Below are 576,716 nucleotides of genomic sequence, written 5' to 3'. Positions count from 1 at the left end.
GTTATTTGAAATATTAGCTCAAAACCTATAACAATCTTAATTTTATTTCAATCTACATACTAACCACATGTTTACACATAATAAGCAGCTAACATCTATGTAAAGTTCATGGTAAAAATACTAATTTTCTTAACATAAGACATTGAAAACGAATATCAAACTAAAATCAATTCTCAAAACTGTTCATTTTCAATTATCTCCCTTTTATTTGTAGAGTATAAAAGCTGCAAATTTAATATTATAGGTAATGATACAAATTTAACAGAATTCTTAATCATTAAGTAATAAAATCAAACCGCTCCTAAACGATTGCTTACATCTGTTAAAACTGTAATTAAATGAATATTTTTAGTCGTTTAAAAAATGAGTTTTCTAATATTACCAAAATAAGACAGTACATTGATAATAGGTATATGGTAAATATAAATTATCATACCTACCGTGTACATAAAACTAAGTAAAGCATTGGAATTATAAATATCTAATAAAGTTCAGTAGATTATAAATTACAATTTATAGTGTACTATTTAGTTTCTTCATATCACAAAATTAACCGTCGACTTACTTAGTGGGCCAAAAAAAGTAAAATATATTATTTAATTTTTCATAGAAACAGTCCTCGAGGCTGATATTATTCAATATTTTATATTATACCACTTTTTTTGGTCAATAGAAAAAATCGCGTATTACTTTAAAATTTAACGCTTTGTTCTACAGTAAGCCATATCATTTTTATAGACCACATTTTTTTTATCGAATCAACTATATATAGTTATAATCCTAGTTATAACTATAAAATAGGGTAATGTTGCATATTATCAACTATACACGGGTTGGAATAGGAAAAACTAAAAGGTTTTTAAAAGGAAATTAGTAAAGAATATGTATATATATATATATATATATATATATTTTGGTAGGTAAAAGGATGGGTGCCGTGCCGGTATTAATTGTATTAATTATTATAATACCCTGTACATACCCGCAGCACTAAACACCTGCAGCGGTTTATGCTTGTAGGGATTTTACAATACATGTATTTTCCCCTGTATTCTTATTTAATCGCAATTACGAAAATTAATGGGTTGCGCCGAGTGTTTTTAATGAGCGCAATTATTCAAATACGGCCTGAAATAGAACCCACCTCGGTCTGTACCCAACCGCCTCCGAAATTGCCCTCGAGACCATCGGCTATTATTATTTTTCCTCATATATATTTTACACACATACACGAGCTAGCTACCGAAGGTGATTGCGCCGCATCACGGTTAATTTTCCATTTAATTGCACTATTTACGTTATTATTACATTATCCGTGCTCGAGCACATTGTACTCATTGTACACATGTACACAAGCACCGCAAGCAGACGGCGACAAGGGAAGGGGTGGGGAGGAAGGGGGTACACGCACATGTATTATGTACATATTATTATTATTATTATACTTTTCTGTTTTCAGGCATGACCTAGAAAAACTGCGAGTTCTGCTGCAGAATGCGGATCGAAATGCCCTTCTCGGCCTCCATTTCTCACGATCGTTTTGGCCCAACTGCTAAGCACACGGCAGCATCTATAATACCTACACATAATGTATATATGGCGGCCCATCGTAATAGCATATTATTATACTGTAATGTAGATACATAATGGTAATAAAACAGATATGTGACACGATAAACCGCGACCGGCGAACAGAAGAATCCGCGTGGCGAAAGTGAATAGATACTAAATAAAAATATACATACATGTATACATAACAATAAAAATAATATAGAAAAAATTTGCCGTGCGATGACGATTGTTCGACCTCAGAAAGAGATCTGCAAAGCGTAGACAGGTGACTTTCTATGTAGTATATCAAATCGTGTAAAAAAAAAAAATGCACATAATTACTGCATACTAAGTTCAAAAGAAAGCCAACCGAAGGTTCGTAAAGTACGAGAAAAATGTTGATAATAATTTATTATAAAAGTCATAATATATTTTAGCAAAAAAACCAAATTCCTCAAAAAATTATTCGTTTTTTAAGTAAACACTAAATGTATATACTTAATACTGTAGGCCAGTCCAGACCCATGGATTATAATACAACTTAAAATTATCTAGTAATATGTAAAACGAATTCCAAAAGATTTACACATTATATTACAATATTTTACACATTTTATTGGTTTTTTTTATTTTTCGTTACATTAAGTTATTGAAAAAATATCGATAGGTATCTGAATTAATTACAGAATCGCAATCGCTTTATCATTATTTACTAATAAATGCTTTGTATCTATATTGTATATTTTTAGCTGTTACAACATTACATGTATCATAACCATTATTCAGTTTTATAAATATGCACTAGACTAGAGTGTATCTCTGAATAATTTATACATATGTATAGTTTTCGTCTTTTGATTTATCTGTTTTAAACTATTAAGCGTCCTAATATATTAATATTATGTATTTTAAAATATTTCATAATGATTAATTACAACTATTTATTTCGTTTTTTATAATACATGCATTATGCATTATATAAATTAATATGACTATTATTTACATACCATTGTAGTAAACAAATTACCTAGTTAACGATGAGTGTATTATTTCATTTTACTTTTGGCATTTTAGGTATTTACCCATTCACCTATAAATAAGCAAATGTTAGGATTAGATACACACCTATTCGTTTTGCATTCATGTTCTTTGAAAAACGGTAAATTCAATACTCGAACTTGTGTCTTTACATGAAACGGATAATTTATTTGCTAGGTTTTCACTTATACTTAGGTGCTTTTTTTTTGTTACTTAAAGTAAATTTATTAATGTAAAAACTTAAATATGACTTCCTTCTACAAATACTCTTGGCATTTAAATTTCAAGTCGATATTCGTCCACAACGTACTTAGTAATGGGTGTAAATACATTCGGGTAATGAAAGATGAATCACCTCGGTGACAAATAATATAAAATGTTTACATATGTTTATACTGTTAGTAGTAAATTATCGAGTAATCAGTCATGAGAATTGAGAGAAAATGATTCGGCGGTGGTTACTACTGTGATATTTTGACTGATGATATGAAATACTGTATCGCATATAAGTTATAATATCGAATAGCTGTAATTATTAAAAAATATGATTAAAGAAAAAACCCAAGCAACTAAATCTGTTAATTTCTTAAGAAAATATAATTTGGTTTTTGAATTGACTTGACGGCTCTGGGGTTTTTCCCGACAATATTGAAGATCACAGACACTTCTTCAGTTATATATTCTATAATATAGTCGGTGAAGCAACGTTTAAATTCTCGAATAATAATTTTGGCCGAAATAACATCAGCTAGAAAAACTGGAATATATATTGTTGAATATAATTGTATCATTTATCTAATTGATTGTAATTAGGACATACTGAGCTTGATATTGAATACAGAGAATTGTGTTACTGATACCTGTAATTACAAGTATAATAACCTTGAAGGATTAAAAAAACTCTATCGAAGGGTTAATAAAATACAATTAATGATACTTGAAGATCATAAAATATCATATTATTCACTATTATTTTTCTTGTGGCTTATACAATACTAAAATAACGTTTTAATTAGTAATAGGGCTACATTTAAAATTACAAGCGATGGCAGAGCGCGTACACACATTTCCTTTAATAAAAAACTAAATTATTACAAATGAAATGAATTCCGCTATTCAGTAGTTATTATACAACGTCTTTTAATATATATTTTAAATAATTAGCCTTTAAAAGTTACCTATAACCAATTATTATTGGTATGTAGTATGTAAGTATAATAATATATACCGCATAAGGAAATATAGGCTCCTGGTTTTGACTCACCAATAAAAACAAAAATAAATAAAATACTCTATGGTTTTGTATGGATAATTTTCGGATCTATCAATGTAGAACGTACGACACCCCCTGGTCGAGATAGAACGGTTAGGCATAGACACGAACCCGAAACGGTGACTACCACTCCCAAGATGGTCTCAGAAAAATCTAAAGATAGGTCCGAAAATTATCCACATACAATTTTAATTCATGAAAGCAGTAGTATAGTCAACTCTATACTGGATTGATAATAAAACAACAATTCATTAATGTTCATAGACACCGCGTTGTAAACCTAGTTAGTACAAATTAGTAAAGTACTTTTTTTTTTTGTACTGATCTGTAGATAATAACGCCATTTATAATATCCTGTGTGTACAGCCTGTGCGGTCAAGTTATGTATACTACACCCATAACAGGTGCTTTTGTTAATATGCGTTAACGGCGTGGAATCGTTTAGTTCTACATTATAATAAATCATCTCTTTAAACGTATATACCCTTTTAATATCGTTACACGACAAGCCTAAACTCAATCATTTCGCATCACAATAAATTATACTCCCAAAGATACCATAATTTACCCTCCCACCGCATTTTGGTTTTTCAACTCTTCTCGACTCTTATGTATGCGAGATACTGTGTATTAAACGTTTTGTAATCGAAAAAAATCTAATTTGTTTATTATTTATTATCGGAATATTAAACAGTCGAATATAATTTTGTGAATTGCTTACCATTATATACACGGTCCATCGTTGAACGTACAATTTAATCTTATACGCTACTATAATAATTATATTTTATAACTAGAAATAATGTATTATAAAAATTATGTCTTAATTTCTTACACGGGCATCGTAAATTCAAATAAGATATTCTTTGAAGATTGCTTCATCACCTACTTGTGCAAAATTATTATTATTAGAGCGGTTAGTCAATATTTTTTACACATGTAATAATCACCATATTATGATTATTATTGTACAACAATGTGCTAATAAAAATGTTTAGTAATATAATTACAACTTATTTTGGCAATCGTTTTGAATGTTCGGGTCAAGGGAATAATATTCTTGCAGAGTACCACCTATTAAACCAATTAAACCTAACAATATAAACACAATTTCCCTAAGGGTTTAATTATATCAAGCAGTCGACTTTATAATCGTTTTCAAATGTAACACAACTAATTATTATGAATATAATAATAGTGCTGTTTTTGAAATTTGCATACAGTAAAACAAGGTCACCGTAAGGTGGTTGGACAACGTTATTCCCTAAGAGCCAGACAACAGAGTATGAAGTATATTATTTTGATCTTGGATTTTTTTTTTTAAATATTAATGGCGATAGCGTTGCTATTATTTAGGTATTACATTATAGTATTATAGCAGACAACTATGATGCATAGGAGAGATAATAATTTATCGTACATAGCAGATAACCACTTCATTTTGAAATACCAATTTCTGTTTTGCGTGTATCTCAAATTTCCTACAGGACCGTAATGGAAACTCCAAAATGTAATTTAAAACGTCCGATTCCCGCTGTACCGCAATGACACATACGCTATTTTTTTAAAACTCATAATATAGAAATAAATATATGTATAGTATCTATAAAATAAAATATCATGACAAATTCTTAGTTGAATTAATGATACATCATGCTCTTGTGAATCATTGGGCGGCGACACACAAACGACAAGTTGTATTATTATTATTATTTTTATCGCTATTTTTTTTTTTTACAAACCACCGACTATCGTACGATTCACCGTCACAGAACACAAATCAAGAATAATTACTACGTCAAAATATAAAAAAAGGCTCATCGAAAGTACCGAAAATATTCTACAAAGATCTTTCATCTTAGATTATAATATTTGAAATTCCAATTTATAATATAACATCATGCTTGGGTGTAGTTTTTTGCAACTCCCGCAGACACTATACCAGCGCAAACATTCGGTAAATATTTATGTACATTGTACCTGCGTATGCTTTTTTATTTTATTTTATTAATTCACTGTTGAAGAAATAAACTACAGCTACATTTGTGCGCAGCTATATTACTTCGATAAATAAAACATAGCAAAAAAATCACACAGTCCGACCTTAAGTGAATTGTTTATTTTCATTTTTTAATTTTTTTTGTATGTCTAGACCCATGATTCTTCTAAGCCGCTGACCTTATTTCTTCTTGTAGCTAGGCTATGGATCAGAATACGTACGCATAAAGTACTTTATTGGATAAAAACTAAAAAAAGTTCCCCTTTAAAATCCAGAAAAACACAAAAAAGTGTAAATATTTGTTAACTCTTGAAATTGTATTAAAAGAAATGAGTTAATTTATTAAGGACGATTAATTGATTGCTTTATTGTTGTTTTGTTTTTTAAACTATTTGTTTTAATAATTAGCGTACTAGTAAAAAACTCTTTTGTCTTTATAAATATATATTTTGTTTTTACTGCAGAGTTAAAATCGTGTTTTGTGTTTTTGACCAAAGTAAAAACTAATTAATATACCTACAATTAAAAAATAATAACAGGCCCATTACCGTTGTGTGATGCTATTCTACAGATTTTCCTATCTACATGGTATCACGACGATCTAACAGATTTATATACATTTTCTACGTGATTCTGACAGATCATTGTGAGACACCCTATAGATAGCAGTAGTAGACACCCTATTATGTAGTTAAGTGCGTTTTACGTGAGACCCGAACCCCGGCCAGTACACGTCCTGGGCACAATGTTATGTGTAGACATACGTGTATTAATAATGGATCCTTTAACTCTGAAACGCGGCAAGAGGAAAAGATTGCGTGATATGAAACCCATTGGCTTGTTCGGGTTAATTGGCTCGGATTTCGTTGTTTCTCTTTTCTACCTTTTATAGACGCGGTGTCGAAAAAAAAAAAAGAAACTGAATTCATCTCGGCTAAAGTGCGGATTCTTCTGGTTTATATATATATGCATACATACATATTATTATTATTATTACCGTATATATATATTTAAGGAGTATATTGCGGTGTTAATGCGGGTTTATGAACGAGTCACGAAAGGAGTACATTATTATTATTTAGGATAGCTCTAAAAGTTATGGCCTCTGCGGACACAGAAACGGTCTGTAACCTATTATCGGTGGATAACGTAAAAGTACGGCTCGCAATGCAATAACGAATATACATTTATATACATATATTATATGCTTTGACATTATCCCCCGGCCGGTAAATAGGTTCAATAAATATTCGAGTAGATGTAATTTAAAACCAAATAGAATTTTCTTACGGCCCGCGCAATAAAATAGAAATAAAATTTAAATAAACCTATTATGGCGACGTACTAATAGGTATGAACTAAGATCCGTCTTAGGCCAAATAACCGCACAAATTGTAAATTTAACCTAAAGTAGATTATTAATTTATAGATACCCGTCTGAAGATTTATTTAATTAACAATATTGTTTTATTTAGTTAATAATACAAGTTTATAAGTTTAATAATACTAACGATACTTTATTTGCGTGGATTAAAATGGTTGTTTATTATAAAATATTTACTATTAACTGAGTAATATTATTTTTTCTGTGGTTAATTTTAATTTTTTTTAAATTAAATTTGCTATAACCAGATTGTATACATATAAAGTACATTGTCTATTTTTTATTTAATTAATTAATTAATTTGTAATCGATTAATGTAACGTTAATTATCATTATACGTATTATTAACTTTACAAATCATTTTTAGTGATAGGACCACACGAAACCGCTTCTTTAGTGAAATAGTATTTTAGTATATTAATATATTATACGGACTTAATACACTCGAACTAAATAATAGGTTATTTCACTTACATGTATGTGTGATGTAGCTAACTACAGTGGCTAGTAAAATAGCGCAGTGTCACCGAGGGCCAGTCAGCCCAAAAAGTCCAAGTCCAATTGGTAAACTTGAAGGCGGCCCACAAAATTAAAAAACAAATTAATATTTTATTCATCATATAACTGGCTCACCAACATAATACTATTAACATATATTTACACTTTAATCAAATACAGGAGCGGTCCAGTTTGATTTTCCACAACCGCCCAGCTCGCCTCTTCGGGTAGTTAAGGCTAATCTAACTCATAACAACTGTCCCGTACTAGTCTACTACAGCTACTCGGCTTGTGTTACTCGTTAAGTTAGTATTACATTTTATACAATTGATAATTCAATTTAATATTAACATTTATCTCGATCGATAATATTTGATTTCAATTTGCCTTGTTAATAGTTAATGATCGAGTAATATAACTAGCAATATAGCTCCTGCTCGATCCACGACTGACGGGTGTACCTAATATGTAAACAATTGTTTACATACAACTTTTACTCGTGATAATATACACTACAGTGCAGGTATCAAGACGGTTGTGGTGACCAAATGACTTAGAGCTTAATATTATTATCATACAAAAACTCATATACGTATATACAACGTACTTAAGTCTTCCCAATCGGTCTTGACGGCCGACAGACAACGAATTGGTTTATGGTTATTGTTGTTTTTAGATTTTTCGAATGTCAGTCCGATTGGGGCCTATGTCTGTATAATAATAATACATTCTGACGACGCGAGCGGGAGAGGGGGGGGGCGAAGTTGAAATGTAAATCGAATGGACCGGCGATGTAATTAGGTTTATACCTATGGCGGCGGGTCACCTCGACATCAGATAGGTACAGATTAGTTTTTTTTTTGAATATAATTAAAAATTAAATATATTCTAAAAAAAAAAGGGTTATAATACTCGCCGATCCGACAATGTACAATGTGGGGTACGTTTTGTAATAATTTTTTTTTTTCTGATGGGATTCCAATTTCGTTACAGGTGCGCGTATCGAGAAATGTCTCCGTCCCGTCACTTGTCTGTGTACAAAAAGTATTCTGTACTCTGTTCGAAAGTATACACACAATAATATATAAAACTAATAAAATATTCAAGCATATTATTTATATATAAGCAGGTACAACATAGTGTAATCGCAGGCTCCACTTGACACATTCTTGTGCGGTGGTCTTTCACACACACACACACACACACACCTGCTGATCAAATGGAATTAAAATGTCCCGTAACAGATATATTCCATAGTAAAACATAATATATAATAATTATATAGTAGCCGGAGACTGATGGGAAACTTAAAATGCGTCATTATACATACACGTTTGTTCGACTTCTCACGGTTCTTTTTTCAAGTGTACTGTGCGGCGGCGGGGTAGATAATTTTCGAAAACATGATAACTAATTAGGAAAACATACTTAAAATTTTTTACCAATTTGAGAAATTTATTAAAATGCAAACGCATTAATTAAACTAGATTTATCCGTCTTATCCGTACAGTGCATCGTTTGAATTCGATGAATTTCAAATACTAAATTCCATTAACTTAAAATTTTAAAGAGAAACTGTACTGTTTGAATATTCACGAAAATAATTATACTCAATTGCTTTCGGTGACAGCATTTTAATTAACTACACTATGTACCTACATATTATATACATATTAAATTACATTATTAAATGAATAATTCAGTGGATATTGTGCTGAAATCAGTGGAACTAAAAATATCCGCGTTTATACTATTATTTTTTGGAAAAAATCCAAACTGAAGAACGGTATGTTATATTGTCAGTGTCTTATTCTCGATTTACACCTAAAACTGATATAAAATTTTAAATCTATATATAAATATATTTATTTAATATACGGTACTATATCCTAAATCCTAATACTTATGTAGACATTTATTAGTGACGGGTCATAAAATCTATGTTTACTAACGTTGAAATTCGTTTAAAATATATTGTGTTTTTCTTTAATAAGTAGGGAAGTGTCTAGCAGTTGTAGGATTACTGTCAAAAGAATAATTAATTACTTTTTAACAACACATAGTATGATGGATCATTGCTAAAATAATAAAGATTAAAAATATATTGTAAAAACCGGAAATTCACATTGCAGCGTATAGCAACCGCCCATTTAGAAAAACACATAAAACTTGTGTTTACAGAATTTTCAGATTATTGGTAAGTGATTCATAATAATATGTAATGTTTTAACAATTTGTCTACCAGAAAACAGAGTTTATCACATAAATAATTGTTTAGCCTGAACAAGTCATGTCGATGAACTAAGCGCAAACATTTTAATACTATAATATGTGACTGTTTCGAAATAAACCACCTGAACAATTTTTGTCGTTAATAATAAAATATATTTTTCAGTACTTTACTTGTATTATAAAAACACAATTAATACACAATAATACATTAAAATGTGTATTATACATTTTAATCAATTCCTCTTTTTTAAATTTTCATACGACAAATCAACGTTTTTCATAAAATTTGGAAGTATAATTTTATTATTTCGTTATCTAAAACTGATAAACTCAAGGCTTATTGAACTATGAGTTTTACCTTGTTACATTTATAATTGGTAATTACAATTCATGTACCTACCTATAGTATAGATTTTAAATTTTTTACAATTTCAAGGAAAACACAATAAAAGTAGAGCTATAAATTTGTTTATAATTTTCAGGTTTTTTCTTTAACATTATATAATCAGCAAAGTTTCAAGGGAAATAGAACAAATTTAATTAGGAAATCATTACAATATGATTAACGTTTATTAAATTCAATTAACGATTAAAAATATATTTATTGTGGTCGTTAGTTTAACACTTTTAGTCAAAATAAAATATTTAAAAAAAATGTAAACTGACTTAATTATCTTGCATTTTACAGTACAATCCTAAACATACCTAATCTATAAGCAGGTATGAGTAATTTAAATATCTAAAGTGTTTTTAGTCATTAATACGCGTACCTTAAACTGGCAAGTCATTAAATTCTCTAAAGGAGCGTTCAACTGCAGCAAAAGTGGTAAAAGTGAATTAATTTAGAAGTTAGTATTAAGAACGGTTAAATAAAATGCATTATTTTTGTTCTTTAATTTTCAACTGCATAGGTAATATAAAAAACAAAAACGTGATTGTCAATTATTTGGAGATAGGTCAAAGAAGAAGTGAGTAGTTAGAAGCGTAGAGGATCAGAGTGACCGACAACCCCATGCATAAGGAGATAAAGAATATGTTGAGGTTGTACACCAACTACACCATAAACGTGTTGGATATATAATATTTAATATTTCCTGTAGTTGCATTTAATAAATAATTAGATGGGTTAGTTAGTATAATTGGTAACTTCAAACGGGGTTCGTTATGGTATATAATTGAATAAAATAAATAACTAATTTTCGATGCTTTGTATTAAACTGTTTTAATTTCGTAGTTCGTACGCCTAACTTTATTATTGTGAACTACGATGATTAAAATATTGGTTAAAGTATATTTTAGGTTTGCACAAAGTCAGTGCATCTGTGTACACAATCATGGGTAGTAGGTAAAAGTTAGGTTCGTGTATTTAAAATAAATGTCGGTACATAAAATATGAATGAATTATTAACTAAAACTATTTACAGTTAACGAGGATTTTATCCGTTGTTTTATTTCGCGGTTTCAAATCGAATGTTCTACTTTCCCCAAAACAGTCAAATCGGTAAAACTAACAAAAAAATATACAACACGCCAAAAAAATAGAAATTGTACGCTGTTATTGAGTATATGTAAATCAATTCTTATAAAATAAAAATATGCAATTATGTTATAAATAATATGTAATTGGAACACCGCAATACTATGCAAACGCATAAAATAAATATTATAACTACTAATCTTAAGACACAAATACTCGAAGCAAGTAGCAACGCACATACATACATTTACACATTATTAAATATGGGGTTACTAAATATTTGTGTAGTTAATTAGAATTGAAAATTAATTCAACAATACGAAATCCCACAGACAGCAAAGTGTAAAATTTTTATTTGAAAAATAAATATATATATATATATATATACATACGGTATTATAAATTACCATGAAAATATTTTAAAAATAAATACATTTTTGTTTTGACCATCAAAAACAATCATAATATTTTTAAATACATTAAGCAATTGGCCAAACCGAAAATCGTAAAAGCCTTTGAGTCCACGTCCTACCCCCTTCGTTGGTTTTATATTTTCACCTAAACGTTTTGTGTCATTAATCACACGATCATTTTCGTTTTTATATTTATGTTGTACATATTATATAGCTACCACCATAACGGTTAGTAATGCTATGACGATCCCAATACACGGCAAACAGATCGTTGTATATTTTAAAACGTTTAGTTCAATCGGTGTACAAGCTACGGCAATCGTGTTTTGGGTAGTTGATAAAAAAACGTTTTTTTATGATCAGAATCGAACACAAATTGTTGGAGCTTGTCTAAGTGCGATTTTGGCTTGCGCCGTGTTCGTCACGATACCGATTTAACTTGTGATTGGTATAGGCCAACGTGCGGAGCGTGCCCGGCCGTACACACCCACGTGCGCCTGGCAGGGGGACACTGCTTCACTCCTTCCGGTCGACGGCATCGAATCGCGTTTTCCACATAAACGAATCGACACGGCACAACGCCCACACGTTTGTCGGCTACTATCGACCCATAGTGTATATAATATAGCACACCGGTTAATCATAATATCACATGTATATTACGCTGCAGTGATTGTTTAAATACAAAACGACATCCGATATCAACGAACAATGTCGGTAATCGTTTTAATTGGAAACGATATTGTGTGTACCGCTTTGTACAGCCCATATTGACCGGAGCGCATGCGGCCAAGTTCGATACAAAGATCGTGATCACGATGGTGCTTAGTTTTTATTATTGATCGTTATAAATGCTTCCACGCGAATGTACGCGGTAAAAATGTGTACCGTGCCACTAGTGATGACCTTATGACCTTCGTCTGATATTTTTACCCGACGAATTAGTAAAATAATTGTGCAACGTTTTGACGGAACATATTGTTCCTTGTATAGGTTACAATAATTTGAGTTAATGACATTGTTAAATTTGTACCGAGTTTAATAACAAATACTTCCTGTATTTCAACAGCTTACTTGTTACACGGAAAAATGTATAAAATCGTCATAGGAATTATTTTAATAGCCAACGTTCAATTAAAACTCATAATTCACGGTCAATAATTATAGAGACGCGATAATTGTAAAGTTAAAACTAAATTAATTGTTTTTAAATCGACGTAAACATATTAATGACGATTCATTCATTTTCTAACAGTCAGAAACATTAATACAAAATTTGTAATATTTTAAAACGTTAATTACAACGTATAGAGATTTTATGTAGTTATAATATTACGAGGAGCTAAAATATATTCTAACAAAATTATTTATTTATTATTTATTATTATTTTTCATTCAATTTAGTAACTACGTCAAAAAGTTGTATATTTTCGTTTTTACTTATTACAACCGCAACTGTAAAAAAACCGATACATAATATATTCTACTGAAATATTAAATAGTTAGATCAACCAATTATTTGCTCAATACGTTTAGTATGTTATTATTAACTGAATGGTAAAATATTAGGCGTGACCATATAATAGTTATCCTATTACACTATCAAAGTTATAAGTTTAACGTTTGACAAAATATTGTTTTTTAGGTCAAACAATTTCAACTTTAGCGTTCAGAAACGGGTTCTTTGTCAATATAAATATAATGAAAATAAATAAATACAATGTGCATACAGCATAATACATAACAATACATAATACATAACGATATGTAGTATTAATTCATATAAGACAATATTTTCCTAGTAAAATATTTTATTTTTTTTACTTAATCTGATAATTTGCAAAAGTAAAAAAAACATTTATATAACGTGACAATAAAATAACACAAACACGAGGGTGAAAAATAATACAATACACCTTCACTTCACCCCTTATAATATAATGTTCATGTAAAAGTGATCGGTTGGTTCGAACTATGGACACCTGTAGTTATTATTGTGCGACCCCTGTTCTTGTTGACAACATATAAATGGAAAACGTCACAAATATACGTGTTTCGTGTATAGGGAACACATCCCTTGGGTCGATTTAGTGGGAGGGTTCGAATATCGTTGTCCACGGGGTGACTGGGGCGCACTTTATACAAAAATTAATATTTTTTTGTATGCTTATCATTGTTTTTTTATGTGTTTTACCCAGCAAAACGCCATGGCTCGCGTTTTACCCCAAACGTTATTGCAAACAACCATTTTGACTGTACCTACAGGCTACAGCTTTAAAAATTGAATAATTAACTGTAAATGACAATTTTAAAATATTGGTGAAAGATTTAAAGAATATTAGTAAGTATACTTATTGTATACAATATGAAGGGTCTACGTCTACCATAATATAATATCCCAATAATGCATTAACCGATCTAGAAAATATAAGAAGTATTCTGTCAAAAAAAAAATCTATAAAATATCCTTATCTTATATTCTTTATCCTTATCAATAATAATTAATATATTAGAAAATCCTAGGAGTTGTGATGATTTTTGAAATGTATATGTAAGAAATAAAATATTATATGAGCCATATTTGCATGAACAAATAACTGTCAAGTGTAATTTGGTTATTTACTTCTACTGACTACTTCGGTTTCAATTTTTCGTACTGTAAACAAGTGATGGTAGTATAGAGTAATGTGACGCCGATAGGATGTAATTAATGGCGGTGTTTTTATATATTAACTATAATATTATATTTTCAACCGTATAATTTAGTAGTTATTGATCATTTAATACACTAAAAAAATACGAATGACGATAGTTGGGTAATAATATAATATAATATTATGGTAAAATTAGTAACTATAGTTTACTATATTATTTACAACATAACACTACAAGTGACATCTTGATACGTCATACAATTATTATTAAAAAAAAAATCACTTCTTTTTCAGTATTTTAAAATAATACAGACATAAAATTTACATACACGGATGTATCTGTAGACTCTACAGTGTAGAGTTTATTAAAATCATATTATTATTAAAAACATTAACATCGAATGAATACATTTGACGTCTCCTGGGAGAAGTGTCTAAAGCAATAAAATGCTTATATATGCAACAATTGTAAAAATAATATTAACGAAATTTGTATAATTACATTATATGAGAAAAAAAACGTGAGTCACAACCGAAAATAATTTTTCAGTTATTAGGAAACAGAATTTTTTTTTTTTAATTACGGTTGAAAGAAACTCAGTTTGTATAAAGTTAAAATAAAATAGCAAAAAACCGCGTGAAAAATAACGGCTAGAGCTATTTTGTTGAGAATAACGATTTTAGTGTAACGGAAAAAGAAATATCACATCAGTCAACTTGTTTGTGAGTTAATTGCCAGGTCTTATAATGATTAAAAATTTGATCAATACACTTTATTCGTTAATAAGCACAAACGGAGTAGATTAATGACCGAACAACTGTTATTCTCGGTGCGCCGTGTGCAATGCAAATGGAAAAGAGCCGTTGATTTATTTTTACAACATTTTTAATTAGCCTTTAAAATAACGCGCCGAGAACAGAATAAAACATGAAACGCGCAATCGCATTAATCATTGTTGCCGGATGCGTGGAAATTGGAAATTTATGTAAATCTGGAGAAGAGTCTGAATGTATAGTTAGTTATATTGCGATTAAACGTGCGCATTAAGTCTCAATACACGTATAAGTTCACTCGTTGACCGTTCGGTCATTGGTGTCGATGATGACGGCGGATAATTGATAATCATAATATTAATGATACTATATGCTCACATTACAAATGTACTCACAGCTAAACGGTGTTTGGTACGGTGTCAATTTCCACAAACATTGAACCCAATTAAAACAAATTATAATATTCCATTATAATTCCAATTAAATCAATCGAAACGACCATATTTTCTGTCTTGTTAATACAACGGTTAGGCGCTCCGTCAACTTCTACGTAGTCGGCCGTAAATTATATTATATTCAAAACAAAAATAGGCAAAAGATAGAATCGCCTATACCTGCACGTTTTATCTAATATTATTAATGTACATGAGACATCCTACATGTTATGTAAAAAAATAATAATAATTGCATTTTATCGTCGAATGTCATCATTTCTAGGAAAATGTACGGCTATAGTTATTATAATTTGTGTATGTATATTCTAATTAATAGTTTACAAGGAATGCAAAATACCGCTTACGAGTAGATCTAATAACCGAGTACAATATAAGTCATATTAAACTCATTAAATAAAAAATAAATCTGGAAACCTATAACAATGGGCTTGAACAAACAATAGAGCTAATTTGTTGTTTTTCTTATTGAGCGTTTGAAACACAGACCACAACAACCTCAGTTGAACTAAAATGTACTGAAATCACATTTATCCAACGGTCATAATTATTTGCCATACGAATTGAGTGTCGTTATCGATTTCTAAAGCATTGCCGTACTTCCTTGCTCGCTAATTTTTTCTTTCCTATTAAACATCGGATTCCATGTATAGAAAGTTAGCCATTGAAGTTATAGCTTACATAAATCTGATGATGTTTTGTTAAGCGAGGTCAACAGTAATTCTTCAATTATCACAATGTAAAAATATGTATGACACATACGATACCTAGCAATAATTTATAGACTATAATATAGTGTATGGAAGTCTAGTTTAGCAAGGCCGAGTTTTATTAGAACTTTTTACGACAGATGAATAATCCCATTTAATAACCACTTTTGTTAGTCTCATTATATTATAATTTACAAAAACCTATAAAACGAATATTTATAAGTGTTATTGATACTCATTACTATTTTTTTTTATCTTATCTCTTAGAATTGGCCACTGGACCGAGCAAATAGGATAAGAAAAAAAAAATTAACTATCCAAGCATAATAGCTGAAAAATATGCCGGTCTACTACGCGGCAATATTGATCGAAAACAGATTTATTAATTAATTATATAATTCATTATATAATTAAATGTATGTCTCAATTTATTAGTATGTGTGTGTATTACGTTTTTGTGGTAATTTTCTTTATAGCCGAATTATAATTTACACAACGCAAGTAGCAAAAAAGTGTAGAAATAATTTGTTAAAAAAAAAATATCATGCAACATAATAAAAAAATAACGATTAATAATTATGGATGAAAATGACCAAATAACCTTTACGGTCATCGGAGTACGTATAATTCATAGTATACCAATTTGAATGTTTAGCTTGACACGTTTTGTCGTTCAAATTTTGTATTAGTTTAACAGAATTAATAGAAAGCGGTTGTAAGGATTAGAATAAACCGCTTTCAATAGTTCCAATTAGTTTACACAAATTATTTTATCGGCTTAAAAAAATAAGTTTATATCAAATTCTAGAAAATAAACGAAGAATATATTCAAGACCAAGAGCTAACAAGTCAAAAAAAAAAAGATGTAAAACATAACGTCATATTATATGACTCATATACATTAACACCAGAGTATTAATTAGCAGGCGCAGGTATAGAGGGAAGCTTAGCTTAATAAGAAATTATTTTTGATAAAAATATGTCCGTCATGATTTATAGCCTACATGATTTATATCGTATAGAACTTAAAATGAAATTTTAACAAAAAAAGTGGCAACTGGCAAGTATATTACAATCGTATTTACGAATGTCATTTCGCCGTTTACTTCCGAGTATATAATATAAGTTATAAGCACATGATAATATAATATTGTACATTATATCATCGTGTGTTGTTGTTACAGATATTGTCCAACGCCTTCGCGTGCGATACAGATTGTCGATATAGACCGTCGAATCCATTAACACTAAAAAATGAAAAATACAACCCCGGCTTGTGTCCTAAGGCGATCGCACCGAGTTGTGCGACCGTGTAAGAGTCGGTGTTTCATATTTTTTATACTTACCTACGTATTAGTCATTAACACGACCGCGGTCTTGGCCATTATTCACTCGGCGGCAGATCATTGACGTGTCCGGGCCGCCGCCGCCGATATGGATGGAAAGTTCCATTAACAGAGGGCTTCTACATACATACATACATACTGACATTTTTTTATCCGTACCTTTTTTTAACCTTACCCCATACGTATAATATGTGTATAGCATAATGTATAATGGTTCTCGCCGGGCCCGGTAAGCGCACACGAGGGGAGAACGAACTGAGAGGAGCGCCACGTTGACCCCGGGCATACCCTATACGCTACCGTAGTAAACAAATCTGTGGTGGGATGGCAAAAATGTTCATAAGCAGTCACTTTCGGCAAAACCCAGTAAAAGCTGTTCAGCAAAATGTATTCTTAAGCTCCCACAATACCGACCAGCATCGACTTAATAATGAAAACGGCCCAGATATTCCATATTTTGCCACTATATGTCCTGTCTTCTATTTTAAAATACATCTGTAAAGTATCGATGCCAATTTATAATATTGACCGTAATAAGTCCCTGGTCTGTCTAAGTACCACGGGTGTACACATAGGCTAAGGCCGATTGCATTTTCTCTCGACTGTTGGTAAAAGAGAGCTGAAGAGATGAAATTAACGCGTATACCAGGTCACACACGTGTGAGATGGTACAGTTAGAGAGGATGTCGTTTCGCCTCGAAGACATTGGCAACGTGCGACAGAGGAACGTTATTATTTTAAGGTTTAATTTTTTTACAAACCAACGCTGTAATCACAGCGTTTAATATATTTTTTGTTCATCTTTTTTACAATCGATTCAATTGATTTACAATGATTTCTTTTGTGGTGTGTTTAAATAGCCTATCAGACCTCTTTGAACGATAAATTAAAACTCTTTGATACTTTTTAGGTATTCATTTTTAAAACCCCCATTCCTCTTCTCCAATGATCGATACCAACTTACCTGACATACTCTTCTGGAAAATGACCAGATATTAAACAATCAGAAATGTTTAGGTACGCGTGTCAGCGTAGATATATTTTTAAGAGATTAAATTTGTTTTAAATTCATTTTTTGGACATATATAAATTATGTCGGGGGTCTTAAATAAGAGCCCGGAATATTTTTGACGAGTATTCAGAGAGAGAGAACATCTTTCGTCTCTAAAGAACCCATTCCAAAATCACACTCAAACTACGTTCATTCAATCCGTTCAGGCGGTCAGATACAGTTCATAAGTACGCTAGCTAATTAATTATGCGCCAACGCACGCGTGGTCCGGATCACTAACGATGGTCTAAAAAGAAAAGAAAAATTATATGAACTGATACTTCACATTTTTTGACGATCATTATGATTTTGGTATATTTATTATATATATTAAAATTATTTATTATAAACGAAAATTCGATTGATTGTCGTAGTTACTAATGGCGCGTAGAAATATCATATACTGTTTACACCAATTTTTCAAAAAAAAAGTAAAAAAAGATACATTTTTAAAATTGTTTGAAAAACTTACTTAACCGGTCGAACCACTAAACGGGTCCGGTTAATATACAACGTAGAATATAATGCATTGACTAAAAAACGTATATATATGTAAACATATATATATATATATTATAAATTCATCAAGGATGAGGCTGCGTTTTTTTTTTTTGGTAATGTGAAAACAAGGTTGCTGAAGTGTAATTTGATTTCGAACGTTTTTTTTTCCTTTATTAGGCGCAAACATTTCAACAAATCCGTTAAGCATATATTTATTATACATATTGTGACATTATACAAACTGATTTGTATCCTTTGACATATCATATGCATTAATAACGTTACCTAAACCTGAGTTTGAACATTATCATAAACTAACTCGCATAATAAGTATATAGTGTAGAGCCAATAAATTTAAGTATTATAGGAGTTCGCAGTGTTTGCAATAGAACTTTGATATTTTTAAGTAGACAACTTTATTCAACATATACTGCACTATAATTCATTTATTTAAATAATATTTATTATGATTATAATATAGGAATAGTACTCGTTAAGCTTAACCACAAAACATAAAGGATGTATGACGTTGATCTGATCTATAACATATCATCTCATTATATTAGTAACTTAATTTTCTAATCCACTATAACACATTAAAAAACTTTAGTCAAGTATAAGACACGCGGAGTGTACTGTACTAAAAAGTAATTTTAGTACTGTAAGTATATTTTTGGAACTATTTTTTTTTTAACAAAATTTTTTATAGTTAAATTATTTTACCCAACATAAAAATTATTTCATATGTTTAATTCTTAAGATGTAAGGAAATTAACGAGTGAGTACATACTTAAATCAAATTTTATACATTTATAACATAATATTTAAAACAATTTATTTATAATATGTTCATAAATAATAGAAAGATATGATATGATCGGTTAACCACAGATTTTTTTTGTACATAACACTATCTACCTTTTATCTATCTAGTATCTATTTATCTACCTTATCTAGTAACTATTTTTATGGAATTGAATATGGATAGTGATCACGTGTATACTAATTATTGCACGTTAAAAAAGATTAGACTACATGGATAAAATACATAATTGGTCCAACTAAAATTATGGTAATAGGTACACAATAAAATTCTACTTGGAATAACTAAATAAATAGTTGATATATCTAAAAATTTAGTTGGCTTAACTATTTATTTAGTTATTTCAACTAGATATTTATTGTGTACCTATATTAATAATAATTTTAGTTGGACCAACCATGTATTTCTTTTGGGTGTGGTAATACATTTTTTTTTCATTTTATAATCTCATGGTTTTTTAAAAAAATCTCTTTATGTGGATAAATAATGAGTGCACATATTACGTAAACACCTGTTTATATTGAATGCGAAAATTTAATTGACTGCTAATAAAAATTATATGTAGTTAGTACTAGGAAACGCGGCCAGGCGAAAAAACGAATTACCAATTAACGCAAAATTAGTACGCATTTAATTAAATAGAATTAACATAATCATCGACATTGTTTTGCAATCGTTTTAATATGACCGTATGTGTCGTTCGATGCTAATTAATAATTATACAACATATATACTATATTATAGTCATTTGAGCTGGCATGGCAGCTCTATTTTTTTTTATATCAATCCATGCCCGTCGTAAAAGGCGACCAAAATGGACCTAGCAATGGGCAGCAACATTGTTAGAATCGAGTATAGATTTATCTATACTTGAATAACATCCCTTAGTAATAAGAGATGCCGTTGCGATGCAGAAGGCAACGGGAAACCACTGCATTAATTTTCCCAAATATCAAGCAATGAAGGTTAAACATCAGAGAAGAATGGAGAACTAGATTTGCAACGACAAGGCAAGGTCTTTAGTAGAGAAGAAGAAGAAGCAACAGATTTTGAAAATGGTCATTGTTTAATTGCGTCGTCGACAGTCTTGGACTATGGCGAATTAGGTCTTGCACAATCCTGTGATGATCCAATTATTATAAAAAAGCTTTCTAGGGATAAGTGTAGGTACAGGGATAGTTGTTAAAAGTTTTTTATCCGAATCGCCGAACATCATAACATTGTGTCCTATTTTTTTTTTTTTGTGTGTGTGCATTGTTATTTAACAAGTACGTGGCATCATAATATCGTTTCATAACTCATTGTTAGCCAAAGTCATTGCGTGGCCGTCTAAAAAATCATAAACGCGTCGGTTAAGTAAATTTTATTTGCATACTCCTACTTAATAGTTAACGCAGGATATTATAATATGATAATAAAGTCAGCAACTTTAGATTTTGTAAAGAACATAAAGTAAGGTAGTATAAAAAAAAAACATTTTATTTTATTAACACAAAACAGTTACTCGAGTCAACAGCTGAAATGTCTTCGCTGAAGTCTACATAATTTTAAATGAAACCCGGGACGAAATCTTTAATGCTTGTATTTGTGTGTGCGTGTAGCGTATAATAATATCAACTATAATAATATACAATAACAAAAAAAAAAAAGTCGATTAACGCCGAAGCATGCCGTGCCTCAGTGAACTTGGCAACGAGAACCTTACCGGTTGTAACAAATTTATTGAATAAGTCGAGTCTGCGTGTAAGTCGTATACATGTTGTGCATGTATAGACACGTGAAATCAATACCAGCTGCGCGTATAATGTCGTCTCGGATAGTAGTAGGTATATAAAGCGAAAAACCTGTAGCAGATCTTACTTCTCAAGTCCGGCGACTGAACCGAGAAGAAATTCGTATTCGTCCCATTGACCATTCTCATTACTAAGCCTCGCCGTCAAAGAACTTTTCTTCAATGACCAACCAACAGCCGCGCGCAGGACGATCGACTCGGCCGAGACGCATTCAATGAACTTAAAGATTCATAAAAATTCAACATACAAATCACGGACAACTAAACGATGTTTAAGGATAGTGTCTAAAGTCCTTAAATTGTGTGTACGTTGATTCATTAAAATTATGATGAATTTCCAAGCAAATCGACGTTAAGAATTACTCTTTTAGAGTGGATCAGTTTGATTGTTTAGTTAACCTAACCGCATTAGTTTTAAATAATAAATTAATAAAATACAAGTTTGGTACATTTTTATATATACATACAAAATTTCAAAATGTTTGGTATGCCCCGAATAATACTTTTTATAAATATATAAATAAATATACATCGTTTTACTTCGATTAATGTAGGACTGTTACGATATCTTTTTTACAGAGAACAAACAATTATTTATTTTGAATTTTAATGGAAAAACATCTTAGGTGACATAAAGAAACGGTCAAACACGAGCTATTTATAAAAAAAAAATGTACTTATTATTCATAAAGCAAAACTGTCGGTGTAAGCTGCACGTCGTTTCAAGTGAAAAATAACAAATTACCTTGTTTTGAAGTATGAAAATAAATAATTACAATGACAGACCTATGTCGACGAATCTGCGTTACATTGTACAAAAAAGAGTTATCGCTGCGGGTTTTGCTATAGGAAACGCGAGATCAGCTATTTATTGAGGCGTTAAATATAGGCAATTTTCCCCGGAAAACCAATTTAAAGCTATAACTCCATTTAACGGCCCTGCGGTCAAATAGGTTAGTTTTTAAATTGGTTTTCATTAGCGAGAAACTGAAAACCATACGTAAAATATTTAAATAATTTAAAAATAAGACACAAGCTTTAGAGACAACTGACCCACCGGCATTTACCCGGTAGCCGGGTCGCTCAGTCTGAACCAGCTCGGTGTAAGACATACCGGGTTTCAACAAAATTATACACCAGGGCTTAAGTGTCTGGTTATGCCAAAGGCGCTCGTGTCGTGTGTTCGTGCGTACGTCGCCATCGCAGAAATCTAATTAAACAGATATTTTACTAAAAAAAAAAAACACCGTTGTTTTCGCTGACCGCGAACGGGGCTGGGGGCACACGGTATATGCACTTATATTGTAGGAGATAACATTGTTTTGTCAACTCTTAGCGGCCGACAGCTGATAGCCGATCTCGAATTTTACCCGTCGGTATACATACGGCAAGTGAAAAAGAAAAAAATCCCCCATAAGAGATGAAGATAGAAAATATACATAATAATATAATATGTATAGTTTTCAACACAACATATATTATTATACACACACACACACACACACAACGGACAATGATGACGATAATAATAACAATGATAGTAAGTAGAAAACAATTACCGTTGTCCCTCCAAACGCCCGGAGGTACAATACACGAGTGAAATAATACAGGCATATATACAATCTTTATTAAATGTACAGAACCTATAATAGTGATCTGGTATAACTCTTCGGCGTTCAAACAATGGACCGTACAGACTCAAAAGATTACTTATATCAGTCGATGTACTCGTGCCATCACTTGACGGAGCGCAGCTCACGCACAATATCACATATCGGCCATTCGTCTCTCTCGTTAAATTATTTTGTTAATTTTTAAATATATATATATATATATATATATATATATATGTATGATAGTAAATGGGCACTCCACAACTATTGTACCACTGCGAAGAGAAACAAAGAGTTACAAAACGTTTTCAAACAAAAAAAAAAAGAAAAATAACGCATTCAAACGGCCGTATCGAATCGTCAGTAAAAAAAAAAACCTGTGAAATTGTTCTATTGTCTGAGGCACCGGAACGGGTAATTGAGACGCTCGTGTCTGTGTATTGAATTAACCGAAGTTTTTTTTTTGATCCTGGACAATATAATATATAATCTATATATATTCTATACCGGTTAACGATGCGCACTTAGTTTGACGTTTGTATATTTAATTAGTTACATACACCGTGGAATTAACCGCAGAGGCGGCGCGGCGCTAGACCGGTACACGGCGCAGGGCAAGTGTCACACTTTTACACGTTTAGAAATGCCTCCGCTTGAAATTGAAAAAGTCAAAAATGTATATTGTACACCAATCGAAGGAAGCCCGGAGCGTTCAGTGATGATCAAAAGTTCCCAAAGTCAAAAGAAAGAAGTTGCAAAGTAAAAAAAATTATTATAGATTTGGATAGAGATGGGTGACTACTGTGACCTCCCTCTCCTGGAAAATAATCCGGTCGTCGTGCTTATCATATGTTTTTATCGTTTCATATTTATATTAAAAAACACATCTACTCGGCAACGTCTACTCGGAATGTTATCGAATACATTAATATTAATATGTTTAATTTGAATGATTGCTTTTTATTTTTTATGTACCGCATCACTACACGAGTTATGGTGGTTGATGGTTGTTATAATTAGGCACACTGCACTCATGCCAATGATTTATTAATATATGGATATACCTTTCCTTTATCTCCAATTAAAAATATTTAGTTAGACACGCCGAATTTAATTTTTTAATTTTTTATGATGATGAATGCTTACTTGTATAATATATGTGACTATATCTCTACGCACTTGACGCGTTCGTGTGTTTTTTTATTAAAAAAATAATCTCATATCCTTTTTCACTTCGTGACTATATTAGAAATAATTTAATTTATATACTGGACTAGGTTAACATTGCATAGGTTTAATTGCATTTCTCATAAATGTATATTGAGGCAAACGTTCTATGAGATATAACAGCATTTTCGGTAGACCTTTAGTTAGTTAACGCTTGAGATAAAACATACAAGTTAGTTCTTTAAAATGGTAAAATTCTTCTATCGCCCAAGGACATAATTCGGCTATTTGCTGTTTTTAATATTAATATACCTACCGGTTATGGTTATCTAGGATACAATATATGTATTTTATAAGTGTTTTACATTAAATTAGCTAATTAGTTTGGCATTGACTCATAGACTCTGGCTGTACTTGTGGCAATTAATTATTATAATATTATGTTTCAATAATAATGTACGTATATTTTGATGAACCGATAAATAATATTGAAAATAATATAGTTACTGATGACGCTTATGTGTCGGAACGTTGTATTAAAATACATTTTCTTTGACTATGCAGTGAGAACTATTTCCCAACTTGACCGATATCTGTAAGTATACATCAATTATATTTTATTAAAAGTTATGTCGTGTCAGTTTGTTCTGGGGTTTGCTTTGCCGACGTCCAGCGACATGTTGCGGTCAAAACAGTTTTTTTTTTTTACTGTTGAGACTCGAATGCTAAGATTGTAAAATGATTATAGAAATGACAACATCTTATAGAAATTTAAATATCTTTAATCAATGCTAATAAAATCATTATTATTATGCTTATTATTTAAAAATTCGCCGCTTGTAATTTACATACCTACTATTAGGTACTAATTAATACTACTTCTTATATTATCTTTAGCTAATTTTAGTCTTTAGTGATGCCGCCAGGTATTTTTCGTCAGCGAGTGAGAACCAACTAAAAAATTATTCCAATCAGTCTTATGTAATGTACAGTTTTTCGCTTTCTTTAATATTGCCAATAGTAAACCCAAATTCGAGGGGAGCACTTATCTCACTAAACCTCACGCCACTCTTGTATGTACTAATTTTTACAATATCAATATTTTTAATAAAATTATAATATATACACAATTATCACTATATGCCCAATGACATTGGTTTCATTTAATTTCTACTAGATGTACCTACAATCTGTGACTGTCGTTGATTTTTATGAGAATCTTTATTGACATGATTATAAATGCACTGTTGGTGTGTTCTTTTATAATAATGTAAAATATGTTATTGCTTGCATTTGGAAAAAAAACGTTTCAATAATGCCACACTAACTACGAAAACATGTTATAATAATAATGTCAACTTTAGTTTTTTATTCTTAAAAAAAAAAAAACTGATAAATATATTATGATTTCTTTTATTTTCTTTCTCATTAATGCGCAACGCGCCATAAACATTTAATCAAAATGTCATCTCGTGCCCGATTGCCATTAAAAAAAAATATGTATATATATACGTATACGATTTAGTGAAATCATGTATATGTGACGACAAAAATACTATTACTACAATAATAATAATAATAATAAAAATAACTCTACCTAATTTGACTGCGAAGCCGAAGTTACTACTTACCAAAAAAAGAAAATAATAATGTAGGAAATTGGTAAACAAAATTTCACGTAACCATGCGTGGCTACTTTTTTTTTTGGGTGCCGCCACCGTCATCGTCGATAAAGTGAACAATTTACGATTGTATTAATACGAGACGGAACAACTGGACAAACGTATATATATGTATATATTTAATATATGTAAATGGAACATTAGGATTCTTAAAAATAGCTTTTTACGAGGCCCGTAATTGTCCGTACACAATACCTACACGATTTCGGATTTCCTTTGGATTTAATCGCCAAATCTATAATATTGTGTAAGCGACCAAAAAAAAAAATATTAATAATAATCTCTTCGGCCGGACATCAATACGACGATTGCGTTGCCCGACGGTGGTTGTAAGATGGATACAGATAGATAATATTATTATTATTATTAGTATCAGCGTTATTAAGGTCTGGTAGGTATGGGGAACGCCGCGGGCTCTGTTCTTACCGTGTCCCCCTAAGTATACGTAAGGCCATAAAAATAAAACAATATAAATTATGGTCATGCTGCGTTTACGGTCGGTTTAGTAGTGTCGGCAGTGCTGGCAGATTTGATATTTAATTAACAATGATGGGAATTCGCAGTTTGAAGTTTTCAGTTGTCGGTATTTTGAAGTCGTTGCCACTTGTCGTTTGCAACTTGGGCCAGAATGTTTTGTATTTTTATGTACTTTATTATTACAAAACGACATATTTTTTGCGCTCATTAAAATTGATTCGTTTTTTCTACTGCCCTGTACTAAACGTTTACAAACCATAAGTCAACAATTTTCGCTTCGATACAAAGATGAGATTGAATTAGTTTTGCAATTATGTATTACTTTCTAATTCGGAACCGCTTAGTGTAGTATTGGAGTTCAAAAAGTGACAAAGGGTTATACTCTAGGTTTGTAGATGTCAAAGTGGGGATATAAGGAGTAGAGGGATTGATCCATAAGACTGAGCATCTAGGCGCAACCCGGATCAATTTTCGCTGAAAATATTTATGATAAAAATAATAGTATGTTTGACATGAGAGAACTATCCTTCAGTTTTAATTGTATACTAGTTCGAATGACTGGTAATGACCTGGAATGACCTGGTAATCATGGTAATATCATAGGCACTAAATATGCCTAATTTGTTGATATTTCACCACCTAACAGACTGAAAACTAGCTCTACAATTGTGCCACTATTTTCAATGGTTTTTCACGATTTTGGCATAGATCAATCTAAGCCCGTCACAATACTGCGGTCACATACTGTACGGTTAATTCCGATCAGTTTGCTATTATTATTATTATTATTATTACCGCATAAATCCAATTTATCACGCCCATCAATTAAGAGAGTACCTATCGGTGTTTACACTCTGGAGTAGTGCCTCTATCTATGTTAATATTTTACGTGGGTAGGTATATAATGCTGTTACGCTCCTGTGTATAGGTATATATACATTTATACGTCTGGACTGCCGATGTGTACAGCTACAGTCGATAACTAAAAGGTATAGGTGTATATATTATGTACGAGCGCACGAAGTGTACATAATAGTGTGACCATTTTTAAAAAAATAATAATAATTGGCCGATACAATCATGCGGTGATCGGCGATTAGGTAGGCACCGCGCATCTCATATATTATTATGTATTTGGTCGTTTCTCATAGACATGCAACGAGATAATGACTCCACTATTAAGCATTATAATAATATAAATATGTAATTTTACCTACTATAAACTACGTGATGGTCTTAAGTAGATATTATATGCAAAGCAAACACATCCGTTTATCGAGCATCACCGCGAAAACATACCACCATAGATCGTCTATTGAGTTTAGACACCATCTGATGGAGTGGTTCAATGTATCCGTTAACCGATTTTCGGTACATAAGTCGGTTATGAGTGTATTATAGAAATGATGCGATTTTTTAATCGAAATTCCACCGTGGTCATTTCGAAAACGAATATTTCCAATCTTTACACAAAAAAATATACATAAATACATTATAATATTGTGGACGTTAAGAGAGAAAGCCTATAGTGTAATAATTTATTACGGGTGTCGGTTTATATGTGTATATGTATAGACAGTATTAGCTAGGTTGTCTGCAGACGTCGGCCTCCTCAGGAATATGTCACTAATTCCACACACACATATATATTATATATTTGAAACGAGTTTTAGCATTTATGCAAAGCGCGCTGTACGGTCCCGGACGGCATAATGTCACACAAAAAAAAACTCTTATAAAAAAAAAAATTAAAAATTCAGAAAAATTATACATTATTATCGAACATTGCTAAAACCGATAAAGATCCTGGCGTTTGTCCACTAAAATTACTAAGCCAGTGGGGCATAATAAATAATTGATTTGTTGTTGTCCAGTACCTACATAACGTTATCGAAACCCAACTGTATTTTCACGACAAAAAAATGGTAATTTTAGTAAGCATAAAAACCGTATATACTCGCTAAACAGGACCTTAAAAGACATCAAAGACCTATGTATACCCGAACCAGAAGAAATATACAATACAGTACCAGTGTAACGTTAATGTTGGTATTAAATTTTGGGAAAAAGAGGAATTTACTGCGAAAACTAGAAGGTTTTTGACAACGTAATATCCAATATTTATAAATTTTGAACTAATGCACCACAATACAATAATTTAGTTGTACCAAATCTAAGTGACCACAGAAATATATGATACAACTTTTAATTTATACACAATAATATTTACACTATTGTGAACCCTCCAAACGTAAAGAAAAACTGTACAAATTTTAAAATTATTTACTTTACAAGCCAATTTGAACAAATTATTTTATAATATACTGTATGTATAATTACACCATAAATTCATTTTTTGTAAGGCAGTCGAATCTGAAATTATACTTAACAACTAAAAATAAATAACTACAATTTGACCCTTAATGTACACGCCCACCTAAAACAAAATCTTATGTCTAGAAGTTAGAACTCATTACAATAGCAGATATTTTATCATTGGAGAGATTATACATTTTTCGCATCCAGCAACCGGAACCTGTAAAATATTTGTTCTGTTATAAGCAGCTCGATGGCAAATTTCTTACAGCGCCATCTGACCGGTCAGTTGCTGATTGGATTGTCTTAAAGATAATATAATGCGCATTTTTTTGCTTTGCCATGAAGGTCAAATCGTTCACCCGAAATATTATCTTACAAAAATATCCGGCGCCTATTAAAATAATTAGTCTTGTTTTTTTTTATCATTTGACATTTGTGCTGTAACGATTAAAAGTAAGAAAAAATATATGAAACGATAAAAAAAAAATGGGACCATGAGATATTATCTACTTTTAATTATACATGGTAAATAAATATATTTAAGCGATACAGACGGCGGTTTAACCTGGCACGTTGCCATTTGTTGCTTTTTGTATACTGTGCGCATATCGTTGAGAATAGTAATTATACAGATATTATTATAATATCATATTTTATTGTTTGATATTAATAGTTTTTGCCCGTTTTTAATGTTTATGCACCACGATTAGGCGTTAATGTGATAATGTAGTGTTATTATTATTATTATCTTAATCCATATTAGATACAATATAATAATATTAGTAATTATGTACATCTGCGCTATATGACTGCACAACTACTGTAATTGCACACAAACGCGAATATTGTTTGCGCACTCAAATAAAACGAGTTTTTGTATTGCACCAATAAAAAACAGCGGCACTTTTTTTATACGCTAATTATAATATATGAAAAATATGTTTAATATTATTATTCATTTTTCAAAATTTGTTTGATTCGTTATTCGATTTAACGAAATTGTCAATTCAGAAGTAGGTACACGTACATAAACTACCATATTATTTACTTGCTCACTGTTTAAATGCATTATTTCAATCGGTATTCAAAAACGAACTAAGTAAACATTGTAATATCATATACATATAATAGAACAATTGTTAACAATATATTATAACTCGTTAGGTCGAATAGTATATTTACATAGATAACCGTCCCATAAAAATGGAAATAGCCCAACATTTTTACCAACCCAAATGGTGATGGTCTTCTTGCCGCTCTAGCTAATCCACCCCTGTTTGTTATAGGTACTCTTGCTATCAATCATCAATATTTTGTTTTTGTTCACGATGAAGCCGATCAGTGGTCATGTCACCATGTTTTGTGGTTTTTTATTTCCACTACCTTTTTTTAGATAAAAATCTATACGATTTTTGTGGTGTGTACACATAATATTTCATTGTCTCCCATTCTGCTTGCAACGTGGGTACACCATCGACGGTATTGATTTTCTATGTAAATTACACAGTAAAACATATACAATAATTTATAATAGGTAACAAAAATAATTAGACCCGAAAGTGGATTCAGGGGTCGTTTTAAAGGTCCCTTCATCTATCGTTGTTTTACTTAAAATTCAAAATAATCATCAACAATAATATGAGTATAATATTATAGCTTTAAAATATGTTCATTTTAAAAAAGTCACACAATGGTTTTATTAATATTGTTAATGTTTATTTTAAAATAAAAGTGTATGAAACCAGCTCAGTTTCCAACATAGTTATAAAATATTGATATTAACATGATAGTATTATGTTAAAAGTTATACAATACAATATTTTAAATGATTATTCTTGTATTTTATGAAGATTCTCGCACCGACACTGGTGTCATACTTTTTTACCGTGTCCAGCTTTTTTATAGTTAAAACATATAGGAAAAGTATAATTTTTAATTATAAACGGCGCATAACTGAATTTTATTAATTGTATACAAAAAAACTTACCTTTAAACCAGTTTGTTTAAGTGTTTTAGATCGTTTTACAGTTTTTTTATGTTTATTTTTGTATAAAAGCAAATATCTCTATGAACTTTTTATTATATGGTCTAATTTGATTGTCACACATGAGTTAATTTAGCGATAAAATTAACTTATTTTAAGCAATAACTGAAAATTTCCATACATTAATAGTTACATAATTAGACACCATTTTGAAATATTATAATTTAAAAAAAAAGTTGTACATTTTTATAGTTTGTACAAGGAAAAACTATTTCCTAACATGTATTTACATTATTTATTATTTATCACCTACATCTATTCGTATTAAAAGACAACATTTATTTTGTAAGTTTTGTTCTATTTCAACCTACATTCATGGCCATTATTGTATCATGTTTTTTTGATAAATCTATTCAAAATCAGATAAAAAGAACCTACATTATAGATGACGAGTAACGAACATGATACATTTATGTTCTTCTGTTTGTTCTTACAAACTATAATCAACTAAGAATAATATTATAAAGCATGCCGTTTCCCTGTATGAAACGGCAGAATGAAGGCTCACCCCATGACCCTCTTATTAAGATATAGAAAGAAAACACTCGTTGCAAAATTGTTCACAAGACATCATTAATAATATCATAACATAAACTGATTTCCCGTACAATTGTATTTTATTACAGCAATTGATTGGGTATCATATTTATCATATTTATTAATTATTATTCTGCATACACAGTATGCTTTTTGTACTGGTGCCAGCGGTAGTAGGCCATCTGAATGTATAGAAATAGGCGCATTTAATGGAATCAGATTGTAAAAACAAATCACAGTAAAATCAATACCTTCTCAACTGCGCTGCAAAAACTCGCCGCTTGAAACTCAAATTGATTTGTGTAACCTGTATTATGTGTATATTACTGTAGCTTTAGTAAACACATACAGTTACAAAATGATTGTAATAGCAGTCGAAATTAGTTTTTACCGCTGCATCGTCCAGCGTTCCGTCGAAGGTGCTCCACACAAAGAAGTATAGGTACCTACATGTTATTATTATTATTATTTTTTTTTTCTTAACTTATCGACTTACTCCTCCACCGGCCCCGCTCGTCTAAGCATACACACACGCACACGGCATTAATCGACTGTCCGAGATGAATGTGTAGGGATGGCCAGGGGGAGACGATGGCGATGGAGATGGTGGGGTTGGGGGTGGCGATGGAGATGGTGGTGGTGATGGCGCGGACCGCCTGCCGGTGTTTTTTATGTGGCGACAGAGACGAAAGGCGTGCGCGTGGTTCGTGTGCACAGGTTAGACGGAGACGACGATTGTAAAAAAAAAAAATACAAATAAAACAGATTAAACATAAGAAATATATATATATATATTTGTTTTATATGTATTGTGAGGCAGTCGACAATAAAACGAATACACTAGCGTGTGCACTTGTCCGTTTGGTGTAGAAACGAAAATATACGGATGGACTTGCGCCAGAAGATATATGTAAGTTTGCAGAGATTAAAATAATAATTAAGGCTCCAAGGCTGAGTTAACTCCCGTGTTTTGCGGGATCAACTCAGGAATAAACGTTTATAAATTATAGTATAACTTTTGATACAATGTGCAGTACAGTAAATTCTGTAAGTATGAATGCCAGTTACGAACACAAGAGGATTTAAAGTTTTAAAAATGATTTATGTACTAAAAAACAACGAACGAATAATTTAATAAAATAATAATAAAAACCCTTAACCATAAAAATTATACACTCTCCGCGAATATGTCGTATTCGCGGAGAGTATATAATTTTTATGGTTAAGGGTTTTTATTATTATTTTATTACACATAACCATACGTGCTTAAGTTTTTTCTAGTATAATTTAATATTTCAAAAAAAAACTATTAAAAATAAAACTCTTAGTATTCTTATTATCTGATATCCCGCCAAAATACTTTTTGCAGTTTTAAAAATATTGTATTTATCCTTGAAGCCAGTGGCAAAAATATCAAGGAGTGTTTTGAAATTTGAATACCAAAAATTTACATTTTTAAAAATGCTAATGACTAAAGGACAATTTGAAGTGATTCTGTTTTAAAATTACATTATTCAATATCCACTAGAGAAAACGATTTATTTTATTTTTATTTAAATTATTTCGAGTATTGCTAAACTTTTTATTTAATATACCCCCATTTTTATTTAAGACTTACGTCCTCGGCAATATTATGTACGACCCATTGTAGGAATTTTTAAAATTCACTGAAATAACTAAAAACCGACTATTATTTTTGTTTTTAACTGTAATACTACATTTTCCAAAACATTTTTATACCCAATATTTTAATTTTATTATTATCAAGTCAAATAAATCCTAGATAGACACAAATCATTAAATACTTGTTTAGTAATTCATTTTTTATCTCTTCATTTAAGTTCTCGGGGGTGCTGAGCACCCCTAAGCCCCTTCATACTTAAACATACTGAATGAAGTATGTTTAAATTATCTAATCACTTTGCGGTGTGAGCACACACGGTGGAAAATTGAAGAGTCAAAATCCATTACCGTGTGTATTATAACTAGTGACTAGTGTCTTTGTGTTTCACAATAAGCTCACAAGTACTTGGTTTTGACTTTCAGAATCTTGTACTAGCTGATGTGTCGCATCTCGAAGGTTTGTGTTTCCACGGTGATTTGCATATAAAGTGCACGGCGTTGTAAGTGTTATTTCATGTATACATTCGGATGAGTGATACAAAACGCATTGGCCTAATGTATTGGATAGCGGATATTATTATGTATACAGTGTACTACACTTGGATTGCTTTTAAACGAAATGTACTTCCCGACAAATTCAATTGTAATCCACGGTAATTATTATTGAATGAACCGTTACATCATGGCGCTGATACTGTTGACGGTTTCGAAATTTTTAATTACATAACAGTTTATTTTTTTACCAGCTTTATACGCAATTACTGGATAATTATTTGTAATTAGCGCGAGATATTGCCTACACAGATAATAATAAACCATCAACATTTATCTGGACGTTATGGTCGTCAATTATCCTACGTGTAAAAGCATTTTATTTATACATTATTGTGTGTATATATTTTGTTTAAGCTACTTAAGCAATGCTATTTTAGGATATCACACCGAGTGTTCAAATTCGGTATTGTTGTTGTTGCACACGAAAACCGAAAACGGCAAAGGTACATTCACAGAAATTCTAAAAAAATGCATGGATTTTTAATCAACTACCAGTACCATTTTGTCAGTAGATACCTATTATAATAGGCACTTTATTGGTTACATGTGAATTATAACACATTTTTCGGTGAATAATTTTAGTTAAATTTATAGCATTTCTAAAATATGCGCAAGTGTACAAACAAATTGGATATATTGTACATAATTTATGTTTATTGAACATAAATGAGACACGCTCGTTAAACCATATGCCTGTCGTGTGTTAACAAACCTATACATGTTAACTACTTACGAATGAATTACCAAACAATAATGACTGGACAATTCAATAATGTCCCTCGATTAAGACTGCACACTTATGACGCGATTGTTTGCGCCATGGTAAAATGAACTCGCACAATATTATATTAATACCAAATGTCTAGTAATACCTATATTAAACGCTTTCGTTTTAAATTTAACGATATTTTTGAAACCATTAAAAATGCCTATTCACAGTTTGGTATTATTTATTAATCACCCGTGCACATTATGCCCGAATGATAACAATTTACTTTCAAACACAATGCCATTTTGATACTTCAATAATGACGCCTGAAGATGACTACCATAACACTTGAATACTACTATTACATGCTCAATTTAGAAAATGAACTAAACACTCTGCGGCAAAAAAAATAAATTCATTACATCGGCTTTTGAGGCAACATTTCGGTACATTTTATACAAATCATATAAAAAGCTATTCCGATTTTTGTGTTAAGTTTACGCTCTACCGTGTACCCGACGGTGAATTGGAGGATTTTTGAAACCGTTAAAGCATAAACATGTCGATAAGCGCACATAGTGTATGAAGTAACAACAAAATTGCCGAACGGTCAATTATATTAACAATAATAACGTTGCACCTCGTCGGTCGACAAGTAGGTACGTTTGTTTGTGTATTTTGGGAAACAATTAAATTAATGTGAAAATATTCATATCATTGCGGACGTTTATGGATTACACCGAAACTAACAAGACAACAGCTAAACGCCGCTAGTATAGACGCTATAAAAGTACATATAATATAGCTGTAATAAGTGTTTGTACCGAGCCTATGAGGATTTGCCTGTGTACTTGTGCACTCACCGGGCCGCAAAAATGATTTAATGCCCAAGCGTTGAAACCATTAGCTCGGCCTTTAGCGCCCTTTTACAGCCTCGGCCATATGTTTTATCGGTATCTCTCGCGCGCTCTGTGATTTACAACCGACAAGCGCGTCTCGTACTTTACCGGCGTGTAAAATTATTATCATTATTGCTGCATGTCTTACACGTCCGATCAGATAACACCTTGTGTACGGTGTGTCTCACAGTAACAGCTCTTCATACGATTGTTCATAAAGTACAACGATATTATCGAACGACGATTGGACGGTGCACTCTGAGCACGACATTTTTTCTATGATCCCTTTTTTGCAAATAATTTTTGGTAAAAAAAGTTAATAACTCCAATGGACCAGATGCCTCTATATCTATGGACCGCACCAGTCATTGTGGTACACACTGTATACGCGTGTAATAGAATAATATAATATTATTAACGATTACGGCGCTCATCACGGCCTTTATAATAAACATTTATGTACAATATAATATAATTTACTATTATATTATACTACAACCGAACAAAAATGATGTATAGTATGCGACATCGGCTACATAGCGGCCTTCTTCTCCTTTCCACTATATACAATACACATTACCTTTGACATCATAATCCCAGAAGTATAGTCCCAAGTAGAAGACATAATATAATAATATAGGTAAGATAGTTTTATCGAAATCCGATCTGGACCGTGGTGCATGTATACATATTTATAATAATAATATTTTCCAATATCGCGGCCATTAAATATGAATTATCCTTCGGTCCATCAATCCTTGAACGAGCAATAGCAATGCGGTTGTTGCGCAATGTATTTATAATATAATATGAATCAACACTTGTAATTAATGCGCGCGCGGGTTAAGTTCGAATTACGCCTAAGACATACATAATATTATGTTTACATACATTACAAGTTATATGTTATAAAAATCAAGTACATACATCATATAGGTAGTCCAAACATTATACTTGTGCGATACATTTGAATGTATGTATGATTATAATTTATAACTGTCTTCATATGCGTAACCTTCCCCCAAACGCTGAGGAAATAATTTCTAATTGGCTTTGTACTTGAATAAATATTATTATTTTTGAAAAAATGAAAATATAGTCGAGTCAACTTAACTCACATATTATCTGGTCGTCAATCGACCAATTTTTTTGTATATGCAACCAAAGGAACTATTCGAATTACATTTTTTTAGAAAATAATAGTTTTATTAGTTTTAAGACCATCCCCGGACCCCGACTTCTCTTTAGGAAGCGGTAAGGATTTAGTAGTAATTGAGTAATCGGTTATTGAGTTAACGCAGGTCCAAGCAGTTGAAATTAACTTTAACTTGTTAACGCGTTAATTTCCAGCCTCGGTGAATAATCCCAATTTCGGCTGAATATAGTAGTCCTGTAGTCCAACGGTTCTTTCCTCCGGGCAAACCCACAGTTTACATACATGTAACATTTACCACAGCGGTATACCTATACTGATAATACATGAGACTCATCAGCGTCGTCCGGTGACGGGCAAATAACCGTAATTTCTGTTATCTTTAATCGTAATGGTATAGGTACGTCGTATATGCGCTTACACGAAGATTTCGAAGTTAAGAGAGAACATAACATAAAAAAAAAAAGGTTTTTTATCCCTTCCAGCGACGGTTTACTTACTACCCCCCACACACATGCCGTCTCACCGCAGGGTGATGGATTTTAATTGCAATAGGTACCACGACCGGGTACCCTGAATATAATACAACACGGTCGCCATGGGCACGACCTACCCGGTAACATTATAGAAAAGAGGTCTTAGTAGGTAACCGTGCACCATGTTATTATAGGGGTATAGGTATAGACACTAGACGTGCGGACGAGGTTTAAGGGACACGCGAGATTGGAGATACGTCATAAGCGTTATGACGGTTTTATTATCGATAATACACACATGTTGTTTTTGGCGCGCAGGGGACACCTTACATATAGCGGTTGATGAACTTACTGTTACGGGACGAGTTAAAAGGAAGGAAAAAGTGAAATAAAACAACATAATATTATTACTACACATAGTGAACGTGAATATTAGCTGCATTTAAAACCAGTTCCGATACACCGAGACACGGTTCGTTATATTAGTGTCATAAACGTTAAACGGTTCTACATTATTATAACAGTAGCAATCATGTTAGATTCAACGGGCAACCAGAGCTAACCACGTACTGTGGTTTTGTCTCAATCAATACACTGATGCGGATGGACATGCCGCTGTATATATATATTGAGAAAGACGAGACAGACAAGCGAACTGTACACGATATGCGACGGTTTATTATTACAATTATATAATAATTAAAAAAGATACACCTGTGTAAAACGACAAGCGTCTGATGGCCGGTAAATGGATGTAAAAATAGCTTATACTTTCAGATGCTGATGGATTGCGCCTCGTTAAACGGTTATTTTATAGTGACAAAGCTAAAATTACACACATCATGACATTTAAGTACATAATATTTGACTACATAATACAAACAATGAGAGCATGCTATAACGGACACACAATTGAACATCGTATAGGCACTAATAGAACATCCAAATATGTATGCACCCACAACGGAATAATTATTCGGGTCACTTCTTTTACTTTCTTCTACGCCTCCTCTTCCTCAAAAACAGCCATTCGTTTTGAGAAATTACCAAAAAAACCGACCGATAATAGCTGATATCGTTTTAAAGGAATGTCGGTGGAGATTTTAACGAGTTTCTCTGCACGTGTGAATTGTTACTATATTATAACATATTATGTATTTATAACAATATATAATATTATAATTGTGCGATGGGCGACGACGCACGGGCCATTTCGACAACAGTTAATAACACAATTAATATACACACCAATATAAAACATTTTACCACAAGCTCCTAATTATCTAGGAATGTGTATACCTACACGAGTATAACAACATACGGATATATTATTATACCTACGTGTACATAAAACGCTTATTAATGTCTTGATATTGTTGTCAGACAATAGTGCAACAAACAGCGACCTAGTGTAACGTAGCCCGCGGTAACGATTTGGAAATATTATATTCCAAAGATATTGTTCACACGAAAAAACCCAATACCGAATACGCTCAACTTTGTGGGAAATGTATACAACACGTCTAAAATAATATAGTTTAAACGAATGAATATATTATTACAAAATAACGGTAGATTGTGCAATTACTAATTCATTTCAACTAAAATAACGGTCGGTCGATATCAAATGTATAACTGCAGTTTTTTTTAATGAGCTTAATAATAATATGATAGTCGGTTAATCCACTTAGTGCACTACTTGCAGTCAGCAGCAATGATGTGTCTTATGCCGATCGACTCTTTTGCTGTGAGATAATTGCCCTCAGGCTTAGAAGTGATACAGGTTATGTTTTAAGTCACACGATTAGAGCATTAAACATGTAAACTTCTGTATTGCCTTAGTGTCGAATGTCGTCCTGATAGATTATATCATAATGTTTTCCAACATGTAAAAAAATCCGTTCATTTCTGACATGCCAACATCTTGGCGTTTGCTTAGGTTCAAATTATTGTCTAGCGACGGCCCTGGTTTTGGTAGATATTGGATAATGCTATAATGTAAAACAGTTTACTTAACCTTCGCTCGTTTAATTTTTTCGTGAGAATAATTCGCACGCACGCATTTCATAAAACTCAAACCTAATTTCAATCTCAAGGTCTATTAAATGTATTAAACCCACGTATTGTGTGCTATAATATAGGTATCTTCAAAGAATCTCGAAAAAACACTATTATGTAAAATGTAAATAGATAATTAATAGATTCCAGGAATATTATTGAATTATTCATATAGACATTCCCACACAAGTTCTAAACGATTTCGGTAAATTTGTTAAACATTTTGGCATGTAATCTTAAGTAAAATTGTCAGCGGCACACAATCTTCAATCCTGTTAGAATAGATTTCCTCCTCGTGCCTTTTTTTTCTTTTTTAAAATGCGTTCCAAATATTGACATATACTTGTTGATAGTTGATACTTGCCGAATACATATTTCATAGTCTAAAGCATTCAAAACTTGTGAATCGCTATTGAAAATTGAAAAGACATAGCAAAATCTGGAAAGAAATTAATTCAGTGATTAAAATTTAATTATTTGGTAGGTTAGGTTAACATTTTTAATTTCGTTGTCATATTATATCAAAAACAACTAGAGAACCCCCACAATATTTTATGATATCTGTATAAGTACATCTATCATATGATAATATTAGTATAATTCCATAACTGTTTCCTTGTGAGATTTGCAATTATTTTCTATCTTTTTCGAATAATGAATTCTAGGATTTTTTTTCCTACTTCTTGTTTAGGTTGTTCAGTCTTCCAGAAATGATATTCCAATTCTATTGCCTTCTTACACTTTTTTTCCGTTTCCTATTATCTTTATAATATCTATGCCATATTTTCGGTCCAGTTCCTTGTAAGTTTGTGAGATAAAGACCTCTCTCTCGCTCAGTCCGTTTATTTACAGGTTTAGATAAGAATACATAAAGAAAAACAAAATGTATATTAGTGGTTATGTTTAGTGCCGCGTTACGTAACGATTAACGTTTACGTTTGTATTTTAAGCTAAAAAAAAATGTATACATCTAATAAATAGTTGTTTATTTCTATTACAACAACAGCAGGAACGTCGAATACAAGGAATACTCAACAGGCTTTTAGTTGTGCGCCGCCGCCGCCGCCGCGGTTTCGGTATGCGGTCACCCTATAGCCTATCTCGCGTGTACCTATATTACCTGCCTACGTTTGCGGCGAGGAATCCGACGTAGTCCGCAGAGGCAAACGCGCACCTCGGCCCTCGGGGCATCGCGGGTCCTGCGCCGCCGATACACCTTCTACCGCACCATCCCCACCGCACCGCAGTCGCCACCCCCACCATTACTCGTCGACGGACCGCAGCAGCCGAGTCCGCACCGCCGTCGACGGACGGACGGCCGGCCGGCCGGCTAACCGCGTAGGAGTGTCCGAACGTGTGCGCGCGCGAGAGAGAGAGAGAGAGACGCCGACGAAGGATACGGACGTCGAACAAAGAAGGTAGATGTAACCGCCGCCGCCATCGCAGTACACCGAGACAGAGAGCGCGGCGGCGCACAACACACTCACACACACACACACATGGCGCGCATATACACAACACACACACACACAAGAAAGCTAAAGACGGTGCGCGCGCGCGCGATTCCTAAATAAGAATCCGACCAGTGCCATACGGACGTAGAATGCACCACACGTATAATACGGCCGCCGCTGCCTGTTGCTCCGTAGCCGTATGAACGAACGTTGTATTTTATAAAGTTACAGTATTTTTTTTTTCAAAGTATAATATTCGTCACGACCTCCGTTGGCCGTTGGATCGTTTCGGTATTGTTTCGTTTGTCGATATTTGATCTAGCTACCGGTTTTCAAGACGGACGTGTATGCGCACGCGGACCGGCCGACTAATACTATTGGACCTGTACGAGAGGGGAGAAGCAAGCGAAAAAACTGGTATTGTTAATTACTACTTTACGCTTAACATGTTTGCTTTAATTTGCAAGACGGAAATTAACACTGCGCGACGCGGTCGCACGCGTGCGACTGATAAGACGAATGCATTTTGACCGGTGCGAACGCGACGACGACTGACGGATAGGCGGGCAGACAGACCGAAGAAACCTGTTGTTCGGCGCGGTCGTTTCCGACGGAACCTGCTGGGGAGGACGGCCCTGCCGGTGATATTACGCTCGATAACGGCGGCACACGAAAAACAGGTTCTGGCCGGCCGGCCGTGCGCGCGCGGTGGCTTTTGCGAAGGGGTCGCACGTGGCCGAAAATCCGGACCGGATCCGGAACCGCGGCGTGAACGGTAGCGGGGACGACACACCTGTTGGGACGACTCCCTCCGGCCCTCGGCTCGCTCTAGTATGGGTTTAATATTTATATATACACTATAACCGGCATTTACTACACGGCTATGCCGGTCAACAGCCGTAGATCTATTATACCGCGGGACGGATAGTGTACACGAAAAGTGAACGTTCAGCGATACGCGATAGGGTTAATCTCCACGTCGTCGAGCTCGATAACCGGACTAGACTTATACTGGTACTACTACCTTAGGAGGGGTGGACATGCCTATGTCTGTCGGTCGTAGGACAACGATTTTTGAGAATCCCTGCGGTCGATTTGGAAAATGCGAATATGCCAAAAAAAATAATAAAAATGCACGGACGGCGTTGTTGTTGGCTCCACTGGGTATGCCAGTTGTTGGCTCGAGATACTTCCGACACCGCGGCGGTGACCTTGAGCCTGTCGTGTGCGTGTGTGCACGAGCACAATGCACCATTAACTTCTCCCGTACCTACTATTACTATAACTACCCGGCGGCCGTTTTTGTTTTCATCCCGAGCCAAATTCACTGGAAGTCGTCACACGAAACTGCCAATGACCATTAAAATTTGGCACTCCTTTTTTTTAATTTTCGTGGGGGGTGATTTCGTTGCAGTATGATGTTCGGACGTTTTGTTGTACACAAACAAATAACAATAGTTGACAATATTATGTTTTTAAACGTCCGACCAGCGTTTATCATCAAACCGAAGCCAAAGGCAACGGGCCGCGGTCGGTTAGGTGTGCTCGAAATAACCACTATCACATAAAGGTGATCGAGTCCGGTATATTATTTTAGTCCCGCACTTGTCTCGACAATAATAAAACTCGTTAAATCTATTTTCGATGAAACTTCAAAGCCTCCGTTACAGTTATCATTATTATGTTTATCAACAAATCCGACAATCGACCCGCACCATGTGTAGATTGTCATATTATTGCGATTACCATTTACCTATGTGTGTGTACATACATGCGTGTATTGTGTGTACTCGGCCAAAGCCCGTCACGGTCCGCGTTCAGTTCCGCCTATATAGTAGCACACGGGTAAATAATTAGCACTTTCTTAGCATAGACGCGTAGTGTGTATAATAATAATAATTGCATGTGTATTTTTGTAATTAAGAACATTTTCATATCCGTCGACAGCACCGAAACAATAACAACACTAAACCAAACGGCGGGTACCTTGTGTATATTCTTCTTATCGGCGCTATTCTTATCCTTCCAAAATCCACTTCCGCCCCGTCCGAGCTATTATTTTTCCTTGGACGATTTGCCATTGCAGCGGTGTCGACCGTTTAGCAACTTGCCCCGATCAAAATATTATAATAATATGTACATATTTCTGGCGAACGCGCGTTCTCTTTTATCGACTAGACGTTTATTCGGTTTGGCAGTTCGTGTCGTACAATCAACAGCGGCACACACAATGTGTTTTATGCGTGTACACCGCATTCATATATCTATATTGTCTATTATTGTGTATTAATCACACGAAACGTCGCTCGCGGTACTTTCACTCGTCTGTGTGTAATTGTCGTGTTTCTTCGGTTGTAGGTATAGTTTGTGCGCGTCAATAGGCTTGTGTCGTGTATAGTATAGTATAGTATAGTGCGTGCGGATCATCCGCCGGCTTGTAACAGGTGCAACAATAATATTTTATTTACTAATAACGGTTCGTATCTAGTCGATAATAGCCGCCTGCGTGTCGTTCCATGCCGAAATTGGCGGTACCAAAATAATTGTCCAGCATTCGTTTTCTTACTTGCAACACGTTGAGCGCGACAACCCAGCCTCCTTGGCTCTGTCGAGGACTTAAATTGTCCCAAAATGAAGCTCCTCGAGCGTTCAAAAAATTGTTTTCTGTTGGTATTATGATGAACTGATGCGGTAAACCGTGATTGGCGTTCATTAAATTTATTTATGCATTTTCAGCACTACCTAAATACCTATTAATAATAACTCGACTAGCAAGAGTGTACGAGGGACACGGTTAACAAGTGTTGTCAACAGAACATTTTTCTATGTGTATTATTTTTACAATTTTTCGACAATAATTATTGTTGGTAAACAAACGAAAATAACGGTTTCGGTTTTGATCGCTGTCATAGATTCGGTTATTGGTCTATTTAAGAAGGATAGTCACGGGTTTGCAGTGATAACGGAATGAGGTCCATTATAATAATATGCCGGTGAATTTTCAACAAGGCAAAAATCAAATCATTACCGTTTTTGAACCGTCCAATATATATATCAAGTATCGGCTGTATGACGTTATCTGTTGTGGGTTTCACTCTCGACGCGGTAATCGACGTTTTTATATTTTACAAAAACCGATTGGAGACTTAACGACGATGACGATCCACACGGCCGTAATACCCGTAATGAATGAAATGGTCACGTTAATACGTCTTGTGTGTGTGTACACGCAATGGGAATTCAAACAACGGGCGGCTTTTAAAAATTACATCCAATATGTTTTAAATAAGCGATTAGAGTTAATAGGAGAGCACGCATTATTAAATGCGTTCTAATGGCCGGCCGCGAGTAAACGTTAACTACCGCACGGATAATAATAGGTAACGTGAAAGCGAATTTTTCGACGTTTTAAGGACGCCGCGCATTTACCAATCTATGTAATATTTATACCATAAAAAAAAAAAAGAAAAATTTGAAAATAGATAATCTATATTGGGTAATTGTATTTAATTTATTCTGTTAACCATCATATAGTTAATTACTGCTGCGCTTGAACGAACAAAGGGGGCGGTCCTATATGCTTCAATGGTTCCATAAATATCATCAGTTTAATTATTAATTGATACATTTACTTAATAATATAAGAGCGCTCCTATTATTGTTTAATGTTATTCAACAAATAACTCTGCCGGTGCACTGTCAATATATTTCTACAGCGGTGTCCGGGTTTATCTTGGCCTCGATCGGCTCTTAAAATATCTATAACTCAACGTCTAGTGGTAAAATGGATTATGCTTTTTTCTTTCTATTCTGTTGTCCGTCGAGAGCTAAAATGAATCTGGACGTGTTACGTCAAGTTGTTGTTGATGTGTGTAGGTATATAGTCAGAAGACCGCAAGAGGTTAACCATTAAAACCGAACGATGATGAGTCGTCAATAGATGTGGCGTAGAGACTTGAACGCCATGCGAATCGGCGACGGCTTAATGCACTCGGTTATAAATTTTAATATTATAAACGCCAAATGAAAATCTACCGAATGGATTTGTTAGTTTTTTTGCGCTGTTCACGCTGTTACATTAGTGTTATCAGGCCCCGGTCACTGATAAAAAATACTGATATATTTATATATATATATATATATATATATATATATATATATATATATATATATATAATAAACTAGATTGCTAACATGTGAAGTGTACGTCATGCCGTCAATAGAGATAATTTAAGTTACCATTTTCCGTCACCTTTGTGGGAATTGGAACCATATCATATGAAAATATGATTACAAAAATTTAAAGCCAAGTGGACAACACAGAATCACAGATATATATATATATATATTATTTTATGCTCACGTAAATTCCACAAATATGGCGAACGTCGACGTCCATTCGTATAGTTAGCAATCTAGTTTATTTTACATATATACATGTGAACAAAAATAAACATGGGGAATATACTTTTCACACAAAAACGAAGCGGCCATATTCAATCATCATCTTCCATCATCGATTGTTTATCATTTTTGTTAATGGCCGTGTATATAATATTTATAATTTATTATGGCTATAGCAGGTTTAGAACATGGCCGCTACGCTTTTGTTTACATTGAAACTGTCCTTTCTGATTTCATTTATTCTGTGGTGTTATCGTCAACTTGTAGACTAGATTTATGTCAAACATAACGATAACCAAGAACCTAGGTTTATTTTCGAGGTACCAGTACACAAAGCCTATATTTTTTATTAAACGCCGATATTCGCTGTGTTTTTTCCATCATCTGTCGAGTGACGTCGGATTGCGTTTTCCACAGCCTCAATCTATCAATAACTAAAACATATGGTACGTACCGACTCGAGTATGAGTAAGGGCAAGTCGATGATTTTCATGGATCACGGTAGGAAAGAAATGACTTGTGTAATTTTAAATCTCTAGTATCATTGTCTCTATCTCTATTTTTTTATCTCTCTCTCTCGACGAGCCGCGTCCATCAGTTGTAACAGGTCGGTGGCGGCTACGGTGGTATTATTATAATCTCTATGGGCTATAGAGCAACCGTCTGCGGGGACCGTTCGCCTTTGTATAACATACAATATACTTGTGCGACGTTAACCCTCCGGCCGACGTTTTACAGATCCATTTTTTTGATTTTTATTGTTGTATTTTCGCGCCCATTCTTGCCGGCGAGTAATCTTCTTCTAGTAAATTAAAAAAAAAAAAAAATACTTTCGATTTTGTCGTACAAACCTATTTAGCGGAAACGCTGTATTGATTAATGCTGTTTTTTAAAAAAATAATAATAATTTTTTTTGGCGCCTAGGATAATGACATAAAAAAATTAATAGTTTTTTTAGCGCCCGTCATGCCGGCTAAACTTGGTTATTGTGTTTATCTCGTTTCCACGTGTGTGTATACTGGAAGTAAACAATGAGCGGCCGCGTATAAACAACAACAACAACAACGACGACTAAGTATAATATTATCGCGTCGCGTTTAGAATCTATATAATTATAATAATTATGATCGAATTTTTTTTTTCACGTGTAACGCTGCGTTTTGCGTGATTTCGTTGTGATAATAATTACGATGCTTTTTGAGGAAAACTCTTCTTGGAGACGTGCAAATCCACCGGGGGGGGGGGAAACGCACTTAACCGCGTTGTTTTCGACCCCCGTCTGGCAGCCGATTGACCGCCGCACAATGGCACACCTGTGTGTGTGTGTGTATGTATGTACCTATGTGTTGGTCGGTGAGCGCACGTTTCAATAATGGATCCGACCGGGTAAGGAGGCGGCGGGGTCATAAACTTGGCAACGCGTACACCGTCTTGTAGTCTTATATATCGTGTACTCCATCTACCTGTGCGGTGTGCCGTGCTCGTAAGGCCGCTGTGTCTTGTGTGTCTTCTTGGTGGTTGTGCTGGTGGCGGACCGATAATATTACATTATGTGCGTGGAACAATATAATACGATCTCACAACACAACGCAGCGCGCGCTTAAGCTGATAATATTTTTATTACCTATACACACCCCCCCCCCCCACAGGCGTTTAATATAGGGTGCGAGTATACGGTGGAAAAACTACCGCAGACCGCTGCTCAGTTAAGTTACCGGAGAAATGTTTATATTATGTATTTACGGATCTGACCGTGACTATAACGGGTAACAACGTATACACTTCTGTACATCCCGGTTTAGTAGTTTGTAGTATAATAATTGGGGATTTGCCCAACCTAGACGGCGTGTATCGCTGATTTCAAGAGTCCCGTCAGAGTTGGGTTCTATTGGATATGTTTTTTTATAGACACAATGTACAACTCACTTAAAAAGGAATAATTTATAACACATACAGAGAAGTTATTCTATTTCTTTAAATGACAGCGGTTTATAAGCATTCAAGAAGAGGGAGAGTATGTTTTTTAAAAAAAAGTCGTTACCGCACGTGCATTCTCTTCGTGTCCCAAAAAGTCAAAGATTTTCGAAAGGGGAAATTTTAACGGAATTTTGGATAGACTAAGCTATTTGCACCACCGATCTCATAAGTATCTAGAAATTAAATGTAATCGAATAAAATTGGCATGGCTTTCGGAGTGGCGCTTGGGGCACTAAGTTTTTGGTTACTTATATAAATACATTAAGGAGGTATATATTACATCAAAATTGGTCGCGCCCATTGATTCATTAATTGATTATCCGTCAAAAACTGTATAATACCATTGCGTTATTTTTTTAAAAATTATATTGCAGCTATGAATTAAGTCCCCGGTATACGGTTACAAAGGTGGAAGCAATTTGATTATGAAATATTTTCCGCACTACATACAAATCGCCAAGTAATTTTTATTTCTCGTCGTCGTTGTCATCGTCCATCCGTAGTGGCTTTTATCGTTTACAATATATTATTAATAAATATACTTAATATTATTATTTCCTCTACACACGCGCTTATAATCCGTTCGGTCGGCGACGGCAGTTATGGTAATAATCTTCGGATTCCTTTCGTGCGGGCCATTAAATTTACATATTATTGTCGGGTGCTCGGGCCGTTTCTCCTCCTATGTGCTTTTTCGCGTCCCGTAGGCAGCCTCGGCTACCGACCAGGATAACCGCGTACAGACGGTCCAGCATCGCCGGATACATTATATTATTATTATCACCGGCAGCCAACACCACCACCACCACCGCAGCAGCAGCCTCCGCTGGACCGTTACATTAAATGCCATCGGCCTTGGCCCGAGCCCGGTCCCCACCTCATGGCTTGTTAGTGCCGGCTTATATAATATATATGGTGTATAAGTATATAATACTAATAACGCTTGCTACCACGGGCATTATTATTATTTTATTTATTTTTATAAAATGTCATCGCGGTCGCCAGTGTCTGGTCGGCCGGGTGGCGACGGCTTATTTCTTTTTCGGCGGAAAACCGACGGTTATTTTTTTTTTATTTTCACTCCTTCTATACGTCTAATTATTATACATATTACGTATACGGGACGGAGGAGTCGTAGGACAAAACCTCCAATTTGATTGCTCTCCCGTGTACGGCATCTCGGACTTGTCCGTTTTTAATGCGCACCTGTTGCCGGCTCCCTCGCAGCGCCGTCATGGGTACATTAACAGTGTACAGGGTGATGATGATGATGATGATGATTAGTATAAAATCAATTATAGCCAAACACTACGGCGGAATTAAACGTTACAATTTTTTTTTCGATTACACGCTGTATGTTAAAAAATATCGCGTGTACCTACTTAACGTGAACTTTCCTAATATCATCGTGCTCGGTGGGAAACTACGTCGTTGTATCCCGAATATGCACGCGACCGTTATAGATGAGTTCGGTTTGGGTTTTAGATTAAAGTTGATTTTTATTTTCCAATGCATTATGCAAATCAGTATATTATAATGTATCGGCATTTGGACATAGGCCGCACACGTTACACCACAGTTATTTTGCTTCTTTTTTTTTTTCACACGCGATACAGTGATATATTTTAGTTTGTCGTGTGACTTTTCCCATGTAATATATTATATATATATTTTTTAAATCAAACTCCAAACAGATAAAAAACGATTTCTCAACGGCAAACTAATGTTTTAGAATCGACTAAAAACTCAATAATATTTTAATATTATGCATTTTCGCCGCTTCACGGGCGCAAACCGTGTATCCGAGTGTGTGCACATCATAGTTGAATGCACTTTTGTACAGGCCGACTATAAAAAGGTCAACGGCTATCATCGAGTCATTGCTGAGAGTACTCATCCTTGTCACGAGTCCATGCTAGGCGAGTCCTATTCGAGTTACAAACGGGAATGTGGCAAACTTTTGCGACTGGCAACTAACTGCGAAAAGAAAAGTTATTTCAGGCTTAGATATTTTTTATTATTATTCTCGGTGTGCCCTATGCTGTAAAACGTTATTAAATCCGTGGACGACTAGGAGGAACAGTGCCGCGTTTGTTCGGTAAATCTCATTGTGTCTGCACTTAACGCGTTTTTACGATGACACGACGGTCGCCGAATAATTTCCATCGTTTTTTTTTTTATTACCTCGGGTCGTGCACATAGGGTTTGTTGTCTCTATGGCGGTAATTTAATGGGAGGCGAAGAAAAAAAGTGTTTCGAATTATGTAATAAGCATGAGGGAGTAGAAAATACACTGCCAGTCGCGTTGGCGCCTATCACGGTTTTTTGGTACTGTCACGGTCTGACGCGCAATCCAGATGTTCAACCAGAACAATAATAATGAAAATCTACCGCTGTCCAATACACAATAATTATTATGTAGTCAAACGAATAAGATTAAAGCCCAATTCGATCACTATACTCCAACAACTGTTGGCTGTTCGTATTGTTGTCATTGGAAAACGTATTTACCAGAAGTAACAATATTTCATACAAAATATATTATACCTAAATAATATTATAATGAGCGCTTAAACTTGTTGTTCGGCTATACACAATAATTTATATTGGAAAGTATATCCTGTGTTACGCCTCCCACTTATAATATAACAGTATTATTTATTTGCGCAAATCAACAACTGTTACGTTCAACGTTCCATTGCTTCTCACAAGTGTAAAACTATACCTACAATATATTATGTATGTTGAGGCGTTTAATGACTTCAAATAAAATATGAGCTAAAAATAATCAGCCTAAGAATCTGAAACCGCTTCCATTTGTTTTTATAATACACATTACTTAAAAAACGTGTTGTATGACGTAAACAAATTATTCCTAAACCTCAACGAATCGTTTCTAAATTTTTTTTTTTTAAGAAGAACCTCAGTTGTTCTGTCACTTTAAACACTGAATAGCAATTTGAAATAAATAATTTAAAAATAAACAATTTAAATATATTTTTTTTAACAGTTAATTTATTAGCTGCTGTATAATGAATATTATTATTTTAAAGAGAACGTTGAATATAAATTATGACTCTAATATTATAATATTTGGGTGTACGCTCCAAAGATTGTCAATTAACAGTGTGGTTGTATTCTTGCACTAGGTATATATTTAGCTTACACTATGTATTTTTTTTTTTGCGTGGTTACATCATAACAGTCATCTTGAGGGTCTATGCGGCTTCCTATTTTTGAGGCTTAAAGACCCTCAATCAGACAGTGTAATCACCTCGACATTGATGCGTCCAAGTCTATCATAATAATCATCTCACTTTAAGCGTGTGCAAATTGCGTGAGCGGTTTTATTTTCGTTATTATTATTACTATTATTATATACTTCATGCGGCCGGAGTGTAAGTGTATGGTTTGTGAGATTTAACATGTCGTAAAAACATAAAATTATATATTTTACAATTAGCTATAGCCTGCCGAAGTGTGTGTTATGAAAATAAATCTACAACAGTTGAAACGATCATAATATCATGCTACTTTATTAAGTCGACATCTGCACGTTTTTACTATCTTGGTGTTTTCCTTCTTTTTTGTTTTTGCCAAAATGTTACATTTTTATTGCGGTATAAATTAATTTACGACAAATATATATATATATAATATTTACTTCCGACGGTGGCGGATGCGCGAGAAAAAAATACTACCAGTGTGCAAGATAACAATATAATATTATATTGTAATGTATTAGTTATGTTTAAAAAAAATCAAATCAAATGCAATTATTATTGTTAGTATAGGAATAGTTGTAGTTAGTACCGGAACCGGCGCTAGTAAAACAAAGACAGAAATGTCTGATAAGATTTCTATTTGAAATCACTTAGAAAACTATGCTCGGTTGCCGATGTCCTACGATGTATCTACCGTGAATAAAATCAAAACGAATCGCTGTATTGGCTTTATATCACATATATATATATATATATATATATATATACGCCGCGGTTCGTTCCTTTTATGGCATTTATCTCCGAGTACTGAGCGATCAAGATTTATTGCCAAAGGACACGAGCAAAAAAAATATATATGTATATATATATATATAATACACATACCTTATCGATAACCTATAATGATAATGAAAGATTTATATATCAAAAAAGAAATCGGTACCATTTCAGCTGCGTTTCGCTTTGAAGCTAAAAAAAATGTACCTATTTGTAAAGTTTTTGCCTTTTTTTACTGTTGATTTTTCAAAGACAACAAGTTAGACAGATTCAGAATAATTGGAATCTACGTCTGATACGACGTGGTATGTTAAACTAGTAGCGGAAGTAAATTATCGTGGAGCAGTTTATAATGTAAATATTACATGTATGCGGAATATTAATGTTTTAAATACTTAACATGTAAATTTATAATTTTCCCAGATATATAGTCTGTTTTAAATGAATAGCTATAATATGTAAAATATATAAAATTAATATGACATATGTATAAATATCAAAACCTAGTTTTTTATATTAATTTCTGAGACTTACTATTGCTACAAGCTGTATGCGACCTGTATATGATTCAAATACATAACTCAAATGATAAATAATTAATTTCGTACAGTTAATTGATAGCTAATCACATATGAACATTAGTTTTCTAAATTCGTCGACAAATCGATACTGTTAGCTACTTTATGTCACATTACAAATGTCTAACGCTTTATAAATGGCTTCGTTAGTTTTCGGCTTTCAAGTTCGCAGCGGGGCTTACAATAGCTATTATATTATATAAATATATATAGCTTTCTTATCTTTGATTTGTTTTGACAATTTGCATTTGTGCTTACAGGCGAAATGTGTAGTCGAAACTTCGAAGCGGGAGGAAGCTGGTAAAGCAGCGTAGCAGTAGCCGGAAGATACCATTTTAACGGCTATTCCCACACAGAAGCCGTGACGAATCGCATTCGAACAATAGAAACGCGTGCCGCGCCGTGCAGGCTATTCATCTGACACATATATTATATTGTACGTGTACACACATAGAGCATGTCATCTTCGGTGGACGGACAACAACAACAACAACAGCAGCAGCTGACCGGTTCGCCGGTGGCAGTGACTGGGTGCCAAGACATGCCGTCGCCGACCGGTATGGCGGCGGCGCCCGGCGCTCTGCCGTCTCCTCATCCGCAGGCCGTGATGTCGCCCAACGCCGTGCAGGACTTGCCGCCGCAGAGCTCGTCGCCCGTCATGTTGGCCACCATGCAGCCGGTCAGCGTGGACGAATTCTCCGAGGCCAACGAAGACTATCAACAGCAGCACCACCACCACCAGGAAGATCCCCTTGACCAGAAGACGCTGATCTACATATCGGATACGGATCCGCAGCAGACGATCATCTACGATCCACAGAATCCGGGATCGCTGCCGCCCGGCCTAACCCTGCAGCAGGACACGGCCAACGGGTCGGCAGTGTCCGTGCTGGTCCACCAGGGTCAGGCCGGACAACAGTACCTGGGAGCGCCGGGCACCACAGTGTTGGTCATGCAGGAGCTGGTCGACGACATGGGCCACATACTGCAGCAGAACGTCAGGTGAGAGCCCGTAACAAATAACACGTTGAATAGTCTCGTGCGAGAAGGCATGTAAGTCCATCGAGACATATTTTAAAAGGAATGTAAAAACTTGGCTAGCACTTGGGTTGCCGAGATACCAGACGCGGCTGGCCTAACGCTCCCTCGCTAAGGTCCTTTCTACTTTCCACAACCAAGAAATGACTAAAACAATGAAAATGCTCGAAAATAGACTTTTATCCACTTCTTGCACGAGACCATACACATAGTATAAAAAAAAATATCCGGCGCGCGCGGTCTTCGCGAGGTCAACGAACGTCGATCCGAACCGACGTCTCTATATACATTATACAAATGTATATATGTATATAAAAATATGATATCCAACGTGTGTGTGTATGTTGTGTAAAGGTTGAACCGCCGCGTACACGTAACAATATTATTGTATATGTGGGATCCATATGCACGGAGAGCGCATCAATCACTATATGTAGCTCCAACGCTGCAAAGCTCTAACGTGTATTATTGGCCCCCTCCCTCCCTTTTTACACTCTCCTCCGACCCTGCTGGCCCGTTCGAAGCTCAACCAATCCGTTCGGACGCGCACGAACACAAAAGATCTTTCGAGATACACACACAGACTTATCTTTAAACATTATAATATGTCTTTTAGCCCTCTCGCCCGCGTGTACACTTCGGTATAATATAATATTACATTGTATTAATATACAAATACACGTGCGTACAATATATGTATATAAATAATTATTATTATATTTCGTATGTGCGCGATATGATGTATTTATTATTTTCCCATGACACACGAACGGGGCAGTTCAAATTTATATGTTATTATGAGTGTACACATACATGCACATGTGTTTTTTTTCTTTGTAAGAAGAATGAATATTAAAGGATAATCATGCCCAAGGACGCGAGCACGCGCGCTGTCCTATAAGAAAGTTTATCGTTATACACAACACGCACGCACTATGCTCTCGGTCGGCCAAGCGGCGGCGGCGGCGGCAACAATAATATTATACTATAATAGTAGATATAGTAGTAAATAATAATAAATAACAATAATGACGACGGACCTCGTGTTATTGTAACGTGTGTGCTTGTGCTAGAGCGTGTATTAAGAGCATACGAATATTATAATATTGTATTTTATTGTATTATTATCATTATGAACTGTCTCATACTGTTAGTGTGAATGATGGGCGATGGCTATTAATGATTTTCCCCCCTTAATTATTCCATATTCCAATATGTTGTTATATTTTAACATCACAGGTGTGTCGGCAAACGATAAACCAATTTAGACTTTGTGACACCATAGGAATTATGCAAAACTTGTATTTATAGGCTACTTGTAAGTTATAAAGTAACAGCCGTAAGGAAATTATATATATTGGATAAAAGCACTGCAAGGCTTATGAAAGCTTCTAATTTGAAAAAAGTGGCAACAATCTATGTTGTGTACCACATGTCTACAGCTGGTATGGTTGTGTTGAAAAACCACTAATGAATATCGCCTGAGGTATAATTTACGGTAGAAATCAGGGACAGACAGCATATGTGTAAAGGTGAAGTGAACTCCACTCGATAGTTTGAAAAACGCATTTCTTAATATAAATATGTATGTATGTAAGTATAACGGCGGTGGCTAATTACACGAGACATACACGTACAATGTATGAAACGAACGAAGCGAAAACACCTCGAGTATAGTTTTGAAATAATTATCAATCGAAATCAACGGTTTTTTATGCATGCGCGTACCGTATCCGGTGTGGGATAACGATACTGGGAGTCTGTGTGAAATGTTAATCAGATTTATTTAATCGTGACCGCATAATTCGATATTGATAAGAACGTGGGCGCGGCGTCGTCCACGCGATAGGTACACACTTGACAGAGTTTGCATAGTAAAAGCCCCTCCTCGCCCAATTAACAATCTTTTCAACGCAAAACATTAGCGATTTGTCATTATTGTGCCTGACATTATACATACATGCATATTTTTTTGTATAAATACACCTTTTATAACCGACTCTAAGCTGTAGTTTATACACCATAATATTACCATTTTATATTGATTAAACATATTTAATGGATATATATCTCATGTCATACACATATAGGCTCGCAATACCTGAATAAATTACTGTGTGCCATGTGGCGCTTTTTTTTTTATAAATTTTCCTCGATCGTTTCATCTATTTGGGTTGGGTTTACTTGTTTTTTTTAACGCACGATCAATGCCTATCCGGGATAAACGGTTTCATCCGCATCTATAATAGATAATTTCAAATCGCGGTTTACACCAGTGGTCTATGCATACACACTGTAAACTATACATTCATCACCGCCTAGTGCTTGTAGTTTTTGAAGGTTTTTGTTGTCGATGTTCGCAGCGTACGAATAGTGTACGAATAGAGATGCGAACTGCATTAAACGCTTCGCGGTTCTATTTTTGTACTACAATTACGCCGAAAACTTTTTAATAACAATGTCCGTTGTAATTGGCGTCGACCTCAATTTGTTCGGCCAAAATACAGGAACGTCATTGATCCTTCGGTAGGCGTTTTTATAACCCTAGCAGCTAGCAAGGTCGCTTATAATCGGTCCTAGTGCGTCGGAGGAATCCCCTCCACACGCACCGCGTGTGTTTCTATCCCACAGATCCAAGCGGCGGACGGATTTTCAGAAACTATAAAATTATTCGACAAGGACCGTGTCATGATATCATAGTTAATTTGTTATTATTACAACAATGACTGTACATCAAAATTCAGCTCTGACGGGAAAAGGCGGATCGGACGGCCTATCGTACCCAGATATACCTTAGGTTTGTGGTGTTCTTTTATTACCAATAAAACCGTATACATGTATTTTTATCGAGTACTTATTAGTTTTGCTAGAAGAGGATTGTGTAAATAAATACTTGAGCAACGTCAAAACTGTTAACGTTACAGAGATCAGATCTGGGCAAATCAGTATCATGTAATGTATTTTACGTCACTTACATCATTAGATTCAGAATACTAGCCAGCATAAATTGTATTAGCCTGGTCGGTTGTGTACAAATTATTCATACACGCTGCCGCGGTAAAAAATAATTAACAAGATTACCACACTTTCATAAATCAAAATTGCTATTACTAAATGCCAAATTATTTGTTTCTCCCACCAGAGTGCAACCAACTGGTATTCTCTATTGTTGTTTCTACAGCTTCGAGCGTTCAAGTCTCCCTCGACTGTATGCACTTCTGAATGTGCATCCGAAACCGGCGTTTTTTAACCGTCACCTAGGTTACCTATAGGTAACAACGCACGACCCTTGTTTAGATTGAACGTTTCTTTTGTTTAATTCTCTTCAGGGGTGATTCTTTTACAGTTTTTATTGCTGTTCTTCACACGAACATCAAAGTGATTAATGCTGTACGTTTATTATTATTATTATTTGTTTTTTTACATGTTTTTTCCGTTTACCGCAGTTGCGCAACGCGCGTATGACATGTACACCGCACGGTCGGCCTAAGTATAACGTTTGTGGTTAATGAGCACCGGCCGCTCATTGTTCTTGGCCGTATCCATATTATATAGTAGTATTGTATTAAGCCAAGTGGCTTGCCGGTATCATCTGAGCATCGCATCATCGCGTGTTGCGACCGGCCGTGTAAAGTTCTTAATACCCATAAGACAACGTGCTGTGTACATACGTTTGTTTTCGTTTATACCGGTGGCATACCATTGTGCGCGGGTTCTGTCTAGAATAAGAGGTACGATTAAAAACGTATTATTACTATCACAAGACGGCGGCGGTGCGGTCGATCGGCGTCACGATCGATTTGGCAACTATTAATCCAAATCGCATTCGACAAGATACACAATATTATTATAATGTGTACCACTGCCGCCGCCTTAGCGCTGGTCTTGTCTCTGGCCGGGAGGGTTACTTCACCTTGACATTGACAAATCGAATTTTTCACGCCGCCGACGTGCCGTTACCCGACCCCGGGAAATGTTCTCCAATCCGTATCGCCATACGTCTTAATACAACGCCATGTAGATGCAAGATTAGCCCTCTGTGCATTGTCCGTCGGAACCGTATGGAACCTATAATATTATAGTCTAGCTATCTAGACGGTAGTGTGATATGTAGCCATTATATTGGACAAACACATAGTCCGGTCTCGGCTGTTCTATTGTAACGGATTTAGATTAAAATGTAGGCCACCCGAGTGTGTCTTCAGAGATTAGAATTAGAAAAAAATCACGTTCTTTGGAGAAATACAAGTCCAGTATCGCCCATATTTTTGATGAGACACCAAAAATTTGTTTTAAACGTTTAAAAGTCTATAACGCTGAGAACCCCTCGGCTTTACGCCACCTAGTGCGTCTCAAAATGTCGATTCAAACAAATAACTTGCAGCGGTCCGTCATAATATTATACTATTAGGTGTATAATATTGTTAGACACTACATTATGTGTCTACCATAAGAGGAAAACAAAAAAAAAACGTTTTGTTCTCAAATGTAGTATTATAATATTGAACACAATTTGTGTATTGCAATTATTCGAAAGTCGTAATCTGACATACGTTTTATTATGATATATAAAACTGTCAGATCATTGTGACACACCCTATATGTACTGTCTTTGTGTGTGTGTATTAAGTCAAAATTGCATTGCGCGCTCATACAATAATTTGCGAATGTAAGTATGTGTTTATTTCCAGTGTGTAGGCACAGTACAAGATAATAATATTAAAAACAGTATGTATAATGGCGGGGCGGCAACAACGTGGTGTACCTACGGCGATTGAACAAATTAAAAAAGCAAATGTATAAAACGTCCAGAATGCCGCATTTCATTATTGTTGTTGTCAATATATATTATATATTATACATAGTCTTTTTTTATTATTATTATTATTTGCACAGTAAAACCAGCTAGTCACTTGCGAATGGATACTGTAATATGTGTTTATTGTTGTGTACACAATATATAATAATATCGTTCTCTCATCTGTAGATCATTCATATACATACATGTATATTATTGTAGATTTTCAACAACAATCGAGTGGCACCGGCGGCCTACGGATGACCCGCGTGCGCTTGCAAAAAAAAACCGTATTTTAACACCGTGTGTATGTGTCATTGATTGATATGCAACATACCGGTGCGTCGAACTCGTCTAAGGTGAGCACAACCGAAAGCGTTTCTTCTTTTGGGTTTTCATTACCCGCGCGTAATGTCAACGCACTCGAATAATAATAACATAAGTATTTTTTTTTTTGCTTATACCTAATGAGATTACAACCAAAGATACAATATAATATACAAACATATATAAATAATAATAATAGATGCGTTGCATTTTAGAATTTTACCCGCGCGCATCATATTATGCTAATGGTGTTTTGTAGACAAAATTCGTCTATATTTATATTGTATATAGTAAAAAATTTTGAATTTTGCTTTTCCATCTTCATTCTTCTCGACATACATATGTATAAGTCGAGTGCAGCGTTGTTGGAAATAGGACAGGTCGCGAGTCCTCTACAACTAGGAGGATAATAGACAATTTTCACTAACACAATCATATATTATAATACTATTAGAACAAATTCCTTTATACATATTATTTTGCAGATTTCGCCAACGTTCTACTATAATAATACCGTCGGCGACAACTGCGGCCATTGTTTGTTGGCAAAATAAAATTACACTCTTTTAGAGCTATTATAATACCCGCGGGCTATCCCGACGTTTTTATTATCATCGTCCATGCGCGGTTTCCTTAAAAAAATTACAATAACAATATTTTAATCTTTTTCGCTATTTTATAAACGGTCTGTGCTCGTTGAATATTTGCGTAGGCGGTTTTGTAGCATTATATCAAATCGCGACCACACCTAACATACACTCCGGGTCATAATGATATTAACGAACCAAACATATTATTATTATTATGTTCGGTAGGAAATCATAATGTAATGCCGTATTATAAATTAGTTACGGTGCCGGACGCTGGCGTGCTGTCATATTATAATATTCTTCTGTTTTGTCGTGAAAGTTCTACAAATAATAAGATAACTCGGCGAGTGCGATAAATTTTTTTGAGCGATCCGCGACAGCTTAATGCATACGAAAACGGTAATCGCAGATATATAATGTTATTATATTTTTTTACCGATTTAGTTTATGATATTATGAGCTGTCCGCCGCCGACGACAGTGCTCGAGATCTAAAGTAATGTTCACTTTCTCTGCATATCCGCAGGGTACATCATACACACGGAGCAACAGCCTTTATACAACAACAATAATACCATGCATAATATGTAAAACGTTAAGTTTCTCCCCCGCAACGTCCGATTGATGCGATACAGGATACTTATAATATAGAAAAAGTTAATTTACCGCTATTTGTTGTCCTAATTTTGTTTGTTTATTTACAATTAAGGCCATAACGACGTCCTCTCGATGAACGCATAAGCCAATTTAAGCTTTATTTTTTTTTTGTGGGCAAACTTCGAAATCACAATAGTGTGGTCATTGTGTAGACGTTTCACTTTGGGCGTATTTATTTAGTAATGTATTTAAACTAATGTTTTAAGATCAAATCGTACACACAATAATATAAATAAAAAAATATTGTAACACGTTTTCGTTTTGAATTGTCTTTTCTATGAAAAACATTAAAATAATTATTGAGTTGTGATTGTTATTATTTTATTATTGCACCTCCGATAATGTTCCCTAGGCCTCCGACCACAAATGAGTTAGCTTTTTCAAGAATCGTCAGGGTTTAATCTATTTGTATGTGTTAATTTGCTATGTGCGCGTTGTTGCACATCATCATAATTATTAATGCGTTAGTTTTATTGCGCAAACATTTAATTATAATTGCAAAAAAAAAAATTAATGGTCGTTGACTTGGAAGGACTCGCGTGACGTCCAATGGATATTCTAACAATATAACATGCGGTTAGATATGACGATCCCGCGCGTATTAAACCCACGAAATCCGAACCTACGTTGGGAGAGATTTTCGGTAACGCGATCCTAGAACCACAAAACAATAATCGATACTTTTGGTTTTACACTTATAGTTTTCTTCTAAAACGTACCTAACCCTTTTTTTTTTATGTGCGCTTGACTGCCGTCGCCGTCTCGATCCATGTACCTCGTATACGGTTACAAAGAGCAACATTAAAACCACAGTCCAAATATTGACACGCCGAACCTAAAACCCCTACGATCGGGTCCACGTCGTCGTTTATGGATCTACTTAACGCTGTACAAGTGTGCAAAAGTGTGTATCTTTTTCTACACAACCCACTGGAGACGTTTCGGTCCGTTCAGACGTCCAATTTGCACTGCGCAGAATTATGAACTAAACCGTGAAAAAAAAACCATATGTACCGTAAGAAGTATTTGACGGTGGACACGCAGGACTGCAGGGCTGAAATATATTAAAACAACAATAGCCGTTAACATATAATAAAAATGACCAAAGCCTTCGTTGGTGCGTGTATATAAAAATTGGGAGGTTATGGTTTGTTAACGATAACAATAGTAGTGGTTACACGCCATCGTTGCCCAAGGAGAGGTAGCCACGCTAAACCCGTAATCGACCTTATCGCGGTTCAGCTCTGGATCGTGTCTGCCCTCTGGGAGGCTGATTCGGGAAGCGGGAACTCATCTACCGGTCAGTTTGGACAATCGCCCGTCGGGTCTGGAGGGTCTTAAGACAATGGCGGGGTCTGCCTAAGCACACGATTACCACAAAATCATAAACCTCCGTTATGGGTAAATATACACCAACGCCGCCTCTCGTTCTGTGAGTGCAAAATCATATCTCTGACGGACCTACTTTTTCACCTAACGGCAGCCCCGGGCAATGCCCACATACAGGCAACTACTATTATCTGTCCTAGGCAAACACTTATACAATAATTTATACAATAGGGACGACACGGATACTCATCTACGCGCAGCTCTTGATTAATATAATATTTATATTATATTATAATGCATTTTAGCGGTCGATAGTTTGGTACACAAAGTATACTCACAAAATATATATACATACTACTATAAGTTTGGTGTGACCCGAAACTGCAAAACGTTATCAACACGGCGGCCGTCTTGTTTCGCTGTCTTTTCCCCGGTCAACTCTTGTTAGAAACCCAAGCGAATCAAAATATAATATATTACCTTTTATATATATTTTTTTTATCGCTTTATCTGCTGCTACACGCAAAACGGTTTTATGATGTAAACGAGGCGCACATATTGTGTGCAGTGATTTCCATATCGTAAACTCCAACGACCGTTTCCTCGAGTCGACGATTTCTATTCCGTATCAAATAACGCGAATAATAATAATTATATATACTAACCGTGTGTGTGTCTAGTGTATATCGAAGCTACTTAACTATATGGATTTATTATATGATGATTATATAGGACTGTTAACAGCGGACGACGGTCGTTAAGGAATGCTCGTCACAGCGACGACTCGGTAACGGAATTTAGATACGAATCGTAAAATGTAATAATACTATACATACGGTTGACTATTTATCTTTATTTTTTTTTTATATATCACCTAAATTTTATAGTAGCCAAGAATTTTTAGTAACTGGATCTCCGGGGTCATCGTCCCCGTGTTGTATTTTTGTCTCTCTTTTTTTTTTTTTTTTTTTAAGCATATTCATTGATAAAAAAAATAGACTAGACTGCAGAACTCTTGTTGTACAAAAAAATGTGCACTTTACTAATTATAAGAAATTTCGATTCTCTGGATATAGATACGGGCACAAGTCACAAACCTTATTCCACTAACACCCAGGTGCTTAAAATATTGTTGAAAGGGAAAACCCAATCTTATCAAGTCATGCATTTGAGTAAAAACTGTAATTATTATTCACAGAAATAAATTTGGTCGTTTTTCACAGCTGTGTTTTTCACCACTTAAGGTCGCCAATAAAGATTTTACTGGGTTTCCAAAAATTTGGAATTCGTGACTTTTGCCCTTTCTCAAACGTCTGATTAATTTATTAAAATACCTAATTGTACTGTATTACTGCACCGGGAGTACACGTGGGTCTTGGGCTCCATAAATCACGCCATTATTTTTCCTGCATCAATAAATTATCATTCCGCCGCACACTGTTATTTATGTATATAAATTTTACTTTAATATAATATACAAAACGTATGCAGGACATAATTCTCGCCACCGTCAGCGTATAATGTATTGCGTACATAATATATTTTATTCGGTTCTCTACAAATGTACGTTTTCCGTGTATATGTACATAATAACAAGTATTAAAAAAAATGTTCCGTCGTATAACCTATTCTCGGGTCTGACAACTTTCGGGCAGACTGCTGCATCTCTTTGTGCACGAGCCCAGCTGTTCATGTTGTATAGTACAGTGCTAAAACGCCAAGTCGATTGTCACACCAATGCTGCATTTTAACATTATTTCCAAGAGATACACCGCTGCCGTCGTCCTCGTCATCATCATCATCATCATTATCATCATCATCTCTGGCTGCGACTCGGCCGTCTGTCCTGATACGTGATCTCATATTATCTACGTTGGACCTTAATGAAGAGGTTCTTGGGCTACGTGGGACGACTTTGAAGACAGCGGGGACGCTCACATACTGCGGCGTTGAGGTGATTAGCTGCATCAGTAAACGTCGATCATCGAACTGCTGCGCGTGTACAGAGGCAATTACTAATTAGGATCAATTTTATTTTTAGACGTAATTCCCCTCCCTCCCTTATCCCCCCCCCCACCCCGTATGTTTCCCGACCTCGGGCGGCGGTCGTCGCTTTACACGTATTATACAATAAGAAAACCGGGAAGTTTTTAACGCGGGGCAATTAATTTTTAAAAACCATCCAACAGCGGTCGTTATACTCCGAGTGGCATATTTTTATTATGACCAAAACCAAAGTACGTACCTACAAGTAAAAAGCGGTCGAGTCCGTTTAGATTTAATTAACGAAATTTAAAAAAAGAAATAAGTATAATAAAATCGAAATCCTATAATAATATAATAGTAGGTACGTACTGGCCCGACCCGTTTTGTACTCTATATTGCATCATTAAATCAAAAAAGCTACCGCGTAAAATGTTTAATTAACGACTATTGAAAAGTAGTACTGGATAAGGTAATAAAACAAATGTTTTTAATGACATGCGCGCCTATAACGCAACTCAACCTATTTATTATAATTAAATGAAGTGTATAAAAAAAAAAAATAAACGTACAAAATTGTCCGTACACGCGGCGTATAAATTATCATTGAAATTATATAAGTATAAAATTCGAGTCCTTGGCTTTGATCATTTTCTTTAATTTTTACTGCATTGCCCGCTATTAATATGTGTAGATTATAGAAAAATCCTTGAGCTCTCTACGTGCGGGATGATGCCGCGATAAATAAATTATATAAATTCCTGACAAAAAAAGTTTTTTTTCTCGTTAATAATAATAATTATTATTTGGGGCTCTTTTCGGGTACCTACATAGGTGGTATACGCATACTGCGAATCGTCGGTTTGTGTGCTTGTGGTTTCGCGTGGGATTTTATTTATGACCCCGCAACGATTTCCAATGGGTCATTGTCGGGAACGTTGCCAATCTAGCTCTTACCATTTGTTTCTTAATCGAAAATAATTTTTATTTAGGTGTTTTTTTTTTCTTTCATATTTTTATTTTACATTTTAAAATGTGCGATCCTAATATGTACTTATACTTCAATAACTAACTGCAATGTTTGCACCGGCGAGATACGCAAAACAAACGACGACAACTGCGTCGTATCCGGGCGGCCACGTGTTTGACCAAACCTAGTTATGTCCCAAAAAAATTATAGTTTTCTCCTCCCCTTAAACCGGACGGGATGCAAAGTACACGCCATTGTATACAATTTGGCTAAAATTCAACAATATATTGATATAATATTACAATTATTGTTCCTGAAATGACTTCAACATTGTGTGTTTCTCAGACGTACTCTGCATTTGTATCTATTATTATAGATATAAAATATGTAATATTTGTATCGACGGTAAGCCAATCAAGGTGTACTACTCGTAACGATTAAGACGTTAACAGTAGCTTGTAGTGGTTAATAAAATAGTAACCTTTATATTATGCATTTTATTATGTATTATGCGTAAACCGCAGTAAGTATTAGTACTACTCGCCGCATATAGAGGTGTCGTCACGCCGATTTATTGCAGAGGCGGCGGCATCAGTGGTCAAAGCGTTGTTTCAATACACATACACCTCTCTATATGGCATTATTATCGTTTGGACAAGGCGCAGTGAAGAAAAAGACGTGGATTGTCCTACCGCAACCCGTGGCGGTATTATATTGTTATTATTATTATATCATATTATATGCACACAACGGCCTCTCGTCGTCGGCCACGGTCAATCTTGTGCTACCGTTTTATAATTTTCTAAAAAAAAGAAAAAACCAAACAAGCCGCAATTAGCCACGGCGTTTTTATTTATTTCTTTTATATAAAAAAAACGTGACTCGTCTCGTGCACAGCGTCTATACGACGTGTTTAGCGCCTTCTGGGCGGTGCATCGCTTTAAATTAACAGCGGTGACTCGACACTTAAACGCTTTTACCGTGCAGACTTTCCGCTGCCAGCGTTTTACCCGATCGCCAACGGCTTTTGCGGCGTCACTGTCAAAAGGGTTGTCGTATGGTCCGATTCCAAGCAAACTTGGCTATACATTTTAAATCATCGACCACAAACGCAATTATAAATAATAATTAGAATGTGCGAATCGAAAGGTATAAACTGTTTGTGTCTTCAGTATTGGTTCGCTCGCGGACCAAGGTAAATGTTTAATTGTTGGTGCCTAGCATATTTCTAACGTTAGCATAACAACACTGCGGGCTCGTGGAAGTGAATAAGTAACGTATACTTTTTTGAGCATTATTATTAAGCGTCCGTGAACCGTTCCGCTAATCCGTACTGGTGGTACTTAACTCATCGGTTGTTAGTTATTACCGTCCATTAAAATGTACCTATTACGTGTTCGCCATTGACTCCTATCGCCGCCGCAGTCCCTGGTGTCGTCCACGTACAAAGTTTCGGTTAGAATTAAAATCGGGTTTGTTGTGGTCTTACAATGTCGGACAGTTGTTGTGGCTTTGTCGTGCGCGACATGAGCGTGCAAGTGCAACTGCATTTTTGTTCTGAGGCGAGACGTGGTCGCGTGTCGTTATGGAGGGAAAAAAAATAAAACTAAAACGTGTCGGTGCGTTATGATACGGTCGCAGCCGGGCCGAGTAGAACCTTGTGAAGGTAAACTTGTTGGCGCGCGCCCGCGGTGTGTGGACTAGACGACGACGACGGTGGCGGGAGGACAACAGTGGTTGCCGCCGACACTCTGGTCGGTCGACATGTCATCGCGTCTAGGACGGGAGCTAGCCGGCGCGCGTCCGCCCTTGTTCCGGCGCGGGTGGCTGACCCGCGCAGTGTGGTGACCTGACCCCGAGGGCGGCGGCTACGACTGCTCGCAACAACAGGTGCCACCAAACCGGCCTCGCCACTTGTGTGTTTGTTTGTAAGCGACCGCCGCGATCCGTTCCGCTTCCCGTGCCGTTTACGGTTAGGTCGTCGGCGACCGAGCAAAGGGACGTGGAGAAAATAGCCCACGAAAAACGTTTACGGTGTACGACTTAGGCAAAACCCGCCAAAGTGTTAACGACAAAAGGTTAGACCTGTGTTCTGTGTTGTATTTAAATTTTGGAATTTTCATATGCAACGTGGTGTAACAAACGAATGTTGCGCAGTTCAAGAGTAACACTTACAAATATCACGAGTTTTGCATCAGTGACTTGTTTGCGGACCAGTAAATAGTTTCGACCTTATCCCCCTCCCTCCCCCCACAACCTTACAATGTTACCATGTATATACATTTTGGAAAAAAAATGGTATTCGAGTTAAAAAAAAAAAAATACAAAAAACTTGATATACGAGCGAAGTATGAAAAAAAAATGGCATAATTTTTATTTTATATCAATGGTTGCATGTCAGGGCCGTACGACCTCCTTTCTATGCAATAAGCACATTATTTTTATAAAGTAAACGTTTTTATAATAAATCATTTTTTTTAAACTAAACCCTATCCCGGAAGTGTTAATTCAATAATTAATATTATACGACAAAAATAAAATCATAATTCGGATTTGTCTTTTTATTGCGACACGGAAAAAAACGAAATTTATTGCTATTAAATTAAATTTATTAACATTTGAACCTTTTTAAGTATATAACTTATCAATATAAAAAAAGTTGATGCATGAAATTTGTTGCGAATAATCAAAATCAGGTATAATATTATACGCTTACAAGCGTGTGTGTTTAATGGAAAGGTGTGTTTTAAATAATAATATTTTATAATAATTATTATTACCACATGGTTTGTATTATTATTATTTTAAAACCTTAACCCCGACTGTTTGAGTTTATTTATGCGAGTTTCAAGAGCGCAATTTCTCACCAGACTTATGACGTGCAAATATAATAATAATAAAAATGTATCCAACCTCAACTAATATTGTAATGTATGTTTTGCAACCATAAATAAAATAGGTATTTTTTTTATGTATACAATATGTTGACTACCATTCGCGTTTTTTGTGTACCGCAGCAGCAGCGGATACTTACTGCACGTATACACATATTACACATAGAGATGATGATAACTTTATTGGATAATTAAATATAAACGTTAACCATAGCATTAATATTATTTATTGTTACAGTTTATAATGTTTATAATCGTTCCTACAATTGAGAGCGTTCAAGCTCAGCACCTTGTGTATACTACCGTAACCCGTTGTTCATACTGTACACGATACAACTGTAATAAAATATAATAATGTAGGAATTAATTATTATCAAAAATCATCAACACGTGGTTAAATCCATTGAAAGCTACAATGAATCTTAAACATAAACGACACAATTGGTCGTAAGTGGTAATCGTTTTCATTTGTCTGTACATCTGGACTCGCTTGTCTCTCTCATAACGCTTTTTAGTTGTACATTAACTTTTCGGTGGATCACAAAGTGATTTATGTGTATTGTTTTGTTTTTATATAATTTTTTTTTTTTACCTTAACAACATTGAATCACTAATGGATGTGCGCGCGCGAGTCGACCGCGAAACACGGCCACCGGATAGCGTGTATACGAACACTTATGTACACAACCGTAACAATAATAATTATTATCATTAAACATGACGATGACATCATCCGCGGAAATAGTACACTTTACACTATATAAAATAAAATATTTTTGCTTAGCTGCCTTCAGTATAATCGTACAATATAACTATTAGGGGGTTAATGATGTTCTTGGCGTGTGGTAGGCCTTTAAATAGACCCTTAAAAAAAATAGAAAAACTTAAAAACTTTTAATGGCAGATGCTAAAATGTATGCTCTTGTGCAAGTGACGTTGTTTTCAATGTTGGTCGAAGTCTGAATATTTCCAAACCTTATTCGTTTTAACCTCATCGACTATTCGAGTAAGAAATCCGCGCAAATGACGAGAAAGAGTTTTTTTTTTTCACTTCAGACAGCATTCAAAATTGACGGTTAAACGGCGGCGATTTGTTATCTAGCGCCTTGCCAGGTTGTGTGCTGCAGCTTATAATTACAAAACGTGACCGCAGGTATCGTCGTGAAAACGTCCACCGCTTATATTACAAAAGTAGCGTGAATTTTAATTAACATTTTATTTTTTTATTATTATTACTTTATCTACATTTTCTGTTGTTGTAATATCGTGTCCGATCCGCCTCTATGTATTAAAACAAAATATTACACACATATAATATGGTATATATATGTAGGTATCATGTATATGATGCTGTCGGCGGAGGCGAGTGGTGCCAAGGGAGGAAAAATTTATCATTATATCGTTATTATAACATGCGTAACCTTCAGGGGGAAAAATCCTATTAATTGCCTTCGGGTTCAGTCAGAGGACGTGCATAATATATACTCTTACATTGTTTTTTTGTAAACTCCGTTCCTCTCCTTCGCCTCTTATAAACCGGACGGGAACTCTGTTGTGTTCCTTCTGATCCAAACCAATTACCGCTATAAATATATTATAAAAATGTGTTACAATATCATATAAAGGGTTAACCGCTGCAGGTACCTTTAGTTTACCATGATTGAAATCCGTTGTACTCAAAATTAATTATGTCGGCGGTTTACTCACGCGGTCAACATCGTTGCGCCGCATTTGCACGTTTGAAAACCAGTATATATTACAAACTGTATGTATAATACTTAAACATTATTATTATTATAATATACTTTAATAATAATAATATCATAATCTATACAGTAGCCTAATTGTCTGTCATAACGATTTCCTGGCTGGTTCAATATAGACAGTCAATCTTGGTGTGTACAATTTACAAATCTTGTTCAAAAATATTATAGGTGACTTAATATTTAATATACTCTTGGACTAAAAATGCCAATCTCAATAATTTAGCCAGACTTCTCATTATATACTTTTGTAGATCACTTTATATTTCGCCTACAATTAGATATATTGTAAATTGTATATTATACAAAATGAGGCTGATTGAACATGGCGTGTACGCTGCATATCAGATTCGTTATTCAGTTGCATGTGATAATTACATTAGATTATTTTTGTTTGAATCACAGATAAACATGTGTATGTATATAACGTATACCTTATATATTTATATATAGTATTAGTTTATTGTACTGTCGCGCGTTTAAGTCACTTCTCGGAGATTCTGTTCGCGTTTCACTGTACCTCGATTTTCACTTCCTTTTTCGGTATGTACGCTATAATATACTGTTCGTCACAATAATAATGTGTCACAGACAGATTTGTCGAAGAACCGATTTGGATAAATAGCTTTGGATGGGTAAAAGCAGCAGATCCACATCCGTTATTGTACACGGTCGATGATGCGGAACGCTATAGTTTTTTATAATGCATAAAATATTGTCATGTCGGTTTGACAAAGTGGTTGCTAATCGCACAGCTTTATATAGATATAAAACATATGCTGCAAGTGTATTATCGCGTACACACATTTTCTGCAGGACTAACTAAATCCACACATCTCGTATGCAGACGTATTGTAATAATGGGTGTAATAGGGTGGGATATAGGATGGAAAAAACCAAACAGTTTAAAAACTTTTTATACAGTCACGCACGGGCATTTGATCATAATAATTACTTTCACCGGGTCATATGTATATGTACGCCTGTCTTATTCGTTTCTTCCACACATACACAATGTATGTATATACTTATATGCTGTGTATTACTCTTGTGTGCTCGACGGTGTCTTGTAATAATTATTATTATATTCCGTGTTGCCGGGGACCGATCGTCTCCCGAACTGCGCATGATAATCATTATAATAACGTATAGTTTAATAACAGAAAGATATTATATACATATACATTATACATACACAAACGGCACACTATCTTGAGACGGGGACCGACTGTGCGCGACGCTTCGTTGGGATAATATTATCTACTACATGTACATTTGGATGGGCGGTAACTACACGTCCGAGCGTCAGTATTTTATATTATCATTATCATTATTATTTTTATTATTATTACTGTTCAACAATCATAAATTATAATATAATACGTATACAATACACGTGAGAACGGTGTGAATACGTTTGAAATTCAAAACATTGTAAATACCGCGGTCGGCCGAAGCCTTAAATCACACCATATTTTTAATATTATTAGTTTATTATTATTACGTTGAATATAATATATTTAAGTAGACGTAACCGATAACGATTGTTTCAATTGTCTTTGTCAAGATCATTGTTTACCATTAATTACGTCCACTTCGGTGTCGGTGCACCGGGCTAGCCGGCTACTTGGGCGGTATACAAATTGGATGAATGGGTCTTGCCATAACGACCACTAGTGCATTAATGCAGTGTTATCGTTGTGATTCGCAGTACAAAAATCATATAATCAGAACGGATACTTCGCTGTGGACGGTGTTTTTGTCTACTGCAAACATCATCAACATGTATTAGTATGAATCATCATGTTTTAGAATATTTTTACATACTTAATTTTTCTGCTTCTTATAAAACATCAATTATTAATCAAGAGTGTTTTTACATTTTACTGTTTATTTTATTATGTGGTAAAATCTCGAGGTCTCAGTTGTACAGAACACATCATAATATGCTACCAAGACGGATTCTCGATAACAAAAATGGCGCGGACTGTTTTTTATTTCAATTTACATGTAAATAAGTTAATAAACATTGATAATAAATTAACGAATAAGACGTTCCTATATTATACACGCGAGGCTCTATATCGAGGGCCACTTCGACTTGCGGAATTTAGTGGACTCTATATATTACATTAAATTGCATTGCTTAAATATATTGTATATCTGTGTCACGAAAACGAAAATTAACGTCTTAGTTATTTTTTACCATTCAATCTGATGTCTTAACTCATCGGACGATTGCTTTTAGCTGGTACTATCTAGCTACATAGTTCAAGATAGGATAGGCCAAGGTTCTTTTTTTTTTTTACAATACGTTTCCGTACACCGGGCAAAGTGCTTATTTCCAATAGTTATTATGTAATTGAGAATACATTTGATGAGACAAATCACCGAGCCGGTTTGCTTGGACCATTGACCGCCGTTGCGAGTTCCATTGTGCAGTACCTATATCGGTTAACGGGTACATCGGATAGAATGTAATTTATTGATTTCCGGTCAAAACGGACTGGAAGGGATTTGTCATTAAGAAGCGGCAAGGAGGAGACGACGTGCACGTTAATCGGTTAATTATTGTATATTTATGTAAATGCTCGTGCATCATTATAATACCATGCCGTTTTGTTGTATACCTGTATATTTTTTCAAACCCAATATGTGCATCATTTTATTCTTTTTTTTTCACGAAAAGTAAAAACGCAAATTTACCAAAAACGTCGAAGCTCGTAAATCTGAAATCAATGGCGACCGTGTCCGTTTCTCTAAAATTTATCGATTTTCAACGATTAAAACGCATTCGCGAGTAATTTACATTGCCAAGTGTTACGCACTACACGGTCGTCGATAATTTATGCGTTGGCCAGAATATCTACTGCTTGACGTCACGGTCTTTTTGAGGTGCCGAAAACTTGTCGCCTTCATATTAATCGACTGCCAAGTGCCAATCATGTAAACCGCAGTTGTATATCGTTATTGGCATGAGTTATAAAACGTTCGGACACAGCTACGCGTGCATGAGTTTGTTGTTATTATACGTCAAGTTCAATACACCGAAGTCGATCACAGTATTTCGGCAAAGGCGATCGACCCGCCAAAATCGCCCTTGATCCTGAACGTGCACAAATACGTCCCTATCACTTGCCGGGCGACCACACGTGGGTAAGCTGGCGGTCACCGCACGGTTATATTATTATTGGTAAACCGGTGCCTGGTGCACGTGGAGTTAGCTACAACCGGAGGGGGCCACAAATTAGAAGCAATGCCCTATTGATTTTTAAAATATAATATCAAAAATTATCAACCAAGTAGCGCAATTAGTTTCAAATTGTTCAGTAGGGAGGTCTTGTGTGTTTCAACATTAAACCATTTGATTTACTGTAAGCCTCGTGAACTTTTCATTGTTCACGATTGTTTGTATAAATTTCCGGCTCTAGGAGGAAACTTTTCTTGAATTTAAGTGCATTAACATAACGTGATTATTTTTTCACATTTAATAGGTACTTTTTGTGTAGTTATATTTTATTTTACACAGTGAATATTTGTTTTACCTGATAAACAACACATAACATTCATTTTGATTTAAAAATCATAACCTTATAAATCGTTTTACTGTTCAGTCAAAGTTTAGGTATACATTTCCTTATATTATATATTTAGTACTCATATTACGCGCTACCAAATTGTAATATAATTATACAGTACCTAATATTAAAAAATATACAATATACACAGATATACTAACCGACGACGATCGATTTTTTTTTTACTGACTAAATTATTATACAATCATTATGAAAATTAGTGAAATCAACATTATGCTCGTCCGCTTAAAAATACTCCTCTCGCATGAAATGCTTGTAGTGATAATAATATTATTATTATAGGTATATTATACACCATGCTGGCTTATATGTTATATAAAAAAATGTACACATATCTATATAATAATGTTCCATCGAAATAGGTTTATTTTTCGATACAGTGGCCCGGTTGTTTAATTTTTCGGTAACACAATTGCTTACAAATTAAATTAAGTTACATAATTAAGATTAGGTAAAAAATAAATAGATTTTAATACCGTATAACGTAATAATAAAAAAAAAACTGGATTCGAATAATATAATATAAAAGCGTCTATACGGTCGCGTCGTTAGAGATGAAATCATTTTTAATAAATTATTTTATTATGCTAAATAATATATATGTATAAAAAAGAACTGGCATATTTCCACAAATTAAGCATATCGATAAATTTTGATATTCATAATATAAAACCCGTTTGATCACATCGTGGCCAGGAGATGTCTTTGGATTTTTGTCTATCGTATGCTTGTCATGTATACACACTTATTATATTTTTCTCAGTTATTATTTTAAGCATCATCCAAAATTAATGACATTTGCACAATAATTAACGGCTTTATTCCAATTATTGCTGTTTTTCGTTATCTATTGAAATAATTTATACATTTTTTTTTTCAACCTTAACGAGTAGGTACGGTCATTATATTATTATGTCCGATTCGAGACCGAACGTAGCAGATCGCAGAGGATATTATAATATTATGCTAATCTCGAGTCTGTACCCAGACGATTTAAAAGTATGGGTACACGCGATCGATGCCGCCATATTCCAAATAAATGGTTTGTCCGACTTTTTATTTAAAAAAAAAAAAATTAGTTTCTCAGGCTCAGAAGTCGGGACGCGTTTAAATTGACAAAAGTGCCTGTATATGTGTACCTTAGAGAGCAATTAATTAGACATTTAAATTGGATCGTATAAGCATTTATCCTTTAGCACCGAGATTCTTTCACGAGCCGTCATTAGACATCATCAGCTATCACAGCATAACGGCTGCCGTCATTTCACAAACACAAAATCCATACAAATATCTTTAATAACATCTATCAGATTAAATCGATTGACCGTTAGTCTTTTTAAACATTTTAAAATTCCTAGAGGAAATATTTTAACACTATAAATCATACACTTTGTGAACAATATAAACTAACCAATAATATCGCAATTATGTTTTAGACGACCTACTTGAGCTATCAACTCTCAAAATAGCTGTTTGAAAAACAACAATATTTGTATTATTTAAAACGATAAAAATAAAATCCTCAAAACCCAAAAACAAGATATTCTTCAACTTGGCTCGAATGAAATATAATTTGATTGCATATGTTGTTTAAGGGGTCGACGTAGGCAACACCCTATACAGACTCGAGTAACCGGTACGATGACGGACGTACCCGATTCACTGATGTACACTGGCAATTGTATAGTATTCGTTATTAGCTACACTTGCGATGCTGAAATTAAAAATGAACCTTTTGTTGGCATTTTCAAAAATTGAGTTAGTGTTAGTTTTTTAATCTCGATTGATTTTTGAACAATTGGAGACAAATTTATTGGAGTTTGCGCAAATGTGTTTTGAAACGTTTTTCTCAAAATCGACTTTGCCGACAAGAGGTCCATTTTCGCTTTCCGTAGCACATCTTATAGGTAAGTCTGTTGAGAATTAAGACCTTGTTTCCGAACGCAGCCAATCGACGGCCTAGCGTCGGCCGTCGGATGACCTCGCACGGTCGTTTTTTTCTGTCCGCAAATATCGCACCCTATAAATCTCTGAGGAGCAAAAAAAAAAAATAAAGCCCAGACGATTCGGCGTACCCGTACAAGTGCGCCCCGAGCCGGTTTTTGCCTGCGCCCAGCATAATATAATAATGTAGGCATGTGTAATCGTGTAGTGGGATCTTGGCGGCGACACGACTACATAAATTTGCACGCGACAATCGCTAAAAAAAAAAATGCATCCTCCGACCTACTGCTTATTAATAATAATAATAAAAAAGCGACACAAACGCTACTTGTTGTTACACAAGAACCGCGCCGACGTTTACCTTAGAAATCCAGATTTATTGCGTCGCGTCTCGATCATCGTAGTCGGGTTGTGTCTCTGCGACAGAGCCCGGAGGCGCTAAACCTGAGTACACGGGTATCTTTGCTTTAGTTTTCAATTAATTGTATTGAAAATATTTATGTCAACAATCGAATAGGTAATCAAAATATGTCATAATTGATTTCTTTTGCTACTGGCGCCTCTGCTTGGCGAAATTAAGTCTACAACCGAGGAATATGCTCCAACTTATCGTTTGGTGTGAGATAATTTTGTAAATATAAAAAAAAATAATAATAATCAGCGTATACAAAAACTAAGTGTCTAATTATGATTTAACCTGCGCCGCATTCGATCATATGGTCGATATCCCGCGGCGACCCGTTGTGTGTACACCCTCTCTGAGTACTCGTATAATATATATAACCCTCCAAACATATTTTGTCGGGTTACATAATCATATTTCATCATAGTCATGGTGATGTGTGTGTGTGTGTGTGCATGTGCACTGGGCTGAGATCTATTGATGTGGGCGAAGACGGTGAAACGGCAACGGGATCCCATACCTCAGCAAGAGGAACCCCTCAGTCTTGTGTGTGTATAATTTATTCATTGGCTTCTTCTCTTTGCTTCGTGCACCTTAGTTCGCCCCTTTTTTATTGTATTATTCGTATTTCTATCAATGTTATTCCTTCGACCGTGCACGCATCACCGCCACAGTGTGCAGCGCGCATAAAGTCGATTATAACAGGAGGACAAAAGGTGTTTTAAATATGTTCTTTGGTCCTACACTCATTACAGCGATTCTTAATCCCCGAAAAATATTACATTATGCTTGGTGTGTTTTTGCAAAACGAGTTTCGCGTTAAAACGTCGAGTATCAAATTTGTAACACATGATATGTACTCTATAATTGACTTCACAGCCTCATAATCGTCACTAATCGACAAGCCAACACTGATGGCATGTTAACAATAAAACAACCGCAAACGTTTGTCGTTGAACCGCAAAATGATTTTCGCCTAGTCTGGTTATCGACCGTTTAGCGAGTACTTTATTTTTATAGATTATAAATTATGATAGCAAAGAGTAATATGTAATAGACTCATCACTATAGTAAACTATAGAGTATAATATCCGAGTCGGTGGGTAGAAAAATGACTGGTATGACCGTTCAGCAGATATATTTAAATTTCTATTAGGCAGGTAAGTATAGGCGGTACATATTTAAAACACCGGGTAACGCCGAGTGCCTGCCTAATGTATATAGAAGACTTGACTTTTCACGAGCATTTGGCGCGGCTGCTGCGGTCCATTGTTTACGACTGATGGTACTTATATGGCTTAGTCATGGTAAAAAATTACGAAAGGGTTCCTCCGGGTTTGGAGTATGTTTGTTCAGGACGCTACTAAAAGAAAAAATACTTATATAGAATATAGGTACATTCCTACCGTGTACGTATGTGTGCATGTATGAATCTATATTTGAATAGGGTAAAAAGAGTGTTTAATGAATAAATAATAGCTAGAGGAATTTTCAAAGGACTCGGGGACTCGAAGAAAAAATATTATATTCGTAAACAGGATGATTGATGAACCGCAAATGACAATGACACATGCGCTGAGCATATAATATTGTAGTGATCGAACGGCGTACCTATATAAGATTTTCTGCAAACACCGCACGACCGTTTTATATTACATTATGTATTATTATCTTCAGCGGACGGTTTTTTTATATGTATTTTTTCCCCGCCTTGCCGTTAGAATTCTCCATGATACCGCTTGCATCACTCGATGGGAATTCTGATCTCAAAACCGAAGTCGCATATGCCGATGTGCTCTGTCTTTTCCACCAACAAAACCCTTTGAACCGTTAATAATCAAAAGTGAATATTTTTAATCATAGGATTTATGTATAATCAACTTTCGAAGAGAGAAGACCTCTGACAATTATATATTGTATAATATAGCACCCAATATTAGTGTTGACCGAAAGGCGGTTAGGGCTAAAGTCAATAGGACACTCAATACTTAAAGTACTCTGCCGGTTGGATATACTACCGGCAACCGTCCTTAATGTGCTTACACGGTTAGGACAAAATAATATAAGTACTCCGTACTTAATATAATAAAACCATTACTTTATAGTCGACTTTCTAGCGTTATAATAATGTACTTATATACGTTATAATTTACTACAGCGCGTTTAGCAATAAATAAAGTACATAATAACATGTAAAACCTCTAAGCGGCTGTGTAGAAGGTCCGCGCGTTTTGAGCACATACTTTAAATGAATTATATTTATGGAGATAGAGATAACAATTAGAATCAAACGATTTTAGTAAAGCCAACGTTGGCATAGGGTGCATCGCCATGCTCATAAAGATTTACATAATATAAAATGTATCTGTACAATCGAATGTAATCCTTTAGAACGGTATATTATATTACATGATTTGAGTGTTATGGTCCTTCGCGCCGGATACAAGAACATCTCGTTGTACATCCAGGAGTGCAATGCTCTCGGCATTTGAGTTCAAACCTGCAGTAGTGTGTAATATTTAAATATGTATAAATTATATGTGTGTAGTAAAATATCTAATTTTTTTTTTTGTTGTTGTCTGTTCCAGGTAAAAACGTTAGCATACAAATAGTACCGATGAAACGGTCCAGAAACACTTATGTAATATAGTATAGGTGTTATAACGATATGTTGTAATATGTATATTCTACACCAGACTCGGTAAGGTTTTTGCTTCATATGAATTTTCTAGTTCTCCTCTAAATTTAAATTTAGTATTTTTTTTCTTCTATGTTTAACGAGATTTGCGACCGTTTTTTTGAAGTATTATAATTTCGAGGTTTTTGCTCATAAGCCGTCCAGACGGAATAATTATGATATCGGCTACACTACAATATAATAACACGGTCATTGCCAGTGTCTTACCCGTAGACCCCGAGAGCAAACGGCGACCATCGCATCGTGGTATTAATAATTTTGGCAAGGTTTATACAATTTTGCAATCGATCAATAATTAACAATTTTATTGTTGAACGTGGATTATAATATTATGTTTTCGCGCGTCGAAAACCAACGACAGATCAAGGCGAACTATTAATTGAAATCGCCTCAGACTTGACTTGTTGTCTTGTGTGTTCAAAACATTGTATACGCACGTTGGAAAATGTGTGTGTTGTTAATTTCTTGCTCGTTTAAAGTAATCGGTCACCACCATTTTCCACCGCCCGCCCCGCGAAACTGGTACAGTACAGCCGATACGCGGAAGAAGATTTTTAATGAATAAATTATTCATTAGAAATTAGTTAAAAACAAAATCGTCATAATCGTATCATAAACAAGTAGCCAAAACTAATAATAATAATATAATGCATGCTATCAATGTGTCGCGGCGGAAAATGATTTATGATTGTATATTGTATTAAAATATGATTATTGTGTTTACCGTCGTTGCTGTGTGACGTTTAAACAAAAATTAATAATATACGGGACGAGTAGAAAATGTAAATCCGGTTTAGCCATAAAAGTTTTTTTTAAGGGCAATAAGAATCATTATTATTAATGCTACAAATTTCAGTTTAAGAGACAACTTTTTACGTCACAAACGGGGTGAGTATTTTTCATGTTTGCCAATCGAATCCGGTTCGACCTGTTTGTGACGTTAGGTTATCATTTTAGCACTTGTTTTCCTCTGAAATTTTCACGTGAAAATCACATTTTCTCATAAAAAATTAATGACAATGTTACACAATTAATTATAGTAGAGTACACGTTTTCATGTCCGCCTAGGGCCTAGGCTGTGTGACGTTTACCGGTGTCACCAACCGGTGTATTATAATACTCCCGTATCGTATTTATTGACCGTGTATATAGAAAAAGGGTTAATGGTTTTACCGTGTTGGCGGATAGTGGTCCTATCACCGATGTCTCAAACTTAAAATAATATTATTATAGGATACCGAAAAAACAGGACGTTAGGGTGAGATCAGAGTAAAATACAGCCACCGCCGATTTACACTAATAATTAAATCACTTTCAGGAAAAAACTATTATTATACTTAACGGTTTAGAATCAAATTACAACTGTGTGCAGGAATAAATAAAAACATAAAACTCTTGAATTTTTATTGGTCATTTTTAAACAAGTTATTATGGATCAAAATTACATTTTTATTATTTACTCGATTCGTCTAAGTAATTTGTCTCGATTTTGGTTGAAAGGGTGGACTTTCTTAAACTCTCTCCAATGTTCGGATGCGAAACCAAAATATGTTATGTAGCGACCAGACCATAGATGAAACATATTTACACACACTAAATACAATATTTTATTTTGTTTCCAAAGCGCTCACCGTGACGTCATCTTGTATTTCCATATATTTCCAATGTTATTATTATTGGGCCATTAAGCGCAAAATATTGTTAGCCATAAATTATTAGCCTTTTGTACACTATTTAGGAATCTATCTCTTCCGAGGATAAATTTTCGTCTGTCCCCGACAAGAAATTCGTATAGAGTCGAGGCTATATTTGCGGCTCACGTTGCGTTTTTTCTTAATTAAATAGAAAAAAAAACAAACGGACTCTACATTTTACAGTCCATTATGTGGCGCAATACTATACGGGGCCTGTAACGATTTTATTGTATTATTATTACCAATATAATATAATATGTATGAATACCGATTTACGGTCGGGGTCCTTCGACTGTCACCGCGCAGCAACTGCAGACGAGGCGCATAATAATATATTGTTGTCTTCTGGAAACTTAGCAAACATTAAAAAAAAAAAAATAATAAAATATATTGGGCAACGGCGTGTGTTGTTTGGCCACGTAAGTCGCATATACAACCCCAAATTTATAGAGTTAATTATTCAAATGTTTACTACCGGCGTTATTGTTATTAAACTTTATTATTTTTGTAGAATAATTAATTTATTCACACGCGAGATGAGTTGAACGTGTGTGTGTGTGATGTGTTTCATCATGTACAGTTGTATATGCGAATCGACAAGGCCTTGCGCCGACTTAAGCGTTGTTAACCGCTTTGCTCTCTGTCATTGTGTAACCGGTGTAAAAACAAAAACGGTACGTTGTTTTCTTTTTTTTTTTTTTTGGCACACTACAAGTTTCTCATTTCTGGTAAACTTGACTATGTACCTACCCTCGGTCGACCGGAACGACCGTCAAATCGAATATAGGTAACGCATCTGTGTAATATTATGAATAATGCATGGGCCGAGTAAGTGCATATTGCGCTTAAAGACCAAGACTGTAAGCTCGCTACAAGAGAGACAAGAAGGACGCGCGCTACGACGACGACGGTTCAAACAATTAACGTTTGTTGTTGTTGTTGTTTTTTTTATCGGTTGACATTTTTCGAAAATAATAATAAAACAGAAAACCGACGTTGACCGGAAATCGAATTTTGAAAGGTAAAAAAAGTAACAACACTTATCCGTGATTAATGGACGTGACGAGCGCCGCAGAGTTATATTGTATGTGTACCCGGTCGGCTGTTGCGTAATTGCTTTTTCGTGTAAGCCCATGTGAGTTTACTTAAAAAACAAAATATGTGCGCGATACGGCCGACCGTGTATTGATTGGATTTGTACTCTTTTTTTTTTTTTTTTATTTGTCAACCCGATAGCATAATAGGCGTATGTACAAGGCACGATTTACCCGAGCATACATCTCGGCCAAGGCGGGCGGCAGACGGTTTGCGCGTGAGTGCCCGCTAACGTCTGTAAAGGAAACGGGTTGTGTTTTTTTCCCTTTTTTCTTTTTTTTTATCACACCGACGACTACTTTTATTTACTCGTATCGTGTATTTGTGTTTTACTTAAACCGCTGCTACCGCCTTTGTGTCACGGCGATACCGCCGTTTGCAGCTCGATGTACACATGATAAATAAATAGCGCAATAGGTACATATTATTATTATTATTATTATTATTATTTGTATGTATCATTGTAGTAATACCGGCTTAAGGCGACGCGTGCAGGCAACTATTACTACACGTTGGCCGCCGTCCGGACGCGCGCCAAAAACACAAGCGGTTTTGTTTTTTTGTTTTTAGAAACTCCTTGGGTTATTATTTTTTTTTTAAATACAAAAACAAAACCTTCGAAAACGTAACAGAGCACTGCTCGCGCCACTCACTCGTTTAACATGTCAATTTCGTCGCTAATTCTAATTAAGATAAATTGGCTATACGCTAAATCGATTTAATACTATTAGGCGTCGTTCATTTTATTAGTCATACTCGTTATAAACTCAACACGATTGTCCAGTCGTAATTCCATTATATTATTGTATGTCCAACGTGTGATTCGTTAAACAACAAACTACCCGAACAATGTCTTTCTTTCCCGTCCTATACCATGGCTGGATGGCATCATATGTAGACATGTATGATGGTTTTAGCTCAAGTCGCATGTACAACAGCTAAACTCCTACCGGAACTGTTGCGGTTTCGCGTGTAATTTAGTTTGCTACCGTACGCGTTGTACGTTTTTTTATAATACAAGCAGCGCAGTGTATATAGGCTTTTCCGTCCTAAACGTTTTACGCTCGATAAAACCGACAACGGATAAAACTGCGTGGACTGTAATACCTACATTTGGTGTGTAAGAAATCCGAGAACTTAATATGTACAATATTATAATATTATAATCCCGGTCATTGTTTCCGCCGGGCGGCGGAAAACGCCATGAGAACGGCCACTTACGGGTTCCCGTTATTTGGCGGACATCTATGTCTACATACACATCCGACGTTAACAACGACCGCGAGATCAATTTATAATAATGGGCTTGGGAGACTCTTTTTCGTTTTTTGACCAAAACAATCGCATTTCCGACGTGGACACGGTGCAGCTGTTTTGTTCGTCCGCGCAAGAGTGATAGTAAAATTATCCAATCCAAATATTGGTCGGCCGTTCTTCTCCGTTAACAATTTCCATGCCAGGTATTTGTTGACCGACCACAATATTATATCCACTAGCGACGTTTTAAGTACATTGCAATTCTATATTCATTTACCAGCCACTTTTGTACCCCTTTAAATATTGTCAACTACCCATGTTAATTGATTTTATATTTTGTTCGATTTGTTTGTACAATAATAATTGTGAACCCGCCTGCCCGGCGGTCGTCACATATAATATATTATTATGTTCTATGCTAAATTTATTGCGGTCGTTAGTCATTTGACCGCGGAGCGATGAACCCGTCGGAATACCAATTATTATTATTTTGTTATGTAACAAAACGATTCCGGATGTTGTAAAGTGGGGAAAATATGTCATTCGCGTGTAATCCCTGTGGAAACGAGACAATTTCCCTACTGATCTCGCCGAGCAAGGTGTCCGGGTGGTTAAGCGGTTTAAATGGATTTCACGCGGACCGCCGGCCAGTGACACGTACCGCCACCGCATGCCGTCGAAAATTTACATTAAAATACAAAGATATACGGTCTGTACAAGTCAGGTACATTATAACGTGACGTTTTTTTTTTTGGATTAAAATTTAATTGCTGCACCGCGTGTGATCGCCGTAGTACTGCACTCGGTCCAATTAGAAACACGGTATTATATTATATTATTACGTTTAATGCCATACCTCTGAGACGTCGTGTCATGATCAAATTATAATTTGCTCTAAACCGAGAAACGCGTCACACGATTACAATAATTATATTTGTTACTGTGCGCGTACAGCCAAGGTACCATGTTATATAAATTATCTAAAATTCGTGTTACGGATGCGCATCATAATTTTTAACAAGCTGCCCGCCTAATGTGTGTACATTAATATCAATACGTTATGTGGTTTTTCTTAATTATTTAGGTATAATTGACGCCCAACAATTTCGGGTTTCGCTAAATTTGCAGGAAGGTTCAGGGTTGTGTGAAACAGAAGTCGGACACACTTGTCGTGAGACCGTGTCGAAATTATGTGTCCATCTTTAACAACCACCCCTTATCACACAATGTTCTTTCCTTTAGTGATTTTTTGATTTCGATAGACTAACAACTATGTACTATGAGTTCGGGGGCACGTTTCTTTACCACCTGTAATAAATACCAGCGATTATTGACAAGTCGCCAGGTACTATAGTATGGTCGCCGTACGAATGCTATCAATGGAGCCGGCACGGTGTTTTAACTTTAGCCGTACGAGTGTATCAATTCAAATGTTAAATACATTAAAGAGAAAAGGGTATCGACGGAAGTAAATCTATGGCAACAACAACGGATGTCCGGTTTCAACAACACTAGCCGTATGTCGGTGTTGTTAACACGTTTGACAATGCACTGGTATATCATCGATTCCGGTGATGGGGAACCAAACTAGATATTGTAATATCGGCTGGTCAGGTGTGTGTATAATATCATAATCATGATGCGACGGCAAGCAGTTGTAGACTAGCAGTACTTGTAGCCAACAGGTATAGTGGGCAGCAGCAGTAGTATAGTATTAGTAGTAGCAGTAGTATAATAATATTGTATTATAGTGGTTTTTCACGGTGCGTATTGGGCAGGAGATATCGCGTACTACGAGATGACCGCCGAGTGGGTACACGCGGCGGAGGTGGCGCGCGAATAAAAATCTGTAATAAAAAATAATGTAAAAAAAAAATTAAATTAAAATAAGCGATAATAAAAAATAAACCTGATTTTCGTTTCGGTCGGCCGGGCGGGGAGGGCAACCGGTGACCAACGGGAGATGGAGAACGCGGTGCCCGAGACCCCTCCCTCTGGGGAACCTTGGGCGTTCAACGAAGGGGTGAATCCTAGGCCGGCGTCGCTGGTGGGGAAGGAACCACCTGAAAGAATGTGCGCGCGCGCCCGCGGACAAGACGAAAACTTATACGCAGAGGGGAAAAATATATATATACATAATAGTAATAGTAATAATAACGCTGTTGCTGCGCAGCCTATTTTTTTTTTTAGAGGGATTATTCAGTGGACGGGGCCCCGCCGCCGGTCAGTATCGCTTTGCCACCGTCGCAGTCGACGCCACCCGAACATCTTATACACACATATACATACATACACACCACCAGTCGACCATAACGACATACACACACACACACACACACGACCATCGCCGTCGGATACCGACGTTAGTAGTGTGTTGTTCGACAGTGGTTTTATTTTTGTGTTTTTTTATTTATTATTATTATTATCATAATTTTTTTTCCCTCCGTCGTTTGTAAAACGCGGGCGCTCGAGTCGTCACACACTGTACTTACACACAACCGTGTGTACTACCGGCTGGCATCGGGCACACTTGTTGCTGGGACACCCGAGTGCGCGCGCGACGATTGACAGACACGCACGTTTTTTCGCCGTCGACGGTCCGAGTTTTGTTTGAATCAATCGTGATCGGTTTGTGATTTTTTTTATTTTTTTTGGAAAACTCACGTTCGCCCCGTTGAGATAATTGTTACGTTTTTATCGGAATAACATTTTTTTGCGGTATTATTGTTTTGTGAAAAAAAACTTTATCGCGAATTGTGCGGTTTTTTATTTTGTTGAACATTTATTTCGTCTGTTCGATATCGGGACGGAAATTATTTTGAATTTTGTGCTGTTTGCCGCAAAAGGAATTATTTATCCCGTCAAAGGTAAACGATAGTTATAGAATTTAAAGTTTAAAAAATATATTATATACTACACGTAGGAGGGTAGCTTGTAAATATCTCTATGGTACAAAAAAAAACATAACTGGTTCAACTAAAATTATTATTGATATAGAGACACAATACATTACTAGTTGGCCGAATTAAATGTATAGTTGCTTTGACTAAAAATTTGGTTGGCCGAACTAAGTGTATAGTTGATTTGACTAAAAATTTGTTTGGCCCAACTATGTATTTTTTCTGTGTGTAACAGGTCATAATAGCGATAACTTAAAAATTGAATTTTTTTTTTATATTTTAAATATCGATATTGCTCAATTTCAGAGATATCATTTTTTGGCCCGTCACCATACATGTTATATGTGATCATAATTTATATATTTAATTTTTTGTTTACCTTATTTGACGCTAGTACAGTTTTTATTTCAACGTGAAAACATGTTTTTGGCTAATTATTTGTTTTGCATTTTATATCACTTTTTATTTAAAATGCCATGTCTGTAGGTTTATTTAAGTAACTAATTTATTCTCTTAATCATTTTTGAGTTTCAACTTTAAAAAAATAATCCAATAATTTCTACAGAACCGGTCATTTTTTTTTTCGCAAACGAGTTATACGCAAAAATAATATGATTTTCGATAAATGTTTTCTCGTGGAATAAAATATTAGATAGTAGATTAGATCATGTACATAGTATGACTGTAGTGAAGGAAAAATCTCCGGGCTTGGAACGCTTGTCGGGCTGTGTAAAAATAATCTTTTACAAGCGATTCGATCTTGTTTATGATTTTTGGAACAACCAAATAATAATATGCCCGAAATGTGTATCTCATAACGTGTGACACAGCAATAATAGTTTAGATTACCGTTGCGTTATCTATTTCCATGAGGTGTCATAGGTTTTTTCCCGTCTCTATTAAAGACAATTTTACCCAAACATTAGTATGGTCAAAATCAACGGTAATTTGCTCTACAATACCTAATATGCACCAATTTATGGTATGTTGGATTATTTTTCAACGTTTTCGTTTTATTAAAATTTAACCTCTTGCCTTGTGGTTCATCGTACAAGCGTTAGTATTATTTTTCGTCGTCCGGCTATAATTTTCCCTCGGCTACTTATATAGTTTCCACCTACCTATTTAGATTTTATAATGATACGGTCGTCTTCTGTGTGAATAAAAAAAAATGCATTTTATTATAATATACATTTCATTATTATTATTATTTTTTTTTAACAATTGTTATTTGAATATTAAGAGGAGTATACACGGCAACGCGCGTTAAGGTCTTCGTCATTAAATATTTATTTTTAGAACATTTTACTCGTCATTATTACTTTTTTTTTTTAATTACATATTGTTATAATGATATCGAACGCTCGTGGAAATGTCCGGCCAGGTTTATAACCTCATAGTCCATGATGTTGGGAGCTGCGGGAAAATATAAAACCAACTTAATATTTCTTACGGATACGATAAAAAAAATAAAAAAAAACAGTTTTCTTAACGAATTTTTTCGCCGTCGAAACGAAACAAAAAAACCGTCGTCGCATTTTACATGAGATATATATTAATACACGGGTGTCTGCTCATTACTGTCTCTGTTGTCCGTTGTTGTGTATAGACAATGGGATTAACTGGGTGTAGGAATAGCCGGTGGTGAAGATCCGACTTGGGGTCCGACTGTGCGCGTTTGTTATATATTTTGATATATGAAATATTATTAGTATGCGTGTAGTGCGACGACCGACGGACAAAGGGCCGTGTCCTGCAAAGGGGGGCCGAGACCTTTGTCCAGCTGATTTTCTGCAGGGACACTGCGGCCGTACTCGCCTTTAGACGTTTACTTGTGTGTAGGTATGAGCTGTTGCGCAGGGACATACAATTGGGACCATCATGGGAAAATATTCTCTGTGCCGAACGGACTTTCGAGGGTCGTCCGCCGTTACCCCACAATACACGGGAATCAACGGCCACTAAGATTATATACATATAATATATAAATGCACGTCTCGGCTACATTGTCCATAGGTGACCCCTTCGTTAACAAACACATTATAACATTAGCTTAAGCCCATAAATATATATATATAAATTGTACATTACGGTTTACTCGCAGATCCGTGTGCGCTGCGATATACTAATGGTTTTTATATGCTGTGACTGCTCCATCCGAGTCGGGAGTAATAAAACATACCAATAAAACGGTTTACAATAATACACGAGCATAAAAGTAATTGGCACATTTATATGCATTTTTTCCCCTCAATCAAAATTCACATATAATAATAATATGCAAATTGCAATTTCAACGCTTCGGGCGATTTTCGGTTCGCCGGCCGTCGGACACAGGTGTGTGTGTGGTTTTGATACAATAATGATGATGATAGTGTATTTGTATATTTGTTTAAAAACGTTCGTCTGGTTTCGAAATTCCTCGCGTTTTGCCAATATTTAATTGCTACTTGTCGGCCGCGTTGACACGAGTTCCAGCCGTCGCGTCCGCCAACGGTTATAATAACACCGAATCATGTGCAAAAAAAAATTAAATACATTCAAGAGCATTTATATGATTATCAGTCTTAGGTTTAATTAGTCTTTGTAGCCGGTAATTATTGTTTGTTTAATTTTTTTTACATGCTTACATCAACTGTAATTAAAAAACGTGTACGTTAGCTCTAGACTGATTTATAACAATGCGGGTTAAACAAACAAATTATAAAAAATATATAACAAAATAGATATATCTTTCCTTCCGCCGGCGACCGTCATCATCGTTAGGAACGCGTATCGTACCTATATATACAGCAAACGCTACTTTCGACCATTAATCAATAAGTAACCTATACAGTAATAAAATAAGAAATGGGAAAAAAAACACTTAATGCTCTTTATTAATGAACGGTCTTCGATTCGAAGACGACCGTAAAGGATCGACATGCGTCCATCAATCAAGTACACGACGAGACAGATCACATATATATAAATTACAGATACACTTCATCAGACTTGGTCTGTCCTTTAGAAATAATAAGTACCCGCAACGGTATTGTAAGTTTTTTTTTGCTGCATGAGTGTTGCTCATATTTCACAATGTAATTATATAGTATTATTTGTTGTTAAACTTTTTCGTATTTAAAACATTGTTTTTTTTAAATCTAAGGTTTCTTTCTATGCTAAAGTTTGACTGGAGTGATCGATTTTTAAACTACGATGTGAATCTGTGAAAGTATTGGTTTTCATTTAACTCGGTCGGAACCTATACCTACTAAGTAATTTTTCTCAGGCTATTTTAAAATTTTTTATTTTTAAACTCACGGCGCACCTGAAGCGAATGGGCGGGTGCCTCTGTCGCACTTAAACATATTAAATTTGCTCTTGTCAACGATATATATTATTAGATATTCACATATATGCATAATCATACACACACGCATTTACGAGCTAACGAGGTGTACGCTTTATGCATATATATATTTATATATTTACTTACATACTTGATTGGACTAGATTATGTTAATCAGTTCTGACGCGGCGCATTAGAAAACTGTTGGCGTGAGAAAATATATTATGTGTACAAACGATTTACTGCTCTTAAAAGTATACAAATAATAATATAGTTTTGTACGATTTGAGTATTCGGGTATATTACGTTCCTGTGACAGAGCCATTCGCTGAGCGGTTTCGCCAAAACCCTTAACGATATAAATGACACGTGGAACAAAAGTCTCCTCGAACCGGTTAATAGGAATTTAAAGCACGTCGTACGGTTATTATGACCGCGAATGGAAGGTCCGAAAACGGTTGTTAATTTGTGGTGTGTTCTCTGTACAGTATAATAATCATTATTATAATATGGACTACCGCGGATATTATATGCGTGTAATAATGCATTATATGGGCAAGAGCCCGGGGCGGCTCGGCGTTTAATGGTTTTCTGAATTTTTGAAATTTGTCCGTACCTTTTTCGTGTTGTGTATGTGTGTGTAATTACAAGTAATTTAAACGATTTTAAAAGCCCCCCCGAGAGGACCTAGCAAAAGGTATACACCGGTCGCACGAATCTGCATGTAATACATACCTGACATCTGGCATTGATTATCCTATGTTTGTAATAACTCATACGCGTATGGTAAGTGTAAGGTGATCCTTACAAAAAACTGCATAGGCAACCCATCGTGCGCGTTCGCGGCTTAGATCTCCATAACAATAATATTGTCTATCTGTAATGGTACGTTGATTTCCAATAAGTTTTATTATTTTTAATTATTTGCAAATTTGTCCTTGCCAAGACTTAAACCGATTGCCATTTGATCTAATTAAACCGGTGCGTTTATGTGTGTGAGACGTGAGCTGTTGCAATACGACGTTCGATTATTAATTTTGAAAAAAAAAAAACAATAAAATTTGCAAAATCCTCGACACAAATTTTAATTTTTATACTCTGATTATAGTGCAAGCAATCGTCGATCGATTTGACGCAATTAACCCATTTTTGTTTTTTTTTTATACCAAAGAATTGACCCTCGAGTAATTCGACCCTATCTTTTGACGCCATACACATTAGGTCGTGGAGGTATGCGCACAACTACAAAATAATAATATGCGGTTTAGGTACAACACATAACGGCCGAGGTATATAGGAAATTACTCCATAATTATAGATATCATAATAAATAAATGTATCATAAATAAATATAATCCAGCGGTATATATACCTACGACTACCGCTTGATAATATAATAATTATACACGCCACACACGACCAGAGACTACATTATTAGTATATTAAGTAGTTAATGTGCCGTTTCATATTAGTAGTCTATAATATATTATGGTCTACTCGTATTAGAGTTTATTTACGTTAGGCTCTGCCAATTACAACAATAGCCAATAGGATATATATAATGGCTGTATTGAAAAAAAATCGTTGTAAAATTTTAACTTTTTCAACTTCGCAGTAGTTAAAATTATTATACATAACTATTATTCAACTGAAACACATTGTTCATCCCGCACGCTTTGTAAAATATACAGCTCATATTCACGAATGATGGGCGGCTGCCGTTCTTAATGTATGTTAACGAGCCCGTCCTAAACACTTATAACATAAAAAACAAATTTTTTTTTAAGTAAAGGAAACCGTCGACCAATGATCAGCCGCGGTTCTGGACGAGTTCGGGCCAATGACTGTTGAGAATAGACACACGAATTTATTTAGCTTTCCCGTTGTCACCGCCTTTTCTCCCGTGCTGCTGTCTCCCGCTCCTTCTGGGCGAGGACATATTTTCGCGCTTGTCGTATTCATATATATAAATAGGTATATATTTTATACTTGTTCAACCTAACCGTATAAACGGCGTCCGAGCACACGATAGCCACATATTAAGCACTCACGCATACAGAATACATACCTTTTATAATGTTTTGAGTATATGGACAGTGTATACTCACAACGATATAAATAAATGTATGGAGCAATTTTATTTTATAGCGTTATTATTTATTGGCATGCGACTATTTCTTATTTCTCTCTCTCCTCGTGGTTTTTTATTCACTTTATTCGCGTCAAACCTTTTTTTTCCATCTCCGAACACAATGAAAAAAAAAAAAAAAAAGTCCGTGCTTAGAATTCTATGAGCGTATAGAAGGTAGATGTAGTCGGTTTTTGCCCGCAGGCTCCGTCGTCGTCGCATAAATTCTTTAATTGGCCGTTGCCGCTATAGATATTGTATGCGCAGCTGGAGGAGAGCATATAGATCGTGGCCGGGTAAGAGGAGTAGAAGGAATCGAGATGGAGAGAGAGAAAAAAAAGGTTGAAATGATCCAAAGACATAATATAAATTATCGTCATATTATACCGATTTTGTTTTACGACCGACGTCATCGATCGACCATTGTCCCAAACGAATGCGGCGGGACTATCGTATAGATAAAGCGGAAAAAAAAATGAATAAATAATATAAAGAAACTCCGGGTTTATAAACTCGCAAAATGTTTTATTGAAGAAAAGAAAAACGTTCGCCGGGAGGGACTGGGGAGTACAATAATAATAGTAATAATAAGATAGTTGAGAAATCGGCGTCAACACCATAGGCATTGCACACCGCGCACTAGGGGGATGAGGATAATATTGTTTAACGGAGTGTGTACCGTGTTTGCACAATTCCCGTGCCCCGTTCACGGTGTAGAGATTTTATATGTATACACCGTTTATTAAGCCCATTATATTTTGTAAAATTACACACCGCCGTCATATTTTCTCAATGGTTTTGTACTACGTTCCAAAATTAGTATTTGCCGTTCTCGTTAGTGTACGGGTTGGTTTTCTCATTTGAAATTATCTTCAATATGTTTTTACGCTTCTAAAACGACAGTTTATTGGTTCGTCATAATACTGCTGAGAAAAATCCTATGTGGTTTTCGAGCAAAATGTTTTCCCAAAAAAATACTTTTTCCCCACTGCATACTATTTAGACTTAGGTACTCCTTTGCGGCTCACAAACGCGACAGAAATATCTAAACCGGTACAGCGCCTGCGGCGGTTATCTGTGACTTGCGCATTGTGTGCACAAATGTAAATGATTTGTTCATGAATGAACGGGAAACCGGCTTTTCTTCTAGCGCTCACGTTATATGTCTGCGTGGGCGTTGTGCCGTGTGTCCGTCTAGTTTAAGTAATCCGTAGTGTAGTATTGCTGGTAGGTATATATTATGTATGGAGCAAGTTGTAGCAATGTTGTTGTTGTTGTTGCGTTATTAATAGTAGTCGAGTAGCTGTAGTCGTAGTATTTTTCACCTTTGGTTGTCCGCGGAAACGAGTATATCAACGGGCCGAGAGGGTTCCGGTATTTCAAGAAATTACCCCTCGGCCGCCCGCGATCAATGCATGTATGTATAGGTAGGTACCTACCACATTAACCGGGCATACCGGTTTACCTACCACCGGGACCGCGCACAATATCGTTACTATTATCATAGTCCCGCCGTGGTGGTCATTGTATATTATGTACACAAACTACACATTCTAATCAGACCCACGACAATAGAGACAAAATGAGACGAGATGTTTGTATTTGGAATGAATGATAGCGCGAGTGTGCTCGGTGCATAGCGAGTGAATTATACCGTCAAAGTCACACCCACAGTTATTATTTGCCATAGACATGTGCGTACAATATAATATTATTACCTACCTACACCATAAAGATAGCCATCACGATTTTCGCATCGACAACAGTCAACTTGTCGAGTGCGCGTGTATCGGAGCTGTAATACCTATCCTTATAAATAACATACATGTGTGTATTACTATGACCGTCCTTGGGTGTTCACCGCGGTGAAGAATAATAATGATAAATAATAATAATTTATAAGACGGTAATACGTCTTTAATGGCGGACACCGCCAAAATGTTGTAATTTTTGCACGCGCTTAACGGACAATATATATACTTTTTTAATCGGTCGATTATCATTATCGCTATTTTAAGGTTTAATGAGTTCTATGATCTTCGCTTTGCCACATGCGGTCGCCGTGAACTTTAACATCGTCGTCCAATGTGTAGTTACCAACTATATTATTACAGTATCATTTAGGTTTTTGTAAATGTTTTACTATTCAAAGGTTTTTTTTGTTTGAGAGGTTTGGTCCGCCATCGTCGTTCGTCGTTTGGACTAAAATGTATAAAAGTGGTAAAACTTGTTGTTTTTTAAACCGTACCCGAAGTCATCAGAACATTGTAACTTCAAGTACTTAATTTCTATAAATCGTGATACTCGCACACCCTTTGTATAATAATATCATGAATTTTTTTTTCTTTACACCTATGTAATTATATACTTGGATGTAAATTCTTTGTACACCTACAAACGGAACGCCTGTCTTCGGGGCTTACGTTTATGACCGTTCTCTTGTATATTATATTATAATTACTTATGTACTTGTACGACATATATAATCATTATATAAAATACAACGATGATCAGGCTTTGCTAGTATAGGTAAATCCCTAAACGTATTATGACCGCACGTCGTCTTGATGTAGGCCAAACGCGCTGATTGCCAAGCTCGCAAGTGTGTGTCTGAATTTGACCGCCGCCGCCAAAGTCAATATAATATAATGGTCTATCTCTCTCTCTTTCTATCTCTTCGACGGTCGTTTCCCGGTAAGGACCGATTTCGTCGTTGTCTCGTATTATGTGTGAGCGAGCAAACGTGACGAGAATCGATACGAGCGTTGCTATAAGCTTAATATATAAAAAAAAAAATTGTAAAAAAAAAGTCGACCGTCTTGAGTCACGAGAGAACAGAGAATTTTCCAAAGCGCTTTGGTTTCGGACGAACTGATCAAGAATTCTCAACGCGGCCACCGACGTCTGTGTTCCGCCATTGTTTTTTTTTTTTGCTGTATAGATATTTTACTCGAAAACTATATAAAACGTACATTGTGTATGTGTTGTTTGCGTTCTTCCACGGGCCGTTTAGTCATTGGTTGCAGTGATTCATAATATTATACACTCTGTGGTGTAGGTATATACTTTGGGTACTCATACTCTTTCTGGTCGTTCGTTTTTCCCCGATCACACGGTATTCGCACAGATGGATTGTAATTCGCGAGACGTCGATTAATTAAAAAAAAAATTCCCATTTAATACAATATACGTGCTGCGGCTTGTATTTCCCACGTCGCTAAGCGGCGGCGCGTTTCGGGTGTTAACATGCATCGTGTACTTGGCATATCTTTTCCGCAACATTATTATACACATTAGGTACAGCGCGATTATTCGTTTTGGACAAGGCGACCTCTCTCACCTTTGGCACCGCGAGTTCCCACGTGGTGTGTCAGCAACAGGCGCGCGAGTCCGCCCACATTATTGTTTTTTAATTTTTTTTTTTTTTAAAAAGGAGTGAGGTCCAGTCGCGGCTAAATTGTCGGCAAATCTCTTCGGCGGTCGCGCTCATTGTCGTTAGTATAATGGGTATATTGGTATTATCCTCTGGACCGTGTATATTATATTATTATTATATGCGCGGTTAACGGCCGCTCGAGGGGATCATCGGTACTATCTTCAATGCGCCGTCGACTAGTATTAAGTATAATATAGAATAAAAATAAAAAATAAACCGCGACCCGGCTCGTTTTCCAATTTTTCAAAATACAATACCGTGCGTTTGCGGTATCCGATTAGCCGCAATCCGCCTCCGACGTTAAACAATATATTATATTATTTTTATTTTTCACTATATTATACTGACCCTCCCGATAGACGTTAACCGCAACGAGGTCGTGTGTGCCAACAGATCTCATCAATCGCCGTCTAACGGAAACGCACAATATGACTTATGTTATGCTCGACAGTCACGCGTTCCGTTTTATACCCTTGGACCGCGAATGGCAATCTCATAGAACACATATCTATGTATATGTTATACCATAGGCCTGGCAGTCGTCAAATGCGCGCGCAAGGCATTTATTTTATTGTATAATTATTGATAATTAATTATTACCGAAGCGTCGGCCGCCGCCGTTGTTTCAATGCGATCCGGTAGCGTTTAAAAATGGCATTTGCTCGGCCGAATCGATTACATACCGCCGCCTTGTATTCATAAAAAAACACTAGATCAGTTGTACACTTATAGTATACATAGTGTGTATATTATGTTGTGTAAACGACTTGTTAACAAGCCGCTGTTTGTCCTTTACACACCGATGTCGGCGCATCATCATCGTGAGTATGCGTGAGTCATGTGTTTGTCCTACAGCGCTTGGTATTTTTTCTCTTCGTTTGAGAAACGCTCAAAAACACACAGAAAACCAATCGACGGGAAATTGCCGGTCAGGTCCGATAGTAATTTTCTATCATAACTCAAATCTCATTCGGTTTTGCGGTCGCACACATGTATTATGGAAGACTCTCTCGACTGTGTACCGGTAGCGATTTATAAATATATATATATATATATATATATATATATTATACAACCGAGCGGCTTGTATCCGCCTAGTGATCAAGAGGTACATATAATATGCTATTGCTCGTTGTTTTTACAATAATGATGTATAATATAGTGGCTCTCGGTCTCGTGCATGTGTTTTTCGTCGACACACGCACACATTATCTCATGTTCGTTTCCAATCGGTATTAGAAAACACATGCGGCGAAGAACCTGGCAATAATTTCAACAGGATGGTTTTTTTCACGGCCTAACGGTAACGTAATTGAAGCCCTATTTGTACCTATACCACGATTTATGATAATACGGTTGCCCAACCGCTAGTGATAAAGTCATCCCCGAAGTTATTCCTGTACAAATTACAAACTGTCGAGTAACGACTAGCGTGTTCCAGGCGGACAGCATTTTCAACTTTACATAAATTGTGATTATAACCTCAATTTACACATTACATTTGGCTGTTATCTTGGATCACTGATAGGAGCGCTAGTAGTTAATCGAAACAGATGTTTTTTTTGGATTAACTTCCTGGTCGTGAAATGAAAATATTGTCGTAGGCCGTTGGGCAACCGTATTATCTTAAATCGAGACCTACACTAGATTAGGTCAACCGAATCTGTGTGCTCGTCGCAAGGTAATCTTTTCGGATGGCCTTGCCGTTTCCGGTGTCTCGTCGCGTTATTATATTTTATCTGTCCTGTGCTCGCCATTAAAGCAGTCCGTTATCGCGTTTCCTTTTTATTATAGATTTTTTTTTATGTAAACAACAAGTGTATTTATAATATGCAAATATGCCGGGTGGTTATATTATAGAGTGCTCGGTGTAAGCGCGGCGACCGCTGAGGGTTAACCGCTTCTCTTATAGGCTTTGCGCCCAGCGTACTCGGACAACCGTGTGTGTATGCACATAGGACGGCCTGTTGTAATTTTCGACATAATACTCGTGAACCATCGCCGACCTTACGCAAAACAGGAATGGCCGGTCGACACAAAGTGCATAAGAAAACAAATTTATTCAAATCGATTCTGCGGGGTGCCCGTGCTTAGTTTCAAATCGATATGGCAACCAATACAAAAAGGTCGTCGGACGCATACGCTTGCCCCGCTCTAGGCCGATGGCCCGCCACCTTTGTCAATAAATAAGTGTAAGTATCGCAACCTTCCCCGGCGGTATCTAGGTTAAGTTGAACGGGTATAAATAAGTATGTATTATATAGGCGCAATTAAATTACATTTACGGTCGCCTTGGGTCTGTGTGTCGCGCGTTCGGCCGAGGAAAACTCTCGTATAAACGCGGCTGCCGTTGTCGCGTTATCTCCTGGCCGGCGATCATAGACAACAATCCAGAGCGACTGCCGTGTACCCACCTATAGACTATAAGAATATTTTGCATGTATGCAAGTAGTATACATTGATCGACTTGCGGCGACGTCCGATGGTAGAGATTACAAGCCGCCGGTCCCCCGAGGCGTGCAATCATCGTCATCGACCGATGATTACAGTCATTTGCATAGAGTATACTACTCGTGGTGTGTGATGTATACTTACTCCTCTACGTATAAGAGTATACTTACACTAGATGTAACGCGTTGTAACGGTGTGTTGTGCGTTTCCCTATCGGCGCCGTCGTCCCGCGCCCACGTTATTTTATAATATTACATACTTTGGTAGTAATAATCATTTTTTTTTTTTTTTGGTTTTCATCGACCAATCGTTTTCTGTCGGGGTGCCGTGGAAATTCCCACACACACACGAGACGACGGCCCGGTAATCAAAATCCTAAAGAAAAACTGACATCGCCTTCAATCAGATTGTCGACCGTATAATAACAATAATAATAATAATACAAATCTTAGGTCGGGGTGTAGCGGTCGAGGCGCCCAATGGAGGAATAATTACATTACATACATACTTACACACTGGTTGTTTGTTTTTCCCGTCAAATATAATTATATAGACATTGTCTGTGCGCGTCTCGTTCAATAGCAGTCGCATACATATTATAGTATATATATATTTATATTTATAGGACCCGCGTGATCCCCTTGTTTCGTTTGGATTTAACGCTTTTGATTTGTTGCAAAAAAAAAAAATATATATAACAATATTTTATTTTGTGTTATCGACTGTTCGCATCTCGATCCGTCGTGTGTGCAGGGTGGTGCAGCAGTAGTAAACAAACCGTGAACGATTTTTTTTCTTTTCGAAAATCGCCTGAGAATCGTTTTGAGCAGCGTATCGGGGACATGCACAAAAAAAAACCGTTACTACAGCACTCCAGGCACCAACAGTAGCTCTTGTGTACACACACACAAGAGCTATGAGTATGACCTTTAATCGCTATATTTAAATCGGTATAGGTATGTCGCGGCGCCTCTATAAAACGCTAATCCATTTTTTATCTCGTGTACAGATATAATACACGGCTCGCATGACAGTGTCGTGAGGGAATTATTACTGCGAAAAAAAAACAAATATTGAAACGATAAACGCGCCCGCGAGACGACGACACGCTCGCGGTGTGCTCTTGATCATTTGTCATTGTCGACCTTTAAATCCTTTTCGCATCAACTGTTCCTCTCCGCAGAGATCAGCCCGCGTGTGTGTGTGTGTATATGCACATCAGTTTCCATTGTGCGGGGAATACAAAAAAAAAATCTTAAAAAATTGCGCAAGACAGGGTGGTAAATGATTTTCAAAAAGGGTTGTGTAAACAGACAATATAGATGCGCGGTAGCATCCGCGTGTCGGATGAACGAAGTTCCGGCGGTTCCCGGGGAGCACGACGTTATAACCACCGGTTGTGTAGACTTGTTCTCATGTTATAGCGTTATTTGGAAATTCTTATAAAACAATTAATCACGGCAGGGGGGTCCGTCCCGATAATCCGCCGTTACAACACATTATAATACTCGTTGCATCGCAGACGGAGAGATATAATTTGCCGGCGCGGATATCTCCATTACCAACAATCGTTGTCGCCGCCACCGTTTTTGTATCTTCTGCAACGTTAAGGCGATAGCCTTAAAAGCAAATTCATTAAAACCGATAGACCGTGGTGTTACGCGCCAAAAGCGGAAAACTACCGGCGCTACTAGTCAATGGAAAACGCGGGGCGTCCGTCCGTCTCCTCTGAGTTGTGTACTTAATATTATGTGTGGGTACATATATAACAGGTTTTGTTTTTTTTTCCCCGCGTTATTATTTAATGAGACCAAAGGTCACGACGCCGACGACGAGTCTAATGTTTTAGAGTACAAACAATACACGGTGGTAACGCCGCCGCCGCCGCAACAACAATAACAAATAATAACTGGTTATCTGTGAAGCGGGCACAAGTGTCCTGAACGGCGCTAACATGATAATAATAATAATAGTAGTAATAATAATAATAATAACATTAAAGGGACCGGCATGACCATATAAGAAGCGGGACGGGCGAGAAGAGGTTGTCGTGGAAAACGAGTTTTGCAGACGGTCGAACGCGTGCCGCTTCGGTCCAGTTCCGGACTGCTAGACGTATATAGTTGTACTGTTATTATTATTATTGCTGTATAACATTACAATGGGACCGGGCGTATAATGGGACCTGTCGGACGACCTTTTGGGAAACTTTGAAAGAATGACAGAGAGAGAAAAAAACCGTTTATGATTAATATCGTTTTAATTCGAGCGGTGTGAAGCTATACCGGTGGCGAGCTGGAACCGGTTGATCGAATCGAACCGGTCCGGCACGAGGAGCCCACGGCGGACCCCGGGACTTGTACACACAATGATGTGTGTAGTATAATAATGATAATATAACGCTGTCATTCATCCGCGGTCTGTTCATTCACAAAATAAAATAAATAATAATCGTATTACCCGTCGTCGCCGCCGCCGCCGCCGCCGACGAAGACGACTTGTTTTGTTGTTGTTGTTGTACATAATACTTAATAATAACATTGTAAGTACTCCGGAAGATACGTGGTACGGGCCGCACGAAGAAGATGAGTAGGCGGAGCACGGGAAACCGCAAAATAGTCGGCGCCGCGTGTACGAGCAGCGGTGGTTTGGCCGCCCGCTTTCAATTCAACGTTGAATAGTAATTGCAACGCTTTTAAAACGCGCTTAGCACTTTTTATGCCGGAGCACTTAGCGCCGCCATTATGCCGTTATCGCGTCCGATTAATATATACATACACCGGTCAATTATTTGTTGTTGCCCGCGCTAATGGTCCGGGCAAAACGCGCATTAGACGTACGCCGCGTGCCCCTACATACAGACCGAGATGATGGCCAACACGGTCGTCGTTTTTATGTATAATAATAATAAATATTACAAAAAAAATAACTGCACAAAAACGCGTGACAAGTGTGCCTAATTTACATATATTTCTCTTTCGCGACAATGCCATACGTCGGGTTTTTATAATGCGCCGCACACACTCGAGGTATATAATATTTGTAGGGCTGTCGAACCACATTTCTCGCAAAACCGTGTTAATCCCACTATATAAAAAAGTCAACCGAAAAAGAGTCAGGTTTAGGTGTTACAATAAGCGTCTTGTGTCCACCTTAGTAAAATATGTTTAATAACTTGATGTATTTGACAATACAAACCCTCCCAAAAAAAAAAAAAAAATTGTGTTTGGCCAAGTGTGATCTCTGAACGGCGGACGTTTTGCGTGGGCTGGTTGTTGTAGGAGACGGCGGGGTAGTGACCGGGACGAGGATCACGGTGACGCCGACGGCCACGATCATCACAACGGCGATCACCTCCAGCAGCCGCATCAGCATCACGACGGCGTAATGGCCGATTCCGAGACGGGCGGCGGCGTGGCCGATCAGCCCGCCGAGCCTGGCGGCTGGAGGCCGTCCTATTACGAGCACCCGTTGACCGCGGCCACGTCGGCCATGCTCAACATATCGGGCGGCGACGACCAACAACAGCAGCAGCAGCAACAGCAACAGCAACAACAGTCGGCCGGCCAACAGGGACAAGGCGCCGCGCCACTGAGTTTCGTCTACGAGTATTACAAGCTGCCGCATCTCGCGCCGGTCGCCACTGGCGACAACAAGGACAAGCTTACCGACATTTGGCCGTAAGTTTGATCGTCTGTCATTGTGTGTGCGAAAGTGTGTGTGTTTGTGCGCTCTGTTCTCTTTGCAAAACGCTAACGCGTCGCTTATTAAACATGTATTTCTATCTACGCCTTTGCCGCCCCAACGTACGCCGTTTGCAGGGAACAAACAAATAACCCAAACGTATCGTTATAATATAATATACTATTGTCGCTGCATTTTGCTTTATTAACGCCTTTATTAAAAACGAAATATTTAATAAATATGTTGTCTTCATAATACACTAAACACATTAATACGATAGGTATTATAATATAATGTATCCTGTAGTGATATTTAGTACAATTTGATAGGTAAGTACTATCGGGCGAACCATGTCTGATAAATATGTCTTTCTTTGTCCAATATAATACCTATCATGTTACAAGTTATATCGATTGGTTTGGAAACCGTGTTTTTTTATATTATAGCCTTCAAAACGGCCGGTAAAGTTTTCAAGCTCACTGGATGTTCTCAATGTTATACTACTGTTAATTTTTGTGTTGTGGTCTCAGCCGAAACGAATCGGCCGTATTACACAATAGCTAATTTGTGTGCCGCGCGATCGTAAATATTATAATTTTTTCGAAATAAATAAAAACGGGTCGACGGCCTAATCTAAATATCGTGTTACCCGTCGGGTACGTGTACATACCAAAATTAGACTAGAATCCACCAGCCGGGGTGAGACCTATACGATAGTCTTTTTTTTTTTTTTTTGTAAACGGTGGCTGCAGGTACACTCTCAATGCTTGTACATCTTCAACCGCCGCCACTGTATACATCATGATCTATAATTTATCGCCTCCGGATAACGCGATCACAATGGTCGCGCAATTATATCCTATTGTCGTAACGTTTTCGGCCGTAATATTTCATAGCACGCGGGCACTGCAACCCTTTTTATTATTATTTTTTTCTTCGCCTTGTCGGAGGTCTCAGCCGACAAGAGAAATCCGATATCTACCGCTGCTGTGCACGGTTAATACTTGTGTACCCAAACTCTCGTATTATTATTATAATTGTCGAAATTTAACGGACGAATAAATCCGAAGATTATCATTTCGGACCACACCCTATACATACCTATACTAGATCCGGCAAACCCGTACATTTTGCACGACAACATTATGCATATAAGGGTCGCGTTCTCTATTTTTATGTCGACAATCCGCACACGGTAAGACCACCGGCGGGGCTGCGTTAAACGGATCGTTTCTTCCAGCCCATTTAACCCGGCATTGGTTCGTCTATCCGGATGGGCGTGACAACTGGCTGGCAGCAGCGGCAGCAGCTCGGCACACAATAATATGATGTGTATGTAAAGACAACGGACGGGGAGGGAGGGAACGGACCATCTGAGCGTTTCTTGTCTTTTCATATTATACACTGCGTGTGTGTGTGTACGCGGAGTATTTCCATAAGAAATTAAATACAATTCTATTCGACAGAGGCCCCGGACGGGAGATGTCTAAAAGCACACGAAACGTTGTAAAAACTAAATTAATTGAAAAATAACAACGAGCAGTGAAAATAGAGCCCGAGGCCAACCAAAGTGCATAATATTATACAAAACACCTGCGATACGTTGCGCGTTGAGAGTGCCTCCACCTCCACATAGTATGGTGCAGTATTTCCATGCATAAAGATCATGACCCGCGTGCTTTGGCTTCCGGCGATCATTTCCTTCACTATTGGGAACTTGCCTATGATTTCATATTATGGTCTTTGCTATTGGCCGGGACTTATACTGACACCGTCGTCGTTATCGCTGGACGTTGCAATAAAAAAAAATATATATAATATATACATATTAATAATAAAACTCGGATTTACGACCACGCGTTGGTAGTATTAATATTTATTATCCTACTAATTTGTTTTTTTTTTATTCGCGTGGGACCCAACATGGATTAAAATATAATTCGGTTGTAATTTTTATTAGCTCAAAAGTTGTCGTTTACTACAGTGTCGGTTTTGCCATCCGCGCGTATGCATTTTATTATGTTTATTTTCCTAAACGTGGGATTTCACCTAGTTACCCGAGTAGCGCCGATGACAATTTAATATATTATTATTTTTTAACAGTGGTTTTTTTTTTTTTTTATAGTATAGAAAGTCGCGCGCGAAACGGACGTTTACGTGTGCCTATTAAAAGCGACCGTTATTATTATTATTGTGTATTATAACTTAGGTAGGTTATGGGTATTTTACATTTTTTTTAATAAATTACCGAATGGGTGTGTGTAAATATCGCTGCGGAAAGATTTAAAAATCGGCTTGCGACCGATAATGTAGTATTCGGCTGATCGACCAAACAACTTTCTAATTAGAAGCTTGTGCAATGACATTTCGGATGAGTCTTCGATCCTGTGTATGGGATATAATATAATACAAGTGAAAACCCGCGACGCTCGACGAACTGGGCGAGATGCATTAATTTTGGCATTTTCGACAAGTTTTTATAAGTGTTTGGCGGTGAGCGCGCGCGTTGGTTTGTATACTTTAGTGTAATATATGTATTATATTATGTGTTGAGTGTTGTTTTTTCTGCGCTCTTTCTTTTTCTTTTTTTCCCTCCGTTTATGTTATATTATTCTTTCATTCGGTGGCCGCTTGTGTTGACGAAACCCGTTCTCGGTCCGCAAAGAAGCACACACACACACATGATAGGAGATAGACGATCCGACACGCAAGTCGTCGAGGAGACGTTCGTCTAACGTTACAGCGACATAGCGCGCGCGTTCTGTCCGTATCGAATGTCCTATCCTAGATCCGGTTCCGACTCGGTACTCGCAATATAATATCCGTCGTGTACTTGGGTATACACAATATAATCTGTTACGGACCAGTATTGTGGTCGGGGCTCATAAAGCATTGGGCTTTTCGCGCAAACCGTTTAACGCGCTTAGAACCGAACGAACGCGATTGATAATAACAATATATATAATATATGTTGTACGTATATACTTATGACGGTTGTTGTTCGTGTACCCAAGGGTACCTATAGTGTTTGTAACGCGACACGTCAACGCCATGGATATATGATTGTGTGTATACAGTATGATGTCTCGTGACGAGATGACGAGTTCATTATGACAAGCTCGATGAAGTGATGGGAAATCGCGGGCTATAATAGTACACGCACACACATTGGGAAAGGGCGCCGGAGCGGCATAACTCTCCTCGGGGGCTCTCCCCAAAAAAACATTGTAACGCAATAATTCATATATTATATAATGTATATGATTATTAAAATAAACTAACTAGAGAAATATCCGTTGGCAGTGTGCACACAACAGTAGTATGATGGTAACGAGAACAAGAGGGTTCGCCGCCCCGTGTTGCTAATATGTATGTGTGTGTCTACGGGGTTGTGTAAGAGGACTTATGATAAATCCAAGAGGGTTGTGTGTTGTAAAATGAAACCGATCTCAACACCTGTCCGCGCGATAATAATATTATGTGACCCCCCGTGCCCGCGGTGTGTACCACCGACATATTAGGTGTAACGATGATGGCAGATATTTCGCGTTGACCTTCAAAGCCGATAAATAGTGTTTTTTTTTTTTTTGATAAAATTGGTAAAAACATTTAAACATATTTACAAGAAAATTGCGCCCCAATTATGTCTGCGTATCCAATAATATTTACTACTACAACTAGTAAAACGTTATAGAGTTCAGCACATGATATAATTATTATTGGTAATAAGCGGTCCCGTGCCTAACCCAGAGCCGTCGAGGTGTTTTAAGTCCTATATTAAAGCCATTAAGCACGATATATATAGAATATAATCATTGTTATTGAAACACTTTTATCCGGTAGTCGACTCGGCCGCGCGACGATTATTACTATAAATATTATCCGAGAGATAATAGAAAAGAAAATGAAAATACTTAAGTGTTTCGGGGCGACCGGCGACGGGGGTTCCCCGTTAACGCTTGTGTATAAAATATCTGACCGGCTGATCGTTGCAACGCCTCGTACAAGCTATTAGTCGGACGTCAATCAAACGCACGTTAAAAGTATATTAATATAATCTCCTGTCGCGGCCTTTCTTCTCCATACAATACACGTATATAGTAGTAATCATAACTGAGAAACGATATTATTACTTTTTCCCAGTTGAATTAATTAGTATACATAATATACGAATTCACATTTTGTTACAATAATAATAGTAATATAAAAACTTATAATCAAAATATTATCTACATTTATGTACAAGACGTTTGTCTTAGTAATATGTTTATGATTTTTGTGTGTAAATTCCATTACCCGGTAATAGTTGAAAAGCTCGACCGTGCAATAGCCGTTACATATTTCATTGTAACAACACATGATGTACAAAACACATTGTATATTACAGCCTTTACACTGATGCCGCCGCCGTTGAACTTGTGGGAAAATTATAATCACTATCGCGCTTAACGGACGTCAGATTAATTAAAAAAAAAAAAAAACCGAACGTTCTTTCTATCAGTCGGTCGGTTATATTATGTTATTAATTTAAATATTTTACCGACGTTCAACAATGGCGCCGTATCCCTTTACTCGTGACAATGAGATTTCTTATCTAGAAAACCGGTTTGCGCGCATAAATTTCGCTCGTTTCGGCTGAGATTTCGGCGGGACGGCAACCCAGCAAGGGATGTGTCTGCTTCTTAGCTGTTACTATAGGAATGTACATTATAGTCTCTCACATGGTGTTTCGGCGTTAACACTCGCTGGTGTGTATGTGTACAATCGTCTTCGTCGTCGTCCTAGTGCTGTTTGCCGTGCCTCAATATCGCGTGTCTTTTGCTAAGTCGAGTTCTGGTAACAAGCTTATGATAATAATATTATTGATAATGCCTAATACCCGTCGTACGGTCCTGTCCAGCCGGGTCGAATCCAGATCTATTGCCGCCGATCTCTTAATACTCGCGTTCTTTTTCTTCTTCGTGTACTGTTATGATAAATCCCGTTTTATTGCTATACTTTGGCGCTTTGCTTGTCCATAAATTATATGTGTGTATTTAATCCATGGTTCTGGGTATGTGACCAGTTAGTTGTCGGTCGTTGTGAGTACACAATACGGTGCCGCGAGCTTTCTAATTTCTCGAATAATAATGATAATATTATTATTGCACGTGTGTTGGACCAACCGCAGCCTGTCACAGCGGTATATTATATAGTGTTTGTCGCCTGGAATGCGACGGGACGCAACTCAACGTCCACGCCGCCGTACACTAAATCTACCGGAACGGTTTCGAAGCGTCGGGTTCGGCCTTATTCTTCTTCTTCTTCTTGTTTCGTTATTTTCATAATAATAATAATGATATGATAATTGTCGGCGATTGCCGGAACGCGTCTGATTTGCATTAACCGAAATTTCACGCCGAGAATAAAATAAATAGCCGCCGCAGTCGGGTTTCGATTCCACAAAAATAGAAAATAACCGTTTTGGCCGAGTACAAACGGATTTACATAGTTGTCACGGCCGTAAATGATTTGTTGTGTGTATTATTAATATGTCGTGCCCCCCGTTGTTTCTCAGATAATAACTTTTGCCGTTTTATTATTTTTACAGGACGACGTCATCGCCAAACGGGTCGCTGTTGTCCGCCCAACTGAAACCGAGCAACGGACTTTCCGGGTTGGAGATCGGCGCGTCGCACCTGAGCGACCTACAAGGGCTGTTCCTGCACCAGCAGCAGCCGCTGAAACGCGAACCGGAAGACCTGAGCCACCACCGGGGCGCCAAGAGCAATGCGGACGCGTTGAACAAGACCGGACGGCCCAAAGTGGTATTGGTCGCGCCGGGCAACCACGCGCAAGAGTTGGTCGTCGACGTGGTCAACAACAACAATAACAACCAGGCCAACCACAACGTGAAAGAAGAGTACGGCCACTCGCCGCCGCAGCACAACAACCGGTCGATAAACGGCACGCCGTCGTCCACGTCGTCGCTCATCACGGAAATGAACCCTCCGCCGCCGTCCATCGATCTCATCGCCACCGCGGACGGCCTCAAACCGTCCATGTACAGCACCCACATATTCACGGCCATGACCGGCCAGCACACGGACAGCGGCACGCCGTCGCCCAACTCGTACGAACACTCGCAGTACACGACGTCGTCGGTGCTGGGCGCCAACCCCGGATACATTACCACTTCCGCGGGACGGGCGCCGTTCGCCCCCGACCAGTACTATCGCGAGTACTTTGGCGGTGCGGCCGCCCCCGAGCCCGGCCCTTACGCCACTCAAATCAGGCAGACAGCGTCCTACGGCAGCGACGCCTCGGACGCCGGCGCCGTGTCCAACGCCGCGGCCACCGCCTCCTTCGTCGAGCGCTACGTTCGGCAGAGTTCGTACAACAACAAAGGCGTCATAGCGGCCGCCGGCCTCACCGTCGACCTGCCGTCACCCGACAGCGGCATCGGCGCAGACGCCATCACTCCCCGCGACCAAAACACCATCCAACAGGTAAGCAACGATCAAGTCCGAAGCTTGCCACCGACCATTAAAAAATAGAAATTACCGTAGCGAACAATTTACACCGATGACTCATATTACATGCACGATGCTAAATACGAGTGGTTTAATCGAATTACACGCATGGTATTACGTTGCGCTGTGTAACTATTTATTTATACTTTTTTCCGTCTTCTTCATCGATTCGGTTCTTTACATAACCTATAGAATTCGCATTGTTCGCAGATCACACTCGCCGTAATTGCGGCAAATGTATATAAAAAAAACTTACTTTCACATTTCACTGATAACAGTAACGGTCCACCTATTATATGATAAATCAACGATATACAAAAAAAAAAACACATACCTACCTATTTACTAGCAAAACGTTTAGAAAATAGAACCTAAGCCTTTTTTAAAATTTTTTATTTTACACCGTTTTGGTACTGCTTATGTAACAAGTTTTTTTTCTATAATATTTCAATGCTATATTATATATTAATATTGTTTGAACGGAGTTTATATATTTATACGGTTGCGTAAACAATGATTAACAGCTCGATGGAATCCTTAAAATATCAAATATCCTGTTGATCTAATATAAACACCGCGCATATGATATAAACTCAACTAGACCATTCGTTTAAGTATCGCGTATTGAGGTTGGTTATTGATGTATAGTAACCTGTAACGGGTTTCTATTGCTAGATATTCTTCTAACCATACTATTATATTAAACAATAAAACCTTCCATACTTAAAAAAAAACCAACGAATATCACCGTGACCGATGTTCTTACATATGACGATGATTTTATTTTTTTGTTCTTGCGTTTCTGGAGGTGTTTATCCAAATGATTTGCACGCATTTGATTTGTCTCTCCGCTTGAATGCTTCCCTACGATCTTCGGAAATTCAGGCTCTAGCTCTAAATTTTTTTTTTTTAGTCCTGTTGTGATGTTTTATTAACGATTACTTGTGTTTTGTTTTGTCCGCACAGTCTTTCGATTACAGCGAGATGTGTCAAACACCGGGCATGCTCGGTGAACACCAAACGCAGAGGACGCCCACCGGTGGCCGGTCGAGACCGTGGCACGACTTTGGCAGGCAAAACGACGCCGACAAAATCCAAATACCAAAAGTGTAAGTATAATGTGCATAATTATTATAGTTGTGTATAATCATCATCATCTCGGCCACTGTTGCATTCGAAAGCGGCGTCCGAATGAGAATTACAATGAATAAAAAAACCATAAAAATAATTTTTAATCATGACTCGATAATATAAACGGGGTAAACGCGACGGACAACGGACTTCACTTTCGCAACTAGTTTTTTTTTTTTTTTGGGAGACAGTTTTTTTTTAAGACTTTCCGGTATTGTCGAGATGGCGGCCAAAATTTTTTTTTCTTTTAAAAACGAGATAATAAATTCCGGCATCGATATTTTCGTCTGCGTCGTTAAAATTGTTCAAAACCAGTTTTTGTCATCAGGCGGATTTTCTTTCTCCAAAGCATAATATTATATTGTATTATTATTATAGTTAGTTTTTTCCCCTTAATATATATACATGAATTTTTTGTCGGTTCGCCCGGATTCCGAGTGTGCTAGATTATTATCCAAAAGTATATATAATATATGTACATGATAAATATATCGGTGCGACCCACTTTGCTCGCTAATTTTTTAATCAACCGCCTCCGGATGCTGGTGTCCACTAGTCGTTCCTTTTTTTTTTCCCTCCGAAAAAATATACCCACCGATATATGGGCGTGGCCTCGTCCATATACAATACACATGCTCGTTTACCGTACAATAATATACAATGTGGCCCCTTTGGGCGCGAGTAGAGTAATCTATTTTTTTATTTTAAACCACACACATACGCATATGCACTGTACACGATCTGGATACCGTATTTTAGAAACGCCCTGTAGAGAATTCCGCACGGATATAATCTGTCCGGCGGAAACCGTTTAATTACCCACAGAGAAATCGACCGTTTTCCAATTATAAATAATAACGAGAAACTATATATTATTATTATAATCTATTATGCGAATCGTTTTTTTCTTTACTTTTTGTCTTTAATAATTCATTAAAACCGGAGAAATCAATGTATTACGGGTATACTTAAAATCGGCTTATGAATTATACTCCATTGATATAACGTGAGATTTAAATTAAAAATTTGCAACCAGTTTTTTTTTTTTTACACCAAACTGACAGGCGCGTTTAGCAGATTTCATTATGAGTCGGAGGGTCGAAAATGGGTTTATTCCGCGTGGCTAATCTGTGCTTATAAACGGTATACGGGAAGATTACAGATTTCAATCATGATAAATATATAAGCATATAATCGGATTGCTTAAACAAAATGAACGCCCTTGATAATGGCGTGCGTGTTTTTCTAATTAAATTGTCAATTTATAATTATTATTGAGCGCCAACGCTGCTTGCCCATTATATGATGTTGGTATATCGATGGTTTTCGTTGTTTCTGTTGTAGATTCTCAAACTACGGGTTCCGGTATTTCTTGGAATCGCCAATCTCCACCAACCAGAGACGCGAAGACGACCGGGTGACGTACATCAACAAAGGTCAGTTCTACGGCATCACATTGGAGTACATCCCGGATCCGGACAAGCCGTTGACCAGCCAAACAGTCAAGGTAAAATAATAAACATTATGTTATCAAACATTATATAGGTACTGATAATTGATGAGAACGAGTTAAGCCAGTTTCGGTTTTTTTTTTTAAATGTATCAAAGGGACCCGGCAAACGCGATCCGATCAAAAACTCACCATCCACACATGCACTCAATATGTATAGTAAATCATTTGAATATGTCGTTCAAAAAAAACCAACCGCACTCGGTCGACTGCAGTCCGTTTAAATGGCGTGCGTGACTTTCACCGGGGAGTTTTATCAGTTCATTGCGGTCATATTTATCTTGGCGCAAATCTAATGAAAAAAAAAAAACATAAGTGTGTGTGTGTAACGCAAACTCGTTTGAAATTATTAAAATATATAAAAAAGTACGTAGGCCATTTGTTTATGTTATAGAACTTGCACGCGCGGCCGAGGTGATCATTTCATTAAAAAAAAAACACTCAGACCTGAGGACGATTGAATAATAATATATAAAATATGTACAACACGTCATAATAATATTCTATTTCACCCCGTCGGTATAAGTCTTATCTCTGGCACAAATCAACGGCGGCCACGTGAAAGTTTTGCGCGCATATATAATATAATGTCGGGGCTAAGGCCGTTTGTGATATCCGAGAGCCCAGCACATGTATTATGCGGTTTTTATTTTCTGTAACTTGACGCTTATACGGCAGATAAATAAGGGCCGGAGTCCGTTGCCCGGGGCCCGAAAGCCAACCGTCGTCGTCCGGCAAAGTCCACCGTTGTCTTTATAATATATCTGGCTCGCGGCCGGTCCCCACCCGGGTGTTTTGAGGTTAAGTCAGATTTTGTAATTCTTGAAAATAAAAATTGTTTAAAAAAAATCCTATATGGATGGACTCTATCTGTTGTTGTGTACCGCGCGCACTTACAAACACGAACACCCAGCATCGTCGTCGTCGGTCGTCTGGATAATAATAATAATATATTAATATAATAACCGCCAATCGAACTGCGTGTAGGGATAGCACTATATATATATATGTATATGTATAGAGGTATAAAATTATTATTATTATATATTTTTATCTCGAGGCTATCGCGGACGAGACGGCGGCGGTCAATGGGTATACACCGGGAGAACTCTCGGCTCGAGGTGATTATTAGATAGGCGCTACTAAATGGTTGCAGGGTAGATTGTCGTGATTGGGATTGAGAGGAGGTGGGCAGGTCGATGACCAGAGTCTAGTCTGAAGCCTTGTTTTGGGCACTTAACGTGTTATTATAATACACACACACACACACACACATATACATGTATTATTATATTTTACTTCCATTCGAAAGAAAGTAATTGGACCGTCTTCTTGTAATGATCGCCCGCCGCCACCGCCGCCTGCCACGTTTGCCTCTACCTACGCCCTCGTGTCTCCCGAGATTTTCATCTAAGAGCGTTATACTTTTCATCTCCGTTTTGTTTCTCTCTCTCTCTCTCTCTCTCTCTGTTTCTATTTCTTTTTCTTTTTTTACTACACACGTCTGACATCGCTCGGCCCCTTGAGCCGTGTTTTCATTTTGAGATCGTACGACTTAATAGTCCGTAGCCTATAGTTAAATTATCTGTTCGGCGGACTCGTTATTGAAGAACGGCTATGGCGCGACCGTGCACCATATAATAATGTATGCGGATCGTCCATGCTTTTAAGTGTATCGCCACAATAATAGTTTTCCAAAATTCCCATTGGCCAACGCTGTTCTGGGTCGCGCAAATCTTCCAAAGAGAGTTTTTCGATGCGATGATTGACGGACAAGCGGCCAAGGGCGTCTTTGCTTGAATTCTAATATATTTCGGTTAATCATGCACAACACAAAATTTAAAAAATGATTTAATATTTATATTTTTAATTTCCGAAAATAGCGTTCATCGTGTACAACTCGAAAAATCATATTAAAAATAAAGCTACTAGATGGTCATTATTGATTAAAGATATGGGCACCAGGTCTGTACCACGGTATACCATAGTCCATAATATAATCACTATCTTATATCACACTAGTAATCATACACAGGCTGATTTGTTCACCGAATACCATTCAGGTCGTGTATAGTTTCTGTGTGTGTGTGTGTGCGTGTAAGCTGGATCATAGTTCAATAATCACTCTATGTTTGGGATTTAATTGAGTTTGTTTTTTAATTAATCGCGAATTTCTTTGTGACCTCTAAACCACCCTCCGGCATATATATCCACGCTATGTGTGTTGTTATGCTGTGAATATGTATACTCCAAATATGTATATAAGTATGCGTGCATACTGTTAAGTTTCTACTCCCGAACATGCGTGTCGCTTAGGCAATATAATTGGTTTGCCCGCATGAAATTGATCCTGTAGAAATCTCCATATACTTAAGACGTATAACATGTAATTAAAAAACGTTGTCCGGTCGGAGGCGGGGAAGGGGGCCTGTATTCCACAGCAGCAGCCGCTGTGTTTGCCGGGGTGGCGGTCTCCGTAGGTAGAGCTATAGCTGTTGCGCTCTCCGGTTAAGTCGGGCTGAGATCAGTGATTTATGTGGTAGACAAATAAATGCTCTACCGGCGGATGCGTGTAGACTTGTGTATAATAATAATAATAATGGTTCTAGAAGTCGGATACAGCGATTGGTAATAACTCTAAAACTTGTCGCTGTGTCCGACTGTATAATATACCTACTACATGTACAACGTGGCTACTCCGCCGTTTCAATAATTCATAAGTTTTTTCGCGGCCAACACAGGCGGAGTCTGTGTGCATTAGTTCTGTAGCGGTCCGGGGAAGAGAGCGAGAGGGGTCGCAGCGTGTACCGGGTGTGACTGCAGTAGGAATATGTACATTCATCAGCATACTTATATGAATTTGCAGTACATATTATATAGATATATTGTTTTTTTTTTTCGAAACTCCTACGCTCCCGACTACCGCACGGCGAGTCGAGTAGAGCCCAGACGGCGCAAAGCTGGGAAGGTATTTGTTTAATTTTTTTTTTGTACTAATTCGATTTTGTACGGCCGTCGTACCTATGTAAAGTAACACTATACGCTAACGGTGATTTTTTTTTAATGTAAAGAGATAAAAAAAAAAACGCACCGTAAATGAAATATCTCGGCGAGGGATAAAGGGTAATAACGAAAACGAAACTTGACGGGCGTTAAAATCTCCACTCTTACGTTATACTATTATAATAATATACCGAACACACATCACCGATTTCGCTCTTTGTAACATATATATCTATAATAATAAATATATTATATACACACACACACACACACACGGCGACGGAGACGACTCTAAAAGGAAATTCTTGTTCTGTGAGATTAGGCGACGGCGGCGGCGTTGAATTTATAATGTTTTTTTATATTATTACTTTTTTTTCTTTTTTATACAACACACATCGGACGAACATCTCGGATTCTTGGGGTCAATTGTCAACTCTCGGCTATATTGGATTTCATGATGTGTGCCTCTTCTACACACACACACAGAAACGGATAATGTATTATGCGCGCACCGCAGTTCTCACGGGACACCTGTCTTACGAATTTATCTTTTATTTTTCCGCCTGTGGATTCCGATGGAAATTATCTTTTTTTCGTATCTGTCAGATCGGTGTCGCACATAAAATATGCATATTCTCTATAATACAAGAGCGACGGCGGCGGCATCGTAACACATTTCATGTATATTGTATACATTTTTTTTTTACTTTATATACCCAATAAATTATCGTATACCGCGCATATTAAACCGACCGAGTAAATATATATATATATTATAATAATTTGAATACGCCGTTTATTACTATTATTATGATTACTCTCCCTACCCATTAGCTTTAGCTCTTCTCTCGCCAGACAGAAGCATTTGAAATAAACGAAAATTATGTTTTTATCGTGTGAAATTCAGGATTTCGTGTGCCCGTGTACACGTAGGTATATGAGTGGGCGGTCGTTTTATTCAAAAAATGAAAATTTCAATCGTCCCGTCTTATCTGTAATAATAATATACAATATAATATTGTACTTTGTCCGCGTTACCATCATCATATTACTCAAGTGACCCGCGTGGTTAATTGAGAAACACAACAATATGATCCGATATCCACCACCTACTCTCTTAGCTTTAGTCACGGTCGTTTAAGTCTCTCTCGTTGTGTGTGTGTATAAAATAGCAGGTGGATTGTGCGGCAATCGATAGTTAATAGAAAAGAGGGAAAACGACAATCTCGGCAGCAGGTTGAAAAGAGCACTTTGTTGCGACTCTTTATAGACTGTCTTCCGGGTGGGTGAAGGCAATGGGGCAGGACGGCAGAAAGGATATATAATATTATTATGTATACGTACGTTGACCGAACACAAGAGTTATAGTGTTTAATAATATTATACTTGGCCCACGATTTCCCAAGGCCGAGTGCGTGAGGTTGCAAGTGTGTGTGTATAAAGAACTCGAGCACGTATTCCAAACCTCATTATGACCGATTGTTATTATTACCGCTTCTAGATTGTTTAGTTCAATTAATTCGAACGATTTTTTATAAATTTTTTTTTCTCATATCTATACAGTATACACACATACTCGGGACGATATTTTTTTTATTGCTTTTCCGGTGAAAACAATACAAAAGGGGTTCGGGGAGATTAAAAAAAAAATAATAGCAGAGCGTCTCCACCGCGAACACACGCATTACGGGTGAGTTTCTCGGTATTGCCGGTCACATGAGTCATTTGATTTCATTAAAAATACTATATATATTATGTGTGTGTGTGTGTGTGAGGAGATAACAACTGTAAATTACATTAAAACATTCGAAACGATCAGTATTAATTTTTTTTTATTTTACCGTCCGAACAAACGAAATAAACGGCCGCCGCGATAACTCTTTTGGCCTCTGACTCATCTGTTGTTGTGTAGTAAACCGTACAGCTTCTTTTGCTGACACACGGCGATGCTGCTGCCATCACTATATAGAATAATGCTATACACGCCTAATGGTTTGCCAAATCTATGATATATTACACTTTATACTTGCTACATTGTAGCGCCGATGACTCATTCGCGGCATAACTAATCATGTTAACGTTTATAATATTATTTAATATTTAACTGACGAATCGGTTTGTTATTTCGCAGAGCGTGGTCATGTTGATGTTCAGAGAGGAGAAGAGCCCAGACGACGAGATCAAAGCGTGGCAGTTCTGGCACGGCAGACAGCACAGCGTCAAACAGAGGATACTCGATGCCGGTAAGTCTGTCGTTTTTGTACAAAAATTACCTAACATTAAAAATGAAAAAACAATATGGATGGCCGCCGGCGCACTTTGAGATTTGTTTTAAATAAAACCACAAAACCAAAAATATGACAAATATCATGGCGTGGCAGACCCTGCCTTGATCCGCTCCGTTCGACGATCCTCGTGAAATCTAACACGGCTTCGTGTGTTTACCTGTGTAGAAAAGAGTTGTACATATTAATAATGGTATTTTAATGGAAGACGACCAAGACGCATTACGGTCCAGAATAAAATCAACGGACCGAATCGATGCGTTCTCGTGTTACACGTTCAGCGGCGGCGGCGGCGTCGTCGGGTTGACATGTCTGACCGGGCAAGACACACGAGCTGGAGACACACTCTGCATCTTATAGACACGTGTATAAATCCAACGGTATGGTAAACCATGGTGAGCCCATGCAATAGACACATTAGACGGTTATCGTATGCTGCATTTTTTTCCTTACCATTAATGTCGAGCCAATAACAATAACAATATTGCCGTTTTAATTATCAACGCGAACGTTACAAAATATAATAACTAAATAACATCCAGCCACGTATCTTTGTGTGTGTGTGTGTAAATATAGTGCACGGGTACATAAGTTTTTTTCGTCAAGAGATGGTAGCCTCGGATAAACAACGTGAGCACACACGGCGCACAGATTAACCACGAACACGTTTCGTTACTTAGAGTGCCTTTTGGTGGTGTTTTAACATACACGCATGTTATGTAGTGGATATCGTGTCCTATACGGTGCTGCATGCGGCTAGTGTACCCGAAACTGTGTAGGCACACGATCGTATATAGTAGAATACTATAATAGTAAACTAGTACTGCCGGGACATCTAATTTTTGGGTACAACGGTTTTGTTTTTCAATTAATTTTTTCCTCGTGAAAACCAATTGTTGATAATACTTCACTTCGGCCGGTCGATCGTCGCTCTTGTACATATAGATCATCGGCTCTCGCGGCGTGTTCGTGTTGGGCTATAAAACAAAAAAGTATTCTTTTCTCTAAACGATAAATCAGTCGAGCACATAACCTTTGCGACGCCTTCGTGTCGTGTGTCATTATCGTGTCCTTATTACATAAAGTATGGCGTACCGGAACGACTAGTAAGATTTAAAAACGGTAATGCGTGGAATTGTATAAAGTTTTTGACATTTAAAACTCCCCTGGGTTTTGTCTTGTTTTTTAAGTGAATAAAAGCCCACGTCTCGCTTGTAAACCTATCCAATGGGATAAGATTTCGAACGCCTTAATCCCTCCGGAAAATAAATCAAAGCTTCAATAGTCGTTTTGCGACTTGTAATATGATTTCATGTAAAACACTTTAACAGCTCTGTATCTAGAATTTCGCTTAGAGTAACCCGCAAGAGTTTCTAAACGTAAGAGTTACCTACCATCGACGTGTGGCGGTCAGTGGTCAATGCTCTTGTGGAAAAGATTTCATTTTGAAATAATTATTAATGTCGTCCCGCTGGAATGATGTAACGATGTCACCGAGAGTTGCACTCCCTTTTTTTGCACAACTTGATAAAAAAAAAAACATACACTGTACTATACTCCCGGCCTTTTACGCCGTATTAATTGTTCGTTCCCTTAAACAGTGCTTGTATTTCGCTCGGCTGTTGTGTTTAGTGGACACGGAGCGCATACCAAAATGCCACTTCCCCGAGCCGTTTCCTTCGGCGTACGCTATTAGAACAGAAAAAACATAGAATAGATACAGAAAAAAAAACTATATATATAGAGTCCATCCGTATTTGTGACAAATCCCAAAATGGACAAGCCGCCGCCGTGTACGTGAACTGGAATCCGTCGGAGTTTTAATACATATAGAAATAATATCTGGAATGCAGTTTTACACGCGTGTACGTCCACTATGTAAACGAAAAAAATAAGAAAAAAATCGATAAATTAAATTAAATAAGATTTCTCGGTGAATATTCCTTTACTCCTTATAGGAATATAAATTATGTAGAAGAATTAACCGCCTGCGCGCAAAGGACATGTTTAATGTTAATTAAGACGGACGGGGAGAAGCGTCGGTTGTGGGATACATACATTAAAACAGTCCCGACTTAAAAAAAAAAAAAATTATTAAAGATAATACTCGGCCGGACAGATACAAATCCGATGTGTTTTTTTTTTAATTGTGTACAATACACCGAACGTGATCCTTATTATTTTAATGTAACTTTATTTTGTTTACTTATTTTTTACCTTGTCCGCCGTCGGTCTTGTATTCGATTGGGTTTACGTTTGTCGAACGCGGACCCTCAAAACGTGTTGTAGGTATAAGCGTGAAGTCAAGCTTAAAAAAAAACACACATTCAAAAATATATATTATAATAATATATTATCCGTGTGTGTGTGTCTCCTGCGCTCGCCCGTCCCGTGTAAGGTCATCGTCGATCGGTGAACCTAAATAATTGAATTGAAGGAAACAAAAAAAGATCTCGAGGAGGAGGTAAAACAAATAAATGTATACAAATTAAAGTCAGATAATAGTATAAATATATTATATTGTGTGTGAGTGTAGTTAGGCGACGGCGCATTTCCCTAATTGACGTTATCGAAAAACAGCCATCTTCCTGTATGTGTGTTATATACTCAATATATGTATATTATTTATTCGGCATTCGCTTACGACTTGGGTGAAGTTTTTTAAACGAGACGAAAAACTAAAGAAAAAAAATAAGAAAAAGGGCTCTCGGTTACATGAAAATCCGCATTGTCCTGTTTGGGCAATATTTATAGTTTTCGTCCACCGAGCAAAGAAAAAAAATAACACAAATGCTCCAACACAACAACAATGGTCTACTGTGTTTTCGAGATCGTAAATTCATATTTTTTTTTTTTTTGTATACCTCCACGACTTCCACTCGGCTATATATAAAATTGATATAGGTATATTTTAATATACAAATGGTCCATTGTTTCGCGTTTTCAACAGACCGCCGTTTTTGTCGTTTGTATTTCATCACTAATACATAATATATCTAAACACTATTAAATATTCAAAAATAATAATATGATCTTCGTGGAGAGTTCAGTTGTACTTCATCTACCTATTATAAACAATCGAATAATTTGATATTTGATGTTTCCGTGTTTTTCTTTTTACCATTGACTGACATGTTTATGCGCATAATGTTTTTAAACTCTAGTTCATTAAAAGCTCATACAGGGCACCCGAACGTATGCGTCCTTTTTCTGGGTGAAACACTGACCACACGGACCGCCGCGATTTCTATGGCTCTTTATATACTCACACGGTGCGCTTTGCAACCCTTGGGCGACAATGGCGATTTTAAATATCTGCAAAATAGGCTAGGTACAAGTCCGGCGCTGCTCGGCCCGGAGCTGCGATGTCTGGACAAAGACTCGAGACGATAAATATATGTATAATATCGTATAAACGCCTTCAGTCGCTGTATGACTCCTGTTATTATAATTATAACCCGCGGTGTGTGCGTCGATTTCGCACGGCCCCGAAAAACGGGCGGAATATAATAATATTATACATATTTACGGTATCTATATGGTGACGGCGTCGGCATGGTGGTACACGGGAAGAGCATGGGAGTGTAGGGGCTACACGAGCGTAATCATAATCATCAGAAGTCCATTATTTATAGTAATAGCGCTTTTTAAACTGGTTATTATATTATTATACACAGTCGACTCCAGATTAAAATACCCACCAGATATGTGTACGTTATAACCCTTTAGGTCTATATTAAAGTGCACCTGTACACATGTCGAGATGTATATAATATACATACAGTGCAAAGTCTGGTATAATATAATATATATTTCAGTGCCGAGCTGGCGCGCGCGTCTGGACCTTATAAGCGTTAGTCAATTTTTTTTTTTGTTTAACGCGTATATACTAACATGTCCAATAGGGGAGCACCGACCGACGGGTTTGCGCTCCGATGAAATCGTGCAAGGAATTATTATGTATTAATACTACTGACTCTCTCTGATGGAAGCCTATAATTATTATTTTATTTTATTCCTATTCTCGTCGACTACTACTAGCGCTTTCCTATTTAATAACGTACAACGTTGTTATTACTATTTTAAATATTGACCCAAATCACGTGTGACGATAACAAATACATCATAATATCGAATTGGATATTTACTTAACTATGCCGTGAGTTAATCAGGTTGTAACCAGCCACTGAAATTGGGTATTTCACACAGGCCGTAACGCATAATTTTAACAAAAATAAATACTTGTCCAAACCGTGACTGCGCTCGATCACTACGGTGAATTAATTATACGCTTTTTCTGCGCGGGCACGTCGACCTTTACCCTTTTAATTACTCCGTCGCACACGGATCCCAGTATGCTTTTTATAACCTAATACAACGTGTATGTTTATTGTAATTACGTGTCCGAATAAAGAGACGTCCGCGTAGTTTTGAAGTTATTCGGCCGCCGATAATAATTGTTAATCGTATGGTAATGCATTATGTAAAATATATGTATTTTATCCGACACCGAGTGAGTGTACTATAATAATAATACGTTCATGTTGCCCAATGTCTAACGCACATAGGCGTCGCTGTGACCGCTTTTCCGCCTGATAAAATTTCGTATAAAAATAATTTATGAACGCACTCCGGGTCGTTGGCGACGCACATAATATGTTATATCGATACATGTGGCCTGTCAGATGCAGCGTCCTGTATATGCAAATCTCGTCTTGTTAGCCGAAGTCTTCTACACACGTTACAATTGGATATCGGCCAACGACGGTCGTCTTTGCACCACATTAAGTCCGTGTTTGTGTCCGCGTTTTTGGGTTTTCAAAAAAAAAAAAAAAAAACCCGCTTGCAAACGTGTGACGACGATAACAGTATATTAATTATATTTAATGGGCTTTGCACGAATTTTGGGGATAGGTCGCGGCTCTACATTAGAACAGTAAATGACGGGCAGATTAACGAAATCGCTCCTTCCTTAGCACGTTATTATTATATATTTTTTTGGCGCACTCCTATCCGGTTTTTGACTTTGACCCGTTATAATAAAGTCTGTATGTATGTGTGTGTGTGTGGGTGGGTGGGTGGGCGGATTATTCCAGACCGGAAAAACCTGAAGACGCGAAGCTGGACGCGTTCAACCCGATGACCCATATGTTCTGCATTCACACACACACACTTGTTTATATCTATATAAAAAGGCCCCACTGGCTATGTGCAATCTGGTTCCTTTCCGCGTCTGCGGTTTATGTATAGTACTATAACGTGCGCGGGATGGCTGGTATACACACACACACACACAATCGGACAACAAGACTTGTTATTGAAATCGAGTTGTACTATGTGTAGTACACATTATTTCATTCATAAAACAAAAATCAAATAACCGGCATTTACCGCGGGTGCGATATCGGATCCAGTTCTATAAACAGATGTAGTATAGTTGTAGTTGTTGTTGTTGTTCTATGCAGCTGAACTCGTCTAGCCCGCAGTGTCCATATACTTAATGATATCGTATTAATATGTATTATATTATACAAATCAGACCGATATTATGTTTGCCACGTTGTTTTTTTGAACATTTTTTTGTCGTGGGTTTGGTGAATTAATACCTCTCTGTATATTATACGCCGCCAATGCTCATTGGCTTGTGCCCGGCGATTTCCGTTTGCCGACTGCCAATGTAATATGTATTTGTAAGCGAATACTTGGCTCGGTGCCATGACGCGCGTCGGATATATATATATATATATATATATCGGTTACCGTCGCCATATTATGCGCGTTTAAATTATTTATAAGTGTGCGAGCGGCGGCCATCGCGACATCCGTTTTATTTCTCTCGTCGTATGTTGTGTACATGGCATAAAACGGCATTCGATTAAAAATAATGTATTGGAATGACACAAAACATTTTTTTGAAATAATAATAATAATAATAATAAACCGTTATGATTTTTAGACACGAAAAACAGCACTGGTCTGGTGGGATGCATCGAAGAAGTATCGCACAACGCCATCGCCGTCTACTGGAACCCTCTGGAAAGTCCGGCAAAAGTAAGTTGACAGTGCACATTTTGTATTATATTCCGATACTATGAGACATAGATACAACAATTTTAAAATTCTTCTATGGGTAACATGTACACGGTCAGCTAATAAATATACTGCAGTGCACTTAACCGTCTCTATCGTTAATATAAAAAAAAATAAAACATTATTGAAAATGGGTTTCTTCTGAAAATGGCTGGTGATTTTTTTTTTTACTTAATCACATTGATTTTTCCAAATATTCTAATCATTTGAACACCGAGAATACGTGTCATTCGCTATTCGTCCCTCTTGTGGTTTTTACAAGGCGTGGGTACAGTGTCTATAGACTTATTGAGAATTCATTCACGACAAGTCAATTATTTATAGCTTAATTATTATCACTTTCATAGTATACCCATATGTACTCGTTGAGTATACGCACTATACGTGTGTACCGAGAGACAATAATTATCATTATCATCGAGTAATGAGAACGGTTTTATCCTTATACACATGTGTGTGTAATGTATTTTTTTAACCTGTCGTCCGAATTCCTGACCGTCTACGCGGCGGTGTATGTAATGGCCGGTATTTTTTTCTAAGGAAATCGCGCCGCCGAGTATTTATCTTTTAATAATGGTAATTAATATCTACATCACGTAGAAGCCGCGCAGAGAAGTGAAACGAAAAGAGATTATATATATTTTTTTTCTTCTTCTATATATTATATACGAACTTCTCTGGTTGGTTGGTGGTACGGCTGCTGCCCAAGATGTATCTATATGCATGTGTGTTTGTGTGATGCATTCGATATCTATAAGAGAGAGAGAAACGATTACCCGAAGGCAATCGTTTGTGTGTGTGTGCCAAACGAGGTTAAAAAACCCATTCAGAGATGCCACACGGCGAGCGATTTTGAAATCGAAATTTACACAAAATAATCCAGATTATAATATTATTAATATACACTTGACCCGAGGGTACCGTTCACAAAATGTGTAAACGCACACAATTTCGATATGATTTTTATTGTTATTAAAGAAATAATAGTGATTATGTAGGTGATTGATGGCACACCTTGTACTTACTCATGTTTTAACTGTTTTCATTCTTCGTTTCAGATCAATGTCGCTGTCCAATGCCTGAGTACGGATTTCAGCAGCCAAAAAGGCGTAAAGGTAATACTTGCATACTTGAACATAATTGTATTACTCGACCCTGGGTTGTAGGACGAATATTATACCCTTCTCGTTGCTCCTTTGTACGCGACGATAATAAAATAAAAAGATAGAAAGAAATAGAAAAGACAAAAAATTACTACCTATTAAAAAACGAACTCACGCTGGTTTCCTTGTCCGGACAAGGGTTGGGGGAGTCCTAATTGGAGTCCCGTGAATGTGAATTGTTTTTTTTTATTACTCTGTACCCTATGACCCCTAGTTTTCTTCTTTGTATAATATACCAAAACGTATAAAATAAATATATTATTGTTCTTTGTCGAAAAACATCTTCCAAGGTCAAATGTATTTTTAGTAATCAACGAACCGCGAATAATCATATTTTTTAATAATTAAAATTAAAAAAATCCATGCTAGTGTATTTTATGCAAATGCTAGTACCGAACCTTTGTTAATTAACTCTATACTTACCTCATCAATGTGTAAGTGTATGTGTACATAATTACCTTGGATTATTATTATTAATAAATGACCGTTAACACGGTCCTGCAGTGTATTTTATGTATATATATATATATTATATACTATTAGCTTTGTTGATACATACTTAACAATAATTATAATACGTAGATAATAAAATCATACTCAATAATAATTGCAGATTGCTTTTTTGCGTTTATCTCGGTTCGATTACGCGTGTACGAACCTGCTACCTTGGGCTAATTGAAACACACAACATTTTGTATATTATTATTTATACTTGAACGCGGATAGTAAGATTTATTAAAGAACAACAACACTATTAATTTTAAACGGAACGCGTAATAATAATAATTTCCAGTCCATATCATACTACGTTTCATACAGAGTTATGCTAGACCGATTACGTTTGCTGCAAACGTACAAAAAGTCAATGAGGTCAATCATTATTATTTACACACAACAAATCATATCTTTATAGTTTTAATCAATGTCATGTATGTGTGTGTGTGTGTTTAGTTTTTAAACTAATCCGTATATTTCGTTTTCAGGGTTTGCCGTTACACCTACAAATCGACACCTACGAAGAACCCAGAGACGGACCCGTCTATCACAGAGGATACTCTCAAATCAAAGTTTTCTGCGATAAGGTGAGTTTCGTTTGTGGTATATGCCAATGAGCTGTAACATAGTTATTATTAAAAAGTCAGAGCCGGACCGCTGGCAAGTCAAGTCGCATGCCGTGCACATCGTGTTCTTCTGTGATAACTGATAAGCGTCTTCGGTCGTACCTAATGATTGTGTTCTTTGTTGGTAATCCGAGACCGAAACATGCGTACATGGATACCGCACGCGCCGGAGGTAGTTGAGGAAGGAAAAGCTAAACGTACATTATCTTTTTTTTTTTTAATTAATTTCGCACCGCGCCTAACGTTAAAGTCCCTCTCTCTTTCTCTTCGGTCCGGGCACGCCGCCACCGCCGTCGCGCATAATATGGTTTATGGTTATAAATGTTGGCGATTACGTGCCGTGTATACACACACACTTATGTATGTACAGTCAAGAGCGTTTATAATGTATATAGATACATAAACACAGACCGAGGAAAATATGTGCCGTGTCAATTAATGCCTCGCCGAAGTGGTCATTTATTTTTCGGCCCTCGGTAGAAAAAAAAACCTCCTTGGCCGCCGCAATGGAGCATAATATTATATCTTACCACGAGATCGGACACACAAAACAACGCGCCATGTAAAACACAACGCAGCTGGAATAGGTTCATACATATATCTATGTACATGCGTTTATGGTGTGTGTGTGTGTCTTTGTGGTACGTTTTTTTTTTTACTTTTTTAACCTCCTAATTTACTGCACGCAGCTCTTTTATTTATCTATATATATATGTATGCATGCGTATTATTATGTGTACATGTATACTCCTCGGTGGACCACCGAAGAAATTAACTGCCTCCGCGTTCTTGTTTTTATTATTATTATTATTATTATTATCATCTAACGTCACATATCATCCAAAAATATTTTTATACATATTTTTTTTTTATATCGTACAAGCCGAGACGCTGATACCTTACAAACGTGAAGGCAGCAGCAGCCCCATCGTGTATCATATTATAATATAAACTATCTCGTGCAGACAAAATATTAAAGATCATATTCTGGAAAATAAACGTATTGTGGCTATTCGATTCCCGCGGCGTAACTTGTATGTTTAAGACAATATAGCGTGTGTGTGTGTGTACAAAAAGAATATATTTGAATTTAGTTGATCTCGTCTTTACCAACCTACACGCTTAATAAACGTACATTTATCTGATATTATAGTTGTACCATTTAAGGACTTAGATAACAGATGTCTTTTATTTTTTTATTTATTAGGGCTTGAAATTAACCGTACTCTTTTTTCTTGGGTTATTGTCCTTTAAGATCATCCGTTTTATCTTTCAGCCGTGATTTCTGCAGTCGACAGAATCTTAATAACATGCATTTTGAATACGAATTTTCAACTTCTGAAGAATCTCGGATATTTGCCCACAGCTCTCCTTCACTATGTATTTGTAATTTGATGGGTTACCACTTGACCATTAATGTTTAGACCTTTTCTGTGTATAGTTCAATGGACCACGTGTACCCAGTCACAATTTGCCGACATTGTGCTTCTTGTGGCGTCAACGGCAAACTATAATATAATTTCTTATTGCCACGTTATAGGTATAATCTTCCTACCGAGATTACATTATATTATATTATTATTTAATCGAAGATTTTTTTTTTATTACTTTATAGAATGTAATTTTTTATAACCGACTGCGACATTTCGAAACGGTATTTATTTTTTTTTTTTTTTACTCGTCTTCTCTTCTTCTCGACACGAATTTGTACTCGGACAAAAATAAAACGTACAAATTATTGTTGTACGCGTATACCGGGCGGTTGTAAATACATAATAATTTACAGCACCGCGTTCCGGGGTGCGCTTCGACCCTATAATAATAAAGTACATTATAAAAACGCAATCGTAAAACCATAAAACGGCTACAACCGACAGCGGTTAATGCGTTCAATCCGAATTTCCTCGGGTCTGCATACAGCCGGAATTTCATCATTATTAAAATACACAAAAAGATGTGGTTCGTGCATTATTTCCCAGACTGGACGTGCCGCCCCGTCGTCGATCATAGTCGTTTTGATTTTTGTACGAATTATGATTAATATATTATATTTTTTATATACATTTTTTTCTTCTTTCTTGCGGTCGAATTTGTGCGTGTTGTTGTTAAGGTCGCGTTTAGCCGATTGACATTTGCACCACACGTCAGTCGCGCTACTTTTATACATTTATCGGCTCATTAACATCAAAGGAGCCGAATCAACCTTGAGTGGGGAATACAAGTAGGCTTACGAATCGTTGGCAGACGTCAAGTCGATATTATTGTGAAAGACCGGAGACGCGCGGGGAATGTCCCGTGTAAACATTTTATTTTAAAAAAATAAATAAAATAAATTGTTACCACGATCCAGAGTCGTTCTTGAGGAAAATCGCTTTGCCTGTAATTACATATTATTATCATCGTCATCCGTTCCGTTCGTTACCGCGCGACGACATTGTATCAAATTCTCTCACGTGACACTTGAGGACACACACACACACACCTCGCATACTTAAGCCGTTTTTACACATTTCGAAAAACCGCGTTAAGCCGTGCCGCCGGGATTTTTCTATCTGGCTTGAAAGCTCTTCTACTTCAATGTCGTGACGCGGGCATTTGATCTTGGATGTCGTATACACACTATTAAGTCTTACGTCACGCGGTCCAAAAACAAAGTAAAAAAAGGAAAACGGCTTATGAAGTTAAAGCGATTTAGTCTACTTCGTAATTTTGAATTTAATTGTTCGGACAAGCGTTTTTCAAAATACCTTAACACGGTTGGACTGAAATTATCGCATGCAAATATTCACATTGGATCAATGGAATACTTCGTGCCCATTCGTGTTTGGTCTGTGGTGTTTTTGATATGATTTACAGCGAAAATATAGCGTTTCCTGGCTAATATATATGTATATGTATATTGTATAGGCTAGCCTACAGGTACACCGCGACAGCTTTCCCGGCTAATGCGCGTCACTATGTTGTTGGTGTGCGCCGAAGGGAAAAAAACGATAAATTGAATGGTAAAAAAATAAATTTTTTCGTTTAATTACGGTTTTATTGATTTACTGGTACCGGCCACGGACAGTTTATGATTTACCGACCGTGGAAAAAAATGTAATATACTATAATATATTATATTATTATTATATACCTAGTATAATCGTTTAAATTACCGGCCGGCGGTGTGTGTGCGCTCGCGTTGTTGTAAACATTCACAACGTGTAATCTTTTATTTTTTTTTTTCTTCATAATAATATAAACGATTTATAACGGCTGGACCGTCGGCGTTCGCGGGTTCTCAAGAATTAAGACCATTACATTTTATAAATCAAAATATATATAACGCCGCGTTGTAATATGTAAAATTACGGGTTTTGTCGCGGGTTCGCGACAAAACCCGTAGCTATTTATAATTTAATGAAGGTGTACTCGTTTTTTTTTTGTTGTGGTGGTGGTGGTTAGGGGGGGACTGCTCTATTGCACCGTCTTTTGTGTATGATATGTTATATTATATTATTATTATATTTTTGAAATTTATAGACAACATTGTACATTCGGGCTGACTTTAATTGGTGCGTTTTTATAGGGAGCCGAAAGGAAGACCAGAGACGAAGAACGGCGGGCGGCCAAGAGGAAAATGACGGCCACTGGTCGCAAGAAGATTGACGAGCTGTACCATCCTCCTTGCGAACGATCCGAGTTCTATTCGATGAGCGACCTCAGCAAACCGCCAGTACTGTTTTCGCCGGCCGAAGACATTGACAAGGTAAATAGAAAAAAATTAAAATACTAATTATTTTACCGGGTCGACCGACGGTTTTGTAAATATTTTATTTTGTTAAAGGAAGGACGATTTAAATTCGATTTATTGTTTTCAATGCCAAACGTTACATGAATGTTTAATCTATAATTCTGTGGTCAATTTCCGTAGAATGTAAAATTATAACAAATAGTATATTAATATATTTTCGAATGTCGTTTTTCGAGAGGTGAAATAAAATCGTATAATATTAACTGACAACATTCTTAGACCTAGTTTCGGACATCACATTAAGAAAAAAAGGAATAATATTGTTCAATGACATTTCGTGGTGAGTTTGTTTCAACGGAAAATCGTCCGAAAATCGTATGATTATTTATTCACTTCTCGCGTCCTTGCTCTTTGGCTTGTTGTTGTATATACCGCGTCCCCGCAGATTATTTACACATAAAAGTGATCAAAAAATAGAATAGTGTTGTGTTCTTGATTACATAATGTCGTTTACCCGTACAGCTTTATTTTAAACAATATATAGGGTTTGCCGCCGATGATGTGACTAAAGTACAATGTATTAATAGAAGTGTTTGATCACCGTGTTACACACTGTGTATTAATTTTAAGTGTAAACTGATTTGGTTACTTGTTTGTTTGTCAACACTCAAGATTATACAACCAATAATCAGTAGTCGAGTATACAAAAAAAATAAAAAACCTTATGAGCCAGCGATAGCATGTGTGATGATTATTATAATTTATTTTTATAATTGGCACAAAGTTTTAAATCGTACTGACGTTTTTGAAATTTAAAAAAAATAGCTCGATTTTTAGTTTGGTACTTTAAATAAGACAGGTGGAGGGGGAGAAAGAAGGTTACTTTTCGTGTAAAATAACAAAACCTTGAGATCAAAATTAATTCGGAAATTCCACGTGTACATAATTTAACCGTCCACAATTTTAATAAACATGTATACAATTTGTGTTATATAACAATATCGCTTTATAAAACTGTTACCTCGTGCATTGGGTTTGTTGTAAAATTCTATTTACTTTTCAGACACGTCATTTTTAAAAAAAAAACCAAATAAAATTAAAATTCAATCGATACTATATTATTAACGAGTGTTTTCTTTTCTCGTGTGTTCATCAGCTGACGTCGATGGAACTTCAAGGATTCTACGGGCACGACACGGACACGTCCAGCCTATCCAACGGCGAGCCGGGTTCGCTAAAACACTCCTCGCCGTTCCTGTTACACTCCGGCGTGGCCAACAAGCCGGCAGGCACCACCACCCAAACGCTCAAGTTCCACAACCACTTCCCGCCGGACACGCACAGGTGAGTCGATCGGCTCCAGGGCTTTATTTTTTTTATTTCCTGTCAACGTCTGCGGCCAGTAGTGTTATGTAGAAGCCCTTCAACAATATGCTAGAATCCAGAATCTGTCCGATTGTGTTGGGACGAAAATGACAAAGTACACTGTGTACATACTACTGGCCGCGGTGCGGTTTCCCTATTGGGGTTTTTTTTATTATCCATTATGTGTGTGCGAGTTTAACGACATGGTACGAAATGTTTTTTACAAAACAGCGTGTGTTATTACAACAGCGAGAAGAAAGAAGTGTTGGACCAGAGCGGGCTGACCACGGACGGCACTGTGTTCTCGAGTCCGCCCAACAAACGGTCAAAGCTGGTGCCTCCCATCAACGAACGGGTCATGCTGTACGTCCGGCAGGATACCGAAGACGTGTACACACCCCTGCACGTCATACCGCCGACGACCCAAGGACTTTTGAATGCTGTAAGCACAGACTTCATTTATTATTGAAGTACACTTATTGCCCGGACAAGTATATACATACACTCTATTATATTTTTTCTTTTTTTCAAATTAATTTCGTATATAAAATAATATATCCGTGCTGCTGCTTTGGATGATACTTATATACACACTTGTTGTTACATCACATCATAATATATTATTATTATTATTATTATTATTAAACACAGACTATAATATTATCCCGTTTACGTTTTCGTATAATATTACAATATTTTCTTTCCTTTTTAACAATAATTATTCTACTATCGTGTATGGTACACACACACTCACGCAAATAATAATAATGATGATACATTTGTCTTAATATAATATTATATTATAATAATAACGTATTCCTCTAACACGTTATATTTTCATAACGCTTCGGTGTATTATGTATTATACTTTTGATGTCACCACCACCACGGTAGCGGTCACTTTCCAAAACCCGTACTTATGTAACACTCCAGCGACAACCGAATATTCTCGATATTTGGGTGTACACGGTATAATTATCAAAAGAATCTGGACTATGTATAACTATATTATAATGATTATATTCCAACGCAATTATCGTCGTGATTGCGCAAACGTCACTGCCGGACACACCAATTACTCTATAAGGCGTTTTTGTTTATACATGCAAATCATTCAAACGTTGCCAAAGTGGTCGGATTAATATGCCTGATTTCCACGACCCAGGCGAAATACGCTTTTTAGTTTTATTCACTTTAAATTCACTTCATCGTTAGCTTACTAGTTGACTGCTCTTTAAAATAACGAAATTATTATTATTATTTTACTATTTACATAATATCTTGATCAGTGTCTTTAGCTTAACGTATCTTATGTTTCATTTTTCACAAGAGCTCACACAGTCACCCGTTCAGTGACATTAGCGCTCGGCTCTCCCTTAATAAACAACAAGCACCACTCATTCACACTCCAGACGTATCGCGCTCAGACTCTTGTTCACTATTCTAGAGCATTTGTAACAACCTTAATAATAATGTAGTTTCACAATGTCATATTATTGCTTGTTTTAACGCAGCATGGCTTATTCTCGGATAATTACACCTTCTTCTGGTAAGTGGTACATCTTTTTATCTCTAAATAAGTTTTACTCGCTTTGCATGGCTACTAACATTATAGTTCTCCTCAAAATCCTTTTCGTCCAAATCATCACGTTTACATTTAATTAGTTTATATAAATACATTTTTTTGGTCAATTTTTTTTTTATATAATAAATCGGAAATTACAAATTTAAACGTTAAATAAAAAAGAAAAGAAAAGAATAATAGAAGTGTTTGTCCAATTAAACAATTTTTTTTTTATCTAAGGAGTATCTCATTCTCCGTGTTAATTTTTATTTCCCGTTATTTTTCCAGATTGAGGCTAAGTACAAAATTTCTGCTTCCAGCATTAGTAACATGTATCGAAAAAACAAAAAAGGGTAAGTGGAAAAGTTTGATTGTTTTTTGTTGATTTTAGAATTTTTTTTTTTTTTTTGCAATACAATTCTTTCCCATTTTTAACAAATAATTGTTTTCATACATAACGTATTCTAAGGAAAATTTATTCCGAAAAGGTGTTTTATAATTTAACAACAAAAATAATTCTTAACAACGCTTAAGCAACTAATTTTCTGTGAGTTTGTGACCTACATACCTAATGGTCTTAAATAACCAAAACAATTATATTACTACTTTACCGCGGTATTCGAGATTTTCTAACCACCAAAAAACGGATGTAAAATATTAATTTATATACAACTAATTTGATAAATTATAAATAACCTGTATGAGTCTGTATAATATTCTAATAGAGACGTATTTTCTTGTTATTTTATCCAGGATTACGGCCAAAATTGATAACGACATGCTCAAGTATTATTGTAATGAAGATTCATTTCTATTAGAAGTCAGACACGCTGAAGAAAACGAAAACATGCTAGACATAATATTGATAGAATTTTTAGACCACTGAAAACAAATTGCACTTGTTTTGACGTGCAAAATCATTTAAAAATTCCTATCATCAATTACCAATTTATTATGCTCATTAAAAAAAAACATATTTTGTTTAAAAAATATGTAAGAATCATTTATCCAAGTTGATTTTGATTGCTAGTTTATAAGTGATTAGAATTAGATGTTTTGTGTAAATATTTAATATAGATATTTTGTATACAATTCAAAGCCATTTGAACATCCATGACAAATTGTGTTGTTCAGTGTTTTTTTTAACACTAAAATTTATGAGACAAATTTCCAAATTTTGCACACCTTATGCTCAGTCAATTTATTTTTAAGTTGTTTTTTAAAACAGTATTATAGAGGTTTATTTTATATTTGACCAAAATAAATTAGGTAGTATAGATTTTTTATTATTAAATGGATATTCGAATATGCATACAATTTTAACTTAAATGTGATACATAAATAAATAGTGTCAAACTACTTAGCCTTTAATTTGTATTATTTCAATTTTTTTTTATTGAATTTCGGTCGAATGTGATTTGAATATTGTAACTTAAAAGTATTAAACACAAAAAAATAATTTGCTCAATTTTTATGAGAAACGAATTAGTCTTGAAATAATGACAATACATTTTTTAATCAATATTGTTGTATCGTTTTTAGTATTTGCTCATATTATAACTTTGTCAATAATATACCTTTTTTTTTGTTTTATTTTATTGAGGGGCGAGGATACTATTATTATTATAAGAAAACGTTGATCAAAAATATATTTTTTGTCATGTTATACTCGAAACGAGTATTTTCAACATGTTTCTTTTTTGTATTTATCTTTTATATTTGTACATAAATTAAGTTTTAACGATTATAATAGAAAATATATTAATGTAGAGTTAATTAGTTGTACGTATTTAAAAGTATTATGTTTTGTTTTTATTTATCTATTGTAATTATAAGTTCAAAAGTTAATTCGTGTTATATTTTAATATTACCCAAATTTATATCGAATAATTATGTTAAATGTAAATATTATTGAAATGAAACGTAAAACATTCCAGTTAACTTTGTATTGTTGCTCTACTTATTAGTATAATGACGATTCTTGCCATTTTTTGTTTGTATCAAAATTGAAATCTTTGGATCTGTTTTAATATTTTAAAGTTTAGCAGTCAAAATAATAAAAATAAAAAAAATTGCCAAAATTAGTAACACTTAATAGTAACGTTGATCTCATGTTGCTGAAAAGCTGGTTGTTCAATTTAAGACGTGTTTTTATTATCAAAATTAATTTTAAAACAAATCTTAAAATATTTAGTTAGTAACTTGTATCAAATAAAATTAAGGCCAGATCCAGCACGCATGATACAATTTTATTGTGCAATTTTTCAGCTAGTACATTAATTAGCTCGTTAGTTGAAAAAAATATAATATACGTGTAATCTAATTAGAGTGCCATTCATTTTTATTATTATTATTATTATTATTATTATTATTAATATTATTATCATTATTATTATTATTATTTGCTATGTATTCTTTAAAATATTTTTTCCCAGAGACAAATAAGTTTTCCACTTATGAAATCTACACAGTTTATTATTATAAAAGTTTTTTTTTTTTGGTCAGTTTACTGCCATAAATAATTGGATAACATGATCAATTTTTTGTCTTAACTTTATAATTGTCAGTAATATATTTATGATATTGTAACATATATTATCTAAATTATGTTTTATGTTCAAATGTTTGTTGCCTTTTATAATGAATAAAATGGCAATTTCGCAATACTATATATAGTAATTATATACAGGTTTATATTATTTGCATTTATGTCGAACGACTTGCATTCGTTATATGAAACATTTTATGTTTAGACTTTAGAGCCAAATTTATATTGGTATTCGTACGATATTATTTTATATACATATATATATATATAATATAAATTTATATGACTCGTTCGAATTCATTGTTTATTTTAACATGACATTCCACTATCTCCATATCCATATACATTTCTCATCATAATAATGGTTAATATTAAAATATAACAATAATGATCATTGGTCTAAACTTATTGTTTATTCTTAAAAATATATATTTTACGTTTTATTTTTAACGTCATATCAGTCATACATCTGTCACAAGAGGATCTTGTTCACCCAATATTATTTATTAAACAGGACATTTTAGTAATTCTTTTCACTCGAAAAATGGCATTACTTTTTTTTTCGTAGTGAGTTGTAGATAACTCACTTACTATAAATTAAACCTTATCTCAAAAATGTCAAGTTTTATCTCGGGACTAAATATATTAAATCGGTTTAGTCAAGTGGTTTAAAATCTAGTTGGATGTTAATTCAATTGGACTTTATTTGAATAAAAATTTGTTCAGGTTGGTTTGTATTTTGTAGATAAAGGTTCTGAGTAAATTTGTTTACAAATAATTAGGAATTTGCAAATTTTAGGTGGCTCAGTTTATTTTGTTCTTTAATACACACATTGACCAATTGAACTTTGTCAGTCAGCTGAACATAACGACGGGTTACTACTTACTCGTATGTGTAGATTGAAATTTGGGTATGTCCATAAATTGAATGTCGGTTCGTTCAGGCGCTGACTAGATGCAATTCAACGGCTCGCGAGTATTTAAGTTTCAAGCCCGTTACTCGTTTATATAAAACACGGCGAACCTTTCTAAAACGTAGAAAAATATTTTTACAGGTATAAAATATAATAGTAAAATAGTATGAAAATTTGAAGTAGGATACATGATCATGTAACACAAAATAACTCGGAATATGAACTTAAGTTTTTAATAAATAAAATTAAAAAAAGGTATCTCGTTGCGTTTGTCATAAAGTAAGTACAACTGTATTTTACATTACTGTAGAGGCCGAGGATGACAACTCCGCAGTAGTATATAATTTATTTAACTATTCAATCAAGCAACTATATTGAATGACATTTATGGTAAATACGATTGCCGGTCGGACAGTTTGCTGTACAATTTAGATAGGTACTTGACGTCAAATAGCTTCGTAAATCACTCGCCAAAGAATCTTCCAGATTGGCAACTGGAAATGTTATAAGGTCGGATTCGACCTGTTCACCATTCGAGTATTATTTCAAGAAAAGCACGAGATTTAAATAATTTTTCTTTTGTTTTTACTGACTCAATGTTCAGCTTAGGATAAATTTATCAGTATTGAACAAATTAATGACATTTAAACTACATTCGATTTTTTCTTATTTTTTTTTTTATACTATTACTGTTTTCTCTTGAACGTAAATTGTCGAGAAAAGGAAAATATTAAAAGGTAAAAAAATAGGATTTAGTGTACAATATAATATATGGTGAATATTTTTAATTGGTATTCGTTATTACAATTCACAATTGTACCTACAGGGTGATTCCTTAAGGATAAGAACTCATTTTATCTTAAAATAATTGTTTTTATTTTTAAAGGCACTTTAGTATGTTGTTTTACAATATAAGACAATAATAAAGACATTCTAAGGGCATTTGGGGTACAAGCCCAGGGCCTCCGGCCTGACGGTAGCACAGAATAATACAAATTTACATCTTTACGATTTTTTTGGTTCTGAACCATGTTGTGAAGTCATTTCAAATAATGTTCTGTGCACAGTGCAAATGCTGAAGATGTTCAATACATACTTGTATTGAATGAAATACTGAGAGTTCATAAAGAGGCAATAAATTGCCTACGTATAGTAGCGTTTGCTTCGCCTATACAGGAAAAAAAACCCATGTGTTTTCCAGAGTTAAGTGTAGTGTTTTCCGGTTAATGGTATACTATTTCCGTTTTGAAAAAAAAACACACCGGTAGTTATACCGGGCACGTGCCGGACAAGTGCATCACGTGTATCAATTATTGTGCGGCGATTACAATGATTATGGACGTGCAATGAATGCAGAATGCCACGACATTATTATGAAAAGCGGATATGAGTAATATGCTACCGTGCGCCCCGAGATATTGTATTTGCATAAGGACTGCCAGGACCGGACGTCGGACGCGAGCGCCGTCGAACGAATTTCAAAAAACAAATCTATTGCCGATTTTTCGATTCACAATGTTATGTATTCTTAACACATTATATTAAATTGTGCCGCCGAGTGTGTTATAACGGAAAATCGCCGGCCGACGTTGACGGCGATCGACGAACGCACACGGTAATGGAAAAACGCGTTAATCGTCTCTTCTTCCGTAATGTTATTTTCAAAAATTGCGTAAATAATTACAGTCCGTGAGGCAATTGAATTTACTTTTGTTATTATCCAACATTGGGCAAAGTGAAAATCGATATTGGCATTACGACGCGGTCTGCTGGTCAGGATACGCGAGCATTACGAGGGAAATACACTGCGGTATAGCAGCAGTAGTACAGGCACGGTATAGACGAACCCCTCCAACCCTAGACAAGACCGCCTATAATGAAATAATATAGTATTTTTACCGTAGCGCCAAAAATAAAAAAAAACTACTCAAAACGCAAACTCGAACTAGGCCCGTTTACCCTACTTCTTCCCTCGCATACCTTGAAGGTCCGGTGGACCAGTGATCCATGACGTATGTAGATACTAAATGTTTTAATATGAGCTACACAGTTTGGCCTTTGACCACTCTTTATAACGTCCATCCTCCACTAATTTTTCGGTCTACCTCTACACCCCTTCATCTTATCCTTTAAACTTGCCTAAACCTTCTCAATTTGTGTTTATTCTCATTTCCGTCGATGGTTCAATTACTAAAGTACTCCTTATGAATATCTCTAATAATTATTATGCTGGGCCTTCAGACTCTAAACAGGATGCTGGATGTTCGACATTCTCGTTTGAATTAGGTACTTCCATTGTATTTTCATCTCTTTTAATATATTTTTTCCAACACACAATACGTCTTCTGTGAGATATCACTAAAGTTTTATGGAAATTTGCTTTTCTTCTAAATGTCACTTTTATCCCACAATACCCGTATTGACTCTTTCCATCCCATCCAACCATAATTTATCTTGCACGGCTGATCTTAAACACTTACTTTTTTTTTATTATTTACCCTTTGTTCTCGAAGTATAATAGATTCTCTGCCTGCGTCTAAATCGAAGTATGTTCTTTAAGACTGACTTATTCTTAATATATTTTGTTTTAATTTCTCCCTTTATTGATACGTGAAAGATTATAAATTTAACACTTATATACTCTGTTCCCCTAAAGCTAAATTGTCCGTAAAAATTTACTACTTCGATGCCTCCCCCTGGACGTCGTCTCATGTTATCCTCTCTATCAATTAGCTCGAACAAAATATACCGTTCTCAGAAAAGATCCAAATCGCACGTCCTTGTGCATCTCCTTTGTTGTTAGAAAATTGAAACTACTAATAACATCTTCGGGTTTGGCGAGACTAAGTCACCGTAGAGCACCTCTGCCTCTTCTCCACCTACCTAGGCAAATGTTACATCCGACCTTTCGGCTTTAAACCGAACGCGCACGGCCTATTGTTTCTCATGCGGGATCACGTTATTTGTTTTCCGTCAAATGCATTTGATCCTCATATTATTATTATGCTATTTTAACGCAAATGTTTGGCACGTTCCTATAAAAAAATATTTTATTTTGCTTTTTAGAAACATTTTCTTTTTAAATAAGGCATGTTTTTTGAAAACGAATAACAATAATAAAACATGATTGTTATCAATGCTTTGCTGCCGATCGTGTTGTCGGACATTCTCCTCCGACAGTAAACATACACACAATCCGGGCGGATCCGACAATAATAATGTTTTAGACAAATCAATGGTAAATGGTTATGTTGATGTGTTTTAGATACTTCCTAAGTCTTCTATACGATGTATGCAGACGGCAGTCGTCGCGGTTCGTGATTCAGACGCACGGTGGATTTCTTCGGAGCTAGACGTCCGTCATCTTACTTAATCGTGCGTGGCCCGTCCGTGTGCAAATATCGTGAAGAGATTTATTATTATTTTTACTATAACACAATAATTATATTATTACCAGTCATATAGTCGCCGCAGTTGCTTCCTCTACCGCGCCATCGTCGGCAAACCGGATCTGTGAGCTGTGTGTTTTACGCATTTTCAGTCTATAGTTACCGGATTACTTAGTTTCATAATGCGACTAAACGATTTTCAATTAGCGTAATTGTGTACACCTACCATCACGAGCGACGGGTAAGTCCATTCTGTTTTGTTGTCTATGTGACATGCGAATTTCCCTCGCACGTTTTTATAATTGTATACCTACGATTGGCAAATATAATTAAAATCAAATTAAATAAATCTACGTAAAAGAAAAAAAAATACCCTGACCCGATACCGTCTTTGACGACAGGGTTGTGAAATTTGAACATTTCTTTGAGCTCATGAAACGCCAGCTGTAAATGCGGTTTTAATGAACATTTATACTTAAACATTAATGAATCGACAGAAGTTTAAAAGCACTAAATGACGTTATAAATAAGATGTCTTAATTGTGTTTTTGTGTTTTAGAACACGGTTGTACAACGCGTGATCAATATTATTGTTTCGGTTGACCGATCGGGTCATGTGTGTTATCAATATGTGTGTATGAAGTAACGTGCGGTATGCATTTCTAAAAAAACACAATAATAATTGGTTATTACATATTAGTTATTATAATTTTTATACACAATGATTCATAAGTTCTAGTTAGTTCTAGCATCTTTTAACTTTCTTGGATAATATATGACCACGGGAAGTATTCAAACGTTGGAATTCGAATAATTCCCATCACTGGTACAATACATGCAACAGTATAATATTTATGAACAATGCCTACACACATTTGTTGAAACTTTTCAGAGTTTAAGCTTATTAATGGTATTATAAGTAGTCGGAAATAAAGGGAAGTAATACTTTTTACATCGTATAGTAGATAAATCGAGGTGATGAGCAGCCCTCTCGTATACTTGTTTCACAAAAATAAAAAAGTTATTGGTACGAATAATTCAGAATAAATAAGGAATTGTATACATTGAACAATGATCGAGTGTCAGTTCTTAAAAAGTCTATCACATCCGGGGTAGTCTCAGACCGTCTTGGAAACTTACTTGGTAGGTACTTCTATTTTAATTGTGCTGTCAATAATGGGAATTGGTAGCCATTGACTCACTCTTATTTTTTTCAGCGGCACATGGCATATCAACAGTTTTTAATTAGTTGATTAAGAAGTTAAAAGCTTATCTCCTTTTTGTAACTTTTGACAAAGACTATGCTAGTTTTTTTACTTAACTCTATATTTTTTACACTTTAAGTCCTATAAGTGTCATTTGTCTGCATAATATAAAAAAATTTGAATCCAAATTTTTAGAAGTAAAACTATTGTTTACCAAAAAATGACATTAGCCCTTTTATCACCACTTAGAAACGTGTTCTGTACCTTTAAATGCAAACAATTTGACTATAAAAAAAAAGTAGGCATTTAACATTTTTATTTTAAAATGTAATGGTGTGTCAACAAGGTAGTGAATAAACTAATAGTTCTTTCTAAAAATAAAACCCAACAAAAAAATAATCAAAATTCATTTTTTCTTCATGCGTTTACAATTAGTTCCATCTAACCCTAATGCAACGTTATGTAATTAGTTAACAACGTTGCGTTTGTCTTATTTTTTATTTATATGTTATTATTTAATATTTATTTAGGTAGTTATTGTTTTACAAAATACGAATATTGTCATGGTTTTTTTCCTCAGTGAAATCGAGCGATGCGATGAATTATATTTTTTATCTAACACAATATGTACGGCGTCATAATATTATACCTGTGTTTATACCTATATATACACTGATACGTTATGTACAAAATTGAACGTTTCCAAAAATTATACATGCGAAGACGCGATTAGGTTACGGTCAATGATCAGACGGATGTAGAACGTATTATTACTCCTTTTTTTCTCTCTTCTCGTTTACCTAATGTTTACATAAAAAAAAAAAACATGTAAATGTATATAATGTATGGTAAAAAAAAATGTTCTGGTATTTATTTAATTTCATTACATTCAAATATATGTAATAAAATAGGTGCGTGTCTGTGCGTTTGTGTGTGCGTGTACACATTACGACATCAATTGAGAAGAAGTATTTTTTTTTTCCACCAACAATTTCCGCCTGATACACGTGTCGATACATCGATTCGTAAGTAAGAAAATATCTGCCTGTCATCTATTCGGTTTCCATTTCACACACATTATTACACATAAGTACGACGATTTGTATCATTGCGGCGAGTATTAAAACCGTTTGCCAACGAAACAATAATAATAATCGTTGTTAGTAGGAAAAAATCCAAGTAGCTCGTTACTCCTTACTTTTTTTTTTCTTTAACGCAAAATAAAAATATTTTCGCCGCGCAAGTGCACAATATAATCGTGACGTTATTGTGTTCGACAATTTTTGGGATATAAACTGAAAATAATGATACAAATAATAATAATAATATATTATGTTGAGTTTGACACAACGTGAACAGCAGCGTATTGTATTTATATTTTTTCGCAATGCAATATAACAGCACATTAGCATTACACATGTTTATAAATGTCCATACAACGCGGTGTTTAAAAAAATAAAACATTCAACTACAGTAGAATTTATGACAAAAAAAAAAAATGCCTCAAGTTGATTGTAAAGTAAATTTGTAAACTCTGATTGGTAACCGTGCGAAACCCTCGGTGAATGTGTATGTACGTACCGCTTTTATATTTCATTCCAAAACTCAATCAAAATTAATAAGAATACTCTAAATATTCGGTATTTAATTGTTTTATTGTACATATTATAAATAAACGGCAATTTTGATATAGGTAGCTGCTATTACGATAAATTGTTTTTTTTAATTAAACGATATTTTCAAAAAAGAATAGGCGTTAAAATAAATGTTAGTAAATTCTAGAAATTCGTTATGATTTGGACTTTAGAGCACAGGTGCTATATGATAAACTAATAAAGAGTAGGTCAATTCTTTATCGGCTACTTAAAAAAATATAGTTTATATGAAATAGTAGCTATTTTATAATATTTCACATTTCAAACAGACAAAACAATTTGTTGTTAATTACATACATTAATTATAGATGGCATTATATCTTAGTTGAACAATTAAGGGCAGCCTTAGGAGAACTGAGATAATATTTAAATGGTAACCGGAAAAAAAATCGAAGAAAATTGTATTAATTTTACTAACTAATTGATAATATCAACTATCGATAATAAAACTGATTTTTTGTTAGTGTTTTTACTTTGTAATTTCGTTATTTTAAATAATAAAAATTGAGTTTACATCTTCAAATAAATGAGAGGAAAAACCCTAAGCTAACCTAACCTTTTCCCTTATTGAATGTCATAAATGTGTGCTAATGCTTCGAGTGGCATAAACGTTATCACTTACCACATAACACATTGAAATTTAATTGATTCATTAATAATGAATTTTAAAAAATCTAAAGTTATTCCAGTTAGCATAATACATTGTATTCTTCAGACAGACTATTTTTTTTTTAGATTTAGCTACATAATTATGTGTCTATATTTGTAAAACATATGTTGAGACTAATGATGCTTAGAATAGCTTGTATGAATAATAACAATTATAAAAGGTTTAAAAATTCACTGGAAGTGTGTGAATAAAAAATAAAGCGCATTCAATTGTTATTTATTGGTATCAAAAAGTGGACTTATACAAGTGTGCACTAAGCCATCGATGGAATATAGATCAATTACTGTACACAAGTAAACTATGTATTATTCATAATTTATTTATTATGTTTATATTTGTAACACTTAACTTGGCTATATAATGTACTATGTGACATAGTAATTTGCGTGTAGGTAAACATAAAATAAACAATTTTTAGTACACGCACTTATATAATAATTATTAATCCTAACCAATATAATGCATAGATTATAGTAGGTACTTAATGATTAGATAATGATTTACTGTGGTTCAATTTTTTAATTTTCACGGTCGTGTGGTTATCTGAATTCTGATTGCCAAATGCATAGAAATAATTGCTAATATTTTCAATTCGACCAATTATGCAAATCGTTATCTAATCGCTAGCTTCCATGTTATCTAACCTTGGTTAGGAGGTATCTAATAAATATTTACCCAAGACGTTCAATATAATGTGATATTGTCGCATTTTCTAGATTTTAACAATAAAAAAATCAATCTTATATATTATACTTGTCTTGTTTTTGAGGGAAAAAATGTTTTTTTTTTTCGAAATGCCTACCACGCCTACAGCTTGTTAATTGGGTCTTGACACCAGATACGCACCGGTATCAAGGCCTAATGGAAACAATCGTCTCGGACACGGATGGTTTGTGTTTGACGTGTATTGCAGTTAATGTTGGACACAGACCAGTTATCACTATAAACGCAATCTAAATCATGTTTTGCTTATAGCTCAAACATTTGTATACAGTTGACCATTTTAAGTATGTTTTAAAAACATGTGTAGAACAAGAAGAGCTTAATATTATTAATAAAATGTGATAACTGATGGTAATTTTCATTAACAAACTGTTTTGCCTTTTTATAATGTTAATTATTACAAACTCTTTTTACGCTTAAAGCATATTTTCAATTATTTATCGGTAAAATATTATATTGTTATCATTAAATATGATTTATGTACCTAATAGTCTGTCGATAAAATAAATAATAGTTATAGTATGTAATATACACGTCATGGTTTATTTTTTCGGACCCGAGTAGGTACATATTACATTATAGAAGATTTCTAAAAAAAAAAAATATGCAAAGAAAAAACCACGGTGTAAGTTTCTTCAACTGATTTAGTTGTAAATTGAGTTGAATTGACATTGTCACTGAATGTTTTGAATGCTAATGATTTGAACTTAACTTTTCATCTGGGTCTTTATGGTCGGATCGCTAGTATAAAAAATGTATTATTAAAATAATATATATTGACTTCCGCACAACAGCTCGCTGCCGTAAGACTTGGGCCTATTTAATGTGCATATTTCTCTTTCTCCTTCTCTCTCTGTATGCACCCGACAAACGCCTTATCAATATAATTCACCACAGTCAAGTTTACATAACGACACTGTGCAGTGTGCAGTGCGCATTACGTGAATTCTTGCTTGCACACATAAGTATAATATGGAAGTGCGATCATTATTAATTGTGTTACATTTAAACTAAACGAGTACTTCATTATTAAATATTCTAAATTATTCGCGACGTAAATTTTAAATTCTACACGTTGACAATAATTGTCGCTGCTTGTGCCAACTTAACCCAGTCGTTGGTATTATGATTAAAGTAGGTACAATATTATGTTGTTGCGTACAGTTTAATCATAATATTATCAGCTAAACGTTGACCGTGTACCTACCTCGACGCGCGTTACATAATTAAAGTACCTATAATAATTTCTCTCAGCTCTGTTCTCTTTAAAAAAAAAATATAGAACGCATTCCGCAAAAATAATGATATATCGTTCAGAAAGTTTGAAATCGTTAGTATGGATTTCCGATAGGTAAACAACGATAAACGGCATCTCCTTATCGAGCAAACGGGTTTTCAAATAATTTACTGCAATCTTTGTGCCGAACCGACGACCGATTGTGAATGCCAGCCGACCGGGATAAACCCAGGTCAGTTTTCATTTTATTTGTATTGACAATATTATATTGTGGCCAAAAATAATATTTTCACCTGCCGTGAAATAACACAGCGGTGACGCACAAATACTTTGGCGTACTCCAAAAATTATCTTTAAGTACCCATCGCCCACACAAACACTACACACAGAAAAAAAATCGTGACGGAAACTCGATTAAAACTCGGTAACTGATTGAAAACAAATTGGGGCAATATTAACTGGTTTAAACTGTGTAGGACATAAATAGTTTGGTATTTTGAAAATGTTAAATTTATGCTCTACGGTGATTTGATATTTTGCTAGAACGGGTCTTGTAATATTATAAATATTATGTCATTAGAATTGTTGTGTTGATATTGGGAGTATTTTGCCACAGAGTGTAAAAAGTATAACGTTGCCACAATGTCAATGTTCCGAACAGGTTATCATATTTATTAAAATACGACGGTAATTTCTATGGCCATAGAGTTAAATGTCAACGGTTTTCATCGGTGTTTGTGTATTATGTTTTTCGCGAATGAAAATATTTTTTATTTTCGATATTAACTAGATAGGTTTGCTGCGGTTATTCGTGTTAATCGTGTACGTTTGTTTGTTTTTCAGCCTGCACAGGATCGTGTGTCTCAAACATAACAATAATGTCTCAACGATCATCGGCCAGAGGTACGAGTTCGCTTGACGGCCGGTCGTTGTAAATCCAAAAATCTCGCGTTCACCTCCTTACCCAGCTACAGTTGCTGTATATTATTTATTGTAACGATGGCCGCAGTGCAGATGGTGTGTCCGGGGCTACTGCTGCACACGGGTCGTGACATTGTTGTTACCTAAAAATAATGACCTGCGCGATTATCTTGTTGCGGTGGTGAGCTCGTTGCCGGCGACCTTATGCGGGCGACCCGGGTTGGCGGTAGACTTACAGCGGCTGAGGAGGTCACTGGTTGCGGCCGGCAACGCGGCAGCGGAGGACGTGTCGACAGCGTGACCGCGGCAGTCTGCAAGATGCGCTCGGTGTCGGTGGCCGTACTCGTGGTGACGGTCGGGTGGATGCACGTGGCCGACGGGGCCAGGCAGCTGCAGGGCCAGTACAACACCCCGTACCCGGACATATGCCCCAGGTAAGCCGAAACACCGCAAACCGATAATATGTCACAGGTAAAAAACGGTGATGGTAAAAAAAAATCGGATGATATTTTTTTATATAATAACATCATTTGAGTATAATATAGGTATTGACATAATATTGTATACACACTCGCAGTGATAATATGATATTGTTTTTTTTTTGTTTCCTTAAGTATGATGGCAGGGTGAAGAGGGGAGTGGGGTTTGAATGCGACTTAATGGACCAAGTGCAACAGCTCAGAGTTTTAGTCCAAGTAACGATTCAAAAAATATTTTTTATTTTATTTAAACGTTTTTCACCGCCCGACGTTGAAATGTTGTAACGTTAAATTATTATTTTTTTTTTAATAATGGGTATATTTTATGTTTACGTAAAATTTTTTAGTTGCACTTGCCCCATTTAATTGCATTTACTTCACTTCATCCTACAGTATAATATTCTATATTGTCACGTTATTTTTTGCTAACCACATTGTAATACTAAACGACAAAAAAATTTTTTTAAAAAAATTCTCTCGAAAATTAAATAAATGATTACTTTTTTACTTTAATTTTAACAATTTACATTTGAACAATTTTTAAATGACAGTGACGTTAAAATATTACATATTAGTAAAACATTAAGCTGTAGCCCAATCAAATTTTCGGAAAATGGTTATATTTTATAATTTATATAAATATATTATTAAAACAAAATTATGGTAATACTGGTAGAGATTGTTGCGTAATAAGCAGAGTTTTTATTTTAAGAAAATTGCACGAACTTTACATTTCAAGCTAACAGCGATTTGTTACTTTGCATTATTTTATGGCTACAATTAATTCAATTTCCTCTATCTAATGTTGCGATAAATGTTCTGCAAATGGATTTTGAAACCTCATTAGTCATTAGTCGTTACGTTTACTTTAGGTACACTCTAGACATTTCTTACCTATTGTTTTGGATAAGCGTATTCCATTGTTCAGTTTTTGTAAATATTCACAATAAGTAGATTAAATTTCAATCAAAATATAACAATAATAAAATCAAATTTGTTTTTGGAATTCGTATTTTCTCACCAACTGCAATGGAAACCGTTTATGATACATAGGAAGGATCGTTTTCAACCCCGTAACCTCACCTTCAAACCCTTATCGTGTTATTATTTTTTTTAACCGCCTCAGATTACTTATAACTAAAATATTTTAACGATTAACCGATTCATATATTTTATTATGACGTAGTACAATTGATAATACGTTGGAACTTGTTTCAAGAGGTTCAATGGGATTAGCATCCTAATCAAAGGTTGAAGCTCCGCACTAGCAGACGCTTATTTTAGCGAAAAGCATTAGGAATTAAAACAATTATTAAATAATGGAAACCTCATTTACTTTGTAGTTCGATTAAAGTTAAAATATTGTGTTATGTACCAAATTACAAAATTTAATATTAATCAAATGGTAGGTACGTTGCTTATATTTTGTGTGATTTCAGTACTCCGTCCTATAAATAGACAAATACCTACGTGTTCAGTCTTATCTTTTCAGTTGTCCGACCAAGTAAATGAATGGTGGATATAAATGTATTGATACAACTTATATAATAATATAACTGTTGAATAATCGTAATCTGAACTAAAAAAAAATAATTTTTCTGATTAGATTAAATATTTAACATTTTTCTAAAAAAAAAAAAAAAATATATTATTCAACAAAAACATCATAGACAAAGCTAAACTATTTTAATAATTAACTTAATTCAAACATTTGTTCTAACATAACCAAATTAATTATTCTTTAAGGCCCAAACGCCTTTAATAGGAGGAACAAATGGTATAGGGCTTAGGAAAACTCAGATCTCCTCAAATATGTATTGTTTAAAATAATTAAAATTTATTGTATAATAGTATACAACTAGGTTAGTGTACCTTAAGTACCTACCTCGACTCATTGGTATTTAATTTAGGTAGTTAATTCTGAATTAAGGGTTCTAGGCGTAATAGAAAACAATTTAAGAATTTGGAAATCCACTGAATGCGTTTACGAATTAAATTTACACATTAGTAGTCCTTAATTATTATATAAATTAGTTGTTATTGATTTTCATTGGGAGTATCAAGTAAGTGTATTGTGATAATTGAACTAGTGACAAAAAACATCCACTCACGTTATGTTAAAATATAATCTATAGTTATACAATTTTGCATACATCAAACTGTCTTACTTAAATTTTTAAGAAATTATTTTCATTGAATAAATAATATAATTGTTACTAAACTAGCTCGAATAAATTATTAATTTATGCTATTTGAACATTTCGGCTTAAAGACTGTGACTGTTGACAAATTTCTTCGATTATAAGACAATTGTTTATTTTGAAATAGTTTATTTCACGATTTTGTACTACCTATTTGTTTAACAGATTGAGTAGTACAAAAAATATATATATATATATCTCAGTCTGTGACTGATATCTGTTTGATAATGAAATCAGTGGCAATTGCAACGAATTACACGTACTCATTACACTAGAATACGGTGGATGATATATACGTAATGTTTAATGGGACTTCAACATACTCCGAAGGTCAGGTTACCGCGTTTGACCGATTTACAGAATAATTATCCGTTTCTTAACCTGAAATTCGATTTTGAATTACTGAAAAAAACACAACACGTGGTTCTTTTAAAATTTAAACAACTTTAAAATATAATATTTACTATATAAAAATTGTCTGTCTAAATTGTAAATTGTTAAATCCAAAACTGTATCCTTATTACGTATTATTAAACAGTTCACTTGTAATTGTGTTTTAGTGAAATATATTGTAAAGGGGAGCTGCTCGATGACATACAAATGCAGCAGATGTATCCGGATTCGAAGACATTTGTCGATAAAAAACTGCTGCGAAGCGAAGCAGTGATCTTAGACACTTATCGAAAGCTGAAGCAAAGGAATGGCGGCCGAGTGCCACCACGGCCTGTGCTCGCCAAGTTTGTCGAGGACAATTTTGGCGACGATCCTTTGGTCGAATGGGTGCCGCCCGATTTTGTTGACAGCCCATCAATCATTAATTACGTTCAGGATCAAAATTACAAGTAATACAATAATTGATTATCATTTTTTAAATGTTACGATTTCCCCCCCTCCCCATCCTGGCCCCTTAAAACACACTCTGTGCGTGTATTTATTTTTTATTTTATTTTTATAAAGGCTCTGGATACTGCAGTTAAATCAAATATGGAAGAGGTTGGCTCGGAGGGTAGACGAGGATGTAAAAAACAATCCCGACAGACATTCTTCCATTTATTTACCAAACGGGTTTTTCATAGCCGGCGGAAGGTTTACAGAAATGTATTACTGGGATTCTTATTGGATCATAAGAGGTGCACACAATATTACTCCTGAACATACTCTATCGATAATATAAATATTTTTTAATTTAATTACATACATGCATGAGTTATTAATTATATCGTGCAATGTTTTTGCTATTATAAAATTACAATTTATTTTCAGTCAATATTAGTATCATTTCAGTAAATATAGTGTCATTTTCATTGGATTGAGGACTATTTGAGAACATGGCGTTTCTTTTTACAGGTGTTATCCTATGTGATATGAAGGAATCGGCTAGGGGAATCATACAAAATTTTCTCTATCTAGTGCACAAGTACGGCTACGTACCGAACGGCAGTAGAATTTACTATTTAATGAGATCTCAGCCACCACTTTTAATTCAAATGGCAGCGTCTTACTATACGTACACGGAGGACTTAGACTTTATCGAGAAAAACATCCAGGTAAAATAATATTATAAATTAATTCAACCGTATTAAATTGTATTTATTAGTTGTTACTAGTACAAAAGTAGCACAACTACTTTCGTTGAATTATGTAGTTATACAGACAGCTAATTAAACTAATGATAATACGGTTGTTAATTACATATGTGCGCTTATAATGTGCATTACAAGCATAAACATACTGTAAAATTAATCGAGTGTAATGTTTAATTTATCTATGATGTTTTTCGAATGGCTCGACTATGACCATACAATCAAGCCACAATAATACATTATCGAATATATTTAAATGTTTGTAAAAGTAGTGTAAATAGGGTCCCGGGGTTAAGTTTTAGATATATAGTTTTTAACATTTGTTAACCGTTAATTAGATTGTAGTTCGTTAAATATAAAAATATGTGCCTGACATGGGTCCATTATATACAAAGTAATGGCTACTTTAATTTCCATTTTTTGTTTAGTATTTGGAATCGGAGTTTAACTTTTGGTTGACCAACCGTACGGTGAAAGTCGAACGAAATGGTAATGTCTACTTAATGGGACAGTACAACACACACACAAAGGAGCCTCGTCCAGAATCATACTTGTAAGCTTAATTTATTTGTTATAGGTAGCTACTTAGTGGTGTTGTGGTAAAAAAGAAAAAAACTAATGTTTAAATATCCACCCTTTGTTAGTCGGTATGTTAGGTTAAAGGATAAGTATCATTAAGGCTGAGGCATTGCCAAAAAGTCAATCACCGAACCACTGTAACTATACTTATTGAATGAAAACATTAAATAACGAACATTATTGTTTTTACAGCCAAGATAAGACATTGGCCATGCATCTTCCCAACGAAGAAGATAAAAACGAACTTTATTCGAGACTGAAAGCCGCTGCTGAATCTGGATGGGATTTTTCTACGAAACATTACAACAATTTCGGACAAAACACTGGTATTGTTTTACATACAATACATTATAATATTGTTATTAAACTTTATCATTAATTATAATTTATAACTGATAAAACTGTTGCCATAAAATAAAATAATAAATGTGAACATAATAAGTAGGTAGTTGACACTACATTTGAAGTAGTGAGAACCAAAAAGATACAAATTACATATTGTCATTTTTGAATAAAACAGGAAATTAACTTTCAAGTCGATTTAAAAAAATCAAACAATACACAATGAAATAATCTAATTCAATTACTTTCTTAAAAAGATCATAAAAAAAAAAAAAAATGATTTGAATATTTTTTAGATGCAAAATATTAATTGAATTGACAAAAATGCACGTTAAAACAAAAGTATACAAATGAACTACCAAAAACAAAAAAAATATACGTGCACTTGTATCTATTTGGTTTATTAGGAATAGCACTTATATCTTGAAGTTCATTTCTTAGCAAATCAAGATCTATGTTACTATTTATGTCTTAATACAATCACAGTCACTTGTGTCCTTTTAGTTCTCAACACTACTACTATCTTCTGGAGCAAATGATAGAATATTGAATCTTATTTGAAAATTATAATATTCGATTTGACATCATCCATTGACGATTATAATATTGTGTGTATTATATTTATTTTCAGGTGATTTAGCCAATACGGATCCACAGAACTTTATATATGTGGAGTTAAACGCTATTCTCCAAGCTAATGCTGTCGTTCTAGCTCACATGTTTAAACTACTGGGAAACATAGAAAAATACAAATATTACAACGATATAGGAAACCGTTTTCAAATTGGAATAAACGCCGTGAGTCTCTGTTGCTGATGTGCAATCGCTTTGATATTTGGTATGAAACGATAATTTAAAAAAACAGATAGTAACAAATATGAGTTTTACAGTTGTTATGGAACGAAGAGGAAGGGATTTGGTTAGATTACGACCTTACTACAAAATCCAGTCGAAAATATTTTTATACATCAAACTTTGCACCCTTGTGGACTGGAAGTTACGAACGAAAACTCCGGGCTTACTATGGAAAACGTGCATTGGACTATTTACTAGTTAACGGCGTCATCAATCAAGATGGTACCCCTCGACTCATTTGTAAGTATCTTAATATATTTTTTTGGAGCAGGGGGGCAGGGAAATTTTACTATTATTTTATCAAACTTCAATTGACTTTGGTTTAATATAATATAAATAATACTACGATACAGTTATAACTTATAAGTGATTTTACAATTACAATAAAAATAACGAACAACTCTTAATGAAAAATTAAATATTAAATTTAAATAAGTTTTATCAATATTCACGTTGGTATTTAATAAAAAATCTTATACTTTTAGCAATTTTTTTTAAAATTTTAATCAAGCTTTTGTTTTATTAACGTTTAGATGTTAGGTGAAATACAATTATGTATTTAATTTGCCTATATAAGTCTCCTTGTTTATAGAACGTTTATCCCAACTCACACAATGTGTTATAACAATGTCAGTAAAATATTTACACTTTACTCGAGGACATAGTGTAAAGATAGGTTATCTTATATGTATATCGACAATACACCTAGGTAGTTTTTGTTTATATTTTCGTTTTAAAATTAATTTGTATGTTGTATAGTTTGTAATTTGCATTGAACTAAAACCATTAACTTCTATTGAAATCCGCTATAAGCTTATTATGATTAAAATTTGATGCTTTTAACACATGACTAGTAATTAGAAATGTCGTAGTAATTTTCCTTAGTAATTTTTTTTACAAATGTATAATTTAGGTGTTCCGACGTCGAATGTTAATTCATCGCAACAATGGGATTACCCCAACTGTTGGCCACCCCTTCAAGCCATGGTCATACAGGGCTTAGACCGTACCAAGTATAAGCCCGCACAAACCGTAGCGTTAAATTTGGCAAAATCGTGGATAAACACCAATTACGTTGGTTATGCCAACAGTGGAACAATGTTTGAAAAAGTAATAACGTTTTTTTTAATACTAATTAAAATATATTTATTCGCAAGGAAGGGTGGCGATAGAAGTTAAAATACGGCTAGATAACATGTAAAAATATATAGAAAAAGAAAATTTGCAAATTTGTAATATAATTAATTATCTATATTATGATATTCGTAAAAAATAAATGGAACCAAACAAAATAAATCATTTGTCATGGTATTGTCCTATCGATACATTATAATATGTTGACATATTCTATAGCATATATTTATTAACTGCTGTGATCAACTGTCAGACTTAACACAGGCATTTAATTTTTTGTAGACCTGTCAATTAATCGTGATACACCTGTATACACTCGTATAAAGGTCACAGGTTCAAATACAATATACGCAATCAACCGCACATACTAATGATTGTCATTAATTGTCTGTAGTATGTACGTGTTTTAGTTTAAAATTCCCTCCTCCCTCTTCCTAATTTAACCAGAATGTGTGCCGAAGCGGGGGCCGATAAACATATTTTTTTTTATTCTGTTCTAACTATGTCAAATTTGTTTTTCTTGCACTTATATAGTATAGCGCACTTGAAGTGGGTACTACCGGCGGAGGAGGAGAGTACACACCCCAGACGGGATTTGGATGGACGAACGGAATCGTTTTTGAGTTATTCCGCAGATGGGGATACTTATTCAGTTCTAACTGAACTTCGATCCAACTAACTACAATCCAGCTGAACGGTTGTACAGGCCATACAATGTTTTTTGTGTGGATTTTGTATTTTTCAAATCGGTCCGTTTGTCGTTTCAAACTAAACGATTGCGACGACGACGACGATGATGTACAGGGCCAAGTTCGAACATATTTATTGTTTCATTTTAAATATGCTCATAACGTTGTAAAAATATAAATATAAAAATATGTTATAAACAGTTAAAATATAGTTGTTAAATAAAATTCATCGGTCGATGCGCAAGCATACACACCATAAATGGTAATTTGTTTCCATGCATACAACATATACCTATTACCAATGTATTCATATTATTTATATATATATATATCGATGTATACACATTGAGCTTTCCGACGGAATTCTTTATGGTGTTTAAAAAACTACTACACCGCATAAAAACTACTACACCAACTTAACTGTTTTCCGTGCAAGCGGTTCACGTGCGGCTGGACATAATATTATTTCGGATTAGGTACATTGTTTTATTTTTAAGACTCAATTATGTTTCAAGGTAAAATATAATTGCCAGAAAACGAAGAAAATTGTGTTATTTTAATTAGGAGAGCTACATGGTTTTTTGTATGTATGTACAATAACAAAACCGTAGTTGACACTTGACGGTACCCGATATTGCGATAAATTTATTGATCAGATTCATGTTTTTCTATTTAATGGAGTTTTTTTAATAAATGTGCCATGTTTATATTATTCCATTTGTTTAAAAGTACACCTTTCGCAAACTGGTGTATTTTACGGTGTGGAAATCACGACATAATATTTGATTTGAGACTATATGTTGTTTGAAGTTTATGTTATGTTATACCTACCTAACAGTTTAATTGACGTTTGTCGATAGAATTAAAAAAAAAAACAACATAACATTTAACTATTCATACCTAATCATAAAACAATGCATATTTCAGTACAAGTTTGAATTTTGTTTTTCGATAGTAAACAACACAAGTGTCAGGAAACAATTTTTTCTAAAAAAAATAATAGACCACACCGGTGGTATAGACATGTTTTTAGGCGAATAATTGATTTCTAACAAAAAATAATGTTGTTGTTTTAGCTGAAAATTAATTACTGTTAGGCATGTGCTTGGTAGGTACTGCTCCAAGCTCATTGTTTTCATTACTCATACTGTACAAACTACAATGATTTGAGTAATTAGATTTATGCTAAATGGTACACATTGAAGCTTATCGAAACAACAAATAGTAGCTAGGTTACTAAACTTTCATTTGGTTTTTGCACCTATCGGCTATTACAATGAGTGCATACAGACACGAATAAGAGACTTTTCAAAACTATATCCAAATCTACTACTATACGTATATTTATGGCAGTGCCGCGATAAAACTGAACATTTATTTTATGACATAGCTGAAGTCTTAAGAATGTTATCTCCGTGTTTATTGTAATAACGATTGAGTTTCTTAAATTTAAGATCATATTCACGCAATACGTATTAGGGGATTATGCTATATTTGAAATGTTTGAGTGTTATATGATGTACGCAATCTCCCATAATTTTATCATCTATAATACACTACATTAAAAATTATATAATTTTAATCACTAAACTTTATATTTCAAAAAATATTCTTAGTTTAATTTAAAAATGTAGAAAAAGTAACTCAATATTATATTAATGTCAAGTTTGCCAATTTGCAAAAAGTTGTTAGATATTAAAATTATTTATCATTAGTATATTATCATCGTTTAACAGTTAAAACAAATTGTTCTACGTTTAAAACACTAAATTTCTGGATACTTATCGTGTATTTATTTATAATTATCGGCGGGCAATTATACCCTCACTACAAAAAACAAATAATATACATTATGTGACAATAATAACAACATATAATTAAGTTTAACCCAGTTTTCAATTGCTTAAAATAGAGCTATACAATACTCCAAATTATATCGTATTATGAAAATAAGGAAAAACATTATATTATGATAACTTAATCACATTATAACAATACAATAATACATTGACAGGTGTTCGTAAAATATTTTTTTTTACATTATTAATAAAAAACATTTTATTATATTATTATACGATAATCACATAATCAATACATGAGATATTAAAAAATAAATATGGGCAGTGCTTCCGGCGACTCGAGGCTGATGACTAAACAATTAAATTAGTAAAAAAATAGAAATAATGATTGATAATTGCAAAAGTTAAATTAATATAAAAGACAATACATTTCTATGCTTTTTCGTCAGTCGACTTCAATGCACCACTAGTCATCAGTCAAAAGTATTCGGTTGTCGCTGTCCGTCTTCCCAGATTTAAGTTCAAGATCTCGTTTATTCAACACCTTTTATTTATTCCTTCCCACACACACTTGTCTTGCGATTCGTTAGCACCTTTGTCACTAAAACTTATATAATAGTGTGCATGCTTATACCGGGTGAACAACTCGAAACATTTGTAAAGTAAACAAACTGATTTAACATTTTATTTCGTTTAATTAATCTGCAATTATAGATAAATAATGAAATAGTATTATAATTTCGGTTAAGCACTTTTTACCATACGTTTTTGCCTTAAAAAATTCATAACTTTTTCTCCCATTTGCCCAATGATCGCAAGCTGACCGATTTCGTACTAGGAATCCAGCCCAGATATTTTATTATGCAATTTTTGTAAGTGATTAACAAGATTTTTGAAAACACTTTATACGCATTTATCTTTTTTTGATTCTTTGGCGATTTCGCCATTCACGTTCGAAAGCTTCCTTTGTCACTTGCGAGTTGCGATCGCGAACTTTAAAAAAAGAGGAGTGGGTTGTAGTTGTGGATATCTACCATATTATAAGCCACAAAAACTAGACAAACTAATAGTGTAAATTGTAAGAACTGAAATGAACATGTAAGAACGCAGTCCTTTAACAAAATGAGAACAGGAAAAAAATTTCAAAACATGAAAAAAAAATGTTCTAATGACAAAAACAAATAATTAGAAAGATGTTGTTCAAATCATTTATGTATAACACCTTGACCGTTGACATCATGTAGAACGTGTATATACATTGCTTCAAACATTTGAAAAATTCAAAAAAATATTAATATAAAAAATACTAAGATCTCATTTTTTTTTTACATCGGTATTTTAACATAATATTTTGTTCAATATACTATAAGTGTCATCGTTGTAGTCTATAAAATTATTGATCTACGTTTGTACAGATTATACATAAACAGTTAAGTACATGCAAAACGCTGGTATTCCGTATTGTCAATGTCAATGCCGGTTTTCTAGTTTTGAACTTGTGGTGTACATGTACGTGCCAATGTCACATGCCTATGGCCATCTTTAACGTTCTTTAAAGCTCCGGCAAACGAGCCGCTGCCGTCTCGGTGTATATTTGGGCAAAGCTATTAATCCCCAACACAGTGTTATTGCACTGCCGGTATTTATTATACTGCCGGTTGTTAAACTATCGCGGAGTTGCTATACACACGTGAATATTGCAAATAAATTTTAAAAAGCACTTACACACACAATAGATCAACCAACCGATTATTGCCACCGGTTTCGGTAATAATCATCGTTCGTATGTATATGATGGTGTTGAAAACACTTGTATAAATAATCGACGATGCTCGAAGAATTTGGTTTGTAGTTCGCGTCACACCTCGCTTGTGCGAAACGGACTGACTCGCGTGACTAGTCTACGGGGACGCACACTCAGCATACCTCTGTACGCTAGTTTGGGCTGCTATTTTGAAAATATTTCCAAGCCAAAAAAAACATGTATCCCTTTACCACTGGCGTAAGCGCTGTCGTTTTGTTGTTCCAAGTGATACAGTTAACGCGATCGCAGCAGTTGTACGAGAGACCGAGGCCTTTGCAAGGTGCTTACAACGGACCCTACGAGGAGATTTGCTCAAGGTATACATTTCAAATTATTTTTAAGGGACCGCATAACAACATTTATGATATTTTATATTATGCTGTAACCAAAACACAACAGTCATATCGATTTTTACAAGTCTCGCAAGCGCTCAAAAAAAAAAAAAATAAACGAGAAAATATTTAAATAAAACATATTTTTGGACGTCCCCTTCTTATGTATTGCTAAAGAATAATATAATATTTTTTTTAAATTGTTATAGTTTAAATTAACTGTTTTTTCTGTTATTGGTGTAGCTGTTATTTTTTAGTCAAACTGTAGCGATAGTTAAATATAGACAGAAAAAATCAAATTTGAAACCCAGGGCCACATTTTTTTTGGGGGGCACTTCCATAAAATTGATAAAAACAAATGCACCAACTTTTTTGTAAAACCCTATTTAAATTATAAAATAGGTATCACTTTTTGGTAAATCACCGAAAAGAAATAAAATAATATGTCTTGTTAAAGACAATTCTATACGTAGATTATTTATATTATTATAGGAACTTTTTTATTCTTTATTTTTTCTTTATTACTTGCAAATGTTTGGGGTAAGTTTTTTTTATATGTGACCTAATTATAATCCGTATAAAGACACTTTATACGGAATTGCTGCTACGTGAAAGACTCAAATATGTATGCATAACTATAAGAAAGTATATGAAAATATTAACAAATTATTTTTCATTGAACCATTTCCAAAGATTAATTACACCAAAATCAAATTATAGACTACAGCGTTGCTTAAAATACAGTACTCATGAAATTGGCGCATTTCGTTGTTTAGTAAACAATCTAAACCTTTTTTATAGAAAGATTTTAAATATTTTCAGTTTCAGTATTATACTAAACAATATTTTAATGGATTAATAGAATTATACACTTTATTGTTTTTGTCTTTACTGTCTAAGTGTTTTGAGCATTTTCACGGTTGACCTACATATTGTAACGGTTGACGTTTTTGTTATCACCCGAAGTTTCTGAATCTTTTTAAACTGGACCAAATTTAGTATCAAAAGAACGCATTTTTAGTATTTAAGCAATTAGAGATCCACTAATAGTTCTACATTTTAAATTTAAACTTAAAACAAGAGCGGATCTTTGAGCCGAAAAGTTAACGATAAGAAAAGGCAGGTAAATGAATAAAAAAGGTTTTTTTTTAAATTCTGAAAGGTTTTTGTACAATCTATTCAAAATTAACATTCGGAAATTAGAAATATACTACTAGGCTAGGAATGAAATAAATATTTTATTAAAGCCCGTTCTAGACTGAGGGGTAAAGTATTTTTTATCTATAATTCAAACTTGGCTAGATTTATTTATACAATGGGATTATTTCAAGTCATATTAGCCGCACTGGGCTGATATTGTTTAGGCAACAACAATTCTACTTTATAATAGTTAGAAACTATTCGGAAAATATTTAGGAAATATTGACAGTTTACTTAATATTGCGCTCACAAATCATACGTCTGTTAAAAATGTGTTCGGTATAAGTGTGCCGACTACAGTGGATTGAACAAACATTCGATGTAGGATTCATATTATATAACAAAACAATATGAAGACTTCGACAACTCGATAATTATTATCGAAACAATGACCTAATGACTGAAGGAACGTATTATGTATTTAGCAAAACACAATTCAGTAACAGAAAAGAGTTGTCAATAAATGCTATTATCTTATTTTAAATTATACACTAGACAATTATAAAATCGGAGTACCTTTGCAGTTAGATAAAACTTGAGTGGACAATAATTAATTTTGACATGAATAAAAAAATAGAAAACTGAGTGATGTTTACGGCAATGTGATAAAAACAAGATTTTTATGTGACTTAAATGTCTATATATTTTACTTATTTTTATATATTAAAATACTATTAAAAAAACGCGTTTTCGACAATTATTACTAAGAATATCAATCATCAAAATTCATAAGTCATCAAATTGTAAATATAACTTAATCCTATTTTTACTATATTGTTAATACCTTAAATTGCTTTTGAACTTTAATCAGTCATCTCTAAGCCTGATCTAAGTGCTGTGTAATTGCCACACTAATAAGTAGTATAAAGTAATAACTAATTGACGTAGAAACTAGGATGAATTAAAAATTACATAGACAATATGTTTTTTAATTCTATAATACTTTTATGAATATTGTGATTAGGCGTGCAATAGATTATTACCTACTATAATTTATATTTTATTAAAATAGCTTTTATAGCGTTAAAAACATATCACCTCATACCTATTCATTAAATTATTACAGCTATAAAATAGGTAAACAATGAACACTTTTATTGTGTAACCAAATAAATAAATACTATATTGTTCAATATTTGATCCAGACTTAGCTAATAATAGTTAATTCGGTAACACAATTAATGTTAACAGTTTTTAAACAAATATTACCAGAATTCTGCTAATTTCTAGTTTCTAATTAGATGAAGTTAACATATTTGTTTAAATGTTTAATTGTGATTAATACTATAATTTCAGATTGAATTCGTTTTAATACTAAACATTGCATATTTTTCAGTTTGATAGCTGCATAGTGTCTAACAACAACAAACACGGTATAAAAATTAAATTATATTTTTTAAATGCGGTAAAATATTTTAAACTGCTTATGACGAAAATAATCATTCTGAAACACGTTCACGATATTTGTCAAATGTTAATTTTATACTATTGGGTGTGATTCAATGTATATTATATGTATTATAAACAAGTTTGTTTACACAAATGACGTTAAGGTGTAATGAAGTAAGTTATAATCAGCACAAATTTACAACAACGAGTAATTCCTATTATTCTCTACAAATTTAAACACAGAAACGTTGAGAATACATTACTTGTTATGCCACCCAAGTTTGCGAGAATTAATATTTCTAAAAAAATGTACTTATAATGTTTATTTTTTTAATGTCTTCCTTTAAGACGGCCATTGATAAATAACATTACCTGCATTAATTGTATTATAAGTGGTACCTAACACGTCATATTGTGTTATCATAATAATATTTGCTTGTTATCGTTCAATTACTAACCAAATAAAGTGTGTCACGTTGTAAAATGTATCAAGTCATTAGCTGTATTGAAATGTGAATTGTAATAATAAAGATATTAATTGTTAAACCATTAACTGTAAAAAGAATACACTTTATGGCTTATGCGTATACAAATTTCGGCAACAATGTTGTCATCTTCAGCGCTAACGACAGACTGCCGATAGCGCTGAAGATGACATGATTATTGCCGAAAAATGTATACGCATAAAGTGTATTATTTTTATGGTTAACGGTTTAAATATTCATTTCTTTGTTATATATATAAAGTTTTTATTTCTAGATGTACTATAATGTGTAATAAAACAAATATTTTAAAAGTATTACGTTAGGTATAATAAAAGCGTGTGAAGTTTATTTCAAATATATGAATCAATAATGATATAATCATGTAAAAGTTAAATTGAATGTCCGCTTTAAAATAACGTCTAAGTACATTGTGTATTAGGAATCAGAGGCACTCCAGGTCAAATAAATAGACAAACAAATGTAATTTGTTGAATAATACAAACTACTGGCGGTATTCAACTTTTGATAGCTTTCAACTATCATTGGATGTTTCTTGTTAATGTATTTCTTAAGTTAATAAAACACAATTACATCTGACCCTATGCGAATTCATGTTAATTACAAACTGAAATTAATCATTTTGTTTAGCCAAATTTATTGTCATGGTGAGCTTTTGGACGACGTGCAATCAACGAGATTGTATCCAGATTCTAAGACGTTTGTAGACATGACAATGTTACGGGATGAGGAGGACATCGTAAACGATTACAAAGAATTAAAAAAATCGTACGGTGGAGTGCCCGACAACCAAACTCTACTGGCGTTTGTAAATAAAAATTTTAAAACAGAAGAACTTCAAAAGTGGCTTCCCCCAGATTTAGTTGATTATCCTGCTATCGTGGAGTACATACGGGATCCCGCTTACAGGTAACCAACAAGTTATTAATGTTGAGTCACCACACTTTCCTATAAAAGCCCATTCTCTTTTGCTAATTCACTCGAGTGTAGTAATGCAAAATTAAAAACGCCGTTTGATTTACTAAAATACACGAGTTGTTATTTTTTGCAATAATAATTGTGTTATGCCCTAATAAAATTAATTATTCAAACAATTAATCAGACAACTGGCGGTGGATGTCAACCAAATATGGAAGCTTTTGGCAAGAAAGATACCCGATGACGTCAGAGAGTCTCCGAAACGTCATTCGCATATATACGTGCCAAACGGCTTCTTTGTGGCTGGCGGTAGATTCAGTGAGTTGTACTACTGGGACACTTACTGGATAATAAGAGGTGTGTTTTAGAATCTGCTATATTTGTTATTTTTTTCAAAAACAGAAACATTTACGATTACTTTATATGCGCGATTTTAACAGGAGCTCTACTATGCGGAATGAAAGATACTGTAAAGGGCATTCTCGAAAACATGTTACATTTGGTGAAAACCTATGGATATATGCTTAACGGTAATCGAGTTTATTACTTAAAAAGGTCACAACCGCCCTTACTCATAAAAATGGTATCTGTCTATTGGGTCTTTAGCAGAGACATCAAATTTGTCTACGATCACATTAAGGTACGTTTTACGTCATATGAAATTATATCAATATTTGTTTATAAATACCTACTAGAGCTTAATAGTGTCAAGTGAATTGTAATCGCGAAATGTGCAGGCACTTATTAACTATTCAAAACAAACATCTTTAGATTAGAAAATATATTTTCACTTGTTATCTTAATAATAAAATGTTTAAGAAGACTGCAAATTTTTATATTAAAGAATTTTACGAAACATTATATTGTTTGACTACATTATGTCGAATACTGAATATTTTTCAATACAATTCAAATACTTATTATAAAATTTTTTTTTTAGACTCTAGAAACCGAATTTAATTTTTGGATGAGCAAGAGAACAATCATTGTAGAAAAAGACGGTAACAGGTACATAATGGCACACTACAATACTGCTACCAAAGGACCGCGACCAGAATCTTACTAGTAAGTGCTCGAGAGGCTAACCGTTAAAACCAATTAAATTCAATTGTAAATCGTTGTGTAAATTTAGCGAAGACAAAGCCTTAGCCGAATCTTTGCCCGATGCCGATAAAGATGAGCTATATACCAGACTCAAATCAGCCGCAGAATCCGGATGGGATTTTTCAACCAAACATTTCAACGATAATGGACGGAATACAGGTAGCCATGTGTGTTTATAGTAATAAAAAAACTCCGAAGTTATTCACCCGATTATTGAAATCAGTAATTAGAATCAGTAGCCGAAAATCTTAGATTGGTTTTAACTGATTGCAGTTTCAATAATTATTCCTAAATACCTGTGACCTCACAGACTCCACGTGCTCACTATGCCCCGATCTGACTGTGCTGGCTTCTTTTTATTTCAATTTATTTTAATAATACCTATACATGAAAATGATTTTTTTTCGTTTATAATAATAGTAATAACAATTACAGTATGACAATATTATATACTTAACATTAGGGACCCTCATGAATACGGATCCTCAAAATTTCATCTATGTGGAACTAAACTCAATACTTCAAGGTAACGCACGAATTTTATCTGAATTGTTTTTACTAACTAAAAACTATGCCAAAGCAACAAAATACGCAGCACTCGCTCAACGGTTTCAAATCGGAATAGATGCTGTGAGTAAAACTGATACGATACGTGTTATGTCGAATTTTTTTATTGAATTGTCTACGATGAATACATTTTTGTATGGTATAAACTATTATTCAGCTTTTATGGAACGAAGCGGCAGGTATTTGGATGGACTACGATATATCGACACAAACGCATCGCAATTACTTTTATCCGACTAATCTGACACCACTTTGGACCGGTAGCTACAACAAGAGGCTGACCAGGGATTACGGAGAACTAGCCGTAAACTACCTATTGAAAAACGAGATTATAAACGCAAATCTCGAACCAAATTATCTAGGTAACAAGTCACATATTTTGTATTAATCAACAAATTTACGACAAATGTACCTATTACACGAATCTAGGGTACATTAAAGATTAGGGGAGGGGCGGGGTTTAAATAATTCGGTTATTTTACACACACGCATAGTTCACATTTAGGAGAAATTACTTAAATTGTGTTTCTATAAGTCAGATATTGTCGCAGACACTGTAGATTCAGGATGCGCATATTGTAATACTACCCTATTATCCTATGTGTTTTTTTTTTCAGGGGTGCCGACTTCATTGTTCAACTCTACTCAACAGTGGGATTATCCCAACTGCTGGCCAGCGTTGGAAGCAATAGTCATATTTGGTCTGGATATGACTGATAGCCCGAGAGCGAAAGAAGTGGCGTACAATTTAGCTAGTGCGTGGGTATACACAAACTATGTTGGCTTCAAAAAGACCGGTTATATGTTTGAGAAAGTAAGTCTGTTTTTCAAAAAGAAATTATTAGCTGTAAAATAACAGTTTTATAGTAAATTCAAATGCATAATATTTTAACTTACATATTACAGTACAGTGCAATTTACTTGGGCGAAAGTGGCAACGGAGGAGAATACACAGCGCAAACGGGATTCGGTTGGACAAACGGATTGCTGTTCGAATTGCTCTACAAATGGGGATATAAACTCAAGTCGGAATAGTATTATAATAAGGAGAATCAAAACAATATGATGAAAACAAAAATGTCTTTAACATTGTTAAAAGTATTTCATCGTTATAATTGTTTACTCGTTTTGGAAAATAAAAATCTGTTATATTTGATTTCTATTCTATTTTTCATTTGATTACAATATATTGGATACCACGACACGGCGCTCCTAACAGTAATCAGAAAAACGCCATTAAAACAAACACATAGGCAACACAACAAACCGCAAAAACTAAAATTACGGGAAACTAAAAGTATTAATTCAACCATTCGGCTTTAAAATACACAATATAATTAAGAAATTGTATTCAAATTCCCATGTTTTAACATTAAATTCTATTTGAACGATATCAACTAATCAAAAAGTGTGCATCGATTTTATCGCTTCTTTAACAAAACCAGTTTATAACAATCACACAGCACCTTCCAAAATTCTAGCACAAATTATTGTGTTTTATAACATTAAAATATCACATTAATTAACTAATTATTATTTTTAATTATTGTCACTAGACTGACCTGGTTTTACACAAAAAATTATTCATCTGTATAGAAAGAATAATGTTTGAATCAATCAAATAGTAGGTTGGGAAGGTTAGGTTAGGTGTATACTCAAAATATACGCATTACAGTACGTTATTATGATTTATGTACAATATTTCATTCAGTGTTTTATGTAATAAGTGATAGATATACTAAAGATATATTATTAGTACCTACAAATAATAGATCGGATTTAAACCATAGATTTCTTACAAAAAAAGAACATTAAGAGAACGCTACACCGCCCATTTCTAAGGAGTAAAGTATAGGCAATTTTTTAACAAATCTTAAATTAAAGCTTGAACTATAGTGTATACTTATTGATACAGTAATAACTAATAACTAATAAGGATTCTTTATTGATATCTTTTTTTTTTTGTCAAACTATCACAGTATTATTTCTATATGATAAATTACAATTTATTTTTCATCATGACTGCTTTGCGTGTTACAAGTACGTGACAACAGTAGATAAACCAAATTTTCACAACGTATAAAGAAGAACTTTATTTATGCCATAGCGATTTTATTTTTGTTTTGATATCTGTACTTAACAATGTTGTATAAGCAAATAAAAAAAGTGGGGGGGGGGATTTTACGCCATTTACGTTCGAAAGCTTCCTTTGTCACTTGCGAGATGCGGTCGCAAACTTTAAAAAAAGAGGAGTGGGTTATAGTTGTGGATACCTACCATATTATAAGCCACGAAAACCAATAGTGTAAATTGTAAGAACTGAAATGAACTTGTAAGAACGCAGTCCATTAACAAAACGAGAACAAGAAAAAATGTCAAAACATTAAACAAAAATGTTCTAATGACAAAAACAAATAATTAGAAAGATGTTGTTCAATGATCTATGTATAACACCTTGACCGTTGACACCATGTAAAACGTGTATACACATTGCTTCAAACATTTGAAAAATAAAAAAAAAAATCAATATAAAAAATGCTAAGATCTCAATTTTTGTTTTACATCGGTATTTTAACATAATATTTTGTTCAATAAGTGTCATCGTTGTAATCTATAAAACTATTGATCTACGTTTGTACAGATTTTACATAAACAGTTAAGTTAAGTATATGCAAAACTCTGGTATTCCGTATTGTCAATGTCAATGCCGGTTTTCTAGTTTTGAACTTGTGGTGTACACGTACTTGCCAATGTCACATGCCTATGGCATTCTTTAACGTTCTTTAAAGCTCCGGCAAACGAGCCACTGTCGTCTTGGTGTAGATTTGGGCAAAGCTAATAATCCCCAACACAGTGTTATTGCACTGCCGGTATTTATTTCACTGCCAGTTGTTAAACCATCGCAGAGTTGCTATACACACGTGAATATTGCAAGAAATTTTGAAAAGCACTTACACACACAATAGATCAACCGACCGATTGTTGCCGCCGGTTTCGGTAATAATCATCGTTCGTATGTATATGATGGTGTTTAAAACACTTGTATAAATAATCGACGATGCTCGAAGAATTTGGTTTGTTGTTCGCGTTACACCTCGCTTGTGGGAAACGGTCTAACTCGCGTGATTTGTCTACCGGGACTCACACTCAGCTTACCTCTATAGGACAGTTTGGGCTGCTATTTGGAAAATATTTCCAAGCCAAAAAACATGTATACCTTTACGGTTGGCGTAAGCGCTGTCGTTTTGTTGTTCCAAGTGATACAGTTGACGCGATCGATGCAGTTGTACGAGGGACCCAGGGCTTTGCAAGGTGGTTACAACGGACCCTACGAGGAGATTTGCTCAAGGTATACACCTCAAATTATTTTTAAGGGACCGCATAACAACATTTATGATATTTTATATTATGTTTTTACCAAAACACAACAGCCATATCGACTTTTCCAAGTCTCGCAAGCGCTTAAAATAAAAAAAAAACGAGAAGATATTTAAATAAAACATAATTTTGGACGTCCCCTTCTTATGTATTGTTAAAGAATAATATAATATTTTTTAAGTATCGTTATAGTTTAAATAAACTGTTTTTTTCTTTTATTGGTGTAGCTGTTGTTTTTTAGTCAAACAGTAGCGATAGTTAAATAAAGACAGACCCGTGGAAAAAAACAACATTTGAAACCCGGGGCCACATTTTTTTTTGGGGGTTTTTCCATAAATCTGACAAACATATGCAACAACTTTTTAGTAAAACCCTACTTAAATTATAAAATATTTTAATAAATATCACTTTTTGGTAAATCAGCGAAAAAAAAATAAAACAATATGTCTTGTTAAAGACAATTCCATACGTAGATTATTTATATTATTATAGGAACTCTTTTTTTTATTTTTTCTTTATAACTTGCAAATGTTTTGGGATAAGTTGTTATAGTTTATTGTACATTTGTACCTAAAATGTATTTTTCACATGATAATATCATTCATCAAACAATATGAATTCTCCTGGTTAGCAAATGTTATAAGTTTTTTTTATATGTGACCTAATTTCGAAAAGACACTTTCTGCGGAATTACTGCTACGTAAAAGACTCAAATAATAATTTGTTTACGAACCTATAAGAAAGTTTATAAAAATATTAACAAATGATTTTTCATTGAACCATTTCCAAAGTTTAATTATACCAAGAAGAAATCATAGACAGCGTTGCTTAAGTTACAGTACTCATGAAATTGGCCCAATTCGTTGTTTAGTGAACAATCTAAACATTTTTTATTTAAAGATGTTTTTTTAAAGATTTTGAATATTTTCAGTTTCAGTATTATACTAAACAATATTTTAATGGATTAATAGAATTATACACTTTATTGTTTATATTGCACTGTCTAATTGTTTTGAGCATTTTCACGGATGACCTACATATTGTAACGGTTGACGTTTTTGTTATCACCCGAAGTTTCTGAATCTTTTTAAACTGGACCAAATTTAGTATCAAAAGAACGCATTTTTAGTATTTAAGCAATTAGAGATCCACTAATAGTTCTACATTTTAAATTTAAACTTAAAACAAGAGCGGATCTTTGAGCCGAAAAGTTAACGATAAGAAAAGGCAGGTAAATGAATAAAAAGGTTTTTTTTTAAATTCTGAAAGGTTTTTGTACAATCTATTCAAAATTAACATTCGGAAATTAGAAATATACTACTAGGCTAGGAATGAAATAAATATTTTATTAAAGCCCGTTCTAGACTGAGGGGTAAAGTATTTTTTATCTATAATTCAAACTTGGCTAGATTTTTTTATACAATGGGATTATTTCAAGTCATATCAGCCGCACTAATATTGTTTAGGCAACAACAATTCTATTTTATAATAGTTAGAAACTATTGGGAACATATTTAGGAAATATTGACAGTTTACTTAGTATTGCGCTTACAAATCATACGCCTGTTAAAAATGTGTTCGGTATAAGTGTGCCGACTACAGTGGATTGAACAAACATTCGATGTAGGATTCATATTATATAACAAAACAATATGAAGACTTCGACAACTCGATAATTATTATCGAAACAATGACCTAATGACTGAAGGAACGTATTATGTATTTAGCAAAACACAATTCAGTAACAGAAAAGAGTTGTTAATAAATGCTATTATCTTATTTTAAATTATACACTAGACAATTATAAAATCGGAGTACCTTTGCAGTTAGATAAAACTTGAGTGGACAATAATTACTTTTGACATGAATAAAAAAATAAAAAACTGAGTGGTGTTTAAGGCAATGTGATAAAATTGTAATAAAAACAAGATTTTTATGTAACTTTAATTAATGTCTTTATATTTTACTTATTTTTTAATATTAAAATGTATTAAAATGCTATTAAAAAAATCGGGTTTTCGACAATTATTACTAAGAATATCAATCATCATAATTCTCAAGTCATAAAATTGTAAATATAACTTAACCATATTTTTACAATATTGTTAACACCTTAAATTGCTTTTGAACTTTAATCAGTCGTCTCTAAGCCTGATCTAAATGCTGTGTAATTGCCACACTAATACGTAATATAAAGTAATAACTTTGACGTAGAAACTAGGATGAGTTAAAAATAACATGGACAATATGTTTTTCAAGTCTATAATACTTTTATGAATATTGTAATTAAGCATGTAATAAATTATTACATGCTATAATTTATATTTTATTAAAATAGCTTTTATAGTGTTAAAAACACATCACCTCATACCTATTCATTAAATTATTACAGCTATAAAATAGGTAAACAATGAACACTTTCATTGTGTAACCAAATAAATAAATACTATATTGTTCAATATTTGATCCAGACAATTTAGCTAATAATAGTTAATACGGTAACACAATTAATGTAAATACTGTTTTTAATAAGTAATAAGTAAGGTTAGGTTGTAACGTGAGTTGCTTTAAGTTTTTTTCTAGATGAACTATAATGTTTAATAAAACAAATAATTTAAAAGTATTACGTTATAATAAAATCGTGCGAAGTTCATTAAAATAACACAGCAAGTATATTTTAAACACTAATAATAAAATCATGTAAAAGTTTAGTTAAATGTCTGCTTCAAAATACCGTCTAACTGCATTGTAAATTGGGATTGAGGGGCACTCAGGTCAAATAAATAGACCCTGTAATATATAAATTGACCTTAGTTTACTGTTTTCAAAAATAACCCAAGTGGGTTTATTGTAAACAAAAATATGAAACAAACGTAAATGCAATTTGTTGAATGATACAAACTACTGGCGGTATTCAATTATCATTGGATGTTTCTTTTTAATGTATTTCTTAAGTTAATAAAACACAATCACATCTGACCCTATGCGAATTCATGTGAATTACAAACTGAAATTAATCATTTTGTTTAGCCAAATTTATTGTCATGGTGAGCTTTTGGACGACGTGCAATCAGCGAGATTGTATCCAGATTCTAAGACGTTTGTAGACATGACAATGTTACGTGATGAGGAGGACATCGTAAACGATTACAAAGAATTAAAAAAATCGTACGGTGGAGTGCCCGACAACCAAACTCTACTGGCGTTTGTAAATGAAAACTTTAAAACAGAAGAACTTCAAAAGTGGCTTCCCCCAGATTTAGTTGATTATCCTGCTATCGTGGAGTACATACGGGATCCCGCTTACAGGTAACCAACAAGTTATTAATGTTGAGTCACCACACTTTCCTATAAGAGCCCATTCACTTTTGCTTATTCACTCGAGTGCAGTAATGCAAAACTAAAAACGCCGTTTGATTTACTAAAATACACGAGTTGTTATTTTTTGCGATAATAATTGTGTTATGCCCTAATAAAATTATTTATTCAAACAATTAATCAGACAACTGGCGGTGGATGTCAACCAAATATGGAAGCTTTTGGCGAGAAAGATACCCGATGACGTCAGAGAGTCTCCGAAACGTCATTCGCATATATACGTGCCAAACGGCTTCTTTGTGGCTGGCGGTAGATTCAGCGAGTTGTACTGCTGGGACACTTACTGGATAATAAGAGGTGTGTTTTAGAATCTGCTATATTTGTTATTTTTTTCAAAAACAAAAACATTTACGATTACTTAATATGCGTGACGCGATTTTAACAGGAGCTCTACTATGCGGAATGAAAGATACTGTAAAGGGCATTCTCGAAAACATGTTACATTTGGTGAAAACCTATGGATATATGCTTAACGGTAATCGAGTTTATTACTTAAAAAGGTCACAACCGCCCTTACTCATAAAAATGGTATACGTCTATTGGGTCTTTAGCAGAGACATCAAATTTATCTACGATCACATTGAGGTACGTTTACGTCATATGAAATTATATCAATATTTGTTTTTATTACACACATAAGTACCTACTAGAGCTTACTAGTGTCAAGTGTATTGTGATCGCGAAATGTACAGGCACTTATTAACTATTCAAAACAAACATCTTTAGATTAGAAAATATATTTTCACTTGTTATCTTAATAATAAAATGTTTAAGAAGACTGCAAATTTTTATATTAAAGAATTTTACGAAACATTATATTGTTTGACTACATTATGTCGAATACTGAATATTTTTCAATACAATTCAAATACTTATTATAAAATTTTTTTTTTAGACTCTAGAAACCGAATTTAATTTTTGGATGAGCAAGAGAACAATCATTGTAGAAAAAGCCGGTAAAAGGTACAAAATGGCACGCTACAATACTGCTACTAAAGGACCGCGACCAGAATCTTACTAGTAAGTGCTCGAGAGCCTAACCGTTAAAATCCGATTGAACTCAATTGTAAATCATTGTTTAAATTTAGCGAAGACAAAGCCTTAGCCAAATCTTTGCCCGATGCCGATAAAGATGAGCTGTACACCAGATTCAAATCAGCCGCAGAATCCGGATGGGATTTTTCAAGCAAACATTTCAACAATTATGGACAGAATACAGGTAGCCATGTGTGTTTATAGGAACCACAAAAACCCTTAAAAGTTATTAACCCGATTATTGATATCCGTAATTAGAATCAGTAGTCGAAAATCATAGATTGGTTGTAACTGATTGCAGTTTCAATAATTATTCCTAAATACCTGTGCCCTCACAGACTCTACGTGCCCTCTATGCCCCGATCTGACTGTGCTGGCTTCTTTTTATTTCAATTTATTTTAATAATACTTATACATGAAAATGATTTTTTTTCGTTTATAATAATAGTAATAACAATTACAGTATGACAATATTATATACTTAACATTAGGGACCCTCATGAATACGGATCCTCAAAATTTCATCTATGTGGAACTAAACTCAATACTTCAAGGTAACGCACGAATTTTATCTGAATTGTTTTTACTAACTAAAAACTATGCCAAAGCAGTAAAATACGCAGCACTCGCTCAACGGTTTCAAATCGGAATAGATGCTGTGAGTAAAACTGATACGATACGTGTTATGTCGAATTTTTTTATTGAATTGTCTACGATGAATACATTTTTATATGGTATAAACTATTATTCAGCTTTTATGGAACGAAGCGGCAGGTATTTGGATGGACTACGATATATCGACACAAACGCATCGCAATTACTTTTATCCGTCTAATCTGACACCACTCTGGACCGGTAGCTACAACAAAAGGCTGACCAGGGAATACGGAGAACTAGCCGTAAACTACCTATTGAAGAACAAGATTATTAACGAAAATCTCGAACCAAACTATCTAGGTAACAAGTCACATATTTTGTATTAATCATCAACTTTACAACTTATGTATCTATTACACGAATCCACGGTACATTTAACATTAGGGGTGGGGGGTTTTAAGTAGTTCGTTTATTTTACACACACGCATAGTTCACATTTAGGAGAAATTACTTAAATTGTGTTTCTAAAAGTCAGACTTCGTCGCAGACACTGTATATTCAGGATGCGCATACTGTAATAAGTACCCTATTATCCTATGTTTTTTTTTTCAGGAGTGCCGACTTCATTGCTCGACACTCATCAACAGTGGGATTATCCCAACTGCTGGCCAGCGTTGGAAGCAATAGTCATATTTGGTCTGGATATGACTGATAGCCCGAGAGCGAAAGAAGTGGCGTACAATTTAGCTAGTTCGTGGGTGTACACAAACTATGTTGGCTTCAAAAAGACCGGTTATATGTTTGAGAAAGTAAGTCTGTTTTTCAAAAAGAAATTATTAGCTGTAATATAACAGTTTTATAGTAAATTCAAATGCATAATATCTAAACTTACATATTACAGTACAATGCAATTTACTTGGGCGAAAGTGGCTACGGAGGAGAATACGTAGCGCAAACGGGATTCGGTTGGACAAACGGATTGCTGTTCGAATTGCTGTACAAATGGGGACATAAACTCAAGTCGGAATAGAATTATAATAAGGAGAAGCAAAACAATATGATAAAAACGAAAATTTCTTTAACATTGTTAAAAGTATTTCATCGTTATAATTGTTTACTCGTTTTGGAAAATTAAAATCTGTATATAAAATTGTTTACTTCTTTTGGAAAATAAAAATCTATTATATTTGATTTCTATTCTATTTTTCATTTGATTACAATATATTGGATACCACGACATGGCGCTGCTAACAGTAATCAGAAAAACGCCATTAAAACAAACACATAGGCAACACAGCAAACCGCAAAAACTAAAATTACGGGAAACTAAAAGTATTAATTCAACCATTCGGCTTTAAAATACACAATATAATTAAGAAATTGTATTCAAATTCCCATGTTTTAACATTAAATTCTATTTGAACGATATCAACTAATCAAAAAGTGTGCATCGAATTTATCGCTTCTTTAACAAAACCAGTTCATAACAATCACACAGCACCGTCAAAAATTCTACCACAAATTATTATAATACTACTACTATTTTTACTATACTACTATTTTTATAATACTACAATATCACATAAATTAACTATTGATTATTTTAAATTATTGTCACTAGACTCGCAGGGTTTTACACAAAAAATTATTCATCTTTAACTACATAGTAAGAATAATATTTGAATCAATCAAATAGTAGGTTGGGAAGGTTAGGTTAGGTGTATACTCAAAATATACGCATTACAGTACGTTATTATGATTTATGTACAATATTTCATTCAGTGTTTTATGTAATAAGTGCTAGATATACTAAAGATATATTATTAGTACCTACAAATAATAGATCGGATTTAAACCATAGATTTCTTACAAAAAAAGAACATTAAGAGAACGCTACGCCGCCCATTTCTAAGGAGTAAAGTATAGGCAATTTTTTAACAAATCTTAACTTAAAGCTTGAACTATAGTGTATACTTATTGATATAGTAATAACTAATAACTAATAAGGATTCTTTATTGATATCTTTTTTTTTTTTGTCAAACTATCATAGTATTATTTCTATATGATAAATTACAATTTATTTTTCATCATGACTGTTTTGCGTGTTACAAGTACGTGACAACAGTAGATAAACCAAATTTTCACAACGTATAAAGAAGAACTTTATTTACGCCGTAGTGTTTTTATATTTGTTTTGATATCTCTACTTAAAAATGTTTTATAAGCAAATGCAAAAGGGGGGAAATTTTACGAATGGAAAATTTTGATTGAAACTCATCGATTTTTTGGTACAATTATTCAAAATAAGTGAATATATTTTAAGTGTACACTGCAGGTACGTCTTGTGTCGAGATATTTTTAAAAAACTCCTTAAATTAACAGACAGAGCATTTAAAAGTAAAACACTGTGTAAAATACTAATGTATTTTTGGGGGCAATCTACTAAATATCGTTGTCATTTATTGTGATAATTTATACTATAGTGTTTCTAGTCAGTATATGTGCCGTTTCATTGAATATTTAATTGAAAGTTTAATTTTTGTTTTTATCATCATCATCCTTCAATATATAAATTTACAGATGCTAGACAGGATGTTGATGCATATAGAAAAATTAGAAGTGCAGAAGAATATAACAACGAAGTAAGACAACAACGCAAAAATACAAATTTATTTCACGAACAGCGACAAAAAAAAGAAGATAAAACAGATTTCAAGATAAGAATTTTTGAAAAATTATGTTTTCAGAATACGCTAGCTCTGGTCGAAATACTTGCGTTTACACCGGGCTCGTTTTAATATTTAAATGCTGTTTAGATATACATTCTATTTAATACAGATAAGAAATTGCTACTAAGCTGTAATATGTTTAAGAGTTCTCGCTCAGAAAAAAAAAATTTGTTTTTTATAACAACTGTTAAATGTATTTGGCAACAAATTTTCTCATCGCAAAACTAAAATACGCTCACAGAGAAAATTAACTAAATAACTATTAAATAATAGATAACAAACAAACAAAAAAAACAGTTTTTAATAGAATTACTTTTTAATCCTCAATCATAACACTTATTAATCTTCCTTTTACTGCAGTACTCCAAACTTAATGTTAAAAATAAATACAAATAAACAATTGTCCTAATTTTTAATATAATTTATGTACTTTTTAATAGAGTTTATAAATAAAAGGTTGATTAGTGGTAAAATATTATAAAAAAAGGAAAGACTGTATATTATTTATATTTATCATAATGTACAAATAATATTAAATTTTTTTAGTATATAATTTTAAGAGTATGACATGTGTATTTTTTTCAGATGTTATGGTTGAATCATGAAGACAGCAAAAAAATGTAAATATATGTAAAATGAAATGTAAACCGCACGTGTTAAAAACGATTTCATCGCAAGTGGCTTAGTTCAAACATACAGCTATAGATAGGTCTAATTCAAATTGGTACAGTGTCTGCCGTCTAGCTTATAAGTGCTAAGAAGAACAAATAAAATACATCAGTCATATTTTCTTAAGATAATATATTATGATAAATTAATGAGACTGGTCTCGTAGCAACATTAAATAATAAAAATATAAAATACAGTTTTTTCTTAGTGTATAGACAACATTTATACCATCGATTGATTCCAAATAGTCTACAACTATAATATTATCTACATTTTTTGTGGCAACTTTTCTAAACGGCACTTAACTTATCCGACGTAATACTTTTTATTTAATAATAAGACATAGTCTGCAAATTATGTATAGTTAAAAGTTTAGACAAAAAATAGTATTAATTTGGACCATGATAATACATTTTGGCTATTTGAGTTTAATAAAAAAAAGTTATCGATATGGTTCGTACTTGTGACCATGTCAGTAATAATTTAAAAAAATAATACATTTTTACAAAAAACCACAATCATATTATTGTGTTTCATAGTATTAGTTTTTTTTTTGCAATAAACTGAAACAAAGATAACTACAGGAAAGTTTAATGATATTTTTTTAATAAGAATCGCTATTGTGAGATGTGTAGGATATCTCTTAAAAATGATAATTGTTTCAGAAATAATAACACGTCGTAATTCTTTTTAAAAATTTGATTTCATACTATTGATTGAAGCCGGTTTTGAAACCATTTGAATGTATAAAAAAACAATTGAATAAATAGGTACTTATTATTGTTGTGCAAATATACACAGAGGTTTTCTGACTGCTTTGAGACCAAGCAATTTTGTTGGTATATAAGTAAAACAGTCAGACCACGTAGTTGGTATATCAACATTTTAACTTCTTAAAACCGTTCTATCGTGTATTTAAGTAAATGCACTTTATAAATAGAACATAATGAAGTCTGTTCAATTTCTTTTCGTTTCATGTCTACTGCTATCAGTATTTTTAGGTAAAATATATTATTCATAAAAACAAATTATTACAATACGAATCAACACAGCAGTAAGTTAAAACTTTTATTTATAATAAATTAATGACGCGTTTTGTAATTAATTTTATAGGTGAAACCGTTTGCGACGCTTACGATTTTGGTGATATTCTTATTTTTGATGACAACACTCAAGGTAAATATCACAAATCCCAAAATGTATACACATTTTGATACAAGTTAGATTATAGTTAGATATAAGTTTTTTGTTATATGATCATTTTGCTTATTAAAATAAAAAATCTCTAATAATGTCATATTTTTTATTTTATATTTGTGAAATTGAGTAAAAACTATTGAGTTTAAAAAATGGTTACTTCCAAAAAATGTATGATGTAAATTAAAATTTTTATAATTAACTTATTTCGTTATTATTTGTTTCACAGAGCCTGATAGAGGGGAGATGAATGCATTGTTGTATAATGGTACAACATTTTTTTATTTATGTTAAACGAATAATGTGTTTTTAAAATTACAATAAAATGATTTATTTTTACAGGAAATAATTTCGACCTAGGAGGTATGTTTTTTTAAATACACAACACTTATTTCTTCTATAGATACTTGAATAAATTAGTTTTAGTTAATCTTTCCTTATGGGTGATATTTTTAAATATTTGAATGAGTATGGAAGGAACTTTTATTGTGGGAGGATAACCGATTATGGATATAGTTGTAATCTATATAATATGTTATATATGACAATGGTGGAATTGATATAGGAAACAAATTATTATAGAATGTAGTCGGCTGTGAGCGGTAGACCCGGTTGTATTACAGTGTTTAGCGATCTGTGAAAATGATTAATTATTATCATACACTCTGCGTTTATTATTTTTATTTCTTATGTTTAAATAAATCGATTGATCTATAAAAATATTATTTACTATTAAATACTATTTTTCTACAACTCAATGGATGTGTGGAGTAACTAAATTTAAACAGTTAACACATAGTATAGTTTGGGAGTTGTGCTAATAAAACTGAGAAATGGAAGACAATAAATTAATAATTAAAAAGGACGAAAAACAAAAGAGTAAACGTCATACAATTAAGTAAGTAGAGCGTAAAATAAATGAAAAATTATTGAGATCCCTGTAGAAGCAATTTGCTTTTACTCAATTAACTGTCTGATTAGAAAACAAAACGATTATTTAGAATGAAGTATACACATTTTTTTATAGCCAACACTAAAGAAAGCAGTTTTTTGTTTAAAAGAAGACTTACAGTAGTTCTCTACGTTATGTACAACCGACCCACTGTCCATTCCTTAGAATTTATATGTATATTTATAAACTTGTTGTATACTGCACCCATTGAATAACGGTGGTGGACAAATGACAATATAATATGCAACTTTTAATTTAATTTGGTAAATACGCATATAATGTGCGTTATAACATATAAATGGTATGTGTACAATGCATATTGTAAGTACAAACTTAATGGTCGGTAAATATTTTCTTGTTACTTTTAGTGGGCAGAGTTGTAGAAATTATGAAACCATCGTAAGTACATGTTTATTAATTTTTTAATTTTTTATTGTATTACAATAATTTTAACGTACAACATCGTGAATCATGTCCGTGAACGCACAAGATGTCGAATAAATTAACACTTGTAGATCAACAGAATGTATTACCTTATTCAACACTTCTTTATTTAATGTATTTTCTTTGTTGCTTCTGTTTTCTATACGGTCTGCCCGGTCTTCAAAAAATAGGACTAATCCGAACCCGATTATATTATCTAGTCATGATATGAAAATTATAAGAATTGCAAACTTATCTACGTCGAGTTTGTCTAAATAACCGTAAAAAATATCCTGATTTTAAAGCCTCCTTTTCGTATGATTGTCTTTTTTATACATTTATACAATATTATACATATACTCATTTGAATGAATTATTCTTGACAATATTTAAACCACATTTTCTTATTAATTAAATTTTTAATGTTATTCAGGCACAAACGTTACAAAGATTTTGTAAAACTTGCCGGCCCAGACGGAAGGTTTAGCAATATAGAAGCTGTAAATATATATTATGTTGTTAGCCTGAACACTAAAATGCAGGAACAAAACGGAAAATTAATCAAACTTATAAACAATTTTAATTTTGATGAAGAATATTGAGGATTTGATTGAATTAACAATTGTTTTATCAATTAAATAATATGTACTATCATTGTAACCAAGTGATTTAATTAAATTATTTACATTTATTTGTTTGATTATATTAATTTAAAAAAAGTCGTTTTTTATTCAGAAAAAAATGTAATTTAAAATTTATATCATTAATTAATTGAATTGTTAAATTTTTCAATTTATTTATAAGAGTTTAAAAGATTCGTAATAAAATAATAAATTATTTAAAAAGTTGTAATTTTACTAATGTTAGAACTATTTTTTCTGAGTACATCTCATTATCGTTTCCTTAAGAAGTTTAAAAACGGTTTGTTTTTTGACGCCTTTGACCAAATTGTTGGCCCGATATCAAATCTATAAAGATGTACCAGTTTAATGTATACCTAATTTACTACGTTATGTTGGGAACATTTTTTGAATTTTTTATGTATTTTAAAAAAGAAAATGTTAATGTGCTAAAAGGTTTAGGTTACATATATTAATTATTACATAGTAGTTTTTGCAGTGTTTGTGGCGAATAGCTTGGTTCAGCCATAAATGGATTAAATATAAATTGCCTACACACACAGCACCTGCCGCCTAGAGCCTAGAAGCCTAGCTTACGTCTGGCCCATAAGCGGTACCAAAGAAGGAATAAAACGCATCTGCCATATTTTATTAATTTTTTTTACAGAATATTAATTCGACTAGTGTCGTAAAATAATTAAAATGATACAAATACAAAGTACAGTGTTTTCTTTGAGTTAATCCAATAAAAATAGGTATCGTTCACATCGTTTCGAGAGATTAATTCCGAAGATCCTACAGCTATATTACTTATATGTTTTATTGCAAATATTTATAACGGAACCGAATTTAACAATATAACATCTGTGAAAATGATGTATAACTAAGTTGTATGGTGCGCCATATGATTTTATTGGTAAAGTGTCTGTAAAAAATGTATTCATCGAATTTCACCGCATTATATGTTCTGTATAATAAAAGGTTAAAACTTTAATCGGAGATTAAGAAAATCCAAAACCTTACCTTAACAATAATAACTCAATGTTCAAAGTTCAAACAATATATTATAAATTCAAGTGGTCGAAAGAAAACTTTAAAAGATCTTTTCCGTGTAAATTATAACATATCTTGTTATTTTGAAATGGCCTGAAGAGATGATATATTATATCCCCAACTTACCTGATCAGCCCGTAAAAATATTTTTTTTTTAGTTAACCATAATGTTTTATTATATTATATGAAAAAGGTATTGGTTTTATAATGTGTGTTTTTTTTAACGAGGTGTCTGGTTTCAAACCAGCTATACAATTTTTTTTAAATTTTCACAAAACAACAAATAATTTCTTTAGATAGAACCAACCAAGATTTTCAAACACAGTTTGAATTAGTTATATTCTTTATTTGATATTATATAAACAGTTTTATATAACATGTAATACATTGTAGTCACTTAAAAAACAAACACGTTGTCAAAATGTTTTAGGGCTGGTTTTAAGCTGACTCAAACAGAATCGTTATAAAAATTATTTTATATTTATATATATGAGCAATTATTGTTTGTTTAGTGTAGAAAATTAAACCACACTTGTGACTATAACGTGTAATTTATTATATTCAGCAGAATATGACAAAAGTTTATCAATAACACTAAATCAATAAAATAGAGATGTCATAAAACACCTTTAGTGTGTAAACATTACAAACACAATATAATAAAGTATATTTCAACATTGGCATTAAAATATTCAAAAAAATATTTGTATTTTAGAAAAATGTATAAGTTGTTTGCAATTATAGTTTTGCAAAAACTATAGTTTTTTTTATAATTGCAACCAACTTGAACAAATTTGCAACTCACTCTGTGAAACACTAAAAATAAATTTGGACACGCAGCCCCCACTTTGTCCGATTAACTCCGGATCTTCGCAATATTAAGCAACCTATTTGCTACACATTGCAACCAACTTGAAAACATTTGCAACTTAGTTCCAAACCATGTAAACGTGGTTCATAGACTTATGCATTTGCTATAATTTCTTTATATAAGAGACACAGTAGGTATAAATTATTAACTATATAATTAATATTAACATTTATAACAACTATGCATCATAAAACAGCTTGTCACATTAAGTCTGATAAAATATTATGAATGGCTTAGGTTTGGTTTAGATTTGGTTTATTAGGCTTGGCTTAGGTTTAGTTTAGATTGGTTTAGGCTTGGCTTAGGTTTGGTTTAGGCTTGGCTAAGGTTTAGTTTAGGTTTGGTGTAGATCAGTAATTTTTAAAAACAATAAAACTGTGTCTCGTTCAACGCAAATTTTATATATTTAACGTATACAACGTAGTATATTTAAAAATATAAACATAAATATATATATTATTTATAAATATGATTGTTTTTTCTTTTCATATTATAAACAATTTCATCCCTATTTACCTATTATAGACATTATACATTATATCGTTTTATACACTTAATTATCTAAAAATAATATTTATATATAATATATAGTCACAATACACTTAACACTATTAACTAATTTATATATTTAGTATATTTCTGTGGCTCGGGTCAACGAAGGCCCATGTCACTTTTTAGTCATTTTTTTGGAATAAGAATTGCTGGCCTTTTTAAAATATCATCAATGTGGTGGCCAATATGGCCAAAAAGTGTCATGGGCCTTTCTTGACCCAAGGCACTTGTTTTTAATATATATATATATATATACTGTCGAAAAAAAGTAGTTGAAATTTAATTATTACATAAATAATTATTACTTCATATCAGGTTTTATAATATGCATATGTATTAAGCATATTATATATGATGGAAGTATGTGTATACATATATATTATGAAGACTTGTATTATCACAATTGCAGCGAACATAGTCGTTGCAGACTAATTACCGGCATAAATACCATATAAAGTCATCATATAGTAAACACGAGTACATAAATAATAACAATAATAATAATAATATGATGATGATGTACGGCGGTGGCAAAACATTTTAACGGGGAATGTTGAAATGGGACTTGATCAGCCTGCCGATGAAACCGAGCCTGAGCAGTATCGACGGTTTGGAGCTGAGCCGCCACCTGAGCATCACGTACGACGCCACCTTGAACATGACGAACATGGAGAACAGCGCTGTCAGCGACACCCAGTAGTTGACGTTGGTCATGCCGACCGTCTTGAACAGGGCGGACGGGTCACGCAGTTCGCAATAGTCTTCATTGGGCGGACAAATCAGCCTGCCCCGGCCGTCGCCGTAAACCGACATGACCAGCGCCTCGACGCCGTACCGCAGATAGCTGAGGCTCATGCCCAGCCTGATCAGCGTTGGGATCTCGTCCTCATTGTAGCCCAGCCCGAACGACGCCAGCAGCATCATGGGACAAGCCGTGCACGGACCGAGAAAAACGCTGTTCTGTAAATATAGAAAAAAGAAAAACACCATATTAGCTATTGCTATTAAAAAAAAGAGAAATTTTATATTAAGGGGGAGAGGACTTCGAAAAAACAGATTACTAAAAAAAAACCACAGACGCTGCTGTTTTTAAGCCTTAAAAAATAAATAAATGTCTAAGTCTTCACAGGAATCTAGTACAGAAAAAAATGTGTTTTTATTTATTTATTTTCTGTGTATCAGGACAGTTATACCGGTTTCTACGTGTATAACAAGTCTATAGAACAGAAATCGTACCTGGAAAGTACTCTATGGAACCAAACATAAGGCAAATTAGTTCCGAATAATTTGTTTGGGTATTCTTTAGATACAGAACTATCACACACGCATGGACAAACCAAACAATTATCATAACCCTTTCCCCTAAAAGGCTCGAAAATTGTTGTTTGTTTTCAATGGAATCTATTGTAACCAATTATAAGAATAGGCAAGCGCGATTACCTTAAACGCATCTACCCTAGTATTTGGGTTTTGATCATTCTAAGCAAATATTTTAGACCAAAAATCTCTACAAGCATTAAATTCATTACTATCCTAATAATTATACAACACAATTGGCTCTAAAATTTAGTTTTCAAACGAAATTGCCTATACCGAACGCCTTAAAAATAGTATGCGTGATGTCCTATTTTAAGATGGAATCATACAAAAGTCATGATAGAATATATATATATATATATACATAAAAAAGATTATTTTAAATTACTGGGTTTCATTATTTGTAATAATTAAGTTTTTTTATTTTATTAGTGTTATGTTATTATTATTATTAACGTCAAGAATGTTTGCTAGGCGAACATTATTGGTAGAGATCAAGTGCAAGTGTGGAATGAGTTGTGTAGCATTTGTGGATCTATGTCAAAACAGTGTTATATAATACATATTTTTTAGCCCTCACCACACTATAGCGCTATTTTAAATTTAAACGTTATTTTATGTGCAAAAATAATACAATTATTGGCTTTATATTCGTATAAAAGCATTATGTTTACCATCAGTCGCACACAATACCTAAATAACCAGAGTACGAGTACTTTTGATACACACAAAATGAGAGGTAGTTTTAGATTTGTGTTCCTAAACTGAGACCCAAAGAACTTAGTGCTTGACCACGGCTAAACCTACCGTGACGCTGAATTGTGACGAAATGGCATACGCCATGCTTTCGGACGACAGAGACACCAGCAGACAGACGACGGAGAATTTGATCACTCGACTCATCTCCAACGGCTGGTCGGTTAAACAATAAGTTATGGCTATGTAGACTGACGACAAAAGAATCTGGAATAATGACGAATGCAAATTAATGCACAATCGTATAATAGAAGCTGTACTGCACGATAATAATACATCTAAAGCCATTCAAGTACCTGCATTGGAAACTGCGAGCAAGTCAGTGCGCAGAAATAGGCGTTTAATCCGTACCACCGGTTAAAGTATTCTCGTTTTAACAGCTGGACTTCGGAGGGAACTGCAATAAAAATAAAACATTACAACATTATGGGCGCTCGTTGAAAATAGCAGCATCGGTTTTTTTTTTTGTTGGCAACTCACATTTTAACAATACTGGCATAAGCGGCGTGTACATGAACACGATTACGGTTATGAAAATGAAACCGTAATTGAAAATTGTGGCAGACGCGTCGTTTCCAAAATGGAAGAACATGCTACCGACCATGAGGCCTATGAACGCGTACATGACGAATTTTAACAGTAAAAAGGCCTGAAAAATAAAATAGTTTAACGGTTATATACTATGGTGTGTTCAGCAGTCATGTATGGATTTAATATTTTGCATCGAACAAACGAAAGTAGGTGAAACGAAAATGTCCAGTCACTGCGAGAGAAGAAGTTTGGAAGTTTTGTCGATTGTAGGAATATAACGAGCGAGAACGGACTGAGATAGTTGAAAAGAATGATAACTATTAAATAGTAAAACGAGTAATAGAGATCAGTGGAAAGAGATTTGGAGACCAAGTCGTAGGCCGAAGAAGAAGCGAATGGGAGTTCTAAATAAAGACGAAGAATTGTGTGGAATGACGGACAAGCAGAAAAGATATAGCTGGCCAGCCACAAATTGACATGGGATTCGTTGTAATGTGAAGAAGAAAATTACGCTTATTATACTTTAATGATATTTTGTGAAATACTAACGTATGCTCTCTTGTGCTGGATCGCCATGCGTCTGAGAAGGATTTTGAATTGAGTCGTTCCAGAGGTGGAGAAATCGTACAAGTGCTTGGACACAGTGTCGTACTGCGACGCCCTTCGGACCAGCGGTTTCCGACATTCCGAGTCGTCTTTGTACCACCTCAAACACTTTCCGTTATCGACGGCCGCGGTAAGTTTGTCCGTGTAGTCGCCGTACTCTCTGCTGCACACTTCGATCACTGCAACAGTAACGCACTAGGTCTCAGAAAAACATAACACTTTGACACGCAGAAAACAAGTTTTATTGTAGTTAGCGCCGTGGCGTCGCCGATTATGTCGGTTTGAAAGTGTCAAGATCAATATTGATTGTCAATAATGACAGTGATGTCATAATTTGTTTTCGATACCAGACTCGCGACAACCCTCCTACCCCCAACAACAACGAAAACATAGTATCTTATTAGCAGATGAGCAATGTTGGTTCCAACTGTAATTTCAATTGTCTAACGCGAATGCACATCTGCCTACAACTGATATGATCCGGTTATTGTTATTTTAACAGGTTTTTAACGCTGGCATTGCGTTTGCAATACACGTCGTGTACAAGCAAAGGCGTCACTGCACTTGAAGATTTACAAGATAATACAATATTATGTCTCTTACTGAAGTCCGCCGGATTGTAGTGCTTGGGGCAATTCAGTCCCACTGTGGACAGGTACTGCACGATGTCCTGACCGTCTCCGGTGAACACGCACTGTCCTTCGGAAACTATGTACACGTGGTCGAACATGGCAAACAGTTTGGCGCTGGGAGTATGAATGGAACACACGATGGTACGACCGCCGGAAGCCAATTCCTTTAGCAGCGCAACGCACTGCGAGCTTGACAGGTCGTCCAGACCACTAAAACACAATGCAATGACAATTAATTAAAAAATTGGACGGCTTGAGATAACTCCAAGACGTAAAACCGCGTAGACTGTCGTATGAATGCAAAAGAACAAATTATCAATTCTGCGGAGACTGGAGAGTCGAAATTCGTAGGTCCAAAACGACCATTGCTCATTGATTTAATAAATTAATGGGTTTACCCAATAAAAGTGAACAAAATGCAAAAATAACTATATTGTCTATCTATTATGATAGGTACTTAGGTGCACTAGGTGTAGTGTTTCTGAAATATCACGACCATCCGTAACTGATGTTAAGTTACGTTAGCTGTTGTTCGTTTTCAGATTGGCCAACCAACCGTGCCTTCCGACTAATTAAGTTTTAATTAAGGAGTTGTAAAAATATAATGTAATAAGGTGATATAAGCGGTGAAATCGAAATTGCAAAAATGCAAGTTTTTTATTTTACCAAGTGACTTGGCAAAGTTCTATAAAGCCGTAGTTTGAATCCATAATACCGTTTATTTTTAATATTATGTTTATTACTGAGGTTTCATAACTTGGCGATATCTATCTAAGGTTCAAAAAGGTTGGATTACGGAAGTAAGAAGGGTCGCCTATCCAGGAACAAACTACGCGGTAAACGAAGCTCAACTGCATCAGTTATGTCTAAACATCTTACAAGTCAATGAACGTTTAAAGAATTATGAAAAAAAATAAACGTTATATTAATTATGCTTTGTAAATTGTATAGATAAGATAATGGTTGTCGAGTGCAACAATTCAACTAATGGCCATCAATTTAGTTAAAACATTTTTTAGATTCGATCAATTATGGTGTTTAAATATAAGCTCTCTATATATATGTGCTCAAAAAATAAACTCACGTCGTTGGTTCGTCTAAAAATATCACAGGTGGATTGTTGACCAGTTCTAAGGCTACGGACAATCGTTTTCTTTCACCGCCCGACAAATTATCCATAAGCGTGTTCTTCGCCTTGGACAATCGAAGCATCTGAAGAATTTCGTCGATCTAAAAACAATACATGAATGTTAAGACCAGTCTACACAGAGAGCGTTTCGTTTTACAATTGTTATGTATATTATTATTACCGAGTTAAGTTTGTCTTCTTTGGAAATGGTGTAACCTAACTTCAAGTCTGAAGCAATCTCCATGGACTCCTGAACGGTCAGGGACGGTTGCAAAAGATCCTCTTGCATGATGTATCGGCTCATTTTCCGAAATGTTCTCATGTCTCTTGGTCGACTGTTTACCATTATTGAACCCCTGGCATCGGCACACCTATCAAACCGACAATTCCCGTTCGTTAAGTTATACTGTAATGGATTTTTTTGTGTGCAAAAAAAAATATTAAAACCATATTCATTACCTGTAGCCGGCCAATACGTTTATCAGAGTACTCTTTCCGGCGCCGGACGGTCCCAGTATCGCCGTCAGCTCACCAGATCTGAACAAGCCGCTTACGCTTCGAAGAATAAATTTTGATCCTTGAACAAAAATAAAAATAAAAATTTTCTAGTAAGAGATTTATTAACAATATTGAATATATTTGTTTTTTCATTCGTGTGTCGTGTACCTAATGTGATTCTACGGATGGCGATATACTTTAGAATTTTGCTGATCTATAATTATCGTAGACTACTTTCAGAGTCTGATATAATGAGATTGAAGCTCACACTAATTTCCACGTGGGACTATTTGGCGGCGTAAAATCTTATAATGCAAACTTAAAGTAGTGATAAAAAACTTCAACAGTAAAATCCTAGGTCCGGATTCTGTTAACCGATATACATAAGCCTGACTATTTTGAAAGAATATTAACGTCTCTTCATCACTAAAAATTTTATATGGAACAACAAAATGACATGATTTTTTAACCAAATCTAACAATAAATGTGGATAAAAAATGTGTTGTTTCTGATAATAGCTAACAATATATATATATATATATATATGTGTGTAATTTAAGAATTATATACTAACCATATAAACTCTTATCAGTAATTTAATATAGTTTTCAAACTTGAATATTACTTGAAGAGTTTAAGCTTATCTTTTATATAAGTTTGCTACGAGGCATTTATTTTAAATACTAAATAGAAATATTATAACAATAGTTTTTTTTATTATTTTATACATTTTCATTCTTTTCATTGTTTTAATACGTTTTTTAGTTATATTACTACTACTTTTTTATTCGACGGAAACGGAGCGACCTTCAGTGCGAGTAGGTATAAGGCTTGGTATATTTCCGGGTACAGAATAATGTAAATTATTCATATATAATTATTATTAATTAAAATATTGCTTTTATACTTAAATTACGTACAGTTTTTCAACACTATAATTGTATTTATAAGGGAACTGGTTATTTTAACAAGTACTTACACGTATATTATTAGGGATTGCATTTTAATGATAAAAGGCTTGTGAAATCGTGCATTTTTAATTACGAATTATTAATAAGCGACTAATAAACTACTTGTGATATTATATTTGATACATAAATACATAATTTGAACTAATGTTTATAGTAAATCTATTTTAACCCGTTGAGGATAATATCTTATTGTATAATAAGTATAGCCTTGTGAGTTGTGTAAGCTATATTAATAATGGCAGATTATAGTTAATATTAGTAAATATTAATATTTTAACACCACTATGCCTACACAGCAGTTAAGCTATGAATAAGTTCATTTTAAAATTATTTTTATGAATTTAATATGTGCAAAGTTCACGGCCACTGGTGCCATTGACTCAACTAGAGACTGGGAGTCTAGGGGAATTCAAATCCTTCTACACTTCTTCAGTCTCTCAAAATATATCAGAAACAAATCAGACCATAGTTCCCGAGTAATGTTTTATAATTTTTACCGAAATTTTGAGGAAGCCTTAAGAGTTATTATGGGGCCTGAACGAAATGTTATTGTAATACCAAAATACAGTCACAAATGTTTGCGTTAAAACAAGTGGAAAAAAGTAATCATTATTATAATGTTCTTATAAAAGACGGAAATGCTTGGGCGTTTAATATATTTTGTCCGCATATGACTGATATGTTGTGTATATATTGATTTAATGTATCAATGTCGAATTCGTGAAATAAATACGACTATTATCATTTATCATAAACATTTTTTTTAAAAATATAAATACATAGTGCGTAGCATATAAGCTGATTAAGTGACTGAGTTCATCATTAGGATAAATATTACCGCGTGGAAAAATTATTTAACACCTTCCTATTAGTCTTGTATAATAACATCGTTTAAACGTGTTTAATCATTCTATAGATATCATTTTGAAAACCATAAATCATGAGCTATTATAATATACACGGAGTGTAATTTAAGACCGTTGCAATGTTTAAACGTTTTTAAAGGAAAAATCTAATTGACCTAAAATCATTTTTGTTTAAAATTATGACTTTCTTTTATTTTACAAATCAATCTATAAAAAAATATGTGCAATATTTTTTTCTAAATTATATTACAAAGCTTGAATAGCTTGAAAAGGAAGCCACCCATTGGTAACACCTCTATGTGTAAAGATAATTTATGTTATTAAGTTGTTTGTTCTATGTTAGTAGGTCTCTACAATCATTTTTGAGATGATAAAAATTTTGCAGTTTTAGCTTCGATGCGATAAATAAATCAGTGTACTTAGATTATATTTTTAGCGAAAAATAACTGAATAATAATTAATTTCTCGAATGACGACCATTTTGTAATACAAAAGTGTATATCAAGTGTATGATAATATGTACTGGACAGTCGACACAATTTTTTTTCTATTTTTTATTGGTTTCTGTGATGTGTGTGATTTTCTTTTTATTACGTCGATACACGTGACTCTTGAGAAACATATAATAATAGTTTATTATATGAAATCTAATAAAAAATCTATAAAAAAATATTATTATTTCGCACAATACAATTTTATTAAACTTCATAAAATGCATAATAACAATTTACAACGTGTTCCATTTGAGGTTTATCTCAGCCATACTTTGTGCGCCAGCATTGTAACAGTTGTATTGTGCTTATTTTTATGTTTTTCATGTCACTGTCCCGAAGACGATCTGCGGTGCTTACACACGGCATGCAAGCCAAACAATGGATTTGAATAATACGATTATGTAAACGATACAAAGGTCAAGTATCCGGCGCATCGTCTATATAATTTTGCAGAGGTAAAAAAAGGGGAAAAAACAAAAATAAAACGAAACGAAACGAAAAAAAATATTCTTATCCTTGTCAAATGTCTACGGCTTGGAGTCTCGAATGTCGAATGCTACGTTTATTGGACAGGAAAAATAACCACTTGGTATACACACGAGGCCGAGACAATTTATTCGGATAAATTGTTTATTGTCCAACCAGACATATTATATATATATATGTTAACCGTTTAATTACCATACACGCGCGCTGCCATGCCTGTAGCTTGAGTTCACATTAATTACTAAAACACCGACTGCACTGGGTGAACGCACCGGTGATAATATTTTTATTGGTTTAAAAATAAATATCTGTATCGTTAAAAACTTATACTTTTAACCGTATATTGTATGTTCAACCAAATTTGAAATTTAATCGTGAAAGGTGGGACGATTAACTAATTAGTAAATTATAGAATAACAGTAGTTAGAAAAAATGTTGTACAAATATGTATAAAAAAAATGTTTAATTTTGTCAAATCAATGATTTTCTGAAATTGTGGAAATTATACTTCTTTTAATAATGCTATTTAAAATAGATTCAAATTTCTGGACAAATTTTAATAATAAGAGAAAATTGTTATGTTAATTTTGACATCGAAGTAGGTATGTATTATAGCATATATTTTAGAAAAACGACCCCAAAAGAACCAACACACCATAGTATTCGATATCATATGCCTTAAAACCTATTTTATTGGAAAAATAAATAGATATTGTATTAAACAAGGACAAACTTTAAATTATATTTATCTCACAACCATGTACATTATTGTTGATTACCTAATATAGTTTTACGATACATTTAACAGCTATACGATTTATCAAATGAGTTTCCTGGTGAAATGGTTTAACGATGCGGACGATGAACTGATTTTGGGTCACTAACACAAATGAATAAGGAGTTAAAAAAAATTCGAAAACATGCACTTTCATAGGTCTAGTTACAAAGCTTATAATTAATTTTCCATCATGGGAAATAACGAAACATAAAATACAGACCCGAAACGATTATATATATATATATTATAATTTAGGAAGAGAAAATAATTTTGTGCTTACGACGGTATGCGGTGTAAGCAACACGTGCAGCTGTATTGGATATTTTGCCATCGTTTTTTTATGCAATACCTACTCACATGCCGTTTAAAAATTCGCCCTAGGGGTCTCTTGTCGCAGATCACGTTACGTTTTCCCTAACGAGTTTTTTTATTTTTGTAATATATGTCCCGTTTTCTGACGTTAATCTCGCACACCGCGAAACCAATTGGACTTTAAGTACCCATACAATCACTTAGATTACACAATTATTTTCTATACGTGCGTTATATCTTCTTGTCCGTCTCCATATCCCGTACAAATTAACAATATTATTGGACAATTAATTTATCAGCAAAAATAACCATCTACAACAGGCAGTAAATAGGCAATACCAGTAACTATTTTGATAAGAAAACAATTAATGCGTAGACATGTTATGCTGTGTGGTTTTAGATTGTAGATAAAATAAAAAAAATATGTAAATGTGGGTGTCGTATCAATTGTTTTTATCTTTTTACTATTTTTTAGCATTATAAAAAAAAAACATTTTCACATTAAACTTTGTCTTTTGTCCCCATTAAATTACCTATACAAAATATATACAGAGTGATCGAAATTTTGCTTGGCGTCGATTGTTTCTAGGAAGTATACACATTTCTTTTCTACGCTGATCAAGCTGAAAACAAATTGTACTTCTCGGTCGATTAAAAAAGAAAGGGCGAAGCAATTTATCAACAGGTAGTACCTGTAAGGCAACAGTGTGTTTCGAAATCCGTTACAAAATCAGTTAATGGATTTTTTTAAATAACATATGTTGTGAAGAAAATTAAAAAGTGTTCCGTGTCGTTTAACTACAAAATTAAAACGGCGGTAACGGCCGTGCACTCGTATCATCCGCAATGAATTATGAGTAGCAAGTGCGAGGCTTAGTACATTATTTTACACGGTAACTCACGCTGTACCACTATTACGCCTCGGGCCTAAAGAAATGGCGCAAGTTTAAGAATATTATATCTAGCCCATCTAGCACACTTATGTCGCACCATATAAGAAGAAGGAATGGTCAGAATGAGTTAGTGACATACAACGGCGGTAGCAAGCGAAAAGGAACTGTGTGTTAGGAGTAGTATTACCTAACTTTGTTAAAATAAATACATTTAAGTGATTAATATTTATGAAAACAAAACAAAATACCCTATGATAGTCAAAAACTTGAATAGATACTTTTTTTTTTTAAATACAGAAAAAAAAAAAGAAAAAAAAAAGTATCTATTCAAGTTTTTGACTATCATAGGGTATTTTGATAGTCAAAAACTAAAAAATATTAGTATCTGAATAGATACTAATTAACCTTTTTTTAAATTACAATTCAAAAATTGTACAAACTGAGTACGGCTCATTTACTAGCTAATCACTTAAGTCGTGATTGTCAAATATATAGTTAGAGATTTTTTAACAATGTATTTTTTATGAAGTAGTTCAGATTAAAGTATACGCAAATGTGACTAATTTGTTAATTTATGATTCAAAAAAATATGTACACTTAATAAACTGAATTAATTTAGGTATGATTTATTTCAGTCAAATAATAACACTGTAATATTATTGAATTTCATACACAATATACGATTTCAGTACCGAATAATAATATGAACGTATTTTGGCAATATTATATCATCGAGTGGTAAAGTTATCTTTGGAGTTCTACAAGGTTCGCACTTATCGCCTTTGTTGTTTAAAACATTTATAAACGACCTTATTAACGTTATCAAACATTCACGTTGTTTACTCTTTGCTGATGACGTAAAAATATTTATTCAAATTGAGTCTATAAATGACAGCTTTAATACTCAAGAAGGTTTGCACAGAGTTTACCATTGGCGTGTCTCTAATAGTCTTAGTCTGGATTAAGGAAATGTTTTCAAATTTCATTCAGTCGTAGTCGATGTGTAGTGAATATTTATCTTACAGCATTGACAGTTCTAATTTAGTTTGAGTTTCACACTTAAGAGATCTTGGTGTTACGCTTTCTTCTGATCTGTCTTTTAATGAACACACAACTGTCATGCATAATAAAGCATTACGTACATTTGGGTTCCTTAAAAGTAATTGCTGCTGGGAATTTACTGATCCGGTCTGCCTTAAAGTACTATATTGTGCTCTTGTTCGTTCATTAGTCGAATACAGTTCTATTATTTGGTCTCCATATCAATCAGGGTTATTGGACAAAATTTAAAGCCTCTAACGGCGCTTCTTGAGAATGTTATTGCATCTAATATTAAATTGGCTAGCTTTGCTCAACGTCGATATGTTGCAGATGTCTGTTGGATTCATGGTGCTATTGACCGTCCTGAAATAATGAATATTATCCCTCTTAATGTTCCTTCCATTTCCTTGCGTTTGACCCACCTATTTTATATAACCTCTTATAAACAGAACTATAGTTATTATTCTCGAGTAAACCTAATGTTAATAGCTTCAAATAAGGCAATAAATAATTGTATATTGAATTTTTTTTTTTATATAACCTGGTTAAAAGTGTTCTAAATAATATTGTTTAATGATTTATACGAATTTTATCTTTTAGCGGTATTGTAATTATTTTTAATTAATTATTGTAATATTATTTATTTTGTATTCTATTGGACTTTGGTCGTAAATTATTTTAAATAAATAATACTTGTTTAGGAGCATCAACATATTCAGTATTGTCGTACAATTTTTATGATACCCAGGGAATATTAGTGTAATTATCAAAAATTATTTTAAAGTATTAGATTGTACCATAAAGTGTATTTAAAAATACATAACTGCTATGTAGATAGTACTGTTGTTTGTTTATTATAATCAAAACCAATATTATTTGACAGGAGTATATTTTTTTAATTAAGAAATCCTTGTGATTTGGTTCTTTGGTAATATTGTTATAAATTTGATAAATAAAACAAATTATATTTCATTTTTTCGTTTGATAAATGTTACGAAATCCAACACTTTTGTTTTTATTCTCTTGTACATTCTTTATTTTTGCACGGTAGATTGCAGATTCTTATGGTTACCTATAGTATATTCACGGTCCTAAACCGGTTTCAAAACTTGTTTATGGCAATATCATCATACGGAGTCATTCACTCATCGGTTAAGTGTAGCTGCGGTCATTTAACGTACGTATAAGTTGTATAATTATAAGTTTACAACCGAGAAAAGAGTAGTCGCAGAACAATTTTATACCAGAAACAATCTGCGTTTTCGCAACAACAGGAAAGTAGTTAAAAGCGTTAGAAAACAATACACAATTGCAATAAGGTCTAGATCAAGGTCGAAATTATTTATTCGCTGATTTATGGTTTAAAAAACAAAAATCACTCATAAAATATATTTATATTGTTTGCAGTAAGGTTTAATACACGATTTTTATAAATTGTATTCATTACTTTTTCAATAGATACATATTTTGTTTCTAGGAGGGGGGGGGGTGAAAATTGCATGATAACTACTATTAACAATTATCATCCGAATGGCCAATAGTAAATATTTAACTGTGAAGTATGTCCTTAAAATATATTATTATACTATTTTAGGCCATACAAAGTTTTTTTTGTACCTACTCATGTTGTATAATAATATACTATTTAGAAAAAAAAAACTTACCATTTCGACCTTGCGGCACACTGTATGTCAAGTCTGTAAATTCGATATCAACAGGTGGTCTTTTCAACATATGATGCTGAGATTTGCCGTTCTCCAAATCGTCGAGAGTGTCCATCTTTTCGATTCTGAAAATATAAAATGGCTAGATATTAAATGTATACCTAAGTACTAATAATATTATAGTAGTGGTGACGCGTAACAAACAAAATAAATAATCCCAAACGTCATTGACAAGTTTTCAGTAACTTTTACAAAAATGTATCAACAATTTCTACATTTTTTTTTTAGTAGTTTGTCACAATTTTTTATTTTTCATATAAGATTACGATAATATATAAAATGTTTAGTACGGACATAAATACAATTAATCCCGGGTCATTCGAATCGTACTTATAAACATAAACACTACAACAAAAAAAAATATTATTTATTCCGGAAAATAAAATATCGCTAGTGATGCTGAGAATGACTTACTTAATGTACCGGTTCAAGTCCCTCCATCCAAATTTAAATTAATGTTAAAATTAAAAAATAAATTATGGAAAAAAATACAATAAAATTATCAAGTAAATTAATTAAAGTTGTGGTTAGTTATAAATGTTGACTTTATTTAGCTTGTATCACGCTTCAGGAAGCGTGTACAATACTGACAGTGTATTTTAAAAAAAAAAATAGGTAGGAATAACTGAATTCTGATCTATTCAATAAATATAGAGGAGTCATTTAAAGTTAAGTGGGGTAATTCAGAACTGTAACCAACTGGGGCACAAGTTAAGTTACTAAAAAAACAATAATAAATAAATAAACTGAATGGATTTTTAAAAATAAACAAATTTTGTGTTTCATTAAAGTATTATATAACTCATTAACAGTTAATAATTAAAATGATTTAATTAAAACTAAATTATCGATAAATGGTCTAATAAATATTATATTTGCGGACCCGTCCAATAAGTACAATTAGTTACCAAGGACAAGTGCGAGGAATTAACATTATGTAAACCGTAAACTATTCAATATACTTAAGTATAATACAATAATTTTGAGTTAAGAGAGATTGCCTGGAGGTCTGAGACAATGGAAATTCATTACGTAGACAACGAGTTGTTGCAATAATGAGTTTAAAACAACAACCTATTAAGAAATAACCAAAAAACACAAAAAAAGTCTAAATTATTATACAACACATTTAATTGTTATTTTTTTAAAGCTGTACTCAATTTTACATTGCAATGTATTATAATTTTACTGTTTTTTTTATTTAAATTTCCCAACTACCGGTAGTTTAAAGTATACAGTGTAGTCAGTAGTGTGTACACTATATACATACATTGTATAAGTACATATTTGACATGTACACAAAGCACTAATGTTCTTTTACCTTTTTTCCAGTTTTGTGTTTTTTTAGCTACAAAAACGTTTTCCAATTATCCTTAAAAATGCAATTTCTTCCTAATTACATTGGGAAAATTAATATTTTTAGGAAATCTTGAACTCTTTGTGTAATTTTATCTTAGAAACTTTCGGTCTACCGGCAATATTTTCTATCTACACATACATAATGTATTGAAGTATGTAAATTATTTTACAGTTCTAGGAAAATAATTTTTTTTAAATATTTAAAAACGAGAAAATTTGTAATTAAAACCAGTTTGTATACTATGGTCTACAGACTATGTTCTATTATGATTTTTTCAATATTAGTTACACTGAAAAAGGAAATGTCTACATAGAAATAACAGAATTAAAATGTTAAATTTTGAAAGGAGATAGGTTTGAAAAAAACTTGTATTTCATATATTGTTTTATCAGTCGCATGAATATTGATCAGACAATATTAGGTATACATCTTCGCGTTTTTTGAAAAGAAGTACATTATCATTGTGACTATGCAAAAAACGGATATCTATTAAACGGTATTATTAATATTCAGATGTTGAATTCCATTACGAGCAATATTTACATTTTCCACTACAATGTCTTTTATTTTGCCAATTGCCTAAAATACTTGACTTTATAGCTAAACTTGTCAATACAAGAGACCATTAGTACGAAAAATATTTCATTAGTAAAATAATCATATATCATTTATTATATTATGCTTGATAATTGTGCGCATTAGAACAGCATCATTGATCTTGCTTAGGGTTCAAAGACATTAATGAGTAAACAGTGTATTAGAAAAACAGCCAATAAACGTGTGTACATATTGACAATTTAACGACTATTAATAACAACTGCTCATGGCAGCAAACAATTTTAATTACAGTCGTATTGGACATTGCATTGTTTACCATCGATACGGGCTGCATTCCTTATAATATACTATGCGGAACACTTAAAAAAATTACGCTTAAAAAAAAAAAAAAATGTGTACGCGTTTACTTTTTCATATTTCTGAAATAATGTCTACAGTTTGAGAATTAACCGATTAAATAATACAGTGTTGATAATGTGATTCGTTACACATTTTTTTAGATTATTATGTTTTATTGTTATCAACAAGATAATTGCACATGTTCGTCTGTATGGGCTATAGTAGCGCATGAGTATGCAAATCCAATAAACAATGTATACAAAATTTTACACGTTGACTGTGTACTTAGGACCATATGACAATGTGTGGATACGTATTCATACTTCTAACACGATTTGTCTGAAAATCATTCGAACTGTGAGTATTAAAAGTAGGAGTGTTAAAACTATAGGTACATAAATATAATCAGTATAATTAATGATTATTGTTGTTACTTGGTACTGAAACAATTTATTTTCAAATAGTTTCATAGAAAACGGAAAATAATAAAAAAACATTTAATTGTTAACACATAATTATTTAAACTATTTTGATTATTGTGGTCGTTTTTTTCCTGTTTTGGGAATTTTCTATAAAATTTCACCTCTTTTTGTTTTGTTTTCCAAAGCGTTTTTATGGAGAACCCAATTTGAAATTGACACATTTTATGTAAAATTATATCAGCTTTCTAAAAAATATATCAACACGAAAAAATCAACTTTGTAGATTATAAACTCAATTTTAATGACTTCCTGTTACTCGAAAGTAAATCAATATTTTTTTTAGATAGTTGAAATTATTTTACAAAAGAAACTGATTTTTAATATTTTTTTTTTTATGGTAAAAGATACTATAAAAAAAAAGATAAAAAAGAAGTGTCAAGGAAAAACCTGAAAATACTTTTTACGACCTTGGCCAAAATAATCGAAAAAAAAATCCAAAAAAATTTGAAAACATTCTTTTCATTGTAACAGATGTGCAGTGTAATTTTCAAAAAAAATCCGCAGGGGGTCGTTCCAAACATTCGTTAGTACTTTTGACTTTTGACCCTTATATTTATACATAGGCGTATGTGTCTACTAATATATAAATATATTCATTATACTTTTAAGAAAACTAAGATTTCTACTAATGTATTTAAGTGACAAGCCGTGTTTAACAACCATTAATTTATTAATGTTTGTCTATTCTTAACTGAACATTGATCATAAATAATGGGCTCGACAATAATTATAAATTACGAAGACACAATATTTAATTCGTGTTTACATCGAATTTTACCATAGACAAATCGTATCGTTCTATAAATATTAAAATAAGAATTTTATTAAATTGGTAAAGTGGTACAAGTAAAAAAAAATATATATCTGAGTTATCTTATCATCCTTGTGATATCATTAATTTGTACAAGTTAATAATGGAATGTTCAATTTTTCATTGAACTTTTACCCAACACACAACGCTGTTAAATAAATGGCTCAAGTTTTTTTCAAGTGCAATTGATAACTATCACGCAGTCATTACTTTTACCCACGTTCGGTAATTGATGATCAACGATTTGAGAGCTGAATGATGTATTTGAAATTTAAAAAAAAAACCAATAAAAACTATCGTTGAACGACCATTGAATTTGTTTTATAGACCCTAACAATATATACATTATAATGTTAGCTGCAAACTAATACCTCTAGCAAGCAGGGACAAAGTACTCGTATTATAAACATTTTTAATGTCATAAAATATTATTGCTAACAATATACTATCTAATTTCCGGGTGCGAATTTGAATAATAACCAATCATTATTATTCGAATATTTACCTATTGGCTATTATTAATGACCTTTGCACATACTTAAAATAGCTGTTATTAAAAAAAAAGTGGTCGTTAACACAAACTGCATACTTCAATAGTAATTATAGCTGGTGCAAACGGCCCCGAGGTCTTTATTTAACATTTTTTGTAGGGTAAGAAATTTTTAAACACGGGGTGTATTACCCCATTCGTATGGGATAAGGTAAAAAAAAGAACAAGACACCTAACTCAGTTATATTCTTGAGACACGCAATGTATAAGTACATGATTTGTAAAAGTTTAATAATTAATTTAATATTTTCCAATTTGATAAATATTTATAATATAATGTAATGTAATCAATATTGAAACCTATTTTCTTCGGTCATATTAATATATCACTCTTTATCTGACTTTCACTGCCAATCACAAATTACAGTCATTATAGTAATTACGTTTTTAAAACTCATATAAGTTAATGGTAGATATCACTTGTATATTGTACCTAAAGTACTCAATTTGTTTCTTGTTGTCCATTAATTGGTATTATAAAAGTCGAATCACATTAATTGGCCTTGAAAGTAAGTACTCACGCTTTTGACGTAAAGTAGGTATTTTTTTCTTTTAATATTTCCTACTTCATAATAATTATAGTTATTCTATTATGTCGCAATTTCTTAAAGCTTTTTTTTACCGTCATCGACATAAAACTATAATTATCGTTATACTCGAATTTAATAACAAATTTGTAATATACCATATGTATTGTAATAAACGTTGAATGCAATAAGTAATGGCCAAGTTGTAATATTCTTATATTTTTTTCCTCAATAAGAAGTTAAATCACAGCTTCACGGTATCCATGTAAACTTATGACGTTAGCTATTGTTTTGTCGTTTATAAAACACTAAAACAAACTGGTTTCGAACAAAACATATATAATTCTTATTGCTTTCTGAATGAAATATTATAATTTATAATATAATCCTTATTATGTAATGTATTAATGTGTTTAATGCAATTTTTTTACACGAAACCTCTAAGCAAAAACGTCAATACAAATGTGTATGTAAAATGTATCTTTTTTATGCACTTTACAATAATATTTTAATACGTAGCGTGTTGGCATGTTTTCAATAATTAAATTTGTTTTAAAATGAATGTAAAAAGATTTTTAATATTTTAGAATTGATTGTGAAACACTATTTATTAAATATTTATAATCAATGTTAATAGTTTGTAAGCTTTCCTATGTACTTTTGAATTTGTAGCAGCCGACTGTTGCACTACCTGAAATGTTTTTTTGGCCGGACAAAATTATCAATATAATAATTAATGAGAAATATCATACAGTAACAATATAATACTTAAATTATCATTAATCATTGTATTATATTATGGTACACAATGCACCCTATTAACCCTAAACAGTTATGATAATTCATCTTAATATAAGTAATATAGTACTTCAAAAAAAGGAATTAATATGTTATTTATTATATGTAAATGTTATTAAAAGCTAGACAAAATAGTATACTATATATTATTGTAAATGATAAAACTCTCTCTCCCTTCCTATTTTTTACAGCGTCGTAAGGTCCAAGCTAGACACAAAGAAATTCTCCTTCACCTCTCTCTATTGGTGTCAACGTTTTGTAACAATCGAAGTTTTAATTTGAATTTACACGCGTATGGGAAATTCTTAAACATAAAATATATTTTGCGTTTTGACTATTTTATTCAGATATTAGTCGTAGAAAGATTTCTATTTTTTTTTTTTTTGAAATGAGCGCGTATCCTTCTTAAATTTTTACACATTACCTTTAAGATTGAACATTATTCTTACCAACTAGTTTCTATTGATCACCATTTTTATCATATCGAATAATAGCTCATTCCCCTAATGTCTCAATAACTTGAATATTTTTGCGGATAAAATTTTTATTTAATAATATTAAATCGTCCACAAGTAATTCTAACTTTAATTTTTTCTCTGTCATCTTGTCTCTTACCAGCTTGTACTCCCTTATTTACCATCGTTTATAGTAATATCATATGTTACATGACTGACGCTAGACTATATTTCAAACTAGGCAAATTCCAATTTTGCCGCCATTTTGTATGTTAATTTGTGAACATTTTCAATTTGGATAAAAATCACCACTCTAGGCAATATTGTATATTGCCTATGCATTGCACCTGGCCCTGATAAAAGTCGATATCTACATCGATCACTAATCATTTCTTATCAGTTCGTTCTATCTTATCAATTATTCATTCTCATTACTTATTCTTACTATCCCCTTAAATTATTACTATCCCTTCTTATTTACAATAATTTTCTCTATATAATCCATATCGATACCATTATTATCAATGTCATATCTTTTAATATTAACATGGAATACATTTTTTTATAGTCGCGTTCAAAAAAAAAAATCAGAAATTATAAAGTAAAATCAGGAGAAAGGTAAAAATGTTTTGAAAGGTGTCACAGCGAATACATAATATTCTATAACACAACAAAAGCAAACGAATTGTGTTTTCGAAAATCCGCCCTCTCTCGAATGACATTTGCAGATTTTTCACCGATCCCGTTAACGGGTCTTTCTCTAAAGGTTCATTACTCGGATCGGTGCAAAATGATTGGACGAAATCACGAATTTCACTCCATCTTCAAGCGTCTTTAAATTTTAATCATTGTTGTTCTCTGTTCGACCACCGCTTATCTACATAACAACATTATGAGTTATGACAGCAGCGTTTCGCCGCGTTCAATACACTGCACACAAGTGCACTGCGCGTTCTATTGTGTGCGATTATAACAATATTTTAACGACCTATTGTGTCACGTCATAAGCAGGGACGGTCGTAGGTACAAAATAAAATAACGAATATATTCCGCGCGCTGTAGATAGATACACACTGATAGACAGTCGTCGCGAATGATAACAATAATTAATAATTGTACCGTATTGTCTCATATATTACACTGCAATTGTACATTACAGTGTATAATATGTGTATATTATTGTTGTTGTTATTATGCGACGATAGTATAATATTGTTCCGGTATTATTATAACATATATTTATATTCTTGCTACGGTATACCGTACGGTTTTGGCGGAGACGCACCGCGCGCACGCGATCACGTGGTCTGCACTTTCACCGTCGTTTGGCCGCATTTATTCAGCACTATACCAACCTATAATAATAGTAATAGTAATAATAACGCTATCATATATTATTATATAGCGGCAACAGCTGATGCCTACGACCGGCTATAATATCGTCTGCGTTGCCCAATTCCCATATAAGTGCGGGTACACAGTTCTTCTGTTTCCTATCGAAAAATAGCGTGTGTTTGTTACCGTTGCTTCTTTCACCCATCTCGTATTATGTTTTTGCAAGTCTATCGATTGCAGTAGCCGCCAGTGATGTAAACAAAAATATATTTTAGAACTATTTATTCGACTACTTGACAGCGCCGAATTAGTGGCTAGTGCGTTTGTTAAGTAAGCGCTACAGGAGAAAAGCCTGGCGGGCACACGGAATTTCGGTCAACGTACCGCATTTTTCCAGTAAAATAAATAAATAAACGGTAACGAGCTACATAATCTAATAATAATAATAATATTAGTAAACGCTGTCACTTTTTATCGTCATCCGACCAAACAACGTCGACGACGTATGCCGGCACACCAGTCGGACCGGCTCGCCCGACAAGTCGCTCGATGTCCTACGCTCTGTAATCAGTTTATTATACACATTTTATAAATAAATTAATATAAAAGCCAATATATTATGTGTGGGATAGATACTTTTATTTTTTACTTTACAAGGCGTTACATCAGTACGGCGCTCGGTGATCTGCTAGCGTATCAGGAAGTGTGTGTGTGCTGTGTGTGTAAAGAAGTGGGTCACGTTTATATGTTTCAAGCGGTCACAGAGGCAACGCGTGATTAGAATTTCAATAATAAATTATCTCCTAGTACCTCGACTTAACAATTTTTTTCCGAGTTCTCCCCTCGCCACCTTCCCTATCGCACTCTTTTTGGTAATCCATTGATATTATAATGTTTCTATTATAAAATTGTCCATGTTAATAAAAATGAAAAAAGAAAATCACGAAGGAGAACTTAAGTTAAACAAAGGGGGGGTATGTAAAAATTAGTTAGTTTTACATCTAGTCCGGACATAATATTGTAATTCTATGATAGATAATTTGAGAATAATATTTACAACATAGCTGTTGAAAATAAAAATAGATACGTCATATTGTAAACGCAAGTGCAAGACAGACAACTAAAATGTCAAATAAAATTCTTAAGTGTGATATTGAATATAATTATCTGAAATGGAGAAAAAAATGAAATCGATAAAAAAAGCTGGTTTTGTCGTCAACATTGTTATCGTGTGGACGGCAAGTAAACATTAGCAAAACAGAACGAACAAACGAAAAATATTTTAAAAAACAGATGATTATAAAATCAATAATTATTTTTTGAACTTCGCATCCTAATTCGACCAATATATTCGGGCAAAATAGTTTAGTAGGTAACCCATTGTTTTAAAAGTATAATATGCAATCGATAAAAGCAATCGGTATTTATAGTTTTTTTTTGGTTCAGCCTTTTTTAATCATTTATAGTTTTTAGACTTTTGAGTTGTATTATTGGGGTCATTTTATGCTCTCCTATAATATTCTATGCTATATGAAGATACGCGTAAAATTATTTATAGCGATTCTTTGTTATGCTCACGTTAACCTATTTGAAAGCCGAACTTTGTACTTGACTCTGTTCCACTGAACTTTCGGTTTTTATAGATTATATAACACGTTAATAGTAAATTGATTTGCGGAGAGAAATAACCGTCTACAATATAGTACAACATTATACACTTGCATCGAATTTGGCTTATCTCTGAGGCGAAAGGTGGGTGTTATCGTCCGTAGTGAGTAATGTTGCCGTACGAACGTTTTGGATAATATCAAAAAAGTATGAATTCTTTTTACCACTGCGGAAAAGAAAAAACGTGTATTTTTTTTTCAACCTACAAATTATTAGGTCATAGGCATAAGGCTTGTGATTTCGGGTCAGAACATCATTCGTGCGATAACGCAATAAGTTCTATACTTAAAATATCGCGTAGCCGAGAATATTTTAAAAGTGTTTTGACGCCGTAACTGTGGTCTCTGTTGGAACAGTTTCAGGAAAAAAAAAACTCCATTTGATTATGTTAACTAATATATTTTTTTTTATATTATTAAGATGGCGAATCGACTGCGCGCCTTTTACACACATAAAAAATAGAAGCGAAACCAAAATATGATAACCAACGCCGTCGTAAATGTACTGGCAAAATAAATGCTGAACGGTCGCAGTAGAGTGTTTAGGTCATTGACTTTGAGCAAACTGCAAATAATTATTGTTGTTTATTGTCTATAGGTCTTTACCGACTCTGTTGATTTTGACGACCCGTTGCATATCACACCGCTCAACGGCGAGAAATTATAATAATAATTATATTACGAAATGCAAATCCGTCGACATCTTTTATAGCGTTTCTATAATACAGGCGTGTGATTTTTTTCTTTTTTTTGTAAACCTACAATATGTACATACTTACTATAATAATATTGTACACCGACGGCTATTAAACGTCTCGCACGCTTACGGTGAATTTTTGAAATAAATACTTCGTTTGAAAAGCAAACGTGTACTTAGCAATTTTATTCGTCTTTTTACTCTCAATATTGTTGACATTCGAAGTCTCAACAAAATATAATACAGTGACAATAATAACAACGCAGCTGTTTATAGACCTCAGAGATAAAATATTTTAATACTATATTGTATACAAGTATTTACATATACGACATAGCTGTTATACGATAAAAATATAAGCACTCACTTCTTTTTCTTTTTTTTTCTATACAAAATGCACATAATATATTATTAAATCACTATAATAAATAAAGCATCGCTATTAAACGAGTATTAAATTCAATATAGCAACGTCCCAGGCCTAAAACGTACCAAATGTCTATCCTGAAGTAATTTATTTATAAATAGTTTTCGTGCAGTTAATAAATAAAAAATAGTAAAAATAAAAAAATGTTTACATTTAAAGTGAGAATCTAACTAAATTTTGAGAGTATTTAAAATAATTTTGAGTAAAAATCGGTTAATAGTCAGAAATAACGGAAAGAGATATTGCAAGTTCAGCGAGCTTAGAATCTACAAAGCTCCTTCAAGATTTTATTTTCAAAACTAAACAAGAAAACCTTTAAGGACTTTTAAAGGGTCAAAACTTTAATTTTAATTAAATTTTAAATCAATTAAAATAATCTTTTTAGAAAAATTTGACAGATAATTTTGTATACGCTTAATAAGTTCTAAAACCCCAAAATATTATTATAGTAACTACATAGAATATTATTAGAAAAGTAAATAAGATAAGATATTTAGAAAAGTAAATTGAAATACCTAAACGAATTCTTATTAATCTACAAGACATATTATTTCAAAAACTTATTATAATAGTTAATATTATGTAATTTAATGACTTGTTGATGGCGAGCATTTAACAGGTACTGTAGTTCTACGATTTGAAAACAAAGAAGCCCTAATATTATCATTTAAGTCTTTAGAGCCTAATATCACAAAATCAATATCATTATCTAGTATCTGTTTTTAATTAATACATTTTAAAAACACTTCGAATAATGTCCAGGGATCGGACAATACTAGGGGCCCTAATCAGTTCTAGACAAGCCAGTAAGCTATACCTAATTCAAATAATTTAAATTTATGTAATCTTAGATTCTGTATATCTGTTTTCAACTGTGTTGTTGATTTTATTTATAATTCTAATTACTCTAACCAAAAACGAAAACGAAATGTTTAGATGATCTAAAAGCTAAATAACTCAAGCCAAATATGACAACCGCATCGAGTATCAATTCTAAAAAACTGACAACTCGTCGGGAGTTTTGAGCGTGAGACGATATTTTTAATAATAATAACTATGTGATTATCAATCAAATTTATCTTGATATGTCGACGGTCTATAGAAAATGCTGTTTGTCAATGTAAACAATTTGAAATATGTAATTAATGAACGTACTCGGATGAACACAATTTTGAATGTAACCAATGATTAATAGTAATAATATATAAGTACATTCGATGCGCTATCGACTGACTGTATGAATATAATTGCATTAAGAGCACTTAAACCGTGATGGATTTAAATATTTTAAGTGGTAAATCATCCTGTTATGATGATTCAAGGTCACGCACAATAATTTTTGTTAAAGATGAATCGTATCGCCATACAATGTATATACATGCAAACTTTGTTTAAATTACTTACATTTATTGACACTGGTGTATTTATAATAATTAATAACTATTTTTGGCACTTACACTTTATACTCATACCTATCCAAGTTTAGTCGTATACTTTAACAATTTATTAGACCGACTGCGTGTCGGGTGAAGTGGACACTTGTTTTTGTAATATGTTTTAAAAATAAAATCTCATAGTCGTTTTGTAATAATAATAATAATATAATATTAACTATCATCATTATTATTATTATTGTCTATTATATATTCAAAGAGTCCTTGTATTTTACATTTAATGTTTTTTTGGGGGGTGGGGGGGGGGTTTAAAGGATCCCCACGACGTCCATAATAGGTTAATATCACCGAGAACTTGCTCTATTCTCAGATATAATGTTATATTGTTAGATATTTGAAACGCGTGATGAAAAAAACATAATCGACATTGAGAGCGCCATTAAATCTATTTTCTAGTGTATCACGTTTCAGTTGTAATCGATTAGTAAACTGTGTACCTGTTGCTGAACGAAAATAATCACAACTGATATTGTTATAAGTTATAACGAAAGCGGAGACTTGCATAAACATTTTTTACGGCTATCGGACAAACGGCATGAACTCTGACACATGAACCACCTATTTGGTTCGACCGTTAGGCCAAAAATAATAACACCGTCGCATTCAATAATAATTCGCAAAATCTGGGTTACTCCTGATTAGTAAACGATATCTAAACCATTTGGACCGACCTGCAATTTTCACCGGTGTCGACATTTAAGACAATAGGCACCCTTTATCTGCACGTGTATTTTCAAATTTATAAAAAACTAGTTTTATCTATTAAAGGCGCTTTTTGTTAACGTTACTTGTTTTACAAAATATACATTTAAAAACTAAATAATAATGGAATTTAAACGCTGGTTATTGGTCAATAATAATAACAATAATAACCTAGTAAAACGAATCAATTATTATTTTGGTCGATTAACGTCACATCTAGGCATTTGTTTTCATATTAAAAATTATCATTATCTGATTATATTATCATATATGTATACTACGCTTAAGTTTAATATACATATATATATTTGCTTAATAATAATAAATGGGTATTTTAATGAAAGAATGTGTTTTAGCCGCTTGTACGAGATACTAGTTAGCATTGAAGGTAACGTTAAAACTTGAAGTAGGAAGTTCATAAAAACAAGAAAATTGTACCAGTTTTCATCAACAGCGGAATAAGGAGATGCAACGATAAATAACAAATTTAATCGGTAATTTGAAGGTGAACCACTGTATTCCGTGCGGGTATAATAATAATGCTCATAAAATACCGCATGTTTACCGTGTTATTCAGACGTATGTGTTTTTTCATAGGTTTTCGAAGGATGCATTTACATGATATTTAAAAATGAAAAAGAAAAGTCGCAGCCTAGGTTTGGCAAAAACATTATTTTTAACCTTTCTATATCAACAAAGTCCACTGGCAATGCGGAAAAATCGTTTGTAAACAATTTACTTATCAAGTCCACAAACAACTATTTATAAATAAATGATAAATTACAGAATATGATTGGAAAATTTGTCGATTTTGAATATTTTCTTCACCAGGCCAAGTAACAGATATTTCTGAACACACACACACACACGTACGGTGTTGGCGATAGGTATTCGCAATCTTCAGTTTGTCGCGCATTTTTTGGACGCCCCAAGTAGACGTAGGTATAATATAATACTTGCGCGAATACAATATAATGTGCTATGTTTGGATTGTGAAACTTTGACGAGGTACCCGTTGAAAGTGTAGAAACCGGTGGCGGCCCGACTGTGGTTGGGATGTTGCGCAAAGTCCTCGGCTTCTGGTCAGAAACATAAAGCCCGTGACCTCGTTCGCCTTCCGAGTGTCGCACAGCCGGCATTAACAATATATTATACAAATATTACTATTGGTGTGATCCTTCACGTTTGCAGGTCGTTAACCGTAATAACGTACGGTAGGCAAGTATAATCCGCACACGACGATCGCCGTTCACTTATGACGTATAAATTATAATATAGCTTAAATAAAAAATAAAAATGCACATAGTACCTATTTATGCAATGCAATTAACCGGGCCAGATCGTTCGCCGAAAACCGGCAAGGACTAAACGTTATTGTTTTCCGGGATGATCCGGTGAAAATAATAATTTGTACCTATTTGAAAACAATAGGAGAAACTGGCCACACACCGTGGCGAAGAACACGAATCGAACCGATCCTTGACACGCATTAACGCGTTTTGATGATACCGAACAAAAAAAACAAAAAAAAAACGATTGCGACTTAGTCGATAATAACTATTACAATTATTTTGGGGTGTCCTTTTTCACTTGTTTTTTTTTTTTTTGGCCATACACCAGTCCCAATGGATTTACAATCTCATGCCGTCACAAGGTCTCCCCGACGTTTTGTGTGTATGTTTCTTTTTATACAATCAATATTATACTACGCGTTGCCTTCTAATAATCTCACTCACTCTCTTTTAGGTCGCCTGGTCATCGTGACGGCTGTGCGACCGTTGAACATTTTCGTTTCGATTAACATACAAGGAAACCACGCCGACGAACTTCCTTAAGTCCGCACGACCTACCTACCGGCGACAGCGACAACAATATTATATGCTGTCGTCGAGCGCAATCCTGAAAAATCGTTGTGTGTAAATCATTCAAATTACCCCGCGGTAATACACAAAGCCTCAGTAGTTGCATCACAGTAGCATTCGCCAAAACTTGGTCTGGTGCAAAATTAATCTTCCTCGTTACCAACACGAATAATCTCCCTCCTCTCTTTCAGAGCAAATAACATATCAGGAAACTGCCACGGGAAGATGGGTCAATTAAGTTTCGGTTGCCGTGAACACAATTGGTTTATAGCCGACTTAACTCTTCGGTCAGTGATAAGTGTTCAACAGCCGCGTGTCCTGCTAATTATGAAACCGCTACTTGATCACACGCTTTTTTACAGCGCGCTGCCGGGAAGTCATCTGTAGCCGGTTAGACTGGTCGATTAAAAAGTTTGAAGTGACAAAACATCTTTACGTCGAGACTTGTATAACGTGCGAGACTGTTTGTCCGAGTTCGTTTTGATTTAAAACGACGACACCTCCACACAGAAGTGGCTGCCAAACCGGCTGTAAATATATATCTAAAAAATTATTCAAAAACTAGTAAACACTTTCCACTACTATCAAGAAAAAATATCAACTCGCTTTTATCGTAGGAAAATGACAAAAAAAAAACACAAACTATTGAGATATTTTAAAATTTGTGATTTTCCAAAAAGCGATTAAAGTTAAATAGATATTTACTAACACCTACACCTGCCTCTTTCGTCCCCTATACTAATAAACCAACCAACTCCAGTCACTTATCCAAAACTGGTATTCGGCCAATCGACTTTTTAAGAAAAGCTATACTCTTTAAGACCTTTCAATATTAATAACAACAAATATGTGCATCTAATAGTATAGGTTAAGTATAATGTAACATTTGTATAGTTTATACATTTTATTTGAACCATAGATAAAAAATGGTCAATGTTAAGAAAAAATTTGCTAAACTATACTATACAATATGTAAGTTATGAAAGTATGATACTGGCATGCTCGACCTGACACAAGTCAGCTCATTACAAGATCATGCGTCTACCAATGAATTCAGTGATGTAAAGTACATATTTGTGAAAACAAGCAGCAACTAAAAACGCGTCAGGTTAACTTTGCTTTTTAGAGAATCTCTAGACATCATGACTTTGACTACAGGTAACATGTTGGTAACGGGGCAACAGCTGTCTAAAGTAAAGGATTATCGATTTTGTTTTGACGCAAAACGTCCGTTAAGTCATTGCTATAACATCAAACTCTCATTCATCATTTATCACCGGCCAGTCCGATGGATATCGATCGAGTTTGCGCGTGCGCTACTGTGACGTCAATTTGATTTCAGGTTTAATAACCCAAGCCGAGTTCGTAAAAATGTCGTGTAACGGTCTACACGCTAAGCCAAAGTGTTTATATATTTTTACTTGCCATTCCTCTTTCGAATCTGAAATAGATCAACGAAAGCATATTGCGGATGTAATAAAGTGTATTTTTTACGGGAAAAACATACAGGGTACATCTCGACTTTAAGTACATTATTATCCGTTCCAATTATATCACGAATATATAATGTGATTTTACAATGTAGTGCACAATTATTATCATACACCGTTGCATAACTATACAAGGCAAAGAAAAAACTTGTTTTTTTTTCACTTTGAGAAATTACTCCGCGGTATGATCACGTTTTACGGCCATTTACAGCTATAAACATATTATTAGGTATAACATATTGAAATAGCGGAAAAAACATGTACACTGTTAAATAATGAATAGCTAAACAAATTAATTGTTGTAAAATCAACATCAACGAAATCGCCCATCGCTAGCTGACAGCTGAGTTAATTCAATTTAACTTGAAACTGTTAAGTTAAGGAATATCGTGTAATATCTTGTCGTGGTTCTTATGAACCTAAGCGAAAATTATTGTGCTCTACTCGATTGTTGAGCACACCAATGCGCACTAAAGTGCGTCAAATATATATATATATATATATATGAATGGTTTACCTTTGACAAAGAAACATTTTGAAAATGACACTTTGCCAGTATATTGTTGTATTACATAAACGTGCGCTCGTGCTGTGCTTTCGGTTACGATTAGCCAACGTTTTATATTTGGACGTTATAATTACATAGTCGTTGCCGTATCTTTATTGAGAATTCGCCAATGTCGTTACAAGTTAAATAGGAACTAAAAAACGAATATACCACTAATTAAATTTTCATGATATGTGTTAACTTCTTGTTTTACTATTTTGTTTTGTATCAAAGCTAACACGGTCTGCCGTTATTATAACGATTAATTACTCTTCCTGGTTGTTTCCTAGAACATTTTTTAAGATTTAATTTATTTTTTAAAACACGTTATTGTAAAACTCAATGCTACGCGTCGAAGCTAAAAAAATGTATGCACCTACTCTTTTATATTACTAGTGTCCCGATTGTCAATTTTAATACCTTTTTTTTATTGTATTGTTGTTGTTATTAGCATATTTAAATTGTCAAGTTTACCACACGTCGTAAAATATTTTACTATTGATTGCCAAGCCATAACATTTGTGTTTATAATAATTTAAAGGCTACAATAAACCCCAATAATAGTGCGCATACGTTTATTAAGCAACTGATTTACATTATCGCTTAAACGTTCAGTGTTATTTAATTTAAACGTTTACACAATCACAACTTTGACGAGCTTTAGATAAAACTTGACTAAATATTTCAAGTTATCGACATTTCAAAAATGTGTATACTTCATCGAAACGTGAGGTCTGAAAGTACGATAAAACTGACAGCTGATATCCGTATCAGTTGCACCGGACAACAACATTGAAAATATGTTTTGATCACGTTGTCACCGTTCGTTTGCTCTAACCGATAATAATGCGACCACAGCAATTATTCCTATCGTAATGCAATCCCTAAACCGCAAACGCACAGAAGTAAAATATAATATCAAATAACGGTGAACAATCTAAATCAAAATTTCAATGTCTACCTTCGCCAAATGATACCTTCCCGGTCGGGTGGTAGGCGTAGGTACAATGAAAACAAGTAATTAAATTAAATATCGACTAGTCAGCGTTCCGTTCAAGGGCATGTATGGCTGGTATGTAGATCTCGCAAAGTCTATATATAGACCTGTGTGTTAATCTGGAACCCTTTGTTCTGTTGACAACTTTTAACTGGGAAAATAATTGAATTTCTCTACACAATACAGCTACATAACTAATAACAAGAATTATTTTTTTTTTCATTATTTACCAGGGATGGATAAAGGGAGAATGGTTACATTGGCTACTGCGCTAAGAATTGTACATTAGTCTCATTCGTTAGATTCAATAATTTCAAAAAACTTCCTATCAATAGAAGACTGAAATAAAAAAAATGTGCAAAGTGCCTTTGGTCCGCCATGTTGCTGTTAATTACTTCCTCGGACATTTTTTTTTTTAATCTCGACCGCAATGACCCCAAGAACGAGCGGTTAGGTGTTGGCTATTACTTATTAAATTAGTTTTATTACCATCGGACGAGTGGGTAGAAAGTTTAACATTCAAAGGATCTATACCAGGTAGGTATAAACGGTAACAGTATAGCCCATTCGGCTATGATATTAATAATAATAATCATTATCGACTGGGTGTATGAACTCGGTTATCGAACCGCTTCGAAGGGAAGCTTTATCGCGATAGCTAATTAATAAACGCGTTCTATATAATATAATGTGTGTATTGATAGGTGCAAATATACAAATGGATCTAGGTTAGGTCATCGGCATCGACACCATTGTATTGTTAACGCATGTACGGTGAAATGATTTAATGGTCGAACAACGATCGACAAATTAATTAACCTACAACAACGTCTTCTGCCGGCGCGGGGTTCAATAGTACTTGTAATCGTGTGCACTTAACATAATGTTCACACCGTTTCATTGCTGTATACGTTTAAAGCGATAACAATAATTTATAATAATATACCTTGATTTTGTGTATGTCGATGATCGTCGTGTGTTCGGCGGCTATAGATGATGCATCTATCCGAAAACGTTTGATCGCGTTTTCCCGTCGTCCGTCACGAGTCGTTGACACGAATAATAATAATAATAGTTTTGTCTTTGTTGTTTTTTTTTTTTAAACAATAATACAACGTGTATAAAATATAAGTATTCTATAATACCTAATTTATATATATATGTTTTTTTAAATTAATTTTATTTAATACGGTATATTTTTTTTTATTTGATTTTAACGATCACGGTACTCGCTTCGATCCGGCTCGACACCTCTATATTTTGTAGTTTCGTCGTGTCGACGGTATCTCGAGACTGGTCGGGGAGCGAAAACTTATACTACTATCGAGGGGAAGAAAAATACACCGATATTGTTTCTGCGGTACTCGTGTAACATTCGCAAAACGACAGGGCACACGAATTTTGTAAACACACGCTCACTCGCAAAGTCACACGGTGTTGGACGCGGGCACCGGGCGATTCGGCGAGCCGCTCGATTCAGACTGCGCGAGGTGGCCCGGTAGAAGAGTGCCGTCGCCGGTCGCCTCTGTGTGTATGTGTGTTATGCCCGCTGTTTCCCGTCGCCATGGTTACCGGTGCGCCCGGTCGTATCATATGAGATGATACAATTTTTTTGGTCTAACTGGCCAGTCGCTTTCTGTCGCCCCCGTACGCGAGTGTTACACTTAAATATAGTATTGATAACGCCGCAATAATAATATCAACCGCTATATAATATAATAAAATACGACGGCAGTAGTTGTTGACTAATAACCGAGATAGGAATCATTGGCGGATTTTACAGAGCAAAATCGTACACATCCGGAATGGACCTGTCATACTAGTCAACCGATATGACTAAAATGACAAACCGATTCGTAGAAAATAGTTAAAAATGTATATGTTTTGTAAAATAAAACTTAGCTGGTAAGTTCTACCCCTGTTATAAGCACGTCGTGTTATAATCTACTTATACACCATCTCTATGTTTCCTATACAAAATTATGAGAATTTCATTGGAAGTTTAACAGGAAATATTAAAAATAATAATTTATTATTCTGTCGACGTTTTAAAACTTTAATCGATTATTATTCATCATAATATCACAAAGTACATTTTACCTATTATAAATGGCAATCATTAATATTTATAAGCATGGACATAATAACATTACTTTTAAATTTCACTTATTGAGTTTGCCAAAAGGTCATACATTTTATCATTTTTCAATTACAGTATTCATACCAGGGTTATTGTATGTAAAATCATCAAAACAGTTTTCTCAAAAAATCTCCATCATCAATGTGCGATTTGGTCAGACTACATTTTTTATGATTAACTAACTACCCGTTATTCTTCCATATATTTTTTATACTCTGATTAATAATCTTACTTTACAGATAATATAAATTAAAACATTAGGATGTTGGGCTTCTGTGTGAAGATTAGAAGGTATTGTTTTACAATGATGTATATTTATTTTAATTATTTTTACTGTCTGGACTTACGATTCTCCTAAACTACGGTCTTATGTTTTTCATGTAGCAAGTGTCTAGATCAGATATCATACTGAAAGTTACTTTATTAGGCAAATAATTTGAAGAGTTCAGCTGTACTCCTTTTAAATCGTGGGAAAGCACCCAAATATATACATATTGAAAAATAGATTAAAACAAAATTATATATAGGTAGATAGATAGATAGACAGAACATAGAAGATTAGAAATCTAGTTTATTATTTACATTTGTCACAAGGTCTGAAATATGGTGTAGGGATATCATTATACAGATGTAATCTCTGACAGTGTATACAATTTGTCGAAAGCATTAGTTAATATTATATTATAATTAATGATTTAAATATCAATGGCGCAGTTGTAACTTGAAGTTGTATACTATTATTACTTTTGAAAGATTTGAAACAAATTTGTTAAAACGTCAAAATGATAATCACTCATTACTTATCAAATTGTTTAATATCCTTGGAACCCGTAATTTTTCATACTTATACTGTTAGATTTTTTATTAACCGAAAATTACGAACATTTATTAGTGTCAAATAACTATCAATTTAATCTGCATTACCATGCAAAATAAAAACAAAAATTTGGCGATGCATTAGCTACAAATGGTTTAGTAAATTGCATACTAACATTAACAACTAAATACAACCTGGAAAAAATGTATTGAATCACAATCATCTTCACATCAAAATAAATGTAATGGGTTAAAATACAAAATAACTAAAACTAATAATATGAATTAATATTAAAGTGGTTAAACATATGATTCGTCTAAATTACATTTACTACTAAAATATTTAGTTTCGTCAGAGCTACCAACTTTCTGGAAATAAAAAAGTAGAATACCTGAATAACAGAGAATAAGAGAATCTGCTCTAAATGAAATACAAAAAGTTTAGTTTCACTAAAAAATCTGTGGTATTATGTTACATATATTTTTTTTATTTAACCTTTATCGTGAAATATTTTACAGCGACGCACAATAATGGATGGTATTATTATACACTATAAGAATTAAGATTATAAATTAAATATTGAAATGTGAACAAAAATTGAACACAATAATCATATTACTATAAGAAAGATGATTAGTTATAGAGGATTGATGTCAACAAATATTTTATAATATAATAAATAATATTATTATCCTATTGACAATGGGTGACTGAAGGATAAATAAATTGAGAACGAGAATTTTATTTTATACTTCACCTCGGCATCTTTAGCCAAAGCGACGTGTCAGCATTTTATCAAAGAAAACGTAAGCAAATAAATAAGATAATTGATTGTTAATTAAAAGTTTTTTTGTTTAAAGCTGTTTACTATTGTAATTCGACAACGGTAAACTTTTTTTTTTTAAATATTGAAAAAAGTTTGTTAACAAATTTTAACTAATATAAATCATGATTTGACAGAAGAAAAGTTTCAAAAATATTATCTACAAAACGTTGTTATGTAGATAAAGTTGTATGACATATGCGTATATTATGTACCTACATACCTATATACATGTTATGTATTTATTAAAGTATGATAGAATATTATTTCCAATGTTTTAAATATTATTTTAACACATTATGATTAATATGCATATTTTTAGCATTATTTTTTCAACAAATATTTAACAAACATTTTGACAAAATTAATATATTTTTGCAGCGTGGGAATAAAAGTAAAGAGCGACGGCTCCGTTATGGTACACCTATGTAGATGGGTAGGAGATAGGTACCCATTCAGGATTTCTTAGTAGTCTAATTTTTAATAGTCAAAAAAATAAATGCCGTTACAAAAATAATTACTCGTACAAGACAAAAATCGTTCAGAAATAAGTACAGTACTTCTGTGTAATCGGTTACTGGATTAGCAGACAATTTATTATGTTACTTTTTTTTTTCATTAGACAAACCAACATAAAAATTAATAGCTACCCCCTCTCACTAGTTGGGCCCTAAACTCGTTGTGTGTGCGTTAAGTTGGCAACCAGCTATAATCGCCACCAACCAATAAAAAAAACGAATACCTACTCAGCTTCGCATCAAAGCCTAAAAAAACCAGGCCTGAACCCGTTTGGCGAGAATTGTTTATTTACAGACGTTTAAAACTCGAACCTTCAAACCAAACGACAATTGCTTTGCAGCAAAATTAACCGGCAATTTGTTGTGTTTGGTTTTTTTCCCACTGGCAAGTGGCACCTAAAAGAGGGTCGATTGCACTGTCCACGTAAGACGGATACGTCTGCTCGTCGTCTGATGACTAGAAATAATAAATTTCAACGAGCACTCGTAACAGCTGTGTGCGACTATCGCTAGAAGACATAGTCAAAGGTCAAGTATATAATAGTATACCGGGTACGGTCGAGGCTCAAGGCGAGCCGATTTGCATTTTGCCCGTCACACACGGTGAATTCGACACGGCGCGCCCATCGACACTCTTTAATCCGTCACCTGTTTTAAATAAATACAAACACAATCAAAGTTGAGCGAGTCAGTGACGACTTAGGTTTGTTATTTACAGGAGATTTGAAATTTTCTGAACACGTAAATTTAATTTGTTGTGAACCAATCAGAAACGTGTGGATTTCAAAACGAAACTGTTCCGAGTTTAAAAATCCTAAATGTTTGTCAATACTGTACATGTATCCATGGTAAGATCGGTTCTCGAATTTGGTTCGGTTATTTGAAACCCTTTCCAAGCCTGTTTCAAAAATAAACTCGAGAAAGTACAAAGGCGGTTCCTGCGCATGATTGCTCACAAAATTGGTATGGCTGATTAGTATACCGTATATTAGTGAGTTTGCGACTTGCGATTAAACTTAATATTCCTACGTTAGAATCAAGATGCCAATAATTAGCTGATAGGGTTTTTGTTTAAAAATTATTAAATAATATGGTGAACTGTCCAGAGGTATTGAGCGAAATCGGTCTAAAAGTACCATTTAATGCACTCTTTACAAAGCCTTTTTTGTCCCTAAAAACTCTCTAACGTATGTTCAGTTAAGTTTGCCTAATCGTCTTTTGGTTTTTTATTTTAATTTTCAATGATAATTCGCAATACTTCAATCAATTACCTTAAAATATTATTGTTTAGCTTATAGTATTACTGTGTGATTTTATTATTATTATTCTTGTTGTTTTTGTTATTATTATTTTTTCTCTGATTGTTTACTCATGTTACCCTTTGATAATACATTAAAAATAAATGAAAAATGATTACTGTGATCAAAGATGTACACACGGCAATCGATCTTGAGCTGTTTTGTACGCCTAGATTGTGTTTCGGGCAATTTTTCTAAGTCTTTTTGGGGTTCAGAGATCACAAGATGTCTGGCCTTCATTCTGTACTCGAGTTCCAAAAAAATTCAAAAAGTAGATTTTCCGGTTTCAAACGCCCTGTGTAAAGATATTCTTGATATTTTCTCGTACATCCAAAGTAAAATTGTAGGGTTTGTTTGCAAAACATTACTCGATATGAGATTAGCTATTTTAGATCTGAGGACAAAAGGAAACAATTATTAAAACGTCAATCACAAGTGTATATAATTTCACGATATAATAGAGAAGATAGATTCGTCTCGCGTTTTCCATAATGAACAAAAAAAAAAAAAAAATAATATTACAAATTATGATGTTTACATATTTTGTTGCGCATTAATATTGTCAGAAACATGTAAATTGAAATAGTATAACCGCCACTAAGGTTGTGTATCTCCATTGTTTATAGGTATTGTCATACGATACAACAATATTATCTGTCGACAAATCACAATAACCAATAGATAAGATTTAAGATAAGGCCGATTGAACCTATCTCCGGTTATACAATACAACTTTACTGTTTACTTTTTCCACGTCGTGGACCGTAATGTAACGCCTATCTAATCTCCGCTACACCTGTTTTTTTCCCATAGACTAACATGACAATAATGTTGCCGTTTGCTTGACTTAGGTCTTAGATGGTGGTTCAACGGCACCGAGGAGCAGTGTGTCTAGAAATCGGAGAAGATGTAGCGAGTAGAATAAATGTTATAAAATTGTAATGGAGGCCAGCAATAATATGTATAGAAGTTGTGAGGGTTTATAAAGAATGATAAAAAAAAATTGAAATTACTAAAATGAGAAATTGTATGATAGGCACGAGAAGTGATCAGGTAAGACCAAATCAGGAATGAGTACATAATAAAAAAGTTTGGGAGATTAGCAAGAAAAATGAGACCTTGGAAGCAAAATCTAAGAAAAACGGTTGAATGTTATAAATACAAAAATGGAGATACACAGAATGACTAAGGAAAAAAAATGTACGGAGAAGGAGATAGAGAAGAGAGAGGGTGTTATCTCGTATCAAATTGTAAACTTGAAAAATTATGTTATTTTGTATGTATGTACATTGTACACCCATATTTTGATTAGGTAACCGTAAAATCGAATACAATCTAAGCTCCACCGTCCGCATCAAAACAAAAACGGTAATTATACAATAGGTATATTAACTACTTAAACGAGGTATAAAGAGGTTTAACTGCTAGTCACTATTATAATGTAAACTATTAAATTGTAGGTAGGTACAGCAAAAAAATATTCTATTACTTTTGGGGCCAAATGTAATATTCGATTTGTAAGCGTTTCGTTTATAAGCTTTAAGCAGGAACTAATTATCATAAAAATCAAATAATTGTTAAACATTTTCCACGTTTTATTGTTTATAAACGAAATTTCCATTATCATTTCCAGTTTTATCTTGTTGTTTAGGATACGTGAGTCATTTTTTTTTCGATTACGGGTCATGGCTACAGATGTTATTCTACTATGATTACTGGTTGAAAAAAATCATACTATTTTGTAACATATCTCACGAAGGTAATTGAAAGTTCCATTATTGAACATTATACAAAAGTAAATATTTGTGTTCGTATTAATCCAGTTCGAGCAAGTATAGCCTTCGAAAGTGAAGCCTGAGATTGCAATACCGAGATTATTAGAAAAACAAAATTACACCTAACATCGTATATATATATATTATAATAATTGCAAAGACAGCAGATATTGTGCTTATTAACATCGCAATTACAAGTTTTTGAGCTGAATTAATAAAATGTAATGATATGCTACTAACGTCCGAACGTCCTAAATTTATTTATTTTTCATATCCAATTTACAATATTACAATGTAATAATATTAAAAATAAAAGAAGGATCTACCGCGAAAACACGATGTCATTGTATTATTATTAATATTCATAAACCCCTGGCATCCTTTCTCCAAATCATTATCTAAATATTAATCTCAATTATTGTGTGTAAGATAAAAAATAAATACATACAAAGTGCATATTATCAAGTACGGGTACAACATATATTACAGGGGAAAAATCACAGTGTATGAAATAATGTACCTCTCAACTGAGATCGTTTTGTTAATATTTGTCATTGAAATCACCTTAATAAAAAATGTTAAAAATAATATAATGTCAGGGTAACTAACACCATGCACAACAGCGATAATAAAAATACCTTTAGATCTACAGATTGTTATTTTTGTTTTTGTAAATTTTTAAAAGAAAATTATTTCAGAATATGCTGTGTAATTTTTGTACTATTTACTTAAACCGTATTTTTTATATGTAAACCTTTCATAAATTAAATATTTGTATCATTATTTTGTTGAATAAAATACTTAAATATTTAAATTCAATATATTTTCCTTTTAAAATACCTGACAGTAGTTTACACAATTTATACTCAACTGTACCTACTTAAAAAAATATATTTATTATTAAAACTAACTTTCATATTATTTAATATAACTAATTAGGTATTAATTATAAACTAATCATACTTTCATTTTATCAGCAAAATTTGTATGTAAGCCAAGTTATTTTAAATATTACTACACACAATTGCTGATCATTAGGGTTTAAAGTTGCCACCGAGACCGTGTAAAAAACAATTAATACAACGCATTTAAAATCCAAAAACTAGTAAGGAGCAGTGACTTTTATCAAAACACTTACCTAATAAAATTGATAGAAATGTAGGATTGAAAGATAAGTTTCGAGTAAAAAAATTCAATAAAACGGTATTCATTTATGTTTTCATAGAAACATTGCTGCCTGATCTAAAATTGCTCTTTAGCATAGCAATAACGCATTGCTATTCTACATTGTTGTGCAAAATCATGTAGTAACGCAATCTAGTAATATATTTTATTTATTTAAAAAATATGATTTTAAGAGTTTTATTATTAGTGTTAATGTTGGTAGTAATTAAAGTAATGCTGAAATGTTAGTTTTCAAAGCGTTTAATTTATATATTATAGGCTAAAATCATTTAGTAATAAGCAGTTAACGTCGTAAGACTAGATTGGTCACATAGTTGAAAATGGTGGTATATAATTATATTTTTATTACATAATTACAAAATTATATTGTAGAAAACATAATAAGATTCTGTTAACAATTATTTTGTAAACATTCCAAAATGTTTACAACTTTTATACCTAATCATTTTAAATTTCTCCTTCATTCATCTAATACTCTTTTATGTAGTAATAATTTTAAGCATTATTTACGTTTTTTTGCGTTTAAGGTATATAGAGAAATTCTTACTTGCCTATTCAAGCAAAACAAATGTTAAGAAAATGAGTATCTAACATGCAAAGTGTAGTTTTCGTTTTTATTTTTGGCACTTGCACCATGTGTTAATTAAGTTCAATTGAAAAATACAATACTACTAAAAGCTAGAGAACGTTTGGAACACGTCACTCTAATTGTTATTTATTAGCTTCGTCAAGAAGCTAAGGATGTAATGGTTGTTATGTTAAGGTTTCAATTTTCTAAGTATTCGTAACTCATAAGCCTTAGACTATTGATCAATCAATAGGCTTTATCAATAAAGATCAAGGAAGTATTTAATCAAAATTTGTATAATGAGAGTCATTAAGCGAATTAATTTTAAATTACCAAAATTAATATTATTGAGGAGATTATAAGAGCGGTATGTTTTTTGACGTTTTAGATCAAAATGTTGACAACTTAGTATGTTCTGTAAATATGTACGAGTTCTTTGGCTACTTTACTAGATTTATGTTGGAAATAGATTCTTTGTTTTTCGATTTAAGAAAATTGCGTTTTAATATTAAAACATTTTCAAGTTCAATTTATTTAATCACAAAAATCTGAATTCTCTTTAAATGGAAATCGGGTTGACACCGACAAATTATTCTCTTTTTACAGAATTGAAATTGAACCAATCAATGTCTCGCAGCTATTTTGTCACAGCGAAAGCAATTTTTTACCACCAAAATTGCTCACTCATAGAAAAAAAATTGTATTTGATAAAAAATAATACTCTGAAGCTTATAAAAATTAACCTAAATATAAATTGGCATGGTTGAAATTTGTAAAAAACACTTTTTTTTTCAAATATTGGCTAGGTTTGGTTAGATACTAACATAATATAAAAAACTTGGATATTTTATCGCAGTAGCGACCTGTGGTTAACCAGTGTGAAACCGTGTCCCTAATTATTGGGTCCGGGTCAGTCGAACAAAACCACAAAAGTATTATAACACGTGTGTTTTTATTTTTTTTTTAAACTAACAATTTTCGGGTACGGTTTTATGCGTCAATTCAGTGGAGGCCGTCCGAGACTAATCTATGCCGAGAAATGAGAATTATATGTATTATAATTCCTACCTTCGATAATAATTGCCCATATTGTAAGACGTCATGGAACAAATACTAAAAAAAAAACGTGCTAACCTAACACAAGTGCAATCGTGGTGTTATTTCAATACGGACGTTAGAATATTATTATTATTTTTTAAATCCTGAGTACTCGACCAGACTACACAGACTCACCATTATTTTTAACTCGTAAGGTCGAGTATATAAATATATGTATTTAAGGTACAAGTGCGTACCTACGTCATGGTCTGCGTCATAGTAGATTTGTACGATTAAAATGTATGCAATTTAATTATTAACATAATCCAGTACACTTGAGAGTAGAGATTCATAGCAATCGACGCATGATTATTGGATTTAATGATGTTTATGCTATTAGCGAATAATATAAATATATATAAGGGAGTTAAGTGTGGTTGGGTTAAAAAATATGTTAAAATCACGCAGTCACGAATACAACAACAAGTAGATAATTGAAATTAAATTAAATAAAAAATAAAAATGCGTCTTAGGATTTATTGTCAACCGTTGACTTATCGTTCAATATATTAATCATTAATTAATAAATCATAATATTTTTGTATATGCATTTGTACAATGTGATTTTATTAAATTATTTAGTTTTTTTATTGCGGTAAGATATTGCTATTTCTGTAAAATCCCGCATAAACTGGTTTTTAATGACATCTTTTATTTTCCACTTAAGATAAATAAAAAACTTACTAAATACGTATTTAAGGACTGACGCTACGCGTCTGTAATTTAAGATGTCAAAATTAGCATTTCTTAAGCAGCCTATTTTTTTTGTACATGTATAGTAATAGCGTTATAGCCCCATCACAATATTTCTCCACTTCTCTAATGCTTACGTTATATCTAACTCAGATCCTTCAAAATATCTTTTATCGTGGAATATTTCAAATATTTTATTATTATTATTGCCCATCTGATAAACGTATAAACAATATATATTGTTTGCTTAAACCTCAATTAAGCAATTATTATCACATCTTTGCCAATACCAACGATTACTATTTTGCATAATAAATATAATATATATGAGTATGTATAATTTGTCATGGTTTTATATCAGTCTAAATATGAAGGCTGTTTTCGCGCAATTCACAACTAATAATCGGATATTAACTGTAAATACTATATAAGAAGTCACGATTTGATCAGCAATAAAATATGTTAAATGTTTTTCTAAAAATTATGCAAACAACAAAACCACAGACGGGCTCATAAATTTTTTAGTCTAAAGGAAATTGAATCTAAAACAGTCAAAAGTTAATGAATATTTTATGCGTCCAGACGAAGGTCAATACACCTACTAGATAAATAACAACCGCCGTTTGACAAGTTGAACCACTTTTACCGGTAATTATTATGATGCGTTTTTTTAACTTGTGTATTATTATATGTATGCGTTTGTCCTCTGTTTAACGTTATTGCCATTAAAAAAAATAATATAACAAAACTAGTATATTAACTAAAACTAGTGTCACGTTAACCGGAAATAATCAACATGTAATAATATAGGCCCACTCATTGTTATTTATTTGGTCTGTACAGAGATAAGTTCAACTAAATATACTAAATACATTTAGCACGTCAAGGAGCGATCAAGTAAAACCTTCAAAATATTTCAGTTGTAACATTAAAATTTAGTGTGTTTAAAATAACATTTTAATAAAAACATATATAAATTACGTTTACGGTAGTATATTATTAAAAGTAACTGCAAGTGCATTTACATGTTTTTTACAACAAATTTGTTTTTTTTTTAATTCTTCTCCTTACGGTTTGCCTTATACCACACAAGTGGGGTCGGGTAACCTAACCTTCTCTTCCTACACTTTGCGCACTACCGACGATTAACAGTTTCTATATTTTTATTTGTAACGCTATTTTTATTGTATCCACTAGCCTTTAAATCCAACCAAAGTATTCACAGTTATATTTTTCTTATCACGTCCAAATTTCCTCATTGTCTTTAATTTTTAAAATTTTCTGCAATTGTTATTCTAGTAAACTTAGAATATTCTAGTGTCCATTTCAATTTTTTCATTTAAACCAACACTACCTTCCATACATTCCCTGCCTCGTTAGACCTCACCTAATCAGACTCGTATCTAACTAGCCACATTTCCTTCATTCACGGTCTAATGCAAACTGATACTCAAAGGAAGTTTACTCTGTAATATACCTAACCTTGATGAAGTTACTCCACGGTAATACCAAAGTTAAAACTCTAGATAATCGAGCTGATATCAGCGAAGATTTTTTTAGTGTTATTAGATTACTTAGACTGATATATTTCCAATAAATTAGCATTGGCGAATGAATTTAATAAATTAATTTTAAAAAAATATTGTTTATATCACAATAAATTATAAATTTTATTAATCAATTGACATTGACATTATTTATTTAAATTTAAACTTAAAAGAACATTTTATAACGAAATAACAACCTAAGGCAACCTTGGATATTTAATACACGCAAGTACTATAATTAACTATAATAAAACAATTTATATAGTTTAATTAATAATTAAAAACAATGATAATAATTAATGTAAAATATTTATATAAGTACGAGTGGAGTTTTTTTACTCAAGTATTATTCAGTCATTTATTCAGAAGTAAGAAAATAAAAACAAGGTTTATTTTCTTAAAATGATTTTAAATTTTCATACAAATTTTTTTTATGATTGTCATAAACGCGCTAGCAAAAAGTTAACACATCTTTTAAATAACGAAACGTGACAACATTCTGTTTTAAGAGCGTACCTACATTTTTATGCGTAACAACATGACCCTTACTATAAGATGAGTAAGATTAAGAAAATGAGTATTAAATAAGATGAAAAGTAGCCTAACTATATAATAAAATAGTCCGTACATTTTTTTACGAATTATTGTAATAGGCATTTCATTTAGTTAGATGGTTAAACATCAATTAGAAATAACACTTCCTTTATTTAGTATACACTTAAATTCTTAAGTGCATCTCCTATGCGCTATCCTTGTTGGATAGATGACGAACAATTATTATTATTTATTTGTTTCATACAAGATGAATAGGCCCCACTGGAGTTACACGAATGGGGTCCTAATTTGAAATTTACACATTTTATATAAAACTATCTCAGCTTTCTGAAAAAATTTTTAAAAATTCTCAAATTTTGGACAACACGAAAAAACCAACTTTTTAGATTATAAACTCAACTCTAGTGACTTTCTGTTTCCTAAAAAAATGAATATTTTTTCAGATAGTTGAGAGTATTTTACAAAAGAAACTAATTTTTAATACATTTTTTTATGGTTAAAATACTATAAAAAAGAAGTGTCAAGGAAAAAACTGAAAATACTTTTTACGACCATGGCCAAAATAATAGAAAAAAATGCAAAAAAATTTAAGAACATTCTTTTCATCGTTACAGACATGCAGTGTAATTTTTAAAAAAATCCGCGGGGGGTCACTCTAAACGTTCATTTGTTCTTGGCGTTTTGAACCATATATATAATATATTTAACAATTCTAGATTATATTATTAAATTTAAGTGAAAAATTGCCTATACAATGCCCCTTAACATTTTGACATATTATTTATCTTCACACATAATTGAATTTTTAATAAGACACCCCCACTCATTCTAACGCACTTTTAGTTTCATCGTAAAATTATTTTCTTCTCTGTGTAATGACTTAATACTTCCGGCACACGTTTGATTAACTATTGTACATAATTCAAGTGTGATTGTAAAAATCGTATAAAAGTAACTATTAAATAAACCATAAACCGTTTTTGAATTTTATGTAATGATTTGTATTTATATAGCAAGGAACACTAGTCGATTTTCAATATATTAAATTGGTACCTACCTCACGTGGGAACAGAATTTAGGCGTGGATGTCAACAATACACCCGTATTGGAACCGTATTGGATAGATCTTAATTCACAGTGATCATTAATTGAGTATTAATTACAATAAAATTAACACACACTTTAAAAAAAAACGCAGTTTCCTTGGTATTGTAATAGGAAAAAACCGCAGAATAACCGTAGATCGGTTGAACACTGGCACTGTCTGCACTACTGGCAACAATTTAATGTATATTATAATATGTTTTTATTATTTTATTACAAAACACATGTGCAACGACACGGACCCCTAAAAAAACAAAATCATAGAGAAGTAAGTTTATGAAGGTACGACTGTCGGAGGGGGCACGAAATATTCGACTAGGTATATATTATATTATATTATTATAATAATAACTAGCTATAGCGCACAAGGTAAAGGACAAGCCGTAAAATATTCATATCAGCCAATTAGATGTGGCGATAAAAAAGCGAACCTGTGCGCAAAAATAAAGTGGCTATATAACGATTATGATATCCTCAAACGATACATTTCCTATGGCCATTCGGAAGAGCAATAAAAAGTAAAAAAACAAACATGCCGACGATTTGATGGTTATTTTTTTAGAGGCCTTCTTAGCCCGGCCATCTTTATAACGATAATATTACAAAGATAATCAATCTATCATTGGTGGTAAAATAATAATATAGCAATAATACAGGTCCACAGCGCACTAGCAGTATGATCCAGGATTGCGGTCAAGACTGGGCCGTTTGCCAAAAAAATTAATAACAATGGATACAATAGTAAAGTGCATGCCGTGTATAAACAAAAACGCAGTCGGATATTACCCATCTTACCTATTGTAGTAATTAAACAAGTTGTCCATAAATATATATATATATATATAAGTTTAAATAATAGTATAAAAAAAAGTATGTACCTACAATATTTTTTTTTACACTCATCACGATTAGATTTTTTGGCTTGTAACATGTGCCCACGTTCCTGATCACCCTGTAGGCTGTATGTTGAATATGATATAATGAAATATTATCATTGATTAAAATTTGATATAAATATATACGAATTATGTATGTTCTAGGTACAATCAATGCCATTGATGATAATAATAATATGTAACCTTATAGAGTGGTAGTGACACGTTGCCGCAATGGACTCGTTTTTAATCAGCCTGTATTTTTCTTATGAACAATTCATTATTATACATACATATATATGTTTTTTAATAGCCATTATTCTTCAATATTATATAATATTATGTTTTAAACTTACACCGGAAAAGAACTATCGAGCTATTAATAATATTCAAATGTATATTACCTCTGCTCGATGAATTTTGAAATTTAATTGCTCCGGTGACATTCATTAATTAAAACTAATCGTTAATGATACGGCCAACCAAAGGTCGTCTAGGTTGAGAATGTTCAAAAACTTAAATTAATTACTTAACCAAGATGGAATAATTATTTTTTAATTATATTTCACCCTACGGCATGACTGATGTACAAAAAATAAATGGATAGTTAAATTAACGAACAAAAATATTATAATTTTACATTGATTTTTATAATCATTAATTAGGAATAAGAGACGGTCTAACGCCGTTTCTAAATCACACCGAACTATTTAAAGACCGACATAGACAATATTAGGTGTCGAGGCGGGTGCTTAATGCAATTCATCCACAACAGAACCCCTTACATAATAATTACACACTGAAATACCTTCTTTGTATCGTCACTGAACACAGAATTCCACTAAACGTAATGTTTCTGTATCGACAGAAGGATTGCATTTATGGCAAAATACTGTTTATAACAAAATACTGTTTATACAGTGTTATTGGATATTATGTATCAAACATGATACGAGTATACGACACAATACGAGTAAAGGGTTAACAGTAAAGGGTTACCTTTTTAGTCAAATGAGCTAGGCTCGAATCCTGATAAGTGCAGCATAATATAACAATTATCGGTCACGTCATGCCCGATTCTATTTAATATGTTATAATGTAAACTATAGGCTAACCCTGAACACACTACGACCCGTTTGGTATGATTTACAACCTGTCACTAGCATACTAAAAAGGTTCAACTCAGTGTGACTCAACTACAGAAGGGAGTTTAGGAAGGAAATACAACACCTTCCAAAATAATATTTTTTTTTCAACGAAGAAAAACGCTGACTTCACCTATATTTTATACATAGTTAACTAAAATATGCTACGTTAAAAAGTTACCTATTTGTCAAACGTTTACCACTTTACCCAAGCAACGATTAAACGACACTGTTTTTTTAAATAATTTAGTTGCAATAGTAAAGTTGGAAATATCAAATATATGCCTATGTAATGTATATTATACATACCATTCGTAGTATAAGTTATGCATACTGTTCACATACTTGTTTAAACTCGCAATAAAAGACTGTGTTATTTGAAAGGCAATTAGTAAAATAGCCTTCTATAGCCACAAGTAAAAAACTTATCGTATCGACTATCATTTAATTTTATGCATTTTGAAGCAATTAACTAAAATATGAATATTATCATAGTCTAATGAAACTTATCATTGGGAAAAAAATAAAAAAATATATTAGTCGTATGATTTAAAATATAATAACTAAAAATAATAGAAGTTACCAAATTTTAAAGAAAAATAAAGAATATTGATTTCTCATATGTTTTTTTCTAGAACTCGTTTCTCTCTTTTACTTTTTTTGTTGTGAAATTAATTTTTTTGGAACCATATTTTTCGACATTCGTGCACAAACCAGAATTACAATATTGTTAATTATCAAACCTGCTGAGGCGAGCTAAATAATATTGTGAATAGTGATTTACAAAATCATATTGTAATCATTGTCATTTAAACATAAATGTATTTTTTGTTGTAACTGTGTATTGTACCACTATAAAATTATACACGTATTATAATCGAATATGATTTTTAAATTTGACGACATAGAACATTAAAAATTGTTTATTGTTTACTGTTTATGGCACGTTAGAAAAAAGCTATAAAATAGATACTGTGCTGAGCCAACCTATGTGTGGCGAAGGCTACAACAATTTTTTGTCGATTCACAGAGTTAGAATAGACTTTTTTTATTAACAATAAGTAAAGTGATCAATTAATATAGTCAGGCTCGCCAAAGTAAGGTCTGATGGCGTATATTTTTCACTGTTATTGTTATTAATTATATCGGTTAGGTAAAAATTATATAGGTACCTGACCAAGTACTTACATCAATAGCCTATTGGTAATTTAGCGATGACTGTCCTATATCAGTACATACTGTGCAAAACTAATACTACTAGAATAACACCTATATTTGATAATGTGCTAAACACATATATAATATTTAAGTGGCGCCTTGGTCTTCTTTATGTCATGGTTATTATAATCTATATAGTAGACGTACCCAATAATATTGTGCTTTTCACTTCGTAGTGTACTGCAGTAAGTAACGTGTAATTATTAATGTGCACATTAAAACCCACTAACGAGTATTTTAATGGGTACTTGTGTAGCTATAATATGAAGGTTCGAGATGGCTGCAAACTGCAGTGTTGTCGAGTTGTTAGAAAGCTCAATGTCTCGGTTCGTGCCTAGTAATATTTGTGTTTTTTCTGAACAATTATTCTGCAACATACAATAGGTATGTCTTTGGAATCGGGCCAAATGAAAATTATCGCTCGTCAGAGCTTTTCGATAATCATGACTTGCGATTGTACTTACTTCTGTGTCTATACGTGAGAGATTTAATAACGAACAAAGGTTAAATCGTTTAAGCAACTATAAGAAAAATAATATAAAAAAGCAAGATATATTTTACACGCCGACATCAATTACAATGGTAGGTAGCTACATTCCTAGGAAACGTAGGCAATAGACCTATAATTTCTTAGACTTTAATTAGTAACAGCTCTGTATAATGTCGCTTGCGTAATATTACTTTATAGAATTCTGATGTTTGTTTTTTTTTTTACATTACAAACCACTTTGAAGGACAACTCGACGAGTAGTTATTGATGATTTGAAGTCCAAACATACAAAAATCACGAACAACAATTATGTTAAAATGACTCTTGAAAAGTTTAGACTAACGGCTGCACGATTTTCAATACCAGCTTTAACCACCCTTGAAACCGAATTTATTCCAATACCAACACTGTCGGAGTCGTGCCGGAAATTTCCTATTAGATCTTAGTGAGACACTTGAGTATTCTATTGTATTTTTAGCAGAGTCGGAGGTACGAAAATTATCTTTTATGATATGATGTGTTTTAAATATGTTTTATTTATTATTCGCCAACACAATCTATTTTTAGTTTAAGAATATTTTTTCTATTGGTTATTGTTTATTTATTATTCGTTTAAACGTCCAAATAATTATAATAATCGATACTAATTTTTCAATTATCTAATTAAAAAAAAGTTTTTAAATAAAACAACAAATGGTTTAAGAAAATTTTTAAAAACGGAAATAGCCATTATGGGGACCCTCTTTAACCATTATAGTTGTCACCTATACTGTTTCATTGTCTTATCAAGTGTTTTCTCTCGTCATTTATAATTTACATGTTGTTGGAAAAATAAAATTGGAACTGTCAGTTTAATATTGCTACAGTTAGGATACAGTCTGGATATTTCCAGACTGTTAAGCGAACATTTTTGCACAGTTGGTGTTGGACTGCCAACGACCTTGTAGATTGTCTTGATAAGACAATGCAATGCGTCGATGCAAAAAACTTTGGAGAAAATAATTCCTAATATTATTCTATTGAAGTTGATTTATTTATTTTTTCCACAAGGTCTTCGGGTCACGGTAATTTTATTAACAATATTTAAAAATGGATTTATGGAAAATAATTATAATATTATTCTCCAACATCCTAAGATAAGTGAATGGAAAGACACATTATTTTTTTAGGCTGGTCTGTCTAGACTACAAACCCCACTGACTACTCTAAATTAGTATGCCGTTCTGGGTCAGTGAATCCGACCTCAACGATAAATGTAGTACTTTTTTATAAATCTGTTGTCATCTTACAAATTGATGGTTTGTTTTTTTACAATTTGAAACATATTTTATTTGTCAAAATAAAAAAAAAACTCTTTTATTATTTTATTTTTGGATGATGAATAATAAAAAAACCTTTTATGATACAAAATAAGTTAATGGGTGGAACTTGTTATAACATCAATTATTATTTGCAAAGCTTTTTGAACAATGTCAACAAACTCACAAGGAAGTAAAAATAAGTTTAATTGAATCACTTTTATATTGTAGTCATATTTTTTACTTGTCTAGTTGCCAACAGCTTTTTAGCTCAATAAGAGACGTTGCGCAACAAAAAAGTTATCTATCAAAAATTCAAAAAAAAAGGGTTGGCGTTTGATGTTATATTTTAATTGACAATGTACAATAATAATAGTTTTATTTTAATATAAAATTTCACTAGTTCACATAGATTTCTGGATTATGGATTTAAAATCCAATAAAATAGTTGAAGTAAAGAATGTCAAATGATCAGATCAATGTACAATAAAGTATGTAAAATATTGTAAAAAAAATATCTATATATCTATATAGTAATAATAAAAATAATAATAATAGACAAAAATAAAAAGTAATAAGTTATTAAATAACCTGATAATGTTTGGTCGAAGTTATTGTAATTGGCCAAATAAAATACATAATAATAATAATAATAATAATAATAATAAACAATAGAAAAACTGCATTTTGATTGCAGTCGTTTTAACAGAACTATTTTGTAGGTTTGATTTGTTTTCATTTTTAATTAATTACAATAATAATTTTCTTTACGCCTACAATAAACATAATGTCAATGAATAATTTTTTTTTTTACTTTTAAATCACAAATTGATACTTATTGCTATATCAAAAAAAAACATTATTTTAAATCTTAACAAGAGAAAATATAATAATAAAAAACTGTAAAAACCATAACCTGACAAAATGGATATCAAAATATAATATAATAGATTTGTATGTATATATTTATAAACGACGGCGCTTTAAACGCTTGATTTATATGTTGATCGAGAGTTGATCGAGAGAACTTACAAATCGACAGCCAGGTAAAATTAACGTGCAGACTTGAGCTTCCATCGGAGGAACACGAATGCGGATATACGAAGTACAAAGAAGATGACGATTAAAGCTCCAATGTCCAACGCGAAATCAGCGTGAACCATGTCTAATTCCCTAAGAGTGGTGCTCGGTTTCTTGAAATGACAGTACACCTGTAAAGCAAGAGGCAACCGACACAAATATTAAAATCACGCCATATAGGATTTTTGTATAGTTTATATCACTGTTGGTTTACCTGATGGCATTTAAGTATTGCCCGATCGTAACCGTACGTGGCCAAAGCGGTACCTTCAAAACCGTATCGGATGTAACTCAAGTAGGTGATCCATCTCAGGTAAATTGGAATGGCGTCGAAACTGACGAAGAAACCGGAGAAGAGCAAGAAAGGTACAGACATGACTGGAGCCAAAAACACACCGTTCTGGAAAAATAATTTAAAAATATAACTATGTAATATAACAAATTAATAACCGAATAATAATAAATTCAGCGGTGTTAGTCTTTTTGGATACACACACAGTGACTACACTGCTGAATTGATAGTCAATTTGTTTGGTTCACTCACTTGTACGTTCATTGCAGCACCGACAACAAGTCCAACACTTTGAGCGACAAATGATATTAGCAGACAGGCCGACAAGAACATTCCGAACCGGAACATTTCCGGCGGTTGCGATGTCATGTAATAGACTATGCTCACATACATGACACAAAATATCGCCTAAAAAAAATACACAACACGATATTAATTAAAAAAAAAAAAAAATGTGTACTTCATTTGTTCTTTAAAATTACCTGAAATGGTATATCGGACAATGTGATGGCTAAGTAGTACGACCTAAGCGAATACCATCTATTGAAGTTTTCTTTGACCAAAACCGGTAACTCTAGAGGGACTATAATATTATAACAAGTCGATTAGATTAGCCATAATGTTCGCAAATAATCCATCAAATGTATATTTTCTTTTAAGTCTTACACGACAGAATGGTGATTGTCATCGACGTGTACATAAGGAACAACATGTTGAAAAACAAAAATCCAAGGTTGCTCAGTACTTTGGCTCCATCGTTTCCAATATCGTAGTACAATGAACCGATCAAGAACCCGACCAAAATATGTGCGAAGAGACGCAGGTACATAAGCGTCTAAATCAATAACAAAATAATTTTAAAAAATGATTATTAATAATGCGTCACTCGATATATTATTTTAAATAAGACAGACCCAATCTCTTCTGCTGAACAACAATGTTCTCTTAAGAACAATCCAAAATTGAACAAACTCAGATGTCGCGTATCGCTTCTGTTTTCCTGGCAAGCTGTCCTTTAGCAAGGCTTTGGTTGCTTCATCAGTATTGATTAATTTGTTTGCATCGATCATTTCCAATCGGATAGCCGAATCGTCTTCTGAGAATAAAACATTAGTTAATAATATCAAACTTATGGTAGGTATTGCTACACTTACTCGGTGGATAATATTCGGAATCGACGGGTTTCGATAGTTTGTCGCTTTCGATCAAGTTGGACGACAAGTTGCTAGCTGTAATAGTTATTAAAAGACCAGTGAGAGCACAGTAGGAGGAAATAAATAAGAGACACCACACTTACATTTAACAATATCTTTTTGGTTAACGTTGTTCAGGTTGTCCGAGGTCGGGAAGGTTTTGCCAGTTTGAATATCGTACTTGCCGTTTTGAATAGCGTTCACCAGTTTGCGAACGTTGTCCCCGTATTCACCGCAAGACACCTCAATCACTACAGACAACAATTAAAGTCAGGGTTGGTAAAAATATAAACACAAACAGTAGGTTGCAAACTATACTTACGGTACGATGCGGGGTTGTGGTAGCTGGGACACTCCAGACCCAACGAGCCCAGGAATGGTACAAGTTGTCTGGTAGAACCCTGGTACACACACTGTCCTTCAGCTAAGGTGTACAGGTGATCGAACATCTCGAACAGACGAGCGCTTGGCTGATGGATCGTGCAGATGATCGTACGACCGCCGCGACTCAAAGATTTCAACAGCGAAATACATTGGAAACAAGAGCTACTGTCTAAACCACTGAAATTTCATAAAAAAAGAAATATATTTAACATTAGAACTGAATTAGATTTGGTAAGTCCAATATTAGATGATAATATATGTATATATATTTAAATAACCTGGTCGGTTCGTCAAAGAACATAATAGGCGGATTGTTGACCAGTTCCAGGGCGATGGACAAACGTTTTTTCTGACCGCCAGACAAGTTGCTGGTCATCGTTCTTCGGTGTTCTTGTAAACCTAATGTTTCTAAGATTTCTTGAATCTAAAACAGCGTTCACACGTTTTATAATTTATTAAACTATATATATATATATATATATATATATATATATATATAGTTCAACATTAAATAAATATTTTATAACAACTTTTTGACCAGAAATCAAATGTTTTTGAAGTAATGTTTCTATAATATTTGAATAATGTTTTGTACATAATATTAAGAGAACAATGAATTTCTGTAAAGCCGGTCCCACACGACTCGTGTAATCGTCGATACTTGTCAAACGTATAAGCTTGTGTCAATTTGTGTATCCTCATATAACTACTGTCAGTTCAAAATGGACAGTGACGACGAAAAGATTGCTGTTTGTGCGGCAGTTACTCTACTGTTAATCTAATATGTTTGTAATGAAAATGAATGTATTGTTGAAAAGTTTTAATAAAATATTTATTTTACAGATCATGCGAGTTTTGAAATATTTATTTTTAATTTTTTCTGTCACCGATTGATTTTTGAGTTATAGCCAAAAAAAACTAACGTGCCAAAACAAATAGTGTTTTAAAAATGGACCTATTCGAATTATTTGTTTTTCAGAATGATTGTTTTTACACTATTTAGACATGCTGGTAAAAGTAGAATTCGTGTAGTTGAGCTATTGAACTATTAATTAGGCAAGGAATGCAATTTTTCTAAAATGTATTACTTAGTTATAGAAACAACCAAGAATAGTATGCTACTATACAATGCTGAAAATGTAATGTTTTTTTTCTTATTACCTCTGAAAGATAACGTTTTATTTGACTCTATAGCGGGGTATAAGAAAACGAGTATGATAAATGAAAACCAAATGCAGGTGTTTTCATCGTCTTAGATGATCACCTCTGGTTCCGTCTCTGTCAACCGACTGCCAAAGTTGGTTTAATGCTCGTCGGCGATCATCAGAGATGAATTTTTAATATATAATATAAATATTACCACTTGGTATCTGCTGTCCTTGGAAATGTCCGATCCTAACTTCAAAGACGACGCAACGTTCATGGCTTCTTCGACAGACAGATTAGCGTGGAGCTGGTTGTCCTGCATAATATAGCAAGACAACTTTCTGAATTGACTTAAATTCCGTTCGTATCCATTGATTGTAATCGACCCTTTGACCCCCGAGCACCTGGAACACATCAACAGTTTTCCTTATTAATATGTATTAATGTATGTATAAAATATGTGGGTCAATGTTGCGCAAAACCGAATCGACATGTGTGTTCAAATGGGACTACAGACATTGCGGGAATGCATAACATTGCCGCCCTACTGACTTTTCAGCGATAGATAAACACCAAATACCGAACTGATTGCGTTTGTTTTATAGCATTGAACAGTCGTCAGACGCTTACTGTACGGTTTTATGTAGGCGTACACGGTACAAAAGGCGATAAACATTGTGTGTATTGTATAATAATACTTCTACACCGACAACAGCTAAAGTCCATACGGTCGGGGCCATTGGGTTGAACAATGGGTACCACCAAACGGCTTTCGAAAAGCCTATTTAATCTAAACCGGATCATCCAAAGCCCCGTTGACAATATTTTGACTTAGAATCTAAAAGGGCCAAAGTCAATTAAAAAAAATAAATAAAAATAGTTAACAAACTCGAAACACGGCAATCACCATTTGAACTGTGTACAAAATGACACGCCCAGTATAAACATTGATAAGTACGGGAAGAGGTTTATACATAAATAAACACAGAATATAAAATACTTTATTGCTAGCTCTTTGTCAAAAATTGCAAAACATGAGATTGGAATTTGTGTTGCACTCAAGGTAAGGAATCAATATTAAAACGTGGGTATTGGCATAGATGAATTTGATGTTCATGTCATAAATCGTAATGATTTTCCTACTATGAAATGGTGAGAAAATATCCAGATATAATAACCATGTCGATTATTTCCAGTGTTTGCTTAATTGATGCGTATTATTTACTAGGTATGCAGTTGGCAAAATATAATTCACCATTTTTAAAGTTGATTTTAAAGCTGTGGAGATAAGCCATATGAAATATTTAATTCCGTCACTAATCCCCGGAAAATTGAATACTAAGAAAAATGATTCCCAGAAAAATAATCTAATATACAATTCTCATAAAAAAGTTAAATTTTTTAGTTCTTAATAATACAAGTTCCAGTAAAACAAAAATCGATTACATTTCTCAAACAGGGAATAATCATATTTTTATGAATGCGTTGAAGCTTTGAAGATGGACTCTGCAAAGAGTCCGAAACGTCGGCATATAACTAGTGACGTGGATATATTCGAAACTCTTTCAAATGAATCATATTTTTGTTAATAATCTAGACCTCTTAGAGAAATAAATGTAAATATATATTTATAAAATCAAAGAATATTTTTGCCATTATTAAGTACTAATAAATTAATTTCAACTTAGTCTTACAAAAGAAAAACGATATGCGAGTCAAATTAAAAAAAACTTGGGGATGCGGGGCAGAGTGGAACTATTGCGGTTCATTTCTGGTTAATGATACAGTTGGGCTTGAGCTCCTTCTCCCAAAAAAAAATTGTCAAGCTAATAAAAACTGCACCACTTTGTAACAGTAATATGGAAATAAAATTGAATTACTTGTATCCTGTCAGTATGTTGAGTAAGGTGGATTTTCCAGCGCCGGACGGGCCCATAATGGCCGTCAGTTCGCCGGACCTCAGACGGCCGCTGACTGATTTCAATATGTTTTTGGTACCTGTAACGAGCAACAGAACAATATTATTATAATTATAATATACCAATAAAGAAATACATGGTAATAGTAAGAAAAAGCATAAGTCATTTTTTGACATTTTAATCGAATATTTAAATCGTTCATATTCATTTTGAATTCAATTTTGCAATGCGTCGATTGATTTTTTTTTTATGAATTTCGAGAATAAGTTTTGTTATTTTATTTTGTTCAAATGGGGACAGAAGTCATATTTTATTCTGTGTTATAAAACATAACTCAATCTTTTCCAGTATGAAAGGACATAAATCATAGTTATTTCTATGCCTAATTTCACAAGCCATTACACATTTTAATTTCAATTAAAACAAAACTCAACATTGGTTTAAAAAAATGAAAATAAAATTAAGAATTAATCCGTCCAAAATATAGATAAAAATTTGACTTAACGCATTTTGATCAAGTACCAAAAATTAAAAATACAGCATTTCATAGTGTTATATCTTTAATTCTTTCATTTGTATTAATCCTCAAATTTTACTTTCTTCGGTTTTTTATTACCTACTTCAATAAAATATTACAATAACACTGTATCAAAAAATTTCCCTTAAAAATAGTTATTTATAAGGTTTTTGTGTATACTGAAAACTAGTGATTAGGGCTGCTAGAGAAGTTCAAGTCCTTGACTACTTTAGGCTTTCAAAAAAAGTTAACAACCATCTAGACAAAGTTTTTCAGCTAAGTTTTTAAATTTTTTATTGAAATTCTAAGAGAGCTTTTAGCGTTATTAAAAAGTCTGAATTTCCTCGGTTCCCTCTAATTGTGCCAATTGTCCTTTCTCATCGTTCAAATATAGTGTTACGTCGATAATCATAAAAACGATTATTATACCCAATACAATAATATTATATTTATTTATTTTGATTTATTTATACAAAATGTAAATCCACGTGCGTTGCTATTACAGTCTCACGTCATCAACCGTCGCGACAATCGATTTATTTTAACAGTTCAAAAATTACAATTAATATAATATTTGTATATATATATATATACATCAATAATACCATTGTTTAAAATACGATAATATCAAGTCGGTAGCGCATGTTGACATTGGACGGTTTTAGGCTAGCGTGTGACAAAAAAACCTACTCCTTATCGGAGATCTATGCATCACGCACAACATATAGCTGCAGTAGTATTTTCTGTGTTTAAGGACACAAAAACCCAATTACATAAGTATGACACATACACACTAGGGGATTAACGACAATAATAATAATAATAATATTAAACGGTCGTCTAGATGTATTATTATTGTTATGACCTGGATGCATTTTTCGAATACGTGTAGAACCGTTGTAGCCGCGATTAAATATTATATTCGACCAGCCCATCATAATATGCGTTATGTTGCATATTATGATTAGAGAGCAAATTGGTTTTAGAAAAAAAATAAAAAACGACGCCTATTGTAAATAGTAGACCTAATAAAATAATATTCTCTTAACAATGTAATTTTAACGCAAAACCAAACCTATACACGAACCCATTGAAAAACATTATGCTAATATTGTTTATCAATATATTTTTTACCTTAGAAGTCGAACAAGTGTTTGTGGATTTCCAGTAATTTTACACAATAAAATATTGTTATTAATATGCAATTTATTTTTTGGTTATGTTAAATAAATGTTAATAAAATGTATTTAGGTACCAATGAAATATTGTTACGTTTCCACTTATATTGCTATTAATTGTTTACCTAATTACTTGTGTAGTAAGTAAATGTAATGATAATCTTTAATCACTAAAGTTTCTAAATAATAGTTTTTAAATTAAGGAGTATCGGTTGTACCTACAATGATTGGATTTGTTTTTGGAACAACAGCTGTAGTCTGTAACGATTTCTTTGAGTTACTCTAGAGTTTATCAGAAAATCTTGTCTGGAAGTCGGGGTCAAATGTCTGGGAAACTAACTCTATCCTTATTTAAGACTCGATAAAAAATTAATTTTTTTAAGTTTCAAATTTATCAAAATATGGTTAAAAGTAATTAAGACATCGTATGCGATTGACAATCCGTGTACAGAGGTTCAGGACAAGGGTAGTGGCCGACCCTAAAAAGCTGGAAGATAAAGCGAGGTAAGAAAGTTTTAAATTAACTTAAAAATAGTCAAAATGTTAAAAGGACATTAAACTGCTGGAATGGTTCTGTAAAACAATAGGATGTAAAAACGAGCAGTTATTAATTATGGGGTAATCGGAAAAAATAATACTAAAAAAAGCGTTTAGCTGAAACAATTAAATATATACATATAGTTTGTTGTAAAGTTAACTATTAACTATACGCTATAATCTCCAAAAATTAATTGTATTGCCAGGCTATCTGTAAAATTCTATAAAATATCACATTTTAACGACTTTTACACTGGTAAATATAAACAATGTACTTGGTAATTAAAAACAAATCAAATCCAAGATAGTCCTAAAAACACTTTTATCTTTGATATTTATTGAAAAAAATATAATTAAAAAATATTGAAACCGTATAAGTTGTTCCTGCGTTGTCTTTTTTAATTTAAAAATCGCTACAGCTTATAGACTTAAGTAAAAATTGTTACGAGGAAACTAATATTCATATACCCTTCCTTCCTTTAATACATTTCCGTAACTAATATCTGTCATTTTATTAAATACTGCATATGTTTTACCCCTTATTAAATAATCGTACTCATATTTCTTAAAAACAATTTTATTGAGATAAAAATTAAACAATAAGATTACATATTATGTAGGCAATATATAATTAACATATTGCCTATATTTGTAATTTTTATAAAATAACAAAAGCCAGACTGAGCCTATTGGAGTCTAGGAGATTTTAATTTTTGAGGATTTTCAACTTTTATTTTTATAAATTTTAAACTTGGAGCACAAGTGCCTAAATATGAGGTTTATGATATTACCCCGCCCATGTTACTGACTCCTCAATTAAATCTAAAACTCAATACTTATCACACTGAATTTTCTCTTCTATAAATTCATTCGGCAGGTTTTTTTATCATAGCTTTAGTTGCCTACAGAAAGTAATTTTTATGTTGAATCTTTAATGTTTTTATGAGCACTCTGAACACGGTTTAATACAGAAGAATATAATAACAAAAATAATACATTAATTAAAGTGTTTAGGTGTATTAAGAAAAAAAATTAAAAAATTGCAACAATAACGTTGGGGTTCTCCTTCTGTCTTATGGACATACATAGATATAATATGATAATATGTTTAGTAAATGGTGTTCACCGAAACAAACAACAACCGGTCTTCGCAAGGACACTTATACGAGCTATCCATGACCTTGTGTTAAAAATTTACCGAAGATTTTTTTTTTATAATTTGTACTCTTTCAGATGAGCATTAAAATAGTTTCCAGGTATACACGTTCCTGTATTTATGTACCTCCCGAACTCCTAGATAATTCAATCTGTCGGGCAGATATAATTTTGCAAAAACAAATCAAGCAATGTTCATTGAGCATAATATATCGATGTAAACATATAACTTTAATAATGAGATGCTGACGTGGTCAGAACATACCGTCCGTCAACGTTAATTCAAATCACGAGGCGACCACTGGGACGGTTAAATTAAAACATTAAATAGTCATTTAACAGGCACGGGATATTTAAAGAAAAAACAAACTGACATGTGTAATAATACATATTATAATATACATTCTGGTGTCGTTATTGTCCTGAATATTGAAAAACCCAACGTTATTAGAAAATCGGCATACTATATTATAATTATGTATCCATGTATAGAGTGAAGGCAATGGATTTGTATTGCTTCATAATAATTTAACATCTCCCCTCTTATTTTCTAAAAAAAAATACATGTTTGTTATTGAAATTAAAAAAAAAAACAAGTTCTCCGAAGATCACGGATAAATAACAACAACTATACAGCACATGCCTACCTAACGAACAGTTAAAAAATGTTACTTAAAATAATATTTTAATAATCGGATGTATACGTTTTTGGTTAAGCCTACTTATGAATGACTAGCATAAAACGTCTCAATACTAATGGAATTCTGATGGATAACCCCCCTTATAGACACATAACTCGAAGTATAGCATAGGAGAAAAATAGTAATAAAAACGGATTATAAAAACTTAAAAAAGACCTTATACGTGAAACTCATAAACGAATAATTAATCATTAATGTTACGATTTACTACTTGTATAAAGGTATTCATTTAAATTACATTAAATCCAATGCCGTGCAAAAGTACCAACCAGAAATACTGCTAAAAAATTCAAACCATTATTTTAATAAAAATACATGATAGTTTATATTTCCAACAATAAGGTTATTCGCAAATAAAAACAGTTATATTTAAATTCGAGGATTTCTCAAAATCATAATATGTTAATTTAACTTGTACAGTATACTCGCATGGAATTTTAATGCTATTTTTTATGGACTAGTTAATTTTTGTGAATAATATATTATCGTATTATTAGCAAAATTATAAATTAGGTATATTGTTCTAAAGGCTTAACCTTCTTGTTTGTAAACCTGCGATTGTGTTTTATATAAAACCATTATTTTTAAATAATGTCAGGGGCGACGCGGCGCTAGGCTAGGAACATAGCAGTGGGACACAATAATTTGAAAAATTGTAAATGTTCAGAAAAGCTTAACCCACGAATCCATTATTTCAAGAAAAAGCCAAGTATATATTTTTTAATACCGTCGTCTAAACGGCAACTCCAAATAAATAACGTTCTGCCATTAAGTAGTGGATCAATTTTTTTTTAGTTTTGGGTCAGCATTTATTTTGAAATATAAGAGTATTCTAAATTGCTTAATGTAATAAAACGAAATTTAGTTTTTGGTGGGTTAAGCTTTTCTGGCGATACGCGCCTCATATATAATGTCCCTAATGGTGCCGATTACCGCTATGCATCATATTACATATGTTAGTGGCTCAGTTGGCTTTATCGCATAGGCTCTCAATTTGCCTCCCTTTCTCAACTAAAACACCCTCGATCGCTCCCTCTCATTTTCCCCCAAGAATGGCGGTTTTTGATAAACCAACGCAGTAACATCCTACTGGTTTGAATAATCGTTTTTCACGAGGGATTTGATATTAAGTCGTTTCGAATAGTCACGCGAGTCGTTTTCCCGACGATTTCCTAACGACCAATGTAAAACGCATTTTGGAAAACCCTGAGCCCGAGAACGGACGTTTTTCGCCGAGCCATTCGCGCGGCCGGTGGAAGGGAAACATTGACCTTCTGCCCTTCTACCAATGTGATTATCATAATTATTATTGTGTTACCCATATGCACAGGTATACCTGTGTTCACATGCACACATATATCTGGTAGCCATTGATATGAAACGTGTGAAATTATTGTATTCGAATAAAGGATATTATGTACTAATCGTAAAGAATAGCAGTACAAAGCACAGCATTATCGCACGTTGGCCCCTGTTTCCCTCCTATGCTATTACGATAATCGATGATGATTATTCCGTTAACGATCACAGTTTTGCCTGCCTATTTCCTTTTAGGTACAGGCACTTACGTAAAAACAAATGAAAACTGCTGAAATAACGTTTTGGCCTTCGGATTTGCAATAGTAATGATTCGCCTGCGGTGTTAAAAACGTATGCGCGATTTTAATTTTTATACGTGATCAAGATGGACTTCAAACACAAACACAATTTTTATATTAGTTTTGTCATATCACGTTTCGGTTAGGTAGCATTAATGACCTTATCGGCCTCAACGCACAACGGGCACCAACAGCAGCAGCTCTATCGGCTTACTCTCTCTCTCCTCTTCTACCAGCCATCATCGCCTCAATATATAATAATATAATATAATATAGTATTATATTATTTTGTATAGTGAGTTATTGGCGATTTAACCTCATTTTTTGGTAGTCCACAACGGCATACCGTCTCTTATCGGATGTTCGTCCGTGAGCCTCACGACAAATCACCCTGGCGTGTTTGTACAACCGTTGTTGAGGACAAACAAAAAAAAACGCACAAAAGAAAAACAAAATCATCGTTTACCGTCGACAGGTTGCTTCAAGCCAGAGGTGTCGAAAATCAATATCAAAATGGTATCGAGTATCGACTGCATTGTGAAGGTTAATATGATGAAGTTTTTTGTACAATAGCGACATATAAATATTTAAGTGAACATTTAAAAACGATAAAACCCCTAATGAATGAGCCCGATGGACTTCAATTCAAAATTGGCAATAACCCGGGTTTAAAAAAACCCCTCACGACCAGTTATGTGTTTTGGGCTATGCATAAACCCATATTTTTGGGAAATACTAAACATTTGTTGGATTATTTGGTTTCTTTTGTGAGTTTTTTTTTTTGCCTACTGTGCAAATGCCACGCACAAAGGCTTTATCATTTTACATCCGAATAATCGGATCAAGAGCATGCATTAAAATGTTTGTTATTTTTTATTAATTGTTTAATTTGCTATTTTTTTAATAATTTTTTGTAACTGTAGAAATACATTTTGTACTCACTTTTTTTGGTACCCTCCGACACGGTGTACACGAGATCGGAGAAGGCAATGTCCACCGGCGGCCTTTTGGGCAGATGACTCAGCGTTTTGGGTTGACATGGCGTGATGGTGACTTTGACCGATCCGGATTTCCTGGCAACAGACAACGGGTCGATTAAACAGCCGTCAGGTTTGGCTGCAGGCAGCTCGTCCATAGGGACGGCGACCGAATCGTCGATGATCATTGTGCGGCGCAATGGATGGATCAACCGTTCCGGTGTGATCTATACCAGATCCACTGAACTAAACCGGGATGACGACGGTTGACGAATAAAGGGATGAGATGGAAACGAAAATGTTTAAGGATAAATCGCACGAGTTCGATATGATCAATATAACAACACAACAACGTCTGGATCCCTAGAGCTCATCGCCATCACTAGCCACACAAGGCATATTATTACTGCTGGCTGTGCGCGACGACGGTGCTTATTGCAGTTGCCAGAGCAGTTACAGCTGTAGTAGGGACTAGGAAATAACCTTTGTTTGCCTTGAACGACGCCGCTGCCACCGTTCCCCTTCCCCCGTTTGTGTTCAACAGGCAAACTCACAATGACGATATCGTCGAGCAATAATTGCGCCTTAATAAGCGCAAAACGGATTAATATACATGAATACTAGCAAGAACAGATATTCGCTTGGTTCCACCATATATGTTACACGCATCTCGTAGCAGAAGTCGAAATATACCGTTAACATAGGCCCGATTTGGGAGGCAGAATGGTGCTTGGGTAAGGTTAGCACCCCTAATTTTGAAATATCACCTCCAAAATTGTGAAAGAGGTCACTCAATAATATTATAGCGCCTGAAAGTCAACGCATTTGAATGTTTTTACTAAAAAGTCCGTAGACTAGCTAGGCAAACTATAGGTATAATATAATAATACTCAAATGAATCCAAACTCAAAACTGCTTTTACATACTTCGGAATCTTTTAATATTAAGCATATTTTACAACATTTTCCAAAATTTACAGCACATTATATATTTACCCCCTTAATTTGGTATCTTTGAATACCAGTTAAGTAACACAAATTAAGAAAAACATTTTTTTTTTAATATAAAACTATAATATAACCAAGTTAAAATTGTTAGAAAAAAAGAATCATGTTATTAGTATGTTGCTTTTTATGGATGTTTAAAATTGATAAATTCGTCGAGCTTAACTATGTTGAATATTCTTAAGTATATGATGAATTATAATTAACAATAATATTAATATGCAATTTTAATATTCATTAAATTTTTAATTATTTATTTATTTAAATTTATAAAAAATAGTCTCTATTGTATTTAATTTTTGTGCAAAAATAGCTAAACGTTGTGTTAAGCAATAGTTGGAAACAAATATTAAATATCAGTATAGCTATATGTTATTACTAGGTATAAAGTAGGCACAAAGTACAACTATTTTAGCTAATATCAAAATGTATATTAAAAAGCCTCTACTTCTTCATAAATAGTTCGACAGTTAATTTTAAAAATGTACGGATATATTTTTTAATTAAAATATTATTTATTTAATAGGTTTCATTTAAAAATTTAGATTTCCCCGTTAACTTTGTCCTCCATTGACCCTCTAAATTTGAAGACATGACTGCCGATTTGCCGTAAGACGCCCCCTAGACACTTTTTCCACGACTCATTGACCAGTCACTAAATGAAGTTACTTTTTAAGCTTTCCTTATAATGGCGAATAAAGTCTAATGACGTCCATCTCGGCACTATTCGCATTAGTAACATTTGCTTTATTTTCTACAAGAAGCTTGCTTTGAATAGGCGTACAATTTTAAAATCAGTATATTCATTTATGGTAATTAAACTGTAAAGTCGTACATGATTTAGGAAGCATAGTTGGAAAAATGTTGCCTACCGTTAAAATATGTTATGCATATTCTAAGTATTTCAGTTTTCTAAGGAGAAAGGAAAGAGTTATTTATTAAGACCTGACTAATTTGAAAATAATTAAGTTATTATTATTTTTTTTTAAATACAGAACCAATGAGGGGGAACTGCAGTTTTCCACATGACTTCCCCTCATTAGCCGTCATCGTTTATTCACATATAAACATTTATAAGATTTTATACTTACATAAATATATTATTGCGAAAGTTTGATGAAAACTTTTATTTGTATGTAATTTGGTAGCTAAAAAGTTTTTCGGGTAAATTTGTTGGACTGTACTCAAATACTTCAGTGGGAAGTAAAACTGCAATTGTGAGAACTTAACCCTAGTCATATATAAAAATATATAATTATCTTTTATACAGAGATGTACAAAACCGAAGTTTTGCAATAAGATTTACATTTTTGCAACGGTTGTAAATTTGTAAATATGATACTTCACCATATATACGAAACTTAAGGTGTAACTGGGAAATATTTTATCTATTTATATTTTATTATAGAATTCAAAATGACCTTTAAATCAATATTACGACCAACTCGCATTTCTCAACTATTGTTTATTCACTCTAATTATAATTAAACAAACAGTGTGTGTATTCAAAAAATAAATACTTGATGCTGCGGTGGCATAAAACTTTCGCAAAAGTACAATAAACGGTAATTGTTAAATGCCAAGTTCGCGAAACACCAATACCTTTTGTATTATCATTAATATGATATTAGTAACAAGTTAGGTAACATCATGCCGAATGTCGACTGATAACGCATTTTTTTTAAAATTAATCATCAATATTGTAATCGATTAAGTAACGTTGGCAAAGTGATGATATTGTATTGAAATTGTTAGTTTACTTTATAAACGCATTCCGAACAGCAACAACTGTGTTGTTATTGACCAATTTTTGTGTAACTAATAACTGATAAGTATACAGTATACTAGGGTCACTATGTGAACTATACAATATTGTGTCACTTATATTATGGTGTACAATGTACAGGGACATTTTGAAGTGACTATTGTTTCAAAATTTAAAAAACATATTTTTATTACTAGCAAACGAACTGGTTAGATTTTACAGATTATTTGAGACTAAATCATTAAATTAAAATTAAAACGACTTCCAATTATGTGATTTGCATTAAAATAATCAACATTTTCTCTCAGTGCAAATATAGTTATTATATAGATATTATATTTAACGCTTTCTTGGTGGGCCATGACTTCGCTGTAATTGCTTAAATATAGTCAAGAAGTGACAAGTGTTTGACGACATGCCGACGTCATCTCCATTAGGATATAATAAAATATTTTTAATGCGTTGTGTAAAATACATACACCCAAATCGTTTAATACAAAAATGGTCTCATCAAAATTAATAAAACAAAACGTGATTTGCGGATTTTCTATGAAATACTTAAAAACACACGATTCTTAATATTCTTAAAATAAATTCTTATATACATCAAGAAATTAGTGCGCTTTTTAAAACGTAAGAATATATTTTATGCTGTGACTGAAAAAAAATAATACATCAAAGTGAAAGCACAAAAAAATGAATAAAAATTATTCAACAAAGGATTATTTTTGTTCTTTGTTTTGTTTATTCTCTATTGACTTATCAATTGTAACCATCACATTGTCCACACTTCCATTTCTCCATTAATAAACTAACCTAACCTAAACAAGCATATGTACATACATATTGTATAACAAGCTTGTAATTTTGTATTTAGATCAGTAGATAAATAATAATTATTATTTTTGATAAAAATCTAATAATCATGTCTCAAAGGTGTAAACAATTTTACTTAGGAAATTTGTCCAAGCTTAATTGAAATTGTTTAATAATTAATTATAGTTTTTTTGTTTGTGTACCCTGCTTTAATTTTAATAAAATGTATTCAAAATCTAAAAATAATCTAATTCGAACTTTAAACTTATCTGGTGGGCAACCTTATTAAGTTTTCTTTTCTTAAAAAAAAAAATATATGGAATTAATATGTTTGAAAAATCTAATAAAAATATAGTCTGTACTAATGACGAGTAATAGAAGATGTATGTAAACGTAAAGGTCTTATTATTATAAGATAATTGGACTCATTATACGTTTTAGGAATATTTCCCATTGCACTGAACTGAATAGACAAAAAGAATAAAATTCCATTATATCGAAACATTTTTCCTATTAATATATTGTTTTTTTTTTATGTACATCAATATAAAAAAAAAAATAGCTATCATAAATTAATAATGTTAATGAATAGTCAAAAATAGAAATAAATACAGAATTAATAATTAACAATCATGTTACATATTACACATATAAGTATGAGTGCAAAATTCTAATTTTTTAATACTTCAATTAAGCAAGATTGCATTGTATATAGATTACATTACACAGAAAATAAAGTCCAATTGCATAATATCTAAAAAAAGTAACAATAATGGTGGACAATTTAAACTTCAGCCTACCTTTAAAAAAGATAGGCAACTAAACGTACATGTGTGTATTTATTGTTGTTTACCTGAAGTTTTTAAGTAATATAGACACGTATGTACTAGAATTAAAAAAGAACCATATAGCAAACAGATATTAATTTTTTTTAAGATTGTCAAACTTTCAAAATAATGTTTAAATATTATAAACATAATTGTAATGTTTATTTTAAAATATTACCCAAATGTTATGATAAAATTGCCTATACTTAAATAATATTTAAATTATTTTCAGTTTAATAATTTGTTTAAACATTTAATTTCCTTCCAAATATGACTTTAAATGTATTAACACACTTTAACAACATTTATCAAAAAACCTTAATCATTTGTTTCTGACCTATACAAAATGAGATACGTGCAACATTGAACAAAAGTTTCGGTTTTTATAAAACAAATTTTTTTTTTATCAGTACCAAACTATTACTTTTGCGTTATTTTTATTCTGACAGTAACTTTTAACTTAACCAGTTACTTAAATGTAGAAGCTCGTCTAGCTCTGTGCTTAAGTTCCTAATGATATATGAATGTGATGATGGTTAGTATATTATGTTGGTATTGCTGATGTCCTGGATTTAGGAGTAATCAAATATTTGAATAATCTTAATAAGAGACTTTGCTTTACCTTGAACTAATGTAAAATGATACAACGATGTAAAACATACGAATCTATTAACATGTTACTATTAGAATAATAAAACTCTAATTGTTCGCAACTTATTTTTAGGTCGTAACCATACGAACAGTTTGAATAGAATCTTTTTATTTTTTATATCTTATATTGTTTTTATAAATAAACGAAAAAAAATGTATAATGAGATAATGAGCAACTACACGTTGTCGGTTGGTGGCTTTCATGCACTGCGAGTTCGAGACGGTTGCATCAACAAAATTCCCTTTTCAGATAATTACACAATCTGTCCAGAGAGAAAGTATCATAATAATATTACACTACCTTGACCCGACTGCTTTTTTATTTATATTTTATACAAACATATCATTGTAAAGAAGTAACTAAAATCCTCAAGCAGACAATAACGGTAATATACGATCGATAAAATATAAGAACTAAAAAAAAAATCATCTGTAATGACCGCGAGAGCCCAAGACAAAATAAACAGGTGTGCCGGCAACCCATGTTATCAATGTTCACAACATGGCTGCCGGTAACCTCCCGCAAAATACGCGGCCGCCATATTGCGGTTTTCAGTGATAACGATTATTACAATTTACTTCACATACCTAACACTTTTATTTTGTCCCCTGTCCTAATCGAGACTGTCTGCGAAAACCTGCACAAGCTGACCCCACGCGTTAACCGTTTTGGATCGATAGTATTATGAACGGTAATATCATAAGATATATGTATAATAAAAAAATATGATGCATAGTTGTGATAAGCGGATAATAATAAATTTCTCCGGAATACTATAAACGCGCGCCGTTGTAATTTCCAATTACTGAAAGAAAAAACTCGTTTCTGCAATTTCAACAGTTTCTTGACGGCGGTCTGAAGTAAAGTGAAAGTGAAACCGACGGAGGTTGACTCTTTATTAGAATCTCAACGAAGCGCGGTGTTATGTATGCATCTATTTGTTAACATTTAAAAAAAATACTAATGACCAAAATATATTGCATACAAAATCAAATACATTACGTTTGTTTTCTACAAGCTTAAGCCATGCAGATAGCTAAAAAAAAACAGCGGTACCAATCCAAAAGCCGAACTTTAGCCTTCCCCCAACTAAATCATATTTTTTCTATAGTCTAATAATATCAATACTAGGAACTCGATGTCATACAAATCATAAACATAAATCACTAGAAAACGTGACTAAAAATTACCCACAAACATCAAAAGTTGATTGGTAGCTAACCAAAAATCATAATATAAAGTCATTGTCAATTTAATGGCCAAATAATGACTTATATGGGTCAATCCATGCCAAATCATACCATCTTCATTCTAAATGTAAGACTTTAAATTCAACAGCTGCAAATGAAAAAGTGAAATAAATAAAGTATTTCCATCCCTTCTAGATAAAGGTTTAATAAAACTTTTTTGGTTCGTTAGTGTCTACTATCTATCAATATATTTTTAAAAAAATCACAAATTTTGAACTAATTATATCTTTTTTAAGAAGTTATAGCACTCTGTAAATTCAAGATGATAAATATATAAATTTGTTGGTTGTTTTCTCGATTTTAAGGGTGAACTTTTTCAATTTTTGGCTCAGTAATGAAGTACTGTTTATAGAGTTGCTACACGAAGAAATCGGTTCAGACGTCTAGGTTCAACACAAAAACAAAAAATAATAACACATTGTTTTAAAAATGATCCTTTTCACATATTTAAAAAAAAACTATATTAATACATTTTGCATTACATAAAAGAAATTTCTGTAATAACAAGCATAAAAAAATGTAAAATTGCCAACTAGGTAAAAACAAAATTAGCTTCAAGAACAATTATTCTCTTTTTACTAGCATGTCCCAGAACTACATTTGTAATTTCTAGATCCACATCATATGTTTGTGATCCTATACTTCAGTCTTAAAATACGGCAGAAATTCCTAAGAAGAAACATCTCTTTTTCGTAACCATCCATTTAGTTAATAATTATATAACATGTATTATGATATATTATGTGTAACCCAACATTTGAGAGCATGACGATAATATTTACTTTTTAATATTGTTAATTTTCCTAATGTTTATTGAAGACCATTTAAATTATTTATTTTGCATTGCATAATGAGTAAAACATTTTTAATAACCAAATATACAATAAAAATAATTATTCATTATCCAACCAATTTAACAAATAAACACCAACAGAAAAACCTAAACAAGTGTGTAGACAATATGTGAATAATTTTTTTAATTAAGAGTTCATAAATGTTTTCAACAAGTAGCATGTCATATGAAAGAAAAAAATATAAGAATAAAATTGCAAATAAGGCAATACTAATAAATGTTTAGTGTGCAGCTATAACGTTGTTTGCTATATATTATATTACTTCACAAATTAGTTATACTGTGCCTATTAATAAAAAATAAATACCGAGCGATAATTTAAACCAATAATAAAAATTAACATCCAAATAATCATTTATTAAATGTAAAATTATTAAAGCTTGGTTATAAAGTTTTGATATATTTTTTTTAAATTAGAATAGGAAATTGATATTAAAACTAATTTATTGTAACAAATTACCTACCCAACTCTTATATTTTAAAACAAAATAGAATTTTACTTGATCCTAAGATTGTTATGTAACATTACGAACAACAACATGAATGACATTGCTATATTATTAAATAGATAATACAAACCACTTAAATTAAAACAAGATAATTTAAATTTTTTAATAATTGATTTAACTAGTTTAGAAATTGGTTTAAGTGTTTGGGTGGAAATAATATAGGAATAAATGTTAGACATTTCGTTTTAAACAAAATCCTCTCAAGTCTCAATAATATTATTGTGTGTACCTACACTTATAAGTAGATATGGCAAAATAGAAAATGTCATTTCGTTCACAGATCTTACAGAAATATATGGATTTTAATCCCTTCTTATGCTGATAACACAATTATATGCTTAAAATAATAAAATAGGGTCAACAAAATTATAAAACACTAAATTTAAACTTGAAAGAATTAGAAGACTATATCTAGACTAGTCAAAGTATAAAATATTAACAACAAGTAATAGAAAATTCAATAACTAGAGTGTTACATTTACATATTTCATATTACATATTTATATTTATAAACAAATTTCCAACAAGATAACATTTTGTTGGCATCATATTCTCTTAGGTTCTTAAATAAAACAACTCCTTCACAGTGTTGGCAATAAGTAACCTGGTTTTTTTAGGTATGCATAAATCAATATTTTTGGGGGAAAATGCCAAACATTAGCTTGGCTTAGACTAAACAAAAACCTTCTGATTTTTTTTGTTTGCAAACTCTGCTCCTTCACAAAAATGTTCAATTAAGTTAAGACGCATGATGTGTAATCATAGTTTTAGAACGGTATTCGCTAGAGAAATTGTGCCACAAACATTATATCGTAAGCAACATTGTATTTCGTAAAACAATAAGAGGCCTCTCATTACCTGTATTATACTTGTATTTATTAAAAACTCACTTGTTATTGTTTAATACGAACGAATCCATTTTGGGTGGTTCTTAGATGATTTCTGTCGCTGCGTGTTAACGGTCCGGTCGTTTGGCGTCTGTGCAATATGGGATACACTTATTAATGTCACTATATTATTTAAAATGCGCGCACAACTGAATTGGATGATACAATATTTTCATAGAATTTGAAAATAAAATAAAAATTGGTTTAAAGAATATTCATACAAGACGAGTATCACGGCGGTTTATCGAACGAATCGTTTATCGGGACGCAACATGGTGAATCGAAACTATTACAACCTATTTAGCATTTACTCATTACAGCGACGTTCAACACTGTTCAACAATCACTATTTAGGTTTCAGTACTCACTAGTCACTACAATCAACGGAGTAGGTACGATCGACGCACGGACTATTACTACTTATCGCGATAATCTACCGATCAGCTGGCACGGCCTCCCCCCCTCCTCCCGCTCTTGAGACGGTTCAGTTCCCACGACCACAGTGTATACCTAATAGTTGCCTATGGTAATTTGTAACATTTATCGCGTAGTAACGGGTGAATTACAATATTATAAAATATATCTAATATTGCAAACCGCAAAGAAGTTTCTTCCTATCCTTCCCTTGAACAAATCAATATCATATACTGTATTATTACATGCCACCTTGTGTTTTTGAAATCGAAATCGGTAAGATCGCTTTCCAGTTTGAGACAATTGACGGAACGAGAATTCTTTTTCCTCACCGACAGTGAGATAGGTTAACCGCAAGCGAGAAAGGTCTGCAAAAATAATGAATATCGATACTGTTTTATGTATATACATAATTTAATAGTGTCATACCTGTCAGCCTGTACACGCAGCGATTGCACAACAGTAGGTAGCAATCATACAACGCCGTTTTGGAAAGTTCGTGTTTAGCCCACAACAACTCGCGCCTATATTAAATCTTATTAACCTGTTTACATGGGTTTGAACCTCTGCGTTTAATCAATTTGTACTTAAATATTGGATACATACATTTTTATACATTGTATTTTTCAAAAACAAATTCACTTTTTGGGTATTGGGCTAGGACAAGGCCGGGTTTAGCCAAGGTCCTAAACGCCAGGGACTAGAACCGAACCTAAAATTACCGGTTTTAGAACCGCAACCAGAGTTTGAAGGTACACAAATGGTCTCATAAAAAACATTTAGAACCGGAACAAAACCTTCATTTTAAACATTTCACGAACCGGAACCCATCCGTAGCGCATAAGGGGGTTATGCCCCCCTCCCTTAGAAATATTTGATACCTAGTATGGTAATATTTTTTATTAACATCAAATTTTGTAATTTTTTTAACAAAAACCAAAATTTAACATTTTTTTATTTTGTTTTGTCTAAATTGGGCTTTAAATTTTCTTTAGTACATCTTTTTGTTATTTATAATCACTTTCAAAGTTATGAAAATACAGCTTTATGATTTTTCAGCATGTTTTACACGTTTGAATAATTTTCGAAAATAATTGTAATTAAGTACATTCTAAAAAAGTATAATAAGAAACTTTCTAAACTCAGTATTAATGTGGAATGTTTTACAAAAAAATTAGTGATTACCGATTTTTGTCTTGCAAGTTCTAACTTTGGATAATATCCAACTAGACGAGCTAGCAAAAATTGAAGCTCAGCTTCAGCGAAAAAGTCTAAAAAAATGTTATTTTCAAAACTATATGCTTTTTAGCCAAAAAGCCACTACTATTTGTTTAGCTAACCATTAAAGATGCAGTAATATTACGAAACATATAGACTTTTGAGGTGTTTAACTTTTCATTACATTACTATTGCATACTAATTGCACAAATTTAGGAGGACTTTGATGTTATACTTGTAAATACTTATTTAAATTATATTCTAAATTTTGAAAAATATGTTACCAAACCTAGACCGTGGTCGTAACTCACAACAGCTGATTAATGATCATAACAATATCGATTTTTGATTATTATCAAATTATGAAAACACAAAATTTTATCAGTTTTATTTTTCCATTCTTGACAGAGATAACTCGTGATATTCGCTAGTACGTCCTACGTTCATTTTACTTAAGTTTAGTTTTTCTCGTTAAATAATTATTTTCATGTATTAGTCGTAGCCGATTAAGGTTTTTTAAAACAAATATATATACAAATATGTGTAGACATGTTATTTATACTTAAAACGTCGAGTCGTGTATTTATGTTTTTACACCTATAATAGGGTTTGGCGTTATGAATATTTTACGAAAATATTATTAGTATTCTTTGAACTAACATACTTACAGCAATGGCAAAATTAGTTACCGACCCTTGTGGCATATTTTGTATAATATTCACATACTCGTCCATAGTTTATGCTGACTATGTAGTTATCAAATGGGTTGTTCTGCACACTATGCAAGAAAGGTACATTTCATGTTGTTTGTTGTGTTTTGTTATCTAAAGACTTAATAATATTAGATTTTATGCTTTTATTTTAATCGCCTATGAACAAAAATATGTATTTAAGACAAAAAAACAAAATATTATTGCTAAAATACTAGTTATACGTTTTTTTAGAATAAAAATGTGTATACATTTAATTTTTAAATAGAATATTTTACTCCACTATTTTTTGTTAGTAATTGATAGCACCTTAGGTTAACTAAGTATAGAAATAAAAAAATATTTATATAATCTATTTAAATATTTATATCTTTGTATTTTGATTTATAGATTATTATTTACAGTGGCCAAGTGTCAAGAAACAATAAGACAATGTCTACCCACTTTTATAAAATTTAAATAACAAATAAGTTTATACAAATTTAAAGTACAATGTTTTTTTAATTGTCTTTACGACTTTAAGACTCGCGTCTCGCTAATATTAATTTGTATAAATTATCACTACTGGTTTTTGTTATTGGTTGCAATTTACATGACATATTTTTTATTTGTTTTTTTAGTTTATGGGCGCCATTCCATATAGTGCTCTTTAACACGTTTTTGTTGTTGCTGATGGTTTCTCATTTAAGAGCGATGTGTTCCGATCCTGGAGTTGTACCATTACCGCCCACTAAAGTTTCGTTGCCCGAATTACGCCAAGGTATAGAATTTATTTGATATCAACTTAAATAATATATGATAACAATACTTATGCCATGAGCATCGTTAAGTTATATTAAACACATTCTTAACTAAAAATTGTAGTGAAAAAAGAAGATTGGACAATTTGCACGAGGTGTGAAACATATCGACCTCCGCGTGCCCACCACTGTCGAATTTGCAAACGGTGTATTAGGCGAATGGACCACCATTGTCCATGGTAATTTTTTTTTCTTCGAATATTCCCCACTAATCAATTTTTTTATGTTTAAATTTTGTTATTTTCTGTTTACGTTTAAAGGATCAACAACTGCGTCGGGGAAAACAATCAGAAATATTTTGTACAATTTTTATTCTTTGTGTGTGTCCTCTCGGTATATACAATAATGCTGGTCATAATGTCTTGGGTTCGCGAGTGCCGAGAATGCAAAACTTACGATATAGACACAAGACAAACACAAGTGTGAGTACTTAATGTCATGTACAAAATGCTGTTTCGTTTTCATTTAAATATTTTTTTTTTTTAGCTTACATTCAGTTCTTTTAATCATGGAAAGTACTTTGTTCGGCATGTTTGTCATAGCAATTTTATATGATCAAATGGACGCTATTTACAACGATCAGACCATTCTGGAACAAACTGTGTACAAACGACAAAATCCATTCTATAGATATATGTTTTCTTATATGTGTAGGTGGCCAAAATTGTCGAGAAGTACATCCAAGTCTAATATCCGTTCCGTGTAATTTTATTAGAGTTCGACATTTAAATAATACAATGCAAAATAAGGAATGTTGTATAAACAGAATTTTTTAAATTGTTTACTATTAGTTATTATTTACTTTAACTTAATGAGATATGCCAGTACATTTGTTATGTTTTTGTATGTTTAATTAAATAATTAATTATGTAAAGCTCTTGCATTATTTTTAGTAAGAACTAATAAAGTATAAAATCTTTTATATTAAAAGTAGTATGCTTTCTATTATTTTTTTAATCCATGTCTAATGTATAATTTTTAATTTTTAAGTAAACCTCATTATAAATTATCTAAACGTAAATGAAAAAAGGTCTTATTATAAAAATACTATACTTAAGTGCAATAATTTTTTTAAGCATAAATTAAAATGTCTAACATTCGTACTTTAGTTTTTAAAATTTTCAACCTTATAAATTTTGCTATGCTAAATTTGTATGTAAATGTATTGCAATTTGTCTAGTATAAGCTTTATCAAACTGTAATATGATATATAAATTATAGGCTACTAGTATTTTTTATAACAATTTAAAACAAATTATTTAATTTGTTTTTATTTAGATAACTTTTTAAAACTTATTTAGAACAAATTTAAATATTAAAATGAATGTTAAGTCTGTAATTTTTATAAAGCTATATGTTATACTTAATGTATTTTATATGTTATATTTATTCACATAAATAATACACTCTCTAACTTATTCTACACAAAAAAGCAAATCTATAATACAATGTTTGTATCACTGAGAACTACTATAGTATTGAAGATCTTTATGTGACCGCCGTTACCAATGTAAACAAATTTATTTTTATTAGTGATTATAAATATACAAAATATAACTTTCCTGAAAGTATTTCAAATTTTGTGTTTATTTTCCTATGTTCCTAGTCTGGTAATAACTATTTTTGTGTTGAAATTAAATTAAAAATTTTTTTTTTTTTATACTCCATAAAATGGGGTGACTTACATCAAGGCCTAAGTATATATTTGAAATAATAATACTACGATTAAGTACAATAATTATGAATGCAACAATTATTAGGTATCGTCTGTTGTGCGTTGTCATGGAGGATTCCGTTTGTTTATTGATTAAACGAAATTGATATCTCGAGCTTTTTTTCCTGCACAGTAGGGTGTACGCAACTTATGTAATTGTCAGAAAATCAAATTAGAAAAAAATTTATATATTATTATTAGTATTGCTTGTTTTTACATGGATTCGACGAAATTATCTTATAATGAGGAGTTTGAAGAAGACATTTATGAATTTGAAGCACTCGATGATGCTTACGACGATTCGGAGATCAAAAAAGAAGTTTATAATAGCGAAGATTTAATATCGAAGCCGATAAAAAGTGAACAATGCACGCTCGACGAAAACATTGTACTATTCCAGTATCCTTTTGAAATCAAGACACTATTTTATAATGAAGTTAGTAATCATGGTGTCGTAACAATTACTGTTCTTGAATAGTTATTATTTGAATCAGGAGGATTAACCGCACAGACTTTAAATTATCCATATTATCCTATAGCCAAACAGTATAAACTATAAATATTCCTTAAGCAATTTTATAGTCATTCGTTTGGTTATGACTGTTGTTCGAGATTCTTCAATATTTGTGCGGCAGACGACCATACAGTGGTGTATGCATCAGGAAGTTTTATTCATATGTTGGACGTTGACACTGGCAATTTGAGTTTTAGGAAATGCGCTGGCGACGGAGGAATAGGCCATATCACTGTGAGTTAACTTTTTAACAGAGTTAGGCATATGATAGGTACTTTATTTTTTATACAGGTGGAAAATACTTGATAGATAACTACATGTATAAATATTAACATTTGTTCATACACTGAGCCAGGATTTTATTTGCGAGAGGGCTAACCTTTATTTACCGAAATTTGTTCCATTATCAAAGGTTTATACAAATTTTAATTGTAGTTTATTAACGAAATTTATTGTTCTATCTTGTAATATTATGTAATAATGGATAATATATTGTAGTATCTTATATCATGACATCTGTAATATAGGTAATATTGGTAAATATAACTTACGTCATTTAAAAGGTAACTAAATCCATTTTTATAATGTATCAACTTTTATGTTTTACATGATACTTGATACAGGTATGTGTTTATTGTTAAGAATGATATTAAGTCATATTTGATACATTTTTTTTGTATCAGAGTACTGGAATTGTTAGTATGCTCACCTCAGCTTTAAGAGTTATTTGTATAATCTACCATGAGAAACCTAGACTATTTTTAATTATTTGACGTTGACTAAAATAGAAAAATCCGGCTTATAGTCACATAGCGGTCGGAGAAAATTGCTCGAACCCTTCCATCATCGTTTACGAGTGGCCTACTTTTAATGTTATTAGTGTACTCAAGGAAGGCACGAAAAAACGATACAATTGGTTAACGTACAGGTAATGGTTAAATTATTGAGTACGACGACAACTGATTTATGTTTTTGCGATTGTTTCAGCAAAAATGGAAATTATTTATGTTCGCAAGGCGGGGAACCGGATAATACTATAACAATTTGGGATTGGGATAAATCTAGAATAATATTGAGGACGAAATCGCATAGTCAAGATGTGTACGTGTGTCGGTTTTCAAATTTTATACCAGATCACTTGACCACCGCGGGTTCGGGGCATATCAAATTTTGGAAAATGGCAAAAACTTTTACCGGGTTGAAGCTTCAAGGTCGTCTCGGTCGCTTTGGAAAAACTGAAATATCGAATGTAATTGGAACGTTTTCCATGCCAGACGAAAAAGTAATATATTATTTTATTTTATACAATAACAATAACGGCTGGGTAGTTGTAATGTAGTTATAAATTATAATAGAGGGAAAAAGTGGGGTCGTAATTAGTGGTCTGCCCAAAGCGGGTAACAGGGGAATTTTCATGGAAGTTTGTAGATCAACGAGGGCTATAAAACGGGGCATAGGACAGAATAGAGTGAGACGGTAATTTTTAAGTTTATAAGGGACAAGTGAGTATAGGAGAATCAATTTGATCGGAAAGTATGTTTGTCAAGAAGGAAAGATTAGGTAATCAGCTGTCTACGGTCTGCTAGGTTTAACAGACCCAGGGTGAGTGGGACAGGCGAGTAATCATGGGGAGGACTGGAAGTATTGAGTCTTAAAGGAATTAACTGATAAATCTCCTCTGAGCTTTCTCGACCATAGAGCTGGCACATGTGGATGCAGGGTCTCGAAGAATACTGTCGTACACGAGTATAGGACACGCCAATATACAAAGTAAAGGATTTTGAGAGACAGGACAAGATGGTAAGGATTTTCGAAGGGCGAGGTAGAATAGTTATTGAAAGATAGTCACTAATACTAAGTCTGGGAGTTATGAAACCTAGTTTGAGGACAGAAGTGAAAATACAAGAGTATCCGGAGGGATATTACCAGCATATATTCAAGTATTTATGTTAAACATTTTTCAATAAAGTCATATTTACCCTCGAAATAAGGTGATATCCGGTTGCGAATGGGGAAACATATTGGTTTGGGATGAAGAGCTGATCAAAATTCAGGTGATGAGGAAAGGCAGGAAACCTTGCCATCTGGCCCCAATCATCATGTTCTTGTACAGTGAACAGAATATGGAGTTGACCAGCGTGAGCATGGACGGTACGATCAAATCGTGGTACTATTACACAGTTGATATGGCTGATCCGCCTGAAAACGACAGAGTACTAGAAATTGAACCATCGTTTACAATTACCGTACAAGACGCCATCGGGACCGCTAAAATAATGGGAATGTGCAGGATTAATGACGACGTTAACTCGTACGATTACTTCATTCAAGTAATACCAACATTTTTTTAAAAATTCATCTGAAAAATATAACTTAGCAATTACTTATTTAGGATGGTAACGGAGGAATATGGTTTGCGGATATCGAGATATCGGCTAATGCAAAACCTTTGAAACGATTAGCCAAATTTCACGGTGACACAATAACCTCTTTGCAACCTTCGCCCGTTGGTTACTATATTGCTACATCTTCACTAGACGGATGGTTTCATCTTTATGACATTGTAAACAGGAAATTAGTGTTTACTCACGACTTCAAGAAGCCAATCACGTCACTTATTTGGTTACCACTAAAAGTATACTAACGCCCATTTGATTTTTTAAAATTAATTTCTAAAATATTTATGTGAGCAGATGGCGAAATCTGGAAGCATCTTTGTCGCGGGATTTAAGACTGGGCTTTTAAAAATGTTCTTAGTGCCTCTCGAGGAAGTAGTAAATGGAGAATCTGTTGACATCACACAATTACAGGTGATTTATAAAATAAAAAAACAAAAGGCTTAATTCATAAAATTGTACAGTATTACAGATCGATACTAATAAGTTAAATATTATTATTATAATAATTTATAACTATTACTGATTTCTGGTTGGGAATAATTAATAAAAAAAAATAGCGATTCAATGCCAAATTCTATTAGTACAAGTATAAAGTACAAACTTCTTTCGTGAGGTATAATTAGCATCTTGATGGAGTCTCATGAATGACTCAGGCAGGTTTAGGCCTCCTAGCTCTCGCCTCTCTCCCCATTTGCACTTAACTGTATGCAATAATAATTAATATGTTATACCTGCTGTTTCATAAATTGTTTATTTAAGGCGACAAAACCTCATAAAAGCACCGTAAGCCATTTAACGGTAAATAATAATTTCAAAATAGTCGTGAGTGGGAGCGAAGATTGTTCAGTATTCGTTTATAAACTACTAACGAATCCGTTAAAGTTGGAACCCGTTGGTATGTATCCTCTTCCCGGAGCAGTCACTTTTATCTATTGGAAACCTTCGAAAGTAAATTAGTACGCAATCATTAAAATCAATCGTCAAAACAATAGCTGTTGTTGCTTTCAGAAACGTACTGCCTTGGTGAGTTGCGCTAGTGGACACATCTTAGAATTAACGTTTCCCACAAGTCGTCCGTTGTACACTAAACAAACGTTTACTCTGAATCTCGAACCCCGCGTGATTGAAACGAAGAGCATCAAGTCGGAAATAATTCGAAACGAATTCATAAAGAAAATGAATGAAAAAAAAGAGGAGAAAAAAATGCGAAAGCGAGAAAAATTAAAAATATTGAAGGAAAACAATCCGGGAGTAGAAATCGACGAAGAACTGTATTATATAGACTCTGAGGAGGACGAGGAGCCACCAAAAATCTACATACCGCCTGAACCAAATCAGGTGTTGTTTGCTATTTACACACCTAATGAAAAAACTGTATGGGTGTCAATCGATGGTTATGATGCGGGCTATCTATACGAATACGACTTGGACACTTCGAAACCAGTAAATTTCATTTTTATTCCTGACAAAATCGACCTGCCACTTTCATCCGTTTCAATGTTGTGAGTGTATACATAGGTTTAATCGAATAGTTAACCATTCGCTTACAAACGAATAATTGCGTTTTTTTTTTTGTTGTTTAGTCAATCCGATTTGCTGATGGTAATTCTAATGGGCTTTGCCGACGGCAGAATGCGAGTGACGAATCTCAGCTTGGAAGACCCTTCAAACTTCAACGACTTTGTAGAGTACTCAATGCATGATAACATAACGGGCATAATTAAGTGCATATGCTTCAGTCACGATTGCCGGATGCTGTACACATTAGGCGAAGACGGTAACGTTTTCAGCTTCAATTTTCAGTGTGATTACAACGCCGAGGAAAAATGCGCGTTGCCAGTTACTGAATTGCCTCCGACGCCCATACTAACGGTACCCTGCTTGAGTTGTATGGGCTTAAACGACAACTAACGCTCTATTAAATCGGTTTCAGGACGAAGACTTCGTGAAGACTAAAGAAGATCTAATACTCAGCTTAGAAGAGAGAAAAATCAATAAAGAAAAATGGAAAGCAATGAACTTGGCGAATAAAGAAAAGAACAAAATTAGAGACACGTTGAACTTGCTTAAAACGAGATTTAAAAATGTACTCACCAATAACAAATCCTTACCCGAACCTCTGCAGTTACCGCGAACGTATTTTGAACTCGACGAACGGATAACTAGCTCTCTCATTGCCGAAGCTGAGGTCGAAATGAACGTACTACGTTCAAAATTGGCTTATGACCACGAAAAAAGCGAATTGGCTTTGAGAAAAGTAAAAAATTACTTCGTCGCTGATGTGGTGACGTCGTCATTTTCCGTACATGGAATATCGTACGTGTGATGTAGTTTTAACGGTTTATTTTTCGTTAATTCCACCTAATAATATATCGATTTGTTTACCGATTATTTCGTAGAAAAGATATAACAGTCGAATCGATAGATCACAAAGAACACAGGGAAGTTTTCGGGAACTTGGTCAGTGAATTATTAAATAAAAAACACCCTAAACGAAAGTAAGTTGAAAAAATAGTTTTTCATACAATACTTAATAGCTAATCGTGTAACTTGTTATTACTTGTTTATAATAATTTATAATTTAATTTGATTTAATTTTCACGCTGCTTATATTAGTTTTGACAAATTTAGAGATATAAACAGTGTAAGGTCTGTAACTACTTTATCATATATATATTATTTAATTATTGTCTTCTTTTGTGATCATCTAAACATATTATGCTATCGCTTATTATTTTTATTTTAACAGGCGTCGTAAGTCTACCATACTAGACAAACCTGCTGACGATACTATTCATAAATTAGCAGAATGGGAGGTATTTCTCCGAAACGTGCGTGAGCTCTATGATTCTTTACCAAAAAATGTCCAGACTGCTATTGATAAATTTACCGAAAGGAAACATTTTGAAGAAAACAAAAAGCTCGAATTGAAAAACATGGTATTGAATAAACCCGACGGCGACAAATTCAATACAGAAGAAGAAACCGCAATAGATGTGGCCACTAATATGATTGGAGATATAAATTTAAAGTCATCGCCAAACTATAAAGTTCCACCTGATGACACGGTACTCATGGAAGACAAATATGAAGAATACATGGACATCCATAAAGAGGTCTATATTTTTAGTATTTTAACTGCTTGAGTCTCCAATTTGTTTTGAAATTTTGCCTATGGGACATTATTAATGTCGCACGTTTTCTGTTTACAGATTTCTAAAATTAAATCTAAGTTTAATGGCAAATTACTCGACTTGAAACAACAGAAAATCAGTCTCATACAAGACTACAAACAATTTCTGTGCGACGTTCGAATGATAGAAAATGAATTAAATGATTCAACAATTTCAACACCTGATGATTTTCCTACGATACCCGTTGACAAATTTATTGATGTGAGTAGCGTTTCCAAAAATTATTGAAATTTGTTATTTATTTAACATTTATTTGTAGCCAAAGTCCGGCGTTTCATTCACGACCGCCCACAGTATGAGCTCTGAGTACTTGTTATTATATCCGGAATACTGTTCCTTATATTCGGAACCAACCAGTAGCTCGGATATGCAAGAATACAATCCCAAACCTTCAATTCTAGAAAATTTGATGAAAGATATGAGGAGAGAGAAACTAAAATATAAACACCGATGTTTGCACGAATCGATATTGGCGAAGATTGATATGTTTGACAACAGACTGATAAAACTGGGCGGACAAAAAAATGACTTATTGTTGCGTATAACATTTTTAGAGTTATTTACCGTGACTCTGGAAGAAGAAATGTTAATATTAAATGATTTTGACTTGCTCGAAGACCAGTATTCTTACGATCTACATGTCATCACCGGAAAACAGAATGCAAAAGCTGAGCATGTAATTTTTTTTAATCTAAATTCTAAACATTCATATCTTATAAATTTAAATGTGATGTATAAGTTGCAATTATCAGCAAATTACCATTCTTATCATACCTCTTCGCTTTTATTTTTAGATTCCAATACTATCCTATGCCTTCATATGTCCCTAGTAAACTTTTTTTTACCCAAAATCAGACTCCATTTCTTTTAAAAATTCTACTCCCTTAGCCCCGCAAAAGACTTTCTCGTTTGTTAAGTTTTCTGTCCAGCTCAATATGAGCGTTCTAATTTTCACTGTAGACTGTAGTCTAAGTCCTACCACACTTCAAAAAAGAGTTTTCAGTAGATTTTTCCTCACTTTTAAATTTTCTTATTTTGTTATGGCCTAAAACTTGTTTAAAACGGTTGGCAGATAATGTATATTGAAGACAATGTTCGGCGAAACTATAAAATTATTGAAAACAAAACCAAAGAAGCTATTGACATTCAAAATTTGTTTGAAATAGAAATTCGAAATAATAGTTTTGCCAAACATTTGAGGAAAATCTTCAAAAAAAAATACAAACCCATTCGAGCAAAATTAGACGACGAAGGTGGAGGATTTTTATATCAATTTCAAATTTAAATATTTAATGTATTTCTATCGAAACTAACGCTTGTTTTATGAACAGATTCACTCTCATCATCGTCGTCGGACGATGATGACGATTCCGACTCCGACACTAACGACGATGTTAGTATAGATTCAAATACCTTGTTTGGACAATTATTATTCGACGAAACTGTGTTACCTGAAGGATGCGATCCAAAACTATTTGCTTTGACCTTTGAGCTGCGTTCGAACCGTTATGAAATCGAACAATTTATAGAGAGTACCTATAGGGAAGTGGAGGTATTGAAGAAAACTTTATCCGTCGAGTTAGCCGAACTAAATGTTATCGATAACAATGTATTGATAAAAACCAATCAACTGGACGCTTATCGAGTAAGATGATATTTTGTTGTATATTATTATGCATTAATGTGTAATTGTGTAAATGTGGAAAAAGTCAAGTAATTAAATATGTACTCGCATTTAAAAAAATTATAGGTAGAAAAAAAGTTGAAATTAAACGACATTGAAACTACGGTGTTGTTAACTGAATTGCAAATGACTAAAGCTAAATTACTATCTAACTCCATTTTAGTCATGGCAAATGTCATGCAAAACATGAAATCTAGAAGGCTGGCGTTGGAAAGAGAAAAAAAAGAGATAAAAGAAAAAATGAAAGAATTAATGCTACATTCGAGGAGGTTGAATATCGACATCGAGTACTTGCGAGAAATTTACAAAAATTGTCACATCGACATTAAGGACGAGATGATCACGAAATTCAGAATGATTATTAGTCTTGACGATATGGAGATGACAATTATCAAGTACATGATTACTCAAGCCAAATCTAACGCAGATGAGTTAAAATCACAATTCAACAAACAAATAGATACGTTAAAAGTACATAATTCATCAATACATATTATACACACAGTTTCACCAAGTGTTTGAATTAATCGGTTCAATCCGTAGCAACGCTTGGAGGAATTGGGCAGTAACCGCGTACACCTATCATATAATCTATCATACATTTAATATATATTTGTAAATTATGTTTTAGAAAGAATTCAGGAAGCTACAAGAGTTTTTAATGAATTTACTAAAAATTAATACAAGCAAAACAATTACATTGGCTGCTCTAAAGGAAAGCATCCAACAACTCGGACAAGCTATTGCTGTTCAACAAAAAAAAAGTGTAATTTTAAAATAATTTTATTCAGTTTATTTTTCGTACAATTTTTAATTTTTTTGTTTTAATGTGATTTCATTTTTTTTTCATAGAAAGCTATTCATGATATATCTTCCAATGCCAGTATCTATGAAGCCGATATAGCTACACTGCAAGACGTACTAGATGCGTTATTGGCTCAAAAACAAGAACTCAATGGCGAAATAAATGCAATAAAATACAAAGGTAAAATGTTTCCGCCAATCGTCAAACCCTCTGTCGATAAGGTGAAACCAGAGAGTCCAGTAGATGTCGATATTCAATCAGCCACCCTGACTTCACAAGAGGCCGAAAGCAGAGACTCGTGGTCGGAGGGCGAAGAGGATGCTTACAACATGGAGTTCAATATGGAATTGAAGAAGACGTCTTCGATAAAACAACAGTCCCAAATCCGAAGTCAACAGTCGTTCAAATTGACGAAACAAGCATCGCGTTACAGTTATGAAAGCGACGAAGAAACGTACGACGACGAAGAATGGAGAAATTATAAATATCTGTACAGCAATGAGTTGCCGGACGATGTAAGTTTTTCGAAAGCTACGTTCGAAGACTTACAACAAATTGAACAAGACATTTTGAGCGACGAAGATCAGACGGAACAAAAATCCTACGACGAAGAGATAAACCAAACGGACCAGAAATCGTTGCCCAGAGCTGAGGAATATCAAACGGAAGGTAAACAATCGAACAGCGACGAACAAGGAAATCAATTAGAAGACGAACTATTGAGCGACGAGGGAGCAGATTTATTTTATACAGAGTCAGTTTTAGGGCCTTGACATAAGTCCATTTTTATTTTATTTGAAAACACGTATCTAAGTAGGTACTGTATAAATGGTCTCATTGTGTTCTACTTGTTAATTTCAATGTATAAATTATAATATTTCTTTTATGAATTAATGTACTTTACACCCTTAACTTGGCAACCATCAACTTTTAAGTAATAGTACTTTTTATGTTGGTGATGGAAAGTTACGTGTGGAAGTTATGTATCTTCGGAGCTGTGGTGTCAAGTGGGTTGACTTATTTGTGTTGAATTTAGCAACTTAAATAGGTAGGTACATGTGTCAAATTTCAATAAATCATACTTATTGTGTACCCTTTTTTTAAAATTTTTTTATAGTTTATACAATAGTTTACGGTATTTCTCGTTATTCTTTAAGAAACTAAGTTAAAAGTTCACATTTAATGTGGATAAGCCATATTTTGTCATAACCAGCCATAGATAATAATCATTAATCTATATAATAGGTAATATGTAACCACCAAAATTACTGGTACTAAGTAATCCGTTAGTATCCTTTAGTACTTGTCAGTTGTCAGTAATAACACAGGTCACAGCTATATGAACAGTGAACACGGTCTATTTTCATATACCTAGTCTGTGGTAATAATTATATCAGAAAGTGTTCTTATCTATTGTACACAATATTCACTGATAGCAGTGTTTATGGATAATGTTATTATACGTAGGTATTAGGTCTCTGATCGGTCTGATATTTTATTTAATAGGTACATAAATAAGCTTTTACGGTGGCTAGCCATTAGTTTAACGGAGTACGACTAACGTTAACGTATAATAATATTCCAATATACTTGAAATATTTTTGTATACAAAACGCGCATCTTACGTGATATCATCAAAAATGCAACGAGAAGACAAACAATTGGAATTGGTACTTGAAAATTTCCACACTAAACTAAACGAATTCAAAGCTCAGATTTATGCACTCATTTTCAAATTGGAACATGAACGAGATAACATTTGTTGGACCAACGTACTCGATACGTTTGCTGTATTTTCTACTCAGTATACAGCCATCATGAAGTATCTGTCTTTTGAGAAAATACCACAACTACGTAACTATACCATTCTGCCTCTGTTATTAAATCCCGACCGCGATGAAGATTTGGCACGTAGCACTGAAAATCGTGTCCAAGCTTTGTCTCATGACGTCGTGCCAGATTTCCTTCGTACCAAAACAGAACCCGAAGTGGAACATAAACTTATGCAGGTAAGAAATTGTGTTTATTATAGTTACAACAATGCCATATTATAATAGCAATATTATATTTTGCTATTTGTAAATTAGGTAGAGCATAAAGCTGGCGGCTTACAGAACGAGACCGCGTTAAAGCAGCTCACCGCTTTTAATAAAGTGGTGAACCACGTTCTGGATCTAGTGTCCAAGGCTAGAGAAGAGTGGGAAGTAGAAACCGGTGCACGAGTTGGAATTGGTCAGACGTCGTCAGTGCCTGATTTGCATACGCTCGTGGCTGCTGTCAGCATGGGCAAGAATCTAAAACCAATGGTACCACAAGTTTCTCCTGGCGGTATGATGGTGCCACCTTCTGGAAGACCGGTGACTCCCGGTATGGGCCCAAATACTCCACCAATGGGTATGATGCCAAAACCTCCTCCGAACATGAAGACTAATGTAAAGGCTGCTGGAGCTCCACATCAGTATCGATAGATTAGTAATTCAATAGTTTTTAATGTTTGTATTGTAAAGTGTAACAAAATTCACGCTGTGTGCATTTCTTGATTATTTTACGAATTTGAATTAAGTGTTAAATTAAACAAAATCATTTTTAACGTCTTTCAGAATACTATTTTCTCAGGTGAAAATTAAAATTATTAATTAAGTAATGCCAATTAAAACTGAATTACCGTACTTTGGGCTTAACAGCCATTGTGGAGTAAGTTAAATTGATTTAAACCACTTATGTAAACATAGTATATGGCATGGTTGAAGTATACAGGTTGTTGCACGTCTCAAATTGTTATCTTCAGAAATAAAATGGCAGCATAGCAGGATATCAATTTTACTATTACTATAAATTTACCGTGTGCTTGTATACTTGATTTTTATTGGCTACCCGTTACACTGACATTTGTTTTTATCATCGAATATTTGATGAAAAATATAAGTGCAATAACCTTGTATATTTCAATTGTGGTGTATGATATGAAGTGTAGACTGTAGAATTAGGTTAGTGTACTCAATTTAAAATAAAAAATAATTTAACAAAACCCAAAGCTGATTTCTTCACCATCAGACGCTGGCGTCAGCTTAGATAAATCAGCTGAAGAATATTTGTAATATTTTATGCAACAATGGAATATAATTTATTTTATTTTATTGTAAACTGTACATCCATGATTATAATTTTCAAGTATATTAATATCTTAAAAAAAGAAAATAGAAAGTGTGTGTGACCAAGTTTGGGAATAAACATAAACATCAGACCACAGATATATGAGAAAACGGTTTATTCAAATTAAGTGGCCAACACCATCTAATATTTTGTATTTCAGGATTTTTAATGTACGTTTAAGTTTGCACAACCCGAATTAATATTCTTAAATATATTTGTATATTAATTATTAGTAAGTACAATTATTAAAGGTTCTGTAATATTTTGTAAATTATATAATATGCTTGATATTAATACAATAATTTAAAAATTACACCAAAAGAAGATATTATTTTGTCGTGCAGAAGTATATTTTGTGCAATTTTTAATATATTTTATAACAAATCAATAAGTTATACATATAATAAATAGATCAACAGTGACAATTATTTACATTAATTTAAATTACAAAAAAAACTTAAAGATAAAAATTAATTATAACTTTTAAAACTACAGTAGGTACATTAAAACGTTTTCATGAAACATGAATGTTGTTATTAACTATAAAATATGCTAAGAATGATACAATAACATTCATACAAAACACTTAAGAATTGTAATATTTAAGTCTTCAAAAATAATTAAAAATTAATCGTCTTAAAACACTATTAGTTTTTTTTGAAACTTTTCAAAATCGGATAAATATTTTCATATGCATCATAAATTTCTTGACGTACTTTAGCGCCTATAAAATAAAAATCGCAACATTTTTTTTAAACTATTATATTGAATGACTTTTAAAGTAAATTTTTTTTGTAAATTAAAATGTGATTTTTTTTTATGAAGTATAATTTACAAAAAAGGAAATAGTTATCTACATTTTTGTAAACAATGTGTAACAATTTATTATCTAAAGAAAAAGAAATGTACTTTGTAATAATTCAAAATCACATTTTCTGAGCAGAGTTGATTGCGTATTAGTCTGGCGATAAGTTCCAACAATTTATACTTTACAATTTATAATTAGTTAATAAATGTTAATTACCCGTAAGTACTACTTTTCCTGATACGAAAATTAGTAACACGATACGTGGCTTGACCATACGATAAATGAGACCAGGAAATAACTCTGGCTCATAACTAGAAACATAAAATAATAACTTAGTAATCATTTTTTATAATAATTGTATGGAAATCGAAACCAACCTGCTGAATTGGCCATGTGTGAGCACTAACCCTTCAAGGCGAATGGGAAATTTGACATCACAACTTCCAACCATATTTTGAATTTTGAAATCCAAAAATTTTGCCTTGAAAAATTATGATAATATTATTTAAAGTTGTTATTATTATTATTATTACTATTATTTTATTACGGGAAAACTGAGCTTTTGAATGATTCTTGCATATTTTCTTGCAGCGAGTCTTGAGTCTTCTTCACTTTTGGCACCAGTACACACCATTTTTCCAGAGCTAAAGATTAACGCCGTTGTACGAGGTTCTCGTATTCTCATAATGACCGCAGCAAATCTTTTGGGGTTGAACTCGGCATTTCGAGCATGTAAGGCAATAGTTTTCAAATCGAGCCTGCAGCCCAGATTAACCGTCGATACTATGTTCCTTTTTAATAACAGAAAAACAATCGATATTGTTAGTCCACATTTTACTAATTTTTGTTTTTTTAAATCAAATATTTTTTATCTGAATAGGACAAATTACTTTACAAGTTTTAATTAAAATCACATTTTGTTTTAACTAAAGTATTCTATTCGAAAATGTATTGGAACAAATAGATTTTATTTGCTCTGGAAAAAATAACTGGTAAAAAAAAATGTAACGTTTGCAACTTTAGAAATAAATGATATGACTTAGTACTGTAGTGTTGGAACGATTCCTGGATCAGCCGAAGATGGTGTCATGGGTGTCATCGGAGCTGGAGTGGCTGGATTTTGGATTGTATGTAATGCAGGTATAATTGAAGATGAAGAACTTTGATGTACCTATAATAAATAATATTAAAATTTAATTTAGACTAGTCATTTATACGGGTAGTTAGACAGTAGCCAGATAGGAGAGGAATGGTGGTTAGTTTTCATTGGACGGTTTCTCGTCCAGCAATGTAACACAGCCACCTGTGATCAAGTGTCGAACGGGCAACAGTTTTCCCATCGACACTGCTGTCTTTCATACCCTTATAATATTATTACCGGTGTTTGTGAATGCATCATACTGTGTGGGGTAGCATATCCAGTATTGTTCTGCTGATAGATTCTGTGCATAGGTTGTTGTTGGGTTTGTATATTGTTTGTGCTCATTGACAAACTTTGGGGCGGCATCGGAGGCATTTGCATAATCTGTTGGTCCTCTTCTGGCTGATGAACCGGTGTTCCGATACTGGGGATACTGAATCCCGGACTCGGTAGCATTTGATCCATTTTGAAATGCTGCATATCAAAACAATAATCGTACTTAATTGTTATAGAGAAAATACATGACGAAATAGTATTTATGTAATATGTTACAATAAGATGTACTATTGCTATTTTAATTTTACATTAATAACTATTCAATACTTAAAAGTACTTATTTTACTACCTTAGGAAAACCTGTGGAATACTTACTTAACCACCTTTTTCAATTTCGTATTTGTTTTGCAATTAGCATTTTATTTTCGGTGAATCGTTATTGGTCGTATCAGATAGTTGTTGTCGTTATCAAATTCAACTGAAAACATGACGCCAACGAAAAAACATTATTTTTCTGTTGGTAGCAATGAGTGTGCTTTTATTTTGAATTGTAATGTAATAATTATTACTTGTTTGCTGTTATTACTGTTATAGTAATTAAATTAATTATCTATCTTATTTAAAATTGTAGCAATACTCACATATGTATTGATTTTTTATTGTTAATACTAAAAAATAATTTTTATTTAATTTCAAAATAGGAATTAAAAAAAAAAATGCATTATTTTACTTATAAAATGTACTAAAAATTACTAGAAAAAAAAATTCAAATTCCTCTAGTCACCCTTAATTAAATCATTAAATTAAGATAAGTTGACAATTGAGTAATTTTTAAATATCAACCCAAAAATTAAACCTAAAAATTACCTAAATTGTTTTTTTTTAAATGTGCTTAAATAAATTTCACAATATACTTATCTACTAAAAAGTTTACCTATTTTAAATATGTTTATTAGTCACGTTGTTTTTTATTGTCTTACTTCTAATGTTGTTATAACATACAAAATACATAGCAACACATTGTAAATTTGAATTTATAACTTTGTTGTAATGTTAGCAATTTTAAATAAAGATGTTAAAACTTAAAATCCTAATTAGCTACATTGTAGAATACAACAGTTTTTAAGTTTAGTAGTAATAAAACTTGTCAAAAGTTAAAAAACACTGATTTTGGAACATTCCGATGGGAATTTTAGGGTGATATATTTAATCAATGAATTCGCGTTTGTTGTTGGAAGTGAATATTTAAATAATTGCTTACTTATTTTTATCATAAACAGAGCCATTATCGTTTGTAATCAAATTATGGCAATCATTTCTTTTGATAACCGATAACAGTTAACTGATAACAATAAAACTTCCACAAGTAATTCGTGTACGTACCACAAATCACAACAAGTTTAATAATATTACAAAACAATATGATTTGCTCTAGTGAAAATATAAAAAAATAGTCTTATATAGTTTGTGCACTGTAGTCTGTAAATAATATATTCAAAGTATTTTTTATTTAATTATTAGTAGTATAATAAATCAATTGAAAAAGTAATGGTATGTTATACATTTTTATTAAATAATCTATTTCTGTTGTACACTGTATAGCGGTGATTCTTATTGGTATTTTTGTTTTACACTTAAAAAGGATCCACTGATTGATGATACTATACCGTTCGGAGAAGAAAACTTTGGAAATTCAGGAAAATTAACGTAAGCATCTTTTTATCTCTTTAGTATCTACAGTACCTTAAATTTATTTATTATTCATATTATAAAATGTATTTTTTAGTCATCCATATGTATCATTTTTTCATTTATTCTTCCGCGTCTCTGCGGTAATTCTATATTTCTTCGGAGGAATTTTTAGTCAAAGCTTCATAACTTTATTCGTACTTATAATGTTATTGTTATCCATGGATTTTTGGACTGTGAAAAATATTACAGGTAATGTTTTTTTAATTAGATTAATTAAAATTGAATAGCTTTATGACAATTTATTTGTTTAGGGCGCATTATGGTTGGCTTGAGATGGTGGAATTACGTAGACGACGATGGTGTTTCGCATTGGGTATTCGAATCGAGAAAGGTGAGGCTTAATTTAATTAGTTTTTTTTAGAGCCAAAATTATTATAAAATTTGTATTTACAATTGTATAAGAAATAGTCAGAAAATGTTATGAGTTCCCTTTTTTGATAGGGATCTGTGCAGAACCGAATTAACCCGAGCGAAGCCAGAATATTTTGGGCCGGACTTTGGTCAGTCACAGCTATGTGGGTTTTGTTCTTCATCATATCTTTCTTTAGTATAAATTTCAAATGGCTGGTATGAAATATTAATTACAGCGTTTTGTTTTATATACAATGCTGCATGACTTTTATAATACTCTTTTTGTGTATTTTAAAATTGTTTTTTTTTTTCATTTATAGTTATTGGTGAGCATAGCATTGACGCTAAATATTGCTAATTTATATGGTTATATTAAATGCAAAAATGGAAACCAAGAAAATTTGGGTATTTCTTCGATGGCTAGCAGTTTTTTATTTCAGAATTTAGGAAAAGTAAGATTATATACGACATGTACCTAATAATAATAAATAATAAATAATAAAAAACAAACCATGAATTGTGTGTAACTAGATTTTACTGGTCACTAGGTTGTGCTTTATTTTCATTTTATGTTTTTAACTAAAACAAACCGAATAACGTATAATTAAAATAAAACAGTTCTATTTTATTATAATCAAATTAATTAATATTTTAAAATTACATGTAATATTATTTGCATAAAAAGTATTTGAACAAATTAAAAATTATATTATTTCAATAATCTTATTTTTTGGATAAATTACAGAATATTTATTTTTAAAAAATTTACTAAACCTTTGGAGTTTTTTCAATTTTTTTTTTTTAAATGTTCATTTTGAAATTAATATTATTTTAAATAATATTACAAAATTGTAAGTGGGGATCAATTTTTGAAAACTAACGGAATATAGGAAATTCAGTGAATGTTGATTAAATGAAAAAAAAATGTCTGGGGAACGATCATTACTAGCTAGTTACAATTTCAGATGAATTAAGATTTTAACTAAAAATTTAACTTGGAAATCTAAAAAAAAAACATTTTTGTATTACTTTTGAGCTTTTAAGTGATTTACTTATCTATATAATTTCTGTTATCAACCTTTTAGGTGAGAGAAACAATGTCCAGTTTAAATCCAACGCCAGTAAACAGTCCGCCTAATGTTAGACCAACCGGGATAGTGTAAAACTGTTGAAAGAAATTCAAATTTGTGTTAATTTTTCTTTTGCATATACTATATTCAATACCTACTACAGTATAATAAATGTTACTTGCATAATTGTATTTTAAATTATTTAACATAAAAAAAAAGTAATCATCATTATATTGTATTTAATATTGTTATTCTTGTACTTTTGTTTTCAAATAAAAACTATATTTTGCGCCAACCACCTACGAATTATGTTTCTTGCATCCAAGCAGATATTTATAACATGATAATATGATTTGTTTTTTCATTATGCAATTGTATAAAAACTTTATATTTATAAATATGATTTCTATAAATCTAAATAAACCATAAAATTTAGACTTGTATTTCAAAGCCATTAAAAAATATATTGGAAAAATATTTTCAATGAATTTAAGCGTTATTACACTGGTCACCGAGCATTCTTTTATTATCTATTGTTGTTTACTGTTTACTATATAGAATAGTTTATAATTAATTAAGTTGTGTACGAATAACGATACCTATACTCCGATTGAACTTTTACATTTAATGAACAATACAAGTGCTCATTAAACTACAAACAATTATGGTAATTTTGTTAGTTTTTTTTTTTTTGGTGTTTAACATTGTAAATAAAATAAAGATATTATTATTATTATTTTTTTTATGTGAATACAATTTTTATTTTGATAAATTACAAATGATAATATACTTACGAATTATTGGTAGGTTTCAATGCGTAGTGATTCTGATGGTGTAATTATTTATTCAAATAAAAGATTTCAATAAAAAATATTTCGAATAATGCACAACTTCACATACATTAATGTTACTTCTCTAAAAAAAAAATCTGCTTTAAGAATGCAAATAAAATGTAATACTTTTTAAGATTATGTTATTGCGTGTATTAAAAAAAAATTATGTATTTCATGTTATATAAAGTTGTTGAAAAAAAAAAAAAGGTTTTAAAAAAACGCAAAAAGTTCTATGGTCCAGGTGAGGCTCGAACTCACAACCCCGGCATCGCTCACGACCACTGTCTTATAAGTACCGTGCGCTAACCGATTGCGCCACTGGACCTGCTTGAAATTTGATGATTTTACCCTATTTAAGCGCGGCGTTGATTCCATATTGCATTCCCGTAGTTGTTATTTCTAATCTTTCTCTAATATTTTGCATTATACGATTAATTTGAACGTATTGATAATTTAAAAAAAACTAATATTATTTTTATGCATACATGATAATGATATAAAAGTATGTTTTTATTTTTTGAAATTAAGATGTTTGAAATGTACTCTGACTATAATAACTGAACATTTTTCCATGAATTAAGCATTAACACATATAATGACAATGTTTAAAAATAAAAAATAGATTTTTAAATCGAGATGAGAAAATATAATATTGTTTTTACAATAAATTAGTTTTTATTTTTATTTTGTGTCGACCCACGATAGGTATTTTCAATCTAACTGGTAAACTAGATTTATACCATCTCTAACTCCCAAACTAAGTTCATACGGCAAAAATTGTTTGCAAATTCGTAATAATCTTTAGTTAAACCTTTTTTTTAACAATGAAGAAACAAAAAAGGGATGAATTACTCTTTGGTTGTGGTAAATTTCTAAGTTGCTATGTTGAGTGAATCAACAGTCGACATGTATTTGAAAAATATTTGCAGTGATGTTAATTGAGGTGTATGAGTAACAACGGCAACAAATTATTATAGACGACCATACTCGTATCCTTCCTAATACTAAAAATTCAATTTTAAGCACATTATGTTCATGAACATTGATTATTATCGATACCTATTTAATAGATACTTGTGTGTTACTTGTACCATCTATACATTCGCATCGCAGCGTTTTATTTAATGAATAAATTTAATAAACAGTCATCCGTTTCTTTTTTATAAATACGTTTTTGAAATTTTAGAATTGCTTGCCAAAAACTTATAAAAACATAATAGCTTTAACGCTGCATTTTTGTACTTCCGTCACCTATAGATTGGCATCATAGTGTTTACATGAAAGTGATTTTATTACTTTCAGTTATAATAATAACTGTAGACCTCTCAGCTACCCCGCACCAATATGCACCGGTCACAATAGGTATGTCAAATAATGTTTACTCGACTAACATTACTTGATGACCGATGTGCTGATTCGATTTTATCACTAGATTTGTTTACTCGTTTCGAATGACGCCAAATGTGATTACTCGTTTACTAGACTTGGTTACCTGCTTTGTATACTCCTTTATTAGACGTATTTGCTCGTTTATACGTATTGCTTTCTCGATTTATTAATTAGTTTCGTTTACTCGTTTTGCATTACTCGTTACGCTTAATGAACGAAATATTAATATTACTCGTTCACTAGATTTATTTATTAGATTAGTTTACTTGTTCCGCATGGCTTGTCACGATAAATGCTCGTTTGTTTGCTTGTTTACTCGCCATGCATTATGTTTTACGCTATATTATCGAATTATTATCTCAATATATTTGTTAGAATTGATTACTCGTTTACTAGATTTGTTTACTCTTTTAATTGATTTTATTACTCATTTATTCACGCTCACATTTCGCAATCACGCCAACTAATTTTTGTGTTAGGCACACATAAAAGATACACAATACCATATTTTCATAGGCATCAAAGCTAATGCAAAAAACTCATTGCCTAATTTGTTTTTATTTCCGATGGTCGCGTGATTTAGTGACGAAGTGTGACTGGGTCTATAACCGTAGACCACCCGAAGGGTAAGGTTTCCAGTAGTGGTTTGACCAACTTAAAACGTAGCCGTCAAATGTAATAATTGTAGTTAGGTGAGTTAAATAAGGTGAATGGTAGTTATATTTAAAATTAATAAACGTTTTTGAATCGTTGAATATCTAGCCAAAAACTAATATAAACATATAGATAGCTTTTACGGTGTTCTTTAATTTTTTTTACTTCTATTATGTACAGATTTGCATCAAAGCGTCTCTATTAAAGTGATGCTATCACTTTTACTTATAATAACTCCAATAGACTTTTGACCTCCTCCGTCGCAATACCTATACAATATGTCAATTGTCAAATAACGTTTACTCGACTAGATTGTCGGATCAAGATAAATACTTGATTTATTTACTCGTTTTCTTGTCAAATTATTTATTAAAATAATTTGCTCGTATTGCATACTCCTTTACAACTTTTGCGCGTTATGGCACGCTTACAATGTTTGATTAATTTATTCGATTTGTTTAAACTACTACTAACGAGTTTGTTTGTATTATGTTCATAACTTCAGAAATCAGAATCCCTTAACATTCATTTGTACATACGATGTATATTTATATTATATTTATTAACAATTATTTGTAAATGAATAACTAACATTACTAATAATGATTATTATACAATTTAGATTGTGAGTATAGTATTAGCTAATTTTTGATTAACATGTTTACGGTTTTATAGTTTTCAACAATATAATTTAATATCGGATATATCAAACAATCAAAGCAATAGTATATAGTATAATTTACTAACAATGACATACATAACTTTTAAATAAAAATAATTCAAAGTATAATACATAATATGAACAATTTATGTTTATTTATATTAATTGGCAAATTCGACAAAATATGCAAATGAAGTTATTGTTTGAAAGTTGAACAGTCAAACACTTTTTTTATTTGACAAGGAAAAAATAACACGGTTTATAAAATATGTATTTTATATAAATCCACACATATTGTATTTAAAATTCAAATATTTCCAATGAAATATTACAGCAATTTGAATTTAACATTTTCAAACTCGTATACCAAAGCATAAAATATTATGTATGAAGGTAGACGTATCAGTTATATTTTAATGATAATTTTAATATTACAAGTAATAATATTGTATAGGACTCAATAAGATATATACTTCAGTATAACGCATATTTTCAAAAATGAAATTAAGATTTTTTAATAACTTATGTACGGTCAGGAAAGGTACTAACTATGATACATAATATGACCAACATAACATATCAGATTAAAATAATATGGCTATACATGAATTTAATTAGGTAAAAGTTAAATAATGTTAACAATGTTTACAATTACGAATTATGTTATAATAATAAACTCGTTTGCAAGGAACTTATTATTAAAAAAAAAAAACAAAAAATTGTTCTACATTATCTAACTTGTCAATTTATTTAATCGCATAACTATTTTTACTATTAACTATATCAAGTGTAGTTTAAGTATTCATAACCATATCATTTTTTTACAATACAATTTGCTTTGAAACAAAAAACATGTTAATAGTAAATTAACGACTTTGAGCCATTTATGATGGAAAGTGGTGCGACGACGACAAACATGTGATCACGCCCAATAACGTTATCATGATTTGAGACCGACTGTATCCACTAGATCCCCAATTTCCTGAAAAATAAACATTTATACATGAAACAAAATAATATCTCAATACGGGACGTTCATAACTCCGGTCGGTTTGGTTTTAGAAGTCAAATGCAATAATTGTGCGATAGCGTCAAAACATGTGTATTAATAAAACAAAACACACTAAAATTCGGAAGGGAATGTGAAGAAAAAAAAAATGAGAGATGTTAAAAAAAAAAAAATAGAAATTACTCATAATTATTAAACAAGTGAAATTGATCAAATCGGTTAAAAAATTACCAACGGTCAACGTGGATGAAATTGGATGTGATAAGTGCACTGAGTACCTACTTTTAAAGTATCATTTGATTATAATATAACAATAATTTGTTTTTTTATTATATTTTGATATAATAAAACATGTGTATGAATTTTAAATTATATTAATAATGTTGCATTATTTTAACGGTAAAGTTTTAACGGCGAAAATTAAGGGTGACCGAAATTGAGTTTAAGTTATGGGCAGCCTAAAAGTAATGTAAAATCATTAATTATGACGATTTTAGAGTTAATGATAGGTTTGATTAAATACTGACGTTTTAGACGCATTTCAGTGTTAATCTTTTGTCGGAACTCTAGATTTTCTTTGTTAAAAGTAGTAACAAGTTACCGAAGTTATAATGTATTAAAGGGAGTATTGACTGGGGAATAGTATTAAATAGTTGATTTGTCAGCAGACATGCAATTTTCCGTAATGACCCCAAACTTACTGAATTCTGACTTCTGTATTCATCTACTTAAACATAACTATAACACCTATTTTAAATAGAAAATGTCAGTAGTTGTCTGGTATAGAATATGTTTGCCAAATACGAGTAAAATGTGACAGTTTATGGTTATACTTATTAAGAAATAATAATTAATATAATAAAAACTCAATTTTAACTTTTTAATTTTAATTACATTTTGTATACCTAACACAACAATTGATCCCGTTTTGACTTTTTTAAAAAAACTTATTTTACACACAATTGTGATTCATTCTTTATTAAAATAAGATTATAGGTTCTTCCGTTGTGTATATTATTATTGAATAATAATGATGAATTAAAATCAAATTTTTCGTAAAAAATCTGACTTCACCTATTTTTGGCCAATCGGTGAAGAGTCGTTGTGGTATCTATAACTTTAGATTATTATCGTAGGTTACCGTCGCGCACTTGAGGGTGAAGTAAAAAATAAATAGCATTCCAAAACGTGTAAAATTGTCAAAAACAAAAATATATATTTTTAATAACATGATTTGTGTGTGTGTGTGTGTGTGATAAAAAGTGCATGTGGCGAGTGTAAAATATATATATAAAAAAAACAAAATTAAAAACGAGCATAACGAGTGTGTGCAATAATTTAAGTAATTTAAATAAATGTGCTGCATATATTACAAAAGGCGTGCGCGATTGCCCACCTGAGACCTCGTGTTTCGCAGGCATGGTGGGCCTGATGGGACGTGGCTGTTGCTGCCGGTTTTCCCGGACAGACTGACCCGTCGTGTTTCGGACCACCGGTGCTTTTGGTGGCTTCAAAACTGTAAACCGTCCATATATGTATTGTGTATGCATAAAATATACCCATGGTGGTTAGAACAAAGTTGATATTCTTTTTTGTCCAAATAAAAAACGACCACAGAAAGTTGAGGACACGCCAACAAGCTAAACGTGTAGACTAAGCCCAGAGGGGTAACATGATTTACATAACTAAAATATAGCTCAGGTGTGAAATATATATATATATATAGACTTAACCATTTAGATTGAACAAACATTATGTGATAAGTTTTAGCTAGTAAACCAGGTCCCCTTCATTTATCGAACGAGTTGTGCCAAAAGTTACAGTTTTGCAAGTGTTGAAATATTGTTTAAAGGCGTTTAGTCAATTATTATTTACCAACTTTTGAAAATAGATAACTGTTGATTAAGTTTTATAAGTTTAAAATTCATTCTGCACTTGGTTTTTTATCATTTTATTTACTATACATATATTTTGTAAAGTAACTCTTATGTCAGGCCTTTCACATGAATAGACAAAGGTTAGCTTACGGAACACGGTGATGTCCAAAGTACTATAGTATAGTAAAAAAAACCAACTTTTACACAACTTACCGTCTTTATTGTTTCGGTTGGGTTCGAACGAACTTTTGGGTGCTACAGAAGGCTTCGGTATTTCTGAAAAAAATATTTATGAAATTAGTTACGCTCGTGTTTAAACGCTTATTTTTTCTTAAACTCAATTTCGTTTGTTGAAAAAAATATTAGTCGTTTTAAAAATAGTATTAGCATTTGTCTAATTTGTTTACAACTGTCCTAGTTGATTTTAAATACTATATTTCATACCAAAATATTATACATTTTTTAGATTTACCATAGGAATGTTCTGTAGAAAGTAAATTTAGTTTGCACAGATCTATAACATAACTAGTTGTCAATGATAGTTGCAACGTATAAATTGGGAATCAAAACGCAAGACATTTTCCTGTCGATGATAGCTATTTCCAGGTATAAACTTTTGCTGACAGTTCTTATAAGTGAATAAGTAATTGCCGCAAGTACTTACCGTATAGCCTGATAGAGCCTTCAGTCTCGCCGAGTGAGTTCTTGGATATACATTTATAGTTGCCGAAATCCGCTTGGCTTAAATCTTTTATAGTAAGCCGCATGTGAATGCGATAACTGTTTTCTGTATCGGACGTGACGTACTTTTTGTTTTGAAATAACATAGATTTTGAATCGCGAAACGACCAGTAGTTTATCGATTTCGGATGTGCTTCTGTTTGGCAGTCAATGGTCACGTCCGTGCCAGCTGGTGCCCCGACCAGTTGATTTGGAACCCATATCATTGGTGAAACTAAAAACAAAATTACAAAAAATTATACTAACACGGTTATTTACTTATGGAAACGGTTTAAAATACACAAGACACATAGTTTTAGTTTTTACTGTAAATGCAATTAAGCCCTACAAATTAAACCATGGAATTCCATTCATATTTATGAATCATATAGAAAAAATTATAGTTTAGTTTTACTTTTTAAATTGTTTTATTGCTATATTTTCAAAACGTTCAACAAAATATAATTTAAATATATTTTATTATGAATCATTTTTTTTTGAATTTTAAATCTGTTTATTTAACTCCGACTAAACCATACACATAATAAAAACATTTATTTTTAAACATTTTAAATTGTATGTTTACTTTATTTAATATAGGAGGTAAGCATACTTTAAACTGTCGATGGACAAAACACAATATTATGTCTAATCCATCTTTATGATACTCATTTTATACGGTTTGCCGTACGGATAGTGTCTTGGCTTGTTACTGTTTTGAGCAGTATTAGGGAAACAATAACAGTTGTATTGGACTTAATTCGGCGAAAACTCAGTAATTATAATGTTACGCTTTATTATAAACGATATCTGCGTCGAACAATGGATGATAAGTGATACCGCGAGTAGTATTATAATAGTAACGGGAGACTTGAACGAATACAATAGCCGACGTCTTAATCTGTTGATAATGAAGGGAGCCCTTTAATCGCTTTCGGTTTTATAATCTCTCTTCTCCAACGACCATGGTTTGCCGAGTGCACACATATTATGCTCGATGTGATTAATTATTCATCCATAAAAGGATTATGGTGGCGGTTACGAGGTACGTCGTCGTGGGTCGTGAAGAAACATGATGTTCGCTTAAGCCGTTGAAAAGGACGTTGGATTACACAAACAACTGCACGCGTGTACACGGGTATAGCTGCAGTGCTTAGCAGATAAAGCTAATTGCCGTCGGTAACACTAAGAACGGGTCAGAGACACTATAAAGTTCAATCACATTATGCCTGACCCTCGGAAAAGTTTACCCTGTATACCATACGTGACTATAACTATAGTCGTTCTCCCTCGCTTTATAAAAAAAAAATAATAATACCATTTCTAAGTACGGTGTACACGAGCTTTTAGCGGATATTGTAACACGTGTTCCGTGTTTAAGTTCCTCCTCGTGTTTCCTTTAATATTCTTACGGATACAAAGCAATATTACTTGTCCGCTTCTACAAATGCGCGCAATAAGGTTTTTGGCAACACTCGCCAAACGAACCGTGCAATCATAACCGCTATTGCGGTGATTATAACACTTATCGTTGACAACAAGACCACAGTTAAATGTGAAAAATCATTACTTAGCACAATAGAGACTTGTCACGAAGCTTCGATATCGAGCTAACGAGGTATTGGGTTTACAATAATTATTATTACGCGTTTTTATCTTTTTACAACTGTTCTTTTGGCTAGCGCAGGAATAACAGTAAAAATAAACCAGCAGTATTGGAAGTCTGATTTCAAACAGTAAAAATGTGTACATCACAAAAAATCAACCAACCATATAAATAAAAAAATAGGAAATATGCTGAGAAAAGCAGAAGTCTAGAGACGACAATGAAGTGTGGATGAAGAAGTAAACAATAAGTGAAACTTTGAATAGCTAAGGCTGTTTTATGAAAAAGCAACGACGAATCGGGGAAAAAGGCATGGCCTGAATGTCCTATTTTAACCAGGAACTAATTCTCGTTGGAATAAAAATTAGTTTACTTATTTTCTTTTCGATTGGGTTTGCTTATATTAAGTTTAATTGTCCAGGCGTGGCGAGAACTTTGATGTTTTGAAATATCACAAACTCTCGTGGTCGTGATCCTTTGGGCTTTGAGGCATTGATGTTTTTTCGTCACCCTTTCGTCTTAATTCAGCCCTTTTGTCAAAACTTTCGTATTTCAAACTAGAAACTAATAAACGAAAGGATTAAAGCAGGATTACACTCTCGGGGGCACTGAAGACATCACTAAAGGGGGAAGTTTACAAACCCATGGTGAAAGCTACGTGTGCGTATGCTGGAAATATTTAAGTAGTTAAAATTCAATGCGAGTCTATCTTTCTATTTCCCTCTTAGCGAGTGAGATACGACTGAAGAATATTATATTCTTTGTAGGTATTTCCGTCTAGGGCTCGCTTAAACGGGTAAATTGGTGTTCCTTATTTGCATAATAATTTATATTTTAACAAGCGAAAATTTAAACCGTTAAGCCTCATTAAGTTTTATAACATAAAACTTTGTATACGCCTAGTATTATTTCGAGTAAAATTTAATAAATGGGTATACTTAAACGACGTTATTTTATTTTACGAATAATTTTTATGAACATTTACAATGTAAATAAAATGTATCATTTTTACTTATGTATATACGTCATTCATTTTAACTAGTTTAAATTATAAATAAATATATATATATATATTCTATGTTTAGAAAACCAAGTTCGTATCAAAACGAGACTAAAATATAGGTACTTATTTATATAGTTGCTATAATATGATTGCAGTTGATAAGTCATAATATTTTAAATGTGATGGTAATGTTGTATTTCTTACATTCAATGTCGAGTATGATGCGTTTGCTTACTGACGGCGGCACTCCGTTGCTGGCGATACAAAGATAGGCGCCCATGTCAGCTCTAGTGACTCTTGTCAAATTTAACGTGTCGCCAAAAAGTTTATCAACTGGAACACCTTACAAGTTTATTTAAATTATAGATATGTATAATAATTTTCAACCAAAAACATACTTCATTATCTGTTACTTATTAACTTAACATCTAAATTTTGGTAGTTGTCAGATAATGTTTTAATATATTATATTTATTCCGTTGATAAACCGTTATAATTTGTAAAATAAATCCTTATGACATTATTTAATATGTAGTTACGGAATGTTATTTCATTAATACATAGAAACAAATTACAAATACAATACATTTATTTAAACTAAACAACAATTAAATTTTCTTTACTTTTTATAATTTAATGGCGTACTCCGATATTGATCAAATGTTTTCTGAGAAATGTTCTTTAACTAGTGTGTCCAACGATATCTGTTTTGATGACTTCGACAATAAGCAAGATATAAAACCTAGTGTAGGTTTCGGTCGTGGCCATATCGTTCGCCAATACATGAGCAGCGTGGGTTTGATCACGGAAAGGTACACTACCAGCGACATGTTGTTTTACGAGCCCAGAAACGTGTCTAGTTGCACGATAGCGAAAACCAATTCGAAATTGTTAGAAAAAACTAGTGAAGTCCAAGAAGACGTTCAGCCAACGGATCTTATTGATTGCCCGTGTATTTTGAAAGCATATCAGGCCGAGCTGAAGCAACGAGGCTTATTAGCGAGTTTATTGGATAAAATAAAAAATCTGTTACGCATTTGAATTAATAATGTAACCGATGTTTTATATTATAAAAAAAAAGTAAAATAAAATTTACTGTCGGAGTTGTATTCGACTAAACCCCGTTGTACGGTAATAACACACCAACTGATTTTTCAAAAATAAACCATCTAGTAAATCAAGATTAGTGTACTTTTGATGGGTTTAAAAATGCAATATTTTATCCTCACCTTTTCTTTTGCGGTCTGTTGCTATGTGACCACCGTCCTCTCGTTTCCAGCTAATTTTCGGCGTCGGAGATCCTTCGGCCTTGCACGTTAATGAAAGGTTTTGGTTTTCGCGAACAGATACCGAAGATGGAGAACTTTCATCGTCGATTATGTTCGGTGGTACTAAAAGAAACCATAACGGATTTTACAATGCGTGCGGCACAAATAACGGTATAGGTACACTTGTATTTTTAAATATTTGAACTTTTTCACAACTTCCAAACCAATAACGAACGTCAAAGATTTTTTTGTTATTGTGCGAAAGTTATTATTGAATTGTTTAACATGTCATTGGGCTGGGGTCAATCGGAAAATCTGTACGTGCGAACACTGAACGAGTATACATATAAGATTAGAGATAAAAATAGAGATAAGAGTTAAGAGATGGTCCAGCTGGAAGCTGGATGTGTGGTAAGAGATTTTAGATAAAACATTCGATATTAGAAAGTACCAAAAAGTACCAGGGTCCTATACTTGAATATTAAGACATATCCGTATTCCTATGTACTTCCGTGCAGCGGAGGTCATGCCCACTTGTTATTTTTACGGAAGTATATCACTATTTCAGGCTTGGAATATTAAAAATTATAATATTTTTACAAATCAAGCATTTCTCTGATTCGTATTTGGATTATTCTAGAAAAAACCGCGCTCTTAATTGTTTCATAGAGATGAAACTTCATTCACTTCATAATATTGGTACTTTCTTAATTTTCTATATAAACTTCACTGGTCTTCCTGCTACTCTCTAATATCGTTACCGTGTTTTAAAATGTTTTTTTCACGAGACATACTCAGGTTTTCTAATTATGTTATTTTTTTTTTTGTTTCTTCCGCATCTCTCAAACCGTTGTTGTTAATTAAAATTCTCGTTTCTATACTTTTTCTTTGATATACAACACTGGAAATTCAGTTAAAGGCGAAATCAAGAACTTTTTTTTATCATGAAGCCGAAACTGTTGAAATCGTATTAGTTTTAAATAATTTAACTCATATTTCATCCTTAACAAATATACTAGGATTTCTCTATATCACTTATACATTTGTCGTCAAATACCAATAGTTCTGCCAGTTCACTCCAATAGGGATTCTATTCTCTACCAATATGTCTTTGTAATGCTTTTCTTGGCTGTTTGTGATAAAGCTTTTACCATTTCGCAATCATAATAATAATATATTTTTCTAATATTTATCAACGGCAGACTATACTGAGTGATCGAATAATAAAGGTATATTAATAGTACTTCACTATCGACATTCTCTTACCGACTACTTTCAGGTATCCGACTTGACTAATCATGGGGTTTGTGTTTACTTGACACATATAATATCCTCTATCCTCGGGTTGTGCTCCTTTTACATGCAACAACCATGTTTTTTGGCTGTCGTGAGTAATACCAAACCTGGGTATTCGTGCTATAACGTGACGGTGAATGGTCAAAATCATTTGCCGGTCTATATGAATCCATGCAACCTGAAATCAAATAAACTTGTAAATTAATTCTATTAGGTATTTTTACTATCCTCGATCATTTAGCTGTTATCACTTATGTTATAGGTCGAAAGACAAAACGAAAAAATTCAGATGTCTTTGTCGCTGAAATGTGGAAACACTTAATTTAAGGAACCATACCAGTCTCTTTTGTTTGATTAAAATAAATAATTGTTCAAACATTTTTGTTTGAAGTTGGTTTGTCTATATAACGCTGATGAGAGGGAACCGTTTCCGCGGTACTATCTCGCTTAATAAAATATTTTTGGAGTTAAATGCTGTGAATTTGTTGATTGAGCTTTTTCATTCGAGTGTAGAAAAGAATTATCAACTGACAAGCGTTAAAACTGTACTCTCCATTTGGCCATTCTATTACCTAAAATATTGTTTAAAGCGATTCATTTGTCGAGAAATAAGTTTTTTTTGAGAAGTGTATTTAGATTAATTTCAAAATATTAATTAAAATGCGATTAATTACTATTTGCAATCGAACTGAAAAGCTGGTACAGAATTCTGAGTAATTTAATAAGTATATTTGGCTCTTGGTGATTAAGTGTTCAAATGGCAGTGGGCAAAAAATCAAATTAAAACAAAGTAACGGAAAAAAAGAAATTAGAAAAAAACTGCAAGAAGAAAATAAACAAGTTTAATTAAATTTTACTCAAAAAATATATTTAATTATAAATATTTACCTATTGTATTTAATTACTATTTACAAAAACCAAAGTAGAATTAAAAAATAACAAATTATGTTATTTAATTAGAAGCAATTACAAAACATTTTTTTTTATAAAAATATAAAAATGTTAGCAACCAAATATTTTTGACAGTATTTTTTAAAAACAAAAAAAAAATTGTAGAGGAAAACAGTATTGTCTTCATATTGATTTTTAAAAGTACAACTTTAGTATCGGTATTATCTGCAGATTTATGTTACTCAAAGTAACATATTTTATAATATGTAAATCCAGAACGAAAAAAGAAGTTAATAATTAAAACTATATTTTTTCTGTATTTTAAAGCATTTATAAGTTTATATCTTATAGAATATAACGAGATGTAAGATCTTTTTTCGCAACTAATAATTTACTTAACCGATGAACTACTATAAAGTAACTGATACGGGCAAGTACGGAAAAATTTAAGTTTTTTTTTGATGCCGTAAGTTTTATAATGTTTTCCCAGTACCGGATGTTGGTACTTAAGTTTACAACAGGAAAAGTTGAGTTAAATAATTAAGTTTTCTTGAAAAATGTTCTTTTCGCGCCACAGACCGTTTAATATTAAATATCTCTAAATGCGACGCCTCATGATAATTACTAAGGATTTAAAAATATGTCTTTGTTAAATTTTGATATAATTCATAATAATATACGGTTAATCTTATGTGATTTGATCGTACAAGCAACTAGTTTGCAGTAGGGAAGTGTCATCTTTTCAGCAATTTATATATTAAATAATATCATTATGTAGGTCTCTTTGTTTATTGTCGACATTTGTTGGTAATTATTGCTGTATGGGGGGACTACATGTACAAATATTATTGTATTGTCATTTATTACCCGTTGTACTTAAGGGTAAAAATGTACTTATCGGTAAACAGTCGTAGCCGACGCGTTATCCTTTCTGGGAAACGTTTAACTCGACCGTGGGGCATATTGTGCACTAGTACAGGACGAGAAATTCTGGTCATAACACCATTAATAACGACGAAAGATGTCCGCAGAAAGCTGTATGTTCCTACAATTTCCGTTAAATGTTACCGTCAAGAACGGAACTTTAACCATTATGGCCAGATGTCCCCCTACGGTACGACAAACAGCAATATATATTATATATATATATATATAAAACCGGCTTTATATTTCTCTTTCACTATCCCGGTACCCAATCTTTGTTTCCCTTTTCGTTTTGAGTCAATTTGCAGACCACCCCGATGAACTTTTGCGGTTTTGTTTCTCACGACCCTTATACATTTCATAACGGAAAATACATTAAAAAAAATATACAACGCGTTATATCGAACCATGTAGATAGTAGTGTCCGTGCGGTGGTTGGCGTTGATTAAATATTATACGACAAGCATGTTTTTGGAATGTTTGTTGTAATTATCAATAACATTACAAATTATTTGTGTGCAAATTATGTAGTTTATTGAATTATCGACCAATAAGTGCAAAATATACTTGAATGATACACGTAGTTAAAAAATAAGTTCAAAAAACCGGTCAAGGGTCTACAAAAGTGTTGTGTAACCCGTCTAAAAACATATAACTATAATTTTTTTATCGTATACAAGACAGGTACAAACGAAATAGAAATAGACATCTATATAGTATGTATAGTTTAGGATTTTCGCTAAAAATTGTACATTGTACAAAAAAATAAATGTTTTAGTTTCTACTAAAATAAAATATGTTAATACTTGGGTATATTAGAACTGAAGGTATTTTTTTAATGTAATTCGGTACCTATGCTGAAAATGATTAAATAGGATATTCGGTTATTAGTAAACTTTTCAGGGGAAATTTATAGTTATTTTTTTAACATTTGTTCGTTCTGACTAAAATAGTGTACTACACTATAGAATATTACATTTTACAAAGACCGGCCGACCTTTATATTTTCCTAAAATAAATACAATTTACCTTCGACGTTAAAACAAATAGGTGGGATGTCGCAGATGGTTATCGTTGGGCTTTTTTTTTTTTTTATTTCCTCATCGGTGAAATAATAGGAAAAAGTACACCTATATAAAACACGGTATTTATGGCCTTAAGCTCCAAGAACACAATATAACATGTCGGGTACGTGAAGCGTGAGTTCATATATTCCTTGCACTATGACCGATTACATCACGCATTGTTGGAGTTCAATTGGATGTACACGCCTGATGGTTGGATGACAGTGCGGGTTCTAAAAACATTGGAAGCTTTTCATTTTTTTTTCTTTTCAGGAAGACAGTTTTATTTTCCAAGTGTAGTAATTTCACGATGTGTTTGGCACCATAATTATGTTGTTTTCTAAGAAAACTCGGCGTACAAAAATATGTGTATTCTGGAACAACCCACGCCGTCGTTCAATATCGTGTTAAAAAATATGATGCTGCGGTGAAAAAATATATACAATTTTTCGATGAAAAAATGCACCAAAATTGCGCGAGTATATTTTGCTGATTTTAGTGTTTATAATAAAATATCCCCAACGTTTTGTCTCGGAAGTATAATTAAAAGTCGGTGTGTCGATTTCACATTATCCGGTTATCACAATAGGAATTTTTATTATTTTCATGTCGCTGTTGTATTGATTGATTGGTTTTGCGTTTTTCGTGTAACGACGCATCTATATTTATGTCGTGTGTGATACTAATACGGCGAAGCTAAACTGTTTTCGATGTACACAGGGCGGCAGATAATTATTGAACAATCTCTCCACCGGAGTGGATGGATGCAAAGCCGCATATGATGTCTATTTATTTCGTAAGAATATCAAGTAGTACACATGATCGACGTCCTATCAAAATTCCATTACTGCAGTGGCAACGTCGTTCCTCCTATCTGTATGTATAATCATTGTTTCGACCCGGTGCTCGTCGTATATGAATAACGGCTTCCTCCCGGGACTTCCGTGCCGCAAGATACATATTGTAGTCGGTTCGAAATGGAAATGTTGGATGTTTGTTGTATAATAACAAGAATCCAGCATACGATATTATACCGCAAGCAAACCCGACGGAGACACGAGAAAGGAGAATTTCAATCGCGGCCAATGTCAAATATATAAACTTATAAGTAATGTTAAACGTTAATTTTTCTCGATTCAAACGCGTGTGTACCATAACTGTTAAATAAATACAATTTTTTTTTTTTAGGTTTAACTGGAATATTTCCGTTAGTGTTTCATCGGTCAGTGATTGCTTCTGTGCACTGGGATGCTTAATTTTCCACAAACACTGTGTTAATAATATATTAAAATACAATAGGAATAAATATTTATTTTTCTGTAGACTGAATCCCTTAATGACAAAGACTATTAAGATTAATTAACAATGTAATAGTTGCCATTTGTATACGACCTACGTATAGTTAATAATATACCTGCGGTTTTTTTCCATTCGATTTACTCATTACCTTCTGAAATTGGAAAAAGCTTTAAGTGTAAAACTTTCTACGATAGACACATCTTGAAAATAATCAAAAGTACGCGAACGTATTACGCTTTTAGATATATTACACCTCTTTTAACTCTATTTAAAATTGGTAAAGTTCACTCGTTGTGTTTTATTTCAATGCGAAGAAAATGATTTAAAAGCTTAAAATACTTTACGAAACTCCACTTTTAATAAAACAGTTTATTTTGTTAATTAAAGAGAACATGCGATTCGTTAAACTGAATTAGATTAAACTTCTAAAATTTTGTATACTTTTCAAATAGGTTAACCATTCTTATTATTATGATAAAGCATAAGTATGTAGAATGATCCATATGCATTGTCATCAGTGAGAAACCAACTGAACCATGTGCTCGCAATCCTTTAGTGACCGCAAAACGTGGAAATCCACTTTAGGGTGTTAGCGAAAGTGTACGGAAATTCATCTCGTCTGCTATTATAAATTAACCACTTTAATCTTATTAGCGGGTACCAAGTTGTCAACTGCGAGAGTTAGTCGTTGTTATTAGCTAATTTTAAATTGGATACTGAGAGATTTGAGTTTAATTTATGTACTTTGAACCGTACAATATCACAAAGTGCTTTATAAATACAATTTTAATTATAATGAATTACACTCGTTATTATTCTACCGGGGTTATTATTTTTAGATCTTAAAATATTTTCTTGCTTAGGTTTTTAGTATAATATTATTATGATTTCTTATCCATGTCGTCTTCTTGTACTATATTTTTGAAAACGTATGTTTGATATGAAAATAATAAACGCTGCGCTGTGATCTTCTAAATATTTTTTAAAAGTTAGTTGTTTTTCTTGAATAACATTTCGCATCTGTGTTAGGAATGAAACAAATTTACTATTATTATACAAATGATGTATTATATTGTGTAAGTGTTAGTATACTAGTTTACGACGTACTCAGAAAATTACCTCGCAAATCATGTTTTTTTTAAAGCAAGTTTTGAAATCATGTTTTCACGGTGGTTTGTATTATATTATAATTTGTAGTACTTGTTTCTGATTTTTATTGATCTTACATGTTTGATAAAATCTATGATCGAATTTTTTAGATTGTAATCACATATGTTCGAAGCCGTTTTTCAATGGTACCTACTTCGTTTTCTCTTTTCTTATTCTAAACGAGATCGGTCAACCAAATCTCTTCCTCTACAAATCACTAACCTTTTTTATTCATTTCAATTCCACACTGTATATTCATTCACAATTCTACCTCACATAGTTACACACAACCACCTCAGCATTTTTATTTCATCTACTTACATTTATATTGTATCTCTCCTTGTCTTACATTTACTGTCATACACATCAATCCACACATCAGTTCAAGAATTTAAATGGCATGGATCATTTTAAACATTTATTTTTATACTGCATTATCAAAGTCACTACAAGATAATGCTGGCACATACACATACACATATACTCGGCTGTTGACTCTTGAAGCACTATTTATATTTTTAATAACAGATGAAAAAGAACATGTTATTTCATGGGTGATTACATTTTATATTTGAAGCGAAACTTTCAGCTACTGCGTAAACTGCAATTTCGTTTCTTTTATACGCTCTTGAGACAATTTTGAAGTTTGGACCGTTTGATATTTTTCTGTTGCGTATAAGTATTATGCAAAAGTATACGCCTAACCGGTTGATTGTATTCGTAAAAAATAACTAGCTTATTCGCAACGTGTAGAACCCCATATTAATGTTTATCCATAAGTCATAGCTGTAATATACAAAGTAAAAAGCCGTTATTGCACTTGTATAATATGTATTTTGGAAAATTTTAAACATAATTTAAACGCCCTATGTTGTGGGTTTTTAATGGATTCGGGTAGATATCGGGCCTACTTCGAAAATCTTACTTATTGGTTTTCAGATTAATTTTTTGGTATAAGAGTGTAGTCGTCAATGCACGAATAGCAATAACCGGTGGCTAATGAACGAGACGTAGTGGTTAATTAATATTAACGACCCGGCGACGGCGGCGTTAAAGTAATAAATAAATAATACGATGTGTTTAGAGTCGTTGCCGCGGCGGGTGCGAAAACGTTGTTGTTACCGGAAACGGCCCTCGCCACCCAGTTCCGGCTGGAAGTATATTATATTGTACAACATAAATATAGATATATTTGTGTCTTTACACAAGTGCCCGGCGGTGGATAGGGCGGGGTCGCAAAGGCGCAATTCGTAATTACAACGGCCGTCTGTACACCGCCAGCTAGCTAACCGTCGCTCCTAAGATGTTTTATTATCTTGCTCAAGTTCGGTGTAAAAGGTATACAGAAGCCTGCCTTATCCGTACTATTATTTATTATAGTGATTAGTGGTGGTAGGTCGACCGGAGGGATCGGAGTCACTCGACTTAGCCAAGACCGGAAAATACGGTTGACAACTGGTTATAGGTGTCCAAGTTGCAACAAATAGTTTCAAAGCGATATTTCCGGTCATCGCCGGTGTAAATTCGTCATGGTCAGAGATAGGCGAGTTTCTGTCAACGCGCACCTCCAAGTGTATTGTGTGCATAGTATAACCCATAACGCGGTACTTACCGTAACCAGATATGGCCGGTAAATTTTCATTGGAATAATTTTCAAACCTAAATCACTCCGGTGATTTTTTCATAATTATTGAAATACAATAAATATTTGAATTATTCGTTTGAAACATTGTTTTAACCCTACGTTAGTCACCTGATTTCTGGTCACATTTAAATAAAGTGTGGCTGGCGTACATTGGTCGTATGATGGTCTATAATTACCCTTTGCAATTTTCAATAACAATAAAACCTATATTACCGCACTGTCCAATGGTTTTTTTGAGTATTCATATCAAACGTTCATATAAATAATCATAATAAATTCTTATTAGTTGGTCATAGTATGGCAAAGTCTAAGAATTCACGGCGTTTCCAAAAAAACAAAAAAATACAAAGAGCTGAATATGTACTAAAATTTTGACAATAATAATTCTTTACCCACCTCTGGCTTGAGTACACAATAAGGAGTATTTTTTTATTATTATTAATTAATGATAATATTTCATAAACATAGAAATATGATTATTAATGATGATATTTTTTAAACATAGAAGTACAATTTTTTTTTTAATAGTATTCAAATTAAAATATGAACATAAGTTGTCTGGTTTCTAAAAATGCAGTCCTGTCGACAGAAATTATGCACGCGGGTGGTGCCGACAACGGAAAATCCCAAGTATAATATTATGTTGATTACACTTTTACCTGCCCCATAACAACACAAATTTAGTGGACAGGTCGAAAATATTACATTAACTACGAATAATAACAGTGTTGAAACTCGAAAACCACTGCACTCTAAATTATTTACCATCCCGTTTTCAGGAAAATAACCTCTGGGAGGTTTGTTCCCAAACCTCACATTAAGAATAAAAATAGTCCAGTACATTGAGTTTTAGGATCAAAATGTTAAAAAAGGGGTTCAAACATTGATGAGTAAGTGTGCCGTTAAAATTAGAACCCAAACCTTTCAGAAAATACATATCAACGCAATTTTTAAACTTCACACGATAATAATAATAAATACAACTTAATTGTGACACATAATTAGCTACAGTCGTTTAAAATATTCTATAATATCAATTGATACTTGCATTTCGCATTTCATTTAAATTATTACGTCTCGTTTACATTTTTATGCTAGGAATAATTGTGATTACAATCGATTTTTAACATTCAACAATTAAATCATATTTTCGTTTTATATGATAAAAATAATGGTATTTTTAAAGTAATAATTAGAAACTGTAAATTATATTAATTAAAAAAACTCGTATATTTATACAATCTCAAAGATTTACACTAACGCCGCTATAGTATATAAGCCCTCGGGGTCCCTGTAGACCAATTTGAAGTATGTTTTTTTGTGTGAATTATATCTACTGGCTACAATACATGTTTTTTTTTGTTTTATCGTGGGGTTTAATATGAAGTAAAAGCTTAATGTAATATGCATGTGCACTGTAGCTGTAATAAATACATACAAAATAGAACATATTTTTTAAAGTCAGGTCTTAACATTTGCAATGTTATAAATAATGAAAATGCATTTACTTCCGCTATTATACACTCCCAAGATAGATTATTAAACAATTTACTTATAACAATATATATGTTTACAGAAAACTATTCTCATTTATATTTTAATTTTAGTAGATAGTTAGAAAAAAAATGCATATTTAAATTATAGACATATCGCACCCCCGTTTAAAAAGTGACACAACTCGAAAAATGCCATTTTCTAGTAGAGCCATTTAAAAAAGTACAACGTAATGTAAAATAATGTAATACCAAAAGTTGCATGCGCCATCTATCGGTGAAAAAAATAATAGACTTATAACATTTCTACACAATAATGATATGATATTTATTTAAAATATGCTATAATAACCTTGGAAATCATGTTTTTTGAGTTGTGTCACTTTTTAAGCGGGGGTGCGATATCATACTTAAATAAAATAATAAAATAATGTTGTATCTCTGTATAATTTTTAAAGGAGTCAAAATGTCTTGTTAAATGAACTTTGAGTAGGTACTTGTAAAAAGGTTACAGACTACTTAAAGCTTAAGTTAAAATTATTTTGAGGCGTTTTTTAGCTGGGAGGCCAAAGCTTAAAATGTTCCATGCTAAAAAAATGTCGACATTTTCTTTAAAATTCTTAGCACTATATTATATTTCCTTTATTTCCAACACCACAACAACTTTTGTTACTCTAGCATTGTTTTAGTCCATAGTTAAGTAAAATCAAGAACCTGCAATTGAAACAAATTTTGTCAACAACGACACAATTTTATGATTCTAAATGTTATAGGAAATGTATTATTTATTTGGACATCAGTTAGTTAAAAAAAAAACTTAATTCAATTGTTTGGTTTTTTAAACCGTTGTGCAATATATTTGAAAAAATTCCTGCTTCCTAAAAAATATTCTAACATATTTACAAACAGTATACTATCATAGTAAAGTATGAATTTCCTCAGCATCCCTCCTACCTTCCACTAGTTGCTTTCAATGATATGCTGTGTCGTGTGACAATTTTATTTTCGGACAGCAAATCATGATGAATGGTTTTTTTCTCTCTTATGGCTATCGACGATGGAAAAATCGTTTGTCCACATTGACTTTTGGTAGGAAAGCAGTACAATATAGGTAATTAAATTCCAGTTAAGTGGCTGGCCCGAAATCGTAACAATAGTATCGAGGTGTTCGCAAAGATAAAGAAAGTTTGTAGAAGGAGGTTTCGAACCGACGGCGTGGCAGGTGGTTGTGGCCCATTCTAGCGCATTTATCTACGAGAACGGTGTATGGTGTGTTTGTTGCTGATACATTTTTCATACTTGTTTATGTCGGTTGTATTTTTGGTGGGCAACTACCGACGGCGGCGGCGGCGGCGGTGCAGGAAAGATCGTCCCGCGGGGGCACTAAACCGACGTCGGCCCGGGCGAAGTATTCGCCCCGAAATTGCTTGTTTATTTATTCAGTCGCTTCGCTTCCTGACTAGCTTGTTGGCCTGACTATATTTAATTAAACTAACGCCTCCGGGGGTTCGGACTTGTAAAGTTTTGGCCCCTTGTGCTTGTGCGTTTGCCGGGCGGAAAGTGAGGCGCGGCGGTTGAGACGGTGGTCGACGCAGAAGAGAGCCTTTTAGCGCCGATAAAATATTAACAAATCTGCTTGACGAATAATTACCGCGGTTGCCTTGAGCGCGTATCCTATCCTAACGTCGAATCCACTAAGTTTAATTGAATTATAGGAATCACGGAAAGCATTCACTGTTCCAAGTGGTTGCTGGACTAATGGCGCAGGTAGGTTTTTTTGTCGCATGAAATAACACTCGACCTTTTTTATTTTTAGCTAACCGAATCGAAATATCTTTAACTGTAACATAGTTTCCGAATTTTATTAAAATCGTTTTGTTTAAAGTCTTTCCACGGGGACTTTTCACAAGTACCTTACAAGGTATTTTTATTGCTCGACGTAATTGATTTGTCTATAACTATTCACGTTGTACATAATATGCATAATGATAACTTGTTTGTAATTGTTAAAATAGATATTATTTTTGTACAAAACGATATGAAACTACTTTACAAATTTGTATTATGCAAAAAGTTTAGGTAGACTTCAATACAAATTTATAACAACAGAATGCGCGACGGCGGTTTTTTAAAAGAATGTTATACCACATAATTTTATAGACATTTTTCTGCCACATGATAAAGTAGAATGGAATTAAAATGGTAAATCTTATACAAAATATCCGGACCTGCCAACCGACACTACGAGTTGCCCGACCAACTATAAACTTTCCATGTTTAAATGTTTTATAAACCACTTAAACTCTAAACCCTCCACTGGATACCCCATTGAATTTACTTATTACTACAAACAAATATATAAGCTCAACGTATAAATCAAATATAGATCAGTAAACAGAGTAGAATGTAATTTGAAAATCCCAAAATAAAATTCTTTAAAATGGGATTTTGGAAATCAGAACCGATTTCTTATCCTAACACACCTATTTGATAACATTGCTTTTAGGATTTCAAAATCCTGCAAATCCGGATTTGACTCGACTTTGCGAATTCAAGAATTCAAATGTGGCAGAAATTAAATATTGCGTTTTGAATAAATTATTTAACTAACTTAGCACGTTAGAAACGATGTTATGTACAAAATAAGAATATAAAATATATATTTTTTTTTAACAAAAAATTATCGTGTAGTGGTCTATATTGCATATACTTGCATGCATTTGAACAGCTGCGCGCAACTGGCGAACATTTGGTTTTATTCTTATAGCAGATGAATGAAAAATAAATACACACACATATATACATACGATTTTGAAATCTATACGCTTTCTTACCGAGAAGACGGTTCAATTTGTCCAGCTAACGAAAACATATGTATTCAAACCCGAGTCCGGTACGTGACCGCGCAACTAGGGTTGATATGGAAAAAGCTAACCCAGTACAGAGAACGGGTGTCCGGAAGCATAGCCTGTACATGTTTCCAATACAGATCGGTTGACCGTTGTAAAGGGGCTACATACATATTTACGGTATAGATGTACACAGTATATAGATTAGGATTTTAAATTTGTATCTGAAAGTCGATTAAGCTGATGTACAAATTGCACACATTGCATATGTAATACAATTAAAGTGTATGGCGTTTTAATTTTATAACAACGAGCTATTTTTAGGATAGGAGCTGTCAGCAGCTGAGAAAGTATTGTATCTTCATCATATTTTCTTATCCTCGTTTTCTTCATGTAGAAAGTATATATTGATCAGAAATTGTACCTGAGAGGGTCTTTATTAGGACAACAATTTTAGAATTTCACCACTTCACTTTCAAAAGCTAATGAAAACCCCAAAAATGTATACATTTGTCATTCTAAAAATACGGCACTATGTTTTACATAAGTTTTAGGTTTGTTATGGTGGAAGATTTTTCATTGGATAGTTTCACAAGTCTAAAAATTAGATTGAAATCAGAACTCAAGTGGAGCTATAACTTTTATCATTTTCTCAAAAATCTGCAGTCAACCCTTTTTATATAAAAGTTAAAACTAACAAGTTCTTAAAACATAAACGTTAATGTATTTAATTTCAGCTATGTGTGAATAAGTCAACCGCCAACAAGTATCAGAATAATATTTTCATTATATTGTTTATTACGACATATGGTTTACAATGACAACAGATGTATTATTTTGTTTTATAAATTATTAAAACTGCAGTATTTGTTTTTAATATTATGGTTTAAACTTTTTTTTTGGTATTATCTCAAACTATACGTGTAGTACTTCTATTATTTTTACTACTACAGACTACAGTAGTCACAGTAACTGTGATATCTTATTAATTTAGTTTATTTTATCCGCAAAGACTAAAAGCGTTTTAGAGAAATTAAATCAAAAATTCTATGTTTGTAACAACACTGTTTGTTTGGTGAATTGAAACAATTGTTAAAATTATATTCTAAACTCATATTACAAAGTGTATAGCGCTTTGTACTTTGCAAAGTGATGTTTTGATATAGTACACATGTTTATTATGGTATACTATAGTAGATGGTTGTTTAACTTACAATGACTCAGAAGTTTAAATTAAGGGACAAATGGAGGTCGTGCTTATAGATACTCTCTCTCTCTCTTTATATCTCTCTATATATATATATATATATATATATATTTAGAGAGAGAGAGAGAAGCAAATGACTGAGTGTACCGTCCGTTATTATGTTTCCATTCAGGCCTGAAGTCCCTACAAATGCACCGCTAACTATGTACATTATTGTTGTCCCCTAACATTTAAAAGTTAATAGCCATAGTGTAGAACCGCCGTGGTCGGTGTACCGCGTTTATAACTCAATTACCGATATGGTTGATGATTTATAGTAGATAATTATTTATATCACATTTATTTTTTTTATAAAATACATTAACTTTAAAAAGTTTGTATATATAATGAAACAAATCGTTTGTTTAAAATTTTAAAATTTTACTTAATTGAAAGAAAAAAGATTATATATAGAATGATTTAAAAATTACAAAACACAGACAGTCTCTAACAATTACCAATCTCCATTTTATTTTGAGACGAGTTTCTTATTTTTCGATCGCCTTATATCGATCAGCATTCATATTACTTTCTTACCTTGTCACCTCAGCTTATTCTCGCCACTATTTATTTTTCTTATTTGTTTGCTAATTTTTAATTTATTCCCTAACCTTATTTTGTGCCGATTTTGATGTAGTTGTGATAGGCGAGAGCATATATTCAATGTTAAAAAGAATGAATTGGTGTACAAAATAAATCAATGTATGGCTTGTTCAACTTTATGTTTAGTTAACTCAACTTATGACTGTATCGACTTAAGTGAACTTTGGTTTTGCAATTACTATTTTGACAGCCATTACGTTTTCCGATCTGACAATAAGCTCTTATAGACCGACCGAAAAATATGAGTCTACCGAAAAACCCGTTGGCAGTAAATCTTTTGAAAAACATATCGTCTTCGATGATTTACGAAGTGCTTTATTCGCCGTATAATAATAATAACACAAACAATGATAATAATAATAATATGTACGTGGTATCTTACCTTGTACGTGCCCAGATTGTTGACTACACATGGCAGGGATGCGTCTCTGCCCAGTGATACCGTTACGTTTGGTATGGGCTCAGCGAAATTTGGGTCGTCCGTCAATACTGAAAACATAAGTAAGAGGTATAATAACAATAACTTTAACAAAAACAATAGTAAATCACAACCTAAATTGACCTGACATGGCGGCTAAGGTGTGCTCATTTGTGGCCTGGGCCAAGAACACGGATTTAACTTTTGGCAAATGAGCTTTAAAAGTATATCATATATACTCCCCGGTACTCTGTGTATTTAATCGTTTACAAAACTCTTCATAGTAACGTTTTCGATTTTAGTTTTGAGAGTACCGTTCTTTTGTACACAACATAGAGCTTGTCAAATTTCGTTTAATGCAAAGTGTGCGACAAAAAAGGGCAATGCCCCAAGTTACATATTATATGACTATAATAAACGTATCATCGATTATCATCAAGTGTTTATAGTCACTTCACATGTTGACACTTGTGTTAGATCCATATCCCGCGTTCAAGAGATATTTGCCACTCAATCTATTGTTCTCAAAATTAAAATTCCCAGAAATTTCATTATTTCATTGAGCCTTTAAACGTCTCAAACACAACAACTTAGCTTATACTTTCAGTAGGTACTTCTTCAAAGTCCTTTTTTTACTGCGCGTAAGCCACCACGAGGAAAGCATATTTATAATTTCTCACACATTGCCATGTCGAAACCAATTTTCCTTCATCAACAATAGACATTACATTATTCTTATTATTATTAATTTATCGGCCAATCTTTCTTGATCTCGTCTCGTTTCTTTATTATCACATTTTCCGCGCTATCCTTTAACCTGAAAAATTGCTTTCTCATTTTGAATCTTCCTAATTTATACTTAAATATGTATAAATGTAAAATTTCAACCTCTACATCAAGTCTTGATCCTTGATATAAGTTCACGTTAATCAGTATTTCAAAGTAGACATAAGTCTCTTTTATTCTAAAACTAGTTAGGTTAGTTAAAATTAATTTAATTATAGTTAGTTAGTTGAAAAAAATCCTTAATGGTTTAACTTAAAGTTCATCGAAAAGTTAATTATGAAAAAAAACAAATTGAAATAAACAAATAATTTCAATACAAACAATATTTAGTGAAATGTTCGTAAAAACATTTTTTTTGAGAGGTAGGGGTGCAGAGTAATATTTTAACCTTGTAACGATATTTTAAGGAGCAATTTTTATTATTTATGTAGGTCGTATCAGTTATATCAATAAAATCAGGTAGTTTATTTTCCATTGTAACTTTGTTATTTTTAAAAAATTAATCGTTAAGCTAAATGTTATTTATTGTAATTTGTAATTTTGAAAATTCACTGTGTTATGTCATAACACTATGTTATTTGAATAATTTGATTTATTCAGACGTTGCGTTTTGAAAATAATTATTATGTACAAAATGAATACGTCATTTGATTTGCTTTAGTTGTTATTCGTTATTTAATTACATTTTGTCTGATTACAGGCTTAACAAATATTCAACTTTTCTCTGCTAAAGTAAAATAATATATTATTACCGCGTCGGTCGTTTGTCAGACAAATAATTATAGGTACATATTTTACATTCGTATAAAATATAATATCCATTTTAATCTCAGACCAGTATACACTCGGTTGTTGTTTTGCCGAGAAAAGAAGGAAATACAAGGAGTGCAAATACGACTCCGCCCATTATAAATTTTTCCCGAATAAAATATCGTGCCGAGTGACGTCTAAAGAACTTTATAGTCGGCGTTTGAGTAAATATAATATAATACCTGTGTGTGTGTGTATGTGTGTTTATGTATAATGTATACAGCGTTGCCTGAAAACAATTTAATCTCTCCACTTTTATATTATTCGCGTACTCGTGCGTGAAGTGGTCGAAAATTTGATATACCCCGAAGGGTTTTTTTTTTCTTTTTTTTTTTTCTGGAAACCGGGAAGAGCCGGAGAGGATGCCCCGACAAAAGGACGCTGGCAATTCACCTTTATCCCGGCCTCCAGTTACCCTGGCGCAGAAATGTCGTCAAAAGCAGCCGGTCCACGCCGAACACCGTGCCCGTCCTCGCCCCTATCATCTGCACCGCGTTCCAGCTTGTAGTGACAACTCTGCTATCGCATTAATCATATATATATATATATATATATATATATATTTGCAAATTCCCTCGCGCGTTATTACTAACAAGTAATTGCGAATTCTCAGTAATATTTTGTTCCTATCACCGTCGTATGACCGCGTGACGATCGTTTTAATAATAATCATATTAATGATAATAATAATAATAATATCGTCGTCTTCGCGCTAATGACCAACTTTGCACGACCGTCGCTCGTCCCAAGATTGGTATTCTAAAATTACAATAATATTCGTTAAATATATATATTTAACTATTAATTAATATTACTTATAAGTATGCACGTTGAGCAGGGCCGGGCTGAGTCACAGTGCTACAGTGGGCAGAGGTTAGTGGGGGGCAATGACCGAGTTCACAGAATTTGGAAAAATCAAATATCTAAATGCATTGAAGTACAAGTTTTAGAATGAAAATTAGATTTACGCTTCGTATATCCTATTATAAGCATTACAATGAGACTGTTAAAATAAATAAAAATCCTAATTTTACCCAGTTTTGTAGTCTTTGCAAAGTACACGTTTTTGGGATATGCTGATCTAAATAAGCTGGTCGGGATCATCCCAATCCCAGTAATAGAGCTATATTTTTAATTAAATCGAGTCAAGGACATAGTCTGTAATTTCTTTACGTTGACGGCCTTGTACGAAGAAATTTTAATATAATTTCCATGTTCAAATAGCTCCTGAAATGGCTTGTAATTAATGAAATTTAGCTGCTTAACTTTTACTTAAAAAACCAATGCTGAAATGCTACTAAATATTTAAGAGGATTTAACTTTTCCAAGTACCTTTTCCTCCTCATCTTGGTATATTAACAGTAGCTATCTCCATTAATTAGCAAAAACGATTCAGAAATAATCAATTATATTATTAAATCGCTTCCGTACCAAGGTCAAAAACATTATATGTACACTCGTACATGGCACAAATTACAATGTGCTGAATAGTATTTAAAAATCCCAAAAAAGACTGATATAAACTTATGCAAAACTATTTTTTGTGTACAAAAAGTACAACTTAAATATAAATAAATATAGTTACTCTTTTACATGTTAGGTATTATATAAAAATTAAAATGTAACCAAAGTATGAATTATATTTTATGAAAAGAACAACAGGAATTAATGATTAATTAACGTCTTTAAATTTGTGCATTAATACTTACAATACAGGACGTGGGCATAATTTTTTCCAATTTCATCGATACCCCTTTTGGATTTAAGGGATACCTACTCATATATATCACCGCGAGTGCCTTCAGGAAAAAATAAACTAACGTCAGTTGACACATTTTAAAGTAACGCATCTTGAATATACAATTTAAATGTTCTGTGATAGTTTTTCTACCAATAAGATAAAGAGCGCATTCCGTGTAAAATGTAACGTAATGTAGCGCGTAATACGAATACAAAAAAATACTACAACAATGAATGAAAAAGAAGAGACAAAATTAAACAAGTAAACATAATAAAAAAAGCATCGGTATTTCAGCTCTTGACAGTAAATTCCATTTAGTGTTTTCGAGCCAGAATTGCGTTTAGAGTGTGTAAAGGAAAACAATTACAACATATTCTATGGATGATATGTAAATGTTATGTATTCATAACAGTTACTTAATTAACGACGGACCTTGCAACTCCCGCCGTTCGTTCTCTACTGATTACTCTATGGAGTATTTCATTGTTAAAACTATAACAAACAACTGCAAGGGTTGCTCTCAATGTATGTATAATATATAGTATTTCTTTTCTATAGTATTTTAAAACAGAAAAATACCAACTATTGTTCTATGTGTACATTAAGCGACGACGTGTGTTCATATACCCAACCACAACTATATGAACGGCCATATAATTATTATTGAGTCAAATAGACTAAAGCCAAATAAATATATTTATGTTGTTAATTTATAAGAGAACCGTTTATTTATGAAAGACGACAAGTGCAAAAATTCGAACTTTTGGAAAACTAAAAAATCCGACAGATCCTTTAACCAAAAATTCATAAGATTTTTTCCTACTATAATTTTATCTATATTATAGTACTCTATTATTTCGTTAAAATTATTCTACAATTTCTGGACAAAAGTAATATTTTACATTTGTGACAGTGTGATCGCTCGTTAAATATTAAAATCGTTAAAATTGAAACTATAAAGTGTCATTTTGCAACTTGACACAGTGATCAAGAAACATCCAGAATAATCGCAGACAAAAATAAAAACAAAAGACAATTTTCTAAGTCAACATAATATTTTACTTTGCTTTCGGACCAACAACGGTAGACGGCCAATTTCCTGTGTAAAGCCGAGGAGGCTACATAATAAAACACGGGCCGTTGCTTTCTTTCGATTAAAATGTATTTTTCCAAAATGCGCTTGTATTACCGAAACCATACTTATATATATATAATATAGGTACCGTATGTAGTTTATTTCATAAAATTTCTATTTCTCCTAACCGAATATAAATGCATTCGGTGTAACAGATACGGTTTATCTTCATTATCCTTTTACATAGAACATGATTTATTATAGCTACGAGCAGAACTGGGAAAAATGCGCATGATCGTGATTTTGAAAATCCAAAAATCCGTATTGTTAAAAATATGACATTATTGGAACGCTATTTTTAGGGCATTTTGGTTTTGGGTCGAAAGTCCGTGCTTCGCTCAACTGTGGCCAAAATAGTGGTGTGTATATAGATGTGTATTTGTATTAACTACGTCGATTTGCGGGACATTTACAAAACGCCCAGAAAGTACGGGCAATATAATATTTATAGTAGGGACGACGGGCAGTTGATTTAACTGTTGCGCGCGATAAATTGATATTGAAATAGAGTAAATAAAAAAAATAGCCAGAACGTATAAATAATGAAATAATAAAAAATGTTGATACTTTTAAAGGTTCCATATGTTGCGAACGTAAAGCGAAAAACAGAGAGAACGCGGCGGGTGCGAGGAGCTTTGGCTGTTGTAAAATAAATTACGAGCCAAGTGTTGGGACTGACCCCTTATCTGACCGCTTGCCTTGCCCGCCGGGTGCCGGTCGTCCTTAATGTATGCCCAATCCGCAAACGGTTTTACTTTATATGTTATCGAGAAAAACGGCATAAGGAGAACCCGTTACCTGTTTTATGTGGCAACTCGAGAGCGAACATACCTTTTTCCATAACTGGTAATTGAATAAAAGTCGCATCCCATTTCAATATCTTTGCCTCCTTTACCGCTCTACACGGTCCTCGTTACTTTTTTTTTTCACGTCTTCGGTTTGTCAATGGAGCCGATCTATTTTGGAACGTCTCCCGATTATCCTTTCGGCCGACCCGTGCAAAAGTTCACAGCGGGTGGGTCAGCGCAAACGCCATCCTCGCATCACATTCAGAGTTCATTCGTCCGAGAAATGGCTTTTATATTGTCGAAATACATATATTCTCTTTGGTTAAAAACTATATAAGGACGGGTTCGACGTTATTAACGGCGTAGTCATATGCCGCAACACTAGGAACGACAAAAAACACATTTCTTTTTGTTCACATTACATCATGTTATTAATTTGACAATATTATGTCGTTGTAATTCATACTCGATTGGTCTCAAACGAGAAACGGTGATCAGAAACTTTGGTGTAGTTCTTTTTCCATAATATTATCTCCGAGACGGTTTAGTTGATCTGAATTTTGACTTAATATTAATTTAGGCTTTAGGTCTTTGCACTAACTTTGTGGAAAATTTAGGGTCTAATTTAATTATTACTCGGGAGATAAAAGAAAATCGGTTAATCTGCGGTTAACGCGGTCACGGTTGTAATGTAAACGATTGAGGCAACTCCGTCGTCGGTTTAATTTGGTATTATCTACATATTATTTTCGGGCACTATAGTTATGATGCCTACCTAATGAATAAAAGAAAACTGGAATGTTCTGTTTCGGTCTTGTTGTGAATATTATACAGCGCCCAGCGATGAGCCTTTGAAGACGTATACAAATAAATAGCTGTTAAGTGCAATGTACTTTCTCGGCAAACGCTTTAATGTGGTCACCGACTATTCGAGTCAAGACGTTTGCTCGAAATTAATCCAACACGGCGTACACACGGGTAGACATATTGGTACACCGTGTTTGGTTAATGTCGCACGTGCAACTATACATACAGGTATCTTGTTTTAGTGCGAATGTCACGCGAGACGATTTGTCTTATTTCTCCGTTTGGCCACGTTTAAGACGAACATAATAATATTATTCTTTATTTGTGCGCTATTGCATTATTAGCAGATTTAAATGTTTTACTCGTATTTTTTGTTTTTGCATAAACAATGCAATACTTTGGTTGATTGCTTCCGCGTGGCTGTCCCGTATAAAAACAATCACGTTTTTTAAAGTTCATGTGATTTTCGCCCGATGTTCGGTATTTCAATGCAAAGTAATACAAAAGCCGAAGATTATGATAAAACACAAAACGGATTTCCGCAACAGTATTTCCCTGTAACGGTTTGTTCGTATACGGTAAATATTTTTACCATTTTTATTTAAGAGCAAACGCGCTCTCTGGGCGGGTGTCCGTAGTGGGACAGACCTAAGTGATTGACGGCGTATTTGGATTTGAATAAAAATCGTTTGGGAATAACAAATACAACAGGAGGAATAATAATAATAATAATAAAAATAAAGCCGGAGGTGAATGGAAATATTGCTGACGGTGGTGTAAACTAATATACACATAGGTATTGGAGATGAGTTTGTATAGAAATAAGTAAGCTGGACCAAAAAGGAAAACAACAAAAAAATGATCTTGTTTTTTCTTTTTTCTGAACGTTTGCTTCGGTTTACCTGCTTTTTCGTTTCTTTTAATAATATGTAAACTGGAGTTATTCAGTAGGCCGGTCCTATTGTGTCGGATGTCCGAATTCCCACGAACCTGGAACTTCCCCGGATCGGAAAAACAAATAAAGTGCGTGTGTCACTACTATATACTCTATTCTAAGCGTCCACTTTCTTTTTTTTTTTGCTGCCAACACCCTGCGTACACACCCAGTAACTGTTTTCCAGAAAAGTCGTGTGCATTGTAGAAATAAATTCGGGATGAGCGGCCAATCCCATAAGACTTGGTTGTGTACCGCCAAGAAATTTACGAGTTCAGCCCCTCACTTATTGCAATGAAAACAGACGGACGTGAGAAATGCGCGTTCGTCGACCAAAAGTATTTCGACCCGCTAGTATGCCATATTTGATTAATGTTAAGAACCCGTTGCTTTTTTATTTTTTGATAACGGCCACTCGAAGCCACTGCGGATTATCCTGATGAAACTATACGATGAAGCGGGACAAGTAAATGCAATTAAATAGCGCAAACTAACGTTATCAAAATACAACTGTTTTACATTTTAAGACAAATAATTAAACCTGGTGAATACATTTACATTAATATTATGTCTTTTGTATTAATGTTCATACGTATGTCGTCTGTCTATAATAATTTGTTGCCGTTGTTATACGACTTATTTAATTATAAGTTATTCTGTGAAGTAGACAGTAAACATCAATCGATAATAAAAGAAAGCTCGGTGACCAGTGTAATAACGCTCAAATTCGTTAAAATATGTTTTCATGGCTCTGAAATACGTGCCTCAATGTTTATGTTTTATGTTTATTGGACTGGCATTAATAAATGTAAAGTTTTTATACAATTGCATAATGACCAAAAAAATCATAGCTAATAAATATGATGTCTCATCGTCTGCATTGAAAGGCTAATATTTTTTCCCTTAGTTCTAGCGATAAAAGAGTAAAGTTGTGTGTGAAAAAAAAAGTACATAAGTAGTATAATACCTTAATCGTAAAGTAAGTCAAGTATGATAAAAGGTTATGTTAGGCAAGAATTCATATGCAATGTATATGTATGTAGTATTTGTTATCGCGCGTGGGGTAAATAATATGGAAAAGGATATCCGATGTCCCCACGCCTCAAAATAAGAAAAAACAAATTTGAAGAAAACAAACGTAGGTATTTTTTTCATATTTTACAGACTCTACGCGGCAACTGTCACAGTTTTCGGCGCCGTAAAGTTTACTTAAACACAAAGGATATTCTAAGACACGCCTGTTTTTTTCTCTCTTCTAAATGTCGTTCACGCATCCAAAACCCGTTTCCGTAATAAGTCGGTTTGACGGGAAATCGATGTTCTCTAAGCCCCGCGCTTGTGTTTCCGCTGGGAAAAATCCCCCTTGATACGGTTATATCATATATCTATATACCGTTTTACTTTATGCATTTTCACTCACCTATTCCTCTGTTTGAAGTGCGAGACAAATTTTTCTTACCACACACAGAACGCCCTTTGACGATTGCGGCATATATTTACATACTCAAAACACCGACGGAACCCTCGCGTCTGCAATGACTGTCAGACTCTTCTGCGTGTACTACTTTGTGGAGTCTATAACGTCCTAAAAAAGAAACTACACTACTCCGCCACTAAAAAGTAAAATACAAAAATCCGCTACCAGAATACGTAAAGTAAACGTGACCCAACGTCAATAGAAACTATTTTAAATCCATATTTTACAATAATAATAATCTTGCAACTAGCAGACAACCGGAAATCACTTGCACACAAATCGATATCGGCCATGACTCGACCAACAAATATTTGGATAATACTTTATTAGAAAAAAAATAATTGTTAATTACAAGACATTTTTGAAAAGTTTTCGGTATCTTTATACAGTTAACTGTACAAACATATTCCATGAGAACCTCGCAAAGCAATAAGCATCAATATAATATGTATGGAACTCTAGGCAACCGCCACTGTTCCTACACGCTTATTCCTCATAGGCCAGTAAAGCGGTAAAGTCTTCTTCGTGGTGATCAAGGTATTCTTCTTCACGTTATTTGTCCCAAGCGGGGTCGAGTTTTTTTTCATTGTCTTCTAAACTTTTCCACCACCAACAACTTTCTCTGTCTCTCATTTCTTTATCACCGGTGACTTATCTATCTATGTGTTTAAACTATACAAAGTTCTGTAACAATGTCATAGAACATAAGCTAAACGATAAAACGAGAGCCAGAGAAGTAATAATAGTAAATAAAATAAAATATATTTTTTAATTTTCGATTCGTTTTTAAAAATGTATTTATTATTACAAAATGTTTATTATTAATTTCCCAGTCGCACTTTGGTGTGTTGTAGTACTTTGTTCATAATAACTAATAAGTATTTTGTTTCCAATAACAACAATAATATAATTTTATTTTAATTTGTGTCGTGTTCTAAAATCGTAAAAACAAACGTTAATTGCTTCTGCGTTTTTTAATTGTACTCGTATGAAAATCTAGATGACATTTGTCATCTAAAAAGAAAACAAATAAAAATTTGAATAAAGCTTATTTTGTAAAAATGTTGTAAGGTAAAAACTCGACGGTTTTCGGTGACATGGGTGATTTTCATTTATTTACTGACATTTTCCTTCTTTTTTTTTCTTTTGGAGGGGAAATCCTTAGTTTTTTAATCTTACACGTACCTTACCTATAATTTGACAGAATAAAAAAACCTGAGAGGTAAAATCTCTAAATTTTCAGACGAAAAATAATTATTATTGTACAAAAGGCAAGATAAGTTTGACGGTTTAGTGACCCTTTTCAATGGGTGTTTGCAGATCTGTCAGCTTTGCTTGTTAAACGAGAATATTTCTCGCTTTTCGATATTTTTTTTCATTACATTTACATTCATTACTATGAAAACAAAAAATTACATCTCGTTTGAACTGTTTTACATATTGTGTGCGTAAAAAAGTGTATGCTTTAATTAGTTATTATTTTAATTATAGAACTTTTTGCGGTTATTATTATATTTAAAAAAATACATATTTATCAAGTCACTCTGTTGTTAGTAACAACAACGACACTCACATCAGGAACACGTTTGTAAAAAATTTAAATGAGTTTCGATAGAATTTAAAATTAAAACCGTGCTACTAATAAATAATATTAATTACAATAAAGCGCTTAAAATTTGATTAGTTTTATTAATAATATAAAATATTGAATTGAACAAATACATTTATAGTCCTGGTTTTTGTAGTTGGGTTAAGACTTGTATCTAATTCCAAGATTTTTTAAGTTTTTGTTCTAATGATAATTTTAGTTTTGAAAATGTTTAAATTTTTGGTCTAAAGAAAACTTTTATATTAAACATTTATCTTTAGATTTTATTATAGCTTTTAAAATAGAACTTTTGTTTAGGTTAAGTTCAATGACTTTTTGGGTTCTGTATTCTAGTTTTTACCGTTATTATAATAAAGAGTATAACATTATGATATAATTTGAAGGTCTTTCTTTTTTCGGAGCTCTAAATAATTAAAGAGTTCATCGAAGCACAACTACAGCGAGAGTCTTGTTAGGAAAACATGGCCGGTATGAGAGCGAGCAACATAAAAACGCCATGTTTTATTTATATGTAATTCCACGTGTTCTTGGCCCCACCGGCCGGCCGGTTAAGGGTCTACAATACAAACTACTCTATCGCAATTGGCAGCAGCTATATATATATATATATTTCATTGTTTCCATCGCCCGACTTAAGTATAAGTTCCAATAAATATCGCAGCTTTGCTCGTACACGCCGGCACAAAAAACATAATATTATACGTTATTCTAATATTTAATACAAATATTATACTTAAAAATACACGCAAAAGGTAGAACGTATAAAAAAAAAAACTCTACCGAAGGATAATTCAACGACAATAATGTGCGGCATCAGTCATGAGTATCCGATGTGTCGAGGGCAGATCCAGTGCATATTAACGGGTTTGGGGGTGGTGCAAAATCGCCTGGAAATCCGCACAGCCGATAACTGCGGCGGTGGTAAATGTACTTTAAAACACGCAGTGGAAAAACAAAGAAACTTTACTAAACACATAATAAGAGCGACTATTATTTACCTCCAGTGTTAAATCATCCGAAACAATATGGCCAACTCCCACGGTCTTATATAGCCATTGTATCCCTTGGCCCTCCGCCCCGGCCGGCCTGTATCGCAGTAGAGACACAAAACTAATTTGGGTTATCAAGAACAGAGTGAGACAGAGACAAAGAGAACGTTTGGTGTATATAAACGTTCTCATTAATCTATTTAAACTTTGTATTTCACTTCCACTACTTTTGCTGTGTGACGATTATTCACGCTTTAATAGTCTTTTTTTTTCTTTCTTATTACTTACGACCAAAGGGCTACCTCGAGTCAAAGCGATAAAAACAATAACAATCACTGCGTTAACCGCATAATAATGTACGGTTTGCATAATTATTGTATAAATTTACAACGTAGTACAGAAAAAGTTAGTTATTTTCGCTTTTTCCGAAAACGGTTGCTCCCAAGAGCCCATACTTTTCTCGACGGTGAAAAATATTATTCCCCAAAAAATTACATTAAAATATCAATTCAAACAACGTTGTAAATAAATAACTTTTTATATTACAGTTAAATTGAGACGTGAGATAAATGCTGAAAATGAGCATACTTCCTATCAATTAGAAAAATTATTCGATTTACTTAGGCCATACCTATTTGATTCACTGTAATTATTTATTTGATTCATAATATTATTATTGTCATTTCTTTATACAATCAAATGTTGCAAATAAATCAACGGTCGTGACGACGACCGTTGTTTTATTGTAACTATCAACTTGTCTTAATTTCACCGTGTATTTGTTTTGTCTTATAAATATTTGTGACTATCGAATTTAAATTGTTTATGTAATATTTGTATTGTTTTCTATTTCCATTGTAAATCTTTAATTATCAAAAAGTATCTATGTGTCCAAAAGCAATGTCTTTATCAATAGCAATTGACATTATGAAAGTCTTAAGACTGTATGGCGCATACCAAGCCCGAAGCCAATTCGCAAACAGCCAATGCCAACGTCCAACCTACCGACCAAGCCAATGGAGATGCCGCCAAACCCATGAACGCGCGATCGGCTTTAGATGGATTAATTTTTGCATACCATTTAATTTTGCACATTTTTCAGTTTTTTCGTTTGATTTCTAATATTAGTGCATTTCGCAATTTATTTTTTTCCATTTTTTATCGGTATTACGCCCATATTGACTGTATCCATTACTTTTTATATTCATCTATTGTAGTTACTTTTTTATATTTCCTATTAACCCCTAGTGTCTTTCTTGTCCTTTTATTGCTCGGCACTTTCTAATAATGTTTAATATAGTATGTTTTTTTATGATTATTTATTATTTAATGTATTTTGTTATTTTCATATATTTAATTGCTTTTACTTGTTACGTTATTTTTTCTACCACTTTAGTCTGTATTAATTGCTACATGTTGTTTTCCTATTGTAAAATCGTTTTCCACGTAACCGTCAACAACGTCGGCCGCCAGAAATCAGGCTTTCTGGCTTGCACCTTCTACTCCCACCCCTACCTGTTTAATCCCCAGTAAAATATTTATTTGTTTCATCTTATTAAGATGATCTTAATATTATTGTACTATTTTTTTTTTTAATAATCGTTTTGTGTAATTATTGTGTTTTCTATATGTTTATTGTTTTGAAATCGTTACCATGTTATGTTATTCTGTGTAAATAAAAAATCATTTTTCATGATATAATAAATGTTCCATTTCTTTATCATTGAAAAATACAACAAAAAAGTGTATGGTCTATTAACTTTACAGGGTGTTTCACAATGGTTCGACAAATTAAGTAACTTATGTTTTAGTGAATATGCTTAAGATTTTTTTTTTAAATTAATTTATACTCATTTGTGCAATAAACGCCACGGTTTTTATTTTTCTTAAGTGTTTTACTTTCTAAAACTATTATTTTTGTTACATTTGTTTTAAACTCAAGATAGCCATTTTATTCAGAATATTTGTTTTAAAAAAGAATTGGTAAATGTATTTATGTAAGCGATTGCAAACATAGATTGTAGGCTCCGTTAATAGTTTTAAGATGCTATAATTTTTGTAAGCTCGTATTCGTGTAAACACGACGGTGGTAATATTTAAGTATAGCAACTCAAACGGGCTGAACGAAATAAGCAAAACTATTTGATTATAATATCCCGAAGCCTTACAAAAACAAACTCGGTTTATACACTGCGGCGGAAATGGGGAAACCCGAAAGTTGTCGAACTTGTGGTGGTCGTCACCACGTCCATACCCGAAGACTTTATACACTTATTTTAACGAACAAACTTCTCTTATATATACATGTAATTTTTCCTCTTGTTTTTTTTCCTTCTTCCGATGTTCATTGTAGAAAACTATTATCAAACAAACACAATTATCATTAAACTCAGACTCGCTAGCATACAGAGCAGAGGTTATACTATTATGTGCTCCGTCGCGGTTTCTACCTGAACGAACATTTAGGATCTTATTACTTTGTCAGCTTAATTTTTTTTTATTCCTTTCCGCTCTTTGTCTTCGCGATTTCCTCTCAAGAAAGTCATTTATTCCAAAGCTTATTGTTAGTAACTTTTAATAAAATTGTATATTATGCATTTATATCTGGTGGCAATATTTAATAAAATGTTATTTTCTACTTATTATTACTCGCTGGATGTTATTTTTTTTATGTTTAGTTTAATTTCATTTTAATGTTCTATATGTTTTATTTGTTTTTTTTTTTGTAGTAGTAATTTTTTAGCTAATATAATATAGTAATTTTAAAAAACTTACATATAGACTACGAAGAATTAGACAAAATTAATTGTATTCATAAATATAGACCTCAAGAGTTAGTACCTAATTATATATTTTATTTACCTGTTGTGTCTTGTTGTTTTTATTTTATAAATTATAATATGTTATTTTCAAGGTAATCAAATACTTTTCTGTCAACGAAAATAACATAAAATACTTGTTCATATGATTTATTTTACTTTATGATAATAATATACAAATTGCGTTAGGTAAACTGAACATTGCATTAATCAGTTTAAGGTTTCTATATGCATGGAATATTATTATAATATTTTTCTTGCTACCTACCTACCTACCCAATGGTTGTTGTTTGTGCATTTGGTTCATTGTTTAACCGTCGCTTACGATGTTAACAGGGCGACTACCTCCACTCGACTTTTATTTTTAATTAAATTAATTATTAAATTATTTAGGTCGACGGCTGTGGGTCGAAAATACATTTCAACAGGGTGTGCACTGTATAAAAATCACATCTTTTATAAATAGCAACTATTTTTTAAACTTGTTGCCTTAATACTCTAAACAAAAATGTATTTTACTTGTATTATTTCGATTTTGGCCACTTCAAATACCGCGTTTGTGTGGGGTCTAATAGTTTAACGACAAGAAATGTTTTTTCACTATCGTGCCGTCAGATGAAAAAGGTAAAGATTTTATGTTTGTCCGAAACTGCAGATTGTAAAAACAAAAAAGAAAGCAAAATAAAAAAATTGGGGTCAGACTCTGGCGATAGTGTGGTAAACCAACGCGATGCGATAAGACCACATTGGAATAATCGACTCGATCGAGCGAAAACGGAAGAAACGCGCAAATGGCAAAAGGAGAATTTCGAAAAGGCTTTAAAGGGGTGGAGGGGGATGGTCGCGCTAACTAGACGAGAAGTTCATTTTAACTAGCTATAGGTATAAGGTTATGGGCAGACATCTCGGATATCAGCTGTGGTGGCAATACCACTAGAACGGCGCGGTGTGATCTTCCGGCATTGCTTGTGTGTGTGTGTGTGTGTGTTCATGTACACATGAAGTGACATAAAAGAGTTGTAAAAGCAAACTTTAGGTCGGAGGTGGCGCCCGGGAACCGTTGAATAATGTATCCGTCAGAGGACGATGGTAAACAATACGTTATTGTGCAGGCCACACCACATAAAAGAGAAGCCTGCTCATTTTTCCTTCGGTGTCCCCCATCCCTCGCGCCTACTTTTCACATTTTCATTTTTATTGTCCCGTTATTAGTGTAACCGCGTTTGTTATTGTTATTATTATTTTATAATTCTTCACCCCGGTATATGTCGGTATATATTTAAATATTATAATATGTGTCTTATACCGCGTTATGCACTATTATACTGTTATCATCGTTACAAAAAGACCGCGTGGACCTATCAGGCCGAGACCGCAAAGGGTTAACCCCGCACTTGTCATGTCGACAATACAATTAATGTTAAACAACAACAACAACAAAAAAAAAGAGTAAAAAGAAAGAAAAAAAAATTGAAAACATAATACATTATATTTATTTTGACATCGTATGTACTTTAGATGAAAAACATTCACGTGCGGGTGTTTATGGTAATTAGAAGTGTTTGAAAAAATACACTAAAATTGTACAAAAAAAAACCTTCCCCGCCGGAGTCTATTGTTTTTTTTTTATTTCGTTCTCTCAGCGCATATATTTACATTAATCATCGTTTCATTTCATTGTTTTCATTTTCTAACTATTTTTCCATATCTAGTTCATTCGTGTATTTACATTACTTTTACGTTGTATGATAATATTATATTCCAACGCAAAACCGGTGGGCGGTGGATTATAATACTGTTTTTTGTTTGTTTCACAGATGTAAGGGTGAAAAATGAAAAAAAAAACCGCCTATTGATTTTCATTATATATTGTCTTGTAAAAGCAGATGTAAAAGTAATGACAATTCACATGAATTATTTCATAATATATACATATATTTAATACCTCTTATATCCAATGGGGTTTTATCATTTTTAATATTTTATCGTCTATGATTTTGATCCGACACTAAGCTTTGCAATAATTTCATCTTGTTCTGTTCCATTACTTCATGCTTAATAATACATTATAATATTACGGAAATGCAGACGGCATATTATTCAATTTAAAGACATTGTATTGATTATGTTATCCATTTAATATTCTCCACAATAGCGTGGATGTTTACTTTCTGTACATCAATACGAATCAAGTATATTTATAGAAAAGGCAAGGCAATGTTATGTAACCTTTAAAAAAGGCGCTATTATTATATTCGAGAACTGTATAAAGGATACACGCCATTTGACCTGTTAAGTGTTAACGTATTATTCTTACTTGAAATAACATCATTTATATCAGCAAATATAAAGTTCTGCTAATTTTTAGGCCAAATTGCTCACATTATTATTCATATTGTTATATTAAGCAAAATAAGTTTAAATTAAAAAAGCACAAAACTACTTAACTACTTGTTTTGTTTTTTCTCCAAAAAACGTAAATTGTATGAAATTACTTTTAGTTTGATACGGCACAAGAAAGGTACAAATTATTATTTACCTTTTTATTCACATTTCTGTACTTGAAACCTAGAAATAGACCCACCTCCGACGATTTCGAACCATTACACAAAACTGCAAACCGTGGACGAACCTAGACATTCTTAAACTTACTTTTTTTTTTAAGATTGCGATTTATTTTACCGAAGACTAAATCTGCGCGTTGGTTTCTTTTGAAATGAGTTTATAATAATAATTGCTCACGTTGCCTGGGCATAACAGTATAAAAGTGTTACCGCTCGAGTTGTTAAAGCGAAATAATTACTTTTTGACCTAACACTATACATACCTCGGATAAATGCGACTTCTTAAAACAACTTTTAACACTAAATTTAACGTGAAATATTACCGTTTTTTTTAACCGGAATGTTTTTTTATATTATATAATGTAGACCAGTTCGTTTTATTAACCAGCAAAGAGTGGAATATAATAATGCAATTTATATAATGTCTACAAAACAATAACAAATTACACGGACCACGTTTTCCATCAGTATTCTCGAGTATACCATGTATAATAATAATATTCTATTCTATTATAACGCTATTACAAGTATGTTACGATAGAAAGGGTAGAGAGCACACATTACTATATCATATCGGCGGAGGGGGAGGAGGGGGGGGTTGGTTGGTCACCAGATGAGCGTACGCTAGAACTATGATTGATGCACTTGGTCATGTGGTCACGTTCACATGGTAAACGGGTTGTGTAGGGGAGGGGGGGGGTAAAGAAAAACCGAGAGAGAGTCAGTCGGACGGGTGTGTTTTTGAAAAGCTGTGTGTTATTCATCACAACGAAAAAATACACACACACACACACAGACGAATCGCGAATTTTCCTACTACCACACACAAATCCCTTCATTACTTTGCCGACCCCCACACGGCTAAAGTGTCCATCACGGGAACTGTCAAGGATTTTATATGTTTGTAACGTTATAATTACTGTCGGTCACCATCTGGGGCCTGGCGATTCGCCCCTTTTTATTCGATCCGGGTCGTGTAGTAGTTTTTACACGAACAGCTACAGATACACCGTCCCTGTGCAGCAAACACGACCATGTTCGTGCCCACGACCAAACGTCCAGTCGGATATACAATGAAATAGTTTTGTTGTTCCGTGTATTATTCATAAATAAATAACATGTACAACGGTGCACGAGATACGAGAAAAACGAGTATTGTCAAATAGCGATGATGTTGACATAGGCGCAACTACACCTACATTTTAGTGCTAAAATTATGTATACCTGACAAAACATAATTCTTATTTTAAAACCATTTATATCAAAATAAAATATTTAAAAATATTCTAAAATAAAAAATGTAAACAGAGTATGTACATTGTTAAAATTGTACGGTTTTATGTTTATGTTTTATGTTTTATGTTTAAGTGCACACTGGTGATAGATATTAGAGGTGAGACACTTTAATTTTAAAACAGTTTTTTTCGGAGTATTGATTAGATTATCTTATCAACTGTATATTATTATTTACATAAGTCATCGCTAGTTAATAGTGTTCATGTTTTATTGAAGTAACTATTTTAGTGTTTAGAATGGCAATTTTAATGTATAAAATATTGTATAGTCCGTTTTAATAGGACCTTAAGTAGAGTAGTTGCAAACAAATGGATCTAATTTTAAATGTAATTTAAGGTAAGGTAATCAAAATTAATTTTTATTTGATCGAGTACTCTTCAACATTAGATGTTAGTACATTATAAAATTTAAAAAAATAATAAGTTTGTTTTAAAACTATAACCATTTTTGCCTATGTTTAACTTGAGGTTAACTTGGGGTTATTTTAGGTTAAAATAGTGGTAAAATTTTGGTATCTTGTACTTCTAATCTATATTTATGGCATGCAATAGGAGTATGAATTCACTTGGGGTCAAGTTAGGGTTATATTAGGGTTAAAATTGTAGTAAAACCAGAGTAAAATTTTGGTATCTAGTATCTCTGGTTATATTTGTGGCTTAAAAAAGGTCTTTGGGTAGACTTGGGGTTATTTATAGTGTAAAATGTTGGTATCCAGTACTTCTAAGCTATATTTATGTCATGAAAAGGAGTTTGGGTAAACTTGGGGTTAACTTGGATATATATTAAAACATACAATTTTATACTTAATTGATTAAAACATAACATATAAAACATTTAATTCTTACGCTATTAAGAAAAAAAAATGTTCTTGTGATTTACTGTAGGTACTAAATCGACTCTTGTTCTAACATAATTTTTTTGATTGTTGCCTCACCTCGGGTTTTAACACAGTTATTAACTGGTACAGAAATAATACCTACTTGTTACTGAAAACGTGTTTGGGTAACTGACAATACCTATCGGATTACGTGGGTATCGGGATTATTGCGATCACCCTTCATATTGTTCATTTGAGCTGTGCTGACCGTTTAACAACTACCCTTTTGAAATCTTCTCTAATCACACACCAAAACAGTATTGTCGAATTGACGTTAACGTCCAATGCATTCATTGTTTGATCAGTATTCCTAGTATAATACATTTAATGTTTGGAAATTCACTGAGTGTTCTCACAACAACTGTATAGTAGATGTACGCACCATATCTAAACGTAGAAGCGACTAATAATAGTAAAAAAAAAAAAAGACTACGAAAAATCTGACTTAAGTAGTACGCATATATAGCATTCAAAACAGATAGTTTTGATGGCGTGGGTTTTTTTTTAATTGGTGAAGTACATAATATATAAAATCAGTGCTAAAAAAGACAGGGTTTATATTCTATCCCTTTTCATTGCACATGTGAATTTTAATCCCAATGGCTCTTTACCAGTTCATGAAATATCATTACATAAAAACTTAATGGAGGGAGAAAAACAATATAGAAAATAGCGAAGTGTCATACTCTAATGAACAACGCTTGAACGTGCGAGTGTCGAATTTTACTAAGAATAAACAAATATCGAATAATGACGTGAACATTAATGAGAATCTTTGAATTAACTTGCGTAACGCGAATTTAATGAAAACATTTCCTCTTATTATTATTATTTTAATTCACCACATTCGGCTTTGAATGTATATATTCTTTTATACAATTTTTAAGTCACTCTTTTTTAGGTACTTTTTTTTATGTTTAACAAGTAAATCCGCAATAGAAACAAAACCTTGTACACATTTAACGAAACAAAAATATACCTTTATAGCATTTTCCATTTTTAATTATAAGGGGGAAAGCAAGCGAGGGTATTGTATTATACCTACATATTATTTCTTTTATCCTTTATTTTTTATGATTTGCTTATGAATTATAATGGCTAGGAAGGCGTGACTATCTAGTATCTATGCAGATTCTAGTTGTATAATGTTAACAGAGTCACTGCGGGTACTTGACTTAGTTATTACGGTCCATGCTGCTTTCCACCGATATAAAACTACATCGAGATCGGTTTCCCGGTTTTGGCTAAAGACAGTTGAGTATTTTCCACAATTTACTTTTTTCAATTTTTTGTTGTACAATGTACTTTTGATGTAAGGTTCAAAATCCAAAGACTGGCTTTATAAATCCATTCTGAGGTTAAAACTGTACTGGGTCTACAGTCTACACACAAAAAAAAAATACGATGGAAAACTTTTTCAACTCCACATCGAAGCTAAAAATATTAAAAAATGTAAATTATTATTTTTCTTGAAATTAGACAGCTCATTTTTTTACATAATTGATGCGTATAACAATATTTAATATTTTATTTTGGTTAAATATATAGTAAATGAAATTCTTTTACTAGTAACACTAGTCTGTTGAATCATAATTAAATATGATATTATATTAAATTATGAAATGTATATAGATTTACACATAATTTAGAATTTCATGCTATTATCAGTCTTTATATAAGTAAATTGAATTAGGGGGAGGTCTGTATTTAAGGAGTTTTTTAAAGCAATATTTAAGAAAAAAGAGGTTTTAATAAATGTTGACCATGTCAATTAATTTACCCGTTAATTTGTATAAGCTTCAGGGTATTATTTTTAATTTAAATAATTTTTTCTATGAGTAAAAGACATTTTGGTTTATTTTAGACCAGAAAGCCAGACAACTTTTCGACTACACAGGATGGTTCAATTTCAATTCTTTAATGAGATTCAAAGTTTTTGGCTACTTTACTATGTTATGTAGGAAGCCAATTTTCATTCAAAAATTTCAGTTTCTTGTAATTAAATCAATTAAATTTGCAATTTTTTCAACATTAAAACCTAACTTTTTTACAAAAAAAAAAAAGAGGAACAAATCCAAAATCTGTTTTCTACATTACCTAGTAAAGTTGCCGCAGAACTGAAATCAGATAATCTAAGTAGTCGACATTTTGTCTGGCTTTTTTGTCAAAAAATAGGCTGCGTGCAATCCCCTTAAGTGGGCACTCATTTATTGCTTGTCAATGTCGATTCGATTTTCTGACTTTTTCTCAATGTAATTTTCCATTATAGTTTTTAGTGTTCCTCTTCCCCCTAACCAATCGGGTATAATGTATAAGTTAGTAAAACGTGGAAAAGAGGATGTCATATTGTTAATGAGTCTCCATTTTGGCTAATTCAATTCGGCAATAAACTTACAAGTATAAAATACTTTAAGTATATGATACTGCCGGTTAAACACTCTATAAATAATTAAAGTGTAGTTCCCCAAGGACAAGTTTTAAAAACGTATTCGATGGTCACAATTAATTTTTATTTCCAAGTTATAATTAAATATCCTGATCGAAAAACAACTTTCAGAAGTTAATCATTAGCTACGTTAAAAAACTTTTTTATTCTCTTTAAACAGCTATATAAAGGGTTATAAAAAATTAATCAATTCCGTAGCTTGGTGAACGACTTCAGGCACGTTTTTGTGTTTGGCGACGGCAAGACAATTTGTTCGTAAGTTTTATAACAAAATGACAATGCCAACGAAAAAATAAAAAAAACCACCGTTAAAGAAAATCGTATAAGTCGTTAGACGTGTGTTAAATAATTAAAACCGGTTAGATTCGAAGTTGCAAGTAGCTGACAAGTGATGAATCTTGCGCTTACTACTGAAGCACTTACTTCTATTATTTATTATGTGTCCAAGATTGTGTACAGCAGACGGGGAGGGTGTGTTTCTCTAGAGCAGAGTAAGGAACGATCGAAGTATAAACTTACGCATGCCTTGAATAATATCAAATGCCCAATACCAAACATTATATATACATATGAGGTGTGTGTGTACAAGTACTAATATCAACGGAGACTTCCGGCGGTTTCCAGTGAAATATTCCCAACCGCAATCTACAGTTTTTCGACGCTTTTTGAATTGGTTCTGCAAAACTTAAAATTTCGACGAATATTGTTTAAGCGGTCAAAAGAGTTGCTTTTCGGAGAGAAAGCGCCATTAGGGGTTTCGGTCCGACGACCTTCGAGCTATAGTCTACTGTCTAGTAAATGTATACATAATAACTATTGCACAAGTTAATCTTAGATTCACAAAGACCTAGAAACTTTGGAAAGCATACAAGGCGAGCGTTTGAAATAACATTTAAATTGTAAATACCATTCAAACTGAAAAATGTCTTGAGTAGGTATTTTTTTAATACAAACCTTGTGATTTTATTTTTTTAATTCGGTACTTACGCAATATGAAGAGTTAATTTTTTATTGATATCTATTATTTTTTTAAACCATCTATTTTCTACTCACAAAAAAAAAAACCATACATACCGACTGAACTGACGTCAGTGTCAACATTTTGGGACGACGACATTGTTTTCATCACAGAAAAAAAACAATAAAATATTATTTTTTTAGTGTTAAACATAAAAATATCTGAAAAAATTTTGAATACAAGTTAAAATTGTTTTGTTTATTTCACACGAAATAACTGGCCTCGTAGATATTGTATAATGGCTGTATTGATACATACTTCACGATCATATTATAAACATGCGCCTTGTAGAATATTTTTATTAGGATTTATTTTCGGCAAGGGCTTGGACGTTCAAAGTAAGAGTACCGCTGAGATAACTACGCGAATTACAATATTGTACAGGGGTAGGTGAGCGTTTCATTTACTGAAAAAAATAGACAATTTCGGGGTAGACGTTATGGCCCTCGCCAGCTCGTCTCTCCCATTCCGGTTACTGCGGCCGTGTGTACATTTTCATAACGTTATTACTAAGCGCGTAACGCCGTACCGCGATCCCGTAGACGCTGTAATAATTTACATGTATCATTATTATAACGTCCTGAGAATTTATGCTGATCATAATAATAATTGTATATTGTTTAGTAGCAAAGCGCGGAGTATAATATAATATCTCACGTTAATCTCGGGTGCCGTTTTCGGTTATGTGGTGCCGTTTCGGTTTTGGATTTTCGCGGTCACACGGCGGTACGTTATGCCGCATTAAGCCACACAGATGTAATGATGATGAAAAGGTCCTGGTCGTCTGTGCTCGCTTTGGCGAAATCGGCAAACGGAACGATAATCGTAACCGCGAAGGGTTGGCGAAAAGCCCTTTACGCGGCCTGTCCTTTATCTGCCATCGGCTGCTTTCGCCGGTTAAAAAACATTGACGGCAACTTTTAACCGCCGCACGTTGAATATTGCATTGGCATTATCCCCGGGTAAAATCGGCTAAAAGATAAACTCGCCGGCGAGCACGTACTCGGCATTATCTCCTTACGTGTATACACGGTACATACCGACTTTGGGTGGGGGGTGGGAGAAGGAGCGAGGGGAAGGAGGAGGGGCTCCGTAAGATCGCAATGATCTTAAACCGTAATGAATTCACAAAGAAAACGTTTTGGTATTTACATGTATTTTTAATGTGGAGGAAATGAAAATATCCGATATTATCAGCTCTTCTGTTCTGTTCGTTAAAACAGCGCATCCATACCTAAGCACTGACCGCAGTGATCGACCGTTGGCTGATGGCAATGAATATTATTAATTTTTACCAGTCGCCTCTTTTTTGTTGGGGGAGGTGGGGTGATTTTATGTTCCTACTGTACACAAAAAAAAAACAGTTTGGGATCCCGGTCTTCGTCTAGGCAAAACTAACACACCTGGTGGTTAAAACCCAATTTTGACCGTCACTAAAATGTCTAAAAATTATAAATGAGATTTGAATTTTTTCTATTTAACCTGTACACAGAACATTTATAGAACCTAATAAAATAAAGGTAAATATTTTCATCTAGGTGATAACAGTTTAAATAATATTTTAACAACATTTAGGATAATATAACGGTTTTGAAACACAAATTTCTTTGAAAGTATTCCAAGATTTTGCTGTCTGCGATACAAATAGGTATATTCATTTTTTCCTATTATGAGTTGAAGGATTTAAAACGTGGAGTACGGGTTCAAAATTTTCATCAAGTAAATATTTTTATAGCAAAATATGTGAAATTATTGATAAAATGTAAATAGTTCTTATTTATATACTAAACATTTATCTAGTACAAGTTTAAATTATAAAATATTCTATTTGTACGATTTCCCGAAATTGTTTTTAAAAATTAATTAAATAAGTTTAAAATGCGAAATGGAATTGTGTACACACATTAAGTTAACATTAATTATCTACTAAAATCTACCCTTAAACAGTGATTTATTTGAATACACTTAAGAGCACATGTGTATTCGGATGCTTTCGATACTGTAAACATGTTAATTTCTAGATGGTAAATATTAAGTAATACTGTATCCTTTGAGTAACATTTTTTATGACGTATCCCTTTGTTATTAAAAAAGAGCTGTCAAGCCAGATCAAAATACTTATCAATATTGCTGTACAATATCATTCGTTATTTAAAAAGTCCAAGCATTAAATGCATCCAGTGTTAACCCGCGTAGAAACTATGGTCTCCTAAGGACGAGGGACGGAAGTGACAGCAGTATAAAATTGAGAGCAGTGCAAAGTATCATAATTTGCAAAGAGCATAATAAAATATTATATTTTGAATAATTTTTGAGTTTTATTTTTTGTAAATGTAAACTGACATAATAAAATGGTAGACGGTAGTGATCACAGTGGAATATAGTGTTTTTTTAAAAATAAATAGTAATTATTTAATGGAAATTAATTATTCAAATAATTATTATTCAATAACCGTATATTATGGTTTGAAAATTATTCGAATAAATTATAGAAAAAAAACATTTGAATAATATCTCAGACAGCAAAGTATAAAATTAATATTTCGATACTAATCGCGATAATGTTTGAAAAGTATTTGTTTGGTTGGTTGTAAACAGCTATAATTGTAAAACAAGTCAATAACATTTTTAGTGTACTTATAAATAGGCCTTTTTTTTTATGCGTGCAAGACTGACGACTTATTAGAATAAATTATTCAGTTCATGCAGTTTTATGAACTTTCCCGTTGAAGTCGTTTGTTCACACAATCGAACTGTTCCGGTTGTGCGTTTTGCTATAATATATATTTGTTTTTACTGTATCGCCCGTGCCGTCGTCAGCGGCCACTTATTATAATGGCGATAATGTATACAGTGTTACGTTAAAAGTGTTTAATTTCGTTTTCCACTCGAAAGACGTCTCGGTTTGTACTCGGTCGCCGCAGTCGTTCAATTATATTCCTATTGATGTTCAGATTATACGGGAACGTGATTGTTAAACAATCCGAGGAATAACCGACGGTCGCCGTCGTCTGTCGAATTTCCAAAGCGGGTTTTTTTACTCTACCGTCTTAAGCGTTCTTCTCGTTTTTTTTATAATTAATACAAAAATGCAATTATTGTGATTATTATTTGCGCTCAAAACGACGCCGGCGACGGTGACGACGCGCGGCGAACGCGGCCAGAGGATTATAATTCCCGGCCACGGTTTGTATTCCGTCTGAGAGTAAACACAACGCTATACTTTATTCTATATGTATATACATATATATATATATATTGAAGTGGCCTGAAGATACCTGAAATTTCCGGCTCACACTGTCAACACTGGCCGCTTTTATTGTATATATATATATATTATTGTTTGTACACGTGGGGGTTGGTCGGCAAACAGATTAACCGCGGCTCGGCGGGTATAGGTACCGCGGCTGAACAAACTGCACGGTCGTCTTATTGCCCCGGCCGAGAAAGGGGTAACTATTTTAATCCTTAAGAACTGCATGTACGCTACACGGCAGATGGGGGCAAAACTCGGCGGCAAGTACGCGAGAAATATTATACAATATTCGCCTATGTGCGATTTCGTCCCCGGGGACTGCCGAGGAAACGACCCGGTTCTTTTCCGGTTAACGGCAGTTTAAAAACAGAAAATACCGTAGGTACGTTATCTCAATGTGTATATGTGCTATAACAAAAGATGGTTTTAAAATTTAAGCACGATTAATAATAGCAATAATAATTATGTATACGCGGCTACCTGTATGATATTAGCCGTTTATACGCACTATATGTGATACATGTAGATCTTATAATATGGTCTTAACGAACGGGTATCGTTTTGCAAAGCTTTCAATGCAATTGCGTTCAACATACTGAATATAGTAACCGTGGCCGGTGTAAAGCATTTGGACTTGAATGAAATTTTTTTTTTTGTTAAGAAATATAAAACATTAAATTGTTCGCTATCCGAGTAATAGCTTCAATGTGGAGCTCTGACTAGGTATTGGTTTAACAAAAAATTTTATATTTATATTTTCCCGCTTAGATCCATAATAAATCTTTAACCACAATGCCGAGGTCTTCATGTAATCAGCTCATACATCAGAAATCGAGTTCCCCGAAAGTACTTCATGAAGCCCAAAGTTGGAAGTACTACAATTTCCCTTCAATACCGAGAAAAACCACCTCCTAATAGTAAACATGTTTCTGACTTTAAAGTATGTATTTTAAGTACAGACAGTGCGAGTAGGTTCAAAGTTAATATTTAAAATTAGCGCGGAAAGGTTGTACATTATTGTATAATATATATTAAACCTACCAATACAAAATATCTCAAGCCCTATACCCTAGAAAGGGTGATGAAAGTTTCTTTGTTTCACTTTGTTTGGAGATCTAGTGTTTACCTAAAAAATATTTAATACATAGTTTCAGAAAAATCTTTAGTCTAACTTAAATGTCTGAAATAATATATTTTTACATAATAACGGTTCATGTTGACAAAAAAGAAAGGCCCACTAAGTGAAATCACTATATGGTACATTTTTCGAAAATAAGTTAGCAGTGGGATTTTGTACCTTTAAACTTTAAAGGAAAGACTACGTCCATTCATATTTAGGGTAGACCCCTGTTAAAGCCGAAAAAAACGATAAAATGTAGGTATTTTGTAGACAATTTTACTTTACTTCATTTTTTCGTCCGTATTCTCAAAATCAAGTTTTGTTTTGTAATTTGGGTTTTTACCTCTAGACTTTTCAAAACGTGCGTACACTAGTACAGCCACAAATTGAACTTATACCAGGTACCTGGTACAATCTGATACCAGATTAAAACCGATTTTAAATATAATAAGACATAAGGTGTTGCCATGTTGTTATAATAGTAGATCGAGCGTAAAGGAAATGTTGTCTTTGTGTGTTTGAAACTTCATTAAAAGCTCTTGAATCGTCTGACGCGCTTGTGTGATTCAATAGTATTTAATCTCGACGAAGACAATATTATTATGTTCAAACTAGATACTCAACAATCTAAACTTAGGATAAAGTACATAGATAGTGCGCCATGTTATTGTTGTGCAACTGTTAGATACATGATTTCACTCTAAGTAAAATAATAATATTCATTTGTTTTGAGCTGTGAATATTATATTGAGATTTGAGTTCTTTAGTAAATGTAAATTTTGTTTTAAACTAAACACATTTGTCTAACATATTTCGAAAAACAATATCATAGTTGCAAGTATGATTTAAAAAGAAAAACGACATCTGTCGTCTAAAAAAAATTAAATTTTAAAAATGAAGACGAGAGAGTTTCTAGAAATATAAGTCTAAATATTTTGTACGGGTCAAATGAGCTAAATCCAAGTTTTTGAATTTATCCACATTACCAAATTCTTTACCGCCTTATAAGAGTTTTTTGAAATCTATACTTATTTGTAAAATATTGAAATATTAAAACATGAATAAGTGCTACAAATAGTAATTAATAATTTTACAATAAAACTGAATTGAAAATTACTTTTAGTGTTTTAGTCTCACTAAGTGTATTGAGCAATAATGAATGATAACTTATGTAAGTAATCTAAATTGCTAATTTATCCGCCAGTATAGATATATTTCAAGTTTTCGCTAATATTCTTAATATTAGTTGATTCTCGGTCAATACATAATCAAGAACGCCGGTAAAGTTGTAAAAATAAAATAATATTTCTCAGGGACAAAATAAAATTGTCTTGAGTAATATGTCTTGAGTTATTTATAAATTATCGACCATTTGCTTGTACACTTATTTATATACAATATTAATTAGCGGCGTGCTTATTTATATTTTACCGTCTACCAAATTAATTATTTAATAAATGTTTAAAACAAAATGTGGAGTGGAAATTATTCTTGTTTTTTTCACACAAGTATCATTGAGGCTATTGAAATAATGACTTGTGAAACAACAGCTATATTAATTACATAAAATTTAATAACTTTTTAGATTAAAATCCATTCCTACGCAGCACGTTCATTTTGTTTGTTCGTATAAAAGTTAATCTGGTAAAACCTATTTATATTTAGTGTTATAGAGTTTTTGAAAGTGGTTAGGATTCATATATATGTGTATTTCCTACGGAAAAAACTTGGTACATAACGCGGCATTGCTATTTTTTTAATAACTGCACACCTTTTTAACCGGCATCTTTTATACCTTGTAATCATTATGCCTTGAGTGCTTTTTTCTTATAACAATGACGACAGTGTACTGAAAAAAGTTTTGTTTCCCTTTTTACCTTTTCATTTATGATAAAACACTTGTTGTAATTCATCTTCACAACTTGAGCGCATTATTTTAAAAGTACGTTTCGCCAAACAATCCACATATTATAATATAAAGTTTTACGACTTGGCATGTTAATTGGTACTGTGATCATACTTTGACTGTATTGATTTAAACAACCAACAAAGACAATTGTTAAGCATAGTCACCAATTCGACTTTCGATTACTGGCAGTTATTCCAACCCAAATTCAAATTTCATATCGACTAATAGCAGTTTTTTAATCTCTAGGGTGGGTTTAAGCAAGATATTTTAAATGTCTAATATTAAATCCTAACCCTATGTATTTTTGTCTCACTCTGAGTAGGTATAAAAAAAGTGGAAGTTTGGGGTCAGCCGGCTAGTATCTATTGGGTACTATCATAGGTTACCAGAATAAGTCTAAACTTTGTGTAGTAATACAAAGAAGTGAAACAATAAAGGTATTATTATTCCAGGATGTTAGGACTAATCACGGGATTACCAGTACATTCAAATTAAATAAGAAAACACCAAAAGGGAAAATGTATAAATAATCCAAATTAAAATATGAAGAACAAAAAATAAAAGACGGGAGAATTATTTATGAAAACGCGGATAAGGGAACTAACGAATGGTTGATTTGGAAAACAACACAATATGTTTCATAAGACGATTTGGATAGAAATAAGGAAGCATAATTATGAAAAAGACATAGTGTTTGGCAGTGCAGTAGATTTATTTTGAAATAACTCAAATTACCTTTCAATGATATAAAATCGCAATTTTAATTTTTATCAGTTTTTGTAAAACGCAAGTAAACTGTATAAATAAAAAAGAGTAAACTTAAGTTCCACAAAACATAATTTTTTCGTTTTATGTCGTTCGGAAACTGTATGAATTTATCAGTTTCCGTTAAAGTGTAACGTATCGATCAAGAGTCAACATTTTATGTGAAAACTCACTTTATCTAAACGATAAAGTTAAATTTTAATGAACGTTTTCACTTGTTAGATCAGTGTTTTGATAAAGTTATTTTTTTATCAAAAATTATTATTTTATTGAACCATCACATTATGGCTCGCTAAGCTACACGATTATGGTAATTTTATGTATACATTTTTTAAAAATCTTAAAATACTATTTAATTTGATTTAACGTGATTCCCACGTTCATATTTTAAAATTGTTCACGAAGACTTACCTGCACATATGACGGTCAGTATTTGAAACAGCCAAATGACGAGGTACCGATCTGGTCTTTGACTAAACAACAACATGGCCTTAATTGTCAGATAAAGTTTCTAACCAAACGAGTACTCCATAAGTATATTTTGGTTAGGCGAAACGGTTTAGATATATACTTTAGCTCGCAGTTTGTGTTTTTTTTTTTTTAATTTTTTAAACTTCAACCGACACAGGTCGAAACACGTGTTACGATATAAATACCGACAGTCGTCCCAGGCAAGCACATAGGGTGGACTTACAACCCGACGTTGGTTCAAAGCACTAACGGCCACGGCAGGCGGCGAGACTTGGTCAGGCGACTTCCTACTCGTTCGGTGGGCGGCACCACACGCATGTGCTATTTGATCTTTCGTTTGTTTTTCGGTTTAATCATTTTTTATTTTACCAAAATACCACTGCCATGTGTCGATTTTCGAGTTGTTTAATTTTTCATTTAATACCCAGCCAGTGCGGTCAATGTTGAACGGGACAATCACTCAATCCGGCCCGACATGACTCTGTGAGGAAATAGTATTTGGCAATATCGTCAGACTTACATCCTATAATATTATCTTCAGAGTTGGATAAAATTAAAACAAGACAATAAATAATTTGACGAATAGTACATAATTAGTTTACTCGCGAATAACACTATAAATTATAATTTATAACTCAATAAACAAAAAGGTAAAAATTGGTTTATTTATTATTTACAGATAAAAAAACTATCTCGGATGTTTTCAGATTTATTTAAAATTAATAAAAATGTTTAGAACAAATTATCTTTGAAATTACATTCGTTTATAGTATAAAATATTTATTTTTTTCTTAGATAATTTAAAAACATGGTCTGTTATTATTATTTAGACATTTAAACATACAGTCAAGTAATAAACAAAACAATATATACATATAATAAAAATAAATTAATGGTGTTGTAAAAAATAATTATATCGCATTACTTAATAAAAAACCGAGTAACAATATAAACAAAATATTCGTTTACACGTGTAGGGTGGAACTTTCAATTAAAAACACAATTGTTTTAAAATATATTTAAAGTTTTTTTCGATTTTAAGATTTTAATTATTTTAAAAGGTATGTACAAATTTCCTTCTTTTAACGTTTTCATAAACATACTATATTTACCATCTGGCACATTCTAAAACTAATCCGACTGTGGCAAAAAAATGTTTCTATCATTACTTTTAAATAAAAATAGGTATTTTTATGTGTAACAATATAAATTTTATATAAAAAAAAATTAATTAAAAACATTCCATTTTCAGTCATTGTAGTAATAGACTTTGTTGTCCAGGCTAATTTTCTATGATAATAAAAAACAAAAATGGAATTGTTAGTTCAGGCTTTTGTTATGAATAGATTTAAAAATCGTCGACAGTTTTTCGTAAGAGTGATAAGTTTATACTGGAATTTATTATTCATTTTTTAACGCTAAGTTATCATTAAAGAATCATTCATAACTAAGTTTTATCGATTAAAATTCATTATTTGTAAACAATAATTACGGAAACGTTTTTGTCTTTAGTTATTGATTTGCGATTATCAAAAGTTATTAATGGAGTGTATTAACTGTTTTAACTGGAATTGAAGGAAATAATGGATATAAAAGTCATACAACTTCTAAATTTTGAAGAAACTACTAAACTGACTTGGTAAAGTTCATATAAATAATCGAGAAACCATTCGTTTAACTATTAAAAGTACTACTAAACGCAATGTTGCACCTCGAAACCTATGAATAAAACAAAAATATAAATTTTTATGGGATTTTACAACTATAGCAAAATTGTGATAACTATTCTGTTATATAAACAAAAGAAACGTCATACATACTGTTTCGCTTCACCCAAATGTACACAGATATTCGATATGGTACAGGGGCGCTTTTGGGTTTTGATTTTTGCCAATTCTATACTTACCACCCGAAGTCACATATATATTGTTAAAAACGCAAATGAACCCCCTCGGTACTTGACCCATTATTGATAAGGAATCCGAACTGTTCTTTTTTATGCTTCGATAAAAGAAACTATTCTCTTTCTATACCTAAGCGATTGCACACACACATACACACGCGCGCGCGTTATTCCCATGCGGAATATAAAACACACAAGTGCGTTTTATTTATGTACCGACTTGAGGGTGAGGGTAACCCGGAAAGCACAATTGTAACGACCGAATCAAAAACGATTTTCAAAAATGAGCATTGACTGCGGATCGTTATATAGTAAACTTCGAAAATAAAATATTCCTTAGCTACAAATCAACGGCATAAAAGTTTCGGATTACAGTTAAAAAAAAAAAAAAATACCAACACAGTTGGGTCGAGGCATAGTGGAGTCGGAGAGGTCATAGGTTTTTAGAAATTATTACTGAAACTGATAAATTAAATTTTAAATAAACGCTTCGATGCATACGGACATGATGAAATGAAAATATAAATAAGGTTCTAGGGAAAACAAATTTGCTGAAGATGACAACATTGTTGCCGAAATACGTATACGCAGAGAGTGTATTATCTATTATAATGCAAGTTATATGAAAATTAGATTTTAATTATTTTCTCCTTTTATAATCCACAGTATTTATCTATGTCGATGTTAATAAAAATCCTGTGCGACAAACTAGTCATAGTCCTTGTATTATTTGTTGTCTTTATTGTATTAAAAAAATTAAAATAGAAATTTTTTTAATATTTAATTATTTTAATTTTAAGTAACATTTACAATCTGTACATAAAGAAAAATATACAATAAGCAAATATGTTAACAATGTAAATAAATGACTTGGAGACTACGAGTAGGGAAGGTATCCAGTGATCGGACCCTTATCAGGGTCATCGCCATGTACCTAATAGAACGTTTAAACGAAATAGTACACAGAATTCCATAACCTAAGTAGAATACTAATCTTTTTGATAGCTTTTTTCGTCGCCTTTTCTGGTTTGCATCTCTGATAATTTTCAAGGAACCATTCATCGAATGATGGTAATTTTATTCAATGTAAGTTTGGTATTCTGTTTACTGAAAAAAAAAATCCCCATCGAAAATCTTCTCAATATGACGTCTGTTTCACATGGGTACGGCTAATACCCTCTACAAAATACATTCATAATACAGCAATAATGTAATATTAAAACGAAAAATACGATCAGTTACCGGTTACGATGCTCAAGGGTTTGTCTTTCAGTTTTGAAAAAACTGTGTTGTCAGAATAACATCAAGTATAATAACCGGACCTTAATTTTAGAGCACATGTGTTAAAATTACTTATGTACAAACTACTTTACAATAACACATAATATTTAAAAAATACTTCAGTAATGGGAACACCGAAGTAACGTTGTTTTAGCAACTTTAATTTGAAATCTTTCATTAATACTAAATTTCATATGGATTAAATGTATTCAAGTAGAAAGTATTTTATGGATATTGTTTTTTTGGATTGCTGTCATTAGCAAGTTACTTTGCCTTGTACTCCATGTACATCCTCACCGTTGTTATTACCTCATCGATTATAATCTTATGAACAATTTAAATAATTAGTCAACAGAATGAGAAATCTTTCGTGGAAATCGTCATCGAAGAAATCGGTTCAAAAGTTTCAGACACATAAACTATATAAGGAACCAAAAAATACATATCATTATAAAACCAATACTTTCAAAGCTTCTCTTTATAGTTAAAAAAGATACGTTGTTAATTTTTTTTACGCGCTTAAGTGAAAAACGATACTATTTCGTTAGTGTCCTAACTTGCATGTTTTATTTGATTCTGCCAATATAACATGTGAATTTAACTACACTACTCCCGCACGTCATAAAGTTGGACAAGTGAATGTTCAAAAGTGGTGAGGTCAGATTTTATGGCAACCAACAATATGTTAGATTAGATTAATTGATTTTTACAGATAGCCGATATTGCAATTATAGTGCATAGTTTGTATACAAATATGCACATAATAGGATATTTTTGATAATATTATAATGCAAAAAGGATCAATTTAAAAAACGGATCAATACTCTCCGGCTGTTCTGTACAAATTAATTTTCTAAACACAGTTGCATAAGTACTTAGTTTCTGGATTAGCTTTCAGACTAAAACTAGTAAACGCTAACTCTCCTTATTAAACTTTCATGACTGTCCAAACAATATTGACAAAAAGTTCATTGAATGGCACTTACAGTTTAAATTATTCAAGACCAAAATTATCTTTGACGTTTACTTGGGTCATCAAACGTCCAACTCCGTGACCCAGGCCAATAGTCCCAGAATTAAATTAGCATATAATTTCAAATTGGTTTCAAGTAAACTCTAATTCGGTGTGGACTCACCGGTATTTTAAATTTCACTTGATTTTGTAGAAAATGTATATACTACTGCAGTTGGTCGATTTTTTATACATTTAAATTCCATTAAAAACCAAAATGTATTTTATTAATACATTTCATAAATTTGCCAAAGTAATGTTGTTGTTGTTTGTTTTTTTAAATATCGGTCGAGCCGTTGCAATGCAATTTATTATAGAGGTCTTAAACTTGTATGACAAATTAGATAGGTATAAATAATATAAGTACACCATCACAATAAAAATTAATAAAACAATAACTTCGTCTCCCGAATAAATTATTATTTTATAAAAAAAATGGCATGCTTATAAAGAATGCATAATTTCTCGAATTTAATTTGGTCTGAGCAAGTTCGTTGTTTATTATAAGTATATGGTGTTATAATTCACGCTGGTACTTACATAGTACATAGTATAAGTTATAATGCATACTTTCATGTTTATGAAACACTGAATAGATTTTGTTTAACTTGTTTTCACGTTTATTATAAAAAAACTCTTAAAATCAAGGTAGACTTTTCACGTTTTCAGACTATTCAACGGCACACGTTATAATTAAAAAACTAAATAACAGTAATTTGATTAAAAATCAACACAAAACTGTGAAAGTATGACACGATTAAAATAAATGTCTGAAGCCCTTAGTTATTATTATAATTATTTGTAAAAAAAACAATTAGTATAATGTAAAGAATAAACGATTTAACTTTAAGGCTTTACCTTATTACCAAAACACTGAAAAATAATTTGAAAAAAAGAGAATAACGTGGACACATTTTTTTTAAACAAAAAACCGTGATAAGGTTTTACTTGGAAGTCTAAATTCGAAATTAAACAAAAATAATAACAGTTGTTCAATTGATTACGAAAAAGTATATAAGCTGACAGTCCTTAATTTAAATAAACTAAACACTTTTTTCACTTAAATTTTTTTCATGAATGTAAACATTGTTGAGAGAAGATACACGAAATGTAAATAGCAGTAAAAAATTCATATCACGGCGCAAAACATATATTATTGTTAAACAGCAATAATAATTATCTTCACCAATGCTGTTGTAAAGTGTTTGTAAACAAAAAAGTTTGAATAATGTATTAATATATAAAAAATTAAATGTATAAGCACACACAAGTAATGTAGAGTTGTAGTGCCTAAACAACAACACCACTAAGCTTCGTTTGAAATGTTTTAAAAAAAATCGTACTCTCTTAAGCTGCGGTTTATAGACATTATACACTGGCGGGTTAAGTATTTCTGAGTTTCAATTTTATATTCAGACTATTGAAGTATTACCTACTTTAACGCTTTAGAAATGGTTTGTGGGATCGACAAGCAAGTTATTGTAATGCAACAACATATTTCTATAATAAAAACAATTAGGTTAGACGTAACTGAAATCTACTGATAACATTTTAGATGGTAGTTAAACAAGCCGAACACCTTAAGTTTAAACTTTTCTACGAAACTGAAAAGGGATTGGTTTTTACAATGATGATCTAGTTTATTTTTATTTATCATAACTGTAAAACTTTTTTGGTATTTTTCGGTTATCCTAAGACTTAATAAAGGTTTCTACACGAATACAAATTGTACACAACTGATACTTGAAAAGTCCAAAAACTAAATGGCAATACATCCCGAAATAAAAGAAAAACAGCTCACAAACAACAAATTAATAAGACAACACATTTAAAATACTATCCAACATTTTTATTATTTTTTTCGATTAGGAACCACAAAGACTCAAATATTCGCGATTTAAGTGAGGCGATAAAAAATAACTTGTTCCGACCCTTTTCTACCGAATGACTAAGATAAGCTACGGGGGACATTGTTTCCCTTAAACGTCTATACGAGTAGGTATTACAAAACAAATATACACTTTTACCCTCACCCCTTTAGACAAGTTTGCATTTGTCATTTTTGAAAGATAGATTAGGCGCCACTGTATGATAAACGACTTTTCAAATCAATTGAATTGCATTTAACACGGAAATCATCATTTTTGCAATGACCGCTTTCTAACAGAGCCGTGAAAGTTTTCTATAGCACTAGTTTTAAAAGCACTTATTCTAGTGGAAAGTTTGGGTTAGGTAATATGGATGATACTGAATGCATATTTTAATGTACTTATTATATTACTTACACAAAGTGTTTTGTAACATGTGTCTTAATTTACCCTCTGCGCTCCACAAGTTGCCCAGTACTGTATCGCTTAATCGTGACCGGAAAACAAAAAGGTTCTACAATATAGTTATTATAAGCTAAATGCCTAAATACTGTGCAATTTTAAGCCTGTAACGACGTTTCTAGCTCTATTCATTGTTATGATACCCACAATGAAAAGGTTATATGCAGTAAAAAAATAGTTATTTATGTTACAATTTAATAGTTATAAAATTTTGAAAGAATACAACATGTTTTTGAGGAAGACGAGGTTCTGGTTCTCCACGTGGAATTTTAAAAGTATTACTAAAAATATGTTTAATATTTTTTTTCAAATACGCTTGTAAAAAAAAATAATTGTTGTGTTGACAAAAAGTCATCAGACATTTATGAAATTCCTCGTCGTTACCTGATTACATTTATCAATTCAGTGTAATAAAGATCTAAATAATATTTATAAAACCACGACGTAAGGCCTTTTCGAACCCAGATCATGAAATCTTTCCTTGATCTTTTGCTATTATAACCGGCAACGGTGTTAGGACAAAATTAATTGTTTTGCCTGTACTGTTACCGTTATGTGATGTGATGGCAAAGAGCAGTGAAAACCCCATTGCGGTGCGTCTTAAGTGTATCGATACGAATGATACGCCGAGGGTAGCTTTTACTTTTTGGTTTTTCGACATTTTATGAGTTCGAGTTTGCAGTAGGCCGCAATAATGTAAAAATGCCGCCTCCGCCGCTCCGGTATGATATTATGAGCCTTTCGGATGGCATCTATTAAAAAATAAAAAGCCCATTTTATTGCTCTCGCCAGACGATCAACAAAACTTCACGTGAAGTTGTTCTTTTTCCTTTTTCTTTTACTTTTTTTTCGTAGACGTATTTTTCTCCGGGACGTTTATTACACGAAGTGGGCAAATGCGATTTTCTAGCTGAACGATTAAATTGCGCACCTCTATGTCTCGCCCCTCTGAGCCGCAGCGACGTCAATGCTGGCTTGGCGGACGTGCATATACTGTAGGATATGTAAGTATATATATATATATATATATATATATATTTATACTTACACATAAGCTAGCCGAGTCTAAACATAATCCGACGCCGTGTTGTACCGTCTTGTATTGCAACTCTTCAGGAAAGTTTCGCGAGCACCCATATATTATTAGTTTGCTCACAATGCACCGGCAGGACTTTTTATGTCCACATAAATTACGCAATAAATATGTTTTGGCGGCAAAAACCGCCGTCGTGGCAGAGTGCCTCCCCGGCCCCGACTTCAACCCACCCACCCCCAGTGAGTACACCATGGTTGCACCAAAAAAGACGACTGTTCCGTGTGTGTGTATATGTTTTCTCATAGTCTGAGAAGAATTATATAACGCCGTCCCATAAAACACTGTCCGAAACTGGAACATGGCCTATACGAAAATTTATGCTATTTTTTTTCTTTCACTCTTCTGTTTAAGACGTAGATAAACTGCTTCGGCCCCCGCCCCCAATGAATACGGTTGCTTTTAATGAAATTCTTTTGATCGACATCCGTTGTTCGCCGGACCTCCTGGCCACGCGCAATAATGTAATATTGTTATGCTAAACGGTCATCACATCGTTTTCTGACGTTTCTCCATTTCGCCCGTACGGCAACGTAATAATATATGTAATTTTTTATTGTAAAACAACGACCCTACTCACGTGCCCATCAACCGGCCCGCAAAACATTTGCCTATATTATTCTTTATGGTCGATTTTTTATTATGTTATTGTTGCCACAAATTGTCGGTGCGTTATTGGCACACGCCAGGATTGAAATCTCTGAAAGATGCACTCCTAGTTTTGCAATCTGTACACAGGGAAAGAATTCAGAACGTGCACAATTAACATTGACAAACTTAAAGTCCAAATAGGTATTCTGTATTACAATTGCTTATACAGTTCTTCAATGCCTCTCTACATTGCTCTAATCTCACGCCTAACACTTTTGTACTGATCTCACCCAAAACTACATACTAGGTAATTCGCAAACAATAGATAAAAAGGTATGTCCTGTTCATTAAATACTAAGGAAAATCTTAATACAACCTTAGTTCATACCATTGATGAACTGCTACTCTTATTGAAATTTCTTATCTTTTTCAACGCACCCACGTCTTAAAATACTCATTTTTAGCTCATTATTATAAACTCTTGGAAATTCAAATAAATACTTTATTTTTTGAAACTGCCAAAAGTCTATAAAAAAACATAATTTGTTTTTATTTTTTTCCCTACAGTTCTCAATTTTCTTGACTTACTTGTTAATTTAACAATTTTTTTTTCCGAGCATAAATAGAAAAACCTCTTGAAAAAAGTAGTTTTGTACATTTTAAAAGTTAAAAAAGTTTTTGAAACCGTATGGTTGGTTTTTTGTTTTCTACCTGCGTGTGTCACTTTGCTATTCTTACCAGACACTCGAAGAAACAAATTAAAACTTAACCAACGCGCATGGGTTCCGAAACGGATATCTGGTGACCACGACTGAGGTCTCGGGGAAATAAAGGACCCTATCCATTGTTCTCCAACTGTTCAGCCGAATTTCGATAATAGAAAGGACAAAAAAATAAAAATGGGCAACAAGTCTACCCGGTAGTTGTCCCGTTTCCTCAACACAATCAACGACTTTCGTAAGGTAGCTTTAACGTTTTTCCTAAAAATAAATTGATTTTGCACCTTCAATAGAAACGCGATAGGTACGAGCATTGTGCTTAACAAAAGTTGGTTGGAAACGGTTTTATTATTATTATTATTTTTCACAAATTTGAATACAATATAATTTGAACAGCTTCTCAGCTCCGCACCGAAGCTAAAATAACCACACCACCAACCAACAATGTATGCACATAATATATACACGATAGAAAAAATTACAAATGTTATGAAATTTGTTTATGCCATTTTACAGCTAATTTTTAACATACAAATAACTTTAAAAAAAGCAGACACATTAAAAAAAGCTAATTTTCTTGCTAAAATAGCAATATTCTACTTATTAGGTAATACCTAATCGTTGTTAAGCTCAAGCGCTGTATCAGTTGGATCAAGTGGATATATATTCTAGAAAACCTTATTTCGTCTATTACACATATATTTTTTAGTGCGTAGATTATTTTTTTGTTATTTAAAAAACACCTAGTTTTACCACACATGTTAATAGAAATTCGGAATTGTTTTTAAAACATAACTAAACATCGTTATAAATTGTTATCTGCTTTTAATTTACAGTAATACTTTCAGAAGAACTTCAAGCCGTTTATCTCGCTTAAAGGACAAAGGAAAACTGCTAGTAACTAATTCATTAATTCATTTATTATTTACTTCGAGAGCGAATGGGTCTACAGGGAATTCAGAAGTTTGACTGCCTGTAACGAAAAATTGTGGGTTTTTTAACTTTGCTCATTTTAGTAAGCATTCGCCGAAAGTATGACTTTTATAGCTTAATGAATAAAATATAGTTTTTTAACGATTTTCTATTGAAGAGTCATTTTTGAAATATCGGAACAATAGCGCCATAGAGCGGATGCTCTATCAGTTAGCTGGTGAAAGATTCTACAGTGAAGTGTCTTAAGAAAAAATTGACTGACGAAATGCTTAGAATGAAAATCCAATCGAAGTCGATTTAATACACGCAGCTATTGGAAGAAATATCTCCTGGCAGAAATGTAGGTATGGGCGATGCTACCAAATCATTGGCAATAATCATTATAACTCATTTTATGAATCCATAGAGGTACAAAAGTTTATCTTTTCCTATTCAAACAGAACAAAAAAAAATCTTCATTATGGATGTCATTCAAAAAATAAACACACACACACATATATATGTGTGTATATATATATATATATATATATATATACAGAACGATTGGTGAATGGGTTTATAAAAATTAAATCTGAAAATCTAAATGTGTTTAAACAATGAATGATTTTCCCGGATAGTAAAAACAAAGTTTGCGGTGAAAAAAAAAAAATATATATAATGTGTAATGTAAAACGAGATCTCGCGCATATTTTGCTAACGTTAAAGTTCATATATCCACGTCGGCGACAGTTTAGTTGTGTCGCAAATAGAATGCTCGGTGAAAAAGTATCGTCTTTAACCGCGCGAGGGGTCGTCTTCATAAAAAAAAAAAAAATAAATAAAATAAAATAACAGTAAAAGCTCGTTGCTCGTAAAAATGGCATGTACTCGATTTATCATCCAGCCCGTTGTTATTCCAATTGCCGTATAAAAACTTTGTAAAACTCAGGTATATATATATATACACACAACTGCGAAGACAACGTTAAATGTTGAAAAATGATGGTGACAAAAAGCTCCTAAAACCTAGCAGACGCTTTGATACGGCGTTTTCTCACACGTCCTTCCGGGCACATTAGGTTCTTACTTGCATTGAATAATCCCTTTTTTTGAAAATCGACGAATTCTATGATAAATCGATTATGTATGGACCGCGTTTGTCTACACAGAAAACGATTAATTTTCCATTTCGTTCAACGCCGCAGAAGAAGCGCATAACCTTCTCGGACTCATTTATATAAATCTTACACACGGTGCCTCGTCACTACCGTTCGGTAAAGTTCCTAATGGAAATTTAAACAGAGCTAACTATAAATTGTTTTCTTACACCTACCTCTATCAGACCAATGACATGTAGTGCACGGATGTGGGAAGATGACTTTTTTTGTAATCTAACATCTGTGAACGATACCTATGCTATATAAATCGTAGCGTCATGATGTTATTGTATGATCATTTAAATCGTTGAATCTGACGTAGATCCTGACCGTTACAAAAGCTATATTGCTTTTATTTGATTTACAAAATAAAAATATAGTACAACAATAGCTGAAAAATCAGCATTCCATCCGATAACTCGTGTGATAAGTAAAAAAGGGTGCAAATAATAACAATAATGTTATGAGGAAATATATTTTGCGTTTTGCAAAACTCTTTTAAACTCGTTTACAGCCAGGACGTCAAGAGCATGTTGGTTAGGCCACGAATACCCCGGGCCAATATTAGTCAAGTATTTACATCACGTGTCTCGCTGCAGCAAACAATATATTTACATTTTACAATAACGCGGTGTATATACGAGACTTTTCTCACAGTTGTGAGTTTTCAAACTAATAACGGCGAGACAACGCCGACGGTTTCCATTTAGGTCGGTCGAGGAAAACGCGCCGGATAGACTTTTCGGTAAATGACGTTTGGAAAAAAAAAATGAAAAAATACATATTATGTAATTCTACTTTTTTAAATAGCACTTTTCAAGTTTTGACTTTCGGGGAAAAGTCAACAACCAGAAGTTTTCACCACAAAATGAAGCAAAAGTAAAGAAAAACAATTATTACTGATTATATTTTTATTATTATATTATATTATTTCTTTCTTTGCATCACAAAAGCATAATTTTTTAACGAATAAATTAATAAATAATTAATAATTACTACTAAATAATAATTACAAGCATGAATAAAATTACATATTTTTTATCTATTTATAAATAATAACGAATTTAATAGTGAATACAATTGTTTTTTACTACATTATATTTTTAATGGCCGTTTATTTCGAATTTATGTAAATATTAAGGATAGTTTAAAAAAACTGAAAGTATAAATTAAAGTTAGTTAATACTACAAATCATAGTACATACTGTTGTCAGTTATATATAATATAATGAGATCCGTTTAACGTAGGCTACTCGTTTTTTCAGGAAACTATTGCTAATTTTAGTTTTTTCAAAAACGTTTTAGTTTGTGTTTATTTTATGAGTTAGCATAATAAACCCAAGTAGTTACTATTTACCCAATAATTACTTTTTAAAGCTCTATGAAAAAAATGTATTTGATCAAGAATAAATTACTAACAATAAGAATGTTGACAACTATTATTTTAAATAATTACTATTGGAGTTTTTAACATAGCTATTTAAAAGCTTAGGTTAAACAAGAAGTACGACGAGTAGTATGCGCGTATACAATTAATATTGCGCTGTCCTCCTTTTTCCCTATTTCGCTACACTTTTAATAGCTCAGTTTAAAAAGCTAAACTTTGAGAGTAATTATTAAAAACTGGTTATCGACCAGTCAAAAAGTAAGTTATTCTTGTTTTTAAAAGTTTATAAAATATGTATGATACCATTTAAGTTTTAAAAGTTTGTAGTGCTCTGAAAAAGACTAAAAGATATAAATATTTATAAAATACATAATCATGTAAAATAATATATATCGCTACAAAGTTGATATAACATTAAAAAAATGAGTGGCTCACGTTAAATATGGATAATCTTGTAATACAGCGTTGTGCGAATAATAACAGTGTAGTTTGTACCAACTACACTTACAATTTAAGTACAGTTTAACATATCTGTTCGATGTTTAAACTTTAAGTGTACCTTAAAGTGTAAGTCGTGCAAACAGCACAATATTAATATCTATAAAATTATTTTTTGTAATAAGTTGTCAGTATTTTTATTATATTGAGAATTGGTTTAGTTATTGCTATATTGACTAAATTTTAGTTGTTGACATATCGTTTATAATTAAACAACATTAAACAAAAAAAAAACTATTAGCCATTTTGACTAATCGTTAAAAAATACAATATTACTGTTATTTTCAAAAATAACGTATCTTAAGTTAAATTTGATCTCCTTCTGTTTAAATGTAAACAATCAGAAATATCAAAAAAAATCATAAGAAGTCAATATCAACAGATGACAATATTATCTAAATAATAAATCATTATTGCAATTATTTTAAGCTTGCCTTTAGTTTTTTTTTTTTAACTTTCCTAAATAATGTTTGACTACAGAGTTTACAAAAAACAAATGTGTTATACCTAGGGCTATGCTACCTCCAGTCTTATTTACAGACCGTAATATGCGATCGTGAAGTATTGATCGTTTTTGTTTCATGATCTTTCAATATTATTATATTTCGATCGAAAAAACCTCTGACGTTTGCGCGGTTTCATGGTATATCTATACGTTTCGGGAATTTTTTTAATTAAACTCAGTTATAATATATTCTACCGATACGATGATAACGATAATAATAATAATAGTAATAATGTAGTTCGGCGGTTAAAACAACAAAAATAAGCAGCAACGTAGTAAGTTCGTTGAAAATAAAATATATTATGTACATCACATGGTTTTGTATACGATTGAATCGCGTTGGGGATTTCTTTGCATTAAAACTTTCTGGTAGTTTTGAAAATGCACGAACACGACTGGGTCGTTGTTTATGCTGTCTTAGAATAATAGTCTGCCTTGGAGCATAAAGCTGGGAATTTCCACCGGTGGCCCAATCGCGCTGTTTGACGGCTGATTGCACACATAACGTCTAAGATCTCATTGGATTGAACCGGCTATACATATACAAGTATCTCGTAATACTGATTAAACACACACACATACAAGTATTACACCGGCGTTTTTATGTGCATACGAGAAACGTGAGTTGGGGCCGGCCAAGTTTTATCCGTTGTAACGTTTGATGTAAATAATATGCTTACCAAATGTTTCGGGGAAGAGCCTCCCCGCCAAAAAAAAAAAGCTAGCACAGTGAGTCGGAGAGGTTACAATTTTTTGGGACTAACTGAACCGCTTCGATAAGATAAACAGCTGTAGACGGTAAATTCGAAGCAAATTTTAATTTTAATTTCTTCTATGAATACAGTTTTTTTGTTAACCAATAGCTTTTATTATACAGATATTGTTAATTTGGCCAACATCTTAATAGAAACCGGGCAAACGGTTTCGAAATGATCTTGTTTGGCAGATGATAAATTACAGGATTATACTGGCGGTTGGGCTATTATTACCAACAAGCAAAACTCGTTATTAGTGAATAGGCTTTTATACACATTCCCGACGGGGAAAAAGGCCACAAATAAATTGCAGACATCAATAAAAACATAATCCCGTGCCTTTTGAGAACAAGGGTATAAGAATGCCGAGTTTAAGTAGTGAGTACAGAGTACTCGATGATAAATCATTTTAAAACTTAAGTTTATTCCAACTATACTATGCGCATAATCTAATGTTTTTTTTTGTATTATTTAAACCTCACAGTAGAATAATAATACTAGATTAATAACTGTCAACTGCATCAATAAATATAATTATAATACAAGCTAAATTAAACTAAATCTTGGAGAAATCTTGTGGTAAGTGGGAACCCATAGATGTAGAATGCATAAGTAAAACTAAAGTTTCACAAATTTTAGCATTTTAATTTAAAATTTAATTAGTATACAGGAATTGTAATTGTTTTCTTCGGTTTTCTCAAATCAAACCTATTATTTCCAGATTTAGCACAGATTTACCACTTAAAGTCTGCTTAATATTTAAATATATAGAATATAAAAAAAACTTTGAAGTTATAATTGATGAAACTTTCATGGATTGTTAGATTCAACGTTGATTTTTTTGGCTCTGTCCAAGTGGTCATTTAATAAGACTGGATGTTTTGGACAATTATCGGTTTCCATCTTTAAATTAATAGTTACAGTTATTAGCTAGGTACTCCTCTATCACATACTAAATCCATGCCATGCAACTATGATTACAACTTACAAGTTACAATTGCAACCGTGTACAACCCGTTTGCTCAACATGATTATAAACACACGGAGCACATGAAATTAATAGCGCGTTTTACGATCTAAGAATGCACAACATGCTAATGGACGGAATTTGGCGTACTCTGGTAAAAGTTTTTTTTTTTTTGATACAAACAAGGTGCTGTAAAGTTTCGAAAGACGTTGTTCAGGCATTGCTAAAAGCTTAAAAGCCATTTCCTCGACTTGGTTTTATCGCCTCGCGTACTCGGAACAACCGTGCGACGGTTTACGCTAAAACTAACGCATAATACACTGTACAATATTAATTTCTAAGTACAGGTAAGTACTGCAGTCGTTTCGGCGTTGACACCCGCGGCTATAAAATTACAAGGGACGAGTTACGCGGATAATAATAATTATATTAGCGCTTATCCGAAGTCCAGATGACTTCACTCGAGTGAGTGGAATATTGACCGTTTTAATCGAGCGTGTAATATGGTGTAGTATGAAGAAAAAAAACGTTAACTGTATATTATACTAAATTATTCTTCGGATTTGTTCGCCCTCGACCTGCAGACTTCCCGACAGATGGCCGTAAGCGATTTCGGTAGTAACATACATATCTATAATACGGTACACGTGCGTGTCAAAAATACAAATTATATCATTAACGCGTTTATCGTTGCGGTGTATAATATACAAAAAGCACCTTTTCCCCTGTTTTGAATACGTGTAAACCCCCATGCCGACATGCCATAAATAAAGATTGAAACGCTCGCTACATATTGATACGCGGTGGTTGTGATTTTCAAAAGAAAAGAGACCATCATTCCATGTATAGTAACGGCTGACCGGCACGTGCTAGTAGATCCGACGAAACGCATCTCGTTTAAGGGTTATGCGCCGATATAATATATTATAATAGTAATAATATAATATGTGTAATAATGTTTTGTCGGCTATAAAGCTCGGTCCAACGAATTTCAACGGTTCGTTTGCAAGGAAAATAATAATCGACCATCGAAATTTTTCGTCTTCCATTTTAAATTTTACTCGAATAATATTATTTTTCGCTGCGCCACACAAGATTTTCAGAATTTTACCATACCGACATTTTCCTTAAACCAATATTGTTTTAACTAAAAAATAAATTTCCATATTATAACAATCTTTATTTCATATTTATTAATTCATCGCAAACCGTGTTCGTGGTAGCCCAAGTTTAAACGAAGTTGTTTTTTTATGTACTATAATATGATTGATTGACTTATTTAAATAATAATACAGTTTCCAGTAAATAATTCTTAAATTATTAGTATTTAAAGTTATAGACGAATGGATGAGTAGTGGCTAAAAATAACTTCATAGTATACTTCTCCAAACGCATTTAAACGTTAATAGTGCTCAAGAAGTATTTTATCAAGACTGGTTGGTAGTTATCGACTAGCCATTATTTACGCTACAGAATTTTGACCTTGATGGAAAGTTTAGGCAGATTTTGGAAAATTTACTTTCGATAATTTATAGTTCTAATAAAAAACAAGTTAAATAATTTTCAAACATAACAATGTTTAATAAATAATAATTATTCAAACACAATAATGCGCCTACAGTAGGCAGTCATATAATTACTAGTAAAGCCCAATTTTAGCAAAAAAAAAATTTGAATCAAGAGTATTTTTAATTTAAAAAAAAGTCTACTATATAAGTCGCTATTTTACTTATCAATGTTTCTTTAAAACTACCCTTAAAAATATTTTGAAATTGATCAATACAATTTTTTTTTATAATCTAATATCAAAAGTTTGTAAATGAAATTTTTTTAGCAAAAACAAGTCGTTATTTCTTTTGTTCTAATTAACTTTGTTATTTCACAATACAACTTTACGCAAATTTTAAAAATATTTATTTTAAGTAATAAAAGTATATCGATCTATGCCTTGTCTGTACAATGTAATATCCGAAAATTGTACACTAAAAATAATGCTTCGATGGAATATCATATTATTATATTAATTATTGTGTTTAGTACGAATCAACCGATGTCTTTTTCAACTTTGAACTCCAAATAAATTAAATATCTTAAGTTTGCCTTTGCACCTTTGCAAGAAAAGTATTTGTGCGCAGTATGAATTGTTAATAATTCCAGAAGCGCTCGAAAAGTCACCAACTTTACGCAATACTTTGCGCATAACAAATAGCATTCGTTAACACCTGGTGTATACACCTTTGAGAGAACTTAAGAATTAAGACTTATGAATAAATATTATATTATATTTAGCTCGAATAACAAGTTTTAATTTTCAAATTTTAATATAAAAACCTATAAAGCAGATTTTTGTTTCGTTACACTTAATTTTATCTTGCGCGGTGTATAACCGCCGTGGAGTGTCTGAGCACTTCGTTTAAGTTATAGTTGAACGAAATTAATAACATTACTTTAAATTATATTAAACCGCCCAGCTAACCGGATTTAATTTTAGCAGGAAAATCTAAAAGAAAAAAATCGTATAAATAATCCGTCTTTTGGACGGATACAAGTTTAGGTACGGATTTAATCTGTACTAAACGCGTTTAACATTGTTATTCATTTTTTAAAGTAAAACAAAAATACTTACTAGCATTCAGTGACACTCATGGTTACTTTCAATACTGTTTTTTCAATGAAATTATGACATAACTTTTTAAAGTTAATAACAAATGAAAAAGTACAACAAATCTTAAATACCAGACATTCTTCATTATCCTTATGTGGGATAGTACACAGAACACAAAACTATACAGACTTTACCATCAATGTATATAATTATATAAACATATCGCTTTAATGGTACCAGTAAAGTATTTTTATATTTAATTTTAATTTTAATGAACATACTTGTTTGCACTTGATCCACTCGCAAAGGCCTAAATGACCAATCCTAGTAAAAAAAAAAAAAAAACAATAGATGTGATCGCCTAATCCAATGACAACTAGGCACTAACAACAAGATAATAATTTATATTGTTCTTGTACTCCTCACAAAAGAGGTACAATACATACGGTATGTACGACTTTGGCTTATGTATGATAATTTCAGACTACCAGTTTTATGTTTTATTTTTACTGTCAGTATGCGAGCAGAATATCTGATCTCCGATTCCCCACCGTTATGTGTTCTTGTGCACGTTAGAACCCAGGTGGCCGAGCATAATCTTGCCAAGTCGGCCCCAATCAATTATTCAAGATCATCGGCCGCGCCCGAATGTCACATGACGTGACCGCAAGCACACTTGACGTTTTTGTTTGCCCGTAAATAAACATCCAACGCCTTATTTTTTTCTTTCTTTTGTTCCATTATATAAGTACCCCGAAACACCTTTACACAAAGAAGTCGATACGCAAGTGTATTAATAAACACGAAACCGTCCATGTGCATATAATATTATGTACACACTTGAGTTACACCGTTTTACGCCGCAGTTCAGAGAAATAAGTATTAGATTGAACTTTGAACTTCGGTTGGGATCGGTTAGACTGACTGTAAGCAAACGCTAATATTTTCAAAACTGCTGTAAAAAAAATTGCTTACACAATTATGATTATTAACAATAATGTGTAATAGGTATTCATATTATAGTCTTAACGTTTTTGTTAGAGGCGAACATGGTGACCTATTTAGCTTTAGCCTTTTTACGAATGGCTCTGGCTTTCGTGGAAAGCGGTTTACATTAAACAGATCACCTTATACGAATATGTTACGTATATAAAATGTATTTTTTAGGAGAAAATGTCAAAAGTAGTAAAATCGCAAGTTGACTTGCAGGTCTCCAGTGAGAGTACTGGATTTGCTTATTCCCGTTCTAACGTGATAGATGTGACGCGCAAAGGAAATTTTAAAGTATCGTATATATGTAAGCGGTAGGCTTTAAAGTTTACAACTTTTACCTTTACCTTTTATCATGGTAAAGGGTTTTATCCTTTAACAGGGTATACAAACCTTTAAAATAAAGACTTTTATATAACGCCAACAAAAAATTTAATCATGCGTGTATTATCTGGTTTTTTATTTTACTAAAAAAGCTTTATAAAAAGAACTCTATCACAGTATGTTTTTATGTTAATTGAATGGATCATATAGGGCTAAAATTTTAATTTTAATATTATAGTGAATTAATAACATAAAAGTATATACTCCACTTATAAACATTGAAAAAATATTTTAATATACATTTTTTATTACAAAACATTTTTTTTTTAACTAATTGATTTATAATACTGTTTATAAAACTATATTATAAAAAGTTTTACAGTGTAAATCCTATCAGTTTAAAGTGTATATTACATTTTGTATTATTACTTAATTTTTACGACATGGCCAAACTTCTCTAAATATTTTTTCATCTAACAATCATGTAAACTGTAAACAATGTATATTTATTTTATAGATTAAACCAGTTTCAATAATTTCAACTTTCTAGTAAGTATGATTTATTATTATTATGTATAAATTAATACTTTTATATTACATTCAATGAAGGAGAAAACCGCTGGAACAATGAATAATGTTAAATAAACACTTTGTTACGCTAACAAAACTTAATGTATTGAATTGGTTATCCTTATTCATAAAGTTATTACAATAAATGTTATGTTTGTAACTCAACGGACAACGGCTATACTAAGTTCAGTTAGTAAATTTAATACACCAATCTCTTATTTTTTGCCATCCGAAATACAAAATTAACCTATCTACATTCGACTGGACACAGCTGAGACATGAATATGTACTTATCATTGCTAAGATGCTTATGTATCAATTTAGTGTTTAATTTAGGAATATCTGCATTTGTGTGCGTTATAGTTGACTTCAAAATATGCCTCATTCGTCATTAAAGAAAATGTATGCCCGTTAAATCAAAATTCAGACATTTCAGTATCAATTTGTAAAATTTTCTAACTTTTGTATAAATAATAATTGCTAAACGATTCAAAATAAGTAGAATTCCTGTAATATATTTTACAGGTACTTTAAAAAGGTAGTTGTCATAAAAATTAAAAGTACTCTAATTCCACAATTTACACTATGCACCACGAGGGCCGAGAAAAATTAACATGGAGTTTTGTGGTAAAGCATTTTAAGTATAAATATGTAGTGGTCGGAGACACAATTAATAATAAGTGTGTATTCATTTTTAATTATAATTCTGAATAATAAAGAAAAGTTGTTTTCTTATTCATACGCTAACATGTTTTAAGCTTGACACATTGTCATACATTATTAATCAGCTAACAAAAAATATTCTTTTGCTTTTAACATAAAATTGATTTTAGATTATTTTGTACTCATCCTTTGTATTGTTTAGTACCCGTATGTGGACTTGTTTGAATTATTTTTTACTATATTTTCAATATGATTAAAATACATTCATTGCTCTATGCCTCTATCAGTGTTCTTTTAATTGCAATTAACAAAATAATGTATTCATTATTTTGTATACAGTAATATATTTTACTACCTACTTGTTGTCTGTTGATTCATTCACGCATGGCAACCTAGAAATGTAATACAGTGTAATATTTTTTTATTACAGGGTTTTCTTTAAGAATAAATTGTTGACTATTTTGGAGAACATTTTATATGTTGTAGCTAAACTTTATGTAAACTCAAAACTACGATCGAAAAAAGTGAATTAAAGAATGTTTTCATCTCTTATAGAGAAAAGAGCTTTAGATAATTGTTTGGTTTGTTAACGTATATCGACAGTAGTCGATTTCAAAGGGGAAGCGGTGAAATGTATACATTGTTTGCCTCATAAGATACTATTTGTGATCCATATCTACATTTGCTACACGAAGAAATCCGATCACCGGCATAGGATATAGGTATAAGAAAATATTATTAAGAATGAAATAAAAATAAGAATAACACAACGGAAATAAACTTTTCTATTGTAAAACGGCAGGCAATATGATAGCTGTTTACACGCGTTTAGTTTTTTTATATTATTAACATAAGTATACTAAAAATATAAATATTAAATCATATTTATCGAAAAATTCAATATAATATTAACGATATCGGGTTTTTTTTTAGAGGATTTAACACATTATAATATAATAAAATATAATATTAATATGTTCTTACCGCGTAACACCTACTATCTACATGCATATTGTATACGAAGTACATAAATATTATATTTCATTGTATTGACCTTTAATAATACAGATAAAAAACCTAACACTCGATAAAGCAATTGCGCGACGGCGTGTTCAATGTATATGTAAATACAAGACAAAATGATATCGACGCGCTGTTATCGAGTATAGAATTTTAATATTATATTTCGGAAATCTATAGAAACTACTACCTTTGTACAACCACTTTGAAGTCATTGAACATTTTTCACATGCGCGTTTAGCATGCCAAAAGCCGCTTTTGTGTTAGAATTGGCCTTAGCCGGTGTGCATGCATGTTATTATTATGTACTCTCCGGTTGTAACGCGTATTGATATTACACACATACACACACACATAAAGAACAGATCTCCCCCTACCCCGGAGGCGAGTCGACCTGAGAGTATAATAATAAGTCTGCAAGAAACCGTTTTATGAATATTTCATACATGACATTCTACGGCAAGCTTGTCATTTTTAATGTACGTAGGTAGCGCACCGCGAGTGCTTCAAAGGGATATAATAAAAGGAACACGCCCACGCCAGATAGAGAGAGAGAGAGAAATGAAAAATAAAGATAAAACGAAAGCCGGTAGTAATATAGTACAACATGCAGTCGCGATATAATTTTATTGAGATTTCGGGACAGATTTAGAGAAGAGTGGATGTAATACCGTCGCAGAGTAGCTGCCGTATACGCCAACCAACAACAATGGCCGTTATACTCGCAGAGCATGCTTTACAGTTGGATATATATATATATATATATTGCACCCATCTGATTGTACGTCACGTGCTTGTCGTAACTTTTGATGTAATCGGAATGACATTAATATTAGATGATAACGGGATGCGTGCAAACATGTGTTTTTACTATTACATACAAAGTACGGGGGAAGGGGCTGCTTGAATAGAAATTTAAATTATTATTACGCTTTCCATTGGCCGACACGCGGTACACATGTTGTAGCCAACTGCCGTCGGTTGGTCTTCTTCGCAAAAGTCAACGGACAGTAGTAGGTACTACAGTAGACACTAATTCTAAAAATCACCACCGATAACAATAATAATATACCTTTATTATATTCATAGATCATACTTAGTGGTGCTTGAGTGCAAATATAGTTGTAAGTATAATTTAAATATTCATATACATAACACTAAAATATGGTCTTAGTGAAATATTTTAGTAAGAAAATCGTAAAATGTAATATTCATAAATACGGAAAACACGTTAGGTTAGAAAATTGCTAGGTATGATCAGTAAAATCTTAGCAAGGCAAATCTTAGAAAGTTCCTGGCGTTCACTTTCAAATATTTTTATTGACACTTTTCAAATGCAAATGTTTGTACAAACGTTAAATAATTTATTTGATACTTTGTAAAAAATGGATGATTATTTCAATATTGATGACAACTATGAATATTTAAATCAACTGGTACAAATCAGAGTGCAAAAAACATAAAAAAAAAAGGAATAGAATAGACCCTGTTAATTTTCATTCAGATGATGAGGTTTTAGTAGGTTCAGATTTATCAAAAGATTTTTTTTTAATTTTTCGATGCTCATGGTATTTACTGAACAAGAGCTTCAACCCCAAACAGATATATGAGAAGATTACCTGTAAGTAAAATATGGAGACTTCTCACTGCAATGAAATCTTATATTTTACTTAGTAAGTATACCTGTACTTAGTTTCACATAAGTATATTCTATGAGTACAGCTAAAGTTTCTCTGTCGCCTAATGGACAAGGCTAATGATATTGTTTTTTTATTGTATATCCGCGTTGTAATGTCTAGCCTCTAGTAGTTAGAGGTTTAGGAAAAATAATTACAGTCCCTACGACTTTATTTTGGGCTGTTATTAAACGTATACCATTAATTAATGTATAATAGTATAAACATTGGGGAAATCTAAGCAAGTATGTCTTTCTTATACAAATAATAAGCATAAGTAACAAGTAACAATAGCATTTATCTTGATGGAGTGTAAAAGTTGTAAATTAGCAAAAATTATCTGTTCATTGTGTGTGTTACATTGTGGAAAATATTGCATTTGTTAAAAACAACATGAATACAAGCGTCTGTTAAAGTTAACAGGATTTGTACTGATTGTAAGAAATTTGTTTTCGCAGAGATGATGAGAGATAGATGGCGTGTTAATGCAAGGAAGTCCAAAGCAGAAAGTTGGCGAAATCGGATGGCTGCTGACAAAATTAACTGCGCCCCGGGGTACCATCAGTCTGTTAGCAACGGTTCTCGCATATATTATTATCAAACCGTGTATAACCGTGGCAATACAATTAAGTTGCACGTGCCGTTCACATAAGTGGGATAAACATTGTTTTTTAATTTTATGTATCTTAATATTATAGAGTAGGTGTCGCTTAAAATACATACGGTTGCAACGTTAAGACTATTACTATCATAAATAATTATTGTAACAGAATTTGTATGCACTTTATTTAAAAATTAAAATTTCGATAACGTTTTTATGTACGTTGGCTATAATAAAATAACAATAGTAATAAAATTATAGAACTTTATTTATATAAAATGCTAATGTTGGTATTTTATTGCTAATTAAAGTATATTGTTAAATTTAGTCAATCGTCCGAGCGCCCTAAGCAGCTGTGTAGCGATATTGCCTATACCCATTGCCGTCTGTCACAATTTTTATAATTGGATTCATAATTACAATGTTGAATAAACATTTTAGAATTGATTAGGATTTTCTTTTAATTTTCAAAATACAAATTCGTTTTCAATAAATAATATTAATATTAAAGATAACTATACACAGTGTGTTTCACAAATTCAATCATCTACTAGAGTAGTTGAGATTTTTGGAATCCGGGTTTTACAACATTGTCAATCAAATTATAATCTAAAAAATATAACATTTTTTTGACAGTGCTGATTGGCCAGTAACACTTTTAATATGCAGTTTACCAAATATTATTTTTGAAGTATAACTATGTGATGCATATTGATCCTTAAAATATCATTATAATATACAAACTTACCCTCTCTGTTTACTGAAGAGTACAACTAACGCAGAAGCTCACTTTGCTGCTTTGATCACCAGATAGAGCTCGTTGAATATTTTTTAAAATTAAGATCATACGTATGAAAACAAATTGATTGGGTTATAAAATATATTACAAGGAGCGTGCTTTTAAAATAATACTGTGGTAGAATGACACAAGGGAATAAGTTCTAATTACAATTTCGATTAAATATCAGGTTGGACGTTTTACAAACGACTTTATTTAGTTTTGTCAAAACGAAATTGAACCACGCTATGAACGCTAAATCATACTCGCTTGGTAAAATAAAAGTACATAAGGATAGCTTCTGTCCAAACGCCACAGAACTATTAACGGAAAAATAGTGTAACACTAAAATGTATTTTCAATTTAACAACTTCAAAAACATTGTTAATACTTGTTTGATATGAAACCAAATATAGGTAATAGATAGGTTTGTTATATTAATTATCACAGTGTGAAACTTCTTGTGAGAAGAATAGATTAATTAAAATACTTGAATTAATGATTAGGCGTTGTGTTGGCTGATCCAAGTTGTGCACATATTAAACATATGCCAAAATGATATGTAAATGCCTAAAAATAAAATGGTATATTTTTATGCTCACAATTGAAAACACTTGGCTAGAGTATATAGTGTCATTTCAATTACCACACTTATTAGTTCCAAGCCGACATCGTAGAAACCCCAAGCAGATATTTTTATGTTAATACGATGAAGCACTTGATCCAAAAAATCAAACAGCTGCAATAATAATGTATTGTATAATAATTGCGAAATTTTCTTACTATGTGTGAGGTTGATAAGGAGCTTCTACTTCTGCATGAGTTTGGTCGAAAACAACGTATTTAAATTTAAACCGTACTTTAAAATACACTTAAATTGGAGTATTCTTAGGAACGTACTTGGAAATTGTTTTAATTTATTTTATTTTATTACAGAAAAATTTTAAATGAAAATCGGTTTCCTCCATAACCTGGCATACTAGTCAAAGAACTCGAATTTCTTTAAATAATTTAAATCGGGCCATCTAAAGTAGTTGTAATTTGTCAGGTTTTGAGGTCTATAAATCACCAAAATGCCGTTTATTCATTGAAAAAAGTGTACGGGTTAAAAATAATATTTTGAAGCTTTTAAAAATTAATCTGTTAATAAATTAACATGGTCAAAATGTATCAAGGCCATATTTTTTCTTAAATATTGCCTAAGCAAAACTTCTTAAAACCCGTCCGTTTTCAATAAAATTTTAGCTTACGGTTAACTTTCATTGCATGATTGTCTATACAATAAAAATGCTTTTGTAGAAACCGCTCAAGGCAACCGTGTTAAAGGCGGTTTATAATAATAAAATACATTTTACCGGTTTTCTGTCGTACTCCGGAAACGAGCCGAAATCTTTTTCGAACATGATTAGAGCCGTTTCGCTGATCTATTAAATCAAAATATTACAACACAGTCGCGCTTAGACGGTCGTGTACATAGAAAGAAAAAACAAATATTGCTACTTCTCACTTTATTTATTAGCCGGTCCACTTGAAAGCAAATCCACCAGTACTGAGCCCAGAGTCCGATCCAAAAAAATATATGGTAACCGTTGCTGACGCTTATGATGCTTATGTCGATTTTATCGTTGTCCAAAACGGTGGTTATGATCTCGTTGAAAAAATATATCTGAGTGGTCAGTTTTTGGAACGTGGACAAAAACAAGCACAGACCGTACTCATCGTTAAACAACCGAACCAACCGGGTCAGCTGTCCGTGTGCTTGCGATATTTGTATTATTTTGTCCATTTCCAGTGTGCCATGTTCGACTATGCGTAGCTTACCGAGCGCAGTGTTCACTTTCTTGAACTCTTGTCTCAGCATGTTGCATATCACTGAAATCTGGAAGTCAACACTCGAGGGCAATCCGGTCCTGAGGAAAAGTAAAAAAGACGTCAGGGTGTTGTTGAGTTCTATTTTTTCCACTAGGTTTGACAACGAGTTGGAATTCTTATTGCTCGACACCACCACGCAAATGATCCAACCGATGCGTAAGCAAAATTCCTTCAAGGTGTCACCCGAATCGACTTTTTGGTTGCATGTCTTGTACAGTTCATTTGCGAAATTTCTAGTCGAACTTTTATTCCATACCCTGTAATAAGCAATATGATCGTTGTAAAGAAAGCTAGTGCACCGAAAGCTATTATACTGTGATTGTTGTCATCAATATAACATTGTTAAAAAATTTAATAAAAATCAAATAGATTTTTAACAATCACAGCAAGCGGTTAAGCGGTTTATAATACGCATTTATATATATTTTTTTTAATTTATAATTATGATAATGAAATTATGGATTTACAATACCTGCATTTAATGTTTTCCCAATATATTCATAAATAATCGTATGCAAGTCGTTCACTCACCTCGACAGTCCCAATGTTATGTTGTTAACGTGAATTAAGAACAATAGAAAAAACTGGGTCTTGGTTTTTAAACTTTCGCCAGCAATGTGCATTTGGGCCATAGAAATCATCGTTTTTGTATAAACGACCAAAATCGCTAACGTAAATACTATACCGAAGTGGTTAGTTGTATAAAGATTGCTGTTTTTATCAAATGTTATGTGCCAAGTTCCCGCCAAGTAGCTGTAAACGGCCAAAAGGGGTATCATTATTATATCTCAAAAATTCTTTTATAAAATGTTCAAACACGAATAGGTCTCTAACACGTAGGAAGTACTCTACAGTTGTCGTTGGACACTGAATGTCATCCGAAGTACACAAGTTCCAACACTCGAACACCGTCTATTGTCTGGAAACCACGCCCTAATAGTAACACCTAACATTTATAATAAACGAATGCCCGTTAACTTAAATGCTATAATTTACGTCGTGCCATTACCCAAATATTAGAATATTCCTCGAAATTGCTTTTACACGACATTGAAAAGTTTCTATCGCAGCACTTTTAAACCCAAAATATATACTTACCTTTGTGAGTACATAATTTATACCACAATGGTATAGTTATGGAAAACGTCGATTTTGAGACAGCTTTGTTTTTTTAAAAAGCTTAATGGAAACATGTACGATTTGAATACGTAAATAAAATACTCAAATGCTTTTAAAATGTTAGGCGGACACAAAATATTTCCATAAATATGTATAGCATTAAAAATGTATTAATAGTTTCTATTACATATATTGTATGCTTACCAAAGAACGCCATTAAAAAAATTGGATTGTCTTTATAATATAATTTATATTGTATAAATAATTTACCATGTTATTTAAATCAAAGAATATGAATTACATTAAATACATTTAATCAATTAAATTCGTTAAAATTAAAAATATTATCTTTTTCTTATCTAACATTCATTTATCTCAACGAAAAACTGACAAATAATGTAATAACTAATAACTAATATATAGAAAAAAATTGGCAAACTTCATAGTAATTTAATAAGAACGATTACTGCACACTTAGTTATTTAGCTATAGTTTTTTTTTATAGTGCTGACAAACGGACAAAATTGTCCAAGCCCACAGACAGCTGTCCCGGTTGGTTTGGTTGTTCGACAAAGAACATGAGCTGTCCTTGTTTTTTCTACGTTTCAAAAGCTGACCAGTCAAATATATTTTTTTAACCAATATGAAAAACGATAAAATCGAAATCAGTATCATAGCATCAGCAACGGTTACCATACGCCATAATATGGTAATATATTGTGACAATGTCTTATTAAATAAGTATTATATTATATAGGATATTATAATTATTATATGGTTTTCTATTATTATAACGACTTAATAATTTATTATTTTTAAAAATGTTAACAATTATGATTATAGTTGTAGCGTTCTTATTAAAATATCAATAAGTCAGCGACCATTGCATAACCATCACGTCGGTTCTGGAAGAAGTCCAATGTTCATGGCTCTTTTAAATTTATACAAATATAATCGGACTACATCACCTGAAAATCAACAACATAACATAAATATAATGTATTAATTACTACAAAAATATCAAAATGTTTCATTGTTCCCAAAACAGGAAGTAAATAAAATGTTGCAAAATTATTATACATTTTTTGGCCATAAACAATCTTTACAATCTATACAATCTTTTACTTTATTGTAGAATCCAGAGGAAATAAAACTAAAAACACTCTACTTAATATATTGCAAGCGAAGTTGATTATTCATTAATTAGGTTGGGTTGGGATAGCTGATAGGTTAGACTTGGTTAAAATAACTAAGTAATGAAATAGGAATAAAATACTGTAAAACCACTATCTTCTTAACTTAAACTATATTACACATATTTAAAAATTATATTTACCTTCCAATTCTCCGAACTCTGTCATAATAGTTTCGAGGTTAGTTTTAGACATTTTTGTTCCATAATGTCTAATCAAGTCTTCGCGAATAATATATCCTCTGTTTTTGTCTTGTGGAAGTATTTTCTCAAATATCTCATGCATCGCCTAAATATTTTTTTAAACTTATACAACCATTTGGACAGTATAACTATAGCTGATTAAAAAAAGGAACCGACACATTGGATAATCTGAACTCCTATCGATAAAAAGTGTAGCACTTGTAGGCTTTATAGGCAAGAGTGTCGTTCGTATTCAATTATTAGTGAATATCAATTAAAGATTATTCCACAAGTTTTGTCAATACTACCCTAATAATACATTTTGAGTGTACACATTTATATTATCACATAATTGTAAACATTACCTTTATAGAACATCTTGGTATGCGACCTTCAATCACGGCCTTTGCAAAATGGTGAAAATACATTCTGTATTCATAGTTGGCTAAAATCCACGAAATTATAACAACATATGAAATTTAAAAAATAATGTATTCATAAAATATTTCATTTTTCTACAATAAAAACTTTTAGTGCTTAAGAGCTTGTGTTTCTGAATTATTATGTACTAAAACAATTGCATAACGGTTACCTTTATTTATCTGATGTTTGGATCCGTAATGTGACATCACGAGCAAGAATTCATCGCGGTCCACGTACCCAAAATTACTAACCAAATCATCGAGGAGAATATAGTCACGGTAGTCAGGTTTTATCCCGGTCCACATATTATTTATATGCTATATAATATACAGTAATAATATAAAATTATAATGTGATTCGTTTATTTATTTTTTTAAAACGCACATTTTTACTCTTATACTATCAAAAGTTATAAAATGAACATCCAAAGAGCGTCAAATGTATGTCAGCAAAATACAAAACTAGTACTTCAAAAATGTGTATTCTAAATGCTTAGTTTACAGAACATTCATTAATATTAAAAATATATATATATGTTTAACTTTAATAATGATAATAATAATAATTGTGTTTTAAATATTATGCGTAAGTTATTCTTCGCAAAATTATAATTACCTCTTTAGTGATAGAATTTACCATCGGAAAATAATAAGTTAAACATAATAAAATAATGTATTTTGTATATATTTGTAAACACATAATTTTTCGTTGTAATAAATGATACACGACTTGTAACTAAATGAAGTGAACGGTTTAAATTATTTGTATTCTAAATAATAGCTAGATTTACAGTAAATCGAATCAGAAACATATTCAATTTAACATATATTTTTGTCAGTCATTCATACTATAAATACAGACAAATGTAATATAAAAAACGAACTATTTGTTCAGCATGACATTATTACGCTATTCGTTTTAATAGAAAATCGTTATATTGGACATTTTTCACACATCTCGTGTCATATTGATTGGATTGGTGTACTTACAGACGCGATAAGTCAATATTTACTTACAGTCTTATAAATAACATCCGTATTTTTTTTATTACCACTAACGTCTGGTGTTCTTATAATTTTCCTTCCTTCCCTTCCCTCTATCTATAATCTCGATGGCAACGACGCAAAATTGTTGTATGTATTCAGCCCTATAGTATGTGCTTGTATTTCAATAATAATTTATTTTATGCTATCATTGTGGATATAAAGAAAGAGAGAGGGGTCTTGGGTAGGTTAAATTCTTATTAAATTTCTTTTATTCTAAAAATTAGTATAAAAAATTAGAAGTGTTACCATCGAATAATAGTAAAAATTATAAAAAAATAATTAAATTTAAATCTTGTTTAAACATGAGCACAGAGAATATTAAAATTTAGGTTAGTGTTACTCACAAACCGTTGTTACCCTTGAACAACCTTTGCCAAAAAATAAAACTAGAAATATTTTTTTATTTAGTGTTTTTTTCAAGTCGCGTTTTCATACTGGTTTGGCGGCTAAAGTTAATTTTACAGCTCATTATGGCGGACATTTTAAAATAACTCCTTCATTGTTATTTTCTTTACATTGTGTAATATTAACTAAAAAAAAAACCAATATGAATTTTGCACGTCTCTCCAATGCATCAAAACAAAGAATTGCGTCTAATGTTGAGCTGATTAAATCGAGTTGAAAGTCAAAGTGTATTATGGTTACAATATTCGATAGACACAGCCTAGTCTAGGTATATTTATAGTCCGCAGAGGACACTTGAAGAATTTGTGGAATGAATAGTGACGTCACACCTGTGCGGTTGTAGTAAAACCGTAAACTATTTACCACTCAATATAACTAGGTATCTACCGGGAGCTTAATTTAATTTCTAATTTTTATTATACTAGTTTACAAGGGGCCCCTACATCCGAGTAGTTTTGGTCAACAAACCTAATAAATTATAAATTAAAAATAACTTTTAATCTATGCTATCGTCGTTGCTTTGTAAATGTTATGGAAAACTTTCAAAAATAAATTCTGAGTACCTACTTATAAAAACGTTCTGTTTGAAGTATAAAGTTAAGTTTAAAAAAAATTAAACACAAAAATAGAAACTTTTTTTCTGCGTACGTATTATAATATTATGAGTTTACAAATTGTAATGTAATGAAAAATTGCCTATACAATGCGCCTTAATAGAAGCTAATGTAGAGGCTCTTTAACTAGGTACATTGACGATGGTTTTTTTGCTATTATTCTGTTTAAAAAAATCCACCCATTACACTTGGACGGTAATGGTATCACATATTCCAATATATTGTTTTGTTAAATGCAAATTGAAGTTAATAAAAAAAAAAACTTCTTGGCCGCGTTGTGCAATTGTGCAGCTTGCGACCTACACGTGTCTATATAGACAGGGACACTGGGTCATTTTTTTTCTGGCTAAAACCCTAAGTCCCGTCCCGAAATAAACGTATACGGCAACTGTCTACACAAATAATTACACTACAATGTTTATACGCGATTGCTGTGGGCAAATACTGAAATACGGTTCACCTGAAGGATATAATTAACGTGTGGTGCACGCCACGGGCTTTATCCAAAAGCGGATAATACAAAAATAACCTATTCACGACCAGGTAAGACATTTTTAAAAATATAACGATATTAATGATGCGTTGCTTTTCTTTTTCAGAAAATTGCTTTGGATTTTTTTATTTCATCACAGGCCACACCCCAATCGAATTTTACATTCATTCTTATTTACAGTTTGAACATTCTGTAATGGATGCGTTCACGTTAATTTCATAAGTGAAAACATTTAAAAAAAAAATGTATTATAATTGAAAAAACTTCAATTTATAAAATGATTCCTCGTGTACATTATATAAATAAAATAAAAACACATAAAAGATATTATAGTATGATTATCTCCAACGTTTATAATGGTTAAGATTCGGGAATAATAATAATAGTTTTAAAAAAAAGTACAAATTCATAGTAATACACATTGTAATTTACTTTCAAATACCACTCAACATGTAAAGCATTCATATTAAGTACTATTCACTTCAGTCAAAAATGATGTAAATCTATATACATCCCATAGGAAAGACACTCCGAGAACACGTTTATATAAAAATTGAAAAAATCTCTCAAACTAAAAAAAAATGTTCAAAACTTCTTCCACGTTTGCTATTATTAACGTTGGGGTTTCCCAAACGATAAATTGTTCGAATGAAAAAAATGCGTAGTTGTGCGGTTTAAATTTGATATTTAATTTGAACAAATCAAAAAACCAACTTCCGACTTCTATCGATCACACAGTAAAAGATTGTAATTTACAAAAATAACAAATCTGAACATTACAAATATATATATAAATATTATTATGTTAAATTTCGTGATATTGCTCAGAAGTGATACGATATAATAGTTAACTATAGAAAATGTTGGAAAACGTTTTAAAGACATTTTATTAAAATTTAATTCTATAAAGATTTTTCTTAGTTGGTTAACTTTCCGAAAGAATAATTAGTAATCAATTCGGAGAGGAAAAAAACGATTAAATTATTTAATAAAGTACAATAGACAATCGTATTATGATTTAAGTTTATAATATATTCGTACATTTTTTTTACTATTCTCGAATATTTATTGAAAAAATCTTAAAATAGAAAAAAAAGCGTACAAAGAAAAAAAAAGTTAGACCGTTAAGCGGAATTTCGAAAAACAACATATCATTATCATATATTATTATAATATAAATATAAATATATATATCAAATACTTAATTAATTAGTTTCCAACATTTCCACATTAATGCGTTAATTAATTCACAGGCAGAGTCGAACAATATTTTCCGTCCTTGACGTTATCATCACATGCGTTCGTTTCCGAGTAATATTATAGTAGGTAATAGTAATAATAAATCATAAATGAAAACGTTACAAATAGTATGATTTAAATACCATACACAGATACTATATAAACGTATACTAACATAGTACTATTATTATTATTATAATTGTATTACATATTATTATTTTCTATTATGGTACAATATAAACGTTTTCTTCGATTCAATCGAATCCCCAGTACAATACATTTTTTGTCGCGGTAAATAAATATAAAATAAATAACAAAACAAAAAAAAAAATTAAAATAAATAAATAAATATAAGTAATATAATATATTATTATATAATCACAGAAAGATTGTAGAGGAGGTTTTCGTATAATATTTTATTTTATAAGCTGTTGAAAAAATATATAGTTTACCTATTTGGCGAATTCGTACAATGAAAATATTATTATGTTTGAGCGTGCGTCAACTCCAAAACAAAAACGGTTTGCGTGAAAAACTGGTAAAAACACATACAATTTTTTTTTTTTTGTGTTTTTTTTATTCCCCGTCTTCGTTTACCAGTCACAGTTGTCCAAATATAGTTGGCGTGTGTTATTTTGTGTGCAATGTGTGTTTGGGTACCAGTACAATATATATATATATATAACTTGTCACAAGCAACATAAAGTTTGCTACATAATATTATATACTATTATTACAATACATTATTATAAAAAAAAAAAAACGATTTTCATAATTAATATATTATTATGTAGATATAATATGTATATGTGTATAAAGAGGAACTATGTGACATTTATATTTTATGTCATCAATTTTTATATGTATGTTTTTTTTTTTTTAATATACATATAATATAATATATTCATAGAAAAGTCATTATTGTTATTTTTTTTTTATATAATACAAATTGTAGAGTTTTTATATATACTTATAAATACAAACATATAGGTACAAACATAATAATTAATATAGCTCTGAAAAATCATTTTGTATCGCGAGACGTCGGGATCTCGCCAACAACGCACACGGTCGAAGGCACAGCGTTCTTCTTTTAAACATTTTTTTTTTTTTTGTTTTTAATTATTTTTAGTTTATGCGTTTTTAGGATTATTTTACATATAATATAATATGCTGTTATAATATATATATATATATTTATATATTCGGATAAAAAAAAATGTGTGTCTGTGTAAGCGTGTATCCGGTCACTTGTTATTGTATCACACAACACCTGCACTTGGGTTTTTTCTTCAATACTACATGCTCCACCTGGGATGGTTCGTTCCCGTTTATCACAGTTCCTGTAAGCAATACCAAAAAAAATATTATGAATAAAAGGGCCTGTGTAGTAGTTATGATTTTAGTAAACTATACCAAAAATAAGTGTATCATATAAAAAACGCCACGATTAATGAGTCTATAGATGCCGTGATGAGGTTTCGATTGAAAAAAGAAGACATGTAGAAGAAGCACTGCATTGAATTATTATTCTTTAGTAACGGACGGATGATTAACCGTATAAGGTCAAAATAAACAAACTCCGAGACACGTACTAATTTGGTCTTTCGGTACGATAATAGTACAAAAAAAAAATACCCCGAAGGCCTTGGAACTTATAATTTCATTTTTAGAGAGAAAATTAAACGAACAATTCATATGCAAGGCAGGAACGTTGGTAATACACATTGTATGAAAAAACTAACGCCGTAACACGCTGTTCATCATAATAAAACGGGAATAATATTTTTGATTCGGTGAGAAGTAAACCAAACTATTCTTGTAGAATTTCAACAACAGTCAAGAATATATATAGTATGACAAGCTCATATTTCGAACGTGTAAAAGATTGGGACGGATTGCGAGAACGAGAAAATAATAACAGCTAAAAAGTCAATGGCCAAGAAGAAGAAGCCGCGGCTTCTTTCTTTCATGTATCATTTATTTATTTGTTTTCTAAAAAACTTTAACGGAACTAAGATTCTAAAAAAAAAGTCGTGAGTTTAACTATTACCTCTTTGGACTTCCACATTGGGCGGCACTGCGTTCTTTTCACTACAAGTACCGTTTGATTTGGCCGGTGTGGACGTTACAGGTTGATCTTTCTTTGCTGATTGATTTGGCAATAGTGGTGATGTAGCGTTCGCGGGCGTAGGTGTGATGGGTTTTCCTTCTTTGATTAGTTCGACGATCTGGTCGGCTTCCTTAGACAAGTCACCGTCGGGTCTGAAAGGATTGTCCCAGCCGTCGGAACTAGAAAACAAAAAGGAAAACGTTTAACCGACTTGCGCTTTCAAGCGTTATTTTACTAAGCGCGCGTTTCACACATAGGCAAACCATTTCATTTTTAAATGTGGATTGTGTTAATGAAATATACCGGAGAACTTTAGCCGGAGACGACGCAGTACGCTTTTTTTCATAACCGGTCATAATTCATAGCCATAAGTTCATAAAGACAACTGCTGAGTGTCTGTCCATAAACGATAATTTTCTATGTCGTGTATGCAATTTACATTACATATATTGACTGTAAATATATATTTCTCTGGCAATAGAAAAGTGCATAGAGGAAAAGAGTTAGTTGGATGATAATGTACATTTTTGTTAATGCAGTTGGCCGGTGGAAATTCTTTCGGCGCCGGAGGAATACACGGTGTTATTAAAAAGGCGGACAACAGACAGGAAAAGAGGAGATTCGGCGGGTTCACGGACAATTGCTGGCTCGCCGAACCGTGTCGTTTGTCCGTGGAAAATCTCGGTATGATGGCCAATAACGATCGTGTAAGTACTCGACACCAGACACGGATCTGGTAATTACCATTGCCGACAATGATGCACTACAAAAAATATGCAATTTGTACTCCTGGCGGGCTGGTATCGCCCAACTGAGATCAAACGTCGAATTCCAAACGAATAAAGCGTACCATGTGAATACCCCTTCATTAGCGAGATTTTTAAACATATTAGAAAACATTTTGACCAGTGTACACGTGTGTACTCGCCTGTCGGGGCAGGATGAAACGGCCGAATATCATGTTAATCCCCAATGCTTTTTAAGTGTTAATGGTGTAAAAAATTAAGCTACGCATAACGCACTATAACTTTGCTGGCTCGAACTGACCTTTAAAAAGGTGTGGTCGTTTGACATTCAAAATAACAATGTGTATTGAAATATCCGATAGGCCAAAAGGTCTCGCCCACGTCAAGTCCATCGTCGACCATGGCGCGCAACTAGATGAAAATAAGTTGTTTTTTACTTGCACATAGAATATATACAGGATTATATGGTATGTCACGAATGTCCATAAAAACGACAACGGCCAATACAAAATTATAATAATTATCCTAGGCCAAAAACCACTGCTGGCCAGATGTACCGAACAGTGTTTTTACAACTCAAACCAAACAAACATAGAATTGGACCGCTTTCAAAACGATAAATACGCTTTTTACAGTTGGAAGAGTGTTTTAATACATCGAAGATGCATTACACGTCGTTCTATTGGAATTACTTCCCTATGGAAATTGTTCGGAATGTATTAATCAACAACAACGTACCGACCAGAAATAGTAACACACATAGAGGTGAACAAGCGTGCGAGACACGACGGACACGATTTTTTTTTTCTTCAGGTATAATGTGCGGTAACCGAAGTCATAGTTTTTGTCTAGATACGCTTTGTGACACGAACGTGTTAGAAAAAAAAAATACAAATAATAATAAACGTGTAGCTCTAACGATGCCTGTGGAATATTCCGACAACCGTTGAGAGGCATCGCGGGTTTCTTTCGGCAACGCACCGAAACGCGGCGGTTAGGCGGTTTAATTTGACGTGACCGGTGGAAGCAGTCATGTAACAAGAATAATAATATGCGTAGGTACTCTGTGTTTACTACGAAATGCCCATAATCGTTTGGGATGAACATAAAATTGATATTTTAAGCTTGGTTCGAACGTATTCGACGGACGGTCGTCTGAAAATACACAGCGCTTAAAAGCCAATTATGGGGGCGTTACTTGAATAATAATAATAATAACATCTTATCGGACTTTTATGGAACTCACGGATCCGATCAGCTACGACCCCGGACCCGCGAAGACGGCGGTTTCGCAGATGCGCGGATATACTTAAATAATTTTTAAGCTCACTCCAAGTTCAAAGGCGACAACGTGTGCTTTTCCTCCAAGTACTTGTGCGAAGCCGTTGCCGACACGTAATCCAGAGTCGGGTCATCCTTGGGCACCTTAACCACGTAGTACAACACACCACCGTGAGAAGCGGTCATGCTCGTTGGCATAATCCAGGGCCGACGATAATTGTATGTTTGTTGCAAACTCTTGTGCGGTATTTTTTGCGTTGCTGCTATCCTGCGTCGACGGACATACGCGGCAGAGGACGGCGCGAAAAACGGCGATTGTCGCGGCCGGCGCGGAGGGAAAAGCGAACTGCCGAGCCAAGGCGACTGTGGCTACGGTCCCCTTCCTCGACACCGGCGGCGGCGGCGGATACTCTACTGCGGTGGTACACACCAACACAACAATCGATAGTATCGTGGCGTGCACACACACCGGCGGTATCGATAACAGGAGGCCCGGTGTGCGCATGATTCGGTCGCCGTTCCCCTTGCCGCCGCCGCCGCTGTTGCCCGTCTCGCTGCCCTCCCCCGCATCGTCGAACGATATCGATTGTGCGGCCGCCTCGTTGGCTTAAACGCACAACAATATTATGTGCGTGTCACTATCTGTACACACAACACAGGTGACGTAATTGCCGTCGTTCTTTGGCGTCTCGGTGTCGTGTCGGTGCTCTAGAATAAGGAGACCGCGAAAAAAACCGCCGTCAGTTTTCAACAACACTCGAGAGAGCTGATGAAATATTTAATGAACGTCTAGTACAGAAGAAGTAGGAGAACCCGGGAGTCCACCTGAAACCGTTTCAGGTGGGAACCCGGCGGTAATTCATCATGGACTATCGGGTTCCCCTACTTTTAAACTGGTACCAGCGTAACTTGTTTCGCGGGTCGAGTTAGGCGTTGCGCAACGATTAGTCGTTTTTCCTTTTTTCGCCAAAACTTCTCGAAGATAAGACAACGCACACACTCTATATTTGAACAGCGATAGAAAAAAATAAAAAGTGTCAACAACTAGTCTAGTGTAATGGCGTACGAACCGAATACCTCTCGCTGTCGGTTCAAGGTCGACGTCGCGTCCAAAACAAACGTATCAATGACATCACGCATAGTAATTATTATTATTCCACATGTCCTACTGACCCATACGCCGGGCATTAATGAATTATTCTCCATCGGTCGTACCCCGTGGCGTTTCATCAACGCCGATCTTCAAACAAAAGGCAACACTAATTGTTGATTAACCGAACCAGTTGTTTCTTTGTTCGTAACCGGTGCGAACAATACACAACACAGTTATGCATATGTCATATAAACGTACTATGTTAGTCTGCTCGGTTAGAAACAGCTAAAGTACAAAACTATTGTGCTAGTGTCGCGAAGACGAGCTTAGGATCTTAGATATCATCCCTCAGCAACAGCTTTTGTATCGTCGCTCACCCTATGGAGGTGCGTGCTAATGTCAGAATCTTTGGAAAGCGACAAGATTAAACGTTGACCAAAATTCGCTCGCTGGTGTATAAGCAGCTCCATTTTTGTGGTTCGACAATGACACAGCGTTGGTCCAGTCTTTTTTCCCATTAATTTAGCTGACCGGCGACGCCTCTACACACATCGCTCCTGGCAAGACGAATCGTCGTTGTTCAGAGGTTACGTCTTAACGTCCTCGGTTTTGTGTTATTATTGCTGCGGAATCCTATCAAACCGTGTCTGTTACACCGTGTCCTGGGCGTCAAGTACGATTATATTAGTACACTGGAACGATAACGTCTGGCAGCAACCAGTGTAAAAACGGCGAGCACTTCTCACGTATGCGGCCGCTGCCGGAGCTCATACGAAAGGGTCGTTCAACCATCTGGACAATGGTATTCGATACGAATTAGCAACGAACTCACGTGGTGTATATATTATAGCTGTAATAATAATAATAATCGTTGTAATAATAGACACGGTGAAACTTGCACGGGACCGCGTGGCGCATTGTCTCGTACCGAGATAATGGCAGACGTGATGATAATGCAACAAGTTTGCATCGGTTCAACCGGATTCTAAGCCTGTATTTAAAATTAATAAAAAGCTCAGGACGTAGGTACTCACCTAATCTGCGTTTGGACGTGGCCATTCGACCGTTGAAGTATAGGACTCGAAGTTGTCATCGTGGTGTCACCGAACACTTCCAAGGATTTTGGCGGCGACGGTAGCCAGTACGGTCTTTCCGATTCGAAAAAGCTCACCCGGACCTTAGTGGACGCGACGGCTCTGAAAACACACAGAAAACATTTAGACTCGCGCTCAGAGTTATCTTAACAATGACTACATAATAATATTAAACATGACGTTTGACCTATTTGCGTCTCTAATTTTAACTCCAGGCGTGCGCTCCTCTCTCCAGATGACGTCCGGTGGGAACGCGAAAATAAACACTATAAAACCCATCTCGGATGGACGGATTCCAAGTTGGCCCCTGTCCAAAATCCCATGAATATTCTCCCAAGGTCTCTCGCACAGAAAGACATGATATCACTAACACATGGCCTCCGAACAGTATATCCATCGGTGCACGGTTTACACGTCATTGGAATAATTACTGTAGTATTATCAAGTTAAAACAGAATGTTTAATCAGCATGGCTAACGGGACCCAGGTCCTCGAATACAAGTCGGATAACGATTACTTTGGAGAATTCAAAGCCGGTATACCACTCTTGTTTTTATGAAATGGTTGTTCTTAAAATAGCACACAATTGGTAGTTAAAACGTTTGGTGACAACGTCTATGGCGGCGACGTTCGGTCGTTTAAAACTAATTGCTAAGCTGCTCATCTCGACGGCGGCAATTGCCAGAGGTTAATTAACATACTACACAGCTCGAACCGCGGCGGGCCATAACTAATAGTGAAAAATAAATATAAAAAACGAGGTTAGTCAAGGAATTCGACCTTGTACCGTTGCTGTTGTTACACGGCGATGAGCGTGCATACTAATAATGTATTTAAATTGAAAAAAAAAAAGTGTGTAAAAGCGATATGCACGTTGTTTTTCACCAACTCTCGTCAACGATGCGCTGTTTACGCGCCAAAATCCAATCCAATTGATCCAACGGTTAACGATAACGTTATCCGAGTTGTGTGTGTGTGACGTAATCGGTCGACGCAAACGGTGGTCGGTCAATAAGATGAAACTAAAAGCTGTTCTGATGTAATAATATTACAGATACCGACCAAAACCACGGCTGGTTGTAAATCTTGACTCGAGGAGCGTGTCGTCGTTTTGCTCCTGTACTCGTTATTTTATTATTTTTCGAAAGAGAGAGAGTGGATTCACACCCTGCCAAACCAAATAAACGGAACTCCGTGTTGAATAATACGCAGACCCACCGCCAAAACCGGTTGGGCCGATGACATCATAATCAGTTGTTACACAGCGGGCGTACCCTACATTTGCCGGACGGGACAGCAGCAGCTGTTGTAGACGGCGAGTCTGCGGCTACCGAATTCCGAACGTTTTCAAATAACCAAGTACATACACTCTATCCGAGAAAAAACAAAAACGCTAAATGACATTGACCACTGGAAAAACTCACCACGAGTGTCGCCGACGGGATCCGGTTTGAAATAACGGCGTGCAGTAAACAAACACTATAATGTTTTCCCGTACGAGTAGTCCATTGTGCCAAAAGGGTTTTTTTTTTTGGATAACTACGACGGACGAAACACAATGCGCGGCGCCAACGACCGTTGTTGTTTTATATTTTCAATATTACTATTATTACGTACGTATTGTGTTATTGTTGTGCGTGCACATAATAACAAAATATTATAACATATTATTGTGTATAGTACCGACTGTTAAGTATATTGTTGCATATCATAGAGAAGCGTTTATGAATGGTGTACGGACAAAACGGCGCGTTGTACTGGACAGAGTAGTGGATGCATAGCCGAGGGACCGGGGAGAGCCAGCCGGATACATCATGCTTGGCGCAGTGCTGCCATCGGGCACATAGAAAAATGTACAAGCAGTTTTTTTTATCGTAGCCCAAACCACCGCCGGCACACCGGCTCGGCGTCGTTATGGCAATAATATATATTTTGCAAAAATCGATAAACCCGAGCCGGTAAAATGGTAATAAAAATGAAAAAAAAAAACTAGTAAATTTGATCCGGTGCGCTCGGTGTACTACGGTAGGTATTAAATTTGTTTTTACTGCGCTTGGAGGACGTTGTTGCACTCTTTGAACTCGAACAATGCATCCCGTGTCACCGCAGCACCGAGACCGATCGATGAAGTTTACCACGCAACGAGTACACATATAAGAATACCTATGTCATATTATAGTGATTATGTAAAAAAAAAAAACGGGTCGGCGGAATAATTTGTTTTGATGTAACTTCTTCTCGGCGCAACGTGAAAGTTAGTAGGGTTTAAAAATGATTATATAATTTTGCAATAGAACAAGAGTTTTGAAAAAAAGACGTTATAAATTAATTTTTTTTTTTGTACAAAGCTAGGATTATAAACCATAATTATTTACAGTATTAATTTAATTCGTGTTAAGATCGGGGCTAAACAAGATAATAGTTGTATCGTTTATTTACAAAATGTTCCAAGCACAGAGAGTAAAAATTTTGGGAACAATAAAAATATCTACTTTATTGACTTTCACTGGAGGACTGGAAACCAAACCAAACCAAAAATACACAAGCGAAAAATGTTTTGGTAATTATCTAACTAGAAATATTAAAATTATAATTTATAAACGATATTATGTTACACGGCGAAAACTACATTAATTCGATTACAGATTTGACGGGATATTTAGTTTTCAAGTGGTCTGTAATAAAAAATAATCAAAGTTTCATAATTTTGAACTCGAGCATTACTAAGTAAACAGATTTAATAAATAGAATGGCAGAGTTTTTGTTGAACCTACTCGACTTAAGCTCATTAACGCTGTTTAGCGAACAATAAATTACTAGACTACTACATTTTAGCAATAACATATTTTAGTGGATTTCAGAGGGGAAGATTGCGTAAACAGCCGTTTTTTTTAGAAATATCAAAACAACAATTATATTTGGCCAATATACTGAAAGGTAAAGCGTTTACACACGCGGTCGTATAATATTATAACCGCGCGTAGCACTGTTGAAACACGCCCCTAGAGTGCGCCTATATAGGTACACTATAGGTATATTTAGACTTTAAATTTCGATTTGAAAATTTGAGAGACCATTCTACAGATGATAAACTAATTTTCTAAAAAATAAAAAATAAATGCAAACATTTTTTTTCCACACGACCACTTAACGCAATTGTTAAGTATGAAAAAATCTATAGTTTATTGAACAATACTCTACCACATATTATGGATTCGATAAACTTTGTGTTAATATATTTAAATTAAAATGAATAAAAATTATTTTAATTCATAAAAATATGTTTAAATTAAAACAATATATAAAATCATTGGCTTTTTTTATAAAATAGGTATTTAATAATAAGTATTCAGTCCAAAAGAACAATAACATGTTATAAAAAAAACTATACAAGTTAAGTAAAATAATAATAACCATTTAAGTTAATGAGCTTTGGACTCACAATACGTGTTTTGAATTATCTAATAATTTAGCAAGGTTAATTTTATTAAAAAATATACATTAGCTACGCACTTTATAAACACTTATGAGAAAAATTCAATAATCATTTGTGTATAATTTAATTATATTTAAATGTTAGTATTGAGAGTCGTGTTTCAGTATAAAAGGTAAATGAGAAAATTACTAATTAAAATTATTATACCGACCTGATTAAAATGAAAATGGATTATAAATAATATTTCTGCAATTGACAACACTTCACTTTGATAATGAACCAACTAATAACACGACGCTCGAGTATTTATTCAATTTGTAGTTTTGCCTATAGATACCAATTTGTTATAGATAAGGCACCTACATTTCTAACAAAAGGTCTGGCTGTTATTGGGCAACATTTGATCAAATTAACATTAATACTACTAATAAATAATTGATAACAGAAATTATTACACAAGTCAAGGACGATTGATAAAAATACAGTTTTAATAATATTAAGTAGTTATAGACGTAAACATTTGATAAAACTTAGTGTTTTTTTGAGTTCTAAATTTTAAAAGATAAGGCCCAGTCTTCAAAATAATTTTTTTTCAACTAATACGATTTTAATATATGTATGACTGAATATTTAGAAGTTAAACTTTTAATAGTTATATACTACAATAGTGTATGTTAACTATATGTGACATTGGAAAACGAATGTGTACCTTTTAGTAATTTCTTTATTATTATAGCCCATATATTCAATAGTAAATATAAATAAACATACATAACTATTAAGTAATATGTTGAAACACCTATTACTTTTTATCGAAATATATCCATTACTTGGTTTGTTATTCGCGTTTATTATAAAACTACAAACCACTCCAAACATAGAATATAATCTTCATCAAACATAGATTATAATAAACATAATAAACGTTAAGTATTGTTAAAAAATGTTGAAGACGGCAGGCTAAAGAGAACGTTATAGCACCGGCGATGCTATTAAAAAAAAAGTCTTTTCTTACAAAGCTTTTGGTATTACACGAAAATCTCTTCAAAAGTTTAAGTATCCTTAAGGAGGAGCTTGTCGTTTATAGATAAGTGATTTTTATAAAAAAAATTGTCCGAATAGCAAAATGAATATGTATTATATTATCAACGTGTTGTTCATATTGGCGATGCTCATTCGTAAAATGATACAGCAAAAACCAGAACGGTAACGTATACCGTATAATTGATACTGTTGATCCAAAAGTGATTTTTGCAAAAAAAAAATAATGATTTATTTCCTTTTGGTTCTCATAACTACATATCATATAACAGCTAAATTATTCTGATAAACAAATATGTGGTTTCATAGACACCACCAATAGACTAAAGTTACAGTTATGATTGTGATTTCAATTTTATTAGAGCATGGCGTTAAATACAAATATCATATTTTGCTGTCATATTAGTTCTGTGAACCGAGGAAGCGACTTTCTCTGACGTGCTCCGTCAAGTTGTATGTTTAAATTAATTAAATCATATTGTCGCGACCATTGTTTTAAACTACCTATTTGTGAAAAAATTGACTTCACGTGTTTTATTGTTGTTTAATATATAATTAAGTACATTTTACCATGTTGAGAACTAAATGGTTGGAAATGTTATCGGATAATTAGAAAATTCACAGTTATCATTAACATGCCAAAGATTTAGACAATGGTATTTTATTAAAACCACAGTAGTCTACTTTCTCCAATTCGAAATCGATTGTTAAGTACCTCAAGTTTGTATGTACCACGTGCAACCGTGATCTACTATAATATTATAGTTTACTCATATACCTAGCTGGTTTTACTCCAGAACAAAGTATTTTATCATGTTAAATGTATTTTTCGATGTATTAAAAAAACAAATAAAGAATACCCGCGGGGGTCTAAGTTCATTATAAACTTCACATTGTATCGGTACAAAACGGTATCTTAATTATATTTTTGAATTGAAAAATCGTGCCTCTGTCCCTCTATCTTCTCAAAACCGAAAAAATTTACCAAGTTTTACAATTTAATATTAAATGGAACTTCGGAAAATAATGTTCGGATACCGTTTCGTTATGTATATTATCATACCATTCAGTATTTTGAATTAATAAAAGAAAAAGAAAATTTGTTTTAACGATTAGAAATTAAGGTACCTTCCTTTACGGAAGTTTAATACAACTTAAATGTCAGGCTCTTTCCTTGTTTTTATCAAAGGACAAACACACTTTGTTCAAACTTGGAAGTCATAATGACGCCAACGATAAAAACAGGTATAAAACAGATTAAAATTTCTTGCTGTGGATTAGTCGAATATAACATATTTGTTGTTTAAACATTTTTAGTAAACTCGAAGGATGAAACTCATAATAAGTGCTTGACGCAAAACTCAAACAACAATCAAATCACTTTAACGTTGAAAATGTGAGACTCATTCCTCCAACATTAAACGAGTTTATTCGGTATAATAATTGAATTTTGTGATTAAAACCACGGTTGTATAAATTTAACTGCTTAACGCTATAATTTTCACAGTAATCTAATAATAGCATCACTTATTGGCAATAATCGTCGTTTTTAACGGCTATCCAAACGAAAATATTTGTGGTGAGAACTTGATTAAAAAAAAAAAAACTAATAAAAACAAAACACCACGCCCTTCTTGTTTGTATGGTTAGTAAATCCATATTTGAGCCAACGTCCTTATTATTATTATTATGGAACGTTGCCTTGATTTACGATGTATTATTTGAGTAATAAATAGTTCTGCATTGTTTTTAAAAAAAATAAAAAAAAAATTTCACTTACCCGTCAGTATCGTCAACGTCGCTTGGGTCCAGTAGTTCTTCTTGAACAGGAGGGCTATCGTATATCAACGTTTCTACCATAGAGCCTTTTGAACTGCCAAACGAGACCCTGAAAAAAAATGAAATATCGATTTAATGAAGGTTAATACGCACAAATCAGCATACCATTAATTTTCATTTTTATACCACAGGCTGTATGGATACATATATTTTATAGGTATATGTATAAAAATATCCGATAATAATATTAAAAAATAAAGGTATACCGACGAAAGCAATGTAATTATTTTTCCATGTAAAAAAAAACAAATTGACGTCAAAGAATAAATGGAGGGATCATTTAGTGGAAATCAATCATTTGTAAAAATAGCCAAGAAACCGGGGCGTGGCCGGTTCTTCTTATCTTGACCGGGTCATGGATATTCGTGATAGAAAACGATAAAAATTACCAAAACAATAGAGTTAGTATATAAAAAGAAAATAAATATTTTGACGACTCGTGCCAACAAATGAAAACAGATACTTTTATTTAATACCAAAAATCGGATCATTGGATAAAAAACATTACATCTCCAAGATGAGTAATTCGTTTGATATAATTTATGGTTAGTTATGCGATAAATACAATCTATTGTTGGCTAAGTTATACTTAACGAACACAAATATTAAAATATGACATTAATCGCTGTGATTTTACTTGAGCGCCAACGCCATTGTGTTAGATGTTTTTTACATTCGAGGGCGTAGGTAGTTGCATTTTGATTTAACTGTAATGCTTAAGGTTTATAGCTTTAGCTTGACACATTACCATACAGATCCTTAAGTACGTTTACATGTGCTGGTATAGTGCACGCTTATTTTCTAATAATTAATCTTCCATATTTTGATGAACACATAATATAGTGGTTATAATTAAAATATATGTATATACTTTTCTAAACATAAAAACTGTAAAAATCGTCATCATTAAAAGCTATACAGAAATTTGTATTTTTTCCTTAACTTCAGTTTCAGTAAACTCGAGAAAATAATATTAATTTAAATGTATAAAGCAAATAGCTAATAGAAATTAAAATGTTATTACATTAATCTATAAAACGTCCTATATTTGCACATATTTTTTTATACATTTTATTTAAAAAAAAGGCCAAAGTAATTGTGATATTTTAAATTGAAAAAATTGACGTCATGACTTAGTAAGTTTATTAGAAAATAAAAAAAATTGCTTGACTTACTTTATAAATTTAACATTTAAAATTTATATTTACTTATAACCTTTTGTCACTTGCTATGATATGTTATTTTGTGAAATTGTTTGTAAAAAAAAAAATTTTCTAATGTAACACTCACAATTAGTTAAACACTTAAACTATAACATTTGTTTTAGTTTCTATTAATGTATTGTAATTCAGAAACACTAACAGCGGTTAAATGTAAAACAACAACACTATTACATTAATATTTTTTATAATGTAAAGTTTTTATTAGGTGCACAAGTTAACTAACGATTTTAATTTTAAGCTATTAACTAAATCTATTTTGTTGGTTACCTCGAATTGGGTTTTCCATTTATCTATTTGTATACCTAACGTTTTGCCAACTTTTACTTGCCTTTCACATAAAACCACATTTATATGAAAGTTATAAATCAACAATATTTAATGCGTTACCGCCTACGCGGTCATTTCATTTGTTATAATAATTTATACACAATAAATGTATTCTAAAATAAAAATGAATTATCAATACCTATACCTACCATTCAGCTTATGATGTATTGATGTTTGAAAACAAAATTTCATTTAAGAAATTAGAAATTTTGAGAATATTTGTTTTTTATTTATTACAGGCTAAAATAACGTTACCTCAACATTCATGTTTAAAACCAATCAAATTAAAACACAATGTTATACCTATATCCATAATAAATAGTTTTGTTGTATAATTTTTAATAGGCAATGCGTCATGTTAAAAATATTTATCGGTTTAATATACTCTCCTCAGGCCATTAGGTATATTATGCGCAGTATACATTAAAGATAACTTTTCTGCCATCACAATATTTATTTGTATTATACTAATGAGAACCTGTTACGAGTCAATTAGGGCGTTATTAAACTTATCTAACTGCTGAATACGCAAGAGAAATGGCACAGTTCAACAATCATAATATAGCAAAATTAGCTAAAAACCTACACGATAGCCATTATCCATAATATGCGATTTTATTTCCTGCTAAAATTAATAGGTGAGTTTAATTTCGAAATACTATAGTTGTTATCTGTATTTATTTTATAAGAATTTAATTATATTTGTTTAATACTCAATTAAGTTTGAATTGATTTTCCATTGATATTTAATAAAATATATATATAGTTGCAAAATACAATTATTATGTTTTTTTCAACATGTATAAGAATTTTCAAAACTTGACAAAATATAACACATCTACTTATTTTTTGACGGTTTTATTAATAATGACGTTCTAAGCCAGTGTCTAAGCTGATACTATGTAGATAACTAATATTGTTAGGCCTGATAAAAATTATCTTTAAAATAATTTGTAACCTATAAACTTTCCTCAAAAGTAGCATAAATTCTATAAACTTTATTATAAAACTTCGTATAGAACTTGAACTAGTGTTAATTTAGGCTAAGCGAAGTCGAGTCGAGCTTAATAAACTCGCATTCTTAAAAGTAGCGAATATATTTAATTCGGTAAAATGTACTTAAAATATAAGTTCTTCTAAAAGGTCACATCTACTCTTTAATTTTGATATTATATTATCGGTCGTGTGTTATAATTTAAATTTATTCATGCGAGTCGAAATTAGCATTATTAATTACTTACTACTTCAATAATTTATACTAGTTAAACTGATGAAGTATCAGAAAATTAATAATTGCTTGCAGCTTTCGAAATAGACAACGCGTACGACACAAGTTCGTTGCACTACTCGGCCTGTTGAATTAAAAAAAGTAAATATACGAGCGGTCTGTCACGTCGAGGTCACTTGTTGTTTCGGAATCGTCTTGAACTATAAAGGCTTATCAGACGTGTCAAGAGCGTATGACAACAGCCGAGAACCCAGTCACCATGATTAATTCTCGCCTGTAGACATTTATCCGACAAATGTGGCTTGGTGTACAATTCTTGCGCACGATGCTCCGTTATCGTTTGTTACTTTGCAACAGAACAGTCGCAAAGTGCCCTTAGCCGTTCGGTATACATAAGAACTTATTGTTTTGTCTCCTCCGTCTCCAACGGCCATTGGTAATTAGCATTAAAAAATACATGGCTTCAAGGTATAGTTCGCTGTGGTGTTCGGACAAAAGGGGATAAACCTAGATTTTCTTTTGGCTTAAACAAGTATAACCCGTTAGTCTCTTTGACTTCACTCGAACCATTCGCGTAGAGAAGTCGACCAAATTATTTTATCAAACGTACTCCACTGTAGTATCGTTATGTTCACTTAACGCCCAAACACCATCACAGGACTTGGGCTTTTTAGTTCTTCTTCTACTTTGCTTGTCGGCCAGTGGCATTTAAATTTTGCATTCCTTTCTTCTCCCAAAAATCAGCTTTTTAAATTGCATTGTACTTTATACTAGCCGAAATAGATTTGAAAGATTTAGTTTTTAGTCTGCCTCTACCGCCACCGAAAATTCACGCCAAGTGGACGCCACTGGATTTACTATGTTAATATACTTATGAAAAACGTTTTTTTTGTTTTGGCGACAGCGCGTTATTTTCAATATTTATACGTGTGTGTGTGTGTAAATTAGCCGACGGTCGTTTTAGGATTCCTGGCAGATTTTATGGGGAGAGATGGGTCCGAAATAAAGCTGTCACGGTTACTTGATGACGTGTTCCGTGGGCGATGAGTATCTGCGTGGGAAGGCAGCTTAAAAAAGCGGCGCAAAAAATATTGTTGTTGCGCAATTTCAAACATAAGCGCCAGCGTGTAAAATATATACAAGTAGAAGCGTAGTATTTACAGCGAAGATTAAGTCGGCAAAAAAATAATATACTCAAAAGTTATAAAAATAAGTTATAGTTGGCTAAACGGAATTTGCTAACACCGTACTTAAGCTGTAGTAAATAAACGATAGTTTTACTATAAGCTCATCATCTAGATTAATATCTTAGGAACCTAAACATAATTTTAACCGACGTTTGTTTGAACAAGAAATTAGGTCCCCTTTTATTTGATAATCGATATAACACACACCACCAACACGTCCCGGGGCGAATGATAGTTTTTTTTTGTTGTCAAACTTTATTTATTTTCTCATACCGTATGTAATGATGAAATGTATTCTTGAGCCAGTAGTTATGTATTTGAACTATACTTGATGAATAATTTTTTTGTTTTAGCGTTTTTAAAAGAAAATTATTTTTAAAAAGCTAATAATTATATATAGGAATTAAACAAAAAACAAATTTGATTTCATCTACCAAAAATCGGTTGTATAAGTGACGACCAAGTATTTTTTACTTGACCCTACCAAACATCAAAGTTGATCCAACTAAATATTCAGCTAACAGTGTTATTTATTCAGTCATGTCAACTACAAACATAATACATAGGTATTGTAGGTATATGTAAAGTAGAAAAGTATAAGAATAGCGTAAATAGTAAATAGCGTTAATGTTGATACAATTATTTTTAATCTCTTTTACTTATACATTTTAGTTAAAAAAAACCTTTAAATCAGTTAGAACAACATTCTCAGAAATGTTAACTTCATTATACTATATAGAATAACCGTTTAAATAAATATAAAAAAAATCAGTACACATTTAATTAATTGTATATCTCTGTACGTATACCTTACCTAATTGAAAATCATTGTATGATAAGGTTGTATGTTTTCGCGTGTCGAGTTTCCATTACCGCATTTGCCTTGGCAAAAGATTGATAAATTAATAATAACATGTTAACCTTGCCCTGTACCAAGATTAACTAACTGTACTACATACACAAATATTATTTTGTATCTTAAGTACATTGTAAGCTAAATTCGTGTGATGACCTATAAACTTTACTCAGCTGTTTTTATGTGAAACAAATCTATCTAGGTAATATTTCTAAATAATCAACACCGTTTTGACACACTTGTTATTTATAACGTTGCCTGTTGAAAATAGTAACAATAAATTTGTGAAACAAGGTAACTTAGAATAATTTGAAAATTGTGTAAGTAATTTCTATAGAGCTTGCATTCAATTTTTTAGCTTAGATGCCAAGCTGAGCTGAGAAGGTTATTATTATTATTTTATGTAATAATTATAATATATTTGTATTTATGTTATCAATAATTAAATAACTGAAGACTAATCAAAAAAGCTTCCTTACTTCAGTTTAGTAATCTATAAAATTATATTTTATAATTTTTGTGATGCGTCGTCAGATATCCCACCTTAGTAATGTGATAAAGATTAAAATTGTTCTACACAACTAAGAACATAGGGCACTGGTAGGGGTCGGTAAAATGTTCTCTAGTCTATCTAAAAATAGTTACAATTAAAATCAGATATATCAATGTTAAATATAATATTATGGTATTTCTGACAAGACGGGTAGTTTTCTGTTCAAAATGTTCGAATTTTCGCGATTTAATTTATTTGAAAAGAGTAATTTTTGAGTACATTTTCTTCTCGGTTTGATAAACCACTGAAAAAATGAATACATGCATTTTTGGAAAAGCCAAAAAGCAGTTAAGGATTTGCACCCTCATGGTTACCGCCTAGTTTTAAGACCCCTCGGAGCCGGAACCCCTAAACATGTAATAAAGTATTTACAGAGGGAAAACTTATTTGTTTCGTACACCCCTCTGTAACCGCCATTCTTCTTTGTGTGCGTCAACTGTAATATGTTGCATTTAACTTAAAAATAAATGACTTGATGAAAATCGTATAATATCTGTGAGCCGCTTTGGTATAAATGAACAGATTAACAATAAATTAATATTAATACATTTTTTTTTTTATAAAATTTACTCATTTAATAATATGAATAGATAATAACTGTTATTGTAAATTGAATAATCAACAAGTACACGCAATTCATCAACAGGTACACGCAATACACAAATAAATAGAAATCTAACTTGGGTAATCTATGTAATTGTATGCTTAGATTAGCATGTAAACGTAAGTTTAATATATACGCAATAATTTTAATATTGAGAAACCTTTAAATAACAATTGGCGCATAAATAAAAGAATAGTGCCAAGAACTGCAAAATTTGGCACCATCATTAGCGCTTAGTGTTTTTAAGCAGTTCATTTTGCAAAAAAGAAATTATACATGAAATCTGAGATTAAATTTATGAATATATAAACTCATAATTCATAAACCAATATATATTTATAGTAAAAATGTTATACATTTTTTTTAACTGTTTTTTCTCAAATCAATAAATAAATTAATGTAAAATCAATACCTTTTCAGTTTTCAGGAGTCGAAGAGGAAATATTGAGAATTTATATTCCAAATAGTAAATTTGTAACTAACACAATAAGCACTTTTTAGAACTTCCGGCATAAATGCCTAGTATTTCCTTTACGCATATCATATAATGTGTTTTGTAGTTCGAAGCTTAATCATTTTAGCTGACAGGTGCTACAGCAGTAGTTACCGTGACCCAACACAACGATTAGTAAGTACACATAAAATGTAGCATAGAAACCATAAATCGTTTGGTATTATTGCTATTATTATTATTATTATTATTATTACTATTGCTATAATAGAGTATTAAAAACGCATAATGGATTGTACTCGTATGCGGTATGGGAATCGACGCTTGCTGTACATAGACCAAGTAATGGGAAACCTCATAAGTTGGTAAAATATAGCGTCAAACTTGTGGTTCGTTCCCTTATTTTTTGATTATAATTGTTTTCATGAAAAAAAAATAATAGCATCATATATATTAATGATCCGCTAGACCAGGAAATAGTTATTTTTAAGATGATTATTATAAGAAGGAAAGGGACGATTAGCATTGCAGAGGTACCAGCTGTGAGTTAGTGAATTTTAGATTTTTTCATAACTAAGGTTAAGAATGTCGTCTTGAATATTTAGCTCATTCCCTTCTGAAATACATTTATGGTTACGGTATTGACTTAAGTCAAATGTAATAGGCTTACTCGATAGTCAGTATTTAATAGTATCGACTGCGATACTACGTGACGCTATAATAATTAACCGATTTACAAAAATGTCACGAACGAGTGGCAATAACACACACGTGCGACGTTGCTTGACTATAATCGGATCTAGTAGTATGTATGAACAACGAAGGTTTGTGGATTCAACGGGATAGTTCTAAATATGTTTATTTGTTATTTATTTTTTGTTTTTTAGATAGCAGCATGTACATTATCAAGTCTAAACAATTAGATTAGAAGGTTTGGTGGTCGGTCATCAGAGGTGGTCATTGATACAAGTTGAACAAAATGTTACAGCCCTAAATCAAAATGCGCCACTAAAATTACACCTAGAAACAACTTCTTGTTGTATACACTAGATTTACAATTTGCTATACGTCTTGAAACACTTTGGACAGTCGCCCAATCTAGTATAATCGTGACTTGTAACCGGTATCAACCTAATATAACTTCTTTGCCTATCTCTGGTGGTCACCCGAGAGGAAACTAAAAGCGGTCAACTAAATGGTTAAGAAACATCACAAGAAGCCTAAAACGAAGAACACCAAAATACGGTACCAAATAGGGCTATAGTGACTAAACATATAATATGTAGTTAAATACTAAATGTTCCTGCCAGTCAACAGTCCCATAGTTAACGAGTCGTTAGGTACACAAACTATGAGCCTGTTAACATATGATATTATTGTTAAGGCGTCACTGACCTCTTTAACGTGGCCGGCTTGTTGGTCAGTCGTTTGTTGTCGTGGGTGGCCGGCAACAGGTCCACGCTGGACGATATGCTGTTGGTGCTGTCCTCTTTGACCATGTTGCCCTTGATGGGCGCGGGCAGGGCGCCGAAGCCCTCGCGCTGTCCATCGTTGAACGTGATTGACGGCGGCCTGCTGAACCTGTGGTACGCCGACGTCTTGTGTTCCAGCGCCAACCGACTGGGCACCGTTGGAGGCTTGTCACTCACCGATGGAGCCATGTAGGAGAGCATAATACGCACGGTGGCCACGACCGGTGGCTTACCACCGTTGGGATGCGGCAGGACAGAGAACCGTCTGGAACACACGCATCACGCACACGGTTAATGAACCATAATTTGTATAATTACTTTTTGATAATACGGCGAGAAAGCTAATTTTTCCAGCCGAGACGAATTCCACGCCACGGTAATTCCTGTAACTATAACACAGAAGCGACGTGTTACAAAAACACACACACACACGGTCCTACTAACACCGGCCAGTGCAGTATGTAGTGTATAATGTAATTTGTTTTATAATATAAAAGATATAGCAATAATTAGCTATACAGCGAACCTCTTTGGCTCTGTGTCCGCTTATGTATAGGTATGCGGTCTCCATAAGCTTCCGTGTGGTAAGGCTGCAGTTAAAAGAGTTTACCGTGTCAAGAAGAAGTAAAAAAAAAACAATATGTGGTAAAATGCCACATCGACGTATGCCGTTGATGGATCTTAGAAACTTAATATACAAAGTTATTGTGTCATATTGTATTCTATAGGTGCTGATCGGTGAATGTGTGACAATGGCGATGAAAGGTATTCGATAATGATATAATATGAATATGGATGGCGAGACTATTTGTGCACATATTATAAGGTTAAGGTTAAGCGGCGAGAAAGACCAAGTTATATTGCACTTTTTATTCACGCACGAAAATGTATTGGTATTATTTTGCAGGTTGCATTCATACGCTAAAAAATGTGGATTAGAAAAATTGTTTTAACCAGTATATTTCATGTAAAATATATTTCTATTCAATAGTAAATACAATTTTAGATTAAATAAAGGGATCTGAGTACAAAAATGTAATTATTACTTAAATGTATAATAGCATGAATTCGAGCACATTTAAATTTAAAGTGGCAGACTTTATTTAAATCATTCCAGTAGTTCAAATAATATTGGGTACAGACTGCAGGCACAAAAAAAAAACCACAGCCTTTTAAAAACCTACTCAAACTTTTTTATTTATTTCTGTTTAAACATTGATCACAGTTTAACAGAAGAAAACTTTATTTTTACGAGCTGTATGCTCATTTTTATTCAACTGATAGAATAACATTAATAAATTATTGTCTGTTTTCGATAATGTAATTCAATAAAGGGCGTCTTTAAAAAGGGGTCCGTCTTGATGTACTTTATTACATCAATGCCACAAGATTAAGTATACTTGACGGATAAATAGCAAACGTACGTGTCTCTTAATGTATTATAGTAAACAAATATTCAATACATTTATACGAGGGAAAATATAAATTAAACAAAGTTTCAGACTAGCTGTATAATAAACATACATAGAATTATATATTGTTTAATAAATTGCTGGTGTGTTTTTTCTGAAGAATAAAATAATATGTAGAGAGCGATCTTGAAATGGAAACGAAAATCTAGAACTAGATCTATAAATTGTAATTGATAGATAAAAGACATATTTTTGTATATAATAAATATTTATAATTGTATTCTCAGTATGAAATATGCATTAATTGACCGGTTAGTTGCATATGAAACAATTATAAATTATAATTGATGTTAATTATATTTGGTCATTTAATATTTTGCAATGACAGGTAATTCTATTAATCAAATCGACAAGGTCGTCTATGTTTAAATAATTAATCATAATAATTTTGTCATAATAATTAACCACAATCAATGTTTATCACTTTTTTATGTTCTTTTTATTCACGTTTAACAAGTCAATTACAGTGTTTAGCAATATTATATTATTATCATGACTGACAGACGTTTCAAAAGATAAGTAAATAATATTTTGAAACAATAATTGTTTTCTGCGTCCGTTTATTCAATATTTAAACGTTATTACATAATGTGACGTCAAGTAATATTTCTTATAAAATACATATTTTTTGCGGACAAACAACAAATTAATTTTTTTTTTTGTACCTATATTTTTAATTTTATTGAATCTTTTAAAATATGCTTGCTGTTCTTAATTGTACTTATTAAAGACTGTAAACTTCACGATAAACAATTACTGATGAGTTGCATTAAATATCGAATTCAACGATTTTTGTTTTTCCAGATAAGCTTCTGATTATTGAATTATGTTCTCGAATTCATTAATCAGATGCGTGCATAGACTTTTTTTATTTTTATAAAATAGATGCAATAATTGCAATAACAAAATCGTCAGCGAATTTCTTCAATGTTCTTTTACCCGTTGTGTTTTACGAAGCAGTAATTTGAGTGCACATTGTATTGTATTTTTATTTTCAAGGACCCATCTACTAAGCTACCGACGGCTGAAATCGATTTGGATTATCAACGCGCCACCTCTGCGTTTAATTAGGAAATTCGTCAGCCGCAAACACACAAACCGTATCTGGGCCCACGCCTGACAATTAACTTTGGTCGTGTACAGGTAATCGCACAATGGCCATATACCACTGAACAAACTATAATATTCGACTCGTAAGCCCCAACCCAGTGGTGGTTCCATTATATTGTTTGTAGAGCACTTTTCATGCTTAGCAGAGCGCAAGGTATTCCCCGAGCTCGGTACATTGTAATATGACGGTATATGCGACACATATTTACAAAAAAAAAAAACAACTTTCGATTGTAATTCTCATTACCAAACGTGTTTTTTTCCTCATTACTTACCCTATAGTGTTTCACCGGAAAATAGATTAATAACGCGACGATGACTGCAATAAGCGTACACAGCGTACACAATGTAAAGTGTTCAAGTAATCTTCTAATGTTGCATATACCTATTATTATAACAATATTGTTTTTACTGTTCTTTATTTAATGCATAACTCAATATGTAATTGTTTTTCGCACGAGGTCCATCGTCGATAGGCGCACACACTATTAAAATGACAGTACCAAAAGTTTATTCTTAGCCGTTATTAATAATGAAGTTTGTTATAATATGATAATAACAGCATAATACAAATTCATTAGCTAATTGCGTACCGACTTGGTTAAAAATAATATCGCTGAAAGGAATCGTTGAAGTTTTTTGTCTTTTTTTTAACGATGAAAGTAAAAAAGAAATAAACAAGCGTATCGCGCGTGTCAATTAGTATGCAAACGTGTAACGTTAAACTATAAAATAAAATACAAAGATTTACCATCAATTTTTTTGGTGAACAAGTACAACTCAAATGAGTTTTTGTCGTGCAACATTTGTAATTTATTGTTTCTTACCTATTTGTTCAAAGAATAAAGACCAATTACAATATTATTTATACTTTACTATGATAAGTAGAAATAAATTATTGTAGCGCAATTTGTTAGTCTCATGCAAATCAGTTACATCGAGCAATAAGGTCGACGTATGTTATCTATTACATTGGCTTTTTAGCAAATGTTTAATGGCTCATAAAAATACCAATATTTTTAAAAAATACCAATTGCTCAACAGTCATTGATTTTAGCGATTGACCGCTAAAATCAGTAGGTAGAATAAAAATTAAGTTAAGTGCTGGTTTAAATTCTCATGACTAGTCTACATGTATTAGAGATAAAAAAGCATATTTATTTTTTATATTAAGGCGTGTGAATGTATAATAAATTATCGTTATTGTAATATTTTTATGTTCAGCTTCATTTCTTCCTACACGTAGTAACGGAAACCATTACATCTGTATAGTAATGTTTTTTTTTTTTTAGTCTTGACCGTGAGTCGTTTATAAACCAATGATTTTGCCACCTCGTGCCGAATTGGAAAGAAAACATGAATAAATTAGCTTCCTGTCGCGAAATGTCAAATTTTTTTAAAATTATTATAAATAGTTTTTTTTTCAAGATAACGTATATAAATACAACTTGTCGCCCTTCGCAGATTTCTGCGCAAGTCGAACGAATATTAATAATAATTATAGACATACTCTATTGTTGTACGTCGACCGTAAGGGTACAACAGCTACCACCGACCCTCTATATAGTATTAACACAATCAATAATAACAAACGGACCTTTGACAAATAGTAGGTATCCAACAACGGTTGGATAATAACAAACAAAGAAAAAAGAAAAAACTCGCCGTGTCATAGCTGTCATGTAGTATATCCGTGTAATTTATCATGAATCTTGGGCCATTATAATAATTTTCTTTAATACCCACGCACAAGTCGAATAACCCACAGCGCATCTTCCTGAATAATGGATGCATTAGGGGAAACTCGTGTGAAATTCCAGCTGCATTTTAACCACGGTCTAGTCGCGCTCAGAGTATTTATACATTTTCACATTCAAGGTTAAACGTTTTGCAAAGCCCTACGACTAACGCTATATTATACAGTCGGATGCTTTTTATTTTATTGCTTTCTGCGAGTAAGTCATTTTTGTTATGTCGCTACCAAACGCCGTTACTGTTCAACGCAAATGTGCGTTGTTTGACATCAAAATAATGAATTATTATTCTATCCTATCGTTCAGTTTGATCTTTGGTAAAGTATTTGTAACGATAAGAATTTCGATAAAAATGTTTTGCCATAATTTAGCTTGAAATATGGTTGCTTTATAGGTTGTACAAGTTTGCGGTCATGGTCGAATTAAGTTAATGTTATTTTTGAAATACTATTTAAATCTATACAGGTATACATAGAATGCTTCCTATCGGTCCCACGAATGTCTTCCGATAAGGTTAAGGTTAAGGTTAAAAATGTAAAATCAATATAATTTGTATTACGCTTGTATGATTAGACATTATGAGTATTGTTAGTAATTATAGTAAAAACATTATAATATATATTTAAGTAAATAAACTAAGAAATATTTTTAAAATTCTTTGTACAAGTAACCAAAATTTAATAAATGTTATTTAATTGTTGGGCTATACATCGTTACGATAAAAAGCTAATAGAAAATACACAAAATAATTAATTTTACATGTGTCCTAATAATCAGGAGGCAGTAAAAAAAAAGTTGGAAGTCGTTTCGGGTGCACTGAGAATAATAATATTTGTAAAATCCGATAATATAGTGTTCGTGTAAGTACTTCATATTTTATCGAATTCTACGTTATACTGTATAATATTATTTGTTTAACAAAAATACAATAATAAAAAAAAAATCGAAGCAAAAAATATTACATATTATTATTTCTGCAATTTAATACTATATACGCACATGTAATTTTTAATGTAATACATTATCACGCTTACGGAACCTAATTTTTTTATAATCTTAGGTTAAGTAATAATGCGATTACCCTTTATAATTCATTAATTTTTGGATACATTTTTTTTTTATAACTCGTGCGTGAAAGGTTCTGTAACGTGTTATGACTTGTGTTATTATATCAAACAAACGTTAGCAGGAGCGCCATTCGACAATATACTAGTATTTTAGCGATAAACGATTTAAATAGTAATAAATATTCAGAATTTTATTTCACAGACCTTCGGTTTTGCAGAAGATGTATGGCCATGCCTTCTGAATTACCGAAGTAATAAAACAAAATTGCAATTAATTTCAAATTGTCATGTACGATTTAGCTTTAATGGGAAATAAAAAATGTTTTTTTTTTTGGTAGGCAACCAAACGTAACTCGAAAATTCTGATCATTCACTTTGTCGTGATCTTCATATTTCTCAACGAACAATTTCGGTGGTCGATTTCGAGAAAAAAATACAAAACAAGCGAGTGGGCGAACGACGGTTATAATAATATTCAATTGTACTCTAAACACCTGACAAAAAAAAACATGTCATAACTTATAAGGTTGTCTTACTCGGCTATTACACTATGCAAAACATGTCAGATGTTGAATAACACACGGCCAACTAATATACAGGTTTCAAAAAGGAATCCTAACTATAGGTAAAAGTAATCAACCGTGATGTTAACCAGTCAGTTTTTGTTTGGCCTAACTTCTGTATTTCTCTGCTCGATAGTCGACTAAGGTACCTTTAATAAAATATCAATTGTTTAACTTAATGTGTGCTACTCTGCTAAAAAAAAAAAAAAATATAGAGTTTGTTTTGAAAACGGACCTCAGACTGATCTCAAAGTTAATAAATGTATTTTTTATGCAAAATTCCAATTTCTATTATGAGACAAAATTTAAATCTATAAAATGTATTACAGTTGTTAGTTTATTCTCGATAAACCCATAATACTTTTAACCATAGTACATTTTTTATTTAAGTTTTCACACTCAATTAATTGAAATTTTAAAACCTAAAAGATTTCATACAGTATTCATAACAACATTTTCATATTTTCTTTTACATTAAAAATAACATCTTATAAATTCAATTTATTTCGGTTGTTAATGCTAAAAAAAGTGTACATTATGTTGTGCATTAGGGACGGAAATCTTTTTTTAACAACGACCATAATTATAATAGCAACGGTCGTTATTTTAATATAATAATAATTACCATAACGACATTGCTCATCGTTAAGTACTTTTTTTTTCTTGATATCCGGATTAAACCGCATAAAGATGATTTTTTTATACTTTATTAATCAACGATTACGTTGCAATTAATGCGTTAATGTATTCACGGCTACCGGATTTTTTAGGCGATTGGAAAACAATGACAGTAAATTAGTACGCATACATTAGCAACACATATTAAGGGCGTGTGTTATTTCTAAAGATACTGACTTGAATTTATTTAGTGAAACAATAGCCGTTCGACAGTAATTATAGAAATCAGCACGCAAAACAAATCTGAACAAGTGAAGCTGTATAAAGAAATAAATAGTGACATTATAACATATTGTACTATAATGTATCATAATTATTATTTTTGTGTTCTGTAGGTATAGGCGTGTCCATAAGGAATTTTTTTGTAAAAATACTCACTTCAACATTTTCAGCAGTGCAATGTTAAACGTATACATAAACAACAATATATTTGACGTATTGATCTTTGATAGAATAGAATACTTCATTATCAGTCTTATGTCTACGTTTGGTTGACATATTATCTCCTTTTGCAATTCAATACCGAATTAGAAAAACCTAACGGCTTTTTAGTTGTTAGTTTCCGGTTTCCTGTCTTCTTATTATAATAACGGTGTTCGTATATTTTTTTATTAAATCAGAGACGAGCGTTGAATGCGTAGTAATTTCTATTAGTAAATCACCACACCTTCGTCCGTCCATTTAAATTACTGATGATAAAATTTTCAGAGCACGCAATATTATAATTTACTTCTGTTCATACATTTTATTAATTAAACTATACCGACTGTATATTTATTTGCATTTCCGCCATTAAATCCGTCGCACTTTTGTTAATTTGCAATAAGTAATATTAATCAAGCAATGGATGTTATATTAAACGTGTTATCTAACGAGTGCTTGGTATTCAAATATTAACGACTAATACTTTTTGATAATCTATTCATTTGATTTTAATTTTTATCATTAACTTTTTTTTATGGCTCAAAAATATTTGTTCTGTAATTATAGTTCTTATGTATGCCTCTGATTTCTGATTTCTATGCTTTTGACATTTTAATCATTATTACAACTGATTAATGTAGATAAAAAATTAAAGTTAAATTTAAATAATAAAATTAGTCGCTAACCTGAAGTCTCAAACACAATTACTTATGGTAATATGTATAACGCGGAGTTTAAAATATATGTGTGAGCTTTTTCAACTTTTTCAACAAAGAACATTCACACAAAAAACTGACAACTTTAATCTTTAACTTTCCCTAACCCCACTTGTGACAATCTCACCATTGCTCATTGTGGCACATCTTACTTATTACATCCTGTAGCTATTTTTGTATACATGATACTGACGACTATATCTGACTTGTTGTTTTTTTTTTAATGAAAAAAATTATTTTTTACAACATAATGCGTGTATAATAACGTTGATGGCTTGGACCGTTGCTCGAGCAACGTACACTATATTATATTTTAACCTAAAGGCTATTATTAAACAAATATGGGTCACGGTTTTGATTATTCATTTGAATGAAATGCGTGTTGTAGTTGGTTTTTTGTTTGCCAACAATTTCACAATAGAGATGGGTTTAAAGAGAAATGCATTTTTAAAATCAACTTTACAATTTATACAAGTTTAAACATCGTTATTATTAGAATTTAATAGAGTTTTAATGTTCTATAAAACAGCGAAGAGTGATTCAAATATAGAAATTCCTGAGGCCTGTTTTTTGGCAAATATTAAGTAAAAACTTTTGAAAATTAATCATATTATACCTACATAATACAACACGTAGTAATTTACAACAGAAAACCAATAAAATACATGATTGCAGTACATGAGACCGCCATAACAACGTCATTTAAATGTTGGCAACTTCATTTTATAATCAAATGTAATAATAAATGTCCTATAAATGTCTTATATATTCGATACTTATCGAAAACTACCATTTACAAATCACTTTCTATGTAATCAATAAAATATAGGTATTATGTTTAAAAATTTAATATAATAAGGATATTAATTGAAACTTTTTTTGCTTAAACAATTATCTCGTAAACAATCCCGTCATGAAATCCATGTATATTGTATCATATTATTATTACTTTTTTTTTTTATAAAATATCCCATAAATTATACATGCACACAAGTAAATAAATAAATAATATTTTTATTAGGAATTCTTTAGAAAATACCAAAAATTCCTATTATTTTTTACTTCTAAAATAAGAAACATAATCGACGGAAATCTGTGTATAGGTTATATTTAAATAATAATATTATGTTTATTCAAATTAGGAAATAGAAATTAAGTAAACTGTTATATCCAGACAGTCTATTTCCTTGTCTGTTGTAGCGTGTTGCGAATAAATCGGAGAAGAGAAACAACAAAGAAGTACCTATTTTCTTTCTTTATAAACCCATAATTTTAAAAGCAATAAACGTATAATTATTATATTAGTTCGATGCACTTCAAATAATACTAGTGTGCTTTACTAGATTTCAAACAATAGGCGGTGCTCCTCTCGATACAAAAATGCACTTATAAGTCAAGGACATGTAATTTTTTATAGCTTACATGTGCAAAATATTTCAACCGTTTAACCAATGATGTATGGCGGTTCAAATACAAACTCGAGTTTTAATATTGCAAGTGTAAAAATTAGACCGGTGAGACTTATGCTTTTTTAAACAGTTGTTTGAACACGGAACGCATTATTCGGTGTGCAGGTGTTATCGAAAAATTGAACTGCACACGCACAAATGTAAACAAAGGTCTTAAAATGTATTAATTAGCGTTTTAAAATATACTACTATACTATCGAGCCACCATTGTGGTTAATGTATTGATCTGCGGGTAACACGAAAAAAATATTAAAAGGTTTTTAATTAATATCATGACATATACAGATGCCGGCATGCCGCACACTATTCTATAGGCGAGATGTTGGTTCAATTTATTTATTCTTTTATAAATTACGTTATATTATACTAACGAATAACGAACATTCATAAAATATGATTGCAACTACCCTTGCGCTCTAAGGAGGTTAAAAATAAATATTATTTAAATAAACCTATTCTGGATTTCAAAATGTTTTTTTTTTTTAAGTAAACTTGGAAATTGAAATAAATTTTACGAGTGTAACAGTGATCGATGTCTGATGAAGCGTCGATTGACTAATGTTGTTCGATCAAGTGTTTTTGTTTAACCAAAATAACTACACAGAAGGGTGAATTTATAATAAATATGACCCTACAACGACTACTAAAACGAACAATAAAATAATATTTCGGAAGACAAATTCGAACATATCCACCGATATCGTTAATGAGTAAATATCTCATTGAGGCATAAGTCATCTCCCCGCGTGTATCACTCAGGTTTTCTTCTTTTTCTAAACTCACTGTTAATATCAATAATTTATTTTCTTAAACACAAATCATCAAATGCAAAAGTCACAATTTATGAAAACGATTAAATATTTTTTTCAAAAGTCGACCATTTCTTCGATGAACACATTTCTCTTGAAATAATTTATTGGTTTACCTATTTTTTTTTTCTCGCAAAAAAACCAACTCGGTACACGTCTTGCGTGGGTATACGAAATGTACCACATGAAAGTCGTCGTCCCAAGTGACAGCATGGATACGATGAAAAGTAAATATAACATATGACTATTATCGCGTACGGCTAACTATAGTACACACGACCATTATATTGTTGTTATTATTTTTATAGGCTCCTAGGATTGTTTCAGACCATCGTCTGGCACAGCGCGGACATACTATTCTTTTAATATCCGACCACGTCGAATAAATCGTTGTCTCCGCTGACAGTTAATACTACTCATATTATTATTATTATTATTATACGGCGATGCATACCCTCGATAAACCGATAATACACATGAAAGTACCTACTGCAGTAGGAAAACGATAAAATGTCGCGGATAGACGGTGGAAGACGGCCACGACGACGACGACCGCTCGCACACACCGCGAATAATAATGGTAATAACAAACCGTAAGTCGATAAATATTAAATATAAGTTTATAATTTATGTTCGTCGGTCGTCTCGGAGACGGATCCTCGGCACGGTGTCCGTGTAATTCGCACAATCTATGCTATACCTACCTCGGAAACGGCTTTTTCCACAGACGGTGAAAGGGACGCTGAGAATAAATTAATATAGTAAAACAATAGCAATCGGTTGATCGCCTCGTCTGTTTCTCGGCTACAAAACGGGAAGTGCACAGGAATTAGTGTCCAAGAACGACCACACGCAAAGCCTAATATGCTTGTAGGCAACACGATACCCATTGGTCGCGCATTGTCTCTGGTGGTGTTATGTCGGCCATATGGTTTCGAAAAGGGCCAGTATTTTTATCATCAGCTATACCGGATATCGGCTCAAGACAATATAGACTTAAACAAAAGTCAGACGCGAAGAACATTCGAGCCACGGAGTAGATGAAAGCAGAAGGGTCATTTTTTCAATATAAACAAGAAAGTGAAATCTGTAGAATTGTAAAATCTATTAAGTATTGTATGTTATATCTGTACACAACTAATAATAATAATAATGTATAAAATATATAGTGGTATACATTTAAAAGAGATGGCCACCGCCACGTTTCGGTGTGATAAGTATCTTTCCCGTGTTAAAGGGATTGCATGCGGTCTGTTTTTAAGGAGTTTTGTATAGGCAATATTAAGAAAAAAAAGGTTTTATAAAATTTCGAGCATGCCAATTAGTTTACCGGTTAATTTGTATAAGCTTCGCGGTATTATTTTTAGTAGTGTTGGTAAACAAAATCCGTCGATTAAAATATGTACTATATTATGTTATTTTATTTTTACTGCTAGTCTTTGATATGACATTCAATTAAGTCCTGCACCACTTCGCAATGAGATACTAAATAATATTACAATGTAATATCACAACACACATTAATAAGACACTGTAGAAGATAATACACAAATAAAGCGCCGTTTCCAACATGATAAACCCCATTATTAATAATATTATTTAATGGTCAATGAACAAACAATAAACAGAGACGTCGATCCATCAAATTAACATCTAATATCAAGGTCTATAGCTCCAAGACGGTGTTTACGACGTGAAGCCAAATAAACCAACAAGACGTGTAGCAACTTGAAACGCGATTAATTAAATTATAGGTCATAAGTGCAATATGATTTGTGTTCGATATTGAATTCGTCTGTACTCAAAAGCGTTCACAAGAGCGTTTCTTCACCGTGTACAATAATTTCACTAGATAACCGAACGTTTACGGACGATAACTTTCCAGGCTCACTTAAAACAGCAATAATTTCACGCACACGTGTCGTTCGAGTACCAGTATAATTCGGACATAGGAAATGTAATAATTATTTTTATTACACACACACATAGAATGGCAACTAATTAACATTATGAGTTATGTTGACGTAGAGATGTCGAGTAACATGTGCGTAAATATAGCATAAACTACTGTCCCGGGAAACTCTTATCACCAGCAAAATGACTTGAACACAATAATTGAAATAATCGTTTTGAAAAATAAATAATTAATAATCAGATGTACCTATTCCCGTATAGTGAGATAATCTTATTTGCGCTTAATGTTCCGCTGTTATTTTTTTAATTTATATTTTCTATGTTTAGTTTTTCAGACGGATGTTTTTTGAGCAACAATAAAGTAGGTAAATCCGACCTGGTCGACGGAGAATTTTGTTTTTCGCGATTTTCCCGTTACTGCTTACATATTTTATTTTATGACTGTTGTTCATGCTAAAATCGTCGCTCGACCGAGCAAAGCCACAGGTGCACTACGCCAACAGAATTGTTAACCGTCCGGCAGCCAACGTTTTTCCCCGAAGACACCGAAATGAGCTGACCGAGCTTAGACTTTATAGCGTCTGCGTTATTTATGTTCAACGGAAAAATACAAACAAAGAGGGTTAAAACTATTTATAAACACGGTTGGATAATGTAAATATATAATATAAGCCAGCTAATGCACATTAGCCAGGACGTGTGCTAGGGTTTATACTGAATTGTCTTTGTTCTGACACACGCTGTCGGATACCGATTTCTTGGTTGTTGTTATTATTGTTTGCTTTGAACTAGATTTATCAGTCACAGCCCAAGGAGAATCGATATACAAACAGGCTTAATTACGCACACCATGAAAGTTCTCAACTGTATTTTATAAAGCTTCATCGTACCCGACGATATTATTCGGTTAACGATAGAAGTCATTTGTCCCACCTAACCTAAATGCCGAATGTTTATCGATTTGAATCCGAGGCCATTATACAGTAATTTTATTATGCCAACAGTGATGGCGTCGACTTCATTATTATTATTGTTATTAGGTACTCGCCGGAAACATTTCAATAGCTGTGTAGATCATTGTTATAGCTTTTAAGAGAAAGTCGAACGCTGTTCATTTTTTTAATTTTTTTTTTTTTTGGTTAACAATAATAGCGCTCATAAATATTAATCGACATTTTCAAAACACGGATCGGTTGACCTGCGAACATTGAGGGTAAAATAATTATTAATGTTTCAGTGGATGTGTATCGGGCCAGACCGGTAACGAGGATTGAATATATTAATACTAGAGGAAGAACTTATGGCGGTTCGTTACGCTAGGCGGTATAATAATAGTATATTGTTTCAATTGACCATGTAGAGAGCTCGACGTCTGTTGCGTTTAATTAGATTAATTACCCATTTTGCTGGTAGTTGGAAATTAGGTCAAAAAAAAAAAAAAATTCAAAATAAAATATGGATAACGACCAGCGCCGAAGGTGTCGAAAAAACGTTAACGTGGCGGCGTCGGCCAAAACCAAAATATTATATTATTATTATGATGAAAAATTAATCCACAGGAATAAAAGTGTTGTATACAGTGTCGTGTTTGGACAAGGAATAATTTTCTCGGGTGTCCGTGACGAATAGTCGTCTTAAGGTTAACACAAATTACTGGAACGCCGACAACGGTTTAAATAATAACAAAAAAAAAAAAAACACTAGGTAGGCATTACTTATAATAATATTATCTCCACCGACACGAGTGGTGTATATTGTACAAATTTAACTGATCGGAATTCGCTTAGCCGTGCCGCCAATATGGTTATAATTTTTTTTTTACACATTGTTTGCTTTCACTTTTTATTTTTTTCCTTTTTGCCGTCGCTAACAAAACTCACCCGCATGCCTTAAGACACGCGAGGTTATGCGTTATAGTTCCAACGCGACTCAACCCGACCGTTTAATCTCGGCGTTCTAAAAATATGACCGTCCACCCTTTTTTTTCTCGGAGTAGGTTTTAATTCCGGTCTCGGTGTATAAATATATAATGTAAAAAAAAAAAAAAATTAATTACAAACACATTTCACGAAAGAACGCTACTACGACACAACGCCGTTCGTAAGTCGGTCCAGTTTACATACAGTTAGGCGTGATAAATATATTTATTAATACGTCGATTGCCTGTAGGCAGTGTTCTAGGCAGTGTTGTGAGTATAATTATTGAAAATTACACGCGTTTTTCATATTAAATTTTAGGTGTATGGCTCTTTTTATAAACCGTCTGAAAGTAACAATAAACGCATCTTCTTAGTTTTGCGTCAAAGCTGAAAATTTGTTATAAAACGCACACGCAGGAGCTCGCATGTAATAAACTATTAGAAAAATTATAACGCGAGTAGACTTAGAATATTAGACGTATGAGTAGGTATTTGGGTTTTCTATGGCAAATTTTAGGTAGAGAAGCACAAATCGTTTCTCCGGCAATGCGCTAAGACGTTGCGTCGCCCAAGTTTATAAAACAATTTTTCCTCACAGTTAATAATTTTTTTTTTTTTGTAGCGTTTCTCGGTCTAAAAACGACGTAGGCGACAAGCAATCGCCGGTTTGGCACCCACGTAGCTCATAATAATAATAAACTGTAAACCGTGTAAACAATAATGATTAATCGTCATATCGGCACGGCAGATTTTAAGATGGCACCAAGAAGAAGAAGAAAAAATCAAACGCAAAAATAACGCATTGTCACCGTCGTGGTCGTGTCACAGCTCACAAGACGTATACAATGCGGATTTACAAAAAAAAAAAAAAATGATTATATACTTAAACAACGCATAGAGCGTTAACAATACTAAACAAAACTACTAATGTATAATTTTGCAGCAGTTGTTTTAACAGTCTGGCAATACCGTTGGAACATAACGCGTGTGACTTTGCGACCTTGCTAATCGTGTTACGTGCGAGATTAGCTGTCAATAAGAAAAACGGAACTTCCGGCAACTCAACAACTATATCAAAATATTGTGGACTTATGTCCAATCGCAGCGATACGTCAGCTAGTTTTGATTCGTCGTGGCCATAATTCGATTCTACGGCCGTCTTATTGTTGGGCGAGATGCAGAATTTTTTAAAAATATTAATCACAGAAATAATAACGATAACTGGTCATAATTATAATAATATCAAACTTTAACGGACGCGCAAGCGTTGCCAATTCGGATTTCAGCCATTGAAATGAAACGCAATCATTACAGTATGTAATTTTTACCGCACCGAAGGGCAGAGTTAATTTAAATGTAGGTAACAAAAAAAACCGGAACGTCGACAATGCTGCGCAACTATCATTATACCCGTCGAGAATTTTAATACATGATAATGTGACGTTTTTGAAAAAATAAAAAAACGAGTTGAGAATCGTCGTCATAGGTGATGGGCAAATCTGAGACAAACGATCTGCGTACAAAAATACAATTACAAATTGGTAGTAGCTTAGACAGGAAAAGTTAGACAAATTATTTCAACCGTGCCTTGGTTTATAATATATATATATATATTATGATGACGTTAGTATACTAAGGTTTTCTTTTTAAATTTATGATTTTAAATTACCATAATTTATATAATAATCAAAATGTATACAGGTCGTGGGATACTCAAATTTTTCCCAAACAAGTAATAACATAAAATATATTATGGTTGTTGTAATTTTAGTTTAAAACGCTAAAACAAATAGCTAAAATACGATTGGAAATCGTAGACCCATTAAGTATGGAAATGTGTTGTTAATAAAAATATAATTTTACCCATTACTCTATACTTGGAAATATACCGGAGCCTAACAATGAGTTGCTGAGCAACGTTTACCTAAGGCAAGTGTATTATTAATCTGGGTTAAATTCTAATACAAGTTCCTAGGTTGGGCCATAAACATAACTAGATAAGCTCATTCTTCATGTTTCGAAATTACAGATTAGAACAAATAAAATTGTATAAAAACTGTAAATAAATGCATAATAAGTCTTACTACCCACAAATATGCAGTTTGATAAAGATCAAACGGGGGAAATATAAACAAACAGGAACATTTTTTTTAAAAAAATACGAATCAGTTGTCTTGAGTTTTTTCTAGAAGACAAATCGCATTTAAATCAGTAAATTACCCCACCCGATCCTATACTATTATTTATGTGTTCATGAACAGGGCCGTCTTAGTCTATTTATGGGCCCTTGGGCACACGGATTTAGGCGGCTCTTTAAGAAAACCATAAAAAAAGTACACATGTAAATTAAAATAATCAGAGCTCCATCAGACCGGGGTACCAGGGCTCGTGCCCCACGTGCCCTTAGGGTAAAGATGGAACCGTTTATAGATTTACAAACATGTAATACTGTAGCCGAAACTTCAAAAAATGTATACGTACAAAATTTAATACATCAATTTTTTTTTTATTACATGCCCACAACTGCGTTTTTTTTTATCCGTAACGCTTTCTCAAGACCGAATCCGTACAAAAGCCAACGTACATTGTGAGTAACCCGAGTGGCAGACAACGGCCAACGTCGACCGGCAACCGCATTTACGTCTACGTAACGTAGACAAAACAATAGTGTGCCGACGGCCATTCGTTGTTGACGTTGTTGATTGCACCCGTCGGCGGCCGCGGCCGACAACCCCTAAATGGTTAAATCCGGACACAACATCCGTCTGGACCGCGAAGACCGACCGTTACTATGACGATGGCGTTTCCGCGTGCATCGCGCGCGTACAACCGCCGTACTATCACGTGGCGAACACGAGGGCGAATTTCTGCAGCTGCGAACCCACGGATCGCCGGGTGGCGGCCGCCGATCGATTACCCTCGCCCCCGCCCGCGGTCCCAGGTCGAGCGCGAGGAGAGTCGCCGTCACCCGCATAAACCGCCTACATAATAATTATTACACGTACTTGCCGGCATCGGATGAAAAAAAAAAAAAATGACCAACGCCGCAACTCGAAAATACTACGCAATACTACAAAGCGGTCAATATTGTGCGCCGGCTTACCTGATTCGAAACGATGATCATCGTGCCGCGTTATCGCATGGTCGTGTCGTCGGTTGCCGGCGCGTCTCGATAAAACGGTCGCACGAATCGCAGTCAAAAAGAACGATAGTATAATTACTGTTGTTAATGACGATATTATTGCCGTGTGGGTACAAATCTGCTATTCGGCTCGGTCACCGACGGGCATTACGCTTTGCAAACGCACGCGAACCCGGTAGGTACAATCACGGAAACGACACGATCCGGCGGCGATAATAACAGTATGATAACAGTAATAACAATACACGGGTACTGTATTCGATAGGCTCTACGCGTAATGACACGTTCGGGCGGTCGGGCACGCACGGTACGTCTGCCGGCCGGGACCGGCAAGCTTTTTCGGCCGGCGTCGTCCGCGCAAGTTTACGGCCAGCCGCGCTCTCTAGCGGACAGGTCTACCCGGTCGGCCGTGGGCGAGTGGCGAGTGGCGAGGTCAAGTTCAAACGCACAGCCGACTGTTTTTACAGTTTACTGCCCACCACAACAACAACAATGCCATTATTATTATTGAGTTCCCGTGTCGTTCTATAATATTAATATATTTTTAATTACCCATGAGAATCACGTCTTTGAAAAATTATCAAACCGATCACAGTAGGAATTTGTTTGCCTATAGGTACCGTCTAAAACCGCTATATTAACTGCATCGCAATTCACGCGCGAAAACAATACCGACTAAAATAAGCACAATATTATACAAATTATAAGAGTTTTCCCGTAGGCGCAAAATGCAAAATGTCCACATTTGCCATCGACTTGATTTTCAGTGGTCAATATTTACATGTGTACACAACTCACGAGGATGCTACGATATTTTTCCTGATGATTTTGATCCTACCATATTGATTCAGGAAATAATCCTACAAAATATATGTATAGTACTGTTATTGTATAATGTATAATGTGATATTTAAGGTATTGACAGTATTATAATGCATGCATAATTTTTGCCTGTAAAGGGGACTGAGAGTAGTCTGTTTTTTTGACGTATAAGGCTTAAAAGCCTGACAAAATATCGAATACTTCTTATGGTCTGATTTCAATTCTGTAAGGATATACGAGTTGTTTGGCTACTTTAATAGGTTATATAGGAAACGGATTTTGGATTTTTTTTATGTAAAACAATCATTGTTTTTAGCATAAAAGTGTTACAAGATTAAATAAGTTAATAAAACAATTATTTTGAAATAAAATACTATCAATACAATTAATTTTTAGAATTTTTCCGGCTACATTAAAATGACAGTATTGTAGTTTTCTCCCCTGTCCTACCTTCTTCCATTGTGGATGCCAATAATATAATTATGTTAATACAGACAATAATGTACGGTTTGTAATAATTACTACAAAAATAATTGTGCTAAAGTTGTAAATTCTGAAAATAATAGGTACCTACCTACTACACAGTATACACAAAGTAGTAAAATAATCTAGGTACTTGGATTTTGTATGTACTGAACATAAGTTTGTCTTCAAGGTTTTTTATAAAATATAATTTGTATGAATACTTAGTAAATTTAACTAAGACTATACAAAGCTTGGTAACGATTTTACAGTAATTTTACCGTATTGTTTTTAGAGTATTGAAATTCAAAAGCCGTAACAAAACTTTTGTAAATTTACTCTTTGGTCTTTGAATATGTAAATGTATTACGCAGTTAAAACAATTACAATCAACTGAACAGATAAGTCTTGCAAAAAAATAACATCTGCTTCCTTTAAACAAAGTATGTGCTCATTTGGCATTTAATTTTAGTTGTGACGTGTTTCGAAAACCACTATATTAAATGACACATAAATTATATTCTTAATAGTAAATGCACTCTTGCCAATGAACTCTTAACTTAAATTAATTAATTAAACTAGTATTTTATAGAAGAAATACATTTTTACATAATAAAAAACACATACCTCTGAAGCCCAAATTATTTCCTATAAAAAATATAATTTTACTGTTATTGTAAATATGTAAAAAAAACGTTATTTAAAAAAATTAAGCGAGCTGCCCAAACTGAGGGATGTCAGATGACACAGCATACTACTTTGATCATAATAAGACATACGATAAACAATAAGACATTGCAAGAAAGACATAAACAGACAAAGTAAATACAACGCAAATTTTACAAAAAATAAGAAAATTGTATACCATTATACTTGACATAAATCGGGTGGTCTAAAAAGAATAATAACAAAATAAGATTCAAATTTAAAATTGCATTTAGGTATTTGTTTGTATACATTATTGAAATTTTTGAAACTAAAATTCTCAAGTATTAAATAAAAAATGTAATACTATTATTAATATTATAAGTTATGTACCTAATACAACTTACAATATATAAAATTGTATACATTTTGGTTTGTGTTGTAGGTACATTGATGTAGGTAATATTTAATTTGTAAAATATTTACGAATTTACGATTATGAAGAAACATAACATTATCACCAATTTCGTGTACGTTTATATCTGTAAAATGAGTTACATACCGCGTCATTAATTTGTTTTAAGCAAAAGTTTTACATTACTTCTCTGGTAGCTTAATTAGAGTAAAAAATATCTAAGCAAACTGCAAAGCAAATTTGTAAATAACGTGTCTTACCCGAAAAAAACTGTCAGCAGTACTTACGAAACGAAAACAAATCAAACGGATTTCATCATATCTGGTTTATAATTGTATAAATCAGACACGATGAAATCCGTTCAAATTGTTCTTGTTTCGGTTTAAACTACGTACTATAGTATCGATATTCAAATCTAAAGTCTACTGAGCCTTTGGATTTGAATACCTAAACGATAGACCGTACTTAAGATAATGTCGGTATCTTTAGTAGTCGGATTGTTGTAGTTTGTATACCTACACAAATCCATAGTCTTAAAATTGTCAGAAAAACACCATAACATTACACCAATAAAACTCAAGTAGCTGTTTATTCAAGTGTTTATAACTTATGTTTTTAGACGATTTCAAAACCGGCTCCAATAAAGTACAGGGTGATTGGTTAACTATGACCCAGGCAATATCTTTAATGTTATCAGGCTTTTTTAAAATATTCTTTTCATATTAGGCTTATAGTTTATAGGCATAGTTAATTTGGATTTGTAGTTAATAGGCAACCCAAGTTCGTAAGACTTTTCAGAACTATAGTCTTATCCTTAATGTGTTAAGAACTTAATATTTTTAAATGGTAATACATGTGTTATGTTATCCTAATTTTTAAAATTATATATCATTGGCTGAAAATGTTGATCAGTCGATAAAAGAGTTTTGAAAAATAGTTTTTAAAATTAGTTGTGTTTACCGATAAAGGCCTGAACCAATCCAAATAGATTTAATACCACCGGTCGTATGGCTAACTGCTAAACAAAAAAATGGTCGGCTGTAGTTCATGTTATTGTTATTTCCTGTTATGAACATTACTTCAAAGCCGTTTCAATTAATTATACAGTGTTTCCGTTCCCCTCTATACTGTTTATAGTGTGAAGTCATAGAATAACCAACGAAAAAAGAGTTTTACTTTAAAACAAAAAAGACAACTGATAAAACATGATGAAATTAAATTATGAAATCTTTTTACAAAGATCAATAACATAAATTATTTAACCTACTTAAAACTAAGTATTTAAATAAATAATAATACATACCATACATAATTTTATAAATCATATACATTTAAATATTTGCAAACATATGATCATTACAGTACCCGTATAAAAACCATTCTGTAACTAGAAACCACAACAAAAATGAAATATTATTTTGAGTATATTGATTTCATTGGGAACATAATAATTATTACCACAATTCTTGAATTTCAATCTAGGTTCTACGGAGTTACGCTCTGGTAGAATTTAAGATCTACCTTGTTATACCAAACATTTTTTATTGGCTATTTACAATAAATTCAGGTAGTGCAGTTGAGTCGGTTGCACGTGATATCTTACTATATTATATTTTCATCGGACAATCGTAGGAAATCCGATATTATAAAGTTTGTGTGTAAGTTAATAAGACTTTACCATAAAAAACATAAGTTAAAAAAAAATACTATTATTTGTATTGTTACACGTATCACGTATATAATTGGGTAGATTTTGTTAAAAACAAGGACACGATAATTCGATTTACAAAATAGTTGCAATCATTTTATGTTAAAATAAGAAAATTTTATAATAAATATAATATCTTATAAATAAATTGTTAGCTATTGTAATGACGGGAAAAAGTACGTACCGCGTTGAAAGACTTTTTTTTTCACAAACGAGTTAAACCAAATTTGTATCCGCAGTCATTCAAATTAAATGTCATTAGTGTATTTTAGTTCGACTTATTTTTAATGTTAGTTTTCACGTAACGTTCTATTATTTTGTCATTTGCTTCACATTAGACGCACTTCTACTCACAAAAAGTGAATACTACATTGAGGAATATAACTATTTTTTTTCTTGTTCTCTTATAATATGTTTCCTAGAAAGATTATTTATTATTAGCTTCTTTTGGAATGGAATTATAAAATAGTATGTACCTACCTAAAAAATTAAAAGAACAAAATAAATTTAAAATTTACTTTTAAGTTTTAACTCAAAGAATATTGTGTCAGTGTTGTGTTTTTATGTTACTTTAGTTATGTTTATTTAACTGTTATCAGCTAAATTATTAAAATTCGGCAGATTGTATATTTTACAATTATTATAATAATGATGATATTGTGTGTCCATGTATTTATTGAGCTATACCTAAAATAAAACATATACCAGAAAATGTTATGTGTCTATTATTTAACTCAAATTTTAAAACTCATAAAGTCCATATCACTCTCGAGTTCTAAATAATACATTCAGTTTATTAGGGAAATTGATAACAACTTACTACTTACTTACTTACTTAGCTGACTTTAATAATCATCTAAGGTTTTAAGCAATTTTTGTATATTTTTTTTTTATTATTTAATAATATTGTATCATAACGATACAATTGCGTGTCAATTGCGGCCAACTGTCATGTTAGGTTTAAAATATCATATTTTTGGAAATTTTTTTTTTCACATTTTTTTTTAAAATATAAAATATTATAAAACTAATTAAACTGCAATCTCTAATTAGTTAATATCGCTCAAATTTTTATATTATTATTTACTAGAAGGGCGTCATAGTAAAATATCACAGGTTTCCATTTGCACGTTCATAATGAAAGAGACTTTTGGTTATTTTTACAAAAATATATATTTATTTAGACAACAATTTCTTAATACTAATATAACAGGGAGTTTAAACAATAAAATAACTTTATCATGTTAGCTTAATTTAATTTTAATTAAGGTATATCTTACAACTAACAAAAAACAATTTATATTTATATTTATAATTTTAAAAAAACGAGTTACCACCCTATTTTTATGTCAATCAAAATATAATATAAATATCTATATATGATAAAGTAATTAAAACTACCGGGAAGTGGCTAATGGGGGGGGGGGGCGGGGAGAGGGAGGGTAAATAAACTAAATACAAAAAATAAAATAAAATGGTAAATAATTAATCGATGTATCACAATCACAGTTAAACAACAACGAAAATATGAAATTGGAGGGAAAACATCTCATTTTGACTCAGGGAATGACAAAACGAAACGCTCTCATGCCGCATTCGTATTTTGTATGCGTTTATATATTATAAGTACAGGTGATAATGATAATACATTTTTTTTTTTACTGCAAATTACCGTTTTGCAATTACTTGAACAGTTGCTTCGCGTAGTACCAAACTTTGAAGAAGTATTCGTTCCTCTTCAGTAAGGACATGTTCGAGTAGGACGATATGTCAGCGTCCATGTTGGCTTCTCTTAACCAAGACGTGGTCGTGTCCGATGTTTGGGTCAACGACGGTTTTGTATCCATAATGGATTCTTCGACGTCCGATTCATCTAAGTCTATAGAAAAACACAGAAACAAAATTTTATTTGTTTATCTGTTACCTATAGGTTTAAAAGTATGGTGGATAAGATGAGAAAGAAGAAGATAGATAAATATAAGTACTGTATACCTGTTGATTTTTCTACGCAGTATGGCTCTTCGGTTTCCAGCGGGTCGCTCAGACCAACTTCGTTTTTGGCAAATATCCTTATGCAATACCTATGGTGTTCCTATAGGACAACAAAAACAACAACAGTATCGTTAGTTCAAAGTCTGGAGGCTGGATTATATGCCGAAAAATCGTTACTTGTAAGTCTTTGATGTTGTATTTTTGTGTGTCCGCGTTGACACGGCCGACTTCCATCCACATGGTTTTCTTTTCGTCTCGGATGGCCACGTTGTATCCTTTAAGAGGTGCTCCTCCATCAGTTTCTGGTACACCCCATTCAACGATCACAGTGTTAGTGCTGATGTTGCGCACTTCCAACGGTGCAGTCGGCGGTGACGGTACAGCTAGTAAAGTACGGTTATTTAGTTATTTTATCACATTTGAATTGGATATTTATAAAAAAAAAGCATAGTATAAAAGGTTCCTCGGCATTATTAAAATTCAAATCACTTTTAGGTTAATCGCCTAAAGGCTAATATGTATGTTTAAAAACAATACAACAAAACTTACTCGCATGAGTCAATAAGCTAATCAATTTCGATTCGACCGGTTGACTGAGTCCTATTGAATTTTCGGCATAAATCTTGAAGAAGTATTCTGATTTATCTTTTAAGTTTTCCACGCAATAATGTGAAGTGGAAGGTTCTAAAGTCGCTACCTTGAACCACTTGTTGGTCGTGTTTAATTGTTTTTCGATCACATAGCCTAAAAATGATATTTTTTGTTCAATTAAATGTTAAGCTGTTTTAATTTGTAAACGAGCGTAGTCTTATGACTCCTTTTTTATTTTATTGAATGCTGATGTAATAATACTACAAATTTTAGTCAAAAATATTTTTTAGGCATAGTATGTTCATGCAGTTGGTCCTGCTATAACTGCCAAAACTGACATTATTTATGAAATGATTAGTGTTATAAACTTAATGTATCTCCGTAATCATACCTGTAATCTCTGAGCCTCCGTTACTTTCAGGTGGACCCCAGCTAAGAGTTACACTCTTACTTGCGATTTCGGTCACCGTGAAATTAGTTGGCGGGGATGGAGGCGCTGAAATTAAATGATCAGTATTATAAACTTTTATTAAATGGAAGCGAAGTAACCAGTGTTAATGCGAAATTATTTATAAAATAGGATACTAATGAACAAATAAATATTATGTTAAGTAAAATAAAAATGGTAAGACAAAAAAAAAATGCGGCAATTCTGTTCCCCACTTGAATTTTAAACAAGACAATATTAAATAAATATTATTTTCTATTAACATAAATTGTACATGTAATCTAAAGGGGTTACGATAGGCAATCTATATTCTTATAAAATGTAGACATTTTTATTGCATACCTCAAGTCCCTAAAAATTGTAAGTATGTTTTTTATTTTATATTATTTTATGTGTAATTTAATTATTACCTAAAAATATGTCAAATTATCCTTAATTTTTTTTATTAACTAGAACTTTTCTTTGGATTAAATTTTTTTTTCGGAATATCACAGAATCATTGTCAGCGAATTTAAATATATTTTTCATCTAAACATAACTATTCAAATTGCGTTTTACTAGGTCCATGGTTGATTTAGGGTAAAAACACATATTAAAAAATCGAAAGATAACAATATTTTGGAGACTGTGTCATATTAGATTTTGAAAAATAATAACTTGAAAAAGAGCTATATTTATTTAAAAAAAGTAAAAAAAGTGATTTTAAATGTTAAATATTAAGTTATCAAAAAAGGACATGACATTGTCTCCAAAAACTTGTCATATTTCGTTTTAGGTATTGTTGTTTTAAAATCATCATGAAGCGGCTATTCGACTTACCAGTAGCTTTTGATTTTGTTGGGAAAATTCCCATAAGCACGTATAGCGTTTCGTCGGAAATACCTCCCTTAAAACCTATAGTAAAGCATATTGTTAAAAGCAAAAGCGTTAAAGCGCTAGTAACGTCTAATTAACAACGACAAAGCGCAATCATTATTGCGTCTTACGATATACAATATTATGTGCACGTCGTAATTTCTTACTTATGCGTTTTCCAGCAACAATTGGCTCATCCGGTATGTAAGGTTTTCCATAACCTACATGATTCCTGGCTGTTATTCTAATGTTATAAGACGAGCCTTTTTTCAGATCGGATATTTTCATACGCAATTCTTTGGTAGAAGCGATCTAAACGAATACCGTTTAAAATTATAATTTATTTTCTGGCAGGCATCTATTATTCGTTTATAGGAAAAGGAATTAATAATAATATAATATTACCTTCTGCCAAGCTTTTTTATCGATCTCTTTGATCTCTACGCAATAATCTTCAATAGCTATGCCACCGTTGTCAAATGGCGGTAACCATGTGACTGTTAAAGACGTGTCCGTGACACCAGTAATCTTCAGTGGACCTTGTGGTGCCGATGGCTTATCTATTACGACGGGATACAATTTTGAGTTAATTATCAATTGCTTTAGGAAAATACTCAGATTAGTTTAAGTTAGTATGTTGTAAAGACGAAAAAAAAACATAAAAAAATGGATATTTATTGTTTTTTTTTTTATCACATTTGCTTTGTCTCAAACAATTATTATAAGAAACACAAACTCTTTCTTTTTTTGCATAATCGTTACTTTTTTTTTAGAGAGGTTGTCACATTGTTTCGAATGATAAATATTATAATAATTTTAAGCAACCCACTATTCCTGATTTATATTCTCGCAAACTATCATATTGATTTTCTGACATTTTAATTTTTTTAAGCTTATTGCAACTCTCAAAATGGTTAAATAAGTTTGATTAGACAGATTTGTCTTTTCTTAGTCATTGCCATTGCTTCTAGCTCGAGTTTCGATTTACTTCCTCATATTTGCATCTAATTTACAACTACACAATTCAATTGCACCATTCTCATTTCAGCCAATTTCGTTATACTCTCATCGTTTTTTTTCAATGCCTAAATCTCTTCTATACATCTTTACAGACTTAGCTTAAGTGTTATACACATTTTTCCTTCTACAAGAACAAAATTTTTTTTTTTTTTATACTTCTGCTGTATTTTTCACGTTCAACTCGTGTCATTCGTCATACTTTGTCAGTTTTTTACATATCTCGCATATCTGATGATACATACTTGGATATTTTTGAAAAATAATTATAAAACCAAATGTTTACTGTACTTACGGTATTTGCATTTCACCGTGACCGATTCGCTTTGTAAGAACTCTGAAGTTCCAACTGCATTCTGGGCGCTCACTCTAAACATATACTCAGAATCTTCGTGTAACTTTTGAACACTGTAGGCTGACACATCTTGACCGACGTCTGCTACCTTAGACCAGATCATCTTACCCACATTGCATCGTTCCAACTGATATGCCGTTATATCCAAGCCACCGTCATCCGCTGGCTTGTCCCATCCAATAGTCACCGAATCCGAGTTGATCTCTTTGATGCGCATAGGACCTCGTGGCGCACTTGGTTTATCTGCGAATATCGTTACAATATTATATTAAATACTGGTCTATTACAAAACGAGTGAGGTTTTTCGATTTCAGTCGGAATCACAGTTAAAACATATAGGGAAATAAAAAAACGGTGCCATTAATCGGAAATGCGGTTGAAAATAAAAAGGATTCGCACAGGGTACGAAAACGTTTTACCAAATTTACAGTGAACTTAAATCCCTTACCGTCCTTAACTGATTCTAAACATAATATAAAAAAAAACGAACTTTAAAATAATACAATAAAAGCGGCTACACTATAGCCGCGGGCTGTAGGCCGTTTTAAGGTCGATTATGCAAGGAATTATATCACTTACCGATGACTTTCAGGTTCAAATTACAAGTGGTTGTGCCGGCAGAATTGGACGCTGTTACCGTGTAAACACCAGTGTCTGGCCTTTCCACTGAATAAATGGCTATTGTTGTTGACCAATCGTCCAAGTCGTCGTAAATGCTCACGTGTTTGTTTGGCATCTCTAATGGTTGTCCGTTTTTGTGCCACACTACAGTCGGTTTCGGGTACCCTGTGTATTTGGCTGTGACCTTCCATTGGTTTCGCACCCTAATCATTTGCGAAGTATCCGATTCGTTGACTTGGATTTTAGGCACGTCTTGTACGCTTAACTTGCACGAGGTCTCAGCCGTACCAGCACCATTAGTCGCTTGACACGTGTAAGTACCCGCAGATGATTCAACGCACTCGCTAATCGTTAGCTTGGCCAAGTGATTTTCGAACGTAGTCGCCTTAGTTTTTAGTACAGTGCCATTTTTAAGCCTATAAAAAAATGTATTATCAAACACACATAAAAATGTTCATAAAAAATAAACGTATAAAGTTGTTTCAAAAGACACTCCCAAACAAGTTTAAATAGAATACGTAACTCCGTTTCTTGTATACAAAAATCTAAATGTTTACCACTATTAATTTTCAACATCATTAAACTTTAAAACAAAAATAACAGCAATTTCACCCTTTTGAAACTTGAAAATGGGTTTCTGTGTTCTTGTTGTTTGGTATTAAAATTACTGTTCCTCAAAAATATTATTTTATCAATGGCGTACAACTATCATTCAATTATTATTTCTTAAAATGTATTAACAACGTGTTATTTGTGTTGTTTTACACTAACCATTTTATTTCAGGTATAGGCTGTCCAGTGATGACACACTGAAGAGTGGCCGGTTTGCCCAAACCGATTGATGAATCTGATAGGGGTTCTTGAATTACAGGGGGAGAAAATGAACCCATACTGATAATTTGTACGTATCTTGTATTGTGTGAGGTTGGTCCCACACCAGCGCAATTTTTAGCCGCCACTTTAAACATGATTTCATGCCCAGTTGGCAGTCCAGTAACTTCATGTGTGGTGTCTGTGACTTCTATTTTATTCCACCTTGGATTTTATAATATTAAATCATTAGAGTTGTGAAAAATAAAACACATTATTACAAATTATCATTTACTTACACCATGAATTCGTCTTTGTCGTGATATTCTATTATATAGCATTCGATTGGTGAGTTCCCGTCGAACTGTGGTGGCTTCCAATGGAGTGTTACTGAAGTATTTGTGATCTCAATAACATCCGGTACGCCAGGTTCTCCAGGGACTTCTAAAATTGAATAAAATTGTTTTTTTTTTTAAGTCATGATTATACTTAAACATTGTTAATATTAAAATTCGGTAGTTGTTTAATTTACCGATCACGTTGACGGTAATATCTTCGACAGTTTCCCCATAATCGTTCTTTAATTTTATAATGAGTTTACCCGTGTCCAACTCGCTTATCTTTTTAATGTTAAGACTGGCTGACGATTCAGCAATCGAATAGGATACCTGTGTGCAAAAATGTACGTTTTAGTTAGTACTGAACAATTTGCACATAATATGCAAAATAAAAATATCAAGTACTCTGTTTGATTTTATTAATTGGGTTTCGTTGATAAACCATTCTGCTGAGGTTGCTGTCGATGAAGTAAAAGTTACGTTAACACTTAAATCTTCATCTTTTTTTAAACGATATTCTTTGACTATATTAATAACTTTAGGTGGCTCTTCTTTGACTGAAATTTAATTGTTTGCACATTAAATATACGTCACATCAAGTCAAGTATTGATCAACACTACCTTCAACTTTTAATTTTGTCGATGTCTTGACATTAACTGCTGTACACGTGTATTCGGACTCATCAGCTCGTGTAGCTTTTTTAATGATGAGTGTGTGAACTTGTCCTTCAGAAATTATATTATATTTTTCAGATTGTTTTATAACTTTTCCTGACCTGAAACATATGGTTAAAAAAAATTAAATGTTAAATTATTATTTGATTAATTTCCATTGAATACAGTAATAATTGTTTTACCTTAACCATTTTACTGACACTTCTGGATTTGAAACCTCTACTTGTAGTTTAATATCAGTACCATTAACAGCGAGCGTAACATCTGGTAATTTTTTTGTAAAACTCGCTTTCGGTTCTAAAACAAATATTTTCTAATTAATAAATAAAAAATTAATCGTGTAGTGTGTTCATAGTAAACTATTCAAACAGTTATTATGTTAAATAATCAAATAAAAAAAATAATAGAAATAAATACTAATTACCTTCAACGACTAGTTTAGCTTTACAGGTTTGTTCGTGAACTTGACAACCATAAATACCAGAATCACTCTTTGACGCTTTAACAATTTCCAATCTTTGTCTTTTTCCATCAATAGTCAATCTAACATTATTACTCAGCTGTAATTCTTTTTCGTCTTTGGTCCATTTGACCAGAGCATCTCCTTTTGTCAATTCAATATCAAATAGCACCTGTTCTCCTGTGGCAACTTTCTGATCTTTCAGTTTAGTTATAATTTGTGGTGCTAATTCTGTAAAAGTTACATATATATTTATTAATGTTTGTATAGAGTAATTTTTTTTAAAGTTGTCCACTCAATATCTCGTAGGGTTCAATTAGAACATTTTTTTTACATGATTTTTTATAGTGTTTATATACATTGATAGTTCAATTTTTCACAAACTTTTAAGTTTTTAAACCCCTCCCAAATTAAGTATTCGTATATAAACTTTTGAAATTTAAGTGGTAATGTATGTTATTTATTAACTTTAAAAATTTAGAATAATTTTCTAAAAATGTTGACTGGTTAGTAAACATCTTGAGTAATTCGCGCAGATAAAAATATAATACTACACTACACATTTCTTCCAACCTAAACTTAAATAACTTTAAAAATAATTATTTAAAACAGGTAAAATAAAAATACAAGAGTAAATAAAATGTATAGTGTATATGTTACCAGTTTCAAAAGTTAATAAAAAATAATTAACTTGAGAAGGAGTTAAAAAAGTTTAACAGCTGATTAAATTGTATGATTTATTGAGTGGATACTTAAAAATCAATCACTGTATAATTGATAGTCATTTGTACATTATGTACAGTTTATTACCTATGACATTTATTTCTGCAGTACATTCTTGATCACCTAAGGAACATGTATATTCACCGTCGTCATGCACTGAGATACTCCTTATGACTAGTTTACGTGTTTGACCATCTTTTTCGAAGAACACTTTGTTTTTCAAGCCATCGGTAAGCATTTCTCCATTCTATGATTGTTGAAGAACACAAAAAAAAAAAATATATTATACAAATTAAGAAATACTGATAGACTTATTATATTAATATATATTATAAGCTAATTGCAAATATTATTGTACAAATTGTCCATTATAAAAATTGCTAGTAAAATGATCAAAATACCTTATGCCATGTAACATTAGCAGTATCGGAGGAAATTTCTACTTCCAAAATAGCACACTCATTTTCCTTTACTTCGACATCTTCAAGTTTTTTTACAAACTCTGCTTGTATATCATGTACTGTTACTGTGCTGGAAGTAGAGTGGTGTTTGACAGTACATGTGTACTTGCCCGAATCGAGAATACTTGATTTCTTAATAACTAATCGATGTACTCGTCCATCTTGATGCAACTCTCTATGATCCATGCCAGTAAGCTCTTTGCCATTCAATAACCACTTTGTCGTAACAGTATGCGATGTTTCGCATTCCAAATATATTGACTGCTTTTCATCAACCTCTATCACTTCCTTCAGTGGTCGAGAGAATGTCCTGTAAATTGTTAGTCATTAACTACCTAGAACAAATTATCTATATATCTATCCATTTTTTTGAGAATTTCACTTACACTAGTGGAACGTCTACTGATATACGAGCTCCATGTGTAGCAGTTCCAAAAGTATTTGTAGCAACACATTTGTAATCGCCTGCATCATCTTCGCTACCAGCATTCAAAATTTCTAAAACGATATTTTCACCGTCAAATACTTCCTTCTTTTTTGGAGATGCTAATAAAGGTTTGTTATTTCTAAACCACGAGACGGTCGGAACTGGATTTCCAGTAACTCTCGCAATCAATGTAATAGTTCCATTTTCTTTTACAGTTTGCTCTTGGAACCTTTCAACGAATAACGGTGCTTGTGGACCAGGAAGTTCTGTAAAACAGATTATTATTTTTTAATTCCACAAGCTATACGCGAATAATTTTTTCTGTAAGGAAATAAAAAAACAATTATTTGATTTTACCTTCAATTGACAGGAAACACGTTGTTTGAGCAGATCCGAGCTTGTTTGAAGCATTGACAGTATACTTTGCTGAATCACGAGGCGTTGGTTTGTTTATCGTCAAAGTGTGAACACCATCTTTAGATACTACTGTGTTGATGTTTGAAATGGGTTTGTTATTTTTAAGCCACTCTATCGTAGGTTGTGGTTCTCCACTTATTTGAGTACTTAAAATTGCAGTTTCTCCTTCATTTATTGTAATATCGTAAAGTGGTTCTAATATTTGAGGTTTCTCGGGCTGTCCTGTTTTAACTTTCAATACTAAATCCATTTTAGCTTCACCTTCCCTGTTCCTAGCCACTACCGAATAAACTCCTTCTTGTGTTTTTTTAACATTGCTAATTTTGACTGAACTAACGTAGAAGTGCATATCGGAGTAGGTTTCTACTTTAATAGATGACGTACTAGACATCTCATTGCCGTTGTAATGCCATAAGATATCTGGCTCTGGAACAGCTACTAATCGACATTCGAGAAGAACATCAGAGTTTTCATTCGCGCATGTGGCCTTTGGCTTACGTGAAAACGTCGGAGGTATACCTTCCAGTATGTCTGCTAACGAAGATTCTCTAAAATATAAAACGAATTAGTATTAGCGAAAAATTAAGGAACACTAAAATGTTTACCTAGACATGCTCTTTCTAGAAAGACCGGTAATATCAGATCCATGATCAGATAATGGCGCTTCGACAGTTAATTCTGTAGTGCTGGAAGCAAAACCAGCAATATTTTTAGCAACGCAAGTAAATGTACCCGCATCTTCGGGGAAAACTTCTCTAATTATCAGTGTTGCTACATTGTCTTCGTCGTAGAATATCTAGAGTCGAAGAAATTAAAGTATTTATTTTACGCCATTAAATTATTAAAAAATATATCAACGTACTTGGAAGTCTTGCGAAGGCTTTAATATAGCCGTTTGTCTAAACCAAGTAATTTGTGGTCTAGGATTTCCTTCCACATGACATTGGAACTGAACTGTACCCCCGTCAGGTATGTGTTTAGGTTGAAGTTTTTCAATAAATCGTGGAGCTGTTGGTTTTTCATTTAGAGAATGTCCTACACGTTATAATCACCATATTATTACATTTTCTGTAACAATATAAATAAAGATAAATCTTACTTTGAAATATAGGCAGTTTGTCTATTTTTTCATGTAGTTTCTTTTGTACGTATTGCATATAACTAGTTTCGTCTCTGAGATATATAGACGGAACCCAGCCTTTTTCTTCAGTTAAATGTTTTTTTACGAACCACCATTCTTGATTATTGCTCTCTTTAAATTTAAATTAATTAACAATCCAATTAATTAGTAATACATATATAATATGATAAAATAATACCAATGACGTGAACTTTTTCGCCTTCTACTAAATCTAGTGCATCATCATTTTCAGCAATATAAGAACGTATTGCAAACATAGCTTCTCCATCATGGTTTTCAGAACAGGTCATATTACCATCTAGAACATAAAATTAGGCTTTGGAATTATAAAGTAAAATATAATTATACATAACGATTTATTAGATTTTATAAGTTAAAAGCGCGACAAGCATGTACAAATGAATACAGCAAAAGCTTCAATGCTAATGTAGTACTATCATACCATCGGTTGATACATATTTCTCTTGGAATAAGTTCAATTCAGCTCCATCTAAAAAAAAATTAAGTATTGTACAACGTAATAAAATAAATCATAGGAAATATATGGTAACTCAACAGCTTTTAATCCTAAATTGGTTGAATTTTGTTTAAACTATTTATATATGATGTACGGCTCTACAAAACTAATTTGTAAATATAGTTGTAAATGTAAATTAAGAAAATAATATCTCATAATTTATATAATGTCATGTACTTAAGTCGTAAGTATTTGACATTTCTCACTTGATAACCAATAATAATATTATAAGTACATATCTTAAATATAATTAATACACACCTTGAGTAATACATTTTATCGACGGCTTTCGTTTGACTTTAAAATCCAATGATTCTTCTTCACATATAACTAAATTATTCTTAACTTCTTTTTTTAGTTTTAGATCTATATTAAATAGCTCATCAGGACCTTCTTCTATATTAAAAGGCTGAGATTTAGATCTCAATTTAAGCTCAACAGCATCAATTTGTTCTAAAGTTTCATGTTCTTCATGAGCACTTTTTAATGGATGTCTTAAGGTAATTGATGTCTCATCAAAAGTTCTTTCTTTGTTTATATTCTTAGATTTGATTTGTTTCGGTCGATTTAGACGAACTTCTACATTGTCCAAATATTCTACCTTGTCATCTTTATGGACCTCAGAATCATCCAAAACAACATCTAAAGTCTCTGATACATTAACATCAGTTTCTAAAGAGGATTGCTTTCTTGATGGAATTTTCACTTTACCTGACATAGATATATTTTCTTCTTCATAAGTATTAGAGTGTATATTAAACTCTTGTTCAATGTTCTCCACTATTTTTTTTGACCTTGGTACGTATGTGACAGAGGTAACATCATCATCAGTATCTTCAATCTCAACGATTTCAGTTTCTTCTTTAGGTATCGATTTCTTTTTAGGACGTTTTACTATAACCGATGACTCCTCTGGTGTTGAGCTTTGGTCATCAGTTTCTTTCTTTAACGATGGTTTACGCTTAGGCTTTTCTTCTTCTTCACCTTTTTTCGAGGGAAGTTTTTCATCAGATTCTACAACTTCTATCTTTTCTACCGTGATTTTGTCAGATTCTTCATCTTTTTGTATTGATGGTTTTCTCTTTGGTTTAATTGTAACTTCAATAGATTCTTTTTGGCCTTCTTCGGTTACTGGTTTTTTAGGTTTTTTCTTAATTGTAACTTCGGTTCCTTCAGTTTCAGTTTCTTCTTTAGGTATTGATTTCTTTTTAGGACGTTTTACTATAACCGATGACTCTTCTGGTGTTAAGCTTTGGTCATCAGTTTCTTTCTTTAACGATGGTTTACGCTTGGGCTTTTCTTCTTCTTCACCTTCTTTCGAGGGAAGTTTGTCATCAGATTCTTCAACTTCTATCTTTTCTACAGTGATTTTGTCAGATTCTTCATCTTTTTGTATTGATGGTTTTCTCTTTGGTTTAATTGTAACTTCAATAGATTCTTTTCGGTCTTCTTCGGCTACTGGTTTTTTAGGTTTTTTCTTAATTGTAACTTCGGTTCCTTCAGTTTCAGTTTCTTCTTTAGGTATCGATTTCTTTTTAGGACGTTTTACTATAACCGATGACTCCTCTGGTGTTGAGCTTTGGTCATCAGTTTCTTTCTTTAACGATGGTTTACGCTTGGGCTTTTCTTCTTCTTCACCTTCTTTCGAGGGAAGTTTGTCATCAGATTCTTCAACTTCTATCTTTTCTACAGTGATTTTGTCAGATTCTTCATCTTTTTGTATTGATGGTTTTCTCTTTGGTTTAATTGTAACTTCAATAGATTCTTTTCGGTCTTCTTCGGCTACTGGTTTTTTAGGTTTTTTCTTAATTGTAACTTCGGTTCCTTCAGTTTCAGTTTCTTCTTTAGGTATCGATTTCTTTTTAGGACGTTTTACTATAACCGACGACTCCTCTGGTGTTGAGCTTTGGTCATCAGTTTCTTTCTTTAACGATGGTTTACGCTTGGGCTTTTCTTCTTCTTCACCTTCTTTCGAGGGAAGTTTGTCATCAGATTCTTCAACTTCTATCTTTTCTACAGTGATTTTGTCAGATTCTTCATCTTTTTGTATTGATGGTTTTCTCTTTGGTTTAATTGTAACTTCAATAGATTCTTTTCGGTCTTCTTCGGCTACTGGTTTTTTAGGTTTTTTCTTAATTGTAACTTCGGTTCCTTCAGTTTCAGTTTCTTCTTTAGGTATCGATTTCTTTTTAGGACGTTTTACTATAACCGATGACTCTTCTGGTGTTGAGCTTTGGTTATCAGTTTCTTTCTTTAACGATGGTTTACGCTTAGGCTTTTCTTCTTCTTCACCTTCTTTCGAGGGAAGTTTGTCATCAGATTCTTCAACTTCTATCTTTTCTACAGTGATTTTGTCAGATTCTTCATCTTTTTGTATTGATGGTTTTCTCTTTGGTTTAATTGTAACTTCAATAGATTCTTTTCGGTCTTCTTCGGCTACTGGTTTTTTAGGTTTTTTCTTAATTGTAACTTCGGTTCCTTCAGTTTCAGTTTCTTCTTTAGGTATCGATTTCTTTTTAGGACGTTTTACTATAACCGATGACTCTTCTGGTGTTGAGCTTTGGTTATCAGTTTCTTTCTTTAACGATGGTTTACGCTTGGGCTTTTCTTCTTCTTCACCTTCTTTCGAGGGAAGTTTGTCATCAGATTCTTCAACTTCTATCTTTTCTACAGTGATTTTGTCAGATTCTTCATCTTTTTGTATTGATGGTTTTCTCTTTGGTTTAATTGTAACTTCAATAGATTCTTTTCGGTCTTCTTCGGCTACTGGTTTTTTAGGTTTTTTCTTAATTGTAACTTCGGTTCCTTCAGTTTCAGTTTCTTCTTTAGGTATCGATTTCTTTTTAGGACGTTTTACTATAACCGATGACTCTTCTGGTGTTGAGCTTTGGTCATCAGTTTCTTTCTTTAACGATGGTTTACGCTTGGGCTTTTCTTCTTCTTCACCTTCTTTCGAGGGAAGTTTGTCATCAGATTCTTCAACTTCTATCTTTTCTACAGTGATTTTGTCAGATTCTTCATCTTTTTGTATTGATGGTTTTCTCTTTGGTTTAATTGTAACTTCAATAGATTCTTTTCGGTCTTCTTCGGCTACTGGTTTTTTAGGTTTTTTCTTAATTGTAACTTCGGTTCCTTCAGTTTCAGTTTCTTCTTTAGGTATCGATTTCTTTTTAGGACGTTTTACTATAACCGATGAATCTTCTGGTGTTGAGCTTTGGTTATCAGTTTCTTTCTTTAACGATGGTTTACGCTTAGGCTTTTCTTCTTCTTCACCTTCTTTCGAGGGAAGTTTGTCATCAGATTCTTCAACTTCTATCTTTTCTACCGTGATTTTGTCAGATTCTTCATCTTTTTGTATTGATGGTTTTCTCTTTGGTTTAATTGTAACTTCAATAGATTCTTTTTGGCCTTCTTCGGTTACTGGTTTTTTAGGTTTTTTCTTAATTGTAACTTCGGTTCCTTCAGTTTCAGTTTCTTCTTTAGGTATCGATTTCTTTTTAGGACGTTTTACTATAACCGATGACTCTTCTGGTGTTAAGCTTTGGTCATCAGTTTCTTTCTTTAACGATGGTTTACGCTTAGGCTTTTGTTCTTCTTCACCTTCTTTCAATGGAAGTTCGTTATCCGTAACGCCAATATTTTCTTTTTGATCTTTTTTGGTGCTAGGTATCTTTGGTATTGACGTTATAGTAACTTCAGTTTCATAGTTTTCTGTATCTTTTTGTGTTTGAATAACTTTATTTGTTTCATCTAATTCTTCTATAGTTAAAGCAGGTATATTTTGATCAATATTGTCAACAGTATCAACTTCTAGGGTTTCTATTAATGATTTTCTTTGTAACTTTACAATTCCTGTCATAGAAATTTCTTCCTCTTCATACGTTTGTGCGTTGATACTAAATACTTGTTCTATATCTTCCTTAACTTTAGATTTTTTGGGAATGAATGTAACGCTGGCTACTTCATCTTCTTCTTCGAGTTGTGTTTTTTTCGGTTTTAATATCAAAAAGGCATTTTTAATATCAATATCATTTTCGTTTGGCTTTTCAATAGGTTTTTGTAGTATCTCTTCAGTATCCTCATTTTTTACATCTTCCAGTTTTTCATCTATTTTAAAATAACATATATTTTCAGTCCTATTATAGGTAAGTTTGTAATATAAATGCAAGTTTTGTTATGAAGCTTTACCATGTAATATTCTGTAGAATTAATCGGTTAATGGTCTTAAAATATATTAATAATAATTTAATTGACAATTATACGAAGTTAATCAATATATGTAATATTCAATGTATATTAAGGACGAGAAAAAAATTGAAATAATTGTGTTACAAAATTTATGATACATTCTTTAAAAATAAAAATATGTGTACATGAGGTTTTTATTATAAATCATATTTTTATGCATTATGTCAATATTTTTTAGCCTTAATGAGTTCCTGAGATGTGTTTTCTATTTTATAACTGATGGTTGGACACACGAATCTTCAAAGCCACTGAACCGATTTATTCTTGTAGCAACTTAACTATTGATTTGACATTGTACCTAAAAGGTACTTCATGGGGCAACCAATTTGAAAAATTCACCCCTTCCCTTTGAAAATGCAGAAAAAACCAAAATATATTACATACTTTCAACAAATACGGCACCTTACATCTTTTTAAAATATTATGAAATTAGTTCCCAATTTTTATGGAATATTCTTAGTTATATAGTTATACTAATAAAAGTTGAAAAAACGGAAAAAATATAATAAACTCATTCTCCTAGAAGGGGTAGAAATTATTTCTTAATTTGGCTATAGATGTCATGGATGTTATCCTCAGTTGTGATAAAATAGTTTACAGAATAAGCAAAATAAGAAGATTGAAAAGACAACACAAACGACCATACGTGACATGAAAGTAATAGAACACCAATATATATAACAAAAAAAAATATAAGTAATAATTGTGTTATGTTGTGATTAAATGCCAATTACCTGACAGTACTATGTGTAGTGGTATATTATGTGAAGTTCCTTGAGATGTTTGAGGGGAAAAAGGGAAAACATTAGCCACTTTATCTAAATCTACAGAAGTTGTTTCCTCGGGAATAATGGTAGCCTCCTCGGGTTTGACTAATTTAGAGTCGGGCAAAAGACCTACTTCTTCATCGGTTATTTCGGATATTTCGGGTTTCGATTCAACAACTTCAACCTCCTCTTTACCGTCAACCACTTTCTTAATGGTCTTCTTTTTGGTCACCTTTTTCTTACCCCCTTCAATGACTGTAGTGGTTTGTATATCTACAGAAGTTGTTTCCTCGGGAATAATGGTAGCCTCCTCGGGTTTGACTAATTTAGAATCGGGCAAAAGACCTACTTCTTCATCGGTTATTTCGGATATTTCGGGTTTCGATTCAACAACTTCAACCTCCTCTTTACCGTCAACCACTTTCTTAATGGTCTTCTTTTTGGTCACCTTTTTCTTACCCCCTTCAATGACTGTAGTGGTTTGTATATCTACAGAAGTTGTTTCCTCGGGAATAATGGTAGCCTCCTCGGGTTTGACTAATTTAGAATCGGGCAAAAGACCTACTTCTTCATCGGTTATTTCGGATATTTCGGGTTTCGATTCAACAACTTCAACCTCCTCTTTACCGTCAACCACTTTCTTAATGGTCTTCTTTTTGGTCACCTTTTTCTTACCCCCTTCAATAACTGTAGTGGTTTGTATATCTACAGAAGTTGCTTCCTCGGGAATAATGGTAGCCTCCTCGGGTTTGACTAATTTAGAATCGGGCAAAAGACCTACTTCTTCATCGGTTATTTCGGATATTTCGGGTTTCGATTCAACAACTTCAACCTCCTCTTTACCGTCAACCACTTTCTTAATGGTCTTCTTTTTGGTCACCTTTTTCTTACCCCCTTCAATGACTGTAGTGGTTTGTATATCTACAGAAGTTGTTTCCTCGGGAATAATGGTAGCCTCCTCGGGTTTGACTAATTTAGAATCGGGCAAAAGACCTACTTCTTCATCGGTTATTTCGGATATTTCGGGTTTCGATTCAACAACTTCAACCTCCTCTTTACCGTCAACCACTTTCTTAATGGTCTTCTTTTTGGTCACCTTTTTCTTACCCCCTTCAATGACTGTAGTGGTTTGTATATCTACAGAAGTTGTTTCCTCGGGAATAATGGTAGCCTCCTCGGGTTTGACTAATTTAGAATCGGGCAAAAGACCTACTTCTTCATCGGTTATTTCGGATATTTCGGGTTTCGATTCAACAACTTCAACCTCCTCTTTACCGTCAACCACTTTCTTAATGGTCTTCTTTTTGGTCACCTTTTTCTTACCCCCTTCAATGACTGTAGTGGTTTGTATATCTACAGAAGTTGTTTCCTCGGGAATAATGGTAGCCTCCTCGGGTTTGACTAATTTAGAATCGGGCAAAAGACCTACTTCTTCATCGGTTATTTCGGATATTTCGGGTTTCGATTCAACAACTTCAACCTCCTCTTTACCGTCAACCACTTTCTTAATGGTCTTCTTTTTGGTCACCTTTTTCTTACCCCCTTCAATGACTGTAGTGGTTTGTATATCTACAGAAGTTGTTTCCTCGGGAATAATGGTAGCCTCCTCGGGTTTGACTAATTTAGAATCGGGCAAAAGACCTACTTCTTCATCGGTTATTTCGGATATTTCGGGTTTCGATTCAACAACTTCAACCTCCTCTTTACCGTCAACCACTTTCTTAATGGTCTTCTTTTTGGTCACCTTTTTCTTACCCCCTTCAATAACTGTAGTGGTTTGTATATCTACAGAAGTTGTTTCCTCGGGAATAATGGTAGCCTCCTCGGGTTTGACTAATTTAGAATCGGGCAAAAGACCTACTTCTTCATCGGTTATTTCGGATATTTCGGGTTTCGATTCAACAACTTCAACCTCCTCTTTACCGTCAACCACTTTCTTAATGGTCTTCTTTTTGGTCACCTTTTTCTTACCCCCTTCAATAACTGTAGTGGTTTGTATATCTACAGAAGTTGCTTCCTCGGGAATAATGGTAGCCTCCTCGGGTTTGACTAATTTAGAATCGGGCAAAAGACCTACTTCTTCATCGGTTATTTCGGATATTTCGGGTTTCGATTCAACAACTTCAACCTCCTCTTTACCGTCAACCACTTTCTTAATGGTCTTCTTTTTGGTCACCTTTTTCTTACCCCCTTCAATGACTGTAGTGGTTTGTATATCTACAGAAGTTGTTTCCTCGGGAATAATGGTAGCCTCCTCGGGTTTGACTAATTTAGAATCGGGCAAAAGACCTACTTCTTCATCGGTTATTTCGGATATTTCGGGTTTCGATTCAACAACTTCAACCTCCTCTTTACCGTCAACCACTTTCTTAATGGTCTTCTTTTTGGTCACCTTTTTCTTACCCCCTTCAATGACTGTAGTGGTTTGTATATCTACAGAAGTTGTTTCCTCGGGAATAATGGTAGCCTCCTCGGGTTTGACTAATTTAGAATCGGGCAAAAGACCTACTTCTTCATCGGTTATTTCGGATATTTCGGGTTTCGATTCAACAACTTCAACCTCCTCTTTACCGTCAACCACTTTCTTAATGGTCTTCTTTTTGGTCACCTTTTTCTTACCCCCTTCAATGACTGTAGTGGTTTGTATATCTACAGAAGTTGTTTCCTCGGGAATAATGGTAGCCTCCTCGGGTTTGACTAATTTAGAATCGGGCAAAAGACCTACTTCTTCATCGGTTATTTCGGATATTTCGGGTTTCGATTCAACAACTTCAACCTCCTCTTTACCGTCAACCACTTTCTTAATGGTCTTCTTTTTGGTCACCTTTTTCTTACCCCCTTCAATAACTGTAGTGGTTTGTATATCTACAGAAGTTGTTTCCTCGGGAATAATGGTAGCCTCCTCGGGTTTGACTAATTTAGAATCGGGCAAAAGACCTACTTCTTCATCGGTTATTTCGGATATTTCGGGTTTCGATTCAACAACTTCAACCTCCTCTTTACCGTCAACCACTTTCTTAATGGTCTTCTTTTTGGTCACCTTTTTCTTACCCCCTTCAATAACTGTAGTGGTTTGTATATCTACAGAAGTTGTTTCCTCGGGAATAATGGTAGCCTCCTCGGGTTTGACTAATTTAGAATCGGGCAAAAGACCTACTTCTTCATCGGTTATTTCGGATATTTCGGGTTTCGATTCAACAACTTCAACCTCCTCTTTACCGTCAACCACTTTCTTAATGGTCTTCTTTTTGGTCACCTTTTTCTTACCCCCTTCAATGACTGTAGTGGTTTGTATATCTACAGAAGTTGTTTCCTCGGGAATAATGGTAGCCTCCTCGGGTTTGACTAATTTAGAATCGGGCAAAAGACCTACTTCTTCATCGGTTATTTCGGATATTTCGGGTTTCGATTCAACAACTTCAACCTCCTCTTTACCGTCAACCACTTTCTTAATGGTCTTCTTTTTGGTCACCTTTTTCTTACCCCCTTCAATGACTGTAGTGGTTTGTATATCTACAGAAGTTGTTTCCTCGGGAATAATGGTAGCCTCCTCGGGTTTGACTAATTTAGAATCGGGCAAAAGACCTACTTCTTCATCGGTTATTTCGGATATTTCGGGTTTCGATTCAACAACTTCAACCTCCTCTTTACCGTCAACCACTTTCTTAATGGTCTTCTTTTTGGTCACCTTTTTCTTACCCCCTTCAATGACTGTAGTGGTTTGTATATCTACAGAAGTTGTTTCCTCGGGAATAATGGTAGCCTCCTCGGGTTTGACTAATTTAGAATCGGGCAAAAGACCTACTTCTTCATCGGTTATTTCGGATATTTCGGGTTTCGATTCAACAACTTCAACCTCCTCTTTACCGTCAACCACTTTCTTAATGGTCTTCTTTTTGGTCACCTTTTTCTTACCCCCTTCAATGACTGTAGTGGTTTGTATATCTACAGAAGTTGTTTCCTCGGGAATAATGGTAGCCTCCTCGGGTTTGACTAATTTAGAATCGGGCAAAAGACCTACTTCTTCATCGGTTATTTCGGATATTTCGGGTTTCGATTCAACAACTTCAACCTCCTCTTTACCGTCAACCACTTTCTTAATGGTCTTCTTTTTGGTCACCTTTTTCTTACCCCCTTCAATGACTGTAGTGGTTTGTATATCTACAGAAGTTGTTTCCTCGGGAATAATGGTAGCCTCCTCGGGTTTGGCTAATTTAGAATCGGGCAAAAGACCTACTTCTTCATCGGTTATTTCGGATATTTCGGGTTTCGATTCAACAACTTCAACCTCCTCTTTACCGTCAACCACTTTCTTAATGGTCTTCTTTTTGGTCACCTTTTTCTTACCCCCTTCAATGACTGTAGTGGTTTGTATATCTACAGAAGTTGTTTCCTCGGGAATAATGGTAGCCTCCTCGGGTTTGACTAATTTAGAATCGGGCAAAAGACCTACTTCTTCATCGGTTATTTCGGATATTTCGGGTTTCGATTCAACAACTTCAACCTCCTCTTTACCGTCAACCACTTTCTTAATGGTCTTCTTTTTGGTCACCTTTTTCTTACCCCCTTCAATGACTGTAGTGGTTTGTATATCTACAGAAGTTGTTTCCTCGGGAATAATGGTAGCCTCCTCGGGTTTGACTAATTTAGAATCGGGCAAAAGACCTACTTCTTCATCGGTTATTTCGGATATTTCGGGTTTCGATTCAACAACTTCAACCTCCTCTTTACCGTCAACCACTTTCTTAATGGTCTTCTTTTTGGTCACCTTTTTCTTACCCCCTTCAATGACTGTAGTGGTTTGTATATCTACAGAAGTTGTTTCCTCGGGAATAATGGTAGCCTCCTCGGGTTTGACTAATTTAGAATCGGGCAAAAGACCTACTTCTTCATCGGTTATTTCGGATATTTCGGGTTTCGATTCAACAACTTCAACCTCCTCTTTACCGTCAACCACTTTCTTAATGGTCTTCTTTTTGGTCACCTTTTTCTTACCCCCTTCAATAACTGTAGTGGTTTGTATATCTACAGAAGTTGTTTCCTCGGGAATAATGGTAGCCTCCTCGGGTTTGACTAATTTAGAATCGGGCAAAAGACCTACTTCTTCATCGGTTATTTCGGATATTTCGGGTTTCGATTCAACAACTTCAACCTCCTCTTTACCGTCAACCACTTTCTTAATGGTCTTCTTTTTGGTCACCTTTTTCTTACCCCCTTCAATGACTGTAGTGGTTTGTATATCTACAGAAGTTGTTTCCTCGGGAATAATGGTAGCCTCCTCGGGTTTGGCTAATTTAGAATCGGGCAAAAGACCTACTTCTTCATCGGTTATTTCGGATATTTCGGGTTTCGATTCAACAACTTCAACCTCCTCTTTACCGTCAACCACTTTCTTAATGGTCTTCTTTTTGGTCACCTTTTTCTTACCCCCTTCAATGACTGTAGTGGTTTGTATATCTACAGAAGTTGTTTCCTCGGGAATAATGGTAGCCTCCTCGGGTTTGACTAATTTAGAATCGGGCAAAAGACCTACTTCTTCATCGGTTATTTCGGATATTTCGGGTTTCGATTCAACAACTTCAACCTCCTCTTTACCGTCAACCACTTTCTTAATGGTCTTCTTTTTGGTCACCTTTTTCTTACCCCCTTCAATGACTGTAGTGGTTTGTATATCTACAGAAGTTGTTTCCTCGGGAATAATGGTAGCCTCCTCGGGTTTGGACTAATTTAGAATCGGGCAAAAGACCTACTTCTTCATCGGTTATTTCGGATATTTCGGGTTTCGATTCAACAACTTCAACCTCCTCTTTACCGTCAACCACTTTCTTAATGGTCTTCTTTTTGGTCACCTTTTTCTTACCCCCTTCAATGACTGTAGTGGTTTGTATATCTACAGAAGTTGTTTCCTCGGGAATAATGGTAGCCTCCTCGGGTTTGACTAATTTAGAATCGGGCAAAAGACCTACTTCTTCATCGGTTATTTCGGATATTTCGGGTTTCGATTCAACAACTTCAACCTCCTCTTTACCGTCAACCACTTTCTTAATGGTCTTCTTTTTGGTCACCTTTTTCTTACCCCCTTCAATGACTGTAGTGGTTTGTATATCTACAGAAGTTGTTTCCTCGGGAATAATGGTAGCCTCCTCGGGTTTGACTAATTTAGAATCGGGCAAAAGACCTACTTCTTCATCGGTTATTTCGGATATTTCGGGTTTCGATTCAACAACTTCAACCTCCTCTTTACCGTCAACCACTTTCTTAATGGTCTTCTTTTTGGTCACCTTTTTCTTACCCCCTTCAATGACTGTAGTGGTTTGTATATCTACAGAAGTTGTTTCCTCGGGAATAATGGTAGCCTCCTCGGGTTTGACTAATTTAGAATCGGGCAAAAGACCTACTTCTTCATCGGTTATTTCGGATATTTCGGGTTTCGATTCAACAACTTCAACCTCCTCTTTACCGTCAACCACTTTCTTAATGGTCTTCTTTTTGGTCACCTTTTTCTTACCCCCTTCAATGACTGTAGTGGTTTGTATATCTACAGAAGTTGTTTCCTCGGGAATAATGGTAGCCTCCTCGGGTTTGACTAATTTAGAATCGGGCAAAAGACCTACTTCTTCATCGGTTATTTCGGATATTTCGGGTTTCGATTCAACAACTTCAACCTCCTCTTTACCATCAACCACTTTCTTAATGGTCTTCTTTTTGGTCACCTTTTTCTTACCCCCTTCAATAACTGTAGTGGTTTGTATATCTACAGAAGTTGTTTCCTCGGGAATAATGGTAGCCTCCTCGGGTTTGACTAATTTAGAATCGGGCAAAAGACCTACTTCTTCATCGGTTATTTCGGATATTTCGGGTTTCGATTCAACAACTTCAACCTCCTCTTTACCGTCAACCACTTTCTTAATGGTCTTCTTTTTGGTCACCTTTTTCTTACCCCCTTCAATGACTGTAGTGGTTTGTATATCTACAGAAGTTGTTTCCTCGGGAATAATGGTAGCCTCCTCGGGTTTGACTAATTTAGAATCGGGCAAAAGACCTACTTCTTCATCGGTTATTTCGGATATTTCGGGTTTCGATTCAACAACTTCAACCTCCTCTTTACCGTCAACCACTTTCTTAATGGTCTTCTTTTTGGTCACCTTTTTCTTACCCCCTTCAATGACTGTAGTGGTTTGTATATCTACAGAAGTTGTTTCCTCGGGAATAATGGTAGCCTCCTCGGGTTTGACTAATTTAGAATCGGGCAAAAGACCTACTTCTTCATCGGTTATTTCGGATATTTCGGGTTTCGATTCAACAACTTCAACCTCCTCTTTACCGTCAACCACTTTCTTAATGGTCTTCTTTTTGGTCACCTTTTTCTTACCCCCTTCAATAACTGTAGTGGTTTGTATATCTACAGAAGTTGTTTCCTCGGGAATAATGGTAGCCTCCTCGGGTTGGACTAATTTAGAATCGGGCAAAAGACCTACTTCTTCATCGGTTATTTCGGATATTTCGGGTTTCGATTCAACAACTTCAACCTCCTCTTTACCGTCAACCACTTTCTTAATGGTCTTCTTTTTGGTCACCTTTTTCTTACCCCCTTCAATGACTGTAGTGGTTTGTATATCTACAGAAGTTGTTTCCTCGGGAATAATGGTAGCCTCCTCGGGTTTGGCTAATTTAGAATCGGGCAAAAGACCTACTTCTTCATCGGTTATTTCGGATATTTCGGGTTTCGATTCAACAACTTCAACCTCCTCTTTACCGTCAACCACTTTCTTAATGGTCTTCTTTTTGGTCACCTTTTTCTTACCCCCTTCAATAACTGTAGTGGTTTGTATATCTACAGAAGTTGTTTCCTCGGGAATAATGGTAGCCTCCTCGGGTTTGGCTAATTTAGAATCGGGCAAAAGACCTACTTCTTCATCGGTTATTTCGGATATTTCGGGTTTCGATTCAACAACTTCAACCTCCTCTTTACCGTCAACCACTTTCTTAATGGTCTTCTTTTTGGTCACCTTTTTCTTACCCCCTTCAATAACTGTAGTGGTTTGTATATCTACAGAAGTTGTTTCCTCGGGAATAATGGTAGCCTCCTCGGGTTTGGCTAATTTAGAATCGGGCAAAAGACCTACTTCTTCATCGGTTATTTCGGATATTTCGGGTTTCGATTCAACAACTTCAACCTCCTCTTTACCGTCAACCACTTTCTTAATGGTCTTCTTTTTGGTCACCTTTTTCTTACCCCCTTCAATAACTGTAGTGGTTTGTATATCTACAGAAGTTGTTTCCTCGGGAATAATGGTAGCCTCCTCGGGTTTGACTAATTTAGAATCGGGCAAAAGACCTACTTCTTCATCGGTTATTTCGGATATTTCGGGTTTCGATTCAACAACTTCAACCTCCTCTTTACCGTCAACCACTTTCTTAATGGTCTTCTTTTTGGTCACCTTTTTCTTACCCCCTTCAATAACTGTAGTGGTTTGTATATCTACAGAAGTTGTTTCCTCGGGAATAATGGTAGCCTCCTCGGGTTTGACTAATTTAGAATCGGGCAAAAGACCTACTTCTTCATCGGTTATTTCGGATATTTCGGGTTTCGATTCAACAACTTCAACCTCCTCTTTACCGTCAACCACTTTCTTAATGGTCTTCTTTTTGGTCACCTTTTTCTTACCCCCTTCAATAACTGTAGTGGTTTGTATATCTACAGAAGTTGTTTCCTCGGGAATAATGGTAGCCTCCTCGGGTTTGACTAATTTAGAATCGGGCAAAAGACCTACTTCTTCATCGGTTATTTCGGATATTTCGGGTTTCGATTCAACAACTTCAACCTCCTCTTTACCGTCAACCACTTTCTTAATGGTCTTCTTTTTGGTCACCTTTTTCTTACCCCCTTCAATAACTGTAGTGGTTTGTATATCTACAGAAGTTGTTTCCTCGGGAATAATGGTAGCCTCCTCGGGTTTGACTAATTTAGAATCGGGCAAAAGACCTACTTCTTCATCGGTTATTTCGGATATTTCGGGTTTCGATTCAACAACTTCAACCTCCTCTTTACCGTCAACCACTTTCTTAATGGTCTTCTTTTTGGTCACCTTTTTCTTACCCCCTTCAATAACTGTAGTGGTTTGTATATCTACAGAAGTTGTTTCCTCGGGAATAATGGTAGCCTCCTCGGGTTTGGCTAATTTAGAATCGGGCAAAAGACCTACTTCTTCATCGGTTATTTCGGATATTTCGGGTTTCGATTCAACAACTTCAACCTCCTCTTTACCGTCAACCACTTTCTTAATGGTCTTCTTTTTGGTCACCTTTTTCTTACCCCCTTCAATGACTGTAGTGGTTTGTATATCTACAGAAGTTGTTTCCTCGGGAATAATGGTAGCCTCCTCGGGTTTGACTAATTTAGAATCGGGCAAAAGACCTACTTCTTCATCGGTTATTTCGGATATTTCGGGTTTCGATTCAACAACTTCAACCTCCTCTTTACCGTCAACCACTTTCTTAATGGTCTTCTTTTTGGTCACCTTTTTCTTACCCCCTTCAATAACTGTAGTGGTTTGTATATCTACAGAAGTTGTTTCCTCGGGAATAATGGTAGCCTCCTCGGGTTTGACTAATTTAGAATCGGGCAAAAGACCTACTTCTTCATCGGTTATTTCGGATATTTCGGGTTTCGATTCAACAACTTCAACCTCCTCTTTACCGTCAACCACTTTCTTAATGGTCTTCTTTTTGGTCACCTTTTTCTTACCCCCTTCAATGACTGTAGTGGTTTGTATATCTACAGAAGTTGTTTCCTCGGGAATAATGGTAGCCTCCTCGGGTTTGACTAATTTAGAATCGGGCAAAAGACCTACTTCTTCATCGGTTATTTCGGATATTTCGGGTTTCGATTCAACAACTTCAACCTCCTCTTTACCGTCAACCACTTTCTTAATGGTCTTCTTTTTGGTCACCTTTTTCTTACCCCCTTCAATGACTGTAGTGGTTTGTATATCTACAGAAGTTGTTTCCTCGGGAATAATGGTAGCCTCCTCGGGTTTGACTAATTTAGAATCGGGCAAAAGACCTACTTCTTCATCGGTTATTTCGGATATTTCGGGTTTCGATTCAACAACTTCAACCTCCTCTTTACCGTCAACCACTTTCTTAATGGTCTTCTTTTTGGTCACCTTTTTCTTACCCCCTTCAATGACTGTAGTGGTTTGTATATCTACAGAAGTTGTTTCCTCGGGAATAATGGTAGCCTCCTCGGGTTTGACTAATTTAGAATCGGGCAAAAGACCTACTTCTTCATCGGTTATTTCGGATATTTCGGGTTTCGATTCAACAACTTCAACCTCCTCTTTACCGTCAACCACTTTCTTAATGGTCTTCTTTTTGGTCACCTTTTTCTTACCCCCTTCAATGACTGTAGTGGTTTGTATATCTACAGAAGTTGTTTCCTCGGGAATAATGGTAGCCTCCTCGGGTTTGACTAATTTAGAATCGGGCAAAAGACCTACTTCTTCATCGGTTATTTCGGATATTTCGGGTTTCGATTCAACAACTTCAACCTCCTCTTTACCGTCAACCACTTTCTTAATGGTCTTCTTTTTGGTCACCTTTTTCTTACCCCCTTCAATGACTGTAGTGGTTTGTATATCTACAGAAGTTGTTTCCTCGGGAATAATGGTAGCCTCCTCGGGTTTGACTAATTTAGAATCGGGCAAAAGACCTACTTCTTCATCGGTTATTTCGGATATTTCGGGTTTCGATTCAACAACTTCAACCTCCTCTTTACCATCAACCACTTTCTTAATGGTCTTCTTTTTGGTCACCTTTTTCTTACCCCCTTCAATAACTGTAGTGGTTTGTATATCTACAGAAGTTGTTTCCTCGGGAATAATGGTAGCCTCCTCGGGTTTGACTAATTTAGAATCGGGCAAAAGACCTACTTCTTCATCGGTTATTTCGGATATTTCGGGTTTCGATTCAACAACTTCAACCTCCTCTTTACCGTCAACCACTTTCTTAATGGTCTTCTTTTTGGTCACCTTTTTCTTACCCCCTTCAATAACTGTAGTGGTTTGTATATCTACAGAAGTTGTTTCCTCGGGAATAATGGTAGCCTCCTCGGGTTTGACTAATTTAGAATCGGGCAAAAGACCTACTTCTTCATCGGTTATTTCGGATATTTCGGGTTTCGATTCAACAACTTCAACCTCCTCTTTACCGTCAACCACTTTCTTAATGGTCTTCTTTTTGGTCACCTTTTTCTTACCCCCTTCAATAACTGTAGTGGTTTGTATATCTACAGAAGTTGTTTCCTCGGGAATAATGGTAGCCTCCTCGGGTTTGACTAATTTAGAATCGGGCAAAAGACCTACTTCTTCATCGGTTATTTCGGATATTTCGGGTTTCGATTCAACAACTTCAACCTCCTCTTTACCGTCAACCACTTTCTTAATGGTCTTCTTTTTGGTCACCTTTTTCTTACCCCCTTCAATGACTGTAGTGGTTTGTATATCTACAGAAGTTGTTTCCTCGGGAATAATGGTAGCCTCCTCGGGTTTGACTAATTTAGAATCGGGCAAAAGACCTACTTCTTCATCGGTTATTTCGGATATTTCGGGTTTCGATTCAACAACTTCAACCTCCTCTTTACCGTCAACCACTTTCTTAATGGTCTTCTTTTTGGTCACCTTTTTCTTACCCCCTTCAATGACTGTAGTGGTTTGTATATCTACAGAAGTTGTTTCCTCGGGAATAATGGTAGCCTCCTCGGGTTTGACTAATTTAGAATCGGGCAAAAGACCTACTTCTTCATCGGTTATTTCGGATATTTCGGGTTTCGATTCAACAACTTCAACCTCCTCTTTACCGTCAACCACTTTCTTAATGGTCTTCTTTTTGGTCACCTTTTTCTTACCCCCTTCAATGACTGTAGTGGTTTGTATATCTACAGAAGTTGTTTCCTCGGGAATAATGGTAGCCTCCTCGGGTTTGACTAATTTAGAATCGGGCAAAAGACCTACTTCTTCATCGGTTATTTCGGATATTTCGGGTTTCGATTCAACAACTTCAACCTCCTCTTTACCGTCAACCACTTTCTTAATGGTCTTCTTTTTGGTCACCTTTTTCTTACCCCCTTCAATAACTGTAGTGGTTTGTATATCTACAGAAGTTGTTTCCTCGGGAATAATGGTAGCCTCCTCGGGTTTGACTAATTTAGAATCGGGCAAAAGACCTACTTCTTCATCGGTTATTTCGGATATTTCGGGTTTCGATTCAACAACTTCAACCTCCTCTTTACCGTCAACCACTTTCTTAATGGTCTTCTTTTTGGTCACCTTTTTCTTACCCCCTTCAATGACTGTAGTGGTTTGTATATCTACAGAAGTTGTTTCCTCGGGAATAATGGTAGCCTCCTCGGGTTTGACTAATTTAGAATCGGGCAAAAGACCTACTTCTTCATCGGTTATTTCGGATATTTCGGGTTTCGATTCAACAACTTCAACCTCCTCTTTACCGTCAACCACTTTCTTAATGGTCTTCTTTTTGGTCACCTTTTTCTTACCCCCTTCAATAACTGTAGTGGTTTGTATATCTACAGAAGTTGTTTCCTCGGGAATAATGGTAGCCTCCTCGGGTTTGACTAATTTAGAATCGGGCAAAAGACCTACTTCTTCATCGGTTATTTCGGATATTTCGGGTTTCGATTCAACAACTTCAACCTCCTCTTTACCGTCAACCACTTTCTTAATGGTCTTCTTTTTGGTCACCTTTTTCTTACCCCCTTCAATGACTGTAGTGGTTTGTATATCTACAGAAGTTGTTTCCTCGGGAATAATGGTAGCCTCCTCGGGTTTGACTAATTTAGAATCGGGCAAAAGACCTACTTCTTCATCGGTTATTTCGGATATTTCGGGTTTCGATTCAACAACTTCAACCTCCTCTTTACCGTCAACCACTTTCTTAATGGTCTTCTTTTTGGTCACCTTTTTCTTACCCCCTTCAATGACTGTAGTGGTTTGTATATCTACAGAAGTTGTTTCCTCGGGAATAATGGTAGCCTCCTCGGGTTTGACTAATTTAGAATCGGGCAAAAGACCTACTTCTTCATCGGTTATTTCGGATATTTCGGGTTTCGATTCAACAACTTCAACCTCCTCTTTACCGTCAACCACTTTCTTAATGGTCTTCTTTTTGGTCACCTTTTTCTTACCCCCTTCAATGACTGTAGTGGTTTGTATATCTACAGAAGTTGTTTCCTCGGGAATAATGGTAGCCTCCTCGGGTTTGACTAATTTAGAATCGGGCAAAAGACCTACTTCTTCATCGGTTATTTCGGATATTTCGGGTTTCGATTCAACAACTTCAACCTCCTCTTTACCGTCAACCACTTTCTTAATGGTCTTCTTTTTGGTCACCTTTTTCTTACCCCCTTCAATAACTGTAGTGGTTTGTATATCTACAGAAGTTGTTTCCTCGGGAATAATGGTAGCCTCCTCGGGTTTGACTAATTTAGAATCGGGCAAAAGACCTACTTCTTCATCGGTTATTTCGGATATTTCGGGTTTCGATTCAACAACTTCAACCTCCTCTTTACCGTCAACCACTTTCTTAATGGTCTTCTTTTTGGTCACCTTTTTCTTACCCCCTTCAATGACTGTAGTGGTTTGTATATCTACAGAAGTTGTTTCCTCGGGAATAATGGTAGCCTCCTCGGGTTTGACTAATTTAGAATCGGGCAAAAGACCTACTTCTTCATCGGTTATTTCGGATATTTCGGGTTTCGATTCACAACTTCAACCTCCTCTTTACCGTCAACCACTTTCTTAATGGTCTTCTTTTTGGTCACCTTTTTCTTACCCCCTTCAATGACTGTAGTGGTTTGTATATCTACAGAAGTTGTTTCCTCGGGAATAATGGTAGCCTCCTCGGGTTTGACTAATTTAGAATCAGGCAAATGACCTACTTCTTCATCGGTTATTTCGGATATTTCGGGTTTCGATTCAACAACTTCAACCTCCTCTTTACCGTCAACTACTTTCTTAATAGTCTTCTTTTTGGTCACCTTTTTTTTACCCCCTTCACTAACAGAATGGGCTTCAAGGTTTTTTGTGTTTTGTGTTTTTTGTGTGTCTGTGATGGATGGAGATGTTTTCTGTACGCTCTGCTCTGCTGGCCATGTGAGATCTGTAATTTTGTCAAAGAAAATTGTGTGTTATGCTGTACTGTTTATTTTATATATTTGTGTTAGGTATTCTTTACCAGCTATTGTTAATGATGTTTTTACTACTTTTAATTTTGTGTTTTGGATTTTTTTTTTAACTTTTGTAGGTGTATTAGCTTATTGTGCAGTGTTAGTTATCTTTGTTTATTTGATACTCAATAAATTTATATTGCTTTTAAGATACCGCCTATGTGTAGTTTTGTGTTTTTGTTAATATTATGTGTACTGCATATCTTGTTTTATGCCTCCTAATATAGAGAATTTTGCACGATTTATTAAATAAGTCATTAATAATCTACAAATATTTCTAATTAGGATAATTTTTTTTACCACTATTTAATATTTGTTTTTTCGTTTTGTTTTTATCGTTTCCTATTTTTTTTTCAACCTTTTATAAATTACGTTTTCTGACTTTTACCTGAGGAAGTATCCGTTATAGTTGCTTGTTTTGTCACTGTTTTTACGGACTTAAATTCTTTTGTTGTCTCAAGAACTTTATCGTCACGAACATTGAGCCATTGTTGGTTTGTGGGTATAATTATCTTGGCTTCTTCTAAAATGGATTTGTCGTCTTCAAAGTTAATTGGTTGTATCTCTGCTACTATTTCATTTTGTTCAACTGGTATAAGGTGACGTTGAATGTTTTGTGATAATGGTTTTTCTTCATTTAAAACGGTTTCAGTTTCATTAGTTATAGCTTCTTCAACCATTATCTGTTTGAGCTCGTAGAAATCTACTTTGGCGGTTTGTTCTTTAATTTTTGTAGGCATTTCAAGATCATATGCATTAGTTAATGGTAGTTCTTCTGATGTCTCCAAATGCTTAAATTCCTCAGTCGATATTGCTGCCATTGATGCTCTTCTTAATGGTTCAACTGATAAATCGTCTTCTGTATCAATACATGTTACATCAAGTATATCTACAGTATTTTTTGTAGTTTCAAATGAAATTGATGCGTTGAGTGTATCTGGTTGTTGTTTTATTAGTAATAAGTCTTCTTTTTCTGACGTTATATGTTCATCTTTAGTAATAACTTCCAAGTTATCAATCTGAATTGTAGCTTTTGTAGGCTTATCTTGTCGTATTATCAAATCAGTCTCTTTATCTTCGGAATTTATTTTAGAAATTAAAATACCTGATCGAGCGTCTTCAATGTTGATTATAGCGGTTTCATCTTTTGGAGGCAATATTTCGAACTTGTTTAATGATTCTGTCGTGGTTGTTTCTAAATTAATAATAGCTTCTGCTTTTTCTATTTGTAACTTTGCATTTGACAATTTTCTAATTGGAATTGTTGTAAAGTCATATTCGTTTTCATCGGCTGTTACTTTGGTAACGATAACACTTGAATAAGTATCATCTATTGTAATGCTGGCCTGTTTTTCATCTGGAAGTCTTATATCATTAAGTGTTCCCTCCTTTTCTGATACAATTTGTTCAGTGTTAATTATATTTTCTAAAATATTGGCTATAATATTGGCCTTTTGTTCGGTTGTTTTTGTATTTTTTAAAATACCTTCTGATTCAGCTATATTAGGTTCTGTTTGAACAATTCCTTCAAACATTAACTGAATTTCGTTAGCTGTAGCGTTTTCTGTTACATTTACAGAAGGCATATTTTTTACTTCTGTCAACGTTATTATTTCAGTAATATTAGCAACTGGTCGTGTGGTTATATCTGGGATAGTAGCTACTTCAGTATTTGGCGCAGAAGTTGTAAATTCTATCTCTGTTTCTTCTGTTTTCGTTTCTGATACCGACAAGTTAATATTATCTATGTGAGTAACATTAACGGTTTGGCTTTTCGGGTTTTGAGTTGAATCAAAGTAGGTTTCTTTATCTATAGGATAATTTTCCGTCACAGAAACAACATCAAATAATGCTGGTAATAATGATGCTCGCCTCTCCATTGGTTTAAGTAGTTCTAATGGCTGTTCAGATTCATTTAATATAATTTCAGTCACGTTTAGAGATGTATCTTCCTTAAATTGAATATCTGCTGTATGGACATCAAACTCAGGCTTTCCAATAAAGTCCGTTTCTTTTTCTAATATATTGACTTCTGAAGATACTATAGTGTCGTTTAAATTTGGTTGCATTATTTTAGCATGTTTTGTTTCCCACTTTACCAGATGTGCATCACTTGTTGTATTCGATGAAATTATTTCAGATACTTGTGGAACTTCATGAAGTTGAGTAATACAAGATCTAGCTTGTTTTTTGGCTTCTTTGTGTTGTAAAAGTAGTTCATCATCTTTGCAATCAGAAATCACCTCAGTAATTATTAAACTTTTGTTTGGAATCATTGTTATATCTGCCGTTTTACTAGTAATATCATAAGGTGCCATACGTATTTCACTTTCATGAATAGTTGTTTCAAATTGAGTAATATTTGTATGTGGTTCATGTTCAATATTAACCGAAACTTGTTTAGGATGTTCTTCGATCAATTCCATTACGTCCATATTAGTTATAACACTCGTTGTTTCTGCTGCCTCATTTAGTAAAATATCTTTTTCAGCTATTTGTGGTTTTAGCTTTTCAGAAGATATTAATTTGCCCTCCTTGTCTTCACCCACTATTTCTGTGACGTTGATACTTTTAGATTGAATTATTCCAATATTAGCCGTATATTCTTCCGGTTTTGGATATGAAAAAAGTGTCTTTTCTGTATCTTGGGGAATAGTTATAGTCGTCTGAATACTTTCCTGTGTATTTTGTACAGGTTTAATTGCAAATGATTTAGGTTTTGAATCGTTCAATTGTCCAATAGCTGTGTTAGGTAAAATTTCTGTTTTTTCTGCAACTTGTTGTCCAGAAGTAACATCTGCAATAGCATTTTTAATATCGGGCAAATCTTTTTTATTAAATTCATCTACTACTTCTTCAGTTATAACTTCAGTTATAGTTTTTGTTTCCTTTTCCCTCTCTACATTAACATTGACAGAAGATAAATTTGGACTAAACTCACCTTCAAATATTTCTTCTTTTTCTACAGTTAAATATTTAGTTACTGTAACTTCATGTAATAATTCTTGTTTAGGAACTGCCAAACAAGAGTCTGACACCATTGGCTTTATTTCCATTAAAGACTCGTTAGGTTTAACCTCCAAAATATTGCTAACATATTGACTGTCGGAAATATCGGCTGAGGCGTGTTTAGTATTTATAAGTGGCAAAGGAACATAATGTGATTCCTTATCACCCATTATGATTTCAGATACTTGTGGTAAATTAATTGTTTCCAATTGGATAGTAACGGATTCTTTTTTATCTCTCGATTGAATATGCAATGTCGATTCTTTTTCTAGTGGATTTACTTCTGTATGTCCAATAGAATCGAGCGGGATAAAAGATGATTTTAAGTATAATTCATTAGGTTTAAGTTCAATAAATTCACCTGTGGCGGTTTGGATATCGTTTTCTTGGTTTTGGGTTACAGATTTTATGTTATACACTGTTATCTCTTGTGCGTTTTGACAAATATCTCTTTTAGTTTCATTTAGTATCATTTCTTTTTCAGTTACAACCGTAGATATGATGTTTAAACTTTCGTTTTCGGGCAAAACCTGAGTAACTTTTCTTGGTGCTGGCATTAACTGCACATCATAATTAACTTCACTTTCTTCTGGTCTAATTTCTGATACTGTCATTTCTAAAAGTGGCTCTAATTGTTGAGAGGCATTTTTAAACTTAAATTGTGTTTCTGAAAAAGGAATTGTATCGTGCGATGCTTCTACTTCTTCAACTATTAGAGTTTGATTTTCATCGTATAGAAGATTAGCTTTATAAGCTTTAAGTAACTCAGTTTTAACTAATGCTTCTTCAGATTCTTCAGGCGTTACTTCTATTACTTCAATATTTTGATCAGACGTAATTACAAAATCACAAGTCCTTATGTCATTCTTAACGGTATCGAATAATTTTTCAGATTCATTACAAACTGTTTCTGTAATTACAACACTTTCAGTTTCCACTGAGTTTGGTAATAAGTTAAAAGAGGTTGGGTGGGGTTTTTCATTATATTCTTCAGCAATATGTTGAGGAATAATTTCTGTAGCTGTTGCGACTCTTTGTGTTTCTGAAATTTCGCGTAAGGCAATAGATGGTTGGGGCATACCACTTTGAATTAAAGTACATTCTGCTTCATTTGGTAATACTTCTGATACATCTAATGATTTTTCTGTAAGGTACTCAAAAGTTGTTATGTTTTTAGTTTCTTTTGGATTAGGTATAAACTGAGATTCTTTATCATGTATATTAACTTCAGTCGTATAGATGCTATCTAACAGTGAATAGTGTGGTTTTGCAAAATCTTGGTTTACAAGCGGGATATCAATGAAATTAACGCTATCAAATGTTGTTCTTTCTAATTGTTCTGGTACTTTTAAATCACCTAGATTGGGGTTTTCAATTGCAATATTAGAATGCAAAGTATCATTAATGAAGCTGTTTTCCTTTTCATTTGCCACAGTAGAGTTTATAGTAATACTAGTATTTTCTTCAAAAATAGGAGTAGCGTGTTTGATGGGTTGTTTCGGCTTTTGCATTAAAATATCTTCTGATTCTGATGGGTTAATCTCAGATACTTCTAATGATTTATTGGGTTCAAAAGTGGGTTTAATGCTTTGTGATGTATATTTGAAAGGAGATAATTGATCTTCACATAAATGGCTAATTGCTTCGTCGACTTGTAATCCTTCGTAACTTAATATCTCTTGAACAGCATTATATTGAGATGGATTCAGTTGTTTGGCCAGTGGAATTTCTTTTTCGTTGGAAGAAACTTCTGTAATAACACAAGTCTTAGCACTGTCTTCAAAAGAGACATCAGCTATTTTGCTGTTAAATTCAAGATAATTTTCTAAAATCGTTTCCGAGTCTTGAAGAATAACTTCTGATGATACCAGTCCATGAACTTCATTATCTTGAGTAGAATGAGCCAATTTTGGATTTACAATATTAATTTCAAGTTCTTCAATAGGACTTTGAGGTAATGTTTCCGAAGTTTCAGCCACGTCTATTCCAGAAATTGATAACGTTATACTCTTTTCTAAATAATTTTTCTGAACGAAAAAATCATCATTGTTATCTAAAGGTAACTGTTCTAAAACACCAATACTTAAATTTTTCTCAAACCCAATTTCAGCCCGCCTGTCCGGAATCAGGTCAACTTTAGCTAAATCACTTTCCAGTTCTAACACAGCTGTTTCGAAATTTTCTACAGCAGAATATGGCTTCTGGGTTTTAGTTGCATTTAAAAGTTGTGGTTCCACATTAACAAATTCATCAGTAGAACTACACACCGTTGTTTCCGTAGTTGTGTGACTTTCTTCTAAAATTACTTCTTGATTGTCTAGAACATGTTTCTGAAGATCTTCTGATTCAAAAACATTTTCTTTTTCTTGTGTTAAAATTTCTAGTACGCTTAAGGGAATATCTAAGTCTGTTTGTAAAGTATCGGCGTTCTTTTTATCTGGCATTATAAAATGTTTTAAGGTGTCTTCAGAATCCGCGGGTACTATAATACTTTCAACAAGACCATGTTGCTCATAATATTTTGTTTGAGCAATCGCGTTAGTAGGAGCGCCTTCTGTTACGGTACCCACACTATCACATATTAACATTTCATGGTTTTCAGCAGTATTAAACGGCGAAACATTAAATTGTGCCTTTTCTCCAACCGGTATCTCTACATGTGATATACTTTCTTCTCTGTTATCCGCCACAACTTGAGATATTTCTAGAGCTTCTTCTAAGACTATTGTTGTTCCAGCAGAGTACGTCATTGGCACTTTACTGGTTTCTACATTTCCCTCTTTTTCAATTACCGTGGTTTCATAAAGCGCGACACCTTCTAAAGTGCTTTGTTCGCGATGAGCTTGCAATTTCGGAATTTCACGCTCAGTAAAATTTAAGGTAAAATCTCCGGTGACTATTACTGATTGATCTGGTACTTCCATGCAAACTATTTCTGTGGTAGCACTACTTGGATGTGGTGGTTTCATTTCAGCTGTAGATAATTCACTTTCTAAAACTGATTGCTCGGTAACGTTTACACCGACACTTTCTTCTAATATTGTTTTTGCTTTTTTTCGTTGTTGGTTTTCATTTTCCTTTAAAATTTCTTCTGATTCGTTTACATTAGTTATCTCGGATACACAAGTTTCAAATGGTACATGGCCAATTTTAGCTTTGTCGTTATGGATGTTATCCATTGTTAAAGTAACCATTGTGTCATTAGGAATCACCTCTAAGGTTTCGGCAGTATCAAGACCGATAAATGAAGGTTGCGCTTGCACATTTTTAGGAACACTGTCTGGTGAAAAAATGGATTCTGAATCAAATGTGGATATTTCATCTACAACAAGTGAATGTTCGTGGACAATATCCGAGTTGGCATTTTCAGTTATTTGTATAATTTCTTCTGCGTTATCAAACGAATCCACTGTATTTTGTGGAGTATTCTCTTCAATGGTAACGGATTTCAAAGCGTGCGTTGGCACAGCCTTGGATTTGTGTGAATATGGGTGTTTCTTTAGTTTTAACGATTCTTCTTGTTCTGCGATGATGGCTTCTTCAACCGTAACACTTAAGCTAGATGCGAAATTAGTTTCCGGTATTATTGATGTTGGTTTCGCCGATTCTTCAATCGGTACATTGGTTTCCTGTACATCTATTTGTGTTATCTGTTTTGCCTCTACTTCCTCAATAGATGATATTGCTTCGTCAGTTTTGTACCTTAAAGTTAATACCAAATCTGCGGGGAAATCATTGGTTGTGGTTTCACTTACTATATAGGATTGATTTTCACTGAAACTCGTTTCAGGGAGAACTTTTTGTGTCGCTATTGGTGTAAACACAGTTTCCGATTCATTTGCGACAACTTCTATTACATCTGGAACCTCTAATCCTTGAATAAAACTACTTACTTGTTTTGTTTCAGGCAATGACTGTGCTACTAAATCACTTTCTGCCTCATTTATATTTATCATAGAATGTGTACAAACTGCTTTAGCATCATCTAATTTAAGATTGGCTCTGCGTATATCTGGAATACTTGATAAAAATGATTCCTCGTTATCTTGTTGCTCAGTTACGTTTACAACCAGACTAGATAATAAAATTATGTCAGATGTTGCTTTTGATTGATCCGGAACCCATTGTTCTGGCAAGTTTTGTTCACTTTCTTGTGCATCAGTTGTATATACTTGAATGCTTTTTTCTGGTACTATTGCGATGTTTGCACTGTATCCATCGGGTAATTTTTTAGGCTTATACGAATCTTCTTTTTCAGGAGCTTCTATTTCAGTAGTGTTAAGTGCGGTATTATAAATCTCTACTGTCATAGAGGCGTTTTCAGATGCCGGCTCATTATTTAAATATAAAACATCCTCTGATTCTAGATTATATTGTTCTGTTTTAATTACACTATTTGCGTTCTCAAACTTGCAGTCTGCATGTCTTTCTGGTAAAGTGTCTTCAGGTAACCAATTGCCCTCATGTTCCAAAACAGCCGTTTCAAATTCCTCTATAGCAGAATATGGTTTCTGGGTTTTAGTTGCATTTAAAAGTTGTGGTTCCACATTAACAAATTCATCAGTAGAACTACACACCGTTGTTTCCGTAGTTGTGTGACTTTCTTCTAAAATTACTTCTTGATTGTCTAGAACATGTTTCTGAAGATCTTCTGATTCAAAAACATTTTCTTTTTCTTGTGTTAAAATTTCTAGTACGCTTAAGGGAATATCTAAGTCTGTTTGTAAAGTATCGGCGTTCTTTTTATCTGGCATTATAAAATGTTTTAAGGTGTCTTCAGAATCCGCGGGTACTATAATACTTTCAACAAGACCATGTTGCTCATAATATTTTGTTTGAGCAATCGCGTTAGTAGGAGCGCCTTCTGTTACGGTACCCACACTATCACATATTAACATTTCATGGTTTTCAGCAGTATTAAACGGCGAAACATTAAATTGTGCCTTTTCTCCAACCGGTATCTCTACATGTGATATACTTTCTTCTCTGTTATCCGCCACAACTTGAGATATTTCTAGAGCTTCTTCTAAGACTATTGTTGTTCCAGCAGAGTACGTCATTGGCACTTTACTGGTTTCTACATTTCCCTCTTTTTCAATTACCGTGGTTTCATAAAGCGCGACACCTTCTAAAGTGCTTTGTTCGCGATGAGCTTGCAATTTCGGAATTTCACGCTCAGTAAAATTTAAGGTAAAATCTCCGGTGACTATTACTGATTGATCTGGTACTTCCATGCAAACTATTTCTGTGGTAGCACTACTTGGATGTGGTGGTTTCATTTCAGCTGTAGATAATTCACTTTCTAAAACTGATTGCTCGGTAACGTTTACACCGACACTTTCTTCTAATATTGTTTTTGCTTTTTTTCGTTGTTGGTTTTCATTTTCCTTTAAAATTTCTTCTGATTCGTTTACATTAGTTATCTCGGATACACAAGTTTCAAATGGTACATGGCCAATTTTAGCTTTGTCGTTATGGATGTTATCCATTGTTAAAGTAACCATTGTGTCATTAGGAATCACCTCTAAGGTTTCGGCAGTATCAAGACCGATAAATGAAGGTTGCGCTTGCACATTTTTAGGAACACTGTCTGGTGAAAAAATGGATTCTGAATCAAATGTGGATATTTCATCTACAACAAGTGAATGTTCGTGGACAATATCCGAGTTGGCATTTTCAGTTATTTGTATAATTTCTTCTGCGTTATCAAACGAATCCACTGTATTTTGTGGAGTATTCTCTTCAATGGTAACGGATTTCAAAGCGTGCGTTGGCACAGCCTTGGATTTGTGTGAATATGGGTGTTTCTTTAGTTTTAACGATTCTTCTTGTTCTGCGATGATGGCTTCTTCAACCGTAACACTTAAGCTAGATGCGAAATTAGTTTCCGGTATTATTGATGTTGGTTTCGCCGATTCTTCAATCGGTACATTGGTTTCCTGTACATCTATTTGTGTTATCTGTTTTGCCTCTACTTCCTCAATAGATGATATTGCTTCGTCAGTTTTGTACCTTAAAGTTAATACCAAATCTGCGGGGAAATCATTGGTTGTGGTTTCACTTACTATATAGGATTGATTTTCACTGAAACTCGTTTCAGGGAGAACTTTTTGTGTCGCTATTGGTGTAAACACAGTTTCCGATTCATTTGCGACAACTTCTATTACATCTGGAACCTCTAATCCTTGAATAAAACTACTTACTTGTTTTGTTTCAGGCAATGACTGTGCTACTAAATCACTTTCTGCCTCATTTATATTTATCATAGAATGTGTACAAACTGCTTTAGCATCATCTAATTTAAGATTGGCTCTGCGTATATCTGGAATACTTGATAAAAATGATTCCTCGTTATCTTGTTGCTCAGTTACGTTTACAACCAGACTAGATAATAAAATTATGTCAGATGTTGCTTTTGATTGATCCGGAACCCATTGTTCTGGCAAGTTTTGTTCACTTTCTTGTGCATCAGTTGTATATACTTGAATGCTTTTTTCTGGTACTATTGCGATGTTTGCACTGTATCCATCGGGTATTTCACGAAGCTTAAAATTGTCTTCTTTTTCGGAAGCTTCTATTTGATATGTAGTTAGAATATTACTTGTTGAAACTATTTGTTTTTCTGCTACTTCTGTTGGTACTATTATTTCTGGATAATAATTTTCTGGTTTTACTTGTGAATAAAATTCACTAACTGTAATTTGTTCATTTAAAGGATGTTCAATTGTAGGTTGTTCAGTTAGTGGTTGTAATATGTCTTGTAAAATAGTTTCGGTTTGACCTACATTTACTTCTGTTACATTTAAACTTTTAAACTCAATGATTTCCGCCTTAGCAGTTTTAGTTTCTGGTGTGTGATTTGGTTTCAATTCACCTTCTTTTGTAGATGGTATCATTTCTGAAATGTTTTTTGGTGTATGGGGTATAAACCTAAGTGTAGCTTCCTTATTTTTATTTTCAGCTTTCTGTATATCTTCTTTTAACATTTGATCAGGAATAACTTCATTTGTTTCAATTCCTTCATTTGGAACTATATCCACAAGGGCTTGGCATGGTGTAATTTTTGAACTTTTAGTAATATTTTCTACTGGTGATTGGGTATCAGGATAGTCTGTTGTTATACTTTCATTTAATTCTAAGACGGTTTTAGCTTTAAATGTTTTTTTATTGCTCGTTTCTCTTCGGTGTTCTTCCTTTTGTTCTACTTCGGTTAATATACTTTCCGCTGCGTTATAAGGAATTACGCTTACTTTAGCTTTATTGCTTTTATGTTGAATGCTGTTTGTCAGTATAACTTCTTGTTGTGGAATCACTTCGTCTATAGCACTTGGAGTTTGAACGACATTAGGATAAATTATAGGAAGCTTTTGAATACATAGTTCTTCCACAACTTCATCAGGAATATTATCCTCACTGACTGTAGAACTTAGAACTAATTTTCTCTTTTTTCTAACTTCTTCAGTTATGATTTCTTCTTCTAATTCTTTTTCATTGTCCTTTTTGGTTCGGTTTTTGTCTTTTAGATGTCCTTTATTTTTTTTAGTTGTTTTTGTAGCCTTAATTTCTTCTAAATCTTCTTTAGTTACTGTTTTTTTCTCATTTTCTATCGTGCTCAAATCATTGTCACGAATATCATCAGTTACGTCTGTTATAATTAGGTTGTTCTCCTCTGAAGATTTCGGTTTTATGCCATATTCTGCGGATAAATTAAATAACTTATTTATAGTGCTTTTTAGAATCCACTATAAAGCAATGCTGACAGTTACAGATAGAGTTGAAGAAAGTCGAAGAAGCATAGTTTAAGAAGAGGAAAATGTAAGTGACTATTACAAAAGTATTGAGTATTATTATTTATAAACCATATTATATTTAACTTAAAACATTCGAAAAAAGTTGTTGGTATATTATTTATATATCTGATGTACCCCTTTAAATGTGTGTGACTATTTATTTAATACTCAATAAATGTTTTTTTTAAATAATTTATATTATACTCTACTCACTAACTAATAGCTGGTAATGAATACATACATTTTTTTTATATTATAACTTGATATGTTTAATAGTTTATAAATATATATATATATATATATATATATATATAATAATTATACGCAATTATAATTAAGCAAATGTATATAAATATACATTTACTAAACACTACTTATATAAAAAGTACGTTTTTAGAATACTATTTACAATAATAAAAATTGTTTTATATAAGTCTTTACAACAAATTGTTACTAAATAATATAAGACTAAAAAGCTAGTTCCGAATTTAAATGAATAACGCATAAACTAGCTTATTGGTTATTTTTATATAATCAGCTTAAATTAGTATTTAATCTGTATTATGAAGAGTTTTTTGAGTGGAAATGTTAATATTTTAATATGATATTATGAACAAATAACTTAAAATTTAATTTTTTAGGTCATTTATTGAACATATTCACACAAAAACGGTGTGGGTACACCAGATGATATTTATCATGCAATATAAATGGTTTTTAAATTATATTTTGATAGGTATATTTACGTAAAACTAGTTATAATAAGAAGGAAAATAAAACATGTTAGCTTACTGAAGTTTAAAAGTATTGAACTTACCATAGTTATAAATAAAATAAGCTTAATAGACAAAAGCTTTTTTTGAGCTGGTTAAATAGTATATCAAGCTATATTGAAGCAATTATGAACATAAATATGCAATAGATAATACATTTGATTTTGATAAAGTTTATGAAAGAAAGCGCGCTGTTAAAATTGTATAAATAAGTTACAGAATACATACCGATTGAAAGCGATTCTTCAGTGGTTCTTATTAATTTTTTAGAATATCGTTTTTTAAATTCTGAAAACCAATCATTAATATAACATAATAATCGTAGTTAATTTTAACTAATTGTATGACCAGCATTCAATTTTATGAACGACAGACATTTGTTACACAACAATTTCTACTATTTCAATTTTTATTATTTTATTATATATTTTATTATTTTCGTAATGAAAAACTAGAATTAGTGCTACAAGTATAATAATATTTTGTACAAACATAATTTAATAATTATGTTGTGATAACACAAAATACTACATTATTGTCGTTTGTGGTATCACATAACGTCTGTTTATTACGAATAATAAGTATTGGCCAGAACCGTGCTTACCATGTATTTGAACATCAGTTGATTCACTTGTGTCAATTGTCTCGGTAATTGTATCATCTGTGGTAATTTGAGACGCGTGGTCCATGTCCCAAGTACTGGTTTGGAAATCTTCTGGCATCAGGTACGTGATGATTTCCTCCATAGTGCTGTGTTTCAACTCGATCATTTTCATGAATGCCTTGAACACTTCGTTGACGGTTTCCGGTATTGTTGATTCTTTAGTGAACACGTCCGTCACCAATTCAGTGTACCCTTCGCGTTCGATCAAATGTACCATCGCCGACTGGGCTGGCGCAGTCCTCAGAGCTGGGAATTTACCCGAAGAATGTTCTACAATCACCTGGTTTAGATAAGTTACACTGTTATAGGTAAAGTTTTTTATGTATAACATGGGTACAAAAAAAATATTGAAATTTCTTCGTCACTGCCTTATTCTATACAAATTGGGTCAACTAACCAAATCAGCTGTCTCCACAAACCTCAGTTTGTTATTTTTTTTATTCACTCAACACAACTATAAGTCTTTACCTCATTTTTCTCTTCTCTATGAAAAACATTACATTTCTGTTCTTTTATTTTACCTACAATTGGCATACCACTATTTTCTTTTTTTAATATACTCTAATATCTATGAAATACGGATACATTCAATCCGATACCCCAACCAACAGGTACCTCTTCTATGGAGATCCCGTGGCGTGTAAGCACACTGATTGTGGCCAACTCTCGTAGTGGCCATTCAGCTGGTCCGAATTCCACTAGGTCGATTTGGTTAAGTACGTCGTCCACTTCACGGGTGATGGTAGGCGTCTGCTTTTTCAGCGCTGTGAATAAAGCCGGTTCTTCGGTAGGTTTTGCTTGTTTATAATCAGGTCCGCGTATCTCCCTGACCGTTTCATCTGACACCGTTTCTGACGTTGACAATGGTTCGCGGCCATCAAAGATTAGATCTGCCACTTCTGGCCCGATCGGAGTGTCGTCGACTATGTCATCGCCGACATGTTTGCAAGTGGCAACCGCCGATACTAATACCGGATGTTGTGTGGACAACGTTGGAGTAGCTTTGGCCTGAACAAAATTAACATTTTTGTTTCTTATTATACTTGTATAGTTGACTATTTTGGATATTCGACGAATTACCTCTTCGACTGGAGTAGACAAAGGAACCGTTTCTTTCCATTCGATATCGTCGAATGATCTACTTGGAGACAACAAACAAGGAGTATATTTTCAATTCGATTAACCTATTTTCAAGAATAACACTTACTCAGTCTCCTTCTTGGGCTTCTTCTTTTTCTTTGTAATTTTTTTAACCTTTTTAACTTCCTCAACTTTTTCTTCTAGCTCTTCCTCCGTGGCCGTAAATTGATCATCGCCGAGTTCTGAAAAAATCATTTTTAAATGTAACTTCCAAAACTACAATACCAATAATGACCGAATAAATTACTTTTAACATGAAGCTTAGCTCTTGTCTTGGCTTCACCCAAATTGCTGTTTGCTTTGCACGTGTATGTACCTTCGTCTTCTTTTGTCACCTTCCGAATGATTATCGTAGTTTTAGTATCAGTGATCTTTACTTGAACGTTGGACGAATTTCGAATAATCTTATCGTCCTTGTACCAAATGACCACTATAAATAAATGTATTTGAACTTGTAGTTTTCAGTTGTTAAAAGGTTATGTGTCATATTTACATGGAATGGGATTTCCTGAAAATTGAGCTTCAAACTGTACAGTATCATTTTCTACTGCACGTTCGTCTTTTAATTCTTGAACAAAGCTCGGCGCACTTTGAAATGCTGTAATAAATATTTAAACATTTTAAAACATAGGTAAAGTAAATAAAATACATATTTGATGTTTTGATAATATTGTTAGGTTACCTACGTCAAATTATTTAATTGCTAGATGCTAAAATATTTGCATTTTACCTACCTTTGTTATATAATGTGTATACTATACTTGTAATTGAAATCAACTGTATCATTTATAGCTAAATCATTTCAAAAAATTTATTGGTCCTACGATGAGTAAAATATTATTTTTATTAATATTATTTTTAGTATTTTTTTCATTAATAATAATTATTGGAGCTCCAGTTTCATATTACTTTTGTAGTTTTAAAAATTTCGGGATAAACATACGTGAGATTAAATGATATTGCCTATTAAAATTATTTCAATATATTCTTAATAGTAAAATAATTTCTTAATCATTTATGATCTACACTATAGCGATTCAGTTACATTATGTAATAAAACGTTGATATATGATAATATATATAATTGGAATTTATAAGTCAAGGATTACAAAGGTTAAACAACAATTGAAGAGCGGAATCAAAAAAGGCTGTAAGTATCAATCGACGAGAAATTGTTTGCCTTATTGCGTTACATTGGCGTCGAAACATACATTCTTTTTGGCTGAAAAAATAACTTTTGGAAAAAATGGCACTTAAAGACTTTTTTGATTCCCCTCTTTAATTAGGAATAAATGGAAAATTAAGACGCTTATTAGAACAAGAGCCCAATTAAAATTTTTTTTAGGAGGCTTTTTAAAAATTCTTTAGAATAAATTAAAAATTAATATTTTGTAAATCAACCCATTAAATAGTAATAACCTAGGCAAAATTATAAAGTTTCCGTTAAAAAAAATGTGCTTAAAAAAATAGTTTTTGTGTCTCCTGAAAAAACCAAAATTTGAAATAGAGCCATTGCTCTAATAAGCGTCTCAATTATATCAGCTTTCTAAATAATCACGTTTATGTCTACGTATTAACGTTCAAAAATTTAATTAGTTGTTACACCTACCTTATTAATATTACAATATCTAATATTTTTTTTAATACCTTCAAACGGGCCAATTTGGGGCATTATGGGGTAATTTTAAGTAAGTGGGCAGAACAATATATTATAATATTTATCATTTAACCAAAGCCTATCCACTGCATAAGGATAAATGGCCCAAAAGAACGACAAAGGAGTATGGAACATTTAAAATATGGATAATTATAAACAAATTAATCGTTAAAAAAAGCTGAATTATTTCCATCTATCTATTTACTCTCATTTTCTGCATATAAAATGTAGGTAGTGGTTAAAAAACTTAAACTTATGGTAGCAGATAGACAAAAATATTACATCGCAATATTTTTTGGTACAGGGTTTCATTCTTTATATGAAATTTATTAAATACAGCAAAAAATAGGCTTTAATAAATTATTTAAAAATATGCTATTTAATGTAAACTCATATGGTATACGAAAAATAATTTTTTTTTATAAATATTTTTGAAAGACCTGAAATAAATTCCCTAGGTTTTCCGTGGTCCTCTTTGTTTTTGTTAACACGCCTTTCCCTAATGTTGATTAAAATTTAGAGTATTAGGTAAAAAAATACATACAAGCAAACACTCGCAAACAAACCAAAAAAATAATATTAATTAAAACATTTTATATTAAATAAAAACAACAATAAAACACGGAGTTAAGTTGATTATAATAGGTAAGCTGATTTTAAAAATAGCATTATAAATCTAACAACTCATAATATGTATTTTTAAAATTTCAATAAATAGATAATAGAATCTGTACAGACATAGTTGAATGGGACAAAAAATATATTTGGATTCTTTATCGCAGATTTAGTGCCAAAATATCATTCATAACAGACACACAAACACAATAGTTTGTTCATGCAGTTTACTTTGTACATTGTACATAATATTATAAATAAATATAAATCCGTTTTATTTTTAATAAATTATATGTTACATACATACACAATACACATTATAGCACAGTTATCAACACAACAAATCATACTTCACAAAAACAAAAACAGAAAACAATAATTACAAACCGAATCGTCGACGTTGGCCTATCTTAAAAATGTGAGGGAATGTCATTTTTTGGGATCTTCTATAAACGCCACGTGCAACCCGAACGGTTGGTCGCCCGTGTCCATGCACTGGCTCTCTAGCAACAAGAACTCCTGAAGTTCTTCTTGGCTGTCGACTGTGTTCAGCTGAAAGAACATGTCAGGGTCGATTTCGCGGGGTCCTTCCCATGGATATTCCGTGTACTTTCGCCGGTTGTACTCGGCCACCGTTTCGTCAGCATGAGATCTGGGATACGTCTGACTTCTGCCGGTTCCGTTATCTTTAGGACCGACGGAAGACAACTCTTGGCAAGATGACGACCTCACCCGCTGATCTAAACCACCGTCCGAGGAAGAGGGCTCACTGTGTTCTTGGATGGGGCTCAAATAGAAGTCGTCTTTAGTGTTGTAACCCGGAAAATACGTACCGAAACTGATGGGGCGATTCTGAAGATCTGACTCATACACACTACAAGCGCCTAATTTATCCGCATTGCATTTACCTTGAAGTTGTTCACGTAGCTCTTCCATTTGAGACACCCACGAAGGTTTCCTGTACTCTTTAGTGCCCTTTATGCCTAAAAAAATAATAAATAACATATTTTAAGCAGGTAAAACCAAAATGGCCTTTAAATTATTAACCAACCGATACCCAAAGGCACTTAAATACATCCGGAGTCAACTTGAAAATTTTGTTTTAAAACTAGATTAGGCGTGTAGTAAAAAAAAACCCTTGTATTATATTGGTAGAAAATCGCTGTTTTTTTTTTGTAGCGGCATTTTATTTATTTTACCCCAAACAAAACTTTCAAATTGAATTCGTGTTTGAAACAATTAAGCCTATAGTATTTTGTGAACAAGAATTAGTGTCTTATGTATAAATGTGTATTCGTTTGTGTATTTAAGGAAAGTAAGCGGAATTAGAGGTAAAGTTGAAAAGCGTTGGCTGAAACTAAAAGACAAAAATGTATTATTTTATAAAAATATTATTTTTAAATCAAAAACTATAGTACATTTTAATTATTTAGAAAGCTCGTTCATTTCGTACTTTTTATCAGAACGGTTTTGGTGGTCGCCACTCCATACTCATTGACTGCTTCACAAACGATTACTTGAGCTGTTTCATTTGGTGTTTTCTTGATAGTCAAAATGCATACACCTTCTTCTTCCTCTTCGATCTCGAACTCTTCATTGGGAATGATTTCTACTCCATTTTTATACCAACGTACCTTAGGTTCAGGAGAGCCTCGCACTTTGATAACCAAACGTTTTGTGATCACTTCATCTTCTTCTTCTTCTTCTTCCAACACAGTTTCTGTCTGCAATTCAGTTTCGAAGTAAGGGGATTTTCCAACAGATATTTTTGGCATTTCTTCAATTTCTGTCTCTTCTTCGCCTAACGCATACAATCATTTGTTAATGATACAATTTTGAAAAGCAGCAATAACAAAAAATCGTATAAAATAAAATGTATGTTATGTTGTCTAAATAGGCCTTTATTTTTTAGTAGTTATTTTTGACATATTTACTTATAATTAAATTAGCTTTGCATTGGGCGACGCCGAATAAGTTAACTGCTTTCACTGTATAATCGTTTACATCCACTTCCGTTGGATGGACTATGACTAACTTGGATTCGCCTGTTTCCGGTATATAGGATACAACATGACTCTCGTCGGGAATAATCTGTTCATCACCTCGGCACCAAACAACAGTTGGCATTGGTGTTCCATTAACTACACAACGAAGTTCCACCGTTTCTTTAGGTTTAACCGCTTTTGGCTTAATCGGCACGACAAATGATGGTGCTGTACCGAATTCATGTTTTTCTACAATTATAAATAATACAATTGTTATAATTTTTATTTTTAATCGGCTTAAACTTTTACCAATTGTGTTTCACCCTATGACTTACCTATAACCAGATTAGCTTTGCACTTAGCTTTTCCAAATTGGTTGACGGCTTCTACTGAGTAATACGCTTCATCCGGCTCGGTTGGATTTAGTATAGTCAACTTGGACTCGCCTGTTTCTGGAATAAACTCTATCGTGTGTGTTTGGTCAGGTATGATTTCTTCTTTTCCTCGACACCAGACAATGGTGGGAGTTGGGATTCCAGTCACTAGACATTTTAGCACAGTCGTCTCGTTTGGTTTTGCTATAGTCGGCTTAATAGGCTCTACAAAGATTGGTGCTTCGCCAAAAATGTCTTCCTCTGGAAAATTAATAAATTAAAATTAGTTGCAAGAACATGTATGTTAATTAAATGATTTTTGCACTGACGTATAATTAAATTAGCTCTGCACTGAGCTCTGCCAAATTTATTGGTCGCTTTTACAGTGTACGTATTTTCATCGACTGCCGTTGTTTCGACGATTATAAGTTTCGATTCACCCGTTTCTGGCAAATACGAAACTGTATGTGTTTTGTCTGATACGATTTCTTCCTCGCCCCTACACCAAACCACGGTCGGCGTAGGCGTACCTCTGACCAAACACTCCAGTTCTGTGGTTGTATTGACTTTGGCGATTTTTGGTTTAATGGGATGCACAAAAACAGGTGCTTCTCCAAACTCATCTTTTTCTAATAACAAAAGAATTTATAGGTATCAATTTCATTAACACAGACGATATTTAACTAATTTTTTTTATAAAACAATAATATCTTACGTATGATTAGGTTAGCCCGGCATTGTGCCTGTCCATGTTTGTTCACGGCCTTTACCGTGTAAATAGTTTCATCTATTTCTGTTGGATTTATTATAGTCAACACAGATACTCCAGTATCGGAGTCGTACGTAACCAAATGACTCTCATCGGGAACTATTTCATCATTTTCACGACACCACATCACCAACGGAGTGGGCGTTCCTTTTACAACACACATTAGTTCGGTTATCTCGTTAGCTTTAGCTACTTTCGGCTTCACTGGTTGAACAAAGGTCGGTGCTTCTCCGAACTCGTCTTTTTCTAAACAATCGTTTCAACCAAAACACGAATAATTATTTACGTCGTGACCATACATTTTACTATCATGATGTCTAATTCATACGTTGTATACTTACGAACTATCAAATTTGCTCTACACTGAGCCCTACCAAATTTATTCGTGGCATTGACCGTGTAAGTAGATTCGTCGATATCGTCTGGGTGTAAAATAACGAGTTTTGATTCACCAGTTTCGGGCAAATAAGTTAGAATATGACTATCATCTGGTATGATTTCTTCTTCGTCACGACACCATGTTACTGTTGGCATTGGCGTACCTTTTACTAAACAGGTCAGCTCAGTTATTTCATTAGCTTTTACAACTTTCGGTTTTAAACGCTCAATAAATTTCGGTGCTTCTCCCGTCTCATCTTTTTCTAAAAAAAACACGATGTCAATAAAATTATTGTAAATGCTATTATTTTATTCTTGTATATAAACTTACCATACGTTATATGGGCCATACATTCAGCTTTACCATGAATATTTACAGCTTTAGCCACATAGAAATGCTGGTCTACATTTGACGGTTTTACTAGTGTTAGTACTGCTTCTCCTGTTTTAAAATCAAATGATGTGATAAAATCATCATCATCTGAAATTATTTCATCATTTTCACGACACCATATAATTTCAGGCGTAGGGATTCCTTTTACAACGCAACGCAATTCAATTGATTTTTTAGCTTTCACTTTTGTTGGCCGTACCGGTTCCACAAAATATGGGGCTTCCCCAGTCTCTTCCGAATCTTAAAAAAAAAATTATTAATTAAAAAACATTTTAATAAAACACTTTCAATTAAACACTCTGCTATTAAAACAAGGTCCAGAGTATAAGCATACAACACATTTAAGGCTTCATAGCATTGTAAATTATTACCAGCAAATAACATTTAAAACGACATTTTTACAATAACGCGAAATATATTTACAAATTGGACAAATAATGACGACACAAAACAAAACCACGCATAGGACATTTATCGAAATCTACCTAACACTACTAGAAGTGCAGTACAGGTCGAAACTCCAGCCGAATTCGTTGCTTGGCAAACATATATACCAGACTGTTCTTCGGTTGGTTTAGAAATCCTCAAGGTAGACGTATTTTCATAAACATTTATTTCATATACGTCAGTAGCTTGAAGTTCACGGTCCTCCCGGTACCATTTGACTTCAGGAGTGGGAATACCCCCCACAGTGCATGAAAAAGCAGTAGGTTTCTCATACTCTGCTACTAAAGGTTGCACTTTTTCAATAAAATATGGAGCTACCATTGTTTGAACTTTTTCCGGACTAACTACATCCCTCTTTTTGCTAACTATAATTAAATCCTGTAAAGGGGTATCTATACTAACTGTACTGGGGACTGGTGCTTTCCTAGACTTTGACTTAATATCTAATTTAGGTAGCTCACTATCATCAGGTTTTGGGATACTCAAATTAACATCATCAAAGGGTTTATTTTTAAGATGGGCATCTTTGGGTACTGGTTTAAGTTTAATATCATCAGGAGCCTCAGGTTCAGGTAGGCCTTGCTTATACTTAAGTGTTATACCCTTTTCTTTATCATCAGGTGTAGGTTTAGGTACACCCATTACAAGAGGCGTCTGCGTATCAACTTCATCTGGTTTCTCAGGCTTCTTTCTTTTATATTTTGGCTTATCCTTACTAGATTTAGTAGTAGTCAAATCATCGGGATGTGACTCTCTATAGTCATCATCAGGTAATTCACCTGTGGGAATATAATCGAATGGCTTTAATTTGATTTCATAGCCGTCTCCCGGCTTTGAATCAATACTTGGTAGAACTTCCGGTTTTTCTGGCTTTTTCGGTGTTTCCACAGCTTCTTCTAATGGTTTTTTTGGAATTTTCTTTAAAACTACTATTTCTTTATGATCCTCGATTTTTGGTATCGTTCCTTTCCCCATCTTTAACTTCCTCGGAGTTTCATCTTCTACCTTAGGTTTTTCTTTAATGTCTTTTACAAATAGCGGTTTTTCATCAGGTTTTTCTATTTTTTCTATTATATAATCTTCGGGTTCGAATTTTTCGAGTTCAGTTGGTTCCAAATCAGGTATTTTATATAACTTAGGTTTAACTTTTTTAATTTTTATTGCTTCTGCGTAGTTTCTAGAAATAATTCCATTGTTCACATATATCGGTTCAAGATAAGAGATCTTCGGAAAATGTTGATTTGTTTCAAATTCAACTCTACGTATAATTGATTTTAACAAAAATTTGGGTAACGTAACATTGGGTATTTCATTTTTGGGTTTGACTGGAGCCTTTTTCAATTTAATTGTAGCAAACATAGGTTTATTTTCTAAAATAACAGGAATAGGTCGTTTAGGCTTATTTTCTATCATTTCCAGTTTTTCTAATTTAGGAATTTGATCAATTAGTATTGAATCATTTTCTTCTACAGGTAAATGATGCTGTACATCATGCATTTTTGTATTTTCTGGTTTTTTTATCTTTTTCTTTTTAGACTTTTTATCAGGAGTTATTGAAAACTTTTTTGGTTCTAACTCGTCATCTGATTTCAGGATATCTTCATACTTAGGCTTCTTTATTTCTATATTTTTAGGCGATTGAATTTTTTCGGGCTTATCTTTAAGTATTGGCTTAAGTTTAATATCATCAGGAGCCTCGGGTTCAGGTAGGCCTTGCTTATACTTAAGTGTTATACCCTTTTCTTTATCATCAGGTGTAGGTTTAGGTACACCCATTACAAGAGGCGTCTGCGTATCAACTTCATCTGGTTTCTCAGGCTTCTTTCTTTTATATTTTGGCTTATCCCTACTAGATTTAGTAGTAGTCAAATCATCGGGATGTGACTCTCTATAGTCATCATCAGGTAATTCACCTGTGGGAATATAATCGAATGGCTTTAATTTGATTTCATAGCCGTCTCCCGGCTTTGAATCAATACTTGGTAGAACTTCCGGTTTTTCTGGCTTTTTCGGTGTTTCCACAGCTTCTTCTAATGGTTTTTTTGGAATTTTCTTTAAAACTACTATTTCTTTATGATCCTCGATTTTTGGTATCGTTCCTTTCCCCATCTTTAACTTCCTCGGAGTTTCATCTTCTACCTTAGGTTTTTCTTTAATGTCTTTTACAAATAGCGGTTTTTCATCAGGTTTTTCTATTTTTTCTATTATATAATCTTCGGGTTCGAATTTTTCGAGTTCAGTTGGTTCCAAATCAGGTATTTTATATAACTTAGGTTTAACTTTTTTAATTTTTAATGCTTCTGCGTAGTTTCTAGAAATAATTCCATTGTTCACATATACCGGTTCAAGATAAGAGATCTTCGGAAAATGTTGATTTGTTTCAAATTCAACTCTACGTATAATTGATTTTAACAAAAATTTGGGTAACGTAACATTGGGTATTTCAGTTTTGGGTTTGACTGGAGCCTTTTTTAGTTTAATTGTAGCAAACATAGGTTTATTTTCTAAAATAACTGGAATGGGTCGTTTAGGCTTATTTTCTACCATTTCTAATTTTTCTAGTTTGGGTTTTGTCTCATTCGGATTCAAATCTCTCAAAGTTGGTTTATCAATGACTTTATCTTCTTCACGTATATTATCATTTTCAACCTTAGATTTTCTCCATGGTAATTCAAGTTTTTCAGTTAATAGTTTAGCAGGTATAATCTGTTCGGTAATGTTTTTAGGTATAAACAATTTATCAGAAAGAGGGCTAACTAAATTATCACCCACATCAGGCGAACTAAGAACAATGGTTGAAATTAAATCGATTTCTTCTCTAGGCTTCATAATTCCCCTTAACTCCTTAGTATCCAATAACTTAGGTGATAATTGTTTGGATTCATCATCATTTAAAGCAGAAACTTCGTCATCAGGAGAAAATTCTTTCTCTTGATTCATATCTTCGTTCAAATGAACATGTTTTTTCTTTTTCTTAGGTTTTTCCTTTGGACCAGCGATAATTTTTTGAGCACATACTATACCCTCATGAACTTTATTTCTATCTGGTACTAACATATCTTCATGAGTAAGTAAACGAATTTTAATGACAGGATGATGGTCAACCGATTTAGGAGTATCAACATTAACAAGCTCAGGTAAATCATCGGGATATTCTTCTATATTCGTTTTTGTAGATGATATTAAAGTAACCTCTTCTGGTTTTTCTTGAACCACCGATACATCGTCTACTTTAGGTTTTCTTAATGGTTTTAAAGTTATTTCCTCTGGTTTTTCCTTTGGTATAACCTTCTTTTCCGGTCTGACCTTTTTCAAAGTAACAGCTTCTTCGGTCCACGGTATCGACGGTTTCCTTTGGGGTTGTTGGTCTATTGAGTCTAAAGGCACATCCTCAATTTCTTCGACTTTAGGAACTTGTTCATCAAATGAAACATCCTCAGTTACAATTTGGTCACCTATCTTAGTAATTCTCGTTTTCTTACCACGTTTACCGCCTTTTTCAGTCACCACTACTTCTTCAGTTATTTCAGAAGTCTCAGGTTTCTCTTCAACTACCGTTACTTCGTCTACTTTAGGTTTTCTTAGTGGTTTTAATGTTACTTCCTCTGGTTTTTCCTTTGAAATAACCTTCTTTTCCGGTCTGACCTTTTTCAAAGTAACAGCTTCTTCGGTCCACGGTATCGACGGTTTCCTTTGGGGTTGTTGGTCTATTGAGTCTAAAGGCAAATCCTCAATTTCCTTGACTTTTGGAACTTGTTCATCAAATGAAACATCCTCAGTTACAATTTGGTCACCTATCTTAGTGATTCTCGTTTTCCTAACACGTTTACCGCCTTTTTCAGTCACCACTACTTCTTCAGTTATTTCAGAAGTCTCAGGTTTTTCTTCAACTACCGTTACTTCGTCTACTTTAGGTTTTTCAGATATCTTTTTAGGGACATCTTTTCTCCAAGGTAAAACAGGCTTATCATCAGGAACTTCCTCAACCTGCTCAACCGGTACGTCTTCGAGTTCTTCGACTTTAGGAACTTGTTCATCAAATGAAACATCCTCAGTTACAATTTGGTCACCTATCTTAGTGATTTTCGTTTTCTTAATACGTTTACCGCCTTTTTCAGTCACCACTACTTCTTCAGTTATTTCAGAAGTCTCAGGTTTTTCTTCAACTACCGTTACTTCGTCTACTTTAGGTTTTCTTAGTGGTTTTAATGTTACATCCTCTGGTTTTTCTTTTGGTATAACCTTCTTTTCCGGTCTGACCTTTTTCAAAGTAACAGCTTCTTCGGTCCACGGTATCGACGGTTTCCTTTGGGGTTGTTGGTCTATTGAGTCTAAAGGCACATCCTCAATTTCTTCGACTTTTGGAACTTGTTCATCAAATGAAACATCCTCAGTAACAATTTGGTCACCTATCTTAGTGATTCTCGTTTTCTTAACACGTTTACCGCCTTTTTCAGTCACCACTACTTCTTCAGTTATTTCAGAAGTCTCAGGTTTTTCTTCGACTACCGTTTCTTCGTCTACTTTAGGTTTTTCAGATATCTTTTTAGGGACATCTTTTCTCCAAGGTAAAACAGGCTTATCATCAGGAACTTCCTCAACCTGCTCAACCGGTACGTCTTCGAGTTCTTCGACTTTAGGAACTTGTTCATCAAATGAAACATCCTCAGTTACAATTTGGTCACCTATCTTAGTGATTCTCGTTTTCTTAACACGTTTACCGCCTTTTTCAGTCACCACTACTTCTTCAGTTATTTCAGAAGTCTCAGGTTTTTCTTCAACTACCGTTACTTCGTCTACTTTAGGTTTTCTTAGTGGTTTTAATGTTACATCCTCTGGTTTTTCTTTTGGTATAACCTTCTTTTCCGGTCTGACCTTTTTCAAAGTAACAGCTTCTTCGGTCCACGGTATCGACGGTTTCCTTTGGGGTTGTTGGTCTATTGAGTCTAAAGGCACATCCTCAATTTCTTCGACTTTAGGAACTTGTTCATCAAATGAAACATCCTCAGTTACAATTTGGTCACCTATCTTAGTAATTCTCGTTTTCTTACCACGTTTACCGCCTTTTTCAGTCACCACTACTTCTTCAGTTATTTCAGAAGTCTCAGGTTTCTCTTCAACTACCGTTACTTCGTCTACTTTAGGTTTTCTTAGTGGTTTTAATGTTACTTCCTCTGGTTTTTCCTTTGATATAACCTTCTTTTCCGGTCTGACCTTTTTCAAAGTAACAGCTTCTTCGGTCCACGGTATCGACGGTTTCCTTTGGGGTTGTTGGTCTATTGAGTCTAAAGGCACATCCTCAATTTCTTCGACTTTTGGAACTTGTTCATCAAATGAAACATCCTCAGTAACAATTTGGTCACCTATCTTAGTGATTCTCGTTTTCTTAACACGTTTACCGCCTTTTTCAGTCACCACTACTTCTTCAGTTATTTCAGAAGTCTCAGGTTTTTCTTCTACTACCGTTTCTTCGTCTACTTTAGGTTTTTCAGATATCTTTTTAGGGACATCTTTTCTCCAAGGTAAAACAGGCTTATCATCAGGAACTTCCTCAACCTGCTCAACCGGTACGTCTTCGAGTTCTTCGACTTTAGGAACTTGTTCATCAAATGAAACATCCTCAGTTACAATTTGGTCACCTATCTTAGTAATTCTCGTTTTCTTAACACGTTTACCGCCTTTTTCAGTCACCACTACTTCTTCAGTTATTTCAGAAGTCTCAGGTTGTTCTTCAACTACCGTTACTTCGTCTACTTTAGGTTTTCTTAGTGGTTTTAATGTTACATCCTCTGGTTTTTCTTTTGGTATAACCTTCTTTTCCGGTCTGACCTTTTTCAAAGTAACAGCTTCTTCGGTCCACGGTATCGACGGTTTCCTTTGGGGTTGTTGGTTTATTGAGTCTAAAGGCACATCCTCAATTTCTTCGACTTTAGGAACTTGTTCATCAAATGAAACATCCTCAGTTACAATTTGGTCACCTATCTTAGTAATTCTCGTTTTCTTACCACGTTTACCGCCTTTTTCAGTCACCACTACTTCTTCAGTTATTTCAGAAGTCTCAGGTTGTTCTTCAACTACTGTTACTTCGTCTACTTTTGGTTTTCTTAGTGGTTTTAATGTTACTTCCTCTGGTTTTTCCTTTGATATAACCTTCTTTTCCGGTCTGACCTTTTTCAAAGTAACAGCTTCTTCGGTCCACGGTATCGACGGTTTCCTTTGGGGTTGTTGGTCTATTGAGTCTAAAGGCACATCCTCAATTTCTTCGACTTTTGGAACTTGTTCATCAAATGAAACATCCTCAGTAACAATTTGGTCACCTATCTTAGTGATTCTCGTTTTCTTAACACGTTTACCGCCTTTTTCAGTCACCACTACTTCTTCAGTTATTTCAGAAGTCTCAGGTTTTTCTTCAACTACCGTTACTTCGTCTACTTTTGGTTTTCTTAGTGGTTTTAATGTTACTTCCTCTGGTTTTTCCTTTGATATAACCTTCTTTTCCGGTCTGACCTTTTTCAAAGTAACAGCTTCTTCGGTCCACGGTATCGACGGTTTCCTCTGGGGTTGTTGGTCTATTGAGTCTAAAGGCACATCCTCAATTTCTTCGACTTTTGGAACTTGTTCATCAAATGAAACATCCTCAGTAACAATTTGGTCACCTATCTTAGTGATTCTCGTTTTCTTAACACGTTTACCGCCTTTTTCAGTCACCACTACTTCTTCAGTTATTTCAGAAGTCTCAGGTTTTTCTTCTACTACCGTTACTTCGTCTACTTTTGGTTTTCTTAGTGGTTTTAATGTTACTTCCTCTGGTTTTTCCTTTGATATAACCTTCTTTTCCGGTCTGACCTTTTTCAAAGTAACAGCTTCTTCGGTCCACGGTATCGACGGTTTCCTTTGGGGTTGTTGGTCTATTGAGTCTAAAGGCACATCCTCAATTTCTTCGACTTTTGGAACTTGTTCATCAAATGAAACATCCTCAGTTACAATTTGGTCACCTATCTTAGTAATTCTCGTTTTCTTACCACGTTTACCGCCTTTTTCAGTCACCACTACTTCTTCAGTTATTTCAGAAGTCTCAGGTTGTTCTTCAACTACCGTTACTTCGTCTACTTTAGGTTTTCTTAGTGGTTTTAATGTTACTTCCTCTGGTTTTTCCTTTGGTATAACCTTCTTTTCCGGTCTGACCTTTTTCAAAGTAACAGCTTCTTCGGTCCACGGTATCGACGGTTTCCTTTGGGGTTGTTGGTCTATTGAGTCTAAAGGCACATCCTCAATTTCTTCGACTTTTGGAACTTGTTCATCAAATGAAACATCCTCAGTAACAATTTGGTCACCTATCTTAGTGATTCTCGTTTTCTTAACACGTTTACCGCCTTTTTCAGTCACCACTACTTCTTCAGTTATTTCAGAAGTCTCGGGTTTTTCTTCTACTACCGTTACTTCGTCTACTTTAGGTTTTTCAGATATCTTTTTAGGGACATCTTTTCTCCAAGGTAAAACAGGCTTATCATCAGGAACTTCCTCAACCTGCTCAACCGGTACGTCTTCGAGTTCTTCGACTTTAGGAACTTGTTCATCAAATGAAACATCCTCAGTTACAATTTGGTCACCTATCTTAGTAATTCTCGTTTTCTTAACACGTTTACCGCCTTTTTCAGTCACCACTACTTCTTCAGTTATTTCAGAAGTCTCAGGTTGTTCTTCAACTACCGTTACTTCGTCTACTTTAGGTTTTCTTAGTGGTTTTAATGTTACTTCCTCTGGTTTTTCCTTTGGTATAACCTTCTTTTCCGGTCTGACCTTTTTCAAAGTAACAGCTTCTTCGGTCCACGGTATCGACGGTTTCCTTTGGGGTTGTTGGTCTATTGAGTCTAAAGGCACATCCTCAATTTCTTCGACTTTAGGAACTTGTTCATCAAATGAAACATCCTCAGTTACAATTTGGTCACCTATCTTAGTGATTCTCGTTTTCTTAACACGTTTACCGCCTTTTTCAGTCACCACTACTTCTTCAGTTATTTCAGAAGTCTCAGGTTTTTCTTCAACTACCGTTACTTCGTCTACTTTAGGTTTTCTTAGTGGTTTTAATGTTACTTCCTCTGGTTTTTCCTTTGATATAACCTTCTTTTCCGGTCTGACCTTTTTCAAAGTAACAGCTTCTTCGGTCCACGGTATCGACGGTTTCCTTTGGGGTTGTTGGTCTATTGAGTCTAAAGGCACATCCTCAATTTCTTCGACTTTTGGAACTTGTTCATCAAATGAAACATCCTCAGTTACAATTTGGTCACCTATCTTAGTAATTCTCGTTTTCTTACCACGTTTACCGCCTTTTTCAGTCACCACTACTTCTTCAGTTATTTCAGAAGTCTCAGGTTTTCTTCAACTACCGTTACTTCGTCTACTTTAGGTTTTCTTAGTGGTTTTAATGTTACTTCCTCTGGTTTTTCCTTTGGTATAACCTTCTTTTCCGGTCTGACCTTTTTCAAAGTAACAGCTTCTTCGGTCCACGGTATCGACGGTTTCCTTTGGGGTTGTTGGTCTATTGAGTCTAAAGGCACATCCTCAATTTCTTCGACTTTGGGAACTTGTTCATCAAATGAAACATCCTCAGTAACAAACTGGTCACCTTTTTTCGTGGTTCTGGTTTTCTTAACACGTTTACCGCCCTTTTCAGTAACCACTACTTCTTCAGTTATTTCAGAAGACTCAGGTTTTTCTTCAACTACCGTTTTTTCGTCTACTTTAGGTTTTTCAGTTATCTTTTTAGGGACATCTTTTCTCCAAGGTAAAACAGGCTTATCATCAGGAACTTCCTCAACCTGCTCAACCGGTACGTCTTCGAGTTCTTCGACTTTAGGAACTTGTTCATCAAATGAAACATCCTCAGTTACAATTTGGTCACCTATCTTCGTGATTCTCGTTTTCTTAACACGTTTACCGCCTTTTTCAGTCACCACTACTTCTTCAGTTATTTCAGAAGTCTCAGGTTTTTCTTCTACTACCGTTACTTCGTCTACTTTAGGTTTTCTTAGTGTTTTAATGTTACTTCCTCTGGTTTTTCTTTGTATAACCTTCTTTTCCGGTCTGACCTTTTTCAAAGTAACAGCTTCTTCGGTCCACGGTATCGACGGTTTCCTTGAGGTTGTTGGTCTATTGAGTCTAAAGGCACATCCTCAATTTCTTCGACTTTAGGAACTTGTTCATCAAATGAAACATCCTCAGTTACAATTTGGTCACCTATCTTAGTAATTCTCGATTTCTTAACACGTTTACCGCCTTTTTCAGTCACCACTACTTCTTCAGTTATTTCAGAAGTCTCAGGTTTCTCTTCAACTACCGTTACTTCGTCTACTTTAGGTTTTCTTAGTGGTTTTAATGTTACTTCCTCTGGTTTTTCCTTTGGTATAACCTTCTTTTCCGGTCTGACCTTTTTCAAAGTAACAGCTTCTTCGGTCCACGGTATCGACGGTTTCCTTTGGGGTTGTTGGTCTATTGAGTCTAAAGGCACATCCTCAATTTCTTCGACTTTTGGAACTTGTTCATCACATGAAACATCCTCAGTTACAATTTGGTCACCTATCTTAGTGATTTTCGTTTTCTTAATACGTTTACCGCCTTTTTCAGTCACCACTACTTCTTCAGTTATTTCAGAAGTCTCAGGTTTCACTTCAACAACCGTTACTTCGTCTACTTTAGGTTTTCTTAGTGGTTTTAATGTTACTTCCTCTGGTTTTTCCTTTGATATAACCTTCTTTTCCGGTCTGACCTTTTTCAAAGTAACAGCTTCTTCGGTCCACGGTATCGACGGTTTCCTTTGGGGTTGTTGGTCTATTGAGTCTAAAGGCACATCCTCAATTTCTTCGACTTTTGGAACTTGTTCATCAAATGAAACATCCTCAGTTACAATTTGGTCACCTATCTTAGTGATTTTCGTTTTCTTAACACGTTTACCGCCTTTTTCAGTCACCACTACTTCTTCAGTTATTTCAGAAGTCTCAGGTTTCTCTTCAACAACCGTTACTTCGTCTACTTTAGGTTTTCTTAGTGGTTTTAATGTTACTTCCTCTGGTTTTTCCTTTGATATAACCTTCTTTTCCGGTCTGACCTTTTTCAAAGTAACAGCTTCTTCGGTCCACGGTATCGACGGTTTCCTTTGGGGTTGTTGGTCTATTGAGTCTAAAGGCACATCCTCAATTTCTTCGACTTTGGGAACTTGTTCATCAAATGAAACATCCTCAGTAACAAACTGGTCACCTTTTTTCGTGGTTCTGGTTTTCTTAACACGTTTACCGCCCTTTTCAGTAACCACTACTTCTTCAGTTATTTCAGAAGACTCAGGTTTTTCTTCAACTACCGTTTTTTCGTCTACTTTAGGTTTTTCAGTTATCTTTTTAGGGACATCTTTTCTCCAAGGTAAAACAGGCTTATCATCAGGAACTTCCTCAACCCGCTCAACCGGTACGTCTTCGAGTTCTTCGACTTTAGGAACTTGTTCATCAAATGAAACATCCTCAGTTACAATTTGGTCACCTATCTTGGTGATTTTCGTTTTCTTAATACGTTTACCGCCTTTTTCAGTCACCACTACTTCTTCAGTTATTTCAGAAGTCTCAGGTTTTTCTTCTACTACCGTTACTTCGTCTACTTTAGGTTTTCTTAGTGGTTTTAATGTTACTTCCTCTGGTTTTTCCTTTGATATAACCTTCTTTTCCGGTCTGACCTTTTTCAAAGTAACAGCTTCTTCGGTCCACGGTATCGACGGTTTCCTTTGGGGTTGTTGGTCTATTGAGTCTAAAGGCACATCCTCAATTTCTTCGACTTTTGGAACTTGTTCATCAAATGAAACATCCTCAGTTACAATTTGGTCACCTATCTTAGTGATTCTCGTTTTCTTAACACGTTTACCGCCTTTTTCAGTCACCACTACTTCTTCAGTTATTTCAGAAGTCTCAGGTTTTTCTTCAACTACCGTTACTTCGTCTACTTTAGGTTTTCTTAGTGGTTTTAATGTTACTTCCTCTGGTTTTTCCTTTGGTATAACCTTCTTTTCCGGTCTGACCTTTTTCAAAGTAACAGCTTCTTCGGTCCACGGTATCGACGGTTTCCTTTGGGGTTGTTGGTCTATTGAGTCTAAAGGCACATCCTCAATTTCTTCGACTTTGGGAACTTGTTCATCAAATGAAACATCCTCAGTTACAATTTGGTCACCTATCTTAGTGATTCTCGTTTTCTTAACACGTTTACCGCCTTTTTCAGTCACCACTACTTCTTCAGTTATTTCAGAAGTCTCAGGTTTTTCTTCAACTACCGTTTCTTCGTCTACTTTAGGTTTTTCAGTTATCTTTTTAGGGACATCTTTTCTCCAAGGTAAAACAGGCTTATCATCAGGAACTTCCTCAACCCGCTCAACCGGTACGTCTTCGAGTTCTTCGACTTTAGGAACTTGTTCATCAAATGAAACATCCTCAGTTACAATTTGGTCACCTATCTTAGTGATTTTCGTTTTCTTAATACGTTTACCGCCTTTTTCAGTCACCACTACTTCTTCAGTTATTTCAGAAGTCTCAGGTTTTCTTCAACTACCGTTACTTCGTCTACTTTAGGTTTTCTTAGTGGTTTTAATGTTACTTCCTCTGGTTTTTCCTTTGGTATAACCTTCTTTTCCGGTCTGACCTTTTTCAAAGTAACAGCTTCTTCGGTCCACGGTATCGACGGTTTCCTTTGGGGTTGTTGGTCTATTGAGTCTAAAGGCACATCCTCAATTTCTTCGACTTTGGGAACTTGTTCATCAAATGAAACATCCTCAGTTACAATTTGGTCACCTATCTTAGTAATTCTCGTTTTCTTAACACGTTTACCGCCTTTTTCAGTCACCACTACTTCTTCAGTTATTTCAGAAGTCTCAGGTTTTTCTTCAACTACCGTTTTTTCGTCTACTTTAGGTTTTTCAGATATCTTTTTAGGGACATCTTTTCTCCAAGGTAAAACAGGCTTATCATCAGGAACTTCCTCAACCCGCTCAACCGGTACGTCTTCGAGTTCTTCGACTTTAGGAACTTGTTCATCAAATGAAACATCCTCAGTTACAATTTGGTCACCTATCTTAGTGATTTTCGTTTTCTTAATACGTTTACCGCCTTTTTCAGTCACCACTACTTCTTCAGTTATTTCAGAAGTCTCAGGTTGTTCTTCAACTACCGTTACTTCGTCTACTTTAGGTTTTCTTAGTGGTTTTAATGTTACTTCCTCTGGTTTTTCCTTTGGTATAACCTTCTTTTCCGGTCTGACCTTTTTCAAAGTAACAGCTTCTTCGGTCCACGGTATCGACGGTTTCCTTTGGGGTTGTTGGTCTATTGAGTCTAAAGGCACATCCTCAATTTCTTCGACTTTTGGAACTTGTTTATCAAATGAAACATCCTCAGTTACAATTTGGTCACCTATCTTAGTGATTTTCGTTTTCTTAACACGTTTCCCGCCTTTTTCAGTCACCACTACTTCTTCAGTTATTTCAGAAGTCTCAGGTTTCTCTTCAACAACCGTTACTTCGTCTACTTTAGGTTTTCTTAGTGGTTTTAATGTTACTTCCTCTGGTTTTTCCTTTGATATAACCTTCTTTTCCGGTCTGACCTTTTTCAAAGTAACAGCTTCTTCGGTCCACGGTATCGACGGTTTCCTTTGGGGTTGTAGGTCTATTGAGTCTAAAGGCACATCCTCAATTTCTTCGACTTTAGGAACTTGTTCATCAAATGAAACATCCTCAGTTACAATTTGGTCACCTATCTTAGTGATTTTCGTTTTCTTATACGTTTACCGCCTTTTTCAGTCACCACTACTTCTTCAGTTATTTCAGAAGTCTCAGGTTGTTCTTCAACTACCGTTACTTCGTCTACTTTAGGTTTTCTTAGTGGTTTTAATGTTACTTCCTCTGGTTTTTCCTTTGATATAACCTTCTTTTCCGGTCTGACCTTTTTCAAAGTAACAGCTTCTTCGGTCCACGGTATCGACGGTTTCCTTTGGGGTTGTTGGTCTATTGAGTCTAAAGGCACATCCTCAATTTCTTCGACTTTTGGAACTTGTTCATCAAATGAAACATCCTCAGTAACAAACTGGTCACCTTTTTTCGTGATTTTCGTTTTCCTTATACGTTTACCGCCTTTTTCAGTCACCACTACTTCTTCAGTTATTTCAGAAGTCTCAGGTTGTTCTTCAACTACTGTTACTTCGTCTACTTTAGGTTTTCTTAGTGGTTTTAATGTTACTTCCTCTGGTTTTTCCTTTGGTATAACCTTCTTTTCCGGTCTGACCTTTTTCAAAGTAACAGCTTCTTCGGTCCACGGTATCGACGGTTTCCTTTGGGGTTGTTGGTCTATTGAGTCTAAAGGCACATCCTCAATTTCTTCGACTTTGGGAACTTGTTCATCAAATGAAACATCCTCAGTAACAAACTGGTCACCTTTTTTCGTGGTTCTGGTTTTCTTAACACGTTTACCGCCCTTTTCAGTAACCACTACTTCTTCAGTTATTTCAGAAGACTCAGGTTTTTCTTCAACTACCGTTTTTTCGTCTACTTTAGGTTTTTCAGTTATCTTTTTAGGGACATCTTTTCTCCAAGGTAAAACAGGCTTATCATCAGGAACTTCCTCAACCCGCTCAACCGGTACGTCTTCGAGTTCTTCGACTTTAGGAACTTGTTCATCAAATGAAACATCCTCAGTTACAATTTGGTCACCTATCTTGGTGATTTTCGTTTTCTTAATACGTTTACCGCCTTTTTCAGTCACCACTACTTCTTCAGTTATTTCAGAAGTCTCAGGTTGTTCTTCAACTACCGTTACTTCGTCTACTTTAGGTTTTCTTAGTGGTTTTAATGTTACATCCTCTGGTTTTTCTTTTGGTATAACCTTCTTTTCCGGTCTGACCTTTTTCAAAGTAACAGCTTCTTCGGTCCATGGTTTTAACGGTTGCTGCGTTTTTACTATGTCTTCTTCATCTTCTGTTTGTTTTCCTTTTATTATTTTTTGTTCTAATATTATTCCTTTCGATGTGTGATACTTAATTTTTGAATCTTCGTGCTTCATTAATCGTATTTTTATTACTGGTTGCTCATATTGCTTCAACGTCTCTTTATCTTCATGGGTGATTTCTGCTATCTCTGCTTTTTTTATTGGTTTTAATGTTACTTCTTCAGGCTTCTCTTTAGGAATAATTTTTTTTTTGGGCATAGTTTTTTTTAGAGCAATAGTTTCTTCAGTCCATGGTTGAACAGTTGGAGGGTTTTGTATAGTTTCGTTGTATACATTATCTTTATCTCTGCTTGATGTTGAATTTGCTGGCTCTTTTTGGTGTTTCGGTTTTAATACAATTCTTTCTAGTTTTTCTTTTGGAATTTCTTTTTTTTCAACGCTTATCTTTTTCAGTTCTTTTGATTTTTTTATCCATGCTAAATTATTTTTTTCCCTTTTAGTATCATTTGATTTTGAAAAGTTTGATTCATTATCATTGTCTTGTGACTTATTTTCTTCCTTTTCAGCGTGTGTTTTATGCCTAGTGGAATGAAGAGATTTTACTTTTTTCAGTTTAACGTTATTTTTAGACCATGGAGTTTCTATTTTATTAATTTCAATTTGTTGAGAAATATACTCATCAAGTTGGGTTTCTTCTATATCTGTAATTGGTTCCGTCCATATTGTTAATGTTTGTTGTTCTTGTTTTTTAATTTCGCTGGGTTTTTCTATTCCAGGAAACTTTAATTTTACCTTTGGTTTATATTCATCTGGGACTATTTCATAGTTTACATCTTCTATTTCGCCGAAATAGAAACTAGTATTTGTATTTTCTGGTAACTGATTATCTTTATTTATTCTTGTTGTCAAATCTTGTTTAACTGTCTTCGATTTTTGAAGGGCAAATGTTTCTTTAGGTGTTGTACTAGACACATCTTTTAATATTTTTTTGGATATTGCCAAATTTAAATCGTCTTTAGCTTTTTCCCATTCTGCAACTATATTCTGCTCTTTTGGATTTTTTACATTTTGCTTATCTTTTTCTATAGATCTTGTTAAAACTTTGTTTAATATATCTTTTGCTAATATCCGTTGATTAACATCTGTTGTGTATAACTGTGTTAATCTGTGTGTGACTTCTCCAACAATTTCATTTTTCACTCTTTCGTTCAAATAAACAATGTCAGGCATTGCCATTCTTTTTGACAAAACTTGATCAATTATTCGTTTTGCTTTTTCTTCGTCATTTTGATGAATGTTATTTTGTACTACTTTAAATATTTCCTCTGTTGCGTAGGAATGAATAAATGTCTTATCTTGTTCATTCGTAAAAAAGTTATTTTGCTGAGTAGGTGTTTGCCTAATATTTTCGGTTTTTAAGCCAGTTATTTCAATAGAACATGTTAATTTGTCTACTAATATACCAGTCCTCCAAGGCAGTAAACTATTTTGGGTGTTAGATAAAATTTCCCCACCCCTAGATTTATTAATATTAATTTGGGACCCTGTCTGTTTAAATTGCTTTGGACTCTGTTTTATAAGTGAATTATCCACTACACCTTTGTCGTCAAATGTACCGGTTTTATATGTAACCCCATGTTGTCCTGTAAAAACATTTTTTATCATAGTGTAAATATATATGCGTAACAAAGGTCATTTAAACAATATTATTTTTCACGACACTAGAATTTACCTAGAAACACTTGATATTATCTTACTAAATATTGCACTTTGATAATAAATGGTATTTATATTTATATTGTCCATAATGGTGGTAAATAACTTTCACTCAAGTAATATTGGTTCAATTAATAATTAACTTAGTTTAGTTACAATTATTGTAACTAATCATATTGCTACTAGTCAAATTATTATTCTGACACGTCCACGCTACATGTCGAAAAAAAGTTAAATATGCATACGGTTGTTACTTTATGAAAACATTTTTATGGTGATACAAAATATTGTTGTATTTTAGAAAATGTTTTGTATTTAATGAATACAGTATGAACATTAGATGTAGACTGATTAAGATAATGTAATACACACTATTTATCAAGAAGTTGGATATAGGTATTTTTTTTAAATCTCATTTTAAAGCTTTAACTATAATGTGTGATTATTAGTAGCTTTTTAATAGTTTATTTTTCGAACTATCACAGCATCCTTGACAGCGATTTAAAATTTTTTTTTTCATCTAAAAATAGCAACGCAGAAATGATTGGTTTTAAATAAACTCAGATATTTAATACATTATTATATTTTCGAAAAAATGTTTATTTTAATTTTAATCATTCAGTTAATCGTTTCTTGTTATTAGTATTTTTCGGTGAAAAGAGAACGACTATTGATATTATTATTATTATTATGATAATAACATGAATAACAGTTGGCATTATTAATTATTTTTGTTTTGTCTTGGTAGGAGTTCAAATGGATTTGAAATTCGTTGAAGGTTTCATCGCCTGACGTATGGTGGCTCTCCAAGCGTGATGAAAGAGTTATTACAGTTAAACGAGAGGGAGAGAGACGATGCAAATGTCAGCGTGCAGCAGTACCGCCGGGGACTCCAACGACATTCGAATCAAAATGGCATGGTAACGCAATAATTTCTGATTTTGTGAGTATATTATATTTTTTAATTATAATTAAGCTAGGGATTTTTCTGTTTAAAAAAATGAATGAATACTTTCGATCATATATTTTTTATTAAAATGCCGGCAAACATAAAACATATTTTAAATGCATTTATTGCTGGTACTTAACTCAATGGTATCTTATTAAAATATTATAAAATGCGTGTGCTTTATTTTTTAGTATAAACAAATAATTCATATTTTTTAAACGCTTTTATTTTGATTATTGTTATTATCTGTAGGATATTTAACGGAATCTTCATTTTGATCTTTGAGTTTAAGTATTTTTCTATGTTTATTGAACATCGCAATAGTTGAATCATCTAGGGACAGCTATCTCGGGAATATCGAGGCCATACAATTAGAAAGGAGAATTATTAATGCTTAATCTAGTTTCGCTAACCGTACTACTACATACAGATACTACCTTGATTTCGTCACCTATTTTGTATACAACGCATAATGGTTAGTTAATAACTAATATAATTACTATTAAGATTATATTATTATTTAATACGTTGCCAGCATTGCCATACAATAGATCCACGCAACAATTTTGAAATATATTTATGTTAGGTTTGGTGGAAAATATTATATTTGTTTGAGTTTATGAATATTATTCTTGTAAAATGATTAAAATTGCAATAATTAAAAAATATAATTACTTTAAAACTTATTTAGTATAAATATTTTATTTTTGTAAAAATATTGTGACAATTACTTTAAAATAGTATATTTTGCAAAAAAATGTTAGGTTTATATTATTGCTGTATGGGATATAAACTAATACTAAATTTAATAATAATTACATAGTCTCGAAGAACATAATAAAGCGGTATTCGCTTTTAGGGAAACTGTTCGTACTTATTCGAATAAATGTAAATTAATTAAAGCAATACAATTATATATATAGATCTAATATTTTCTAAATTAATTATTCTACAATATAGCCGTTATTATTAAATACATATTAACACCATTAGCCTGCACATGTATTTGTCGATATCTTCGGTTGTCACTTGTCGAAGCTCCTAACGGCAACAATTTGATTTTGAAATGAAACGAGGTAGGTAATTTCAAATGAATGAAGTAAATGTAAACGTTTAAGCTTTATATCGTATACACATACGCCGGACTATTGTTTTGCGGCAAGTCCGGTTTGCGATTGTTCTTGAAAACAGTAAAATAACTAAATTAATGTAATAACTACATTTTCATTTTCTTCAACCGTTTACAATATATATTATAATTGCTCAGAGAGCAATCGAATGGTGGCTTAGGTTGAAACCAATGTACTGATTGATCGGCAGTTAATACAACCGATGCGCCAAAGCACGGGAGCCTGACGTATGCCCAAGCCACTAAGTGTGCCACGGCTCACCTGACACATCTGTGCTGACGCCAATGTGCAATTTAGGCGATGTACGGGTAAACCGATAGGTGCATTTATAGGGCTTTTGAACTGGTCGACCTCCGACGACGACGGCAAACGATCCAATTAGATCCGCTTGTCATCCGAAATCTTACGGATGGTTCTTGTAAAATACCGTTTGCTTTGAGATAAAAAAACTAAGGAAAAAAAACCAAACGTTGCTAGAGCAATACGCTAAAAATATGTTCGTACGTCGTCTTGCCGGCAACTCCTCCCCCACGCTGTGACCATGTGGCATGTGGATGTGTAAAATATAAAATTATCTAAATGACGATTCATTTGTACACGATAAATAACGGTATACTAGCGATCGTGGCGCGCCAAAGGTTAGGTCCAAGTATGGACATTTTGACCAAGGACGGGCGCCACGGCAAAACGTACGCGCTAGTTGAACAGCTATGATATTATTATTCTATTGGTTTGTTTCAGGTGGTGAACGAAAGTGTCCAGGAGTGCTGTTCGCCGTCCGAGCCCGAACCCGTATTAATATTTCAATAATTTTCGTCGTATATTGTAATTTTTTTTTTTTAAATAAACGATACTGGAAAAAATGTTTATTATTCATTTGTCGAGCGTTTGTGTGTTTGGCCGTATATTTTCAGACAGCAACAACAACAACGACGTATATTCGGGAAGCGACATTGGGCCGAGTTAAGGTTTTAGGCGACCTTCCAGTGGGACCATCGCAGACGTTATCTCTGATTAATAATAATAATTATAAACAACGTTGGCGGGAAACGACGATCCGGGCGACAAGGCGGGCAGAGCGTACACGTTCATTAGCCGGCTTGACAGCTGTTTTTTTTTGTTTAATTTCTTTTTATATTTATATGTATATACTTTGGCTCCGTTTTAATTATAAACGATCGCACAAACATGCCGTTGCTACTTCTGCTACTGATGATGCTGATGCTGGTATCGCTGCTTGGTAAAACATACGGTCCTGTGCGTGCCCATAAAACATTATAAATCTTGTACTAGCCCTCGGTACTCTTTCACGCACGTGTGTCGTTGTCTCGCATCTGTTCCTCGTGTAGAATAATATAATAATATATACAACTACAATACACACGACGAATTCCATAAATAGTGTGACTCGGCGAGGGTGTGCGCACGTCCCGTCAGCGTGCAGGAACCGCCACCGTCGACGCTAAGTTCATAAAAATAGACCCGATGGCTCAGCGGGTGTTACACGGTTTGATTTCTCACTCGGTCGGTCGCTGTACTCTTGTCTGGCTCGGCGTTTAAATTTTTAATGTTTTTGTTTTTTTATTTATTTCTTCTATTTCCCATTTTCAGCAAGTCCGCCCACGCGCGCGAGAATGTAATACACACACACACAAACCGTCAAACAAACGCCAATTGATTTTTTTTTGTTTTTGTATGCTCTAACTATACGCTATATTATTATGGTGGTCCGTCCAGACATACTTAGGCGACGACAGAATCGGGTATTTATAATAATGCGGTATACCGCAAAGAATGTGTGTTTAAAACAATACAAACGACGGCTCGGTGAGCGCCAAAACCTCTAGAAGGGTCTTTCACACGTCTGTTGGTCGGTCGATAATAAAAAAAATTGCTTCCAATTGCCGAACGTGTCAGGACGGCCGACTCGGAAGGGTTTTCACGATTGTTGAACATAAGAAAACAAATAAAAATGTGTTGTTTTTTTTTTAATAGGGTCGTAACTCTGGTCGTAACACGCTGAGTATTATTATAATATGGATATTTTATGTTGCAAAAAGTTTTTGGCTCGAACGCAAAATTTAATTTATACAGTAACAATGAACAAATAAAAAAAAATACCCTTAACCCGTCGTGTAGTCGAAGGCGATAAATTTCGATTGTCAACTTCAAATTAAGGCCGTTATCACAACCTTAACCCAAATCGAAACACGACATCGCATTCCGCGATACCGAAGATCGTTCGTTTTTATATTTGTTTAAACATAAAATATACTATGACGATACAAACCACAAAAAAAAAATATATATAACACGATTTGATTTTTTACCAGGAGACCGGTCTAGGCTGTCTAGAAGTCTAGTACTTAAATTACTACAATAGATACAATATGTTTAAATATTTTTGCAATTAAACAATCGTTTATTAAATATTATAATAGAATATACTTGTTAATACAATAGCCGTATAGATCGTGCCACATTAAATATTATTATTATAATGAAACAATACATAATAAAATATGAAAAATATCAATCGGTGTATATAAATCAATTTTAGCAAACAATTATTATGGTTAAAACAAAACACATTGCTGACAATAATTGTATAATATCAAAATAATTTTTTTCGTGACCGTACGGATTCGATAAAATAATACGTTATTAATAATTTAAACAAAACATCTTAGTAACACGCTTATTGTTAACAAAACAAAATCAATTGTATAAATAAATAAATAAATGAGGAAATAAATAATTGTATGGCACTAGATATATTATTATAAGGTATTCAGGAAGGAGAGGGACATTAGCTGAATAATAGTAGCTCAATTTTAAAACGACGATCGGTGTAGATCAATGGAGTCATCACGTTCAGCCTACACACTCAAATATAATAGCTCTACTGAATACCGTTCAGGTTAAATATTTTGAAATGAAAGCACATGTAGCATGGACGTATACGTCACTAATTGATATAATCTTATAAGCTAAATAATTGGCCGATGCAGTATATTGTAAATATATGTGTATATATAATGTATGTATTAATATTATATACTTGTTTTTATCTCTGCATACTGACGTCGTTTCAAAAAAAAAAAGTAATGATAATCTAGTTTACTTAATCGTGATTATTTCTTACTTTTCACCGTAAGTCTGGCCGAAGTTTCTACTTGCCCACCACTGTTTGTGGCACGACATATGAACACGCCGGAATCTTCTTCGTACGTCGACTTGATCAAAAGTACGGCCAAATTTTCTTCGTAGAGCATCTGCAATCACAAGAGATACACATATAGTTGCATATTAATTCAGTACAGGTATTTCCAACCGTTAGATTTCAACAAAGTGTTTACTACAAATCATATGTATCAAAAACTATCAGTGAGAATTAATTAGGATATTTATTAGCGACCTTATTATTGATAATTGATCTGATTACTGTGAAAATATAATTGATTCAAATTTAAAAATATGACACAATTAGTTCTACTTAGTATATTGCATTAATAGTTCTCAATATAAAAATTGAAGTATTTATTTTCTCAAATAAAATAATATATTTCTAAATAATATTTTAAACTTAATGGTTATCATAAAAAAGTTAATATTAATACTCTTTTATTCTGAGTTCGAAGCTTTTGTCAAAAGGTTGCTAAGTGTAAAATATAATAATCAGCAAAATTGAATATGACCCTGGGTCTCTTTTAATTGAGTTTTGTAGTAAAGCATAATTAGACTTTTTCGTTTAAAACAGAGAGTTGTTAACGATGCTGTAACAAAGGTTGCCATAGAATCTATATAAATTATAATGTAAAATAACTTTATTTTCCAAAATTGTTTGTTTAGCTTTTGCCAACAATATGTATAATATAATTTATGGTCAACCGGATTTATTAGATTATTATTATAATGCGCCAACTCATAGGCTAGATTATTCATCAAAGAAGTATTTTATTTATTTAAAGAACGGCTTTAATTTAATTTAATTTTAATTAAATTTATTAAAAAATAAAAATAGTATTGTTGGCCTTCCTTCACTGCCCCTTTCTCTCTCTCCGCGCACTCTAAATATATATTATCTCCCTTCCGCTTTCAACAACTAGACTTTCATTTTGTCTACAAAAATCACCAGCACAATAAAATGTGTTCGAGTTATTTTGGTTTTAAGGTTTTCGTATGTAAGGCTTTTTTATAACAGCTATTTTGAACCAATGGAATTGACTACATTGCATAATATAAATATATAATACTTAATATTTAATTACTTAAATTCTAAAAACAGAACATTAAAAATAATATTATAATGATTTATTTTCGCATGACCTACTAATGATTTTTTACTCCTAATACAAAATTATATTTATATTTTTGACTCAGTTGACTGTATTTATTCATCTCATGAAAATGTTGTTTTTGGCTTTGTTCAAAAAAATACCGACATATCGAATTAGGTTACTCACTTTGAAGTCGGGCGTGTCCGGAATCAGAGTGCCTTCTCTGAACCATTGAATAGTAGGCTGCGGCTTGCCAGTGACTTGAGTGCGAAACTGGGCAGAACTACCTTCCGGCACGACCACATCTCTCATGGGACTAAGCGTAGGAGCTTCGTCTTGATTTTCGGGTACTGAATGATAAATTTAAAAAAAAAACAGCCCATTAGCATAACATACATAATTTTGGTTTTTGGTTTGCTGATTAAGAAAAAAATCTGAATCTTAATTATTACCTATGACTTTTAAATCGGCAGACAACACTGCTTGACCACCGGCATTGGACACGAAACACTTGTAAGTGCCTTCGTCCTCAGGGAACACCTCGGATATATGTAAAGCCACGGTTTCGCCGTCCTGCGTCATCCGGAAGTATTTCGACGGTTTGATCACTTTGTCACCCTTTTGCCATTTCACGTTAATCGCTAGGGATGAGAAAACGACAATTGAGTAAGTATTACAATTTGGAATTGTATAACGTTTGGTGTACACTTACGGGGTTGGCCGGATATTTTACAAGTAAACGTGACCGGTTGTCCCTCGTGAATCACTTGGCCGGACAACGGTTGGGTAATTGCGGGTGCCTGTTCTTTGCCAGTGGGTTTTCCTTTGGGTTTGGTTTTTTGCTCAAGAGGTTGAACCAACAACTGCGCTTCGCATCTCGCCTCACCGGAGTTATTGATCGCGACGCACTCGTAAGTTCCGCTGTCTTCGGTTGCCGTTTCCAAGATCAAAAGAGTATACTGGTTGTCTTCATCAATCGTTTTGTAACGGATGTCCTGAGATATTTTCTTTCCGTTCTGCACGACATAGACAGACACACGATTCAAAAATTAGATTTCGTGCCAAGACTGTCAAGTTAAAGGAAAAGTTGTTATTTGTTATACATACCTTCAGCCAGTATACGTCTAAAGGTTTGTTGGCGCTGATTTTCACGTCAAACCTAGCCAACTGTCCGGCTTTTACAACCGACCCTTGAATGGTGGTCAGGAAACTTGGAGGTCCCGGGCCTTTCCTGCCGACTTGTTTGCGCTCTTCGACTACCAAGTTGGCACTGCATTTGGCTTTTCCTCCTCTGTTTTCGGCAATGACAGCAAAAACTCCGGAGTCTTCCATGAATACCTATAAAATTTAATTATAGGATCGGCATGAGTAACACTAACTTCGTTTTCGATTGCTTTATATAATCAGAGGTAGACATTAATACAGATTTTGATATGTTCATTAATCATAGTGCACCTATAAATTTACTTCTTGCTAAAATTTGATGGCTTTATAAATTAAATTTATAATGATAATATGTATTAATTATTTGATTAATCTTGTAATATTATCTTAAACTTATCAATTAATATGTTTTGCCCATCTCTGACTTAGTAAACAGTGTACGAGGCTAACTTGTCTAATGACGAGAATAGATTTTGTGCTGAACGTGTGAATTTGGAAGTCCGGTGAGTTTTGGATTAGGAAATCTTCTCTGTACCACTTAATCGTCGGCAATGGTTCTCCATCGAATTCCACTTCGAAACGAGCTTGGTCTTGTTCAAAAGCTCGACAAGGCTGAATTTTCTTAGTGAATATTGGTGGCTTTGATGGTTCCTAAAAAAAACAAATATGGTTAATGACACAGTCGGGACGAAATTATCTCGTTTCATTCACTTACTACTTTTCCTTGTACCATTTTCTCTTGAGTATTTCCGCTGTGTTCCATTTCGGTGGTTTCGGTAGAAGTTATTTTTCTGTTGATTTCTTTGTTACCTTGAATCTAATTATAAATAAAGATTTCTATTAATAAATTTGAAATCAAAATCATGTAGATTAAAATAGATTTGCTAAATAATGTGTAATGTCAATACGACAGCAGCGAATGGTTCTTTCATAGGATAATTCTAAAAATGAATATGCTCTGTAGCACTCAAAACGGTTAACGTCAGACCGATATAATAATATATTATATTTATAACATATCATTTGATAGTCTGGGTGACATTCACCGCTAAGAGTGACACAAGAGTATGCAATTAAATTGTGTATGTTTTACATGTTAGGTTTACTAATGAGCCACCGTTCTATTTACAAATACGTCTAACTAGTACTAACTTCTTTTTGAGTTTGTTTTTGCGTGGAAACATGCACTTCTTTTCCGTGTACAGAGGACTCCGAGGGATCTGGTACAAATTGTGAGTCGTGGTCGGCTCTGGCTTTAAGTATCTTCGTTTGCCATGGCATCAACTCTTCTTTTTTCTCTTTAACCCTGAAATAAATGACCAATAATTAAAAGTTTTATAAACAAATTCAACATATTAACAGGAAATACTTACAGAGTTTCTTCGAATTCATTAGCTGTTCCTTTATTTTTACTAACAATTTTTTCACCAGGAATTGGCATCTGATGTGATGCTTCACGTATTTTAGTTTCCTTTATGACCTGGTTTCCTTCCAACTTAACATTATAAAAAAAATAATTATTAAACACACTAATTTGGTACAGTTATCCTAAGCGTATGACAGTGTATTGAAATGCCTTACCCTGCTCAATTTGTTGTAGTATTCTTCGTTTTTCTTTTGTTTTACGGTTTCAGTCCATTCTGGTTTTGGTTCACTCAATTGTTTTTGTTTTATGTGCTCACCAACGGCAGATATCACGGTACTGCCATAATCAGACTGCTGTACGGTCGACGCCCTTTCAGTAAACACTTTTTCCAATTCGTTTTCCTGGAGATCCTTTTGGTATTGAACCAAATCGGAGTCATACCACGCTAAATACACATAGAAACCAATTATTATTACGTTTTTAGATAAAAATGGATACGGTTTATGGTTAATTACAAAAACAACATTCTAGTACTAAATTAGTTAAAATCTAAGCTCAACCATAATTTAAACTGTAATAATATTAAAATGTTAATAGTTTGGGTGGATTTTCCGCAAATGATTGGATTGATTAATATTTTTAGCAATAAAATACCTGTTTCCAAACTCCAAGAAGCGTAGTACCGCAGACAGTTAACAGAAACTACGAAGACTTCCTCTTGACAAGCCAATTTAGCAAGTTAGCAAAGCGACATGATACAAATGAACGACATTTGATATAAAAGATGATGGAGGAGGAACTAGGAGCTGTATTGTATTGTGTTATGTAGGTGAGTGTATGAGCGTGTACAAGTATAATATTTTGCTTAAGATTATTAAATCTACATACTTGAATATTATGAGTTTTTTTAAAAGCATTATTCACTTTTAAGACTTTCACAGTAAATGCACCTATATTATGTGCGTAATGCGACAACACAAATTGAACCGTTCAAAATTTCAGCATTAATAGTTTATATGCGTATATGCCTTCGAGTATGGCCATAATTTTGAATACATGTGATACTTACGTCTCGGTGAATTTTTCAATACACCTCTGTAGTCGTCGTGCCTGGACTTGACCGTCAACATGGTCTCGACGCGAGATTCTCCCACCGAATTTCTGGCGATCACTTCGACTTTTCCATGATCGTATTGTCTCGTTTTCGGTATGTCCAAGTGCCACATTCCGTCGTAGTTTAATTTATAACGCATACCCTGCGAAGCAACGTGATTTTTTAGTCACAACAAGCGTGTTATGTCTAATTGGACAAACTCCCATTTTCTACTTTTTTCTATTTGGTAACAACTTACATTAACTACAGTATTACCGTTGACCAGCCACATGACTCTTGGTCTAGGGAATCCAGTAACTCTGCAGCAAAATCTAGCCCAATCGCCTTCACATATGGTCACGGGTTCGGGTTTGCTCACAAACTGTGGTGGTTCCCTGCGTTTTTCTTCTTCTTCTTTTTCTTCGGGTAATCTTCAAGTGTTAAAAAATACATATAAATATTAATTTTAAATATTAACCCCATACGATGCTGCTGTATACTTACACTTGCCACGAAGCTTCCATTTCTCGGATTTTTTCAATGCTCTTCATTCCCTTCGGAAGCTGTGACTCGTAAATGATACCGGGTTTACCGGCCGTTTTTATCATCGCTCTAGTTTCATCTTGTCCGTATAAATTCGTAGCTCTACAAACATATTCTCCACTGTCCTCTGGGTACACCCATCCAAAGTTCATGGCGACATAACCGAAGTCATAAATTGGATTGAATCGGTTCTCTGATATTGAGAAGAAAGGATTATTAATTGGTAATGATATTTAACAACAACTAACAACGTACTGTGTCTTAATGGCTTTCCGTTTAAGAACCACTCAACCTTCATGTTAGGGTCACCCACTGGAGCGAGTTGACATTCGAATTTGGTCGACTCCATTTCGACTAATGATAATTGATCGTTGATTTGGGTTACGAACCTAAAATTATTTTCCAAATTTGTTTACTTAGTTTATATGTTTCTGATAATTTATTTAATTTACCTTGGTGGTTGCTTCTTTTCCGGTTCGTACAAATCGTCTTCGGTCAAATGTATTTCAGAAGTATACTTTTTAATAGCCGCTTCCATTTGAGTCAATGCCTCAGACTTTTTCATACCCTTCGGTACTTGATTTTGCAATAAAATTGTCGGTAATTCTAATGAAAAACACGTTTATATTTTTAATTTGAGAATGTCAAATATAATTAAATATTTTATCGTGGGACTGCACTCACGTTTACATGTAACCATAGCTTTAGTTATAGCCTCGCCGTGGTCGTTTACAGCCCTACATACATATTCTCCGGAATCTTCAGCATACATGGATAATATATCCAAAGAAACAAAGCCCAGATCAAATAATGTTTTGTATCTGTGTCCCGACGGAAGAGGTTTTCCGTTTCTGTACCATTCCACTCTGAGTTTTGAATCGTTTTTGGGTTCTACTCTCGTTTCAAAATGCACCGAACTAGCTTCCTCGACTGTCGCCGATTCGATCTACAAACAACAAGATTTCAATAGATAAATATTAGAACCCTTACATTTATTGTAAAATTGTATTTAATATGTTTAATTACAATGACCGTATATTATTAAAAACCAATAATAACTATGAAATTTGCATTACCTGCGATAAGAATTTAGGCGGTATAGCTTCTATCTCATCTGGAACTATTTTTTCTTGAACGGGCCCCTGTTCTAACGCTTTCAGTTTTTCACCACTCATACCATCGGGCAATTGAGAATCTAATATAACGTTCAGTTTGGCTGTGCACGTCAAGTTTGCTTTGGTTATCGCCGTTCCCCATTTATTGGTCGCTCTGCATATATATTCGCCGGAATCTCGAGAGTACACATAATCCATGTCTAATGAAATAAAGCCAAAATCATTTACTACGTGAACTCGTGAACCCGTGGCAAAAGGTTTTCCGTTAAAGAACCAATCGATGCGTAGAGTTGGGTCGTTAATCGGTTCGACTCTACACTCGAAACGCACAGATTTAGCTTCTTGGACGTCCAATGCATCCTAAAAAATAACTCATTATGTAAAAATAATATTATGTTTTCGAATTTTTTATGCGAACATTACCTTCAGTTCTACGATGAATTTCGGTGGATTAGGTTTCTCGTCTTCAGTCAAAGTTTCTTCCTTTTTATACATATTCTCTTCGAGTTTTTGTATGCTCTCTGTACCGGTTCTGAAATTATTTGGCAACTGAGGTTCCAAAACAATACCTTGTCGACCTTTCACTTGCAGCTTGCATGTTACAGTAGCTTCCCCATGTTTATTAGTGGCCTAAGAGGGACAACGTTGACGTTAATCAATTGAAGATATGTATATATATATATTTGTAATACATTTTTAAAAAGACATGTTTATTATTAAAAAATGTTATACGACTCAAGAGGTATTAAAATTGAATAAAGTATTTACCTTGCAAGTATATAGACCAGAATCTCGTATGTAAACACCGGCTACTTCTAAGATGACGAAACCAAAGTCATTGATCGTCTTAATACGTGATCCGGCCGACAGCACTTTGCCATTGTGGAACCAAGTTACCACCATACTCGGGTCGTTCGCAGGTAAAAGTCTGCATTCAAAGTGTGATAGCGAGTTTTCTGGTAAACTAAGGTCTGCCGGTGTAGTTATAAACTCTGGAGCTTTTCCCATTTCGTCTTCGGTTTCAATTATCGCTTTTGACTGACCAAGACCTTCGAGTTCGGCAATTTTGTCGATAGTTCCTTCCATTCCCTTAGGAAGCTGAGACTCCATGATAATGCTTCTTTTTCCTTGAACTTTCATGCTAGATATTGAAACTGCTTCCCCGTAGTTATTAGTTGCACGACACGAATAATCTCCGGAATCTTCAGGGTATACAGGAGAAATTTCCAATATAACAAACCCAAATTCACAGAACGTCCTGAATCTGGATCCCGCTTTTAATGGTTTACCGTTCCAGTACCACTCAACCTATTAATCGTAAATATCAATATTCATAAATATCATATATAATATGTATTAAAAGTTATAAAAATTACCTTTAAGTTTGGATCGTCAATAGGTGTCAAACGACCTTCAAAATGTGCGCTTTCGCCTTCTCGAAGACTGTCAATATTGGATAGTGGTTCTGTGAATATTGGAGCCTGGCGAGTTTCTGCAGACGCTCTTTCGCCTTTAGTTTTCATCGTTGAATCTTCAAGAGTTTGAATTTTTTCTAGTCCTCCTTCCATTCCCTGAGGGAGTTGTGATTCTAATATAAGATTCGTCTTTGATAAGCAACGAAGCTTTGCTTTAGTGCTGTCTGATCCGACTTTATTGAAAGCTCTACACTCGTAAACTCCAGAGTTTTCTTCGTAACAACAAAGTATATCCAAAATCACAATACCGAAATCATGGAATGTCCTAAACCGGTGACCGTGCTGCAACTTCTCGCCGTTGAAATACCATTCAACCTTCAAACAAATTTAAAAAAAAAATACGTTTTGAAGAAATTAAAAATAAATTATACCAGGTGCTAGACTTACAACAAGATTTGGATCGTTGACAGGAGTAACGCGAGCTTCAAAGTGAGCGCTTTGGCCTTCTTTCAAATTGGTTATATCTGTTATCTGACTAACGAATTTTGGCGCTTCTAATACTGGAATAGAAGGTGATCGCTGAGCACCTACAGGGTTCTCAAGTTCTTGGATGCGGGCTAAAGAACTGGGTTGCAATGAATCTACATACACTCCTCCTTTGCCGAAACACTGAATTTTAGCTCTAGTAGTGTCTTCGCCGTATCTAGATGAATAAAATGTGATTATTATTTAGTTATGCTTGACATACAACAACTTCAATGACTTACTTGTTACTTGCTTTGCAAACGTATTCTCCCGCATCGTGGTTTTGTACATAAGCAATATCCATGACAACATAGCCGAAATCGGAAATCATTTTAACGCGATTTTTGTGCAACAACGGTTTGCCATTATGGAACCACTCCACTTTCAAGTCGGGATCATTGACGGGTATTAAAGTGCACTCGAAATGAGCAGAATCGCCGTCTTTTAGTCCCTCGAGGCTTTCGATTTGGGACGTAAATTTTGGTTTCTGACCAGTTATTCTTTCGACGCACTCTAGAGTGACACTTGTTTCAGCTGTACCATAATCGTTAGTTGCTCTACATGTGTAAGTTCCAGTATCAATGATCTTTGTGCCGAGTATTTCAAGTACAACCATTCCAAAAGCGTAAATTGTGCGAATACGGTGACCTAATTGTGTAAGCGTAATATGTTAAACAGTTCTAATATACATATTTTTTTTTATCGATGACTTACTTGCTTCGATCACTTTTCCGTTATAGAACCATTCGACCTTCATTTTTTGATCACCAACCGGTATCAACGATGCTTCGTAATGAGCGATTTCACCTTCACTTAAAAATCCGAGATCTTTAAACTGTAATTATTATAAAACAATAGTTAAAAAATAATTAGCCATACCAGCAATAATATTATTAATTAAAAATGGTTGTTACTTGTGATGTGAATGCAGGAGCATGTCCAGTTTCTTTATCAATTACTCCTTGTTTTGGCTTTTGTAAGGATTCTTCTAAATTTTGTATTTTTTCTAAACCTTCTTCTCCTTTAGGATGTTGAGTATGCTCAATTAAACCATCTTTGCTACTACAATACACTGTAGTTGAAGTATACGTTTCACCAGAATGGTTGTAAGCCTTGCACGTGTACACTCCTTGATCACGATCATATACATCAGTAAGATCCAATGTGACAAATCCGAAATCATTGTTAGTTTTAAACCGAGATCCTAAACATGGTATTAGTTATTAAGTTATTAAATCATATGGAATTCAAAAATAAAATAAATTTACAAAAATCTTCATTACCTAAATCAAGTACTTGTCCGTTAAAATACCATTCAATTTTTAAACTGGGATCGTCTTTCGGTTCAACTCGAGCTTCCAAATGAAGTGGTGCACTTTCAGGGAGTATAAACTCAGCCTCCAGTGGTACAATGAATATAGGTTTTGGGTAAGCAGCTTCGGGCAAAGATGGTTGACGTTGATATTTATGAGCCAAAGTATCTTCAACTTGCTGTACTTTTTCCAGTCCGGTAATACCTTGAGGATGTTGTGTGTCTAAGTGTATGCCTTGGAAACCTATCACAAATATGTAATTTTTTCAATAAAAAAGATAATTATTAGATAATACAATTAACAATAATAATAATATATAAACAAATAAAACAACAGTAATAATTTTGTATACCAGTGCATTTTAGAGTTCCAGTCGTCACTGCGTATCCCTTGTCGTTAGTTGCTTTACAAGTATAAATTCCAGAATCCTCTGCAAGTGCTTGTTTAATATCTAACGTAATGAAGCCAAAATCGTAGGATGGTTTAAATCTCGACCCAGTTTGAAGCGGTTTTCCATTTAAAAACCATTCTAATTCGTAAAGAAGCGGAAATAAATATGTAAATTAGGGTTTAGTACATTTTATTGTATTTACAATTAGGAATTACGAACCTATTTTCATTGTAGGATCTTTGGATGGTTCCACTTGACATTCAAAATGAGCATCGCTGCCTTCTTTGCACTCCCAATTATTGAGATGTGATATAAATACTGGGCTTTCATACACGGGCTCAGGACCTTCAGGTCGTCCAGGTTGTGGTTTTTCCAAAGCTTCTATTCTTGAAAGAGAATCGGGATGTAAAGTATTGCTCAAAAGCCAGTTGGTATCTACTATCTTTAAAGTGCATGTCGATACAGCTTCACCCAATAAATTTGTAGCTTTGCAAGTATAAATAGCTGAATCATCGGGTCTCAAACTGTTTATCGCTAAAGTGATCAACCCAAAATCAAAGGTACTCCTTATTCTTGAACCTAGAATGAAAAAAAAATGTATATATTACATTAAGTTTGTTTTATACTATCCAGTTAAATTTAAATAAAAATACAAAATATTATACTAACCAGTTGTCAACGATTCCCCATTTTTGAACCATTCTATTCTGAGATTAGGATCTGCTCTAGGTTCTACTTGAGCTTCTAAATGAACGTGCTGACCTTCTACAAGACTATCTTGATTTTGCAAATGAGTAGTAAATACTGGAGCTTGTTGGGGTCTCGTATCTATAAACATCTCTGGTACTCTATTCATTTCTGCTTCTTTCAATTGAATTTGTTCCCATGAATCTGGTTGCAATGGTTCCCGTACAATCGATGAACGGTCTAAGCAAATACACTTTATAATATTAATACCGGTCTTATACAATTTCACAAGTAGAATTAATTCGTTTTACGTTTAAGTACTTGCCTCTTATTTTTAGTGAAGTGGAAGATACAGCTTCTCCAGCCCTGTTAATTGCTTTGCACGTATAAACTCCAGAATCTTCAGCAACAGTTTGGCTTATGTCAAGTGTGACAAAACCAAAATCATGTGTTGTGTGGAATCTCGATCCTGATAATTGAACGTTTTATAATTAGATAATTTTAATTTTAAAAAAATTTCTTAATATTGATTGTATATTTACCCATTTTTAGCTCAACTCCATTGACATACCACTCGAAGTGTAAAGTCGGATCTCCAACTGGCACCACTCTACATTCAAAGTGAGCATGTTGTCCTTCAATAAGTTCTGATGGTCCGGTAAGGAGTTGAGTGAAAATGGGTTTTTCAAAAACTCTTTCCAGTTCCTCTCGTTTCATCGGTTCGCTGCGTTCCAACTCGACAATTTTTTTCAGTCCTTCGGGGTGTTGACTTTCTAGTTGAATATCGTCTTTGGCTATTGAAAGCAACGACACCAAGGTTAGATATTATACTTTTTTTTAAACGATATAATTTCAGATATGAAACTCACTTCTAACGTGCATGGAAGCTGTAGTGACTGCCTCCCCTAGAACATTTGTAGCTTTGCAACTGTACACTCCATTGTCTTCGTCTCTGACGTGAGAAATATCTAATGATATGTAACCAAAGTCATATGACTTCGTGATTCTTGAACCTAAAATTAAATAAATGTCATAACTTTTGGCTCGATAATAGTGATATTTTTAATTATTTAGTACTCGTTTCTAATGGTTGCCCATTTCTGAACCATTCGACAGTCATAGTTGCATCGCCAACCGGAATAAGACGACATTCAAAATGAGCCGTTTGCCCTTCATTAATACTGTCAATATTTTGTAAAGGATGAGTAAACATTGGTCTTTGTTTTGTAATCGGTTCTGAATAATCAGGGCGTTTAAATGGTACCGCCAGTTCAAGTTCTCTAATTTTATCAAGTCCTTCTGGCCTTTGAGAATCCAAAATAATACTTCCACTATCTAAATGGGAACATCAAAACGTTTTAGTTACATAAGTGACAATAATATAAATATTACTTTACCTTGAACCTTCAAGGTAATATTAGAAACGGCTTGTCCCAGAGCATTAGTAGCTTTAACTGTATATTTCCCTGCATCTTCAGGCACAACATGACCGATATCTAATGATATATAACCAAAGTCGTGGGTTGTATGGAACCGAGAAGCGGAGCCCAGTGGTTTGTCGTTGTGGAAAAATTCCACTTTTAAATTTGAATCGTGAATCGGTTTGACTTGGCACTCAAAGTGGGCTGTTTTTCCTTCAGCTACCTCAGTAGTGCCCTAAACATTTTTTCATTATTGTTTTAAAGCACTTTTTTTTAATCCTCTTAAAATATTCTATTCAATGGTTACACTTCTATAATTGTGGATTGACCATCAGAAAAAATGTAGCGAATATTTCACCTTTTTTTTAAAAATTACTTTCCAACTCAACTTGTGAGGCCCAGGGATAAGGGATTTAAATGTTTAACACTTTTTTAAGAACATTAGTACCAATTTAGTACCGTAAAAAATCTATTTTTAAGTGCCACCCTAATATATATTTATATATATATAATACATCGCACCCCCGCTAAAAAATTGACACAACTGGAAAAATGCCATTTTCGAATAGTCATTTAAAAAAGTACAACATGATGTGAAATATTGTAATACCAAAAGGGACGTGCGCCATCTATCGGTGAAAAATAATAATAGACTTATGACGTTTTTACACACTAAAGATATGATATTTATGTAAAATATGCTATAATAACCTCGAAAATCATGTTTTTCGAGTTGTCTCACTTTTTAAGCGGGGGTGCAATATATATTTCAAAAAAAAATTAACATTCAAGTATAATATTTATAAGCAAAATATAATTGAAAAGACGCCAAGAATACTATTATATTTTAATTTTGTCAAAACTAGCAGTTACAAATTAAATATATACTACAGCTCTTGGCTAATTTTCAAACATGAAATATTAATAAATAAAGACTAGAGATATTTTTAAATTATTAAAAAAACATACGTATAATTCATCTTAACTCGACATCGAAGCTTAAAGTATTAAAATAAATAAAATAGTACAAACCCAGAGCTCCGTTAGTACGGGTGCCATTGGTGGAGGCTCATCTATCTCAAGTTTAGCTGGTCGTCCTTGAGCTTCCAGTTCTCGAATTTTTTCGAGACCATCAGGATGTTGCGTTTCAAGATAAATGCTCCTTCGAGCTAAAGAAATTAAATTACTTTTAAATTTAAATACGTGCCTTAATATTACATAAATCCTAATTGAACAGTTTTTCACTTACAAGCAACGTTAATTTGACAAGTGTTCACGGCTTCTCCTTGCTTGTTAGTTGCCTTACACATGTAAGTACCCGAGTCCTCTCCATAAGCATAAAGTATATCAAGAGCGACATAACCGAAATCATGTGTAGTTTTAAACCGATGACCAGTTTTAATTGATACTCCGTTAACAAACCATTCAATCGTCAAGTCTGTATCGTTAATCGGTTCTATTCTGGTTTCTAAATGAGCGTGTTCTCCTTCTTTCAGTTCCAGGCTAAATTTAATAAATATAGATATATTTTGTTTTGAAAACATATTATATATGATTTAAAATTATATTTTACCTGTTTAAAGGTGTGAGGAACACTGGTTTTTGTAATTCAAACTCAGCCTCTTTAGCAGCAGGTCTTTCATAAGCTTCGAGTTGTTTGATTTTTTTCAATCTGTCCTCATCTAATGTATCCAATTGTAGTCCGGCTTTAGCTAAAAGTTATAGTTTGTAATGAGTATAACTTGAACCCGTGAAATTTGAAAGGTACACTTAAACTTACAATCAACTGTTACAATGCAAGTAGTTACTGCTTCACCGGCGGCATTTTTGGCTTTGCACATGTATGTGCCTGAATCTTCTGGATACGCATAAAGTACATCTAAAGCAACGAATCCGAAATCGTAGGTCGTCTTAAATCTATGACCTTGCGGAATTGGTATTCCATTTCTAAACCATTCTACTTTCATAGTTGGGTCATTAACAGGAATTAACGTTGCCTCAAGATGAACACTTTTGCCTTCCGGTAGATGTTCGACATTTTTAAGAGGGCGGCCAAATTGTGGTTTTTCAGTTGCAAGTACTTCTTCAGCTGCAGCGCGCTTGTATCTCGAATCGTCTTCTAAGTATTGTATTTTTTGCAACGCTCCTTGGTGCTGCGATTCGCGTATAATGGAAGCACGAGATTGTACTCCTAACTTAACGGAAGACTCAGCTCGGCCAATTTTATTTATTGCCCTGCAAGTATATTCTCCAGAATCTTCCGGTAGAGCAGAAAGTACATCTAAAGATGCAAATCCAAAATCATAAGTTGTCCTAAACCGATGTCCCGTTTGTAAGGGTTTTCCGTTATGCAGCCATTCTAATTTCAATGTATTGTCTGGATAAGGTTCTATGCGGCATTCGTAATGGGCACTTTGGCCTTCCGATATGTGTTCGGTTCCATTCAAAGGTACAATGAACTTGGGTGCTTCAGTGACTTCAATTTCCTTTTCTTCTGACCGCTGGTACTTACTTTGGTCTTCAAGTTGCCTGAGTTTTGACAGAGCTGCCTCGTGTTGGCTTTCCAACTGAAGTGAAGCTTTAGCTATAACAAATTATAAATTTAACAATTAGTGATCTGTTTTATACTCTTACAATCACACATACATTGCACGTCTAGAGTGGCTGAAGTCACTGCTTGTCCGAGTTCATTTACAGCTCTACACGTGTATGTACCAGAATCTTCTGGGTACACATATTTGAGATTAAGAGCAACATAACCGAAATCGTGCATCGTAGTTACTCGATTAGCTGTAAAAACAAATAAATTGCTTATTGTAAATCTATAAATAACGCAAGTAGGTATAATGTTTATACGCACATGCTTGAATGGGTATTCCGTTCCTTAACCATTCTACTTTCAGCTTATCGTCACCAACCGGTATTAATCTGGCTTCGAAATGAGCGGATTGGCTTTCAACAGTTTTTAAGTCTCTCATTGGTTGAGTAAAAACTGGTGCTTGTGTAACTACATCTTCGATAACTGAATGGCGCTGATAGCGATTAGCGTTCTCAAGCTGAGATAAACGGCCTAAAGCTTCTTGGTGTTGCGATTCCAAGTATATTGATTTTCTCGCTGCAAATAAACATTGAATATTTAGTACATTTGGTGGTAATTGGGTGTATTATATACATACATTGTACGTTAAGGTTTCCAGATGTAATCGATTGACCCAGCCAATTTGTAGCGCGACACGTGTACGTTCCTGAATCTTCTGGTAGACATTGTAAAATATCAAAAGCGACAAATCCGAAATTATTGGTTTCGGTAAAACGAGACCCAAATTTAATCGGCACATTGTTATGGAACCATTCAACTTTCATGGTGCTATCGGATACAGGTATAAGTCTGCATTCAAAATGAGCCCTCTGTCCTTCTTTTATGTCACAATTTTTCAATGAAGTAGTGAAAATCGGTGCTTGTGTAGTGGTTTCTTCTACTTCCTCTTTTCTATGGTAGCGGGTTCGCTCTTCGAGGTATTGTATTTGTTCAAGTCCCATTTCATTTTGTGGTTCTGTCACTATGGCCTTTGAACCTAAACGTAACAAAAATGAGAAACACATTGTTATTATATTCAATTAAATTTGATTGCTAATACTACCTCTACACGACAAATGGCAGTTGGTTTCATCTGCTCCAATTAAGTTGATAGCACGGCAAGTATAAGTGCCTGAATCTTCTTCAATCAAATCAATTATATCCAACGCAACATATCCAAAGTCGTGAATAGGTCTAAATCTATGGCCTATAAAGCAGATGTATTAGTAAACTGTGTACTTTTTATAGAATATAATACTTACCAATTATAATTGGCCGTCCATTCTTGAACCATTCAACTTTTAGATTAGAATCAGTGACTGGTTCAAGTTTACATTCGAAGTGAGCATGTTGTCCTTCTTTCAGATTTTCTACGTTCTTTGGCTTAGTTAAGAATCTAGGCATGATTTTCACTTCTTCGTCGAACATTTCTGCTTTTTTGTATCTCGACGTATCTTCTAAGTATTGGATTTTTTCTAAACCACTTGGATTTTGGGTATCCAGTATCAAGTCCTTTTTAGCTATCACTTTTACTGAGCTCGACGTCACTGCTTCGCCCATTTCATTTCTTGCCTGACAAGTATAAACTCCAGAGTCTTCGGGATATACGCTTAGTATGTCTAACGCCACATAGTCAAAATCATAAGCTGGACGGAACCTGTGACCAATTTTTACAGATCGCCCATTTACAAGCCAATCAACTCTCATTGTTGAATCTCCGATGGGTTTTAATCTACATTCCAAATGCACATTTGTGCCTTCAGATGTTTGTATATTATGCAATGATTTTGTAAATTGAGGTGCTTGCATAACAGTTTCATCATCAATAACCATTTTTTGATACCTCGAAGCATCTTCTAATAACTGAATCTGTTCCAACGCGTATTCGTTTTGACTCTCAGTCAGTATACCCGAACGAGAGATGATCTATTAAATATGAGTTAATATAATATTTAAATGTATATGTATATTTTATATAATAAATGCAACCTACATTAACACATGCTGATGTGTGAGCAGATCCTAAATGATTTGTAGCTCTGACGGTATACTCTCCAGAATCAATTGATGTCACGTGAATAATATCTAAAGCCACGTAGCCAAAGTCGTAATAAGTACGGAATCTCGAGCCTATAATAAAAAAACAAAATTGTATAATTTAAATTAATTGTACATACACGTTATCGATCAAATTATACACGTTTTATAAATAGATACATTGATTTAAATGTAGTACAACTCATTGGAAGTATTTATTTTTCAGATAAAAAAACAATACCAATAACTATAAGTAATTTATATGTAAATTTATTTTTTAATTTGAAATACAACTTACCAACTGTAACCGGTTTTCCATTTTGGAACCATTCTACACGCATAGTGGGATCACCCATTGGTTCAAGACGACATTCTAAGTGAACGTTTTTGCCTTCATTGACTGGTTGAGGATCACTTAAAGGTTGAATAAATATCGGTTTTGATTTAGAAATTTCTTCAATGTCGTATTGAGGTTCAGTAAACTTTCTCGCTTCAAGATATGGAGCTTTTTCAACCACTCCGCGGTGCATAGTAGTTGTATCAATATTAGCACGAACTAAAAATTGCAATTGAATTTTAGTTACTTACAGCACAATTATTATATTATTTTTTGTCGGTCTACCTTCCACTTGCATAGTTGTAGATAACTGAGCTTCTCCAATAGCGTTTCTGGCTACAACCTCATATGTACCAGTATCTTCCGCCCTAACACTTAGTATATCCAATGCTACATAGCCGAAATCATGATACGTTTGAATTCTATTAGCGCTCATTATAGATCGTCCGTTGAAGTACCATTCAATCTATTTACCATTACATTTAATTGTTAGATGTTTAATAAAACCTAATAAAAATATAATTGTACTAATTACCTTCATTGTAACGTCATTTTGTGGCTCCACTCGAACCTCGAAATGAGCTCTTTGGCTTTCTGCTATTTTGTTAGTGCCTTTTAATGGTCCAAGGAATCTAGGCTTTTGAGTAACTATTGTCTCTTCTTCGGCTTTGCGTTTGTTTTTCCTAACATTTCGTTAAAATTATAATTTATAGCCGAATACAACCGTTACAAGTCAATCTTACTTAGAGTCTTCCAAATATTGAAACTTTTCTATGCCTCCCGGATACTGACTGTCTTGTACTATATCCTTTCTCGTAAGTACAGTTAACGCTGCAGACGTCGAAGCATCGCCAAGGTTATTGTAAGCTCTACAAGTATATGTGCCAATATCAAATGACGTAACCTGTTTAATGGTCAATGCAACATATCCAAAGTTAAAGAAAACAGTCATTCTTGAACCTAAAAATATATAGAAACATTAAATAGTGATATTATCAACATTTTTTCGTATTAAGTCTTACTGGCTTCGACTGGTTTTCCATCTTTTAACCACTCCACTTGAAGCGTTGAGTCACCCAATGGCTCTAATCTTGCTTCAAAGTGAGCGAAACCACCTTCCTTAACGTTTATTTGGTCCTTAATTGGCGTTTTAAACTGTGGTGGCGCAACACTTTCTGGTACCATTGTCTTATATTCTTGATTTTTATGTTGTTGGTAAGATTTTTCTAACGCTTCGGTTTGTTCAATATATCTTTGTTGCTCCGGATAACCTAGATCACCTGTAATGTTGCTGTGAGCTGCAATAACATTAAAAATATAATTACCTCAGTGAGTAATGACTGTGTCAACATCGTTTATTTAATAAGACAACTACAAAAGTATTTACCTATAACATTAAGTCTAGCAGTACTCATAATTTCACCCCAACGGTTAATTGCTCGTAAAGTATATTCTCCACTATCTTCAGTGCGGAGATGCATTATGTTTAATGAGACGTATCCAAAGTTAAAAATGGTCGTTATACGTGAACCTAAGATCGTATTATTAATTTGCGATATTATTAACAAAAAGTGAATAAACTAAAAATACAATAAATAATATAAAACCACATACTTGCTGTGATAGGCTTGCCGTCCTTATACCATTCCACCTTCATAGTTGGATCACTGACCGGGTTAAGTTGAGCTTCAAAGTGAGCGTATCTTCCCTCATTCAAATCACCCATATCGTGAAGAGGTCGAACAAACGTTGGTGGTACGGGCTGAACTTCTTCATAACTATCAGTTCTTTGATATTTGGAATAATCTTCTAACTGTTCAATGTACTTCAAACTATCTGGATATTGACTCGACTTATCTATTTCATCTCGGCCTACGAACAAAAGATGTGCAATCACTTATTTTTAAATCCCCATAAGTAATAATAACTTACCTTGAACACCGAGCACAGCCAAAGATTGAGCTGTACCCGAGTTGCTCGTTACCCTACAAGTGTATTCTCCAGCATCGTCCTGTATTATACTTAAAATATCTAAAGCTATGAATCCGTAGTTGAATAGAGTAGTTACTCTAGAACCTAAAAAAAATAATTTACCAGTAATGTTTTACTTTAAAAACAATTACCGTATCGCAGTTTTGTAAATACTTACTAGCTTTCAGTGGATAACCATTAACAAACCATTCGACATTCATGGATGGATCCCCTACTGGTTCAATTCTTGCCTCAAAATGAATTCGTCCATCCTCGTGCTGTGAAATATTGGACAAAGGCACAATAAACCGTGGTGGTGGGTAAATTTTATCTTCTTCTGGTCGAGAAGTTTGGTGTTTTGCTCTTTCAACGTGTTTCAAGAAAACAACTTCTGGTTCCGGCTCAGGCCTTCATTATCATACAAAATCACAATTTAGTAAAAATATCTTTAATATAAGAAATTGTAAAGCATTTTTGTTTTCTTTCACAACTTACTCTGGTTCGATTACCCTAGTTGGTTTTGGGAACCTAAGTCTTTTATCTTCATAGTCGCTAGGTTCAGGCTTTCTTATGACATTCAAACGGGCTCGTGTAGCAGTTGATCCCGCAGTATTCTGAGCTGTGCACTGATACCAACCAGCGTCTGCAGGAGATGCGCTTGCGATTTCTAAAACTGATCCTCCGCCTTCGGTCCAAAGTGCCAACTTGCCAGGTATTTCGCTTACCATCACACCATCCTAAAGAAAGACAACGGAGAAATCATATAGTTCAAGTTATTGAGCTCGGTGAAAATTGTTCCCATACCTTTTGCCATGTAATTCTGGGTACTGGCGTTCCTACTGCTCTTACACTCAACGTAACAGGTTCTTCTTCATTTACATTGGCAGGTGTAAAACGTTGCACAAATTTTGGAGCGACAACTAATTCCTTTTCAACAACACCCAATTTACACTAAACAAATAAAAAATAAAAAAATATTGTTTAACCCTTATGAATTCATAAATTACAATCTTAAAATAGTTATCTATTAAGAAAGCAAATTTCATAGTTTTACAAGTAATTATTTAGTAACTTTTGTTTAAGTCAAACATATGGATAAAATTAAGCTTATTATTGTTATTTTATTGTGAAGTAATTACTTGGAAAGAAGTTTCTCCTGATCTGCTTCTAGCTACGCAGACTACTTGACCGGCATCTGCTTTGGATACGTTAGTTATCATCAAACAATGATCGCCGGACTCGTTGACCAATATTTTATGAGTAGCGTCATCTTTAATATTTTGACCATTAATATACCAAGACACTTCAGGGTACGGTTTCCCTGTAACTCGGACTTCAAAACGTGTCATTTTCCCTTCCGTCACGTCTCGGTCGCCACAGACTCTAACAAAGTTCGGCGCCAACATTTTACCCTCAACAGCTTCTACCGACTCTAGCTTGTTGTGTTGAGTTTTGGTAACTATATTCTCTCTAAAAAAACATAAGCCGATATAAATAAATTAAGCCGAATAATAATAATTATTTTAAATGCAAACTCACTTGTCTTCTGACCGATCATAAACGATTGGAACTGATTCAACTGCAAGGTATGCAGACGAAACTACACATCCTTGTGGGTTTTCGACAAGTAATGTGTAATGGCCTGAATCCTCACATTGAACTTCCGGGATATTTAGCGTAGCTAGTTGATTGGTAAAGTTTATCTGATGTTTTGGTCCATTCACGAGTCTCTGACCGTTTCTGAACCAAGTTAACTGTAAACAAAACATAAAATAATACTTGTTAAACAAATATTGATCCAACTGATTATCTTCATACCCGAGTGTCCTTAGCTGTTGATACTTTCACCGTGAATGTTGCGTTCGATCCTTCCATTAATTTCGAGTTACGTGGTTTTTGAAGTACTTGAGGTGCTACAACAGGACCTTGATGAGCGCTGCTGGTAAACTTCACGTCTTGTTCGCCTAAATACCTTTTGGTAACTGATTGCCTGAAAGAGACTTCGCGGAGTAATCGGTACTCGAAGGTATCGACTTTAAAGTCCTTGAATTATAATTTAAAAAATGTCAGAATTAAAAACACCATTCTCGTTTGTATATATATATATAATATTTATATTACTTCTTCGAGAGTGTGGTAATTATTTGAGTAGAGAGTGTTTTGCGTTTGCTGGACTCTTTGCGAGCCGTACTTATTCTGTGGTATTTGTTGTACAGTATGTCCTAGAAATAGGATGTGATATTACAATAATGTTTTTTGAATAACATCAAATTAATAAATTAGCTATTTATTTACCCTCTGGTTGAATGAAAACTGAGCAAATGGCTTCACCGTATTGATTCCGGGCCGAACACGTGTATTCGCCCTCGTCTCCTGGACCGATATGATTGATAGTAAGAACAACATTCCCTGTTTGTTGATCATACATCATGTGGTACTTGGATGACTCTGAAATAAAACATGCCACGCTCATCAATTATTATTTGCCTACATAATCATGACCTAATTATAATGCGTTTGGGAAATACTGAGGTTTTTATTCAAATTAAATTCTAATTATTGAAATATTGACATAATGAAAAGTCACAACTCTTACCCAGTAGTGGAGCACCTTTCCTGGTCCATGAGACAAAGGGCTTAGGAATACCAGTCACCTTTCCCTGAAATACGGCGTCACCGCCTTGAGCGAATCTCGCATTTTTAAAAATCTGTTCAAATACAGGCGGCGCAGCATCGTTTCTACAATAAAGGATATAGATTTAAATACAATTTGAGTTAATGCTAAGGTAGATAGAATTCATTAATCAAGAAATATAACAATCCCTCCAATAAAATCTTACCCAAATCTAGGAGCAGACTGCTGGACGATGAAACCCTCATGAACTGAAATCAATAATAATAGTTTATTAATTTTCTAGAAATAAAAAAATATTATGTTCATAACATCTAAAATAAAAGGTGAAATTTATATTACTCAATGATATAATGTGTAAACTTAGGCGGACATTTTCTATTCTGATATTGAATTTATAAGACATTAATATAATCATAAGTCATCCTTTTTCAACAAAATATATTTTTCCTAAATATTATTAATAATTATTGAATTAGCTAATATGTAGTAGCTAATTTTTCAGGATAAAGACAGTCACCTACAACCTCAAAATCCAAAATGTTTGTTTTTTCTTTATTTTATTCTAAAAATTAAGGCTCAATACATTTTTTAAATAAAAACATATTTTAATTTAAAGAACTAGTTTTATATTTATACCGTTTTATTAAATTTAACTTTATGCGCTAATTAATAAAAAAAAATTTAATGATAACAATATTATGTTTAGCAAAATACAAAATTTTTAATTTTACATTCGGTGCGATATATTTGTATTGTGTCATAACTACAGCTAAATATTTGATAATTATTATTAAGTTATTTAATGAATTTTTTTTTTTGTATTTTAAATCGGATATTTTATGAAACTCATGCAAATATGTATTAATAAAAATTGCAATAAATGAGTCAGATCGAGCAGCTATTATTGGACAAATGTAATTAAAACCAAAACATATTATCATAGTGCACAAAGTAAAGTGCAGACGATTGGGGTGTTTTTACACTTAGAGTAAACAGTAATTATAATAATATCGTTTCTTGGCATGGTCGCGTAAAAAACGAGATCAAATTACTCGGACTCATTTTTGGAACAGGTCATGTATGCGCCATACGCTCTGTGGGCGATCTCAGCTGTTTGTTCAAATTCCCGCATGTACAAACGTCGTCAAGAGGGAAAAAATAAAAACTTTTTTTTCAAGGCGATGACATTTTTTTGCTATTTATTTATACAACTATCCAGCCGGTTGAGATTTTAAAATACTAAAAAAAATTGGTATAAAAAAAACTAATAGACAAAATATATATTATAGAACCGAATGCAGAATTATGATTGTGCACTTTGGCGCATGCTGCGTTTTGTAACTTTATCATAATTTATAAGCTTTAATTACAGTAGCTCATCATCAATATCTGGGTAAGGTTGCTTGGGTAACTACTCCCTTATGCAGTTTTCATGTGCTCGTTTAATTGGGAGAATTTTTGGTACGACGCGGTGCATGCGCGCCAAACACTTATCTGTACATCATGATTTATTATTGGCAGCGCTTATTTATAAAACAAAACAGTGGCAAGATGGTGCAACGTAAAAATCGTCTTAGACATGAATCATACGGGCACACGGTTGAAACTCGGATAGAGACTTCAATGTAAACCACTATTTATTGGTCACTATTCCGCCCAAAATGGATAAATCTGGTTACCGGTAAGGGACACATTTGTGACCAAGGTCTTATTCGTTTGTTATTCTTAAAAAATTACAAAGTCAGACCAACACGTCGAGGTATTGTAATAATCATGTTTTAGCCAATCTATGACAATTATAGATAAACGCAACGATGATCTTTAACTTTACAAATGAAAATTTATTTTCATACAAATCGTCTACTAAGTACAAGTGATGGAAAATAAATTCATGATTAAAGATTATAATTCTACCAAATCTATAAATATCTACTAGTTTAATTCACAGAAATATCAAGAATAAGAATATACAATATTCTCGTTGACAAATGAATTATGAAAATTGCTGTTTAGTGACATTAGTCTTAAATATGCGTTTGTATGATTCAAAAACTCAAACAATAATACCAAAATTAAGATTTGCTATTTTATACAAAAACACAAACGTCGTCAAGGAAATAAATACATTTTAATAAATTAATTTAAATAGTAGATATTAATTTTCATTTCTCCATACGTTCTCAATAATATAAACTTTTATAAGACATTTTTATACCTAATATACAACACGCATGTTTTAAATGATTGTTAAATGTTACTTTTGGCTATTATTGTAGTAATATACTAACTAATGATCCGTAAACCATAATAGTTACTAGGGTTTTCGGGATATTATTAAGTATTTCTTACTTGATGTACTCTAGAAAAAAAAATTGAAATTTTTTTTTAAATTATAGGATCTTTTGTATGTAGGTACAATATTATTATTAAGTATGCATACAACTAGATATAAAATTAAACTATACTCATTGAGATCTATGAAAATTCAAATAAGTAAATACTGACATTGTTATCAATATTGTTGTATACCTTAACAGTGATCCACGCATACACAACACTTATCCAATTTAAAACTATGAAAACTATCTCTAAAGTATAAACGACAAATAAGAAACTGCGGTATACTGTGAGATAGACAGAATACATGGATTATACATGTTGTTGATAATTTTAAGTTTTTGATGATAAGTCGACTTTTAGTCATGTTAAATATATAATTTTACGCAGTAACGAATTTGGTGAAAATTATCTATTTATTAATTCAATAGCAACGAAATTAATACGAATTATTAATGGTATAATTGTAGTGAAGACAAAATATATAACGGTTATTCATTTCCACTCGACTGACAAAGAAATATCGGATTTTAGTTTTAAATAAATAAATTAAACACTCCTTTAACAAATTACTAAATTATAAAATCTAATATAAGTTAATTCAAATTTAAGGTATTTGTAAATCTGTTATGATCGGTTAGGTTTGATTTCCTTACTGCGTTTCGAGTAGGAGTATTGCTGCGGTATTTTCGGTCTCCAGGCCGGTCGTAAAATCATGGTAAACGGTTAAGAATGTTAACTACCGCGATTTTGTTTTGTCACATAGTATTCGTTGTACGAACTATACCGAGAAACAGTGTCGAATGCCTACGAAAGGTCGATAGCATTTAGGTACACCAATATTGCGCGCAGCAGCCCATAGCCTTGTGAGACGTGTACCTACCTATAAGGCGATGCAACTGCTTTCCAGTTCGGTTGAAATCCATCGCCGTGTTAACAGTCACGTTAGGCACACGTCCTTATGTTCATATTATATAAAATTCATAACCGTATGCGCATTCGGAAAGGGTAAAATACTGAAAGCACAGCCGATTGTTGTCACCGCATAGTGGATTTTAAATATTTCATTGATTTCTAAGTGGCAGCGCCACTGAAACGATTTTTGAACGGAGTGATTTCAAGAGAAATTGGTTTTAATTTCATTGTTAATTACAAACACCAGGCGCGAATCTACAGAATTCAATTGGAAACAAATCTGGACCAGAACAATGATAAACAGTTGTGAACTGATGGGAACCGATACCGTTTGCATACTAGTCTGTCCGCCAAAATGTATACAATAGTTATCAAGTAAACTTCCCGAGTAAGCTAAATGGACCTGTGTAGCTCGCTTAATTCGATAATATAACGAGATAGCGAATTCACAACTTGTTGAAAATGGGTGAAATCGATCGTACCATGGCTGTCAAATGCAGATACCCAACTTAATGCTGTTTCTAAAGATATTTTTTAATATTTCAGTATTTACCTTACTAAGTTTAAAGCTAATTTATTTTATGTTATAAAAATGTAAAAAATAAAGTAAGAAAATAATATCAAACTGGTTTCTACAAATATATCTATCTACAGCTCAACCTAACCTATTACCCACGACTAATTCAGTAATGGTTTATTAGTTTATAAGTTGATATATCCGGATAACGTAACCATACAAAATTGTTATTTCCCAAAAGGCCTAAGTTTGACAAATAATCGATCAATATAAAAGAAAAGTAATCGGTCAATAATCTATTTTAAATCAAAATCAACTAATGTTACATAATTCATACGCTAGTAAGGTATGCATTTAATAATACAATTTGCGTTTTTTTGTGTTATAATTAACAAAGTTTAAATAACATTTCGAAAATAAAAATAAAACCTGGTTAATGTGTTTCAATCTCTAATAAACGTCTTATGGAAAAAATTCGGAGGTCAGATTTCAGGGAAATACGTACCTATAAAAAAATCAAACGTTTAAGAAACTACATATTTATAGTCATTTTATGAGCGAGCCCTTGTTTTTTTAAGTTTACCAAATTATACAAGTTTAAAAATGATAAAAACTTCAACAGAAAGCAGTGAGCTTTATTATTAAAATTTATCTTTTAGCGTTTTTCCATCGTGACACTGTCCTCTTCAAGGTTTTAACAATTTAGACAAATGAAGTGTTAGTAATATAATATTGTTTTTATCTTCTAGGCTATAGCACTATTCATTCAAAATACTGGCTAGTAAGAATTATTGTAATTCTTGCTCAAAACTGATTATTTACTAGTCGTACATTAATTAATACTTAGTATTAGCTGAAAATGCAGAACCAATTACACTCAAATGAACTAATACATTTATAATTATGTATAAACAAAAAATATGCGACCGCTCTCCAAGAGTATTATCAAGAGTTTATAGTGTAACTACCGGTTTCGTCTCTTAGGCATCATCAGGTTAATTCTCATATAAATATATTTCATACAAAAAAAAAAATGCTTTAATGATGTAACAGCCAAATTTTATGGTCAAACACTAAACGGTCCAAAATCAAAAAATCATTAATTCGTTTTTGCATTTGAGAACTATTATAAAATAATCCAAACCCCGCAATATTCGTTTGAAATTACGGTTCAGTTTATTTATAACGTTCTAAATCATTGTAATTCGATTACTGTTATTTCTACACGTCTCTTGGCAGTAGCCACGTTATTCTATAACACGGACAGAAGCGGAACTCAGGTCACCAAATGCTTTTTTGAGCGAAAAACCCCCAAAAGACATCGGTAAAGTGTGAGTGCGAACGTTTGACAGACTTTTGTACAAAATGTATGGACCTTTGTCAAATCCTCGGTATCAACTGCAAACGTACGCTCGTCGGAAACGAAAATAAAAAACGTCTTATCTCGACACTCAACCGGGTAGCGGGTATACCTTGTCTTTGAGTGGTCTGCATGATCTGCCGGGTGACCTGTTGTTCGGTACGGCTGATGCTCCTTTGCTCGGAGCTGGTGGTGGTGATTTGTTGCTGCTGATGACTCATGGCGAACAACCCCTGTAAGCGCAGTGTAAAACCAAAGGAACCCCCTTGGTCGCAGGGTCGTCGTTTGCCGAACAACCGAACCTCGCACGCACGCTCACTAACACCTCTGAGTTACGAACTTGATAAAAAAACACAAAGTATTCAACAATTATTTCTGGAAACACTAGAAAAAAAAAAAGAAAAAAAAACGGACTACACGCTCTCGTTTATTAAACGACCAGAGTACGCGATTTCCGAAATAGTATTTCGATACTTAGAAGTTGTACATTATTGTAATAAATAATATATTGTCTCTCGGACTTCGTCTTGGTGGTAACTGAATCGTCGCCGAAGTATGCGGCACGGGTTACTTGGAATAAAACGGCGACGGTCGTGGTGGGAGACCGACGTTTGAGCAATGTGCTTTATTTAGATCTCTGTAAAACTAGAGGGTCCCTTACAGGCGAACACTATGTGGGACGGGATTTTTTTTTAATTTATTTACTAATATTATTATTATTATGTTTTAGTATTTTTTCTACTTACAACCACGGAAAGAGAGGGTGAACTCTAAAGGAACGAGTAAAGAAAAATGAAATGTTATTCACCAGCCACGCAGCAGAGCATTACGTATAATTGCAAAAAATAATTACATTACGAACAAATTTAAAATGACCAATTCGTCATATCCATTCGAGGATTGACGTACTTGTTTACAAATTACCGTCTATGAATTAATAATGACACGTGAATATACTCGAGTATATTTTTAAGTCGTGTCGCATTTACCCCGACCGTCGTTTCGAAATGATTAATCAAAACTTTAAAATATTAATTAATTTTGTTGAAAATACAAAACTGTTCAACGAAATGCATATACATACATGTTATATCATGTAAGTTATCAAAAAGATTGTTTTCTTTAAAAAAAATAGTATGCCGCGCTATCTACAAGTTTAACCTGACCCTAACGACGTTGTTGTGGACGTTACTATTTTACCATGAAAGTATACGAAGAAGTGACCTACGCAAGAAATCGCTTACATTTTAACAAAAAAAAAATAATATATATATATAATATATAAATGTACAAAGTGTAAAAAATATGTATGATTATAAAGGATTAATTTTCAACATTTATTAATGAAAGCCAGAATCGTGAGGCTATAGTGACCTAAGGCCATATGAACAAATTTACAAATACTTCTCTGATTAGGTAAAAACGAAAAATAGTAAATTTAAAATTGGTAAAGGCCATTGAGTTAAATAATTAAACTCTTTAATATCAAGATAAAAAAAAATGAGATCACCTTACTACAGTACTGGAACCAATAATACATTCACTTCAACAATTATTATATTCATTCTATGGTTTATGAGTACATTTTAAAAAATATTTTATTCTTTTCGTGTATAACGCATTTATGTGGTTCAAAACAAAATTGTGTAACACGCTAGTTTAACAGATGTATATATATATTTTTTTTTTTAAGACTACATACGTCAGAAACATTTTAAGAGTCTAATAATAAAATATCAAAAATGCATCTCGGCATTTGTATAATGGGTGCGTTACTATAATATATTCGCAGTTGTATATTTTTTTAGTGAACAAAATAACTTAGTTCGCAGAGAATATTTATTTCGAAAGGAACTTCAAAAATTTGTTTATAAGAATACATTTTTTTAATAACAACTACGAACTACGAACTCTATTTTAATTAATACTTTGTGTGTATTAATTAGTATGTACTTTTGATGAACTTTCAGCGTCTTTTGTACGTTATGATAATTTCCTAAAATATTATTGAATTCAGAACGGGTCTAAATTAATATAGAGAAAATACATGTATTTTTAACACAAAAAGGAAGTATAAAATAGTTAGCTGTTCACCAATAACTTTGGAGGTGATCCAAAAACTATCCAGTCGTACTTATTGAAAAAATCTGAGGCTAGATAATTTATTTACGGTTTCTACCACTGAATCCGAATTTTACCTCAGATAAAGAGATAAGTCGGTGGAGCTCGGCTAGTTAGATAGATTAGAGGTATTAATAATTTATTCTAATAAAGAAATATAATTAAAAAATACATTTTTTTAATACTTTTGGAATTGATCATTAGGAAGATAATGACCCCCGTTTTAAGTTTACAATTTTATTGTATACGATGCGTGCGGGCGCTCATAAACTGCCACAAAATAACAACAAATCTACGCATATGGTAGCAACATGATGAAATCCGATTCCAAACCCTCTCCCGCGCACAAGAATACAAACAATGTAATAGTTGATAATTAGTACAAATGGATACCATACAAAAGCTTAATTTAATTATATACTTATTGTTTAGGGGTTCATTTAACAATTAAAAAACATTATTATTACTTGAATGGGGTATTATATTTAAACTATTTACACACCTTGCGGTTAATAACATTGTTTGTCATTGGTCATTACTGGCAATATTAGGATCACATTACAGCTTAAAAATATAGATAGATTTTCAGTATATTGGATTTAAATCAGTCAGTCTCATAATTAGCAACATTTGGTAACAAACTGTCATTAAATATTACCATTTTTTAACAGACCCTGCTTTTTTTAATTAAATTTTATTAGGCATTTTTTTTTATTATTCTACAAATAACTCTTTTGTTTTGATTTTCATAGACAATTCTTAAACCTGAGTTAGTATGAAAAGTATGATAATTCATAAATCATTATATTGGAACACTGAGGCTATCCCTAAAAGAACCAAATAACAAATTTTTTTTTTTTGTTTTGCTACAAATCTTTTTTGAAACTAAAGTACATATTTTTTTTAAATCACTAATTTACACTTACTGGTGTATTCATTACGTTTTACTTCAACTGCTACTTCATTTTTCTGGTAACAATCATAAGGTTGAGTTACGTATTCAATATCTGAAAAATACCAATAATGGTTAATACTAATTTGTAAATAAAAAGTAAGGCAACTTTTCGTGATCTTATCAACGAAAAAGCAAGCATAATGCTTTGGCTAATAACAATGACTGAGTGGAATTTGGGAGTATTGCAAAAATCGAGATATTAATTTGTTTAACCAAATGTTGTGTACAAATCAATATATGGCATAAGTAAAAGAGTAGCAAGTGATCAGTAAGAATCTATTTTTGGTGTTAGCGTTGACAAATAATAATTACTAAACATACACGGAAAATACATAGTTGGACCAACTATGTATTTTTTCTGTGTATGTTAAAAAATAATAGATTAATAAAATGAACATGCAAATAGAAGCAGATTTAGTTAGGCTTAGCTAGAGCATGCTTTAATAGAACAAAATTATAGTTTAAACCATTTCATGATCTCAAAAACATTTTTTAACGAACAAAACCAATAAAAATAAAAATATTGATTTAGTATAATATACATTATGTAAATTGAATCTATGATAACACACATAGAGGTAGATATAGACCATAAAAATTAATTTGTTGTAGCTATGTAAAAATTTACTGTCATTAATACAAAAATTATATACATAATATTGAACCAAAATTTTTATTATTAATATCTCAAGTATTAAGTATCAACACATTTGCAGAATGTTAGGAAACATATTATTATAACACTTTTTTATCATTTTTATTTTTATCTGTCTGTAGCTATGATATAGGATTCGTTGTACATTGAGTCAAATGATGTCATATTCTAGTCAAATTCTAAATCTTTGAAGATGGACATCAGCTTATCAGCTCATCTACATTATAGCCGACAACCTCTATTTTTTATTATTCGATTTGTCATCATTTTATTTTTATAATTTCATACTTAGCTACTATATAAGAGGTTTTGATAAGTGTACACTGTAGGGTGGTCTTTAAATAAGACGTGGCGTTAGTTAGCTGTCATTTGGCTCCAAATATTAGAAAAATATATCCCTAATTTTTTCAGATCTTTATTTCATTCCAAAAAACATGATTTATGACTAACCATTTTGCTTAAACTAATTATATTCATAGAGCACTAGGTAAGTCCGTTGTTCTAGTTTTTTTCAAGCTATTCTTTTCTTACACGACAATTAAACATGCCAATGAGAAAGAAATGGCGTAAATCGCCAAATAAAATGCATGTGTATCAGACACTTAGTGAAGAGAATAAAGTAAAAAGCTTAACTAAATATTATAATATCAAAACTAAACATAAAAACAGTACACTTATTTTCTTTGTAGTTTTAAGCTTTTTAGTTATTACATTAGACATAAAAAAAAATATTACAAATGGAGAACATTTTAATCTCGGTTTAGTTGAGATGTGAAGTACCAACAAAATAAATTAAAGTTACCAAAATAAAATAACTAAAAAATTGATTTTTTTTTTAACAAACTTTATAAGTTAGTACTTATAAAGCTTGTTTAAATTAAAACAAATCCTAAGTCACATCAAGAATCACAATTGTTAAAGAAACATGATGTATTTTTTTTTAATTTAATTATAAACTAACACAAACATAAATAATAACTATTTATAAAACTATAATTCATTTTTTTCCCAATTTATATTAGAAGGACGTTAAATACATTTTTTTACGTTAAAAGTATTTCTATTTTATTTTTAAAACGTGGTAATCTCCAAACATTATTTAAATAAATACTTTTTGTATACGATGATGGACATGGCAACTACGTCAGCTTCTTAAATTTAAAGTGTTAAAACTGCAGAGCCATACTATAATTAATTTTGATTATGAACATTAGCAAGGTCTAAAACGATGATGTAAAATGCTGTCTTGATCGTGAAAAATATCCAAGCTTAATTATCAAAATGCCAAAATATGTATGTATAGTTTTTTTAATAATAGCTACATAGTAGACGTTTATTTATGTATAATTGTATTAAATAATGGTTAGGTTAGTTTCCACTAAATAATTCAATAAAATAATACGACGATTAATGTTGTATTTAAGAATTATCCATCAACAAAAAATAATGTAAATTTTTTTTAAATATGCTTGCAAGGTTAAGCGCTTGTCAGAGTTAAGTGTCAACGATATTAGACGATTTTCTAAATAACGATTTGACACGTTAATACACAAATTTGTCATCAAACTAACCTTTCCTAAAAAATTGTTTTAAACTTAAATATCAAAATTTAATAACTAATAATATATTACTTATTTTATATTTATTATTATTTTAATAACACGCGTATAACTTTCAAATTCACGTTGATGATTTATATGTTTTTAACTTATAATACTGAATTTATTGTTACTAAACTTGGAGGCAGTTTTTTAATAAATTTAGTAGGTAAAATCAAGAAAATGTATCTGTAAAACTGTTTAACTATGTTTAAAATGTTAACTAGTGACTTTATATGGTTAAACCTAATAGTCGTACAAATTTAATATAGACAAAACACGTGTAATTCAACTAAGAAATCCCCAACCTCTAAAGTCCTCAACCAGATTATTATATCCAGCCAATATAATTTCGATGAAAAAATTACCAAGCTGTATACACAACAATATGTTATATACGAAGTTATTTTGTGGCACTCGAAATAATATAAACTTAATAATTTATATTTTGTTTAGTGGGTAGATTGTAATTTTAATGTAAGACAAAACTATCTTTTTGTTTTAATATTGCTTAAATTAAATGACAATTATATGTGGAAAAGAGTTTTATGTGTTGGTCGTTCTGTAATCTGTATTTATGTTTTGCATGTACGCACTGCACTACAAATATTAAGATCGAGATTGGCGCCACTGCAGGTATTGCGTTGCCTACTCTGCACAATATACAATATTAGTATTGCCTATTGGATATTTTCACCGAAATATACATATAATATTTAATAGAAAATATCATTGTATATGTTTTGATGACTTTAAGCGACACAAACTATCGAGTCGAGTCTCGTAATAATACTCAGCGACGAAACCCCCACGCTGGCAATGGATCGACTGGTCTACCCATCTTCTTATGCCATGTTATTGAGAATTTAAAAAAAAAATTACTTTGTCCGACTTGTGTTTGTGCGTGTGTGTGTGTGTATAGTACGATAATAATTTGATTATCATCAACGGCCAGAGGAGGACACAACGAATGAGAGTAAACGGCGTCCATCGACAAGGACGTTATTATTAGACCAGCTCATCTTAGCCGATTTTTCAGGCGTCAGAGCCGTTTATAAAGCGTCGTCGACGGTCGCTCGGAGTGCCAAAAAACATCAGCCGGTGCCAAATATCGCTGACCGTCGACGGCTGGACACTATTTTGCCGTCACCGCAAAACCGAACGGCAGTTTTCTTTTCACATATTTTTACCATCCAAAAGTCGCACGTGTGTACTTAACTCGATCTCGGTATCGCGTTGTTGGACAGCGGGCGTTTTTAAATTGTCTCGCATTAGTTCCCTATGAATTTTTAGTGCTGTTCAATAAAAACGATTTTCCACGTTTTATGAACGGCGAAAATTGTGTTTGGCACACTTCCCTAGTGTAGCAGAAATGATTGCTTAAAGGAACGCGAGAGAAGGGACATCACTAACAACAATAGATAAGACGATAGGAATTAAGTAAAAACTGTGCGTGTTATAGCAATGATGACATGAGGATGGTCGGTACTTGGTATAAGCGCAGAGGTATAGTAAGCGACCATTTAAAAAGGAGTAGTTGTGGCCACCAAGAAGTTTGGGACAACGTTGAAAAAGAAATAAAATGACACTCAAACTCCTGCTCATCACTGACTCCTTGTTGCTAGACTCTTATCGGCTTACACCTTGCTGCTTAAATAAAAATAAATGAACAAAGACGGGATTCGGGATTGTTCTTCAAGGTTTAAAAAGACATATACACTAAGTCAAAATTCTACTGATTTTTACTAATTGTAATTTACATAATTTAAAAAATTTCGATTGACAATCACATAATTCAGCTATCCCTCTTTATAGATCTATAAGCTACAAGTGAAGTGATCAAAATATAAAAACAAGAGGGATTTTGATACAATTTTACAGAAGAGCAAAATAAAAACTGTACTTCCAAGTATTTTAATGTTCATTAGTTTTTTCAAATAACTTTTTTTTAAATTAAAAAAAAATTGTATTTCTAAGTGCAGTTCGAAAACAAATATCACTGACAAAGTATAATGTATGATCAAAAACTCGTTTTTAGAAAATAATTTAGCATTATTTATTTATAAACAACTACAGTTTTAAAAGAATCTAGATAAATAGCGATCATTAGAACGGTGTCATCCTAATCAAAATAGTTGTTTTTTTTTCTTACACATTTATGGAGCGATCGAGTTTTTTCATTATGACGTTTTCCTTATACAAACAATAATGATTCATCATTATAGACCCACATAATATTCTCAAAATAAAATGTCCCTTATTCGTTTGCAATAATGACTATGGCAGAAAGTATAAAACCGTATAAACAAATTGTGGCTTTGGTAGTTTTCGAACATGTTTTAAAAAATACTTGCCATCTCATCGAGTGGTAATGAAATTTGCTACATAACCCATTGGGATTACTTATGAAACTCAGTAAAATCAACAACGTTGGTTTTTGGATCATGTTCAAAAACGGTCACCAATTATTTTGTTTATAAACTTAAATTCTGTTGTTTTGCTCCAAACTGAATACAATTTATCTTAGTTTAATTAATTATTTGTTTTTGTTCTAATAGTATAAATAAATATAATTTCTGCGTTTTATCAATCTTATCATAAAACAAATACCAACAATTATCTACAAAACAAATTGTGCAGTTTTCAATAATATTTAACGCCAATCGATAATTCTTATATTATTGTACTCATTAAGCAGCCACATCACGAACATGTATAATCAAATGTGTTCACAATCTGTGCACTGAATTATTTTAAGCTATGAGTAATAACTAGGTTACTAAGCATTGTTATTATTACTCGTTAGACTAATTCTTACAGTTTCACAAAATGATCAATTAAAATAAAGGACACCGCACCAACACGTTATATTTATAACCTTTTATAAGTTAAGGTAGCCAAGTTAAAATATACAAATGAAATTATTAGTCTTAAATCTTTTATCGTTGGCTATTTTGTTTATAACCTTAGTGTACGATAACGTTAATTGGTATTTGACCGAGCGTAGCTAATTATTTTAACAATTAAAATTTTAAACTTTGCGTGTAAACTTGAATCATTTGTTTTAATGTATATAATATACATTTAAACCCTCATACTGGTAACAGTGGCAACGGCTAACATACATTCACGAGGGGGTGTAAGAATGCGGATACTCTGCCTTCCTAAATTTAACCCTCGCGCATCCATCCACTACCACTTTTTAAGATATTAATAACGGTTTATAGAACAAATTAACACAAAAAACGCACAACCGTTTTATTTAAGGAGTATAACATATTATAAATACACGATTACAAGTATAAAAATAGACTTCGGTGTTCGTCTATGAGATACCTAACGGTGCCAAACCGGTGCAATCTATTGATCTAAAAAAATGCGAATATGCGTTTTATAAATGCAATTATTTTATATATATACAAATAGGCAATTTTTTTTAATATTGCATTTAATGAAACGTTTGGATTTTGGATTCTCTAATATGAAAAGCTCTAAAATGTATCCTCCAAAAAACTCATGTAGTTAGATTTAAATGCAAAAGTGATTTTTAACCTACTGTCATTCAAAATGAGGATATCTCTAATATAGTGATAGCCATTAGGTAATAATAGTCGTTGTACCTAACCTACTTGTGTTTTGTTTAAATTTACCTAAGAAAATTGGTCGGCTTGAAAAGTGTATGTTCACGTCTTGTGCCTACTAACAATCAAAGAGTATATTAATTAAAACCAAGAGCATGTATAATAATAATTTTACAGAATTTTATTATTTAACATTGAAAACCATGACATATCTTGTAAACTACTTCTTTGTAGATTTTGTTTTTTAATTAAAATACAGCCTATACATAATAATATATCGGCGCTAGTGACGAATTATATTATTAATATACAATCGTATGGGGAAAAAATATGTTCTGAATAAAAGCCAACGTGTTAACACTGTTGAAATATAGAACTTGGTGGATGAAATATTACAACAGATGATGATATTTCGAATAAAACGGATTTATGATTCCGGAATGTAATGTGTCGCTGTGGGAGTAAAACAAAAATACAAAGTTGTCTAAATATAAATACTGACTGCTGTATATGTATGCACATGCATGAGTGTATAAGAAACGTCCCAATTCCGAGCTCTAGTGTAAATTACTTTTGTCTAACATGTTATAATACGAATGCACTAGATTTTCTTTTTTTCCGTTACCCGTTTCGCAACATTGTGAAATAGAAAAGTACTAAAAAGTAAAATGCCACAAATATTCCTCAACTTCAATAACGATAATGAATACTGTACGTGTTTATGTTTTTTTTTTTACATTATTAAATATTCGTTTTTTTGCAAAACGCTTACACTTATTACGGTTCCGGCCAGTTCACGGTTCATCGAATAATTATCGAAAATTATTGAGACATTTAATTGAAAAATAATTTTTGTCACGGAACGGAAACATATTTTCGTACACAACATTGTACTTCGGTATAGTAAAAATGTATTATGAATAGCCGTATACGAACATATTGAAATTTAAAACATCACACAAGTGACTCATTATTTTTCCTGTAGTGTTAATACCGTATACTTAATGTTGCTCTGTGATACCGGGAGGTTGGACCCAACAGCTACATTTATACCCTTTCAGACTTGAATTTTTTGTGTTCACTTGAAAAACTTAAGAATGTCTTATCAATAGTCCGGAGTAACTACTCAATCGATTTACAATTAGTTAGATAAAATCGTTAAACTTGCAAAGCTTAATAATTGATATTGTCAAATATATCTTAAATAACTAAAACAGTGACCAGAATTTTTTACACAATTCGACGATTATCTAATCGCCTTGAAACATGTAATTTGTCTAATATTTACTAAAAAGGTTATACTAAAAATAATATACATTACACCGACCTAAGTTGAAACACTAGGGGGGAAATATCTCAACTGCAATACATCATTCACATTTTAGAATCAAAGTTTATCTTAACTCCTATTTTGAAAACTTGTGAAATAAATAAATCATAATTTTATTATTCGATTCTGTTTACAAAGTATTGTATTTAACTTAACGTGTTTTTTAAATGTTTTAAATCAGATTTAACAAAACTTGATTAAACCTTAAGCCAACAGATGTTAAACGATAAGAAAGAAAATTATGATTAGCAATAGAACTTGTTTTTGTCTACAGAATATAAACGTGACGTCAACCTATTGTTTTATGTTACTATAAATCATCAAATGTTTCTGAAAATTAATATTAACCACCAATATTTAATAGTAGTGTACTTTCAAATATAAATATTTATCATAGCTGTAATAATACAAAATCATTACGGTTCTATATTCTAAAAACTGTTAAACTATTTATGATTTTCAAAACAATTTCTTTGAAAACATATTTTTACGGGGACAATTTTTTATACTTCATTTATGATACGTCATTTACCATTATGAAGTGTTGAGTTACAACATAAAATGTGTATAAGACAGATCACCATGTTAAATCCTTGTAAGTATATATTTTATTAAATTATAAGAATACAACTAAAATTTATTTCTATTATGCTATATTACTAGCAAATAAATATAAAATCGGTCTTTTAGATCCCATAGAAAAGTCTTTCAAAACTTTCCATAAAATGTATACCTGTTAATAAATACGTCAGAAAGTCACTTTTATAACAATATGTTTTTATCATTATTTCGCCATAATTCGGATAAAATTAACTTACAAAATTATATGACAAGAAACACTTAATATTAATTTGCCTTAAAATAATTTGGTATATTTGTATATGATAAAATTGATATGAACCGCCTAGCGTTTGCCTCTTAATAAATTAATAATTACCTAAGTTTGATCTTTTTGGTATAAAATCAAAATTATCAATATTTTATAATATGTATTTTTAAGGAAGACATTGAAAACAATTTAAAACTAATTTAGCAAAGAAAGAAAACAGCATTGTGTAGTCAGTATATCTATTATCTTCTGGACATCGCAGTTGAAATTTTAATACACCATTAAAAAATGGAAAACTAATATAGAATTTAAAAAATGTATTATATATCTACCTAATGAGTGTATATCATTTAGAACAAATGCAATTTATTCGACAAATAATGCGAAGTTATATATTATTTTAGTTTTCTTTGCGTGTATTTGTACATAATAATTTATACATTAGACATATTAGGAAATTTTTGTATAAGATATCTTACTAATAAAACACGATAATCATTGATATATACCAAACAAACGTCAAAATTAATAAATTAAAAATATGTTCTACACATTTTTTATACAGCTTTATTCGGCAAAGTAATTCTAACAAAAACTAAGAGATATATGTAATCTAACATTACACTACTAATTAGCATTGATTAATAACACATTGTTATTTATTAATCAAAGCTTTGATTCTATACAAAATACCTACATCTTCTTGTAGTTTAACTGATTACACGTGATATTTTCTTATGATACTAAATGACAAGTAGATTTATTGTTTTTAGTTGTGATGTAAAAATAAAGTGGTACCACTTACCTGACATGACATATATTTTCTCAAGAAGTCTTTGCGTCAAAGGCTAATATGCAAATAAATATAATAGATTCCAAATAACATTTTTTTTATACCAACTTTTTGCTCACCTATAATTTAAATAGAGGTAATTAAGACAAACGACTTACGAGGTGTGTAAATAATTTATATATCTGAAAATAAGTCCACAAGAGTCAGAAATATTCAATTTTTTTAATGATCTGATCTAGTTTGACCTGATCAAACTTTTGTAAACTAATTCTTTTTAAAATTATATTGAACAGTTATAAATACGACTTCAAGCATACATGTTTAGTTTAAATATAAAACTAAACCTGATTAAGTTTATTTTTAAGTGTATTGTAAGTTATAGCTACTTCAGTAACTTAGCCATGTTTCATAGATGAACTTGTATAACTCATAGAACAGTAATTTTGGCATTGTCTGAACCCATCCTTTCGATGTCTTAAGTATAATATAGGCTCTATTACAGTACGTAAACATTTATCTCGACCACTACATTAAATATTATAATAATAGTACTCCAAATTATTGATAATATGTCGAGTTTAGGTCTTGACCATAATGTAAACATGCCAATTAATTATGGTTTAATATATATTCACACGTTGCACACCCACCGTGCTAATTTATTGGCAAATAGCAAATTGTTATTATTCCACGTGATTGCGTGCATGTACTTAGTAAGTAAATGATAGTGAAATAATCCATTACACTACTTGCTGTAAGCATAAGGCATAGGTGAGAGCATGATAGACATAGAGAAAGAAGAACCACAACCGTATTTAAAAAGTTTATTGAAACCTTTCATTGATTTGACAAAAAAAAAAATATATATAATAGTAGTAGTATTACGATGATGTTTTTTTAAATATACGCTATTCGTTACATCTTCAAAATAAAACTAATTATTAATAAATAATATAAAAGTTAAGGGTATTAAAATTAATGTTGACATTTTTTTTTTAGTTAGATAATATTATACTAATAATTTTTCTAAACAATAGTACTTCTTAAAAAAAAATTTCAAAGTTTTACAGTCCAAAGAAAAACATTTAAATTTTTTGTTAAATTATATTATAGTTATATTATATTTTAAGATAACATCGAAAAACTCGTTGGTTTTCAAACCAGACGGGGGGAAAATGTTGTTTTGAGTGAAAGAAGAACAAGCCGATTACACGGATTTAGCGTTGAATGTACGTGCGTGACTCACCTGATACTTGCAATTTAGCCGAAGTGCTGCACGCCCCAAGGTAATTGGATACTGTGCAAACGTACGAACCGGCGTTAACTGAAAAAAAATTGTACATAACATAAGTTTAACTGTTACTGACAGTTAGTTGGATGTAAATCAACAGAATAAAATGAAACTTGTGTGCTTTGTGTACACGGTAATTGCAATAATAGCAATAATATGCAACAAAAGCATATTGAACAAAACATACAAACGCATTTGAATAATTATATACTAATATATATATATATGTATGTATAAATATTTTTTTATATTGAGTACTATTTTCAAATACATTTATACATTTAACTCTCTTTAATTATTTCAGTAGATTTCAAATACTATTTTGTAGTACAAAATTCATTTAAAATTTGGGCATCAATTATTTTGAAAAATGACATTTTTAATTACTAAACTTTAATATTATTTTATTTATACATGCATATTTTATTGTGTTATTTAAAAGGTTTATATTACATGGGCAGATATCAAATTATTGTTTTATTTATACAAAAAGCAGATGACCTAACTATCTTACTGGAGTTGTTTATTAATTTGTTTTTATTTGTGTACTAATAATGTTGAAAAAAATGAGTAAGTAATCAAATATTAGAAAAATATATTTGAGTACCTGCATACTCGAATAACATAAATATAATGGTACTTTATTTGTTTTTAAAATATATTTTTCAAGAACTCTTGTTTTAATAACTCTAATATAACTAAAATTTAACTTATAAGCATCAATTACAACTATAAAGATTGCCTTTAAATTCAAATTAAAATAAGGGTAACTGTTTAATAAAAGCCACAGTGAAAAAAAATCATAAGATAAAAACAGCAACATTACATAAAAGTAAAATTCTCTAAATCTAATTAGTCTAATACATTTGAAATATTACAGTTATATTTTTTATCAGATGACCCTGTCAACTTAACTATAAACTTACTCTTATTAGACACTGTTTTTTTTTTTGCTTTATCAACACCTTTCTCCTTCTACAACCTGTGACTTTTTTTTATTTTTTAAACAATTCTTGATTATTAACTCACATTGGTACGCCTTAGGTATAGTCATTCTGCAAACGCCATTCCTGTATTGCATTTGATAGCAATCCGATTTGTCCAACACTTGGCCGTTGCACATCCAAACGACGTCTTCGACTGGTTCGCCTTGAACTATACACTCGAATCTGGCTGTCTTGCCGCTAACTACTGCTATGTCTTTTAATGGCTGTAATTATAATAATAGTACGATTGGAAGGGGTAGTTAGGCATATTTTGTTTCTAAACATAATTTTATAGTGGACTTACGGTTACGAAAAACGGTATACTATGCGAAGGATCCGGTTGTTCGGCGGCGTTCAGTTCTTTTTGGTAAATGGGGCTAATAACGGTGCCATCTGCAAATATGATTTTCAAAGCAAAATTTAAAATAGGTACGAGTTAATGAGATCGATGCCGTTGTTCGGTCATTACTATAACATGACGGTTAATACAAAAGCCAAATGGGTGACGAGCAAACGAAAACAGCAAACATTTACACATTACTTACATAGCGTTTTAGATTTTTACCCGGTAGTGCAGTTGAAAGCAATATGTGAATAGATATGTTTACAGGCGAACACAGCTTAAGCGTTGATTTCTGCGTAAAATTATTCAACAATAGAGACAAATGCGTAAAACAAATATTTTAGCGCTACTGTGCATGTAATGTGAAGTGTAAACTGAAAAGTCAGCGTGGAGATGATGTCAGTGTACCTAACTACGAAGAAGAAAAAACATAGACTACATACTGTATAATAGAAATAAATATAGAAAAATCATCAAGAAAACGACGATAAGAAACTACGGAATATTACACTAAATCGTATTTATGTTTTATTTGTTTAACTCCAAGACAATATTGTATCAAGACTTTCACCTGTGCTGTTTTTACTATATCCCAGGGTAGTGTGTGTTTTATAATAATTAGTCGGATTGCTCGACTGTTTTGAAACCGTGTGGGCGTGATTGGAAGACTCGTGTGCGACCGGTAGGCTAACGCAGACTTGTCTGTTGGCCGTGCTACCGTTTCCGATTCGCTCAGGATACGCTATACCGAATTCGTATCCGAAATCGTATTTGAAATACGGTAGATCGACTTGGAAGCAGTCGCTTTGGTTAGTACCTACACCGTACAAGACTCGTTTATGGGTATGACGCGTGAAATTAATTATGCATTGTATTATTTACATAGCTGACGACGGGTACGCGGCGTCGTCAACTTAGCGAAATGCTTAAGCAAAAAAATATATTGTTCAACGAAATTGTAAATAACATTATTATTATTATTGTAATAGTGATATGTCAATAATACCTCGGGCCTGAGTAAAAGAGTGGTTGATTTGCGACGGGACCGTCTGGAAGGAATTGGATTCGTTCGCGGGCACTAGTGACTTATGTTCGAACCTCTTTCGCATCTCGTCGACTCTCTGCAAACGCATCGCTTCCGCTTTCATCTCCAACGAGTCGTACCCTTGACTAATAGCGGGATTACGACCGTCTGTGGACACGGAATAAGAGGTCCTTTGAGCGCCATCGGTTTCCACGAGGCCCGCCGACCTTTGCGAATCCTGAGACGGGGCAAAGCCTATTTCGGGCGGAGTTCCCGGTTTTAATTCAAATCCCGGATCGGTTATCTCTTTCAAATGCACAGGAGCCGTTCTAATTTGATGTCGCTGCGGGTCTGTGGGTCTAGTCGGCTGCTTAAAGGCTGGTCTCACGGGCTTATAGACCGGTTCTCCCGACTCCGAATCATACGGCCGCCAAATCGGTTGGATCCTCCGGTTTGATTCGTAATCGCTCTCATTGTCGCTCTCGTGGCAGTTACCTTTGGCCAACTTTTGGGGACTGCGAATTTGGGTTTTATGCTGACCGCTCTGGACCGGCCACTGGGGAGGCTGCCGGTTGTATCGTCGCTCGTTCTCGAAGAATTCAGCCTGTAAAACCACTAGACTGTAATTAAAAAAGTTCCTAAACAATACTACTCAAAGCGTTGATGTCCTCTATGACAGGCCAAGACAAAATAAAAATAAAAATTACAATATTATATTACATGATTTCTACCAACACAAATCAATATATTAGTCAAATCGGATTAGGGCGGGATAACATAGTACGGTATTAATTATTATAGTACGACTTGTAAGGGATTTATTATAGCAACGTCAAACCACACACAGTTTTAATAATAAAACTAACAAAACGCCTATTTAAAAAAAAAAATTAAGAAACATCGCACACGGTTAATTGGGAGTTGTTCACACATTTGCTCATCGAACCTTCTTCATGAGTGCACTGTGAAACCCCGTATTTCTTCTGGCGTTGTTTGACAAATGACCGGTCGCCGAATCGTTCGGCAAGCTTCTCGGTTCATCTGTGTCGGCAAAGTAACCACTTTCCTTGACTGGACTTTGGACGACTACCGAACTCCTAGTTTCTTGAAACTGAGACGTAGTAGAATACGATTTTTTCTCGAAGCCCTTGTTCAAACCTTCGCAATATTGTTCTACGTTGTACTTGGATAATTCGGCTTCGCTTTCAAATTCGCTGTCGCTGGTTCTCGACTTCATCCTGCTAAAAGGTCTCGAATGCGTTTGGGCTGCGTTGGAAGACGATCCGGTTTGCTCGAAAAATTTGTGCATCGTTTTAATAGAATTCGCTTTGCTCTGGTTCTTCGGAGGTTCTACGCATTTGGTTGGCTTCTTGGAGTTTTCAGAATAAGAATCGTACACTTTTTGCACGCCGTCGTCGACCACTCGGTTGCCCACTTCCTTATGTTCGGACGACACCGCCACTCCGTCTCTTTCTAGACTTTTGGAGAAACTAGTATGGGCCTCGAAGGCAGAGTACGATTTATTTTGAGGGGGCGCTTTGAACAACGTTGGTGACTGAGATTTCCATACTTTTTCCTTGGTAGTCTCTTGGCCGAACGACCTAGGCAACGTCGAGCTTTTTATGTCAAACTTAGGAGGTTCTACGTGCTTTATAGGACTTTTCGGCTGCTCTGAAAACAATTGAGCAGTCTTCTGAACACCGCTGTTGAACGATTGATTATTGCTGAACTGCTCGGATTTCACCGTTTGCCGGTTGCTTTCGGAAAAACTGGATTGAACGTCGAACGCCGATGTCGTTTTGGTTTGTGCTGTACTCTGCGATATATTGGGTGTGGGACATTTATAAAATGAGTACTTGTCCGTAGCAACTACTTCGTTAAACGTTGTAGCCGAAGAAGGGCGTTTGATTTCGGTTCGCGGTGGTTCTACGTGCTTGGTAGGGCCTACTGAGTATTCTGAAAACTTCTCGGATATTTTCTTAACACCGTCGTCGATATTCAAACTGCCTTGTTTTTCCTCTCGGCTTTCTTTCTTCACCACTTTACCATCTTTTTCCACAGTTTCCGAAAAAAATGCTTGCGTTTCGGATGTCGAGTATGTTTTTGCCTGAGTAATAGGCTCAAACGTTGTTGGTGTTTTTTGGGCATGTGCTTTTGACCAAAGTTTTTCCATCGAAATCGCTTCCGCAGATGGCCTAGGGGAACCCGGTCGTACTTCGATATCTGCTCGAGGCCGCAAAAGCGGAGACGGGTGCTCAGGATGCGGTACAGACGTATAAGAGTGTTTTTGATTTGACGTGGTTTCGTTTGCGCCCGTTTTCAATACTTCTTTTTTCACACATATTTCTTCTACTACTTCTTGCTTCTTCTCCGAAGCAACATTTGGGAAAATTCTGACAGCACCGGAAGGTATTTGCTCAGGTGACAGTAGTTTTTGACTGGTCGATAGTTTTTTCAGTCGCTCAGTCATTTGATCTTTCTTTGCCGTCTGTGTTCTTGGCATGTATTCAAAAGTAGGCGGCGGACCGGGTTCTAAAATGACTTCTGAGTCATTTGATTGTTTATGTGTACTGCTCGAAAAAAATTCTTCGGTATGAAACGCTTCTGTAGATGACACAATGTTCGTATTAGTAAATTTCTCTATAGGGTTTTCAATTTTGTAAACTTCTTTTGTAGTCTTAGGGCTCAAAATTCTAAATTTATCAATCGACGTTTCCTGTTTTTCCTTGTTATCTTCTATCACATTCTTAAAGAATTGAAGGGCGCTCTTTTTCGGTATGGACCCACCTTCGATATTTTCATTTTGAGATAACACTTGTTTTTCATTTATTTCATAATTGACGTTCGTACTCCCTGTGTTTAGACCACGTCCATTTACATCGCCATGATTTACACTCATTACCGTATCTTTGCTAGTATTGATTGTTTCTTGGACAATAATAGACTTAGAGAAAAGGGATTTTTCTTCGATTCTGTTTATCGCACTAAATTGTTTTGGCTGATTTGTTGGCACTACGCTTTTGTAGTAATCCTATATGTTCATATAAAATAATATAGATTTATAAACAATATTATGAAATGTAAGTTAATGTGGTTTATCGAATGGTAACTCAATAAGGCCTAAGAGTAATGGATCATTGCGGTATCTTATTTATGCTACACCAGTTAATTTAATAGTCAAATTCTTACTCACCACGTTTATTTTATCTTCTAAGTTGTTTTCGGAAGACAGATATAAGTTTGTACCTGGTACATCGGGTATAGACTGAACAATCCGCAATTCAGCGCAACTCACCGCTTCTCCTCCTTCGTTCTTAGCGACCACTTTGTATTCGCCAGCATGATTTAAAGTAGCTGTAATGATGTTACCGTTTTCATCAATTAAGATTAATTTAATTTATACAGATATTTTTTATATTTTGTTCTAAACGTAGTCAATTACAATTGTTTATTTTTCTTCAATTATACTACCCACCTTTTTCAATGATGATCGCACTGCAGTTTCCTTGTTGTCTGAACCTGTGAATACTTGACGGAAATTTCAAAGGCTGATTATTCCAAAACCAGCTGATCGTCGGCTCGGGTGTTCCGGCTACTTCTACTTCTAAAACCACTCTTTCCCCTTCGGCCACTGTGCTTGGCAATAGCCTACGACACATTACAGGGGGGAATACATTTTCTAAAAAAAAAAAAAAAATTAGCCAAAAAGTCATTAAACGAATGCCAACGAATAATTATTTAACTCACTTCTAACGATTATGTCTGTCGTGCAAGTCGTGCTCCCAGCTGTGTTAATAGCTTTACACGTATACTGACCCCCGTCTGCAACTGTCAGGTTTTTGATATCCAAACGATTCCTGTTGACCTGGTTCGTTATGACCAATTTGCTTCCGTCGGGAAACAAATCTACGCCGTTTTTACTCCAAGTGATATCGGACGGCGGATAACTATCGATAATAGCTTCCAAAAATACGTCGTCACCCTGCTCTGCGATTTTACCTTGTGGGGCCGACACGAAGCGAGGTGCAGTTGGTTTTCGCACTTGTTTCACAATGTTTCTTTCCGCAAGCGACGTTTGTGAGTTGTCTTTTCTGAGCTCTTGGTTCATTAAACTCCTTTCGTAGAACGAAGTCTGTCGTCCTTCAGCGCCATTGGCCGAACTGTGATCGATAACGTGTTGACTCTTTTGACCATTAACGTTATGATATTCTTCGGATCGCAAAGCTTCAAACTACACAAACGTCGTATACAAGTTAATATCGAATAACTGATACTTAACACTACAAAGGAAATGACCCTAACCGGCAACCACTCTACCACTTAAGGGAAATTTATTTTTAAAATTTGATTAATATTAAATTGAAAACATCTATACTTTTAGCTATTCAATTTAAAATATTATATGACATGTTTTTATGCCCTAAAGACAGCACCCTTCAGATTACCATGCATTAATGGCTATTGAACGAATCCTAACCTGTACAGGAGCGTTGTTTCCAAACTGATGGCTCTGTTTTTCTGATTGTGTATTGAGTGAGTCGATTTTGAATTTCGGTGCACCATCTCCAACAGACGTCGACGAGGACGACGTGAACACGGATCGCTTTGACTCGAACTTCGAACTACTTTCAAAACAGTCGGACGAAACGATAGGCTTATAATCGGCGGCGTTGTTGTTGTTAGCCATGGCGAACGGGACGATTTTGGTTTCTTAAGCGAACAAAAAATTACAATATTAATATACAAGTTACAGCCGTGTTATCCTTAGGTAGAGTGAAAAACAAAAATATTTTTATTCGTCTGATGAGAGATGCATATAAAGATGGTACCGCGCACGTCGCTAGTTATACAATGGGAATGCGTTCAGTGTAAATGAACGCTACTAAAACGTATATTTTTAGAACACCGTTACTCAGACTTCATTCGTCTTACGCTGTGACAAGAATAGTGTATGTGTATAATATATACATATATAATCTTTAAGCCCGATGCATGTCTTAGGTGTTTTTAAACAGTGTGTAGGGGAGAAAAATAACATCATTAAGACACATACGATTACCGCGTACGGTTTAGTTTAAATAATTTCATCTCGCGTACCTTTAATATTTAATTGACACGCACAGCTACATTTGCCAGCTTCGTTTTCGGCCACACATTCAATTATCCCGGCTTGACTTGTTTCTGCTTCGGGAACCGTCAGTACCTGTCGGTCGCCGCTGGTCGACACCAAAAAGGATTTGCCGCTTACCGGTTTTTCGTTGAAAAACCACCGGACCTATTTTTCATAATTATCGTTCAGTCTTGATCAACAAAATCCAATTGCTAATACCGTCTTACCTTTGGTGTAGGTTTACCGACAACGATACATTCGAATTTGACGAATTCACCAGGTAGAACCGTCGCATCGCCAAACGTCTCGGTAAATACTGGTTTTTCCAATTTATCTTCGTGTTTAACTCCGTCCGTGACGCCGACGTTGGCGATATCAAACGACGACATGGCCTTTACGATCACGTGAGAAAAGCACTTGGCCTCTCCACCTTTGTTAACGGCTCTCACAGTGTATTGACCTTTGTCCGCGGGTAACGCGCTAGGGATATGAAGAACAGCCGTACCGTCTTCGTCCGATCTCAACTGAAACGTGACAATTTTTTTTTTTGTACGACTGACAGATAATGCCAGAAGGTTAGATTTTAATCAATTACCGATATCCTTTGGTCCGGTGTAATTTCAACGGTATTTCGGACCCATTTGAATTCCGGCTTCGGGCAACCGTCGGCTATGCACTCTAGAGTTATCGAGTCTCCTTCACGCACCAGCACGTCCGACAGTAACTTGGTGAACTTCGGTGCGACGATAAGTTCGTCTATTTCCGGCACTGATTGTATAAATAAATGATTAATACTTCCACAATCATTGTTTTTTTTTAATATTGTCAATAAGCAAAATTAACCTGGTTTAGGATTTATTTTCAACGTGCAAACGCTGCTAGCCTCTCCGGCCGAATTAATGGCCACTACTTTATAATCACCGGCATCGTCGGTAAAGGCTTCTTTAATCACCAAAGAACATTGATCGCCTTGGAATAATAGTTGAATGTCTTTAGATTCTTTCACGGGCCTACCGTTATGGTACCAAATTACCTACATACAAAATTCAGACGTTAATACACCTGCTACTTTTTACGATAATAATAGATCCGGTGCAATAACCCGCTATCTCCATTTTTTAAAATTGTTCTGGACGGTCAAAACAAAACTGTCTCATTTACCACTTGGTAATAGGCGAGAAAAAATGTGTTTTATTTAATCTTTGTAAGTATTTTACTATTTGACGCACCAAACGTTAAAATTTTTTCGTAAAAACCAACTTTTGATAAAAATGGAGATGGCAAAAAAATTAGATTTGGCCTCTGTACGCACAAAGTACAAATTTATAAAAACAAAAAACGTTATTAGTTTTAACCTCGGGCTCCGGTTGACCGACTATCACACATTTTAAGTGGGCGCTGCTTCCTTCTTCGATAGTTTGCTCTTTCAAAGGTAACGGAATAGACGGTTTTACCGGGTCCATGTCGTTGACAATTTCGGTATCCGAAGTCTCGTTCGGCAATATACCTTTGACCGACACCTGACAAGAACTTGACGCCTCTCCGTGTTGCGTTTTAATTTTAAGAGTGTAAGTACCCGCGTCTTTGGGGTACGCTTCCGGTATGATTAAATTTATTTTCCCACGATTTTCAGTAGTCTAAAAAAAAAAGTTTGTTTAAACACAACTCAAAAAAACGAAAGTTTGTGGTTAACATAAGAACTATGGATTTCCGTGTGAACTTACCTTAAAGTTTTTGATTTCTTTCATAATTCTTCCGTCGTGTAACCATATTAACGTCGGTGGCTCGTTCGTTTCGACTTCACACTCGAATTTTAACTTTTGACCGGCTCTGGCCATGATGTTCGACAAGGGCACGATAAACTTGGGTACGTCTTGTGGTTTTTCTAAGGCTGTAAACCAAATGTGAAGTTTTACATATACTTTTAGTTATTAATCCGTGTATTTACTGACCATCAACGAACAGCTTAGACGAAGTAGAATCCGAACCGAGTTTATTGGTGGCCACGCAAATATACTTGCCCTTATTGTACTTCTGTGCGTGCTCGATTTCAAGCAACGCGTCACCGTTGTTGTATGTAATTAAGTACTGAGGATTGTTTTCAACGCACACGTCGTCTTTGTACCATTGGACGGTCGGAAGTGGATTTCCCTCGGCCTTGCAAGACAGCGAACACGGTTGGCCTTCTTTTACCACAACATCCGATAACAATTTGGTAAAAACCGACGGACTGATTTGGTTTTCGGGTTCGCACTCTGCACAGAAAATAGTTGAATAAGTCAACACAACTTACGCATTTCGAACTTAACTAAAGCGGTTTCTACACAATGTGAAATCAATTTATCAATGCAACTCTACCTTTGACCGAGAGATATGCACTGGTTTCGCTAAACCCGGAATCGTTTTCAGCTCGACAAGTGAAACTAGCCGAATCCTCTACAAACGTTTCTTCGATTGTCAGTACATACCGATTGTCTACTTTGGTGGTCCTATAATCTGGGTTGTTTTCAATCGATATGCCGTCTTTGTACCAAGTGACTTTTGAAGGTTCGCCGTCCACGCTAATAAATAATACAAAAAAAAAACCATATGTTGATTGTAAAATAAACTTATTTTTTTTGTTAATTTATGTTTTACCCGCACTCGAAGGTGAACTTTTTACCCTCTTCGACTGTATTGTCGTGCAGGGGCGCGATGATTTGAGGTTTTGGTTTGATAGTTTCATCGAGTTTTATTTTTTTTGACGTCGCATTGTCGTCTTCCGACGTTATATTCTATAGAAAAAAAAACACATAGTAAAAACACAAAATTAAATATTGCAAACATTTGGTTTTACATTTTTAACCGCGGTCGAAGTCATTATTTCTTCGTATGTGTTAGTTATTATTCGGTTGACGTCGCTAGTGTTTTCTTCGGCATTTTCTCTCGACTTCAGTTGTTCGTCAAACGACTTGAGTTCCTTAGAAAGCAACGAAAATGAATCTAAGAGCTCCTTGTTTTCAGTAACTACGCGAGGCGTTTCAGAACCAGTCTGTTTTCCGTAAAGTTGTGCTCCCAATGTGTCGATTTTATTTATTCTGTCTTCCTGTTTTTTGTCGCCCGGCTTCAAAAAAATATCGATCTCATTTAACAAGACTGTGGCTTCTTCTCTCGTTTTGACTTCAGTTGATTTTTGAGCGATGTTCATGAGCACTTTGCTTCCCTCATGAAACCATTGCTGAGCCTGTTGGAACAATAAATAAAAAATATTATAGTAATAATTACTTATTTAATTTTTTTATTTTTAGTGTCTAAATGACTGACTTCTTCTATAAGTGTAAAATACTGCACACATAGGTCTATATGAATTCTACTTTCTGCCACTTGCGCTTGGAATGTATCCCACCTGCTTTTCAATTTATTTAGCTCTTCTTTTATGTGTTCAGACTTGGCGTGATCAAAACTCATCAACGAATTCGCAGCGGTGATAAAAGTTTCGATTCGCTGTTCTAAAAGCTGAATAAACAAACACATTCATCATAGTAATGATAAATACTGTAACGGCGTATGTTATATTTTGTATACTCAATAAATACGGGAACACAAAAATGCGGATTTTAACAAAAAGCAATTTATTCAAAAGTCATTAAAAATTCTTATAAAATACAATACCTACGTAGATATGTATCCAAATAAAAAGTATTTGATGAAAACCTATTTTTAGTTCAATATAACATTATTTTTATAAAATTATAAAAAAGACTTACAAGGATTGTCTTTTCGAAATAATGGAAGGCCAACGAAGCAGATTTGGCGGATGCTAAATTCGAACCGTACTGTCCTCGAGTGGAAGCTAACTGTTGTGACAGATCGTTTAAATTGTTGTTAATCTGAATTAAGTCGTTGTCAAATTGACTCAGCTGTTGCTGTTGTTCGATTTTTTGGCAGTACATTTCGCACGACTGATCCCAAACGTTTCTTTCGTTTTCCATTAAACACCGTACCACGTACATATCTTGTTCAGCGGATTTCTGAGGTTCCTAAATCAATTCAAACGTCAATCACCGAGTGACATTTTCCGGCAATTAGAACTGTTATATATTTTACACAAAACGTTTCAAACCGTTTACCTGTTGCTTGATTTTATCCATCAGTCTGATATTTTCGGCGTAAACAGTTTTAAAGCTATCCAATACGATCTGTCTGGACTTGTTGTGTTTTCTGAGTAATTCTTCGACCTCGTCCAACTTGAGGTTGCAAATATCGGTCGGTCTACATTGTTCGGCGTCTTTCACCGTTTTATGAAACTGTAAAAAACATAAAATAATGTACAGTATTTATACATTATTTGGCACGAGCATACATTTTACTGGGTCTCCGCATTGAATTACTTGTTTACAACACAAATACATACACCGCTTTGATTTAGTTTTGAGCACACTTTTTAAGTTTCCAAATCTTTCAACGATTGTATGATACTCAATAGTAAAGACAGTTGTCTTTTGACTAATTTCAAAATACCTTAGTGACATCCTACATACCTCGCGTAGAGAATTGAAAAACGACAAAAACATGTCCAACAGGTTTTGGTATTCCGTTGTGATGCCGACTAGACGACTATGGAGTTCCTTTAATCTCGGTGGAATGGAAATATGTTCACCCTGTATATTTCCTAAACAACAATTCAGCATGAAACGGTCTGCTTTAAGAGCAACACTATTTTTGGTCGTACCTTTTCCAATGAGTTCTTCGGCCGTCGTAATTCTAGTTTCGATTTCATTTTGGGCCCGTTTCACTTCCGGTAAGATATTGTTTAATTTGTTTTCCACCTCCGAAATGTGTCGGTCTACGGTCGAAGGTTCGCTTTTCAAAATGGGATACAGCTGAGCGTCCAATTTGGAAACCCAATCCACAGTCTGGAAAAAAAGATAAAAATTACAATTATTACTCTCCTGGGTTCCCGAAATAAAAATAATTTTTATTTTCTTCATAATATTATATTTTCGCTCAAAAGTGGGTTATTAATTTTATAACATGACAGTACATGACGCGTAAAGACTACTTGGTACATTGATTTTGGCATCAATCCACCTAGTCATAAAACATGTTTATATTTAAAAGTTTTAAGGGTTTCGACCAAGGTTATAAAAGTTCTTCTTAATTACTGTTTTTCGAGCGATTACGATATTTTAAAACTTGTTTTTTTTCTTTAATGAAAAATAAAACGCTCATTAACCCCTTGAGTCATAGTGGTATTATATTGAAACCACCTTTTAAATATTTTTTTTGCTATTGTGAATTGTAGAATCTTATTAAAACCACCATCAAAATAATTTGAAAAAATAAAAACAAAACTAATGTGTGACTCAAAGGGTTAAATAAAATGTTATCGTATAATTGATAAAACCGACGAAATAAGAACATTTATTTATTCAATAAACAATACGATACATAAAAAGTGTAAACATAAAATAATAATATAATTTCGATGTTAAATATTAAAAAGTAACCGATGATTCAAGTTTGATATTTGAATCATTTTAAAAAACGAATTATAACTTTAAATATGTATGCGGTTATTTCAAAATGTAAGCCATCTCCATCCAGTGGTCTACTTTATTTATTGTATGGCATTATAGTGATCAGTTAAAAGCACACATGATAAAACCTAAGAAACCAGTAATTTAATTAAAAAAAGTACAGGGAAGAGGAAATCGTACATTATAAACGACCCGGTAAGAAATATTTGTCCGGATCTGCCACACCAGTATAAATATAAGTAAATAGGTTATTTTTTAAATTTACTATAAAAAATATAAAACTATGAAATTAATAAAAATTATTAAGGGTGGCAGACAATTTGTAAGTCGTTATTGAACTAGGGTAATATAGTGATAGTTAGCTTACACAACATCTCACACCCCAAAAACAAAAACTTAAATTAAGCCACTGAAAAAAACAACATAAATAAGAAGCCAGTTTACAGACAAATACTAAAATTATGTGCTCTATTACGATGCACCGTTGAAAAGAACAATAAAATATTTATTAACTGTTTTTCAAACTTATTTTATGAGTACACCTATTTTATTCCAATGCATACCAAAATAAATATTTTAATGCGTGTATTTCCTCACACTCCTTTTTCTCCTTCAAAGGTACTTTGATTGAAGATATTTTTTAGATTTGTTTTTATGACGTTTAATGATAAATCAGGCGTTTAGGGTTTTTTTTTTTACTCACCTTGCTGCTCTCGCACATGGTTTCTTTCCAGAGCACTCTGTCCGATTCGTTTTCGGCCGACGTCCGCTGCCAAGACTCCCAAACGGAAGTGATGCTGGTTTTCCTATCCGCAAACAAATCGAGCACCGACCGCACTCGTTCTCTTGCCACGTCCAGCTCCAGTTGAACGTCTTCCGACTGTAACAAACAACAGCAGTCGCCGTATTAACACGATGGCGATGCCGAGGCGTCCCTTCCGATTTTAGGACCGGTGCCAGCGACAGAGACCCCCCCCCCCACCACCACTACCACAGCCCACCACTAATTAAAAGCCCAAAATGTCGAAAATATAACACGAGTACAGGAGATGTTTATTATTATATTAAAATTAAAAAAAAAAATCCTCTCCCCTTTGGGTTGATTGACCAAGAAACAACGACGTCGAAGGGCGAAGACCGTAATCACCGACAGCCTCTAATAGTCTACGACGATAATCCAAACACCTAAACATATGCCATCCCCAGACAGATTGTCGAAATCCTAAACATGTACGCTTAACACATACACAGCGTGGTTCCGGATTAATCCTCAAAACTTATCTCCCGTGTACAGTTTACCCATATCTGGTCAATCAAGTCAACGCTTCCAGTAAGTTGTTAAATAACACTGTACAACACAATTTTGGAGCAAGTATCAAAATTGATCTATTTTTTTTTTTTTTGGTTTTATTCTTATCTGTACTCAGAATAGTTCCAGCATGTCTAATTATTTATTTATATAATAGACTTCCAACTTGAGAAAACCACCAGTTTTAGGTATTTCAACGTTATATATACAATTAAGTATTTTTTTTAATTTATTTCAAATAAAGATTTTATTCTATTTTATTTTATCCATTTAGATTTAGCTTAAAATTATTTATAATTTTTAGTTTATTTTATAATCAAAAGAAAATTAGAAATAAATTATATTTATTTTGTAAACTGTTTATATTTAAAAAATAATTATACGCGCTAGATTAATTCTGACCAGAATTAAAATTTAATTTCATCAAAAAAAAAAAAGGTCAAATTTCGTTGTATAGTGTAGTATTTCATAGAAGATTAGTGATTTGTGTATACTTTATATTTTGTTGATTTTATGTTAAAGATTATGTGTTTTATACATTTTTTTACACAATTGTAGATTTGTAACAAAGACAATTTTTGTTTTAAATTGAAAACATGACACTTTTTGGAAAATAGTCAAATTACTTCCGAATTTGTTTGGGGAGTACTTTAGACATGTCACTAAAATAATATCCTTAACACTTTCACCCACAATAATGGGAAAATCTATTCTATTCTTTTTTTAGAATATGAAGCCAACTATTTACTAGTCAATTTTTTTCACGTTAAAATTTAAATCTCGCCTAATATCATAAATATAATTGTGGTCATATTATCTTCGTGGAGTGATTATTATTTATGGTTTACAAGCCCCGTGTTGATGTTTTAAGGTTCTCTATTCAGCACACACCCTGTATATAAAATTATAGTAGTTGTGTGCGTTTCTGTTGAGGCTACGGTGTTCCGCAGACGCAGCCGCCGTCGTTATGTCTGGACAAAAATAAAAACTGTCCAACTCGATTCCGGTAGAAACTGATCCTTAACGGTCAAAGCCGTTTTGTACACAATACACGTTTATTACTGTGACGGCGGAGGAGATGGACCAAACCGTCGTAAGCACAATAATTAGTCAACTTCTGTCCTAACCGGCGTTGGCCAATTTTCAAGATTGTACGAATTTGTTATTTTTTTATTTTACCGGACACTGCCAAAAGACTTTGTGATTGGAGCGAAAAACAATATTTTTTATCAGGAATTATTTTTAAATCTTACCGGTCAAAATGTGTGCATACAAGACCCTACCAAACCTTCATTCTAATTATTATTGTAAGCCAGCGAAACAACTGCTTCGGTCGAGTAACAGTGTGTGAGTTTTACTTTGATTTTTCCACTGAAACCGTCAAAAACCGTGACCTACCCACGAAAAAAATATCATTATCAAAATCGTCCAAACGCATCGTCTCATCGTGGAAAATGAATCGAGCCGGTTTTACTATTTTTCTTGTGTCTACAACCCTAAAAAAACAGCTATAACTTTTCTGTGTATTTCAATTATTACGAATTGGTTAAAAGCCATTTTGTTATTTATAGTATACTATTTAAGATTTTAACACATTGGACTACCCGTAAAATTGTCATAATTGTACCCGAGGACACAAGAACCATCGTAGTTTGTTTTTTAACTTGGAAAACTACCAACAATTTATCTAATATCAATCGATCGGCCGTTTGAAGCAATAAGAGAACATTAGTAACCCAATCCCCCGGCATTCTGCTAAAAGGATTATGACAATCAAAAAGTCAAGAAATTGTCTCCTTAAAATATCTCTGTTTAATATTTGTCTGTTTATGTTTCATTTTATATTTGGCTGTCCTTATACAAAATGACCTAATCTGAATAAGAATAAGGCATTTTGAATTTAAAACTAATAATTGATTTTTTTGATAACTGAAATCATCAAGATATTCAACTACAAACGACAGAATCGAATGAAAAAATATTTCACATTATGTTAAAACTAATTAGATATGTAATATCAAGTTGAAAAAAATAATTATTGCATGTACTTGTTTTAGAATAGTTAATATTATTACGATATAAAACTATTGAAGTTCATGGTGTTTTTCTGTATATAAATTAGTAAATAAGGTGCGTGACAACTTTAAACATATTATATTATATTAAACGATTGAAAAATATATTAATCCGGACCTAATCTTACTTTAAAGTTTTGAAAGGATCAGAACAGAATCAAAACCATCCTAATAATCATTAATTTTGGGTTAACAAATAAAAACCACAGCATGATATAATATTATTTTTTCCAATATCTACTGTCTTATCTTGCGCCTACCTCCGAATTCCAGTATCTGATTCGTTACATAGATAGCTTAATTTAATGCCTGTACCTATGTCTCATGGAAGAATATATTTTTAAAAAACGTCAAAGTTATCCGTCATGTACACAAGACAACCACGTATGTATGGCTTGGCTTCTAAACGCAGCGCCGCAATATTAGTATCATACTATTAGTAAACTACAAGGCGTTTAGGCACACAACAGCTTATGCACGTGTGTATAAAGTTTGCCTATATGTGCCCCTTTTAAAAAACCCATTTCCACTATTGCTAGATAGGATTTAGCATTTTCTTTCGGATTTCACTCACTTGTGAGCTTTGATGTAAACACTTCTCTCCGGTGTTCTTCAGCTGTACGTACAATTGATTGATACTAGTCCAGAGTTTATGCCCTGCGTCCAAACCTTGATTGGAAACCTTAGGTTGCGTGACAACCTCGTCCATTTTGGAAAACTCCACGTCTAGGGTTTCGGCGGCCAAATAAAACTTGACGAACAACTCTGCCAATTGAACCCTCCAGCTCAGTATCCTGTCCAAGTAGGTCCAATGGTCCTTTAAGGCGGTTGATTTACTTTCCAATTCGACTCTCGAGTCTGCGTCGATGTACGTCAGCGGCGGTAAATTGGTAGAACTCACCAAAGCGTTAATGTCAATTCCTCTGGTCTATGAAACGTGTCAAAACAAAACAAACAAACATTATTAATAACTAACAATATAATTTTATAGAATCTCATTAAAAAATATGTATCGGTTAGACGGCATTTATCAGGGAACCATGCAACTTAATCCGAGTGAATTGAGATGAAATTCTTTCTTTTCTTTTCACAGACTTTATTTTATTTCGCACAATTACCACCATTAAGTATATTCTGGCAATAGTTCCATTCAAAACTGTTTTTAACTCCATTTTAATAATTTTTTGGTCTGGTTTTCTCCTGATAAATACCGTCCAATTGACAATTCATTAAACTATGTAAGACAAACTTTTAGTAAAATAAACTTTAAATTTTTCAGAAATAGTATGTTTTGAGTTTTATGAGTATATTTTTAACAATAAGATGATTAATGTCGTTCTTTACAATTATTTAAATTAATATTTAAAATTTAACTCTAAATATTTTGTTATTTTTAAGAGATAATTAAATTAAAAGTTCAACATTTTTATTACAAAAGTATTTAATACAACAGGTATTTTAAACAGTGAAATAATAAAATAATAAAATATTATTTGATGTGCTAAAATCAAATTTATTGAAAATAACTCATTATTTTAAAATCGTTGGTTTAAATTACAATTTTGAAAACGCACAGGTACAAAATATTAACAGCTTTGCTCAGTACATAAAAAGTGTGTTGTTGTTAATAGAATAGTTACACAAGATAAAAATATAAACGAATTCGCGACTCACTCTTAATTCCATTTGCAGTGATTTATGTAAGTCCAAAAATTCTCTAGTCTCTTTTAAATTTGTACCCATATAATTGTGTTCGTGCATAAACGATTCGGCGGAACTCACCAGCCATGAAAAGATCTAAAAACAATTAATAATAATAACAATAAGTATTACATAAATGTATTACTACTAGTACGTTACAAAACTTGTATGAGCCTTACACAAACTATTATTTGTCGAGTTTTTATTACGAAACTCTACTTATTGTATACAACCAATCGCAACAACAACAAACGCGCGAAGTAAAATTAATAAAAAGCTATTTGATATTGTTAATTCAAATTTTTCATGACGTTTTGTAACCTCCTATACAACAGAAAAAATGTTGTTTTCAAAAATGCTGTAAATGTTTTTAAAATAATCTTTTGGCCGAACTGTCAAAAATAGTTGTTTATATGTGTCAAAAATAGTGTTTACAAAATGTTACTTATGTAGGTACTATGAAAAATTTCCCTATTAAAAACTAATATTTTGTTTATAGTACACTTTAGTTGGTACGTATCATAACATTAATAGAATTACATTTAGTGAAATTTTTGAACAACTATAAAAAAGTAAGTAAATAACAAGATAAGCACAAACGAAGGTGCCAAATATAAATAAAAAAAATAGTTTTATGAAAATAATCGTCAAATTTAAAATTCGAAAGTAAGTTTTTAATCGTGTGATATGGTACAAAGATTAATAAATAAACAAGTACTTTTGAATTTCTATAGAAATAAAACATAAATCTTTTACGTTTGCCCCACCCGGCTCTATTATGATGCAAATATTATATTGTTTTTAAATTAATTATTAGGTTCACTCAGCAGTATGGATGCTAATATTGAGCTATCCGATCTCAATAACGGGCTTAAAAACAATAACAAATAAAACAAATAGTTATTATATATACTATAATCAACCGTGAAGCTATGCAACTGACGTATAAACAAATAACGGTTCGACAACAATCCGAATTGCACTTACTTTGTTGTAATTTTCCGAGAACGTGGTAACCGCTTCGGAAGATTCCAAATACTTATCATGATCTTTCATAACGATAGATAGTATCAGTTGTTTTTTCCTTTCTAATTCGTCCACTACTCTTTTAACTCCCTAAAAAACCAATGCTATTACAAATACACCGAACTGCTAGCAAAACTATACCTACTGTTGTACTTACCTCTGCTTTAGGTACTTCTCTAAGTAATAAATTCCCTTCTTGAATGACAGAAGCGCCGGTTCGCTTCACGGTTTCAGTTACATACGTAGTCTTAGACGATACATTTTCATCGGACGAATGTTGAAGTATAGTGTCCCATGCCCGTAGAAGCTATGCAGAAAAAAAACGAATTCTTCATCAATATACTTCAGTTATTAGATAAGATTTCGAATAAATACTTAGATAACACAAGTACAGTAAGCAAACCAATGAAAAAATAATATAAGAAAACTCAGAAAAGGCCGTAATTTGTTTAATCGTACATTACAATTTTCGTTATTTAACCGTGGTTTTTATTTTAGGTTGGATAGACACTTTTTTAATTTTAAACAGTTAAGTAATGTTCAATTTGCCTCTTTCTTTGTACTCAAGTTTAGTATAACTATAGAAAACATGTCATTACTTTTTCGGCGGATTCGAAGAATTTCATTGCCGTGTCCAAAAGCCGTTCTCTGAGACTGAGTTCTTCCAAATATTCCGTCGCCATTTCCAGCAGCTTGTACGCTTTGAACTTGTAATCTTCTTCCATGTAACCTTTGGCCAACTGGAGCTGTTCAGTAGCTTTTACTACCCTCAAAGCTTGGTCCCTAATATCTTTGGCTTCTACGATTAAATTTTCATTGACTTCCGTTAACTTGGAACATTCGTACTGGGAATCGCCGAGAGAATTTCTGACTTTTTCTAAAGAACTCTGTCTTTCCGAAATAATATTCTCGAGCAAATTCAAATCAGTGACTAGTAAAGATATGGTCAGACGTTTTTCGAGCATTGTTTTACGCTCGTGACAATCGACGTCGATCGAATGACGGTTATCGTGGAGTTTCTCCAACCAGTGTTCCACTTGAGATATAGCTAGAACAAAAAAATACGTCATAGTTAAAAAATCGAGTTACTTGTTAATGCTACTGACACATTTAACATTATTTTTAAGATTTTTATAAATCGTTAGTGAACTCGAGTAGGATTTAGTGATCAAACAAATTTGTCTAGAGTTTTCGTAGCCTTAATTATTCTGGACTTCTTTTTATTTATCAAAAATAAAATTAAATAAAAACTAGATAATTTACTTTTTATTAAATATTACAGAACTATATACACATATTTTTATTTTCTATTTGTATTAATTCGTGTTTTAAGTTCGTTACTAAGCTTATAAAGTAATCAACATAACAGGTTTTTTGGCATTTCATAAATTACCATTTTTGTTAGAATGTTCTGTTTATGTTCTCTCTCTCTAAAAATAAATCCCTATAAATATAATGTCAACTCAAACTCCATATCATATACTTCCTTAAGATGTTATAAATTTAAATACATTTATGTTTATTAAAAAAGGTAGGTCGTAAAAACCCCAAATTAACCTTAAAATAGTTGACATGATCGAAATTTAATTTTAAAAATTTGTCTATATTTTATAACCACGTGGGGACCCTTCCGGTTGTATTAAATTATTCCTAAATATTATTATTTTTTTTTAATAATTTACGCCCAAAGGGTACAGGGTACAATGAAATACATTACAAAACTGATGATTACAAATAACAAAAATTATCAAAAAAAATATAATAAAAAATAGACCAATCCCAATGTCCAGAATGGAAAATAACAAAATTTACTAAAATAGCTCAAAATAACTTATAGAATTTCTTCTACCTGGGTATATATATCATCTAATGAGTTACATAACATCAACATACGGAGCATTAAAACTATAGTTTTGACTGTGTGGGAAAACGTAAAATGTAGGAAGAGATCACTGAAAATACAATTTATAAGTACATCAAGTTGTACCAAGATGTTTTTGTGAAGATCATGATTTAGAGATGTATCAAAATGTCTTATCGTATATCAATGCCCACATACATCTGATTGTTAGTTTAACGAGTAAGAAAAAAATAATAAATCTCGAACCTAGTGACGTAGAGTGTTGATTATAACCCGGTCTGGAATCCAGGGTCCCTTTGACGTGAATCTCCTTCAAAAAGTCCAGCAGTTGAGTGCCGTTGCCCAGAGCTACCATTAACGATTCCAAAACTGACTTGCGGACTTCGTGAATTTGATCGAGGTGATTTTTGATCGCTTCCACTTCGGTCGGTAGATAACTGTGACAGAGCATTTCCAGCGCCCTGATGCGTTCCATGCACAGTTCGGCTTGCCTTGAACGGGGAATAGAATTGTTATTTTGATTACACACGGTGGTATAAAACTGTGAAATCAAACGACTCACCGGTGGTATTCGACGTTCAAGTGTAACAGTAAACTGCGTTTATGGAGTATGTCGTTCACGTCCTTCCAGGCCAACCCCAAGGAGTCGGCCATGGCGGCGTACACCTCGGGTTGGGTGTTTTGCGTGGCTATCAGATGGTCGGCTTTCTTCAGCAGTTCGCTGACGGGACTTTGCTTTTCCTATGCACAAGGCAAACAAATCACAAGAGAACACACTATTACTTAATGTTCACAATCGTCCTGGCTTTACTACAAGTGTGTATGCAAATTATTGTACTCGAGTTTGTTTGTGTGTATGTGTATGTATACGAGTACATATTGTAATATAGTACAAACGACGAGTCAAGGCTGCGATGGCGAAGCCGGTTACGGCCATAAATGGTACGGATACAAAATACACCGTATTACCGTAATATATTTTAATGAGACCGACCGATAAATACAATGTTAATAACATTAATTATTACTATTTGTACGTCCGTTAGTAGCATTACGAAGGGCATATAGAGCCAATGCGATCGTGGTGTTGCAGTTCGAATGTATATGTGTTAGCTCGGTGCCACTACAAGAGTCTAGTGCGCGTTTGAAAGTATATGTTCAAATGGATATGTCATTTTTTTATCTCAAAGTAATAATTATACTAGTTAACAACTAACGTTTTGAAAATAAATCTACCAATTTTAAAAAGATCACATAGTGAAAGAGTGGACATATTGACGAGTCGTTTTTGAACCTTACAATATATTATGTAGAACTTGTAATTTAAAAGAATCATGGTTATTGTAGTATTTGTAATAAATGGCAACGGCGGTATAGAAAAAAATAGATCAGAACTACCGTTCAAAGGGGAAGCAAGGAGTAATTTAAAAAAACCGGACATGGTGAAGAGCAATATTGGTCATAAAAATGTGTTTAGGTAAAACGCATTTAAAATCATATTAAATGCTACTCTAATAAAAAATGTATTTATTTAAACAATCTATTGACAGAAATAAAAAAAAATTAATGGCATAAATTGAAAAAAACTGTTTGAAAAAAAAAATTATAATGTGACTACTACACCGTTTTTCCCCTGTGCCCTTAAAATATTTTCCTGAGTTTTAATATAGGAGATCGGAGTTCCGGCTATTTTTTATCTCCAGTAGTTAGAAACGCCTTATAATTTGTTTTAAGACGTCTTTGTCTAATTGCGCGTATAAAGCAAAATTAGCTAATACGAGGTACGATAGTGATATGAATGGTTATTCATAAATCATAAGCACTTTTAGTTTCAACATTGACACATTTACACTTTGACAAACGTTTAAAATAAATAAATATTTTCAAAAAAAATTACTATATATTTTAGTCATGAAATGAATGTCAAAAAACTTGAAAAATATCATAATTTATAAGCCACTTCAAGGAGTGTCACTGTAATATAAAACAATGTCTGTACGCCCACCCAAAACAGTAACAGCGTTTTATTTATACCTAAAATATTTTTTTATCCAATGATCTAACATTTCTTCATGTATTGTACACTATCATCAATCGTTTGGAATTAAACATTTGTTTTCTCAAAATTCGATGAAATGTAGATTGTAGACCTCCGTTTTTTTTTATTGTCCTAGGTCTAAAATACCTCAAGACAGATCAACTATTAAATAATTTAATCGACAGAGTTGATTAATTGTGTTGTATTTTTATAAATGACATGTGTATACATTTACTAACTAGTCATGTATTATTTAAAATATAAATTTCGTTTTATATAACTGTACAAACTTATTATAATATCATGTGTAAGAGGTTATAAAAGGGAAGTGTCGCTATAAATCAAAATGATAAAAATGTGTACAAAGTATATGTACTACATTTTTTTACCATTAACTGGAAAAGAATTATTACTGTCTACAAAATATATTGTCAAATCCAGTCTCAACCACCAACATACCGCTAAGATCGCATCTAATCCTGGTCTACACGAAGGTTGCATTATAATTACATCACTATTGAATATTTTTAGTTATTACTTTAATAGTTCGTCTTTGTTTATGTCGGACGGTCAAACAAATGCCGACAAATAATCGTCAAAAACCGAATCATTCACATTGTGACAGCTCATAATACTATAACGTATATACGGTGGTCGATCAATAGTTAATGGTTATAGACGGTAGATAATAGTATAACTAACAGTATACACACAGACAAATGGATTAGAACAATTTAAATAGGATCCATGTAGGTTTCGAAACGATTTGGCGCCATTCACTAATGGACAAGAGCACACACAATGTCCGGTTTTTGTACAATATTATCGACGGCGCATATTCTAAAATTAAACACTACACGTCTGGTTTTCTTTCACAGTAAACAATCAGACAACTTGTATTATTGTAATTGCATTTTTATATAGAGACCTGAATTTTTTCTAACACTCGTTCGTGTTCGGCTTGCAAGCTCAACGCTTCCTCCAACGTCTCCCCGAGTAACGTCAATTCTGGACATAGTTCCAAAACCTTCAATTCCAAAACGTCTCGACTCTGTAACAATCAAATAAATTTATGATTTAAAAAAAAACTGTGCATTTTTTTTTAAATACTTATTTATGACATACATTAACAATACAAATTACGTTAGTATATTTACGTTCGACATTCAAACCACGTTTTTACCATCATTTATCATTCTTAAGTATATATTTATAAACAAATAAATATCTCATTTTAAAACTAATAAATATTCACAACACTATCTACAGTATGGAACATTTCCATTCTAAAACGGCCTAAAGTTGTAAATTATGAATATTTTTTTCCCCTCCAATTACTATATATCCTTTGTTTTTTTAAATCAAGAAAGTAAAAAAACAATACTAATAAGTTTAAATCAATTTACTATTTTAAAACACATTTTTATCGTTTGTAGTACAAAATTCTCCTCTTCGGCTCCTTTTTGAAAATCATTTGAACGATGAGATAATATTTGTATATACACCTATTTATATTTTTATTTTTTATCTTGTCAAGATAATTATTGAATTATCCATTTGTGACACTGATATTTTATACAACTAATTAGAAACATTTATTAAACATAATCTACTTTTTTTAGATAAATAACTTCTGTATATTTCTCAAAATAAAAATAAACAAATTTTGAATTTTATGAATAATATTATCTAAACCATTCAGAATATATCCGACGGCTTAATATTTTTGTAACCTGTAGTTTGTGTACTTTTTCCATAATTATATTTTAAATGCAATTCAACTTTGTTAGCCTTAAGCTATAGCAGTCAATAGAAGAGTTTTAATTCCAACGCTAGTTTTATTTATGGTTTTGATTCACGAAGCAAAATGTGTTTTAGTTTTTTATACATTCTTCGGTCCATACACCACATGTGAACATAAAAATACACGACACGGATAATATTTTATCAAACCATTCTTCATTATTGTCGTTCGACCATACAGATTAAATTTCCAAGAATGTAATTTATGTTCGTCGGTCGATATATTCTGTAATATCTGAACGACTCACATAAATTTATTATGAATATACAATTTTTAGGCAAAATAGTTAACAAAAAAAAAAAAAAACCATTAGTTTTCTTATACATTTTTATTATTTATCATATATAAAAAATACAGCCCAGAGTTTATTACATTTTCATTCGAATGGAACTTTATTCAAATAACTTGTTATTTAGATCAAATCTAACCTAAGCTAATCTTAGAATTCATAATTTTAGACCTAAGTCAATCTCAAAATAATATATTATTCAATTATATTTAATTTTTAACGTATTCTCACCCTTGACCCTTTGTATAAGAATGCTTCTTTCCGTTTTTTTTTTTTTTTAATTTCAGCATAAATAATATTTTAAAAACTGCGATTGGATAAGGTACCACAGTTGTTCAACGGTTGTATCGACACTTGATGTTACTTTCATAAAATTTACAAGTAAAATATATATTTTTTAGTATGATATTTCCAATATATAAAGATGTGTTGCTTAAAGATGATTTTTTCTCTTACTGACGCATAAAGTACTGTAATGAATAATAACAAACCGGTAGGTAAGTTGCCAAGCTTCGTTATTTTTCTTACACGTTTACAAGAAATCGTGACTATTATTCTAATGTTCGTTTTCTGCTAATCAAGAGCAAATTAAGCACGATTCGGTATTTTAGGAAAAACGACACGTTTTTTATTTCATTATTTATACGACACCGCCCAGACCGCAGACGTGAGAATACGTCATAGTTAATTATAGTCACACTCGAACAACAGATGCAAGTTATCCATTATTACAGCGACGTTTATTAATAATAATAAGACCGATCAAAGAACTTAAGTTATCAACGCTACAAGCGTTTGGGTTTCAGAAATTGTCCAATACCGGTGATGCTGCCCTGACCAGATAACCAAATAAAATAAAATGCAAGTGGTCTCTGATGAATGGAAGAAACCCTTACTAGTTAAGCTATAGCTGTCGGTGAGTTAGAATGATCATTATTATCAATAATTATTGAACTTGACATTTAAATACGCGTATCCTAAATTTTAATATTAGAGTAATATGCGATTAGGTAAATAAATAGTCATCAACAGCGAAATTGACGGCATAATTTATATCTTTAAGTATTGTAACTGTTTTTTTTTTTTGTTTAAAAAGTTGTCCTGAAAAATTTTTGATTACATTTATCATATTTTGGCTCACAAGTTTATACAAAATAATTTCAATATCGATACAATAGTTAGTACATACAAGTATAATACAGTTTGTGCAAAATTCTGGTTAATAGGTATAACCAGTAATTTATATAATTTAATACTTTTCGCCCAACAAAAAAAATATTCTGTACCCCTTACTGTCTAAATGTAGTTAATATTCATAACGAGAAGATACAGTAGGTTTTTATTTCAACTTCGTTATTGAAAAAAACAATATCCGCTTCTGATTTCCTGTTTTTTTTTTGTAAATTGGTTGAGCCATTTCCACATATCACGGAATGCGGCCATTAATAAGACCGTTTTAGCATATCTGTCAGAATTAAAGTAATTTTGGCTGGAAACAATCATAAGGCGTTATATTATCGTCGTACGTGGTCAGAGAAACAATATATTAGCATGCTATAAAAATGGCTCTGGGCCACATGTTCCGTGTTTGTGCGTGTGAGATTCAAAAAAAGAATACTTGGCATTAAGGTAAACGAGAGATTTAGTTCAGAAAAAAACAGGTCACAGTGTAGTTTATCGCTAACATTATACCGTAAACGTATAAAAATAAACGGACTATTCATGAAGACAATATGAAGGAGTAGATAATTTGGGGCACACGTGACCCACACTGAGCTGCCGAAATATAATAGACCAAGTCATAAAACTTTGCGTTTTTTCATTAAATATAAATATTTTTAGGAGCACCCATGATTTTTAATCTCGTCTGAAACACCCAGTTATAAGATTTTAATGCGAAGAATTCTAAGAAAACAAAAAGACGATTTTATGGAATTTATAATTTATTAAAATCAAAAAGTTTGAATCAAATCTTTATTATATTAAAGAATACCTACCAAAACATATAAAATAAGTTTTGTCATTTTAATATATTCAAATTAAAAATAAGTTTGTTAAGGGTTGTTTAGGACTCTCCTAAATGTTTAATAGTCAAATAGCAACCTATATGTTTGGTTTAACTATTCAATTTAGAGTAAAATAATTTTAAAATCCCTATTGTAAGTGTAATGTCGAATTCAAGTTTGAACTAAATTATGTGGGGCTTATAGTTTTAACTATTTACAAGACATAGGAAAACTCAACCGCGAATACGAATGGCACATTCTATTTGCACTTGTTTTGATTGAACTGTACAATTCCAAATGCAAACCGCCATTCATCTACACAGCTGTTTCCTGTAACGAATATATGTTGTATACATTGCTGAATGACGTGCCGGCAAAATATAATATAGTGACCAAGTCCCGTTAAAAAAGAATATATGAACCGACGGGTTACCAAACAAGGAGGGCCCGACGGCGGCGACGTTAAACTCACATAACGACGGCGAAGAGCCGTCGTTAATTTGTTCTACTTGTCTCAGGTTTTTGATTTACTGCCCCCCATCTTTCTATCCTCCCCTTAGCTTTCATATAGTGACCCTCATCGTAACGCGCCAATGTCCGGGCATTTAAGAACATCATTATTATTATGAAGTTTGCAGAGTCCACATTAATAAAGGTATGTTCCTTGTTTTCCTGTCCTGTACAATATTGACGTTAAAAGGATACCACCGTCATCTAAGAAAAGTAATTGCTCTACATTGCTCAGATCCTTCACAGTTTTGTCTGTATAAAAGACGATATGATAAATAACTAAAAGTTTATAATAAGAGAAACACTAAGCCTTAACGTGTTATATTATTGGCAACAGACATTATGGGAGGAAGTACAGTCAATTTCGGTTCCCACGTAAACACATCTGTCAAAAAAAACTGTATATACTTTCTTACTACTATAGCTCAACATAATATACTTCCTACTATGTAACTAAGTAAGAATAATTTGAGCAGGCTGGTCGTTATAAGCAGTTCCGCAAGCTGGGTTGATATAGAAACGGATCTAAGACGAGAACCTACCACACGGTTAACTGTAAAACTATACATGTCAACATTTTGAAATAAACCCAAATCAAATCCGCACTACAACTTAAGTAGTGACATCCAAAAGGATGTATAATATGATTTTTATACGATTTTACTTTAGAATAAAATGTAAATTTCATTTTCAATGTGTTCTTATAGGCGATGTTCACTACATTTTTTCTATACTTCTTTCGAAAATGTATGAATAGTTAAAAAAACAAACACGAATAGAAAATAACATAAAAAAATATTTATTATATATTATATTATCTCAGTTTTTAGAATAAATGTACACTTGTACTCTTTTGGTACCAACTATATAATTTAGTATTTTTTCATTAAAGTATTTATTATTACATTAGTTTTGGTTATTTCACAATTTGTATGATTTATCATTAGGCGACCATTAAACGCTGTAGTGCACATCACTTAAGACTACTATTCACCAAGACATCAAAAGTACATGCCCAATTTTGGTGAGCTGACCGTCGTCTTTAATAAAATTAGGATATTTTATTGTAACCGTCAATGAATTAAGTCAAGCACAAACATACCATACAACACAACACACCAAACACGAGCATCCTATGAATGTATAGGTAACACATATTGGTATCGTATATATAGCAAAAAACAACTTTAATCACGCTTTCTGATTTAACTATTCCGTACAAGTCCTAATGCAAATGTCCGTCAATAAGCAATGTCACCGAAACAATAATTATGTATTTATCATTCTCTACTTTTTACAAGCGTGAAAATAATTCAAAGACTTTCAAGTCGATGCGTTTAGAAAGATTTATCACTATAAAAAATAACATCAGAAAATATGTATACATATAACATACCTAAATAGCATCGCCGATCGGTTAAACATTAATAAAAGTACCATTAATTTTATTTAAATGAAGAAGTCAAGCTATCTTTAAATTTATTTATTAGATTAAAACTTTTGCGTCTTAAAACGATTTTGACACAAGAGAAAAAGAAAACGTGTTATAGTATGACTCAGCTATAAGTCTAAGCGACTCTACTCGGACACGTTATTTAAATACAAAACAATCATGACAAAAATATTTGTAATTCCGATTACCGTTTTAGCGCCTCAACGATAACCATCATAAATATTCTGACAAAATTTAATACGCTAACTATAAAAAAACAATGAATGCGTGGTATTCAAATGATATTGGGACTAGGTCATCGTTTAAATGACTTTTTAAGTTAAAGACATAAAAAATGGCCACGAATCGGAATCTGGCTGATTTACATAATTATTTGGACATACCAATGTAATGTAAGATTTTATAATCCACACCAAAATAAGTTTAATCTTTAACCTTAAGACCTTATAACCTTAAGATAAAAAAAAAACTTCTTATGATAAAAAAAATATATATATTAACTAAAATAACAAATTGATACCCATTAAAATTTGGATGCACATTTTGGAAATATCCTATATCTATTATTATATGTCTATTTTGCTAAAAAAATTTAAAGGCAAGACAAATCCTCGCATACTCGCATACTGTATGTAATAATTTTGTAGTGTCAGAAAAAAGGGCTCAACGCATACTTTCAAACTTTTTAGGAGAACCTTTTAATAGTTGTTTAATACACTTCAACTCACTGTATTTGTTATTTCCGCTCTCGCTTTCATAATGTAGTCTCGGACTTCATTTATACGCTCTTTTTCGACGACAAAAATACATTTTTTTTTAAATTACTTAAGCGGTTTTTTGTAGGCATTAATAAATAATTGTTATACAAAGACTGAACTGATGAGAATATGTTAACACGATATTTCTTAGTAAACAAATGACTTAATGTTGTGTATTAACTACTAAGAACGCGCCATTGAACCAGACATGTGAATACGTAATACTATACTACATATAACTGTTCATTGATCAAGTTCACGCTTGAATAATCTATTACAACGTCCTACGACATTTTATTTTACTCCTACAATATTTTCGTCACATCCTGCTTTAGTCTGATATCTTAGCGGTGAGTCTGTAAATATATGAAAAGTCTTTAACTCGTAATTTACACTTCTGATCAAAACTGAACACGATAATAATCTTAAAAACAATGTTATATTCGAATCCTGTTTTAATCGATAATTCTTATCACTCGAACAATAAATTACTTCTTAATTCTTGTATAATGCATACAAGCATATTTACTTTTCAATATGTCAGTCAAGTGCCATCGTTACACGACGCAGTGCTTAAGTTAACGAGGTGATCATATTTTTAAGTCTTATAGTTATCATTTTGTATGTTTTTAATCATATAGGGTTTTTATTAATTTTTTTTTTAAGTAATTAATACAATATAACCTATAACGTCATTCATTAATGAATTACACGATTAAAAACGTTATGTGGGCTCTGTGACTAATAATTAAATAAGTAATTTAAATTTCAATCTTCGAACAGCATTGACGGTAATTTATATATGTGAAGCATACCCGCACGCTGCGGTGTTGCACTCGGGTATTGGCCCTCTCGAAAATTCAGATGTTTTATTAATATTATGGAACATTTGAGTACAAAAACATTAGAGCTGCACGGGATCCCATTTTTAGTACAAAAAAACACCAACGGTGCAGAAGATAATATAATAGGGCAACCACAAAAGTGTCACGGATAAAGATTTTTAGAAAAAGGTAACAAAAAAAACAACGACGGCACGGACACGATATGCGTAGAGGATACATGAAAGACATAAAAGCAGCCATTGAATGAATCAATAAGCAGAAAAGAAGACCCCAAAACCGAAGAACAGATGCAACATAAGATTATTTTTAAGAAAATTAAAAGTGAGAGGAGTTTATTTAGAATAGAGATGAATCGAAAGAAATTGTTGACTACAAATGCTCTACAAAAGCCGTTGAGCTAAAGAAGTTGTGAACATTTAGGTATAATCAAAAATACGGGTTTGCTATAGTTTGCGTTTAATAATTTTAATAGGGGAGGAAGGGATAATATTTTCGGTGCTTCAGCGCGCCCATTTTTTTACTAAGTATCAAATTTGCGACTGAGTGCGAATGACTTTATACCCTACTACGATTCCTTCGTGGCTTCGATTATTTAAGGTCAGTGGCTATTAGCCAACCGATTTAATGACGGTTGTTATTATAATCCAAATAAGTATGGACAATTTTTTAAATAAACTCTACACTATAGACACGTTTGCAAACAGTCAACCTGAATAGTAGTACTGGTCACCGGAATGAATAAATCGACTTCTTTGAGTTTTCACATGATTTGTAAGGTCAAGTTTACATTTTATAGGACAAGAAGAAGTTATCTGGAAGTCTGACCGTATACATCTCTAGGAACGGTGCTACAAAGTATCCGGTGTCGATGTTTGGTGAATTAGTAATGTCCAATGAATACAGAAGATAAAATATATTACGTGACTCCGTGCCGTGTTGTTCTCGATTTGGTCAACCCACGAGTTGTACCAGTTACACTTCTCGACGTTAGTAAATAATTTCGTCTAATTGTTAGTCCGTAATCATATATATTATATACGTTGTATATATCATATACGTCTATACTTATAAGTAGCCGACCAACGGGAATAGTGAGGTATACCCATTTTTAAATCCAAATGCAACATTACAACCAAGACGTATATAATTTACCACGCTTTGACATGATACATGGATTGGCTACCTTAAATTTAGTGCATGTGCGCTTTAATTGAGGAGTAGTAATAATAAAAAATATTCATATATTATGTTTTTTTCTATAATCATTACTTTCAACCATCATATTTACCTTTAAACGAAAAATTCGTAAAACTGAATTTAACAGTTTAAATTGGTTCAATACCTTACAATATAAGAAAGTATAGTCATATAAAATGTATCACTTGACTTATGTACTTCAATAATAGTAACAGTTAAATAAGCAAAATGTTAAATGTAATGTATAAATATAATTTAATGTATAAATCTCGAGACACGATGTTTGTCACCGATGAACTCCGAAACCACTGAACTTGATGAAATTTTTTACACTGTGTGTAATTTGGTCAAACTTGAGACATAGGATAGGTTCGATAGGAAAAATTGGAAAAGGTGCCCGGAAAATTGTAAAATCATAAAAATATCCGTAAGTAACTAAAAAATATCTTCGTTGTAAATAACTCAATTTAGTTAAAGTATATTTTTTTAAATCAATTGCCCACATACTACATTATTTAATTGCATTTCAAAGAAATATACTTATTTTGTGTAGGCAAAATATAACATTAAAAAGTATACTGCATATAAAATTGATATTTTATATTGGCTGTCAGCTAAATTACTCATAAATTATAAATAACAATAGGGATTATAGCGACAGATCTCTCCGTATCTGTATTGAATAACAAAAAACATTTGTCTGGAGAGATTATGCTAAAATAAAAACTACATACTACATTATATCACATAATAAATTGCGTTATGAATATTATTACCATTTGTAAAGGTATTCGACAAAGTTTTTATGACAGTCAGATACACTATTTCATGTGTTAAAAAATCATTTCAATTTTAACATAAAATACTTATTTATAAAATGCATACTGTATTATGATCAAAGAAAAATGATTAAATATAATAAATAAATAATTATTAATAAATTGTTATTTTATTTATGTTTCTATGCGATTTAACACCCATTAACCAAATACCTTATTTTATTAAAACATTTTGAAACTTTACGATGTGTTAGAATCACTAGATAATAATTATAAATCTAATGTTATGCTTCATACTATCAAAACTCCTGTTACGCCAGTGAAAATTAAAATCATTGATATTTTGTTAACTATAAATTATTAAACATAGAATAGTGATTAGTTATGTACTCTGTTACTTGACTCATCAAAAAATACAAAAATCTATCTAGGTTTGAACAAAAAAAGTTTCAAGTTACTATGATGGAAATTCACTAATCACTCAACAGACCAACAGGTTGGAATATAATATATATACATCTCTAAAAAATGTTACAAAATAAATGTATATACTAAGTTATAAAAAAACTAGTCAATTCGTTTTTTTTTTTTGCAGTTTATTTAACCCACTAACTGCGCCGGCAAGGTTTTAACCGGTTGTCTAACAATCGACAATTTTATTATGTACTACGGAACATTCAGTAAAATTTTCACTGCGTACATTTTCAGTGTTCATTCCATTCCGTTTGTATTATGCTTATGGTGCAAGTAAACAACACAGACACACGTGTATAATTTACCGCTATTATAGGTATCGGCGTTGTCAAAATGTGTTATCATTTTTATTTACTTTTCGAACGCATTCGTTTTGTACCTATATTGTATACACGGTGGCCAATGACTTGCCTGCGGGACACAATATTTTGTTATTATTCAATGTTCAATAACTATGCCGAGGCCATGTAGAGGGGGACAAACACAAACTGTGTCCCACATTTTCAGGTGGCCATTGTTGTCAAAATGCTTCGATGATGTAAATTGTAATTTTTATTGAAGGTTTTAAAATCCAGGGTGCCCAACAAAAATATTATCACAAAAACTATAAAATATGATAATCATATTAGTATTAATAGCGATTTTTTAGTTTAAAAAAATAAGAAATTTAGCCAGACCGGGCTGTAGGATTATTTCTATAGTCAGGGGAAATTATAAGAAAAAGATAACAATTTTATGATATAGCCCAAAATCTTAACTATGCCATTATACCTTATTTAAGCTTAATAACCTACTATAACAGTTTTTTTTTAATTTATCACCATAGTGTATTTCATTAAATGACATATGTTTAAAGTTTTATTTCATTTAAAAGACAATACTTATTGTTCGATTTTAATATAGAATGAGGTGGCCATAGGTGGAATCTTCACTCTACACACTATATAGTTTTAATTTAACTTAAAATCATTATTGATTGAATGCATCCATTTCGTAAACGAGACTTTTTTTTTTTTAACTAAGTTTTTGGAGAGACCATGTAATGTTTATAAACCCATGGAGGCTAATAATAATGTTACGGATCTAATGTTAAGCTATACTTTGATTAAATTTAAATAACGTGAGTTTAAACTTTTAAGTATAAGATTAAAGCGTATGTGCTAGTAAAAACTGCTAATTAACAATACAATATCTCACTAATTAGGTAATTAGAGTAATACTTAATTACCATAAGCAGAAGAATAACAAGCTAATTGAAAATTGAATAATGTTTTGAGCAAAAAATAAATTTTCATTTCCTATATTATCTAAAACATATTTTGTTAAAAAAACATATGGAGTATTTGGAATGGTTTTAAAATAATATAACAAAAACAATTTACCCAATGAATATTATTTCTCGACTAAATTACAACACTGCGAGAGGAAAACGTGGAATAATTTAAAGCTTAATAATAATTTTTCATTAAATTATGGCCTTCTTGCCATAATTCTTACACTGGACAATACAAATATGTATGGTCACCATACTTAACATTTTAGGTGTTAAACTTGCATGAGTCTAATTGTATGTATGATGGCGTGACGCACCTTTACAGAGGTCAATATACGTTAACCGTGTCTACTTAAAAGGAACTCATAATTAATTTGCATCAATATAATAGAAACTATGAAAATGTACCTACATAAATTATACTTGGCAAGAAAAACATTTAACCTCTGATATTTTTATCATTTTTATCCATATATTATTTTTTTAAGATTGTGAGCACTTAATGGATAACTAGTAATCAAACAACTTTGGGAAGGCTTGGTTTTTTTTATTTTAAGTTTTAGGGTTACGCGAAAAAAAAACAATGAAATATGCGTTAAAAATTAAAAGCTCACACTTGGGTCTGTGTTGTAGTTAATAAGACAGTGATTCAATTTAATAACCGAAACGTATTTTTATTACAAATATAAAATATTTCTCCGAATCCCATTTTTCATCTTTCATATTATCATGATAAGCATTCAGTACACGCGCGTGTAACGGATTGCTAAGCAATTATCACCATTGACATATTGTAGGTGTTAAACCTACCGGTTATAGCCACATTGTTATTCACAATGTTTAATTTGTTCGACCATTATCGACTTCACATATTTGTTATACATTCACACATTCACATCAATGAAAATATGACGTATATGACGTAATATTTATTTTTAAAGCGAAACCCTTTTTTTCTGTACTTTGTTTAATTAATGTCAAATTAATAATACTTTAAAGAAGTACAAAAATTCTCAAGAGTCGAGAGGCTACAAACTGTAAACTAAGAAACTGGAAAAAACTTGTTTTTTTTACTTATAATATTTTTTACAAAAGCTAACTTTTTTTGTACCCACAATTTTCAAAAAAATAAATCAACTATTTTCTCACGAATATCAAGCCAATCTTAAAAACTAAAATACTACTCGAGTGTTCAATAGTTTACCTATATAAATTTTAGAGATTATCAATTTAAATTTGTATACCTATTCCATACGTCAAATAGTGTACCGATACAAGAGCCTGTGTCTGTAAAGCGAAAAATTTCTGTCAGGTTCTCTTACTCTAAAAAAATATTTATTTAGCCTCCCATTATGGGTACAACCAAATTCTTGGTTCCGTGGATCAGTTAATATGCACGACGGACTCGAGTATTGGAATAGAACAGCTATTGTAGTTGAATTGAGAAAAATACGATTTTTTTATAATTAATACACAGATGTTTCTTAAAAAAAAAAAACTATCACTCATCACTCCCAACTGATACACATCGGATTTTGTCAGTTATTTACGGTTTGAAGTCTCTATTTTACAAGGCACCGGTCTGATGCAATTGTATTTTAATCTATTTTCGTAACTATCTGGCGTTGTTTTATTGCGCGTCCATTATTTGCAGTTAAAACCCGCGGTACTGCACCAGACGAACTCCTGCCGCTGGCTAAAAGATAGTTTTCTAAAAATACGGTAAACCTCATGCCAACAGATAAAAAAACAAACATGCAAAATTCAATCTCACGCATGGAACGTCAACCGGCGTTAAACACGAAAGCCGCGCCCGGCATGCGGTCTGCGTTGACGATGAATTGGGTTAACTTCTCGAACAAAAATGTTCACTACAAAAAAATATATATATATATGTAAATGTATATATTTTGAAACACAGAACATGTACCAACAAAAACCATTTTGCCAAGATTGACTAAATATGGAAGAATATAAGTATCGCTATACATATAAGAATTTACATGTATTGCTTGTAATACGATTTGGAAAAAGTGAGCTGGCCAAGAAAACGTTCAATAACACTAAATCAATAGCATTTGATGTCTTTGTTAACGCTAGTCAACAAAGTGAAAATAAAGAAATAAATGACTATTGTAAAAACCTGGGCTCGTAACGGATGTAGAATTTTTTCATAAAATAAAATTTTCTCAATTATTTAATAACTTATGACATAATTTTTACTTTTTTTTTTTATAAAAGCTATCTGTTAAAATATGGCCTTGGTAAAAACTATTTGTAACATAAGTATAACTGAATTACAGATGTTTTTTTTTTTTATATAACAGCAGCTGTGGTGCATTAGTAAGTTTGTGGATATTACCATTATGTTTTGTGATAGGTTATCGATTGTAAGATAATTTTCATGTTAAAAAGGGAAATTTTGAGGGTGGATGGTAGGAAATGTGTACTTACGGTGGGGTAGACACAACTATTATTATTTTGGTTGCACGCGGCCTCAGACTTTCTTCCGCAGTGCACCGCTCGTGATGGACAAGAAACCGCATGGAGGACACGGAGGGAAATGAGAAATTGCGCTTTTTAGGGAGGCTCTACGGTTTTTTTTTTTTGCATTGGCGAGCACAGACGGTGTGACAGAACGGCCGCTAATGATATTTCACCGACTTTCATTTCCGCCATGCCCAAAATAGGAAGAACCTGGTCGGGGCAACATTCTTCGAGGAATTCGTCCGCGCGGCGCATGTGCGCACATGTGAAAACAATACGGCCCAAAGCCCCTTTGACGTGCACTGTCAGCCTGTAACGGAATGTCGCATCGTGGGAAAGCGGCAAACGCCAAAGCAAATGCGTGCAACCGCCGCGAGCCGTTGGCCGTCGAGATTCGGCCAAATGCCAACGTTTACCTTTGGTCCGAGCGGATGACATAGTTAAATATGGGCCGCACTTCGTTCATTGATAAAAAAAAAATGCACCACAAAAGCTCCGTTTAGTCACTGCAGTTGAAATACTATTAGCAGTTGTACCTACACATTTGGACTATTTTCAACAAAACTGATACGCGATTTGTGTCCAAATGTTTATTTTTAAGTATAAACTCACCGAGTGGACAACACCGACTATCGTTCTAGTAGTTAAAAAACTTGAAAAATCTAGGTACTTATAACATTTCTTTTCCTTACAGTCAGAAGACAATACTGTAACCAGACAATTGCATACAATATTTAGCTTTTAATGCCTTAAAAATACATTCTAAGCTACATTACATAAAGCTACAACACTATTATTGCAGTGTTAATATTACAACAATTTTAAATAAATAATGTGTTACTAAATCATTCTTAAAAATTAACTCATTTGATTGTTTCGTTAAGGATTTCAACAGATAATTTTTTAAGAGGTGTTGACAAAAAATTATAAATGTGTTAAAGCTACATGTTAAATATACAATTCGGCCCAGCTCCCCCCCCCCCACCCTATAGAATACTGTTTTACCTATAAAATATATTCGTATAAATCAAACATTTTAAATATGTTATATGTTTTAACAGAATTTCTTCTTATTAAATAATTATTAAATAACTAGAAAAGTAATATTTTACATAGGTACACCGCTTTTTAGTGTAATAATATTTAATACTTTTATCCTTGTTAAGTAAGTAGCTAAAATAGCGTTTTTTTTTTTTAATGAAAATCCGGATTCCGAAAATTCTAATTTTGCAGTCTAACCACAAAAATACTCCAAATTTGACTTCTTAACTAAATAACATGAGCTATTGCAGGCGTTAGAGATTTTTAAGTGAGTGTCGACCGAGTTAGAACTTAAGAGTTATTTGTTTTGCATTTAGACAAGGGTCGGGTGTGTTACGCGATATGCCTATATAGACCTATTACCTGCAACAGGGCAATGACTATCTTGGTGGAGGCGCCGCTGCGGACCGCTATGGTGCTGATAGTGGTAGCCGGCGGACGGGCGTTTGGCCGTTCCATACCGCCGCCGCTGGACATAAGGGCCCACTCCTGTGTGTCTACCCCTTTAGTTGCGCCACCCCGAAATTCCACATGCGGGGGCGGTCGGACGCATTTGAACCGCACGACGAAAACTCAAGACACGTGATACCGGTTGACCGCTCGCATAAACCATACCTTTATAACACACACCATACACGCACGACGCAGCGACAACGGCCGTTCGGACGGTCCACCGGGTTCGGACTGACTGCATGCGCTCGAGATGACCACCAGCCGCCGCCGCCGCAAGCCACCTTATTTCTTGGTCTCCCCTCCCCTCTCTCGTCTGCGACGTATTATGTGGTGCACCGTATAGTGTTTTTTTTTTTTGTTATCCTTCGCGTGCGCGCACTCGACGTCTACTCCGAGAAAACCGATTATAATAATAATATTATTATTATTATTTTATTATAAAAAAATGTCCAACGATTATTTTCCATCTTTTAGGCGTTTATACCGTCGCGTCGTGTCGGTTTAAATGAACATACAGAACAATGTAATGCGCACTGTAAAATGTACACTCCGAAGAAAACCCGCATCTCGAGCGACACAGCTTTGGATCCGTGTGTACCCACACAATTGCGGTTTTCATTACACACACACACACACACCTTTAATTCAGAATGACATGTCAGGCGGTTTAACAAAAAAAAAAAACAAATTAATTAATGCACTTAGGTATGTATTATTATTATGACGGACACGGTTAACGAACTGGGTTTATTTAAATAAGACGTCACAACGCGTTATCTCGAGAAACGCACTTCTCTGAAAATCTGAGCAGATTTAGCGTAAAAATACATCCACGCAAAATAAAATAATCAGTCTAATTTCAACATGGACGATTTTTAATAAAACAATTTTGACTCGCTTTATCGAATATCACCCATGTGGAAATTTAGATAAAGTCTAATCTCTGATATTTCATAATTATACTTTTAAGTGTAAAAGTATAGCATTAAAACTGTTAAACGACACGACGGTGCATCTCCTACCTAGGTTCCCACCCCCCCCCCCCCAAAAAAAATGTCCGGCACTAAATTTACACCTTATTAAATAGGTGGTGTGGCGTAAAAAGGCATAATTTGCTTAGTTAGAATTATTATACCGATTAAACGGCAACTAGAGCAATTAGTTATAACAAAACTTAAAATATGATTTTAATTGTTAATAGTGATTACAAACATGTTGTAGATTTACAGACATTGATTTAATAATTGATTTACCCACTCGTAGCTCATGTATTGTCATGTTGCATGAAAATAGAAAAATTACATAACGGAACAAGAAATAGGTAGCGATGATAAAACGAAACTTTTACCAAGTAAAATTATCATCGTCCGTTTATGGTGTACATTTATAATCCGGTTTATTCGAATAGTGTGAGTTTACATCCTTAAGAGAATTAAAAGATCATTTTAGTCAATTGCACAGGCAGGAACAGTTGAGAAATTAATTTACATTATGTAAATAAGTTTGCAATATCTTAAATAGGCATTATTTGTCTATTTACCATTAATTAAAAATAATTCGAAAAAAAGTAGTCTGTTAGGTTACAATATAAATATTGTAGGGAATATATTTAAATCCTTAAGCGATAATTCTACCAACCATAAAACTATTTACTAACCAGAATTTACTTATTTTATTATTTATTTACTAGAAATTTGTGAAAAAAAGTTATTAATGCAGTCAAGTTTTTAGTTCTGAATGTAAACATTTTTACAACTACAAACCAATTAAAAAATATATATATTTAAATCGATTTTCAAAAATACCGTATGATTTTATAACCTTATATAAGTTATAGACTTTAGCTAAATATTTTATAGCAAACACATTTCAATCGCCACAGTCATAAGTCTAGTTCATCTGGAACAGTTTATTTTATGGAGCACCCGTTACAAGTACACGAGTAACCTTACTCCGTCTAAGTCATAAACATTAACGACGCAATTAAACCACAAAACAATAAAACAATTATTATAGCAAAGATGCAATTTCGGCCCTTCGAGTGCATTCGTCATGCTACATATTTCCATTGACCAACTTTTAAGATTCATAAAATTGGTTTAAAATAAAAATATTTTCTACATGCATACCTCGATTGGCGTTTCCGTTTGCAGGATCGGTGGAGTTTTGCGCTTAGGCTCACTAGATTCGGCATTGGCCCAAACAGGCGAAAGCATCTGCTGTTTTCTAGCTTCCATCATTTCCTCTACAACCTTGTCGACATCATACTATAAAGTAAATTATTAAATGTAATAAGTAAGTGGAGTGATGATTGATGAATGTCAAAAGGTACAAGTGATCGCATTCTTGCAATTTTACAGGGTATAAAAACAGAAATTGTACATCCAATGTGTTTTTAGGGGCGTGATATCGGTTTATTTTAAAAGTTAAGCTACTTATAGAACGCTGAAACAAGTACAATAAAAAATAGGGAATTCATTGAAATATTATATTATCTGATCTTTAAAAAGTCGAGATAAAATAAAAATTATCGTAACTCTTATTTAATTATGTTCTTTTTTATGTTGATTTTTTAGATGCATAATATTAAAATGTATTAAATGTTGTCTTTTTTTTAGTTGGTTACACTCGATATAAAACAGAATTTACAATACTTGTTCAAATTATATTATACAACTAATATTATTTACTAATTTTATCACTTTGTTTGTAAAAAACATATGTTTAAATAATTTTTTGTCAAAAAGCTATTAGGTACTTCAAAAAATTGGTGTATGTCTCAAATTATTTCAAAACAATAAATACAATGTTTTGTTGTTTACAATTTTTTATGTCTTTACGTTAAAAACTATTGTAAGTTTAACAGACCAAAAATGATTGTCTATGTTAACATTTAGCATTAAGTTAAATTTACCTCTTCTTCTTCTTCGTTTTCGTCATGGTCAGAAGCCACAGGTGTGCATGAACCGTATGAAGAAACCTTTGAGCTGAGACTCTCGGAAACAGAGTAGTATTCGTCATCGCTATCCATTGCTCTGCAATTCAAAATAAACAATTCATATAATATGCTAAGTAGTATCCAATTACTTTTATAGTATTTTAAACCACTTATGTCGAGTAATTATAATAAGACACTAATAAATTCAAACCGCTTCCTAGCTATAAATTTTCAAAAAAGCTAACCATTCAGTGCTACATAATATTTATAATAAATTATTCATTTTCAGAGAAAATGAACTATCAATTTTAATAGTTTAAGACTAAAATTATTTTTAAAAAAAAATATAGAAATTTAAATAGTGCAGTATAAATTAGACTACTCATTAAGCTTAGATCTTGTTTTTTATTATTTCAAACTATTTTCTTGAACTGGGTTTTTGACCAGACTTGGTAATAGATACTTTTAAAGGTAAAAAATGTAAATTAACATTTTTATGGATGTTTTCAAAATGGTGCTCCAGTTAAACAATGTTAACATTACGTTAATAACCAACCTCCATTGAAAGCTAAATTTTAATTTATTTGTTCAATAGTATTACTATGTTGTGACTTGTAATGTTAATGTATGTACTTTAACGGAAAATCATCAGCCAGCATTAAGATTAATAAAAGTAACTTTAAATTTTACTAAAATTATATTAAACGGTTGTGTGTATTTTTGTTATCTTAAACTGTTGCTATACCCAAAAAACAAATGTGTGTTTTACAAAATGCAAATGTGCAAATAAATGAGTCAAAGTGTGGCAAGTAATATTAATGGTAAAAACCACATGCAACGTCGGTTCACATGTATAAAATGAGTAATATCTTAATGTTTAGCTTAATACAGTGTCAACGCATTAGGCATAGGTATACAAAAATCTATAACTTGAATCATAATAATGTATTTGAATTTCTGAAAAAGTTGTAAGTACTTTTTGCTTTGAATATTAGTAGTTATATTATAATATTTTACTACGTGCATTTTGTACTGCTGTAGCCATACCAGGTAACTATAATGAACAATACCGAACTTATAACCAAACAAACATAAAATAAATAGGTACCTAAAGTGTACTTATAAAAAAAAAATTCACATGACAACCTTTTTTTATTAAAAATTAAACCACCATGGGCAAGTGTCCGGTAATCACACTGACTACAATAAGTGTTCGGTAATATCGTGTTAAATTATTATGTATGATTTTATTTTTTTCATTTTTTGGCTAAATCCCATTTAAACAGCAAATAATAGACCCGTCGGCAGGCTATGCGCTTGTAATTGTTTAGAATTTTTAACTATACTTACTTCTTTTTCTAAAGAAATATCACCATTTACTGTAGTCAGCATGGTTTTGATTTTAATTTTCTTGTACTCATTATTCTCTTATATCAATTAATATTATTAGAAATACAAAAACACAATCTTAACCGCCAGTATTTATCTCCAAACTTATAATGGATTTTGGCAGAATGCCTCATGCCCCTTCGGACTTTTGTATTTATAGACAATGTATATAACATATTTTTATACACGTTATCATGGATATTCGCGCACATGCAACCGACCACATGTGTGGCTCCTAAAACGGGAACTTAGAAAGCCAATTTATAGGCTACACTATGAATTGTAGTCGTAACTGGCATTAAACATCGGTTCCAGTAATTTTTCATGATATACACGAAAGAGTTTAAGCTTAGCCGTTATGAATATACGGGTGTCGATTAAGTCACCTATACGATTAAAGTCGTAGGCGCAGTTATCGGCTAAACAAACTGAGAATAATATAAATAAGAAAGTGTTAACATTTTAGAACCAGCTACTTGTTAAATAAAAAATACCGTAAAACATAAAAAAAATTATTTTTTTTAATATATCCTCTGGTACAGATATGTTACCAGTGCCATTTTTACCCTAAGAGTACGTGGGGCACAAGCCCAGGGCCCCCAGTCTGATGGTAGCCCCGAATAACACAATTTAAATCTTTACGTTTATTTTAGTTTTCTTAAAGGGCCCTCAAACTCTGTGCGCCCAAGGGCTCCTACATAGTCTAAGGCGGCCCTGTATGTTACTCTTATGATATGATAACTTGACTGTACTCGAATGGGTTCATACGGTTCATATAATATTACCATGTATTTTACTTTTTCAACTTTCCTTACTTACCTGGAAGTTTTAATAGCTTACTCGGTGTTTTAAATGAGGACGAACTTTTGTTTTTTAAATTTAATTTTTACGAGTTTTATAAGAACTAAGATTTTCAATCAAAATTTAAAGTTTTTCAAAATGTAGCTCACTGATAAGTGGCTTTTAATTTAATAATCTAAATAATGTGTAGGTATACAATTTCTAAATGAAAATTCAAATCCAAACCTCTATGGATGTTTAAAAATATCCTTTAATTATATTTATTTAAATAACATACGTAGGGTTTTTGTGTGCACCGGTACTTGACATGTGTGATTTGTATCCTTTTATAGCGCGTTAACCACAACTGTTGATTATTATAAAAAATAAAAAATACGGCACTCGCAGCCTCGACGGGAAATTATAAATCAATTTACATAGCACATTCTTAAAGGGCTTTGGTTTTTTCACATTAAGAAAACCACACTGGTCTTATTATACGAAGCCCAAATCGACCGAAAAATTAAAACGAAATAAAAACACTGGGAACTATTATACCGAATGTCACGAAACACTGATGTCGCTCAGCACACTCCAATCTTTTCACTTTTCTATTTAATATTGTTATATTTCATATAAGAGATAAGTGCGCGACCGCCTAGATTGTTGCTGCCAAAATTGTTTATTTTAAACTCTTCCCACCCAAAAGCCATATCCGACAGAATGTCTCCAACCTTCGTCATTATGTCCCATGTTCTCGTTGCAAATTTTAGGTTAAAGACCCTATTAAATATTATATTGTTAATTATACATCATCGTATAAATTTAGATTGCATTTGTATTTTCTCATCCTAGAATCAAGTATAAGTAACAGTCCTGGAGTTATCTTTTGACTTTTTGTATTAATTGCGCGAAAAAAAAATATAATAAATGCCTACTTAATAATATGAAGTGATCACTGGTTCATTTTTAATAATTCCAAGGTCAAACGTATTAATTTAAAACAACAAAATTAAAAATATAAAGGATTTCATTATTTTTCATAGGTAAAAGCAAGTTGTCAAATAAAAAATAAAATCAACATCCTTTTTGTCATACCGTGGTTAATCATTTTATTATAGTTTTACTTATCATAGAATTAAGATTGCATGCAGCTGTTTCTAAGGAGTTTTGTATAGGCAATATTTAAGAAAAAAAAGGTGTTAATAAATTTCGACTATGTCAATTGATTTACCGGTTATTTTGTATAAGCTTTATGGTATTATTTTTAATTTAAATAATTTTTTCTTTGGTTAAAAGCCATTTTGATTTATTTTAGCTCCTAAAATCAAACAAAACTTTGACTACCTAGGATGGTCTAATTTCAATTCTCTTAACGAGATTTTAGTTCTTTGGCAACTTTACTACGTTATGTGGGAAGCTGATTTTCATTAAAAATTTCAGTTTCTTGTAACTAAATTAATTAAATTAGCATTATTTTCAATATTAAACCCCAATTTTTTTACACAAAAATTAAAAATCTGTTTCTTACATAACTGTTTTTAGAAAAACACAATATTATAACTTTTTATCTAATACTGATTAGAGATAATTAATTTTTACAAATTATTCATTAGTCATTAATTAACTTTTATACATGATAATTAGTTGCAGCCATATTATTTCAACTATACTTTTTTCAGATGTGTCCATGGTTATGAGAAAAAATCATAAATAAATAAAATTAATTATTAGAGTTAACAATGTTTTCTAATAATTCATACCTATTTGTATAGTTAAAACCAAATATTAATAAAAATGAGTACAAAAATAATTGCATTTGTATTTGAATATGTTTTATTATGTATAGTTAACATAGTTTAACCAAAATATGTAATTTTACTTATCCAATGAAAGATCAATAAATTATGTATGTTATACTTTTCATAACCAAAAATACATTACAAATTTTTTAACCATAATAGAAATATTTAAGTAAAAAAATATATTTACAATAAAAAGGAAATATATTCATTTTTTATTTTTCATTCCATCTTTTTGTTTTTTCTGCTTTTTCGTCTCTTCCTCATCAATAGGTGCGGCTTTAACAAAAGGTATTTCGTCTTGATATTTCGAAGGCAAGTATTTTTTCAACAATTCAGGAACCTTAATTCCAGTTTCTGTTTGGTAAGTTTCCAAAATTGCACAAATCACTCTTGTTGTAGCACATGCTGTTGCGTTCAACATGTGTACATAATCTACTTTTTCGTTCATTTTTTTAGTTTGTCCATATCGTACCAATAGCCTTCTTGCTTGATAATCAAGGCAATTGCTGCACGACACTAATTCTCGAAAAGCGCCGGATCCAGGGAACCACGCTTCCAAATCTAGTTTTTTAGCTGCAGCGTTGTTTAATGCACCCGATACAATATTCACAACTCTGTAAGATATTCCTAGATCATCATAAAATTGTCTGGAGTTGTTAATCATTTCATCGAACAACGTCCAGGACTGGTCATCAAACGGCGATGCCAAAACAAACTGTTCAACTTTTTCGAACTGATGTACTCTGAATATACCTCGAGTATCTCTTCCGTGAGATCCCACTTCTTGTCGGAAACATGTAGATACTCCAACGTAGCGGATAGGAAGACTCGCTTCTGGAAGCCATTGGTCGCGATGGAGAGCTGCGATGGGTTGTTCGGATGTGGCAATTAGATATTTTTCATCTGTTTCACCTTCCCCGACTTTTTCACTTCCCTTACCAATTACTTTGTACAGTTCTTCATCAAACTGTGCAAGTTGTGCAACTTCTTGCATAATTTCTTTTCGCATGAAAAATGGTGTATACAATGGTTTGTATCCTTTATCGTCCCACCGACGAAGAGCTTCTTGTACGAGTGCCGTTTGTAAAAATACAGCCGGGCCTTTTAAATAATAACCTCGGGCACCCGATACAGTGGCGCCAGCATCACTCTCTACGCCATCGATCATGTGTATTAAATCTACGTGAGAATACTTCTTTTTGACCGTACAATCCCCAACAAGAGCGACCACGGCATTGTTGTCCTCGTCGTTATCAATTGGAACAGACTCGTGTACGAAATTGCTTATTTCCTTGAAAGAATCGTTTCTAGTCTTCTCGACTTCTAGCAAATCCTTGTCATTTTGAGTGAGGGCGCTGTCAATGAGAAGCCTGATTTTCTTAATTTGTTCAACGGAAAGTGGTTTTAATAAATCTACATTTACCGTGTCTAAATCGAAATCGGTCGCAATTTCGGTACTCTTGTCAGCCTGCGGTTCTTTCGATTTAATTTTCTCGCCGATAGTTTTACTACACAGGTTTTTTAATTTATTAAAATTATCCGCTTTAAACCTTAACTGCCGCCACTTACTGTCAGCTTCCACGACTTTGTCCACCAAAGTTGGATCCTTGAATCGCTTTTTTTGGTTTTCGCGGATTTTTTCAGGGTTTCCGCCCTTTTCCGTTCGGAACAAATCTAAATCGAGCACCATCGCGGACAGTAAGTTATAAGTACAGTCGATAAATGTATGTTTTTGGACAAAACCAATTGCTTACGACGTGTCCAACTTTCAAAAAAAAAGTATTATTTATTAGCCCTCGGCCACAGGCCACGATAATCAAACATAACCAACAAAGCAGGACGTGGTATCAACGACTGTTGTCAATGTTATCACTTATCAGATACAGCGGTGGACGTTTTACACTAACGCCATCTATTTATTTGCTTTGTAAAACATACAATTGTGAAATTAAATATTTACAAAAATGTATATTATAATTTTGTAATAATTTATTAAATTAAAAAAAAGAAAAAAGAGTTTTAATAAAAATAATATGCACACGTTAATTAAGATAATATTTTGTTTTTCACTACCATATTCATAGGAATAGCTGTTTATAACAGTAAATAATTAATAAATTATAACAATGGAGAAAAACACAAACTACTGCAGAGCCAGCACAAAACTAACTAAAAATATTCTGCATATTGAATAATAGTTGGATTTAGTATAGAAAATTAAAAGTAGTTAAATATAAAATGTCTGCCTTCTATATAAAATAAGGTTAACAAATTAACGATTAAACAAAAGTGACTAAATTTAATGAAAATGTGAATTTAGATTTTAGACCCAATACAGTTACTATTATTTATGTAAATATAAAGTAATTCATCCAAAACTTTATACATATTTGTTATTAATTAATGGTACCTAATTTATTGGGTCCCCTTATTTGTGTTGCATACAAATATTATATCTTTTTTTTAAAAGGTAATATTATTTATTATTATAAATACTTACTGTAGTGTTTTAATTAATTATCATCCGCGCTTATAAACGACTCAGTATTCAAATATATTGCTAATCACAGAGATAGTTTTTTTAATAAAGAGTGCACTTTTATTAAATTGTTACCTATAGCTATTGGTAATTTTTTTAAGTATTTCATTTGTGTAGTTTTAAATGAATATGTTACATTTTTATGTCTTACAAAAAGGTTTTTTTTGTATGCAATTATTATACAAAATCGTCTTACAATCACTGAACCACTGTTCTATAGAATATCCAACACAATTTCAAATACACACAGTAACATATTTATTATATATATTTTTTATTCTAATCTTAACTAAATAAAAATAAATTACACAATATTTTGTAAAGATATTTGACTAAAAAAAATTAAGTAAATTCGTTGACTTTTAATGGTATACCTAAAACTAAACACGTTCATTAAATAATAAAATAACAGAACATTATTATTTTTTAACTAAAAAAAATTAAGAATTTATGTCTCGGACCAGTCTTGTTGGTGCGTTAATATAATAAATTAAAAAATAAATATCAAGTCAATATTTCTCAAAAAACTCCAGCTAACTGTTTAGCCAAATTTTTCTTGTAAAAGTTGCAGTCATTGTTGTTAGTTTCAGTAGTGTAATCAATATTATGTAAAACAACAATTTCTTCGTCGATATCTTCTTTTGTTGTTTCGTTAGAGATCGTAGAGCTGATTTGTTCAGAAACATTGTCAGATTTTTCAGGTTCAATTGAAGTTTCGAGTTCTGAACTACTATTCGATTGGTGATCAGTAGATATATTTTCTTGAACCTTTAAACAATTATTGATAAACATGATTACAACACCTGTTACCATGTTAAATCTATAAATTTACCTGCTGAGGCTCTTCATCTTTGACGTGTTCCTCGGTTTTTGTTGTATCGACGGCTGCTTCTATTTCCCACCACGGAGAATTGGACGTAGCTTCTCCTTCGGAAGGAGTGTGATACGAAGAAGATCTAGAAGGTGGTGTACCAGTGCAATCGGAGGCTGTCACAAAATCTTCAGCATCAGATCGGCTATTATTATTGTTCTCTTCTGATTTTGAAGTCGTTGTATCTTTATCGTTTAATTTGCTCAAATTCACATACCATTCCTAAAAAAAAATTATGTATTCAAGTTATAGGGTTAAAAAAATACATTAGGCTTGGTTATTTTATGTACAAATATTTAACAATACATTTTAAAAAAATTGTTTGAAAAACATTATTTAAATACCACTTAATTAATAATAATTTATATAAAATAACCTGAGTGACATTTCCAGAACAATCATTCAGCAAGTTATTGAAGGTACTTTGTGCTAAGCCAGACAAAGTAAAGTCTAATTGTTCAGCTAATTCAGTAACCACACTGAGTTTTTGGCCGATCGAATCGACTGCGCTCTCATTAAGGTATGGTACATCTTCGCCCCTAAAAAACAACAGAGTATGTAGATTTTTAAATTTATTTATTTGTTAATAAAAACTGTGACCTACTGTTGTCGAATGCAAAGAGGTTCTCGAAGCCTAGATTTGAGCATACGGCCGAGACGAACAGTGCGACCAACTTCTAGTAGAATTTTCTCCCTTGTCACAAGACACTTGCGTAACCGACCCTTATGCTTGCTTGTATTGTTGTTGTTTTCATCTTGAATTGTTTGAACGGTTTCCATTAGATCTCTTAGTTGTCCGCAGTACTATATCACAAATGATTTATCAATTACAATATTAATAATATTAACTTCTGTTTCCTTTCAAACATCTTTTACGTACTTTGTCAACATTCCGATGGTATACAGCAGACACTCTTAAACGGGTCAATTGTTCTTGGCTGATGTCATCGAACTGTTTCCAAGACTGCCAAAGACTATTGGCAAGCGTAGAATTTCTGACTTCAGTCAATTTACATGATTGTCTTAACGCTAAAGCAGCGTTCAAAAGTTGACAACCATAATCGTATGTACTCTAAAAACGCATTAAACAGATAGTTATCAAAGATAATTTCAAAAAAAAACTCAAGAACTCACTTTGGCAGTTTCTTGAAACGACTGATGCTCTTCTTTTTGTGTTTGTATTTCATCAGCGTTAGCTCCAACGTGACAATGAGATTTTAATAAAACATGATACAAATCTTCTAACCACTGTATTGCCTAAAAATAAAATTGTTTGTGAACATAAAAATATAATTTAGTCAATAGTTTCTATGTATTTAAGCATTATCCTTAAACGTTATTAATTTATTTATTTAAATTAAATCGCAACAACTTACTTGAGAGGCATCTGTTTCATAGTTAAGCACGTATGAAACTTGCTGTAATGTTAAACGTTGTAGCTCAACGCTATCACAAAACAGTTGACACCGAGCCTTAGTCATTTCTAATATTTCTGACACGTTCACAATATCGGCCTCATAATCTACATTCAGTATAACTCCCATTGCGTTTTTAACAGGCATTGACAACATATCAGATAATTTTTCTCCTTCTTTTACCAAATTTCTCTCGATTTCTTCTACAAATCAAAATAATAATACATTTATATTTAGAGTATATAATGTAGTTTTTCTAATTTAACAATGTCAACTTACCAATATTTTCTTGTTGTACTTTTAACTGTAGTAGCGTACTTTCGGGTGATGCTAAATTTTCAATATCGGTGCCCATCACTAATGTCTCATATACGTCACTTGTGGTTTGAAAATACTAGAATTACAACAGATAACAATTTGTTTCATTAACTCAGAGCCATAATTTGTTGTAGAATTTCAATTTAACCAAATATTTACTTCAGCAACCAATCGAAAAAAACGAGCAGATGTTATGAGCAAATTTCGTCTTCTTTCCAATCTTGTAGCGAAACTTCGACAGACAAAATCCAAAAAGTCTTGTTGTGCCATCAAATCTTTATGATACTGAGAATTGGTGTTCTGCATTTGACCGATTTTGTGTAGCAATTCGGCATAATGGCCGTAGGTATCCTGTAAAACAATTATTTAAATGTAGTCAGTTGTGAGTCTATTCAAGAAAACGTACAAACTTACCCGACACTGGAGCTCAAGAGTTTCATGATTTCTTCGATACTCTTCGGCTGAAACAATATCGTAGCCAACCTGTTGTTTGCCGTTCATCATCTCTTCACCGGGCCCGAGAATCCAATTGATAACATGTTTGATGCCTTGCTCCAAGAACCGAATCTCCTGTAAAGTATTTATCCGATTAACATTAGTTAACAAAATGAATGGCGCACAATCGATTATTTCGTACCTTTATGCTATCAAATTTTTTCTGTACGTTGTTCCAGCAATCGACAACTACCATCATTTTGTCGTGGACAATTCTCATGTATCGATCAAGTGTTTCTTTGGTGTCCAGAACGTCTTGCGGAAACGGTTGCCCTTGATCGGAATAAGTTTTGTTTATTCGTTGGCACACCATTTGACCGGACTGCGAGACTTTCTTCACATAATCAATGACCAAATTGTATTTTTCAGCGGACACAGTGAGTACGATGTCGGCCGTGTTTTGTTTAAGCAAATCTTGATTGTTTGTCAAATGCTGTCGCAGTTTTTCCATGTCGGACACGGCATTTTCCGAGCTTTTTATAAACTCTTCTACTCTCTGATGCAAAAAAAAAACAAAAAAATGTGATATCATTGTAGTATCAAAAATGAACAGCTATAAATTAAACCCAGGGTCTGATGAAGTTGTGGCCAAAATTTACAATCAAACTTAAAAACAAATACAATTTTTTAAAGACCTAATTTTTTTTTTTTGCTTTGATTCAAAGCCGCGGAAATACTTTTGTAATGAAAATCTTGGTCGGAGTTTTTTAAGCGGACCACCGAATTATTTTTTAATTTTTCACACACTCACGATGCGATTGTGTATCCATTGCTCGTGGTTGTACGTCCATGATCCGCCCAAGTCGATCGGTAGCTGATCTTGCGACACGTACTTGTTAATTCTGGACAACGGCACGAAAATCGGCTGTAAAACAAAATGACGCGTAATTTGAGTTACAAATTAAAATGTTGTGCCATGTAATGTCCATGTTATTTGTGCCGAGCTCACTTCTCCTTCGGTACGCGTTTTCGTACAGTTTTCTACACGTTGTTTATCCCAAAACACGTCCAATCGCACGACCAGCATCGATCCGATATTGACATCTAAAATTTCAAACACTTTGTGCATAACACTCTTAGTGGTTTTCCACGTACTCCGTTGGGCGTCCAGCACAACACACAGCCCCATTTGTCTAGTATCGGGGCTAAAAAAAAAACATAATAATGTTATTACTTGCACAATATTTTTTATCAATTACTTTAATTTAATTGATATCCGTACGTCTAATAGTTTTTTTTAATTCCAAACAAAAAAATTCATCTCGTGTTTTTCTGGTCTAAAAACTAACGGATTTCCTTTAGAAGATGGGTAAAATTTAAGAGGTGTTATGATTTCTGTCATCGCGGTTCTTAATTTTAATGCATGGATATTAATATGGATTTTGTGTACAACCGACAATAGACGGAATGCCACAAAAGTTAAAGCAACTGTCCAAAACAACAAGACACTTTTTTTTCTACATGTGAGCGGGAGAGAACGTTATTGCAACTATTAATTTGCATATTATGGGAGTGTGTGACCTTTAATGGGTGGGTGCGGGTATTGTTCATACTAACACAGCTAACTTACTGTATGTGACCGCAATAATGTAGCGACTTTCTCTGCGTTAGCCACACTATCTGTCGTTTGCATTTAACATGTTGTGTAAATCATTTTTTTAAACGTAAAAAAATGTTTAAAAATGTTGTACCTACCCAGGTTAAAAAAATGTACCCTACATTTACTGACGGACGAGTCAGTTGTATCGAATTTATGTTCATTTATTTTTATACGAGTACCTTGCGAGATGGAAAAATTATTGACGTGAACAAAATATATATAATAATACCTACATCAAATTAGTGATTTTTTTACTGAAATAAAATATTGAATATCAAATGTGACCCAATTGTTAAACGCAATGTATAAAATAATTGTAGGTATAACTATATTTTGTTTATTTTTTATTATTTATTATTTATTGGTTTTGATTGTTAAGAACGATATTCATTGAAATCTAAGGTCGGAAAAAATAATCAATAATTATTTATATTAGCCTCTTTGAACTGAATGAACTGTTAAACATTTTACAAAACGAATTAAATAAATATTATTAGTTAAGGAAAACGAAAAATTCTATTTGTTAAGAGGCAGAGGATAGGCAATATATCGCAAAACTTAAGCTAGTAGACATTTTAAATATGCCGACTAATTTTAAGAAGAAAAACATATAAGTATATCTTGTTATAAGCTTTTAAGATTATTTTTCTTTGAGTTATGGCGAAAGTTTGATAAAAATGACTCGTAGAAGTCATTTTCTGGTGTATCTATGACGGATTCAATGTACTTTTTTTATGTGAAGCTAACAAAGTCAATAGTGATGGGAATCCAAAAATCCGGATTTTTAAAAAAAAACGCTATTTAAGCCACTTGAAAAACTTATAAATATTAAATACTATTACAATATATGTGTACCTAAGTAAAATTTGTGGATAAAAATTTTAAAAAAATACTCTTAACATTGTCTATAAAATATTTTCGGAGTTCAACAAATCGGAAATCCAAAAGCAGTTTTGGTCTTTTTGGTGTTTTATTTATTTTTAAATACTTACAGCTTTATATTGTAAAATTATTTAACACTTATATGATTTTTAAGTAGCTTAAATAGCATTTTTATTGTGAAAATCCGGATTTTTAGATTTTTTCTTTGGAGGCTTAAAAAGTTGATTTTTTATTTAGCTATTACGAAATTAGTTAGATTTATTAGAATAACTCTAAAAAATTAAAAATGGAAACACTCGTAATAAAATGTTAGAAACAAAAAGTCGGCCTATTAGCCCCCATAAAGAAGATGTTAAACTTTGTAACAAAAAAAAAGTGGAAATCGATTCGGTAGACACTTTAGTGTCAAAAGTAACTTCGTGTTTTAGTCTATATTTGTATACAATTTGGCGCTTTTTGTTCCCTGTTTTTATAATAATAATACCATTACCAAAAATAAGAAAAAATACCCTAAATTGACCATGTACAAATTTGAGTTTGTGTACCTATTCGAAAGTCGAAATTTTGGTAAAAATAATTTCAAAAAAGTATGTTAACATGAATAACATTAATAAATTATCTTCATCCTGAAGAACCTGTGGCATCCCGGACATAGTGCATACGGAAAAACGTAGTTAGGTATACTACAGGGTATCTGTGTAAAATCAAAAACTGCATTATTTCAATGCAATTAACAGGATAGAAAAAAATCGTAATATTCATTATAGGAAATACAACAATTTATGGCTATTATTTAGTTACCTTTTGTTTATGTGACAATTTTCTATACAAAAATTGTTATTCCAAGGTCAAACGTATTTATTTGTAAATTGTAATGAAAAACTGAACTATTACAAAGTTCTTCTTTACTTTTTACACAAGCAAGTAGTCTAATGCAAAAATAAAATGAACTACAGATTTGTCATATCGTGGTTATTCGCTTTGTTGCCAACTCTTTATAGTTTTAGTTATCATAGAATTCTTCGACCAAATTTACCAGTAGTAAGTATTGAAAAGTGTTTTATAAGAGTTTAAACTTAATATTAAACAAAAAAAAATCGCCAAATTTTTTAATTAACTATAATACTCACTATTTATTGTTACTTTAGGGAGAATACAAAATAAAATTCATAGCTGCTTTTTCTTGCGATGAAACCGCTAACTATTTGATAGACAATCGGATACATTTATTTAGAGTTTCCCAAAACCAAACAGAAATAAGAGGACATTTCACCTTAAAAGTTCCTTTCGATGATACCTTATTTGTAAGTTCTATGTGCAAAAATTAAATTAGATAAAGAACCTTCATTTCGTTTTTGCTTATTTTTACACGTATGTGTGGTAGTTTGATGTGAACATGGCTGTCTTAAGTAATATTGGAGGATGGAAAGATAATGCGTACGTTTACCGTTCTGGAAACGCTTGTTCGACATTAAAATTCTTCATGGGACCATCGTGGTCTAATTATATGAAAACTATGAACTTAAGTGAAACCCAACAGTGTCCAATACCACAAGTAAAATAAAAATACAATCAATTATATATGATTACCGTTTTTGTGATTCATGCATTATTTTTTAGTAATATCTAATATCTTAGTACTCCTGTTAGTATTACAATTTTATTTATTGCAGGGTCAATACGTGTTGCGTGGTTATGATTTATCAGAAGTAAACAAGTGGCGATTCCCGAAACAATTTTTTTATGGAACATACAAATTTCGAATGTACTATTCTGATAACAAACAAGTGGTTCTTGGTTGTGTAGTTGTAGTTGTTGATGTATTACGACCCTGGGAAGATTCTTACTATAGATTCTAATTAATTCGAATTTGGATTCTACATAAAAAAAATATATATATAACAACCTAACATAACAGTAGTGATTTTTATTTGATATTATTATAGTTAATTAATAAATAATGATATTCAAATTATTTATATTATAATATATGGCAATAATCTCGTTTGATCCAAATATATACGACACAAATAACGCTAATTAAAAAAAAATAAAATTACACATCATATTTTTTGGTTTTTCTTAATATTATTTTTGTATCTTTCCTCGTTTCCTCGACTTATCCATAAAATGAAAGCCTAAGGGCAGCTAAAAATTCTTATTAGACACTTCAATTACTATCTTCCTTGAATCAGGTACTTTAACTGTTATACTTAATGTTTTTTTAAGGTAAGAATGGGTATAACGTTCCTATAGGAGGCAATTTGGGCACACTCATTCTGTAGTTATAAATAACTTCTAGACTAGTAGTGGCATATTTTTAACTCGAATTTAAAGAAACACATTTAAACAATTGAAAAAAACGAATTCAAACGGTTGTCTCCTTAATTGTATCCTAGCCGCCACTGAACCACCTATAGTAACTATAGTATCTACTATGAATGTGTTGAAGCTTTCATGGATACTATATTTTTTAGTAGTAGTTTTACACTACTACTAAGCCACTATACGGGTCCAAATAACTGTTGGCTAATTTGCATAGATCCAGCTATAACCGGTTCAAAGTTGTCAGACCAAAATTTATGGTATGTGACTTTTGACTTGAGCAATTTGTGTCACGCATGGACCGTGGTTGTGAAATTTTCAAACCAAGTTCTATAAACTAAAGTAGGTGTACCTAAATATGGAGGCATAGTAACGAAGCGCGGTGTCCAAGTAGCCGTTGGTCCATGGCTGTACGACCACCACGACTAACGGGCGTCCGTCCAGATCTCGGCCTCCGGGCACTGTGGCTACTCGTTCCTGGAGGACGTGTATAATATCTGCCGCATCCATTCCGCCACCTCTGGTGAACGCTGGAAGAATAAAAAAACAAGCAAACAATTATTTAGATTAATTTTAATTATTAATTAATTTTAATTATTAATTAATTTTAAAAATTAAATTAATAGATTAATTAATTTGCAAAATAAAAACAATCACAATTTAACAGTTTAATTTTATTTTAAAAAAGTAAAATTTGTACTTAAAACTTTTTCTTATAAAATAATAGTTTCTGTAAAAAGCTCGAAATTGTTTTTAAATATGTATTATTATCTTTTTTGGATAAATTTTAAACTGGCCGTTACATTAATATAAGATATTTAATTTTCATTTTACACTTAAAAAAATAGAAATTTATGAATTTCATTAATTATTAATTACCTTACATAAATTTATAATTTAAATAATGCTAACATCTAAATAAAATATTCGTAGGTATAACCGCAGTTGTTTTGTACGTAAACATCTTCATGAGTTTTAAGAAACTCGAATAATGAACAATGTGTAATAAAAATTACTTCTTGAAATTTTACGTATAATTGTATCACATTTACTTATAAAAAAATTACTGAGAAAAACCTAGTGTTAAAAAACTATGCAAAAATATTTCTATATTATTTATGACAATATAAATCATATTAGGTAAATATCAACAGGTATCGATATTGTGTTTTAAATCGTGTCTCAATTTTTTTTCTGATAAAGAAAAGTTTGACCGTGGATTAAAAAAAATTGTTTATACTTTTTAAGTACACCACAAATTTTATAAGCATACATTAAAAATGTATACATTTTTAGGGCGATTTTCTCGATTTCAAGGGGAAGTGATGAAATTTTAAACTTTTAGACTTAAAAAAGTACCAAGTTTTTGCATTTATAAACTTGTTAGGTAGTAGGTACACGAATTAACCGGTCAAGTAAATAAAAAAGTTATAATAATAAAAACACAACATTTTAGAGACAATACGTTCACAGCTCCGCATCGTAGCTACATAAAAAACTATCTCGGCAAATCCTAACCCAACGAAAACTCGTTTTTGTTATCAATATAATAAAAGCGAGACGGCCTAGCATTACAGCTTATAATAAGTGTGTACTACAGAGACACACAAAGAGTCACGTGTAATGTGTATAATAGTGCTTGGATTACATGGTAAGTAATCCGTACCTGAACTGGTTCGGACCATACACAGGCTACAAAGATAGTACAAAAAAAAACCGTAGATATTACAATATATAATGTATCTTATGGGTAGGTATACTTAGGTCTTAGTATCATATCGACGCCTTTTTTTTTACACAAACAGGCTTTTTTACACACAATAAACATATCTCTTTCTGACTATATATTATTATTATTATTACTCGAATGTTATTTCATGCCTAATAAACGGTATATGTTGGTAATCATTCCCGACCATGTACACTAATGTACTTTAATAGCTACAACACGGACAGTGCGTGTATTATTTAAAGTTATCTGAGTAAAATAATCATAAACACTGCAGCTAGGTAGGTGTACATTAAATTAAGGTATAGGGTTACACAGATTTGGTTTTTGAGATTTAATTCGAATACATAATGTACGGTACATTATACACGCTTAATTGATTTCATGGTATCATCGCAAATAACTTAGAAAAAACTATTTTTTGCATACAGAAATGTTGTGTGTTTTAGGTCGCGCGTTAGCGTCAAACCAGATCCGGACGTTATTAAAATAGTTTTGATTAAAAATAAAATAATAATTACAATAAAAAAATAAAATAAATTTGTAATTATTAAAATGACAGGTTGTTTGAAACAGACTTACATTTCAAATTTAATTGATACAGTAAATAAAAATTAATTTTAAATGATTATGTTTTTCAAATAATTGTTTGTTATTAAAAAAAAACAAAAAAATGCCTGGTTAACTTTTTACAACCGACTTGCACTTGTGTGAATACCAGAGTGATCCACTCATGTTCTTGAAAAATTATTGCAATCTAGAAGGGGTAGATATTTTTTCTTTATTTACATTTTTTTGAGAAAAGTTTTAAATTAAGGGCCAGAAAATTGGACTGAAGGTAGATCATAATATAAAAACTGTGTTAGTGTACATGACATAAAATTCTAATAAAAAAAATGTTAACACAATTTAACCAAGTACAGCTGATACACATCAAAACTTTTTGGAAGAGTGATTGTCATCTCTTTCAGTAACAACGATTCCGCAAGACCTGTGATCTCACCGACAATAGAAGTTTCTTTTAAATTTCTACTGGTTTTGTTGATTTCTCGAGAAAATATTACTGTTGTTCATACAAATGCTTTGTATAAATATATAATAAAAAAAAGTAAGTACCTTACAACACACGTCTAGTAAGTATATCGTCTGCCGGCGGCACCATTTATAGTAATTTTCTGTAATTAACAAATTACATTAAAGAATCTTATTGAACAGATTTTTTTTTTATCGTTGAAAAAACTCGAGTTTATGTTTCGAATGACTTTCTTCTTTGTACGATCACCGACGATTTTTAGGAAGAACAAATTACTCTTTATGAACTATTATATACATAAAATAGAGTATTACTCTATACGTTTTAATTAAAATAATATATTATGTCATTTTGAATAGGTCAAAAAAATGATTGTTCGACTATAATACAAAATGTATAATAGACACGTTTTTATGGTATTATGCAATGCGCGTTCATTAAAGAAACGTAGTACTGCACTACACATAATCGTAATAATACATTTTACGATTTATATTACATATATGTATAAATTGTTTTTTTTAATTGCATATATTGATATATGCGTGTACCTACCAAAATATTATTTTAATAATTTCTATTTTTTTTTTATGTACATATTCTAATAAGTTTCCTATGCAGAGAAAGAATATAATATACTTCGCAGTATTATATATTTAAAACCTCTGGCATTCTTTAATTTGTGTACATGACATCGGTTAAGCCGATCAGAAATCAGAATGATTATTATTATAATATACACACTGTACGTGTCTTCTGTATAGCAATATAATAACGGTACCTACCTACCTAAAAATATTGTTTTAACTCGAGATTATTTTAGCGACCTCAACATTAACTAATGGAGTCCGAGACTTGTAAAAAACTATTTACATACCTATGAAAATTGTAATATTAAATTTTATGGGTTTTTTTTCGTAAAGCGCATACAACCATTATCGCACGTTCGCAGCTGTAAATTGTTTGAATAATTATACGATTAGTGGCATTTTCGTGCGTTCAAAATGTATAAACATAATATCTAATCTAATATACGCAAGCATTGTAAATTACACCGGACTCGTAAAAAAAAAAAAATTGCCGTGTAATCAAATTTTTTTTATTGCCTTTCGCAAAATTGACCCCACTTTCGACTGCAATGTCGCTCAAACGGCAAACCTAAATGCTATACTGCACGTGCACGTGTATATGCTGTAATAATATAACATCGATATTAATAAAACAAAAATACATTAAACCTAACGCTTTTATCATAATAGCAATTTAAGATAATAGAATATTAAGCATTGTAATTCTCGGTGGCATACCGTTAATTTATAAGGGCAACCACCACCATTACCCTCCCCCTCTCACTCTCATTGTACGTTTTTGAAAAACACAGCTTGACGTGCTAAATAGAATCTGAGACCAGAATTGGATTCAGCGACTAAAATTCTATAAAAGTTTATATTTTGGTTTATAATAAAAAAAACAATAATAATAATAATAAAGGTAAAATTCGACTATCGTTGTTGTGTAACAGTCGTTTAGGTATGTCCACTTTCGGTCGAAATGGATATTTTGCAATTATATTATTGTTCGTTGTTTATCCATTCTCGTACATAAATCTCAAGTCTTAAAAGGTAGCATATCCTATTAATTTTTTTATTTAAAAACTACAAGTAAATTACGAAATAGATTAAAGGAACTAATTTTACTATTTCCACTACTTTAAAACTAGGTTTGGACAAATGACCTTCTGCAACTCTCTAATAATATGGAGTGGCTATAAAGATCATTGAACAGCTAAGGTAAAATATTTTTTATATTTTAACATTTGATTAATTTTTTAAATATTAATATTTATTTAATATTTGATTTTTTTTTTGCGCAAAGCAAAGTAGGCACGCACAGTTTAACTAAACGCGAAAACATTAATTATTGTGAAAGCTGCACGTACTTTGGTTCGCACAAACTAACTGCGCGTGTTAATAAAAATCGTACAATCGCACAGTTTTCGTAGTGTGCAAACGAATATCGTGGGATTAAAATTAAAACTGAACGTGTAAACCACCTTTACATTGTGCAATTCAGCCGTTGCATTTTCGGATTGCCTCATAAAGTTTCGGTAACCCCAACTTACCCCGATGAAGACGTTAAGATGGGTTTACATGTTCAGTCTAACTGTGCAATCAGTTTGCGCAAATGAACTTAGGAGATTATACACATTCAGTTTTCATTCAAAACCGATGATATTTCGCTTACACACTAGGAAAACTGTGCAATTGTACAATTTTTATTTACCCGCGCAGTTAGTTTGTGCAAAACCAAAGTACATATAGTTTGTACACACAGTATAACTGTACGTGTAAACGGACCTTTAAAGCCGAAATAGCCACTTTCTTAAGCAGAATTGCGTTCCTAAATTGTGACTTGTATTTTAAAGTGCACGCGTTTATATTATGCAGGCGATTGTCATTATTACGTCGTGATCTATTCATTTTGGAGAACAATGTTGTCCACCCAACCCGAATATAATACATCTTATTAAACTCTTTTCTTCTTCGGATATATATATTTTTTTTTTTTACATTGTTTAGATTACACGAGGGGACATCCGCACGGTCAATTTGATAATTGCAGGAAATAATTTACTATGCAGGTGTACACATAGTGTTATTATGTATATCGCCTATCACAATGCGGCTTGTACCGAACACGTGTCTAACGTTTTTTTTAAATTAGTTTTTTTGTTCGTTTTTTAACCGACAAATTTCAACGTCTGGAGAATATCGTTAATATGTGGGCGGCTGACAAAACCCATTGAACCTTGACACCTGTGCGAGCAACAGCTGACCAGAAAACCGATTATTAAGTATTATTATTGCACGGACGTGATGCCGAATTTCAAAAACTGTGTTGTTTACCGGTTAGGTTACCTGTTTTTTTTTATTTCACACCGACCAACGTTAAAAAATAAAAAATTCCATGCTAAATACAGTAGTTGTATTAGTTTATATAGTTAACCCGTTTATTGTGACCGTTCAAAAGGTTTGACTCGATGATGAAGCAAAAATATTTTATTTCCTTTATTTGTTTTTGAAGCTTTCGAATTCTACAAAATAAACACGTCCGTTAGGTTAGGTACCTTCGTCGCAAACCCAGTATAAAAAAAACCGTTCGTACTAGTGAAAGAGATATTATTCAATAACGGTTTAAAAATAAATTACAATTATGTTTCGCGTTAAATTACACACGTGTACTTAATTCAGTAAAGAAAGCAAAAAAAACCAGTATAGCCAGGAATATGACCAGAAGATTTTTTTCTTTCGATTTTAAAATCGCTTTCCTAAAGAAAATTTATGATTTTTAATGAGAAAATAAAATGCGTATTCTTTAAAGTATAACTTTTTAATAATTGTTAACTATGACCGTTTTCTGTTTAACTGTTGGCACATAATAATAAATCAAAAAGTAACCTTTTTACACTATCGGCCAATTTTTTTTTAACAAAATTTTACTTAATTCCGATTGGTTTACCAACAATTAAATATCATATATACAACCTTATACGTATTTGAATAATTGAGAAATGTTAGCAGACCAATATAAGGCCGACTAAGGGTCAATCGAGCCAGTTTTTTTGGGAGGAAAAAAATCGCTTATGCCCTTTTGGCGTACAGACAGGCACAGGTGTAATTTGTAGGGGGGGGGCTCAGCACCTTTAAAATTTTTGTGTTTTATAGAAGGTATAGTATTTGCATAGTCATAACTCATAGTGTCTCCGTCTACTTTTTTTTTGTATTTACTTTATTATTAGGTATCATTTTTATTTATATTCAAAATTTAGTTAAAATCATGACTGAACGGTTATGCACCTTCGCTTATTTTAGCTAAATTGCTTCTTTGTCTTTTGGTTCTCATCGCTTAAAACACCTGACAAACTCAAAAGTCATACAAGCTATCAATAATTAATTGGGATATATACTCATGAGTCATGATGATCTTTTAGAATATAACTATATACGTTCTGCGAACTGTCTGTGTGAAGAGGCAACGACTAATGTTCCCATACAGCACTGAACATTTATTAGTTATTAATATTTAATACAATTATGATAAATATGTTTTATTTAAATGTTAAAATTTAATGAATATTATAGGTACCTTGTTTGATACTTAACAGTGTCGAAATACAACAAACGATCCTATACAAGGCAAAACAATAATTGTTAAGACAGAAAAATCAATGTTATTAAAATGTTTTAAAACTCTTATTAAAAAATAATTTTGAAATATTAATTTGTTATTTTGCTATTGTAATAAATTAGTTAATAAATTTAAAATCGAAATACCTGACAGAAGCAACGAGTTATGTATTCGGTCGTCGACGACGTTACACCCGGGATAAGCAGACCTGATCTGCTCTACCGGCAGATCCTCTTGTGCGGTTCACATGGTCTTTCACGTACACCCGTAAGCCGGCGTTCACTCGAACGGTGGAATTTAAAAAAAAAACAACAAAATAACACCCGAATTAAACACAAGCAACGTTTAGCAGGTTGACGCGTTTAACGTGCTTTGCAATCACCGTACGAACAACGGTAGGTAAGCACAGTTCGGTTATTTATAGGCCTCGGACGAGAAGCGCACAAAGCACGCAAACAGACGAACGCACGACCCGAAACTTTCCAACACTGAACGGTGCGGCGGCGGCGGCGCAATGTTTTGTTGCCGTCGGTCGCACTCCGAAGGGGAAAAAACACACAGACAACGCGGCCCGTACACCGTCGGCGCATGTACGACGAAAACCAGTTTGTGGACGCCGCCGGTGGTACCGGCCCAAGAGAGCAACCCGGACGGCGGCCAACAGCTGATATGGGAGAGAGGAGGGCCCACGCCCCGTTCTATGCGTGTTAGGTTTGTTGACATACATCGCCCTTACCTGTTCGGATAATAACACGCAGGTATAAAAGCGATGTATATATTATACGGTATAATCATATTATCGTATACAAACGTATAAGAAGAAGAAAATATAAAGAAGTAAAAATACCGTCTAACTCTATTGAGCCATACCGTGAAAATATTAGAATACAATAATTATTACCCATTTATTAGTTATTACTTCCTCGCGCTGCTTACACTTAACTATTGCGTATAAAGGTGAGCAAATCGGTAGGTATCAAATACCAAAGGACAATAAATAAATATAATGATAATGGACTCGGATAAAACATTCCATCTCCTATGTACCTACAATTGTATTTATAAACAAGAGGCGGACTGGACCACTGATTAGGTTAGGTTAGTTTAGGCTACTGTTCTATAGGAACAGAATAGTAGACCTTCTTATTATCGGTTTTTTTTTATTTAAACAAGCACTATAATTATTAATAGATTGCTACCAGTTTAATCATTTTATTTTCAGCGACAACTATATTGTATCGTTCAAAACTCCAATCTCAAGGAAGAAAAGTATCGATTTCCCTCGAGACCTAACAATTGTCAGATTATTGATTATTCCTCGTTCTGCAATGAGCGCCCTAAAATTATTTGTATTCCACACGTGTTATATAATATTTTCAGTACTTAAGCACCCTCTAAAAGTACTAAAATCTATTTAGTTCTTAATAAATTAGTGATTTATAAATGAGACTTAAAAGTCTTCATTAAGGTCTTTACTGCTGAGCATATTACTATGAGTCACTATTAGTCCAACTATAAGACCCCTATTATGGGAAGCTAAATATTTTGGTATGACTAAGCTGTGAAAGAGCATTTCCCCTCACATCCCTCTAAATAATCAAAAGGGAATATTGAATACTCTTCTTCGCCTGTACTATAATTATATGTACTTAATTTTTCCCACGAAAACTAACCAATCAATTCATTTAAAATTTAGATTATAGTTGACTGAGTTGTATTTATTTTTAACGTAAAAAAAGTTCAAAAATAATGTTCAACATTATGCCTCATAAATATTGTTTTATTGAATTGAACAATGAACAGTACTAATCAAATTTACTGAAATTAAAAACAGGTTAACACTACTTCGAGTGTAATTTTCGACTATGAAGTCTTGGTGCTGATTTATACTGTGCTGTGTTTTTTTTTAATAAGGTGAGGTCCTTTAAATGTTTTCTTATAGGTAGTTGCTAAGTAATTGATTGTTTTATCACATGATTTAGTTGGTTTTGAATCATAAAGTACAATCAGTAAATTTAAAAAAAACTACTCGAACGTCAGTGTCTAGAATTATTTTATGTTATATTTGTTTTCCTTAAGAGTCGACACGATAACAATATAATATTATACTGTAATATATATTTTGGTTATTTGATGATTCAACATGTTTTTTTATACCTTTAGGGTCGAAATGGAAACCTACAGTTGTCAAACGATATTCGTATATAATAATAATACACATAATATAAGGATTTTTGTTACATAAACCTGATACTTATGGTTTCATTCATGAGAATCATTCGCCATTGGTGTATAATTTTTAATCCGCAATGTTTTTATCGATAAGTGCATTACTCACGTACAACGTGAAACCATAAAAACATAATTTATCCCTTTTAACAATAAACTAGCTCCCGGGAAAAGGATTAGACTAAATGCAATTTAGTTGCCTAGGGGTTTTTAAACTTTTTTTTAAAGGGATTTTAATATTATATATATATATATAAATATATTTAATATATAAATATTTGTTAAGATGTAGCCTCTCCAAAACTTTCTCGTGCATTTATTATACGATTGATTACACGAGGTTGAAGCATCGGGCAACAAATGTTGTGTATGATATTAAATGATAAACATGTTTATTATTTTTTTGGTTTTATATAAAATAAACATTTTACTAACCGAACAAAACAAAATTCCACTTTCAAATATAAAAAGTTAAAATTTATATGGGTTTTGTAAGGTACTTGACCCGAACACTAGTCAATTTTTTACTTATAAAAACCGGCCAAACCTATAGAATAATGTTATTCATTATTATTTCACTCCGCAAGACCACTTTTCCGGAACTTGTTTTAAATTAAATTATACCAATATTCGAATCTTAATATCCATTCTGCAATCTACACACATTCATTAAAATACCAATGCATGTATAATTTATAAATACATTTATTGAGTGTTGAATATTAAATAACTAGTGCATTATTTAATATTAATATTACGATTATTCTTGTTTTATTATAATAAGTAATATAATTTTTTTATGTATGTTTGCAAAATATTTGTAAAGAGACCGCTTTTTAACATTCATTAATTAAGTTGTTTTTTTCAAACATAATAAACATTTTATTATTTATTAGATAGCAATATTTGATAGATTTA

General features: G+C 33.1%; 17 protein-coding genes, 2 long non-coding RNA genes and 1 other non-coding gene across 38 annotated transcripts; 8 read left to right on the top strand and 12 right to left on the bottom strand.

Moving 5' to 3' along the window:
- Nucleotides 1–40,845: 40,845 nt before the first annotated feature.
- On the top strand, nt 40,846–130,867 carry LOC126834528 (protein grainyhead-like). 6 transcript variants are annotated; one of them, XM_050566513.1, is made up of 15 exons: nt 40,847–41,151; nt 51,955–52,696; nt 98,260–98,658; nt 104,253–105,150; nt 106,141–106,283; nt 107,650–107,812; nt 112,950–113,061; nt 119,060–119,154; nt 120,252–120,308; nt 121,340–121,438; nt 125,046–125,225; nt 126,367–126,554; nt 126,825–127,017; nt 128,428–128,492; nt 128,893–130,867. In XM_050566513.1, the coding sequence occupies exons 2-15, from the start codon at nt 52,152–52,154 to the stop codon at nt 129,023–129,025; spliced, it is 3,270 nt and encodes a 1,089-aa protein (XP_050422470.1). In that variant the 5' UTR covers nt 40,847–41,151; nt 51,955–52,151; the 3' UTR covers nt 129,026–130,867. The 6 variants fall into 6 exon arrangements, with proteins under 6 accessions (XP_050422472.1, XP_050422471.1, XP_050422470.1 ...); XM_050566512.1 differs by having other exon boundaries at nt 126,807–127,017; XM_050566515.1 differs by lacking the exon at nt 128,428–128,492 and having other exon boundaries at nt 40,846–41,151; nt 126,807–127,017; nt 128,893–129,018.
- Nucleotides 130,868–134,935: 4,068 nt separating this feature from the next.
- LOC126834533 (trehalase-like) lies at nt 134,936–149,470 on the top strand. Of its 3 annotated transcripts, XM_050566534.1 has the most exons (12): nt 134,936–135,231; nt 135,550–135,642; nt 141,324–141,835; nt 144,642–144,923; nt 145,039–145,211; nt 145,429–145,628; nt 146,093–146,217; nt 146,436–146,569; nt 147,217–147,383; nt 147,476–147,680; nt 148,354–148,550; nt 149,109–149,470. In XM_050566534.1, exons 3-12 carry the CDS (start codon nt 141,606–141,608, stop codon nt 149,235–149,237), a joined length of 1,842 nt encoding a protein of 613 aa, XP_050422491.1. In that variant the 5' UTR covers nt 134,936–135,231; nt 135,550–135,642; nt 141,324–141,605; the 3' UTR covers nt 149,238–149,470. The 3 variants fall into 3 exon arrangements, with proteins under 3 accessions (XP_050422491.1, XP_050422489.1, XP_050422490.1); XM_050566532.1 differs by lacking the exon at nt 135,550–135,642; XM_050566533.1 differs by lacking the exons at nt 134,936–135,231; nt 135,550–135,642 and adding an exon at nt 140,194–140,377.
- A 3,356-nt stretch (nt 149,471–152,826) lies between these two features.
- LOC126834534 (trehalase-like) lies at nt 152,827–168,458 on the top strand. Of its 3 annotated transcripts, none has more exons than XM_050566537.1 (10): nt 152,827–153,183; nt 165,288–165,566; nt 165,760–165,932; nt 166,021–166,220; nt 166,531–166,655; nt 166,724–166,854; nt 167,162–167,328; nt 167,423–167,627; nt 167,880–168,076; nt 168,169–168,458. In XM_050566537.1, exons 1-10 carry the CDS (start codon nt 153,044–153,046, stop codon nt 168,295–168,297), a joined length of 1,746 nt encoding a protein of 581 aa, XP_050422494.1. In that variant the 5' UTR covers nt 152,827–153,043; the 3' UTR covers nt 168,298–168,458. The 3 variants fall into 3 exon arrangements, with proteins under 3 accessions (XP_050422494.1, XP_050422492.1, XP_050422495.1); XM_050566535.1 differs by lacking the exons at nt 165,288–165,566; nt 165,760–165,932; nt 166,021–166,220; ... (4 more) ...; nt 167,880–168,076; nt 168,169–168,458 and adding exons at nt 156,921–157,199; nt 157,393–157,565; nt 157,649–157,848; ... (4 more) ...; nt 159,497–159,693; nt 159,786–160,035 and having other exon boundaries at nt 152,881–153,183; XM_050566538.1 differs by lacking the exon at nt 152,827–153,183 and adding an exon at nt 161,933–162,228.
- Nucleotides 168,459–171,518: 3,060 nt separating this feature from the next.
- On the top strand, nt 171,519–173,993 carry LOC126834545 (uncharacterized). Its single transcript, XM_050566553.1, has 6 exons — nt 171,519–171,667; nt 171,780–171,842; nt 172,093–172,131; nt 172,206–172,226; nt 173,184–173,214; nt 173,672–173,993. The coding sequence occupies exons 1-6, from the start codon at nt 171,613–171,615 to the stop codon at nt 173,838–173,840; spliced, it is 378 nt and encodes a 125-aa protein (XP_050422510.1). The 5' UTR covers nt 171,519–171,612; the 3' UTR covers nt 173,841–173,993.
- Nucleotides 173,994–176,162: 2,169 nt separating this feature from the next.
- LOC126834532 (ATP-binding cassette subfamily G member 4-like) lies at nt 176,163–220,651 on the bottom strand. Of its 2 annotated transcripts, none has more exons than XM_050566531.1 (11): nt 220,502–220,651; nt 189,310–189,434; nt 181,765–181,882; nt 181,487–181,676; nt 181,261–181,406; nt 180,148–180,386; nt 179,488–179,723; nt 178,888–179,056; nt 178,704–178,804; nt 178,459–178,614; nt 176,163–177,294 (listed from the first exon to the last, which is right to left on the bottom strand). In XM_050566531.1, exons 2-11 carry the CDS (start codon nt 189,422–189,424, stop codon nt 176,875–176,877), a joined length of 1,890 nt encoding a protein of 629 aa, XP_050422488.1. In that variant the 5' UTR covers nt 189,425–189,434; nt 220,502–220,651; the 3' UTR covers nt 176,163–176,874. The 2 variants fall into 2 exon arrangements, with proteins under 2 accessions (XP_050422488.1, XP_050422487.1); XM_050566530.1 differs by lacking the exon at nt 220,502–220,651 and adding an exon at nt 207,374–207,932.
- Nucleotides 220,652–226,280: 5,629 nt separating this feature from the next.
- LOC126834531 (ATP-binding cassette subfamily G member 4) lies at nt 226,281–247,221 on the bottom strand. Of its 3 annotated transcripts, XM_050566529.1 has the most exons (14): nt 246,818–247,221; nt 238,217–238,347; nt 231,550–231,667; nt 229,884–230,073; nt 228,802–228,947; nt 228,462–228,700; nt 228,244–228,390; nt 228,101–228,175; nt 227,861–228,042; nt 227,613–227,781; nt 227,429–227,529; nt 227,199–227,354; nt 226,869–227,054; nt 226,285–226,785 (listed from the first exon to the last, which is right to left on the bottom strand). In XM_050566529.1, exons 1-14 carry the CDS (start codon nt 246,844–246,846, stop codon nt 226,627–226,629), a joined length of 2,028 nt encoding a protein of 675 aa, XP_050422486.1. In that variant the 5' UTR covers nt 246,847–247,221; the 3' UTR covers nt 226,285–226,626. The 3 variants fall into 3 exon arrangements, with proteins under 3 accessions (XP_050422485.1, XP_050422484.1, XP_050422486.1); XM_050566528.1 differs by lacking the exon at nt 246,818–247,221 and having other exon boundaries at nt 226,281–226,785; nt 227,861–228,039; nt 238,217–238,665; XM_050566527.1 differs by lacking the exon at nt 246,818–247,221 and having other exon boundaries at nt 226,284–226,785; nt 238,217–238,662.
- Nucleotides 247,222–248,862: 1,641 nt separating this feature from the next.
- Nucleotides 248,863–250,995, top strand: LOC126834540 (palmitoyltransferase ZDHHC3-A). The gene is made up of 5 exons (XM_050566546.1): nt 248,863–249,237; nt 249,777–249,916; nt 250,021–250,135; nt 250,217–250,378; nt 250,443–250,995. The coding sequence occupies exons 1-5, from the start codon at nt 249,119–249,121 to the stop codon at nt 250,660–250,662; spliced, it is 756 nt and encodes a 251-aa protein (XP_050422503.1). The 5' UTR covers nt 248,863–249,118; the 3' UTR covers nt 250,663–250,995.
- An 892-nt stretch (nt 250,996–251,887) lies between these two features.
- LOC126834888 (cilia- and flagella-associated protein 44) lies at nt 251,888–261,358 on the top strand. Its single transcript, XM_050567098.1, has 21 exons — nt 251,888–252,069; nt 252,253–252,418; nt 252,973–253,112; nt 253,172–253,466; nt 254,176–254,514; nt 254,577–254,819; nt 254,878–254,994; nt 255,343–255,531; nt 255,592–256,085; nt 256,167–256,455; nt 256,517–256,899; nt 256,983–257,081; nt 257,200–257,232; nt 257,333–257,699; nt 257,796–257,987; nt 258,085–258,453; nt 258,850–259,030; nt 259,109–259,422; nt 259,528–259,932; nt 260,093–260,227; nt 260,314–261,358. Exons 1-21 carry the CDS (start codon nt 251,888–251,890, stop codon nt 261,037–261,039), a joined length of 5,658 nt encoding a protein of 1,885 aa, XP_050423055.1. The 3' UTR covers nt 261,040–261,358.
- A 337-nt stretch (nt 261,359–261,695) lies between these two features.
- LOC126834541 (mediator of RNA polymerase II transcription subunit 8-like) lies at nt 261,696–262,860 on the top strand. The gene is made up of 2 exons (XM_050566547.1): nt 261,696–262,275; nt 262,354–262,860. Exons 1-2 carry the CDS (start codon nt 261,907–261,909, stop codon nt 262,732–262,734), a joined length of 750 nt encoding a protein of 249 aa, XP_050422504.1. The 5' UTR covers nt 261,696–261,906; the 3' UTR covers nt 262,735–262,860.
- A 968-nt stretch (nt 262,861–263,828) lies between these two features.
- Nucleotides 263,829–266,122, bottom strand: LOC126834539 (uncharacterized). The gene is made up of 7 exons (XM_050566545.1): nt 266,020–266,122; nt 265,606–265,842; nt 265,274–265,398; nt 264,775–265,018; nt 264,605–264,708; nt 264,444–264,538; nt 263,829–264,143 (listed from the first exon to the last, which is right to left on the bottom strand). The coding sequence occupies exons 2-7, from the start codon at nt 265,831–265,833 to the stop codon at nt 264,067–264,069; spliced, it is 873 nt and encodes a 290-aa protein (XP_050422502.1). The 5' UTR covers nt 265,834–265,842; nt 266,020–266,122; the 3' UTR covers nt 263,829–264,066.
- An 876-nt stretch (nt 266,123–266,998) lies between these two features.
- Nucleotides 266,999–269,068, top strand: LOC126834543 (uncharacterized Golgi apparatus membrane protein-like protein CG5021). 2 transcript variants are annotated; one of them, XM_050566550.1, is made up of 7 exons: nt 266,999–267,195; nt 267,287–267,351; nt 267,431–267,585; nt 267,648–267,727; nt 267,850–267,963; nt 268,068–268,199; nt 268,833–269,068. In XM_050566550.1, the coding sequence occupies exons 1-7, from the start codon at nt 267,193–267,195 to the stop codon at nt 268,908–268,910; spliced, it is 627 nt and encodes a 208-aa protein (XP_050422507.1). In that variant the 5' UTR covers nt 266,999–267,192; the 3' UTR covers nt 268,911–269,068. The 2 variants fall into 2 exon arrangements, with proteins under 2 accessions (XP_050422507.1, XP_050422506.1); XM_050566549.1 differs by having other exon boundaries at nt 267,000–267,195; nt 267,838–267,963.
- An 815-nt stretch (nt 269,069–269,883) lies between these two features.
- Nucleotides 269,884–269,975, bottom strand: Trnai-uau (transfer RNA isoleucine (anticodon UAU)). The gene is given in 2 exon segments: nt 269,884–269,919; nt 269,938–269,975. It is a non-coding gene; the product is annotated as a tRNA-Ile (tRNA).
- Nucleotides 269,976–273,083: 3,108 nt separating this feature from the next.
- LOC126834536 (lachesin-like) lies at nt 273,084–324,561 on the bottom strand. 2 transcript variants are annotated; one of them, XM_050566540.1, is made up of 9 exons: nt 324,272–324,561; nt 294,679–294,785; nt 281,104–281,311; nt 279,799–279,960; nt 278,774–278,911; nt 275,905–276,195; nt 275,454–275,516; nt 274,760–274,879; nt 273,084–273,336 (listed from the first exon to the last, which is right to left on the bottom strand). In XM_050566540.1, the coding sequence occupies exons 1-9, from the start codon at nt 324,345–324,347 to the stop codon at nt 273,239–273,241; spliced, it is 1,263 nt and encodes a 420-aa protein (XP_050422497.1). In that variant the 5' UTR covers nt 324,348–324,561; the 3' UTR covers nt 273,084–273,238. The 2 variants fall into 2 exon arrangements, with proteins under 2 accessions (XP_050422497.1, XP_050422498.1); XM_050566541.1 differs by lacking the exon at nt 274,760–274,879.
- Nucleotides 324,562–349,171: 24,610 nt separating this feature from the next.
- On the bottom strand, nt 349,172–350,053 carry LOC126834547 (uncharacterized). Its single transcript, XR_007685082.1, has 3 exons — nt 350,024–350,053; nt 349,315–349,407; nt 349,172–349,238 (listed from the first exon to the last, which is right to left on the bottom strand). It is a non-coding gene; the product is annotated as an uncharacterized LOC126834547 (long non-coding RNA).
- Nucleotides 350,054–352,553: 2,500 nt separating this feature from the next.
- Nucleotides 352,554–354,289, bottom strand: LOC126834887 (uncharacterized). The gene is made up of 5 exons (XM_050567097.1): nt 354,073–354,289; nt 353,627–353,774; nt 353,400–353,479; nt 352,996–353,140; nt 352,554–352,627 (listed from the first exon to the last, which is right to left on the bottom strand). Exons 1-5 carry the CDS (start codon nt 354,154–354,156, stop codon nt 352,554–352,556), a joined length of 531 nt encoding a protein of 176 aa, XP_050423054.1. The 5' UTR covers nt 354,157–354,289.
- A 2,131-nt stretch (nt 354,290–356,420) lies between these two features.
- On the bottom strand, nt 356,421–395,137 carry LOC126834538 (uncharacterized). Its single transcript, XM_050566543.1, has 6 exons — nt 394,796–395,137; nt 377,722–378,063; nt 369,839–369,946; nt 363,522–363,683; nt 359,308–359,546; nt 356,421–358,597 (listed from the first exon to the last, which is right to left on the bottom strand). Exons 2-6 carry the CDS (start codon nt 377,997–377,999, stop codon nt 358,509–358,511), a joined length of 876 nt encoding a protein of 291 aa, XP_050422500.1. The 5' UTR covers nt 378,000–378,063; nt 394,796–395,137; the 3' UTR covers nt 356,421–358,508.
- A 1,430-nt stretch (nt 395,138–396,567) lies between these two features.
- LOC126834546 (uncharacterized) lies at nt 396,568–397,671 on the bottom strand. Its single transcript, XR_007685081.1, has 5 exons — nt 397,439–397,671; nt 397,171–397,305; nt 396,984–397,010; nt 396,746–396,766; nt 396,568–396,612 (listed from the first exon to the last, which is right to left on the bottom strand). It is a non-coding gene; the product is annotated as an uncharacterized LOC126834546 (long non-coding RNA).
- Nucleotides 397,672–400,078: 2,407 nt separating this feature from the next.
- Nucleotides 400,079–554,920, bottom strand: LOC126834520 (titin). Of its 5 annotated transcripts, XM_050566496.1 has the most exons (164): nt 554,668–554,920; nt 552,177–552,297; nt 551,392–551,529; nt 534,822–534,944; nt 532,418–532,596; nt 532,102–532,346; nt 530,594–531,042; nt 530,152–530,301; nt 529,956–530,084; nt 528,942–529,064; nt 527,842–528,195; nt 524,587–524,763; nt 523,076–523,259; nt 522,885–523,015; nt 522,474–522,650; nt 522,111–522,383; nt 521,668–521,859; nt 521,201–521,587; nt 521,002–521,138; nt 520,723–520,925; nt 520,317–520,619; nt 520,089–520,255; nt 519,720–520,001; nt 519,208–519,397; nt 518,960–519,132; nt 518,592–518,888; nt 518,352–518,529; nt 517,732–517,964; nt 517,002–517,485; nt 516,730–516,933; nt 516,448–516,608; nt 514,201–516,285; nt 513,237–513,858; nt 512,802–513,047; nt 512,192–512,280; nt 511,931–512,111; nt 510,857–510,934; nt 500,796–500,876; nt 492,825–492,867; nt 492,581–492,723; nt 492,280–492,432; nt 492,106–492,206; nt 491,803–492,027; nt 491,524–491,738; nt 491,124–491,454; nt 490,789–490,935; nt 490,480–490,721; nt 490,163–490,392; nt 489,946–490,089; nt 489,628–489,885; nt 489,401–489,544; nt 489,036–489,311; nt 488,757–488,973; nt 488,549–488,696; nt 488,299–488,479; nt 487,975–488,232; nt 487,633–487,769; nt 486,902–487,565; nt 486,703–486,846; nt 486,238–486,636; nt 485,922–486,176; nt 485,708–485,851; nt 484,842–485,645; nt 484,635–484,773; nt 484,311–484,564; nt 484,094–484,230; nt 483,038–483,296; nt 482,718–482,975; nt 482,510–482,653; nt 482,183–482,434; nt 481,966–482,109; nt 481,623–481,880; nt 481,173–481,532; nt 480,915–481,091; nt 480,533–480,805; nt 480,164–480,453; nt 479,964–480,084; nt 479,492–479,897; nt 479,172–479,427; nt 478,686–479,099; nt 478,078–478,617; nt 477,733–477,939; nt 477,271–477,669; nt 476,879–477,140; nt 476,647–476,800; nt 476,450–476,583; nt 476,156–476,387; nt 475,911–476,082; nt 475,628–475,814; nt 475,213–475,275; nt 474,774–475,003; nt 474,566–474,687; nt 474,345–474,498; nt 473,908–474,009; nt 473,643–473,843; nt 473,136–473,366; nt 472,741–473,044; nt 472,481–472,669; nt 472,215–472,378; nt 470,894–471,023; nt 463,909–465,596; nt 462,088–462,277; nt 461,593–461,811; nt 461,198–461,317; nt 459,989–460,243; nt 459,311–459,649; nt 458,278–458,361; nt 457,684–457,938; nt 456,307–456,390; nt 455,819–455,967; nt 455,014–455,203; nt 454,519–454,674; nt 453,784–454,179; nt 452,485–453,444; nt 450,028–451,350; nt 449,480–449,782; nt 449,112–449,411; nt 448,717–449,016; nt 448,331–448,630; nt 447,963–448,262; nt 447,577–447,876; nt 447,096–447,443; nt 446,551–446,625; nt 443,864–443,968; nt 443,618–443,800; nt 443,438–443,552; nt 443,311–443,371; nt 442,846–443,238; nt 442,171–442,510; nt 441,795–441,854; nt 430,383–440,699; nt 429,590–429,927; nt 422,415–426,566; nt 415,717–421,117; nt 414,335–414,841; nt 413,354–414,007; nt 410,996–411,718; nt 410,660–410,707; nt 410,396–410,515; nt 410,176–410,328; nt 409,939–410,111; nt 409,682–409,872; nt 409,017–409,624; nt 408,619–408,925; nt 408,173–408,542; nt 407,859–408,018; nt 407,013–407,279; nt 406,771–406,885; nt 406,535–406,689; nt 406,319–406,470; nt 406,108–406,243; nt 405,875–406,019; nt 405,537–405,800; nt 404,724–405,181; nt 404,593–404,607; nt 404,085–404,387; nt 403,178–403,332; nt 402,940–403,084; nt 402,737–402,811; nt 401,861–401,965; nt 401,428–401,622; nt 401,056–401,261; nt 400,879–400,978; nt 400,079–400,765 (listed from the first exon to the last, which is right to left on the bottom strand). In XM_050566496.1, the coding sequence occupies exons 1-164, from the start codon at nt 554,697–554,699 to the stop codon at nt 400,569–400,571; spliced, it is 61,581 nt and encodes a 20,526-aa protein (XP_050422453.1). In that variant the 5' UTR covers nt 554,700–554,920; the 3' UTR covers nt 400,079–400,568. The 5 variants fall into 5 exon arrangements, with proteins under 5 accessions (XP_050422453.1, XP_050422454.1, XP_050422455.1 ...); XM_050566497.1 differs by lacking the exons at nt 453,784–454,179; nt 454,519–454,674; nt 455,014–455,203; ... (1 more) ...; nt 456,307–456,390; nt 457,684–457,938 and adding an exon at nt 457,105–457,174 and having other exon boundaries at nt 452,485–453,564; nt 458,129–458,361; nt 554,668–554,919; XM_050566498.1 differs by lacking the exons at nt 453,784–454,179; nt 454,519–454,674; nt 455,014–455,203; ... (2 more) ...; nt 457,684–457,938; nt 458,278–458,361 and adding exons at nt 457,105–457,227; nt 459,131–459,226 and having other exon boundaries at nt 452,485–453,564; nt 459,566–459,649; nt 554,668–554,919.
- A 1,307-nt stretch (nt 554,921–556,227) lies between these two features.
- LOC126834535 (serine--tRNA ligase, cytoplasmic) lies at nt 556,228–558,016 on the bottom strand. Its single transcript, XM_050566539.1, has one exon. The coding sequence runs from the start codon at nt 557,862–557,864 to the stop codon at nt 556,380–556,382; it is 1,485 nt and encodes a 494-aa protein (XP_050422496.1). The 5' UTR covers nt 557,865–558,016; the 3' UTR covers nt 556,228–556,379.
- Nucleotides 558,017–558,954: 938 nt separating this feature from the next.
- Nucleotides 558,955–574,121, bottom strand: LOC126834529 (SEC14 domain and spectrin repeat-containing protein 1-B). Its single transcript, XM_050566519.1, has 15 exons — nt 573,716–574,121; nt 566,972–567,149; nt 562,762–562,957; nt 562,564–562,677; nt 561,955–562,308; nt 561,732–561,887; nt 561,477–561,668; nt 561,279–561,393; nt 560,961–561,202; nt 560,719–560,841; nt 560,465–560,656; nt 560,189–560,388; nt 559,961–560,123; nt 559,546–559,806; nt 558,955–559,481 (listed from the first exon to the last, which is right to left on the bottom strand). Exons 2-15 carry the CDS (start codon nt 567,127–567,129, stop codon nt 559,233–559,235), a joined length of 2,715 nt encoding a protein of 904 aa, XP_050422476.1. The 5' UTR covers nt 567,130–567,149; nt 573,716–574,121; the 3' UTR covers nt 558,955–559,232.
- Between the last annotated feature and the right edge of the window lie 2,595 nt (nt 574,122–576,716).

This window comes from Adelges cooleyi, unplaced genomic scaffold (assembly GCF_023614345.1).
Source record: "Adelges cooleyi isolate 19-005CV unplaced genomic scaffold, UGA_ACOO_1.1 ACOO_flye_CR_arks_rails_tigmint_CR_PRNA_21, whole genome shotgun sequence".
Taxonomy (NCBI): Eukaryota; Metazoa; Arthropoda; class Insecta; order Hemiptera; family Adelgidae; genus Adelges; species Adelges cooleyi.
This window is presented reverse-complemented; position numbering and strand designations above follow the sequence as displayed.

Bases quoted from the DNA above. Each gene is read 5' to 3' on its own strand.
- LOC126834528 (XM_050566512.1), top strand. From the start codon at position 52,152: ATGTCATCTTCGGTGGACGGACAACAACAACAACAACAGCAGCAGCTG. The intron at 107,813-112,949 runs GTAAAATAATAA...GTTATTTCGCAG, and splicing joins TGACCAGCCAAACAGTCAAG to AGCGTGGTCATGTTGATGTT. The intron at 127,018-128,427 runs GTAAGCACAGAC...TTATTTTTCCAG, and splicing joins CCCAAGGACTTTTGAATGCT to ATTGAGGCTAAGTACAAAAT.
- LOC126834533 (XM_050566532.1), top strand. From the start codon at position 141,606: ATGCGGGCGACCCGGGTTGGCGGTAGACTTACAGCGGCTGAGGAGGTC. The intron at 144,924-145,038 runs GTAATACAATAA...ATTTTTATAAAG, and splicing joins GTTCAGGATCAAAATTACAA to GCTCTGGATACTGCAGTTAA. The intron at 145,212-145,428 runs GTGCACACAATA...TTCTTTTTACAG, and splicing joins TTCTTATTGGATCATAAGAG to GTGTTATCCTATGTGATATG.
- LOC126834534 (XM_050566537.1), top strand. From the start codon at position 153,044: ATGTATCCCTTTACCACTGGCGTAAGCGCTGTCGTTTTGTTGTTCCAA. The intron at 165,933-166,020 runs GTGTGTTTTAGA...CGATTTTAACAG, and splicing joins CACTTACTGGATAATAAGAG to GAGCTCTACTATGCGGAATG. The intron at 168,077-168,168 runs GTAAGTCTGTTT...TACATATTACAG, and splicing joins CCGGTTATATGTTTGAGAAA to TACAATGCAATTTACTTGGG.
- LOC126834545 (XM_050566553.1), top strand. From the start codon at position 171,613: ATGAAGTCTGTTCAATTTCTTTTCGTTTCATGTCTACTGCTATCAGTA. The intron at 171,668-171,779 runs GTAAAATATATT...TTAATTTTATAG, and splicing joins ACTGCTATCAGTATTTTTAG to GTGAAACCGTTTGCGACGCT. The intron at 172,227-173,183 runs GTATGTTTTTTT...TGTTACTTTTAG, and splicing joins AAATAATTTCGACCTAGGAG to TGGGCAGAGTTGTAGAAATT.
- LOC126834532 (XM_050566531.1), bottom strand. From the start codon at position 189,424: ATGGACACTCTCGACGATTTGGAGAACGGCAAATCTCAGCATCATATG. The intron at 181,883-189,309 runs GTAAGTTTTTTT...TTTTTGTTCAAG, and splicing joins TGTGCCGCAAGGTCGAAATG to GATCAAAATTTATTCTTCGA. The intron at 179,724-180,147 runs GTAAGAGACATA...TTACTGTTGCAG, and splicing joins CTACAATCCGGCGGACTTCA to TGATCGAAGTGTGCAGCAGA.
- LOC126834531 (XM_050566527.1), bottom strand. From the start codon at position 238,439: ATGATCATCGACGATTCGGTCGCCGTCCCTATGGACGAGCTGCCTGCA. The intron at 231,668-238,216 runs GTGAGTACAAAA...TGCTCGTTACAG, and splicing joins GTCGGAGGGTACCAAAAAAA to GTACCAAAAACATATTGAAA. The intron at 226,786-226,868 runs GTAAACCAACAG...CTTGCTTTACAG, and splicing joins CAATACTTAAATGCCATCAG to GTGTACTGTCATTTCAAGAA.
- LOC126834540 (XM_050566546.1), top strand. From the start codon at position 249,119: ATGGCAAAATTAGTTACCGACCCTTGTGGCATATTTTGTATAATATTC. The intron at 249,917-250,020 runs GTATAGAATTTA...TAAAAATTGTAG, and splicing joins GTTGCCCGAATTACGCCAAG to TGAAAAAAGAAGATTGGACA. The intron at 250,136-250,216 runs GTAATTTTTTTT...TTACGTTTAAAG, and splicing joins ATGGACCACCATTGTCCATG to GATCAACAACTGCGTCGGGG.
- LOC126834888 (XM_050567098.1), top strand. From the start codon at position 251,888: ATGGATTCGACGAAATTATCTTATAATGAGGAGTTTGAAGAAGACATT. The intron at 253,113-253,171 runs GTAATGGTTAAA...CGATTGTTTCAG, and splicing joins TACAATTGGTTAACGTACAG to CAAAAATGGAAATTATTTAT. The intron at 257,988-258,084 runs GTTTCCAAAAAT...ATGAGCTCTGAG, and splicing joins AATTTATTGATGTGAGTAGC to TACTTGTTATTATATCCGGA.
- LOC126834541 (XM_050566547.1), top strand. From the start codon at position 261,907: ATGCAACGAGAAGACAAACAATTGGAATTGGTACTTGAAAATTTCCAC. The intron at 262,276-262,353 runs GTAAGAAATTGT...TTTGTAAATTAG, and splicing joins TGGAACATAAACTTATGCAG to GTAGAGCATAAAGCTGGCGG.
- LOC126834539 (XM_050566545.1), bottom strand. From the start codon at position 265,833: ATGGATCAAATGCTACCGAGTCCGGGATTCAGTATCCCCAGTATCGGA. The intron at 264,709-264,774 runs GTAATAAAATAA...TAATTTTTCAAG, and splicing joins TTCAAAAGCTCAGTTTTCCC to GCAAAATTTTTGGATTTCAA. The intron at 264,539-264,604 runs GTTGGTTTCGAT...TTATGTTTCTAG, and splicing joins ACACATGGCCAATTCAGCAG to TTATGAGCCAGAGTTATTTC.
- LOC126834543 (XM_050566549.1), top strand. The intron at 267,352-267,430 runs GTAAGCATCTTT...TGTATTTTTTAG, and splicing joins GGAAATTCAGGAAAATTAAC to TCATCCATATGTATCATTTT. The intron at 268,200-268,832 runs GTAAGATTATAT...TCAACCTTTTAG, and splicing joins TATTTCAGAATTTAGGAAAA to GTGAGAGAAACAATGTCCAG.
- LOC126834536 (XM_050566540.1), bottom strand. From the start codon at position 324,347: ATGTTGTTGTTTAGTCAAAGACCAGATCGGTACCTCGTCATTTGGCTG. The intron at 278,912-279,798 runs GTGAGGATAAAA...TAAACTTGTAAG, and splicing joins AACAGACCGCAAAAGAAAAG to GTGTTCCAGTTGATAAACTT. The intron at 273,337-274,759 runs GTGGGCAATCGC...TTTATTTTTCAG, and splicing joins TGCGAAACACGAGGTCTCAG to GAAATTGGGGATCTAGTGGA.
- LOC126834887 (XM_050567097.1), bottom strand. From the start codon at position 354,156: ATGTGTTTACAAATATATACAAAATACATTATTTTATTATGTTTAACT. The intron at 353,775-354,072 runs GTAATTATAATT...TATATTATATAG, and splicing joins TAAATTCTATCACTAAAGAG to CATATAAATAATATGTGGAC. The intron at 353,480-353,626 runs GTAACCGTTATG...CGTGGATTTTAG, and splicing joins CAAACATCAGATAAATAAAG to CCAACTATGAATACAGAATG.
- LOC126834538 (XM_050566543.1), bottom strand. From the start codon at position 377,999: ATGCTCTCCTACATGGCTCCATCGGTGAGTGACAAGCCTCCAACGGTG. The intron at 359,547-363,521 runs GTGAGTACCTAC...TTTGTTTTCTAG, and splicing joins CACGTCCAAACGCAGATTAG to TTCCGACGGCTGGGACAATC. The intron at 358,598-359,307 runs GTAATAGTTAAA...TATTGCTTACAG, and splicing joins CAATGTGGAAGTCCAAAGAG to GAACTGTGATAAACGGGAAC.
- LOC126834520 (XM_050566496.1), bottom strand. From the start codon at position 554,699: ATGTCAAGTACCGGTGCACACAAAAACCCTAC. The intron at 520,256-520,316 runs GTCAGTAAATAC...TTTGGTTTACAG, and splicing joins GTCTAAGCTGTTCGTTGATG to CCTTAGAAAAACCACAAGAC. The intron at 474,499-474,565 runs GTAAGTATTTCC...CATTTATTTCAG, and splicing joins AATGAATTCGAAGAAACTCT to GGTTAAAGAGAAAAAAGAAG.
- LOC126834535 (XM_050566539.1), bottom strand. From the start codon at position 557,864: ATGGTGCTCGATTTAGATTTGTTCCGAACGGAAAAGGGCGGAAACCCT.
- LOC126834529 (XM_050566519.1), bottom strand. From the start codon at position 567,129: ATGGATGCGGCAGATATTATACACGTCCTCCAGGAACGAGTAGCCACA. The intron at 561,669-561,731 runs GTAAGTTTGTAC...ATTGTTTTACAG, and splicing joins CTCTTGAGCTCCAGTGTCGG to GATACCTACGGCCATTATGC. The intron at 561,394-561,476 runs GTAAATATTTGG...TTGTAATTCTAG, and splicing joins TTTTTCGATTGGTTGCTGAA to TATTTTCAAACCACAAGTGA.